Source organism: Mastigoproctus giganteus, chromosome 8, assembly GCF_048544385.1.
Source record: "Mastigoproctus giganteus isolate SK-2022 chromosome 8, ASM4854438v1, whole genome shotgun sequence".
NCBI classification, from domain to species: domain Eukaryota; kingdom Metazoa; phylum Arthropoda; class Arachnida; order Uropygi; family Thelyphonidae; genus Mastigoproctus; species Mastigoproctus giganteus.
The window spans coordinates 47069198-47645913 of record NC_143582.1 but is presented as its reverse complement, the minus strand read 5'-3'; the positions used below and the strand labels follow the sequence as shown (position 1 = coordinate 47645913).

The 576716-nt window shown below is 37.9% G+C and overlaps 5 protein-coding genes across 10 annotated transcripts in view; 3 read left to right on the top strand and 2 right to left on the bottom strand.

Annotated features, from left to right (window-relative positions):
• LOC150081514 (uncharacterized) overlaps positions 1 to 11240 on the bottom strand; it is a 20711-nt gene extending 9471 nt beyond the window's left edge. Inside the window, exons 1-2 of the mRNA XM_090380229.1 lie at positions 11141 to 11240; positions 6875 to 7019 (exon numbers count right to left, since the gene is read on the bottom strand). The gene's annotated coding sequence lies outside the window, so the exon portion shown is untranslated. The remainder of the gene's footprint in view (positions 1 to 6874; positions 7020 to 11140) is intronic.
• Positions 11241 to 78333: 67093 nt separating this feature from the next.
• Positions 78334 to 167016, top strand: LOC150081513 (calcium-activated chloride channel regulator 4A-like). The gene is made up of 14 exons (XM_090380228.1): positions 78334 to 78486; positions 89220 to 89565; positions 92077 to 92260; positions 96387 to 96519; positions 102934 to 103058; positions 111427 to 111520; positions 116679 to 116903; positions 117145 to 117462; positions 121337 to 121564; positions 135184 to 135309; positions 145510 to 145654; positions 153934 to 154089; positions 155027 to 155248; positions 166151 to 167016. The coding sequence occupies exons 1-14, from the start codon at positions 78334 to 78336 to the stop codon at positions 167014 to 167016; spliced, it is 3321 nt and encodes a 1106-aa protein (XP_090236354.1).
• Positions 167017 to 182629: 15613 nt separating this feature from the next.
• On the top strand, positions 182630 to 217486 carry LOC150081512 (calcium-activated chloride channel regulator 4-like). Its single transcript, XM_090380227.1, has 14 exons — positions 182630 to 182728; positions 184389 to 184674; positions 193476 to 193635; positions 193964 to 194102; positions 195497 to 195630; positions 196131 to 196239; positions 203688 to 203912; positions 204017 to 204343; positions 204693 to 204926; positions 210931 to 211059; positions 211164 to 211311; positions 211428 to 211580; positions 214668 to 214892; positions 217029 to 217486. The coding sequence occupies exons 1-14, from the start codon at positions 182630 to 182632 to the stop codon at positions 217484 to 217486; spliced, it is 2826 nt and encodes a 941-aa protein (XP_090236353.1).
• Positions 217487 to 280522: 63036 nt separating this feature from the next.
• On the top strand, positions 280523 to 565322 carry LOC150081511 (uncharacterized). Of its 6 annotated transcripts, none has more exons than XM_090379973.1 (9): positions 280523 to 280666; positions 443457 to 449162; positions 475191 to 475289; positions 481227 to 481264; positions 487764 to 487878; positions 540941 to 540991; positions 549400 to 549518; positions 553160 to 553282; positions 563760 to 565322. In XM_090379973.1, the coding sequence occupies exons 2-9, from the start codon at positions 443465 to 443467 to the stop codon at positions 563919 to 563921; spliced, it is 6405 nt and encodes a 2134-aa protein (XP_090236099.1). In that variant the 5' UTR covers positions 280523 to 280666; positions 443457 to 443464; the 3' UTR covers positions 563922 to 565322. The 6 variants fall into 6 exon arrangements, with proteins under 6 accessions (XP_090236099.1, XP_090236103.1, XP_090236104.1 ...); XM_090379977.1 differs by lacking the exon at positions 563760 to 565322 and adding an exon at positions 553508 to 553604; XM_090379974.1 differs by lacking the exon at positions 280523 to 280666 and adding an exon at positions 289064 to 289247.
• An 8758-nt stretch (positions 565323 to 574080) lies between these two features.
• LOC150081510 (myosin alkali light chain 1-like) overlaps positions 574081 to 576716 on the bottom strand; it is a 48044-nt gene continuing 45408 nt past the window's right edge. The window contains exon 6 of the mRNA XM_090379967.1: positions 574081 to 574334. Coding sequence (XP_090236093.1) covers positions 574276 to 574334 — 59 coding nt within the window. The 3' untranslated portion in view covers positions 574081 to 574275. The remainder of the gene's footprint in view (positions 574335 to 576716) is intronic.

The following is a 576716-nucleotide window of genomic DNA, read 5'->3' as shown; positions in this document are numbered from 1 at the left end:
ACGAACGAATAAAGGGGTGTGATGTATAAATTTGCAGCTAGTGTAAAGATTGAGAGCATCATTAATGATCTGTGCCAAAAACCACTCCTTTAGGATGACTTGAAGGGGGCTTCAAGAATGATCAATAAAATGGCAGCTGTTTTAATGCAGCAAAATGCAAGGTATTATACACTTGGAAAATAGCATCCCCAAAATAACTTATACACTTGGTAGGGATGAATTAAAAACAGTGGAAGAAAGGGATCTGGAAGTTATGATAAGAGTCGAAATTAAGTTTTCTGAACAATGTAAACAAGTGGTCAAGAAAGCCCATGGTGTCCTATCGATGATTTATTGAACAATATTCTGTAGAGATGTGGAGTTCATAATCTCACTTTACAAGGAAATTGTAATACTGCATTTGGAATACTATGTCCAAATATGGAGTTTTCATCTGGAAAAAAAAAGACTGAGCTTCTTGAAAGAATCCAAAGAAGGGCACTCACAGGATGAGATCAGCAAAAGAGCAACTGTACGAGAAAAGCCTGATTATGTGGGCTGTTACAGAGCTTGGCAACCAAGCACTTTAGAGGAGGGCCTGGCTGAGGTTTATAAGGCTCTAAGAGGGATTTTCACTGTTATAAAAAATTTCCAAACTAGTGGCCATATATTCATACAGGGGAAGATGTTTAAACTGATTGTAGAAGTTTTCTTTTTACCCAGATAGTTGTTGATTACTGGAACAAGTTGCCTTTATAAGTAGTTGAGGCTGAGTTTGAAGAAATTCAAAAGAGAAATTAGATAGCTACCTACGTGAGGAGGGAAGTGCGTAATTTGTATTTTCTCTGTGGCTTCCTTCCACTATATGGCTAATACTAATAATAATTTGGTTTGGATTTGTTGAGGGAAAAGCAGGAGTTCTCCATTTAGAGAGAATCTGAATCAGTGGTCAAACATGGAGTAGGTGTCTGAAAAATCCCCATCAAAATATGGGCACATATCAAGCATGGATTAATGTTGCATGGTATAAATTTCAGTGAGCTATAGGAGTTTGCTCAACAAATCTACATGGACCAAAAATGTAGGGTGCACCCCAGGGAGCTGGATTCTACTAGACAACCAGGATGAGAATTAAAGCATAACCAAAAAGTACAGAAAAATAGTGGCATCTATATTTCATTACCATGGATACCACAAGTAAAATTTCTTTACTACATACACATGCATCAACACAGACCTGATATTCAACCTCAAGTCTGTTTTGAGATGAACAAGCAAGAACGTTCATTCAGTCCTTTTAATCTTTGTGAGATGTACGTGTTGCTAATTTCTTGTTGAAACAAGTGGAATACACTAATTCAGGGGTGGTGAACCTTTTTAAGGGTTCGTGCCAAAATTGGCCATATATTTTAAAAAACTACCCTCGCATTTCAGAACACAAAATGCATAATGCTTTATAATCCTTCTTAATCATACTAAATCTTTCACTCCAAGGTTCTTGAAATTCTCAGCTACCTCCTTATTCATTTGAAAGTTTGTTTCTTTGCTGGTTTTAGCTGACATTCTAAACAAGCTGTAAAGGGCAAATAGCAATTGCAATTAAAAGAATTATGAGACATTATGGGAATTAATGAAGATTTATCTCCAATCTCCACACCACATACAAACTGTAATTGACAATGGAGGCTATACTAAATACTGAATGTGGATAATATATCTCGCATAACTTTACCAATAACTTGTGTTCTGAATAAATGTGTGAAATTTATCAATTTTTTTTTCTTAATTTTGTTTCACAATCTCATCAGTACGTGTCGCCACTCAGACTTCAAACAAATCACTGGATGAAGTTTGAAAATTTTTTGGGATGCTCTGAATTCCACATGCCCAAAAAAATTTGTACAGTCAGTCCTCGTATAGCACGATAGCTGTGTTCCTAGAAACCCTTGTGCAATATAAACAACAGGCCCTATGGGAAAAATAGGGTTAGGTGGCGACCACCCAAGATTGAACACACATTTGTAACCAAAACATTACCAACCACAATAAATTATCGTAATAAAATACGTAAGTATTTTATGACTATTACGTAATAGAATATTGCTAATTCTTTTGCTTCTATCATAAGCAAACTTGTTTTTTGTTTGATTTTCTATCCAAACAGATGACAGCCATTCCATCTCTTCCAATTATTTGGGTCTTAATCTAAGGGATTTTAATTACACTTTGAGTTGTTCCTGCTATGAAAGTTGTTTTTATTTTCTCTGCATTCTTTATAATTCTTGGCGTTGCCTCATTTAGGTCTGTAGCACGTGCAATCTCACACGGTCTTTCATTTTGCTCAAAGCGTTTCACAATTTCATATTTTTTCTCTATCGATAGACGCGGACTGGCCATATGCCTTACCAGGGAAACCCCGGTGGGCTGGAGGCCGGTGTGATTTTGGCCATAAACGCTAGTATGAGGCCACTACAAATTTTCCCGGGTAGGAATTTTTGACCCAGTCCGCCTCTGTTTATCGATATTGCTTTTCTTTTTCTCTCTCTGAATCTGCAGTGTCTTCACCAGGATGCTTCCTTTTCACACCTTTTAAGTATTTTACTCATTTTTAGGGAATAAAGCACAATTACAAAACGAGGAGGCACGTAAAGCTGCGTGCGCATAGCAAAACAGCACCATAAAGGCAGAGATACACTATTAACACCTCACATTTTACTAAAACACATTTCTAGGGGTTATTACCATAAAACAATTTCCAGTTGCGTTTCTGCTAGTGGAATCTGTTATAAACTGGTAGTAAACTCGATCTAATTGCATTTGTGATTATACCGATAGCTGGAATTGTGTTGGTTTTTACGTTATTATGATGAAATGTGTTTTCCCTTCACTGATATAAAAACCATAAATACATTTTCAGAATCTTCTCTTCATTCCTATCGTGTTGCATTTGGTTGGTGTGATTCTGCGTTCGACTGCCATTTCTTGTAAATACAGGCGAATCGTGCATAAGCAAATTCGGTTCATGTTATATAAGATATCGTTCCCCTATTTATAAATCGTGTATGATCGAATTCGTGTAGTGTAAACATGTGTTATATGAGGACTGACTGTACATGCACTAGTTTGTAAAACGCCACCCTTTGTTTTATTATCTTAAGATTTGCATCAGGTTTAGACTCTAACCTGTGTCACTTAATATCTGATCACAAATTTCTTATTTTTATTTAGTGCCAACTGGCACTCAGTATAAGTAATATCATGTGACATGTTTGTTGTACTAAAGTAGAATAACAGGAGTGTTTCAGAGTAAGGGTAGTAGAAGGCACAAAATCCAACAAAATATAAGAAATTGCTAAAACATTAACCTTCTGCAGCCCAACGTCATTGCCAGTGTGCCCATCTGCATTTCTGATTATGGAATTTGTTTTCCTGCTGTGCTGACAATTATTTTAATACCATTTATTTACATTTCATGTGAACAATCTGGAAAGCTAAATCAATGTTTAAGAAATTTATTATAGTTACACACAGAGCGTACAAATAAAGAAGAAATATATGAGCTTTCGGCTATATGGTAACCTTCATCAGAATTAAAAATACATGAATGGCAGTTGGAATGGAGATGTGCACTGCCAGGTGCGTGAGACACGAGGTTTAATTGTTTGTTGACGCTTGTGGCTGTGACGCATGATGACGTGGCCAGCGTTTGTCCAATGATAGAACTACTGACTCTGTGATCGGGTTGACTTGGCAACCACTGTTCCTGTTCAAGGATTTATCCGAAGATTTTATATTTAACGATTCCAACCAGGTACGCTTTAGGTAATGGTGGGATCTGTCTACCACCACGACATCGCGGTGTGGGTCAATGTCGTGGTGGGTTGTCCAGACATGCTCGGCGATAGCTGAGTGTTCTACATCCGCTAAACGGATCGCTCTTTTGTGCTCCGAGAGACGTTTCTCGAGTCGACGACCAGTCTCTCCAAAGTAGCAGCTAGTGCAGTCACGGCAAGAGATGCGGTAGACCAAACCGCTCTGCAGAAGGGTGGGGACAGGTGTTTTCACGTTGGAAATGAAAGAACGCAGTTTCTTGCCTGGGAGTTGGATGCACTTTATCCCGTGTGTTCTTAGGATTCTACCGATCTGTTGTGACAGTTAAAGTGCATCCAACTCCCAGGCAAGAAACTGCGTTCTTTCATTTCCAACGTGAAAACACCTGTCCCCACCCTTCTGCAGAGCGGTTTGGTCTACCGCATCTCTTGCCGTGACTGCACTAGCTGCTACTTTGGAGAGACTGGTCGTCGACTCGAGAAACGTCTCTCGGAGCACAAAAGAGCGATCCGTTTAGCGGATGTAGAACACTCAGCTATCGCCGAGCATGTCTGGACAACCCACCACGACATCGACCCACACCGCGATGTCGTGGTGGTAGACAGATCCCACCATTACCTAAAGCGTACCTGGTTGGAATCGTTAAATATAAAATCTTCGGATAAATCCTTGAACAGGAACAGTGGTTGCCAAGTCAACCCGATCACAGAGTCAGTAGTTCTATCATTGGACAAACGCTGGCCACGTCATCATGCGTCACAGCCACAAGCGTCAACAAACAATTAAACCTCGCGTCTCACGCACCTGGCAGTGCATATCTCCATTCCAACTGCCATTCATGTATTTTTAATTCTGATGAAGGCTACCATATAGCCGAAAGCTCATATATTTCTTCTTTATTTGTACGCTCTGTGTGTAACTATAATAAATTTCTTAATGAATCCAGAGCGCGTAGGCCTGTTTCGTTATAATCAATGTTTATGTTCAATTTCAGGTGCTAATTTTTTTTAAAATCCTGTTTCAGTCGGATATCATGGCATTGTGAATATTGGACCACTTTCAGTTATTGTACTATTCAATTATTGTACTGCCAACTATTTTTACCTCATATAAAACAATCTGAAAAACTGAATCCATTCTTATATTTAGCGATTTTTAACATAAGGCCAGTTTTTTGACCCTCCTGCAGTCCAATATGGAAACTGCCATAACTGTCAGTGTTTTCGAATATAATGTTGTCCCACTTTACCGCCATCAGTACTTCGTATAAATGATCTGAAAAGCTAAGTTGATGTTTATATTAATTTCCCCCCTTCATGTAGAAATCACAAAGTAACTTATACTCTGTGTTATTGGAGTGAAGTATTCAGACATGCTGTCAAAATCTCATTAAGGCCTTTCTGAAGAAACAGAGGAAAACAGTGTTCTCCCCAGAAAATTTTGCCAGCTGGGTTTGTCTGTTTTTTTGGTTTTTAGGAGCATTAGCAACTAAGGCCATATTGCTCCAGGATATGCGGTGGTCATTCCCTGACCTTTCCGCATACTCCGTATTTGGTGGTGATGGGCTCGAACCCCGGTCTAATCAAGAAGCGTGTGCTACGCTCTGCTGCTCCTTCCCGCATGGCTATGGAGGCGCCGCCAGCTGGGTGGCATTATGAAGTAGCCGGGTGGGAGAGTGTAATGCTTCGTAATATTATAATTTTCTGTTATTTATAAATGTGACTTAAGCGACCCAGAGCAAAAATTAATTGCATAATTTAACATTATATGCTCTGATCGCACAGTATGTTCGAATTAATATGGATCAAGATCAGTGAGCATTACCATAGGGTACTGCGAGAATCACTTAAATTTTAGCTGGGCGGTGCCCCCCCCCAGTGATAGGTCCAGGGGAGAACACTGGAAAAGGAAATTCTTACAAACAAGATTGTGTCTGACTGTTCCATACGATGTGATCAGGTTTCAGTTTCACTAAATGAATTAAAAGGAGTTTTTTTGAAGTTATTAACAACATGGGACTAAATGGGGGGGGAAACCCTGATATAAAGAAGCATTAGTCTGAAAAATGGACAGGCAGAATTCAGTTTTTCAAGAACATATTTAGCAGGATGCAATTTTTGCATGTATTTTGGATGCTGCATCTCTGCCCACCCAAAAAAGGAATTCAAAGTGGATGCTCTAAAGTAAAAAGTATTTTCAATTATCTGGATGAAACGTTTTTGAATATTTTCTTCCAGGGAGAAATGGTGCATTAAGAGCTTTTAAACTGTTTTATGTATGTAAACCCAAAAATAAAAGTTTTTGAACATTACATTTAAACTAATTTTTTTTATTATTATTTTTTTTATTGTTAGTGATGGATTCCATGGGGAAGCCAATGAAAATGCTGGACTAAGGGTTAGGGAGACAGTCACAAATTGTCTGATGATGTTACACTACCCATGTACACTGACACTGTACATGGCAGATGGAAGGTTAAGCACAAGAGTTGGTGGTGTCAATGTAGAAGGAGAAAAAAAACACAAGTGGAATAAGAGCACTGAATGTTATCAGGACCTGGGGCTTTCTTAAGAGATATCAATACTGTTTAGGCTTCTATTGTCCTTCTGTTGGAAGACTAGGATGTACTGAATGGAATCTGTTTAGTATCAGTAGTAGAAAAATGATGCAAATTTATATCCCCTTATGTGTATGATTCAAGGAAGGGTATGAATGCCAGCGGCATTTTTGGCTTACTCAATCTATTTAAAGCCTTAAACACTTCTGCAATATAAATGGTGTCTATTATTTTATTGTTGTGTAGATAATTTGTCATAAATAATGTACAATTCTCAAATTCTCAAAACCCCTGTCTTAATAATTTTATTAAGACAGGGGTTTAATTATAAACATTCCTTATAATTTTTTCAGCCTTTTGTTTAAATATATAAATAAATACAATGTAAGCCTTTTTTTGTATTTGTCATATTGTTTGTGTTCTGTTTTCCCTTCCATTTACCATGGATGGTCAACTCATCTTCTGTATAGATTTTGTAATGCTATTTAGAAAAAATAAAATACTTACCTTGACTTCTTGATTGGATGTAGTAATATAAGAGTGATAATAATCCAACTATTCTATCTATTCTTCCACTTGAAACATCACAAACAGCAATTTCCTTACAGAGCTATATGATGATCAACAGGATCACTATTACCAAGTCAGCAACCTATGGCACAGGATGAAAATTTTACATAACATACATGCTACATAATAGAAAAAAAAAAAAAAAAAAATTTAACTATAAACATCAAAATATAAATGCATACCACAGATAATCACATTTAGCTTTTTATTTTTACTTAAATAAAAATTCTTATCCATCTTGCCAAAAACTTGCAGAGCACAAGATGTTTTGTGGTAAGATATGGAGCAGATTTGCAAACCTCTGAAAATGATTTTTATGGACATGATGGGAGGGGGGGGAGAAATATATATATATATATATTTTTTTTTTTTTTTTTTTTTTACAGACAACCAACTATTTTTACCCACAGTTTGGTTCTGTGTGAGTAAAAACAGGCAAGCCAGCTCAGGGAAACTGTTTATCCCAGAACCCATGCTAGTTCTCAATGCCCCTGGTCTGCCACAGAATTTATCTGACTTAATTTCCAATTTATATGCATGGAAGTTCCACTTCTCTCAGAAATAAATCAAACTGAAAATATTTTTTTTTATAGTATGAAAAAAAATAAATAAATAAAAAAATAATACTCCAAAATCTTTGCAATTTTTTAATACTGTATTTTTATGAACACCCAAATCTTCTTTTTTTTTTTTTTTTTTTGACAATCCTGATGGGGATCCATATTTAAATAAATGTATATGCCTATCATTCCTTGTTATCCACAGGAATACATTCTTAAACTGTCCATGGATAAGAAAAATTGCTTATTTGTTATAATAGAAAATTGTTAAGAAATTAACAGTTTTCTATTATAAAAAGGAATAGTTATATGAAATTATACTGTAATTTTTACTGTATTCTTTAATATGTTAATTAGCATTAGCAGAGGCATAAGATGCAAGAAAGCAAGCTTATGCAGCATCAGCCAAAAAAAAAAAACCCTCCCATTTCACCTCTCCAATTCGTTCGAAACGTCTGTCCAGCTCGGCCTAAAATTTATTTAGGCTATCAACTTCCACAACAAAAGATGGAAGTCTGTTTCACCAATCAACTACCCACTGGCTAAAGCCAAATTTTCGCACATCTATTCTACAACTGTCTTTCCTCAATTTGAAAATGTGCCCCATCCGGTTCTTAATCTGAGCAAGAGGAAGAATCCCATTAGCATTGAGCTTGCTCAACCCAATCAGATCACCCATTTGTTCCCCTCACCAATCTTGTTGCTAGAAAGAGTACATCTTTGTACTCTTTCTAGCAACTCTACATCCTTCCCAAAATGAGGCCTCAAGACCTGTACACAGTACTCTAGGTGTGGCTACACCTAGTCAGTTTGATTAGGTGTGGCCTGACCAATGCCTGCTATAACGGGATAATCACATCCCTGTCCCTGCTAGCAAAATTCCTATATATCATTGACAAGACTCCATGACCTGCCCTGGCAGCCCATCTGCACTGCTCAGCAAAATTCATATTTGACTGCACAATTACTCCCAGGTCTTTTTCACCTTCCACTTCTCTGAGTGTAGTACCACGCAGCTGGTACACTTCTCTTTGGTTATTGCTACCCATATGAAGTACTTTGCATTTCTCAATATTAAACTTCAGTTGCCACTTCTCAGCCCATTTGCCCAACTTATCTATATCCAGTTGGAGTAGCATACTGTCGTTAACAACCCTGCCAACCTTTGTATCATCTGCAAACTTGGACATTAAACCTGATATACCTTCATCAATATTATTAATAAATATACAAAACAATGGGCCCAACACCAAACCCTTGGGAACTTCACTAATAACATTTGTCCACGAAGAGCAGTGTCCACTGATTACCACTCTCTGTCGTCTCCCACTTAACCATCCCTTTATCCATTGTAGCAACTTACCCTTAATGCCATACCTCTCCAATTTGTACAGAAGTCTTCCACGTGCAACAGTATCAAAAGCTTTCCTGAAATCCAAGTATATGATATCAAAATTATTTTTGGCATTCAGTTCCTTTGTGACCACATCATAGTATCCAATCACATTGGTCAGGCAAGACCTCCCTTTAACAAACCCCATGCTGTGTCTTAACTATTACTGCAGTCTTGTCTAGATGATCGTGCAATGCTTTTTTAACCGGTGATTCCATTATTTTCTCCACAACACAAGTTAAACTAACAGATCTATAGTTAGTTGTGTCACCCTTTGAACCCCCTTTGTGAACTGGTGATACATTTGCACACCTCCAGTCCACAGGGACCTCCCCTGAGTCCAAGAAAGCTCTCATAATTATGGCTAAGGGTTTGCTTACTTCCTTTGTTTGGATAGATCCCATCCACCCCAGGTGCCTTTTTTATGTTTCACTTCAACAATTTCTCCTCCACTTTGCTCTTAGTTATTACAAAAGCAATTAGCTCCCTGTTAGAGTTTGATAAAGTTCTGGCATTCCCCTCATTGAATAACTCCTCATGTGTGAATGTAGTTGCAAAATACTCATTCAGTTTATCAGCTACCCTAGCATGATCATCAGTAGTCAACCCATCTATGTTAAGTGATCCAATCTGATTCATCCCTTTCCTTCTAGAGTTTATATAAGTAACAAACGCTTTGCATCCTTTGCTAAAGATTTCTCATAATTTGCCTTCGTCTGACTAAGCTCCTTTGTGACTTGATTATAGACTAGTTTATATCTGTCATAGGCTTCTGTGTCACCTGATATTTTATATGCATCCCGTATATTTTTCTTCTCTTCCACAAGCCTCATTAATTCATCTGATATCCATTTAGGCCTAAACCTTGAACAATATTTCTTAGTCGGAATGAAAAGCCTAGTAGCCTCCAAAATTAAGTCCCCGAAGGCTTCCCATTTAAAATTAAACATTGGTAACATCATCAGTTGATCCCACTGTACAGAATTTAAGAACTGTTTGAGACCTCTGTAGTCACCTTTATGAATGCAAAAGCCCTTCCCTTTAGCCATCCACCCTAATCTTTTACAGTTCTGTCAGCAGGAGGTGGCTTGACACCATTTTGTACACCTTAACCACAGTGAACCATGAGTAGCCAATAAGACATGCCATTTCAGATATGAAAATACCTGACACTTGAGTTCCCACAATCATGCCCTTTTGAAACTCTGTGATTTCTTTTCTATGTCCCATACTGCTACTTTATCAGTTTGACTTGCATGACCAGATATAAATTACCACCGCTCTAGCATATGAAGCTGTTTGGCATTTTATATTGCGAGCTATGCAGCATAGTCCAGTACGAATGAGGTGGTCATAATTCGGTTATCGCCGAGTGTATATATAGAGAGGAGTGAAATACTTAAAAGTATATGGGAAAGAGCAATAAAATCATAAAGAGGCAAGTTGCTGCTATGGTTAAAGGGAAGGTTGAGTTTGAGAAGACACAGAGTGGTAATCAATGGACACTGCTCCTTGTGGATTTATGTTATTAGTGGAGTCCCCCAGGGTTCAGAGTTGGGCTCCTTGTTGTTTTTTTGTATTTACCATATGGCTACAATAGAATTTTCAAGAGACTGATCATATTTAAACAGATCAACATTTTTGTCTTCATCTGACTCGATTTGCAGTAAACAAATTCTTCCACTGTTAATTCTGAAAATGTCTCAAATCACATATGAAGATTGTTGCTAAATCTAAGGTGTTACTTGAGGTGCTAAATGCAACTAAAATAAACAAATTAGAAGGGATTCTGCAGAGATAAGATGCAGCTGCTCATATGTGTTCTTAGGGTTATTACATGGTTACATGTAAATTGAAATAATGCGCCCCTTTTATTATCAAGAGATTATTATGATGAAAGTAAAATTTTCTGCCTCTGTGGCTTTGTTGCCATGTGCTTATCACACCAATCGCCTCTGGTGTGAAATGAAAGCTGTGCAGCTGCTTTCTTAAATAACACTAAAAATATCCTAACTATGTACCACCATAGGTGGTACATAGTTAGGATATTTTTATAGGTATTGTTTATGAACAAACACTGACACCTACTAAGAAAAAAAAAAAAAAAATTTAAAAAAATAACAAAATTTTGGAGAACTACAGTGACAACTTGATCACAGGAATAACTCTGAAAATTTCTGAAAGTTCACTAGCAAAACAACCACGGATGCTTAGTACAAATGATAAAGACAGAGTGAACTGAACACGTACTTAAAATGTGGCTGATATCTTCTAACTGGAAAATAACACGCAAACTGAAAGACAAAATATATACAAAGTAAGCAAACTAATATAAACTTCCTAATCTAAGTGAAAATAAACAAGGCAAAATTAAAAATAAGTTATGATTCTACTTAAATAACAAAACATATACTCAAAATAAATAAATAACCAGCTTACTGGTCACCAGCATATGTATATATACAATAATATAACATAAACCGACGAGCCAAAACATTACGACCAGCAAGTCGTTAATGCAAATCAAAGAACTGCAGGTGAACTACGGCGCGTGCGCGAGTCGGGACACTGTATAAAAAACACCTGATACTGAGCTCTTTTAGTGTTACTCTTGTTTTTCAGATGGGAAAGGCAGCAGACTTAAGTGAGTTTGACAAAGGCCAAATTGTAATTGCCAGACTGGGTCAGAGCATATCCAAAATGGCACAGCTGGTGGTGTGCTCACGGTCAGTACTACCGAAAGTGGTCCAAGGAGGGGGAACCCACGAACCGCCAGTGAGGTGTTGGACAACCATGGCTCATCGATGCTCGAGGTGGGTGAAGGTTCTCCCGGATGGTACGCAGCAACAGAAGGGCGACTGTGGTGCAACTCGCCGGTAATTGGAATGCTGGTGCGGGAGTAATGTGTCACAACACACAGTACATCGAACCCTGTTGAAAATGGGGCTGTGTAGCCACAGGCTGCTCCAAGTGCCCATGCTAACCACAGTTCACCGGCGACAGCGCCTACAATGGGCATGCGAGCATTGAAACTGGATTTTGAGTGATTGGAAGGTCATCTGGTCCGATGAATCACGTTTCCTGTTGCACCCCGTGGATGGCCAGGTATGTGTGCATCGTTTACCTGGGGAAGTGATGGTGTCTGGTTGCATCATGGGACAAAAACAAGCCAGTGGCGGCGGTGGTGTCATGCTTTGGGCGATGTTCTGCTGGGATACCCTGGGTCCAGTCATCCATGTGCCTGACGCTCTGACGTCTACCACCTACCTAAACATCATTGCTGACCAGGTACACCCTTTCATGGCAATGGTCTTCCTCTCTGACAGTGCCATCTTCCAGCAGGATAATGCACCATGCCACACCGCCCGGATTGTTTGAGACTCGTTCACAAAACAGGAGGAAGACTTCCAGGTATTGCCCTGGCCTCCAAATTCCCCAGACATCAATCTCATCATGCACCTGTGGTTTGTGTTGGAACAGCAACTCCAATCTGCGGCATCTCAACCACTGACCTTACAGGAGTTAAAGGATCTGCTAGTTACATGTTGGTACCAGATACCACAAGATACATTTAAAAATCTTGTAGCATCCATGCCTCGCCGGGTATGAGCTATTTTGGCTGCACGTGGAGAAGCAACACCATATTAGGTAGGTGGTCATAATGTTTTGGCTCATCGGTGTATTATACAATAGGAAAGCAAGAGTGACATGTACGGCACATCGCTTCACTGAGATTAAAATATACAATACAGATGAAAATTAAATGTAATAATAAATATACATTCACTAGCTTGCATACAAACTGTAACTAACCCTAACTCAAGTATAAACAGCATAGAAAGTACAAAAGCAGCAGACTCCAAGTCCTACATCTGTTAAGCATGCATTTCAGAGGAAATCTCAATAATTTACTTATGTCCCTCTGTCCAGAATCCTCTTTGAAGTTGAATAACTCAACTTCAAAGAGTAGTTTTTATGACTTGATCTACCCCTAACAAATGGCCTCTCATATGGGTCTCCTTGATGGGCAATGTGTTTAAATCACATGCTGGTCTGGATAATGGGCATCTTGGTGAATGATGGTATCAAGAATCCAATTGGCAGATTGGTCCCAAGTGAGTATCTCCTGGCCTGTTTGATCTTTGATGAAGGGCAGAACCTTGCCTAAAGGAATCTTATCCATCATGACCCTGTATGTTAGCCCCTAAGGGTCTTCATTGCCAGATGTGTTGACCAGTTTCTCACAAGCAGTATGCTTTTCATAATAAATTGTTCTGTGAAAGATTCTGCAATTCTCTTTGTGGATTTCATGTAGCCTATATTTATATTTGTGGTTTGCAGTTTCGTTTGGCACGTTGGTATTGCTTTCCTGATTTTCTCATCCGGTTTCTCTGATCAGTGAGAGTATTTGTCCACTATGGGACATAGTTAGGCCTTCTCTTGCATTCTGAGAAGGGCTTATCACATGCATTCAGAATTATCTGTTGGACTTTGCCCACCTGGATTTCAGCTGGTAGTTTTTGCAGTCTGTTAATGTAGTTAGGGATGCAGTACAGGCATGTGCTGATCAAAAACTTCCCATCTGGCTTTAGTGGTGTTATATCTCGTAAATTGTTGTGCATCATGTCTTCTATTTTGTTTCTCTGGAACAATGGCAAAGGCTATAGGGTTATGATTGCTAGTACACCAGGAGTTGTGTACTGGCCAGTCTTGGATTCCTTTGTAGATAGTTTTATAAGGTGATACTATGAAAGGCTGTCTAGTCAGAGTGAAGCAGATGGGTGTATGATCTTGCTTTGTTGACAACTGAGGGTGCTCTTTATCAGTTCTACTAAAAGCTCTCCTTTCAGATCAGTCCTTGGATTATTCCAGAGGGTAGGGTTGGCATTAGCTGCCACTATGATGTTATTGCCCAAAAGATTCTGTATGGCTTTTCAGGGTGGTGCAGGTATGCTTGAATGGATTAATCGTACTTACTAAACTGCACATATATAGAGAAGATGGGGACTTGTCCAAAGGCACCTTCAATACATGCACAGGCTGTGTGCATATTGCACAGACCAGAGTCACACTGTGGTCTGCCACTGCTATGACCACCCAGCATCTTGAGATGCTATTTTCACCTTGGCATTCAGTAATAATGTGAGATTGTATACCTAGAGCCACATGGAAGTTCCTTTATGACACCCTTATATGAATAAGGTTCTTGAAGACACAGAAGCTGTATTTTGAGATCAATGATAATCTTTGTAATTTCATTCACTGTTGACAGGGACTGCTGAAGTTTAGTTGTAGGAATTCAAGTTTTCCTCCTGATTGATGTCTATTATTAGTTGTGTTATTCATAGCTAGTTCTTGATTTTATGTACCCCCTGTAAGAATGTGCATGGTCTTTCTATCTTGCAACTGGGCCAAGTGACTGCAGTGGTCACATGTACTCTGCTCCTACCTGCAGGTCTTGGCTGAGTGGCCATAGACCAGGCACTTGAAGCACCTGGAGGCCACTACAAAAAAAAAATTTTATGGAGTGTCCAGTTTCAGTAAATAGTGTTCCTCTGGTCAATAAAGGCTCTCCTAATGGGTACGGTTACCCCAATCACCAGTTATGTGCGTTTTGTCTTCATCAGAAATCTGAATTTGATCAAGTTCCTTACTTCTTCCACTGAAAAAAACCAAAGTCCTGAAGATTCTTGAGGTATAGGTTTGAGAATCACCTCTTTATCAAAGTCTTTTGGAATATTAAACAGGCTGTAGGCCTCGATTTTTTGGGTTTGCCTACAGTTTATTTTCCTGCATTTCTTTGAGCTTTATTCTTGGAGCTTTTGTAAATCTATAAAGCAGGCTGTTTTAATCACAAGCCCCTTTTCTCTGAGATTCCTAATTGCCTTTAATTTGATATTTTTCATGTCTTCTTTTAGGTTTGTTGTAATATCTTTCTTCAGTTCCATGCTGGTTTGATCTGTACTTTGGACTGTAGTCCTAGACATCAGGGCAACTGAAAGGACAGGAGTGGGAGGAAGGAAGGGTTATGCTCTTAGTTAAGAAGCACATAAAATCTAAGGCAGTGCATACAGTTGACACAGGTGGCAAGTGCAATGTTGAGCCAGTTTGGTGTGACATAAGCACAGGGGCCGGCTAGCCGGGTGGGTAAAGTGCCTGCCTGGCAACTCAAAGGTCGCGAGTTCGAATCCCGCCTTGGATCACAGTAGAAAATGCAAAAACCTAGGGAGGTGCAATATGGCCACAGAAGCCAATGTGTCAACAACTAACAAAAAAATAAATAAAATACAATAATAAGCACAGGGAAAACAAAAAAATAAGAGCAGGAGAGGGCCAGTCTTATGGGGGATTTTAACTTTCCAGATATTGAGTGGAAGTTGTGGGTTGGTAACTCAAACACTAGCAAGATTTTTATGGATTTATTGGATGACCGTTTTCTACAGCAACATGTTAAACAGAGCAATATTCTTGATCTGATTATTAGCAGTGATTCTTCATGTGTTAAGAATCTGCAGAAAAAAAAAAAAAAAAAAAACCACTAAATGGCAGTGATCAGTGCACTGATGTAGGATTTACTTAATGCCATACCTCTCCAATTTGTACAGCAGTCTTCCATGTGCAACAGTATCAAAAGCCTTCCTGAAATCCAAGTATATGATATCAAAATTATTTTTGGCATTCAGTTCCTTTGTGACCACATCATAGTATCCAATCAAATTGGTCAGACAAGACCTCCCTTCAACAAACCCATGCTGTGTCTTAACTATTACCAGTCTTGTCTAGATGTCCTGCAATGCTTCTTTAACCAGTGATTCCATTATTTTCCCTGGAACACAAGCTAAACTAACAGGTCTGTAGTTACCTGTGTCACCTTTTGAACCCCCTTTGGAACTGGTGATACATTTGCACACCTCCAGTCCATGGGAATCTCCCCTGAGTCCAAGGATGCTCTCATAATTATGGCTAAGGGTTTGCTTACTTCCTTTATTAAATATATAACTACCATCAAAGGTAAAGGGAACGGTTTTTACTTTTGTAAAGCAGACCACAGTTGTCTCAGACAGTTTGTAATTCTATACAGTGGGACCAACTAATCATGTTACCAATAAATTCTAAATCGGAAGCAATTCAGGGAAATAATCATAGTAGCTACTAGGCTTTTCATATAAACTAAGAAATACCGTTCAAGGCTTCGACCTAAACCGAGGTCCAATGATCTAATGAGACACACGGCAGAGAAGAAAAATTCATGGGATGCATATAAATTATCAGGTAATACAAAACCCTATGGTAGATTTAAACTAATCTACAATCAAGTAACAAAGAAGGCCACACAAGACAACTCAGATGAGAAATCTTTGGCAAAGGATGCAAAGAAAAACAGTAAAAAAATTCTTTACTTACATAAACACTAGAAGGAAGGGGATGAATCACATTGGTCCACTTGATATCTATCGTTTGCTGTTGATGATCCTGCTCAGGTTGCTGACAATCTGAATAGATATTTTGCATCTGCATTCACGCACGAGGAATTGTTTAGGGAGGGGGATAAACTTCTCTTATCCCTGTAACAGAGAAATGAGTTTGCAATAACTGAGAGGCAAATGGAAGAGAACTTGTTGCAGTTAAACATAAAACAGACATCTTGGGTGTATGGGATCTATCCAGTTATATTAAGGAAGTCAGCAAAGGAGGTAAGCAAACCCTTAGCCATATGAGAGCATCTTTGGAGTCAGGGGAAGTTCCTGTGGACTGGAAATATGTGAATGTATCTCCAATTCACAAAGGGGGATCAAAGAGTAACACGAATAATTACAGACCTTAGCTTAACTTCTGTTCCAGGGAAAATAATGGAGTCAGTGGTTAAAGAAGTGATGTAGGGCCATCTAGAGAGGACTACAGTTATATTTCAGTCACTGCATGGGCTCCTTAAGGTGAGATCTTGGCTGACCAATTTAATCGGATACTACAATGCAGTGACAAAGCAACCGAATGCAAAAAATAATTTTACTATCATACACTTGGATTTCAGGAAAGCTTTTGATACTGTTGCACATAAAAGACTGCTGTAAAAATTGGAGCTGTATGGCATTAAGAGCCAAGTTTCTGCTACAGATAAAGGTATGGTTGAGTGAAAGAAGATAGTGGTTACCACTGCTCTTCGTGGACTAATGTTATTAGTGGAGTCTCCCAGTTTTGAATGCTGGGCCCATTGTTGTTTTCTGTATTTATTAATGACATTGGCAAAGGTATATATCGGGCTAAATATCTAAGTTTGCAGATGATACTAAAGTTTTCAGGGTGTTTAATGACAATAATGATGGAATGTTACTGCAGTAAGATCTAGAAAAATTAGGTAACTGGGCTGAGAAGTGACAATTGAAGTTTGACTTTGACAAATATGAAGAACTGCATATGGTAGCAGTAATCCCAGATTAACATACCAACTGCATGGTACTACACTCAGGGTAATGAAAAATGAAGACCTTGAGGGTAACTGTGCAGTCAGATATGAAGTTCTCTGAGCAGTGCAGGCAGCTTGTCAGGCCAGCTCATGGGGTTTTGTCAATGATATACAGAAATTTTGGCAACAGGGATAAAGAGATGATTATCCCATTGTAAAAGGCAATGGACAGTTTATACACATGAGGGGGGATAAATTCAAATCGAGGAAGGATGGTTGCAGAATAGATTTGCGGTAGTTTTCCTTCAGCCAATGGGTGGTTGATTGCTGTAACAAGATTGTATCTGTTGTTGAGAGTGGATAGTTTAAATAAATTCAAGGAATAAGTTGACAAACTACTGAGGGGATGAATAGATGAAATGAATTTTTTTTTTTGGCTGATGTGGTAAAAGCTTGCTTTCTTGCATCATTTGCCTTTACAAACACAATTTCCAAATTCAGCACCGAACAAGGTGAGCAATTATACTAAACTACAAGCTGTCCAAAAAGTCTGGAACCAAAGGGATTTACAATATATGTCTTCAATGTGTCTACCTTGACTCGCCACACATTTTCTCAGCCAGTTTATAATGTTTGTTTGGATTCCTCTCAGCATATTGGAATCGACAGCAGCACAAGCTTTGGTAATTCTCTCCCTAAGATGAAGATCTCAGTTCCAAATTTTTTGGATACCCTGTATAAAGAAAATGGAAAGAAGAAACTAGGGAAGGTGATATATAAACATGTGCTGATTACATCTGGTATTTGTATGTGAAAAGTATTTTTTCATTATGCCAAATACTAGAAAATTTTTATAGTTTCTGGTATTTGATGTAATGAAAAAGAGAAAAACCCACAAACATTCAATCTGAGACCTTCCTCTTCTTCTGACATTATAACCCAGGATGGGTCTTCTCAACAATGTTCCACTAGTAAGCCCTCTCAGAAGTCAAAAACTTCTCCAACTTCTTATTCTCATGATCTTTAAGTCCTCTTATATGTCATCCATCCATCTTTTTCACAGTCTTCCTCTTGCCCTCCTACTGGTATATTTCCATTTCATTATCTTCTTAGTTGTTCTATTGTCATCCATTCTCATAACATGTCCCAACCAGGCAAGTCTCTGGCTCTTCACAAATCTGATGATGTCCACACCCTGAATAAGACTGTCAAGTTCATGGTTCATTCTGATCCTCCAGAATCCATCAACGTCTTGTACGGGCCCAAAGACTTTTCGCAAAATTCTATGGTCAAACACTCTCAACAACTGCTCATCTTTACTCATTAATGTCCAAGTTTCACAACGGTATGTTACTACTGGTCTAATGAGACTTTTGTATATCCTTAATTTTAAATGTTTGTTCAATACTCTGGACTTCATTAGTTTTTCATGTGCATAGAAGCATCTGTTTCCACTCAGGATATGGGACTTAATTTCATTAGTAATAGAGGTGGACTGATTTATTTGCAAACCTAGATAGGCAAAAATTTGAACATGCTCAAATGATTCATCTAAGAATACGAGACCTAAAATTTATTTCAAGAAATCTGATGCATCTGCATAACTGTCGACTTCTGTATTAATTGTTCTTTTATTTACTTCACTTTGAGTTTTATTCATTTTGTTACACAAGTAAGATGTACACAAGTCGTCATTTGGTAAATTAAACAAAATTTATAAAATACAGAAAAGAGTTTAATGGAAAATACAGTTTCCCAATTTGTGGAAATAAGTGTTACTCTAACACTTAATACAGGTAGTCTTCTATCCCCAAACAGATTATTCAAATTATTTGAAGTACAACAGTTTATATTGTGAAAATAATAAAAAAAAAAATAAATAAATAAAAATAATACTGATAACACCTCAAAAGGGATACAAAAACTATGGTTTGATGGTACAGTTATATTACTTCCACTGTCTGAGTTGTGTTGATGTATGCAATTAGCAAACTTCAAGTATTTGTACAAGTGGTTGGTTTGGTTTTTTTTTTGGAGCATTAGCAACTAAGGCCATATTGCTCCGGGATATGCGGTGGTCATTCCCTGACCTTTCCGCACCCTCCGTATTTGATGGTGATGGGCTCGAACCCCGGTCTAATCAAGAAGCGTGTACTACGCACTGCTGCTCCTTCCCACCTGGCTACGGAGGCACCTTGTGCAAGTGAAATGTCTGAGTGTAGGGAAAATCTTATGTCTCTACCTGAGGCCAATTAACGCAGCCATTCTCTTCTCAACAGGAGGTATTTATGACCCCCCCCACATTGTGGCCAAAATAACTTGGTGTTAAATGCAATGCTTGCATGATTTTCTTCCCAGAATTCCCCTGAAGCCAGAGAGAATAAAAATACATCAGATTTACAGATTAAATAATAACACAGCCTTAGTACCAATTCTACCAACACTGATATCCCACCCCTGCTAATATTTAAATTATTACCAAAAAGTATATTTAACATCTACTAATCATGTGAAAATCAAATCAAATTTTAAATTTCACATTTTTAAAATCTGCACTCTGAAAGGAATGAAAGAAACTACACTGGTTCACTAAAAGGAGTACAATGGAATCAGTACTGACGATCCCAAGTAGTTAGCTGATGCATTGAACAGGTCTTTGCATCTACTATTCACCCAAGAAGATATTTTTAAAAGGAGAATAAAACAAAACAGCTAATTATTTGGCAATTCTTGAGGGGTGGGGTGTTTCTGCTACTAGTATGGCATCTGATAGTGGGGTTTTTTTTGGAAATGAAAAAAAATCCACTTGTGTGCCTTTGCAACCAAATTTCCTAACTGGTTAATAGACAATTTCTGTCTTCATTTCAATATACTATGAATTAGTCAATTTGTGTGCCATTTAACGGATGCCAGGCAAGCAAAAGTGTCTTTCTTCTAGGCAATTCCTGTTGCCAAATGGCATCTGTGAGCCACCAGAAAAAAGAGCCTAATCTTCCTATAGAGCTTTGGTTTCACCAGCTAAATGCAAACAGCTCACAAAAATACAGACATTCATGTTTAGTGTGCCAGAAGCCATGCAAATGTCTGTGTTTCATTCCAGGAAATGATTGAACTTAAATTCTAAAAAATATGACAAAAACCATTATTATTATTGGTTTCTCTTATTTATTTTTGTTTGATATTTTTAATATAGTTTGACAAATCATAACTGACAGATCACCATTTTCAGTTCAGTAAAAGAAGCTAAAATTTTTAAATTTTTTTAATTAAAAAAAGGGGGGGGGAGAAGTCTCACAGATAATCTTTGTTAAATTGAGGAATGGAAGGTTAAACATTACCTCACAGACAGAATGAACTTCCAGAAATTGGAAACATGCAAATAATTCTTAAGGATTATATTATGTTGGCGTTCGGTATTTGCCTTCTATTCTGCTACACAGAGGGGTTTGTAAACTAGGTGCAAGAATATTTCCTAATGCTATCAAGGCAATGTATGTAGGTCAGAAAACTACTAGTTTTGAGGCGTATGAATACACAGACTAATAGTATAAGTGGCAGCTGTAAGTTAAGAGGTGAAATTAATTTTTACAGTGTTTCTATTGGTACATGCAACAGTCTAGAAAGAAAGATACAGGGGATGATTACAAGAACTCATTATAGGGAACCCCCACTCCACCAACCAAGCAGGCCTTGTAATTCCAGCCCCTAATGCTAGAAGCACAATAAATAAATTCATGCATTTGATGTGTTGGTTAAACGATGAAATAGACATTATAGGACAAAACTTCACGGTGCTAACTTGATTACAAAAAAAATCTTGTCACCCAAGAGGCATTATTTATGGACCAACTTTTGTATGAATACATTGGACAAACAGTATCAACATGAAATGTATGTATCATCAGACATACACTAACCAAAGATTGGGTACATACCCAATTCTAACTGGGCATTACATGATTTTATAATGACCGAGAAGATAATACCTAGTGTCCGTAACTTGCCGCCATTGTTATACGATACAACATATGCACCGAACTAGAACGCGTAAGGTCTAACGGAAAACTAGATAGCTAGTATAGTAGTATCAATTAATCAGTAAAATTTATTAATCTTATTACATTTCATTGTCAACTGAATTGTACTTTAACTAAATAAATATAGTGACCTAGTTTTTACAAACGTAACATCATAAATTAATACATATAAGTTGACAGGGTATAAGAAAGTCATAATGTAACTCGGAGATAACATTCGATACCGAAATACATATATAGTGTTATAACTGCATTGGGATATAAGTTTAGGGTTATAATTTGTATTGGAATTTTATTGAACTTGAATAGAAATTATTACTCAGACCAGAGCAGCAAAGCAAAAGGATCAAACTAATGGAAGTGCTGTGGCTCAGGGGAGAACTGAGGGGGGGGGTAGTTGTCCTCTGAATCACAGTCTATTGAAATGCACTGCTTGTTTGATGATTGTCGAGCAATCAGGAATGGGATATGATATTGCCAAGGGGAATGTCTTTGCGTGTGCGCGATGTAAGGAGTGTGAGGAAATCAGGTGCCAACTCAGCATTGTTATGGGCTTATATGAGAGCTTGAAGGACAGGGTGGATGCCCTCGAAGGATTTAAATTGAGGGGCCCATGAAGCTCTCAGCTGCCCATATCAATGCCAGAGCTAGCACTTGAAAATCAAACAACACAGTGGCAAACCCCAAGGCAGAATGCACTGGTTCCAAGGGAACTAGTTTTAGGTGACTATTGTCAGGGAAACATACTGTGCAAAAAGGATAGATGGAACAGGACCACGGAATGTCTGCCAGGGGCAAAAGCTGATGACGTTGTAGAGTAGATATCATCTTTTAAGGGCACAAAGGGTGATATTGTACACGTTGGCACTAATGATATTAAGAGTAGGAGACCGGCGGAATTACTTAACAAGAACAAGTCAATGCTGAAAAAAAGTCGTGAGTTAGGGTTAAATTTGAAAGTGTCTGCAATTCTGCCCAGACACGATAGGAGGGAGTATATGATGAGAGCCTTGTCGATCAATTTGGCCCTGGAGAGATTGCACAAGGCTCGAGAGGTAGAATTTTTCGCAGCCTGGTCTGTGCTTGTTAACAGGAGAGACTGCTTCTACAAGTATGGGATACACTTAAATTAGGAAGTATGCAAGAATATCTGCTGATGCTATCGAGGCAGAGTTAGGTGGGTCGGAAAACTGCTAGCTTGGGGGGGGGGATACACGAGCTAACAGATTAACAGTAGCCGCTGACAGAGGTAAAAGTGATTCTTGCACTACTTCTATTGAAATGCAATTGAGCAGCAGCCTGCAAAGCAAGGCAATGGGGATTTCCAGGACTGCTGGGAGTCATAGTGGAACAAGTAAATACATGGGCTGTGTTAGGGTAACTATGAGTAGAAACAGGTGCATGTACACCAATGCTAGGAGTATAGTTAATAAATTTGATGAGGCTGAAGTGCTAGTGAAGACATCAAAAGCAGATATTGTTGGGATATCACAGACATGGTGTCACACAGACATAAGCAGTGCAGGACTGGAATTTGGGGAGTACAATGTGTACAAAAAGGATAGACAGAACAGATAGGGAGGAGGGGTTATGCTGTTAGTTAAGAAACACAAAATCTAAGGAAGTGCATCCAATTGATGTTGGTGGTGGACAATGCAATGTTGAGTGTTTGGTGTGACATAAGCACCGGGAAAGGAAAAAGGAGACTAGGTGTGTGTTATAGGCCTAATGAATCTGATGAGTATAATAACAATTGTGCAGAGAAGTAGTGGGGGAGTAGGTTAGTAGTAGTAAATCAGAATGACTTATAATGGGGGATTTTAAATTTCCAGATATTGACTGCAACTTGAGGGTTGGTGACTCGCCCACTAGCAAGACTTTTGGGGATTTATTGGATGACTGTTTTCTACAGCAATATGTTCAAGAGGCAACCAGGGTGAGTAATACTCTTGATCTGATTATCAGCAGTGATTATTCATGCATTAAGAATTTGCAGATAAAGGAACCACTGGGTGACAGTGATCACAATATACTAATGTGAGAATTACTTAAAGAGTAATTCTCTTTAAGGGAAAGGTTTTTGCTTTCATAAAGGTGACTACAGAGGTCTCAAACAGTTTTTAAATTCTGTACAGTGGGATCAACTGATGATGTTACCAATGTTGAATTTTAAATGGAGAGCCTTCAGGGACTTAATTTTGGAGGCTACTAGGATTTTCATTCCGACTAAGAAATACTGTTCAAGGTTTAGGCCTAAATGGATATCAGATGAATTAATGAGGCTTGTGGAAGAGAAGAAAAATATACGGGATGCATATAAAATATCAGGTGACACAGAAGCCTATGACAGATATAAATTAGTACACAATGACAGATGGAAGTTTGTTTAAGCAATTAACCACCCACTGGCTAAAGGCAAATTTCCGCACACCTATTCTACATCTGTCTTTTCTTAATTTGAATTTATGTCCCCCTTAGGTTCGTCATCTGAACAAGTGGAAGGATCCCATCAGAATTCAGCGTGCTCAACCCATTCAAGGCCTTATACACCTCAATCAGATCACCGCGCAGGTGCCTAGACCCCAGCCACTGTAATTTGCTGAACTTAAGCCTCTCTTGGTAAGATCCCTTCATTCCCCTCACCAATCTTGTTACCCTTCTCTGTATACACTCAAGCAAATCTACATCCTTCCTAAAATGAGGCATCCAGACTTGTACGCAGTACTCAAGGTGCGGTCTGACCATTGCCTTATACAGAGGGACAATCACCTCCTTCTCCCTGTAGAAAAATTCCTTTATATCATTGACAAAACCCCATGACCTCCCCTGGCAGCCTGTCTGCATTGCTCAGAAAACTTCATATCTCACTGCACAATTACTTCCAGGTCTTTTTCATTTTCTACAACCTTAAGTGTAGTACCACACAGTTGGTATGTTTCTCTGGGGTTACTTCTATCCATATGCAGTACTTTACATTTGTCAAGGTTAAACTTCAGTTGTCACTTCTTAGCCCATCTGCCCAAATTATCTAGATCCTGTTGCAGTAGCACACTGCCATTACTGTCATTAACAACCCTGCCAACCTTTGTATCATCTGCAAACTTTGACACTAAGCCTGATATACCTTCATCAATATCATTGATAAATATACAAAACAACAGTGGACCCAAAACCGAACCATGTGGGACTTCACTAATAACATTAGTCCACGAAGAGCAGCACCCATTAATTACCACCCTCTGTCTTCTCCCACTCAACTTTTATCTTAACTTCTCCCACTTTTATCCACTGTAGCAACTTATCCTTAATACCATTCTGCTCCAATTTGTACAATTGTCTTCCATGCGCAACAGTGTCAAAAGCTTTCCTGAAATCCAAATATATGATATCAAAATTATTTTTTGCATCCAGTTCCTTTGTAACCACATCATAATATCCTATCAAATTTGTCAGACAAGACTTTCCCTTAACAAACCCATGCTGTGTCTGAATTATTGCTGCAGTCTTGTCTAGATGATCCTGCAATGTATCTTTAACCAGTGACTCCATTATTTTACACGGAACAGAAGTTAAACTAACTGGTCTCTAATTACTCGTGTCACCCTTTGATCCCCTTTGTGAATTGGGGATAGATTTGCACATCTCCAGGCCGTGGGGACCTTCCATGAGTCCAAGAATGCTCTCATAATTATGGCTAAAGGTTTGCTTAGTTGCTTTGCCACCTCCTTTAATATAACTGGATAGATCCCATCCACCCCAGATGCCTTTCTTATGTTTAACTTCAACAATTTCTCCTCCAGTTTGCTCTCAGTTATTACAAAATCATTAAGCACCCTGCTACAATTTGATAACCTTCTGCCATTTTCAAACCTTAATAACTGCTCATGTGTGAATGTAGATGCAAAATACTCATTCAGGTTGTTTGTTATCTGAGCAGGATCATCAACAGCTGAACTATCGATATCCAGTGGACCAATCAGATTCATCCCCTTCCTTTTAGAGTTTATATAAGTAAAGAAATCCTTGCTGTTTTTCTTAGCATCTTTTGCCAAAGATTTCTTGTAATCTGCCTTTGCCTGTCTAACCTCCTTTGTGACCTGATTACAGACTAGATTATATCTGCCATATGCTTCTGAGTCGCTTGATAATTTATATGCATCCCATGCATTTTTCTTCTCCGTCACGAGTCTCATTAGTTCATTTGATAACCATTTAGGCCTAAACCTTGAACAATATTTCTTAATTAGGTATGAAACTTTTAAGTAGCATCCACGATTAATTCCTTGAATGCTTCCCACTTAGAATTTACTGTTGGTAACATGGTCAGTTGATCCCACTGTACAGAATTTAAAAACTGTCTGAGACCACTGTACTCACCTTTACGAAAGCAAAAACCCTTTCCTTTATCCCTGATGGTAATTATATCTTTAAGTAAATCCCACATCAGTACACTGTGATCACTGCCACCTAGTGGTTCCTTTATCTGCAAATTCTTAATACATGAATGATCACTGCTGATAACCAGATCAAGAGTATTACTTTCTCTGGTTGCCTCTCGAACATGCTGCTGCAGAAAACAATCATCCAATAAATCCACAAAAGTCTTACTAGTTTTTTAGTGACCAACCCACAATTTCCAGTCAATATCTGGGAAGTTAAAATCCCCCATTATAAGACATTCTGAATTACTAGCCCACTCTATTTCTCTGTACAATTGTTCATTGTACTCATTAGGCCTATAACACATTCCTACTTTATTTTTGCTTTCTCAGTGCTTATGTCACACCAAACTGACTCAACAGTGCACTGTTCATCTATATCAACTGGACGCACTTCTTTTGATTTTATGTTTTCCTTAATTAACAGCATAACACCTCCTCCCTTCCTATCCTTTCTGTACACATTGTACTCCCCAAATTCCAGTTCTGCATTCCTTATATCTGTGTGACACCACATCTCTGCTATCCCAACAATATCCGCCTTTGATGTCTTGACCAACACTTCAAATTCATCAAATTTATTTACTATACTTTTAGCATTGGTATACATGTTCCTATTCTTAGTTACTCTAATACATCCCATATACCCACCTGTTTCATGATGATTGCTATCAGTCCCTGAAACCCCCAGCACCCCTCGCTCCAGGTCGCTACTTATTCTAATAGAAGTTGTGCAAGAATCACCTTCACCTCTGCCTGCAGCTACTTTTAGTCTGTGAATCCCCCCAAGCTAGCAGTTTTCCGACCCACCTAACACTGCCTCGATAGCATCAGCAAATATTCTTGCACCCTTTCTATTTAAGTGTATCCCATACCTGTAGAAGCAGTCTCTCCTGTTAACAAGCACAGACCAGGCTGAAAAAAAAATTTTACCCCTTGAGCCTTGCACATTTCCTCCAGGGCCGAATTGATTGACAAGGCTCTCATCATGTACTCCCTCCTATCGTGTCTGGGCAGAATTGCAGACACTTTCAAATTTAACCCTAATTCATGACTTTTTTTGCAACATTGACCTGTACTTGTTAAGTAAATCTGCAGATCTCCTACTCTTAATGTCATTTGTGCCAACATGTACAACAATATCACTTTCTGTGCCCTTAAAAGATGACATAAGTTTTACAACGTCACCAACTTTTGCCCCTGGCAGACATACCCTGGTCCTGTTCCATCTATCCTTTTTACACAATATATTCTCCTTCTCCCTGACAATAGAGTCACCAACAATAACTAGTTTCTTTGGGACCAGCGCATTCTGTCTTGGAGATTGCCGCTGTGTTGCCTGATGCCCAGGAGTGAGCTCTGGTGTTGAGATGGGCAGCTGAGAGCTTGACGGGCCCTCGTTAATTTCTTCGAGGGCATCTACCCTACACCTGAAGCTCTCAGACATGTCAGACCAATCTGATTATCTACTATGAGGTAGTCACAGATGAATTAGTGCAAAAGAATAATTTTTACATAAGATACTTATTTCTAATAGAAATATATTAAAGCTTTTGATACAGTTCTACAAGAGCAATACAATTAACTGGAGAAGTGTAGTATAGGGGGCAAATTACTGATATGGATAAAGGGATGGCTGAGTGGCAGGAAACAGTCATAAGCACCACAAAAAACAAAATAGAAGGTGAATGGCACCTTTACTTCACCAATAAGGGTTTTTTTTAGGGGAGGGGCAAGAAATAGTTTAAAATGAGATACTTTTATAAATTTATTCTTATGACAGTATATCATATAGGTACTGTATATTAGCATAGGCATATGATGCAAGAAAGCAAGCTTATGCTTATGCAGCATCAGCCAAAAAAAAAAAACTACTCCCATTTCACCCCTCCGTTCATTCAAAATACCTGTCCAGCTGAGCCTTATATTTATTAAAGCTACCAACTTCCACACAAGGAATGGAAGTCTGTTCCATCTACTCGCTGGCTAAAGGCAAATTTCCACACATCTATCCTACATCTGTCTTTCCTCAATTTGAATTTATGCCTTCTCAGATGATTATTCTGAGCAAGAGGAAGAATCCCATCAGCATTGAGCATGCTCAAACCATTCAAGGCTTTATACACCTCTATCAGATCACCTCGCTGGTGCCTAGTCTCCAGACTGTAATTTGCAAAACTTAAGCCTTTCTTCGTAAGAGCAATCCTTCGTTCCATTCACTAATCTTGTTGCCCTTCTCTGTACTCGTTCCAGCAGCTCTACATCCTTCTTGAAATGAGGCCTCCAGACCTGTATAGAGTACTCAAGGTGTGGTCTGACCATTGCCTTATACAAGGGAATAATCACCTCCTTATCCCTGCTAGAAAAATTCCTGTATATCATTAACAAGACACCATGAGCTACTCTTGCAGCCCATCTGCACTGCTCAGAAAACTTCATATCTGCCTGCACAATTACCCCCAGGTCCTTTTCATTCTCTACCACTGTCAGTGTAGTACCACAGAGTTGATATGTTGCTCTGGGGTTACTGTTTCCCATATGTAGTACTTTACATTTGTCAATGTTAAACTTCATTTGCCACCTTTCAGTCCATCTGCTCAACCTTTCCAGATCCTGTTGCAGCAGCATAGCGTCAGTAGTGTCCTTAACAACCTTGCCAACCTTTGTATCATCTGCAAACTTGGACATTAAGCTTGACATACCATCATCAATATCATTTATAAATACAGAAAACAACAATGGACCCAACACTGAACTCTGAGGGACTCCACTAATAACATTAGTCTACGATGAGCAGTGTCCACTGATTACCACTCTGTCTTCTCCTCCTCAACCATCCCTTTATCCATAGCAGCAATTTGCCTCCAATGCCACACTGCTCCAATTTGTGCAGCAGTCTTCCATGTGCAACAGTATCAAAAGCCTTTCTAAGATCCAAATATATAATATCAAAGTTATTCCCTGCATCCAGTTCTTTTGTGACTGCATCATAGTATCCAATCAAATTGGTCAGGCAAGACTTTCCCTTAACAAAAGTTAAACTCACAGGTTTATAATTACTTGTGTCAGCCTTTAATCCTCCTTTGTGAATTGGGGTCACATTTGCACATCTCCAGTCTATGGGTACCTCCCCTGAGTCCAAAGAAGCTCTCATAATTATGGCTAAGGGTTCGCTTACTTCCTTTGCTGCCTCCTTTAATATAACTGGATAGATCACATCCACCCCAGGTGCCTTTTTATGTTTATCCTCAATTTCTCCTCCACTTTCTTCTCAGTTATTACAAACTCATCTAACTCACTGCCAGAGTTTTAATTCACCTCTGGCATTCCCCCTCCTGAATAACTCCTCATGAGTGAATGTAGATGCAAAATACTTGTTTAATTTGTTAGCCACCTGAGCAGGATCCTCAACTGTTGAACCATCAATATCCAGTGGACCAATCTGATTCATCCCTATCCTTCTAGAGTTTACATAAGTAAAGTACTCTTTTTCTGTTTTTCTTTGCATCCTTTGCCAAGGATTTCTCATAACCTGCCTTTGCCTGCCTAATCTCCTTTGTGACTTGGTTACAGACCAGCTTATATCTATCATAGGCTTCCATGTCACCCATTAATTTGTATGTATGCCATGCATTTTTCTTCTCTGCCATATGTCTCATTAGTTCGTCTGATATCCATTTAGGCCTAAAATTGAACAATATTTCTTAGTTGGTATGTAAAGCTTCGTAGCTTCCAAGATAAGTTCTTTGAATGCTTCCCATTTTGAATTTGCCGTTGGTAACATCATCAGTTGGTCCCACTGTATAGAATTTAAATACTGTCTCAGTCCACTGTAGTCGCCTCTACGAAAGCAAAAACCCTTCCCTTTACCCCTGATGGCAGTTACCTTTTTGAGGTAAATCCCACTTCAGCACACTGTGACCACTGCCACCTAGTGGTTCCTTTTTCTGCAGATTTTTAATGCATAAAGAGTCACCACTGATAATCAGATCAAGAGAATTACGCCCGAACATGTTGATGTAGAAAACAATCATCCAATAAATCCACAAAAGCCTTGATAGTGTGTGAGTGACCAACCCACAAATTCCAGCCAATATCTGGGAAATTGACATTCCCCATTATAAGACTCTCTGATTTACTGGCCCACTGTATTTCCCTGTACAGTTTCTTATTATGCTCAGAGTCGTTAGGCCTATAGCACACTCCAATTTTGATCTCCGAATGCTTATGTCACACCAAACTGACTCGACACTGCACTGTCTAGCGATGTCGACTGGCTTCACCTTGGATTTTGTGTTTCTTAACTAATAGCATATCCCCTCCTCCCTTCCTATCCTGTCTATCCTTTCTGTACACATTGTACTCCCCAAATTCCAGTTCTGCATTCCTTATATCTGTGTGACGCCACATCTCTGATATCCAAACAATATCTGCCTTTGATGTTTTGAGCAATACCTCAAATTCATCAAATTTATTTACCAAACTCTTAGCATTGGTGTACACACAAGTATACATGCACCTGTTCCTATTCTTAGCTACCCTAAAGCAACTTATGTGTTTATTTGTACTGCAATGACTCCCAGCAGTCTCTGAAATACCCTGAATTTTGTTTTCCAGGCTGCTGCTCATTTCAATAGAAGCAGTGCAAGAATCACTTTCACCTCTGCCAGTGGCAACTGTTAATATAGTAAGATTAAAAAAACATTAGACAAAACAGTCTTGTTATTTAAAAACATAAAATAAATATATTTCTCAACTATAGTACAGCAAAATTTTGGGCTAAGCAAAGCAGTAACTAAAATTCTTTGGAAAGTTACAATAGCAAGGGGTGTTTTTTCATATATACATCGGTTATGGGTAAACTTTTCGAATTAAAAAAATAAATAAATAATAATGGAAACTGAAAATCATATTGGAGGAAGCGGTGTGTGAAGTTTAGTATTTATTAACAAATACTAAAATTCACACAAATGCAATTCTAATAGATATTCTAAATTTATAAGCTTTACTGTTTTTGGTATATATAACATACCTAGTGCAGCTGTTTGTTTGTTTGTTATTTGGTTTTTAGGAGCATTAGCAACTAAGGCCATATTGCTCCGGGAATATGCGGTGATCATTCCCTGATCTTTCCACATCCCCGTATTTGGTGGTGACGGGATCGAACCCCGGTGTAATCAAGAAGCGTGCGTTACGCACTGCTGCTTCTTCCCACCTGGCTACGGAGGCGCCCCTAGTGCAGCAACTAATGGGTTAACAGGCAATGCTATTTATGGACTAATATTATTAGCGTAGTTAGGGTTTGGCTTTGGGCCACTCAATGATTTTAATATCAAGTTTAATGTCAAAGTCTGCTGATGATACAAAGGCAAACAGAATGGTTAATAACAGTAATCAGGATATGCTTGATAAATCAGGGAGATGAGCTGATTTATCTAGTCCCTAAACATGCGAACCAAGCTTTAACATTAATAAATGTAAGGTACTGCATTTCAGTATCAACAATCCATAACATACCAAGTGAATGGTACCACATTCAAGGTAGCAAAACGAGACCTAGGGTTAACTGTACAGTCAGACATGAGTTCTCTGAGCAGCGCAGATAGGCTGCCAGTACAGCTCGTGGAGTTCTGTCAATGGGAGAATCTGAAATACAGTAGACTGTCGAAATAACAGCACACTGAGATCAGATGTATACATAAAACACAGATGTCTATGCAGTGCAAAAAAAGAAAACGGCAAATCACGTGATTACTGTGTTTATGTTCACCATTGTCAAAGTGAATTCTGTACTGATATCACGGATTATACCGCTGTTTTACATTTATTTTAAATTATAAAACCCTCACTATGAGGGGTTTATGTTTCCTAAAGTTAATAAACCTCATACAGAGAAGAAAAGAAGAACAATATAGTGACAAACTAATATAGTGAACAAAGCATAGTGACAAAGTTGATATAATCCAAACTATTACATTAGGGTCACCTGGAATGTTAATTCATATACCGATGTGTACTGCATCTGTAAATTGCATGTGTTCTCTGCTCAATTTGCCTGTTTTGCTGGACAAAAAAAAAAAAAAAAAAAAAAAACCCAGTTTCTGGAGGGAAAACCTTGCCACTACATCTGAGACAGACTAACTCAGCCACAGAGTGAAAAAAAGTCCATAAAAGTTCCTCGCGTCATTGACGGGATTCAAACCTAGGCCTTTTCCTCTGATGATACCACTGTGCTACCTGTGCAGACTAAACTTGATATAATAAAGAAAATAGAACAGGGTGTAAGCAGAAGTGTATTAATGACATTGCATCATCAACGTGTTTATGTTTTCTTATGTGCAGTTAATAAAATTGCATTCAAGCAATTAAATTCACCTCTTCACAAAACGATCTACACAATGAACTTCAATACCTTACTGATAAATTCATAGCCAGAAGCTACCCACCTCAACTCATCCAACACACAATATCCACCGTTAAAAACAGTACTAATAACCCCACCAGACACAGTCACAAGACAAATACTCGCATAGTTCTCCCTTACCATAGTGAACTCGCAGCACAATTCCGACGTACATTCAAAGATACCGACATCTCCCTCACCTTCTCCACTTACAATAAACTATGTTCCCTATTTAATTCTTATAAAGATACACACAAATATCCCATCAATGATCTCAATAACTTAATATATCTCATAAAATGCCAACCAAACTGCGACACCTGTTACATCGGAGGAACTACCACCAAATTCGGTTCCTCCACAACTTCCAATACCCGCGCATACTACCACTTCAACAGTTTCAAGACAAGTCAATCCTTCACTGAGTTAACAACCCATGCTCAAACCCACAACCACACCCCCCCCTTGTTGACTCTGCCATCACCATCATTAAACTTAGATCGAGCTACAGAATTCTTCAATATGAAGCCCTCACCATCGAATGGTACCGACACCATTCTGATCTCAACATTATTAAAGCTAAACTTCCCTTCAACCTTTCACCGGCTTGGAACCTCTCGCGGCTAAAGTTCCCACGTGTCAAAAAGAGCATCATGGGAGTTTAGATAAACTTTAAATACAACACGCACTCACTTCTCTTCCATTTGCCAACTGATGTCGGTTTACTCAGAAATGTCCCTCGTAACGACTATTGGCACCACCGGTCTTCTCTCTCTCTCTTTTTTTTTTTTACGTCTTTTAACCTCTTTATGACAACCAAGGATTGGAGATCTGCATTTCTACATCCTTGCGCTCATTTTAAAATCTGTTTAAAATATTTTCATCCCATTCCCCGCCTTAGTTCTTTTTAATGCTTCTTCCAACCTAAATTTAACCACCATCTACCAAAAAAATTTATTGCAGATTTATACAAGGTGAGTACCGTTTTCTAAGCATTTGCTATTCATTTTTTAGTAAAATTGCATTCTTAATCTATTTATTTGGTCTTATTATTTCTGCATTAAATACATTCAAAATAAAAAAAACAAACAAAAACAGTCTAGGTAACGGAAAAATCGAAATAGCGGCACCTTGAATCCCCGAAGATGCTGTGCCATTATTCGGAAAGTCTACTGTATGAGAATTTTATGAAATATGAGAATTTTGCCAGCAGGAGCAAACAGGTGATTATTTCACTGTATAAGGCAACAATTAAACTGCATCTTGGTATGGCGTACAGGTTTGAAGCCTAATTTTAGGAAAGATGTAGATCTGTTGGAATGACACAGAGAAGGGCAACAAAATAGTACCAAATAGTAAGAAATACCAAAGCTGCAGTTTCTGAAACTTGAACACCTGCAAGGAGAGCCAAATGAAGTGTTTAAGGCTTTAAATGAGGTAATTAAATGCTTATCATATCAGCACTCTGTCTCAGACAGGACACACAAGGGGACAAATTTAAATTGGAAAAGGATGATTTCAAGGCCAATATGATTTAGGAAAATCTGATTTCAGGAGGGTAAACAATTGTTGGAACAAACTTTCTTCTAGTGTTGTGGAAGCGGGTAGCTTTAATCCAGAGGCACACATGAGTCTTACAGACCATGCACAAATTCAAAAATCGCAGAGTTCTTCATCTAATCAGTCCACACAGCTGAAACTTTTAGTATCTTTCAACAAGTGTTTTCTTTGGTTCTGCCACTGAAAATTCCAGAAATTTCAGTTGGGTATCATACAAACAGGAAAGGAGTTAAACCTAATCTTAATAATTATATGTATGTGCTGAAATACAAGAATTTAAAATTAGGGGCATCTCTTCTGTCCAATTATTGTTGAAGCATTGGCTGTACGTTTTTTGTCAGTGCCTTTAGTTGTTACACTCTCTGGCTTCTGTTATTGAAGACTGTGTTATAAAAAAAAAAAAAAAAAAAAAAAAGGCAAAATGTATATGGTTTCTAACTTACTTCATTGTGACACTATAACCTAGTTTTCATCATTTCTGGGGTCAGTAATAAACTGTAAATATATTAGTATCAATTCATGTCTTTCTAACCTCAAACACATGTCTTTTCAAGTTTAGCATTTCATACTTCATTTCATTTCAAATTAAGAAAAGACAGATATAGAATAGATATGGGAAATTTACCATCATATTTTGGTTAATTACTGGAACAAACTTCCATCTGTCGTTGTGGAAGTTGATAGGTTAAATAAATTTAAGGAGGAACTGGACAGGCATTTGGAGGGAATGGTGCGATTTTTTTTTTTTTTTTTTTTGGCTGATGCTGCATACGCTCATACACTTGCTTTCTTGCATCACATGCCACTTCTACTACTACTTGGCAATAAAACTGATTATAAAATTTTAGACAATTATTAGTTTCAATAATGTAATATTTACGATAAAAAGAGAACCAACTTTTCAGGAAAGGGATACATACTAAGTTTCAACCACCATTTGATTCCTTCCCTAATGTTTTCAAAATCATATGAGCACAATGATTAATTTGAAGGATGCAACTATAGTTTCACATTTTAGCTTCATCTAATCATTGGATACTTTTGCAATTTCTGTATACTCAACATGTATACAGTCGAAGCTCTTATAGTGATCCTCTTTTTAACGTCCTACATGTTAAAACATCCTATGTGGTTAGTCCCAGCCAATTTCTCATTAGCCTAATGCTATTTTATAAGTGATCAATATGATGCCCTTCCAATATAATGAGAATTTCTCATTCCCCTGGGGGTTAATTATATACAGCTTTGACTGTACTAACTTTCTGCAACTGGGTCTCATCCCAATACTTAGGACCTGATGATGGGAGTCAACATGGAATCCTGAAATACTGCAAAAATGTTAAGTTGTGGTATCATGTGCAGTTTTAATTTACACTTAACTGGAGTTTTAACCTATAGTAAACTGTAAATTTTATAAACAAAATTCTCTTGATAATTCACATGACTTAATTTAGTGTTATCTATTTTTCATAGGCCTTACTGTAGTGGTTCTTTACATCATATTTTGGACAAACTGGTTCTACCCTCCAAGAGAGGCTATACTTTTGACATTCCAAAATCTTAAATGAGTTCAGCATGTTTATTTTAAAAGGGAAGTTAAAATATTCAGCATTTATATTGTTGTATATATATCAAAAGACAAGGATTAGGCTCTCAATAAGGAATAATTTTGCCATCTCTTTGGATGGATATTCATTTGACTCCTGCTAACCCTTGATTCTCAAGTTTGATACTGATTCCTTCTGGAGCCAAATCTCATCCAGATTACTCCTTTTGATGAGTTCTGGAGTTTTCTGGACGTTGCCAGCATTGGGCACTGCTAATATATCAATCAGATAGGTAGCCTTTTCCTTCTATTTCATAATAATAGGTAAATAGTATTTTACTGCAAATTAAATATTATACATGTTTTCTCACTTTTATTGATGCCACTGGAATTTTTTAGTAATCACTGCTACTTTGAATAATTTACTCCTTTTTTTTTAGTCTCTGTTTTTAGTATCCTTGTTTGTTCAACAAAATGGTTAAAAAAAATTCATTGAAAATAATAACTTTCATTAAAAACTAAGTTTCGTTTTTGTTGTTACTAAGTGGCACTGCTTGTGCCTCCGTTATCAGTATATCTCTCTAAAATTTATAGCTTTTTGCAAGATCTACAGTTGTCTTGAGGATGTTGTTTCTGAAAGTTGCCTAGGCTTGGTCTTTTTTACCATTTTGGTGATCTTGACAAACCTATCTAATCTTTTTGGATTATTTTTGATGTCAGCATTTATTTCTCGTTTCCTGTTCCCCAGCTTTCAATGATTAAGAACATTGGTGTAATCTGTCTTTTGATGGTATTCAGTATTCGTATCCTCTTTTTGAATGCCAGTTAAGTGGAGTCTTTGTAAAATATCGCAGGGGAGTTTTGGATTGTTCATCTTGCTCTTTTAGACATAGAGAACTGTCTTTCCTATCCTGAGCTACCAGACTTGCAGCATTGAAGCACAAGCGGTTGGCACCGCTTGTGCTTGTGCTTAGTAACAACAAAAACAAAACTTAGTTTTTAAATGAACTTTTTTTTTTTTTTTATAACCATTTTATTGAACAAGCAAGGGTACTAAAAATCAGAGCCAATAAAAAAAAAAAAAAAAAAAAAGGAGTAAATTATTCAAAAGTAGCTGTGATTACTAAAAAATTCCAGTGGCATCTAGAACCACATGAAATGGAAGAAAACATGCATATACTTAATTTTAAAATAAATACTATTTATCTATTAATAATAATAAATAGAAGGAAAAGGCTACCTATTCTGATTGATATAGCAGTGCCCAACACTGGCAACCTCCAGAAAACCCACAAAGGAAAAGATCGGGAAGTACATTAACCTAAGGCAAGAGATCAAAGAGATGTGGCATATGCAACAAGTAACAACCATCCAATCATCGTGTCAACCACCGGTATGGTGCTAAAGACTATATAACAGCCTAGCAACAATAGGTCTCCCAGAGAACACCTACAAGGAACTCCAGAAAGTCGCAATCCTAAACACCTGTAGGATAGTCAGAGAGTTCCTCGATTAACAGTAACACTAGACATAACAACCACCCTGTATACTTAGTAGCAGTACCCATCACGGGGGTGGAACCCCCCCAATCAGGGAAAAATATAATAATAATAAAAAAAGGTCAGCATACAGCATTTGCACTTGGTCCCACAATTGTTCAACCACCCATGTTATGAAAGAATTTGTGATGATATAATGATAAACACAGATTAGCATTAGCAGAGGCATTTGATGCAAGAAAGCAAGCTTATGCAGCCAGCATCAGCCAAAAAAAAAAAAAAATAAATAAATAAAAAATAACCACTTCCACTTCACCCCTCTGTTCATTCAAAATCCTCTGTCCAGCTGAGCCTTAAACTTATTTAGGCTATCAACTTCCACGACAAGGGATGGAAGTCTGTTCCACCAACCAACCACCCGTTGGCTAAAGGCAAATTTCCGCACGTCTATCCTACATCTGTCTTTCCTCAATTTGAATTTATACCCTCTCAGGTGATTATTCTGAGCAAGAGTAAGAATCCCATCAGCATTGAGCATGCTCAAACCATTCAAGGCTTTATACACCTCTATCAGATCACCTCGCTGGTGCTTAGTCTCCAGACACTGTAATTTGCAAAACTTAAGCCTTTCTTCGTAAGAGCACCCCTTTGTTCCATTCACTAATCTTGTTGCCCTTCTCTGTACTCGTTCCAGCAGCTCTACATCCTTCTTGAAATGAGGCCTCCAGGCCTGTATACAGTACTCTAGGTGTGGTCTGACCATTGCCTTATACAAGGGAATAATCACCTCCTTATCCCTGCTAGAAAAGTTCCTATATATCATTGACAATACACCATGAGCTACTCTTGCAGCCCATCTGCACTGCTCAGAGAACTTCATATCTGCCTGCACAACCACCCCCAGGTCCCTTTCATTCTCTACCACTGTCAGTGTAGTACCACAGAGTTGATACGTTGCTCTGGGGTTGCTGTTTCCCATGTGTAGTACTTTACATTTGTCAATGTTAAACTTCATTTGCCACCTCTCAGCCCATTTGCTCAACCTTTCCAGATCCTGTTGCAGCAGCATAGTGTCAGTAGTGTCCTTGACAACCCTACCAACCTTCGTATCGTCTGCAAACTTGGACATTAAGCTTGATATACTATCATCAATATCATTTATAAATACAGAAAACAATAATGGACCCAATACTGAACCCTGAGGGACTCCACTAATAACATTAGTCCACGATGAGCAGTGTCCATTGATTACCACTCTGTCTTCTCCCCCTCAACCACCCCTTTATCCATAGCAGCAATTTGCCTCCAACGCCACACTGCTCCAATTTGTGCAGCAGTCTTCCATGTGCAACAGTATCAAAAGCCTTTCTAAGATTCAAGTATATAATACCAAAGTTATTCCCTGCATCCAGTTCTTTTGTGACTGAATCATAGTAGCCAATCAAATTGGTCAGGCAAGACTTCCCCTTAACAAAACCATGCTGTGTCCGAGCTATAACTGAAGTCTTGTCTAGATAATCCTGCAGTGCTTCTTTAACCAGTGCCGCCATTAATTTTCCTTGAATAGAAGTTAAACTCACAGGTCTATAATTACTTGTGTCAGCCTTTGATCCTCCTTTGTGAATTGGGGTCACATTTGTGCATCTCCAGTCTATGGGTACCTCCCCTGAGTCCAAGGAAGCTCTCATAATTATGGCTGAGTTTGCTTACTTTGCTGCCTCCTTTAATATAACTGGATAGATCCCATCCACCCCAGGTGCCTTTCTTGTGTTTATCTTCAACAATTTCTCCTCCACTTTACTCTCAGTTATTACAAGATTCTCTAGCTTACTGCCAGAGTTGAATACACCTCTGGCATTCCCCTCGCTGAATAACTCCTCATGTGTGAATGTCGATGCAAAATATTCATTTAGTTTGTTAGCTACCTGAGCAGGATCATCAACAGTTGACCCATCGATATCAAGTGGACCAATCTGATTCATCCCCTTCCTTACATAAGTAAAGAACTCTTTGCTGTTTTTCTTTGCATCCCTTGCCAAAGATATCTCGTAATCTGCCTTCGCCTGCCTAACCTCCTTTGTAACTGTATGTATGTTTGTATGTATCCCATGCATTTTTCTTCTCTGCCATATGTCTCATTAGTTCATCTGACATCCATTTTGGCCTAAACCTTGAACAATATTTCTTAGTTTTACAATTTTTACAATGTTTCTACAGCAGCCGCCGTAGCCTAGTGGTCAGGCGCGCGGGTGCCTAAGTACACTTTGATTGACCGGGGTTCAAGCCCGTGACTGCTGAATACGGTGCTGTTTCTTGTATTCTGTTTATCTTGTTAACTCCTCTGACTGTTTGGTCGTCCCGGAGTATACACAGAAAATTTGTTTATTTATTTATTTAGTTGGTATGTAAAGCCTAGTAGCTTCCAAGATAATTTCTTTGAATGCTTCCCATTTTGAATTTGCTGTTGGTAACATCATCAGTTGGTCCCACTGTATAGAATTTAAATACTGTCTCAGTCCATCGTAGTCGCCTTTATGAAAGCAATAACCCTTCCCTTTACCCCTAATGGCAGTTACCTCTTTGAGTAAATCCCACTTCAGCACACTGTGATCACTGCCACCTAGTGGTTCATTTATCTGCAGATTCTTAATGCATGAAGAATCACTACTGATAATCAAATCAAGAGTATTACTCCCTCTTTGTGAGGCAGTGGAAGTGAAGTCAATAGATACCCCTCAGGGAGACCCCCTCTGAACCACTTGATGGGGTACCAACTAGCACCTCACATACCTTCCGTAATTCCTGCCTGTGACAATAAAAGCACAATCTAAACATCATATAAAAAACTTATTTACTAATATAGTGCAATACTGATAGGCATTTTGAGAAAAGTTTCCTGATGTTTCACTGCTGATAAGAAACCTTAACTACATTTTTAATGGAAATTTCAAAAGATACTTGAAATTTGCCCTATCATATCAGAATATTTTTTTTTTTTTTTTTACAAATAAAAAAAAATATATATATATATATTGGTGAAGGCGCTTCTGGGGTGGGTTTTGTTTTTTTTTAAACAGATTTTACAAATAAGTTATTTTTATATAAAATATGTAAAAATAAAAATAACAAGGCTACTTCAGTAAAGCATAGATGGCTGCAAACTGGATTAAACTAACACTTTTTGACTTCCTTGGGCAGATGCTTTGTAGTTGTTGCTTTTTAGCAACTAACAGTAGTAAGCCATCATACTGGCAATTCTATTCCCTTGGTACCTTTCCCCCCATTTCTTTTATATCCCTATGGAATCCTCCTCCTGATCTATACTGCAGCCTAGTTTTCTGAACTTCTCCAGTACATCACTCACAATCATCTCATGATCTGTGGTGTTTGATTCCCAAAAAAATTGTATACTAACCTTTGAAGCCAGCCCAAGCTTTTTTCAGTTTAGTTTCTGGATTCTTCAAGTACAGAAGATTTTGTTGGAGACCTCAAAGATTTATGGTCTTCAATAAAATTCTAGTTAATTTTTTTTTGCATGTAAGCAATGGGAATTTAGTACAAACTGACTTCAAACAATTTTTTTAATTATCCAAGGTTTTAATGAACTGTTTCATTAAACCTATATCTATATGCAGAGGAGGTAAGAGTACTTAGTTTGATCTACAAGTGGCTCATCTCTATAATGTTCTTTGAACCTGGTGTCAGAGATTGTCTTGGTGGCCCCACTTTTCCAAAATCCACTTCTTGCTTGACTATCCTGCTCACACAGAAAGTAAGGCAATTTTGTGTAATTAAGTTGTTGGTCAAGTAGCAGACTGATAACAAATCTCCACACACTAGCCAACTATGATCCTTGCATTGATTTTTTTCAAAAAGAAGCTTAACATTTTTGTAGTTTTGTTTTTAAGTGTGCTGAATAGGCTACATAAATGAATGCATACTTGTTTCCATTATGATAGAACTCCTTTGGAGATTTGCTTTGATGAGTCAATAAATAACCTTCTCTCTGCTAATTGGTAGAAAATTCCAAAAAAGTTCATAACTGCAGGAATATTGTTGCAATATAGCTAGCATATCTAGGCAATTTTCAGAGTTCAGTGTTTTCATAGAAGGAAAATGGCCTGACTACCTGCTGGTGCACACCACACATTTACCTCTGGGTCTATCATGCCTGTGTTCACAAACTGGGTGGGGATTTTCAGATCATCATATGCAAGAGTTGTGTCTGTTAACTTTACTAGAGAGGTGCAATGTCTCTTCAACACTCAAAACAACATTTTCCAGAAAGTTGCTCATCTACAGATAAGAATGTTAACAGCAACTTTCTGTCATTGTGCTTTGTTGTGAGACAATTTCCTGGACGATTTGCATTTTATAAGCATGAAGTTTCAACCTCTTGCAAACTACTTTGTACAACACTGCTTGCAGTATTTGCACCTGCAGGCTTGCCCAGTGGATAGATTTCGTAGGACTTGGGTAACCGCCTCCTGAATTTCTAAAACTTGATCTGCAGATACACTGGGCTACATGCTCCTTTCTGGTGCAGCACGTAGCTGGTTTCTTGAAACCGGCTACATCGATTGTTCCATAGCTGGATCTTCCTGGAATTCCCATTGAAAAAGTCTCTTTACAGTCATCGGAGATTTGGAGGCCACAGCATGTAAACTGCTTTCTCTTGAACCGTCACCATTTTAGTACTGTACTGTCGCAATGCTTGGTGGAAATAAGGCTGTCAGCCACATGAGGAAAATCTCATTGAGTTGCTTTGATAACCACAGAAAATCGTTTTAAGATACCTATTATAATAAAATTTTAATCAAACTCCATAATCGGGTGAATAATTTATAGACAACCTGTATATTTGGAAATTTTACACAACTACGAGTTACTATTGTCAAAGACACAGAATATGAAAATCATCAAAATTAGATAGATACTAGTTAGTAAAACTGCACCAGGAAATAACTGAATGTGGGAGAAACAAACACTTCACAGGTTTATATGCTACCTGATTTGCATATTTGATGTGTCTAAACACCTCTGGGCACATCCATGCCTGTCAGTCAGTCACAAAGGAAGTAATGCACATATAGTTATGTGGAATGTATTTCAAAGAAAACAGTTCTTACTGTTAAAAAGAATTTGGATTTTTAGAATTAGCACTAAAATTACACCTAGAAAAAACCATTAAGTTTGGAAGCTATCAAAAATCTATTCAGAACAGCATAATGATATCTGCAAAAAACCTTAGAATCAGATAAAGGCAATTAGAGCTTCTTAAATGACCAAGAAAGTTTTACTTTAATGAAATCAGAAAGGGTAATATTAACCTTTAGAATTTGTGCTGCAATATTCACAAATCTTTTTTTTTTTTGGGAGGGGGGTAAAAGGTAAGAAACAGTTAATTTTGACACTATGCTGAATAATAAGACCCAAAGTTTATCAGGGACAGTTCTTAGTATAGGTATGTGGAAAACTGCAACTTACATTTCAATTTTTGAAACTTTCTGGTTATGTGTACTTTTAACTTCAAAGACTTGAAGAAGCTTTCTCTTGTGTTATTTTATAACCAGTGATGAAGAATAGATGGTTTAATTTTCTAAAAAAGAATGTGGTCTTCTTTGAAATCTGCTTTAAAAGTTTCAGTTATTCACTGTATATATCTTAATTCGAAGACCCTCACTAGCAAATGTTCAAGTGCTCCATCAGAATTATGCTTTATTAAAGTAATTTAACTCCAAAATTGAATGTTATATTAGTTCAAATCTCTCATTATTTTAACATTTTTTGTTGGCCATTTGCAAGTTGGCGTGACCTTTCTACATCAGCATTAACACTTTTTGAAGCAGTCAAAATGCTTGCTTCAGACTTCTTAAGATGTGGTCCATAAGTATTAGCAGGTGGTTCATATACAGACCTTTCATCCATATACAAACTCTAGAATATATGATAAAGCTAATTTGCAGAACTTAAGCCTCTCTTGGTAAGAGGATCCCTTCATTCCCCTCACCAATCTTGTTGCCCTTCTCTGTACACGCTCAAGCAAATTTACAGCCTTCCTAAAATGAGGCCTCAGACCTGTACGCAGTACTCAAGGCGTGGCCTGACCATTGCCTTATACAGAGGGACAATCACCTCCTTTTCCCTGCTAGCAAAATTCCTATATATCATTGACAAAACCCCATGACCTGCTGTAGCAGCCTGTCTGCATTGCTTAGAAAACTTCATATCTGACTGCACAATTACTCCCAGGTCTTTTTCATTTTCTACCACCTTAAGTGTAGTACCACACAGTTGGTACGTTTCTCTGGGATTACTTCTACCCATATGCAGTACTTTGTATTTGTCAAGGTTAAACTTCAGTTGGCACTTCTTAGCCCATCTGCACAAATTTTCTAGATCCTGTTGCAGTAGCATACTGCCATTAACAACCCTGCCAACCTTTGTATCATCTGCAAACTTCGACACTAAGCCTGATATACCTTCATCAATATCATTGATAAATATACAAAACAACAGTGGATTCAACACCGAACTCTGTGGGACTCCACTAATAACATTAATCCACGAAGAGCAGCACCCACTGATTACCACCCCTGTCTTCCCCCACTCAACCATCCTTTTATCCATTTTAGCATCTTACCCTTAATACCATTCTGCTCCAATTTGTACAGTAGTTTTCCATGCGCAACAGTGTCAAAAGCTTTCCTGAAATCCAAATATATGATAACAAAATTATTTTTTGCATCCAGTTCCTTTGTAACCACATCATAATATCCTATCAAATTTGTCAGACAAGACTTTCCCTTAACAAACCCATGCTGTGTCTGAATTATTGCTGCAGTCTTGTCTAGATGATCCTGCAATGCATCTTTAACCAGTGACTCCATTATTTTACCCGGAACAGAAGTTAAACTAACTGGTCTGTAATTACTCATGTCACCCTTCAATCCCCCTTTGTGAATTGGGGATACATTTGCACATCTCCAGTCTGTGGGGACCTCCCCTGAATCCAAGGATGCTCTCATAATCATGGCTAAGGGTTTGCTTAGGTGCTTTGCCACCTCCTTTAATATAACTGGATAGATCCCATCCACCCCAGGTACCTTTCTTATGTTTAACTTCAATTTCTCCTTCACTTTGCTCTCAGTTATTACAAAATCATTGAGCACCCTGCTACAATTTGATAACCTGCCATTTTCAAACCTTAATGTTGTCAGCCTTAGTTTAGGAGAGCATCAAAAGGCTTTTATACACCTTCAAAGCATTCAGAATGCTAAGGTCAGTAAGGCAGCATAATAGAAAAAGGTGCATCTGAAACTAAATATTATGCATTAGGGAAATGGAGGAACGTTGATTAAGATGAATGGGTGCATCTGATGAAGGATTCAATCAGTAATGTTGCTGGCCTGATAGTGAAAGGTACTACTGTACATGTACACAGTTCCAGTGCTTCTCAAACATTTTGATCTCATGGTTCTCCAACTTCCATTAGAAAGTAACACCCATTCACAAAGGGATAGTAGGTTCTCTCTAAACTGAGGATTTATTTTATCTTATTTTTTGGGAAAAAAAAAAATAATAAAATAAAAATAGAAAATAACATGAAAATTTTAAAATGTTCATAACTGTCTTTAAACTTAATCTAAATTTTAGGCCCATCTTTGATCATTGGCAATTTGCAATTAAATGAAATGTTTTGTACATACGATTCACAGTTCACCTATACAATAACGATCACTTGTAATACTTTATCAGATTTATTGTCTCAACACAACTTACATTTTTTTTTGTGTTAGAAGAGCTTTAATATTTTCAATAAATAATGAAAAAAATAAAAAAATAATTCTCAAATATCTCAAGGCCTTCAGTTCGAAAAGCGCTGCATAATTGTGAGAAATTATTCGGAGTACACAGATTGAATTAGTAAGAAGTGGACGAGTGGATTTAAGACTAGAAAATAAAACTGTCTCAAAGTAGAATATGTATTTCTCCAAAATGTTATCAAAATTCCCCAAAACCTCAACCCGTTTTACTTAAGGAATTCTGATCAGAATGACCTTCACATAATGGCAATAAATACACTGTTAAATTGTAGCAGAGTCGCACATTCAGATTTTACATTCGCCATGTAGAAAAAAAAAATTATGAATTAGATAATTCGCTGAAGCCGCCATTACTACATATCAGTATTTTGTCAGAAACTTTATTGATACTACTTATCCTTAACGAATAGCGGTGTGGCTTGAATTTCACTAACAACAAAGGTCGCTTTTAGAAAATGTTTAATTTAGAAAAAAGCATCTCATTAGGTACTAGTTTCGTATACAATATACAGATCTAAAGTATTATATCTGTTAGTTTTAATAGTGTGTCATGCGATCACTCTTCCAGGCGCGCATGAGAGATGACGTCACTGATATTTTCATTGGCTAGAACAGTCAGAGCCACGACGCCAACGCCAAAATCGCTCCAGGTCAAGTCAAGCAGATGCGATACAAGCTAAAATGATACAGGAAAGAAAATCGAAGTTCAATCTTCATACACATTTTTTACATTTAAATACAAGCCACAAATATAGCAATATTTAAGGAAGAAAACTGTGAACTGCCGTCTGATTGTGAAAATGTATCCATTATTACCTAAAAAATACATCAATGAACGCTCGAGATTCAAGATGAGCTTTGATTCGCTTCGATCTTATTCTTAGTTATTTTAGATGAACTTACAAATTATATTTGCTTACCTTTGATAAAGATTATCAACTACTTAGCAGAGAAGAAATGAATGGGAATCTTCTTTCGAATATAAAAGGAATTATTCACTAGAAACAATATCTCAGTCGAATGTGCATTCAACTCGATGCGCATTCTGAACAGCACGGGAAAGCAGCGGTCTTACAAGTAGCCGGAAGAATGCGGGATTGTCCATTTTGAGCACGGGGTAAGACAGCTTCACGAAGGGGATTGAGGCTGAAGCGGTTTTGCTGCATTGGGCAAGTACGATTTACATACAGAAGAAAACAATAAATAAAATAGAACAGTTATGATGAGTTGCGATTGTGTGGTAGGATCGCTTTTAACACAAAGGCACATTACTATGTATGTGTTTTATTATTCTTTGAGGCCTTAAATTCGGGTTTTCTGATTTAACCCAGACGGTTAATTCAGGTTTCAAATCGTATATCTGGTTAGGCTCAACTAATGTCCGGAGTTTGATATATCTTACACGGAACCAGGAACAAATATTACAGGTGTTATTAAGATTGTATAGAAGTGGAAGAGTTATTTAGCACATAATCGCATTACGTCACTCGATTTTGTCTAAACTCCCTCAGTCACAGGTATGTGTGTGTGGAGGTGAAGTGAATGTGCAATGTATGCAACGCATCCAAATCTCCTGGGGAAAAATATACTGTTAAATATGGAAACGTAAACTTTGTTTTCCCCTAACAGTGGCTTTTATGATATTTTGAAGTATGATGGTTACATCGCGAGAGAAGAGAGAGCGTTCATGTTTGAGGGAAGGGGACAACTGTTCGGTTTACAGGTAACAGTTTTCTTATACGTTTTCCCTCATACATGCTTTGGGGGATTACCCTCCTTTCTGAATCCGCCTTGACAGGCTGCGATAGAATTGAAAGTGAATGCACCAGGAAAAACGGGGGCTCGTAACAACTACATGTGAAATACTAGTATTTTACATGTATAAGTTCTAATTACTGTATTTTTGAATTAGAATAAGTATTATATACATATATTATAGGTATACATTTATACCTATAATATATGTATATATGAAGGGCACCAAACATTAGAAAAAAGAAAATAACATTAATGAAGACGTAATCGACTCATGAAATGCGAAAGAAATTATAGAAATAATATATTTAAAAAAAGGAAAAGTTGCAGGTATAGATAAATAATGAGTTATAAAATACGAAGGAGAAAAGCTAATTACGGAATTAATACAGATATTGAAGCAAATTTTTAAAGAAAAGAACATATGAAAAAGGAAAAAAAAACAATAACAGTACTAATATATAAAAAAAAATTTCCAAAAAATTACAGGTTTAATAAAATTATGTTTATGAAACCACTCGCTGAAACTATACACAAAGGTAATAATATAAATATTGAATTATGTGATGAGCAGAAAGGATTTAAGAAAAATCATGTATTATATGCAATATTTATGGTAAAAGCTGATATCAGAAAAATCATTAGACTAAAATAGACCAATTTACATGTGTTTTGTAGACTTATCAAAAGCTTTTGTAGAGTTTTTGATAAAAATAAAATGTAATAGAAAGTTGCTAAAGTTCTTCAACAATTAAAAGAAGCAGTTAGAATACAATTTGGAACAATTCAAACATAGTAATAGTGGCATGTGATGCAAGAAAGCAAGCGTATGAACTTATGTAGCATCAGCCAAAAAAAAAAAAAATATATATATATCACACAACCATTCCCTCTAAAAGTTTGTCAAGGTCCTGGAATTTATTTAAACTGTCAACTTCCACAACGATAGTTGGAAGTTTGTTCCACCAATTCTTTCTGCAACTGTCATTCCTCAATTTGAATTTATGCCCCCTTAGGTTCGTAATCTGAGCAAGCGGAAGAATCCCATCAGAATTCAGCTTGCTCAACCCATTCAAGGCCTTATACAACTCAATCATTCTTTTTTCTCTCTCTCTCTCTCTCTCTCTCTCTCTCTCTCTCTCTCTCTCAAGGTAACTCGGAAATTTTTTTTTAGCTGGTGCAGCATAAGCCTCAGGCTTCCTTGCACTATATGACTAATAATAATCAGATCACCTCGCAGGTGCCTAGTCTCCAGCCGCTGCAATTTGCAGAACTTAAGCCTCTTTTGGTAAGAGGACCCCCTTCGTTCCCCTCATCAATCTTGTTGTCCTTCTCTGTACACGCTCAAGAAAAATCTACATCCTTCCTAAAATGAGGCCTCCAGACCTGTACGCAGTACTCAAGGCGTGGTCTGACCATTGCCTTATACAAAGGGATAATCACCCCCTTTTCCCTGCTAGCAAAATTCCTGTATATCATTGACAATACCCCGTGAGACCTGCTCTTGCAGCCTGTCTGCATTGCTCAAAAAACTTCATATCTGACTACACAATTACTCCTAGGTCTTTTTCACTTCCCCGAGTGTAGTACTACACAGTTGGTACGTTTCTCTTCAGTTATTGCTACCCATATGCAGGCCGCCGTAGCCTAGTGGTCAGGCGGGCGGGTGCATAAGTACATGTTTGAGTGACCGGGGTTCAAGCCCGTGACTACTGAATACGGTGCTGTTTCTTGTATTCTATCTATCTTGTGAACTCCTCTGACCGTTTGGTCGTCCCGGAGTATAAACAGAAAATTTATTTATTTATTTATTATATGCAGTACTTTGCAGCCAGCCGGGTGGATAAAGTGCCTGCCTGGCAACCCAAAGGTCGTGGGTTCGAATCCCGCCTCGGGCTTGGATCAAAGTACTACAAAAAAAAAAAAAAAAAACTTTGGGAGGTGCATTATGGCCACAGAAGCCGATGCGCCAACAACTACAAAAAAAAAAAAAAAAAAAAAAAAAAAGTACTCTGCATTTGTCAATGTTAAACTCCAGTTGCCACTTCTCAGCCCAAATTTTCTAGATCCTGTTGAAGTAGCACACTGCCATTAACAACCTTGCCAACCTTTGTATCATCTGCAAATTTCGACACTAAGCCTGATATACCTTCACCACTATCATTGATAAATACAGATAACAACAGTGGGCCCAACACCGAACCCTGTGGGACACCACCAATAACATTAGTCCACGAAGAGCAGCGTCCATTGATTACCATTCTCTATCTTCTCCCACTCAACCACCCTTTTATCCATTGTAGCAACTTACCCTTAATACCATTCTGCTGCAATTTGTACAGGATACCAAAAAATAAATCAGGATACAAAAAAAAAAAAAAAAGACATAATAATAATATAAAACTTAAGACCTAAAATAACGCGTGCAGCTGAGACAAAAGTAAGGACAGCAAAATAAAACAAATGAAAGTACAGATATGGAAACATTTAGGGAAACCAATAAAACGTTAAGGGAAAGTTAAACGTGAAGAATTGAGGAAAAACAATAAAATACAGACTAAGGAGTGGGAAAATATAGAATGGAGAAAGACAGGTGGACAAAAATATTAAAGCACTGAAGACCCAGGGGCCAAAGTAACAGAGGAAAATGGAAAGTTGACTTATCCTAAACCCAACAAGCAGAATAATGAATAGGGAAAAGAGGACACAACACACACAATGACGAAACCTGGATTTCCCAAATTGGGGGGAGACTAAAGCAGTCCTCCAACAAAATCAAAAATCATTAATCACCACCATATAGCAATTTAAAAAAAAAATATATATATATATATATATGTGTATGTATGTAGAACGTGGTGGGGGAGGGTATCGTCCCCAATGGGAACGTCAGTGTATATGGAGACGCGCCAAGCAGCAGAGACATCTAAACTACATTAAACATAATATAGCAGTTGAAGGGCGATCTTCCACACGCATATCACATGAGAGAAGTACAAAAGGTAGAACACTATACCGCGTAAATTTAGAAATACAAATAATTTATTGAATGGCAGAGCGGTTCTTAGAAATACTGGCCAAATAAAACAATTATGTATATCAGTAAAATACGGAAATAGAGTCGCTAAAAACGTAAGAAATTGGAACTACCGTACGTTATGGCCTTTCACAGCGGATTTTGGGGAATTATAGTGTGCGCCTGCTCCACGATAATGCCCCGCGCATTGCTGGCATGCTGCAGTGAGGTGTGTCCACGAATGTGGGTTTGAAATATTGCCGCATCCTGCATATTCTCCAGACCTTGTACCCTCAGATTTCATCTTTCCTGCTCTAAAGTTCTTTCTTCTTGGAAAACACTTTTCTGCTAATGATGAAGTGATTTCTGAGTCGTGGTTTGAAGGACAGTCAGAGGATTTCTACATAACTGCCTGCAGAAGTGTACTGAGAGCTGGCAAGAATGTGTCATGACTGGTGAACATGTTCAAAAAGTATAATACATGGTGTTTGTTTCAACCTTCTATCGCAACTACTTCTGGGTGAATACAAATCTTTTTTGAATCCCCTTCGTATAAGGAACGGCTTAGAAGGTATGGACTGTAGAGTTTGATAATAGATATCTAGGGGAAGATCTAATTAAGGTGTATAAGACACCGAAGGAACTGAGTAAAATAAATGAGGAAGGTTTGTTTTCCCTAGTGGTTGAGAACGAACCAAGGTACACATTATAAAATCTCAAGGAATACAGAAGATTGGATATGATGAAGTTCACTATGAGCAACCAGCGGGTTGTCGAACATTAGAATAAGTCGTGTCCCCACGCGCTGGAATCAGTGAGTCTGACTAAGTATGAAGCGGATTTGGATGAAAACAATATGAATATTCTGTTTTATTTGAATGATTATTATTACAGTATTTTATTTATTTTTTGACTGATGTAGACAACGTTCGCTTCCTTGCATTTGGCCTTACAAATACTAATATTCTGAAAAATATATCAAAATGCAGGGTGCTTAAAAAAACAAAACAAAAAAAAACGGAACTATTTGATTTTCGAGAAAAAAGACGACTGATAATTAAGACTGTTGCCTGATTCGGAAAGTCTGGATGCTTTTCTCATGTATTAAATGCGGATTAAACGCAAACTGGAATGAAGATTTCGAGATGGGCTTTTCCCGTTTTTTTTTCCCTGGTGGGTTATTTAATGTTTTTTCTTTCTGCGCTGGCCCTATTTATCAAGAAGCCTCCGAAGATTAAGCAGGGTCAACCACTGATTACATGTAGTCTAAACGTGATGTTAGTTTAAAGTTCAGTATTTCGCCACTGTCGAGTGGCAAATCAATACGTATAAATTTCGCCAGTTAATGATGGAAAAGTGAGATGCTTAACATAAAGCTCTAAATGAAATATCCGAAAGGCCATCAAAACTGATTCATAAAAGAACTTTAAACCTTTCCGAAAAAAATTATTTATCTAACACTGATTGTGTGAAAAGAAACGCATTTTGCGAGACGAGTAATCCTACCTTAATTATCTGAGAACACTGGCGGATCCAACCCGGTTTTTTTTTTTTTTTTTTGAGGGAGGTGGACAACATAAGCCATAGGCTTTCTTGCACCATGCGGCCGTTACTAATACTAATAACGATGATATTTCTAGGGGGTCATATAATGATGATGATATATGTAATTCAATCTAAATTCCAGCTTAATTAAAAATTAAGCTAAAATTTGTTTAGAATTTTTATTTAATCAGCCATTCTGCAGTATCCATGCAAAACGTATAATTTACCATTCTATAACTGAATATCATAAAAAAAAAATTACTATACATGTACCAACTTCTGAGTTGTGCTCTATTTTTTTTCTTTTATTTTGTCTAATTTTACATATTTACGGATAAATGAATCGTCTTGTTGCTTAATAATTCAGTGGAATCTTACCTAAATTTATTTAATTTTAGAAATGGTGTTCATTTTAATTATAATTTAAATTCCAAATTTTTAATTTTATCCTAAATATGAAGTTGCCAATTTTGGATGAACAATTCATAACGCTGTAAGGGAAATGTGAAAACTAAAAATAACAGGTTATACGTTTCACCCATCTAACGCTTAGAATCAGAAAATTCAAAGATCAGGTAATTTCGATCTGCAATTTTTAAGCCTTCAAGTTGCGATAGAGCATCTGGGCGATTCTTAGCGGAAAAAATATTGTAATTATTTTGTAAATCGTTATATTAGCGAGGTAGCATTATTTCCGCCAAACTATTTTGACAAATCAGCTAGCAGAATGACCAATATTATTAGAAAGTTAGCAGTAAAACGCGAAAAGACTTTTCTGCGCATCCGCCACACTGTCCATTCATTTCTGCAATCAGCTCGCATGGCAACAAGCATCATATTCAGTGCTACAATATAAAGTACTGTATATAAATTTTAGTACACAATAAAAAATAACTAAATGTCAAATGAAGAACGACTATTGCAAGAGTAAATAAAACCAATGAGCAAACTCAAGCCAGACGAGCAATTAATGCCAGACATATTACTTCAGTTCAGAATGAGATTTTTGCAACTAAGAAATATTCTCAAAGGGAGAATTCTAAGTAACAGTGGCATAAATATACCGTTGCAGGACATTGGAGCCTGTCACGAAAGGGGCATAGCAAGCGATCTTTTTTATCAATATCAAAAAAAAAAAAAAAAAGAAAAAAAAAAGAGATTTGGGGAATTACGACACAAGCAGATGAGTGGGAAGGAGGGTCTATAATTTGTGAAACAATTACTAGTAAACATAGGGAGATTATTACTCCACGGCACAGGGCAATTGTGAGACGAATATGAAAGGATTCAAAGACTGAGAACACATCTAGCGAGTTTGTCAAAAAAAGTATTTCCATACCAAGTGATATTTCAACTTATACACACAAAATATAACTTGGCAACTAGATACCTTAGAGGGGATATGATTGAAGTTTATGAAGCTCTAAATGGGAATAGTAAAATGAATAAATAAACGAGTGAATAAAGTAAAATGAATGAAAAAAGTAAAATGAATAGAGAATGAATAAAGACATATGACACTTGAACCAGGAGGCATTAATTCAAAATAAGGGAGAAGTGGTATAGTCGTAGTAGTGATGGCAAATGATGCAACAAAGCAAGCTTATATAGCATCAGCCAAAAAAAAAAAAAAAAAACAACACGTACAGAGTTCACCCAACCGTAACCTCCAAGAATTTGTCTAGTTTTCCTTGAATTTATTTAATCCATCCACTTCTACAACAACAGATGGAAGCCTGTTCAAACAATCAACCACCCGCTGCGCTGGCCGAAGGCAAACTTCCGTACATCTATCCTGCAACCATCCTTCCTCAACTTGAATTTATGCTCCCTCACGTGTGTAGTCTCAGCAAGTGGAAAATACTATTAACGTTCAGCTTACTCAATCCATTCAAGGCTTTAAACACCTCCATCAGATCTCTCTGCAGCTGCCTAGTCTCGAGACGCTGTAATTTGCAGAAGTGAAGCCTTTCTAGGTAAGAGCATCCTTTTGTTTCCTACACCAAGCAGGCTGCCCTTCTATGCATCTGTTCCAGCAGATCTACATCCTTCCTAAAGTGAGGCCTCCAAACTTGTATACAGTACTCAAGATGCGGCCTAACCATTGGCCTTATCTTAGAGTAGCTTGTAGAAAGCGTTGCTTTAGCCAGTGAGTTAATCACTAAAATAAGTTCTCCATTAGTAATTGAGGTGAGATTCAGCTTCAGACACTACTTTACCAAATAAATTTTTGTGCATGCTTCTTTGTACGATAGGCCAATATTAAAACAAATACTAATAATTTAATCAATATTGTCATTAATTCATTAAATAAAATATTCAAATAAAATTATATCATAATTTAATTAATATTCTATCGAATTATTATTAAAAATTAAATAAATAGTCACTATATAATAATTTAATATTATAATAATGAAATTTAATGATTTAATAATGCAAACAAAAGGCGCATTTCTCATATTGGGCCATAGATAACAAAAAACAATAAGGTAAGCTTCTGTCTGCACATCATTATCTCAAGGGAATGGTGGGGGGGGTCCTCGATTATGACTGCATCGGAACCGATGTTCTCCGGTATGACATAGCTAGGTAAAAACGAAAATTCAATAGATGTTTCAAAAAAGGCAAATTTTAGTCACCTTCTCCCCCACTATGGGTGTGCCTATGGTCAAAAATATAATAATAATTAATAAATACAAATAAATAAATAGAATAAAAATAATGGCAATATCGTTCCCCACGCGTGAGCTCATAAACATATAATAAATGAACTTAGACCTCTCCAAACATAAATGTTATGGACATGGATTTTTGTAAGGGGCGGCTCCTAGAACGTCAGTTCAACTCAGCCTCCTATCTCTGTGAAAGGGCCAGATATGTGAATAGATTCCGACTAAGATCTTGGACACTGAACTAAACCTGGACACTGACCCTAAGGTAGAGAGAACGCGCTGTTATAATGAGATGATAAACATTTGGCAGACAAGATGGGACACTTCCACCAAGGGAGCAGTTACAAGGAGGTTCCTTCCGAATGTGACTTTCCCCTCTTCTAAGTCAGCGCAGAAGTGGCTCTCTCTAACTCTTGAAACATCATTCCTAGTCACTGGGCATGGCTGTTTGAACGAGGAGCTCTTCCAACTCGGCCTAATACCCATAGACGATTTCTACTGAGGCGCCAAGGAGAATCGGTTCCATCGAATCCGGCCGACCGGGCTAGCCGAGTGGGTAAAGTACCTGCCCGGCAACCCAAAGGTCGCGGGTTCGATTCCCGCCTCGGGCTTGGATCAAAGTACTGCAAAAACCTTGGGAGGTGCAATATGGCCACAGAAGCCGATGCGCCTACAACTACCAAATCAAAAAAAAAAAAAAAAAAAAAATCCATCGAATCCAAATCCACAAAAAAAAAAGAAAAAAAAAAAAGTGCACTAGCGCAGCAGAGCGCGAAGAGAAAAGAGAAAAATAAGTAAATAAATTTAAAAAAAAAATTAAGGCTACTGTCTGGAGATCCCCATTCGTAGCCTGTGTTATTCTGTCGAAGAGAACTTCGAGTGCACTCTCTACGAAGATCTGAGGCAAGACCTAGATAATACCATCCCTGTCACTGAAAACCAACTGGATATTCTGCTACCGACACCAGAACTTCTCGACGCAAGTATTCACGCGCAGGAAAACCTCCTACAGAATAACACAGGCTACGAATGGAGATCCCCAGACAGCAGCTTAAAAATTTTATTTTATTAATTTAATATATATTTTTTTATTTATTTACTTATTTTTCTCTGCTGCGCTAGCGTTTTTTTTTTTTTGGATTTATTTTGAGCTTGTTCAGAATGCTCCCGAATTGAAGGTCCGCCAGGACCCGGTTGACATTGTTCTCAATGGCTTGCCTTGATTTACCAGAGACCACGAAAGTAAAGTCATTTACGAAGGCTACATGCAATCTTGGTGCTATCGAATGTGCGAACAAGCCAGTCCTGAAGGACCATGTTCCAAGCGAGGGACCCCAGAACTGAGCCTTGGGGGCACCCCCTAAAGATGAGTCTGGTGATACCGTGAGACTTAGATCTGATAAGGACAGTATGGTCGGTGAAATAGCTTTGGTATAGTTTGTATAACTGGGTGGAGCATCTGGCAATGCAAAGGCTTTTCAGGACTCTGTCCCACAAACATTGCCAAAGGCTCCCTCAAAATCTAAGAACATGCCGAGTTCAAATTTGGAGTCTGAGCTTTCAATATGAAGAGTAAGGTCAAAGAGGGCCTCGTCACCGGATGTTTGTTATTTGGTTTTTAGGAGCATTAGCAACTAAGGCCATATTGCTCCGGGATATGCGGTGGTCATTCCCTGACCTTTCCACATCCTCCGTATTTGGTGGTGACGGGCTCGAACCCCGGTCTAATCAAGAAGCGTGTGCTATGCCCTGCTGCTCCTTCCCACCTGGCTACGGAGGCGCCTTCCTCACCGGATCGCCCTGGTGTGAATCCATAGTGTAAAGTGTGTTCGTGTCAAACGGCACCAGGGGTTCCCCCCATCTCTGCGTTGCTTTCTTTGTGGGTGTAGTACAGTTCACTGCAAAGGCCAGAGGTTTAAAAGTGTATGGATATTGTATATGTGAAGTGTTTATGTATCGTTGTTCATCTGGCCATTTAGCCGCTGGACCCCTGCTGAGGCCAAATGTTGCTCACACTTGGCCCTTGGAGGCAGGCCAGGTACCCAGCAGTTTAAGTTTCACTCTCGCAGATCCTGCCACATAATTTCTTGAGATTTCAGTGGCTAGGACCTAAAAAAAAAAAAAAAAAAGAAACATTCTCGATCAGTAGGGGTTAAGAAAATTGAATAGAAAAGCCAAATGAAGTTATTGTGAACGCAACTGAATTTAGTCGTTATTAAATTTTGCAACTTATGTGGGGGAGGAAATGGAAGGCTGGGGAGAAAAGACAGAAATATGGGGACGATAGAGAAGGCCCCACTAGATAATTAGTGGGGCAGGCCCATGCCCCACTAGGCGAAAAGAGAAGGGAAAAGATAGGACCATGCAAGGGAGCATAGTTTGAGAGCCAAGATGACCAGCAGCAAGCTGCAGTTGGTCTTCAGCTGTATTGGTGTTCCCATTTAGGATATCATTCATGGGACTAGGTCTCATCCAGTTCAGTCAAGTCAGTGAAGTCCTGTGTTGATAAATGTGAAGTCCCGCGGTTTGTCACTGTGGGTCAAGTCCTGTCCAAGTAGAGGTGTCAATTCCGGGATCCATATCAAGTGCAGTGATCAGGTTCCGTCAGGATTTCAGAAGTGAGGAGAGAGGAAAAAAAAAAAACCTGTATTTTCCTTATTCTTTGTGCCTTCGTCACAGACGGTTGCCGGTAGTTTTCAGGGTTGCTGATCTACGGCCAGTTCCGGTGGAATTTGCTGGTTCCTGTTACTGTTCAGTCCCTTGCTCAGCTCGTGACGTTAGCTGGCATTTCTTCCTGATCAGGTTTGTCTGTTTCATTTGCACTTGTCGTGCTAGTCTACAGGTTCGCCAGCGAGGGGCTGTGTCTGCACATATCATCCTCACAGGTTGTTGTTTTGAGTACAATTGCACAGTGCCCCTGACGGTTGTCAGTACAAGTGTGGTAGTCTGGGTTCGTGCCGTCCAGTTCGGGAGGTTTATAATCCATTATGCAGTTCTTGTCATTTGTTCGGCATGTTCAGTTGTCATGTGTAGGGTTCACTTGTGCTCCATCGCAGTGAGCACTCGTCTTCTTGCGAAGAGCTCTTGGGCATAACAGGAAAAAGCCTGGTACTCCTCTTTTGTATCCAGTATGTTGTGTTTCTGTCCTCTGGGGTGTGAATCCACAAAGTGTAAAGTATTTGATGTCGAATGGCACCAAGGGTTACCCCCATCTCCGTGTTTTATGCATTGTAGGTGTAGCACAGAGGTCTGTGAAAGCCAGAGATTTAAAAAACGTATATGGGCAGTGTCCTGTTGTGTAATGTCATGGTATGTTGTATCTCTGACCCTTTTAGCCGTTAGGCCCCTAGTGGAATCCCTCGTTGCCCACACTTGCCCCGTGGAGGCAGGTCAGGTACCCAACAGATTTATATTCAGCACCCTGGCACGCCCTGCCACCTAGTTTCCGAAGATTTCAGTGGCTATGACCTAAAAAAAAAAAAAATGCGTGGGACATCGCTTTAGTAGAACTATTCCGAAAGGGTTAAAAGATTGATTTGAATTTTGATATCGAGTTAAATTTCGACTGAGGGCTGACGTATACAGTTGCAAAAGTTAGAGTGGGTGGGAAGGTTGAAGACTGGAGGGGATAGATAGAAGTATGGGGGCAATAGGGAAGACGTCCCCAGGTTGAGCAGTGGGTATGACCCACCAGAGAGAGGATGGGATAGCAGGGGGGAACAAGGCGACATGTATTGCCCCCCTGCCAGGGAGGGGGAGTTAAAGAGAGCCGGGCTAGGGTGCTCTGTTCATGCAGCCGTCCGTCCTTTGTTCAGTTCACTTGTCAGTCTCCATAGTTACGAGATGTATCTTTGTCAGTGCTGCTTATTACTGTCGCTACTGGTCATGATGTGGTTTGTGCGTGTTCAGGTTCCGTCTTCTTCTGTACAGGTCTTTGGCTAACTTTGAGAAGGCTATATATTCCTGCCTTCCATCGAGGAGGTGTTGTTCTCTGTCTCTGGGAGATGAGCTTAAAGCGGATGTCATCATAGAGCTGGCATTCATGCATAAGGTGGTGCCAACTGTCCACAGCAGCAGGTTGGATCGTCTGTAATACCTAGGGCTGGAGTGTGGCCTTGAAGGCACCATGTTCCGTTAACAGGAAGGTTGAGTAGACTCCCGGCGCAAACCATGTCGGTGCCGTTGGGTATAGTTGGTCGACATTTGGGAAGACTCGTCTGGTGATCTCACCCTTTGGAGAGTTCTCCCAAATCTGCATAAGATGAGTGGCGAGTCTCTTTTTCTCTGTTGATCAGTTGGTTTCGCTTCAAAGCCAATGACGGAGCAGGCAATCCCTTTGGCGAGTTCATGAAGGACTCCACGTCTAGTCACCTCGAAGCCCAATGGTAGAGATCCAGCCAGCACCTGCGGCGTTTGGGTATTCGCTGTGTTGAAGGCCCGGGTTATAGCGAGCAGCATAGCTCTGCGAATGGAATCGAGAATTCTGCGATTTATGGTTACGTTGATGTACCATGCTCCTGAAGCACACGTGGCTATTGGCACGAAGGCAGCTTTGTAAAAGAGATTGAGAGTCTTGTTTAGCCCCAGTTGCTTTTTGCAACTGTGACGACAAGGGCTGTATAGCCCTGTATCTTTTTCCTCATGTATTTTAGGTGTGCGTTGAAGTAGAGAGTGGGTTCCAGAATTACTCCCAGGTATTTTAGTTCTTTGGATAGTAGTAGTAGTAGTAGTAGTAGTGGCACATGATGCAAGAAAGCAAGTGTAGGAGCTTATGCAGCATCAGCCAAAAAAAAAAAAAAAAAAATCACACCATTCCCTCCAAATGCCTGTCCAGTTCCTCCTTAAATTTATTTAACCTATCAACTTCTACAACGACAGATGGAAGTTTGTTCCAGCAATTAACCACCCGCTGGCTAAAGGCAAATTTCCGCACATCTATTCTACATCTGTCCTTTCTTAATTTGAACTTATGTCCCCGTAGGTTGGTAATCTGAACAAGTGGAAGGATCCCATCAGAATTCAGCGTGCTCAACCCATTCAAGGCCTTATAGACCTCAATCAGATCACCGCGCAGGTGCCTAGTCTCCAGCCACTGCAATTTGCAGAACTTAAGCCTCTCTTGGTAAGAGAATCCCTTCATTCCCCTCACCAATCGTGTTGCTCTTCTCTGTACACGCTCAAGCAAATCTAGTAGCAGTATAGCACCGTCAATCTTGATATGTGGGGCCTCCTATAGTCTACGGCACCCTTGAGGAGAATAGAATCTGTTTTTGCAGAGATCCCAAGGAAGTGGGTATTGGTCCAGTCCTGTAGAATTTGTAGGGCGTGATTTGCCTTTCTTTCCAGCTGAATTCTGTTGTTTGCCTATATAAGGTCGTCTGCAAAGGCTTGCGAAAACCCCTCTCCAATGTCTGTGTTTAGGAACTCGTCCAAAACAACATTCCATAGTGTCGGTCCTAATACGAAGCCTTGCGGACAGCCTCTGTTGAATCTTCTAGTAAGTATTTTATAAGGAGCATTCACCATGATGGGTCTGCAGAAGTGGCTTTGGATTACCCTGTACAGATTATCCAGCATCCCTGTCCTCCGGAGCCGGGTCAGGAGGCTCGGCCACCATGGGGTGTCGAACGCCCCATCAAAGTCGATAGATATAGCCAAGAAGTATTTGTTGTCTGTGGCGGCTGCATGCACAAGGAGATTCTTCAAGGCATCCACAGTCAACATTCCCTGTCTGAAGCCGTACTGATATGGAGACATAAGGTTAGCCTGCAGGTAATAGACCTGTATTCTGGTTAAAGGATGCGTTCCAGGAGTTTACTGCAGACTGATAACAGGGCTGTTGGTCTGTAGGAGGTGGGTTGTTCTGGCGGTTTCGTCGGATTTTTAATTATAAGTTTGATATTAGCTTCTTTTTTTTTTTTTTTTTTCTATCCTTTGGGAAACTCCCGATTTTAAGGCAAAGGTTGAAAAGGTTCAATAACAGCCCTCGACGTGTTACTGAACCTTTTCAACCTTTGCCTTAAAACCGGGAATTTTGGAAGGAGAAAAAGGGTCTTTGGGTTTAGAATAGGGTCGTAGTTCTTAATGCTATGAAGCGTTCTAGGATTTTGCCGAAGTTAGCCAGAAGAGCTAGTGGCCGGAAAGAGCGAGGATGTATTTGCGGTTTGTGTGGCTTTTTGATAAGGCATAGGAGGGCAGCTTCCCAGGGCTTGGGGAAGAGTCCTTCCAGTTGTTGTTATTTGGTTTTTAGGAGCATTAGCAACTAAGGTCATATTGCTCCGGGAATATGCGGTGGTCATTCTCTGACCTTTCCGCATCCTCCGTATTTGGTGGTGACGGGCTCGAACCCCGGTCTAATCAAGAAGAGTCTGCTATGCACTGCTGCTCCTTCCCACCTGGCTACGGAGGCGCCCGTCCTTCCAGTAAGCATTTATTGTAAAATAATAGGATATACAGTGGTCTTATCTTAAAGAGATGGAGGATGGAGCTATATTCGATTAAGTCCATACCAGGGCACTTCTCGATGTTTACATTTTTAAGGGTGGTCTCCAATTCCGCCAGTGTGAAGGTTCGGTGTTATCAGAGACATAATTGGCACTGGCTTCTCTGATGGAAGTATGCTGTGGGAGGTCTTCTTCTGTGCTGTCAGGTGGGAAAAGTTTGTCCAATATCAGATTTACTGAATTGTGCCAGTTGGTGGTTTCGTTGGAGTTATTTTCCACTGTGGAGAAAATGTCTGTATTGAAAGTTCTGTCCCTTGCTATCTTGCAGAGGAACCCCCAAGGGTTGGAGTTCCCAGAGTCACCGACGAACGTAGACCAGGTTTCCCTTTTCCTAACTGCTTTGGCCTTGATGTGTTCGTTCTACTTCCTGATGTATTCGCTGTGTAGACTTGCAACCTCAGCAGGGGATCTATCCCGATGGCGCTGGTGGTGTCTACGGGCTTGAAAAGTAGCCTTGTGCATGGTGGTAAGCTCACAGGTCCACCAGGAACAGGTGTTAGGCCTTATGATTTTCCTCCTGGCTGATTTATAGGCAGCTCTAATGACTGTGTACTGCAGTATGTCAGTTAGTTCAGTGGCAAAGGTGGAGTTAAAATGAACTGGATCATTTTGTGGAAGGTCATTGACAATGGAGTTTTAGAATGCTGTCCAATCTACACATTTGGTAGAGAACCTAACAAGATCAGGCAGCCTGATTAGATTCCTGATTTTAGTGGGGAAGAGACTGGAGATTAAACAGAAGCACTCGGTGGTCACTAAGGGTCCGATTTGGGACAACTTTGTCAGACACTGGTGGTCATCGTGATGTTATGGGGAGGGGGAAATATAAAAGTTATTACTTTTCTTTTGTTTTTGTTGAGTTTTGACTTCCATCCTACTGAAGTCACAAGCCCACCCCACAAAACGAAAATCTGACTGCAATTCACAGAAAACTCTAGAGTGTGTAAAGCGGGTGTTAGCAGGACATTAAAGACATTTTTTCAATAAAAATCTCAAATCTTTAATGAACATTATATACAGCATTTACATACAAAAAAAAAACAAATAATTACATATATGCATATCAATTTCATTTTATATAAACCATACACTATCTCTCCCTCATCAACTATTCTCAATTTACAAATTATTACCATCAGTTTGTATCAGTTGTATCTTACTTAATATGAGCCCTCGACGATTACTCAATCATTCTCTTACATTATCAATTTTCATCACTTACATCAGTAAAACTCATTTCAACTCTTATTACTCTTTTTGTATATTTGTTTCTAGCCTTTAACTCATGAAATGTATTAAAACTGGCATCCTCTTACTTCAATAATGTTCACTATAAATCACTAATTCTACCTTAGTTACCTTAGTTCTCTCTAGTTACCATCTTAATCATCCCTCTTGACTAATGTGGTTTCTCTATTAATAAAAATATCTTTCTCTTTACATCTCATCTGGTATGTTATCTTGTGTTGGCACCTGTCCTAATTTAATGATATAGGTTAACATATCCTTACAGTACTACCCCTATAAATATAATTTCTTTACACTATTACTTTCTTTTTATTACCCCTGTACCACCCTTACATTACTTCATAATCATTAACGTTCATAACAAATTATCTCAATCTTAGTAACTAACTTGCCTAATAGGAATGTTCTTTTTTTTTTAAAGCACTATCACTCAATTCCTTACAGAGCTAGATTATGAGTGCTTGAGTTCAGGATTCGAAAGAAAAAAAAAAAAAAAAAAAAAAAAAAAACAACAGGAACAGACTTACGTTCCAATTTCCTTGTTCAGGCTTCCTTAGTGGCATAGTATTAGGGTCGGGCTCCACCTGTGGTTTTCCACATCTGCACCATATGTACACTGTGAAGAAATACAGAACACTGTAAATGCCAGAAAAAGTGTTGTGTGTTGAATGTGTAGTATTGTGTTGGGTTCTGTTGTGTGTCCTGGCATTTGGCCGCGGGATCCCTAATGGGACCCCACGTTGCCCGCACACACCACTAGGAGGTAGCCAGGTTGCCCATCTGGCAGGTCTCCGTCAGGGTCGCCTGAGCTTCCTGAACGGAGACCAATTTAAAAAAAAATAATAATAATAAAACATATAATGAAATAAAAAAAATTAAAATAGAAATAAATTAAATAATAAAAAAATAAAAAAATAATAAAAATAAATAAAAAATAAGGTAGAGAGTGCGGCAGTACAGTGAGTACGGAAGAAGATGGGGGAATGAAAGTAAGAGTAAGAAGATGTAGGTGAGGGCTTCCCCTAAATTGACAGTGGAGCGTATGCTCCACCAGGAGAAAAGGGGGGAGGGGATAACTCCAGTAGGGTAGAAAAGCCACTCAGCGAGAGTGCTGAGTGTGACTTATATTTTGCGGTGGAGTGCTCAAGACCACTGGAGCCTACCCAACCATGTGGAAGTCAGCAGGTAATCCTACCCTGGATGTTCCAGGGTTAGCAAGTCGATGCTGGTAAAACGGTCAAGTGCAGATTTTTTATTTCAAGTTTGAGCAAGTCCCTTACAGGTTTGTATCCCTAACTTGAGTTGGTTGTAGAGTCCTGCGTTTAGAAAAGAGGTTCTGTGCATACTCCGTTAATAATTTGTAGTACTGTTCATCAGAAATTAACAGGTGCTCCTGTCCTTGAGGTATGTGTTGGAGCCTGGTGTACAGTGTCCCTCGAAGATCATCATAAATTGGGCAGTTATAAAGAAGATGGTCCCAATCTTCAATTTCTCCACATGTACAGTAGGGGTTATTAATGATTCCCAAGGTAGTCAACTTATGATTTATAGAGCCGTGTCCAGTTATAATATATTTACAGTAGAGGCCAGGAGAGAACCAAGGCGGCGACTTTGGATAAATTAGTTTGACATCCGGGATAAATTTCTTAGTTATTAGGCCCTTGTCCGTCTCCTTCCATCTTGCCTGCCAGATTTGTAGTAGCATGGCAGCTAGTTTCTTCTTTTCTTGCTTACAGTCAGTGCGGGTGTCGATGGTATGTCCAAAGATGGTAGCTGGGATTCCCCGCGACAAGCAGTAGTGCAATCCTCGACGGATAACCTCCAAGTCAAGGGGGAGGACACCTGCAAGGACTTGGAGGGCCGGAGAACTTACTGTGCAACAGGCCCTGGTAATGGCAAGCAATATACTCAGCTGAATTGTTTCCAGTTTGCGTTTATTGCTCTATGGTACCAAATCCCGGATCCGTATGTAATAACAGGGAGGAATATAGCTTTATACAGGAGTTTGAGTGTTCTCCGGTTCAGACCCCAGTCACCCCTGCTTACTCGGATGATTAGGGCTGCATAATTTCTGATTTTTTCTTGAAGGTATGAGAGGTGCGGGAAGAAGGAGAGCTTCGAATCCAGGATGATACCAGCTTGATGGTTTTTCCTTGTACCTTGATCTGAGGAGGCCTTGATATTTGTAGGGTGCCTTTGAGAAGTATGGATTGTGTCTTCTGTGGAGAAATTCGGAGCTTGTGTAGAGTCGCCCAGTCCTGTAAGATCTGCAGTGCTTGATGTCCAGTGGCCTCGAGAGCTGCTCTGGTGTCCGCTGCGATGGAGATAGTAATATCATCTGCAAATGCTTGGATAGTAACAGGGCCCAGATCCAGGCCAAGTAACTCATCAAGGACGATGTTCCAGAGGAACGGGCCGAGGACCGAACCCTATGGGCAGCCTCTGTAGATAGATTTGGTGAGCTTCTGGTATGGTGAGGAGATGGTGATCTTCCTGTTGGAAAGGTAGCTTTGTATACACTTGTATAAGTTGGTTGGTATGCATGCCAGTCTTAGCCTGCGAAGAATGCTTGGCCACCAGAGCATGTAAAAGGCCCCGGCAAAGTCAATGGTTATGAGGAGGAAGTACTTGTAATTAGTGCTGGCTGCAGCTTGGGTTATTTGGTAGAGAGCATCCTCTCTGCAGCGTCCTGGGCGAAATCCATACTGTGAATTGGATTGTAGGCCAGCTTCTGTGTAGTGTGTTAGGAGTCTGGAGGAGGCGTTCAAGTGGCTTGCTCAATGTGGACAAGAGGGCAATGGGTCGGTATGAGTTAGGCTGTTCTGGAGGCTTCGATGGGTTTTTGAGTATTAACTTTAGTTCAGCTATTTTCCAGCTTTCTGGGAAGGACCCCTGGGTTAGGCATTTATTGAACAGGTTAAGCAGAAATTGTGGATTTACCTGGGCGACCTTTTTTAGTATTTCTCGCTCAATGCGATCCAGTCCTGGGGATTTTTTATCCTTCATTTTGCCAAGGGCTTGCTGCAGTTCTTCAGTGTTAAATTCTTCCTCCACAGAGTCAATGTGGTAATTGTCATTATCTAGACAAATTTGCTGCTGTTGTGTTGTGAGATGATCGGCGTCGCTGATAAAGAGAGTATCCAAGATATTCATCATGGATTGCTCCCATGACGTTGTCATGATTCCTTGTGGTGTTATTGTCGAATGGACTACCTCTCCTCTTGGCAGTTTGTTGGTAGTAACTCGGTACACCACTCCCCAAGGGTCCGAGTTACCAGTGGTGGTAACCAGCCGCTCCCATATAGTTCTTTTTCGCCGCCTGATCATGGAAGTGTATTGGTTCCTGGTCCTCTTGTAGTCTTCATGAAGGGCTTCCACATCAGTAGCTGGCCAAGTTCCTTCGTGGCAGACAGGCTTTCTTCCATTTCTTGGGCACTCTGCTTTCCGTAGTGGCGGACGGGCATTCTTCCATTTCTTGGGTACACTGCCTTCCGCTGCCGGACCAGGCTTTCTTTCTCTTCTTGGCTTACATATCTGCACAACTGGCCACTTCTCAACGGGCCGGACCCAAGACACAAGTGCAGTCTCTTTCACAACAAAACTTCGGAGGTACATATTGCGATTTCGTTGCTAAGGACACCGATCATCCTATCACTGCCGGATAAGGCTTTCTTTCTTGCATGTTTACATAACCTTAAACTTAACCACCGCCTTCACTGCCTTCCTATACCGGACCTTTTTTTCCCACACGTTTTTTTTCCCTTTCTTTTTCTTCTTCATTTTGCTACCACAAGGTGGTAGCTCCGACCACCAAAAAACCTACTTCCTGCACTTCCCGCAAACTCACGACTTTCTCCCCTTAGACCACAGAGAAGTCAGATTTTTTTTTTTTTTTTTGTAGTTGTTGGCACACAGGCTTCTGTGGCCATAATGCACCTCCCAAGGTTTTTGCAGTACATTGATCCAAGCCCGAGGCGGGAATCGAACCCGCGACCTTTGGATTGCCAGGCAGGCACTTTACCCACGGCGCCTCCGTAGCCAGGTGGGAAGGAGCAGCAGTGCGTAGCACACGCTTCTTGATTAGACCGGGGTTCGAGCCCGTCACCACCAAATACGGAGGATGCGGAAAGGTCAGGGAGTGACCACCGCATATCCCGGAGCAATATGGCCTTAGTTGCTAATGCTCCTAAAAACCAAATAACAAACAATAATAATAACTTTACCCACCCGGCTAGCCCGGTCGGCAAGAGAAGTCAGATACAGAGTGGACGTTGCTAATACGCCAATAAAACCCAACAACAGAGTGGACACTTGCTCAATTACTCCCCCCCCCGAACTTTTCCTTTTTCCTCAAGTTTGGAAACACTGTTTAATTTTTCATTCCTTCCTATTTGCTAAAACATCGGACCACAGCCGTCTCCCTAGCGCACAAACCAACCTTTCTCTAGAATTTTTTTTTTTTTTTTTTTTTTCCACACGGCAGTATGACCTTTTAATGTTTGCCGGTCACCTCCAAAACACTCCGTTTCGCGTTCACACCTTCTCTGCTAAATATGACCAACTTGCCAAAATATCAACCACCCTGACGCCATTTTCTTTTGACGCGAACGCTGGATGTCCACCAATTTCCTGTTTACTTCCTAACGGTGGCTTAGATCAAAAGAGACGCTTCGTAATAAAAAAAAAAAAAAAAAAAAAAACAATTATTAATATAATTTATGAAAATCAAAAGCACATTACTGATATGTGTCCAGTGGTGCTAAAAACATCATAGCTACGTCGCTGAATTCCATGTTGACTGTATGATTTATGATTTATCAGGCTCTAAGTATTGAGATATTAATGAGACCAAAATACACTAAGTTTGCAGAAGTGTGTTGAGTATGAAGAGACTGAAAAGTATCTAGTGATGAGATGGAGGCCGAGTCGCATAACTGTAGCCCCATCCTCAAAATTCATCATTGTGCATATGATCTTTGAAAACATTAAGAAATCTGAACTAAGCATGCATTTCCCCCCCAAGAGTTGACATCCTTTTTATGTAAATACTACATTAAAAATAAATAAATAAATAAGGCTCGACGTAGCCGAGTGGTCAGGAGTGACCGTGGTTCAAGCCCCGTGACTGCTAAATACGATTAACGATTGTATTCATGATTTATTGCAAACTACTCTGACCTCGTGCCGGAATATAAATACTATATTACATAATTATGGAATATTCTGGGTGTATAACTACCTTCCGAAACACTAAAAATCGTTTAAAAATTATAAAATTCTAAACTTGAATTATAGGTATATGCTTCGGGTTAATAAGACATGTCTTGAGACAGTGGGCATGGGTACCCGTGACGACTGTCACAGAATATACGAGTTAATATCCGGTACATAGTACACAGGCCTCCGTAGCCGAGTGGTCAGGAGAGGAAGTGCAGTAGCACACGCTCTTTGAGGAGACCGGTGTTGCGTCGCTGCTGTGTTACGAGATGAGACATTCGACGTTCACAACGGGCGTCGACCACATGTGGCTGTTCCACGTTTGACCTTTAGCTGGTTGCTTGACGGCTGCTGAAAGAGTCACGGTAGACTCTTGACACCACAGAACGGGAATACTCAATCATGCGCTCTGTGGAGATACTGGCACCTGCACGTCTGTACCCTAACAATCATTTCACGTTCGAAGTCGGAAAGATCTCAACGTCGGCCCTTTCTTGCTCGCAGACACTCAAAAACTGATCACCACGTATGTGAACTACAGTCGTATATCAGCCATTCCGGACTTCGATCCTAGCATCATGGACTAGTCAATTCCTACACAAGAGTGCTGCTAATGCAAAGCGAATTCAGTGTATGTCCCTTGTGTGCGATACTTCCCAACAGTACTTAAATTATTTACTCATTTAAAGCCTTAAACACTTCAATCGGGTTTCACTGCATGTGCCTAGGGTTCAAAATGCTAGTTTGCAGGCACTGAAGTCTTTTTTTTGAGTCCCTGTCTAATCATGTTGCTGTTCTCTGTATCCGTTCCAACAGATCCACATCTTTCCTAAAATTAAGTTTCAAACAACAGTTTCGGACTTCACGGAAATCAATCAATCAATCAATCAATCAATCTCTCTCTCTCTCTCTCTCTCTCTCTCTCTCTCTCTCTCTCAGGTTTCAAAGAATATACTGAGTGTTATATCACATAAATCAACAAACAAACATATCATAGTTGTCATGATATGTTTTGTTTCATAGTTTCAAACTGATCATAGTTGCGCAACGATTGCAGACTTTGGTTCACTTACAAAGTGCTCTCCAGAAATATTGAGCAACACTGACCATAGACACACGGATGACAATGACTACATCTTTAGGCATTTCCCGCTTCCTTTTCTATATACATTTTTTTTCTTGCATTGGTTTAGGAAGTTGCACTTATTTCTAGGTGTGTCATGAATCACAATGACATCGCTTTATTATCTTTATTGCAATTCCTGTTATTCTCAATGCATCAAAAACATGCTGATAATTCGCATATTTATCTAAGAGATAAAAATATTGTGGAAGTCGCAGTAAAAACTAATCAATGATGCAGGCTTGAAAGATTTATTAATTATTCTCGTTTTTATATTAATTATTCTTACACTGCTTCTATAGGAATGAGCAGCAGCCTGGAAAGTAAGTTACTGGGGATTTCAAGAACTGCTTGGAGTCATCATGAAACAAGTAAATACATGTTCGGGTAACTAAGAGTAAGAACAGGTGCATATATATTTGCATGTACACCAATTCTAAGAGCATTGTGAACAAATTCGATGAATTTTAAGTGCATCAAGACATGAAAAGTGGATATCATTGGAATATCAGACGCGTGGTGTCACACAGATATAAGGAATGTAAAATTTGAATGACTTATGGATTGGTCACTCGCACACTAGCAAGACTTTTCTGGATTTATTGGATGACTGTTTTCTTCAATAGCACGTTCGAGAGGCAACCAGAGGGAGTAAAACTCTTGATCTGATTATCAGCAGTGATCATTCATGCATTAAGAATCTGCTGATAAAGGAAACACTAGTTGGCAGTGATCACAGTGGAGTGGTGTGGGATTTACTTAAAGATGTAACTACCATTAAGGGTAAAGGGATGGGTTTTTCCTTACAGAAGGGTAACTATGGTATTCTCAGACAGTTTTTAAATTCTATGAGAGTGGGAACAACAAATTCTAAATGGAAAGCATTCAAGGTATTATTAATCTTGGAAGCTACCAGGCTTTTCATACCAACTAAGAAATACTGTTCAGGGTTTAGGCTTAAATGGATGTCAGATGAACTAATGAGACTCGTAGCAGGGAAGAAAAATGCATGAGATACATATAAATTAATAGGTGACACAGAAGCCTATTGAAGATATAAGCTGGTCTGTAATCAAGTAACAGAGGAGGTTAAGTAGGCAAAGGCAGACTACGAGAAATCTTTGGCAAAGGAAGCAAAGGCTTCCTTATTTATATAACACTAGAAGGAAGGGGATGAATCAGATTGGTCCACTTCACATCAATGGTTCGACTGTTGACGATCCTGCTCAGATAGCTGACAAACTGAATGAGTATTTTGCATGTACAGTCACAGATGAGGAATTCTGTGGGGAAATGGAGGACAGAAGCTTATTAAACTCTAACAGGGAAGCTAAATGATCTGGAAATAACTCAGAGCAAAGTGGAGGAGAAATTGATGAATTACAACATAAGAAAGGCAACTGGGTTGGATGGGATCTATCCAGTTATATTAAGTGAGGCAGCAAAGGAAGTAAGTAAACCCTTAGGTATAATTATGAGAGAATCCTTATATTCGGGGGTGATCCCCAGAAAGGCTTAATACATTTGCACTGGAGATGTGCAAATGTATCCCCAATTCATAAAGGGAGGGTCAAAGGGTGACACGAGTAATTACAGACCAGTTAGTTCAACTTCTGTTCCGGAGAAAGTAATGGAACCACTGGTTAAAGAAGAAGTGCAGGATCATCTAGAGAGCCTGCAATTATAGTTCAGACACAACATGGGTTTCTTAAAGGAAAATCTTGCCTGACCAATTTGATTGGATAATACGATGTAATGAAAAATGAAATGGATGAAAATTTTTAATTATGTTGCACATACACTGGCGTGCAAAACTTAAGGACCAACGCTATTTCTAAAGGTTACAACCACAAAATCAAACGAAACAGCATATGGCGATTTGCATAACTGTGGCCGTTCAGTAGAAAGCTGGTGCACATGCAAAAATTTGAATCGTGATGAGAGGGCTACACAAAAACAGATAAAAGCAGCAGTCCAGCAGTTATGTGCAAATTATCGAATGGTGAGCACGATTGTTACAGACGTTCGATTGGTTTCATACAGTGCTACAGACAACGAAATGGCCAGTAGACAACATCTGGATGACTTTACCTGGGGTCGAATAATTGGGCAGCTCGAGGAAGGCCGAAGTGCGAGGAGTGGCTGCAGAGTTCTGTATCGCCCATAGAATAGTCTCACATGCTTGGTTGGCCTTGAGAACGACAGGTACAGTTGTTCGAAGGACCAGTGGTGGTCATTCACGAAAAACAACACCCAATGATGACCGCTATATACTCCTACAGGCCAAGCGGTACCGACACCAGACAGCGAGATTCATTGCAAACCAGCTGCGCAGGTGTACAGGACGCAGGATATCGCGGTTTACAGTGGCCAGGCGACTGCACAAAGGTGGCCTATTTGCCCGACGGCCAGTACGCTGTGTCCCTTTAACACCTGCCCATTGAAGAGACCGTTTACAGTAGTGCATCGAACACAAGGACTGGACAGCAGCGCAATGAGGTAAGATACTCTTTTACTGATGAGAGTAGATTCAGTCTCAGCAGAGATTCTGCACGTCAGGCAATCTGGCGAGAGGTTGGCACACGGTATCACCCCGCAAACATCAATGAAAGAGATTGATATGGCGGTTGAGGTGTTCTCGTCTGTTTGTTTTAAAAGTGGCCTTGAATACGATGAGAAATTTTACCGGGATAAAATTTCTCATCTAATAGAGAGGCCACAATCGGTCAAACACCAGAGCAGTACAGCAGTAACAACCTTTCACGATGGGGCACAGCAAAAAGCGTCCTTACCGGGTTCCATTCTTGTCAGCTAAAAATAAGAAGGTAGGAATACATACGGTGGGCACAGCACCGCCAACTTTGGACTTGAAACGTATTCTTTGGACTTGAAACGCTGGAAGAAAGAAGAGATAAAGCCGACTTACTCCTTTTTAACCAGCTGTTAAATGCCACTATAAACTGCCCTCATCTCGTCTCACAAATAAACTTCAACGCACAGACAAGAGCTTTAAGAAACCATCCTATGCAAGAACTAATTATGGATACTACAACTACATCGGTGTGCAAAACTTAAGGAACAACAGTATTTCTAAAGGTTACAACCACAAAATCTTTACTTAAGGTACTCTTTACTGATGAGAGTAGATTCAGTCTCAGCAGCGATTCTGGACGTCAGCTAATCTGCCGAGAGGTATCAGCTGACACGGTATTACCCTGCAAACATCACTGAAAGGGATCGATATGACGGTCGAGGTGTTCTCGTCTGGGGAAGCGGTATCTTGGATGGACGTACACAACTCCAGATTCTGGAAGGCGATACTGTAACCGGTGCATGCTACTGTACTGAGGTAATCCTTCCCCATGTGCGTCTGTTCCGAGGTGCCATTGGCCTCGAGTTCGTGTTTATGGATAATAGCGCCACACCCCATCGCACTGCAGCTGTTCATATGCTTTTGGAAAGCGAGGACATTGTTCGTATGGTTTGGCCAGCCCGTTCCATCGATTTAAATCCCATCGAACACATATTGGACACTCTGGGGAGACGCCTAGCGGCACGTCCACACCCACCAGAAAATGTTCACCAGCTGAAGATGGCGCTGACAGAAGAATGGACGATGTTACCGCAAGAACTTAACAACGTTGTTCTAAGTAAGGACAGGCAGTGCAAAGCCTGCATCGACATTAGGGATGGCCAATATCTCCTACTGAGGACCACCTCTTCCCTTTGTTCCATCTATGGCAGTGATGCATCTGTATCATGGCAGCCAGTGATATGTTGCCATTTTTCAATAAACTCCCTCTGTTTCCGTTTTGTTTCTGTTCTTGTGTCAGTGTTGTTTCTCTCGTCATTTCTGTACCTCACGAGGTTCCTTTGGTATGCTTTTCCCCTATCCAAGTCACTCCTATGAGAAGCTACAGGTGAAAACCTGACTTGTCCTTAAGTTTTGCACACCAGTGTAAAAGGCTGCTGTACAAATCGTAGCAGTATAGCATTAAGGCAAGTTGCTGCTATGGATAAAAGGATGGTTGAGTGGGAAAAGATAAGAGTGGTAATCAATGGACAATGTTCGTCGTGGACTAATTTTATTAGATCAGTTCCCCCAAGTTCGGTGTTAGGACCACTGCTGTTATCTATATTTTTTAACGATATTGATGAAGGTATAACAGGCTTAATGTCCACGTTTGCAGATGATACAAAGGTTGGCAAGTTTGCTAATGAAAGTAAGGACGGTACATTGCTGCAACAGGATCTAGAAAAGTTGGGCAGATGGGCTGAGAGTTGACAAATGCAAAGTATTGCATATGGGTAGCAGTAATCCCAGAGTAACGTAGCAACTGCGCGATACACTCCGGGTAGTGGATAATGACAAAGACCTGGGAGTAATTATGCAGCCAGATACGAAGCTTTCAGAGAAGTACAGAAAGGCTGCCAGAGCAGCTCATGGGATCTTATCAATGATATGCGAAACTTTGCTAGAAGGGATAAGGAGGTGATTATCTCTTTGTATAAGGCAATGGTCAGGTCACGCCTTGAGTACTGCATACAGGTCTAGAGGCCTCATTTTAGGAAGGATGTAGAGCTGCTTGAAGGAGTACAGAGAAGGGCAACGAGATTGGCGAGGGAAACAAAGTGGCGCTCTTACCAAGAAAGGCTTAATTAGTTCTACATATTGCAGCGTCTGGAAACTATGCCCCTGCAAGGTGATCTAATTGAGGTGTATAAACCTTTGAATGGTTTGAGCAAGCTCCATGCTGATGGGATTCTTCCTCTTGCTCAGATTAAGCAATTGAGGGGACAAATTCAAATTGAGGAAAGAGAGTTGCAGAACAGATGTGCGGAAATTTGCCTCTGACCAGCGAATAGTTGATTGCTGGAACTAATGTCCATCTGTCGTTGATAGTTTAATTAGATTCAAGGAAGAACTGTACAAGTTCTTCCTTGAATCTAATTAAACTTGCTTAAACACTATACTGAACTGTACAAGATGCTTGCTTTCTTGCATCGTATGCCACCACTAATGCTAAATTATAGGATTATAGCAATATTTCGTAAGATATATAAACAAAAGACCTGAATTCGAATCTCACCAATGAGGGGAGGAATTTTTATAGGCCTTTTTCACAACGTGTCTGAGTTAATGGGTCTCAGGCGAGAGTAGTTCGACAGCTCTCGCGCGGACATGCTGTCCAGCATGTCCGGGCGAGAATTTTTTATAATCATGTACATTTTCGTCTTATACCTTGCAGCCATTCTTGTTCCATATACAGAAGAGGTTGTAACTACAACAGTGGCTTCCAATAAAGTCCGGATAACAAGCCAGGAAAAAAATATGAAGCATTTTGAAGCCCATAAAACCATTTGCTTTCCAAGCAAGGTTTAATTAAAATGTAAATTTAAATGCCAAATTAATTTTTGAAAACACAGTTGATAAAATTGAAGACTCAATTTATAAACTTCGGAAACCGTTTTCATCATGTCGTTTTATTCGTCAAAGAAAAGTACTAAAGTTTCCTCACAAAAGAAATTCGATTCAAAGTGATCGTTGCGTTGTTCAACCTCCTGTTACCAATGGAACGCTAACTTAGTGGCACAGTGTAGAATTGAGCATTGTTTGCCGTTCTTGCTACATGCATAGTGGCCATTCAGCTATGGACGTGCTGCATCTTCAGGCTATTAGGTACACTGCACCTCCCGTAAAGATATCGGAAAGGAGGAGGAGGAGTTGCCGTCTTCTATAATACAGCCCTCTTCACATTAACAACGCCGCTCAAGATGCTTTTGATAAGAAGCATAACACCTCCATCCCTTATGACTTCCCTAAATACATTATACATACCGTAGTGGAAATGTCATCACCAATTTCCTGGTGGCACCATACTCCTGACATTACTGTAGACACAGTTGAACTAAGTAATCTTCTATAGTTTACTACCATGACACACCCCTTGAAATTATTTAGGTTTGTGTCCCAAGCTTTATGTTCCCCCTCATTTGAAACATTGCTACTCTCAGAACATCTTAACATTAGCTGTTGTGGCAACAAACAAGAATTCATGAGATAAGTGCAAGCATTACTTTGACCCATGTTAACGCGAATCTAAATTATCCTTCTCCCCCCCCTAACTAGCAGTTTCTCTGAACCCTCAGGGTATCCTCAATAATACTGGCACAAATTTTTGCACCACATTTGTTCCAATGAATACCATCTCGACAAAATAGATTCCTTCTACCTACAAATGCGGGCAAAGCTGATAACCCCCTCCCCCAAAGACCAGATTCCCTCAAGTCTCGGGTTAACCGGAAACAGTTTTCATCGCAATGCTTTCACAGCATATAATCCATAATCCCTCCTATCGTGTCTGGGCTGAATTGCAGACACATACACACTCTGACCTAATTCGGGGCATTTTTTCACCATAGTCCTATACAGTGGCGGACAAAAACAACTGCATCACCTTAAAAAAGTAACATTTGTAGTGAAACGTATACGATACTGTTTTATTACGGTCATCTTGTTTGTAATGGTATTGCGTCGGATAACGCTTCTATTGCATCAGACAGTAATTGCAAGGTATCAATTGCATCAGCCGTTTCTATAAATACGGCGTTGAAAGGGTATACACGCTCATTAGTATCCTGTTTTGCAAAATTTCTACTCTGATAAAATAGGCTGCCACCAGTATCCCGGGTGCTGAAATTAAAGCGTGAAACCGGTGATGTGAAGAAAAGACCTGGATCAGGCCGTAAGAGAGTGACTACGTCTTTCCAAGATCGATATTTGAAACGGCTATGCGACCGTAATCGCCATGCTAATGCGCCTGATCTAAAACTGGACTTTGAGATTGCCTCTGGTGTTGAAACAGGTGCACCAACTATCCAAAGACGGCTTTCAGAATGTGGTCTGCGTGCCTATCGGCCCAAGAAGCCTTTGTTGACCCAACAAATGAGGAAGAAGCAACTTTCTTGGGCTTAAAAGCATGTTTCATGGACAAAAGACCAATGGGACAACGTCATCTTTTCTGACGATTCGAAATTCTGACATATCGCTTCTCATTCGGATGGGAAGAGACATGTCAGAAAACGAAACTCGGAGGCATACCATCCTGACTGCATAACACCGACTGTAAAGTTCCCCGCCGGTCAGATGGTCTGGGGATGCATAACAAGCAAAGGGGTGGGGCGAATTAAGTTTATTAACGGAACGGTGAATGCAGAAACCTACACTGATGTCTTGGAGGAGTGCCCGAACCCGTTATTAGGGATCACCACACAGACGTCCAAAACTGCATTTTTCAACAGGACTCAGCACCTTGCCACACAGCAAAATTGGTAAGTATTATGCTATTTAGATTTAACGATAAGTTTGTTTTCTTGTCTGACAAGGCTTAAAACATACTAATACCAATATTTTTGCTTGTTTTTCTCCCTTAAGGTGTAGTCATACTTCAGAAATGCTGTTATTACAGTATTGGACTGGACCGACAACAGTGCAGATTTGAAACCTATTGAAAATTGCTGGTACATAATGTCGTCTAAAATTGCTCAGAAGAAGCCAACAAGTAAGATTCAGCTGCAGGAGAGCATTGTAAGGATGTGGTACCACGAAATTGGGAAACCGTATATCCAGAAGTTGATTGACTCTATGCCAGATCGTTGCAAGGCTGTAATTGCAGCTCGAGGAGGAACAACAAAATATTGAGAACTTATTCTGCTGCTGATTTACAGTACATAATACTATTACGTTAACTTGTCATTTCAGTTTATACACGTAAATTCAATAAAATGTGTTTTGGTTGTCTTGATTGCCATTTGCATGATTTCTCATATTTCCATTAATTACGCATTTTATCCTTTACGAAGATATTTATGGCAATTAGGTATACCAGATGGAGTCTTTTTATTGGATTTCATTCACAGAGATATATATCCCATCTAACAAACGCATTTCGAACATTTCTGCAATCCACAATGCAGCGCAAAACACATTATTTGCAAAAAATTCACAAGTGATGCAGTTTTTTTGTCCGCCACTGTATTTATCGAACAGATGGTCAGGTGGTATACATTTAATACCGTTAGTCCCCACATGAATAATAATTTTCTCTTTACCTTCCTTACATTTTGACAATCTGTTAGTAACATCATCAATTTGCGCTTGGCAAACACACACTGATTCTGGAGTACCTATCTTTATTGTAAAAAATGTTACCGGTTTCCCTGACAATACAGTCCCCCAATAAAACTATATCACCTTCGACCAGAGCAGTGTGCACTTGATTATTCTTTATGGGACCAGTATCGGGGATGCATCACTTGGTAGGTCAGGAGATACTCGAGCCCTGACGAGCTCCCTAGCAACTCTACATCCTTTTAGGAAGGATGTACAGTTGATTTAAATTTATATATTACAGAATTTATATTAAGAAAATATTGCAGAAATTAAACTGTTAACAAAACTTAAATCGCTAAAGAAATTAAATTTAACTACCGAAGGAAAGTTACGAAATTCTCGCCAAAATATCGATAACAAAGGCTATCTGAATATCTAGCTTTAGCTTTCCAAATACTTATCTAAATACAAAAATAAACTAGCCTAAGTGCCTATAGGAATTCAAACTATATATTAACTACAGTTTATATTAAATAAAATAAAAAAAAACACTCAAAATTATTTCAAAAACTTACCTGCAATGAAAAGCTTTGGAAATACGCAATCACACGCTGTAGCATCGATCCCAGAATCCTAGTACGGCTTATAATCCCCTCCAATGGCTAAACAGGCCTAACAGTGGCGAACCATGCTTGATATAAGGGTGTCTATAAGATTCTGTAGCAACAAATCCCATTGTTCCACCAGCGCTGATCTTAGCTCACCAATTGACTCAGTAGTTGGCTGTCGGTGCGACGCCAAAGTCCCATCCATGTTCGATCGGATGTAAGTCTGTGATCATGCTAGCCACGGTAGTCGTTGGACATCTTCAGTTTCAAAATAATCCTCCACCACTTGAGCTCTATATGCAGTGGCATTGTCGTGCACGAAAAGAAATCTGGGCGAACAACACCCCTAAAATGTCGCACATAGGGTTGGAGGATCTGTTCTTGGTACCTATGCACAGTTACGGTGCCCCTATCAAAAACATGGAGAGGGGTGCAGCCATTGATCATTATTGTTCCCCACACGAGAACAACGCCTCCACCGTGCGTCCCTTTCTCTGATATTGGAGAAATGTCCTCGTTGTCTCCAGATGAAATAACGTCTACAATTTGTTTGTAGGCTAAAACGAGTCTGATCCCGTTTGTGGGGTCAGTCGGGGCTCCAAGTCATAAGTTCCTATCATGGAATCTAAACGACGATGACTTGGCATCCTGAGTACTGGAGATATGACTGTCCAACTTAATAAGCAAAAAAAAAAAAAAAAAGGAATTAAGTGATGTGGTCGCAATCGGTGTTTTTATAGGCATGAATAATTTGCATAATGTGGAGCTCTGTAAGGTGGTAGACTGATTTCTATTGGATAGTCGGAATTTGCATGCCATTATATCAAATATTCGCCTTCCGCGACACTGTTCACAATAAAATATTCATGAAAAACATTTTGTTCTGTTAATTTTGTCGAGCAGTGCATTAAATCAGTTATTTCACTTATTTATGGTAGCTTTTAGGATCAAACTAACATTTTCGAAATTATTCAGACAACCCAGTTGTATCTTCGATTGAAAAGTCATCGATTGAACTTGAAATTTTTAGCTTCAATTGTTTTTTCTTTCGGTATAATCGTTTATATATATGGCTCCCTGATCCGTATGATGTATGAGGGGTGTACTACCAGGAGATAAGGAAAAGAATTTGATACTGCCATTCTCGTTTGATAAAATTTCTACATTAGAATGTACAGGCGCATTGCCTAACAAGAACAACGTCTCAAAGTCTTCAATTGCATTTAATTTTTCCTTTTCAACGATTTCACCTGTTTCACAAAATAATTGTGAAAACATCCTGAAAAAAAGTTGGGAATTCTTTTAAGAAAAACTGCGTTCTGCATAAATAACGCACGCATAAAAATAAAAGCAGTCCAAATTAGTTCGTTTTTACAGTAAATATTACTGGACACAAACAATTAAAAAAACTATTATCTGAATTGAAAACGAAGCAACAAGTCCAGAGTTCTGCTAGGCCAGGCGTGTGTGATCTACTATAAGCGGCCAATGGTATGAACCTGAGATACTAACTTCCCCTCGTTTGAAATACAAACGCTTCGCAGGTTTAAAGAGGTGACTATAAGGTCACGTGGAGATTGGTTCGCATCGTACCGTTCAGTTCACTAGGATTATTTACATCGAGCTTGGTGTTAACCGGTGGAATGTCAGGTCAATCTGTAAGAACACTTCGATGTGCGCAGCATTCATTGCCTCCTTCAAAAGTTTAAATTTTTGAAGGAGGCAATGAACACGCGAAGTAAACTCCAAAAACAACGAAAATCAAGCAGTTATCATAAAGTCATATTGTCAAGGGATATCAGCAAGATTTTGCCTAGCAACGTGATAAGCATATCAGCAACAAGCATATGCGTTAACACCTTACTAGATAACGTCATTTACCATACAAGAAATTTTACTCTTGGCGAACTCTCTTCTCTGAAAAATATGGAACTTAAATATTTTTCAGTTATTTTATTCCTTGTGCGTGTTAAAGGAGATCTGATAACCATAGGAGATTATGGTTATAAAGGAGTAGTGGTGGCTTTTTCACCTACTATTGAAGAAACACGGAGGAAGGAGTTACTTCTCAAAACCGAGGTGAGACTTAAGAATTTTATCCTTTTAGATGTTTGCAGTGTAGTGATGCAGTTATTAACACAACTAAACACTTTTATTATCAATTTTTGTCTTATCGTTCTTTAATGAAGTATTATTGGAAAAATCGAAGATTTTAAAAAATCATCCCGAGCAAAACAAAATCAAGAAGTTAAAGCCATAACACCTGGTAGCTGGATATGAATTTTCTATTCCCAGAAAAATGTCCTAAGTTTTCTGTCGAAGGAGTTCATGGTCCTTACAAAATCGGCAGATGTTTTCATCGGTCAAGCACAGTCACATACCTCAATATGTGACTAAGTTGGTTACCACACTGTCTAATATGGAGTCACTAGATAAATCGGGCTAGTCAAGCATGCTTTTTATTTTTTCCCGATTTTAAGCTGTAGGAGCCACGGATTATTCGGAGCATTCGCCATTTTCACACGAGTTTTCCGGTATTACACTATTGAAATAAACAGAGCTTCCACAGGACTGCTGTTCCATTGATATATTTTACGCAGAACACAAACAAATAATTTTTTTCTGTAATAAAAATTATCTTTCAACTCTTAAAATTCAATTTGAGGAAACATTACTTTACTCTCTTAAGGAATTAACCCCAGGGGCTCACATCTGGTGAGTATGGGCTTGAGAAACCCAGGGTTCTGAGCTGGATATCACCATTCTTCTCTTTCTTGGTGATTCCTTTTTATTTCTCTCTCTCAGGGTAACTTGGGAATTTTTTTTGGCTGGTGCAGCATAAGCCTCAGGCTTCCTTGCACCATATGGCTAATAATAATAATATGAACGGTATGTGCCTTTAAAAATCAAGTTAAGAGGTTATCACTATATTTGTCACTAATATCTGATTCTATTCAAAAAGCATTTAAATAAAGTTAAGGAAATTATGAAAATTTTAATTAGCTATGTCAGTGAAGCAATTCCATACCTTGATGCCCATTAACTTCTTCGATTTTTTTTCTCTTTTTTTTTTTTTTAACTGTTACATTCCTATTCCACCATTTCAAGTACGATTAACTCGGTGCACTAGATCAGTATTCCCCAATCTGTGGTCCGCGTACCTGATACATAAAACAGAGAAAACGTTTTATTTATTTTAAAATTTTATTTTATTTTTTGTGATAAGCAACAATTCCTTTAATAGCAATTCTGTAACAAAGATTGTAATGCATACTGCATATGTTAAATGCGAGTATAAATCACTGTATTTAAAAAAAATAGTTATTAATATATATATATATTAATATGTATAGTTAATGATTTTTTGGTCTGTGGCCTCCATCTTAAATATAAAAGTGATCATTGGTATATTTTTTGGACCTTTTTTTCGTATCTGAAAAAAGGTCCAAAAAATACTGCGCTAGATGACATTTAAACATTAAATGTTAACTTGTACTATACTCCTACGTTGTAAAAATTTTATGTTACACCGACCTATTACATTAAAATTCATCAGTGTCTATCCATCCATTTTCTACATTTTTCTGAAACTATTTACAGTTTAATAGATAGAATCAGAACTAACCATGCCAGAAAGATTATTTTTTCATGAGATAGTTGGTTGATGCTAAAATTCGAATTTCAGCATCATCAGCTGGCTGCGGTTGGCTTGTTCAATATCTAGAAGGGTGACCACATTAGGAACAGTGAATGTTGTCGCATACCCCCCCCCCCCCCATTCCTCACTTCGGTTGTTCTTTGCCCCTGTTTTTATCTATTCCAATACTAAAGAAAACTATATGCTAAAACTATGCAACAATTCGAGAATAGTCTGCATAGAATAGAAAATTCCTGCAAATTCCTTTTTCAGTATCTTGTGGTCAAACACATTTTGGCACTTTTTTTTTTTTTTTTTTTTTTAAGATTTAACCTTCAGGTTATTGATTTTGAGATGAAATATGAGTTTAGCATCAATGCAGGTTACTTAAGTCCTTATGGCAGCCAAAGGTCTGAATACACTGAATTTTCGGAAGACTTTCGAATAGTGTCTTCTTTTTTCCTCTTTTGTAAAGACATGAAAGCAGATTTTGAAGAATCACCGTAAATATCAAAATCAGCAATAATGGCTGATTCTGAGAAGAAGAACGATAGCTCCCACACCTCCCCCTTGCGGAATGTCCTCATAGACAGACTTTGAATCACTAATTACAATAAAGGAGCACAGAGCGATTAAGAAGGCAGATAAATAAATAAAGACCAAAGTGACATGCTGGATATATATTTAATTGGTGATGTATCAGTGCAAAATCATTTCAAGGGTTTTTGCAAAGAATTTGGGAGAAAAAAAAGTCTCTCTACCTTATAGTCCATCTTCAGCATCCAGCAATAGTCAGCCATCATGTTGACATTCCACAATCCCCTATTACCTCATCTCCACGTCTTTAATGTCCTGGTAAAACCACTCGTCCTGTTCTTCTCTAACACTCTCTAGATTTTCTGGGAAGTAGTCGATGTGGGAGGATAAAAATTGTACCTTAATATTCACGTTGCAGCCCAACTTCTTGAAGTTTGCCAACGAATTTTCAACTATATTCTTGTAGTCTGGATCTTTGTTATTCCCTAAGACGTTTTCAACAACAACAGACCTGAGACTAAGCCACGCCTGTTTTTCTCCTTTATTCATAGTTTCCCCCCCATCAGTTCCCCCATCTCTCTCATCAGTTTGCAAATTTGAGATCCAACAAAAATACCTTGTTTTAGCTTCTCTTGAGTGATCGATAGGAATTTAGTAAACAAGCAGTTCAAGCAGGGACCTTCCTGAGGTAAAGCTTTCACAAACTGTTTCATCAAACCCAGTTTGATGTGCAAGGGTGAAAGGAGGATACTTTTGGGGGTCTATCCTTGGTTTCTGAACTAAGTTCTTTGATCCGGGCAACAAACTGCCCCTATTTGGCCAGACCTTGACATCCCAGTGCTTATTTTTTGCCTGACTGTCCCACTCGCACAAAAAGCAAGGCATTTTTGTATAGCCAGATTGCTGTCCAAGTAACATGTCTATGACTTTAAAGTCAGCGTAGACCAACCAACCAACCATGTTCTTCATACTTAATATTTGTCAACAACTTCAAGTTCTCATACGTTCCTTTCAAATGCACAGAGTAAGCTACTGGAATTGGTCCATATTTATTTCCAAAAGCAGCACACTTTTGAGACTCCTCTTTGGCCAGTCAATAAAAAGTCTCCACTGCGTAGGATTGTAACTAATTCCTAAATATTTCATTAAGTCATTTATATTACTGCAGAAAACCATGGAATCGTCCTCAGAAAAGTAGGAGACTAGTTCTCCTTTGTCTGTACCATGAGAAAAACATCATATATGCTAAAAGATTTTTTGATTTATTTGTAGAACCATAGGGTTCTGCAGATTCCTTTGGTAAATTTAAATACCTTACCAGATCATTGAGTTCATGCTTTGAAAACAGTTAAGGGCTAGACTCATTGTCTCCAGGAGTGCAGACTTCAGTTTCATCTTCAGAAACTTCACTTTCAGCACTCTCTGCTGCTACATTCTCCAATATAAGTGGAGAGTATGGAACGGGCAGGTTATTTCCATGGGGGACTGGTTTAATGGCAGATGGAATACTAGGATATACAATTCCCCTTCTTACTCTTTACATTGTATCCCTCTAATTCACTAAGCAGAAGTAACAGTCATCCCAGTGGTTTGTAGGCTCCTGCCAAATCACAGGAATCACAAATGGCATAGCCTTATTTTTGCCATTTTTCCACAATCTCAATGCTTCAACACAGGTTCAAAAAATTTTATATGTAGCCCATTGTCTACCAAGGCCATCGAGATTCACTCCAAAATAAGCAAAAAAAAAAAAAAAAAAATTTCACACATCCATTCCCTTAAAAGTTTGTCCAGTTTCTCCTTGAATTCATTTAAGCTATCAACTTCCACAACGACAGTTGAATTTTGTTCCAGCAATTAACCACCCGCTGGCTAAAAGGCAAATTTCTGCACATCTATTCTACAACTGTCTTTCCTCGATTTGAATTTGTCCCCTCAGGTTCGCAATCTGAGCAAGCGGAAGAATCCCATCAGAATTCAGCGTGCTCAACCCATTCAAGGCCATATCTCGCAGGTGCCTAATCTCCAGCCACTACAACTTGCAGAACTTAAGCCTTTCGTGGTAAAAGGACTCCTTTGTTCCCCTCACCAATCTTGTTGCCCTTCTATGTACACGCTCAAGCAACTCAACATCCTTCCTAAAATGAGGCCTCCAGATCTGTACGCAGTAGTCAAGGCGTGGCCTGACCATTGCCTTATGGCTATACAAAGGGATAATTACCTCCTTTTTCCTACTAGCAAAATTCCTGTATATCATTGAAAATATCCCATGACCTGCTCTGGCAGTCTGTCTGCATTGCTCAGAAAACTTCATATCTGACTGCATAATTACTCCCAGATCTTTTTCATTTTCTATCACACTAAGTGTAGTTTCACACAGCTGATATATTTCTCTGGGATTACTTCTACCCGTATGCAGTACTTTGCATTTGTCAATGTTAAACTTCAGTTACCACCTCTCAGCCCATCTGCTCAACTTTTTTAGATCCTGTTGCAGCAGCAGCGTACTGTCGTTAACAACCCTGCCAACCTTTGTATTATATGAAAATTTCGACATTAAGCCTGATATACCTTCATCAATATCATTGATAAATATACAGAACAACAGTGGGCCCAACACCGAACCGCGGGGACTCCACTAATAACATTAGTCCACGAAGAGCAGCATCCATTGATTACCATTCTCTGGCAGTCTGGAAGACAATGATGCATTGTCTTCTCTCACTCAACCACCGTTTTATCCATTGTAGCAACTAACCCTTAATACAATACTGCTCCAATTTGTACAGTAATCTTCCATGCGCAACAGTGTCAAAAGCTTTTCTGAATCCAAGTATATGATATCAAAATTACTTTTTGCATCCAGTTCCTTTGTAACCACATCATAGTATCCAATCGAATTTGTCAGACAAGGCTTTCCCTTAACAAACCCATTCTGTGTCTGAATTATTACTGCTGTCTTGTCTAGACGATCCTGCAATGCTTCTTTAACCAGTGACTCCATTATTTTCCCTGGAACAGAAGTTAAACTAACTGGTATTTAATTACTCATGTCAACCATCGATCCCCCCTCTGTGAACTGGGGATACATTTGCACATCTCCAGTCCGTGGGGACTTCCTTGAGTCCAACGATGCTCTTATAATTATGATTAAGGGTTTGATTACTTCCTTTGACGCCTCTTTTAATATAACTGGACAGATCCCATCCGTACCAGGTGCCTTTCTTATGCTGACAGGATTGCATACGTGCCAAAACGTGATGGGAGAACAGAAATGTCTGAAAGAGTCCTTTCTTGGGAAAATGAGCAATCTAATCAATCACACATTATCTGAAATTTAAACTTATTATTAACATTTCAATATGCATTGAATATATAAGATACAGATATTTTTATTTTTAATAATATTTATATATATAAGAAGCCGAAATATTTGTGTATGAGCATATATTTCAAAATTTTTATATTGAATAAGTAGATTAGTTAAGTGCAGCGAAGATTTAAAATCTGAAGATTTATAAAATTAATTTTTAATTGTATCAAATTAAACTTTTTTCCTAAAAATGCAATAAATAAATGATAGTAGTAACAATTTAGTTAATGTACACAGTGCGTTACATTTCAGGTGCGTTAGCAAATAGTAATAATTCGTCATTCAGTACAAAGGAAAAAATGAACAATCACTCTTATGCGCGAAGTTAGAAAATTCGGTTTCTGCGCATCCGCCACATTATCCATTCATTCTTCCAGCCAAAGCATGCCAACAAACGTAATATCCAGTGATGCAGCTACAGTATACAGATAGCCTAAGCGATATGAATGAAAAACATAATAATAATAATAACTAGGGGGCTTCGCCCACTGCTCGCTGCGCTCGATTCTTTTGATAAAATAAAATACTTACAGAAGCTTTCGACTCTGTTTGTGTCTCTTCCTAAACTATGAATACATAAATACGTCACTATATCTATTGTAATATCGGTGTAGATACACCATAGACAACTCTTAAAGAAAAACTATGATCGCAGTATGAAAGGCATCATTTCATCTGTATCTCATATTGTGCTCATCCTTCAGTTCGAGTTACATGTATTGCACTACCTCGAATAAGTAACCTTAACTAACACAGAAGACTGTTGTCACTTATTCTCGGTGGGCACCACAATCCAGACAGCACCGTTTCAAAGCTTGTTGGCTTTTCATCGGTGGGCGCCTTTCACACTATGATCGTAGTTTTTCTTTAAGAATTGTCTATGGTGTATCTACACCGATATTATATAGATTTAAAATATTATGCCTTGCATTTAATTTATTTAAATAAATACATTACATGTGGAAATCAAGAATGGTACCGCACAGTCATATTAGATAAACATAGTGCGTGACCACGCTTAAACAGAAGTTTGTTTTACCACAGTAAAACAAACGCAAATAACTCGCATCTCTCTTCTCCCATTTGCTGAATAAATATTATCAGGAGGAAAATTATTTTAATGTATAGAAAGATAATAATAATTGCGGACTTTTATTGAATGAAATCTGAATACCTTTGACAAATCTTTCTGAAAATATTTCATTTCGTTTCTCAACCGTCCATCTGCATGCAATAACTTAACTTCCAACCATTGGAAATTAAGTTATAAATAGTTAAAAGAAATACATTGAAAAGTTAAATTTATTGAAATGTTTCAGTATATACTTTGCATACCTTTATCCTCGTAGTCTTAAATTCTCAGAAAAGCTGTCATTTAATTGAGCATATAGTTTAATCTCCCAAATTCGACAACCTGTTTTCAGACACCACCTATTTTAAGGGCTTTGCTCGTTACAGCATATACCAATAATCGCAATTCCAGAAAAAATGTGGCCTAGAGGATTGTGATTGTTAAAAATGCAAATTTTACTTACATTAAGTAGTTACTTTATTAAGTACACCTACGTAATAGTGAACAAGTTCCTTTTAGCCTTTAGAAGGGACAGGTTCGTCATGGCATGGACTCAACGAGGTATCGAAAGCATGTCATAGGGATGCTGGTCTACCTTGACTCATCCGCTTCCCACAGTTGTTACAAATTGGATAGCTGTAGATTACTACGAAGAGTTCATTCCACCTCACCCCACAGATGCTCAACTGAACTAATATCTGGTGCCTGGGGAGGACATGCAATAGGCGCTATTCACTCTCATGTTCCCGGAACGAACTCTATAATTCTATTTCTGTGATATGGCATACTATCCTGTTGGAAGAATATATTCGCAATGGATACGCTGCCGTCATGAAGGGAAGTGCCTGATCAGAAGCGATTTCCAGATAACCTGCAGCATTCAAATTTGTTACACTGGTATCAGGAGGCCCATATGAGCATCAAGAAAACACTCACCCCATTACACCGCCAGCAATTGGCCTGCATTGTTGGCACCTGGCAGGATGAATCCAGATTCCTTCCCATCAGCGTGAAAACTACATCTGGGATTCATCAGACTAGACAGAAGTTTTATTAATCCACCACAGTCCTGTGTTAGTTAGTGTTCCTGAGCCCACAATAATCGTACCTTCTATAGCTTTTTGCTTATTGGGGCGGAACCTGGATCGAAAGCCGACTGCGATAACCTGTCCGTGACAAGATACGACAATACGTGCCTTTTCTGAAATGCCTTTTTGGTTACCACTGTTTTGCTGGGTTGTTCTTTGACTGACTGCAACATATCTGTTGCGATACACAAGTGCTGTCAACCTTCGTTGTCCCCTCGCACCAACGAACTGTTTTCGACCACAAAATCGCCGCTGGCTGGATGTTATCTGGTTATTGGACCAATATAGCAAGACTTTTGTGGATTCATTGGATGATTATTTTCTACAGCAACATGTTTGAGAGGCAACCAGAGGGAGTAATACTCTTGATCTGATTATCAGCAGTGATTATTCATGCATTAAGAATTTGCAGATAAAAGAACCACTGGGTGAGAATGACCACAATGTACTGATGTGGGAATTACTTAAAGATGTAATTACCATCAAGACTAAAGGAAGGGCTTTTGCTTTCGTAAAGGTTACTACAGGGTTCTCAGACAGTTTTTAAATTCTGTACAGTGGGATCAACTGATGATGTTAGTAACGTTTAATTCTAAATGGGAAGCCTTCAGGGACTTAATATTGGAGGCTACTAGGCTTTTCATTCCAACTAAGAAATACTGTTCAAGATTTAGGCCTAAATGGATAGCAGATGAATTAGAGGCTCGTGGCAGAGAAGAAAAATGTACGGGATGCATATAAAGTATCAGGTGACACAGAAGCCTATGACAGATAAAAGTAATCTGTAATCAACTCACAAAGGAGGTTAGGCAGGCGAAGACAGATTACGAGAAATGTTTAACAAAAGACGCAAAGAAAACTGCAAAGAGTTCTTTACTTATGTAAACTCTAGAAGGAAAGGGATGAATCAGATTGGAACACTTAACATAGATGGGTTGACTATTGATCATCATGCTCAGGTAGCTGATAAACAATGAGTATTTTGCATCTACATTCACACATGAGTTATTCAATGAGGGGAGTGCCAGAAGTTTATCAAACGCTAACAGGGAGCTAAGTGATTTTTTAATAACCGAGAGCAAAGTGGAGGAGAAATTGTTCAAGTTAAACATAAAGGAAGGCACCTGGGGTGGACGGGATCTATCCAGTTATATTAAACGAGGCAGCAAAGGAAGTAAGCAAACCCTTAGCCATTATTATTATGAGAGCTTCCTTTGGACTCAAGGGAGGTCTCTATGGACTGGAGGAGTGCAAATGTATCACCAATTCACAAAGGGGGTTCAAAAGGTGACACAAGTAACTATAGATCTGTTAGTTTAACTTTTGTTCCGGGGAAAATAATGAAATCACTGGGTAAAGAAGCATTGCAGGATCATCTAGACAAGACTGCAGTAATAGTTAAGACACAGCATGGGTTTGTTAAATGGAGATCTTGTCTGACCAATTTGATTAGACACTATGATGTGGTCACAAAGGAATTGAATGCCCAAAATAATTTTGATATCATATACTTGGATTTCATGAAAGCTTTTGATACTGTTGCAAATAGAGGACTGCTGTACAAATTGGAGAGGTGTGGCATTAATGGTAAGTTGTTACAATGGATAAAGGGACGGTTGAGTAGGAGACGACAGAGTGGTAATCAATGGACACTGCTCTTCATGGTCAAATGTTATTAGTGGAGTTCCTCAGGGTTCGGTGTTGGGCCCATTGTTGTTTTGTATATTTATCAATGATACTGATAAGGGTATATCAGGTGTAATGTCCAAGTCTGCAGACGATACTACGGTTTGCAGGGTTGTTAACGACAGTATGCTACTCCAACTGGATCTAGATAAGTTGGGCAAATGTGCTGAGAAGTGGCAACTGAAATTTAACATTGACAAATGCAAAATACTGCATATAGGTATCAATAACCCAAGAAAAACTACCAACTGTGTGGTACTACACTTAGGGAGGTGGAACGTGAAAAAGACCTGAGGGTAATTGTGAAATCATATATGAAGTTCGCTGAGCAGTGCAGACGGGCTGCCAGGGCAGGTCATTGAGTCTCTTCAATGATATATAGGAATTTTGCTAGAAGGGACAGGGAGGTGATTATCCCGTTATACAAGGCAACGGTCAGGCGACACCTAGAGTACTGTGTACAGGTCTGGAGGGCTCATTTTAGGAAGGATGTAGAGTTCTAGAACGATCTAGAACGAGTACGAAGAAGGGTAACAAGCTTGGTTAGGGGAACAAAGGGATTCTGCAAATTGACGCGCCTGGAGGGTAGGCAACTGCGAGGTGATCTGATTGAGGTGTATAAGGCCTTGAATTGGACGAGCAAGCTGAATGCTGATGGGATTCTTCCTCTTGCTCAGATCAAGAACTTGAGGGGGCATGGATTCAAATTGAGGAAAGACTGTTGTAGAAGAGGGGTGCGGAAATTTGCCTTTAGCCAGCGGGTAGTTGATTGGTGGAACAGACTTCCATCTTTTGTTGTGGAAGTTGATAGTCAAAATAAATTTAAGGCTGAGCTAGACAGGCATTTGGAACGAATGGTGTGGTGAGATGGGAGGTTTTTTTTTTTTTTTTTTTTTTTTTGGCTTATGTTGCATAAGATCGTATGCCTCTACTAATGCTGATCTCGATACACCAGAGACACAGTCATATATGAAACGCAACAGGACTGCTGTTGTTGTTGTTGTTTTTGGCGCAATGGCTGCTCAGGCCATATTGCGCCTCAACAAGACTGCAATTTCTGAGATACTCAGACTGATGTGTCTGGCACCGAACACCATGCCACCTTCAAAGTCACTTAAATGTTGCGTCTTTTTCATTTTCTCACTGCACACACAGAGAATCCGTACGTATCTGCTCAATTTCTCTATACTGCGAACATGATGGTATTACTAAAGGAACGCTCCATTTCGTGAAAAGGTTAGGTGTACCTAATAAATTGGTCTCTCAGTTCACAGCGCAAGATCATCAGTATGATTATCTTGTGCTGTGTGCTAACAAACACATGCTAGAACTTATTAATAGAGATTCTATCTTTAACAAGACATTAAATTAAATTATATACATTATTATTGTTGTTGTTTTTTTTTTTTTTTTTTCCAGGATCTTTTTAGGTCTGCGTCAAATGTTCTCTTTGACCTTACAGATAAAAGACTTACCTTTGAAGAAGTGACATTTCTGATACCGGAATCATGGGGTCCTGAGAATGATTGGGGGGCCGATTCTGTATATCCCCATGAGTTCGAACTTTTCAAGAGAGCCGCTATCCACGTTGGACAGGGTATTACTGCTTTTGGAAGAAGTCCATTTACACTTCAACATGATCGCTGTGGAGCTCAGGGATTATTTATTTATTTACCAGATGATTTTCTTTTGGAAGAGGATCCTACAAAATTTGAAAATAATGGTAATTCTTATATTTTGGATAGCATAACATATATTAATCTAGGTAATATTTAAATTTCTTAAGAAAACTAAACAAGAACTGCAGATAAATTTAGGAGTTCGTTTGCGCCTACACGTATCTCGATGACGCTGGCACATTTTCTGCGTTAAGATTTTACCTTCTGGGAATGTATCCTTTTTTGAGTCCAGATCTCCACTGTATTTACCTTTATACTTGTGATTCAATCTGGCTTGGTCTATTGCTGACATCATAACAGCGTTTTCCCGATGTAATGTACCTAAGAATTATGCATATTAGAATGTGTCTAATGTAAACCACGGTTGGGAGGATGGAACGTGGTCTCTGCCAATTAAATATCGTATTGCATACTTCCTTTTAAAATGTATTTGACACATCTTTAAAAATTCGGTTAATTTTTTAAACAACTTATGTGTCTGCCAACAGGAAAATCACAATTAAGCTTATCAGAATATATTTTTAAAATTAATCTAAGTGAGAATAATATTAATTTTCTCTTTATACGTAAATAGTTATTTCTCATATAACAACACTAATACTAGCATCAAATAATACAATACTGCAGTGGTCGGCCATCTTTTAATATCTGAACAAAATGAACTTGTATGATTATATTTTCTGATTACACTGCACTTTTGTTTTCGAAACAAACGGCTCTAATATTTATGTAATAATCTTCCTCAATATGGACCTTCACTATCTTAGCATTCCTCTTCCGTTTACTGAAAGTGCGAACAATTAAATGTTCTCCACAATGCTGACTATGAGCGAAACTGACTTTAAGAATAACTTCCAGTATACTATTTTTATATATTTTGCAGTATTCTTTTAAAAAAAAACATATATCTGAATTTAATTTTTTAGCATTTCATTACAGTCAACAAAATCATAATGGTGATTGGTCAGCGCTATAACGGTAAAGATTATCGACCACTGTTCCATCAAATGATGCTCTCAATATGAACAAATGGATCACGGATTGGTGCAAGATGGCAGATCACGTTCCTTTTCCTTTGTAACTGCATCGTAGTAACCTATCAGATTGGTTTGACAAGACCGCCCCTTAACAAATCCATGCTGTGATTGCAGTATAATTGCATGCTTCTCCAGATGGTCCTGCATTACTTTTTTAACCAGTGATTCCATTAATTATTCCCTGGAACAGACATTAAATTAATAGCCCTGTAATTACTCATGTTGCCTTTTAATCTCCCTTTATGAATTGGCGATCCATTCGCACGGCTCCAGTCCATAGGGACCTTCCCTGAATCCAATTATTCCCTGGAACAGACATTAAATTAATAGCCCTGTAATTACTCATGTTGCCTTTTAATCCCCCTTTATGAATTGGCGATCCATTCGCACGGCTCCAGTCCATAGGGCCTTCCCTGAATCCAAGGATGCTCTCATAATTATAGCTAAGGGTTTTCTTACCTCCTTTGCTGCCTCCATTAATATAATTAGCTAGATTACATATACTCTAGGTGCCTTTTTTATGTCCATCTTCAACAATTTCCCCTCCACTTTCCTTTCAGTTATCACAGAGTCATTTAGCTCCTGGTTAGAGTTTGATAAACTTCTGGCATCCTCTTCCCTAAAGAATTCTTCATGTGTGAATGTACAGTAGATACAAAATACCTATTCAATTTGTAGGCAACGATTTGTCCATAGATCTGAAAATTGCGGCAATCACGCGCTAATATAAGGAACAAAAAGACCTAATAAAATTAAACAAACAGCACAAAGAATAAGAAAATTGAGATAAGATATTGTGCGCAAAGGTTAACACTTTGAAGAAATTTGTAAACTAAATGAAAATGGAATAAAATCAGAAATGAATAACTAGAAGAAAATTCTAGATGTGAAAAACTCAAAGGGACAGTGAAACAGAATGTCTTCTTTACTAGCTTAAAGTTAACGTTTATATCTATAAGGGAGAGGGGAAGAACAGTTTGAGATGAGAACCATTACTCAAATCTCGAAACATCATATATTCTGGTATGCATCTGGCATGCAATAAAGAGTTCTTCTATATTAGGATACACGTGTTGTATAGACTACCGTGGCACAAGAAGTGTGGGTTATTGTGCCGTGTTGTTGGCAATCTGAAGGAAAGTGTCTTTCGCGATTGTCCTTCGAATATCGTTGAATTAAGAGAGGATTCCACAAGAAATAACAGCAATTGAATGAAAACTTATTAAGTCGATCATGGAAAATTTTTAGCATAGATTAGACAGCTACATAACAAAACGAGGGAGAACATTTACCCCACTGCTTTTAAGAACTAAAGTTTTATTTTATGTTATTGTGAAACAGAGTTATTTATGTCAATTTGTTCAATTGATAACCACTACTTCGAAGTTGCGCATCCTACACACACACAGTTATTACTAAAGATTGGTATTAGAACTGATGGTGAAACAATGCAAACAAAGAAAGTAAATATTGTAAAATTGCTTTTACAATTAAAAACTAATGGTTTTCACTGTTTAATTTAAGAATTTACTTGTATGTATATGCAATATGTCGTTACAGATAAAGTTTTGGTTCACGAATGGGCCCATTACAGATATGGAGTTTTTGACGAGAACGGGTTCCCCGGAGATAAACGATATCCTTTGTTCTATGGGATTCCAGGAAGAAATCAGGATGATGGAAATGGTAGTCAGGCCATCCTAGTAACGGAATGCGCAAATGCTGTTATTAATTACGAGACAAAGTAAGTTTATTACATCTTTCGTAACTGTTTAATTCTGATGGATAATTCTTTGATTGCAGTTTACAAAATGAATAGATTTGAATTTATGAGTTAGGAGTAAATTATTTCTTATTCAAAATACACTTTGAGGCTACTTATTTTCTGGAGATCGTTACGCCATTTTTAAAGATGTATCTCTTTTTGTAATGGCATAGTTTTCTTTCGTAATATTACTGAGGAAGAAAACTTATCACCAGAACAGAAAACGAATTAGTAAAGCACATTTTACTCTTAGTACATCTGTGAGTACTTACAACAGTCGATCTACAGAAGAAAGAAAAGAAAAGTCATATTAGGGTTACCCGAGAACAACTTCGTCCACCCATGTGTATTATGTCCGTAACCTGCGTGTTCTCTAGTCGAGATGCCCGTTTTATTGGACGAAAAAACCTTACTGTCCTCGCCTGAAACCGACTAACTCAGCCACAGTGTGAAAAATCCCACAGAAATTCCTCGCGTCATTGACCGGATTCGAACCCGAGCCTTTTCTACCCCGTGTGGGGAGGACGGTGATTATAAAAACTGCGCGAGGGCGCTGATCTATAGAACTTGGCCTTTCAAATTGCAGATACCAACGAGATAGATTAAATAATAGTAGAGCTGTTAAAAAGTGGTTTAAGCTTTTGTGGTTTGTCATATATAACTATTTCTGTGCCAAGCTGAGGCTACATTGTCAGCAGAAAATCAGGATTTTCTAAAGAGAAAGGAATTCAGAATTTTTTTTATAAATGTACTGTGTTTTAGAACACAGATAAAGGGTTATCCACAGTAGAAAAAAAAATGGGATATTTTGCTAGAAGGGATGAACATCAAATTGGTTCAATAACAAGTGCGAAAAGGTGTACAAATACTGCATGTGTGTGTATATGTTGTTTCAGTGCAGTTAGTATTTATACCATCCATTTTGATATTTAAGGGGATTCAATTGAATGATGAGTATGGTGTTCCATATTCATCATTCAGTGGAAAAGCAGCCACTGCAGGAAATACAACCAGTGGATTTGCTAAGACCGGGGTTTCTCCACTCGACAGAAATGTCTTTAAGGATAATAGTTTAGCTAACAAATATTAATAGGCCCAATGCTGTGCCACAATTGTCACAGGATTGCTCAGCTAATAATAATCCTAAAGGTAAAACTACAAATTTGTCTTATTAAAAAAATGATTCCCAATTTTTTTGCACCAACTTTATCACCGAGTCCTGCAGCCAGCACATATTCATAAAGAATTCATCTATCAAAAAGCTAGGCCTGTTCCTAAAAAATCTAAAACAAAAAGACATTAATAACAATTTCTCCCAATTCACGTTGACCAGAAAGAATTATTTCTTTCGTTATTTCAACTATAATTATTTCAATTATTAAAAGTAGCCTTATAATGTACATACAGAAACAATAAAGATATCAGAATAAAGACGGTGACATCATATTGTACTGGGAAGTTTGTGAACATAAAAAAAAAAAAGAAGCAGTTGGCAGGATTCAGTGCATAAAATGTTCCATGAGAATTCCGTACTCATTACTGGAATAGCTTATTAAAATTTTTGATAATATATTTATAAAATATCAATTAAATCGGCATTAATGTTTATGCAGATCAGGTTGTTTTGAAACAAGAAGCCCAATTTAGGCTAAGGGTGGAGTCCAATTTTAGGGATCCATTTCCCAAATTGAACCGATATATTTATTTATTTTTTCTAAGTAGACAAATTTAATTTCTCGAGAAAAAAAGATATGTAGTACCCTACTTTCGTTTTATTGTTGGAAGATTTTATTCTTGTAATTTTTATAGTTACATTAATATTTATACAATCTGGTCCAATATAGGGACCGTTCTCCTACATTATAATGTACATTAAAATTTTCATAATACGATATAAATGCTTCTTTGGGTTATATTTCTCTATCTTGCTGTCTTTGGGAAGCTTTGTTCCTTTCGGTGACTGCGACAGGCTTGTGCTTACACTCACTTTAGAAACGAAGAATAAAATCACCAAGGAGGAGAATCCTATTATTTCATATTATTTTAACACCACCTGCATTTAAATATAATCCCGATCCTTTACTTAATTAAGAATCTCGTCTCTGATATATGCAAATTATCTCATGCATAACTGAAATTCTGAAGATCCAAAAAAGGAGGATGTAAACCATAATTCAGGGGAAGGGGTATGATTATCCATGACAGCTGGACAGTGCTCACAACCAGACGGGGACCAAGTCAAAAGTTCTTAACGGGGAAAACTTGTAGCGGCCTCTTACTAGTGTTTAACTCCGGCCCACAGGGGTTTCCCTGGTAAGTCTTATGGCCAGTCCACCTCTTCTCACAACTGTAAGTTTGAAACTCAATTATGAGTGTTGACAGCAAGAAAGCTGTCAACAAGGATATTCAAGACTGTTGGTGTCAAAGCCTACTCTTTCAGAATCATCTGCATTTTTTCTAATGAGAAAATTTTCATTAGCTGTTTAATATATAACATTAAATTCTGATAATTTATGTTACTATTATCTTTCATTTTCAGCTCTGATGGATTTCAGGACTTGACAACAGTCATAATATCTTTAAAAGTAATATTTTACCATCCACGCTAGACTTAAGAAGTGGAAGGAATGATATAGCAAGAAAAAAATAACGAGAACTTTCCAGTAAATGAAGAGGGGAAAAAAATGACACTCATTTCGCCTTAGCGTAACGAAAAGTTTTACATATGGTCTCACAACTGGTGAGTATGGGCTTGGCAAACCCAGGGTCCTGAGCTGGATATCATCATTCTTCTCTTTTTTGGTGATTCCTTTCTACTTCTCTCTCTCTCTCTCTCTCTCTCTCTCTCTCTCTCTCTCTCTCTCTCTCTCTCTCTCAGGGAAACTCGGGAATTGTTTTTTTTTTCTTTTCTTTTTGGCTAGTGCAGCATAAGCCTCAGGCTTCCTTGCACCATATGGCTAATAATAATAATAATAACAACAACAACGCACTATTCCTGAAATAATAAATTACTCTCTTTCCCTTAACATCTAGTTGGGTAAAATCTACAGGGACGGTTTTAAGATACGGCATGGTGCCCAAAATGGTCGAGTAAGTTGCCTTACTGTTGCTAGAAAAAATAATTATTGAAAAACAAGTACAGTGCATGTTGCTTATCACTGATAATGTTATCACTTTTACGAAGTCAGACGTGTATTAATCCATAGAAAAATGTCATTTACTGTAATCAGCGCTCCAGTTTATGTTATCTCTCTCTCTCTCTCTCTCTCTCTCTCTCTCTCTCTCTCTCTCTCTTTTTTTGTTATCGCGGTTTACGCATGTGCAGTGAAAATAATCACATAATGTCCCGATTTGTTCTTGAATTCCGACATGTTGTGTGGAGCTAGTTACCAATTTTGCTTCTTTCAGTTCTTATGGTTGTTGGAGACAGTTTAATTTTTATTGATGACTTTCTCGAAGAAATAGCGGACAATAAAATTAAACTATTTTATACTGCTTGATTTTCATGTTTTCTTTCTGTCCACTTTCACCTTTTTATGTACACATTCCCGCTCTCAATCCATAAACACTGCCGAACAGCTGCACTCTTGTTCCATTAGTTATTATTACTTTAGCTGAATCTGAAGTAATCACAATAATCTGCGTCCACTGTATTGCACTCAACATTTGATGAACTGCTTGAGCCAAAAACGCGAAGATAAATGTAATTTTGATTCTTTTAGACAGTAATGATCAAATGACAGTTTCTGTTCAAGAGCGCTGCCATTTTGAAAGTGATTGTCAGCTCCAGTGTTGTTATTTTAAGACATGTAGTAACAAGAATATGTGATGATAAATATCAATAAATCTTTACTGAATGTACCGCAGCCAATAAATAAAGCAAAAGAGGTACAAGAAGTCCGTGGAAGAAAGTCTGGAAAAATGGGGGGGGAAAGAAACATTTTTGAAAATGACGTAGTTCACCTAAGAAGATTTACGAAGAACTGGTAATAAAAGAATAGGCGTAATATTTTTTCACGTCATGTGGAGCTTATTAAAAAACAGTACAAAAATGTGTTATTTCTTACTACTTTATTGTCACTGATTTTATTTTTTTAATATTTAGGTTTCCCCATGATTGCCGTCCTACAGTAAATTTGGCAGGTTTCCCGCAGAACGACTCTTGTTATTTTGTACCTACTCGAGGAGAAAACAACGCGATTCTGTCCTCTTTCATGTACCAACAAGTTATACCTAGTGTAAGTTTAAAGGAAAAAAAATAAGAATTTTTTTGTATTGTTAGGTTAAACACGAGTGTCAAAAACTATGGAAGTTTCGAATGAATGTTTTTGTCTTCTTTATTCTTATCATATATTTTATTTAATTAATAAGGATTATGAAGAATGTGTAACACAAGAATTTAGTTTAAGTTCCACTCCAACAAGAATTTTGTTGGAGTGGAGGTTTATTGACACAAGGGCTACTATGACCGAAATGTGCCTGTTCTTGTCGTTGTGGTGTAGGGTTTTAGGCGCATCAGCAGCGGAGACCATATTGCGTCGTATATATATGTCTGTAAATTGTGTCTATCCTATGGTCGGTTTGCTGGACGAAAATCCCGAGATTCCAGGAGAAAACACCATGCTACTCTCGCTTGCGACCGACTGACTCAGCAAACAGACCCATAGAAATTCCTCTCGTTATTGACGTGATTCGAACTCAGTTCTTTTCCACCCAGTGTGGGGAGGACGGTGATTATAACTGAGCTACCCACGAGGGCATGTGCCTGTTACTGTATAGTGATACAAAACAGGTTTAAAAGTGGTGTGCATTAGTTGAGGCATATGATGCAAGAAAGCAAGCTTATACAGCATCAGCCAAAAAAAAAAAAACAAAACCTTCCCATTTCGATCATTCGGTCACTCCAAATGTTTGTCTAGGTCAGCCTTAAATTTATTTAAGCTACCAACTTCATCACCTTGCAAATGCGCAGTCTCCAGATGCTGCAACTTGCAGAACTTAAGCCTTTCTTCGTAAGCGCCCTCTTTGTTCCTTTCACCAATCTTGTTGCCCTTCTCTGTATTCGTTCTAGCAACTCTACATTCTTCCTAAAATGAGGCCTATAGACCTGTACGCATTACTCAAGGTGTGGCCTGACCATTGCCTTATACAAAGGGATAATCACCTCCTTGTCTCTACTAGCAAAATTTCTATATATCATTGACAAAACTCCATGGCTTGCTTTGGCAGCCCGTCTGCACTACTACTGCACTACTTCATATCTGACTGCACAATTACCCTCAGGTCTTTTTCATTCTTTACCTCCCTGAGTGTAGTACCACACATTTGGTACGTTTCTCGTGGGTTACAGCTACCCATATGCAGTACTTTGCATTTGTCAATGGGCGCCTCCGTAGCCAGGTGGGAAGGAGCAGTAGAGCGTAGCACACGCTTCTTGATTAGACCGGGGTTCGAGCCCGTCACCACCAAATACGGAAGATGCGGAAAGGTCAGGGAATGACCACCGCATATCCCGGAGCATTATGGCCTTAGTTGCTAATGCTCCTAAAAACCAAATAACAACAACAACAACAACAATTTGTCAATGTTAAACTTCAGTTGCCACTTCTCAGCCCATCTGACTAACTTTTCTAGATCCTGTTGCAGTAGCATACTGTCTTTACTGTCATTAACAACCTTGTCAATCTTTGTATTATCTGCAAACTTGGATATTAAGCCTTCATCGATATCACTGATAAATACACAAAACAACAATGGGCCCAGCACTGAACCCTGGGGGACTCCACTAATAACATTAGTCCACGCAGAGCAGTGTCCATTTATTACCACTCTCTGCCGTCTCCCACTCAACCACCACTTCATCCATTGCAGCAACTTGCCCTTAATGCTATACCGCTCCAATATCATCTTGAGATACTTTAAATTTTAAATCGTATGAAGAACTTATGGGACTATTCTGATAGGAAGTGAAAACACAAAATAGCATACATGAAATCTGAATGATTTTTTTTTTTTTTTGTTAGTTGTTGGCGCATCGGCTTTTGTGGCCATAATGCACCTCCCAATTTTGCATTTACTCTGATCCAAGCCCGAGGCGGGATTCGAACCCGCGACTTTTGGGTTGCCAAGCAGGCACTTTACCCACACGGCTATCCCGGTCGGCGAATGAATTACAGGCTCAACTGTTTTAGACGGTCATTGATATAAACTATTTAGACGGCCTAGATGAATCCTTACCAACGAGAATTCATGAAGTGATTGTTAAAGGAGGAGTTAAACATTATTAATTGAAAAATTACATAATTACATAAAAAAATTCCTCATTTTTTATGTTTAAATTTTCTGATTTCTGAGTTGGATATCAATGGATAGCACTGCTCGGTTACGTTTCGTAGATATTTTTGCAACACAGTGAATGATGGTGCACATACAGCTGATGTTGCCAAGAATTTTCGCAGGGAAGGTCGCTAGTAATGAAATAAGAAAATAGTTACTTATACCTGAAATGAACTGAGCGATTATTTCCTTGGGAAGTCGAGTGAACTATATATCCCTCATGTCTATGTTCACAAGTGACTTGCGCTGCTCTTCTTTACTGAATGAGCTTGCAGTATGACAGAATTTTCTAAAGCAAATTTCATGTTTCGTTTTACAAACAGAGTCTATTAATACGGACGACACTATGAATGGTCTCTCTGGATATACTACAGACTTGGGAAGGCATACTAGACGGCGTACATCACAACTTTAAAGCAAATACAATCATCTCCTCACCTCCCATTATTACGAATAAAAGGCCAGTTACCCATCGATAGTGTTCGAAGTCAAATCTGATCAACCCGATTCCGAACCAGCGAGAAAACCCGAAGAATCAGCACAGCGAGAACCATTTTCCTGATTTTACTTGTCACAGTTATCGTCACTTACCTTATACAACTGTAATTTCCGCACGTGTAGCACAGTGGTTATAACCACCGTCCTCCTCACACCGGGTGAAAAAGGCCAGGGTTCAAATCCTTTAAATGAGGCGAGGAACTTTTTATGGGCGTTTTTCACTACGTGACTGAATTAGTCGGTTTCAGGCGTGGACATTAAGTCTTTCCCCCGGCATTTCGTTCAGCAAAACAGGCAAATCGACCAGAGAACACATGCAATTTATGAACATGTTACACATGAGCAAATGAGTTTTTCTACTATTATTTATTAATATTATTCTTAATACTGGAATAACCTCTACTCCAAATTAGACAAAGAGACAAGCAAAGCTATTTCCGAAGACAGCAATAGCAAAATGATGCAAAAAAGTAAGCATAAATACCACAACACGAAATGAAAGTTTTTTTCCAAAAATCAATTACTCTTTGGCTGAAAGTTAACCTTTTCGCACATCTATTTTACAAACATTCTTTTCCAAAGTAAATTTGCGTCCCCTTATGTGTGTGTGTCCAAGAAAGAATACGAATGCTATCAGCTTACTCAATCCGTTTCAAGTCCTATATGCTTCAATCAGTCTCGTCGTAGATGCTGAACTGAAGGATGCTGATTCCTGGTGGGAGTACCCTTTTGTGTCCGTGACTAATCTCGTTGCTCTTCTCTGCACCCGTCCAAAAGATCCACAGCGTTCCTAAAGTGAAGCTTCCACACCTGTAGGCAGTACTCAAGATGCGTCCTAACAACTGCGTTATACAATGGTATAATCACCTCCTCGTCCATGCTGGAAAAACCCGTGTATATCATTAACAGAATCCCATGAATTCAGCAGCCTGTCCGCACTACTCAGAGAACTTCATGTCGGACTGTACAATTACTTCTAGGTCTTTTTCATTTGTCGCTAATTTGAATGTGCTATCACTCAATTCCTATGTTATTCTGGAATTACTGCTATCCAGACTTCAGGCACATTGCATTGTTTAACAAATACGTTGTTCAACTCACAGGCGAAACAAGCCTGTCAAACTTAAGCAAAAATCCTACAGAGTCTGGAAACCAACCAAATCACTTCAAGACCACATTCTTTATAAGCAGCAAAAGGAAAATTTCCTAAAGGACAAGACTGTTCTAACTAGGGCTTGCAAACCGGTTTTATAAACCGGTTAAATCCGGTTTTCATATTGAGTTGTTAAAACCGAAACCGAGCTTCTAAAACCGGATTCAAATATTTTTTTAGTTAGCCCTCGAATATGGTTTTTTGTTACGCACATTTTCTTTTGTTTGTTCGTTTGTCTGGATCGTTCAACTGCTTTGTTTTTTATTTTATTTTATTTTAAGGTAACGGTATTCATTGACTCTAGACGAATATACGTCTATACAAAATAAAAGGTATATGAATATAAATGTGCATTCAAAAGACAATCATTGGTCGTTAGGTCTTATTGAGATTAATGGTTTACTTGACAGCAGAAGAACTGAGGAAATTGTGAATGGACACTTGAAGAAATTTGGTTTGAACTTGGATGAGGATATTGTTGCCTGCACCACCGATGGAGCAGCAATGATGATTAAGTTTGGAAAGCAAATTACGCCTAATCATCAACAATGTATAGCCCATTGTATACATCTGTCAGTTATAGATGTACTTTATGAAAAAGCAATCATTTATGGTGCCACAGTCTCTGAGTCTCCCAAAGACAATGAAGAAAATGAAAATAATGAAGAAAGTAGTGATGATGAAGAAGTTGAAGAAAGACAGCAAGGCATGCTTTATCAAACCGACTTTACCGATGAGCTCATTTATTTCTTCAATCCGATGGCCAATATTGCACAAACTATTAACAAAGTCAGAAAAATTTGCAAGCTTTTTCGAAAATCGCCTACCAAAAATGACATATTACAAAATTTTGTTAAAGCAAATTTAATGGGAAAGAATATAAACTTATATTAGATTGCAAGACTAGATGGGATAGCACATTCTATATGATTGAGAGATTTTTGAAATTGAATAATTGCATTCCGAATGCTCTATGTGCAGTATTGTCAACTGAAGCTGTGTCTGACGATGACTGGAAAACACTTGAATTGCTACGTGAAACTTTGCGACCAGTTGAAATGGTTCTGAAGGCTATAACCTCAGAAGATACAGACTTACTTAAAGCAGAATCTTCAATAGAATTTCTGCTTGCTAAGCTTGATACAGCAGAAAAACCCATTTACTTTAGTTTCACCAAAGCCTTTTTCAGCGTTACAATGCAAGACGAAATTGCCAAACTGTGGCTTTGCTGAGCTATCTAAAGAAGATTCAGATTCAAGAACTTTTGATTTTCCAGGTAAGGAAGTTTTGAAAAAGCATGCTGAAGAGATTTATCAGAGATTATTTGCAAAACATTCCGAAGGAGTCTTAGCGTTGAATGAAGAAACTGAAAATAAACGAACTGTTCTTTTAGAAGAAAACAAAGACTCGTCTAGTTCCGATGTTGGAGATACACTCATGCGAGAGTATGATAGTGTAATAAAGAGATTAACTGAAGAGCCTTCAAAATATCCGAGTGAATTGGAAATCAGCATAGAATTTAAAATTTTGGAGGCAACTAGCAGTAGAAGTGAAAAGCTGGAGAAAGTTTATAGAGCACTCCTGACCATTAAACCAACAAGTGTCCAATCTGAGAGAGTGTTTTCGATCAATGGTCTCTTTAACACAAAAATAAGGTCAAGTCTATCAGGAAAAATGCTTAATATACTGTGTTTTTTAAGGGATCATTTTCAGAAAAAAGCTGAGAAATAAATAGTAATTTCCCCAAGCTGTTTTTTTTTTCACATTATTTTTATTTATTATTATTATTATTATTATTATAGGGATTATTACTTTTTGTTTACTATACAAGAAGATAGTTTTTATTCAAAGGATTTGAATACAATTTGTAATTTTGTATAATCTCAAGCTGGTTACTTTTTTTGGAACATTTTAATTTTTTAATTTTTTTTACTATAAGAGGTGATAGATTTTGTTTAAAAGATTTGATTGCGATTTTTACAATCTACCCAAGATAAAATAAATACCTGTGTTATAAGCTTTTAATTATTTTCCCTAAGTCTGAAAAAATCGGTTTTAAAACCGGTTTTAAGAGTAAACTTCGGTTAAACTCGGTTTTATGCAAGCCCTAGTTCTAACTAAACGTGCCCTCCTGGTTGAAAGGTCCAACATCGCGCAGAGACAACTTAAGTTTCAGCCGTAACCACACTCTTCCTTTGGACGCCATTACAGTTACAATCACATTCACCTTACTCCAATCAAGACGGCAGGAATCTTTATGGACTCTCCCCCCCCCCCTATAGAGTGACCGAGCTACTCGGTCTCGGGTGGTACGGTTTTAAACCAAAAGAAATAAGTGAGCTTTAATGTGAGCTTCTAAGGACAATGTTCAAGGTTCTCGGCCACCCATGTTTGTGGTTCATATCTGGTAAGTATATCGACTCTTCTACTTCTCTTCGGTTGAATAACCCCTAATAAAGTTTGAGAGCCTAGAATTAGCTGCTTGCAAAAAAAATTGAGAATCTGGAAGAAGCGCGACTTCCAAAATCTGTTTAAAAGTCGCATTTCTTTAAACCGAACACAAAATTGCATAATGAAAACAAATTTTTGTTCGGTGTTCTCGACTGCTCTTCTTAAATTAACATTGATTCTCCTATGCACAATCTGATCCTCATTATATTTCCAGGTGAAATACTTTTGCGGTTATGAAGATTATACACATAATAGGCAATCCCCTAATAAACAGAATGTTTTGTGCATGGAAAGAAGTACATGGGATGTAGTAAAAAACAATCCTGATATGTCAAAAAGGTAAGAATGCATATATATATATAAAATAACACAAAAGTATAGGTCTATGTCTTCTAAGTAACCTTAAAGTATAGTTTCTTTAACAGGAACAGTTAAAGAGATGGTTTAGTCTGTACTAAGGAACAATAGCAAGCTGGGGTTTCTAGTTATATTAGTTGGACGAATGCCCTATTTTTAGCTTAGAACCTAAAATAGTAATAAAGTTAAATATTTTGTTTTCCCATTGCCGATTAAAAGCAGATGGTACCCATATTTAGAATAAAGGAAAACGAAACTAAAAGGAAAAAAAAAAGGAAATATATGTTTTTGAAACTTATGAGAGTCAGCTGCATTTTAAGTAATAGTTTGAGGATCTAATAAATACTGTTTTGGTTTTGTAGTAATTCAAAATTCGGCTCTGGTAGTGTTCTGTTCAATTTATTTCGAATTTTGATATAGTACAAAGAACAGAGAATGAACTATCATTGGAATTCCTATCATGTTTAAAATTTTTTTTTAAATTATGTTGTTTCATGCGACTATTCTTTGTATACGTAATTAATATATTTTTGACTTTTTCAAAACCCTAAGAAATCAGTTATAAATTTTTATAAATTTCACTTTATTTCATACGCTATTTAAAAACGTTACAAAACATTGAAGGATTAACAGTCAGCATAATTCTGGTTAATGTTCAATGCCTTCGCTGGTGCAAGTAAAAGGCCAAGTATCAAAAGTATATACATACCCTAAATTGCCAAATGAATGTAAAAATTCAGGAGTAACATTCTTAATAAAATCTCTCTCTTTCTCTCTCTGCGATTGGGATTCTTATTAGTTTAAATTTTAAACTCGATGGAAAAATTGTATGCAGAACACAATAAAGAGTAATTACTCTTTTTACTGTGTTTTATGGGTATGACCTTAATTACAATTCATGCGGTGCAGGACATACAGCAAATAAGCACACAAATAAAAATAGTACTTCTACAATATAGCATAAATAGTATAATAAAACATAAACAGTGAGAAAACTCAAAATTATGCAATTTTATCAGTAACTTCTCTCGGCTGTTGTAGCCCATTCGCGACAAAGTGCGGCTAGTGGTCCGTTGCGATATTTTGTTCTGCTCACCAAGGTTGTATTCTGACGTGATGTGCGACATTTTGGCTCGTCTGTTTGCTTGCACAATTTTAGCCACCCTCCTCTGACCTCTCTCACTAACAAGTCGCCCAACAAATGAAATACCTCGGGATCATTTTTGACAGCAAGCTCACATTCCAACCGCATCTCAGGCAACTCAGGACCAAGATTAGGAACTACTCAGGCCTGATTGCGCGAGTCTCACGCAAGGACTGGGGACTGAGTAAACAAACCACGTTGCTATACTACAAGACTACTTTTCTCCCAGCGATCACATACGGTGCACCAATATGGTACCATAGAACCAGACTGACCACCAACAAAAGAATACTGGACTCAACACAACGAACAATATTGCTCAAAACAACCCGAGCCTGCAATACTGTGAGCACGGAGGCGCTCCAGGTTCTTACTGGATCCTTACCCCTGGATCTCGAAGTGATCAGATGCGGACTAGCATACTACATATCAAAAGGAATCTCTGTGACCTACTCGGGCTTTACGATTGAACCCACACACAATATAAAAATGGAAAAGGCTCGGCTCTTAGCATACGTAAAACAGGAATGGCAAAACAGGCGGACAGACTCAACCAAAGGAGAGGTGACACGACGCTTCATACCTGATGTAGACAGGTTTTTCCCAAAACTACCTGTATGGTTCCACCCAGGCCTATATGCCACCTACTTATTGACGGGTCACGGCCCCTTCAACGAGAAACTAACATCTCTGGGCCTCCTCCGAGACCCCAACTGTTCATGTGGCGAACCGGAAAGCCGGACCCACCTCATGCACGAATGTACAAACTACGAGGACCTACGTGGAAATCTAATAACAAGATTGACCTACGTGCCGCGAGGCCAGGAGCATGATCTCTTGGACACAAGCGAAGAATATAAGAACCTCACCAGATTTGCACAGGAACTCTTTGCCAGAAAAAGAACCTGTTCTGCGATCAGGAACTAAGGGCACAGTATGCCTTGTAGCAGACATTAAACTTCCACAACACCGGACTATAAGCAGCACTAGACCACTCTTCCTGATGATGGAAACAGGATCAACGGACCAGACCCATCCGGGATGCAAAAGAGACACTCCACGAGACTACCCTGGTCGTGTATATAACCCATAAATGTGACTGACCTCAACCTACCTGGATGGACACATAGCCAATGAATGACATCGGGGAACTGGTTCCGACTGCTTCGTTGGACCCATATCTTTTTCCCCACCTTGAACAGCAGATTTGCTGCCAGTGCGCCAATTGGCGACCGAGCTGGGCACTCTTTCCTGGCTTTCTTTCCACTCCACTTCCCTGGCAGGGGGGGAGGTGCCTGTCCTCTTGTCTCCTCCCTTCCTCGCCACCCCCATTTTTCCTTCTGCCCATGCCCCACCAGAAGGAAAAATGGGGGTGGCGAGGAAGGTGTTTGTGTAAAACACACACAAACACCTTCCTCGCCACCCCCATTTTTCCTTCTGGTGGGGCATGGGCATGCCCCACTTGAAATAAAGATCCATGTTGTGTGAACTGCAAGCGCAGAGGTAGAGCTTATGATCACTCATTAAGGAGTAGTAGTTGTCCTGAGTATAAAAAGGCCCTAGAGTTCGCCAGTACGCGTACCTATGATGGATAACTGTAGTACTTTTAATGTGAATGGTAGTTTTCAACATAAAGATGAAGGTAGTGTGCTTAAGTTGGTTCAACTCAATGCCCAAAGATGTCGTGCGGTTACTGATGAAATTAGAATGGTGGCCGTGCAAGAAAGTGTTGACATTTTGTGTATGCAGGAGCCGTATGTTGCTTCCTTTGCACATGGACATAAAATTGTTGGTTTTCCTGCTGATGCCAGAGTTATAAGTGTAGTTGATGTGAAACCTAAAACAGCAATTGTGGTCTTTAATAAGTTATTGCAGGTAACTGTCCTCTCTGGGCTGTGTAGTCAGAACTCAACATGTGTGAACATTATTTCCAAGTCACGAAATCGTTAATTCTATCCATTATATGGAAACTGTTTTCAGTGAAATTGGTTGTAGTAATTTAATTATTGCATTGGATTCCAATGCAAAGTCTAACTTATGGTTTAGCGGCATGACTGATCAGAGGGGTCGCTTAATGGAGGACTTTATTTTAATGAATAATTTGTGTGTAGTCAATATATCAGGTCAGCCTTATACTTTTAATAATGTTCATGGCAGGTCGAATATTGATTTGACTATAGTTACTCAGGGGTTATCCAGACGAATCTGTCATTGGCTTGTGAAAACGGACTATACGAATAGTGATCATAGATCTTTGGTTTTTCATATTAATTTGGCTGATTTAAATACTTCTTTAGATTTTGATAATTTTGAATTAACTAGATTTACTTATAAGAAGATTAACTGGTCTAGTTTTGCACGGTCAGTGGCTTTAGATTTTTCAGGAGACAATATGGTTAATTTGAATTTTTTAAATGCTTGCGAGTATGCTGCTTTCGTTCAGTCTTCATTGCTTAGAACCCTCAGTTGTGCCTCAAGAAGACAACGAGTTAAGAGGCGAGTTGTTAATTGGTGGAATGCGGAATTATCCAGGTTAAGGAAAGAAGTATTTTTATGAATGAGGCTCAATTTTATCACGCATGTTATAGGAATAAAAAGAGAATTTATTATAAGGCTATTTATGAGAGTAAATTAAAGGCTTGGAGAAATCTAGTTACTAGTGTGGGCAATACAGATCCTTGGGGATTAATTTATAAACTAAGTATGAATAAAGTAAGACCTGGAGAGATAATGAATACCGCAATCGTCAATGGAGTGGAAACAACTGATTGGATTACAACAGTGCAGGCAATAACATCGGAGTTGTTTCCTCATGAGGAAGAAGGGGGGGGGAGACAACAGAGCAAGAAGGCATCAAGGACTCTAATCTAACATACCTTGTGTCTGTTGATATTAGCTTGTTTACTTTAGAGGAATTGAGAGCCGTTTCTAAGAAAATTAACATTTCCAAAGCCCCAGGAATCGATTTAGTAGAGAATATCGCTGTTCTTAAAATGATTGAGCTTTATCCTAACATCTTGTTAAACTTGTATAATAAATGCTTACTTCAAGGTACCTTTCCTGGGATCTGGAAAGTTGGTTTCATCAAGCTGTTAGTTAAGCCGGGTAAAAAATCAAATGACCCAAGAGGGTATAGACCAATTTCGTTATTGGCCAATCTTGGCAAAGTTTTTGAAAGATTGTTATTTTTAAGATTGAACCAAGTCATGGATAAAAATGGTTTGACCCTGCCTTATCAGTATGGTTTCAAGAGAGGGCATTCTACGGAGGATGCCATTAATGATCTCATGAATTTCACCAACCAGGCAGAGGATAAGTATGTGTTAGCCATCTTTATAGATTTTACTGGAGCTTTTGACATGGTGTGGCATGAGAGTATTCTGTCTGCATTAAGGGGTATGCAATGTCCAGACTTAATGTATAGGACGATACAGAATTATTTGTATTGTAGGAAAATTATACTGAAAGCTAAGCATCTACAGTTTAATAGGAATCTTTCGAGAGGGTGTCCTCAGGGGTCTGTATTGGGCCCACTTTTTTGGAACTTAGTACTTAATTTATGGCTAGAACAATCAGTTGAAAATCTGCATAAGATTGCTTATGCAGATGATTTGGTTTTATTTATTACTGGTAAATCCAGGGCTGTGTTTGAAATAAGAGTGGCCCAGGTATTAGAAAGTCTAGTGTCGTGGGCTGATCTGCACAAACTATTGATATCTACAACTAAAACTGTTATGATGCTTCTTAAGGGGAAACTAAATTATGCGCGACCGCCAAAAGCTTTAATTAAGGGGAGGCGGATTCCCCTAGTATCTGAGGTGAAATATCTAGGTATAAGAATTGATGATGATAGATTATCGTTTTTCCCACATTTAAATTACTTACACGAAAAAATTAAAAAATTTAGTGCAGCAATAATTCGATTAACACGGTCAGATTGGGGGTTGAAAAGGAAAGTTTTAAATTTATACTACAAGGCAGTCTTCTTACCCATAGTTGCGTACGGAGCATCAGTGTGGTACTTCAGAGTTAACAACGTTAAATTTAAACAGAAATTGTTATCGATTCAGCGCTCAATGCTTTATGTTATTTCTAATTTGTGCAGAACAGTCTCAACGAATGCTATGCAGGTTTTGGCCGGGCATTTGCCTCTAGACTTGTACATTGTGTATCGGGCCCTTTGTTATTACTTAAAAAAGGAGGCATAGTGGTTTCTTTCATGAATATTACATCTGATGTCACTATAGAGATAGCTAAAGCTAAGAAAAATGTTCTAACACAGTTGATTGGTATGTGGCAACAGAGATGGGATCTTAGTGCAACTGGGGAGGTGACTAGATTGTTTATTCCAACAGTTAAATTTACTTATGATAGTAACAACAAATGGTTTTTTCCTTCTATGGTAACATCGTTTATTTTAACTGGCCATGGCTCATTAAATTTTAAACTACATTACTTCGGTCTGGTCAGCTCTCCTTTATGCACTTGCGGTCAACCTGAGACTTGGAGTCATTTATTATATGATTGTAGTTTGTATGTTGAATATAGAGAAAGGCTAAAAGTGAAGATTGGTAATTTAGTTAGAGGCTGTGAAAGTGATCTTATTGCTAATCAGGATAAATTTCAAGCACTGCAAGAGTTCTGTGTAACTGTTTTTCAACGGAGAAGACATTGGAATAATCTAATGATTACTAATTAAGATTTGGTTATATACATTTTGATTATTTGTGGTTTTTTTTTTAGTTTGTTTATATTATGTGTGTGTATATATGTATTTTATTTTATTTTATTTTATTTTTTTTTTGCTGGCTCTCAGGTGTGGGCAGCCTGGGAGCGGGATTGCTGGCACCCACCGGTATAGCACTACTTCCGGTGGGTGCGGGATTTTTGTGCATGAGGCACTTAAAATAGAAGACCAGGCCCAGCACCAAGTGAATATGGGCGGCCATTAGGGTCTATTCGCCAACGGGGAGCGGCTGTGCAGGTGACAGCTTCTCCCTGATGGCAAAGAGACCTTCCATACAGGTCTATTTTGCAGAGGTTCTGCACAAAGTCAACGTAATCAGGTGGAGATAGACGGAAGTCTAGGTGCCACCTTAGACATAATAATAATAATAATAATTCCTCGCCACCCCCATTTTTCCTTCTGGTGGGGCATGGGCATGCCCCACTGACACCTATTGGGGTCGCCTTCCCTATTGACTCCATATTTCTGTCTCTCCACCCCAGTCTTCAGTCTCCCTCCCCTACTCTATCTGTACACAAGCGATTGCCCTACACGTCCAAATTTAATAATGTACAAATTACTGTTTGCCAATAGTTTCGGATTTTCAAATCCTAGCACTCTTATCCCCCCCACGCGAAAGATCAAATATTTTTTTTTTTTTTTTTTAGGTCCTTGCCACTGAAATCTCAGGAAATTAGGTGGCAGGACCTGCCAGAGTAATTAATTATAATGCTGATATATCTGGCCTGCCTCCACGGGGCTGAGTGTGGACAACGTTGGGCCTCAGCAGGGGTCCAGCGGCTAAATGGCCAGAAGAACAACGGTACATAACACTATACATATACAATATCCACACACTTTTAAATCTCTGGCCTTTCCAGTGAACTGGCACACCTACAATGAAAGCAACGCGGTGATGTGGGAAACCCCTGGTGCCGCTTGACACTAAATACACTCTAAAAACACACTCTCACCAACAAGCGATTTTCTTCCACAGGAGTGCTGGTGAGAGGATGTTTTCTGTTTGTTGTACCATTCTCGATACACCCTTGAAACTGGGGTGCGTGAAAAGTTCAGGAGAACTGCCGTTTCAGAGATGCTTTGTCCAGCAAGTCTTGCACCTATTACCATGCCATGTCCGAAGTCCGTTAGATCACTCCGTTTTCCCCATTCTTGCTACGGTTTGTACGCTTAACTGATACTAGAAAGGTTGTTCTGCTGCATTTATATCCACAACTGTGGTCATGTGACTTGAAACTTTGTGGGACAAACCATTTGTGTGCACAGCAGGGGTGTACCTAATAAAGTGGCAGCACAGTGTATATATTCTTCAGTCGGTTTGCTCTACGAAAAACCCCCGAGTTACCAGGAGGAAAAAAAACATGCAATCCTCGCCTAAGATCGATTATCCTAGCCACGTTGTGTAAAATGTCCATAAAAATTCCTAGCGTCATTGAGGAGATTCAATCTCAAGCCTTTTCCACCCGATGTAGGATAACTTTCCCTGTGTACAGAAGCTGCTGAGATAACTGACGCTGTTTACTGAACAGCATTTCGTTCTTAGAGAGGAGAATCGCTACCTAAGAATATGTCGCTTGTATGATGCCTTTTTCACTAAAAAAAAAAAAAAAATAAATAAATAAATGTAGTTAATTAAGATTGTCGAAAGGTAACCGCAACCAAAGCAAGATAGGGACCTCTTTTCACTTGGTGGATGACTTGAAAATAGATTCTTGGAAGTTCGAGCACAAGCTTTTTAACTTTGTTTATTAAATCGTTCTTTAGTAGTGAAAGTTTTCATCCGGAAAAGGAGGATATTGCGATGCCTGTAGTCTGCGAACTGTAAAGCAGCTGTTTCCATGGGAACCATCGAATTTCTACCAGAGATATATTTAGCAGATGGAAAGTACTTCGGTAAAAATATCCATAAGCGTCATCTGAGTTTATGCAGAAAACTGCCAGCAACTTGTTTCTCTATGTTACCACACTCCACGTTCACTGCTCAATAACAGAGTTCAACTGGTTGTTTGTGGGCACTCACAACTAGGGATTATGACTGATATTTTTGACAAATCACGACCTGTTTGCATTCGTTATAATCTCCGTCAGAAATCTGTGAGGTCATAAATGATCTTTGATTCATATAAAAAATTCACGACGAAATAATGAGAAACAAAATTTAATAATACTACAATTTATAGATACAACTAAAACTAGATATGCCTCCTCGCAAAATACAGAAGATAAAAGATATATATTTTACTCTGTTAAAATGGCTCGAAGGGGAGCAACCATTTATAGCTTTTCTTACACACCTGCTACAAAAAAACAGGGAGAAAAAATTATGTATTCATGACTTAGTGCTTACTGCATTGATTACAATGAGTGTATGATAAAAATATGTTTATTAAATGAAGTATAAATTATGATTATATATATTTATATATATATATATAATTTTTTTTTTTTTTTTTTTTCAGGAGACAACCCACTTTAACGCCTAATCTTCCGTCTATCAAATATGTACAAGAGTCAAAACTGCGAATGGTTGTGGCTTTAGACGGCATGGTAGATGTAAGTAGACTTACGACTCTTAACTCAATGAACTGAGGTTCAAAGTCTCACAGAGAAATATAACATTATTCTGAAAACATTCTTAAAAGTAATTAAAGCAACAAAAGCTTGTGATTCGATCAAGAGAATTAAATTGGGTGTGCTCTATGGTCGATTTTCTGTTTGCTGGAGAAAAACAATGCTACACCTCGCCTGAGACCGACTAACTTGGCCACGTTGTTAAAAAGGCCCATAAAAATTCCTCACGTCATTGACTGGACTGGAACTGAGGTCTTTTCCACCCGGTGTAGGGAGAATAGCGATTCTACCAACAGTGCTACTCACGCGGGCTGGAACGGCTGACCATGGATTTTGTCATCGCGTGTATGTAGCACAGTGGTTATACTCGCCGTTCTCCCCACTCTGGTTGAAATAGGCCTGGGTTCGATTTCGTCAAGAACGCGAGTAACTTTTATGGGTTTTTTCATTTCATGGCTGAGTCCCCACTCCCCCACCGGAAACTCGGGATTTTTCTTCCAGAACTTCATAAATTGTGTAGAAAACACAATTTATGAGCATAAATACACGTGGACATATACCCGCCTAAAAGTTTGGAATCACGTTTCATCTTTGTTAATTTTCAAAATTTTTATTAAAATAGGACCAACTTGTTTACTAAATTTTATTAAAATATTTTCTGTTATGAATAAAATTCAAAAAACTTAAATAATACTGTATTTAAGAAATTTCTAGAATATTCGAGAATATTCCAGAAACATGAAGAAGACTCGTGAATGTGGTAGAATACTGTAGAAGATTCTTTGTAGATGATTCCAGAATATTCTAGAGTGTGGGAGTGTTGTTTCAATATTACAGAAGATTGTACATGATTCTAAAGTGTTTTGAAATAATATGAATTGAGAAGCAAGAGCTGTAACTTATAAAATCGAACACTCGTCATTCAGAAAGAGCGTTTCTTGTAAGTTTTGTTTGTTTCATGATAAGCATGGTAAGAAATCAGGAACTGAATGTTAAAAAAAAAAGAAGTGCTATTATAACTCTGTATGAAGAAAGTTATTCCATAAGAAATACTGGGGAAAAAAAACTCGGTGTTTCATTTAAAGGAGTACAAATTAGCATTCGGCGATTCATGGAGGCTGGAAATTAAAAGGACAAACCACGGTGAGGTCGTGCGTAACAACCGAAGCACAAGACAAGACCATAGCACTGATTTCTAAAAGCAATCGACGACTTATTGCACTTGAAATTCGAGCTGAGTTCAATAGGTATAGAGAAACTCCCGTGTCTACATCCACTGTAAAATTTTGTCTTAAACGGAGGAATTCATGGTCGCGTAGAGGTCCGAAAACCCTTATTAAAACAGGAAAATCGAAAGAAATAGTTGTCTTGGGCTTAGAGCCCTCTACATTTGACAACTGAAGAGGCAAAAACTTACTTACTGTGGACGAATGAATTCAAATTTGAAATTTTTAGTTCAAGCGTACAGTTTATGCGAGACGATCAACTGTTGGAAAATGGTGCTACATGGTTTAGTGCGAACAGTGAGACACGGTGGTGGTTTTGTGGTTGATTCTGTTTTTCTGAAGTGGGTGAGTGACATCATCAGAATTGAAGGAATTTTAAGAACAGAAGCCTATACAACGTTCTTAAACATAATGCAATATCCTCTGGACTTCGACTTTGTGGAAGAAATTTTAATTACAAGACAATAATCAGAAGCACAGATGCAAGCTGTGCAGGAACTTCGTATCAACTAATCGACAGGGGTGGGTACTGCAAATTTTTTTATGGTGTGGCCGCCCCAGTCGCCTAATTTAAACCCAATAGGGCTTTACGGGATCATCCGGACCGTCAAGTCTGCCCATATTCACCAAATTTTTGGAAAACTTGAAGATTACTTGAAATAATGTAAGTCAAGACATATCATAAAAATTAATCGCTAGAATGTAAGGCAGTGATAAAATCTCGTGAAGGATATTTTGATGAAAAATCAGTACAATTGTTAATATTAATCATGTCAATATATATATATACACACACACACCGATGTGCCAAAACATTATGACCATCTACCTAATATGGTGTTGGTCCTCCACGTGCAGCGAAAAGAGCTCGTACCCGGCGAGGCATGGGCACTACAAGATTTCTAAATATGTCTTGTGGTATCTGATACCAATACGTAACCAGCAGATCCTTTAACTCCTGTAAGATCCGTGGTTGAGACGCTGCAGATCGGAGTTGCTGTTCCGACGTAAACAACAGATGCTCGATGGGATTGATGTCTGCGGAACTGGAGGCCAGGGCAATACCTGGAAATCTTCCTCGTGTTCCGTGAACTAGTCTTGAACAATCCGGGCGGTGTGACATGGTGCATTATCCTGCTGAAAGACGGAGCCGCCAGAGAGGAAGACCGTTGCCATGAAAGGGTGTATCTGGTCACCAATGATGTTTAGATAAAGTGTATTGATGTCAAGCGGCACAAGGGGTTCCCCCCCATCTCAGTGTTTCTTACATTGTGCGTGTGACAGTTTACTGGGAAGGCCAGAGATTTAAAAGTGTGCGGAGATTTAAAAGTGTCATTCGGTAGGCACTAACCAACGTTCGCCCCGTGGAGGCAGACTAGGCACCCAGTACTTCCTATTTACTCTGGCAGGTCCTGCCACCTAGTTTCCTGAGATTTCAGTGGCTAGGACCTAAAAAAAAATTATTATTTCCATTGCGTAGGGGGGAGTGTCGCTTAAATTGGAAGGGCCGAGAGTATGGGCGAAAGTTATTTTAGAAGAAATTTTAAATTTGGGTGTGCTGGGCTTATGCTTGCATAAAGACAGTTGGGGAGGAGAGTGATGTTTAGGGAGGTGGTAGATGTCAGAGTGTCTGGCACATGGATGACTGGACCCAGAGTATCCCAACAGAACATCGTCCAAAGCATAACACCGCCGCTGCCACCGGCTTGTGTTCGTCCCACAGTGCATCCAGGCGCCATCGCTTCCCCAGGTAAACGACGCACACGTACCCAGCCGTCCACATGGTGCAACAGGAAACGTGATTCTCGGACCAGACGACCTTCTTCCAATCACTCAAAGTCAAGTTTCGATGCTCGCGTGCTCATTGTAGGCGCTATCGCCGGCGGTTAGCATGGGCACTCTGAGCGGCCTGCGGCTACGGAACCCCATTTTCAGCAGGGTTCCATGTATTGTGTGTTGTGACACTACTCCCGTCACTAGCATTCCAATTACCGGCAAGTTGCGCCACAGCCGCCCTTCTGTTGCCACGTACCATCCGGGGGAGCCTTCGCTCACCTCGAGCATCGATGAGCCGTGGTCGTCCAACGCATCGCTGGCGGTTCGTGGGTCCCCATCCTAGGACCACTTTCGGTAGGCACTAACCACGGTTGTCCATGAGCAGCCCACCAGCCGTGCCGTTTCGGATATGATCTGACCCAATCGTCTGGCCATTACAATTTGGCCTTTGTCAAACTCGCTTAAATCCACTGCCTTTCACATCTGAAGAACAAAAGTAATACTGATTAACGGAGCTCAGTATCAGGTGTTTTTCATATTGTGTCCCGACTCGCGCCGTATTTCACCTGCAGTTGCTCCGATTTGCATAACGACTCGCTGGTCATAATGTTTTGGCTCATCGGTGTATATATATATATATATATATATATATATATATATATATATATATTATTTATTTTATTATTATTCTTTTTTTTGCTGTAAATTTTTTAATGCTTAGTAGAAAATCTTAAAATACTTTGTAGTGTGTTTTTTATATTAAATCTTACATTGTCATAGTCAATTAATTAATAAAAAAATCTGTACCAGGTACATAATGTGTCCTGCTGCTAGTATATTTAACGTGTTTTACATTTAAGAGTCATCGGCAGAGGTTAAAAACGTTTTAATTTTCAGTTATTAATAACATTCATGGATAATAATATAACAGTGTTTTTATTTTATTAATAATAATTACATATCGGTTACTGAAAGTATTGTTCTGTGATGACTAAAGTAGGATATATAATTTTTATGTTGAAGAGATTTTAGTTCACGACTAAATACATCGTATATAGTTGTTCCCTTACGTGTAGTATTTATCGAAAGATCTGATGACATCTCCTAGTTGAAGAATGTTTTCATAAATGCGCAGAACTCTTTTCCAGCTTCAGAGTTTAATTGTAAAGAAAAAAAATTACATTCAATCTGAAAACACCAAGTGACATGAAACCAGATGCGTTTTTGAATTAACGTATTTCCGAAAGTTTTTTGTATCTTAAAATATTAATATTTCTGTTTCTAAATTCCTCAGCTTTCCAACGATATGCTCACGTCCACATTATCCCGTTTATTACGTGAGAAAATTTCCTTGATCACACGTTCACATTTTCCACTATCCTGGAAAAACTACTGCAATTTTCAGAGGTTTCAAAGTTTTCCCTCTAGTATAGAGCTAAGGTGAAGCACCGTGCAAAATTTCATTAAATTTGGTCCAGTAGAAGATAAATTAAACTGGAATAAATTTTCGTAACGCTTTCGCATGACGGTTTTTCGTTACAAAATGTTTGGAATAACGCTAGTAAAAACGTTTTTAACCTCAATAATGATAATAAAATAAATAAATAACGAAAACCGTTGTCATACGCTGTAATTCCAAACTTTTAGGCGAAGTGTAATGTGTTACACCTTATTACAAAAAGAAAGCGAGTTTCAACGAACAACTTTATTCAAGTTGCTTTCTTTTTGAAACGTCTAAAGTTTACCTTGCCTGCAACGTCGATAAAAAGTGTGGTTTAAATGTAATATAATTTTTGTAATATAGTTCAAAATACAAGAGTTCAAACAAAAGTGAATTCCACGCAGTTCTGTTAATTGTGCTCCGAATGAATAATTTTATAATTTCGATGTAATCTCTGTTGTTGCATGCTGTGTATAAAAATAATTTTCAAAAGAATACAATTCCGTAATTTATTTATTAAGAATGTAATTATTTAGCTCAATATTCTTATTCGGATATTCTGCTGTTAGCTTTAATATTTTAAAGATAATCAAAAATGAAAGTAATTAAAACAGGCATCGTAATTGAAGATACTAATTTTTTCAACCAAATGATTGATGTTTGTGGGCTACATTTGTCTTTTTTTATCCTCAAAAAGATCGAGACGGTAGCGAGGGCGTTGACTAAAATCATTGTATTAGAGCTCCCCTTAGGCAGTAAGGTGGGAGTGGTGAACTACAGCGAAAGGAATGACAGCCTCCCGCTCACCGAATTAAAAGAGGACAGAAACCAACTTATCAAAGTTATGCGTTCAACATTTCCAACGGAAGAGGATAACGATCCTAATACTGATCCTACAAAAGCAGTAGCAAAGAGCATCGAGGTAAGAAAGTTTCTATTGCAGACAAATTTATTTAAATAGGAAGTTCAAACATTAATACTGGATTTGCCAAAAACCAATATAATATTGGCTTTTGGGTCTATCGCAGATATAAATTGGGATTTTTTCCTATTTACAAAGAAGTGTTATATATTAAATAAATTGAGATGCAAAACCTTTCTTAAATTTTTAATATTACTTAATCTAAACACAAGAATTCATGATTATTTTTTGGCCCAACCAGATCTTGAAGAATGATGGTGGAACTGCTTCTGGAGGAATCATCATCCTTCTGGTTAAGTCGCCCATTCATCCGGAAAACGTTGAACAGCTGAAAAACCAACTGAGTACAGAAAAAGTGAGGCTTTTTATTATGTTGTATCCAGCATCGTATTCATCACAGTATTTAGCCATGCAAGAATTGGCAGGAGCGAGTAACGGAATGTTTTTCACTGTATCAAGATCGAAATTGAGCGATTCAATAAATCCATTTTCTCTCATGTCGGACTTCTTTAGTTTGGCTATCAGAGGACGCTCATGGGAGAGAATTTTACCCGTAACGGTAAGTTTTATGACACTGCTTTTCATTTGGAAATTGTATTTTACCCGCATATTTTAGATTAAAGCGAATAAACAAAATGGAAATTCAATTGTGAAAGGAAATTTTAACATCAGGCGAGTTTAAATGCCAGCAGTCAGACCCAACTATGAAATCATAATAAAGTGGTTAGTCTACGACTACTAATAGACAAGTGTAGAATTTCTCTTGATAGATATCGAGTTTAAATTGTGCTTTACGCACATTATAAGTGTTGACCCTCGCAGCTTGCACACATATAAGCACCATCCCCACATAATACAGAAAAGGCTCGGGTTCAAATATCACTGACGCGAAGAATTTTTATGAGCTTTTTTCTTCAACGTGGCTGATTTAGTCGGTCTCAGGAGAGGACTGCACGGTTTTCTATCCCGGAAACTCGGGGTTTTCGCCCAGAAAACAGCAAATCGATTACAGAACAAGTACAATTCGCAGACAATATATACGTCGCAATATGGCCTAAGTTGCTGATACGCCTAAAATTATACAACAACATATCGTAGGTGTTTAGTGATTTCTCAGGTGAATCCAGGCATCGTTGCCACCAGCTAAAAATTTCCAAAACTAAATTTTGGACATCCCAGTCCAAATTATAGTCAACAGGTTGATCTGTTTTGCTGCCTCGTTAGTGTAGTATTCCCATTAAATTTTTTTTAAACCGTGACCAGTTCTTGAAAAATGAATGGAGCTTTTTTATGCGTTTGCTGTAATACAGCATGTTTCCCCATTTATTGACCACAGCAGCTACGTAATGATATCCACGAACAAATATATTTAAAAATTCTATCATCAAGCTCTTGGCTTCTAAATTCGATATAAAGAAGATATATGGTACGAGTAGTTTAGAAGAAAATATTAACTTTTATAGGTTATGAACTTGTATATGGAATGGAAATGAGAGGATAATATTACAGGAAACGACTTAATCTTCCTTATAAAACTCAACTTGAAAACTTGAGGAAAGATTTTTAAATAGGATTCAAAAACCCTGAATGTATGCAGATTCCGATTGGATTCTCTTTCCATTTGATGTTAAAAACATAATTCGCAGATGGGGGAGCTTCACCGAAAACAAGAGTTCATGGAAATGAGAGTGGACCTTGAAGCCAAAGCACTTTTTAGAAGTAAGGACTTCGGCTGGTACTGTATCAGTAACAACAGCTCGGAAATTGTTGGCATAACAGTTGCAGGACTGTTATGTATCCAAACCTTGTAGTTGTCTTGTAGGTTACTGATGGTTTCAGCAATCAATGCTCCTATGAGCAAACAGGAGAACAGTCTCAATATCGAAGAGTGCAGCAACTGAAAACTAAAGCTTGCAAGTCTACAGCGCAATGTCCTTACTGTCAAAACGATTTTCCTTCCTCAATCGTTTTGAATATTTTCGTTAGATTCTTTTAATTGCGTTTATTTGAATTGTGTTAAATTGATTATTTAATTATTTATAATTTCTCTAATGTACCGGTAAGTTGTCGATTTTTTCGTTTTTTCCGTTTTAATTTCTGGAGGGTATCATACGGAAGTGTTCTACGTACTATATTGAGGTAAACTCCTCTTATTATTTTACTAATATTATTATCAACGTAGAACATATTGAGTATTACAACTCTGATTCATACTATAAATATTGTACATATTCTCCTGGGGTTTCTTAGTCTATGCAATCATGGGGAAGACGGGTGATCTTTCCGATTATCATAAAGGTGCTATTGTAGGCACGTTTAACAGAAGCCACAATTGAGTAAACAAAGGAAATCACTGATTTGTCGAAGAAACCATTTCAAAAGTATAAATTGTGGGGAAGAAGAAATGAGAATGCAGTTCTAAAAGGATGAAATGCGGAAGAAAGTCGATACTCCAAGAATGGAATTTAACTCCGCAGGAATTTAAAGCGAATTGTGCGTCGGTAGAGGTCCAGTGGGCAGAAAATGGCTGAAAAATTCAATTTAGGCAAATAATGTTTGTTTTAATTGCGGTCGCCATGGTTTCTCCTATATGCCACTGTAGCATCTGAAAAGGCATAAGGCCAAGGCTGGCAAGTGTATGTATGTATGTGTGTTGTTGAGTGCCGGCACCTGGCGACTTTGCAGCCAGGGGTAAGGGGACCAGGCGTCCCCTGACTTCCAACCTTGGCCACGTGGAGGCGTGCCAGAGACCCCTTTCCAGCTCAGACTCTTATTGGGGCTATCAGGCAAGCCTGGGAGTGATGAAATATCAGGCAAACACTGATGAAAGTTTTCAAAAGAAAACTTTCATCAGTGTTGACAACTCCAGTGCACTACATAAGTACACAATAATCTTGATGTAAAAAAAGTAACAGTCCCTATATAACACAGCTTCCATAAATTTACATCACCAATCCATAGACAACAGTTCATAAGTGGGGGGGAACAGAATCTAAAATCAACAACTCCAACACCAAGGCTACAAAGCATTTAGGCCACTAACCATTAATTACCTTTCCGCTCCAAGTATTACCCAAAAACCGGAGACAGACAATAATATACCAAATTTTGCATTCCAAAAGAGCGTTGTCAATTCATCTACTCATTAACCATATACAAACTACCCGAGGGCCATAAACAAGCTAAATAATAATTTCAGTTCCATGCTGAACACAGCAGTCCTTACTATTTAAACATTCAAAGCATTTAGCATGTTACTGGGTTCGCATAAACCTCAAGTTCGGCAACAAATCATAACCATCTTCTTTTCTCTTGCAGTTTGTCAGTAAAAGTTCAAGTTTGGATTTACAAGGACTGAGCCACAAGTTTAAATTTGGCTATTTTTCGGTTTTTACATAAAGCAATTCTTTCTTTAAAAAAATTGAAAGATTCTTCTGGAGTGGTATCGCCAACGCCAAGAATGGTCAGTGGAACAAGATAATGTGATCTGCCGAGTCTCGATTTGCACTATTTTTGCACCAATGGTAGGGTTAAAGTGTGGCATGAACCTCACGAAGCCATTCATCCAAACTTTCGTGTTCATCAATGAAGCGGCTGGAAGTAGTATTCGTATTATAATGGTATACAGCATGTTCTGATACGGACTGGGTCTGCTCCTCCCGTTAGAAAATCGTCTTACTTCGAATTAATCTTTCTTTCGTATCGCCAACTTTACCCTGCAGTTCTTCATTTTTTACCAGGATGGCGAGATATTCTTTCAGGCGACAACGCAACCATCCATTGAGCAAAAATTGATCTGAATGGTTCGAGGAACACTCCCAAGATTTCCAACATCTACCGTGGCCACCTAATTATCCAGATCTAAATATCTGAGATATATTCGGAAAACAGTTCTGCTTTTCAATTTTCTACCACAATACAGCAACTGACATTATCTGAAGGCCGACCGGGCTAGCCGAGTGGGTAAAGTACCTGCCCGGCAACCCAAAGGTCGCGGGTTCGATTCCCGCCTCGGGCTTGGATCAAAGTGCTGCAAAAACCTTGGGAGGTGCAATATGGCCACAGAAGCCAATGCGCCAACAACTGCCAAATCAAAAAAAAAAAAAAAATTATCTGAAGATAGACTCCCTCATATACCTAATGGAATCCAAGCCACGGGCAAAAGATATTGAACGAAGGTTTCTATTTTTTGGCTAGTGAATGTAGTTAAGGTCCGCTCATCTCATTAGAAATGTTTAAAAGTATTTTAATGTTATTATTAATTTTCATATATTTATTTATTTTTTTACTTTTCCTAATAACATGAATAAATACTTTAATACTTTTAATATATATATATACATTAAAATTCTGCAACTATTTTAGTTACTGTATTATGCCATCAACAGCAGTTGCCTTTGCAGATTTAAGTATTTACTATCTTTGCTTTTTAGGTGAAGCAGGCGGTTGTTACCAGCAATGATCAAATGCCTCACGTTTCTTTCCTTTTGGACTCAACTCTAAGTGGAAGCATAGTTGCAATATTTGGTGAAAAGTTTACGTGGAATTTTCCAATTAGTGAGCGTGACACTAATTTTCGAGTAAATGGATCAATAAATGAATCTTATAGGATGCGTTCAGATAATAATCAGGGAATTTTCACATTTTATATTGAAAATACGGTAAGGTGAAATAACATTTTCTAGTTATAATGTTAACATTATCTTAATTAGTAACAACAGCGTAGTTATGGGTTTCGTGTCTGATTTTCCAATGAAAAGACAAAATCCTTAAATACAATATTTGCCTAACACAACAAACATTACAACAAAATATGCTGTGTTGGAGGTGTGTAACAAAAAATTCATTTGTAGTTTGAATATGTGCTAACTGAGAAAATACTGAAACTGTTGAAGAACAAATTGTTGAAATATAATAGGGAAATTAAGCTGTTATATATCATTTAAGCACCAAAATACATTTTATCAGTAGCTCCATAAAGAGTTCTTAATGGTGTACTCTTCCGTGCACTAAAAAAGATGGAATTATACGTGCAGAAAATGTACATTGAATGGACAGAAATCATAGGATATCTACCTAGTAACGGGTAGGCCCATCTTTTGCCCGGATAAGGGCAGTCACACGGAGGGGCATTGAGTCCACTAATTCACGAAAGTGTTCCAAAAGTATTTCCATCCATGCTTGCTGCACGACTGTCCAAATTCTGTCGCATTCCTAGGTGGAGGATCCAAAGCTCGAACGAACCTTTCCACAGCATCCGAAAGATGCTCCACAGAGTTAACATCCGGTGAATGGGGCGGCCATTCCACGGTGGTAAAATCTGTGGAATGTTTTTCGAACCATGTTCTAGTCACCACGGCTCTGTGAGAAGGCGAAGTGTCCTGCTGGAAAAGTCCATTGCCCTGTGGGTACACGATGACCATGAAGGGATGCAGATGGTCTGCAAGAATGGACACGAAACCTGGACCGTTCAGAGATGCGTCTAGACATATCAATGTGCGCCAGTTGAACACGCCCGAGACCATTACCGACCGCCCACCTGCCTGAACAGTTCCTTGGTGACATGACGGGTGCATAGCTTCGTGCGGTTTCTGCCAGATACGCAACCTACCGTCTGCTCGAAATAACTGGAAACGGGACTTAAGAGCCCAGGAAACCCGTCTCCAATCATCCAAGGTCCAGTGCCGATGTTCTTTCGCCCAGGTGAGGCGTAGAGTCCTGTGTGGTGGTGTTAGCAATGGGACTCTGGTGGGTCGGTGGCTCCCATAACCTATTGCGGCTAATGATCGCATGATGGTCTTGGTGGAGACGTTTCTGGCACCTCCCTCGTTGAAGTCGGCGGTGATTTGTGCCACTGTCACTCTTCTGTTGGCTGGAGATGGGGGGAACCCCTGGTGCCGTTTGACACAAAATACATTCTCAGGTTGGCTGAAACAATGCAAGACATACGTCGATGGCGACGTTCATCAACCACCTTTCTCTGCCCACAGCGCTGTCCACGATGAGATGTTATTCCGAAAATGGCGTACAGTATTCCCGATGCACTCTTCATACTGTCGAATAGGAATAGTGCAATTTCTGTACCACATCCGTGATAGAGTGACCCATGCGTCAAGCACCCACTATCATCCCTCTTTCAAAGTAAGTTAACTCACGATGTTTATCCATACTGACATCGAATTACCGTCTACGTGAATGCAGTTTACCTATATACCTACCAAGCGGTGGTTCGTCCACTAGCGAGAGGGGTGTATAGCGTCGCGTTGCCCATGAACCAGGTATCCCATGAATTCTGTTCTTTCAGTGTACATTATATGGTGGAAAAAATCTGCTTTGTAATCTCCACTGATCGCTCAAAGATGCGACGATGTTTTCATTACTAGTTCGTCGAACTTTGTAATTTTGAGAATTTTGTTCTTCATAATATGGAAGATATAAAAAATTATTGACATATTCAAAAACTTGCTGGTAAAAGAAAGTTTATACTAAGCGATCCATCGAATTTTAAAATTTTTCGAAATACTGAAGGCATTTCGAAAAAACTTTTTCTTGCAGAAGAAAAGTCGCCGAAATTTACTGTCAAATTTTTGAATTACCATTAAATGAATCGTATCTCCATATTGTGTACAATGTGCTTGTACAATGGGCCCTTCAATAAATTCAATAAGCAATTACTAAAACAGCTTTCCGTAAAGCACCTAAAGGTCATGAGTTAGGTGCATCAGAAGATAGAAATGGCTAAATTATGGACTGCAGAAAAAATTTGTTCTTTTAAGTGCTTGCAAAATTTTAAATGATCACAAATTCAGAGTGAAGAAATGATATCATTTAAAGATGAAATATTTTTTTATATGTATAAAACGACTTGTGAATACCTATAAAAATGGGCCCTTCAATAAATTCAAATTTATGCAATGGATGCTTTTTAAAAAGACATCAGTTTGGGAAGAAGTACAAATTAGACGCAAATATATTAATAATTTTTTAATTTCATTTTAGAAGAGTTGAAAGAGAGAGGTGACAATTCACCTAAAAAGATCTTGTTACGGCGGGTGGCAATTGATCTTTTTCCCGAAGATTGTAGGACTAGATAGATCTGAGGAAGCTGATTCCAAATGTTTTTTCGGTTTTCCTCTGTGCTACAGAAAGACTAGTTTTTGTGATGAGACCTCTTTACATGAACATGCTAAGATTGACTATACCACTCACATACTTATTCAGCCAACCTACACGAATACAATTATTAATTATTTATTATTATTATTGTGTATACATTAATATTTATGTAATCGAATATATCTATATCCTTGTTATTTCATAATGTAATTATCTTATTATAAATTGCTTCAGGTAAGATCCAAATCACATTCATCACCACGCCTTAAAAGTGTAAAGAATCACCCCAACGAATTCTATGTGTGCATTTTATTTGTTCCACTTGTTCGAATGGATTACGTGACTGGTTGAACAAAAGAAAAAGGTCGATGCCGTTTGCCATGCCCATGATATAGAGGGAGCCAAAACACCACGATGGTGATTGTTTTTTGTAATGTGACTGGATTTTTAGCGAAGAATAAGTACAATACTGTATTGTTAATCTGAACCTGGATTCAGCCATGACGTCAATCCCTCGATGACAGTATGCTAATTCCGTTCCCTCCACAGCATGGAGTAGATTTTTAGAAGGTGAAACGAGACGAAAAATTCGGCTTTATCTTTTTCAGAGGACTACATGTCACGGTTGTTGTTGTTGTTGTTCTAAGCACCTAGTTACCCTCGATTAATACCATTCAAGAATGAAGAACAATATGCGAAAATTTTCATTCTGATATAAACCCGCTGTAGCCTGTACTTCACCGTCAGAGTGAAAATTGACATGCTGGTCACATTTAAGAGACCAATAACTCTTGCTACCCTAAATATTTCCGAAAGCACTTGCTCCTATCAACATCAGCAACGAGGCGTTGTAATAGTTACTAACACTGAAATGTAAGAGTACCTTGAAGACACTTCAGTGAAGAAGTAATTACCGAGTGGAAACCAAGAAGTTAAGATAAAAGGCTGAAGCCTGCAATGATAGCAAAAACAATATAATACGGTATTTTTAACTCCCGCCTATGTCAAGGTCGAACTATCCTCAGCACTATTTATTTTTCTCTCAGAAGGAATGGTTATTACTTTTCACGCTGAATAGTAACTTATAAAACGATGGCCTTTACGCACAATTACTCTGGATTATACACACACTGGACAAACAAATACGAACTTTGTATGAAGACAGTCACACACAGAAGAAATGCAAATAAATACAAATAAATGCAATTAGATGCAAAGAAAATTGTGACGTGGGGTGATGACAAGTTGCCTCGTTCAGTATAAAGATTGCACAGGCTGTTCAACTGCAGTAATATGAAGCCAAAATGGGAAAACGCGTTATCTAGCAGATCTTGAAAAAGGTCTTATCGTGTGTGCACATTTAGCAAAACCACGATTCAAGGAACTAAAAACACTCCTTCTCAAAAGCATCCATCTCAAAGGTTTTTAATGACTGTAAAGCGAGCGGTTCTTCTACATCTCAAAGGCGTAAATGTGGCAGACAAACAATATTTCAAGAGCGAAGCCGTCGTACTCTAAAGAGGACTTCATGGAAAAATAGGGCATCCAGTGTACAGCAATGACATCTGAAATCAACCAAACCCTATTTCAACCCATACCATGCGCAAGGAATTGAAGAAATTGGGTATTGCCATTCTCCTGCCTATTCGAAAGCCACTTGTTTCAGAGAAAAACAGAAAAACCCGCTTTTAATGGTGTCGAGAACATCATGATTGGACAGTGGAACAATGGAAGAAAGACATATGATCAAAAGAATCACGATACACTTTGTTTTGCCTTAATGGTAGGCAGAGGGAACCTCACGAAGCGATGAATCCTGCTTTGCCTTGTTAAAACAACCCAAGCATCTGGAGGTGGTATCATAGTATGGGGAATGTTTTTTGGGACGGACTGGGTCCGTTGATATCCAGTGGAAGGTCGAATGTCATCCAGGAAGTACCTGAATTTTGTATCAGATCTACTGCATCCTTCAATGTTACACTTTTATCCCGAGGGTGATGGCCACTTTATGGATGAGTAATGCAACAGCGCATCGTGACAGGATCGTGCAGGAATGGTTCGAAGAACATTATACGGATTTCCACCATCTTCCCCCCCCCCCCACACACACACCTTAACATTCACCTGATATAAATCGTATGCATGGGATATGCTGGAGAGAGAGCTACTGGCAATGAAGTTACGAATATCTTGTCTTCCCTCAACTTTGTCGCAGCTGCGCGATATTTTGCTGGAAAATGGTTACAATTGGACCAAAATGTACTAAAACAAAACACCTTACAGAATCCACGCAGCGACTTGCTGTTATTCCAAACATAGGCGGCCCGATTCGATGCTGAATAAAGGTTCGTATTTTTTTGGCCAACGTGTGTATCAGTTTTTGGTGGGCTATCTACATTTTCATCAAAAAAATTCTTTATTATCTCTAACCAATTCTATTTATTTTAGCAGTCCTCCCAATATTTAAGGGTGATAAAGATATACTGGAATTACGAAAACTACTTTTTGTTTTATTTTTTCTATTTTATTTATTTTTTTTTTACCACCTCAGAAGTGTTTATATCACTTTTATTTTCTACATCTAAATACAGATCTGTATTTTTACTTTTATTTTACCTTCAGGTTTTATATTTTGTTTATATTTATATTTTAGTTAGTTTTTATTTATATAATTTAAATATAATAATTATATTATAATTGCAGTATAATTTTAATTGATATTTTAGTTTGTTCCATATATCATCCAACGAATTTTATTGATTTCAAATTCATTCCCAACCGAGAAAAGCCTCTTTCATTCTGTCTACATTTTGTTTTTAATCTCTTAAATCATTATTAGATATAAAACTATCGAATCGCATTATGGACTACGACTGTGTCATCCTATCAAAATCAAAACACAACTTGGGAATGCTCTATCTATAAAAATATGCTACTATGATAATATATATAAACAGTGATGATATTTAGCCCACCAAGATAAAAATTTAATCAGGTATTTCATCATTAGCAGCTGTATCGTGCAGCAGGTGGCTCCTTACACACACACACACACACACACACACACACACACACACACACACACACACACACACACACACACACACACACAGGATAAATGACCCCGATAACCCAATAACTATTTTCATTTAAAAATTACTTTTAAGGGACAGAAAATATTTTAAAAAATCTTAATATATATTAAGGACTATGACTGTGTCATCCTATCAAAGTTCAGTAAGTTCTATTTACTTATTTAAAATACTTTTCTTTTGATCTGTTGATTACACAAAATAAAGCGTCGAATGGCCTTAACCGTATCCATATGGGATACATAACGCCACTTTTCGGAAAGTATGCACATTGTAAGAATATAAACAAATACAGTATATCATCTTACTCTAAGTACTCTAAGAAAATTCGTGGAACCAGTTCTTGCCTCTACATACAGCTTTATTATTACGAAACTGATTCTTGTTGTTTTTGAAAACGAGTACCGAAAGTTTCACATTTTCCACACCCAACTTCCTGCATTCGCTTAATTCTTTAAACAAGCTGTGACTCTTGTTCCTCACTGAGGAATCAATTTCTTGCTTGTTTTTTAGAATGAGTTTTCTGCAACAAATGTTCACACAGCCTTCTCTTCTTAGACTGCAGCAGGGGACTCATTCCATGTTCGTTTAGTTCTTTACGAACTGATTCGATGGATTTTGTGAGCTGCTGTTCTTTCCATTTACCTCTGATCCCATAAGAATCAACAGATCACAAGTAAATGATCCCACATGAACGCTAAAAATGATGAAAAAATAATAAACAAAAATGATAGCTTATGTTATGGACGTTCGAATAATTGGATTGTAAACTCTGCGATTTTTACTTTTGCAAATTGTAAAACCGGCATGTCTGAAATGAATTTTTAACCTAGGGAATGTGAATGGTGTTACTGTATCCATGTAACGTGGTGTCATTGCATTCAACTCTACGATCAAGCAAAATATTCCAAATTATCGAAGAAAAGCCAGTTCAGAATTTTACTGCTGCATTTCAAGAAGTGTATTATATAAGAAAGCATATCATATAAGTGATAATTTTAAATCGAATTAACAATAATAACGCCGCCATTTAAAATCGGAAAGGGAGTTTACACACCATTTTTAGGTATGTGCAGAAGTGACCGTAACATCAAAATCCATTTGTAGGAACAACATAATCGACTGCCTCCACGTTCCCACACTACTAAACCATCTTGGATGTGAGGGTTTTAAGAAACACGTATAGACTGTTACTGTCATCAACAGAAATATCTATTGCGTGTAGAAAGATATGTGGCGCTATTGTAGACCCTTTACATTATACTCCAATACTGGAACACCTCGCCCCTGAGACGTAATGGTTAATTGCAGAAGACGTATGACATTAAGTGCCACGCAATGGGCTTGTCGATTCCCAAACAGCAGAAAGATGGGACATCCAAAATCAACATTTATAAAATAATGCGTTAATGAAAGACAGAAGGTAATGCGACCATTCATCCTAAATCAGGTAGAGCACCATCAATGACCACACGGGACACGTCGACATTTGAAAAGGATAATGAGATAGGAAATCGTAAAGGTGCACCTAATGAACTAACTCGAGAAACCATTGAAAAAAACTGGGATAAATGTAGGACAAAAGCCAATTAGAAAAACACTTCATAGAACGTTACCAAGGATGCACACTTGGTAGTAAGTCCAAACTATTTCCCAGCAAAGGTTCTGGCTTCCTTGCACTGTATGGTCATTACTAATAATACTTCTAATACTGATACATGACACTGCCTAGTACGTAGAACGTGAACATCCAACCAAACGGAAGCATGAATGTGGAATGAGCAATCACGCTACACAATCCAAACATCAGAATGACGCACACGGGTATGATGTATGCTGAATGAAAGGTTTCATCTAGATTTTAATTCACCAGAACTGTTCAAGTCCGGGTTCTCTCTTAGACAGGCCTTCATCGCATAGGCAGTCTCTTTACAGATTTCATAACGATTCCCAAAGAGGAATTGACAGGAGTGTTGATTAGTTGGGTTTCTTATTATCAACTTATATATTTTAATTTTTTAATATACCAAGACCTCAATAAAGCTCAACAGACCTAAAGTTTGCTCTGATATCGAATGATTTTTAAGTGTCTTTTAACATTACTTAATATTAAATTAAATAGTAAAAACTTGCTTCACTATAAATTGAGTTCTTTCACTCAATTCATAGTAAAGTAAGTTTTAAACATTGAAATCAAACAGACTTGGACTCAAACTCGGAAACTACTTCTTTGGGAGGTGGGGGGGGGGCAAGAGTAAATTCTTGCAATGGAAGTACAGCATGACACAGTGAAAAATATTTGAAGTTCCTGTCAAGAACGGAAAAATTCTTCCCCAGATATTTTACATGGGTTTGGGTACGGGGTCGTAGTTAACTGTTCTCAGCGAAGATGTGTGTTAATTTTCTTCCGATTTTCGGTTCTACCCTCTTACTACATACAAAAACCGGTCTAGAATACGTAGGCTTGAGTCGCTAACTTTAATTTCACCCCACCCGAAGAAAATGGATGTTTAATTAAAGTATAACCTCATTACTTTGGACTCTCTAAAATTCAGAGTGCTTTTTTATGTACGTATTTCATTTAAGCGGAACGTTAATTTTTCCCAAACAACAATTTAATAATACAATCCCAAACTTTTTTTCCCAGAAAGATTCGCAGTCATTTTGTAAAGAGTGATTACGTTGTACTGTTGTACTCTACAAAGTAGAGTACAACAGTAAATGTATGGAAAAAACTATTAATAGCTTGTTCCATGAAGATAACGACTTTCTGATTGATTAAGATGGAATCAAAGATGAAGAGAGTCAAAGCGTATTAAACAAAAGTGGTGAAAAGGATATTAACTTGGGGGATGTTATCCGATGGTCTCATGACTAGAAGATGAGACCGTCGGATATCATGGTGAAGGAACAAGAAATAGCAACGAAATTTCAAGGGAATACATCTGTAGGTGAAACAGGAAGCGAAGAAAGTAAAGAAGAGAAAATTTATAGCGTTTATTGTTAAAAAATTGTATTATTTGTGTTCTATCTGATTTGAATATAAACCTATTGATGAAATTTTCATTTCGTCATGTTTGTGTTCTAACATATACGCTACTGGATTGTGAATAAATTTGCTTGCTTTTATGTACTGCAACCTGAAACCAATAATATTAAATTTTGATTAAACATAATCAATGATAAATCACTGATTTATCGTTGGTGTATTCAATCGAAATTTTTTTTGATTTTTCTGATTAAAATTGTTTGTCTTGACAAAAGAAATATCAGGCCACTTGTTAACAAACTCTGTCCATGTTATCCTGCAAGAGAAATATATCTGCATGTATCACCAATATAAGTTATTTAATGTTTTAATTTGTCAAATAATTCTAACTGAGCAGCGGTGCCAAAATTAATACGGTAACAGAACAAAGAATGGCAACGGGTGAATCTGTAGGGGAAAGATCTAAGGGGGAAGAGCAGGTCACATCACAATGTGAAATACAATATTTACTAAGTGTATATATAATTTTTGGACAAGGGTAACCATCAAAACCATCATTTTGGACAAGGGTAACCATCATCATCAGCCATTTTCAATCCACTGCAGGATGAAGGCCTCTCCAGCAACTTTCCAGTTCCTTCTGTTTTGAGCACTGGCCATCCATTTACTACTCAAAAACTCATGAATTTCATCTATCCATCTCCGCCTTTGTCTTCCAGGTTTTCTTCTAGCTCCTCTTGGGTACCATTCTGTTATTTTCTTAGTCCATCTGTCATCATGTCTTCGAGCTATGTGTCCTGCCCAAGACCATTTTAGTTCTTTAGTTTTGATAAGAATGTCCTTTACTTGAGTTTGCTGCCTAATCCATGCGTTTCTCTTCTTATCTACCAGTCTGATTCCCAATATAATTCGTTCCATTCTTCGCTGTGTAGTTCTTAGCTTCTCTTCATTTCTTTTGGTGAGTGCCCAAGTTTCACTTCCATAAGTCATGGTGGGGAGTATACATTGATTCATTATTTTACGTTTCAGACAAACTGGGATATTGCTCTTCAGTATGTGACTATATTTCCTGAATGCTATCCATCCAAAATTTATTCTTCTCTTGACTTCCAGTCATTTATCATTATTACAGCTAATAACTTGTCCCAGATAAGTATATGACTCCACCTTTTCAATTACTGCTCCTTCAATCATTATTTCCCTTTCTGTGGCATACTTGTTCATCATTACTTTTGTTTTAGCCATATTCATCTTTAGTCCAAAATCCTTACTAACTGTGCATAACTGATTAAGATTTTCCTCTAATTCTTTGGGATCGTGGCTTATGACCACAATGTCATCTGCAAATCGTAAATGGTTTAGGTACTCTCCGTTCACATTGACTCCTTTCTGCGACCAGTCTAATCTTCTGAAAGCTTCCTCAAGGGCAGCAGTAAACAGCTTCGGAGATATTGTGTCTCCTTGTCAAACTCCTTTCTCGATTTTAAATTTCCTACTGTCTTTGTCTAGTCTAATAAAGGATGTAGCACTCTCATATATTTTCTTCAAAATCATAATATATGGAGTATCTATGCCTTGTCTTTCCAGTGCCCGAAACATTGCCTTATGCTGTACGGAGTCAAACGCCTTTTCATAATCCACAAATGCCAGGCATAATGGTGTTTTATATTCATTTGCTTTCTCCATTAGCTGTGATATTACGTGAAGGTGATCCATAGTTGAGAATCCTGTCCTAAAGCCAGCTTGCTCTTTCGGTTGATTCTCATCAAGTATTCTTTCTAATCTGTTAGTAATGACCCTTGTGAACAACTTGTAGATGTGGGATAACAAGCTAATTGGTCTATAATTTCCAATTTCTGATTTATCTCCTTTCTTATGCAGCAAAACTATGATTGCATTATTCCACTGCTTAGGCATCACACCTTTTCTAATGCACTTTGTGAAGAGCCTTGCCAGTTTTTGTGTTATGTCTCTTCCTCCCAATTTTAACAACTCTACAGTAACTTCATCTTCCCCCGGGGCTTTCCGATTCTTCATTTTCTTCAATGCATGTTCTACCTCATCAGGAAGAATATCGGGTATGTCGTATGTGTTGCTACTTTGCAATCCATCTTCCCCACTGCTGGTATCATTCCCTCGCTCCTTGTATAATTCTCTATAGTAGTTTTCTGCTATTTGAATTATGCCTTCTCTGCTGTTTATAAGTACACCATCGCTATTCTTCAGTTTCAGTATCATTTGTCTTTCTGTATTACTGCTCATGGCTGCTGATTTAAATCCTTTGTTTTCCCTTAATGCTTGTTCTACTTTTCTTGTGTTAAATCTTCTTATGTCCTCTCTGAGTCTCTTTCTAATGGCTTTGCATAACTCAGTATACTCAATTTTCTCCCTGTCAGTGTTTTTCTTGCTCTTCATTTGTCGTCTTTGGTTCATCATGACAAGTGTTTCTTGACTAATTTTTTATTCTTTGGATTTCTGTTTCCCTATAGGTTTCTTGGGCTTTATCACTTTCAGAAAGTTGTAATATTCCTCGTCGATATCTTGGTCCTGAGCAGTCTGCAGAAGCTCAAACTTGTTCTTATGTTCCAGTACATACTGCTTTTTCTCCTCCTCTGTTATTTCAAAGACCTTTGTATTATTTACTCGAGTCAGTTTTTCCCTTTCCTTTCCTACATCTATATCAAGTGTACATCTTACCATTCTGTGATCACTTCCAACATTTACCTTATTCAGGACGGTAACATCATTCACAATATATCTTCTGTTAGTGAGGATTAAGTCGATTTCATTAGTTGTTAATCCATTTGGACTCTTCCATGTCCACTTTCTGTTCACCCTTTTCTTGAAAAAAGTGTTCATTACTGACATTCCTTGAGATTCTGCAAATTCCACAAGTCTTTCACCTCTTTCATTTCTTTCACCAATTTCAAAATTTCCTATAGTTCCCCTTTCTGCACTGTTTTGTCTTTTTCCAACCTTAGCATTGAAGTCCCCCATAATAATAGTGTAGTGGGTTTTCTGCTCATCTAGAAGACTCTCAATTTCGGTGTACATTTCTTCAACCTCTTCATCATCATGGCTCAATGTTGGTGCATAAATCATTATAATCTTTAGCTTGTACCTCTTAGAAATCTTGAGTATTAGTCTTGACACCCTTGGTGATGTACTTTTGAATTCCAAAATGTTGTTTTTAAAATCTTTATGGACCAGAAACCCAACTCCACCTTCACTCCTTTCACTGTTTCCATTGGTGTACAGCAGATTTCCACTTGATAAACTTATAAGTGATTCATTTCTTCTTCTTGTTTCAGCCAAACCGATGATATTCCAATTCACATTTTCTAATTCCTTTTCCAGCTCTAATATCCTGTCTTCACCGATGAGTGATCGTACGTTATAACAGGCCAAGTTCAATTTCCGTGCATGGCAGCCTGGTCGTACCCAGAGATTCTTAGCACCCTCTGCTTCCACTCTGATCCTCTCGCTGCCGTAAGAGGGAGAGTGAAAGCTGCTGGGGACTGAGGGCCATTTGTATTGTTGTGCTCTCATTGCTGGAGGGTTTGGTCTTTTCCTCTTCACGCTGACCAGGCGTCTTGAAGAGAACCACTCTACACGTTCGTTGCCACCTAAGTGACGTAACAGGGCTTACCATCGAGAAGGTGTGCATGAGTGGATTTTAGGGAGGCAGGCCAACCGGACTTCTCCTAAATCTTCTGTAATAGAGAGATATTGGATCCATCAGTGTTTTAGGCTGAGTGTCTGATAACACACAGGATACCTGTTCCCCTCTAAGCCCCATGATGATGAACCATCAAAAAAGTAATATTATAACAATACATGTCAAACAGGCAACATTTGTACGCTTGTTATAAGCGTTTTACACAACTTCAAAGTGAATGTGGATATAGTCCATCATGGGAAAAGAGGCATTTGAGCCCAAGACTGATGTAAATCCGCAACTAACACAATATTATTTATGGGATGTTTAATAAGTAAACATCCCATGAAGGGGGAAGGTTGTGGAATGGTTTCTCCTGATGTTCCTTATAGCTTGACGAGAGTATAAAGCATCCGGAAGAGTGGCAGGTCTGTAGGTTTTGCCGCTGCTCAGCTTCGGCGGGTTAATTATATAACATGGAACTAAATGGAAACGTGATCCAGGGAGGTCATGCTTCGCAATTTCCATCTGATGGGGAGTAAGTTGTTATGGCTTCTATTGCATGGTCGAGGCCTTGAAATGATATTAGAGATATCTGGTGAGTCAATGTTTCCAGAAAGTAGCTAAGTAAGGATGACAAATTATATGGTGGCGCCGTGATAACAGATTGGTAAGCAGGATGATTCTGATATTTTAATTGGTATACCGGCAATCCTGTTCACCCATTTTATATATTTCAGCCTCGTATATATTTTATAGCCATAATTACGAGCGGTTTATTGAATCAAACCTTCCTTCAGAGAGAAAATATCACGCACAACGGAACTGACTAGCTCGACCACGATAATGAAAAAAAAAATGTTCTTCCCATCTCGACAAGGATCGAATGCACGCTTTTTCCACAGACTCACAGAGTATGGAAAAATAGCAAGGATAGCCGCAGGAGCTGATCAAAGCCTGCATTTGGCCATTTGGAAGCCGAATTTGAACTGGCCATTTGGAAGCCGAATTTGAGCCATTAGAATTGTTGGCAGAGTTAGGATTAGAGCCTGAGGCAGCCAACACTCCAAGTTCGAAAGTGTCAAGCGGTTTCTGAGTAAAGCAGTGGTAAATTTCTCCATGGATATTGTGTTGCACATTGCTATTTATGAATGGCCTGCTCTTTAGAATATTTGTGTAAAAGCTCATAGAGGACATTAGGCGATCATCTGTATATTGTGTTACTGATTAAAAAATAAAATACATTTTCTGTTTACACTTCGGGACGGCCAATTATATAAGCAACAAAAGGCGATATGTCAATAAAACTTTATTAATTATTCACATATAATTATCAAATATTCTATCACAATATTTTCGGAAAGACTGGATATATTAACAATGTTCATTTTATATTATTAATTTTATTTGTTTTTCTTTTTCTAGGGAGAGTTCGAATTTAGCTTCAATAAAAGTGCTCGTTATACATATGATCTTAATATACAAATACTAGGAATCACAAAAGAAGATACAATAAGAGTTAGCTGTTGGATTAGAAATGAAAATCAAATAGTAAGTCTCGTGTTAATTTTATTATTAACTATCGCTTATTTTAACCCATTATGCCAATATTTGGATAGTGGGGCGTAGTATTATTAGTCTTGTTCAACATGCCGCTTAATTAGAAATCGAGAACACTGGTAATACCACTGTTGTATCGCAATGTTGTACTGAAGATGATTCCTCAATTGCCAAACAAAATATATTGGATAAATAACGGTGTGATACGGTCGTTCAGACATATCAAACACATGTAAAAAATAGTGCGCACACCCCAAAGTTAGATAACGCAATAATCCTAATAAAATAAAATAAAACAATGAATATAAATTACGCATAAATGAAGCTCTGGAAATTTCAAAATTTAAATGAAGCCAGTTACTTAAAAAGAAGCCCTTGCTAATTTTAATATTACATTAGTAAGACACGGTAACTAGCAGCGATCGGGCTATAATGCCAGTTTTACCATTCCACACAATCCAATGCTGTTCGGGAGTCTTCATTATCTTGCTTTTCAAAGTGTCTGCAGAATCAGTATTGGCACAATTGGAGAGAGGGAATGTTAATGAATAAGAATTTCAAACATTTCTGTTATGTGCTATCAATACCAAGAGCTCAGTGTCAGAACCTAGATGAAGAAATCCCTTTCTCTTTTGATCTATAAGCTAAAACTGTGGACAATTTCTAATTGAAAACAAACACAAATAAATGCAGGAAAATGGTTTGAAGTCCTGCTATTATTCCATTAATCATCATCCCTTTACCATTCATCGTCGATGGAGTTGCTTCCGCATCTCTAATTTGCGGCAAATACATGGTCAGAGTTGTTAATATTGACATCTCGACAGTTGTTAATATTGACATCTCGACAGTTGTTAATATTGACATACAACTAAAAACTATTTGGACAGTAATGACGATCATGGACATAGGAAATTTGTAATAACAATCAATATTGACTTCAGTGCCATGTATTTCTTGCTTCTTTTTCTAGTAAGAACTCTTGCATTCGGTTTAAGGAATTATATTTTATGTGTTCAAATGTATCAAGGGCCCTAATGTAGAATCTATTTGGAAAATTGCGATACAAGGTGCACAAAGTATGTCTCTTTACAAAGGGCTCTTTTACGATTCAAAAATTTAATAGTAAGTTTTGTCAGATGCAAATAGAACTAAAATTGGAAAATAAATCTTAGGTTAATAAAAAAAAGAAGAAGCATTTTTTCCCTCACGGAGTGTTAAAATATTGAGTGATTCATGAGTACAACTTTTGGGAAGTTGCATCCAATAGCTTCTGTTAGTGCTTCCATATAAATTACGATCTCCAACGTGCTTAAACCTTGGTTTAATGAGGACATCAAGAAAGTGTTCATTGATACCTTCCAGGAAACAGCAGAGAACATGCTACCCACAGTAATTCTTCCTCCCACTCGGGTGGTTCGATTCACATCGACGGATGGAGCCATTTCCAAAGTTCTCTTCGATCGAGGCTGTAGTTAGCTGACCTCAAGCGGAGCGAAAAACCGGGAATAACTCAAGGGGTTCTTCCCCCCCAGATTTTTGGCCTATCCAAGATGCAAATCGGTCCGTGAACACGCACTTCTACAGACAAATATACAATGGTGCAAAATGGTCTAAGCCGCTGACGCACCTGAACTCAACAACAAAACAGTATGCGGGATTCCTACGCGCGCACACGGAAATACCATTGGACGTAATTCAACATGTAAGGTTGGCACAGCTATCACAATAGCTAAAAAATAACAATACGAGATCAAACTTTTTTTCTTTTTTTTTTAAATGAAAACGACAAACATGAAAGACATTAGAACCTATAGTACTTAGTACCATACGTGGATTGAAGATTAAGAATATGAAAGAAGACACCTGTTGACGTCAGGCTTGAATTTCTGTAGATGCAATTTTCGGAAATACGTGTGAAGGGAGATTGTTGTTTCAGAAAAATGAAGTTGAAGGAATAAATGAGGAAGAAAAAAAGCTAGTTTTGAGTTTGAAGATGGTCAGTAAAAGGATGCCAACTGGTTGCTTAACGTGTTCGGACTGGTTGGAGGGAAGAGAGAGAGAAAGAGAGAGAGAGAGAGAGATTTTAGAAGACAGTATCCATGGAAATATCTATAGAAAAGGCATGTAGCAAAAACAGAACGTCTATCAGAGTGGAGAGACTTGTAAGAGATAGGTCATTAATTAATATAACTGTCCTCTTTTCAATGGAGTCTAGAAGCCCGAGAGAAGTTATGGGGGCACTGCCCCGAGTGTGCGAATAACATTCCGTGGTAGGGTGGATTTTCGTTTTGTACAGAGTGAGTAGTTGTTTAGAAGAAAAGTAACGCTGAGAGCAAAAGAAAAAAACCAGCTTTTTAGAAGCAATATTTATGAGATGCTTATGCCAAGGAAGACGTCAGGGTAGTCCCTAATAGAGATATGTGATCTTGTCTAGACATCTGAGTGTCATCAAAGATAAGCATTGCAGTAGAGGAATCCTTATCAGAGACAGGACGGAGTTTTAAAAGGATTGAAATTAACTAAGCTATTTTTAACTATTTTATTACAAAAAAAAGGATTTAGGGCTGAAAGCCTCAGACTACGGGAAATTTACTAGATGAATCAATTACCGCAAAGCATCAATTTAGTTCGTAGTAAATCACCAAAGTAATAATTACATTTTTGTTTATACCGCGGGACGACCACACACGGTCAGAGGAGTTCACACGATATAGAGAATACAAGAAATAGCACCGCGTTTAGCAGTCACGGGCTTGAACCCCGGTCACTCAAGGCACGTGTACTTATGCACCCTTCCGCTTTACCACTTGGCTACGGGGCCTTAAGTAGGTGAAATGGCATCGTTTTTGTTACGTCTCATATCACTGAAGCTTTCGGTCCTAAACCATTTTCAATACTTCACTATTGCACACCGATTGTGAAGTTAAACTTCATAAGTGGGTTGTCATTTACTGTAACACTGGAGTAACTACCCACCCACTGATAAGAGGCCAATGAGCTTCGAAATGATGCAGCCTGGATGGTGGTATCCTCCAAGAATAAGTAACATCAGACTTCTCTACTGGGGATGTGTTGCTTATTCAAAGTAGTGAAATAACAGGCAACACATTGTGAATGCATTCACAATATGAGATGTAACAAGAACGATGTCATTTCACCTACTTCAGTGATTTACTAGGGACTCAAATGATGCTTTGCACTAACTTGTTCGTCTATGTCAGTGGTTTCCAAGCTACTGAGATCAGTAGATATGTAGGCACTACTAACGTCCATTGACCTCGAGCCTCCTCAAACAGGAATGCACTATAAACATCCATCGAGTCTAAGCCGGAGTTGCATCAACCTCCCATTGCATCAAGGGGGTGTTCTGGGGGAAGTTGCCTTCCCCCAGAACACTACTAACGTCCATTGACCCCGAGCCTCCTCCAACAGGAATGCACTATAAACATCCAACGAGCCCGAGCATGAACCTCCCATTGCATCAAGTGCTGATCAAAAGCGTGTGTTTTTGAGGACCTCGGATATGAATGCACTATAAACATCCAACGAGCCCGAGAATCAACCTCCCATTACATCAAGTGCTGTTCTCTGGCATCAGAAGCTGTGTTTTTAATTATGAGTTGCCTACCACCATTGACCCCAAGCAGAGTTGCAACAGCAATTGTATCAAGTGTATAGACTTCAGTGAAACTTGTGTGTTATTATCGAGTCAAACTTGTGTATAACCCTTTTTATTATTGACTGAACTTGTGTCTTCAGAGAAGCCACTGTGTAAACCATCAGAGGTCTGCAGAGAAGCTGCCGTGTGTGTTTTAGAAAAAAATCACGAATACCAAAGAAATTTTCAGTTTTTTTTAATGAACAGATTTAAAGAGGTACATTTACGAACAAAGAGCAACAGTTCCAGATGTATTGAAATAATCACGATGATGACAAATATAGGTAGTGCAATGTCTAATGAAATCGAAAAAAAAAAAACATATCGATCAGTATAACTCTTGCGTAACTCGGAATCATCCCAAGTGTTGCTTGGAGAATATTATAGAGATTGAATTCTGGTTCTTTCTGCTGCAAACCGCATATAGTCATAAAGTCTGTTACCACGTTATACAGAATCAGATTTCGAACCATATACTCGTACGCTTCATCAAATGGAACAGCTCGGTTTCCTTCTCAAGAACAGATACAAATTCGTCAACATAGAGTATTTTTTGTGAAAGAGACTCCCATTCAGTCGAGAATAAAACCACAGAACTCTCCAGTGGGAATCGTAGCACAACCAGCCTATATCTGAATCTCCAAACCACCGGTAAATGTTACAGTTTTACTTGTATGACCCCAACTAAGATTAGCACATCTGTCCATTTTTGCGTGATCTCATTCCACTGATCTTTCGTTAGTCGTAAATAATTAAATGCACATTCCAAAATGACCGAAACTTCAAAATCAAGCAGAACTCGTAGAATAATGGCCAAGCTGAGGCGATGAAAAAACACATAGCTCTTCTTTGGAGCAGCAATCATCTTAACACTTGTAGAAACAACGATTGTAGTGACAGAGCGTTTACCAGCCATATATAAAGTAGTCTGCAGTTCCTCACAGCGCAGAAGCGGCGATGGGAATTATGCGTATTGCAACCCTCAACCTTAAAAGGTAACTTTCCTATTGGCGGACAACCAAACTCAGATATGTCTAAAACAGGTAATTGTGTAAGACCCTGCATGTGTCGTTTTTTTCATCCCCCTTCACAAATATGCACCGACATTTCCTTGTTTTTCCCTCCAGCCATTTACCTATTGCGCTGTATGATAATGTCCCTGACTCCCATGAAATCTGATGATTCCACTTCTCCAACCGTTTGTTTTGTTGTTTAATTTTATTAGGCAACTGTGCCCACATGCACGGTGGCCATACTATTTCGGAACAAATTTTTAGACCATCAAAAATTGAAACTTCCTTTACAGTGAACACCTGTAGCTCTCCAAGAAAATTGCACGTCTATTACCAACATGTTGAAACAAAACCAGGTCAGACTGTAATCGGATCTATGACAGACATGTTCTCTTGAAACGGGAAGGGCGTGACGCTATTACAGAAGTGAAGAAAGTTTAAATACAGCCTCACATTGCAGAAAGAAGTACCATCAGCAAAGAATGGAAACTTGGATGAACGATGCTTCCTAAAATGCTGAAGCGGCCCATCTTGCTGATGTGATTGAAGCTGAAATATTATTTAGCAATGATGTACAGTATACTGAGGTGAGTGTTTGTCCTCCTGAAACCGTTTTGTGTTTTATTTTTTAAATAGTGATACTACATTTTTTTAATTTTTTTTTTCAGGATGTAGAATTCTTTTCATTGTCTCCTCGAGTCAAAGGGAGAACAGGAGGATCAAACAAGAGACCAGTAAGTCTTACTTTGAATTTCATACGTAGAATTACAATCAGAATTCCTAAACGTTAAGTATTTTTTTTGTTGTTGTTCTTTTTAGATTCAAATCGGTGGGGGCGAGGAAACATACAAGCGATTCTACGAAATCGGTGAGGGCACAGAGAAGTTTTCCTATAAATATAAAACCAAATATAAAACTTATACAAGCAAATACTGAGATCCTGCATTTGCTTGCAGGTGAGCAATTTTTTCAAATGTTTAGAGATATGTTTGGAGAAGTTATTGAGCATTTAAATAAGGGAGGAAAATTTAGTGATGTGCGGTTATTTCTGCCGATACTCTAAAACAATTATTAATCTACCCTTCGTGAAAATTATGGATTTAACATTATATCGAATCATGGATGCATTTTACAACGTGGATCAGTTTCTAATAAGAGACTCTCTTACAATTGATATCATACTGACCAACATTTTAAATAAAGGCAGCAGTCACAAAAATATAAAAAAAGAGCAATTGTACATTTAAATAAATTTTTAAAGAAAAAAAGAACGGTTGTCAAAATAAGAAATACCGATAATCTCTGCATGGCACGAGCAGAAACAACAGCTATCGCTGCACAACAAGATGACACTATCACAATACAGAAAAGGATGCGAACACAGGAACATGAAAAGGCAGGCATTGCTAAGACAGTTTGTGGACTTGAAGAACTGCAAAAATTCCAACTGGTCCTCACACCCAAGTTCCAGATCGTGGTATTGTCGACTGACAAGTGTGAAATCATTTTCAGGGGCCCAGAATCCGAGAAACAAATATTTTTATTCTATAATGACAACCACTACGACGTGGTGCATTCTGTGAAAGACCTCTTCAGTGCCAGTTACTGGTGCTCACTGTGTTTTAAAACTTTTACAGTGCGTGAAAGACTCTCAGAAAAATTCTCTTTGACACACATAAAGCTAACAAACAATGCTCTGCATTTCACTGCTGTCTTGAGTGTTTGCGAACATTCCGTATACTGAACAACACAAATTTAAACCTAAGGATTACTGCTACAAATGTAAGGCAATTCACCAGCCACAGCACTGCTATGTTATGAAACACAAGGACCCAAAAAACCCATATCTTTTATTTATTTTGACACAGAGACAGTGTCAAAATAAATCAATCAGGGTGAACATATACCTATGCTCTGTGTAGCAAGTTTTGGAGAAGAACTACGTTCATATGAGGGCTAGAACCGTGTCACAGAGTTCCTGGAAGAGATTTTTGAGATAGTTTGTGAATCGTCAAAACGCACTTGCGACGGGCGAAACATTCGCCACCTCGAACCCAAATACAAAGATGTGCAGATAATAGCTCACAATTTATGAGGCTTCCATGGTTACTTTGTACTGACATATCTCTATGGTAAGAACTTCGAACCTAGAGTCTTTTTCGATGGTTCTAAAATATTAGAAATTTACTATTTGAAACTGAATCTCATCTTCATAGATTCCTACTCATACATAGCTGTACCTCTTAGGAAGTTGCCTGCAATGTTCTAATTACCAGAGGTTTGAAAAGGATTCTTTCATCATGCATTCCATACTCTACAAACAGTCAACTACGTGGGTCCTCTCCCCGACGTAAATGTTTTACGTCGGGGAGAGGACCCACTATAAAGTTTAATTGTGGTCTTTCCGTCGCTGAATGGCAGGCACTTGGATTGAAACCGAATGGAAATGCTTAACTGGAAGGATAATAATCTAAATGCGAAAACTCTCCGTTATTGAAAAACGACATGACATGTAAAAGTGGTGCTTTTGTATCACCAACAATCTGGTCTTCAATCAAGTTACAACAGACAAAATAGGAACTGACACCTCTATACATATTGGCCTGGCACTTAGTGTAAACTGTCTCTTCTAAGTCTCTGCCTAATGTTTTCGAAACCTAACATCTGGCTGGGCCCTGTCTTTGGTAAATTGAAGGATCGATTTCGATAGATACTATACCTATGGAGTTCACTTTTGCATCGAGTTGGGGAGCCAGTTTCATAACGGCGTTAAGCACTTGGGATATACTTTTTTAGTTCCCTCGTGGTAGTTTACAGACCTGAACAGTTTCTGTCTTCACTCCCTGATATGTGATCATTCTATTGGATGCTTCTTTAGGCAGTGTGGTTTCCTTCTTCGAAACCCACTCGCCAACGTGATAACCTCTGAAAATACATAACCCTCCTTGATCCTCGCTAAATGTCTTATCAAGGCCCATAAACCGAGTAAAATCTTTAAGGATTTTCACTACCCCCTCGTTCTTCACCCTTAGCGTGAACTGTTCTTTCGATCCATCTGTTTACACGCTAAGTTGAATGTTACGACAGAATTATCATCGATAAGTTTTGAGGAACTGCTATACTTTTCCTTTAATATTGTCATCGCTCTGATTTCGTGTTTCTTTTTGGGGTACAGTTAGAATAAGTTCCACCCATCAGAGATATTATCCAACGAATTGGGCAAATGTACTTCGGCAAGGAATACTTCCCATTTTCTCAAGAGAGAAACAACACTAGGCAGTTCCACTGTGAATTGCGACTGGGAATTTCTGGGATGCAGATCCATACTGGCATTACTAGGTAGCGTAAGGAAAAACATCTTGTGTGCTTACCCAACTGTTGAAGCTTTGAGGGTAGATGATGTTGTCTTCTAATTGTCTTTTTTTAAGTACCTTTTCGATGGGGTAGACATCAGGGGGAAGATTATCATCGAAGTTAACTTTCTCTAACTGTGCTTCGTAAAACGTTCCTTCTATCTGTAGGCGCCTCCGTAGCCAGGTGGGAAGGAGCAGCAGTGCGTAGCACACGCTTCTTGATTAGACCGGGGCTCGAGCCCGTCACCACCAAATACGGAGGATGCGGAAAGGTCAGGGAATGACCACCGCATATTCCCGGAGCAATATGGCTTAGTTGCTAATCCTCCTAAAAACCAAAAAAAAAAAAAACAACAAAACAAACCTTCTATCTGCTCGCCATCACAGCCTGTCACACTGTACACAACAGAGTATGCTTCAACACTCGAGAAACAGTAAACACTTTTCTCGTCCTGTTCCCCCAGTAACCTTTGCGGAAAGGGTAAGACCCGCTGCTCAAAAAAACTCTATCTCTGGTTTCAAATTTCAGATTCTGGACTTTGGTTCGGTTGGAGTAGAGTCTAGTATACACCTCGTCTTCGTTAGCAAGAGTAATGTTTGCAGGGGCCATATCGATATAACGATGGGGTGTACGATTATATGTAGCCACAATATCGTCGAGTAAGTGAATATATTTCTGACTTTTGGAATAAGAAATCTAATTATAAATTTTTTTCTTTCGGTTTTCGAATGAACCGTTCAGCAATAGAAGCCTTCTTTTCTGATCTTGCTGTGTAGAAATTGATACTAAGGGATTTGAATACCGCCCGAAAAGGAGAATTAGTGAATTCTTTTCCTTGGTCTGTATTAACACAAAATGGAAGTTCTTTGAAAATAGATTTGAATGCCTGTACCACCTTGTTAGGTTTTTTTCTTTTAAGTTTTCTGACCCAGGAATATTGCGAGAAGCAATCTACACAAACAAGAAGGTAACGATATCCATCATTTGAGTCGGTGAGAGCCGACAGGTCACCCAAGTCACATTGGAAAGAAATGATTAAGTCCAGGTACTATAATTTTGTTCCTCCGGGAATTAATTCTTTGTGGTCGATGTCTTGTGTAAGTAGGTTGACTAGCTAGGAATTCGCTCACGATATGTCTTGGCAATTTAGTATGTTGTTGAAGATCATCAATAGAACGAAATTACCTATTACTTTAGGATTATAATAGTCTGCTAACATTTCTCTCTCTCCACAGGTAGAATGGAGACTGCCGAAGACGTTGCACTAATATTTGTCATCATCGTGATAGTGCTTATTATTACTTTGGAGCAGCCGCATGAAGACTGGAGGATGGAGTGATTCAATACATCTGGAAATGCTACTCTTTGTTCGTAAATGTACCTTTTTAAATCAGTTCATTAAAAAAAGCTGTAATTTTCTTTGGTGTTTGTGATTTTTTTCTAAGACACACATGGCAGCTTCTCTGCATACCTCTGATGATTTACACAGAGGCTTCTCTCAAGACACATACAAGTTGAGTCAATAATAAAAAGGGTTACACACAAGTTTGACTCGATAATAACACACAAGTTTCACTGAAGTCTACACACTTGATGTTGGATGTTTATAGTGCATTCCTGTTGGAGGAGTTTTGGAGTCAATAGACGAAGTAGTGCCTACATATCTACTGAGATCTACACACCCCTTCAAAAACCTAAAAAGGTTTGCAGACCCATATATATATCATATGCATATATTATATATCTGTATATGGTGGTCGACTATATACATGTGTATGGCCGAGTATCGTTTTGCGGAACCCCTGGAACTGGTCTATGGACCCTAGTTTGCGAAACACTGGTCTATATTATTGCGTGTGCCATGTTGGCGTGTTGTACAGTGTAGGGGTAAATAATATTTTACCTTTTACTGAACCTTTTCTTACAGTGTGAGAGTAAACAATACTGCTTTATAGTAGAATACCTAGTAATTAAAATAATTTATAATTATATACTAATTGATTTTGATAAAAAAAAACCAAAAAAAACTGGCAGTTGTGCAAACCTGCAACCTGACCATGAGCCATCATCATTGGTAAAGTGTATTACATGTCTTAAAGAGATTAGAATGATATGCTGTCTACTTCACCTCGTGGTACGATACAATTTTTTTATTTTTAATAGGTAAATGCTTCTCGACCTGTGGTGGTGTATGCTCTGGTTGTAAGTGGAAGTCGCCCAGTAATCAATGCCAACGTAACAGCTACTATTTATCATCCCAGATCTAATCGTGTAACTCAGCTACCTTTATATGATAACGGACTCGGAGGTAGGTAATAATTATACTATGCGGACATTAGTGACTATATTATTCTTCATTGCCGACCGGGCTAGCCGGGTGGGTAAAGTGCCTACCTAGCAACCCAAAGGTCGCGTGTTCGAATCCCGCCTCTGGCTTGGATCAGAGTAGTGCATAAACCTTGGGAGATGCATTATGGCCACAGCTGATGCGCCAACAACTAAAAAAAATACTTCATATTGGATGACGTCTAGATGGATTGCCAACCAGCATTTAATGTTTAAAAGTTTCACACACACTTTAAAACAGTTTCAAGCACAAATAAAATTTGAGTAGCAGCGATTGAAAAGTTACTTGTTCCCCTTCTTATTTATGAATCCAGCTTGTGAGTACAGTCATGATCCAAAGAGAAGTAGATGCGTTGTCTAGTCCTTTCATGACGTGTGAGGTGTAATAGTTGAAAGTTTCTTCAAAGGCCGCATATAATTCGCCGTTAGTGAAATAAATAAAATTTTTGTTTATACTCCAAAAAAGCCACATGGCGTAAGGGGGGGGGGATTCATAAGATAGAGCTACGGCAATATTAACTTATTTTATGGTATCACGCAGATTTGACGTGAGTGACTCGGTACTTGTAACTTAACCATTTGTTAAATTACAAACGTTAAGTTACAAGCATGGCAGTATTATACAAAAGTGCAGCAACTTTTTACTTTTTTTAACGTATCTCCACAAGGCGTTGTTAGGTGTAGTAATGTCATGTCCATATAGGAGTCAAGGAAATGATAACGGGAGATGCTGAAGAACCGCAACCAGTCCATCAGTCCAAGAACTTATTTATGTAGTCACTGCCAGAGAAAGAGAATGTGTGCTATCTTACTACATGTATGTAAGTTGTTACATCAACCACAGTTACTTTAGCTCAGCGCTCAGTTGAAAATCAGATCAGCCACGCCACATGAAGAGAATTCAACATATCCTTGATGTCGCTGCGTTGTTTGCCTAAAACACAACGTGTGTAGTATACGGCATGTTAGGAGAAAAGGTCCCTCTCCTCGGATAATATAATCAGGAAGTTTTCCCAACAACAACAAAGCAAACGTGATAGGTGAACTCATTGAAGAACCATGGTAAAACCTGTTTAACTTTCAAGCTCTTCTTTATATGATCTCGCAAATGTGTAGGAATTCTCACAGAGTATTTTAGATCTGTATATGAAAATACTAGAAATATACATAAAATGTAAATAGCGGCACGGCGACTTTTCTCCCACTCTGTTGCAACGTGAATGGCACCAGACTCAACTATTGATTAATTGCTGTTTTTCACTTTCTCCTACTCAGGAAATGATACCAGGAACTTTTATACTTTTTTTTCACTCCGTGGCTGAATTATTCAGTCTTAGATGAGGATAGGTTGATATGGAGGTTTGATGGCGCATAAGCTACTTTGGCTATAATGCGAATGAGGATAGGTTTTTCAGCCAAACAACCAGAGAACGCATGCAATTTATGGACATATACATGGGTGGATGAAACTGTTCTCGGCTAACCCATATATGGCATTTTTTAAAAATTTTTTTTCTATTTAGGATGGTGCAAAACATGAATGGGCACACTCATTTAGCGCATCTTAGTAACTATATGGATTTATTAGCACACGCCAAAAAGCTATGTGCAGTTTGCAGCGATCACTAAATAACTGTCTAATGAAGACATTACCTAATTTAATGGCCGATTTTCCTATACTTTATATAACAAAGATATCATCGATAAAACCACTCTTTTTAATGCCATGTTTACTTCGCACCATTCATAGCATTTTCATCTACAAAACAAATACATAAAAAGAAAAGGCAATTTCAGTATCTGTAAAACAAGATGGACTAGTCGTTTGTCTGACGAGGAAGCCATATTCAGATCGTTGCATCAAAGGATGTGTTTCTATTAATTTCAATGTACAATAAGGGACTTGTTAATGTCAAAGGTTTTCAGATGATACAGAGATCTGAAAACTGGTAAATAGAGAAATCTGTATATGTTACTTCAACAAGACCCAGAGAAATTAGTCAAATGGGCTGAGAACTAGCAGTTGAAGTTAATATTGATAAATGCAAAGAAATGCATATGGGCAGCAGTAATCCTAGAATAGAATGCCAACTGGGTATTCAAAGTAGTAGAAAACGGAAAAAAAAACCAAGAAGTAATTGTACAGTCCGACATGAAGTTTTTTGAGCAGTGTATAAAGCCTCCTAGGACAACTCATGGGGTTTTATCAATGATATAGAGGAAATTTGCCAGCAGAGACAGGAAGATGATTATCCCATTCTAAACAGCAATGGCTAGGTCGTAGTTTGAGTATTGCGCCCAGGTTTGGAAGCCTCGTTTTATAAAGGATGTGGATCGGGTGCAGAAAAGAACAAGAATATCGGTCAACGACACAGAAGGGTACTCTTAACAAGAAAGACCTCACCGAAATGTTTAAAGGCTTTAAATGGTTTATGTAAACTATATGTTCGTGACATTCTTATCCTTTCTCGGATGACACAAAACGGACATCAATTTAAATTGAAAAAGAATGATTGCAAGATAGATATGCGAAATTTTCTTTCAGCCAGAGAGAGTGTAGGGGGGGGGGGTGTATTTTACTTTATATTTATCTCACACAGATTTCTTCCCTTATTTATATTTATTTCACAGAAGATTTTTCTTAGGTGCCCTCACACCTATCAAGGGCCCACCTTTTGCCACCTGACTGCTATACTCTATATATATATTCAGAACATTCTCAAGATCTTGAGAGTAATTTCTTTTGATCCCCTTAATCAGAGACCAGGATTCTCTCACTAAATTGTGGGAGAGCAAACTCTTAACTAGGCAAGCAAGGCGTGTGTTATTTAGAATAACAGGACTCAAAGTGAAAACAAAACATGAAATTTATTACATACATAATATACAATTAAATTAAAAAGCATACAGTCCTAATATACAAAGTCGACCTAACATACAAAGATACTTCGCATATATCATTCTAATTATAGTTTCCATTCACTAGCTAATCTGAGTTTACCATTATATGAAAACACCTGATTCATTCTTCTTGCCCTAACTAACTCCTAACACTTGTACATTCACTATACTTATTTCATTTACTCCTGGATACAATTACGTTTCATATATTAACAATCAACTATGCTACTTTCATCATTATGCTCTGTGTTCTCACCACTCTGTTACAATATACTTGTAGACCAATCTTAACTTTGCTAAAGTTTCTACCTTGTTACTAGTCATTCAGATAAACCAACAAATCTTCATCAATTAAAACACTATATTCAGAGTTTCTCATGTAACGTAATTATCTATAACTTTAAAACATATTCAGAATCCTTCTTTATAAGCTTTACTACCCTTCTAACACATTATATCTATTTATATCAATTTCATCTTTTACTCATTCCTTCGTTTTCTTTGCATTATACACTAACCTTTTTAGCGTAATAAACTCTGTTAGTATATCTCCCTCAGAGATAATTTTTATCTTTCACTTTACTCTCTAGTGCTACCACCTTTTCATTAATTATTATACTATTTCACTAACAGTCCTTCTTGTTAACTTACAGTACTTCATATATCGCTAACCTACTTCTATCTTTTTCTTTTCTTTTCCAGGGAGATTTCAGGCTTCCATCTTAGGCTCTACCTTCTAAGGCTTTCCTTCATCTGCTTTCTCCTGAATCTGCTTCAGATAATTTTCCGGAAATCCTGGCTGCATGGGTCTGGCGTCCTTTCTTCTGCTTTGAATACACAACTACTCCTTTACTACGGATCATTCAGATGTATCTTTCTTCAAGGGGTCGTTACCTTTCCTGGTTCACTTAACTGTCTTTCATAACCTTTTTGCTTATCATCCTTAGCCTTCCCGTTACTTTTCTACTCTTCAACTATTTTCCCCCTTACTGTCTAGGGCCCTTTTTGCACTCCCTACATTTCTGCACTGCCCAACTTACTCTTCTCACTCTGCGTCTCCACGACCACCCCTTTAGCCACACTCCCTCTCACTCTTGCCAATTCTGTCTTCCTCCCACTCTGTCTCCCATCACCCTCACGACCCCAACTTTTTCTCCACCGTTTGAACCTCCTTCCCCCATCTTCTCTACCAATCCCAGGAATTCACCTAAGCATCCGACTTTTCTCTTCGTTAAAAAAATTATCATAACTATTTGCGCCGTGTGCAAACCAAGCCTTGTTTCGTAATTTTCTTGTCTAGTTCTCAGGGTAGCACAATCCTTTCATGTCTGCCGTCCGTCGTCTCCCAAGATAGCTATTTTCGTCTTTTCCCATTTGCGAAAATGTTGACAACTTAACAAAAAGCCGCCACAGTGACCTGGTCTTTTTCGACCCAACGCTAGTCCATCGGGACTTATGTCCAGATGCCGCATAGATCAAACGCGTCTTAATCACCTGCATTTCACCGATCCATTGTCCTGCTTCCAGTAACCCTTTTCCGCTCGTTCACTAATGACATCTCCTTCCCTAGTACGGGCAGTTGCCTTTGTTTACTGTTATTCACCCCTTTTTCTCTCACGCATATACATTTGTGCGTTACTTTCTCTTCCATTTGACTGCTATTCAGTTTGCACATCTGTAATCGTTTATCTATAAATCTAGTATTCATCCCATACATGCTTCTCTTAAATGTCAAAATTCCTTTCCATATCAAAGATTAAATTATTCCCAAATTACAAATTTTCCCACAACCTCTAAATCCCTATATTTGCAAGACTGACATCTTACAAGAGTAACTGATTGTTCGAAGAAACTCCCATCCAGTGTTGTGGAGGTGGGTAGTTTGGCTAAATTTAATGGGGGAAAAAAATATTTATTAGGGTCACTTGGAAAGTTATTTCATCTACCCATGTGTACTGTGTCTGTAAATGGCGTGTGTTCTCAGGTCGATTTGTCTGCTCTGCTGGACGAAAAACCCCGGGTTCCGGGGAAAAACCTTGCTATCTACGCCTGAGACTGACAAACTCAGCTACGGAGTGAAACAAGCTCATAAAAGTTCCTCGCGTCATCGACGGGATTCAAACCCGGGCCTTTTCCACCCGGTGTGGGGATGACGGTAACGATACCACTGTGCTACCGCGCAGACTAAATTTAAGGAAAGATTAGACAATTATTAGAAGAATGTAAGAAACATATCGCTTCCCTACCGAGGTATTCATTTAACATTGGTGTCCTAAGCGAATCAAAATAATCTGTATTATATTTCGTAGATAAAGTTTACAAAAAAGTCTTTAAAAATATATAATACTCAATTTCGAATAATTTTGAGGTTTAAGAGGTTTTGAATAATTTAGAGTTTAAAAAATAAGTTAATTAGTAAGGATACGGAATTAAAAATTAAAACGGAATTAAAATATGCTCAAGAAAGTAGAAGTGCGCAAATTCATTCCTGGTTGTTATTGAAGAATTAATTAAAAACTTTAAAATATGAAACCGGTGAAGCCAAAAGTCATAAACGACTGAATTTCGTTTTTTAACGTCATCAGTTGGCAATACATCCAAACTTGGATAGAATTTACTACTTTCAATGACACACACACACATTAATGCTGCCCTCGATGTCGTGGAACAAAGGCATATTAAAAAAATGGGATATACTCACGCAAAAATTACAAACTCCCCACAGAGTTCCACCATTAATATTTCATCACAAACCTTCACTACCACTGAGCTTTCAGGACTGGAATATGGTTTTAACTTCGCTATAAGGGACCACCATTATCCCATAAAAGATTGCATCATAGAGTTACAAACTAAACTCGAAAACCACCCCGATAAATGGCGAATCATGCACCAAACCAACGCCATTATTAATTCAAAACTCACCCTCCCAACTGAACACGAAAAAACAACTATTAGACATACAAAAAGTACGGAATATTGCTAACATTATTATACAAAAAGCTGACAAAGGTGACATAATTGTAATTTTAGGAAAAAGCGCCTATATCGACAAAATGAACAAATCCTCTCCGACCAAAACACATATAAAATTGATAACGCATATAACATCTCCAAACTAAAAAATAAGCTTAATGTTATCTTAAGGAGACTAAGATCTAATAAAGAAATTAATTTACACACACTACAGCAAATCGGTATACGCAATAACATCCTCCCACATATGTTTGGCATCACCAAACTACACAAACCTGGCCATCCCCAAAGACCAATGACGAATTCCTTTAGCAAATCTGCCTTTGCCAACCTATCCTACTTTTTAGTAAAAATTATATCCCCCCTCACAAGATTCTTAAAATTTAAAGTTAGTAACACAAATCAAGCATTCGAACAAATAAATACTGCCATAATTTCCAGCGAAGACATCTTAGCGTCTTTCGATGTTGTTTCTTTATATACAAACGTACACTTGCCTTTTACACTACAAGCTTTACGAGAATTCCTAATGATGGACAATACTTTAATCAATCGCACCTCTCTCTCTCTCTCCATCAATAATATCTTAGAACTTACTTCGTTCTTACTGGATGCTAGACACTTCCGGTTTAATAACCAAATATTTCAACAAATATTCGACCTCCCCATGGGTCTAGGAATTTCTGCCCCCTTATCTGAGATTTATTTAGCAACCATAGAAAACCAAAAACTACAGCCTTACCCTTCAGGGATTAAACTTATATACGTTATGCAGACGACATACTCTTAATAGGAAATAGAACTACAATTGACAATCTTTTTATTAAATTAAACTCAATACATGATAGACAAAAATATACACTTGAAACAGAAGTTAACAATCAAATCAATTTCCTTAACCTCACAATATACAAAACATGCACCAAACTGGGAACCAAGATTTTTAGGAAAAATACACACACAGGTAAATGTCTACACATTGAATCACACCACCCACTTAGTACAAAAAAACAGCCGTTCTTTATAACCAAATTCATAACGCTATAAAATACAGTTCTTCATAATTACAATATCTTACAAAAAAGTTCATGTCCAAGAAATATCCGTTCCAATTAATCCAACACATAATTTCCGTCGCCAAGAATAACACCAACAATCTATCCAAACACAACACAAAAGGGAGCACGCGTATCATTCTCACTTACCACAGTAGTCTCGCTAGACAATTCCGTCAAGTGTTCGCAGGCACTGACATCACACTTATATTTTCTTCGTATAATAAATTAGGATCACTATTTAATACATACAAAGAAACATATAAATACCCAATAAATGATACGAATAATATTGTATATTTAATTAAATGTCAGCAAAATTGCAATGCCTGCTACATCGGAAGCACCACTACTAAATACGGTTCCACAAAAACTTCTAACACACGGGCTTATTACTATTATAACAGTTTTAGAACAAGGCAATCCAGTACCGAGCTTACACTACACGTACATTCCCACAACCACACCCCTATAGTTGATTCTGCCATTACCATCACAAAATTAAAATATAGTTACAAAATTTTTCAATACGAAGATTATTATAGAATGGTGCCGCCATCACACCACACTAAATGTCATAAATGCGAAACTACCCTCCAACCTTTCCCCGGTCTGTAATCTCACGCACTTAAGATTCCCGCATGTCACAAAGAGCATCACGGGAACATAGAAGTCTTTAAAACACGCGTTCTCTTCTCACTTTAGTATTGCCAACTGATGACGTTAAAAAACGAAAGTCAGTCGTTTATGACTTTTGGCTTCATCGGTTTCATATTTTAAAGTTTTTAATTAATTCTTCAATAACAACCAGGAACGAATTTGCGCACTTCTACTTCCTTGAGCATATTTTAATTCCGTATCCTTACTAATTAACTTATTTTTTAAACTCTAAATTATTCAAAACCTCTTAAACCTCAAAAGTATTCATCCATCCTACTTCTTGTAATAACAGCAGATTATCTAAGGTGAGTACCATTTTTGCTATCCTAAATTGAATCCAATCATATCGGCACTTTAAGAAATTCTATAACTTATCTAATTGTTAAATACATAATACTTATAATACAAAACTTGGATTATGCCTGAACTTCTCGATAATTGGATATTTTGCCTGTGTAGAACTATTAAAAGCATCTCGTATCTGAGAGGATGTGCAAGAAACCGGTGGTAATTTCTGTGGTTCTTGTACTCAGAGAAGGCACATTAGTATTAATCTCTGCTCGGTGTCTAGAAATTTCGATTTGAAAAACCTTTTTTCTAATATTCAGAAATTGTGCAGTAAATAAACTGTTATATTTTGTTCTTTCAGATCCAGATATAACGAAGTACGATGGCATCTACTCCAGACATTTTACAGATTTCAGTTACGAAGGATATTATTTACTCACTGTGTTTGTTGCACATACGCCAGAAACCATGGTCATTGGAAAAAATGAAAGAAACAGAGCAACACCACTTACTCCAGGTAAAGTACTTTATATTAACAAAGGAAAGTCTAGTTCTGATCCTTGTATTTTACAACGCATTTACTTAAATTTGCCTACACACACACACACACACACACTTTATTAGGTTAAAAAGAACAGAAAGTACTCATCATGAGTTCTTGTTGGCTGTCAGGAGAAATGGGCCACTTTTTTGGTAGCTTCCACACCCATTTTTTTATGAGATGCAGCATTATATCGAGAGAGGAGAGAGAGAGAGAGAGAGAGATCTTCTACTCTTCCAGAAAAGACAGAAAACAAAGAATATATTAATTATACACGTCACACGGACAATGAGTAGATCCTACGAAGAAAGGATGATCCACATTTGCACCCCGTTTACAAAAAAAGAAACTGTAATTTCTATTATTTTTATTATTATTTTTTTTTAATGAAAACCCCAAATACGAAATATATGTATATAAGAATCTATAATACTTAGTACCGTGCGCAGTTGAAGGTTGAGAAGACAGAAGAAAATACTTGTTGACACTAAACTTGAATTTCTTTAGATTGTAATTTTCAGGAAATACATGATGTGAAGGAAGGTTGTTCCTGAAAACGGACTGAAGGGATAAACAAGGAAGACGAAAAGAAAAGTTGCTTTTGTGAGTTTCAAGGTGGGCAGTAAATGGATATTGACTGGTTGCCGCACGTGTTCGGACTGGTTTGGGGCAGAGCCCCATATTACTAATAATTAAAATCAATTATTATTACGTAGCAACTTCAAAAATGCTTTTCTATAAAATTCAAATAAAAATCTCCAAAATTTAACTGTTTTTCGGTGCACAGAATACCACAAAGATTATCTTTAATTTTTTTTTTTTTTAATATTTTGTTTTATACATACTTTTTCTTTAATTCAACAGTTTTTTTTCTCCAGAAGAATTATAATAATGAAAGATATTCATGTTCCAGAAAAAAAATTCTGCTGTGGTAGTTCTGTGCCGAACGAAGATGCAACAGAAGTGCCACCTTTCACTCGAATGGCCACTTATGGAACTTTCTTTGTGACTGATATTCCTGGAAAAGATAGCTTCCCGCCCAGCCGGATATGTGATCTCAAGGCTTCTTTACGTGACACCCGCTCATTTACACTTGAATGGTCTACTCCCGGTGGCGATTATGATGTGAATGAAGGTGGGTACCTAAATATTCGTTTGCATTTTGTTACTTGATTCAGGGAGCGTAATTTTCATTAAGAAATATTATTTTAATTATGAGAATTGTAATGGGAAAATTCTAACTGGCTGATAATGAACACCATTTCTTAAGCTCAGGTTATTCTTAAAATATTTTGTTAACTAAGAAACGAATAATGCAGGAAAAATCAGTAGAAATGTTTTGCCAGGTAACAATCGGGGAGAGGAGGGTTGCCAAAGTCATAAGGAGGCATCTACATTTATTTATTTATTTATTTAAACGCACAATTCTCACCCACATGGCGAGTAAATTCTTTAGAAAACTTAGGCAAGAAAAGTTACAGGATACATTTAAATTTACAATAAGATTTGACACGCTTAAAGGTACAGAATAAAGAGAAATGTTTTAAGCATCGAAGTTGGGAGTGTAGTCAATTTAATATATTTATTACCTGAAGGAAACGTAACACAGCAGCGAGTATGCAGGAGAAATAAGCTTCATGACAAGAATTTAGGGGTGGAGTATTGGCGAAAGGGATTAGTTCGAAAGAAATGGAGAATCAATAATGGAGTTTACATATTGTATACTAGAAGTGACCCATGGAGTTTACATCTGTATCGGACAGCGATGGTTCTCAATGAGAACATACACCTATCTGCATGTCACTGGTATACACTGACTAGCCAAAAAATTAGATACCTTTTGCAATTGGTGTTAGCACATAATTAAACATACGGTATGCAAATATAAATCATCACAGAGTATGTTCATAAGTTCCTTGGTATCAAATAAATACTGTATTTGTTCCTGGGGTTTATTAGTCGATTCAGTCATGAGGAAGAAAGGTGCTATCCTTGGAGGAGCACGTTTAGCAGGAGCCACAATAAAAGAAAAAAAATGAACAATGGGAAAAGATTATCTGGTCGACGAGTCTCAATTTACACTTTTGTTTTGTACAACTGTAGCCTGAAGGATGCTTTCGATCCATCACAACTGGTTGGTCGAAAGCAACCATCTCAAAAGTATACAATGAGAGGAAGATGAAACGACAATTCAGCTTTAAAAGGGGGAAATGTGGCAGAAAGTCGGCACTCCAAGAATGAGACCGCGGGAATTTAAAGCGGAATTTGACTGGAACAAAATCAATTTAGGCAAAGAGAGACCCATTTCAAAATGAATTATATATATATATATATTATACTAAGCAGTCCCAGCCAGCTTTCCTAGCATCCCCGCCACTAATCACAATACTGTACAGATAATTACAGATTTACTAATTCTCGCTCCATTACAAGATATTGAAGAATTAGGGATTTGATAATCGTATACCTATACAAAAGCTACATCTTTCTGCAAAAAATCAAAAGATTCGATTGGACTGGTGCCACCAAAGCCAAGGCTTGACTGGATTGTAGAACAGTAGAAAAAAATTGTGGTCTGGCGAGTCTCGATGTACTTTTTTTGTACCAATGGTAGGATGAAAGTGTGCGGTGAACTCATGAAGCTATGCATTCAGACTGCTGTCTGTGTCCATCACTTGAGTTGCTGAAGTATCATGGCATGGTGTACGTTCTGTTGGCACAAAGTGGATCTGCTCATGCCGTCAGAAGGTCGTGTTACCTCCAATAAATATATTTCCTTCATATTAGGCTAACTTAACCCAGCAGTGCTTAATTTTTACGGGGATTGCGATCGATTCCTTCAAGACGAAAACGCATCTATCCACCGTACAAAGATTGTACGGTGGATAGTTGCATGAATGTTCCTTGGGAATGTTCCTCGAACCTGAATGGTTCGAGGAACATTCCCAAGATTTCCAGAGTCCATCCTGGTCGCATAATTCTCCAGATCTGAGTCCAACTGAGAATGTAAGGGATATGTTCGAAAGGGCAGTTCTGCTTCACAGTTCTCTACCGACCATAACACAGCAGTTCCTGATGGAAGAATGGTCAAATCTGGAGCCAGATTTCCTCAGACACACCTAGTGGAATTCATGCCACGACGTGTACGGGCAAAAGGCGGCCCTACTAGATATTGAATAAAGGTTTCTGATTTTTTTGACCAATGAGTGTAGTCAACGTTGTTACATGTAAATTATCACTTCAGTGCATTGATTCACGAGATTTCTTTTCTTATGTGTGAGATTATTACACAATGAAATCTCGTACACATCCATAACATTTCTATTAAATCACATGAACTTTAAATTGGCCGATAATGAAGCGATCAGGATGAGAAGTATCACTGCAATTCGCTGTTCCATGTTGGAGGAGGGAGCAAAACAGTCATGCAAAGGACTACCATTTTTCCATAAGTCAAGTTCAAGAACAGAAAGGGACAAACAGAGAAAAAATAATTAGCATACGAATAGCCCATAACCAGTCAGTGACAGTGACGAACTACTTGTTCCTGTTCCTCCAGAAAGAAGATTATTAGAAGAGGAAACACTGATGCCTAAATGGAAACAGTGTGTCCTAACCGAAGTAAGTTTCATCTTATAATTTAAAATGAATTGAACGATCTTGTGCGTGTTGAAAATCTAAGGCACGAGCACAGCTTTTGTGATGTGGGGAGAAGGAATGGAATTTACTGCAAAAAGATACAATTACATCTGTATTTTGTAACCGAAAAAATGAGTGTCCTTCATATTTTGCTATGAAAGATTCACTTTGATACTGAAATGATGTTATCCAACTAGTTGGTACCCTTGAAAAAGAACATAAACCAAAAGAATGAAGACTTTTCATTAACTCCAATAAAATAACTAAATACGTGGCTCCACTTATTTATTTCTAATTTTTCGGCTACTGGATGTTGCCACATAAAGCTAACTATTTGGGTGGGATTTGAATTAAGAGCCACATACTTTATGGATATCTTTTTAAACCATTGGGCTACTGAGACATTTACTTTCAATGATAAAAATCGTGGATCTAACGACATTTTTTTTTAAATTTGAATTTTATATCCTAAACTGCAATATTCTGTGAAATTATTAAGTTCAAAAATAAACATGCTTTCCGTAAGATGAATTTTTAAATTACAAGAAGTTATAGAGTTAAATGAACAAAATAATATGAGATTTCAATTTCCTGACCGTGGTTAAAGTTTGAAAATAAATATTCATTTTTTAAACAGTGAGAAAAATTTAATTAATATTTTTATTTATTTACTTGCATATTGTTCTTTTTAAATATTCTCTAAACTAATTTTTCATCAAAGACAGTTTTCAATGAATGAAAGTCTTATTTAAAACTATTTACAAAGACATTATCAATAACAAAAATGTGCACGAGTCTTTTTCGAATAATAAAGTTCTCATTCTTATAACATACCATTAGCAACACTGAATATTTCATGAGGACGTCTTTTCATTTTCATTTCCCGTTCGAATTCGCGAACCACGTTGCACAAAGGCAGAGTCTTCAAGTATAGTTCGCGGTGTGAAAAACCTTTCGTCGGAGAAACACCTCACGCCACTGAAGTAAATGTGATGCTTGATGTTGCCCAGACACTTCCTCTAGTAAAAGCTGCAGCCGCCTTTCTATGGATGCTGTTGTAATTGATAAAGTTTGGACTTCAAAATCTTCTAATTCAACTTCGTATATACAGTTATTATCTGCACAGTATAATAAGAAATGGTCATTAATAACGAGTATAGTAAGAAATCCATTCTGGCACACTATTACCAGGTTTTCACCAATCGATTGTTTGTTAAGTCGTCTTAACAGCAAATATTCTGTTAATTCTGTAAGTTTTTTCTGCAGTCGGATCCACTGTTAACCCTTAAAGACCAGCACGCATTTGCATGCAGGGTGGGATTTCACAATGCTAACACGAACAATCCACTTTGAACTTACAAAAAGAAAGAAATTGTAATAACACATAGGTTTAGACTCCACTGCTGAGGGATAGACTGTACTGCACCCTACCCTGACCGAATGTCACTTTATCCAGCCCGCAGCCGACCATAACACAGCTGTATTAGCAATTATGACGTTATATCAACCTGTATTTTGTGAACCGATAAATATTTTCAAAGGAATGATTTTTTTAATCTATTGATTTAACACGAATAATATGTTTACCATTTAAATATCTTAAATTACAAATCTGCTGGCAGCATATTCAGAGAAAACCATTGGAGATTATCAGTGTGGTTTCAGACCCAATCGCTCAACAACGGACCGGATTTTCATTTTGAGGCAGATACAGGAAAAAGAATTTGAGTATAGTATACACTTATTTAAAACAAGTTTTTGATTCAATCAACAGAGAGGAAATGATAAATGATCTCCTTCTCCTGGGCATACCTGCAAAGATTGTTATGCTCATAAAAGCAACCCTGGCTGGCTCTAAAGCAGTGGTGAGAATTGACAATGAGTTGACGACTCCCTTTGACATTAACGCTGGTGTTAGACAGGGCAATCCACTCTCTACTGTGTTATTTTACTTGGTTTTAGAGGCGGCTGTCAAAATTAGAAGTGACTGGACACATAAGTACAAAGACAGTGCAGGTCTGCGCATATGCTGATGTCGCTATTATCAATAGGACTAAAGGAGCACTGGAGGAAACAGTGGCCAGGCTGGATAATGAAGCACAAAGAAGAGGACTTAGGATAAATGAAGCGAAGACAAAATATATGGAAGTGCGGAGAATGGCAGATAACACGGAAAGTTTAAGAACTAACAGCTTCTCGTTTGAGCATGTTCAAAATTTCGCCTATCTAGGTTCGCAGATAAACCAGTCCAACCTATTACTAATGAAATTAAGTCCCGTATCCTGAGTGGAAACAGATGCTTCTATGCACATGAAAAACTAATGAAGTCCAGAGTATTGAACAGACATTTAAAATTAAGGATATACAAAAGTCTCATTAGACCAGTTCAAACATACAGTTGTGAAGCTTGGACATTAACGAGTAAAGATGAGCGGCTATTGAGAGTGTTCGAGCGTAGAATTTTGCGAAAAGTCTTTGGGCCCGTACAAGAAATTGATGGATCCTAGAGGATCAGAATGAGCCATGAACTTGACAATCTTATTCAGATTGCGGACATCGACAGATTTGTGAAGAGCCAGAGAGTTGCCTGGTTGGAACATGTTATGAGAATGGATGCCAGCAGGACAACTAAGAGGATAATGGAACGGAAACCTATCGGGAGGAAGACCGCGAAAAAGATGGATGAATGACGTAGAAGAGTACTTAAAGACCAGGAGAATAAGAAGTTAGAGAAGTTTGACTTCTGAGAAGGCTTACTGGTGGGACATCGTTGAGAAGGCTAAGACCCACCATGGGTTATAACGCCAGAAGAAGAAGAAGAAAAAGAAGAAGAAATTACAAATCACCAGCACTTTCCGTTTTTATAATCTAAACCAACCCAGCAAGATATGAATAAAGGCATGATGGCCACAGCTTTTGAACAAGGGAATTCACAACGTATTTTTAATCCCTAGGGACAGATTAATTTCACCTCTCAATTGAAAATTTTTTCCATTTTTTTTTATTCTCAACCTCAACAATAGCTCTTTGTGCGAGAATAACTATATTTTTAATCCTTTTTATTTTATTATTATTAGTGTGTGTGTGTGTGTGTGTGTGTGTGTGTGTGTGTGTGTGTGTGTGTGTGTGTGTGTGTGTGTGTTCTTTTTTGGGGGGGGGGTGTTCCGGGTTTGGGCAGCCTGAGAGCGGGAGTGCTGGCACCCACCAGTCTTGCACACCACTGGTGGGTGCAGGATGATTGTGTTTAACTACACAGAATGAGACAGTGAACCCAGGACCATCTCCTTGTGCCAGGGATGGGAGCCGAGTTGCGTCTGTCTATTTGATGGCTGTTCCCTCGTGGTAGAAAGGCCTGATACCCTTACAGGCCAGGCCAATACGGTTGAGAATTTTCTTTTGTTTTTGTATATAGTGAACACAGGCGGAGATAGGTGTAAGCCTGGGTGCCACCGACGACAAGATTATCTTCTTCCAGTCACATAGTTCCCTGAGGAGCTGTTGTGGCCACCAAAAAATTCCTCCAACTGCATCGCTCATGTGCTATATGAGCGGCATCGCAAAGATTATACATATTTTTATTTTTAATCCTTAAGGATTAACCTCAACTTAAATTAAGCTGTCTTCCTAAAAATTAAACGTGTAAAAATTTTAAATCACAGGTTTAAAAGAAAAAGACATGAAAAAAAATAAAATCAGTCTTTCTTTCCTTCAACCCAATTGCGGAGTGTCATATGATTTCATTAGTTAGAGGTCGTAGGTCTTTCAATGGAGCCATGCATCGATACATATCACATGACCGTGTGTTCACTTCTGCATTTCCACATGAGATTGCGCTGTCTGTTGTTAGGTTCAGTTTCTGAGGTGTCCATAGTTGACACTCGCAAATAACCTTAGATGTATTCAAAAGCTCTGAAGCTCTCGAAATACAAACTGCTTCATCTCAACGTCAAATGAACAACGTCCCACTCAATTCTTCAAAACTTTCATGTCATTTAAATTTAAAAAAGAGTGTGTCATTCATATTTATCTGTTTGTGCAGGATAAACTGATTAACCCATCTTCTGACACTTATCCTTATCGTGCCTTTTTAGAAACTCTTCTTAACAAGACAGCAGCTCTGAACACTATTAAAAAACCCATGTCTGCCCTCCACTAGGTTATTGCAGTCCTTACTTTTCTGCACCTTAAAATGGAAACAATTTGCATGACAATTGTCATGCGACGGATTCACTTTAAAATTCGGTGGAAAAGAAATATTTTGATGCAGGGATCTAGAACAGATTATCAGCACGGATTTTAAAAGTAAGCTGTGCAGTTAAAGGTTTAAAATAAATTTTAAATAATGAAAAGTCATCCAATGCTACTGCTGCATACGTCGTAGGTGAAATCGGTCATACACGGACTAACGTTTAAACCCATGAATAAGGAATCAGTAGAAGACTGCATAATATATGGAGAACTAAACATAAATTTTCGGCTGCATATAAAGGAGGCAGCATAGAAAAAGAGCACTTGGAAAGTTTAAGAGTACTGCACATTAATTTAGAAAAAATAATGATGTTCAAAATTCACCAGCCCTCAGCATTCCAGCAATAAATGCAAAGATCGTGCTTTCCATGGACTACTACATAACGACAACAACAACAAAACTAATTTCGCAATGTTTTAAATATTAGCTTTTAATTTGTGGACGCTTAAAACGTTAACAACTTTTTATTTTTGATGCTAAATATTATTCATGTCTTTTGTACACTCTTCTTTTAAACAAATGTATCCATTTTTGTTTATTGTAGAATACACGTTATTATGTTTATAAATTATAAACATTCTGTGTTGTGTTATTTATTATTTTTTGAATAAAATACAGACTTTTTTCAGTCTTTGTGTACATTTTTTTTATGGGTCTTCAAAACATGGTTGAATCACTCTAAGGAGAGGCTCGCGTGGTTTTTATTCACAGAACCTCAGGTTTTTCGTCCAGCAAACAGCAAATCAACGAGAAAACACACTCAATTTGCATACATATGAGTAATGTGGCCTAAGTTGCTGATGCACCTAAAACTCTACAACAACGACAGCAGCACGTAGAAACACACGAAGCAGTGGATACAACCTAACAAAATTTAAAAATTTGCATTACGTTGGTCATTAGGAGCTAAAGAAAAACAGGAACAGCTGATATAAAAAGCTATGCTGTGAAGTGCAAACATGAGGTGACAAAGCTTTGTCACCTCATGTTGATTTAGACAACAGTTAAAACAGTACCAAACAACTATATTTTAAAGATTCTGTTAGAGAAAATGGAAAATTTTTGAAAATTATGTAATTTTCAAAAAACCATGCTACCCTCGCCCGAAACTGATTAACTCAGCCATGTTTTGAAAAAGACCCATAAAAATTCTTCACGTCCTAGCCGGGATTCAAACTGAGGTCTTCAAAAACTCTCAAGCCACGGGAGTATGCATCTATACCAATATTTACCCATATTAGAACCACACTCTCCTTGATACATAAACTGGTGCAAACATATTTTATGTTTAGAAGTTAGCAGACTCTGTTATAAGTTCATAAGATAACAGAGTTTACTTCTGGTAGTTGAAAAACATCTGGCCATCAAACATAAAATGTGCTCAATTTGTATATTTATTGCATAGTTGAAAGGCAGTTCACAGTTAACCAATTTATTTCTAAAGCCAGTAACAATATTATAAGGGATGAAGTATTTTATTTCTAAATAAATTAACAGAACCAATTTAACACCTAGGGATTAAAAATACATTGTGAATTCCTTTGTTCAAAAGCTGACGTCACTGCTGCCTCTGAGAATCTACTTCCAGAATTTCAGAGGCAGATTGTCAAATATTTCCAGAATTAACAAAGAATTTGCTGGAAAGGCAACATAATGAACAGTCGTTGGTTAAAACATGGCAATGGTGTGCGAGAATGGATTTTCTTACTATACACTGTGCAGATAATAACTGCATATGTGAATTTGTATTAGAAGATTTTGAAGTCCAAACTTTATCAAGCAACACAATATCGACTGAAAGGCAACTGCAGCTTTTACTGGAGGAGGTGCCTGTCAGATGGGAAATATCGAACATCACATTTACTTTAGTGCTGTCAGGTGTTTTTCAGGCGAAAAATTTTTCACACCTCGACTTTTTTGAGCAGTGCTGACGATGAACATTTTCTCGATGTCTACGAACTATACTCGAAGACTGCCTTTGTACGATGTGGTTCGCGAATTCCAACGGGAAATGAAAAAGAAAGGACTGTCCTCACAATTTGCATCCTATGAAATATTCAGTGTTTTAATGGTATGTTATCAGAATTGAGAACTTTATTATTAAAAAACACTCGTGCACATTTTTATTATTGATGTCTTCTTTGTAAATAGTTTTTAATAAGACTTGCATTCACTAAAAACTGCGTCTTTAATGAAAAAATCTGTTTAGATAATATTTAACCAGAATAATATGCATGCAAATTAAAACATTTTAATAAAATTTTTCTCACTGTTTAAAAAAATTTACTTTTACCTAGCAATTAAAGAAAAAAAATAATATTTATTTTCAAACTTTAACCACAGTCCGAAATTAAAATCTCACATTTCTTTATTATTTTGTTTATTTAACGTTATAATTTCTCCTTAGAATTAAAAATTCGTCTCACTAAAAACATGTTTATTTTCGAACTTTATAATTTCACAGAATATTGCATTTTAGAATAAAAATATAAATTAAAAATAAACCATATCAAGTTAGTTGCTAATATACGCTTTTGTATTGAGCTATACCATAACTATTGAGTTATCCATAGAGTATGGAGATCTCAATTCGAATCGTACCCAAAAGTTATTTTATGTGGTGCCATCCGGTAGCAGAAAAGTTTAAACACAAATCAGTGTGCCCCTTAGCGGTTAGAAAAATTATTTCTATCAGTGTCGGGACCCAAAACCATGCCCCAACTATAATACGAACTACAGTCATGTGATTGCTGACGTGCTTCGCACAAAGGATCCTTGAAAACAAAATGTGTTGCTACGATCTGTACATCTACTGACCAACATTTGTAACAAGAAAAAGGTTACATTGTCCTTAATGCTGCTTGTTGTAAAGGAGGGAGTTGCAGAGTTCAACTGCACAGATAAACACTATTGTCTTAAAACAGAACAACTGTATCAAATTTTTCGTTACTGGCTTGGGCGTTACATTACTACAAACAAATTACATAATCAAGACTGCTTTGTTTAAAACAGCAAGACACTGATACACTCACTGTCCAAAAAATTAGAAATCTTTTGCAATTGCTGTCAACAGAAACGCACGGTATGCAAATATAAATTGTCAAATAGTATGAGCAAACGTTCTTTGGTATCAGATAAATGCTGTATGTTTTCGTGGAGCTTCTTAGTTTATCAGGTCATGGGGAAGACAGGCGGTCTTTCAAATTTTCGGAAAGGTCTTATTTTTTGAAGCACGTTTAACAGGAGCCACAATTTGAGAAACAAAAGAAATCACTGGTGTGTCAAAAGAAACCATCTCAAAAGTATAAAACGAGTGGAAGATGAAATGCGAATGCAGTTCTAAAAATCAGAAATGCGGTAGAAAGTCGGTATTTCAAGTACGAGACAGAAGGAATTTTAAAAAAAGAATTGCAGGAAAAGACTCTGGTCTGACGAGTCTCGATTTTACTCTTTTAGCACCAATAATAGGATGATAGCGTGAACTTATGAAGCCATGAATCCACTGTCTCCTGTCCACCACACGAGCGGCTGGAGGTGACACCATAGTATGTTCTGTTGGTAAGAACTGGGTTCGCTCACCGCCAGAAGGTCGTATTGAATATCCTCTAGTGAATATCCTTCTGTTGTATTGGATCAACTGCAACCTGCGATGCTTCATTTTTATTCGAATTGCGATGGATTCTTTCAAGACAACAACGCAACTGTCTACCAATGCAAAAACTGTAAAAACCATGTAAAAACTGTATCTGAATGGTTCGAGGAACATTCTCAAGATTTCCAACATTTACTCTGTTCGCCTAATTCTCCAGGTCTTAATCAATTGAGAATGTCTGGGATATATTCAAAAGGACAGTTCATCTTAGCAGTTCTCTACAGACCACAATATAGCAGTTGACAAATATCCTGATGGACGAATGGTTAAACCTGGAGCTAGACATCCTCAATATCTAGAAGAATCCATGCCACGATGTGCATGGTCTGTAATTCAGGAAAAAGGTGACCCTACTAAATAGTGAATAAATATTTCTAATTTTTTATATTGGTTAATACTGAGGTTAGTAATTAGTAATGAATTATAGTGAGTTGTCATTAACTATATTATTACTATATATTTATTAACGAAAATTTAATTTTTATTTTTCTAAATAGTTTCATATTACGACGTACGGATGTTTGAAGATCGAAAGAACGCGCTGGAAAATTTTGATAATGGTGTGAGGGTTGACCATATACAGTGGCCTGACCCACTGCCAATGGAAGTTGGTTCTCCCACGAAGATAACAGTGAAGTTCAACGAAAAAGAAAGAGAAAATGAGACAATTTACTTCGCTGTTCGAGCCGTGGATAGTAAGTCGAATAAAGGCACACCTTCCAATGTTATTGAGGTTTTCAATGCTGTTCCGTCCCCTGTCCCAAAGGACGACCTGACAACATCCGCTCCTACAGACGATGGACCTCAGACTAAAGATGGTAGTAAAAGTGGGGGTTTAAATCACAACGAAATAGGAATGATCGTAGGCATTGTCCTTGGAGTTTTCGTCCTATCGGTTATCATTATGATTGTGTTGTGGTTCGTGCTGAGACAAAGAAAGAAAAGCTCCCAAGAAAATCCTAAAGATGGCGACACAAAATCTGTGAACTCTAAACTAAGCAATAGCCAGTTATCTGTAGTAAAATCATTATCACCGGAGGGTTCTACAATTAGTCCAGTTCTGTCTTACTCTGCTAGCGAACTTCTGAACCATTACGATAAACAGCAAGCCCGGCGCCTTCAAGAAAGAGACGATCTCGAAAATCTCTCTGATGCTGCAGATGACAACGAAAAAGTCAACTCCATCTATAGTTCGCCATCTAGCTATCAGAACTGGGATTTAAATCATGGTAGAGACGAAGATTCTCATCCCAACAGATATATGGACGATTATTCCAACAGAAATGTGGATTTCAATCCTCAGTTACATTCCTCACAGAAGTCGTTGAACACTTCGGTGAGTCGCCACGTCACTCAAGTATGACAGACAACGCGTGATTCAACGTTCTCAAATGCGCAAGCTACAGTTACCTATCATTTGTTCATCTCGAGTGCCAAGTTGAGTGCTTTGATCCTTGACCGGAATGCTGTATATTTGTACACCACTCGTCTCGTCACATTTTAGATCCATTTGCAACATGGACACAATGCAGTCGGCTAGATCAGGTCAAAAACCTAAGGAAGAAGGCCAGTGCGTCAATGGGCGACCTGCAGTTACACACCAAAAATTCTTCAAATGAAGTTTAAAAAATTAGATAACCGTAAAATATAAAAATAATTAAACTATTCTAAAAGAACTCACGTTGAACATCTTCTAAAGGAAAGATGCCATTACTTGAAATTCTTCATAAACAGCTGAGAATGCTGAGACCATGATTTTTCTACAAAGATAAACGAGGTATACTACTGTGCTATACATCTGTATTAGCACAGAAGTATACCATGTGGGCTGCGCAGATGCATAAACATGGAAGTAATCACTAGATCGAGCTTCGATTGGAAATCGAATTTTCCTTTTCACATAAAATTTTGAATTGATCCATCACATGTCACAGAAGCCACATATTGACCTGCGACCAGAAAACGGTTGCCTACCATTGGGCTGAATAATGATATATTCCCCCATATTTAGTTTAGATTTTTATTGAATATTTTCCCCACAACAGCAACACAGGTACATATAAGACAGAATGAAACTAACGTCGCTACAAAATATCGAAATTATTGATCAAAGCCCATACATACTATATAATCACGGTTGTAGAATTATAAAATGGAGAGATGGATCCAATAGTATCCAATAATCAGACTACGATGTGTCACTGACTTTTCGTCTTCCTTGTTTAAAATGAAGAATAAATGCTTAACTTGAAAGTTTTAGGTCACGACCTCGACGGTTCAAGTATAGTAATATAGTTCACTGCTTGTCATTAAGTTGTGGTCCAGCTGGTAACAGCCAAACCAATTTTGTACCTCTCGCCTACTTACGACTGTCGAGGATTTTTGTCTTCTTACATAATGGATATTCGTTTTATTTTTGTTCTGTGTGTGTACATCTAGTCGAGACACCTTATCACATCACGCTAGATTAGCTTTGTCTTTACATGAATTTAAAGTTACTTTTTTTATCAATGCTATGTTTATAATGCGCCCCCCACTATACATATTACTAAATATTGTGGTATTCACATGTATGTAAGAGCATTGTATTATATTACATTTTCAGTGAGCAAACTATCGCACTGCACAATTTACAGGCACAATTTGCAGGCCACCACATAAACCGATCAGCAAGTCACTTTCATAAACTTATTTTAGACATACCTTTATTTAGTTTGAACAGTGAACGAACGTGGCAACATAAACCAGGTGGACGGAGGTTCATATGGAGGGTGATGTTAGTTTTGCTGATTAAGAAAAACAACAACAACATCTGATTCAAAATAGCTCTACCATTGAAGGAGTGGTCCTTTATAGAGGTTCAATCAGTGATTACGGTAGTTTTTTTGCTTGCAAAAAAACGAATGGACCTAAGCAGAAATTCCACGCCATACATGGCAGAATTTCTAAGCAGAAATTCTGCCATGTAAGGCGTGAATGCGATTAACATTCCGATAGCAACATTGATTTAATAAAAATAAGAATAAAATTTTTGAATTTTATTTTATCGAAGAGCACTGGCACTAGACGGTTTACAATGTACACTGAATGGACAATTTATTAGGTATACCACCTAATAGCAAGCAGGCCTCCCTGTAGCCCTTAACAAGGTGTCATGCCACAGGGATTTTGCTCGTGATGACTCAACTATTTCCTACAGTTATTGCAAATTCATGCTCGTGAACCCCTACTCCGAAGAGCTCATTCCACTTCATTCCACAGGCACTCAAGTGGACTGAGATCTGATTAATAGGCAGGCCACCGCAGTACGCTAAATTCACGTTCATGTTCCTCAGCCAGTTCTGTATAATTCTGGCCATGTGACATGGCCCATTATCCTATTTGAAGCACCCATATTCTCATGGATACTGCAACCAGGACGTGATGCGATTTGTTGGAAGCAATTTATAGATAATCTGCGGCGCCCAAAGGTTGCTCCGCTGGCATCAAAGGGTCCCGATATGAATCATGAAAATACTCCCAACATCAACACTACCACCATAAGCCTGCATTCTTTGACACCCAGAAAGATGAGTCCACTGTTTCATTCTAGTTTCGCTATATTCTTGATCTTCCGTCAGCATGAAACAGCAGGAACGCGATTCGTCAGCCCAGGTAACATTTTTCCAATCCTCTACTATTCAGCGTTGGTATTTCTGAGCTCACTATAGCAATACCGCCGTATTTTTATTTTTTTTTTTTTTGTTCGTATGAGTGAATCCAGGTTGGCCATTGGCTACAATACCAAATGCAGGCAAGGTGCGGCGAGCGTCAGGCGTCAATTCCATGGATTAAATATTTCTTGTCCATTTTCACACTGAACTGCACACATGTGGCATCCTTAAGTAACTGCCCACCTGCTTTATATCGCATGGTACGATTTCGTGATGCTTACCCCATTTCCTGAAAAGGGTAGGTTTACCTTAATAAAGTGGCACTTACTGTATATACACTATACTCTCTAAAGTAATCAGACATCAGTTTTTGAGAAAAATGAATGCTTATGCTGAAACTTCCGTCGCTCACCTTTCATTCATCAATAATAAAAACATTTCAATATTTATTTTTTATACATGTTTACTTTCGGCTTCGATTATTTCATAAAAGAATTTTGTCATGGCTAAACCTATATTTTTCTATATTTTATTATTGCACTGTAGCACAATAATAAACTGCCAACTTTAATATTGACACCTAGTTCTAATTCAACAACTGATGATGGGCAGCTTATCCTTTCGCATTTCTTTGCACTTAATCTTGTTTCTTGTTTAATTTGCATTTAATCTTGTTTCTTTTTTCTCTGGCACGACCACCAGGTCAGTGAAGTTTACAATAAATCATCAATACAAACGTTAATCGTATTTAGCAGTCACAGGTTTGAATCCCAGTCCACTCAAAGAGCGCGTGCTACTGCACTCACGCCCATGACCACTCGATACATCATTCGTAGGCACACGATGCGCATTTCTTAACTGCATGTAGAGAATAATAACCACAACCTTTTTGACAGATGTAACGTTCAACCATCACACGCTCTGTGTTTGCCGTTTACAGCTTCTGTACCAGATACCAGAATTTTCAGAAGATAATTGTATCTTGCAGGGAAGCCTTAAAGGGAAAAGGAGAAATTTTCTGTTCGAATTATAAATAACTAAATCGAGAGTTTTTAATCTTTCCACTGATCTTCTCTTGTTTATGGTTCAGCGAATAACCTCTTCCAATTCATTCATTCACAAATTAAGTAACGCTCTTTTTTTTTTTAACTTTTTTACTCTTCCCTAATAACATTTTGCAAAACTGTTTTGAAATTCCTCCCCATCATTTTCTAACAACACACTCACATTTTATTTTTTTTACGAAAAAATAACTTGTTAAACAACATTCGTGCAACTACGTACCCCTCTTCTCACCGGCAAAGCATCACAATATTGTACTTAAACCTCTCCTTGAATTACATCTGTCATAAGAGTTGACGCGCACGTTTCTTTTGATTTTCTGTTTCTTGCTTCAGCTTTTTGCTACCACTTCCGTTTTCTGTAATGCACGACCAAATCAATACTCTTGACGATAACGCATTTCTACAGTGTCAGCTTAAAAAACAAACATGCTTTGCTTTTTCACCATTTCTCTATCTAAAAATATACCGAGTGGCCTCCTTTTCATTCTACAGCGATTTGTAACCTTCTACGTATCGTTTTATTTCATGTATCATCATGCCATTTGTTGTTAATACAGTTTTACTAAGTTTGTTTTAAAAAATGAAATTGTAACTATATGATTGTTTACAGAGAATCAGATTTTACTTATGTTCATCATCACTATTGATCCATTTTTTTTAAATATATATATATCACGCCTTTTGTTGGAGAAACCTGTAATATTTGTTATGAAATAAATATCGTCCACGTGAGCACCATGCTGTTTTTCAGATCAAGCAAGCACTAGAATATCAAAAAATATCACTCAATTTGTAGAATATCAAGCTAGATACGTTTCTGAGCAGATATGAATGTTCATCAAGAGAAAATAAAAACAAATGATAACTATATTACAAATACATTTTCACACATTTTAAAACATAACAATTAAGGAACTTCTTCGAATTTAACTTAAAATAGCCTATAACACCCTGAGGAAATAAAAGAAGTTGCATAAAACACGTCGGTAAAACAGGAATAATTCTAAGTACTTCAGCTAACATCGGTAGTACTTCACTTGCATCATTTTAATATTAGAACACACCTGGACGTATCTTACCATAAAAATATTCTTAGAGATGTTATCGTAGACGCCAGGTCCTGATAATGGTGCTTTATTGTCAGAACCTGGCGCATATACTAATCACTACGATGATTCAGCTCCCTTCTGAAAACAGGGACGGTGAATGAATTCCCATTATATTCATTCACCGTCCCTGTTTTCAGGGACGGTGAATGAATGAATTTCAGGGACAGTGAATTGATTGGTGCCAGTGTTGTTTTTCTGGATGTGCAAGTTATATGTTGATTCCCAAAGCTAACTGGGGAAAAAAATAACAATTTCAACAGTAGGGAAGATTTCACAATACAACAACGGTAAAATCTTACTTTGCTTGTGAGCTGTGCAATACTTGCAGCAAGAGAACTGTGCAAGGAGTTATCAACGTTCTGGTATAATGCCAAAACGGTTTTCGAGAAGATTGCTCGTCACTTTAACCAATCGCAAACAGATAACGTCTAGAGCAGAGGTGCTCAAAATATGGTCAGCGGGAAGGGGAGAATCCAACCATCGAAAGGTTTTACCCCGTTTGCGAAAGAATTTCAAAATTATCGCTAGTCAAATTAAGCATCCAAGTGGCAAAATATAGGGCTACAGTTTCACACATCAGTCTGCTTCAAGGCTGTTCAGAAATCAGGACGCACCTTTGATATTACAGCGGCTAAATTATGCAAGGAAGCGGACTTTTTTCTGCATTTTTTCTGCAAAAACGAAAAGAAAAGGGGGAAAATCGCAATCGTTCATAACTTGTCCGTTGTCAGAAAGTGGCTATCCAATTCCTCTCTGAATTTTATCAGAGGATCAACCACCGTGGCAGACACTTTATTCGAATGATTTACAACACGCTTCCCGAAGGTAAATTGCATGAAATCCAATCCAATTTTCATGGAATAACTCACGGTGGAAGCCCTACTACCTCCAATCTCAGGTGGAAGTAGTAGAGCTGTCATCGTGAGTTATTACATGTTATTTATTTAATTTTTTTCCCAGCTCCCATAACATTTTGAAATTCATACTACACTAGAAATTAAATTTCACTGACAAAAAAATAGAGATTTCATATTGAAATACAGCCATAAGATCGTTTACCAGAACAGTATGCTTTTAAATATAAGCATACCTAACATTTTTTTCTGTGTATTTCTATTTGGATTGTCCTTTAAACATCAACTGATTATGACTGTTTCAAGAAAGACACTTTTGTAGACATTGCTCTCTTCGGAAATGTTGAGTCAAATATTTGTTTATAATAGTGGCACTGCTGCTTAGACTTAGCTACCAAGCATTTCCAAATCAGTTTTTTTTTCACCTGGCTAAATATTCTCTCACATTCAGAGTTGCCATGAGGAACTATTAAAATGCTAAGAATGCTTTAAATTAACTTGATACAGTTCATGCTTCGTTGTGCACTTGCCTGTTCTCCAACCAAGGACCACTTTACATCAATTTTCTTCTTTCATAATAGTGTCTGGTAGCTTCTCCCACTGAAATTGACAGAACTGATTGGCAAACCATCTATTTCTCTACCTTCAATGATATTAAGAAGTAATGAACACTTTTCCAATACTTCTCAATTTGGTTAAAAAACTTGTTTTTCGAATAGTGGCATTAGAGAACGAATTTATTTTCCTAATACGATTATATTTTAATATTTATCTTAAGGTTAAGCTTCCTCCAATGATCCAGTTGGGCAACTTGCTATCTATGAATTCTGTTTGGGGGTAGCAGACTTTTACCTGTTGTAAGGAAACAAGCTTTGACTTTAGCAGTTCACAACAGAAAGTTCGGCTGGATGCAAAAGTCCGCAGTTTACCAAATTTATTCATAAATCATCAGCTTATACTATGAGTATATTAAATATTTGGAGTTGTAACATTTCACTGGAATCGTATCAGCATACAAATCATCTCGACGGTACAAAGACAAAGACTAACTTGTTTATTTATTTATTTTTTTTAACTGCATGAATAAAACAGTTTAAAATTTTACCGTGTCAACTTGTTTTGGCATTCATGACATATTATCTCCGTACGTGTCTCTCATTTGTCTTTTTTAAATTGGGATTGACAAGAGAGGCGGCCTTTACTAATTTGTTGATTGGGAGGAAGAGGGTGTTTTGGCTTGTATTTCTAGACTTCTATCAACAACGTGAGTTAGGATTGAAAACGTGTAGTTAAAAAAAAAAATTCTTGTTTATACTCCGGCACGACCAGCAAAGTTCACAATAAATCATCAATACAGACGTTAATCGAATTTAGCAGTTATGGGCTTGAACCTTGGTCCATTCAAAGAGCGCACTCACGCTCCCGACCACTCGGCTATGAAATAGTTATATTGATATTTAAATTTCATTGGTCGATTTGAATTAAAGTGTGTGTGCAGATGTAGCTCTACAGAATTATGATCAAACATTCTTAAAGAGATGGTAATCTAGGCTAGAGTGACTAGGCGCCTTTGTTTAATGGGATATATATATTTTTTAATATCCAGGACCCATAAATATCCATTGTTTCTGAAATTTTAAACGTAAAATGATTTACTCAGCTGATGTTTAGCATTTCATTTTCATTCTCAAAACTAGATCGACCAAATACAACTTTCTAAAAGCATAGCTGGACTTACGACGGAGAATCCGTCTTTTTTAGCAGATTTGACTCCTCCATCTCACTGTCTTACTAGGATTGATACCATACAGTTTCTTCGTCTTTTTGCCGTTTTCCTTCGTATTTTTCTTTTCACAAAAATAGTAAAATGCGTTAAAGTCGGAATTTAAAAAAAAAAAAAAAATGTTTGATATTTTTCTTAATTTTGTTAAAGGGGGAAAAAAAAAACGAACCAGTACAACTCATACGTTAGGGTATACATGATACCATTTTTTCAATTTAGACAGCAATAAAGTTTATTAAGGAAAAACCAAATGCTGTAGAATAATAATAACGGATCTGGGAATTGTGGCTGAACAGTGTTACTGATTTCTGAATTTTTAGCACTTGCATGTAAAAAAGATGAGGTGAAATCATTTTGAAGAATCAACGTATGATAACTGAATCCTGTTCTTCTACTAGAGTTTATTTTTAAATCATGGAAACGTTCAACCGTAAAAAAGGTTCTAATATTGGTCATAAAACATATCACAAACACGAAAGAACGTACACAAATCAGGAATCATCTTAAACATCACGCAAAAAATATTAAACCGTATTTATTAATATTTTAATAAATATTAAATATGAAAATATTATTAAAATATAATAAATATCATCCAATCTTTGCGATAAAGATGCATTAATATTTGGATAGTCTAAATGTACAGGGGGGGAAAAGTGACCAAGTAATTTCACAGTGAAGTTAATTGCAATTGCCACTGATTTTGAACCGCAAGTTCAACGAAAGAACTGGCTGAACTTTCAGTTCATCACAGAGCTGGAATAGCTAGGGTGAAAAACAAACAAAAAGAAAATAAAATGTCTTTCGCTGCATTTCCTGTGAAAATTTCGCAACATATAGTAATATCATTCTTCTAGTCAGTCAGTATTTAAAATTTATTAGCTATGCTCCAAACATTCTGATGTGCTGGACGTATATATTGTCCTACCATTAACATCTGGACACCCCTACGTTGATAGTTACTTCCCACCAAGGGTCAGAAACAACTATAAATATGGTCATAGGCCTTCGAAGAGTCAGTTGTACGGTTGTGAATGAAAGGTGCCGCGATCAACAGAGTTGCCAGACGTCCAGCACGGAATGATAACAGGGTGCCACAAAAGCAATCCTATATCAACGATTGGTAATGCAAACGGAAGCGGACTGGTACTGAAACCGTCAAGAACCACGATATGAATGGTATTAAATGCAAGTTAAATGATTTTATGACAAGGAACTATAGGTGAAACAAATACAATTAAAAGCGAACACCAGAAGCTAATAAAATCTAACGAATTATACTGAAGGAAGCAGGAAGGCAAGTCAGAAAAGAGAGTACCTTTAAGTTCAGGTGAAGTTCCAATAGACTAGAAATATGCAAATGTCACCTCTATTTATAAAAGTAGCTCAAAAGGTGAAACAAATAGCTACAGACCTAAAAGATGGAATCCTCTGCTGGGAAGCCATCTATTAATCTGTGTAGCCCCCCCCCCCAAGCTAGCAGTTTTCCGACAAACCCAATACTGCCTCGATAGCATTAGCAAATATTCTTGCACTCTCTTTCTATTTTAGTGTATCCCATACCTGTAGAAGCAGTCTCTCCTGTTAACAAGCACAGACCACGATGAGAAAAATTCTATTCCATGAGTCATGCACATTCTTTCCAGAAATGAATTGATTAAACAAGGCTCTCATCATATACTTCCCCCTATCGTGTTTGGGCAGAATTGCTGACACTTTCAAATTTAACCCAACTCGTAACTTTGCCCTGTACTTGTTAAGTAAAACAAGTACAGGGCAATTTTCTGTCCATGACATACAGGAACTTTAGAAGTAACGAAAAGGGATGATTATTCGTCTGTATAAAACAGTGATTAGTCTCCAAAACTTGAATATTTCAAACAGGCCTCCCATTTCATGAAAAGAATAGAGACAAGAGAGATAACATTAGTTAAGAGCGCAAAAAGAAGCATTCTTATCAAGTGGGACTTGAGTTCTGCATGTCAGTGTTTGTATGCCCAAGCATCAAGATGACCTTCATAAGAAAGCAAAAATCATACAAAAAATCATGCTGAAGTCAAGAACCTTAGCCAACCAGAAAACCTACAAAACGAACTGTGCTCATATCCTGAAATTAAGAAAGCAGCTAGCTACCATCCCATCCTCTTCCAGATAAAACAGTCAAAAAGAATATATGTGCGATGAGAAAGCAAGTGTGATATGCACGAACAGCTCTTTAGAAATTGAGCTGACCTGTCTATCAAAGATCAGTAATTACCACTAACCGTTATATTAATACTTGAAGTGGACCAAAGTCTCTCTCTCTCTCTCACACACACATTTTTTCAGTCATACGCTGCTTCTTTGGAGGATTTACTATATCAAATGGTTCCAACAACAAATTCTCAAGGTTACCGACAGATTTCCGTCCTACATTGGATGTTCTCTGCTGAAAATCCCTGAAAAACTAATACTCTCTGCAATAATTGACCACTGCTTCAGCAACAGACCATTAGATTTCCGCACATCATTGCATCAAAGATCTACCATAACAAACCTCCGTGTTAAACTATTTCGGATTCGGCATGCCATCAGCAAAATATCCCAAACAAATATAATTTTCATGACATAAAATAAGCTGTCGACAACGCAATGTATTAATTCAAATTCTGCTTCATTTATTAAAAAAATATATTTCAAGGCAACCGACTCATTATTCTCAGCCTCCTTAATTAAAAGATGCTCATGATATCGCATGGCCACTACCAGACTACGACTAGAGTACAAGAGGTGTAACACACGGCACTGCATAAGAAATAATAATAACGTATATATCCAGTAAAAATATAACTTTAATTAAATAGTTTGGAGCTTTCAAGGCTGAACGTGCCTCTTTGTCAACAAATTCTAACAGAATGGAAACTTTAGAGGCACGTTCAGCCTTGAAAGCTCCAAACTATTTAATTAAAGTTATATTTTACTGGATATATACGTTACTATTATTTCTTATGTACAATGGATTCCAGTAAAACAGGCCCATTTACTCTCACATGGCAGTGCGTTATCAGCTACTCTCTTTACACTAATCCTAGAACCATTTCTGGCTAAGGTTACAAACTGAACACCGACGACTTGCTGTACCTCTGATGATCCAAAAATTAATGAATAAATTAATGAATAAATTAATCAAACTAGCAGAATTCAACCTACTTCTAGAATATTTAGAGATGGTATCAGGTGCCCCGATAAGTGGCAACAAAGTTAAAAAGATTTCATCTCACACGAATCTTGGTGTTAATTGGTACGAAAACATTTCAAGACCACACTAAAAAGAAAACCTATGCAGCTTTCAGGGTACTCTGCCAGGAACTTGTTCCACGCCAAAATTCATCACTGATCAGCAATTATACATTGAAAGATGCCTCATGCCTATCCCTTTTATATGCCTCTGAGATACGGTCCTCAGCCCCATCAAGTATTCAACAAGTTCTTTTGAAAGAAGTGACCTTTTGTGACAGTGATATTGCAAAGACAGCTGTTACCGAAGAAGTGGTAAGAAAATACCACGAAACCTTTGACTCCATTATGTACATATTTCAAATTCGGAAATAAACATAATTATACCAAAGTAGGTTTTAGTGCTTTATTATCTTCAAACAACACAGTTTACCTAAATGTCATTCCGCTCAAGAAATACCTTAGATCAGTGCTTTTCAAACTATCAGTGGTGAAGGACCAGTTTATTTTATTTCCAATCCGTCGCAGACCGGTAATTTTGTAAATACAAATCTCACGGACAGGTAACAAACAGTTCGCGGACTGGCACTGGTTCGCGGACCACATTCTGAGTGGCACTGCTTTAGATTATTCAAAAGAAGTTCTTCCCGGGAAGTGAGCAATGCATTCTGAAATGGCTGAAAAGGATGAACATGGCCTTACGGAAAATCAAAATTCTTGGGAAAACCTTATCATCACTCTTGTCAAACTATTAACGAATACGATGAATTCTTCCAAAAAGAAATAGCTGCAGCCTTTATTTTTTTAAGTGTTCCTCTAGAGCACAATATAAACAATGCTATAGATTGACACTTACCAACCACCAATTTTGTTTGCCTCAGAGACACGTTTCGAGGACACACGACTGAATACTTCAACACTGCAAAGTGACCACAACAAACTAGTCAATGACAAGCTAGTTAAGTACATGAAGCAAATCCAGGAAAACTTGCATCGTATCTACGACCTGCAGTGTCTTGCTAACAGTATCAAGTCAACTCATTCGCAAGTACATCAGATACCGTTTCAAAGACGAAAAAGATCCTCAACTGTTTAATAGAGTACTAAGGAAATAATAATGTAAACTGTTTTCAAGCTGACAGCCATTTGAAAAGAACCTATGTTAAATCAAACTTTGCAGTGCAGAATTATTTAAAATCCAGCATATTTTATAAAAAGCAACATTTTTTACAATCCGGAAATATTAAGAAAACAATCCGCCAATCGTTCTTATAGACAAATGCGATCATATCAATGAATGCGATCATATCAATGATTGCGATCATATCAATGATTGCGATCATATCAATGATCACATTTGTCTTTAAGAATCAATGCAAAAAAAAGGGTAATAATTCTCACTTTACAAGGTGCTTGCAGTACTATTTTGTCCTTTAAAACAGTTTAAACTGCACAGACAATGAAATGATCTTAATTATCACAATAGAACAAACATGACTGTGCAACGACTCTGGTACTACACTACGTTTAGGCAGAAGGCCTAACTGGTATGATAGCTATTTCAGGACTAACTGGTCCATCTGATGGACCATTAGTCCTGAAATATAATGACACAGTATGATGCGGTGGCGGAAGCACAGAAATCGAATAAATTCAACTTTAACTGGTTCGAGTGTAATGTAGTCACCATACCAAAAATATCTCATGCTGGCAAGATATTTCTAGGATGTGACTGCATTTACGTTGTTGTATTCAAAAATGGACAGAGCCACGATTATTACATCAGGACCGTGTTAACATGGGAGGTCTGGAAGTGGCTGCACACCCCGCACCAGATCTTGGGGGGTTCTTAGGGACACCCTTTCCATGTTTGAGAAAGGCGATAATATGAAGACTTGTTTAGAGGGAGGGGACCCGCTGGAAAAGTCTTGACACGGCCCTGGTAGTAACTGCTTAGAGAGTTTGGTTAAAACCTCAGATTTAAAAGTGCGCAAGAATCTTTTAATTATGCCAAGAGACTGCATTGCTCGAAGAGAAATTTAATAAATTAGATTGAGAAACCGGTATCAGTGGAGAAATGTACGCCAAGTTCCTTGTGACCGTTCATAGAGGAGCCAAAGGAGTCAGCAGTAAGCATCATCAAACGTCTGGGACTACTAGAAAGGAAGCTGCAGAGACACTTTTGTTAACATTAATGAACATATAGTTGAGGACAGACCATTTCGAAATAAATGTTAAGAGCTCTCCAAATACAAATTTTAATTACAGGATATCTAAAGGAATACTAATACGTATTAATACTATTAATACGTATTTCGTAATCTTTTGTGTCGTCAGTGAACAGCTGCGATCAAAAACCATAGTTTAAACATTTTTATAAGTACACATTATATTTGAGATTGTTTTGTTATTTGGAAGCAGAAGAAAAAAACAATAATGAATAAAATTCACTGTTCAATGTTTAATACCGAATTCTAGCTGCTTCTCAGTGTGAATAAAGAATTGTGTGTTGGATACGTACTCAAAAATGTTGCAGTATAAAGAAAAAAAAACAACTCGAGAATTACCTGGAGATCGGCATTTAAGGAATTGGTAGCAGATATTCCAGATGTTGAAGCTGATTGAGCAGAGCGAGGTTTCTCAAACTGGAATGCAATGTGCTATCATCAGCAAAACTATGGAGAGGATTTCCGGTCAATGGAAGAAGGTCATTAATATACAAGCGGAAAAGAGTGGGGGAAAGAACTGAACCTTGGGAGACACCAGCATTAGTGGAGAAGTTAGAAGACAGAGAGCCATCTTCCATAACCCTCAGTGAGCGGTCAGAGAGAAAACTGGATAACCAATTACTAAAAACAGTTGGCAAACCATAAGATGGAAGCTTGTTTAGAAGACCTTTATGCCAAACACGATCAAAGCATGCGATGTCAAGAGCAACTGCTTGTTTTTCACCGAACTTTTCCATTGAATTTGTCCATAAATGGGTAACATACGCCAGAATATCACCAGTGAATCGACGCTGACGGAATCCATACTGGCGATCATTGATCAGACGGAAGATTTCTAAATAGTTTAAGAGTTGGCAGTTAATTGATTTCTCCATTATTTTAGAAAGAGTATAAGTAATTGCAATGGGACGATAACTGGATGGAGGGATTTGTCACCCTTTTTAGGAACTGGCTGGATATGAGCAAATTTCCAAGCAGAAGGAAAAACACCTTTGGAATAAGAAAGTGAAAAAAAAAGGCGGCAAAGAACAGGAGTAAGTTGAGGAGCGCGCGTTTAGAGAACAAGCGGAGAAATACTATCAGGACCTGAAGCTTTCTTAGCATCAAGTTTCGTCAAAATCCTTCTGACATCCTTTTGACGGAAGACCACAGGAGGCATTGAATGGAGCGTACTGGGAATGGTGGGAGATGTTTTACCAAGATCATTAATACATGAGTTGGAAGAAAAATTGGATGCTAGCAGGTCAGCTTTATCCTTGGCTGAAGTGACAATAGAACCATCTGGACAGAGGATGAGCTGGGCAAAAGTTGCAATAGCGTTGGCAAGAGACCAGAATGCTCGGCTATCATTAGGGCAAGAAGCAAGTTTTCTACTCTTAGACTGTTCAAAATCTAATTTGGACTGATTAATAACTGATTTACCATCGTTGCCAGCTTTGGTGTAGGCAGAAAATGAAACTGAAGAATTGAAAACAAGCTAATTGCGATATGAAACATTCTTTTCTTGAACAGCCTTAGCACATTTATTGGAAAACCAAGGTTTAGATAAAGGACGAGATTTTAAAATGGAGTATAAAGGATTCCATTCCTACAAGAATAATTTCACTGACACGATCTGAGCAGAAGTTGACATCAGAAATTTTGAAACAGCAATCCCACCAAGGAAAAGAAGAAAAGAAATCTGGCAGCTCGTCCCATTTTGCATTCTTGTAATGCCAAACAACATGAGGTTGGGAATATCCATGAGATAAGGGCTCCATTGGAGAAGAGACAATCACCAAGTTGTGATCTGAAGTGCCTAAAGGACCACTCACTTCGACAGTGTATTTAGAAGGGTTGTTTGTGAGAAAAAGATCATGTTGGCTGTGGTTAGGATTGTCCGGTATTCTGGTAGGTAAATGAATAGACTGTGCAAGGTCATTAGTAATAGCAAAAGCCTCAGCATCTTGACCAGTTGGGTCTGTGTGACTAGAAAACGGAAGCCAGCTGGAGTTGTGAACATTAAAATCACTAAGGAAAATTACCTCACTGTTAGGAAAGTTGGACTGGAGAAAGTCAAGTTGCAGAGAGAGCAAGTTAAAAAGTTTCAAGTGATTAGTGAAGTTGGGAGAATGGAAGAGACACAGATGAATTTGACAAAATGAGGTAGAGAGATTTTAAGCCAGAGAAGATCGAAAAGCAAAGATTCATTACCAAGTCTCTGACAAAGAATATCGGAACGGACATACCTTTGAAGCTGAAGGAATCATAGAGCGAATAATTTGAGCAACTGAGATGAGCAGTGGTGAATCGACCGATAACTGAGATTCTGTCAGAAAAAGTATGTGGGGTTTGGCAGACTGTAAGTGCAAATGGACATCATTGAGATTAGAATTGAGACCACGTATATTTGTGAAATGAACTACGAAGTGAGTTTATATACTAAAATATTATCAGAGAGATAGCCTTTGTTTAAAAATAAAATAATCACGAGATCATGCGCATGTAATTGAGTAAAACGGAATTTTAGTTTTACACAACAGACGTTTCATGCGTAAAAGTAAATACATAATACTCATATGTATGCATTTTAATAGTATATATTACATTTCGGTGAAAGGAAATTTATTACTTTGTACTAGAAATTTATCAAAAATCATGATCATTGCAAAAGTATCCAAGAAAGCCTTGGGTGAATATGGAAAAGTTTTCAAAACTCATTAGGGTAATGGCGAGTAAGGTTTAAAATACGTCTACATATATCTAATAACAATTTAATATATTATAGTTGCTTCTCTTAATGAAAATTTTCAGTATTCATTCTGCAATACAAAAAAATAAATGAACTTCAAGGAGATATGATGAAACTAAAGGTGCAAATTTCACCTAAGTTGTTTGTTGGAGGTGATAAGTTATCGGTTGCCAGGTTACCTGGTTGACAAGTAAACTGTAAAAAATACAACTGCAATTTTAACACGTACGATAATATTTTCTGCTTTAATACATCGCTTTCATTAAATTTTAACGTGTGTAATCATGAAGTGTCTTTTAATTTTGGCGTGTACATTCTTGTACAAATTTGAAGCCACAATGGTGACTCTGAATAACAACGGTTATGAAGGTGTTGTAGTTACATTCGACAAGACTATCAGCGTTCTTCAGAGGAATGAAGTGCTCAAAGGGGCTGCGGTAAGTACTTCCGGTAGATTTGACAAGATGGCGTCTGACAGTGAAATCATTTTTTCGAGAATATTGACCAAAAGCAACTAGCCGTCCAAATATTACGTTACTGCCCTTATTTTGAAGTATAAGTAACGTTCTTAGTAATTAAATAACTATCACCCAGACTGGTATCGAATCGAAGATGCAAGAATGCACCGATTTCGACACTTTCTGTTGCAATCAGATGATTAAGTTTAAAATAATGAGATATCAAGCCATTTAACTGAAAAATTACCTGAAATGATATTACCCAACAGCGGTAATATCATTTCAGCGGTAGATTTATTTGTTTCATTTTTCGTTCAAAAATTAATGCGAATTTTCAAGATTCAATACACTTTCATTTATTTAGAAATACATAAATAAAGCAGAAAAAAATCAGTTATCTATTAAATATTTTACGTTTTAGTTTCTAAATGCTCCACCCTTTTGTGATGTCTCACGTAAAAATTCATTCGGGTAAGGATTCTACAGATGATAAAGTTCAGACTGAGGAAATACCGTTCCATCTTACCTCGTGGTATGGTAAAAATCACAGTGATTTATTGCCACTGTATTGAACTTTCCTTAAGTTTTGAAATATTCCTTAACATGATCAGAGCAATGTCCAGGACAGGGATTGTTAACCTATGGCACTGATGACAAAGACAGTGTCAGAGACTACCACGAATGGCAGCGCGAGATGATTTTATCGTAACAAGCTCAGATAAGCAAACCGTGTTCTAAGTTAAATTATCTAAATCTATTTCCAATTCCCTCCCACCCCATGTGTATCCGTATTTGACCTGCAACCTCCGAAAGGTTGTCGACCTGTCCCATCCTCCTCAGGACTAATGCGTCCCTTCCAGTCGATTACACTGGATAAACTCTTTTGTTTGCTATTGAAACTGCTTTACATAATTAAACAGTTCGATATAGCAAGTATTATGAGGACAATTTTTTTTTTACTTCATCGTTCTCTTTAAAGTAAAATCAAGATCAACATAATATTGAATAATATCCAATGATCATTTCCCATCCACCGAAGAATCCTTCGGTTTAGATCCTTTTACATGAATATTTCAATTCTACATTGTCCTGGTTGGTTGCCCGGTTGTTGTAGGGTTTTAGGCGTATCAGCATCTTAGGCCATGTTGCGCCGTATAATAACATATCTATATGACTTGGGCATTCAACCTGAGTGCGAATTTGGGATATATTCTACGTTTTTCACAAATACGAATTGCTGTCGATTTCTATTCTGATAGGCGATAACTATTATATATAATCCAAAATGTTATTTTGTTAATCGCAGTCTGAAGTTGTCTCTCAATGGTTGACATGTTTTGCGAATGGCATGAGATGGACAGATCATCTGCATACAGATATAATAAAAAACTCTGTATAAAGACCTCACAAGGTAATTTTCCACGGAGTCCAGTGGCATGAAGGTGTTGAAAAATTCCAAATCTCCACGTAGTATCAGAAGCTTTTTCCACATCACAAATCACCATGACTAGATTATCCTTTCTAATGTCTGCTTTTATGAGGTCGCATATGTCTGATTCTCTAATATTTTGGTGGGGATAGTGCAGTGTACTTTTCACCTGTTGGACAGTAATGGCTATGTTTCTTAATATTTATCTAGGATCTATTTCTTCGGTCATCTCCGAAGTGGTATGTAGCCACAAGATTACGATCATACTTTCGTAACGTCACCTTTTTGATACCAAAATCATGGGACATGCTGGACAGTGATCTTCAAGTAGTGCCGGCGACCTGGGAATTGCACGACTGGGCAGATGTGCTAGTTGGTGCACAGAATGATGCTTTTCGAGATGGACCATTCACCTTCAGAGAAGGAAGGTGCGGTGAGCGTGGTATCCAGATATATCTTCCTCTCGAATTTTTGTCGAGCAGCTTCGAAAATAAAGGTAATTTCTTGTTGCAAATAATTTAATAATACTTTAGTTTTGTATAATGTTTTTATTAAATTTGCAATATGCTTCATTATCTAGAGCGAGAAGGGTAAGCCCTCCGACTAATTTAAACTCGACAAAACTTTTCCATTCAGTCCGTCCTACATGGAATTCAATATAAACTAAATAAACTGTTTCAAAAGTCCACAAAATTAAAAAAAAATTCAATCTCGACAGTTCAGTCCCATTTGCATTTGATATTGGCTTGCAGATAATCACCTGCAACCAACAGACTTGCGAGGTGATGACATTCCGAAAGCAAATTTCAAAAATAATCTTTTAGCAGTTTCACGTATCACTAAATAATGAAAGCTGAAACACATGGCTCAAACATTTTTGTCATATTTGGGTTAATGTATATTTGTGACACACGCTTTTCAATTATGAAATTTAAGTCCAGTTATGTGGACGACAATTTACATTCCATTCTGGGCATTAATTTAGGTGACCAACACCTAATTTATCCCATAAGCGATGGTATCTGGGGGAAAACCAGATACCATCGCTTCATTAAATTCATTTTAAGTCAAGATTATTAACTTTTTGAATTCCTTCGTTATTTTACACACTGTTACTTACATCACATAAAGTATTAGCATCACGTTGTTCAAGCGCTTAATGATTGTATTCACTGTTGAGATGACCAGTTATAAACTCCTCTGACTTAGTTAGTGATCGTACCGGAGTATAAACAGAACATTTTGTTTTCCCATTTTTAATTAACAACGTTACTGTTCAGCGAAATTATGTCACGACAGTCAATAAGGTGTATTGGAGGCCAGTCTCGTGTAGTAGAAGAAATCTTCAGCTTCGTGAATAAGGAAATCCTACACCAGTTTGAAATATTCAACTCAGTCATACACAAATATTTTCTTTACAGAATTCCTTCGGTTTGTGATGTTATTCTTTCAGACCTTTTCCAATCGCAGGCAGGGTTGTATCCATTACACTCTAAAGTCACTGAACCATTCAATGGGTGCTAGCCGATTGATAAACGTTTCTTTAGTTTAGAAAATACTAAAGTGTTTTAGAATTTATTAGAAAATACTAGAGTGGGTTAGAAAATACTAAATGAATTACAGACTTTTATTTGGAAGTATCTGTAGAAAAGGTAAGTAACAGAAATTAATTTGGAAGAGTCGATGAAAATCCTCCATTCGTTTGGTTTATGTTCTCTTCCAAGAGCATCAAGCAGTCCCGAAACTTCATTAGAGTAGCGAAGTTTTTTTTGTGTGTGTGTGCTCTGCCTGTCGTTAGATTTAAATCTCACACAAAATCGTTCAAATTCACTTTGAGCTATAAGATTGAGGTTTATTAGGCTCTGAGCATTCGTATTCTGTATCAGAGTTCATATGGACTGTTTCCACTGGGTTATATGTGCTTTCCTTTTCTAATGACTACAATTTCTGGATTAAAAAGAACAAGTAGTTCATCATTGACTAACTGGTCTAATGGCTGAAGGATAAAATCTGAGTTTGGATACTCAGTTTTTACTGTCTTTCCCTTTCAGTCTCTTTCAAGATGAGATCTGCAAAAATGCAGTCGTTTATACGATGGTTGGTTCCCTCCACACCATGGTAATAGGAAATGGCATGGATACTATAAGTTCAATGGTTAACCGGCTTCTGAGACTCGAAGCACAATTAATTCAGCCTATATGTGGAGCCTATTTCTTGTCCTGATTACCTAATTTGCAGCCAAAATAAAGCTCATATGCTTTCTCATATGTTTCATAAATTTAATTATGTAATCTGGGCACACATAAAAGCATAAAAGCTGTTTGATGAATTAATGCACTGAACGTGACATTTTAAAAGCAAGTTAAACTGCAGTTGACACAAAAATCTATAAAAAGAGCACAAGTTTCATAATATGTAACAATGTTGACTAAAAACTGATAACTGCGACAAATTTATCTGTGTGGCTTGATTTATATATCCATGTGACATGCAGGGAGCAGGAGCAGAACAGTCTCAGAACTTCCAGAACCTGACCACATCAGAAAGGTCTAGAAAACTCCTGACTCCAGAACTTCTCAATCAGCAGTCAAACTAATATAAACAGACAGACCAAAATGCGAAAGCTAAAATATGAAATACCTTGCGAACTGAGAGTACTGTACTAAGAAAAAACAGCTACACGTTCGAAATCAGCGTTAAAAATAGACCAAGCACATTATATTTCTACTGAAAAACTTTTCACTGTCGTTCAGTATATTATGTTAAACAGATTAGAAAGGACAGAGTAATGCACAGAGAATACGGAAAAAATGTAACTGCTATTATTAACTCATTATCAGTTGCTGTTGTTTTTCATTTGTGTTAAGGCAACTATAAGCAATCAGGCATCGGTATATCCTGCCCATAAATTGCGTGTATGTATGGTCGGTTTGCTGGATGAATAAACCTGAGTTTTCCGAAGAAAAACCAACCTATTAACTACTATTGCCCTACTAACTCATTCAAGGTATAAAAAATCCTGTTCGGTGGTAGAACCCATATCTTTTTCAAACAGTGTGGAAGGACAGCGATCGTATCCAATGTGCTAATCGCTTAGACGTTAAGGTAAGGACAACAGAATGATAGTAAAGTTGGATGGCAAAGGGCAGGATAGAAATGTTTTAAAATATTTTGGCTCGCTTATGTGTGGCTCCTTTTTGTAAGGGCAAATAAACATGTGGGCACTGTGCTGAGAAAGGTCATTTATTTAAGGATTGTGATAAGAGAGGTGAGCGTGCATTATGTGTCAATTGTATGAAAAGGGTTAACGATTCTAACCATTCTATAAGAAGTAAGGATTGTGTTGAATACAGGAAAAATTATGAATTTCTTAAGAACAAATATGAGTACAGTGAGTAATGAGGGAAATAAGGCATTAAAAGTAATCCAAGCAAATGGTCAGAAATCTTATGGGGTTGCTTTTCAAATCTCAAAAATTATGCAAGAAAAAGATTGTGACCTTCTCTTGGTACAGCAACCATATGCGTTTAAAGACGAGTTCAGAGGTTATCTAATGGCTATTAGAGTGGCATGTGATGGCTTAGTACTGTCAAGTTACTGTCATTGTGAGGAACTCTGATGTTGTGGTAACAATGACAGGTGAGTTGAATTTTACTCACGGTGTTTGTGTAGGTACAATTGAAGAAATATATTTTATAAAATTGTATTGCCAATTTCGTGATGAACTGCATTCTTATTAACAATATATTATAGACAAAGTATGCGAGATATTAAAGAGAAAAGATGTGGCTATTTGTATTGACTAATAACGCAAGCTCAGCGACATGGGACAGTAGCTGTACCGATAATAGGGGCGAAATGACAGAGGTGATACTGGAGGATCATTTGGTTACAATAAATGATTCTAATCAGTCTGCAACATTTTCATTTACATCATTTGGGAGAATGCCAGATAGATTTAACAATAAGTTTTAACATTCCTGGTGTGATTAAGAAGGGGAAGGTACAAATGAATTGGAGCACTAGTGAACACAGATGTATGTCGTTTGAAATACATGGTATAACACAAGGAAAATATCTTAGACTATCTAAAGAAAGAATTTTTGGACAGGTTTGTAATTTGGACCGTTAATTGGCATAAGTTTGATGATATTAAAAAAAAGATTTAAAAGAGTAGTCTGAATTGGGATGGCAGCCTGGCTGGTGAAAAAGTAGACTTTGTACAAGATCTGCTGTTGTCGACTTCACAGGGTTCCATGAAGAGGACGCGTAAGGTGCCCGTTCTGTTCCTTGGTGGTCTGGTGCCCTATAAATTGCTAGAATAGGAGTGAATAGAGAAAGAAGCTTGTTCCGGAGGACAATGAGATTTAGACAAGAAGATGAGGTACAAGAGATGACGGAAAGGTATACGAATTTGAAAAGAGAGTACTATATTTGTGTTTGATTTAAAAGGCCAAGAGGAGATCTTGCCAAAATTTTGTGTAGATAAAAGGTATTGAGAATCCCTAGGGGGGGGGATTCCATATCAAATAATGTTTGACAAATTAAAATTAGAGAAGGTTACTTATACAATTAAAAGGTCTAACGCTCTTGGAACGCCAAGTTAGATGGAAACAATGGAGGAGATCCTGAATTCGCTGTTTCAGGTAGATGGGAAAGGAGCTAGATACCTTGGATCAGGTGAATATTAGGCAGGAAAATAAAGAGTATGATGGTACGGAATGCGAGTTCTCGATTGCTGAGATGAAAGATGCTGTAAGCCAAGCAAAGAGTAAAAAGGCTCCAGGAGAGGATCTAATAGAAGTAGAGATGGTTAAAAGATTTGTATAGAAAAAATGGAGCGATTTTATTAGATATTTACAATTCTTGTTTAAAGGAGGGCATTTCTCCAGTTGTGTGGGCCTTGATAAAAGTTTTATTAAAAAATTCTGATAAAGACAAGGAGGATCCATGTTCATTCAGTCCTGTGGGCCCTTTTTTGCCAGTGCTTGGTAAAGGGGTCGAAAGAATGTTAAATAAAGGAATTGATGATGTTTATCCGGATAATAAGATGAGTTCAAAATAGCAATATGGTTATAAATGGGGCTGTTCGACTGAGGAAGCTTCAATGGTGGATAATGTACAGATAATACAAATACGTCTTTGGCGTTTTTGTTGACTTTATGGGGGAATTTGACGGACTGTGGTAGGACAGTGTTTTGAGACGTCTTAGACTATCTAAATGTCCTAGAAAGTTATACAATGTGGTTAGAAGCTACTTTAGTGACAGAAGGATGCTGTAACTAAAGTAGTTATTATACGAACAAATATCAGCAGATCATTAAGGAGTTATCTAGAGGAGACTAGCACAGGGATCTATAATTGATCCTTACGCGTGGGTTTATGTTATCGAAAGTAATAGCTAATGCTGATGATATCCTAATGTCGATTTTTGGGAATGCTGGGATTCAAGTAGAAGAAAATGCACCAAGTGAAAGAGAAAATAGAAATTTATACAGGGTGTTTCAGTTAAACGTTTCAGAACTTCTAAGAGAGGTAGGGTACATCCTGACAACTCGAAATCATATAGCAATGTGGGGTCGGAAATACTTTCCTGAAGCGGTGTTGTACACAGAAGCACCATAAAGAAAAGAGACCGTAAGTGAGAAATCGTTTTAATAATACATGAAAAGAAGCAAAAGGTACATGGATTACCGTAGGTACATGGATTATCAAGTAGATAGGTCTAACCGGACCTATCTACTTGGTCTTTCTGCAGCAAGTATTGCCACAACTTTTGAGAGATGAACAGATTTCTGCATCGACGCAACAGACAATGTGGTTCCAACACGATGGAGCCCCTGCCCATTATAGCGGAGATGTTCGTAACTACCTGGATGTCACATTTGGTCAACAGTGGATCGGACGTGGTGGTCCCGTGCGTTGGCCTGCTCGGTCACCCGACCTATCATGTCTTGATTTTTATTTCTGGGGTCATATGAAATCGCTAGTTTATGACACCCCTGTTGACAATGCTGAGGAGCTGGTTGCAAGAATCGCAGTAGCTGCCGAAGAAATTCGAAATTCGCCTGGAGTATTCCAGAATGTTCGGATGTCCATGCGTCGGAGATGTGAGGCGTGCATTGTAGCCCGTGGAAGAAACTTCGAACACTTACTTTAATCCATGTACCTTTTGCTTCTTTTCATGTATTATTAAAACGATTTCTCACTTACGGTCTCTTTTCTTTTTATGGTGCTTCTGTGTACAACACCGCTTCAGGAAAGCATTTCCGACCCCACATTGCTATATGATTTCGAGTTGTCAGGATGTACCCTACCCCTCTTAGAAGTTCTGAAACGTTTAACTGAAACACCCTGTATAGAATAAAACAAAGATGATGATGTTGAAAGGTGCATCAAATGTAGGACGACATCTCACAGTCCGGGTTTTTGGAAGTCCAGTGTCGTATGCCCCTGGGCGTTATTGTAAATGAAAAGCTAGTGAGAGAACAATAGATCGTTAAGGGGGGAGGGCTTCGGATGTACTGTATAAGTGTCTATGTCCATTGCAACCTATGCTCACGGAGCATGGGGGCATCGATTACAGCAATCCTTGGTGAGGAGGTGTATGGTATCAGCACAGAGGTATGCCCTTTTAGGGGTGACTCGGGCCTGCAGGATCATATCCAATGATCCCCTGCAGGTTGTGGCAAGACGAGAGCCCATAGCCCTATGAATTATGAAAGGGGTGTTAGAATATGTGACAAAAACAAATAAGTCTGTTAAAACATACGGGGTCATCGAAAAAGGTGTCCGTGATTTCCCTTTTAATTAACTTCGGAAATATTTGATCGATTGCTGTGATCGTAGCAGTAAACAGTGTGGTAACTCACTAAGTTTTATTTGACACCTCAACAATGCCCTTGGCTGCGCCGTGAGTGTGCGCAGATTGACTCCTACGCGCAACGCCTCGGTCAGTGTCAGTAAGATGGCGACCGTGCAACAGAAAGCGCAATGTGTGTTATGATACACTGAATTTAAATCTGTCATAACAGTGCAACGGCAATACCGTCATACTTAAGACAAGATGCGCCAACAGACCAGACTATAATACGTTGGTTTAATCAGTTTAAGGAAACTGGCAGTGGCCATCTTACTGACACGGATAGGTGTGCGCGTAGGAGTTATTCTGCGCACACTCACAGCGCAGCCAAGGGCATTGTTGAGGTGTCAAATAAAACTTAGTGAGTTACTACACTGTTTACTGCTACGATCACAGCAATCGATCAAATATTTCCGAAGTTAATTGAAAGGGAAATCACGGACACCTTTTTCGATGACCCTGTATAATAAGACAGACTTAAAACGGGAGAAAGAAAGATTTCAAAATGAGGTTTTAAGATTGTGGTAGGCTCCTTGGGCTGGTTCTGTTATTGGTCAGGGTCACTTTTTAATTTCTGCCTAATGTTACAATGGCCATGAAGAACAGAGACTGGCTAGCACTGGTATTATATCCATGAATGAGTGAAACAGCAAGGGGTAAAGAAAAAACTCCATGATTTAGGATTAGTTGAAGGTCCTTATTGTGTAAGTGTGGCAATTGAGCGCTCGCATCACATTCGTGGGAGTGTGATGGGTATGTAGATCTACGGGTTGAGAACTTTGCATGGTTTTTATAGTTATGAGCCTTGTGAGGTTTTTAGTTGTAAAGAGAAGTTTTTCAGATTTGTAAACTTTGTAATCATGGTCTTCTGTAGAAGATGAAGTTGTATGAAGTGTGTATTATTTACTGGAATGTATACAGTGGAAATAGTAATTTACTGATGTAAAATAGAGTCCCAGTGGGATTTTATGTTTATAAAGTTTTATGTATTTGGAGTTTAAAGGAATTTAGAGTTATCGTCATTATCGTATTAATGAGTTAGCTGAGATAGTCGATTTCGGACGCCTCAGGGCAGGGGCGGAAACCCATGTTATGATACCTGTCTGGTGGTGGCATGGTGCTAAGCTAACGTGCCATGCGGACAGGAAAGCAGGTGCCTTGCGGTAGCACAGTTGGTATAATCACTGTCCTCGCCACACCAGGTGGAAAAGACCCTAGTTCGAATGCCGTCAATGATGGGAGGAATTTTTTTGGACCTTTTTCACAATGTGGCGGAGTTAGCCGGTCTCAAGTGAGGGTAGCATGGTTTTTCTTCCGGAAACTCGGGTTTTTCGGACGGCAAACAGCAAATAGATCACAGAACACACGAAATTTACAGACATATAATATACGCAGCGCAATATAATCTAAGTCTCTAATGCATTAAAACTCTACAACAACAACAACAACAACAACAACATTTCTCTTCTTTGTAGGAAGGCGCCTCCGTAGCCAGGTGGGAAGGAGCAGCAGTGCGTAGCACACGCTTCTTGATTAGACCGAGGTTCGAGCCCGTCACCACCAAATACGGAGGATGCGGAAAGGTCAGGGAATGACCACCGCACCGGAGCAATATGGCCTTAGTTGCTAATGCTCCTAAAAACCAAATAACAACAACAACAACTTCTTTGTAGGGGAAAATCTTTGGTTATGGGCGAATTTCTAAGCATCAGAAAAATTTGCCTTAGTGTGAGAACCAGTGGAAAGTTGACTCTTGGTAGTATTACTCTCTTGCTAGAAACCTTATAAATAGTGTTATTTGCAGTTTCACTGTAATATTAAGAAAATACAGTAATAATGTGGAGATTTTATCTTTGGATTGTGTCTTGAGCCGTTTCCATAAGTTAAACGCGATACATTTATTGCCAAGATTTATCTGGTTCTTTAACAGAAACTCCCACCCTCCTTCCAGTCATAAGGGAATGAGAGTTTTTGGCGGAGCAATACTTTAATCATCATATGAATCAAATCGAGGGGTAAAATACCAAAAATGTTCCTTTCACAATTAGAAGGAAAAAAAAACCACGTTGTTGCACAGAGATAAAACATCTAATGGCCTTCCTGTATAATTGAAAAAATATTAATATTTTTCAACTGTAGAAGGCCATTAAATGTTTTGTCATTGGTAAAGGGTTTGAAAGGACGGAATTGCCAAACCGCGTTAATCATGAAGTTCGCATTAGCCAACCACATTAGAAATTTTCTGTTTACGTAAAATAAACGTTTATCCGTTTATTTATTGAGTATTTTTGTACATCCTCGCTATTGCTTATGACAAGGATGTTTGTAAAGTGTTTGATCATTATGGTATTTTTATAATAAGTAATTTAGTGGTAGCTGTTCTTTTGATCCTTACTGTATCCTTTTGAACTGATGGTTTATTTTTATGTATTTAGAGAATATTTTTTTGCACGAATGGGCCCAATATCGTTACGGAGTGTTTAGTGAAGGTGGATTCTACAACGATAGCCGATATCCCCTCTATTACAGTATTCCTGGATCGGACGCTGTTAATATCACCGAATGTGTCAACATGCCTCTCGGTTACACTGCCAGGTACGAGTGAATTTGTAAATGATTTAAGTAAGATACAAATCGGAAATTATTTGAGTCAAAAGATCTAAATATTCAATATCTTGGATTCTAAATAACCAAGTAGCACTGAAGTTGAAAAGCTGCATTTCGTATTAATGTGGTATTTGTAATACGAATTCATTACATATTTATGAAGGCATTCCATAAATTCTGCCTTCATAAATATTAAATTATGAACAAATATGCTTTTGTTGTTCTATTCTTACTACCATCTTACGTGCCAATTTATATATAAGTAGATCCATATTTTCTAGATTACTTTACTAGTGATATTTCGTTTTTCCTTCAGAGATCGCTTTGGAGATCCTTGCAGTTTGGAAGTGGATCGGGATACAAGTAGACCAAAAGGAGAATGTGAACCAGAATACAACCTAAATATCAGTGCAACTGACTTGTCTTCCCTCATGCATCAATACATTTTGCCCAAGGTAAGTGTCCACAGATGTTAATTTTGCGTCTGTAATTCATAAAAAAATCACACTATATTATAATAATTATATAGAGATAATGTTTCTTTCTTCATCTGAACTTCCTAAGGGCTGAATGTCAGATCACGTATCATTGACCACAAGGCATATAGCCATCGTCTAATACACAGGTTCTTAAACTTTTTTTTATCCGCGACCCCTTCTCATAAGACGAAATTATTAGTGACCCCAGGTTCTTTTTCGCGAACTCCGGAGGGGTCGCTATCCACAGTTTAAGAATCCCTGGTCTAATAGGCCAAGTTGTGCTTGTTAGAACTACAAGTAATATATTAAAACAAGTTGACCTAATCCGGCCTACCACCGGGTAAGATTAAAAATACTGTTTTACCTATGGATTTTTTTTTTTTCCCAAAAAGAATACCAAACATACTAACTCCAAACATCTGCGAGCACGCCATCTCAAATATCTATCGATAAAGTCAAATTTTCAAAAATGTTTTTTTACCAAATATAAGTAATTATTTTTAACCAATAAAAGAAAAAAGCCAGTTATTAAAAATAATAATTATCAGTACGTTCATGTGCAGTGCTTGAATTTTAGTTAAGTTTGGTTATTAACAATAGTTTACATTGTAGACGAGTTGTCAAGCGCCCGGGTGCATAAATACACGTGCCTTGCGTGACCGGGGTTCAAGCCCGTGACTGCTAAATACGGCGTTGTTTCTTGTATTCTGTCTATTTTGTGAACTCCTCTGACCGATTGGTCGTCCCGGAGTATAAACAGAATTTATTTTTTTATTACTATATAAAACCTCTTAAGTACTTTCAAGGTAAACTTTCCTTGATGGAAGTTGGGTTCGCCTTGTCTGTAATATTTACAATCCAAGGTTCCAGTTTGACGTTGGGTAGTTTGTTTATTTAATCAGTTAATTACCTTCCCCGGTAATATACTTTTTTATTTATATCACTTCGTTCAATTTTTCTGTCATAAGAATCACGGAAAGTTAGGGGGGAAAAAAGCATACCTGGATTTGATAACGTACTCTCAAAGTAATAAAAATACACATGAAACGTTCTTATCCATTATATTACTGATTCAATATTATCACTGCGTTTTATAATGCCAATTAGTCCTTTGCGCAAACAGGTCAATTACTTAATTTCGTATTTAAGAATTAATTCATTAAATTCTGGTTAATATCATAAACTTGATTCCTTGAAACTTTTCGAATGATATATGATTTATCTTTGTAGCTGCAAAACTCGAGGCTAATATCGTGAAAAAACATATATTCAGGACTGGTTTTGATAATGTGTAATGAATTAGCAAGTCAGCCTTGCAATTATATCGACTACAAGTAAAAAGCTTCTAATTTTCGTGGCTTTTTTTGCAGGCATCAAGTTTCTGCGATGGAGATTATTCTGGTTACCCCCACAATGAAAGGAGTCCCTCCAAACAAAATGTTTTGTGCGGTGAACAAGGAGTTTGGTTTGTGATGCTCAACAGCTCAGACTTTCATAGTGGCAGGTAAGAAAAACGAACGATCAAAGCTATTAACTCAGAAATAGCCGCTTAAATTTTTATACATATGATAATTAAAATCTATTTTTCACGAATGTAAGCATATATGTGGAAGAAAAGAGTGTGACTAAGTCATCCGCACTTTAACAGCTATTGCCTGTAATCCTTATTACACAATTTTTCAAGAATTTTTATTCCTTGCAAAAGGTCTTTCTTTACATGTCTAGTCAAGAGTGAACCGCTACCATTACTTGATAATTGCTAGGATATCAGAAGTATTGAAAAAAAAAAAGAGGGGGAAGGTTCTGTGGGAGAAGTTTTAGTATTTATTGACAGAGTATAACGGTATACAAATTTTGTATGATAATCAATACTGCTTCATTTCTTTTTACAAGCTCATAGCCTAGTCAAAAATTAATAAAATTAGTACTATGGTAAAAATTTCAAATCCTGTCTTTTCAAACCGAAATTCAAACTTTTTTTTCTTTTTTTACCATCATCCTTAGAAACCAAGCTCCACGTGGAAAAGATCAACCTGTAACTATCCGCTATGTTCAAGAAGTATCTCAGAGGATTGTTTTGACCATTGACACATCATCTTACCTGGGCAAAAAGGTGAGTTCTTTAAAAGGGTCATTTATTCATTTCTTCTTAAAAAGAGAGTGTACAGAATATAATAGAGTTTAGATATTGAATCTGTTATTATATTATACGAATGATAAACAGTATGAAATTTATTTTATTAGAACAGAAAGATTCAAATTAAAAGCAAACCTTTTTCTCTAAAGTGTGCCAAATTGTTGGGTACAACATTATGTGTGCGTGTGTTAAGAGCCAAAGCAACTAAGGCTACAAGGAGTCAATATATTCTCTGTCATTCCGTGTATTCTTCGGTCGCTTTGCTGTTTTCTGGACGAGGAGCCCAAATTCCCGTAAGAAAAACGATGAAACCCTTGCCTCAGCCCGATTAACCCAACTACTATTTCCAACGTTTATTAATTTTCAATTTTTATACATAAAAAAATTGCGAACAGCTCTTGCAGTGTTTGTAAATAATAACGAAAACTAAATGCACCTAACAAAATGTATTTTGAAATGCAATTCTTTTGTACAAACACAATAAAGTAAAATAATAATATGTTTAATTAAAATTATTGAAAGTTAACTTTTCTAAGTACGATACCATTTTACACTCATTTAAAGAAGTTGCGAATTTTTAGAAATAAAAAAAGTACGAGGAGCGTTTGAAAAGTTTTTGGCCTGAATATAAAAGGGTAATAGTGTTAAAAATTTCTGTACATAATGCATCACACTTCAAATAGTAATTCACTAAATCTCATGCAGTTTTAATAACATCTTTTTTAATTACAGATCCTGAAGCCAAAAAAAAAATGAATGAAGAAAGATGAACAAAATCAGTCACCACGCAGTCATCTAATATTTGGGGAGAAAAAGCGACTAACGCAAAGGCAATTCATGAGAATATGGTTAAAAAACTAGGGGGGGGGGTGGATGCACCTTCCTATTCCATGGTTAAGAAGTGGGGAGCACAATTTAAACGAGGAAAGAAAAGCCAGGAAGATGACCGACGCTGTGGAAGATTTACAACGTCTATCACACCAGAGGTTGTTGACAGTGTGCATGATTTGGTGACGAGAATGACCGATTAGTAACAGTTCAGTACATTTCCACCGATGTGGACGTCTCATTTGAATGTGTGTGCCACATAATCACAAAGGTTCTTGCTATGAAAAAGGAGTCAGCACGATGGATACCAAAGTTGTTGACGGAAGGTCAAAACTGCACACGATTTATCAAGTCAAGTAAATATTTGTATTGTTTTCAAGCAGATCCACAAAATTTACTAGAAGATTGCGATCATGGATAAGACTCGGGTCCATCCCTTTCAGCAAGAGACAAAGGAGCAATCAAAACAATGGAAACGCAGATCTTCTCCCCCCTTCAAAGAAAGCCAAGTCGATTCCTTCTGCTGACAAGATGATATCAGCGGTTTTTTGGAATGTTGATGCAGTGTTTTTTTATATGAAACCCCCAAACACGAAAGGTATCAAAACCTATAGTACTTAGTACCGTGCATTGGTTGAAGGAGAAGGGGAGGGAGGGGATACCGGAAACTTTGCTCTGGTGACTAAACATGGGTTTCATCATTTCAAGTCTCCAATAAGCAAAGTGGTGGTATTGCTCTGGTTGATGAGAGTCATCTACCACCTAATGTTAGAACACATTAGTATTGTGTTATTAGTGCTATTTTATATTAGTATTGTGTTATTAGTGCTATTTTATATTAGTATTAGCACTAGTAGTAGTACCGTGCATGGGTTGAGAGAAAAGGGGGATGCCGGAAACTTTGCTGTAGAGACTAAACATGTGTTTAACCACTTCAAGCCTCCAATAAGCAAAGTGGTGGTATTGCACCGGAACTGAGGGTCATCTGCCACCTACAGATAGTATTAGTACTAGTAAGTATTGGCATTATATTATATATAGTATTGTGCAGCGTATTATTAGTGTTATTTTATATTAGTAATAGTCACTGCATATATATAAAATTTTCTAAACATGTAGTTCTCGGAGTTGACAATCAACTGTTCCTTGCAGGAAAACTGGTAAAACTTACTGAAGTTTTCTCTTGTAATTATAAATATTTCATTTAATATTATTTATATTTTTCACTGTTTAAGTTTTCAGGTTTTCACAGCTAATTTTCATACAGGAATGCTATCTTGCTAGGATGTTCTGAAATGTAGTCAACAGCTTTCTTTAATAATAATAGTATTTGAATATCATCCAACCGTATAACCAGTTGGCTGGCGGCGATATATCATGGCTTGGGGGATATTTTCATGGACATCACTGGACCCCTCTCATCTTCACTGAACACACCCTCACCTCCAGTTCCTACCTCCGCATTGTTTCGGACCAAGTTTTTCCCTATGTGATGACCATGTATCGAGACGGTATTGGACGCTTTAAACAAACCAACGTATCACAAGACCCGCATTGTACAAGAATGGTTCTAGGATCATGTCCAAGCATTTTTTTGTGCTCCTTGGCCGCCAAATTCCCACAAGATCAACCCCATCGAACATTTGTGGGATGCGATGGAACACAACATTCGCCAGTCTATGCCAATGCCTCGCTCCGTTGCCGACCTTCTGTCCAGCTGGTCCAGGATAAATACGTAAGGGAAGAAATAACACAAATATTTTTGTATTTTAGAAAATGTTTCGCATTAACGATTCGTCCACTTTTCCGACTTTTAAACAAGGACATACTGGGAATACATCCCCTACCCTTTAAAAAGTGTGATGATATTTTTTTTCAGCTTGAGAAGTAATGATATTTTTATTTTCAGTATGTTTTCCCCTCAAATTACTTATTATAATGAGTTTTAAGATTATTATCTCTCCCTGAAATACGTAAGAAAATATTTCAGCTGAACCTGTATACGGTATTTAAAGTCCGGTGTGTAACCTTTCAGAAATCTATAATAATGCAACAATTTAATATAAAAAGTATCAAGGACATTCATGAACAATCCGTTTGTCTCATTTTGATAATCATATGTAATTCGCCCAAAACCACACCATTAGTAACACTATATATCTCCGCATGCAGAGCAGTGGCTGTAAGGTCACACGTTGACAAAATCATCCAAAATCGCACAAATAAAAATGCGAACATCAAAGCGGAATTAACAGTAAATATCAAGATTCATTGGAACCAAACAAATCAACAATTTCATGATTATAAACTCGTTTTCGTTAAATAGATTAGAGTTCGTGAGACACACGAAAAAAAAAAAAAAAAAAAACACATACAAAAGATATTGAACATAAAACATGATGAAAAGATGTGGATGTTTACAATATTTATTATTACAATTACTATCGTAGTTGTTTTAATTATATAATCATATTAAACGAATTAAGGCATTTTAATTACTGATATTCGGGTTATGCGAATTTTGAATTTTATTATTATTACCGAATTAGTCTAGTTTTTCGCAAAAGATTTAAATTAGTGACCTGTTTTTCTGTAGCTGATTGATAGTCATTGTAATTATATTTGAATTAAGTTACAAGTAGAATTCTCGTGAAGACTATTTCGCCAGAACTGTTTGCTAGGGGATTACCATCATTACAGTAACAAGACTATAATGAAGACCTTGGAGGCGTTTGCGTGAAAACATTAAAGACAAATACTCAGTAAAGGAGTCTCGTTCACCCAGGACAACGCGCCTGCTCAAACTCCTCTCATTGCTGCACTGCATGAGTGCGGCTATGAAATCTTGGAGCATCCCCTCATTCATGCATTAAGAATCTGCAAATAAAAGACTAGATGGCAGTGATCGCAGTGTGTATTGATGTAGGATTTATTTAAAGATGTAACAACCATCAAAATTAAAGGGAAGGGTGTTACCTTTTGTAAAGGTGATCATAAACAGCATTTGAATTCTATACAATTGAACCAAATGATGAAGTTACCATCAGCAAATTCTAAATGGGACACATTCAAGGAAATAATCATAGAACTACTAGTCTTTTCATACCAACTAAGAAATACTCTTCAAGACTTAGACCTTTCATACCAACTAAGATATACTGTTCAAGACCTAGACTTACGAGTCTCATTACTTCATCTAACATCCATTTAGGGATGTCAGATGAACTAATGAGACTCGTAGCAGAGAAGAAAAAAATGCATGGGATGCATGTAAATTATCTGGTGATACAGAGGCTTATGATAGATCCAAACTAGTCTGTAATTAAGTCACAGAGGATGTTAGGCAAGCCAAGACAGATTATGAGAAATCTTTCAAGAAGGATGCAAAGAAAAACAGCAAAGGCTTTTTTACTTATATTAACAGTAGAAGAAAAGGATTAAATCACATTGCTCCACTTGATGTCGATGGTTTCACTGTTAAATATTCTGCTGAGGTTGCTGACAGGCTGAATAGGTATTTTGCATCTAAATTCACACGTGAGGAATTCTTTTAGGGAAGGGGATGACAGAAGCTCATCAAACTCTAACAGGGAGCTAAATGATTTTGTGATAATTGATAGGAGGCACCTCCGTAGCCACGTGGGCAGGAGCGGCAGTGCGTAGCACACGCTTCTTGATTAGACCGGGATTCGAGCCCGTGACCACCAAATACGGAGGATGCGGAAAGGTCAGTGAATGACCACCGCATATCCCAGGAGCAATATGGCCTTAGTTGCTAATTCTCCTAAAAACCAAACAACAATAACAACAAACAACGATAATTGATAGGAAATTGGATTTTTTTTTTTTTTTTTTTGATTTGGTAGTTGTTGGCGCATCGGCTTCTGTGGCCATATTGCACCTCCCAAGGTTTTTGCAGTACTTTGATCCAAGCCCGAGGCGCGAATCGAACCCGCGACCTTTGGGTTGCCGGGCAGGTACTTTACCCACTCGGCTAGCCCGGTCGGCCCAGGAAATTGGAAGGGAAATTGTTGAAGTTAAACAAAAAGAATGCACATGGGGTGGATGGATCTATCCAATTATATTAAAGGAGGTTAGCAAACCCTTAGTCATTATTATCAGAGCATCCTCTGACCGTTTGGTCGTCCCGGAGTATAAGCAGAAAATGTATTTATTTATTTATCTCTGGATTCAGGGGAAGTCCCTGTGGACTGAATATATGAGAGTGTATCCCCAATTTACACAAGGGTTTAAAGGGTGACATGAGTAATTACAGACCTGTTGTGATTGAAGTATAACTGCACTCCTGTGCAGTTACACTTCAGTCACAACACGGGTTTGTTAAGGGGAGATATTGTCTGACCAATTTGATTGGATACTACGATATGGTCACAAAGGAACTAGATGCAAAAAATAATTTCTACATAATAAACTTGGACTTCAGGAAAGCTTTTGATACTGTTTCACATAAAAAGAATACTGTAGAAATTGGAACAGTGTGGCATTCAGGGCAAGTTGCTGCTATGGATAAAACGATGGTTGAGTGGGAGAAGACAGAGAGTGGTTATCAATGGACACTGCACTTCAGTGTCCATTAATAACCACTAATGTTATGTTATTAGTGGAGTCGCCCAAGGTTCGGTGCTGAGTCATTGTTATTTCCTGTATTTATTAATGATATTGGTGAAGATATATCAGGCTTAATATCTAAGTTTGCAGATGATGCAAAGGTTGGTAGGGTGAGTAATCATAATAATTACGGTATGCTGCTGCAACAAGATCTAGAAAAATTAGGCAGATGGGCTGAGAAATAGCAATAGAAGTTTAACATTGAAAAACGAAAGTACTGCTTATGGGTAGCAGTAATCCCAGAGTTACGTACGAACTGCGTTGTAATACACTCACGGTAGTGGAGAATGAAAAAGACTGGGGGTAATTGTGTAGTCAGATATGAAGTTCTATGAGCAGTTGAGACAGGCTTCCAGGACAGCTAGGGTTTTGTCTATGCTATACAGGAATTTTGCTAGAAGGGGGAATAAGGAGGTGATTAAGAGATTGTACAAGGCAATGGTCAGGGCATATCTTGAGTACTGTATACAGGTCTGGAGGCATCATTTGAGAAAGAATGTAGATCTGCTGGAACGAGTACAGAGAAGGGCAAATAAATTGTTGAGGAGAACAAAGGGGTGCTCTTACTAAGAAAGGCTTTCATTCTGCAAATTGCAACGTCTGGAGCCTCGTAGCGAGTGATCTGATTGAGGTGTTTATGGCTTAGAATGGATTGAGAAAGTAAATGATAATGGCACTCTTTCTCTTTTTCTTGCTCAGAATACACACATGAGGGGACATAAATTCATATTGAAGAAGGATGTTGCAGGATAAATGTGCGGGAGGTTTCCTTCAGCCAGTGGGTGCGTGACTATTAGAACAAACTTCCAACTGTATTTATGGAAGTGGATAGCTTGAAATTCAAAGAACTACACAAATTATTGGAAGGAACGAACAGGTGAAATGGGAATTGTTTTTTTTTGTTTTTTTTTTTTTTTTTTTTTGCTGATGCCGTATAAGCTTGATTTCTTGAATAAATTTCCACTAGTAATACTGATACTTATCAGATTAAACAGCACTGGCCTTACGCCTATATCTTACTTTGAAAAAAAATACCTAGCTGGCATCCATTTTCACAACAAAAGTGAAGTCACTTCTGCAGGGACGAAATCCTGGAGGCCTAAGAGAAAACTGTCTTCGCAGCTGGAATCAACGCATTTCAGCATCGATGGCAAAAGCATATCGACTCCAAATATTCAGGCTGCGAACTTTTCAAATGCCCTCGTATGTCATCATCATCACTTGCAGATATTTCAATAAAATTTTGAGTGGATATCAATAAGTGAACAATTCATAAATCAAAAGCGCCGTGAGCGTTTATATCATATCACGGAAGAATAATTATGAAAATATGAAACGCATGAAAATACTCCTCTTATGAAATTTTCTATATACCGTATGCCAGGATATAAGCCTTTTTGTAGATCCAGCAAACTCTGAAGCATGTTGCCGTGAGGCCTCTAAGAAGACAAATATGGTCACGTTTAGTAGAAGTGACACAAGGGCATACCTGGACAGGCCTTTGTGTTTTGGGACTAGTTTAACTAGTTTCATAATTAGCTTATAACGTTACGTCACATTCAACCACCTGGCCACTTACGCTTCACGTTGTTCTGTCTTCATGCTTTATTTTTCTCTACATCTCAAAGAATCATTTGGACAGTGTCTCTGTAACATTTTTACAGACACGGCCATATAGAAATCTGATTGTCGGATATACATATTGTAATAGGTCATGCATTACTTTGTTTTGTTTAATAAAATGACGAATATTTAATTCTAATGTATTTGCGTGCGTTTTTGTGTTTGTTTTTACCTTTTGAGTACCAGTATAGAAGTAAAGTGAAGAAAACAATTTCTTTATTAAAATATTTTTTATAAAAATTATAAGTGAGCTTCGAATATGAAGACTATTTTTTAACTTTTTTTTTTTTTTTTTTTGCATAGTAATTTGTTCTAATGAAGTGAATTAATGATCTTATTTTCAGAACAGACTACTGATGCTGAACAGAGCTATTGCCAAGTTTATTTTGTATGATTTGCCAATAGACACTGAGTTGGGTCTAGTTATCACGGATGAAGAAGGAATGGAAATTTCCCCTTTAGAGGCACTCCACAATAGCATTGTTAGATCAAAGTTAGTCCAAAGGCTTTCTGGTCTTTATCAGAACACCGTACACTGCACAGGCTGTGCAGTGGAGGAGGCTGTGAAGGTGGGTTTGTCAGCTGAGATCAAAGTTGTGTCAGTCATTGTTCTCTTGAAGATCATAATGATCAATTCCTTACGTTATTATTTTATTTTTTCCTGTTTTTCCAGCTTCTCTCTGGTAACTCTTCTGAATTGACGTCCGGTGGAACAATTATTCTTGTGACTTCCGAAAATATATCGATGCACTGTGCAAAGAAAATAACATCCCTTTTAAGTGAGAAAAACATTCGCCTTTTTTTGATAATATTTGCGGACGACGAATCAACTGCATTGCATGGGCTCACCTTAGCCACAGAAACGGCTAAGAAGGTATTTTATATAGCGGAAGACTTTGACATAAGAGAGTCGTTTGTACACTCCACTAGTCTATTAGGAGATGCGTTCAGGCAGGTGGCAGCAGGTTATTCGTGGTCAAGGGAAACAGATCCAATTTTGGTAAGTATTATTGAATTAGCAGGCTTGTATTAACAATTAAAATATATTATTGCACAAAACTGCATTTAAATTCGTTGAGGAGAAGACTCTTCTTATAACAGTGTTATAGTATAGCCTTACCTGCCGCCCTTGTGGAAAATTATGGAGTAACCCCATAACAATGTGTAATAGTTAAAACAGTCTTCACTGTTTGAGTATTGAGTTGGTAATTCTAGAATCTTCTTTGTGGAGAAATTCCCAACACCATGCGCAATAGTCAAACAGCAGCATTCAAAACATTTAGCATTTTCCTGAACTAATTAGGAATCGTGTCCCAAATTTGTTTGTTATTGTCCTTTTATCTTTTCAGGTGATCCAGAAGGTGGTTCCGCCAAACAAAAGGAATATCTCTCTCGAGTTTTTTGTGGATCGAGGCGTGGCGCGTTTAGAGATATTTCTTATTGCCCCTGACGGTAGTGCATCATGCCAGTTGCCTTTAAAAAAGACACTGATGAAGTTGGAACATGAAAATTCGCCTATTTCTCCCGAAGTCCTTATGGAAAGCGATATATGTGCGTTCCTGCTACGAGTACAAGATCCTCCAGTAAGTCTCACTGATGACACTTTTAGAGGAATTTTTATTTTTAGCTTTTGATAGTGCCAATATTAAAAATGAGTGATAGGCCAAAATATCTGAAACGTCAGCAGTCATAAAGTATGCATATAAAAATAAAAAATCGTCCACCTCACCTAATTCTGAATCATGTTCTTCAAAGCACTCCCCTCAAGACTTAAATACTTAGCACTACGACTCTACCTTTATTAGAAACACGTCCGAAATTAATTTTTCGTAACACTGTCATGAATCTCCTGCGATTTATGCAGGAGATTCATGACACACCAAGACATTATTAATTCTTTTTCTAGATCCTCCCGTAGGTTTCATCTTTCGAAAAAAGGAATGTTTGAGGGAGAAAGGTTTTGAGAGTAAGTGGGGTGGCAGGCCACATTCTTGACCAGAAACTGTCGGATGGACAGGGCAGTGTGAGTGGCACTTGAATCTTGGAGACCACACAAACATTTGCGCTTTTGACAGACCCTCATTAAGAGGGCATAATATTTGTGTTTCTGGTGCAGGAAACAAAATTCTATGCAAACTTGACTGACGCAATACAGAATAGCGTAAGATGATTACCGCAAAAACATACACCATCACTACCTATCCAAGAAAAATTATTATAATTATCGACAGCGGTGTTACGTGAAAGGCTTTCCTTTCAGTTTGTGATGTCATCACTATAATTAATAATAGATAAAATGGATAGGAGTGAACAGAAGCTATTAAAATTGACCTGTGACTGTAGGCCAGTGATCAGTATATAACAGCCGAGCGGATAAAATAAGGCCACAACTTTTGTCCGTGAATGCACGTTCTTGAGAAATTCGCGAATACACGAATTATGTGACGGCAATGTTTTGGGCCAGATTTGCAACCAAGTCATCTCGTTCTGGCCACTGCTATGGCTTTCTGTGCCATGTGAGTTATTAATATGTTTCTCAAAAAGCGCTTCTCCTAGTTGCGTCTCATATATGAACGTGTCCATTTTATGATTAAAAGATCAATGTCTATAAATCTTTTGCCAGTCCTCCGTGAAACCGACTAACTCAGCCACGGATCATAAAAAGCTCATTAAAGTTCCTCGCGTCATTGACGGGATTCGAACCCGGGCCTTTACCACCTGGTGTGAGGAGGACGGTGACGATACCACTGTGCTACCCGCGCAGATGACCAGCTAACTCAGTCATATGAAAAAAGCTCATAAAAATTCCTCGTGTCACTGAAGGGATTCGACCTCGGCGTTTTCCACCCGGTGTGAGAATGCTCGCGAGGGCAACGGTACAGTTATTTCGCCACTTCTCACTAGTTTGGAAAGGTCTGGGTTCGAACCCAGACTGTTAGTTTGCAGAAGTTGTTTTTGTCAGAAGCTTGCAACAGACAGCATTTGCGTTTTGTCCACCGCTGCAAAGCAAACCGCATCATTCCTAGAGGATTCAGGTACGAAGAAAGAGCCGTTTTCTTATGATCGTATGGGACGTGCCTGCTTTAATTTTGGTTTGAGAACTGTAGGAATTTGGATGGGCAGTGTGAAGAAAAAGCATTTACTATTAAGAAAAAAATGGAATCAATGAAGAACTAGTTAACTGGATTTATCGCAAAGCCAGTAATAATGGAGATAAGAGCAGAAACATATCTTTGAAAAGCTAGTTTATATTCTGTTTAGTAAACAAGATCCAAAAATAGCGCATCTCAATATCATTGAATTATCCCAGTATTCAAAATTTTTCTGTGTACGAAATTAGACATTTTTCAGGTTTTTTATTCAACTATTTCTTTTCTCGCCAGTAGAGTTAAACCGAACTCAGTACTAAGATGAGAGGTACAATAATAATAAGTCAAAACTCCATTAAAACAGTAATGACAATGCGAACTCAGATATAATCTAAATTGTTCTATCTCAGTGATAAAACTGGTTACCAGACAGAAATGAAGGTGAAAAGATATCAATAAATCGGGAATGCAGAATAAAAAGAAAGATAATTAACAGCATAAAAATAATCTGCAATCATTACATCAAATATGAATTGTAAATATCATATAATGAGATAAGTAATGTATAAGTTAAAATTTTCAGAAATAAATAGAAGTCCGTGGTAAGATCAGGTGATTTACAATAGATACAGTCCAAAATGTATTATGTATAAACGCATTAGATTCATGTGATTATGCAATTTCGTGATAAAAATAAAATCATATGACGTGGTCCTCAATAGACAAATTAAATCATAAAAATATACTGTGCTTTGATACGGCGACCAGACTATATCAGAGTATTAATGTATGGGTAAAGGTAGTTTTTTTAAATACAATTTAACACACCTATAAACAAGGGAAATAATCGACTGTATGATTAAATCAATTATTAATTTTAGTGAAAAAGAAAATCGCTGCAGAGTAAACGGCTTTTCTATATGGGAAAATTGTTTATTTTAGTTAATAAGTATTCTTTACAGCAGTGCTAGCTAATAAAAGTACGGGGAAAGCTCTTACTTTTGCATTTGGGAAGAATTATGACTTGTTTTCAGTATTTATTTATATATTTTTTTCATAATCTATATTCTACACTAGAGGCGCCAGATTCTGCCAAGATGGCCTTAAGGGTTAAAAGTTGATATAATCACGTTAATATGATTATATAAAGTTGACTACGGATGTTTTATGACAATGTTGTGAGTATGCTATTCAAGTTATGAAGGGGAAAAAAAAGAAGAAGAAAAAAGGTTAGATCAGCATTCTTTCAAAGTTGGTGGACCGAGTGCACCCCGGGTGGGTGTCGAATTTACTTTGGTATGGAGGAGATTTTGGTGGCAGCTGTGGATTTTTAAAATCAGAGGGTTTATGTGTAACCAGACTACTTTCTGTAATTTTATAAAAAATAAGCTGATAACACCACCTCATAGAATCGTGGTTAATACTTATTTCAGCTGCAAGATTAGCTTCTTCGGGGTTCTCGCCTAGTGGCATCCGTAACATATTGACTCTGATCGTTTCTTTAACCCCAAGCCGATTAGGCTGTGATGGATAAATAAATTTTCTATCTATACTAAAGGGCATCCACATAGGGTCAGATGAACATACAAGACAGAGAATACAAGAACATTACTATATTTAGCGGTCATGTGGACTCGAAATGCTTTAGCAAGGACCGTATTCAGACCTGGCGAGCAGAACCTGGAGGATTATCATTAGTTGAGGCATATGATGCAAGAAAGCAAGCTTATAGAGCATCAGCCAAAAAAAAAAAAAAAAAAAAAATCCTTCCCATTTCACCCATTCGGTCACTCCAAATGTTTGTCTAGTTCAGCCTTAAATTTATTTAAGCTATCAACTTCCACAACAACAGATGGAAGTCTGTTCCAGCAATCAACTACCAGCTGGCTTAGTCTACTGCCTAAAGTTCAAGCGCCAACAAGCCCAAAAGATTTCAGACCAATACCTTCCTCAAACTCCTTGAAAAGGTACTCCTTCCAGCAGTGAACAAATAGCTGATGCCAGAGAAACAGTTCCACTTCGCAGTCACAAATAGATCCACCATAACAAACCTCATGGCGGCACAGACATCAATTTTTCAGGCCTTCGAAACTAAATCCGAATTAGCTATTGTGTACGCCAATATCGAAGCTGCTTTTGATAGCTTATACATCAGAGCCCATCTCAGCCTTCTGCAATTCTTCGTCAGGATAAAGGGAATCTACTAGCTTTCTTCACCGCTTTATTGAGGAATAGAAGTGTCCACCTCACAATGAAGAAGACCCACTTTACAAGGAAAATCAATTCAGGAGTCCCACAAGGTGGCGTCCTGTCTGGCCTCCTTTTCTCAGCCATTCTAGTTCCGTTCATGCGTCCCCGTGATGATGCTTTAATATATGCTGATGATATAAAGTTCCTTACCTTAATCCCACCGTCTGCAAAGGCAATTACGTCTTCAATCACTGAGAACTTGACCGCTCTTTCAACTTACTTGAAAATGTTTGGGTTAAACGCTAATCCTTCAAAATCTGCAATAATGATTTACTCACTTTCATCCACTTCTGGCACTTTCATCCCAGTGGTTACCTGCTATAAGAACCTTGGTGTCAATTTTGATCCGAAGCTGAGATTCGATGCGCACCCAGAATACCTCCGGAAGCGATTTAACACCCTACGATAGAGAGCGAAGCACTTACTTCATTCCATCGATGCCGCAACCACTACCAGATACCTTTACACCACTGTTTATCCGGTTATTTTATACACTGCTGAAATTTGGGCATCTGCGTCGCCCTCACTTCAAAAACCGGTGTTCGCGTATGAATACTGGACCCTGAAATGGGCCACAAATAAGCATCGCCGACCCCCTCAACTGAGAACAACTGACATGGCTGAGCAGCTAAATGTACCCAGGCTCCCTAAGTTAATTGACAGCAGGCGTTTAATGACTCTACAATAAAAATGTAGACAGGAGTGATAAACGCCCCAAAATTCTGGGATTTCTGTTAGTGGCACAATCCACTGCCATCCATGAGGTCAGAGCCCACACTAATCCTCAAATACAACCGGCTAAAGCTGTGTAATCGTTTCCTACATGCCCAGGCACTCCCCAAAATTCAGGCACTGCTCCGTCTTGGAATTAGCCTGCAGAAAATGGTTACCGACTACAAACAACTTCGCATTCTCCTCGAGTGGATCGAATCTGTTGAACTGGGATAAACTCTTCCAAATTGTGTTACGACGTTCAGTTCTGTTTCTGTTATATTTTTCTATTTGTTATAATTTCAATTTACATGTTTTTATTTTGTGTAACTTATAATATCCCATGTAACTATTAATTTTACCACACTAATTAATGTAAAAGGGAGTAAAAGCCAATTTAATCACAGGTATCATTCCTTAATGTAAAACTCCTGGCCATGTCGCCATGATGAGAACTATTGTTTCTAGTACTTGTACCGTACTTAGCAGCAATAAAGAAGTTTATTTAAATAGTGCATCGCGTAAACTACTCGGCTACCTTATCATATAGATTTTACTTCGTAAATACAGATGAAGTACATGAAAATTTGGGTATGATATGCATGCTCTTGAAGCAAAATTCCCGATCATTAATTTGAAAATTTAGGATTTAATAGATACGTGGCTGAAGTCATTTAAATATAAGAGACATTTATGGGGACGTTTATAGGTGAGATCTGGTGATTTATAGTCCAAAATGTATGATGTATAAACGCATTCTGTCCCTAATAAGGTTATATCTACGGAAACGGTTGTGCTTCAATTATTAAAATATTCCTCTTACAGAAATAATTAGGAAGATACATCTGCACCTGCAGCTAACATTAGTGCAAAGAAAGATGGGAAAAATGATGATTATGACATTTTCGGAATTATCCTTCACTTAATCCAACTAATAGCTGGGTTCTTTACTAAATGAGAAACTAATAAAAAATAAATGTGTTTATTACATCCATATACTATGCATTTCTGTTAATTTTTAAGAAAGTGAAGACTGGCTTTACTAAGAATACGAGTTCCTAATAAAGCAGTTAGCCCATAAATGTTATATATACTTTTAAAAATATTAAAAATTTGTTTTTTAAAAAAATTTGCTGTTGTCAGCTCAAAGAAGGTAACATGGACAAACTATAATGCTTTTGGTTGAGTAGAAAACATTTAGTAAAACACCAAACTTTAGGATGGCCTTGTTTGGTGCAGGTACCATATGAGTAAAACTATAAATAATTGTAGTATCCCAGAATAAGCTGACTAAACAAATTGCAGCTTTGCTATAGCTTAAGCCACTGGATGTAATCATTGAAACAAATTGAAAAATTTAACTCATTTATAAATATGCTTCAATTTGTTCGTTTAGCAATATAAATAAATCTAAACGTTATCCACTAGGAAAAACATTGTTTCGGAATGGGGGAGCCGAAGTCCATCATGTCACACTTGTATATTTAACATTTTATCGACTGATAAAAGCCTCTTTACAAAACAGTTTCTTTTTCAGGAAGGAAAATGGTCCTTCACAACTCAGAAACTGCAACGGGACCTTGTCCTCGTCAGCGTGACTGAAATCAGCAAAAGCGAAGAGCTATTGATATCCTCTAGAGTATGGACTAATGCTGAGAAGGATCAGGTGAGGAAACGTTTGAAATGTTATTCGAATGACGTCATCCAAGATGGTGCTTCGAGTTACACTATGGGTCCCGACAGGGAGTAAAATCCTTTGTCATTTTTTAGGTAGATCTCTTAGAACGTCCCCTTATCATATACGGAGAAGTGAGGAAAGGAGTTAATCCTGTTGTTGGTGCGAACGTTACAGCGGTAATTTATCACCCCGATCCTCAGCAGGTGTCAATTTTTCAGCTTCTAGACAATGGACTTGGAGGTGAGTTCGTTTAGCCATTGCCAGGATTTTTTATTGTAATTTCTTAATCATCTTTTAGGATTACTACAAGTTAAGCATAGGGTGTTCCCAAAGTGATTTTTTGTTATTTTTTACAGGTCCTGATATCACTGCTAATGATGGGATTTATAGTCGCTACTTCACAAACTTTTCCACGTCTGGAAACTACATTCTTATGATGATCGTAGAAGGCAGGAATCAAGGAGCCACCATCATAACACGTAGCAAGCACGAGGTGGAGTCAAACTACTGTAAGTTTAGCAAAAAACGTGTTTCAATATTATTGCAATGCAGAAATGTAAATGTTTGTGCATGGCTAGCAATCGTTACAGCAATAATTTTAAAGCAGTAGACAAAAGATTATATTTTAAAGACAAAATTTACTTCATATATATTGGTGTTATGTAAAATATTTACTGAATTGAAATACTGTACAAATAGCCTTTTAAAATAATAATAATAATAACCAGCTATCCACCATGCTAAAGAGTAGCAAGTATACGGATATAACCTCAAAGAAGGAAGGAAGAACCTCTACACCCTCACCCACCTGATGTACATGGATGACATCAAGCTCTACGCGGGAACCGAGAAGAACCTCCAGCAACTACTCCAGATCACCGAAGAATTCAGCAATGATATTAGGATGGATTTTGGTCTAGGCAAATGCAAGACCCACGGAATGCACCAGGGAAAATTAGTCAACCGAAACTACCAGCTGCAGACTGGTAAAGAGATCGAAGCCATGGCAGAGGGAGAGGCATACAAATACTTGGGGATGATGCAGGCTCAGCAGTTACAGCACAAGGAAATTACGCCTGCCTGACCGAAAAATACCATCAGAGACTCAGAAGCCTGCTGAAAGCAAAGCTGAACGGAGGGAACACAGTTAAAGCCATAAACACCTATGCAGTCCCAGTGCTCACATACTCCTTCGGGATCATAGATTGGACTAAAACCGAGCTGGAGGATATCATTAGAAAGACAAGGACAATGATGACCAAGAGCCGTTAACACCACCCGAAATCTGCCGTGGAGAGACTGACAATTGCCCGGAAAGAAGGAGGAAGGGGCCTGACATACCTCATTGAGCAACAGAAGACAGCGATAGTTAACCGGAAGGATTACTTCCAGAAACAAACAGAAGCATTCTAGCAGGCCATAAGGAAGATAGACAAGCGGTATGCTCCACTCACAACCTAAGCGAGGAGTCTCCCCCAACCAGGAGGCACAAATGAAGCTAGAAAGATGGGCAGAGAAGATATTCCATGGCAGACACTACAATAATCTCCATCAAGATCACATAGATAAAACTGCTTCCAATGCATGGCTCACGAGCGGGATGCTCTTCCCCGAGACTGAAGGATTCATGCTCGCCATCCAAGACCAGGTGATCAACACCAGGAACTATAAAAAATACATCGCCAAGGAGTCCGGAGTGTTCGATGACACATGTCAACGATGCCACCTGGCCTCAGAAACGAACCAACACATCACCGAGGGATGCAAGGTGATCACCCAGACTGAGTACACTCATAGACACGACCAGGCAGCCAGGATGATACAGAAGAAGCTAGCAAGGAAATACCAGTTGATCGAAGAAAGTGTACCGTACTAAAAGTACGAACCCCAGGCAGTACTAGAGACCCCAACCCACAAGCTGTACTGGGACCGCGCCATAATAACGGATAGGACAATCCCGCACAACAGACCGGACATAAACCTTGTGGACAAGAAGGAAATTGCTACCTATCTGCTTGACATAGCGGTATCCAATACTGGCAACCTGCAGAAAACCATGGGGAAAAATCAGAAAGTACACGAACCTAAGACAGGAGATCAAAGAGATGTGGCATATGCAACAAGTAACGACCACCCCGATCATCGTGTCAACCACAGGTAAGGTGCCAAAGACCCTACATAGCAGCCTAGCAACAATAGGTCTCCCAGAGAACACCTACAAGAAACTCCAGAAAGTCGCAATCCTGAACACCTGTAGGATAGTCAGAGAGTTCCTCGACCAACAGTAACACCAGACATAACAACAACCACCCTGTGTACTTGGTAGCAATACCCGTCACGAGGCGGACCCTCAATCAGGGAGAAATAATATAAGAGCAATAATAATAATGCAGTACACAATAACGCAAAAAAAGTCGAATTCCATATTTTTTACTTAAGAACAGGTACGTAACTGCATCTGAAAAGAAGAGCGCGTAAGCTATCGACCACAGGTGTTTAAAAAAATATATCTAATTAAAAAAAAAAAAGGTGCTTCAGACCCTGGAAGCCAGAATTGTCGCTTCGCTTTTGTCCTAATCAATTGTAGGCTCCGTTTGTTCTGTGAACCCTACAAACACGTATCAGTCATGGCCCTGCATTTGAAGTCCGCACTTTACGAATATATGACCAGGTAGATAAACAAATACTTCATATCCAGTGGTCTTTCTCAGTGTCATCTATTGGATGTAAGAGGAAATCAGTGATCTATTTATTTTGACTACCCGAGGTTTTATAGTTGGGTTGTTTAGAATCAAATAACAGAGTGGCTAACCAAAACAGGCAATTAGACTGTGAGAGAATATGATAATATCGAAAAGAAGAGGAAGGAGAATTGTATCTATATTATATTCAGATTACTAGTCATCAAATATTACAGATTTATAAAAAAAAATTGATATAAAATACTAATTTGCCTCATATACTTAACCACTCTTTTGACACACGACAAGATCTATTCATCTGGACTGCATCAAGCTTAAGCCCCATTCAACAAATGGAACCGTAAACGCAGCATCCTTAAATCTCTTTAACAAGAAAATTACTGAATACACTGTCAGTTAAAAGAAAATTTTAAAACCGATTAATATAAAATGAAAAATTATTGTAATGTGTATCTACTCTACTACTCTGCTGAGAATCAATGTGAAATTAAACAGATTTAATAATAATAGCAGTAGAGGTTCTAATATTTTTGCGAACAATTTCAGTACTGTACTGACTTTTACTTACTTTAATCCTCAGGTGTTGGTAGTGTGATAATTTAATGTATTTTTAAACTATATTATCAGTTTAGCGTAAGTTTGATCTCTGCAACTATTTTGCAGAGATCAAACTGATGTATATACACACACATGTACATTTTGATGTAAACAGATGCAAGTTTTCACTTTTTCTTTACGATTAATTTCTTTATTTATCAATGAGTAATTTACTTAGGAGAATATAGAAAACGTAGTATTGTAAGAAATACAAAACTGTATTGCATTATCTGCATCCTTTTTTTAGGAATTGAATCCTGTAGGATACTTGCGTAAATAAAATAATGTTTTCCTTAGATCGATCTTGCTGCGGCAGTTTTATACCAACTGACAACTCTGTGCCTGCTGGAAATTTCAATCGAGTGGTGTCGCATGGCAGTTTCTATGTGGCAGAAGTTGCACAGAAAGACATTTTTCCTCCAAACCAGATCCTCGATCTTCGTATAACAACCTACGACTTAAACATAAGTACTTATACCTTTCAGTGGACAGCCCCAGGCGACAACTACGACTGCGGTAGAGGTAAGCTTCTCTTTCTTTAAATCTCTCTCTCTCTCCCTCTCTCTCGTTATAGTATCAGAACAACAGACAGATGGCGCTTGATACACTTTATTCGATAAACCGGTAAGCTTTAAAAGGTCACACAGTTGCTCACGTGCTCTGAAACACGTCATCGGCTAACTGACACGGGGTTCTTCCCTGGTGAGGAGTATATGTTGCGAAATGATGCAATATTTCCGAAAACCACGCTCTGAATCAGTTTCCACTGATCCTTTCTCTTTCGAAATGAAACAAGAAAAGGCTTTACTAAGTAAGCAAAAAGCTATATTGAACATTAACAGCAGAGTCCATCAGCCTCTCCTTCAAGGCAGATGAGAGTCTAAAGCTCACAGAACAGGTGTCACGTTCAATAAATGACAAATTTATTTCAATAAAATGCTCTGAATAAATGCAGACACTGTCTCTGCACAGCACGTTGAGATTATTCTGGATACGCCCTGAAATTCCTGGAAGCAAAAGCATGAAATATGTTGTTGCAAAAATAGAAATAAATCATTTCCTTGAAAGAAGTGTGCAGAAACACCTTAGCTCTGCTTAAAGAATAGGACATCAATGGAACAGCGTACAGCAAATTGAAGTGCGCATAATGGGAGTTCGAGCCAGAACGTCCGGCGGAAATATACGGCAGGTAAACACCAAAATTGTGCGACTGTCAATAGATGCCAATGACACTGGAAGAATGGGGGAACGAAACTTCGAGCTTTAGCCATTGGCATCCAAGTTAGGGATGCTGAGCTGAATGGGTTTAGGATTATGCGCCGAGGCAACTGAGGCTACGAGACGCCACTTCATAATGTTTGGAAATGTTGTTCTATGGTGGATTTCTTGTTTTTCGGGATGAAAATCATAAATTTCCGGGCTGAAAACCCATGTAATAGCGCCAAGTTAGGGAACAACAAATCTGTTAAGTGAACGGAACGCGCTGGACCTAGGATGTGTTAGAGATGGCACAGAGGAGGTAGTTTATAGACATAGAGCGCTCCAGTCAGGCGGACAGCACTACGGGAAGAGAGCTGCCCACGTGATGAAGAGAGGAGTAAGCTATACCACGACGAAAACATGACAATGAAACGGGCAGCCTATGAAAAGCAGATAATGACCGTAAGGAGAGAAGAAGCCTGTTGAATGGTACGCGCTTCTTTATTTAACTTTTTTTTTTTTAATCCCAGAATAACCAGAAAATGACTTTTGGCAAGGAGTAAAAGAAACTAGTTCAATAGATGGTTCATACCAGCGGTTTTGTGAGAACCACTGGCACCGCCCGACAAACACACTATGGCTCATACCAACAATAGAACAAAAGGTGCGGTGGTGACTTTAATTGTAAACATCTCAAACATCGAGTTCAGCACTCTCAAATGCAATGATCTGTCTTATATTTTCACAATGTTCCTTGTTCAACTTACACAATACAAACACATTTACGAAATTCGATTAACAGTGAAAACTGCTTGAAGTGTTGGCAAACTCTGATCACCTTTGTTTTCCCATCTTACTTAAGCACTGGAGAAAAAGGTATCACCTAAGTGTCAGGCTCAGTAGCGATAAGTGTGTCAGCCACGACGACTAATGTGCGCTCTCTCTCTCTGTTGCTACTTTTAATTTTGTCTTGAATTAGTATCTCAAAAATACGCTTTCATGTATAATCAAAGGCTTAAGAAATAATACGCAACTCTTTTTTTTTTTTTTTTTGAGGAAATAATTCAATTATTAGTTAAAAATGTCTATCGGAAAACGATTTCTTCTAAAGCCTGACTATTCTACTAATTTTGTCTTCATAACCTCATGTGACTGTTTCCCTTTTTTATATGCAGAGTAATTCAAATGTGATTAAATAACACTTAAATATTTAATACGATAATGTCCTTTCTCTTAACAAAATTAATTTCTTCTTGCAGTAGATCACTCCCAGTTTCTTCTTTTGAGATGAAAATTATTAACTTTAGAAACCAGAGCCACATATGGTTGTTTTTGTAACCCGTATAAATGAAACAAATCGCATCAAACCCATTTAAGTAATGCTATAAAGAAATAAGGAATCAAGCATAGTTATAAAATGAAATTAGTAGATTCTGCATTCATCAATTTATTTTGCAGCAACCGAATACCAACTAAAGAGGTTCCGAGATCGGACCAATCTTCGTCTCCGATTCAATGACACTGGATATCTAATCACCTCTCTTGACACGGAGGTTCATCTCTCACCGTCAGAATATGGCTCTCTAGAAGAAGTTACAGTCGTGATGAATCCCAACCTCAGAAGTGGATCGTATTTTTTTGGTATTCGAGCAGTTGATGACGTCGGGAACTACGGCGAGGTATCCAACGCGGTAGAGGTGTTGTGGACCAATCCTCACGATAAATATACGATTATTTATACACAAAAACCACCTGATCCAAACGATTCCAAAAGCGCCAAAGTTTTCTCAATAGGCGATAAGTTAGCAATCATTTTAGGTTCAATATTTGCTGTGTTGGTGTGCGTAATTATTGTTGTTGTGTTTGTGCTGGTGCGTCAAAGGCGGAGAAGGTATTATGCTTACGATGAAGAATAAAACAAAGTGGTCGATTTACAGCGATGATGAGCACGTTGAACTTATTTGTTAATGGTGTTTTAATACTGTTTCTAATAATGGATATCACCACCAAAAATATATATTACTTTAAAAAATATTTTGTATAAAAATATTTATTTTTTATTTGTACTTTAATTTCTACTAGATGGCGGTCGTATCTCAAAATAACAATCGTTCAAATTTTTTTCATAACTGAACTGCTACCCGTTATCCATTTTCATACTTCAGTCTTTCTTTTTCTTACATCTCTATTTTCTTCCTTCACAGATAGGCTATTTTACAATGCCCAGTTGTATGGGTCTTTTAATCAATGAGTCAAGTGTGCACATTTGAAGCAGTAACTTAAATACAGTACTCATTTATGACTTTTCACCTCTAAAATTTCTTTTCTATCTACTCTAGTGTTTCTTTTTTGTTTTTTATCTTTTTAAAAATGTTAGTTACATTTACCGTTGGTAGCAACATGATTATCATCGTATTTCATTCCAGACCTCTGCAAAGAGCTATTATGGTTAAATAATCGCATTTCTGGTATTTTTTTCACTCAGTATTTTTTATTATCTCACTTATATAGAAGGGTTTTCTTTATTAAAGTCAAGTCATTAACAACTTCTAGGAATTCCGTACATAATGCATAAATCATTTGGGCAAACTGTATATATCGGTTTTTGTATTTTTTATTTTACTTATTAAGTTTATAATTACAAAATATTTAATACGCACAGCATTCAATACTGTTTGATACTTTTTGAAATTATAAAATTGCCGTCTAATTGCGCTTTGAGTAAAATCAAAACAAGACATTCCGCATTAAAATAATTGATTAAACGAGGATTTTCGCACAATCGGGAATGCTGCATTTTACAAAATAAAAAAAAAAACTTACTGAATGTCCCATATAAAATCATACAATACCCTAGCTTGTCATACCTGATAGAAGAATGTCTGTGACAACCCTCAAGGACCAAAGGGTTTGTTGTTACTCAGAAAACAAATGTAAAAATATTTATATAAATAAAGTTTTAAACAAATATTCAACTTCGTCTTTTTATTTTCAGACGAATAGGACATTTTTGTCCTCAGAAAATAATAATACCAAAGCATTACACAACAGTGTCACTTTTTTTTTTTTTTTTAAATAACTTGTTCGTGTCGAATATTCTTTTATAATCATAAAAAGCTTAATAGTAAATACTATAATAGCAATACAATTTCTAAAAATTTTTAAATTGTTCTACCGAACTGGATAGGTAATACCACTTGCTTTATTCTCTTTATAGGCAAAAACTGTAAACAGTTCATATAAATTGTAATTTCTAATAATTGTGAAAGAAAGTATAAATTCCGTAAGAGTCATCAGATGGCAGCACTAACTACACTGAACATTCGATCATCACATGAGACTGCCACAGCTGCTAACCAGATATTTAATGAAAGATAATTTTAACAAATCATTTAAGTTTCACTGATGGATGATTGTAAATTAGCAACTGAGTTCTAGGTTGTTAATGGACTATAGCATCAATAACCTCCAGTTTTACAAAACTATGTTTGGAGATACCCTTTCATAGCAACAGTGAAAATTTCAGTGCATTTTGTATTGCTTCTACATCCACTTAGGAAGGGCAGTGCAAATGGGGAGGGGGTCTGCATTTGATGCGCAGCACCAGGGCCCCAATCGAGGGAGCCATGAAAGTATCAACATAAATAAACGAGGCCACTTAGCTCATTTTGCATCCGGACCCTCAAGTACCTTTGCACGGCCCTGCATTTGGGGATACGCCATCGTGGGTTCGGCCTGATCCTAACGAGTCCTTTATAAGATTTTTGATCTGTTGAAGCCCATTATTACCTACCTATATGGGGTGTTAGAGGCTGACAGTTTGGGGAAATTCCATGGTCAGCTGGATTACCTACGGGAGGAGGGAAAAGCATAGGTTGTCTATTTCCTTTTCTTTTATTAATTATTTATATATTTTTTAATTTTCTTCTTATTATTATTTTCTTCTTTTTTTGGCTGATACAGCATTAGGCATAGGCTTCCTTGCACCATGTGGCCATTGCTAATACTAATACTAATTAGGACAATAGGTTATGTGGCATGAGCCGTTAGTCTCCAGCCCTTTATTAGCCATATTAGCAATTATTTCACTGTTATCTGATTGGCAGTACACTACTAGGTCCCCCTCCCTCTCCCCCATATCAAATATTACAAAAGTAATTATATCAAGTTCTAATCGTAAATATGAATATAGCTCATGTTCTGATTTCATTATTACATTGAGGAAGATTAGCGCTTAGATTAAATACATTTTATTTTAACCAGCATTAAGATTTTAAAGGGTACAAACAATATAATAGAAATTTGGACTTTTCACTCTAAATTTTTTTTAAAGCTCAATGAATTTAGACCACGGGGTCTCATACTATAAAACATTATCTTTTAGATAGATCATAACCCGAGGACCACTTAGTGCACACATATTGTGGAAGAATTAGTATCAGTATTAATATTAGCAATGGCCACATGGTGCAAGGAAGCCTATGGCTTATGCTGCACCAGCCAAAAAAATAATAATAATATTAATAATAATAAGAAAATAAAAAAATAATAATAATATTAATAATAATAAGAAAATAAAATAATAATAATTAATAAGAGAAAAGGAAATGGAAAACCTATGCATTTCCCTCCTCTCGTAGATAATTATCCAACTGACCTTTGAATTTCCCCAAACTGTCAGCCTCTACCACCCATGTAGGTAACTTCCAGTAATTTATAACTCGCTGGCTAAAATAAAACTTCCTGCAATCCAGTCTAAACATCTTCCCCCGTAACTTGAAGTTATGGTCCCTAGTTCTAGAACCATTTTTAACCGTGAAAATTTCGTCCTCATTCATTTTATTTGTGCCTTTCACAGCCTTAAACACCTCAACAAGTCTCCTCTAAGGTGCCTAGTTTCCAAGCTCTGCAACCCACATAATCGAAGTCTTTCCTCATATGGACGCCCTTTTGCCGATTTCACCAGGCGAGTTACCCGTCTTTGGATCCTTTCAAGAAGCACAATGTCTTTCTTTGCGGTCTCCATACTTGAACACAGTATTCCAAGTGTGGTCTAATAATACTCTCATATAATGGGATTATGATGTCCTTATCTCTACTCGCAATTGTTCGATAAATCATCGATAGGACACCATGGGCCTTCCTAGCAACCAGTCTACAATGCTCGGACAACGTCATATCTGATCGTATCGTAATACCCAAGTCCCTTTCCTCCACTACCGGCTTTAGTTCAACTCCGCCAAATGTATAAGTTATTTTGGGGTTACTGTTCCCCAGGGGAAATACCTTACACTTTGCTGGTCAGAAAAATGGCAGCTATGCCATTTTTCTGACCATCCCTGAAGTTTATGTCACTCTGAAGAAGCTCTGCTCGGCGGCAATCATTAACTGCTCTACCAATCTTTACATCATCTGCAAATTTAGACATCACGCCCTCTATCCCTTCATCGATGTCATTTATTTAAAATCAAAAACAACAGTGGTCCTAATACTGATCCTTGGGGAACCCCACTTCTTACACCAACCCTAGCTGAGGAATAACCATTTATCACAACCCTCTGCCACCTGCCCTGAAGCCATCCATCTAAGGATTTTCCCTGTGATTCCAACCTGTTCCAGCTTATAAAGTAACTGATTGTGTGGGAGTGAGTCAAATGCTCTGCTGAAATCCAAATAAATAATGTCGAAATTATTCCCTGCTATGTATTGACTGTGCATAGCAGTGAGCACTAAAGCAACGTCACACCTGTAAAATAATGTATAGCTTTTGTAGCATGAGGTCTATGTCGTAAATTCGTTGAACTTTTAATACTTCTACACCATCAAGCTTTTCACATATTGTAAAATAATTGATATTGCAGAAGTTTCATCACTAAATTGTTAACATTCCTTATCACTGCAGTGATAATATTCTTATCGCTGCACTGTGAGATGGTTCACTCACTATGCCTATTTCCCCACCGATGAGACCCAATTCATCACCAAAACTGTGGTAAGAGGAATGTCATAGACTTACATATTGAAGTGTCTCCACAATAGGCAATCGATGCACTTGGTAACAAACACAGCTGGTTATGCACAAACTGATACTATGCCCTATCTGTGCAATAATGCTAAACCTTTTTTACTGTGAAAATAGACTCCATTTTTGTTAAATTTATAAAATACAAGATGGCGCCACTATACCCCCTTACTTTCTCGTTTAGAAGGTACATCTTGAGGGGAATAAAGAAAAATAAACAAAAGAAAGAAATCCTTTAAAAAGAAAGGATTTCTTTCTTTTATTTTATTTGAATTTAAATAATTAAAACGGTTTTTGTACGGAGGGAGGTCTCCAAATAATCTACAAGTTTAAAAAACGGCTGAGCGGGCCTTTTATTAGTTTGGTGTCTTTTAATTAGAAGCAAGCGTGCGTGGAATTGTTAATTCTGACAGTGAAACACTTACAGATTATTGCAAATTAAGAAAATTAAATTTTGAAGATTAAATTACATAACTTATGAGATTTTGTAAACATCAACGTAATTTTATCAAGTGATCTATAGTTCTCAGAACATCTGTTAACTGGCGCGATTATTAATAAGACCTTGCCAGTGTCAAAGTTTTCGTCAGCTACAGAAAACAATTCTAATTAATTAGGTTTGCGTATATTAGCAGTATTATAACGTAAGATCACTCATCGGTGAAGACAGGATATTAGAGCTGGAAAGGAATTAGAAAATGTGAATTGGAATATCATCGGTTTGGCTGAAACAACAAGAAGAAATGAATCACTTATAAGTTTATCAAGTGGAAATCTGCTGTACACCAATGGAAACAGTGAAAGGAGTAAAGGTGGAGTTGGGTTTCTGGTCCATAAAAATTTTAAAAACAACATTTTGGAATTCAAAAGTACATCACCAAAGGTGTCAAGACTAATACTCAAGATTTCTAAGAGGTACAAGCTAAAGATTATAATGATTTATGCACCAATATCGAGCCATAATGATGAAGAGGTTGAAGAAATGTACACCGAAATTGAGAGTCTTCTAGATGAGCAGAAAACCCACTACACTATTATTATGGGGGACTTCAATGCTAAGGTTGGAAAAAGACAAAACAGTGCAGAAAGGGGAACTATAGGAAATTTTGAAATTGGTGAAAGAAATAAAAGTGGTGAAAGACTTGTGGAATTTGCAGAATCTCAAGGACTGTCAGTAATGAACACTTTTTTCAAGAAAAGGGTGAAACAGAAAGTGGACATGGAAGAGTCCAAATGGATTAACTACTAATGAAATCGACTTCATCCTCACTAACAGAAGATATATTGTGAATGATGTTACCGTCCTGAATAAGGTAAATGTTGGAAGTGATCACAGAATGGTAAGATGTACACTTGATATAGATGTAGGAAAAGAAAGGAAAAACCTGACTCGAGTAAATAATACAAAGGTCTTTGAGATAACAGAAGAGGAGAAAAAGCAGTATGTACTGCAACTAGAACAAGTTTGAGCTTCTGCAGACTGCTCAGGACCAAGATATCGACGAGGAATGATACAACTTTCTGAAAGTGATAAAACCCAAGAAACCTATAGGGAAAAAGAAATCCAAAGAATAAAAAATTAGTCAAGAAACACTTGTCATGATGAACCGAAGAAGACAAATTAAAAGCAAGAAAAACACTGACAGGGAGAAAATTGAGTATACTGAGTTATGCAAAGCCATTAGAAAGAGACTCAGAGAGGACATAAGAAGATTTAACACAAGAAAAGTAGAACAAGCACTAAGGGAAAACAAAGGATTTAAATCAGCAGCCATGAGCAGTAGTACAGAAAGACAAATGATACTGAAACTGAAGAACAGCGATGGTGTACTTATAAACGGCAGAGAAGGCATAATTCAAATAGCAGAAGACTACTATATGGAATTATACAAGGAGCAGGGGAATGATGCCAGCAGTGGGGAAGATGGATTGCAAATCAGCAACACATACGACATACTCGATATTCTTCCTGATGAGGTAGAACGTGCATTGAAGAAAATGAAGAATCAGAAAGCCCCGGGGGAAGATGAAGTTACTGTAGAGTTGTTAAAATTGGGAGGAAGAGGCATAACACAAAAACTGGCAAGGCTCTTCACAAAGTGCATTAGAAAAGGTGTGACGCCTAAGCAGTGGAATAATGCAATCATAGTTTTTCTGCATAAGAAAGGCGATAAATCAGAAATTGGGAATTATAGACCAATTAGCTTGTTATCCCACATCTACAAGTTGATAACAAGGGTCATTACTAACAGATTAGAAAGAATACTTGATGAGAATCAACCGAAAGAGCAAGCTGGCTTTAGGATAGGATTCTCAACTATGGATAACCTTCACGTAATATCATAGCTAATGGAGAAAGCAAATGAATATAAAACACTATTATGCCTGGCATTTGTGTATTATGAAAAGGCATTTGACTCCATACAGCATAAGGCAATGTTTCGGGCACTGGAAAGACGAGGCATAGATACCCCATATATTATGATTTTGAAGAAAATATATGAGAGTGCTACCTCCTTTATTAGACTAGACAAAGACAGTAGCAAATTTAAAATTGAGAAAGGAGTTCGACAAGGAGACAATACCTCCGAAGATGTTTACTGCTGCCCTTGAGGAAGCTTTCAGAAGATTAGACTGGTCGCAGAAAGGAGTCAATGTGAATGGAGAGTACCTAAACCATTTACCATTTGCAGATGAAATTGTGGTCATAAGCCACGATCCCAAAGAATTAGAAGAAAATCTTAATCAATGCGCGGTTAGTAAGGATTTTGGACTAAAGATGAATATGGCTAAAACAAAAGTAATGATGAACAAGTATGCCACAGAAAGGGAAATAATGATTGAAGGAGCAGTAATTGAAAAGGTGGAGTCATATACTTATCTGTAACAAGTTATTAGCTGTAATAATAATAAATGGCTGGAAGTCAAGAGAAGAATAAATTTTGGATGGATAGCATTCAGGAAATATAGTCACATACTGAAGAGCAATATCCCAGTTTGTCTGAAACGTAAAATAATGAACCAATGTATACTCCCCACCATGACTTATGGAAGTGAAACTTGGGCACTCATCAAAAGAATAGAAGAGAAGCTGAGAACTACACAGCGAAGAATGGAACGAATTATATTGGGAATCAGACTGTTAGATAAGAAGAGAAACACATGGATTAGACAGCAAACTCAAGTAAAGGACATTCTTATCAAAATTAAAGAACTGAAATGGTCTTGGGCAGGACACATAGCTCGAAGACATGATGACAGATGGACTAAGAAAATAACAGAATGGTATCCAAGAGGAGCTAGAAGAAAACCTGGAAGACAAAGGCGGAGATGGATAGATGAAATTAATGAGTTTCTGGATAGTAAATGGATGGCCAGTGCTCAAAACAGAAGGAACTGGAAAGTTGCTGGAGAAGCCTTCATCCTGCAGTGGATTGAAAATGGCTGATGATGATGATGATGATGATGATATGAGCAGTTACATATGATTTATGTTTAATAACAAAGACAATTATTCAGTATGAATGACTTTTCAAGGATCCACACGATGGTGTTTGAGCGTGTGTGCAATATTAATGTGAGTTAATACTGACCCTACTCCTTCCTCAACAAAAATGTTCATAAACTGCTGGGTTCGATTTTTTAGACTTCGTGCCGAGACCACAATACATCAGCGTATCACGTTTGTAAACTCTCGTATTCAATAGTCGGCTTTCCTGTGGGTTTTTTTTTTGGATGAAATAAAAACCCAACAGGAAGATGGAAAGGGGATCCATAACAATAGCCCAACAATGACCAAATCGACCATAAAAATAACTTAGTTTCGATGGGATTGCACTCAAGGGTTATTAAGGTTGTCGTTCCTTGGTTATGCAAGACACTTTTGTAGCCAAGAAAATTGATTAATGTTTCAAACATTCATTTGTTATTTTGTTAAAATATTATTAGCTTATTTTGTTAAAAGTTACTATAGAAAAGGAATATTGTGCATTAAATGTCCTTTCTATAATGATATAAAATATTACTCGTGAAACAAAATATTTATTTACATAATATAACTATTTCCTTCCCTTCTTAAAGTTGAGTTTGGGTCTTTAATACCACAGGTGCTTCCAAGTTTTGATCTACAGCAGGCTAATAATTCTCCAGAACCTCTTTGAACAGGCAATTTAGCTGCCTGTTAATTACGTGTTCAATGGTCGGTTTGTTGAAAGCGGATAAAATGTAGTACATAAGCGAAAGTTGGATCGAAGATTGGAGGAAGAAGAAATAAATCATGTTGAAAGCAGCAGTAGTTGGAATGTTTTACTCCACCATTAAACCACACCCTACAAACGATGATGATGTACGGGGACCTGGATTTCATTTGCCTAATCGAAACCTGGTTGGGAAATGGAAAACAGTTAGATCGGCTAACTGCGGCAGCAAACTGCAAATGTGTGGGAACCGGAAGAACAGATAGGCGAGGAGGGGGAGTTATAATTTGCTATCAAAATAAATACCAGTCTATAAGAGAACGAAAAACCAATTCAAATAATTTTGAAGGGATTTGCGTTACCTTTTCAAAAGAGCACGTGAAAATACAGATATGCATCATATACCTCCCACCTGAGCACACAAAGGAGACAAGAAACGAACTCTATGCTTGGCTTGCTGCAAATCTAAAGCCATCAGTCGACACAGTAATAGCGGGAGATTTTAATTTGCCTCTTCCGAAACACAGGGAGGCCAAGAAAGAGCTGGATGCGACATTGGGTGCATTGCACTTAACGCAGCTTCCGACACCAGTGACAAGGGGAATGCAGCAACTTGACCTGTTGTACCATAGTTCCTTAGACATAAGGCTAACGCAAAACTGCATAAAATTTAAGTCGGACCACAATCCCATTGAAATAGAAGCAGCACTGAAGATACACAAATACATGCAGGGTAACCACACGAACTGGGAAAAGCAAAGGAAGTATCTTTTCTCCGTGAAGTATATTAATGCAGAGGTCATTCTCAGTCACCTGACTAGTTACAACTGGAATGACCTGCAAGAAAAGCCAGTAGATGAAGCTTTAGAAATGATCACTAAAAAGCTATACCAAACAGCATTGGAAGGAGCAGCAAAAGAAATCAAAATATCTGAGAGAACAAAAGAATGGTTTAACCCACAACTGAAAGCAAGTTTCCTCAGGAAGCAAAAACTGTATAGAAAATGGCAAAGAACGGGTCATCCTGCCGATCACATTCGTTATAAGAAAGAAAGAGCACATTTCATCAAAGCAAAACGACAGGCACACTGCAGTGTTATTCATAACAAACTAAAACGAGCAAAAAGAATTACTAGCAATAGAAATAACACAGAGAATATGACAGAATGCATTTTCAAGGAATGGGCTAATAACACTTTTAGTAACCTGCATGGACTGAATCAAATTGAGAACACTGATAATGGTAACAAAATTTTGGAATTCCTGAAAGATTTAAACAAGCGAAACTATTCGGCAAGAGAGGAACCAACAAGACCTCCATTGAGTGAAATACTAATCACCAAAGAGAGCGTAATGAAAGCAATCAACGATCTGCCCAATAAGGCCACTGTTGGACCAGACAAATTTCCAATGTTCATCCTTAAGATAAGTAGCCCATTTATAATAGATCTATTACTGCACATCTATCAGAAAATCATCAGGACAGGAGCTTTCCCGCAAGCTTGGAAAAATTACATTGTAACCCCAATACCAAAGATTAAACACCCAAAATTGGCTAAGGATTACAGACCAATTTCTGTTAGTTGCACCCTACAGAAGGTATTCGAAAAAGCGCTTCTTCCCACCATCAATCAACACTGCTTCAGCCATAGACCACCACATTTGCACTCAGTTATTTCGGGTAGATCAACAATAACAAACTTACTGGAAACCCTTTTTCGCGTGCAGAAAGCACTAAATGAGAAAAAGCAAATTGATATTATTTTTTTGGATATCTCCGCAGCCTACGACAACGTCTCAATTCCAGCGCTCATTGCGATTTTAAAGAATTATTTTAATGTAAGAGGAAATCTGTTAACTATAATAAGCAGCCTGCTAGAACATAGGAAACTTATTGTTAAGCACCAAAAGCTACAATCTTGCTTTACCATCTCGCAAGGAGTGCCTCAAGGGGGAGTTCTTTCGGCTACTCTCTTCGCGGCCGTCCTGGAGCCGTTTCTTGCACGGTACTACAATTTTATAACATATGCTGACGATGTAAAATTCTTCATCACTTCCAAAGACCATGAATCAGCAGAAAGTATTTGCCAGATGGCAAATAGCACAATCCGAGAATTTGAGAGCTACCTGGATTGCATCGGGCTCCGTATTAATGCACAGAAGTCTGCCCAAATGACCATAAGTTACAAGCAGAATAAAAATGACATCTCAATCTCTGTGAACGGGTCTAGTGTGGAAAAAGTGCACTCTCACCTGGACCTGGGTCTTAAGTGGGATGACAGACTCACCTTTGCTCAACACTTCGCCCATATGAAGACAAAAATATTCGCCGCTTTATGGGCTACTAGGCAGGAACTGGTAGGAATTAGGGATCCTCAGCTAGCGACCAAGTACATTTTAATGTGTGTCCTGCCAATTGCAATGTATGCCTCGCAAATCTGGTCTTCAGCTCCAGATTCACATTATAAGTCCGTCCTTGGGATCGAGTACTGGTTCTTGCGATGGCTTAACAGAGTTGCTGGCCACCCTTTTACTATCTCAAGGGCCATTCTCTACTCAAACCTTAACATCACACCCTGGATGCAGCGGACAATTAACAGGAACATACACACTCTCGCACAAATGCTCACAGGCAGAGTGGATGCTCCAGTCCTGGATAATATTCTAGTTAAACCGCGTGCCACTGCTAGACGTTGCGGAGAACTAAATAATCCACTGCGTTCAGTCCTGAACAATCTTAGTAGCCTGCAAAGATTCTTCCCATCAAATGCAGCGAGAATATTTAACTCACTACAGATAGATGCCGAAAAACTGTGTGAGGATGCAACATACCGGAAAGAGATCTTCCAGGATTCGTACAGGCTTACTGAAATATGAATCGGCTGCAAAGTACTAAAGAATTGTGAATAAAAGTGAAGCTTTCTGCTTTAAGAACAATAATCTGTTGACTGTAAAAATATACCTTCTGTAACAGTTATGTTAATATGTAAGTTATATGTGCTGTATAATGTATGTACAGAATCATTAATGTGTAAATACTGTATATATTAAACATAAAATGTGTATATAATATTTCGGGACGAGACTACGTGTTCAGTATATGTAACCCACTGCACGTAGTATCTCGTACCCTGATATGTACTTAGCACCCTCCTGGCACTTTGCCGTCCCGGGGTGGTTTCCTTATGGAAATAAACAGATAATAATAATAATAATAATAAAAGATGCCGTTGAGAAATTCTTGTTTTCTGAATTGCCATGTGCTTGCAAAATCAGCATTCGTATATTCTATCAAAGATTAGAAATGCAGATCACACACACACATACCCGCGCATCCCTAATAACAAAGAAAAGGTGATAAAAGATGCAATCATGAGAACTGGTAGCAATAAGAAGAAATGATGTACAGTAATGTTTTCGTTTCACAGCTGACGACACAAAAATTGCCAATTCCTCATTCTGAAAAGGAAGACGCAGATCAAGTTTTTTTTATTAGTCTTTTAAAACACCGAGAGTACATGGTATTTGGATAAATACGATGAAGCTGCCATTTTCTTCCTTTTCTAGAAAGAAAACGACAGTTCCCCAAAATATAAAGTTTCTTCTTAAAATTGAAATATCTGAAGTTAAGGAAACAGGGAACTTAAAACGCAACTTTATCTGTCATTTAAGCCAAGGTAAGCTTTCAAATGTAAACTTCGAGAAGTTAAAACTGTGTGTGTGTGCACCACACTTTAAACTGTCTAATACAGGGGTCCCAAAACTTTTAGAGAAGCGGGCCACATGAATTTTTGGATATTTCGTGGGCCGGAGAGAATTCCTAATTACTGAAAGCTACATTCTTTGCATAACTTTAATGTTATGCAGAGAAACAGATTTTATACCTACCTTCTTCTTCAAGAGGAGCGTTTCCATTTACAATGGGTTTCCTCAGCCTACAAGTTATTTCTTGTTAGGAATTTTTTCCCGCCATAAAGTGCGGTTCAGGGTGTCTTAGTCGGTTAAGCCTCGGGCTGTCATGCACTCCCGTACTCCATCCATTCATATCCTCCTAGGTTTTCCTCTTCTCCTTCTTCCAGAAGGTATCCATTCCAGGATAGCCTTTGGATATCTGTTTTCTTGCATCCGTTTTACATGTCCATACCATGTTAGACGCTTTTCTTTGATGGTGTCAATAATAGTCTTTTTCACTTCCATTTTTTCCCTTATGTCTTCATTCCGTTTTCTGTTTCTTCTAGAAGTTCCTTCTGAGCGTCTCCAAAAATCCATTTCTGTGGAGAGCAATTTGTTTTCCGCTCGCCTATTCAATATCCAGGTTTCCGCACCATACAATAGAAGGCTATGTACAATCGTTTGAAATATACGTTTCGTTGTTTTATTTAGGATATTTTTGCTCCACAGAACAGAGTTTAACATGCCGATAGCCTTTCTGCCGTCTGCAATTCTCTTATTGATCTCTGCTTGGGATGATCCATCACTTTGTAAGATTGAGCCCAAATATTTGCATTTATTGACTTGTTTGATTTTAAATCCTGCAATATTTAGAACGGGTCCTGGCCCTGAAGAAAACATTTCAGTCTTGCTAAAATTGATTTTTAGACCCCATTGTTTATATTCCTCAAACAATTGATGACATGCATACTTTGCATCTTCTAAGTCTTGTGCTACCACCACCTGATCGTCTGCAAAAAGTAAATTGTGAATATAGGTGTTCTTATTAATCGGCAATCCCATTTTATTACATTTTTTTTACCAGGATCTTAGGCAGATGTCGATATAAATTTTGAAAAGTGTTGGTGACATGCAACAACCTTGCAATAAGCCTATTGAAGTGTGGAATTCGGGTGACAAAGCTGATCCCACTTTAATTCTGCATCTATTATTCTTGTAACTTGCCTTAATAATGTTAATCAGATGTCCATCAATATTTGCCTCAAGATCAATGAAAATCATAAAGATTTTTTTCCCTTTTCATTAGCATTTTTCAAGGATTTGTCGTACTGTTGAGATATGGTCTATACATGACCTCCCGGCTGAAAAACCGCTTTGTTCTTCAAATACCTCGATTCGCGCTTCTAAATGGTTCCTGATCCATTTTCCAAGCATCTTTACCAGCGGGTTCAGTACGCATATTCCTCCGTAATTTGAACAGCTTTTCCGATCGCCCTTCTTATAAATTGATGTAATATATCCTGTTATCATTTCTTTCGGTGTTTCTTCTCCTCTCAGTACACTATTTAACAGTTTTTGTATCAGAACAGCCACTCCTCTTCCTCCATATTTCAGAAGTTCCATGTAAACTCCTCCAGGTCCAGGTGATTTGCCATTCCTTCCTTCCTTCCTTTAGCAGGAGTTCCACTTCCCTAACAGAAACTTTTAAGCCCGAGTCTTTTACACCAAAATCCTCCATCGTCTTGAATTCTTCCCGGTCTTCTTTTAAAAGTCCTTCATAGTATTCTGTCCAGTCTTTCAAAGGTATTAATTGAAAAACCAGCGTTGTGTTTATTCTGTTTTCTCAAGTCTTTAATGACCTTCCACGATTCCGCTGATTGCTTGAAGCCCAATTTGCTATTAATAGTTGCGCATTTCCTTTTCCATTCTTCATTTTTCGCTTCTACTACCTTTGGCTATTTTCTTCTTTTCAACATAAATGTTCCTATATGCATCATTCCTATCACCCAGCCATTTCTGATATGCAAGTTTATTTTCCTCTACAGCAGCTCTTACTTTCTCTGTAATCCAGGTCTTTTTTGGTCCTTGGCTCTTCTTTTTGCTTAGGATTTCATGAGCTATTTTTAAAAGTATTTTTTTAAATATTCGTAGATTTCTTCAGTATTACCTTTTATCTCTATGTTAATTGCAGCATCCAGTCTCAGGGTGAAGTTGTTTCTAATGCTGTCGTCCTGGAGTAGGTCAACGTTAAATTTATCCACTTGTAGCATTTCTCCTTCCCTGCATTGTTGGTTGTCCACACATATTTTCTTAATCCAGTTCCACCTCAGTGTTGTTTTAACAAGAAAATGGTCAGATCCACATTCGGCTCCTCTATAAACTCTGACAACTTTCAATACATATGTCCCTGAATGTTTTGAAATAATATAATCTATAACTGATATAATTTGTCTTGTCTCCTGTGACCAAATATATTTATGGATATCCTTGTGTTGGAAAAATGTGTTGTTTATTCTCAAGTCGAACTGTTCACAAAGATTGCATAGTCTATCTCCGTTGTCGTTCCGCTCTTTCTCTCCAAATCTTCCAATAACTTTGCTATTTTGTTCAGTTCCTACTCTTGCATTGAAATCTCCCATTAGAAATAGCTCTTTGTTCTTAGGGATTTTTTCTATTAGTTCTCTCAGATCCTTCCAAAATTCATCCTTCAAGGTATCGGCGGTGTCATTAGTCGGGGCATATATTCCCAAAATACATATTTCTCTCCCATACATTGTCAGTTCCAATGAGATCATTCTTTCATTAATAAATTGCCAATTTTTGATGTTGTGTCTCAATTTCTTTTTAACAGCAATAGAAACTCCTGCTCTTGTTCTTTCACTCTTATAGACTCCACTCCTAAAATGGTAGTATTCTCCCATTATTTCTTCTCCACATCCCTTTTTCTTTGTCTCTGATAACACGACGATGTCTAACTTGAATTTTTGCAGTTCGTCTGGAAGAAAGTTTCTTTTAGTTGAAAGGCCTTGAATATTCCAGCATCCCAAAATCATAGTCCTTTTCCGTTTGCCAAGTCGTTTCTGAAAGTGCAGTCCGTTTTCATTTTCACTTGTAGGTCGTTTAGCATTTGTGTATTTTTTACACTGAACGAGGAGCTAGCCTGTTGCAGCAACCCCCAACCTGGAGGGCCGAGGTATCTCTCTTAGTCTGGCCCCTACCCTTTGACCTGTCCGGCTTAGGAGGTCCTACCAGTAGCTAAGCTACCGCTGACTTAGTTCTCCGGGTCATCGGGACACGCAATCCCCCCCCCCCCCCACCGCGACAAGGTGGAGAATACCATTGGGGCCGGAGAGAATTCCTAATTACTGAAAGCTACATTCTTTGCATAACTTTAATGTTATGCAGAGAAACAGATTCTATATCTACAAATTCAAAAATAAATCGATGGATATGTAATATAAAATATACCAGTTTGTTTATATCAAATTTTAATTATTACTTATTTATTGTACTAATCACAAAAATACAGTTAGTAATACAACAAAATTATAATTAATGAGATGAATGTGGTTGTATCTAGATGAGTTGTAGATGAGTGCGACTAAGTAAGTTTCGTAATATCGGGTTTTAAAGCACTAGTTCCAATTCTTAAAAAGTCCCGTAAATGCGGGTCAGTTACACGTGATCGTGTTTTTGATTTTACATATTTCATTTTTGAAAAGCTCTGTTCACATATACATGTACTTCCGAAAATTAATGTAACCTTTCTTACAATTTTTTTTAATTTTTGGATAATCTGACTCGGATAATGTTGAATAAAATTAAATTAGATTTTCATTTTTAAATATTGTATTCAGTGCATGATTAGATTGAAGATCTACCAATTCTAATTGTAAATTCTCATCAACATCGTTGACGGGTATGCCAAACGGATTTTGAAAAAGTTCAAACACCTTTGAATTATTTTTAAAATCAGAAAATCTAGCAGCAAAATTTTCCTCATTTTTCACATTTTCCAAACATGGAAAATGTGAAAACTTATTTCGAAGTAGTTGACTTTTAAATAACTCCAGTTTTGGTTCAAATGCTTTGATATTATAATACAATTCATTGACAAGTTTGCCTCGTCCTTGTAGTTTCATATTAAGAAAATTCAGGTGTTCACACATATCTGTTAAAAAGGCAAGGTTCCACAACTATTTGAGCTGACAGTTCCGGAACAGGTTTCAATTTTTCGTCATAAATAGATCTATTTCGATCCTAACTTCAAAAAATCGCTTCAATACGTTACCGCGACTCAACTATCGTACTTCAGTGTAGAACAAAAAATTACGGTATTCAGCCTCAATAGTTTCAAGAAAATTTTTGAACTGCCGACGATTCAGACCAGTCTTGCGAATAAAATTTATTACAGCTGATATGACTGAATCTACGCCCAAAAAAATTCCGCACAAACTCTGCTGGTGAATTATACAATTAAATTGCATTGGTTTTTTAATATTTTTACTCTCAAGATATTTATGAAGCTGACCCATGAACCCAATTTTAGTACTTCCATATTTTTAGCGCCATCCGTAACCGCTGATAGCAAATCCCAATTGCTTCTGACACACTCAAAAATATATTTTAACCTATTGTACCTTTCAAGCTTTTTTAATGCAACTAGCTCTTCAGTTACTGCAAAATTTTGATTCACACCTCGGATATAAATTAATAATCGAACTGTAGGGCGTGTATCTTCACTCTCATCAATTGCTGTTAAAAATGTGTGAATTCACGAACTTTTTCTAAGAGTTGATTTTGAACTCTCCAATTCTTCTCGTTACAGTTGATGAAAATAAACTTACAGACGCAAAATTCTTTACTTTCTTAGGACATATTTCTTCTGCAATTGTCAAACAAATTCGTTTTACAAATTCTCCATCCGTAAAGGTCCTTCCTTCTTCGACAATGATTTGGGAGGCTCGAAAGCTAGCTCTAACTGCAGATAAATTTTGATGAGTAAAAGTTCTAATCTTTTTGACTTTGAAACGTTTTTTTCTGCCGCAAAGCTCCTTGAAATTAATCGTAATTTGAGGCATGTTTTGTGGGTGTAGTGGCGTTTCGCATTATATTTCTTGAACACCGACAACGCTTCACTGCAAATAAGACACGTGCAAGTATCATTGAGCAGTGCAAAAAAGTAATTTGGCCACCGCTCATTAAAAACGCGACACTTGCATCAACTTTTCTTTTTTTCGACATCAGCTTCGACATGATTTTTATGGGGTTACTGGAATAAAAAAATACTCGTGAATATTGAAGTAAGTAAGTACTGACGTGTCTTAAAATTTTATGAAATATTTTAACATAAAGGTTATCATTATATTCATATCACTCTTATATCACGTGAAATTAATAATATAGTTTATTAGGCTGTTTGCCTAATAAACTACGTTATTATAATATAAAATTTATAATTTTATATTATAATATAAAACTATATTATTAATTATAATATAGTTTAATAAGGTGAGGTTTCGGGTATCTTACTGATACCCATCATCAGACGATGCTGTGGGGAGAACAGAAAGGGCTACAAATTTGAATATTTTAGGATATTAGAGTTACAGTTACCAATAATACAACTGTAATTAATAATATTACAATTTGCAAATTACGATTCTAAAGTATTAAGTTTTGAATTGCTTCTACAATAGAAAACAGGAAATCTAAGGTAATACAAAGAGATGAAATTCATACCTGCCGACAGCTTTCTCTTTCCGATGCTACCAGAAACGTTTTGTGCATGCAGACTGCCAGCAGTTAATTTATAGCAGAGGAATTAACTCCATTAACCAATAGGATAGTGTCATATTTTATCCTGGATCCGGTGTTCTTGTATAGTAGAAGCCAGGGGTGATCTTTGCTCCATACTGTGTACATCAGGGTTCATGTGCAGGCTGGTTCAGGATCTTACCCATACCAATCATCAGACCATGCTGCTGGTACCAGGTTTTATCCTGGATCCGGAATTCTTGTGTAGTGGAAGCAAAGGGTGACCTTTGTTCCCATACTCTGTACGTCGGGGTTGGTGTGTAGGCTGGCAAGGGATTAGGAAATCCCTAATCACTGTCTCTAACGCCTATTGCTATTTAATGACATGGTCAAGGTTAAAGGATTATTTTAACGATGTTTCAAAAAACAGCTTTGAGTGCAATAACAGAATTAATATCCAACAAGACTAAGCTGGCGTCAACACTGTTAATCAAACCGACGAATGTTAAAATAATCTGTAAAATGTGTTTTTCATAAATTTTATTGTGATCTAATACAAACATTAATTTTTACGATCTAATTGAAATATCCGCAGTCCGGATCCGGCCTGCGTGCCGTAGTTTGGGAACCGCTAGTCTAATAAATGCAATATTTTCAACGCTTACAGCTGAGAAAACTTCGTGTTTCCACGGGTTGCCTTGGTGTTCCACTATTATTAATATCAATACATCCTACACACGTATCGGATATATTGATTGGGATCTCAATAACGGCATTCCGTTATTGAGAGAGATTGGCTAACTACAGTAGTGAATGAAGAGGACTAGAAATTCCAAAGAAGTGGCAGACAGCCATGTAAACATCACAAAGAAAGGTATTTTACTGATGACGAGCCAGTAAGTCCTCAAACAGGTCGTCACTGCAGGACATGCCTTTCCAACAAGAGACAGGTTAATGTTTTGGTGGTGCTATTTGTTTTAAGGTAGCACAATACCAAGGCAACTTGTGAGAACACGACGTTTGTCCTGCTACGGTATTAAGACCATTGCATTCATTAGGCAGTTTAAACTCTGCCAGTCTCTCATAACTGGCACCTCCTCCTGAAACAATTCAAAGAGACTGATTCGTTTCAGACATTCTTACCAAATTAGCAACCCTAACATGAACGGCTGAATGTAGAACGAGAAAATCCTTATAAAATACAACTGGTACAGGTTACGTCGTCATGAGCTCAAATCAGTTAATTTGCATGCGGTAAGTAAAACCAGCGCTATATTTTGGATATGTAAGAATCCATTCACTGCATATTTAACAATATACACAGTGTGTATAATTAAAGTGTCACTTTGGCTGCCTGTAGATAGTAAACCATTATTCACCCAGAGATGAAATTTGGAAATAAACAATGTATAAGACCATGTAGAAACATCAAGTCTCTCCTATGATCACAGGGATGAGCTTCGCGCTGCATTCATTCAGCGAGAAAAGTAAATCTCACGACGTGACTAGTGACGCACACATCTCAGATGCGATAAAAGAGATGGGACCACAGACAAAAGTTAAATTTCATCAAATTTACTTTTAAGAATTTATAACGCAATAAAGAGTAGCATCAATATCATTTTCACTAAAATACCAAAAATCTTTCTTCTGTATATGATTTTCCACAGATCTAACTCGGATTTGAAAGCACTGATTAAATGTATCATTCTCTAATATCCAAATGTAATCCATAATATTCATTTCAAGATTTTAGGACATTTTTAACACCTTCTAGTTTAATCAAGTTAGAACTTTTCCTTTATACAGCCACTTTTTAAATGCGGCATAATTCTACTGAGATTTTAAATGAGTTTAAGTGCTATAGAATTACGAGGCATTACTATTTATGCACAGCGCTTCTGGTGTGTTAGGCAATGGCACCATTTAAACTTTGGTAAAGGTGGATCCTTTATACAAAGGAAACAAAGCCATTGTTACTTCCTATCAAAACTGGTGCTCAACAGGTTGTGACTGATGTTAGCTTATTGAAAGTGAAATCCGTAGCATGAACTTTTTAAAATATTAAATATAGGGCGCGTATAAAGTTCTTAGCCATTTTTAAAAAATAAAAATTAGTAAACGAAGCAGCACAGAAGGAAAAAAAATCTTTTTACAATCAGACATAAAATTTAAAGTTTTCTTTTATGACTGACAAAAATACTTCCAATGTTTACAATCAGAGGGCTAAAATTTACATATAAAGACGTTACAATATACGTATAAAAAGGGAAAAGTAGCCTTTTAAGTTATAATATACCTTTGTCTTGCGAGAGCACCATCTGCCGCAAAACAAAGCTTTAACAGTTCGCCGTTTTTAATGAAAATACCCATATTTTTATTATAGGTTTTTTGCTGTTTTCAACTCCTCAAACATGTAATAAGACCTCCACGTTCGAGACAGACCCTCATTAGCATGATTATGAGATTGAAAAAACAGAAAATCGCTGAGATAGACCACATGAGACAACCGACAGTTGTTGCACGGATAACTGAATCTATTGATGAACAGGCTACATCCAGCGCCCACTTCTAGTGCATGTGGCTTCTTTAATTATTGATGCTCTTTGGAGCACTGCCAGAAAGGTTCTTTGTGTCTACATACACCGATATCCATAAAATCGCAGGGTTCTATCAAATATTATCTGTAAATAATCCTAAACAAGTGGTTTTTGCCCAATGGGTGATGAATAAAATGGAAAGAAAACTATCTTGGCGGGCAAATGTGTTCTGAACTGACGAAGTACATTTTTCGTTGAATGGGATGGTGAACACTCATAACTGTCGCATTTGGCTCTCAAATCACCCCATCAGTTTCAGAAATTCCTCTTCATTTTCCAAATGTGAATGTGTGTTGTGGTTTTACCACTTCATTTATTCTTGAGCCATTCTTTTTCGAAAGGCACACTTCTGATGGAACTAGAAACCACAAACTTACCAGACAACGCTATAAAACTCTGCCCAAAAGAGATCATATCGCATTTACAAGAGCACCAATGTCTTAGTGCCGCCACAAATCGCCCTACTAGTTTCTGCTCTACGGCATGAAATAACTGCACCTGATAAAATAGTTGGTAGGAATTTCCGCACTGCTTCGCTTTTCTGTTCATCAGACTTGATCCTGCAGATTTTTTTCTACGGTGTATTTGAAAGGCTCTTTTTTAAAGGGATAATCCTGTTAAAATATAACTGGTCAGTCTGCAAGTATAGAGTTACTCATATGCATGTTCAAATTCACATGATGGCACTAAATAGCATTAGAATTAGTAGAGGCATATGATACAAAAAAGCAAGCTTATAGAGCATCAGCCAAAAAAAAAAAAAAAAAAAGCCCTTCCCATTTCACCCACCCGCCCATTCACTCAAGAGTTTGTCTAGTTCTGCCTTGAATTTATTTAAGCTATCAACTTCCACAACGACAGATGGAAGTTTGTTCCAGCAATCAACCACCCGCTGGCTAAAGGCAAATTTCCGCACATCTGTTCTACAACTGTCTTTCCTCAATTTGAATTTATGCCCTCTCAAGCGATTATTCTGAGCAAGAGGAAGAATCCTATCAGCACTGAACCTGCTCAATGCTGATACAGTAAATAGTAAAATGCTATTAGAGTATTATGCGAAATAGTAAAATGCCTAAATCGCTTTCAACGTAAACTTCTGACACTTTAGTATTAGTAGTGGCATATAATGCAAGAAAGCAAGCTTATAAAGCATGAACCGGAAAAAAAATTCCCATTTCACCTGTCCATCCCCTCCAATAATTTGTCTAGTTCTTCCTTGAATTTATTCACACTACCCACTTCCACAATAACAGATGAAAGTTTGCTGGGCGAAGATAAACCTCCCGCTGGTTGAAGGCAAATCTATCCTGCAACCAACCTTCCTCAATTTGAATTTATGCCTTCAATATGTGAAGTCTGAGCAAGAGAAAGAATGTCATAAGCAATGAGCTTGCTCAATCTATTCAAAGCCATAAACATCTCAGTCAGATCACCTCGCAGGTGCCTAGTCTCCAGAAGCGACAATTTGCAGAACTGAAGCCTTACTTGATAAGAGCATCCCATTGTTGCCCTCACCAATCTGGTTGTCCTTTTCTGCACTTTTCAGCAGATTTACATCCATCCTAAATCGAGGACTCCAGACCTGTATGCAATACTCAAAATGAGGCCTAACCATTGCCTTGTATACAATGGAATAATCATCTCCTTAGCAAAATTCCTGTATATCATCGACAAAATCCCCCTTGAACTGCCCTGGCAGCCTGTCGGCAATGCTCAGAGAATATAATATCTGACTGCACAATTACGCCCAGATCATTTTCATTTTCTATTACCTTGAGTATAGTACCACAGTTGGTAAGTTTATCTGGAATTACTTCTACCCACATGCAGTACTTTGCATTTGTCAATGTTAAACTTAAATTGCCATTTCTCAGCCCATCTGCCTAATTTTTGTAGACCCTGTGTGGCTGCCCTGCAGTACAAACATTTATAAAAAAATTCCTTACTAATGAGTTTATAACGGATATTGCGCTGAATAAGAGATTATATCTATATAAACCACCTATGTACGTATCTAGCGTTAAATCAAAGGTGCAGGATTCCTCGCGGGCGCAACTTTGAGAGTGACTGATCTACACAATGTCTATTCCAGATTTCTGGGAGAAGGAGCGGCTACTCTGTATGTGTAAAATGTTACAAAATAAGTGTACTGTACTGCTTATATTTTAGGAATTCGTGTAGTTTATATGCACCTGCGATCCCTAGACCTGTTTCCCTGATGGAATGCATTTCATGTGACTTAGCAATTAAACAACTTCTGGAGCAAACAAACGTAGCTTCTCGGGGGTGAATTCTTTTTTAAATGGTTGCCCATACACGGAATCCTGCTGGAAGCCAGAACTGAAATAAACTTGCCCTACACGAAAAGAATCACAAGAACGAGATTTTGCTCTTCTGGCTGTACGCTAGTCACAATGAATCGGGATTGATGTAATGATCACCAAAGAGATCATTAGCTAATCTTCCCTTAGAGGGTACCTTTTGATAGTCTTCTATTTTCCCTCTTTTCCAACGTAAGTTCCCCCCTCTTTCTATCAGTACTCTTCTTAATCCGAGCACGGCTAATCTTCATCCCTTTCAGATTATGATACACTTCCTTCCTTCCATCTTCATTTCTGCGATGTTCCACTAACTGATAAAGACTGCTTTACTCTACTAACGGGCATTCTAGTTCATTTTTATCTGCTTCTCTGTTCAGTCAACTGTTCAATAAGCGATCGATTTCAGATTTCCAAAAGCGTGTGTGTGCGCACATAGCTGTTACGAGTGAAACAGTTTTGCAAAACTATCAGAACGAGAGACTGTGTTAACAGTTAAGGATGGCGCATACCTCATGATTTCGAAATAAACTGGGGTAAAGAGGGGGGGGCGGATGGTCTATGCATTCAGTGCATTTGCTTTGCTCCAAATTAACGACCTCCCTTGACAGCGCAAGTGGAACACGCCTACAGTAGAATGCTAATTCATTATTACGCCACTGCAATAGATTATTTTTACCGATCTTCTCTACGTGCAAGAGAGACACACCCCTTAGTGTCACTGGCCTATGGGTTACAATTAAAGTTCTCGGGTCTTCACTTAGCTCGTGGATGTCCCTCACCTCATGACTGGGTTACGGTGAACATCCTCAACCTTTCTCCGCCCACCAATTGAGCCTTATCGACTAACCCTAAATTTACCTCGGCCTTCCTTTTTAGTTTCATTCCTCCCGACTGTGACCGTGCATGTGTCTGAAACAGTAGCCGCGTGCCTAGGTCGAAGTTTGGTGACCCCTAATAATTTATTCAACGCTTTCCGATCTAAAGTTCATGGTTTCCTGGAAAACGGAAATAAATTTCATTTCATTCACCCTTCTGGCATTATGTCTGACTTCCAGCGCACTGGTAACAGGGTTAAATACCGCTTGCAAGAACTGCTGCAGTTCCCCTTACGGACTACCCCCCTATTCCGGAGGGGGAGGAAATACGACAGCCATTGAATTATAATAGCACTTATCTGAAGTACCCAACGGATCCGATTCTTGTTCTTCGGGGAAAAGAGAACTTTTTTAGGCGAGCGAATGTGGGGTCATTGAAACTCAACTCAATTCAACTTTTCTATATTTTTACTTATACTCAATAATTTCTGCAGAACTCTGTTATTACGTTAATTTCAGTATTGGATTTCATTCAACTCACTGAAAAATGGCACCGCAGACTGTTTTAGATCTAGTTTTGGCAGAAGTTCTGAGATCCGGTTAAATTGAATATATTCTATCAGCTCCCATAATTATACTTTATCTCAAAAGAGTAGAAACTCTAACAGAAAAATAGACTCCAGACTTCAATATTTGTCAGTATAAAAGTTTCAAGGGACATGAAACTCAGAATAAAATAAGCAACGTGCACACAGTGATCTATAGATGCGCCAGTAAAGGTAAAAACTCAAGACACTGACGGCTCATTCGATTTATTCCTACACATTTGAACTGCACAAATAAACGCACATCAGTCATTTTCAGGTTCACCATTTCCTCCGTCCATCTTATGATTCGTATCTAAACATCCGACGGAACACTCCTGTGGGATATTTGCAGTTCTTTAGATAGACGGCGTTTGTTTTTGTTAGGCGATAGCAGCACCATTTTCCAAATCCCGAAAATATTTTTGTTGGCTCAAGTTACGTATTCCGCCTGACTTGTGAATGCGGTTGCAACTTAACCGTAGTTTGAGGAACCTTTAAGAAGTCGAAAATGGCTTATTTTCTCTTGGAAACGTCGGTTCATTTTTTAATGCAAACTGAATATATACAGAGTTATATGCATACCAACGTTTTATAGATATGAAAGAGACAGATCTACATAATACAAGAAACATGCCCTTCACCTCTCTCTCTCTCTCGCTCCACATTTTTTATCAGGAAAAAGATTGCTGTTACAATTCCAGATTAGCTCATAATTAGTTTAGAATGCCCAATAAAAAAGGGTAAAATAATTTGCAAAAATTAATGAGCGAGGGACCTCACAATTCTCGATGAGCCTGAAGATATTTGGTAGAATTTGCCAGTAAGTACAACAGCATAATTTTGGAATGTATGGCCACATACAGACAACATAGTAATAATAATACTTCACCTAGAAGTCTGTGCTCAAATATATGCCCTTTTAATCAGATAAAGATTAAAAGGACGTGTGTTGTAAGTCACGTAAGTAAATTCCTTACTCGTGAGCGTCTCTCCTACTGTGAGTAAAATTCAATGTTATTACTGGAACATGATTTAAACTTCCGTTACCCTTTTATTTATTAGTAAATAAAAAAGTTTATCTTCTTAATGGGAACGCTTCTCGTGCAACAAGCTAAATTTCCTTCATGAATTAATAAATATAACTTAAATTTAAAAAAATGTCGTATTAGGGTTACTGAGAACAACCTCACCAACCCATTTGTATTATGTCCATAAATTAATTAAGTGCTCTCTGGTCGGTTTGCCTGTCTTGTTGCATGAAAAATCCGAGTTTCAGGGGTAAAAAAAAAAAAAAAAAATTGCCATCCTCACCTGAAACCGACTAACTACACCTCGTAGTGAAAAAAGTCCATAACCGTTCCTCGCGTCATTGATGGGATTCGAACATCGGCATTTTCCAGCCGATGTAGGATAGACGGTCACTATAACCACTGCGCAACCGCGCAGACTGGACTGGCCAATAGTAAATGAGATCTAGACAGGACCATTTTACAGCCGCTAACAGAATACAAGCATGTGACACCTTCAACTAACCATCTTGTGAAGCTCAAAAGCTAACCTTAATTATATACAATTATATATATATATATATATTGTTAATTATATTTGGTTCACAATTAAACTAAGTATAATCAACAAACAACCAACGAACTCTGTGGTGACATATGGTAGAGGAACAATAACACAAGCAACACAAAATATAATCAGTGGGTAAGGAGTGAAAGCACCAAACACAAACCATAAGTTTAACAATTACAGCGCTAATTGGAGAATGAGTCTCATGGTGGTCTGTTTTGAATTTTTTAAGTAGGCAACTAAGGATATAAGGCATATATTGTGTTTCGCGGGATAAAAAGTACGAGTTTCTGGTAAATAAAACCAAGCAGTCTTCGCCAAAAATCAACTAAATCGACTACAGTGTGAAAAAATCTCGTAAACAAATCAATTCCTATCCTCTCGGCGCGATTCTAAACAAAGCCTTTACTGTACCGTGTTGAAAACAGCAATCGTATCTGCTATGTTACCTGCAAGGTTGAATCTTAAGTACAACCAATGAATATGAAGACGCATCCAGAAAGGATAACTGCGCTGGAAGCGCAAGTAAACCTTTGTAGGTGAAATAAAAGAAAACTATCGAATAATGCAGAACGTTTTCAATTTAACACCGAACTCCTTAGAATGTCGGTAGAGCATTTCAAAGCCCTTCGGATTATCTTGATTCAGTTCCTTCCCTGCTGCCTCAGTGTGGTTTTCATAACCATAAATGCATCCCTTTTGAGCAGTGAAGAATGGTGGCCTTCGTGTTCCGTTTAATAGGCTGGAGTTGTTGATGGCCGATAGCACGTGGTTGTGCCCCTAACGAGTGTTCGATATCTCTTCTGGGCTCACTATCCTGATGCAAGATGCTGTACAACTTCTTATATTCTTCCATTTTGTCAATCTGAAACTTCTTTTCCATTTTCTAGTAGCTCTCAGAATAACAGAATTATAAGTGGCACGCTAGGCGAGCACAGTGGCTGGTGCATTTGCAATGAACAAGTCAAGTGTTGCACATCATCCCTCGTGAGCACTATTTTTTTGGCATTATTTTTTGGAGATGGTGGTCTGTATTTTAATATGTCAATGCAAGGCAATGAAGTAACCAAGTATTGAAGTTCTGTGTTCGACAGGTACGGGTCCACGTTTCTGCAATAGATGAGTAGATAGGATGAGATAATATTATGCCTACATAGAATAGAATAGAATCTTTAATTGCAGCATGATATACGTACAATTAGTAACGTCACGTCATGGTGGCAGGGGTTAAAATACATATTTACAAAAGAGATACACATGAGAAAAACATATATGTTACATAAATCCAGATTATTGGAAGGCAACAAAGCACAGTTCTACATTTTCAGTTCGACGGGGATTGCCTTCCTATATTTTTTTATTGTTGACCACTCCTCTGAGGTCACCGTCGATCGCTTGCAGTGAGGGCAGCATTTGCTTTGGAAGGAATCTGCCGGTTAGTAGTAGCCAGTTATGGTTTGCTAGCAGCTGTGCTGAAGACCGGAGATAAGGGGGAGGAATGCGCCAAGAGCAGTGATCCCAGAAGTTCGGCTCTGGTGGCCATCTTGATGGTGAACAGCAGCCCTCTTTCTCCGATGTAGGATCGGAGCCTGCGCAGTTGAAGGGCATCTGCAAACTGCGTTGATCTAAGAGCTGGGGGAATGTGGAGTTTGGTGTTGGCTCATTTTAGAAGCCAGAATTCGGCAGAGCAGAGAATATCTTTTTAATTTTGGATTCGGCAGCCGAGGCCCATATCTCTGAAGCATACAGTATTGTCAGGTATATAGGTTTGATACGATGTATCTTTTTACCAGGTGTGGGTCGTTGGTGTGGAGCAGCTGTTGTTTGGCGGCCCAGCGTAGTGAAGACAGCCTCGATTGTATGAGGTTTACGTGATCGTTGAAGGATAACTTGGAGTCGAAAACGACTCTCAGATCTTTGTGCGTTTAAGCACTTGGAACTGAGGAGCCATTGAGCACAAGCTCCAATGTTATTGGGCTGCTCTTTAGTGAAAAAATTATTTGTGCCGCTTTTAAGGGGTTAATTTGGAGGTTGAATGCGTTAAGGTAGTCAGCCATGTCCTGTAATTTGCTATTGATTTGCTGAGTGGTTTCGGTTGCCGAGTCGGATGGCGATATCCTAGTAACGAGCTCGACATCGTCAGCATATGTGATCCAATTGAATTTGTTGGCCACAAACGGCACCATTCGATTGATCTGTCAATTACAATAGGAATAGTTCTGTTATAACAAACAGCTCAGTCGAATAATCAGTCGATCCTTCTCCGAATAATCACTATAATAGGAAAGTTCTGTTGTAACAAAGAGACCAGTCGATACTTTCCCATGAATAAGAATCACTTCATGTTGTCTGGTCGGCCTATCTAGTCTCACAATAATTAACTTTGTAAAAGAAATTCGATGTTTCCAGACTCGTCTGATCGCCATATTTAACGGTTTTTTTTTTTTTTTTTTTTTTTTTTTTTCCATGCTTAAAATCGTAAAAAATAAATAATTTCTTTACTATAATTCTTTCGCTTTCTGTGCCTCATCTTTTCTTTATATTTTTCCTAGAATATCTGACGATTTCTCTTCAAATATCTACTGTCTTAATCTCACAATAATTTATTTCGTGTTATTGTTAAGCTATTGTGCTACTTTTCACGTTTGTGGAAAGGACTGATTTCATTTCGCGCGACAGACCACCAAAGCAGCGTACTCCCCATGGGATCGTAGGAACCTTGCATAAGGCTTTCTCAATACGGAATCCAGTTAGTCGGTTTTGGAGAAGAAAAAACAGGAGATTTCGGAAAGAAAAACAACTCTCCACTTCTGGCGTAGAGAATTTTCTTATAGGAAATTCGGGTTTTAATGCTGAAAACGGGAAAGGTGACCATAACACACAGTTTAATGGGCTTTATTTATCTCGGAACTTACCGGAAAATTATCCGACCATATCTATAATATGTTCTGCTGTTGATGAAATATGTGTACAATTAGTTACATATCTTTGACGTCTGCCTTGCATGAACTACAGATTTCTGAAAACAATATCCCCCCTCTTCCTCCTCCCGACGCGCACACACGTGCGGAGAGAGAGAGAGTGACGCGAAATCTATTGAAGTCATTCCGTACCGATGACGTTCATTAATGCATTTCTCAGCTCTAATTGGTTAAGAAATTATTTCCTCGAGAATCGGCGCTGGCAGCGTTCTGGATGCGGAAAGAATTGTGCCGTGCTCGTTTCATTAGAATGACGAGTGGAAAAAGGGTCTCTGATTATCCCGTGCGGTCATGCAGCTGTGAACTCCTTCAGACCTGACGTGATGATTTCATTAAGTAGCAAATTTCTCTTTATGCTACAACACTGATCAGAAACGGTCGGAAATTCATCAGCAAGTTACGTCTCACCTTCGCAATAGCACCATTTCTCTAAGGTCACACGAAAAACAAAAGATTCGGCCAGCATTCTCACCTCGTGTGATTACTTCCTGAACACTCTAATTACAGTCTGCTCCACCCTCCTCCTGTCGCCCTTCGCGGTTCTCTCATTTCCTCCTCTTCTTCTTTTTTTTTTTCTATTCATGAATTTTCGTCTTTCCTCCTACATTTTGCACTGTTCCCTTGTGAACCGTTTCAGGTTGACAAGGGAACACGTTCTACTTGTTACGACAGTTCAACTTTTATTCGGGATCAATTATCATTTAAACTGAAATAACAGCAGAGAAATGTAAACAGTAGAGAAATACTAAATTTTTAATATTTCCGCTGATTTTAATAGATTTAGCCTGTAGGAAGTACAAGCCATAATTTTAAAAAGTTTCTTATCCTTAACTGTAGAAATTAAATCTTTCCCTAATTTAAACCCCGCAAATTTTGTTGATATCACGGATACAATCAGTTAAAATAGAGTTACTGGCTCTAACTGATTTAATTGAACACCATCAAGCCAGTTATATCTAAAAATATCCCGGATGTTTGAAACGTTTCTCTCATTTCTATTACTGGTCGAAGTGCAGCATCCTCTTTAAGGGGCATGCCGACAAGACTTTCCGATGCCAAGACATGAAAATACATCCACTATTGTACACTAGCTGCGTCAGTGAAGCGGATAATTTGTCCAAATTGTACCAATTATGGTTATCTGCTCCAGCAACTCCGGCAGTGAGCAGCACACTGGGTGGATGCAGTTTCCGGTCCGCATACACACGGCATCTAAATTGGTCCTCCATGTCTTCCACTAGACAACAAGAAATGCTGACATCTCTCTTTTTATCCATTATAAGGTGGAAGCGCAATCAACTTCGTGATTCATTCTTAACTCAAGAAATAATTACATTTTCGTTCCACCATAAAAAAAAAAACTAAAAAAGAATCAGCTCTGAGAATTTCATCTTTGCATAGGTTTTTGAGTTAAAGAATATATGAATAGCTAATTTAATACAGATATAGTTTTCCTAATAATTTTGTAAAGTACGTAAGCTATTGTTATTACCTCTTTTAACAGTTACCATAGTAACACTAGCTAGTTAATATCTGAAATTAATTAATAAATATCAATCTCATATTTAGACCGCGTGTCAATCCTTACTCAGCATATCCGGAAGAGTTCGCTTGCAGTTTAATTCCTCAGAGCGGGTAACTGAAGAATATGAAGTACTTCGCATTCATTAATGTAATATAAAAGACAAACAAGGACAAGACTGAAGTACTTACGTCTGTCTTCATAGAAATGACTGATTACTCACTAAAGCAAAATCAATTTTTCACAATCATCTCTGGTGTTTTTAAATGTGCCAACAAACCAAAATTCTCAAATAGTTGGAATTTTGCTGAAGCAGCGATTTTAAATTCAGAGTATTCTACTATATATGGAAATAAGTGTTTAGGTTTCTTCGGATATTTCTGAATATTCTTTCTCCAGGAAAAAAAAAATCAGAGTTCACTGATGTTAAGATATCGAAAAGTGTGAGTGAGCATTTTTCTTTTAAAAGTAGGGTTCACACTATAGTGCACATACTCTAACTTCCTCTATTCCATCACCAGTATTTGTAAAGTTATATGGGCTTTTGTTGAATTATTAGCTATAAGAATGAATTATTTGATAATTTTAGGGTTTTACCTAAAGCTATTGTAATATGTAGTTAAATAAATTTACTTTTGATTATTTTCCAACGCGTATTCAAAAACACTGCGTGACAACAGAGGGTTTTAATGCGAATATTTTAGGGGATACTAGCAAACTTCTATTTTTGAGTTTGCAAAGACGAAAACATCGTAATCGATATCGACACTTTACAGGTTTACCACGTCTAAATCGCCAAAGATATAAACACACGAAATGCAAAAAGAGTGTTTTTGCTGCAGAACTCCCCTGCACTGCAACGAAGCTACATTTACAGGCCAGCAACAATATTATCGTAGGTGAACAGCATAAACTTGTCTGCAATTCAAATCTGTTATCAACACTACCATTCAAGTACTAGAAAGATATGCCGGATGGCGCATGGCGAACAACACAGATGCCGAATATATACGCCATTGCTGATACACCTGCACGTTGACTGCACAGATATTGATCGTCGTCTCTACAGTGGAGACAAGTGATTGATTTCGGGGATGAAGGGGTAAGGGCGGATTCACTAGTTCGTATTGTTTCACCTCTCGATCAAGTTGACCACTAGGGCTAGAAATAACTTTGACAAACGAAATGTGTTAGTCCAAACTTCTCTCCCTTTTCTTGAAAAAGAGAAATGATGAAAGAAGCAGAGACGCAAGAAGTTCCAATTATTGCAAAGTAATTCATGGGACTTTCAAATTTAAAGATATTATCGGACTTCTGCTTAAAACTGAAATAATAGTCATGCCAGGGTTGCACAACACGGACTTGGTCCTGCATATCACAAGGGTCCTCTCAACTTAGAATTAAGAAAAAGTAGCCAAAATATTGTAAATAATAATCATTACAATTCGGCCATATTTTTATTAGAGTATACCTTATGTACAAAAATTAAGTAATTAAGTTATATTAATTACACAAAGGCTGCAAAATTGTTAATGCTTTTCAATAATGATTATTTAAGCATGCTGAAGTTCGAATTAATTTATGATCGCATGTGTAAACAAAGGTCGAGTTTCATAGAGGTTATTGGGTCAGATATTTATGACAGTAGATAAACTGTTTTTTTCCAAAATTTAGAAAATATATTTTTTTGGAAATTCAAAAAATGTAATTTTTTTTTCAAGATGTGACTTAAGGTATTCATTACAAAGCTGTATGCAGTCAAAACTCATGAGACAGATTTACAAAAAACGGGCCCCACCGCAAAAACTAATCAGTGGGTCCCTAATCCTGTGGATAGGAATCAGAAACAAAATTAATTTTTTTTAAATGAATGAATATCTTTCTTCCATATGTGTAAACAGTTGGTCATTGCGTTTGTCCTACTGTAAATTATTTATTCCTTAGAAATTTTATATGCTGGTGCTGAATTTTAATTACTTTGGAAACACCTCTTGAATGTTCAAGTTCACTGAGAATTTGCGAATAACAGTTCCTAATATTTGTTTAATGTTTGCTAACTTTTTTCTTAAATGAACTTTTTAAAATACCACAATCTGTATGAATCTCCAGGTTTCCAACCAAATCTTCAATTGCTACTGTTATTTATGATGAAACTCTGCTTCCATTAATAAACAAAGAAATCCATTAAGGAGTTGACTACATGTATCTTAACAACCCGTACTTTCTAGACAACTACTTGCTGAATAATGATTTCTAACCGCATATTCTTTGACGTTACCGCTGTATGTTAAAAAACTAACCTAAAAGCGTCAGAATAACAAACTTTAATCAAGTAATCTACGATATGTGCTGACGATTTTCTTTTATATCTTTGAAAATGAACACACAAAATGGGTTATTTGTGTTCGTTTTTATCATGTCTGGAAGAGCGTTTAATGCTCCCCGAAAAGATGTAGAAACTTAATGGTAAATTCAGCACAAGAAAGAAAGTTAATAAGTCAACTCTAGGGGATTAAATACATTAACTGAGATCGCTGCTCTTTGTCTGGCATTCAAAAAGAAAATGTTCTTTTGCCACTGTAAGGCGTTGGCAGATATAAAGCCTCAAAACACCATAGTTTTTTTTTTTCCCTCTTCTCAAGTAGCATTCTCAGAGACGATCTGGTATAAAGCAATTCTACGTAGCTAAAGGCGAAATGAAGTCTATATCTTTTTCGCTCGCTGACGAAACTTTGAAAGAGGAACAGATTTTTTTTCCACCATTTCTTGATATGCCATGAAAGGAAAAAAATTCTGTAACTATAAACGCTGTTTACTATGATAACACACACACACACACACACACACACACACACACACACACACACACACACACACACACACACACACACACACACACACACACACACACCTGTATATTTTCATGTAAAAGTATTGTACATAAATACATTTATTACAGAAATTGCTCATTATATTATCTAATTTCTGAGCAATGTAAAAATATGACAATAAGGAATAAAAAATATCTTACATTTAGAGTGGCCATTAAAAAAAGAATGTCACCCCCACGCCCACTCCATACTGGCTATAAGTACAAAGAATCCCATTGCACAGCTAAATTCGACAGACATAAAACTCAGGCACAATTTTCTGTGCAGAATCATGGCGACATGATGAGCACCTGTCGGAAGCTGAGCTACTTGTCAATACAGGAGTCAAAATTGGTTAAGGCAGTGTAAGAGAAATGGCATTAGCTGAAGGAAACAGTTGCACCACAGAAAATGAACGGATATAATAGAAGATTGTGAGGAAACAGTGCAAGCATTAAGCAGGAACAGAATGGATGTTGCAACACTGATAACAGCGGGTCTACACACAACGTTGCTGAAAGCAAGTTGATGGTAGAGTACAGAAAACTTAGCACCCATTGAGGCATTCACCTTGGTCAATTTCTCTCCAAAAATCAGTTACACAGAAGGACAGATATTTTAGAGCTAAACTAATAACCAAAATTTGAAAACAATTATTAAAAACTTGTATTTCATTAATTTAATTTAATAGCATAACAAGAGGTTGCTAAAATTCAGTGAACGTAAAACACAGAATACACATATAGAGGACGATATACAGTAGTTTTAATCCTGACATCCACACATTTAAAAATAAGTGGTCGAATGAGGTATAATATAACAATAAAACGTCAACTAAAGAATTAATTTAATTTTTGTTGTTTGAAAGAAAGTTCTGTTAAATACCAGGCAGCTGCATTCACTGTTTATTAAATTATATTTAACTTGTGTAACAGTACTATTCAATTATTATTATTGAATAGAACAAGGGTCCATAATGAATTCGCAAAAAAATCAAAATTTCAGTAAGTAAGTAGTAGTAGAGACATGTGATGCAAGAAAGCAAGCTTATGTAGCATCAGCAAAAAAAAAAAAATTCACGCATCCATTCCCTCTAAAAGTTTACCCAGTTCCTCCTTGAATTTATTTAAGCTCTCAACTTCCACAGCGACAGATGGAAGTTTGTTTCAGCAATCCGCTGGCTAAAGGAAAATTTACGCACATCCATTCTACAACTGTCTTTCCTCAGTTTGAATGTATGTCCCCTCAGGTTCGAAATCTCAGCAAGAGGAAGAATCCCATCAGCATTGAGTCTTCTCAACCCATTCAAAGCCTTATACATCTCAATCAGATCGCCTCGCAGGTGCCTAGTCTCCTGACAGTGCAATTTGCAGAATTTAAGCCTTTCTTGGTAAGAAAGGCCTAAGTTCGCACTATCAGTTCCAAAATAGATTATGTAAATGATATAAAAAAGATGTAATACGTCAAGTATGCATAATCTAGCTAAATATTGGCATAATAAACATTACGAACACTATACGTAAACTTACAATAATAACAGAAGATAAGCTTTATCATTATTAACAAAATTTGACGATAATTGGACAATAATATCAAAAATTAATTTAATTTTATATAATTTTATAATGAAAACAGCTTTAATGTGGAAGGAAGGCATCATCTGGCTGTTCATATTGAATTAATTAAATGTGAATAACACTAATTGACTTTGTGAACTCTACAAATGTATTAAGTAAAAAGTATTAGATTAAGGAAGTTAAACTCTCACACTAGCCAGCGAGTCGTCGTTACTGGAACATGTTGCCTTCGCTGGTAGTTGAGGCTAACAGTTTGAAGAAATTCAAAGGTCAACTGGATAATTACCTACGTGAAGAAGGAAACGCATAATTTGTATTTTCTTATCGATTTTCTCTGCCGATGCAGCAAAAGTCCGTGGCCTCCTTTCACTATACAGCTAATACTAATACAGTACTACTAATACTAGTTAACAGTTGGCGACGTTTCCGGATTTCATATTCAATTCTCTCATCAGGCCTAGTCAGGAAACACTGACTGCTCCTACTAACATCTAGCCTATTGTCCGTAACAGCCACCAAATCTTTCCTGATGGGCCAGATGACAGGATTCAATATGGAACCCAGAAATCTCTCTCTCTCTCTCTCTCTCTCTCTCTCTTCCTCCCCCTCCATCCCTCCCTCCCCTATGTATCTCCAGACTCTAAATGCTAGAGTTGCTGCTATCACAGGAGCCAAACTACTTACTTCACGCATAACTTTATTTGCTTCCCCCTTATTAAACTTTTTATACAAAATTCTCTTGAAACAACTTTTAGGCAATTTTTTGCTTCTAGACCAAATTTATTATGGCATCTCAGCACGATCAATTGAAACGTGTCTTCTTCAACTCATTTCGACGATTTACACAACATAGCAGAAAAAAGAATCTGCTCTGCTGCTTTCTTGATATCGCTACTGCCTTCAACTCAGTTATGTTGGTCCTATGATATCTTTGCTCCAGAACTATTACTGCATCTTAGGAGTCTGATGAAAGTGATTCCACGGTTACTTTACGATCGCACTCCTATCTTCTCTAACAAATACGCAATCTGTATTCGGAATATTATCTTAAGCTTTCCCCAAGCAGCAGCAGCCCTCTCTCGGCCACACGCTTTCCTTTTATTTCAGGTCATCCCAACTTTCAGCTGTTAGGCTGATGGCATTTACCTGGCTTTCCCAGCTCCTTCCAGCATATGTCAGCATATTTTAATTCACCATGTAAAGCTCAACAATTGATTGACGACTTCCTAGATTATATTGAACTTTTTAGCTTGCAAGTAAATTCCTCGAAGACGTATATACCATTTGCTCCTTCGACAATCAGATCTTTCCTACAATTTAGAATCCAATCCAAACTAATTCCCTACTAAACTAGACAGAATTTCTAGGAGTACATCTGGATTCCAAACTTTTCTCAGTCCATTACAAAGCTTCGGTCTACAATTCTAACAGCATTTTGGTTTTTGAATTGTGACATCGCTCTCATTCATAATCCAAACACCATACGAAAATATTTTGCAATCGATATCCTACTTCAATGCATCACTAATCTGGTCTTTCATTCGAAATCAGCCATTCAGCCTATAACGTTGGCCGAATATTTTCTCATCAGATGGCTAAATTCCAAAAATGGACTCCTATTATGTCATCTCAACATTAACTGTACCAACAAATTGAAACAGCGCCTGTTACTGTTCGCCAGCAATACAAAGCGATTCAGTGTTTTGTAATTAATCACTGACCAAAGTGACTTTCTTAACATCTGGACTTTTTTCCAGGAAAGAATTCCACCCAAGACTACCAGAGCCACTCTGTCTCTCCATTCTGAACTCTCCAGAATAAACAGATTTGATTCTTCACTCATCAATAACTCCGTCAAACTATCCACCTGCTTCGGACCTTCAGCCTAATGTCTGAGATTCGCAACAAGAACAGAAAAAAGTATTTTTAATTCACTCATATCAAAACTGTTTTTTTAACTTTTGCAGATTATCTACAGTTTCATTGAGCTTGTTACGTTTTATTCCATTTAAAGCCACATTTACTCATTTCATGTGTTATTACTATCACTTAATTTAGGTAAACTCCTCTAGCTTGGCTGTACAGGGATATTGCCCTTACTTTATTGGATGATAATAAATGATTATATATATTTAAGAAAACAGGTGACTTAAGGAAATAATATACCCAAAAGAAGCCATGCATTCGGTTGTTTAATACTTCTGATTCAATTGAAAAGCACCATACCATTCGGTCACAAATATACGAGTGTTACACCGGTGGTAACTGAAACTATAATTAATTTACTGGTGCACATTGACTGCTAATTACATTCGACTCGGTATCTTTTCATAGTTCTCCCACTTCCAATACTTCATGCCTTCCGTTTTGCTGTTTCTAATTCAGATGTCACTGCGATTCATCACTAAAACGTCTGCTCTAAGCAGGACGTATCAAAATCAATTATTCAGCAGGTTATTCGGAGTATGATGCTGGCGTTGAATTTATGATAGAAACGTTATTTTTTTTAAGTGCTGCATTTTCCATAGATGGCCCACAAATGTGCGTACACGCTACCATTACACCATTCACCGAGCCCCATCCGAGTCACATTAGTGTAAATAATTTCGGATATTCTGTCGATGTCAGACGTGTATCGTAAGAGTAAGCGGGTTAACTGGGCTTTGCAATCTGTCTCTCCATACTATCTTGGAAAGAAACTCGTCGGAAACTACGCGACACACTCTTACACCGCGGCCCGTAAGGAAATGCATCATTTAAATTCGAAATTAGTATCTGGGTTATGCTTGATGTCAATTCGAGTTGCAGTGCCCATTAACTAAGATGCCATATTTACACCACTGTCAGTTATCCGGGAACAAGATGCTGTTTTTGGAGGGACCTTAGTTCCCACTGACACATCGTGGCCTTCAATTGGATTAACACTTTCCCCACAGAACCCAAAATGGAGCGGATTCGAGTTCCGGCGTTTCTAATACTTTCAGAATCTTATTATATTCCTCATTAATGAGATCGTTTCGTGACCGAAACCTTGAGAACTTTTTCTCTTGAGAACTTGAGAACATTTTACGAAATGGAGAGAGAACCCTTATGTGTTTCGAACGCCTTTTCTTCGACTTTCTAACAATATGGCACTTCGGTGTAGTTAATTATCTGTTCGCACTAAATGAAGATTTTACTGTAACAGTTCTGTACTGTGCTTTCGCTGTGGAGAGAATGTGTAAAGGAAGATGCGAATGGCTGAACAATAACAACTCCGCTATATTAAAGCGAGGTGAACACAAGGAAATGGCGTTTGGAAACACGTAAGGATTCTCTCCCTTCTGCAGTAATAAATTGGGCCCATTTCCACCTGAAGCTCTAGAGGCTTCTGCCATATATTATTAACCTGTCGGTGACCACGGTTCTATACTGGAAAAAGGCCTCGCACTCTTTCCACTAAAATGCGGCAGTAAAGCAGTAACTCTCCGTCTCCCTTGAACCTCACCTTTCTTTGACGACAATGAGCGTTCCTTTACAGGATAAATTGTTTGCCACTCAGTGCGCACGAGCTATAACCCATCACCCTTGCAATTCTTCAAGTACGGTAAAGAGAAAAAGAAGGCAGCAATAAAAGAAAGAGTAAGAAAGGCAAATGAAGTCTTTAGAAGTTGGTAATGTAATTTGGGCAGCATCTGGGCCCGCGTACAGCCTCTTTTTCCCCTCAATAAAATTTACAAATGCTATGTAAGGCAAGGATTAGAATAATAAGTTCCTATACAACCAACTCAACCTGACTAAAGGAATAAATTCTCTTCACCCAGCTGACTGCGTGTAAAAACCCTGATTGTTAAGTCACAATTACTTTGATGTCGTGACTGATAACAAATTATATGACAATTGTAAATTTACAGTCTCTGGTTTTCTCACAGAAGCTGTCACACGCACAATTAAATACATATGCACATCCGACCGAACACAAGGTAAGATATTCAAGGTTTGGAAAATGTGAGCGCTCACTTGGAAGGCAATTCTGGGTTCTTACAATTACATAAATTGGCAAACAAATAGCGAGAACTGCTAAAAGAAATTGAGGTACATTGTGAATTTAGAACGGGTAGGCCAAATTTCATGGACTTTTTGCATGAAGCAACTTACATGTGATGTTCGGGTTTTTTTTCTCCTCAAGTTCTTAAACTGTTTCCAGAGCGTTTGTTGCAGCAAACACACCTTACTCATTGAACGGCATTTTAAAGCTACAGATACCTCTGATTTTTGGCAATTTTCCAGGCAGACGGATTCGTCATTGATCGATTCTCTCTGAGGAACCATCGGCACGCACTACACTTCATGGCTTTGTGCCTACTTTTATTGCAGCAACGAAAACAGACCATAGGACGCACTTCTACCAATTCGACTACTGAAATGCGCCTTTAAATTGTCGACCGGCCCACATTTACATAGCACTAAATCACCGATAATGTCCTACTGAGAGCATCGGCGTACATTCTTTTACGGACATCAGACAAGAATAGGGGAAATGACACAAAAAGGCATTGCCAGTAAGGTCTTCTCCTTCGGCTAAGAAAATGCTATAGTCAAAATCTTTCAACACTGTATTGAACAAGACAAATGTTGTCAGTAGGGAAGAGAAGAATTCGACCACAATGTTCTGTTCTGTACATGTCCTACTTTACAGCAGATTAATATTGCAATTTTTCCTTTTTTTTTTTTAAATTTGATTCGACATTAAAAAGGACATTTGCTGGGACTGGCTATTATTAAATGGACAATTTAAAAATTCAGATAGAATCAAATGCTAATTAGCAAAGGGATTAAAAAAGGGATTAATTATATTCACTGATCATGTGTTGAGAACAGACTATTCTTCTAAATATAAGAAAGAAAAATCACGGGAACCTTGATTTGACCTTGACTTAAGGCCAGGGTCAAAATATTATCCTGTCATATTTTCTAATAAAAATTATTGTCCTCGACATTAATTTTAGTTCAAGGTTAATTTTAATAATTTTGTTTTCTCATTTAATCAACCTAAATTTCGATATTCTCATATCAAAAGTTTACATCTTGTCTTGTAATTAGCAAAAACGAGAATTTCAGTATGCCTCGGTAATAATTACTTTGTACACAAGTTAACTAAATTTCTGAAAAGCCTATTTCTGTGTGGTAGCAACATTATTATTCTGACCAAATGACGCTCTAAAGTGCATCAGTAACAGAAATTCTTTTGTTTCCCAATGTCCAGCAGCTCTAGTAGAACAGCTGACAGGGCTATGTGTAGCCTAAAGTTTCCGCTACGTGCGTTCAGCTTTGGATTATGATGAAGCCGATACATTTGCTTAATGTCATCATGCCACAGGAGAAATCAAAGTAAAACGGATTGAAAGTTCTTTGCTAATTAGAAAAATTCAAATTCCGTGGATTCACTGTTACTGACAATACCATCTCGTATGTACACCCGTGGGATTTTAACCTCAAGCTGCCCTCCGCCCCTTACAGTAACTCATTATTAAATTTAAATCGAAATTGGGACTTATATGATTAAGGTGTCATCCACCAGGTGGCATTACTTTCATTGAAATGGCATTGGAAATGTTGCACCAGGTGGCATTACTTTCGTTGGTAGAGCTACCAGCGAAACTGTCAGAGCAGTGTGCATAATTTTTCAATGGGGGTTGAAATGGCATTGGAAATGTTGCGGTGGGGTGTTCTTCAGTCACTGTCTTCAATTATTTATCTTAGTCAGGAATATTTGTTTCTACAATACTTTCTCTGCTTATTTCATTATTACAAAAAAGTTGAACAGTTGTATACTATTCATACTAAGATGTAAACGTGTCCGTAAATTTCTAGAGAAATGTGTAATAACGAATCGACCAAGCGGGAGCTGTTAAGCGTAAACCCAAGTGACAAATCTCGATCCTTGCAGTATGACACAAATGTATATAAATGGTTCAGGTTAGCAGTGGCAACTTTATCCTAGGGAAGATCGTTTGCATCATTTAGACGGCTGGGCAGAGAATTAGATAGCGAAGCAATCGGTCACGATTTATTGTACAGGCAGGAACACCGAATGGTATTTATCTCGCGGGCGAAAAAATCATTTTACATTTCTGTCAGTTGGGATCGTAATGAGCTCAACAACACGAACTGTATAACAGTCACTGATTGTGCCCTGTGGAATGATGTTCATAATTTAGCGGCAGTAAGAAGGATGGAGTACAAATTCCAGGGATTGCTGACACACTTCACTATTTTTACGCTCATTACTGCTTAATAAGGCATCACACTGTGCAATATAGCTATACATTGGCAATATCCGTACTTTTTAAATCTTGATCTGAGGTAATATATTCGAGCAGCAGATGTGACATATTTGAGCGTCAAGCGATAGTGAACAAAGCCTGCAACAATCATATTATGAATGCAATTTTTAAAGTCCGTCTGTCCTTCCCAATAAGACACGTGATCGCACTGTGATCATGTATCAAGGATTATTATAACGAAATAGTGTTGGTTGCCCGTATTCATCATTTAACCGAGAGTTTTTCCGGTAACGCATCCACTTTTAACTCAATAATATCCTGTTTGTTGACGTAAATACTACATTACAGGCAAATCATTACATCACGTGGTGAGCTCATTAAGATGGGGCTTGAAGAAATCAATGGTTCTGGTAGATTTTACGACTAATACAATACTAACCTTACTTTCTCGGCATCATGCAATTTGCATGTCAAGTTAGTAAAGATACGCTTTTATATATCTATACCAGAACGTTAAAATCAGTGACCCTCCCCCCCACATATATCGTAGGCTCGCATGTCACAAGCTACTCACGTAATAAAAATCCCTGTATTATATTGGATAAATTATATTAAATATAAATGCACAAGGCATAATACGATATGAACTTAAAATATACTATAAAATATCGGTGTAGATGCGCCATAGATAGCTCATAAAAGAAAAACTACAATCGTAGTGTAAAGGCATCGATTTAATTGTATCTCATATTGTGACTGCCTTCACAACGAATTACCATGAATTACACTATCTCGAATAAGTTACACATCATTAATCGCGAAGCCTATTGTTACTTATTCTCAGTGGGCACGACGACCACCTAGACGGCACCGGTTCAAGGCTTGTTGGCCTATCGTCAGTGGGTGGGCAGGTACCCTGGTGTTGTAATCATGCCAACCCAGTTGTGAAGTTAATTCCACAACTGGGTTGGCATGCCTTTATTTTCCTATATTAAAGGTAGTCGCAATATGAGATACAATTAATTCGATGCCTTTACACTACGATTGTAGTTTTTCTTTTATGAGCTAGCTATGGCGTATCTACACCATTTTATAGTACTGTATCTACTGATATTTTATAGTATATTTTAAACTCATATCGTATTATGCCTTGTGCATTTATATTTTAATATAGTATTATTTTGTACACCTTTTGGCGTCTCTCATATCGTGGAATTAACTTCACAACTGGGTTGGCATAATTGCAACACCAGGATACCTGTCCACCCACCGACGACAGACCAATAAGCTTTGAAACGGCGCCGTCTAGGTGGTGGCGGTGCCCACCGACACTAAGTAACAATAGTCTTCTCTATTAGTGAAGCGTTACTTATCGAGGTAGTGCAATACATGGTAACTCGTTGTGAAGGTAGTCATGGACCTGGGAGAGGGCACCTCTCAGGCCTATGCAGATGATCTTATTATCACCGTTACCGGTGATTCTAGGGCACGACTGGAGACTTTGGCGAATAATGCACTACAGAAGCGACAGGACTGGGCTAAAAACCATAACCTCACCATCTCTGCTACCAAAACAGATTCTATTCTTCTCAAAGGAAGTCTCAATGAAGCCAGACCGCCACAGATAAAAATCGACAACAGGACCATAAAATTCTCCACTCAACTTAAGTATCTAGGAGTTATCCTTGACAGCAAACTAAATTTCCAGCCACATCTTAAATACCTAAGAAGAAAGATACGCAATTACACCGCCCTTGTCACCAGGGTCTCCAGACGGGACTGGGGACTCAATAGGCACACTCTGTCCTTATTCTATAAAGTGATATTATAACGTACGCAGCAGGCATCTGGTACCCGAAAGCAATCACTGTTAGTGGTAGAAGAATCCTCGACTCTCTGCAAAGAAACATCCTGCTCGCTACTACCCGTGCCTGCTGCACTGTCAGTACCCATGCTCTGCAAATCCTGGCAGACGCCATGCCACTGGGCCTGGAGGTGGTCCGCTGTGGACTACTCTTCCACCTCTCCAAAGCAAATTCCAAGACCATCCTCGACTTCACAACAGACCCCGTAAACGACAGAACAGCAGAAAAGAAGCGTCTTCTCACGCATCTGCAGCAGGCGCGGCAAACGAGATGGACTACTTCCAACAAAGGCGAAATCACTAGAAAGGTCTTCCCTTACATTAACAGGGTGTTTCCCAGGCTTCCCCCCTGGTTTTCACCTGGCCTTTATGCTACATACCTGTTAACTGGCCACGGATCATTAAAAAGCAAACTGACGGCCCTGGGAATCATCGATGTGGTGGGACTGAGAGTTGGTCGCACCTTAGGTACGACTGCCCCCTGTATGAGGATCTTCGCTGCACCTTCATCACTTCCTTGATCTACATACCCAAAGACCAACAAACACACCTGCTTGATAGTAGGGAGGAATATACAGCTTTTACGCGTTTCGCACAAGAGCTCTTCAGCCGAAGGAAATCCTTATCTAAAGTTCCTGTACCGGCACCACAACGGTCCCAAGGAAGACAACAGACGGTTTGAGACCATGATGGACTTCCATCCAGATTAGACAGTCATGAACTTGACCGTCACACCATCAAACGGACAACTATCCGACGATTGGAGTTTGAAAGCTACCATTGGATTGAATTAAACCCCTGGATTGGACACCACCCGATGTCAATGACAGAGGCGCCAAATGGCGATCCTATCTGTGCTCCCTTGTACAGTCACTTTCGACTCCATTCCTTCCCCTTTCTTTGCCTTCACCTGATTGACTGAGTGTCCACTGATTGGTTGGGGATGCCTCGTCTATATCCCCTTACTCTTACTTTCATTTCCCCCTCTTCTTCTGTACACCCTGTACTACCTCACTCTATCTAATCGCTTTTTTAAAATTAATTCATTTATTTATTTTATTTTATTATTTTATTTTTAAAATTTTTTTTATTATTATTATTATTTTTTAAACTTGGTCTCCGCTCAGGAAGCTGAGGCGACCCTGACGGAGACTAGCCAGAGAATTATGGGCAGCCTGGCTACCTCCTAGTGGTGTGTGCGGGCAACGTGGGATTCCACCAGGGGCCCTGCGGCCAAATGCCAGGACACACAACAGAACCCAACACAAAACTACACATTCAACACACAACACTTTTCTGGCATCTACAGTAGTACTGTATTTCTTCACAGTGTACATATGGCGCAGCTGTGGGAAACCACAGGTGGCGCCTGACCCTAACACTATGCACACTATGTGAAGGTAGTCACAATATGAGATACAATTAAATCGATGCCATTACACTAAGTTTGTAGTTTTTCTTTTGAGCTATCTATGGTGTATCTACACCGATATTTTATAGTTAATTGGATAAAGCGCACAAGAGAGTGACAGTCCAAATTTTGCAGGGTAAACTTAGCCTGAATTTATTATAAATTGTATTAGAAACTTCAAAATTTCATTAGAATGTGTTCAGCCAAAAGTTTATTCGTGTGGACACACAAATATGCTAATATATGCATCTTATTTGCTATACAGTATAAGTTGAATGCATATACTAGCATTATATATATATTTTTTTTGATTTGGTAGTTGTTGGCGCATCGGCTTCTGTGGCCATATTGCACCTCCCAAGGTTTTTGCAGTACTTTGATCCAAGCCCGAGGCGGGAATCGAACCCGCGACCTTTGGGTTGCCGGGCAGGTACTTTACCCACTCGGCTAGCATTATATACTGCAGTGGTTCCCAAACTATTGAGATCTACGGACCCCTTCAAAAAAAAAAAAAAAAAAACTTTGCGGACCCGTGTGTGTGTACTGGGCTTTCTGAAAAGAAAATTCAATGTTTTATACTTAAAACAACTCAACTTGGTTCCTATTTTTACATAAATATATAATAATTTTATTTATCATCAATTTGCTATACATAAAACGAATAATTTGACCAGTTCCAGAGGGTCCATTTCGCGGACCCCCTGGAACTCGTCTGCGGACTCCCAGGGGTCCGCAAACCCCACTTTGGGAAACGCTGTGCTAGTATATACATTCTTATTACTCGAACACGTAATTAGGTTTACAATTACTGATAAATAATGACGAAGTGCTATAGGCAGTATGATATTTAAAACTGAGCACGTACCAAAGAGATTACGCAATAACTGGAGGATAAACGGAATAGATATGTTATATGTAGCAAAAAAAAAAATCTATCCGAATACTTGCGAAAAATAAATTTAAAAAAAAGCAGAAAAGGCAATCTTCAAAATGTCCAAACTTGCGAAACATATCTTTCATCTCCCAATACTACCCAGAAAGTACGTCATAATCTGAGGAACTCTACATGAACTTGGAAAAAATATGTGCAACTGACGAAGTTTTTCTAATTAATGAACTTTTTTTTGTTGTAAGAGTGTCTACCTCAGCATGATTCAGTGGGTGTGTGTGCTACGGAAGGATAATTCTGCTGCTGCAAATCCTTTCTAATCACAGCAAGCAGATCGTACAAAAAGAAAAAAAAAACGGAATTTTCCTATAACAATATCAGCCACGTGCCTGCCTGCCTCTCTCTCTCTCTCTTACCTTCCGTCTCTGTTAATCGAATTCCTTGTACTGCATTTGTTTTATGCTTGTTTTCCGTAGGATGCGCGCGCAACAGCAGAGCACCGTTTGACCTTTCCAATTCCAGCTTTCGACAACAGCTGGCTGGAAAGTCACGTGACCTTTCCCTTTTATTACGCGGGTACAGACGAACGTTGTGAAACAAAAACCATTACCTCCCGCTCTTTGTCCGTTACCCCCATCATCGGCGTTGATCAGAATCGAGGATTTGTAACCCACTCGAATGTGCAGTGAGCCTTTTAATTTTCCTTCGTTCTTCATTGGCCATCGTGGAACAACATCTATATTAGGATCCCCGTGACAGGTTTCCGGATCTCTTACAATCCTCGTTCACACAAACGCCGAACGGTTACGGCAGGTAAGGTATCCCTATAAGAAGGATGTAAGCGCATTAATTGACACCCGAAAGATCACACAAGAGTCGTGTGTCAACTGGTCCCCTAATCGATACGGTTGCCATGACAGCAGTCAGCCTGGCAAGAGGGTGTCCTCATCATCAGACGGTGAAATAACCTTTGCGAAGTCAGAATTACGATGTCTAGGACGTACGACAGGAAGAAGGTGTGCTGCGCACACCTCGAGGTTGACTTCTTCGAACATGGCGTTTCTTAATAAATCTTGAAGATCTGTTTTAAAAATAATCTTAACAAATCTTGCACAGCCCCCCCCCCCCGCCCTCCGGTGCGAGAAAGACGATGGGAAAGTGCTCGAGTACCAGCTGCAATCCAAACAAGCAGATTGACTTATGAGTTGAATTTTCCTTCCTCTGGATAATCATTGAGAGTTAGCGCCCTCTAGTATTACTTGCATTAGCCGTTACTGCACTGCCTCTACCCTTTCCTCTTGAAAACCATCAGAAACTGCGCAGCGTTTGTTAACACCTGTTAAGAACATAACGTTATGAGTGTAATTAACAGCAACTGAAAAATGATTTAGAAATGGAACTAAAATTTCTAAGAATTATGCCAATAAAAGGGCTGCGCGTTTCCAAGGAACCCTGCATAAATTAAAATTAATGCATCGTGCGCAGTACTCAATGGGTGGTTATTTTTAGAGAACTTCCATCTCACAGTTCACCTTATGGCGTATTTTGTTTCTCATAAATCATCTCTCTATGAGAATAGACGCGGTCCTCAGATGTTTCCAATTACGAGCTGTGATCCGAGAACCCGGAAGCCAATAACAACAAAGCCAAGCAGTCTGGCACCGCAATAAATTAAATATTGTACTTTTAAAACCATCAGTGCTTTCAGTCGCAGACTGTCACATCAGCATCGGCCACTGTAAATATCTAAAATAAATTCCGGATGAAACACACGGGTTATTTACAGAATTAATAGCAGAACCACAGAAAGAAAGACAGAAAGAATGAATTAAGATCATTTTCTACAGCATACAAACAAAACTACATTATGTAAAAAGTACATACTGTTTTTAGGATGTAAAATCTACTTTCACCTTCAGATTTATAGATGAAAACATATTGTGACTTCATGTGTGTACTTGTAATTTCTCTCTTATATGTAAATTTGTAAATGCATATGCACAATTAAATCGTTTGATCACATGCAGTTGTGCATATGATCAAGAAACTAGAGATTTTGTAACGCGAAGTTTTGTTAATAAAGTTGTTATCTCGACAGGTTAAGTGTGAATTACATTTTAGTTAATTCTAAAAGTTACTTTTTTTTTCATGACTGTTATTTAATTTTGTCAATGACTGTAGTTGTTCCAGTAACAAGACCTCAGTAACGATCATGCAAAAAAATTGACTTAACATAAAGATTATACAATCAACAAGATAAAATCCCAATCAGCAGTAACTGGCATATCACCGGACTGTCAGCTGGAGAATTTATAACGGTACACACAAATATCTTTCATAATTGTATGTTTTCAGTCAATGTTTTGTAATATTTTATATTGTTCTCTGTACTTTCCATCGGTTAGTACACAGCTCGTGGTTAACATCCAGTTTTATGAGCACCGAGGCAATATTTAGAAGGCATTTATCCAATGCTTTCAGCATGTTATTCTTGACGATTTTATATACCATTTGTAGCTGGTGTTATTGATTTATTCTCTTCGTGTAGTCAATTCCCATATTTGTTCTCATATTTCTGAATCTATTTTTGTTAACGCTTTTTCGGAGTTTTAAAAATCATAATTTTAAGTTTGTAGTTAACAGAAATGTAACTATGTTCACTGAAATACCGAATGAAATTATAGTAAAAATATCCAGTCTGGTATGATTTCTTTAAAATACACTTTACTCGCGAAAGTACTTGAATACCTTGACGGGCACTATTGTAGCACATCTTTGGAATGAACTGGAACACAAAATCAGAGGCACATACCGTTTCTTGACTCTTCAAGATGACAACTGCTTTGGTTTTTCTTTGCATTAATTTATACGGAAAATTAATGGTATAACTACGCAATACTTGGCAAGTGGGATTCTCCTACGTAAGTAACAAGATACCTTAATAAAATAAATAAATAAAATCTTAAAAATAAGAAAAACGACAAAGGCAATACTAATCTTGTGGACTTCGAAGAGGATCGTATTTCAGTCGCTGACTGCTTGCTATTCAGCCAAATGTCAACGGATGTCGCTATAAGATTGGAACACAGAAATAAACGACCAAACTAAACTCAAACTTCTAACATATGCCACGGTCACTGCTCTCTGTAGGTTAAGCAAAAGTAAGTAAACGAAACGCATATTTGAACGTCGACCCAGAAAATCGACGTTTAAACCATATGGAAATTAATAAATCAAGCCATTATAATCGTTATTAAAGGAAAGAAAATGACAAATTAAGTTAAAACACAATGAAGAAAGCAGGGGATTGATTTATTACATGTCCAGCAGAAGAACAAGTGAAGTTCCTCCATTGGGAAAATATAGATAGAGTACATTGACTTTTATGAATTTACTAAGCTATCTAATAATGGTGTCAGTCGAATGAACATGTTGAAGATATTGTTTCAAAACCCAGGCAGCTTTGTAAATTTGTTTTCAAAGTGGCTGCAGTGTTAAGGAAAACTGAATTTTGTTATCACGGATAACTCCAAGATCTTTATGTGAGGTAACCAAAGCGATTTATACGTGATCTAGGGAGACTTCGAACAGAAAAGGGACTCAATTATAAGCAATTTGTAGATGTACTGATTTTGAAGGGTTTATTGAGAGGTTAAAAACATTTTAGTCATCTGAGAACTCGTTTAAAGTGTTACAATGATATCTTTGAGAGCATATAAAGGCAAGGAGAACGACGCAGAAAAAAACAAAATAACATCATTGCATTTCCTGGGGCGTGCATTTGCACTGCTGAGGGTGAGTGTTGCTTTATTATTATTTATTGATTTTGAAGTGTACAAATTCACTCCGGTATCTTAATATTCGGGTAGCAAAATAGTGCCTTTCCAAGTATAACCCTAACTGTACATTAATTTGCGGCATTAGTTTCTTGGTATATTTAGTGTTCCTTTTTTTCTAGAATAGTCTTGGAAACCCAACTATGTTTTTCTTTATAGCAAAGTAACTGCTTTATATTTGAAAAAAAATAATAATAATAAGGACATACATAATGTTATCAACTAAAGATTAATAGTTCCAACTAACACTTTCACACAACATAGAAATTTTTCTTCAAACTGGAACAGAATGATTCTTGTGAGGTGCTACAGCTACCTCAATTATTCAGTCTATTAATTACAGTATGACTGCAGTTAACAATCGTACTGTATCTTTGTGAGGTGCTACAAACAACATAAAAACGCACCTTGCAAACAGCACCCTGCTGCAGTTTGTGATTTTGTGATTTTTTCATTTGATATGCAGTATCAAATTGTCTTTAAATTTTGGAGCAGCAGGCATACAGTCTGAAATCGCTCCGCTGACATCACATTTCTCCTTTATGTATTTTATCGATAAGAAACTGGTACTAACTTAAAACGCTTTGGCCAAGTAAGTGAATTGTTCTGATTAATATCGAATGCCAAAATGAATGAAAAGAAGTGGAGGAATCTATGAAATTAATGAAATTCCGATATCGCACGAGCATCTGTCTTCAGCCGATGGGAATGCGCAATAGACGAACACTCAGATGAACGATAGGTCAGGACTCTGAAAATTGGCACTCATAAGGAGGTTTACGCCAACTTATGATTCGGAAGTGATCATTTTCTATTCTTATATTTAGATTAAGATAAAGTCTTCCGCAACATATTACTATTGCCGTTCTCTGTTTAAGTACAATACCCTGTCAGAATAAAATGGCCACCTCTGTAATGTCAAAAATGAGGTATTTAAAAATGCACTCGCATTTTAGGATGGCGGAATATAAACCGCAAAGCACAATTTTAAGATTAGCATTTGTGCGACAGCAGGAGACATCTATAAAGGAACTGCGCAAATTATCTATGTATTAATACGGAATCCATTTTCTTGAGACGGCCATTGTGAACGATAGATCTAACCGATCGGGCTGAAAGTGGTCTCAAATTGAAGATACTTCTTCAATTTGAGACCACTTTCAGAAAAATGGGAAAATATAAAAATTCCGAATAGTTTTATTTTACGGAATGGGCCAGTTTTGTCTACTAGCGCTGCCTACCTTAGCCCCGATACTATTATTTGCTATTGAAATGCTGTTGAAATTTGGGCATCTGCTTCGCCTTCACTTCAGAAACCGGTATACGTATGTGAATACTGGACCCTGAAATGGGCCACTCATAAGAATCGCGACCTCTTCGACCAGGAAACACTCAAAAAGGCTGAGCAGATAAATGTAGGAGGTCCCAAAGTTAGTTGACATCAGACACTTAATACTACTATAAAATTGTCCACAGGAGTGATCAATGTCCCGAACATCTGAGGTATCTGTCAGAGGCACAACCTCCACCATCCCTGAAATCTAACCCAGCACTTATCCTGAAATCAACTCAAACTATGTGATCGTTTCTTACCCAGGTTCATCCAAAAATACTTGGAACTGACCTGCAGAAGATAATTTCCGATAAGAAATATCGTTGCACTGTCCTATATTGGATCATATCTGTACAACTGGAATTAACCATTTCTAAATTTGGTGATATAAACTGTGCCGGATTACCAAATGATGAAATTAGCCATCCACATCGCCTGTTCGAAATGTGCTGTAATTTTGATCTGCAACATGAATTGTTATTTCATTTGATGTATGTCAGATCAAAATCCTTGGTTTGGATTTTTATTTACTTTCCCTGCCATATTTTTCAGTTGTAATGTACAAAGATGTATAATTTTTTTCTAAGTTTTATTTGATCACATTTACCATTATCTTCCTAAATGTAATGCTCCTAACTATGTCGTCCTGATGAGTAATATTGTTTCTAGTACTGTCTACTACTTGTATCGTACTTAGCAACAATAAAGATAATTTATTTATTTAATTCAAAGCCTCACTCATGCAATGCAGCCATGGCAATGATAGGCTTGTGAGCAGGCACGTTTTTCCCTGGTGGAACAAGACTCATTTGCTGAGTTGTTCTCGGTGTTTGTCTTTTGATATTTTCACACAAATTCTTCATAAGATCTGTGTAATATGCTCCTGTAACTGTCTGATCTTTCTGAAAGTAATCCACCAGAAACATTTATCAGCATCCCAAAAAAAACCAATATCATCTCACCTTGCCAGCAGAAAGAATCAACTTGACTTTCTTTGTAGGGGGAGAAGAGCTGTGTTTACACTGTCTGGACTCCTCCTTTGTCTGCCTGTAAAATTGATGGACCCACCTTTCATCCATGGTCACAACCCTTGCAAGAAAATTTGGATCGTTGAATACAATGCAAATGTTCACTTAACGTGACAATCCTCTTTTGATCTAGGGCCAACAACTTTGGGATCCATCGTGCTGACACCTTTTTCACAGCGAGAATCTCTGTTATTATGTGGTACACACGTTCACATGATATTCCCAAGACGCTATCAATGCACTGAAATGTCACTCATCGATTACTCATCACGAGATCACGCACACTGTCAACAACTTCTGGAGTGATGGGCGTTGCCGGTCTTCCACGGCGTGGGTCATCTTCCAGGCTCTCCCTCCCTCGTTTGAATTCCGCTACCCACTCTAACTATGGAATAGGAAGAGCATCCGCCCAATGTTGTAACCATATCCCCATGAATTGCTTTTGGCTTTTGTCGCTTTTTTTCCCAAATATTGGATGATTTGGTGGCTGATTTTGTCCATCTTTGGCCACTCACACAACTTTGTTGAGTTCAGGAACTATAATAAAAAAAAAACAACCTTACTGAAACTGTATGAAACGTGATAGGTTACTATTCAAAGTGTTATACATTAAGTACAAAATTTTTTAACACTTTACTACTACTGTTTAAGGCTTTGAATGGATTCAGCGAACTTAATGCAGATGAGATTTCACCTCTTGCTCATACTACGTACATGAGAGGATATAAATTCAAATTCAGGAAGGACAATTGCAAAATAGATATGCGGAAGTTTGCCCTTAGCCAGAGGGTGATTGATTTCTGGAACAAACGTCCATGTGATGTTGTAGAAGTGCAAAGCTGAAATGGGAAGAGTTGTTTTTTTTTTGTCTTATGCTGTATAAGCTTGCTTTCTTTCATCATTTGCTGCTACTAATACTACCGTTTCATACTCAGGCCATGAACTTTTCAAACGCACCTCCTATATAAAATTTCCATAATTTATTAATGCAATACTTCAATGACTGATTACACAGAATATTAAATATGAATCAGAATTATGGCAAACCGTGTTATATCGAAGACCAGTAGGTATTGGACATGTTAGACTGTCCCCCGAGGACAACTGCTTTGCTATTCTCCAAATCATTGATCTTGATGTGTGATTTGTGGGAGGTATTCAAATGTCGGAAATGATAGTACTGCTACTTAATACTGCACGCGCTACACCCGCTTTCTGTCAACAAACAAGCCCCATATCGATCCCGCTTTACTTAAACGAATATTGCATTAATATCAGTTGCGAGGTAACCTAGTATCTCACTCACGCCAGGTTCTGCTGACTGATATTAATGTTACCTTTTCAACATTGAAATTGATAAATATTTACTCTTTGTAGGCTTATAATTAGCCTTTTTTTCTTTCTTTTTTTAATTTTTAAACACATTTATAATATTCATTTGATGAGTCGCTTTGCTGTTTTAGGAATTTTTGGCAGATAAACTACTTCGGTCAGAATGCGCCAATTCACATGCTCCTTCTCACATATTATATTATATTTACTCATATATTATATTTACTCGGATAACAAAAAAAGAAAAGACTACATTACTTTATGGTACCTAAAGTAAGTGCGCAAGTACAAATAGTAACAAGGATATTCGTGAGTTGCCAAAAATCTAATTAAAGGAATTGTGTACAACTGAGTAGAGTGTTTATATCCATGGAATTGTACTTCATAATATCATTGTTGGATGGATGGATGGATGGATGGATGGGTGTATGTGGAAAGTCCGTTGAGATTTACGAAGAAGAACACAGTTTAGCAATTACAGCTTTCTGACAGACGAATCTCTCCTTCATGAACCCACTGTTCTACCACTCTTATTACTATCAATCTTGTGTATATTTTAGACTCAAAGCATGTGATATCTGAAGAACCGTAGGTGATCTAAGTTTTTCTATAAAAAAAAGTTTCGATGGGTATTATGATTCTCCCTAACTTTTGAACATATCAACTTCCATAAAACTGCAACCATTATCAATCCACTGCAGGATGGAAGCAACACCACTTCATGTTGAGGGCAGATTATGTTCCATTTCCCTCAACATGAAATGTTGAGGGAAATGGGCCATAATCTGTCACGCTGGTCTAGTGCGGGTTGCAGATCGACCGTATTTAGCAGTCAGGGACTTGAATCCCGGTCTACTCAAAGAGCGTGTGCCACTGCACTCCCGCTCCTGACCACTCGGCTACGGAGGCCAGTTATCAACTTCCATATCCCTCCTTAACTCACCTAATGGTCTATCAAAATGTATGGGAATTTGTAAAAAGCTAATGGATTCTAAGTGTAAACCCTTGATCCTTTACGTAGAAATTGGGGGAGGGGGAAAATTTATCACTGCCATTTTGGATATACGATTTTTTTTTTTTTTTTTTTTGGTAGTTGTTGGCGCATCGGCTTCTGTGGTCATAATGCACCTCCCAAGGTTTTTGCAGTACTTTGATCCAAGCCCGAGGCGGGATTCGAACCCGCGACCTTTGGGTTGCTAGGTAGGTACTTTACCCACCCGGCTAGCCCGGTCGGCGGATATACGATTCTGCATAAAAGAGCTGGAAGATACTGCCTGTAATGAGGAGTTTCAATGAGTTTCAAGACGTTTTTCAAATCGCTCAGAGTATGTAGATTACTGTCACATACATCATTGTTCAGGACACTGGGGAACGTAGGATGAAGTTTAAAGGCGACAGACGTAGTGAAGTAGAGTATATCATCCATTATTCTTTCGAAATTTTTTGCTCCTCAAAAAAGAAGAAAAGCTCGACCACCTTCGACGTGTGTAATCTGTTGTACCATCCTCTAGAAATTTCTTCTTTAATCAGGTATCCAAGAAACGAATGGTTATGTCAATCTGCCGCTGAGGTTACTGTGGTTCTGAAAAAGATAGATCTCAAAATTCGAAGCCTGGTGGCTTCGCATCCTGCTACAATATCTTGGTAAGGTGTAGGTGAGTTGCCAATATTCTAAGGGTTTACATGCCCTGAAAGACAAAAGAAAGAAAACAACATCACTTTTTTCAATAATCATTCATAGTAACGAGCTCGTTTCGCAGGTCTGGTGATGATAGTAACGTACAAAAGGAGCTTGACTAACTTCTTTACTTCTAACTTCTGTAACATACTGAAAACATGCCGATCTGTTGTGCAAATTTCCATAGTGACTTGTGTGGACTCGTGCCCAATTTCATGCCGATCTGTTGTGCAAGTTTCCGTACTGACTTGTGTGGACTCGTGCCCAATTTCATGCCGCCTTCAGTCACTCGATTTTCATTCAGAAGATTGTATGAATGTGCAATTTGGCTGTTCTGAGTGAGGATCGCAAATGTTGCTGAATCTTTTCACAAACTTAGAGAGATTGTAATGCGTAGCTTTTGTGATATGTATGAAAAAAAGAAAGAAGAATTACGGGATTCCTATTTGGGAAGCTCGACAAATCGTTCTAAAAGAGCTAAACAATTTTTTTTTATCAATATCCGTCTAGTGCTTCAACTGAATTATACAATGTGGACAGCCTATATGATATGCATGAACAAAAAAAAATAAATAAATAAAATAATAATAATTGCCGGATGCCTATTTGTCCGATTTTAATAAAATTTGGGATGGCCCAACAAATTCGTAGATATATACGAATGCACTCTTAAAAAAATAAATGGAAATTTTAATGCAATGTAGAGGCGTTTTATTGGACGAGTATTGTGTGGCGCCTCCGTAGCCAGGAGCAGCAGTGAGTAGCACGTGCTTCTTGATTAGACCGGGGTTCGAGACCGTGAGCCACCAAATACGGAGGATGCGGAAAGGTCAGGGAAATGACCACCACATATCACCGGAGCAATATGGCCTTAGTTGCTAATGCTCCTGAAAACCAAATAACAATAACAGTATTGTGTGAAAGTTTTTTTTTAATCAATCCTGATATCTGCATTGATCAAAATGTTTTTTCGAAAATTTTTATACAGGATGAGTCAAAAAGAAGTAAAATCATGGAAACGAAAATTGGCATTTAATATCGTTGAAGCATGCACAGATGAACAGAAAATCTCTGAAAGGTGTACCTATACAGGTCCTCAATATGACACTCACACGGTAGTCGTCGATTCTATAGTCCATTTCTGCCCAGACCTTAGCTAGTATACCTGTCGTTATTGATGCCAATGTCTCATTGATCCCACTTTTAAGTTCACAATGTCTGTTGGCAATGGTAGCGCATGCGCGAGCACACGTACGCACGCACGCACACACAGAATCCTTTACACTGCCCCCAACAAAAAGAGGTCACGTGGAATTATGTCCAAAAGGGGAAACATAGTGGCATAGTGTTTTGTGAAAGGTGCCACCTGTGGTTTCCCACATCTGCACCATGGTACTTTGTGAAGAAGTACAGAATCTCTGTAAAAGCCAGAAAAAGTGTAATGTCTGGTTTCTGTCAGAGTAGTGTTATGTTTTGTTGTTGTGTCTCTGGCTGCTTGGCCGCAGAGCCCCTAGTGGGACCCCACGTTGCCCGCCACCACCACCACCACTGGGAGGTGAGCCATGCTGCCCATTATACTCTGGCTGGCCTTTGCCAGGGTTGCTTGAGCTTCCTGACAAAGGTCAAGTGAAAAAAAAGGGGGGGGGGAGAAAACATAGAGCAGGAGTACGAGTTAGAAGGAACAGAAAGAGGGAAAAGGAGGACGGACTGAAGTTAAGGAGCAGTCCGCTCTTTGTGAGGTGAAAATAGGGGTCTGGGAGTGGGAGTTAAAGTAGCAGGGGACAGGTGTCCCTGCATGATCACCAGAGGCCAATGGACTCTGTATCCCACACTCAGAAGTTCTCCAGAGTGCCACCAATCCCTCACCAGAACGGTGCCGGCTGATCCTACCCTATAAGGGGTTTGCAGCAATGTCCCGCACTCGATGAGTGCCAGCAGTCCCGCACCAGAATGGTACCAGCAGTGTTCCTACCCTTAAGGGATTAGCAAGTTGTCAAGGCAGTGTCCTCTAGCGGAGAGAAGGAGCTAACCCACGCCAGTCTGATTCAGGCCTTGGGCAGCATGATCCAATGTTGTTCTCATTTCAGCAATCTTGGCTAGCCTCAGTGCGAAGATTTCCTGCGCATACACAGTTAGTGCCCTGTACGTGTTTTCATCGAGCAGCAGCGAGGACTCTTGGTTACGTGGATTCCTTTGAATTGCGGTAGCAAACTTGATTCTACTGTTGTCATAGGCAGAGCACTCATACATGATATGCTCCCAGGACTCTTCTTCTCCACAATGGCACCGCGGGTCTCTTTCAATCCCCATAGCTGTGAGTTTCTGACGGAAGGGGCCGTGTCCAGTGATAATAAACGTCATGTGCAGACCAGATGAGAACCAGGGAGGGGGCTCTGGGTGAGTATGGTTTATAGTTGGGAGGAATCGCCTCGTGATGTCTCCTTTCTGCGTGGTTTTCCAGCTCTGTTGCCATATCGCTTGTAGGTGTTGGGTGATTCTCCTCTTCTCTATCTTGGGGTCATTTGCAAGATCCAGCTGGAGATTTACTATTTCAGCTGGTGTTCCTTTCCTAAGGTGGTAATATAGGCCTCGCCTGACTACTTCTAGGTAGAGTGGCTGACAACCTGTTAGACCTTGCAAGGCAGGGATGCTAACAGTGCGGCACGCCCTACTAATTGATAGCAGCATGAACCCTTGAATTGTATCCGGCTTCTGTTTGTTTTTTGTTAGTGTAGCTTGTCTATACCAGGTGGAGGCACCATAGCAAACAATCGGGACATATACTGCTTTGTATATGAGGGTCAGAGCTTTGTGCTTCAGGCCCCAGTCGGCTCTGCTCACCCTCCTGATCATGGCGGCATACTTCCGGATTTTGGTGGCTAGATATTTCAGGTGGTTATGTTAAGTAAGACCCGAGTCAATGTAAATACCTAAGTATTTAACCTCTGTGTACAGTCGGATGGGGATAAAGTCCAAAAGGGGAAACAGAAGCACTGTTTCATCTTCTTTGGTACTTTGCCTCATTCATCGCTGCTATAATGTGATAATGTGTTATTGAGATTTTCTAAAGCGCCAACATGAAATAAGAAGGTGCACTGTGTTTCTGGTTGATGAATCGACAGAATCTTCATGAAGTTTAGGCACACGCCAGTTATTCAAGATGTCCAGTTAAATGAGAACATTTAACTGGACATCTCATTTAATGTTCTCATCTTTACCATTAAAAAATGACATAAGTTTTCTGATATGAAATGGCACAACACACGTTTACTTTCGGGGAGTCCCGTTCTTACTCATCACTTGGTGAATATTTTCAATGCCTCACATCAGAAAATTGTGGCGGTCGACTTTCCAGCTTAAATACAAAGCCACATAATTGAAAATAAGCTTTCAGACGTAAAGGTTTCGGCAAATTACGCCACATTGTTGTCTGAGGCATATTTTACCCACTATTACACCTGTAAGTGAACTTCAGGGTATCTGTGAAACATTTCTCTTAAACATTTCACTGGTTTAAGATTCCAGATCGTCCCTGCAATGTATCCTTGTAGATACGGCTTTTGCTCTCAAAACTGATTAGCTTTGTGGTGGGATCCTTTACTATAGTGTGTAAGAAAGCCATATTGAACACTAGCCACTGAATCTATCCTTTTTCACACGAAGACATATTAAAATATTTTCCTGGCAGACATAAAGTACATCACATTTCCGGTGTGAATCAAAAAAGAAAGAAAAAGAAAAATAAGAAATCAGTTTATCTACCGTTTGGTATTTGAGAATTTACTTCATAATCATTAATGTTTCGTGAATGTATAAAAACCGTCACTTCTCTTTTCTCTAACCGTGTATTACACTGCCAATATTCAATGTAAAATTCACATTGGAGATGAAAAGAAGCTTCCCATTAATGTGCCTAACTCTCGAAAATACTGAGAGACTTCAATAATGCTCTTGATACGGCTGCCCATGAAAAGCTATTATATAAAATGGAGCAAATTGGGAGTAGTAATAAATGGACATTCCTTAGAGTCGACCAAAACCAAATTATGATATTAGGGCCACTCGTAAATGATTACATCTACCAATATATTTATTTTGTTTGTAAATTACGTGTGTTCTCTGGTCGATTTGCCTGTTTTTCTGGACGAACAAATTCCAGTTTCTGGGGGGAAAAACCTTGCTATCTACGCCTGAGGCCGACTAACTCAGCCACGGAGTGAAAAAAGCCCATTAAAGTTCTTCGCGTCATCGACGGAATTTGAACCCTGGCCTTTTCGACCCTATGTGGGGAGGACGGTGACGATACCACTGTGCTATCATTCGCGCAGACTGCTTAGGATGTAAGTGTAGTCTTACAGGTTTATAATCTACCTGAATGACACTGGTGAGAGAGTGCAGAGAGAGTTGTCAAAGTCTCCGCTGATGATTTAAAGGCAGGAAGAGCAGCTAACGATCAGAACAAGAGCATTGCATCAAAATGACTTAGATATTATTATTATTATTAATAAGGATGGTTACGACGCCGGACCAGAAATCCCGATGAGGAAAAGAAACCGCCAAGAAACCTGTTTGCCATTTCTGTGCCGCTGTAGCAGCGGCACAGAAATGGCAAACAGAATAAAAACCAGAGACAAAAAAACAAAATGCAAAGACAAGGAACACCAGCCTGAGAAAGGCGGTTACAGCACAAGATAAAAGAACTGAGAGTGTAGACAGGCCAACTCACCAAGTACCAATGGTGTAACAGAAGTAAGGAACTGATCAGAAAATTGAAGACCATCCTCAAGAAAGACAATATCCACAGCAAACACGAAACCATAATCACAGGATCAAATAATTCCCGGACAACCTCAGGCAGCACTTCCTTACACTCAGTAAGAGACTTCGTGTGGATATAGGGAGAGTGTCCAGAGAAAAAGATGACAGAACGGGAGATTTTGAAAATACGTGATCTTCCATTTCTCAGCCATGTTCTGCTTACAGATGAATGATATTTTACAAGAAATGGAAGTTTCAACTCTTTAAACTCATGCCTGGGGCGTAATCTTGGATGCAATCGCTTTGGCTCTTGTTGTTTACCACAAAGGATTTCAGGATTTTCTGGGGAACTACTGGAAGACATACCACTTAAATCGGTAGATGATGTGGTTTATGCACGATGGTGAACTAGCCCACTTTTCCTGTGATGTTTCTGACTTTTTAAATATTGAGTACAATAACCGATGGATTGGGCGAAATACCTGTACAATGGCCACCACGATCATTTTACTCCATTAGATTGTTTTGTACGGATTTAGATGATATTCATCTGAACCTGCACAAAATACGCGTATTACCACCACACAAGATGAACTGAGAAATCGCATTTTGGAAGCTGCTGAAACCATTAAGATCAATCCTGAAACGAGAACGATAACACATGCTAGAGAACAATGAATTTGTCGCGCTAATGCAGCATTGAACAAAACTGAGGTCACTTTGAATAGTTACTTCAAATGTCTTCCGTTAGGTTTATTTATATTTTATTTTTTATTTATTTATTTATTTTTTTGTAATTTAGAATTAATGTTGAGAATTCTCGAGAATAAAGATTTTTGATATACACGTTTTTATTGGATTTTGATTTTTTTCTTATTTTTAACTGTAAAATATGCTCCTACATTTGTTCAGTGCGTTTTTGAAACACCCCCGTACAAGACGATGCTGAGACTACTGCATTTAGAATACTGTATTCAGGTCTGGAAGCCACACCTGAAGAAAGACAAAGCTTTCAGAAATGGCTCAAAGAAGGGCAAACAGACTGATGAGAACTGATGCTAATCGACGTCCATATGACGACGGCTGAGAAGGTGTGGGTTGACAACCAGACATTCTCTGGGAGGCCTGAATGAGGTATATAAGATACTGAAGGGTTAATAAAATGGAGGGAGGTTTATTTTCATTGGTAGGAGAGATAAGTATTAGGAGTTACAAATATATACACAAATATGTATAATCCTAGGGGGTAGCAGAAGGCTTGACTGCATAAAGTTTACCTTCGGGCAGCATGTTGTAGATCACTGGAATAAATTGCCTGCCAGTGTTGTCGAGGCTTGTTAAAGTTCTAAGCGGAATTCGAAAGTCACTATTTTTGTTAGTTGGGGCAAGTGTGAGTGATTGAGAATGTTTTCCTTATTTTTGGGAGCTGCAGGAAAAGTCCACTTCCTTGCATCGTTTAGCCATTATAGTACTAATGCTAAATATACAGAGCAGAATAGTTGAAATGCTCAAAAATATTTTATTAATGTTTATAAATATTCATTTCTGAAGAAAATCACATTTGTTCCCTTTCACATGTGGAGGAGAGCAAATGTGCGAACAAATGGGAAGGGAGGGGGTAAAAATCATTTATTAAAAAAGTAAAGCAAAGGGCATCGCATTCATTTATTAGAACAGTCACAGCAGATTCTCTCAAAATCGTTTTGAACTCCAGATCAAAAGCGATCATGTAGAGATATTTTATGATATTAATGATTTTGATATCTCTGTTGGATCTTGGTCTCACAACTAAATCACCATATAATTAGTGTCCAGTCAGGTATTCTCAGTTCTGTAAACAAGCAGCAGTCATTAGGAAGGAAGGTTAGATGTGGAGAACAGGAATTCAATAGGTTCAATCAAGGCATCTCTAATGGTGTCCCGATTTCGGTTTCCTCCAGTTCACATCGTCACAAAAATCAAATATGCAGGGAAATAAAAATTTTTATTTTTCTGTTCAAGGAAAAACCAAATACAGTGTTTTGTAAATGGAAACTTTCGTGTTCCTTTAATATAAGTATTGCCTCTCTATATGACTCAGCAATGACGTGGTACACCTCCCAAAATACAGTCTACTTCCGTCCTTTCGGTTCAACATGCCGGGAGTAACACTAACAACTTTTACAGTCAATGAGGGGGCAAAATCCATAGGTAATGGGGACCGGAGAACGGCATATTAACAGCGGTGAGTAGCTGAAAAAATTTACTGTGAAAACTATAAGTGCAGTAATAAATATAAAATGGGTAGCTGAATAAAATTATCAACATAACGTTGTTAATTTTATTTCTGGAAGCATCATGCCTATTCTCTCTCTCTCTCTATCTCTCTCTCTCTCTCTCTCTCTCTCTCTCTCTTCTATAATCCTCAAGGCAATCAGGGACAGAACTAAAAACAGCAAGCGATCGAAATGATCACATTGTATTAAAACCAATTTTGATATCTGCGATTTTGAGATGTGGCTCTGAAAGACAAACATATTTTTATAATTTTCACAATTGCCCATGGACTAAATTAATACATATTCATGATTATCAAGAAAACTGTCAATCTCCTCTGCTTGCGATCAATACCTTTTAATACAAGTTTTATACAAGTGTTTGCGTGTTTGAGAAAGGCTGGTCAGATAAAAATTCGTAAAACATAATTTCCTCATATTGATTTTACGAAACGTATATACCATCATGATGATTTATGTGAGCGCATTTAGCAACTTTATATGATTCTCATAGTTTAACACTAATTATAGAAGCGTTCGTAGAAATTTGTCTACACTGCATATGTTTTTGAGAAAAGCGTACTTTAGTAAAATTAGAAAATCCATAATCAAATGAGCTTTATTTCATTGCTCAAAAGGAGTTGATTGACCTCGTCAGAGATTTATGTTTATCTCAGAAGGAAGCTCAGTCTCTTGGATTTAGAATGAGGATGGAATCAATTGAAAAATTAAAAATAACTTCTCAATCGATATGTATGATCAATTTATTTTTTATGTAACTATGGCTGAGATGGCATACTCCACGGGAGCTGAAACAACACACACTTAAAAAGAAAAAGACAGCAAACGTTTTCTCTCTAAAGATGGGTGTATATCATTGTGTTGTTTTTATCTGCTCTCTGTAGATGTTTCTTCCAGACAGAACTGATGGCTGCAGCTAAAAATAAGCGTATCTGCGGAGGATGGAATGAACAATAATGACAAAGCAACACCACAGGCGAGGGAAAATGATAGGTACTTTAGTAAATAATTAAACAGCGGATTGTGCCAATAAAGGAAATAAAGACATATGCAATCGAGTTAATGGAGTTGCAGTGACTGGCTTGTACACAAAAAAACAGACAAAATTTATGAGGGATCTAATGCGATAAGCAGAGTGAGCTGTACGTCCTCGAACGACAGGGTTGGCAAAAATGCAAAGGTCCTATGGGTGTTTTCGTTTTAAACAGGATCCACCGTGTTCATCCCTATTACCTTTAGCACCCATGCGTAACATCAAGCTAATTTACATTACTTAACCCTACATTCGTTGTGCCTTTATCATGTTCACTGTAATATTTATTGAAATAACACGATAAATTATACAGCGACATACCAATGATGCATTGCGCCGACACAATGGTCGTAGCAGGCATAACGCGCACCATCATTATGGCTGTCTTTGGAGTTGTGTCCCTAATTCTGTAACGCTTATTGTTACGCGGAGAGTCTCTGAGCTAACTAGACTGATAAGTTTGCCTTGCCTTGCTGACAGAAATACTCTACAGGATAGGTATTATTTTTTCGTTCTATCCGTGTGACGTTTCAGACTCTTCCCTCCCACCTGTCTGGACAGGTGGGAGAGGCCAGCTAGAGAGCGCTCGTGAGCCTCTCTCAGTCTCTTCGATCCCGAGTCTCTTTACTCGTTCGCGTTGAATGAAAAATTTCTCTCACGTCTCGCTTTCGTTTTCGCAGAGGGCGCAACGGTACCGCAGCGATCCTCGTTTGTGATTGGCCGACTGGACAGAAGACACACTGCGGCATTCCTTCGGGACGCTGAGCTGCAGCGAGCGAGACGGGAGCCCTGCTATCTTTTAGGACATAGAGTATGGTTATACATACGCAGTGTTTTCCTCAGGCGCGGAATATTTGTGATCCTCTTTGTCCTCGCCATTAAAAACAACAAGAAAAGGTAAGTTTAGAAATTACAATAACATGCCATTTATATCGTACTGATTCATGTGAATAATAGCAATTTGCATGAAATATCGAAATAAATAGTTGAAAATACTAACACCGTGTGTAAACATATCTGTGTGTTTTCCATATTGCATGGTACGCTATGTTGCCCCGTTCCTGAAGGATTCTTTCTCTACGTTCGACTGATTTGTCACCTGAAAGGGATGTCTAAATGTGACCCCGTTTACAGGTTACGTGATTTTGTTCTTAGGCGCACCTGCGTGTTTTCTGATTTATACCAACCATATCCCTTATAACATGGCTTTCAGGTTCAGATCCGAGGTTTAAGGATGATTTGTTTGACGGCGTTGTAGTGGATAACTGGTATATTACAAGTTGTGTTTAATAAGCGAATGTTAAATTTGTTAACGAATGAGAATGTCCTTAATTTTTAAATTCATAGAACCAAATGACTTTTGTATCAACTGATCCTCCCCCGGTCAGCGTAAACTAATTTTTTTCTCTTTTTCGCTGACATTTAACTGTATTTTACCTCATGGCGGAGTAAGACAACGAAGCATCTTACAAGAGCTGAAAGCAATCGATCAAAGAGCCAATCAAAGATGGTATTAAACTCGCAGAATATTAGGCAGTGTTGCTGTAATATCAACAGCTGCAGCTGACCCCCTTCGCACAAAAAAAAAAAAAAAAAAAAAAAACATGTACTGGGTTTAGCTTTTCCGTAAAATTAACCTCTAGATTCAGCTGCTTCGTCTTGCCAGCATCTGCAAGGCAGGAAGAAGCCATTTAAAATGATGACGCAACACAACCCGGCGTTCGAAGGTATCGTCTGTGAACGTTAGTCGCGTTTTGCAGTAAGGAGGACGCCCATCCTTCCCTACACAAATGTCGAGTGACAGCTGCTCGGATAACATGTGTAGACACCAGTATTCAATATACTTATAGACTTCAATAATAACAAAACTCCAAAATACGGTGTTTGATGAGGAGTGGCACTCGCAGGGGGTTACAATGCCTCTGACTAATGGTAAGTCTAGACTGCTGATAGACGTATAGGTAGCTTTATAATAACTGCAATTAATGTAATGATTCTTAAATCACGAAATATTATAATTGAACCAGCTGAATATCTTTCCGAATTATAAAAAGTGAAATTATGGGTAACTTAAATCATCTAAATGACAGGATAAACATCCAAATGCAAAAGCAAAACTTCGCTGGAAAATATTAAAAATACCAAAACTGGGTTTTAAAATTCGCGAGTTCTTTAATCATACAAGGATTTTATTACTTAAAAATAGTAATATAAAATCACCCACGTGTGGCGCTGGAAACACAACTAGGAATGCCCATATGCTATATCTCGTGTATGGAGTGTTTATAATTCTTGGCACGAAAACAACTCAGAAGAGTCATAACGCAATCCTGCATGAAACCATTGCCTATGACGCACATTACAATTCCTGGTGACTCATGGTCTGATAAACGCAACTACGAAATAACTGAAGAATGGAAAGAAATGATTCTGTGATTCTTTCAGGACATGCTGGAGCCATGTTCATTCCACTAGACTTACAATGTGATATTCTTACGGAACAAATTCATTTGTCCAACATCGCAAAGATCTTGGTTATTACATTTATAAGAAGTGCATGTTAGGGATACTTTTTAATGACGTGACAAGCGTATCTATATACACTAACAGGGAAAAAGTTAAGAAACTCGTTTGTTTGCGTCTTTCCAAGGATCTAATTGGGTTTGTACAACATCTACTCATCTTTGCACGCACAAATGCCTTGGCCATTACCCTCCTTTTAATGCATTAACTTACGTGCAATGGCTTCGCGGGGCTTCACATTTCCATGATGTTATTAGCTAAAATAAATAAGTTTCTTTCTTTAAAACTTTTCACGCGCTTTCAGATGACCCTTCTCGATGTTAGCATTGCCCGATGCAGCAGATCCCTTTGTTAATCATGGAAAAGAAACAACCAGGCTATCTTATTTTCAAGGGAGATCGCCTATCATACTGTCGGTAGCCAAAAACGCCCGAAACTTGCGATAGCAGTTACGTGACATGTCGAGTGACCGACAACGGAAGAGTTCAAGTGGCACACTTACATATATAGATAAGCTCTGTTATCTCGCCCGGCTAAGTGGAAGGTGAGCACAAAAGTGGGGCTGTAATGAGGGTTGTTATAGCTGGATATACAAGTCTGTCACTGCACCCGAATCCCGCTTTTACGGACCTGCTGAGTCAATTTAATTTCTGAATGTAGGCTACTAGTGTGTGTGGGCCCTCTCCATTTCTTTATTTACTCGATAAAACTTCGCGTGCACAAGGAACATTTTGCATCTTGGCTCCGGTTCGCCGGCTCAGGTACTCCCAGCAATGTCAGTAGTGAATATCGCACTCTGTAACGAAGTACATTAATGGTAGTTTCGGTATGATTACGCACTGAACATTTAAAGCCGGAAAAATTTAATTTCTTTGGTTGAACTTATTTCCGTAAATCGAGCACACAACATCTTCTTTTAACAGACATCTTGATTTCAAACAATATACTACTAATACGGACAGACAAATACACCGATACACTTAGTACAGTACTATACTCTCGCGTGGTGCAGTGCATATAAGCAACATCCTCCACACACCGGATAGAAAAAGCCCGAGTTACAATCCCATCAATGATGCCGGCAATTTTCATGGGGATTTGTCGCAAAGTGGCTGAGTTAATCTGTCTCAAACGAGGACAGCATGGTTTTTACTCCCGGAAACTAGAGATTTTCGTCCAGCAAAAAAGAAAATCAACTACAGACTACACGCACCATATAGATATAACACACACAACACAATATGGGTTAAGTTTATGTTGCACCCTCTAAAATAACAACAACAACTTGGTACTAACCACTAACGAAAGCTGCTGAAGGTTTCAAGATCCTAATCAGTATTCGTTGGTTAATTTGTTGGTCGCACATAAGCTGAACCAACATGATCTGTTTGCATATCTAAAATTTAGCGCCCATTAAAATATTATTTCTCCCACGCCGATAAAGGGGGAGAACGAAAATTCCTAAAGTAACAGAATATGAGGCCTACCACTACGTGCAACATTCTGGAATTGGTAATTGTACCAAGCGTGGGAAAATACCATAATGATCTGAGGGAGTTTAAAAGAGATACAACTGTTCCCAAGTGTTACTGAAGGTACGCACGCACTCGAAACTGACAATTAGACAACACTTGACACGGCAACGTGGTTGGAAATGGATGTATGTACGGGGTTAGAGAAGAACAGAGAGAGCTAAGTCCATGAGGCGTTACTGTGAGCAAGACCTTAAAATTTCGTCTCGTCACGGTTGAAATCGGGATCACACCTTTTCACACGGTGTAAAAGAACAGATGTTGCAGCCACTGTGCAGCCGTGTGGGCTAGTACCTGAGCGTATCCATTACCACTCAGGCTAAGTAAGTGGGTCTCAGGAATAGATAGCTTTTTCACCCCAGAAACCGGAGTTTTTCGTCCAGCAAAACAGACAAATCGACCAGAGAACACACACGCAATTAACAGACATAAGACACACAGCACGGCACAAACTAATGTAATAGTTTGTATCCACTGCCACTGACCTATCGGCTGCGAGACTGGACACACCTACCTCAAAATACATCAGGCAGTCAGATCCCTTTTTCTGCATGAAACGGGACTGGACGAGCTGATTTGGCATGATTCATCAGACCAGAATATTTTTTCTCACTCGTCTACTGCTATATTGCGATGATCCCGGCACAACCAAGTCGTATTTGTCGTTAATATAAGAATTATCAGAGAGTGTGACTTGGATATACACACACTCTCTGATAAGAGAGTGTGTCCAAGTTACACTTTCTGATAATTACGGCTGAGAAATAACCAAAACGTCCAAGTCCAAAATCCGAGTGTTAATTACACACCAAAAACAAATACAACTTGTTTGGTATGGATGTATCGTGGGGGTTCGGTGTGTGTGTGTGTGTGTGTGTGTGTGTGTGTGTGTGTGTGTGTGTGTGTGTGTGTGTGTGTGTGTGTGTGTGTGTGTGTGTGTGTGTGTGTGTGTGTGTGTGTGTGTGTGTGTGTGTGTGTTAACCGCCAAACCAACATAAGGCTATGAGGTGTCAGCAAATTGTGTCTGTAATAATTGTGAATATTCTTCGGTTGGTTTGTTGTCTGCTGGACGAAACACTCGAACTTCTAAGAGAAAAATCCATAAGATCCACACCTAAGACCGACTAACTCAGCCATAGCATGGGGGGAAAAATGGCCCACAGAATTCCTTAACTCATTGACGGGATTCGAACTCAGGATTTTTCTGCCCGGTGTGGGAGGACGGTGATTAAAACCAATGTGTTACCTGTGAGGGCCTAAGTGAGACAATATCAACATGCTACATTGGATTCCCAGGATTAGATCTTTGGATCTTTCTAGTAGTGCAATCTACTGCTGAGAATATCAAGCCTGGCAATTGTTTGGCTGGGAATTTTCGGGTACACTCATGCTAGAGCAAAAATAACTGACTGCTGTACTGTTGGTGTGCATCAAGTTCACGCATCCATATTTTACATATTCTCCAACAGTGATACCATATTTTCAACAGGAAAATGAACCATGCCAGGGTGGTCCATTTTCTTGTTGTTGCACTAACGTGAAAACACCCACAGAATCAGAATGGCCGTCGGAATGCTGCTATGGTTCGTCACACGCATGTGTAATATCCTGTTAATTGCTTTTGGCATGTATTATCTTGAGGAGAGTTTCATTCGTAAAATTTTCTATTTCTAAACCCACCCTCAACTAAACAAATGTGTATCGAAATCTCATCGCACCAATCCATGTTTTCATACTTGATGAAATAAACACCTTGCTATACACATGTTCACATTTCATAGGTCACTGGATGCACGTGTATATGAAAATCAGATATAAAGTGCAGCCTACTCATGCAAATACCTAGGCAGCTCTGTTCTCACCGGCATAGTCAATCCAAAATAAGTGCTGTTGTAAGACCTTTTAAGGCTCTTTCCTCAAATGCATTCATGAAGACAACTGCCATCAGTAAACTAAATGAATCACTATTCTCCTAAGTCCATTTTCTGGATAAAAATTCTTTTTGATATAAAGGAGAGGGAAATAGGAACTAACCGGGGAGCTGGATAACCAAGACCCGACACTAGTTCTGAAAATTCCACAAAGGGTTTATCGTTAATACCGTAATCGAATTTTTAATTTTAATTTAATTTATTTTTCTTTTTGTATTTTTAAGGAGGAACTTGAGCGAATTTGAGAGCCTCGCTGGCCAGTATTTTCGTAAAAATTGAGTGCAGCCCATAACGGATAATAATCTAAGAATTGTATTGATAATGTCTAACAGGAGTTAAACTATTTGCTAATCATTCTGCCCAATTCTCGTTAAGGCATAGTCCAACTCCTGGAAATAGGATAATAAGCAGATTATTCACTCGCACTATCTACTTTTCACTGATGGCAGACATCTTTATGGAAGTAATGCTGTTGTTGTTGAAGCAGGGTTTTAGGAGCATCAACGACTAAGGCCATACTGCTCCGTGTATAACTGTAAATTGCGTGTGTTCAGAGATCGATTTTCTGTTTGCTGAACGAAAAACCCGAGTTTTCGGGAGAAAAAAACACGATACTCTCGCCTGAGACAGACGAACTCCGCTACGTTGTGTAAAAGGCCGATAAAAATTCCTCACGTCATCGACGGGACTCGAACTCGGGTCTTTTCCACCCGGTGTAGGGAGAACGGCGATCCTACTAACTGTGCTACCCACGCGGGCTGGAGGTAATGAGGAAGACGCCATCCAAACACTCTTCACAATCTTATCAGATATACATTGAGTAGCCACTTTATTAGATACATACACCTACTTAATAACCAATAGCTTCCCAACTATATCCCTTCAGAACAATCCGGATTTGTGGTGGCATGGACTCAACGAGAGGCTGAAAGCCATTCATGTTGATCCAACTGCTTCCGACAATGTTGCGAACTGGATGCTTAAGGATCATTTCTCCAAAGAGATCATTCTACCTCATCTCACAGGTGCTCAACTGGAATAAGATCTGTGACTATGCGGGAAGGCCATCGCAGTAAGCTGAGTTCACTCTCATTTCCTGGAAACAGTTCTGTACAATTCTGTGACACAGACTTTGTAACACGGAGCATTATCCTGTTGAAAGAGTCCATTCCCAGATGGATACACTGCAGGCATGAAAGGATGCGCCTGGTCAGAAACAATTTCTGGACAACTTGTGGCAAATATTGCTCCACTGGAATCAAGGGGCCCAAGTGGGCCACGACAACATTCTCCACACCCTTACATCACCTGTACTGTTGAAGTCATCTGGAAAGTGGGTTCGTTGGCTTACGCTGTTTTTGCCATATTCTGGTTTTCCCATCAGCGTGAAACAGCAGTGAACGGGATTTGTCAGACCAGGCAACGTTACAATCATCGACTATTAAGAGTTGGCGTTCTTGACCCTACTGAAACCAAATCTTCTTACTTTTTGCTGAGGAACCCAGTTCGGTCGTTTAATGTGATACCCCATCAGTTACAAGGTAAGGCGAATTGTGCGTTGGGAAATGTCTTTTTTGATTATCGCTGTTCTACTGGGCTGGGTTATTATTTAACAGAATAGGGTAGGATGCCCTTCTGTTACCATACACAAACCTTGTCGTCCTCTGTTGGTGTCTCTCTTTAACTTGTTGTTTCCGACCACAGGATCGCCATTGGCTGGATGTTCCTGCTAGGGCACAGTGGGATCATCCAGCAGACATAGGTGACAGATACAGTGCCATCAGCGGTTACTGGACCAATTTCGATTTACCTGACACACAGTCGTATGTGAAAATCGGTTGCAGTTTCCGAGACACTCATACCGCCTCGTCTGGCGCCGACTGCCAAAACTACTTCAAAGTCACTTAAAGCTTTTGCCTTGTTCATTCTCACACAAAAATTTCACAAATACGGCATCCTTTCATCTACTCACCTGCTTGATATCACATGGTACGAATACGTGATACTGAAGAGTCAAACTCCATTTCATGAAAAGAGCAGATATACCTAATAAAGTGGCCCATTCAGTGTATATCGATGTATCAGTGGATGATTCAGTGTATTTTTTCCACTACTAAAATTCGAATTTTTAGCAAGCAAACCGCAAACATGCGGAAATATACTTTTACTCAAGCTAAACAGGAAGAAATCTAGAACAGATATGCTAAGAATACAAAAGACATTAATTATTAGAAAAATGAATGAAGGAAATAAAATTTCCTTGAACGTAGAACACATATATATATATATATAAATAGGTATGTTAAGGAACGAAATCCGAAACTACACTTCACTCCCAAACAACAGGAACATGGTGGACGATACAAACATCAGGGTTATTGAAGAAACCAAAGACAAGTTTCTTATAATTAAACCAGAAAATAGCTCTATCAGCAGAAAAAAAATCATAGGTTTGTCGACACATTTGAAGTTTATTTATTCATTTAAAAATATTAGTTACACATTCTTTTTGGATTTACATTTAAAACGCATCGGGAGCGGCACTAGCCCACTTATATTGGGTAACGTAGGACAATATATTACCCAATAATGGCTTTAAATAACGTTTATATGGTTTTGTTTACCTACAGCATATTTTAAAACGTATCATTTTTATTTTATTCCAAAATAATTGACCGTTATTTCAGAATTAGCAAGCTACATACCTAGCATGCCTGCGTACATGGATTTAGTGCTCAGAAACAAAAGTTTAATCTCGTATGCCTGTCCAAATGCACTGCTATGCAAGCGCGGTGGGTTCTTAGCAGTGGACTTTTAACGCATAAAATGAATAACGTTTCAGCCGACAAGGTACATGTTCAATATAATTAAGCTTAGCAAAGATTTCTTAGACAAATTTCAGCTTGCTATCCCTCATCATAACAAACGAACCAAAGTTTTGTAACTTATATTAGTCGATAAGCTGCTGTTAATTTAGTCATCGTACTGCAATTGTAGCTGTGGAATTGTAGGGGTCGCAGTTCAATTGATGATTGTGCACACAAAGCCGGCTGTCTATACTTGTACAAAACGCCCTGAAGGGCACATGGGCCAATGCAAGATATGGTTCATCTTTACAAACCTGCAATTTCATATTCAGGAATGAGCGTCTGTTTAGCTGTCATGGTAATCCAGTACCATGGAAACAACCGAAACCATCTACTGCGCAGCTAGTGGCTGAATGACGTCAACAAAATAACATTCGACAGTACTCGATACGACAACAACATTCCACAGTCGGCATTGTTCGCTGTGAGTGCGAAGGGTACGAGATGTTTCTGAAGGGCAGGTTCACGGTTACAAGAGCATCAAGTTGGGCCATTCCTTAAAGAGCTCGAGTCCAGTGGGGACGTCTTGGAAGCACGACAAACAATAATTTCCAGCTAAACTCGCTCGCGTGGGTACAACCAATTACCAGCAACTCCAGACCTACCGGATGTATGGAATAGAACGGTAAGTAATCGTGCAAAACAATAATCTAATCAGCAGCTCAATGAATATTTGAGTCAATACAGCCTTGATTCCGTTTCAGCGTAGTCACTATGCATGGGTATCCAGCCACTTGAGAAATAAACAGGTGGTTGCTAATAGCAGTGAAGGTCAAGGTATATCCAACGGTATTTAGTACTCGATACGAGGGATTATGTAGTATTTCTTCGGCAGAAATTTTATTATGGTACGGGATATCGGTCCCAGGCGCTTGCGATTTCTGTATCTAACAGTCTATTATTGCTTACATAGGATAGAATAAGTCCTTATTTTTTTTTCCCTAGGCTAACATCAAAAGGTATTTTAACACGAAAGCAGCTAATTTTGTTAGGATTGGCTTGTGCATGTTTCTAACTATAAATCTTGTATAATGTCTTCCATTGCTTTTACATTATTTCCTTCAGTTTTCACTACCATTCTGAGAGAACAAAGGAGGAGTCATCCCCTTGCACTCGTTGCCATAGTTACCACATTACAGCCAGAGCCATAATATTAAAAGTTGCTATTCTTCGACCGCCTGGAACCTTAATCTGATAAAATACTGCATTTTATTCCCAATACCAGTTGTTTCAATGCGTTATTATATGTGCACTAGTTTGATCCACCCTCTCCCCTTCTACTGAGTCCCCAGATCGAAATGACATTAAAGCTGACAGGTATTAAAAACCCAAAAGCCTTCTGCATATTCTTGGAAGTATTTGTCTGCTGTCAGCAGATCTGTGTATGTGTGTTTCTGACACAAAGTTTTACCTCTGGAACTATCCGCCTACTCGAACACACCCCCCTCATGAATTCATTAAACGACTCTAGGCGGCACGGGATGACAAAGCACCTTTTGTCGACTGTGTACAAGACAACATCAAAAATATCCGCATTGAAAATTAGAGTGAATGCCTTGTTTCGTAGAAGCGTTTCAGTTTTGCAGATATCAATAACGAAAAGCCACCGAAAGGGGCATCGTTACCAAGTGTAGGTTTACTTCGGCGCTTTCAAATGCTGTACACCGGTGTTCAAGTCTTCATCTTCAACTAGAAGACTTACCTTCAGTAAACTAGAACCTAAATTCATGACCTTCAGTAAACCGAACGAGTAACGTAGATTGTAAGAAGAGAAAGAATAAGAAAGCAATAAATATAATCGAGGACTTTTATCCATTGAAGGAATCCGAAACAAATATTTAATCTATCTAGAAAATACAGTGTATAACTCGTTCAGAAACCATGGATAACGTATATCGGTCTGGGTTAAAACACTGCAACTTAAAGGAAAAATAGATAACTATTTATATTTTATATTTCTCCGTAGAGAAGGGCATTAACGTTTTAAAGAACGCATTACTATATTGAAAAGTAATATTTTCAAGGTATGAAAGTCTGATACGAACTCAAATAAGAAATTCGATTGAAATCGCAATAACTTATTTTATTTATTGTTTTTTTTTTTTTTTTTTTTTTTTTTTCAACCCAAAAACCACAATAAAAAGAAACTGAATAGGCAACTACTAATCCCGAGTAACTTACAAAAATACTTCGAAAATAAATTTAGAAAAAAAAAAAAAAAATCCATAAAACTACCCAAAACAGTAGTATCGACTTACGGAGAAGAAAATTTGTGCAGATTCGTTTCAAAGCTTACTTTCAGGCATTCATTTCATAATACAGACACAGCCACAGACAATTCTTTAACTTTGTGAGCGAAGTAAATTACAAAGATGCAAGATAGAACAAAACATTACAGAGAGAGAGAGAGATCGTTTTCGCTAATGATGTCTTGAAAGAACTAGATGCGAAGATGTTTGGTTCTTTGAAAATGGGCTGAATACACTGGACAAATATTTCCCGTCTCTCTCTCTCTCTCTCTCTCTCTCTTATTAATTAATGCACAGATCTTCGCAAAAGACAAAGAGATGAGGTTATTGCACAGCCAAGGTACTCATTTACGAACTGTAAGCATTCTGTTATAAATATTTATCATTCATCTGATATGTTCTCCAACTAGCATTAAATGTTAATTGTTCACGGTGGTAACATTGTTTTAAACATGTTATGACAACGTAAAACTCGCCTTATGCAACCCAACTGATCTAAGTAGAAATTATTATAGAAAAAGGATCTTTTCTTCTTAAATTTTCTTCTCTGACGGACTTTATACGTAGGATGGAATTAATAAATAAACTCTCATTGCGCTCCTGCAGCCTCAAAGATAGAGGTGTTTTTATCCTTTATACAAGGGATGAAGGACATTTGCTGCTTTTATAAATTCTTCATTCTGATTTCCGCTAAGTTAAATATATATTTGATATTACCATGTGCAGTTAAATAAAGAAAAGGTCAAGTCATTACAGTTCCTTCAGCTGTGGTTTGTTGTGCCCGGCATGGGTCTTAATAATGTCGACGCCAAGAGGCAGCGAACTGATGGTTAGTTGAATCGAATCAGCTCTTATAATGAAAATAAAATGCATTCTCGTCAACAGCGCCTCGCGACCACGGCGTACACTCCCAAATGTGTGTATAAGAAAGTAGAATCGGTGCTCCCAGTTTACTCACAGGAGAAGTCGCTGTAATTTTTTTCGCATAATGTAAACAATACCAGTACATTTCCTCTAATATCTTGGTATAAATAATTCCTCTAATCATCGACAGAGGGAGATGAGATTTTTCTCATACGATATCTTATCAACCAGTTTAACGTACTACTGTAATTATAGACGACAGGTCAAGCAGTTCTGACTGTCCACAAGATTCTTCTGCTCCATCCTAAAGGGAATTATGTTGTAAAATTTTAATTCAGAGAAATGCACTATAAGATATTCTTATTACCATTCATAAAGGGAGAGTTAGTCCGGATCTTAAGTAATTCGAAAAGAAAGTATCTTAATTCAAAGTCGCAACATTCCACAAACAATGAATGAACTAAACAATTTGGCCTTCAGCGATTTGCAGACATGCAAGAGTTTCCCACGGACTTATTGTGAAGTCAAAGCACGCGAATTTGTATTGAGATGTTCTCCAACAAGGCTCAGGGAACAAGGTTGAATACTATGGTGATGTACACCTGAAATATTATATTAAGCTTAAAATGCTGTTTACAACATAAAGGTCAACCTGGAGTTTGTCACGAATGGCTTGACGTGATCTGCATGCTGCTGCATTGTTATGCAGACTAAAATGCTAATCTCACACCCCTCCAAAGGAGCGGAGGCACCTGTTAGAGTTCTGTGGTTGTAATGATCTGCCCCTGGAGTCGTCAAGAGTGATAAACAGATGAGAAAGACAATTAATTATGGATCATTAGACACGCGAGGATGCTAATTAGCAGATTCTTCTGACTCGCAGTGCTGCCTGGAAGTTTATTGAAAGATATGGGAAGAACAAATAAAAACTTGCACACATTCGAATTCGATATGCTTAGGAACTGCTATCTTTTACCTAAAGTATATTTTTGTTTACATTTTCTTAAATATGATTTATTTATGGAGCCGCTAACCACATCTGCGTTTAATGACCCGGAAGGTAAACAGCTTTCACTATGTAATCATTATTTTGAAGACTGTTAGGAGAGCCAAAATCGGTTTTTCCCCCACGTTAGTTGTAAAGGAGGTTTCTCCTTTACAGCTAACGACATCTCCATCAATTGTTAGCCTAGGCTACAGTGCGTGATTTTTGAAATGGTTTGAAAACATTCGTAACGAACAGGTTAACTTTTCTGCCATAAAGGGAAAATTTCTGTCTAATAAAAGGAATTAAAAACAACAAAAAAATAAAATAAAACATAATTACGTAAACAAACGCGAACTAATGTAATTACTGAAATTTCCAGCAGGGTATAATATTAATCAGTTGTTGACAACGATTGACATCAATGACTTTTTTCAATAAGTCCTCTACCGTAATTCATTTGTAAATTATAGCAGAACTTTTATTACGGCTTTAAACAAGATTATGCTTAAAGAAACAGGCTCATTACTTAAAATAAGCATTTGAGGATTTTCCACTTTCTAATCTCTTCCCTTTTCTGTTTTCGATGATGTAATTATTTCAGTTCCTGAACTTAAATTTCAAATAGGGTTTTATTTTTTAACTTAAATTTTAACAAGGCTTTATTATTAATATGTATATAATGTAAGGGAAATAAATTTTGTGAGAATATGTTAATTTAAATTCTTAAAAAATAAAAATCAAAATTAAATAAAAAATACATTTTTAAATTAAAATATCTCTATACATATGCTTTTTACATTGTATATATCACCTTTAAAAAAGAGAACTAAATAATTGTTATTTTTAGAAAAATTACTATTATCATTATTATTATTCTAAAACAAAATTACTGCAGTTTTCGACTTGCGCCACTAAAAAGGGCTATTCGACACTAAATGGACATTCGTAACATAAATGCAGATCGTGGAGTACACGGAAAAAGAAATCTCCAAAATTTTTCCATCTGAACAAGTTAAATCCAGAGATGAAGGGATTTCGTCAACTATCTTTTTATTGGCCGGAGGAAAAATTCCTGCGAGAAGCTGTATTACACAAAATGCAGTTTCTGCGTAGTTTCGCAAAGCTTCCAGATAGAAACTATCTATGAATGATGAAAGAGCTCAGAACAATGACTTAAATGGATTTTATTCGAAAAATATGCTTCATCTCGATGCATAAAGGCCAATTTGAGCCATTCACAACAAATGATAACCTTGTATTGTCGTTGCCTTACCGCTCTATAGAAAAATGGGTGATTAACTTGAAAAATGGAAGAATATTTGAATTTAGCCTCCATTCCGCGACATTGGCAACGGTTTCCCCTTTTAGAAGTCCGAAATGGTATTAAGTAACACTTACCACGATGCATATTGAAGATAAAATTGTCATTATGCCAGTCATTTAGCAGCCATTGTTAGAGCCAGCCACGCGCCACCTGGCTGGAAATGAATTACTCATCCTAATGATGTGCATGGGCTCATCTGCACACATATTTTTACTCAAATATGAAATGCATGTGGTAGGTTTATTCAGGGAAACGGACATCGGAAATAGAAAAGCTAAAAGTGACATAAAAAGAATATTGCAATACCCATTACGGAATTATGCAGCTATCGTAACAATAATTCGTTTCATCCTTGTTATCTTATTAGCGATAGAAAGAATTAATAGATAAGGCATTTAGTGTCAACGATAATAGTTTTAAGTACTTTGAACGCTGCTGTTGATGAGGATGCACTGGAATGCCATGAATATTACTCCGAAAACACTTCAAGGTAGCAAATAACGAAATGTGAAGTGGGATTAACTGGAAATGGGTTACAGGGCAATGGACAATCTCATCAGCGAACATATAATTATTTTGCGATGAAGGCAGACTGCATTTCAACTTTGTTAACAACTAAGTAGAATATTAAATTGTGATAAATATTATTATGCTTCGCTATAAATTTATTTTTATGCTTTTAAAACTTTTATGAATTTTGTTATTTATTTATATGGCCCACGTTTAAGAATTTACTGGACATTTTCTAGATACACTGATAGCAGATATTTCCGACAGTCGTTTATTTTTCTATTTTAATCTCATATATTTGAGACAGTAAAATAGAAAATAAATCAGAGATGACTAGAAATTTTTGTTTGACCTACAGAGTAACAAAAATAATTGATTTCGAGAGCTGTTGAGGTCTAGACTAGACGGTTTAACCGTCTCCACAACCAATATTCAGAAGAATAACCAGACCAATCGACTAGAGATGTTTCACATACACCAACCACTTGTAGACATTCATTTTTTTTGTCATGCACGATAAACTGCTCATTTATATCGGATGTCGTATACACAGATGGAAGGTTATCTGATTTCTATTCAATATAAATCAGATGAATGAGATTTTTTCAACTGGAAAATATTTTACGTAAAGATTATTTATATTTTTGTAACAACAACAGCTGTCACTTTCTAGTTATAAGTTTTGTAATTTACATTTATGCATTTAATTTAGTCATAATAGTACACTGGTAAAATAAACTGAACCGAATTTATCAATCCGAACATACAACTGGGTGATTCAACTGTTGGTTACCAAAGCTCACTTAAGCCCAGGATTTCATTCCGGTGACGTTCCAAAGCATGTTTTGCATAATATGTAAGAGAGACTGTGTGTGTGTGTGTGTGTGTGTGTGTGTGTGTGTGTGTGTGTGTGTGTGTGTGTGTGTGTGTGTGTGTAATATGTATAATACATGCACTGTGATTACTTCAGTCATTATTTACACATTTCAAAGTTTTATTATCTGCGATTTCTTTTATTACCCCTACTGTATTTTAACGCTTCAATCACAGAACAACTTATTTATTCGGAGTTCGTTTTTTAGAAACATGTTTTCTTATATACTATTCCTTTATAGCACACAACATTCACGTTATTTCCACCATAGACCAAACGTGACGCAGTATGGTTTGGCTGCCAATGCTCCATAAAAACCAAACAACACCAACTCAACCGTAGACCTTGTTTTATGCTTCTAGAACTGTAGACTTTATTATCCGAGATGTTTTACTATAATGTACAGTTAGATTTTATGGCTTCCAATTTTATTTTATAGATCTGTAACGCACGTAGTTATTTTAATCGTACCGAATTTCTTTATTTTAATTACTAAATATGTTTTCGGGTGCATTTGTTTGTTTGTTCCGTAAAGTTTTATTTTTAAGTAAGTTTAATTTCTAGCAAATAGACATGTTTTATGCAATGATCTTTTCAATAGGAAAATAGTTAACTTTAAGTATCCCCCCCCCCCTCCTTTCAAGTATGCTGCTTGAAAGAAGTTCTTTTACACTGTCATAATTAACCCGCGGAAACAATCCATCATTTTTAAGTTAGTTATTTGGGTTCCTGGGTGATGTCGATGTTGCTCATATATGGCTTGTCGCCATATTCAAATTCTTAATAATTAGTTTCAGATTGGGGGGAGGGATTCTTTTCTGCCGCGGAAGTTATCTTCTGCGAATTCTGCGAATGCCCATTTCACACCCTGGTCACGATGCTATTCAGGAGTTACTGACGAAAAATTCAAATCTGAGGGAAGTATGGAAAGGCATTTTTATTTCTCTAATTATAATTTATAATTACTGTGATTTCAGTTATTACTGTTTTTCGTTGTGATCAAATGAATGACAGTGCCGTTAATATTTCCACACTGTGATGTTAACTATTTCCAGCACACCAGTGTGTGTGTGTGTGTGTGTGTGTGTGTTTAACAATACACACACACATTATAACAATAATTTTATTAGTGTTATAATATTATTGTTATAATATTTAATTATAACAATAATATTTTTAACATACTGAGTTAAAAATATTGTTATAATGTGTTGACATTATAACAATATATAATGTCAACACTCGAAAACAAAGAAAGAAAGAAAGAATAGTAGGTATATATCATTTTCTATCCAAGATGCTAGGTTGCGATGTATCTTAACAGGAGTACTAAGTCACAAGAGACATTTTTATATTTCTAAGAAGGATACGAAAAGAGCAGTTATTTTCAACAGAACGTTTGGTAAGAGTATCACGTTGAATGGGGACAAATAACAGCAGCAAACCATAAAAAGCAGAATTTCCTTTTTATTAAATTCCTCAGGACAAACTGATTCACGTCTTCGTTAAAACATGTGTAACCGATGTTTTCCAAAAATTACAGAAGTTTTAGCGGATTTCTTTTCTTAGATGAGCACCTTATTTTTGCTAAGGCTAAATCAGAAAAATACATAAAACATTATAGGCAGGCTTGACAAAGTTTCAGACACTTGAAAAATTTTTGATGAAAGCACTACCGTTATTTTCCTTTAATTTTTAATTCTAATTTACTACGATTTCCTCGTATTTTGGGAGCCAGTGTACCCATACTTGGATGCGTAAGAGTTATGGTACTTTTATACCAAATTGTTGAAAACGAATTCCTCATGTCACCACAGTAGGAACTGCATGTTCATAGAGCTCTGTACGCTTCAGCAAATCCATTAATGATAATCTTCCATATTACGCATCGCAACATGAATGGATTGAAAACCATCTAGCCATGAGATGGAAGGATAATCTGTGATTTCTCGCTTGGGTAAACACTTCATTACATGGAACTCGTATCTTACAGTCGCTTCGGGTTAAAGTTACGCAACACAATAAAATAAAACTTGGTAGTTAGATACGTGGTATGGAATTACAAATCCTCAATATTATTCCATAATCCCCATAGACTGATTATCACTACACACACACACATAGATAAATACATACAGAGAGGTCTTTATAGCAATAAAAGAAAGATTACACTTCCGAGGTATTATGAAAAAATAACTGCGCAGCAGAAACTGCGTAGAAGTCACAAATCCCGGGAGAGCGATTTTGGGGTATTGGACGATTAGTTGTGAAGTTATCATCCATGAAACATAACATCCTCTATTACTCTTTTTTTTTATTTATTTATTTTTTTATTTTGGCTTGCTGCCTGCGCCACGTCTATTTTCCATGCGAATTATTTCCCGTCTAATTTCCACTAATCCCATGCGAACTCTTCTATAATTCCATCCGCAATCCATGTCTTTAGTATCCACTGCAATCATTGTGTTGATTTTAAGCGTAAGTGGGTTATGGCTACTGGAGCACAGCAAAATAAAAAAGTGATTAATGTTAACAGATTCAATCTTTTTACCTTTAGGTGGATGGTGGACTACGACGGGAATATTCGATGAAAATTTTTTTTTCTAATTTTGTTAAATTTTGAAACAAAATTTTGAAATTTTGTTTCAAAATTTTTTCTAATTTTGAAAAAAACAATTAGTTTTGAATTTCCTCAGTAGCCCTGCAAAGTTGCGCCTTCTCTGACAAATTCTTGTAAACAAGCGTTTCTCCCGTCTAAAATAAAATTGTATATCATACTGAGTTAAAAACGATTATCTAAATAATATTGACTAAAACTATAACTGGAATGATTAAAGAATATACTTGAACTCTTAAAAAACTTTGATCTCATATTCCCTTTGATGTCATCTTCCAATTTTAGAATTTTACAAAACAATATTTGAAAGTTTACAAAAAAAAAAAAAAAAAAAACTTCACATAATCAGTTGTTTAATGAGAATTAAATATCTGTCCCAAACTCAAATACAGTTCAATTTTGAATGCAGTAATACTTATCTCTTAAAATAATTATTTTAAAAATCACCCGCTTCCATTGCGAGATCAAAAACATTCACGGCTAACATAAATCATCCACGAACATCAAACCAAGTGATGGAGATCCCCACAACATACGTTGTAGCGCTATGTTCGAAACTGTCATGAAGACAAATCACATTTGAAGCAAATTATGTCTCAAAGTGCGCGTGCACACCTGTGAATGGACCAATGAGAATGAAATGAAGTCCTTGTCGTGGTAACAACATCCATAATAAAATTATTTTATCTCCCATAATGCGCTGCGACTAATGGTATTAACACCGTTGTCCCTCACCTAGAACTAAGAAAGGCGTAACCGCGGGTAGCTTGTATGTTGGCGATAAAAGGATCCATTTTGTCGTGGCAATGGGGTAGATAAATTGTGTTTCGTCGATTGAATGCATCCCCTGGGGCTCACGTGAAAACATTTCTTTGTCTAAAGATAGAAGTGTAGCCTCTCCTTACACATCGTCAGAGTGAGTTGTTTGTCTATTGAGATGCTCCTTTAAAAACTTCTCACACCGTTGTTTGGGGTTCCGTCGCTCTGAAAACAGAGATTTATTGGCACCGTATTTAATCTCCGCGCTTCAGGGATTAGGGAAAAGTAATCAAAAGAAAGACAGGAACTTCTTTGCACCACGTCAAAGATTCGACAAATGCGCGTGCAACTCCTTTCTCCTACCTTAGCAAAATTAATATCCCCCTTTGATCTCAGTGCAAGGAATTTCTCCACTGATAGTAAAGTTACCTACCATAGATAGGTAACTTTACTATTAGTGGAGTACAATGTCTCAACATTTCCAGGACGGATTTATTTATTTTTGTTAAACGGGAAAATTTCAGTTGAATTCATTAATAGATTTGATTAAGTCGTTTCTCCTGCTGAGGGCGACCGGACATCGCCTTTTTGTGCCTATGAAGTGAAGTGCACGAAAGGATGAGCAAAAATTAAATTCTGCTCCAATTTTTACAGTTATCAAATCATACAGTACCCCAAGTCTATAAAATAATCCGGTAAACAAATTGTTACAGGCTATGATTCTAGATCATTTTCGTGATGTCACCATAAGGTCATAAGTAACTGAACACAGCTTGTTATCGCGCCATAAACTATACTGCATAAAATATATATAAAGTAAAGGGCATCTTCGTTTTCTGATTTCTTTTGATACGTGATTTGTTTCCATATCAGATAATAAAAGTTTGTTTAATTTAAATATTCTATTTCGCCTTTGCTTACCTAACTTTTTTTCTTAAATCAAATTAGTTATAAAGTCAGTAATTTATTACAATATACTAAAATGTGATTTGGAGCTTACATTTTAACTGATCTGTACCGGCTGAACTATAAAAGAATGAGATTTGCAAACTTTCACTGATATTTGCGACTAAAAATCTTTGCATGTGTCATTCCTGGGTGATTAACTGTTCTTTAGAACTATGACTCACGGAATAAGATATTGTAAGTGAATATTAAATTTTCAGAAACAAAATGAAACTTCACAAGAAATTTTCATAAATAATCGCCACTGACCTTCTTGAATAGGAAGACATACTTCGTTCTGAACGTGTTCAGAATGCTGATGATGCAAATCATAAATTAGCAAGTCTGATGGCTCTACATCAAATATAAATCAAATTTGCAAGGACCCGATGAATAACCTTTGTACCACTCTAAAAGTCAGTTACTTATAAAAGAGACTAAACAAAAATATAAAAGGTAATAAAATCCTAGGTGTTTATGATTAAAATCAGCAGCGTTTTCACAGTTGATCTCATACTCTGCATCGTTAACGAAATATTAAGTTTAGCCTCCATAAATCTCATTTGGACACACTACCTTGTGAAACCTGTCCCGAAGAATGCGAGATGAGAAAGTCATCAATATATACGAAAAAAAAAAAAAAAAAAAACAGTGAGACCAAAAACAGTGAAGGATTTCCGACCTATCTCCATTGGGGCTTTCCTTAAACTGTTTTAACGAGCCATTCTTGCACAGACAATTGACCACTGCTTCCATCATAAGCCTCCACATCTGCATTCGGTGATCCCTGTGTGGTCTACTATTACCAACCTTGAAACGCTCTTCCGCACAGAAGTAGCCATTAACAGTAAGGTGCAGCTGGATATAATCTTTCTTATATCCAGTCTGCATACGACAGAATCGCTGTTCCTGTTTTGTTAACAATATTAAAGAATTACTGTACTTCAGAATAACAGGCCCCTTCTCACGGTGCTGACGAAGATCTTATAAGAGAGACATCTCATCATTCACCAACAATTCCAATGCTGTTTTATTGTCTTATGAGGAGTCCCTCCAGGGGAAGTGTTGTCAGCTGCCCTTTTTTGCTGCAGCTTTGGAACCTATTGTCTCCAGAAGCCGTAACATATTATCATATACAGACGACGTTAAACCTCTGACAAACCTGAGAAAGCACAGTCTTCCGGAATGCAATGGAGAAAATCTCGGACGTCAATAGTTATTTAAAATTAATCGGGCTGTAAATAACTCCATCTAAATCGGTGAAGATTATCTACACTAAAATGAGGAGGAAGATCCCCCTAACGTTACAATTAGTGGCATCTTAATTCGGAACGTCGATTATCAGAGAGACCTTAGTTTGGTATGGGACAGAAACCGTTCGTTCCAACATAATTTTAGAGAAGCGAAAAATAAATATCTTACACAGTTTTGATTGCGCAAAAAGAACTGGTTGGGTTTCGCAATATAAACTACTCACATATTTTTTGTATAGAGCTGCATCACCCCGTTTGCTCTTTATGCTTCAGAAATTTCGCCATCGACCCCACCAACATATATCTGAAACAGTACATCGGGCTGGAGTACTGGATACTAAGATGGCTTAATCAAATAGCTGGAAACTTCCTCACTATCACCAAGGTGGCCTTACTCCCACTCCTGGAAACAACCTCACGGATGCTTACAATTACCACACGGAACATCGTTACCCTCGCTAAAATTATTACAGGAAGGCACAATGTTCCGGACATCCACAGACTCGTTAGTCAAGCAACCTAAGCCCAATAGAAGAATTACAGACCAGTAAAGAGCTCAATTATATTCTTCTCTTGAACAGCTGGGCTGTTGGAGTAACATGTTCCCAGTTAAATACTCAGATTTCAACGATAAGGGCATTGATCTTCGGAGGATATAAGAAGAGAGAGGACACAAAAAGATGGTTTTTGGAGAAACTTATGCTATACTACAATTCTAAAGTACTATCGCTTAATGAACTTATATGCTTTTTTTTTTTTTTTTTTTTATACATAGTAAAAGAATAGGTTTTAGAATTAACCAATACTGTAAAGTGTTGGGTTTAGCAATGTAAAATGTATATTTTAAATATATGTGCATAACCTTCTTTATTGCCCTCTTAGTACAGGGTGGCCATAATTAAAGTATCCCTATTCAGAGCTCTCTGTAGCTCTAAGTTATAAGCGGAATGCCACCAAAATTATGAAGTAAACTGGTCAAGGCATGGGGAGAAGGATCCCGTGAAAAAAAAATTTGTTCCAAAATCTGCCGATAGCATGGCGCTGTACAAGAGGAAAGACATGACAAAGTACCAACAAATAAATAACTAAGACAAACCTTAATGAAATTACAAATTTTTATTTGTGCTCTTTGCAAAAAAATAGGAAGAAATTGAATTGCACTAAAGTTTTAAATCCAAACTAAAAAATAAGACACCTAAGAGAGCAGAAAATTTGCATAAATGTGAGTTAATTTAATTTTCTCAGCAGCAGAGAGCTATAAAGGTATACAACGCGAACATCGCAAGCGCATTCTGTAAGTTTACTGTTACCATTATTCCTCAACTGCAGCAAAGAGGATGCCTGGATGAGACAATTTTTATGGAAGATGGGGCTCCTCTTCATATCGCATGACCAGTACAGCAGCTTCTTCGGTATCACTTTACTGCAGTAAGAATCATTAGTCATTTGTTTCCCATTGCATGGCCGTCACGTTCGCCTGACCTTACACCGTGGGAATTTTGGCTGTGGGGTCACCTCAAGGGCCAAAGTCTATCGAGGCAGCGTCCTTAACCTGGCTGTCTTAAAGGACAACGTAACGCAATGTGCGGAACATTACTCCAGAGATGTTGCATTCTGCAGTGGAGCACACTGTGCATCTAATGCAATTTCTGTTCCAGAACAATGTTAATCACATCGAAAACCAACTCCACCATCAGCGACATCATCGCCCATCGGGAGTAAACTGTGAGTGAGTTTGGAGCTGTGAAACCATTTCCTCTGACAGTTTAGTTGCTTCTTTCTGGTTGGGTTTTTTTTTTTTTTTTTTTTCCCCTTTGCAAAGAGCACAAATAAAAATTTGTAATTTCATTAAGGTTTGTCTTAGTTATTTATTTGTTGATACTTTGTCATGTCTTTCCTCTTTTACAACGCCATATTATCCCCTATCGGTAGATTTTGGAACTCCCCCCCCACGGGATCGTTCTCCCCATGCCTTGAATAGTTTACTTACTAATTTTGGTGGCATTGCGCTTATTCCTTAAAGCTACAGAGAGTTCTGAATACGGATACTTAAATTATGGCCACCCTGTATATGAATGTTCTGTCGGGGCCAATGTAATTTATTTACTGAATAAACAAATTCAATGTGAGTAAAAAAATTAAAATAATTAAGAAGTACACTTAAATAATACCTACAGAAGGTGGAAACATGTCAGACCAAGTGATTTTAAACGATTAAAATTATCAATTTAATCAATAAAACTGTTCCCCCAAATTTTCTTGGGTTTGCAATTTATGTCAATGAATGTCATTCTGACTTAACTCTACTATGAATATTAAATCAAGTTAATTCAATATTATAATACTGAATTAACCTACGACAATCACACTAAGTTATTTTATTTCTGCTCAATGTACGATGGGAGCATAGGCTTCAGGCAACTTGCCATTATTTCTGAAAAGCCAAACTCGGAAGGAAAATGTTGCACAGAAGTGGCTAACAAATTATTCACGTTTCGTGACACTTTTTTGTTCATAGTGTGACGTTACTTCATCAGCAACAAACGACTCCTGATAGTGTATAACAGCGAGGTCTAAAATTTGTCAATTCGTTCATTATGGGTTCCTTGGGCAAATGAATCGTGTGTTCATTTTCCATGCAAATGCACGCCGGTTATCTACAAATATCGCAACTGTAACAAAAAATTTCTCACAAACTTTCAAAAATTTTGACATACGTTATGTGTTCGTTGTTCATAAAGCAACATCTTCGCATGTCCAGTACAAAGCCAACTTAATTCGACATGGGACGCACTGTATGTCTTCCATCACGAAATGAGTGAGTGCGCATGCCAGACCAATTCCTGAATACGTCTACAGTGGTACCGCTTATTATGATCACTTTGAGACACAGCTTAATTGATAATAACCGATGGAATGCAGCTGCTTAGCGTTGTTTATTGATGCAGAGCAGCAATGTGTACATAAAAAGGCGGAAGTGGACGGAGAAAAATCATGAAATCATGCAATATAAAACACTTTAATTTGACTGTCCACTATTTCTTCGAGAAAGTCACGAATAAAAAATAATAATAATAAATATCACACTACGATCACCCGGAACATTAGTTCAACTACCCAAGTGTATGGGTAGTTGAACACCCAAGTGTTCAACTACCCATACACTTGGGTAGTTTTCCTCCTTGTAGATTGACATTTCTTTTACAGTTTTCAATGTTCATTTAACAGCAAAACTTTAAACCATTAGACTTTTGTTGTAAACGCAAGGGTAGTTGAACACCCAAGTGTTCAACTACCCTTGTTTTGCTGGACGAAAATCCCGAGTTTCCGGGGAAGGGACCTTGCTATCTATTCCTGAGACCGACTAATTCAGCTACCCAATGAAAAAAACTTATATAAAAGTTCCTCGCGTCATTGATGGGATTCGAATTCGGCCTTTCCCACCAGGTGTGGGAAGGACGGTGACGATGCCACTGTGCCACTCGCGCAGACAAGTTACCAATAAAGATGAAACTATCAAAATGTTTCTGGAAATCCCATCAGCCCATTAAAAGCAAATACAGAAATCAAGAATTAGAAAATGGTTAGTGCGCTACTGTAAAACAGTCAGATTAACAGGAATAAAACACAGCACTTTCTCTCACGTAGGGAAACACTGACAAACATAATAAGCTGCACGCAACAGAAGCAACTGGATAAGCAACGTGTTGGAGTTCAAAAATAAATCGGAATTTTAAGTAATCTAAAGTGGCTGAGTTAGTCGGCGTCATGCGAAGGTTGCATGGTTTTTTCTCCCGGAAACTCGAGAAAAAAAAATACATCAGACTTTTCATCCAGCAAACAGACAAATCGACCACAGAACACACACAATTTACAGATATAATATATACGGCGCAAAAAGTCTAAGTCGCTGATGCGCTTAAAACTCTACAATAATAACAAAACATAATCACTTCTATTGCATATGCGTAAACCGTGACAAGGGAAAAAAAAAAAAAAAAAACAGAAGCACTGGTTACAATCAAGGATTCACAAAAGTGATAACATTATCCGTGATCACAATAAGCGGCGTAAACTATACAAAAATGCAATTCCCTCATGCACAGATATAAAATAGGTACTACATCTTTCGGTGGTTTTAGAAACTCTGATGGGAGTACAGTAAGATCAGAAACAACTTCACCGAACTTGGATTTTTTTTATTGAGTAACGGATTCGTCTTCATGGTGATGTTATTGAATTAAAAACAATGTTAGTAGTTTTAAGTCGATTAGTGGATAACAAGGTCGTTTCTAAATTGAGCGCAAACCCAGTCATTGGAGGGTACACAGCTTCCTCAAGACAACAAGACAGAAACATATAAGGCAGTGAACTTTTACTATCCCAGTACAGGTATTTAAAAAAAAAATCCTAAATATCGGACCTTTTTCGCAGTCATCCGCAAATCCGTTTGCTTTAGCTTTTTATTTCGCGATAACCAGTGTCAAACGGATTGTCCATTCTTAAACAATATGAATTTAGCACAGGATCTGACATTGAGCCAGTTATCTCGAAAACCAGCACCAGCCCCACACGATGCCTGAGAGACCTGAGGTTCCCAAACCAAGGACGAAACTGGGAATGGTTTTATAACTACTGGAAAGTTTAATTGAACGTCCTCCTAGGCACAAGCAAATGGTAAATGCAATTATAAAGAGGAAAAAAAAACGCAATTCGCTCGCTATTAGCCTCCAGAATTCGTTATTTCGAATGTTCTTGTAAGTGATTTCAACCAAAGTATTTACAAGCTCCTTGTGCGTGCATGTTTTTAACCATTCAGCGGAAGCTTCTGAATGAACTGGTAGGTCTAATGGGCGTTTACAACAAAAGTCTAATGGTTTAAAGTTTTGCTGTTAAATGAACATTGAAAACTGTAAAAGAAATGTCAATCTACAAGGAGGAAAATCTCCAATAAAGGTTCAAAGCGAATGAACGTGATATTGTAACGAATGATTGTGGTTCTCTATTCTTTATTCTAACAAACAGATCAAAACAATTATGTAAAACTCCTTCACTTCAAAATTTCAAAAATTTTAAAAATGTTATTGTCTTTGTCTCCTTATTTGTCCTCTTGGATTCTTTTAGGTATAAGGAACAGTCAAGTATAAGGAATCTCACTTTGGAAAAATAAAATTGTAAATATCTGGCAAAATTGAAATTAGGGGAAGTTACTGCTATGGGTAAAGGATATTTGAGCTGTTACCAATGATGGGATCAGCGCAATTATGATCAGCGCTCTGCTTGCACTAATATTAGTAGTCCCACATTTTTAGTTCTGTAATTATATACAGTCTTTTTAAAGAGCATCAGCAACTAAGGCCATATTGTTCCATTATATGCTCTGTGAATTGCATATTTTGTGGTCGATTTTCTGTTTTGCTGGACGAAACTCCTGAGTTTCCGGGAGAAAAAACCATGCTACCCTTGCCTGAGACCGACTAACTCAGCTACGTTGTGAAAAATACCCATAAAAATTCTCACGTCATCGACGAGATTCCAAATCAAGTCTCTTTCACCCGCTGTGGAGAGGACGGTGATTCTAACAACTGTGCTATCCACGAAGGCGGTTCAGTGCTGTCCATTATTGCTTTCAATACTTACTAACGATAATGATTAAGGCATACTAAGGTTATTAAGTTTGCTGATGATACAAAGTTGTCAGGGTGGTTAATTATAGAAATCAGAGTACGCTAGTACTCTGAATCGAAAGATCTGGATAAATTATGAAGATGATGAAAAGTGGCAATCGAGGCTTAACATTGATAAATGCAAGCTACTGCATTTGGGTAGAATAACCCCATATTTACAACCGACTGGGTGGTACCACACTCAGGGTGGAGATCGAAAAGACCTAGAGGTAATTGTATATTCCGACATGTCTCTCCACAGTTCAAAAGGGCTGGTAGGAGAGCTCATGGTGTTCTGTCAATGACATACAGGAATTTTGCCATAACGGACAAGGAGATTGTTTTTATGCCATTGTAAGCCAATGGTTAAAACACTCCTTGAGTAATGCCTCATTTTAGGAAGAATGTAGATCTTTTGGAATGGTTTCAGAGAAGAGCATTAAGATTAGTTAGGGGAACAAAAGTGTCCTCTTACCACGAAAGAGACTTTAGTTCTGCAATTTGGTCACCTGAGAGGAGACCTGAGTGAAGTGTAAGACTATAAATGGATTATACTCTAAATGCTGATGGCATCTTTTTCTCGGACAACATTCACAATGGGATATAACTTTAAATTGAAAAAAAATGTCCAAGATATATGTGTGAAAATTTGCTTTCAGCCAGAGAGTAACTGATTGTTGGAACAAACTTTTTCCCTCTGGTGTTGTGGAAGTGGATAGTTTGAAAATATTTAAGAAATGATTTGAAAAATTATTAGAGGGAGTTGGACATATGATGTGGATTGTTTTTTAGTTTTTTTTTTCTGGCTAATGCGGTATAAGCTTGCTTCCTTGCATAATTTTCCACTACTAACAGACTTTCGGTATATTTATTCCCGATAGCTGAGAAATGCTTTCGTAGTACACAGTCACGAAAGCGAGATATCTGTTGCTTTGAGCACAATCTGTGTAAAATTCATTTTATAAGAGATATCGCTGCCGCATTCTCTATCTGATGATTTATACTACAACAGTTTGGTTTCTATTTTTATTAATTATAAATAACGAAGATGATGAAAGCGAATGAACGTGATATTGTAATGAATGATTGTGGTTCTCTATTCGCTCTTCATTTTTAAGGAGTCCTTATGTGCTGTAATGTAATAACTAGATCGTATCTATAGCTTAGCTTAATTTTCAGCACTCACCTCATAGTAATCCGCTTAGCTGGTGGAGAGTTTTACCACATATATAGTGGTTATAGGATTTTAATAACTTACAGGGATTATGGGTTTAAAACTAAGTTATGGGCTATAAAAATATTTCTAAGAAAGGAAAGTGCACCTTCCATTCTATGGTTGCCTAATTAAATTAAATTAAATGAAGAAAATTAGAAGCTAATAGCCGCGCACGAGCGACTTTCGAAATTCGTCCTCAGTTAGCTATAGTGGGGGGGGGGGAAGAGAGCGCGCTTGTGTTATATACGGGTTGGGTTCCGGAAATGCATTTCAGTGCATGTGGAAACTTAATACGTGCTAAATTCCAAATGGGGGAGAAATTGGTGGGAATCTTTTTGTTTAACACGTTGAGTGATGTATGGCGCTGAAACCATTCGATAACGAGGGCTTCGTTTTCAAGGATTTTGTAGCTGGAATTTAATTTAACTACTGTGATGGCTGAATCGATGAGTGGGTTGTGATTTTGAGATTGGACGTGTTGTGTTAGTTCTGTACTTGCTGAATTAGTTTTGAAGCTATTAAAGTGGCAGTATGCACGCGTGTTGGAAATTTTTGATGTCCCAAATTTTGCTGTTGTACTGCCTATGTAACATGCTTGGCAATCTGATTGGCATCTGATCAAATATATAATGTTGTTGTGATCTTGTGTCTCATACTCGTGTGTTGTCTTGTATGAATTGAATTTGGAACTTAATTTGTTATAAGATGTGAATATTAATTTGATATCTATATTTTTAAAAATCTGTTGAAGTCTTCTAGCGTATTGTTGATGATATGGGAGCGCGATAAGGGGTTTATGTATCTTATTCTTGTTCACGTGGTTAATAATTTTGTTTGGGTTATTAGTGTTATTATGAACTTTGGTGATGGTTTCTTTTATTAGTTGTGGTGGGTATTTTCTGTCGATGAATTTTTTGGTGAGGTATTGCAATTCTACAGATAGGTCTGTTTGTGTGTGGCTATATTTTACAGCGTTGTATATCTGGTTGTATAGAACTGCTTTTTTGATGTATAGAGGGTGGTGTGAGTGGTAATGTAAGAATTTACCTGTATGTGTGTTTTTTTCTGTATATTTTGGTGCCTAAAGATGTGCTTATTTTGTATACAGTGAGGTTTAGAAAATTAATTTTATTATCGGTTTCTACTTCGAGGGTAAATTTGAGTCTTTCATGTGTTGTGTTAAAGGTGTTCAGTAAAGTATCGATGGTGGTTCTCGTCATCTGCATATCTCATGTATAGTTTAATTCCTGGGGGTTTAATTCTTAGAAAAATGTTTATAGCCCATAACTTAGTTTTAAATCCATAATCCCTGTAAGTTATTAAAATCCTATAACCACTATGTATGAAGTAAAACTCTCCACCAGCTAAGCGGATTACTATGAGGTGAGTGCTGAAAATTACGATCTGGTTCTCTATTCGTTATTCTAACAAACAGATCAAAACAATTATGGAAAACTCCTTCACTTCAAAATTTCAAAAATTTTAAAAATGTTATTGTCTTTGTCTTCTTATTTGTCCTCTTGGATTCTTTTAGGTATAAGGAACAGTCAAGTATAAGGAATCTCACTTTGGAAAAGTGAGATTCCTTATACTTGACTGTTCCTTAAATTAAAGTTTATTTTCTTTAATAGTAGCTAAATTCAAATTAATGAAAACTTTTTTTTCTCTTAAGATTAGGCTTCTATGGAGTGAAGTATTACAATTAACGTTGATGTTCATCAATATGTGCTAAAGAAACGCTACATTCAGACCTTTTAGGAGAAAGGAGGTCACTATACGTCCTTGATCCTCGATTTGTTTATTATATATATGTATGTTTTTTTTTCTCCTATATTGCGAATACACCGCTGAGAGTATCATACAATTTAATCTAAGACTTATTGCTCAAAAAATATTCGCATAACTTACTTTTAATTTTTTTGAAAATCTGCATTTTTCACACCTGCAACATAACATCGTGGTTTCTTTAGCTTGTTTTTATCTAAATTCATGCTGTTAGTTAGTCATTTAGCATTCTGCGCATGTTTGGTGCGCCTATATATCTTGCTTTACAGGATATTTATATCACTAAAGGATGATAAAAGAGAACGTCTAGCTCCAATTCAAAAAAAAAAAAAAAAAAAAAAAGCATGCAATTTAGCCATAGTAGCCCTTGCACCATTAAAAATCCACGCCAACAACAACAACAATAAAAATTTATATTAACTTCTTATTTTATTAAAAATTAAATAGATATAATTTTATCCCTAATGATGTTAGAGTTAAGTAGTTTACTAAAATAAGTTCAGTGAAAATTTTACTTCAAGCAGAAATACCATCATAAAATTGTATTATTAAAGGTGGAAGATCGTGTAGAAAACCATTTGATGTTTCTTGCTGCTCCCAACACATCACGCGCCCGTCACCATCCTGTCAAACACAATTTATTCGCTCACGACAACGATGAGAGCATGTGACTACACCCAACAATTTTTCTCACGTATATCCTGACGTGATATGGAGACACCTATGGTGAGATAGTTGTTTTACGGCCTAAAGGGAGTGGCTATGGAAATATTGTGCTCATCTGTTTGCCTGTTTCGTGAGATGAGGGTTCACTGTACGCATTATGTCAGACACTAAAAGTTCATACACCGCCTCGTGCAAAATACAGCCTGATTAATGTGCGCATACAAAAACCGTTGTGAGTGTTTTGGCGGAATCCATCATCACAGACACCTCGGCATTCATCATCTGCTTATAAAAAGAGATAATAATAAAAGAACTCTATCTCTAATACATAGAATCTTCCGTCTCGTGCTTTTACTCATTTTTGTAATAAATGTTCTCAGTGTACTTGTTAATCCAGGAAAACTTAATTATTGAAATTCTATTACATTATTGAAATTCTATTGAAGTGACATAACCCTTATAATACATGCTGAATTGCTAATATTCGTGTATTTTGCAAGTTTTTTCCTTGCTTTCCTTACTGGTCTAATGCTAATTGGAGGAAAATTCAATAAACAAGCTGACGTTTGGTAGAACGTCGAATCTTCTTATTCCAGAAAAGTGGGAATACACTAATTATCCTTTATTCCAGTTACTGTCAAAAATTTTGGTTTGATCATAGAAAAAGCTGTTTGGTGAGGAATGCAGATAATTATAAACTATACTTACTTCGAACACCTTTGAACTGTTCTCAGTGACAGTATAGTGGTTTCACTATTTAACACTAGTTTGGAAGGGTCAGGATTCTAGTTTCGTCACAGATACGAGGAATTTCTAAAGGCCTTTTCAACCAGGGCTGTAGTTAACCGATCTCACACGGAAGGAGTAGACTTTTCAGATTTTTCATTGCAAAATGCAAACTCAGCCCATTAACACACGAAATATACACAGCGCTTGATGAGGAAACCGAATGCCATTTTACAGCATCCAATATGTTATCAATATCCCATACGCATAATAATAATAATCTTTAAACTTGCATCCCCGAAGTTCATCCAAATTACGTGAAAATCAGAAGGAGCAAGATCACAACATCAGGGTTGCATAATATCACCTCAAATTTAAATTTCATCTAAATTCATCCTCCTTTTGGTCCTGCAAAATGTGAATAAACAACTGCTATTCACAAAATAGAAAGGAACAGATAGCCGACTCCGTGAAGTATTTGCAGCGCCATCATTGTTATCAGGCACAAATACTTATTTCTTTCTTGTTTAATTCAGAGACGGTTGTATATTCTGAAGGCAGTTCGATTAGCATATTATAATTAATACAGTATTTCTTTGTACTAACATTTATTATATTTAACATTTGTATATTTATTATTATTGTATGTTTCTAGTTAGTTGTAATATTAATTTTATGTGTAGCTCTAACAAATTCAGTTTTGGCTATTTAAAAAAAGTATTATTCAATTCCTTTTCTTGCAAAAAGAATATGAATTGTAGAGACGCATATTTTGTGATTCCGAAAACCTTTGAATCTTTAAAAATCAGTTTATAAAATGCAATGTGCTGAGCTAAACATTTTATCCGTAAAATTTCGATATTTAAATTTTAATATTTTAAATAAACCTAAAGTTATCATTAAATAAAAGTTAGTTATCATTAAATAAAAATGGCGAGAAATAATTTCTTTAATAATCTTATGCTGGATACTTTATAAAAAAAAGAATTTTTGGACGAAAATATTTGATAAAATCCCTTAATATTTCACACAAAAATTATATAAAATAATACAGAGAACAGACTAGATCTAGTCTGTTCTCTGTACTACTTTAAATACAGAGTTCATGCTGCGTGTTTGACTCCACGGGTGTGCCAAAAATACATTTTTTATTTATTTTTATTTTTATTTTTTGTATTTTCTACCTCATAAAGTCCTTGAGCTGTGCTGATGTGGACGTTTTCTCAATATAAACAGAAAATGTATTTATTCAAATTTAGGACTTGCACTGCAGGTGTTTTAAAATTTCGCATTGAAAATATGAATAAAATATATTGATTATTCGCTGAACAAAGGGAGGAGATACCCACCGTTTCTGGAACAGTCTACCAGTTTACTGTGGTGAGGGTTTTGCTATCTACTGGAATAGCCTAGTTATGCTTCTTTTTTATGATGGAGGTAAGTTTATCATTATTATTATTATTATTATTATTATTACCATGGTGGTTTCTATGGAAGTCGGCTATCTGTTCCTATTTAGTCTCTACTCTTACTATACTGTGCTCGCATTCTTCGATGATTTTTCGTTTGTTTACACCAAGAAATACAGACCATTTTAACAGAGATCTTGGGCGTGACTCTTGTACAGATGGATTATTGAGTTTCTACTGTCACTCGATACCTTCTGCTCTTTTCCCCAACATTGTTTACCATTTTATTGGAAAATAAAATACATTAAAGGGAAATTTTCTTAAACCAATTAAGCCTTCGTTATCCATTCTCTCAAACTGAAAACACAAGACCATCGACAAGCGATTTGTCAATGGAGTGCGAGTTCGTTAGTAGAAGTTTAAGCTGCGTTTTGTTTGCAACAATTAGCGCACCAATTTGAAAAGTTTAGGAGCGTCGAATGGCAATTGAAAGAGAAGCAAAACTGCTAACAACAGTTCTAAGTTAAAAGTTGAAAAAATCGGAAATGGAAAGTGACGCGGTTTCAGAAGATTACACTTCGAGAAACTGCGAAAACTCATTTTCTTCGCTTTAGTTTAATTATTCCGAATTTGTTTTTGTGTATTTTCCCTAGAAGAATAATGTTCGCTATTATCGAAGGACCGGATTCTTCAGGAGGATTATGTGCATTCTTCAGCAGTGGTTTCTTAGATTTCAGAGCCATTTGTGTTTAAGAGTGGATATTTTTTACAAGTAGTTAAAGCAAGTATTCAAGATTCATGTTAAAATTTTAAAATTTGTTTTAAAATATTAATGGAATCGAGAATGCTATTTAACAATTAAGTTTCAGTTCTGTAAGTGCAGGAAAACCTTTCATTCAGCATTAAACAGTTCGAAATATTCGAGAAATCCGTTCAGTAGCTGCCTTACGAAGTCATTTCTATGCTTAAATAGAATTTTCTAATAATAGTACCATAATTTTAGTTTTGTATTCTTTTCTATAATATCCTCTACCTAGTTGATTACTAACTATGGTCGCTGGCGTTAAGAACTAGTTAATGGGTTTGTTTAAAAAAAAAGTTCAGAATATAAATTTTTTACGTATTTTTAGCATCAACAATATGGAACTGTACTTCTTTTTTTATTCAGTTTATTCCTCAGAACTGCCAAAACAGTTTACCCTGAAATATATTTTCGTATTTTCCATTTGTCGACGAGTCTGACTTGGACTGTTCTGGTGCTACTTTGAAAATCTAACTCCTACTGGAGCTAATAGGACAAAGAACCAAACACCATTTGTATCCGCTTTTGCTAACCACTATGCAAATTTATACAAAGTACTATTGAAAAACTTCTGAAAAGTAGATACACTTACTGAGTTCGAGGTTGCTAACAAGCCCTGCAAGTTGCATTGAAGAAACTGCACAATAATTACGTTCTGGACTGGCGGCTTACATTTTTAAAACACATTGTTAATACATTAAATTAATTTTTAAACCACACTTCTACGATTCTATCAAACCCACTAGTCCACTTTGTCAATTCATTTCCGACAATGGCACCCAAAGCCATAATAGAAACTCATATTTTACCACCTTACAAGAAATGTGACACGAAATTAATCACTTCTTATAGCCAACAAATGACTCAAATTCTCCGGCCAAGTTTTTGATATCCTTGGAATAATTATGTATCAATCATATCTCAGTCCTAATTTCATAACAGTCACCACGGATTTGTTTCTGTAATATCAACCGTCACTAGTTTAGTCTTTATTCTGTAATTTGCACTTTAATACTAATCTACTTTAACCTGTCAAATCGTTTGATTATCAGTCCATTCGCTTTCATTTAAACCAAAATCCAACGGAATCCCTGACTATGCTCTCCTGTGACTCAGTGACTTCCTTAGTGACCAGCTGTCATTTGTAGATTGGAAAAGATAACAGGCAATATGAAGGCTTCTCTGCATATCACCTTGTTATCTATTCTTTGCCTTGTTAATTTTATGGAGGCTGGTACTTCCTGTGCCTCCCTTCGCATATGTTTTTATTCAGACAGCAAATTAGCACTGATGGTCATATTGCTCTCCGCAGAAGTGCAGGTTGACGGACCTATTTGCATGTTTTTCGGGATGAAGAACCCTGAGCTCAGTTAATTAACAAACGTAGCTACGAAAGTCGTCCGTATGAGGCTTGTTTTCTGACAATATGATAATATAAATTTTATGACATATATTCAGGGTGTTGGTTATTCCCACGGTGGAATATGCTTGCCAACTGTGCCTCCCCATCACTGAAGCATATCGAAATTATTTCATTCGATTAACGTGTTACAAAGAGCATATGCAATACGCTTTCAGAAGATATGAATAGTGTCTATTTATTCATAATATGTTTTGGAGAACTTAACAGGTTAACGATGAAAGTTGACCTGTTGAGTCCTCCAAAACAGTCAGGAATCTTTCTATCTCAATCACGGAAAGATTCTAGATTATTCAGAACAGAAGATGCTCGTAACGATCATCTTATGTGCCATTCCTCTCTTGTGAATCTGTTCAGAGAAGAAACAAAAGCCATTCTTTGGAACAAGTTAAAACAAAAAATCTAAAGGAATCTTCAATCGAGACAGTAGTTACCCGATATCAGGCAGAGGAAGCAGAGTCCCCCCACCCCATCATTGAGTTATTCAGGGTTTTTTAGCCTGCAAAAAGTGACCACAAGTTTGATATGGACAAAGACCTCTTTTCGAAGTGGGCTGAACAGACCTTCAGAGAACAACAATCGCCAGCTACCGGCCTTCTACCTGTTGTGGACTGTTGTCTCCCACAGGCCATTAAAGAAATCACTATTACTAAGGAACAGTTAATCAATGTTATTAACACTTTACCAATTAAAGCTACTGTTGGGCCAGACAGCTACCTACTATGTCAAACCGATTCCAAAAAACAAACATCCAAAGTTACCAACTGAATTTCGTCCTATTTCCATCGGATGTTCCGTCCTGAAAATCTTTGAAAAGCTGTTACTTCTTACAATAATTGACCACTGCCTCCGTGACAGACCATCACATCTACACACCTCGCTGCACCACCGATCTACAATAACAAACCTTCTTGACACGCTGTTTCGCATTCAACATGCCACCAGTAAATGATCTCAAATAGACACCATCTTCCTTGACATAAAATCACCTTTCGACAATGCGTCAATTCAAACACTGCTTCATTTATTAAAGAACTACTACAGGGCAACCGCCTCACTAATCTCCATCCTTCGCAACCTCTTTAACGAAAAGATACTGATAATATCCCATAGTCGCTACCAGACTATGACAACGGTAAGAAGAGGAGTACCATAAGGTGGAGTGTTATCTACCACGCTCTTTGCACTAATCTTAGAACCATTTCTAGCGAGGTTTACAAACTTCAGCTCTTACGCTGGTGACTTGAAGTTGTTCGTCATATATGATGACATTAAAAGCGTTCAAGAAATAAATGAAAACACTGCTACACAAATCAATCAACTTGTTGACTACTTAGATCTGGCAGGGCTCCAACTAAATCAGAAAAAGTCATCCCAAATATCTATAACCAAGAAGCGGAACAAAAATGATATCCAAACTAATAAATGGCAATAAGGTCACAAAGGTGTCAGCTCACACAGACCTTGGTCTCACCTGGGACGAAAACCTTACTTTCCAGGACCATTTCATATATACAAAAAGGAAAACATATGCAGCCTTCTGGGCGATCCGGCAGGAGCTTGTTGGTTGCCAAACTATGTCCCTAATATGTAAATACATTGAAAGATGTCTCATCGCTTTATACTCGTCTGAGTTATGGTTTTCAGCCCCATCAAGTATTGTAAAGAAATACCTGGCAATTGAATATTGGGTTCTGACGTGGTTGAACAAGATCCATGGGAACCCGTTCACCATCTCTAGATCTATTCTACGTGCGAACATGACACATGGAAGATCAAAAGTCTTTGTGTTCTTTCTATTCTACGTGCGAATATGACACCATGGAAGATCAAAATGCCAAACTGTTAACTAATAGGATTGATTCTCCCAACGTGCAAGAAATCATCTTAGCCTCAAGTAACAACCCAAGAGAGCAACATAAACAACGGTATAGGTCGACTCTTACCAACTTTGTCCGCCTTAGAGATATGTTTCCTGCAAACATTATGGAACATTTCAACAATCTGGAAATTAACCCCAACGAACTACTGGATGACAAGAAATAAAGGAAGAATATCCTGGAAGACTTGCATCGAAGCACCGACCTACCTACACTGAATCTCGGCAAACACGATCAAGTCACTCCATCTACCAATCCATCACATGCCATCGACAGACGCATAAAATTCTCTGAAGTTCAAGATTTTGGCTGTCGATAGATTGAATTTATGTAAACTTAATTAATTCTCTGTATATATGTAAATGTAAGTTTTCTCCATCTTTCAAATGTGTATACATATGCTATCCCAACTCCAGGCAAGTGCATTGTCAAATGTTATCTATTGTCCTTTTAATGTATGTATTTTTCAATTATAATTCTATGTACACCTTTCTAGTCAACCAGCTGTACAGGGGGTGAAAAAATTAATACTCTTTAATAATCCTAAGCTGAGTACATAAAATCAAGCGGAAACCTCACAGTAAGTAGAGACCAGGGAAGAAATTGGCAGGTTTAAAGAATTAATTATTAAGTTTACAGGAAAGAAAAATTCACCTTTCTATATGAGCACAATTTTCTTAACTGAATCTTAAATCACGTTCTTTCAGCAGTCCGCATGAAAACCTGTAAATAACGAGGGAAAAAAACGAAAGCATTTTTATTATTGAAGCAGTGGAGAAGTTACATGAAGATGAAATAAGTTGTTTTTAAAACTTCTTCACCTTTCAAGAGATTTCTCCTGTCGACATTGCTTCTGCCGCAATTCGAATTCCTTTTAAAGTTTTCAGTATAACTGTTGCTGTTACTTTATCCTCCAACTGCCACAAATAAGCTAAATTTAAATCAGCCAGCGATTTTTAAACAGATGGATTATTCATAAATATTATCCTGCTGTCGTTTCAATGCCATTTCAATGAGTATTAGCAATCTAACAATAATTGCTATCATTTTTCTCAACTGATAATTTTCCAATTTTCCAAATTGCTCTGCTTGTTGCACATTTTTAATCAAAAATCTATTGAAAAAATTTCCATTTTATTATCGCCTTTCGAAAAAATTCCTTATTCTCTTTCATTTCCATGATCCAGTTCATTTTTTATCATCATATTCACAGTCTTATTTTCTACTACTGTTCTCTTTTTGTGCAAAACAACTGTTATCCTTAAATGAATTGAGTGAGTGTAACGTAGTTATACATTAGTAGATTTTCATCGATTATAGTCGCCCAAATTCCTTGCCTCAACACCTATTTAAATCCCGACGATTTTTATAGCTCTTCCGTTCGTTAAATGACAGTTTTGAATAATTTATAGATTCTTGGCTTTCATTTAAACTTTTACAGAAAATCTTTTTTAACTTTAGTCTAATATTTGTATACTAACATAACAACTGTGCATTTTTGGTAAAATAAAAAATTGGATTCTAAATCTGACTGGAATAAAATCGCAAATGCATTTTTTTTTTTTTTTTTTTTTTTTTTTGCAGCAATAGCATCTTTCGCAGTCAATATCGAAACAATTTCATCAAGAGTTCTTCAATTTATTTTCGATATTCGTAAATTCCATTTTAAAATTCAGTTACCTGCCAACACTAGCGTAACAATATTTTTGGATCTCGTTTAATATACACCCTCGATATGTATGCAGACCAACAGATCTTTCGTATGAATTTGATTTTCCCACAAATACTGAAAAATTTCGTCTTTTATCATTAATATTTTGTTTAAAATGGTGCAAATATTTATCATAATTTTAAATGATCTGAAATATTTAGAGAAATTATCTGAGAAATTTAATAAAACTGAAAAGTAAGTCGTTTAAAAAACATACTTAAAAATTATAATACTTTTTATGTTTATTGTAGCAACCGTGCAAAACATATTCACAAACGGAGAATTTGTAATTCTTCATGAGAATTAAAAACCGAATATTTATTTCTTTAGATTTCCACTTTGTAAATGTACAATATAAGAACTTCCATTACATTTGGCAAAAGCCATAACGGCTAGCATAGAGGTCACGATCCCTATCCTTTCACAACAGGTGGAAAACCTTTGAGTTCGGGTCCCATTCACAAGGAACGAAGAAAATTTAAAGAGCTTTTTTTTTATCACACCGTAGCCATTAGTGGGTTTCAGGGACGTTTATTTTTTCACCCCAGCTGACTAAAGAATACAAACAATTTATAGATATCAATATACTGACGCCACACATACTGGTATTAGCTGCCTCGGTGTAAATCTTTAACTAAAAAGGGGAGTGGGGGGCAAAGTAGACTGAAGCGCATGCGCTTGCATGTGTTTTACTTGCAAGCGATGTACAGCAACAACGTGAAAAAATTTCGATTCGATTTACGAGTTAAAACTCTTATTTGTCTTTTAAAGAAATGTCTCCAATTTTTTTAATCTCTCCAGAAAGAAGAATAGCATAAATATAGATTTCTCACAAAAATCAGAAGAGAATTCTCAAGTAAAGTACAGTCTGCACTTGAGAATTCTCTTCTGGTTTTCTACAATCTGTAGTTGTAATGTGCAATTACTGTCCTCACAGTGATATGATATTACATATTCTTTACGCTTGGTCCTCGAGGTTTGTCACAGACATTCTCTCAAGAATGACAAGCTACAGCTTGCTACCTGAGAGTGTAAAATGCTGACGGAGCTGATATTCAGGTGACACTCGTGAGTCAAGTGGACCGAATTTCGGTGAAGTCCGGTCGTTCTGTGACAATCAAATTCTCTGCTAATACCGTCACGAAGGTAGGACTGTTAGCAACCCTGGGTCTAAACCCAGTCCGTGTGGAAGTCCTCAAATACGGCACCTGGTACACTTGAGGTAATCATCCTGGTGAAAGCCAACGTAAACAGGGTCCCCTCTTTCAAAACACACAACTCGTCACATCTTATCGCGTCGCGGACGGTGTCTCCCACCTGACGACCGAACTGAGTTCCACTACTGTTAGCAAAAACGAAGGCGGCAGTGGTTGGTGGGTTTAGGAACACCACCAACCACAAACACGTGACATTTTAGAATTGGAGAAACGTCTAGTATAACGATTGTCGGTTTTTATTCCTCTTTATTCACGCTAATGGGAATATGTCGAAAACATCATGAGTCCATGGACCCATCCTGCCAGGTGCCAACAATGCAGTCTGGCGGTAGCAGTATAATAGCGTGGGAAGTGTTTTCACGGGGCATATTTGCTCTTGGTATCAAAGAATATTTACTCTTGATACCAGTCGAGTAACATTTGGATGCTAGAGGTTATCTGGAAACTATCTCCGACCAGACGCATCCTTTCACAGCCGCAGTTTATTCACCTGCAAATTGGTTTCCAAAGGATGATGCGGCGTGTCACAAAATCAGAATTGTACATAATTAGTTCCAGGAACGCAAGAACGAATTTAGGCTACTGCGGTGGCTGAATTAACTTCCATCACCAGATGTCAATCCAAAGTACCTATGGGATGAGGTAGAACGAACTCGCAGTAGGGCTGCACAACCATGCAATTTGCAACAGCTGTGATGTGGAAAGCAACTGAATCAACATGGACCAGTATCCATGTGGCACGCTTTGGACCCTCGTTGAGTAGATTCTAAGAATAACCGAGGCTGTTCTGAGACTCAAGGGAGATCTACCTACTGTTAGGTAGGTGAACCTAATAAAGTGGAAATTCGGGGAATAAAAGATATGCTTATATAGAAGCCTCCTGGATATATTACATTGTGATGCCATGAAATCTCTATAGCCAGAAACGTCATCCTAAGAGGAGATAACACGGGGATAGCTTCGGACAGGGTATTTATAGAGCGTGCTGTGTGTATATTATGTATGCGTTCACCGGACGATTTCCATGTTTCGCGTAATATTGAAGTTTTGGAATTAGAAATGAAATCTTTTATGAAAGATCTCGTTGCACGGAACTTTTTGTTTTCGCGTAACAGTGAACTTTTGGAATGCAAAAAATTAACTATCTCCACTTCTATACTGTACATTTCAAACGTTGACGTTTATCATATAAATGAGTTCAAATTCTGGTTGACTACCTCCTCCGTCGTTATGCAGATTATATCATCAAAATATCGACCATAATATAAAATATTATGAGTAAAGGGAGATAAATTAATACTTTCAAATTTCAGCCAAATGCAGTTCTTCATTAAGTCCACTTACTTAATCCCATAGGCAAACTAAAGCTTTGTCTAAAAACCATCCCACGAAAGGGATGGTTTTTAGACAAAGCTTTGCTTCAGTTAGGTTGAAGTATAACTGTGTAATAAAAATTACTGTTACCAAATATAAGGTATTAAATAAAATCAAAAATGCTCAAGAATTCCTGTTAAGTGATTTCCTTTCAATTATCCACTTTTCGGTAACAACTGTGTTCTCACAATTTTATTGCTTAAGGATGAAATATACGCTCATATAACATTTTCGACTCAAAATAATTTAATTAATAACCTCCTGAAGTTTGGCAATCTTTTCGTAGAACACCCTGTATTTACTATACACTCAGTGATAACTGAATTATGATCACCTACTTAATACCGTATTGGGCACAGATAACAGCCGCTGTTCGCCTAGGCATTGACTCTACTGGATGTCCGAAGACGTCCGTCGGGATCTGCAGCCATGCTGCCTGCAAAGCGGTCCACAGTGTTGGAATAGATGACAGTTGCGTGTCCATACGCCTCACTTCCCGTTCCAACACATTCCACAGGTGTTCAACTGGATTCAGGTCAGGCGAATTTGGAGGCCAATCAAGATGGGTGATATCTTCACTGTGTTCCTCGAACCACTCGTACACAGTGCGGGCCTGATGACACGGCGCATTATCGTCTTGGATAATCCCGTTTCTGTCCAGGAAAAATGTAACATGACAGGGTGCACATAGTCTCCTAAGAGTTGCCGGTTAAAAAAAAAAAAAGACCTCACCAGTTAAACGTTGGTCCGTACACACCAGAAGTCCTAGTCCTTGCCAGAAAAAACATGCCCCACCACCACATGGGACATATTAAACAACCAACCTTAATATGAGGCATATTAAGCAATCATGAACTAGTATTGCTTGCACCACACACGAAGGCATCCAAGGCGAGTTGTACCAGGTATTTGGACTCATCCGACCAGCTCACAGGTTTCCAGTCCTCCAGTGTTTTGTTAACCCCACAGCTTTCGCCATCGACGATGATCAGTGGTGAGGAAAGGGTGTCTCTTGGGTAGTCTACTGTGGAACCCCATACGTCTGTCTGTGTGTGTGTGTGTGGCGCATCGTAATTTGACATTACAATACAATACGGCATTCCCATATTGTATTGTGATGCCAGCTGTGGCACAATGACATGCCGCCGTTGAGCCCGTACAAAGCGCTGCACCCTCCGCTCACCACGAACATCCAACTTTCGTAAAAGTCATGTCCTTTCTGACATTCTTTTTACTTGTTTTTTAAGTTGGTTTTATAACCAACTTTAAAATAGAAAATGGAATCATTGTATTGTTTTTAACAATTAATTAATCTTTGAGAATAAGTCTGATCAAAAAGAGAAACAGCCACACTTTTTTAAATAGCGTTAATTAAGGTGTTTATCTATCGTTAATTAACAGAAAATTAACTGCGCCGATATGAGCTTACGTAGGAGAAGTTGGATGATGCAATAGTAAAGCGAAACTGGAATAAAACTGTGACCATTCGGATAATGATCAAGTGCATATATTTTCGCACAGTAGTGCGTAATGAAGTTGTTTGCCATTATTTCAGAGATTACACACTTTCAAATTTTATTAGACGTTGTGATTTCTTTTACCCTTCCTGTATACATATATGTGCGATAGCAATTCCCCCCCCCTAGATTTGACACCTACTACTATCTTCAGCGGAACTGTAAGGGTGTTAGTTAGCTGAGAGTATGAATGAAAGAAAAGTCTTGGGAATTTAGTTTTCTCCCGTCATACCCTTAGAACTGCAGTAAAGCTTTCTGTTGTTTGTTTTGTTAGCCCCAGTCGTGGAAATTGGCCTCGACTACAAACAAATAAATGTATAAAAATGTAAACATATCTCATATGTAAATAACCATACACAAACTATTCAGAGGCCATGTTAAGAATTACTGAAGGATTAAGTAAGGTGTGCTGAGTCGACCTAACCAATCCAACTCCTATGGTAGACTGACGTTCTATTCTAGGCTTTTAATCTGTAACAGTTCATGTGTGGAAAATGATATGGGGAGTTCAAAGCAAACTGAAATCAAAAAGCCAATAATGGAAGGAGCATAAAACAGAATGGATTTTTAGTATTATTATTTGGTGAGATTTATCAAATATTTCATTAGATTTTCATAGATCAGATATTTCAATAATTAATAACGTTATATAAAAAAAACTTTTGCCTTAAAATAGTGCTAGAACGTGCATGGCGTACACTGGCGTGAAAACTTACGATAACTGTTTTCGGTCTTTATTTTCATATCTGAGGTAGAATCCTCGTGTTTGGGAGGGTTTTTGCATTTAGTTACTGGTCTGATCTTCATTTTAATCACAAGTTGTCTTTTTTTAAAAACAACTGATTAGTTTAAAAATCTTTTATGATCGTATTTCGGCAGTAAATTTTGATCTGTAAAAATATAATATTCAACACATATACTCAAGAATCTCCCATTCCTCTGACATATTTCATATCATTTATAAAAAAATATGAAATCGTTATGAAACCTGGGTATATTTACGACAGCCTAAACATAGATGAGGGGAAATATATAAAACTGAAAGTTTTATATTTTTATTATGAGATTGGCGAATTAAATCTGACACGAATAATGATTAAATATAACAAATAGATATTCGAGATGTAGACGGAAGAATGGAATATAACCATTTTTACTTATTTGCAAAAATTTTAGCGAACCGTAGATTTTATGACAGTAAACCAATCTGAGAGATATAAAAAAGGGACAGATAAAAAGTAAACTAGACTGCAGATAAGAAAGTCAGGGAAAAGTCTTAATTCTCAGAACATTCGATTTCCAAACTATTTTCAGCATTTATTTCCTTCGCCTTCTCAATTTAAAACTTCATTTCAAATCACCTGAAGAAGTTCCTTTGTTCTTCAAGCGATGGATTTTATCGAAGCCCACCGGCGAGGATTATGTGATGCTGGATGCACCTATAAGCTGACGACATTCTTCAAGGGTGGAACTCATCTCCGTATCAGGTTTTTCCTCGTGACTTCCGAAGACTTCTCATCAATCTTAAAGAGAGTGGCTTTTGTGCGTTGCACATCTCATCTTTTTTGCCTTGGAAGCACCCCTCATCCTTTCATTCCTCGCTTTGCAGAAAGCATCCTGTCTCTGAAACGAACAAAGGTTGTTTTCTCGCTTCGCTTTTCGTTACCCACGACAACAGCGGTTAGTCCAGCGGGCTGCATCTTTATGCGCAACAACGACAAAAAGAAAAAATGTGTAATATCGTCAAGCGTTTATCAGAATCTAGATTTTATGCTGACAGCGATGCCCTTTTACAACAGCTAACACGCGGCACTATGAGATGCTGATCGCCAATGCACTTAGGGAGAGTCACCGATCATTCTATTCGTGTTCAATGAGCTTCCGACACGGGAGTAACTTTATCATGGCCTGCCGAAAGACTGTGGACGCAGGAAGAAATAAAATATGATTGGGAGTGAAATAATGACTCTGCCATACAATTCGAGAATGGTCCATCCCCTCTATTGACACTAATCTCTCCTCAGCTTGAACGAAGTGTCCAGTTACTCCTCTAAATTATGTAAGACGTTTGGAAAATATCGCATGATTCCTGGAAGGAAGGATGCGGGAAGACAATATATATGGACCCGTTTTTGTGATAGTAAGAAATCGATACCTCAAGACACTGATGATTAAGTTCGGTGTCTTCAGAAAGAGAGTAATACCATTAAGACAATAATTTGGCTGACGCTATTAATTTCAGATGACTGAAGACTGGGTAATGAGGATAAGTATAGTATGTCGTATCTGTAAATTATTATAGGCTTTGTATGTTTGTGTTTTTTTTTTCCCGCATAAACAACGAAGGCTATGTGGCGTAAGTGCATTGTGTCTGTAAACGGTGTGCATTTCGAGGGAAAACTCGGATGATTTTTCATCTGAAACAGTGCAACCTTCGTCGAGTCTTACTAACTTAGCCGGTCTATAAGAAAAACTTTGGAGACCGCAACTAAACATACCTTGACTAACTCAGCCACGTTGTTAAAACTAAACCCATAAAAATTCCTTCCACCTTGACAGTATTCGCACAGTGAGGAAGGACAATGATTGTGACTACTGTGCTACCAGCGAGAGTTTTACTATAGATTAGATCATTTGAAAATCACTGGGATGGATCATCCCGGTGATTTTCAAACTGGGTTTCAATCCCCATGAGGTCAAGACCCTTTTTTCTTGGATTGGAATGATTATCACCCTTTTCATATAGAGGAATAACTATCACAGAAATTTTAAGTATAATTTAAAGACTACAAACAATAAAAGTACAGTATATCACAAATTAAGTTTTTTGATGGTTGCAGGAAAAATAGAAAGAGAGGCACACAAGCAGAGAGATCCTCGTGGAAGACAAAGCAGGTGGAAAAATGAAGGACGAAAATGTTAAAAACTGTCACATATTATAGATTACCTAACGTATGCAAGTCGTACTGGTTGTAATTAAGATTATTCTTTCAATCACATAATACGAAGCCGCTAAATCTATTGTTCCAAACTATGCCAATCCAACTGATAATTATTCAATTTGCTTGAACCAAGCTTTTTAGACGTTATAACATATACATAATACGCCTATTGTCTTCAGCATGCCTGCCTGTCCGTCTGTCGTCCGTCCGTCCGCATGTAATAACTCGGCTCCTAATGGATGGATTTTCATGAAATTTTATATTTGTGCGTTTAAAAAAATTGTCGAGCAATCCCAAATTTTATTAAAATCGGAGCAACAGAAATCCAATAATTATATATTATTTCTTTTTTTCGTCCGCATGTAAAAATCGACTCCCAGTGGATGGATTTTTCATGAAATTTTATACTTAGATTTTTCAGAAAGATCAAAAAAAAATAATAATAATAATCCGGCGATTATTATTTATTTACTATTGTTTTTTTTTTTTTTCATGCATATCACATAGCCTATCCATATGCTATATTTTAACTGAAGCACTGGATATTATGTTTGTTGCCATGTGCTGGCTAGAGGAGTGAACGAACAATGCGGCGACTGCGTAGAAACAAAATGTTATTGGTTCGAGCATAAAATAGGTTGCTTTTGCTCTTTTTTGTAATAAATCATGAATTATTACTATTTACTAACGCGCCTGAAACGTAATGCCCTGCCTTACATTAACTAACTTGTTTATTATTTTATCCTTCTTTTTTGGTGTTTATTTTATATTTTTATTTATATCGATTATACAGGGTGTCCCAAAAGTCACTGCGTATTTTGGTGAAACAGTGTGATTTTTCAAATAAATTTCATTACGACAAGTGTATTTATTCTTTTTTTTTTTACATAAAACGTAAGTATTTGTAATGTGTTAGAGATGTTATTATAATTTTTATTAATTTTTTAATGTTTTCTTTTCAGACCCATAATTCATGATGAAGGGCGAATTTTTGTTGTAACATCCCGCATCAAAGGAATGAAGTTTTGTGAAATTAGGGAAAGATTTTCAAGGAGATTATATAGTCCCGGTCCTACAGATAATGCGATTCGTACACTGGTGAATACATTTAAAAGAACTGGGCTATGCGTGACGAGGCGAGATGTGGACGCCCAAGAACAGCACGTGAAAGCACTGAATCAATTGGAGAAACATTCGAAGAGGACCCAAAATTATCACTTAGGGAGGGATCTCGAAGACTGAACATACCCAAGACATCAGTACACAGAATTTGCGTTCGACACTGATGAAAATGCCCTAACACATGCAACTGTTGCATAACCTGCACGAAGAAAATTTTCCACGTCGAGCAGCAATGTGTGCAGAACTTGTCGATCAAAACTAAAATAACAGCTTAATGGACTACAAAATTTCCTTGAAATCTCCTATGAAATCTCCTTGGTATTCTTTCCCTAATTTCACAAAACTTTATTCCTTTGATGAGGGATGGTACAATAAAAATTCGCTCTTGAACATCCATCATGAATTATGGGTCTGAAAAGAAAACATTAAAAAATTAATAAAAATTATAATAAAATCTCTAACACATTACAAATACTTGTAAAAAAGAATAAATATACTTGTCGTAATGAAATTTATTTGAAATTCACACTGTTTTACCAAAATACGCAGTGACTTTTGGGACATCCTGCACCGCATTTAAATATGACAGCAAATACTTTTATTGGGAAAGTTACATGTCTATACTAGGCTATGGTTGTACGGGGGTGGGGTGAATTAAATGTTTCTTTTAAATAAACGAATATAATAATAGCAACAAAATGTATTAATCGGAAATGTACTCTGCTCTTCGAGTTCCGATCCCTAGGGTTGATGCAATGTTTCCCTAGTGGTCTGAACTGTACCACTATAAGTCGTTCCTCACATCAGTGTCTCTTGCATCCCAGTGATATTTTTCTCTGTTCATCCATCCTCATCTTACTCCACTGGAGCACCCATCTCCAATTCCTCTGTTTCTTTACCCTGGAAATCTCTTATTTCAGCATTTCTACATCCTAACTGTCATTCTGGTCTTTCCATGCCACTGTTTGCAGCCAACACCAAACCACAGTTTATCTCTGTCTCCTGATTAACGTGTCTACGATCATCTCCGTTGCTATAGCTACAGCTGCTGTGTACTTTCTCTTAAGGATTAAGCAGGACACAGAGGCAGCTACTTTACCGCAGGTGACGGAAGGTTTACCTAGATTAATGACAGCAGCTAGCCGCAAGGGCAACTTCAGTGCCAACATCTGCAGAGATGTCGCTGCTAATCTGGACTGTACACAGCTGCAGTTAGTGTTGACGCACTCTCATCCCCCAAGCTTCAGTGCCCAATAGAAACAATGCTTACTGGTGTTTTCATTAGCCCCTAATCACTCACATAATATACATCTCAGTGTTTGCACGTTCACCCATATTCAAGGCAGAAGTGAGTAAACACCACTTTCTCCAAGTGGCAAATAAACATGATCTTTAATTCGCACCTAAATAATATGTCGTGGATCAAAATTTTAAGACGCTTGTTTTGAAGTCTATTTAATTCGGCGTCATACATTACAGAGGACAACACTACACAAATAAATAAATAATTAAGGGACATTATTTATAAATTACAGTTACAATTATCCACCTTAAAATAATATCACATTCTCAACTTACAAAGTTTTCATATATAGAGTTTAGATTCAGATATTTACCGAGTGATGCAAGAATTCATCAGTATGGATCATTAAGAGGACAATAAAAAATGAGGGAATTCAAGGCTATTTGAAATTAAATAATGCCAGGAAACACGCACTTCTGTGGACATCCAGCGTACTATTCGGGAATACTGAGGCTAATTTAAACACTATGTTCAGCTGCAACGTGTTTAGTATTTTGTAGTTTGAACAATAGTTTCAACATTCGGACTGTACAATTATTGAGAAATTCGATTTGTTTGTGGAGTGAGGGAGTGCAATCCTCTGAGGCTCACAGATGGTAACACTGCTGTGCAAAGTGGATGGTGATCTCAATGCAGTTGGGAAACTACCATACCGCCAGGTCTGCCGCCACGGAGAGGGCGTACGGTTGGTTCGAATTGGTTGTTAAAGAGCACGAGAGTTCTGCTGCTTGTAAACCTTGGGGAACCCAGTAAAAAACTCTCTGCTATATGTGATCCATATCGTACACTCTGATTGTCCCATTAGTGTCCCTGAAGCAGCTTTGCTGAATGAAATCGCTACAACATACCCCAATCAGGATCTTACAGCTTGCCTTAAAAACCGCACCAATTCTCGTGAATGGAAGAAGTCAAAAAAAGTTCAAATGCATATGGATCTAGGCCTGAAATGGGAAGAAAGCTTGGGTAGCACCCTGGACCACCAGAAAGAGCTGGTGGACGATAGGACCGCAACCTTATTAAGAGGAACATTTTAAGATGTGTCATACCCATGACACTCTACGCATCTCAAATTTCTTCTTTCCTCTGAAACGACTATCAAAGCCATCTCCCGATTGGAGTACTGTTTTCTGAAATGGTTAAACAGAATCATTACACGGTCATTAACCAACTCAAGGGGCAGTGGCTAATTTATAAGCCATCTTGGATGATTCATAATAACAGAAATCACCTTAGCACTCGCAAGGCTGCTAACTGGAAGATTCGGGTGGCCAAAAAATCAAGAACTGGCGGGATGGTGAACCACCACCACTGAAAATTGTGTTCATACAGCTAGAGAGTTGACGGCCATTATTAACGCCCAACATTATCAGGATCTACAACTCTCTACACAGAGAAAGATCAACACAGTGAAAAACCACAGGAAGGAAATTTATCCAAAATGTATATCTTCAAATTCATCTTTAAATGCAGTTATCATCGAATAAAGTGAAGCCCACGGGAGAGAAGACAGTAGTACAATTGTGAATGCGACGGAGTTAACCGACTTAAAGCGTCGAATGATAATAGAGTGCCATATAAGCAATCAATCTGTACGTGACATTTCAAAGGCACGGAAGATCCCCAGGTCGACGACTGATAATATAATCTGCAAACAGAAGCGGACCAATGCTGAAACTGTCACGAAACGACCTGGAAAACATTCGAAGCTGAGGGAACGTGACAGGAGAGCCGTAAAAAAATTTTTCCGATCGAAACGCAAGTCGACGTTGTCGCACCACTCAAGGCATTTAGTGAAACCATTGGACGCATTTCAGCATCACACACACACACACACACACACACACACACACACACACACACACACACACACACACACACACACACACACACACACACACACACACACACACACAGCATGATAGGAATTACTACCGTGCAGCCGTCCACAAGCCACAATCACTCCGACTAATCACAGATGCCAATCTATCTTGGTGTAAAGCCTGGCGTCCTTGAATTGGTTGCCGCTTTAAAGACAGAAATGCGGAAAATATCGGAGGACACTTAAAAAACTGGCGGTTCATCGCAAGCTGCACAAGTTACACCACGTTTTATATGTTCCGTTAATTTTGTCGAGCGGTGTAAAAATATATCTCTAATTTCATTTCTTATTTTATTCCTAGTATGTTATTCTTCTCTTTGTTATATTAATAATACCAAAAGATAACGTCAATTTGCAATTTTTTTAATTGTATTTCTAATTAGTATTTTGTATTCTGCAATTTATTTATGGTAAATGTCAACCCCTGATGCTGGTCGCCGTAATGGGCTGTTGTATTTTGTGTTAGCTGCAATTTCCATTAAGCTAAGGAGGTGGAGTGGAAACACTTTTCAAAGCCAACGACAACGAATTCAAAACTGCTTTCTGTCGGCAAAGTGGTGTTGACTTTGTTTTGGGACTTTAAGAATATATACGCGAACATACCAGGATCGTGGGCAGGATCGATAGTGAAACTGTATTGTGCAATGCCTGGAGTAGAGTTGAAATTTGCTATTCGCAAGGAACGCCCAGATCGCTATAAAAATGGGTTGTTTTGTGATAACGTCGTCTTCAATACGACAGCAGCGATCGTTGAAATGATAAGAAAATTGAAAGTCGAACCTCTCTCACCCATAGCAACGCGTTCTTGTCCCATCTGACTATCATTTCCGAACATCTTTTCGGATCGCTCAAAGAAGCGTTTCGTTGGCACCGATTTTCAAACGACGAGGTAGAAGATGCGGTGCATACTTGGCTTCATGTGCAACAGAATACATCCTTCGCGGACAACATCAGGAATATGGCGGACCGAAGTAACAAGAGTTTTGATATGCAGATTACAGAAATATAAGGATACCTATTTGCTTGTTTACGAGTATTAAAACAATAAATTGCATTATTATTTTTTTTTATTTTGAATTGCCCTTTTATATGAAACTATTTATTGCCATGGAAAAAATATATACGCAGAATTATTGGTAAGCATGCTATAAATATCACAACAGAAATAATAAAATACCGTTGAATAATAAAAGTATATAAAATATAAATATATAAAGCATACGCGTAGCAATTATCAAACATATTTTCAAAAAGCTCATAAGGCCATATAGGATCAGAGAGGAAGACAAAAAAATACAAGAACATTACCTCATTTAATTAATATATATATAAATAAATAAATAAATAAATTTTCTGTTCATACTCCGGGACGACCAAACGGTCAGAGGAGTTCACAAGATATACAGAATACAAGAAACAGCACCGTATTCAGCAGTCACAGGCTTGAACCCCGGTCACTCAAGGCACGTGTACTTATGCACCCGCGCGCCTGACCACTAGGCTATGAGGAAATCCACAACTACCAACAACTGGTCTCGAACGCCACACACTCCACTCAATACAGCCTTGCGCTTTTTATTGCCATACCCGAGATGTGGCAATAAAAAGAACACTAAGTTGAAGGAGCTCAAAAATTGTTTTATTTTTATTCAAAGTAATCACCACCTGACTGAATGCACTTATTACACCGTTCTAAAAGTCTTTGAAAAGAGTCAGCGAAAGCGTCCAAAGAGATGATGTTCAGTTCGGCGGTTACGTTTTACTTTATGCCCTTAACGTTCTGAAATCTCTTTCCTTTGAGAGCAGTTTTCACCTTGGGAAAGAGAAAGACGTCCGCTGGTGCTAGATCAGAAAAGTATGGTGGATGATTGATCTGTACAATGACATGTTTCGTCAAAAATATCTTCCCAACAAGTGTGGAATGGGCAGAGGCATTGCCGTGCAACAAGAATTAGCCTTTCACGCGAAATTGCGGCCTGTCTCTTCCCTTGAGGTAAAATTCCTTGTGAATCACACTCTGTTTGTCGATCAGCATGGTCTTGATCCTGTATCGCAGTAAACTAAACTTTTTGTGCCTTGGTGGACTTTTAAGTCAACTGCACGCTTTGACACTTCGTCTCTTGGTCTTACTGAAACACCCAACGTTCATCTCCAATGACAATACATGCGAGGAAATTACGAGGGGTTTCCGAAAAGCGAGGTAACACGTTTCCGAAAAGCAGTAACCAACATCGCACCGCCTGATGAAATTCCTCATCCGTGGTGAAATGCTTTCCTGAAAGGTGTTTTTTCAGAGGGCCAAACAAATGGAAGTCTGAAGGTGCTAAGTCTGGCTGTACGGGGGATATGACATAGTTTCACAACGATTACGGCAACAGGTTCTCCAGACACATCCCCATGCGTTTTGCTTTGTCCTCCTCTGACGATTGTCTGGGCACCCAGGGCAGCACACCTTTCGAAAGCCAAGGAAATCGTGAACAGTCGACTTACTCACGTTCACTATTTGGGCAATTTCAAGCAGTTTCACTCGCCTGTTTTCAAGAACGATGCCCTTAATGCGCGAAATGTTGTCTTCTGTCTTGCTCGATGAAGGACTGCCCGCCCGATGTGGACCTCCAATATAAACACGGCCCGCTTTAAATTCATTGCACCAAAAACACACCTGCTTCTTTGTCATCACTTTTCGCCATACACAGCAACCAGTTCAAGGTGAATGTCACTTGGTGAAGACCCTGTTGCTTGAAAAAAGCGAATAATTTCACGAACACCTGTTTTGGACCACACTCGCATGGTAGCCGCCATTTTGCAACTGGAATCTGCTGTGAGGCGATAGTACTGCAACACTGCACTGGCCGTCTTTTTGAACGTTATTAACGGGTATATCTGTCGACCGCGTTTCATCTCATTCCCTTTCACCATTATTAAGAAAAAAATGTGTTACCTTACTTTTTGGAAACCCCTCGCAGGAATGTCTTGACAAGTCTGGATGAAGTCTTCGCATGATGACACCCTTCGTTGCTTCTGCTCATCCATGAGGCTTTGCAGCACAAATTTTACACAGACCACCGTTTTTCCGCTTCTTCACGCTATATTTGACGAAATGTCTCCTTATTCATATCCAACTCCTCAGCCATGATTCTGAGGGCCAAACCGATGATCTCTTGCTACAATTTCCCGAACTTTAGCAACTCCGTACTTACTTCGAGAGGCTGACCATCGCTCACTTCTTGGGTCATCCCGAACCTCTTCGCATCCGTATTTGAACCGCTAATTCCATTCAAATTCAAACATATTGGACTTAACATTTCATCACCATAAGACAGTTTATAACATTTCATAGGTTTCTATTGTAGATCTTCCCAGTTTAAAGCAAAATCTGATATTTGTTCGTTGCTTCACTGCAAAATCGTGACACGGGACGTTAATGTTACTAATGACACTGATTGTTACTTGAAACCTGTCAGTCTACTTGATCTCTCTACCACCAGAAGTGGATTAAGGTCGATTGAGGCCCGGCGCAAAAGAAAATATAGGGCCCTTAAAAAAAAGAGAGATAGGGAAAATAAAAATACACGTTAACCATTTTTTAAATAAATAAAAAATAATATGTACTATTCATGTTTTATTTCCAATAAAATTTGAATATAATATATGTATTATATTATATTCGCGTCTTTTTTTCAGGCCCTGATAGATGTCGTTTCATTTTTCTAGCTACCTTTGGTAGCCTATCAATGAAAATAAAAATATAAAATAGTCTGAATGATTCGAATACTAGAGAAGAGATGATTTTTCGTTATAGTGCAATAAATTAATGATGAATTAAAATTCAAAAATTATTCATAAACTTCAAAAATTCAGGCGCTGACGTAAAAACAGGAATTAATTTTATCTTAATATAATTTCAACAATATACGATATACGCGTATTTGCCTTTGTAAGTACAAAGGAGCAAATACGATTCTATTCCTCAGATGAGCGGTAGCGCAGCCATTCCTCTGATACCGCCGATTGTAAACTTGTACGTAATTAAAATTGCACGTATGAAACCAAACTTAGTGTCATTAGAAAAAAGTGTAAAGTTGGGGTTTTGAAGGGCCCTTCAGAAGTCAGGGCCCAGGGCGCGCGCCCGCCGTTAAATTCGCCTCTGGTTGTAAGGTATGTTGGTGTCTAACGGCTTCTGGGATTTCTCCCATCTCCGCGGGTGTGCGTTGTATCGGGTCAGAGATTTAAAGGTGTGTTGGGTCATGTGCGGTATATTGTGTTGTGCCCTTTGTTCTTCCGGTCTATTAGCAGCGAAGACCCTAGTGGGACCCGACGTTACCACACCATGCCACGGGGAGGCTGACTGGGTGCACCACTGATGCTAGAGTACTCTGGTGGGTCCTGCCACTTACTCTCCTGGGATTTCAGTGGCTAAGAAAATTTTAGAATGAAATGATCGCTGTTTATTGATTCTTGAGCAACGGTTGTAATTTTAACAGTTAGTCGGTCTCAGGCATAGATAGCAAGGTTTTTCCCCTCCAGACCTGGGGTTTTTTCGTCCAGAAAACAGGCAAATCGACCAGAGAACACACGCAATTTACAGACAAAATAAATATGGGTAGATGTAATCATTTACAGGGGACTCTAATATCATAATTTTTGTAATTTTAGCAGAGATTTAGTTGAAATTTTAGTTGTTCACTGATAACTTGTTCTAGGGCCTAATAGGTCGGGCAATAATTTTGATGTATTTAGATCATGAAAAAAAAAAAAAAAAAAACGTTGTAAGAGAAAAGTAAGGTGGGGAGGCAGAAGATTGGAGGGTAGGAAACTACCCTCCAATGCTGCTCGTAGGCGTCGCCTATTAGATGACGAGGCACTTGGCCCCCATTTAGGCGTCTATGTATTAATAATAATACATAGAGGCACTTTGCCCCTATGTATTATTATTATCTGTTTATTTCTCTTTCGAGACACCCATAAATTTGTAATTGTCGACTTTAGTAGTAGGCGTCACCTATTAGATGACGAGGCACGTGGCCCTACGTAATTTAAATTGCACGTATGAAACCAAACTTGGTGTCATTAGAAAAAAGTGTAAAGTTGGGGTTTTCAGGGGCCCTTAAGAAGTCGGGGCCCAGGGCGCGCGCCCGGTGCGCCCGCCGTTAAATCCGCCTCTGTCTACCGCCATCTGTCGGAGGAAGTTTAAACGAGAATATACTTTATTTTCATACTCAATGAAACATGACCGGAACAGCACCACCAGTCCGGGAACTTTATTGTCACACCTCGTGTGTGTGTGTGTGTGTGTGTGTGTGTGTGTGTGTGTGTGTGTGTGTGTGTGTGTGTGTGTGTGTGTGTGTGTGTGTGTGTGTGTGTGTCAAGGTAGGCTTCAAGGTTGAATCCAGAAATATTCATCATCGTTCAAGACATAACAACTGTAGCGCCAAAGCGCAGCTGATTAAAGCACAGATTTTATAGAACGCCATGGAATTTTCAAAAACAAGAACTCTATGCCGAGACTCCAGCGAACAGATAATCTAAACTCCCCCTCCCTCAAGGGAATAAACCTTATCAGCATTCTTCCCTATATAAATGAATTGCATCAAAATGACTTAAGATACACGGTAAGTTTAAATAGTGTTATTTCTAATTACTAGTAATTATTAATTAGTGTAAATTATTCTAATTACGCAAACAGGCAGTAATAAGCCGCTCTGTAATGACGCGAGGTACGTCAGCATACTGATGAGTAGTTTTAAGAAATACGATGGAGCTATACATTTTGGAACCAACTACGACGAAGGGCAACGCTTCCTGGCTACAAGAAATTAACATGTACAACTTCACAAAAGGATAAGAAAAAAAATATATATATATATGTGCAATTACAATGATTTTTTAAGTATTCCTTAATTCAAGATGGCCCTTTAGTAATTCATTTGGGATAAATAAGTTCTGGACTGCCTATTTTAAAATAAATTTAATATTCAACTTTAGTTCCCCCCTTTATCATATGATCGTTTTATTATTATTATTTATTATTATTATTTATTTATTATTTATATATATATTTTTTGCCATGCCCTACTTTTCAGCCACTGCAAAATTCAGCAACATTTCACGTTTTCAGCATGGCAAGAATAAACCTCTCTGAATTAGGTTGGGTCAGTGATGTTTTCCCAACCTCTCAGGTTGGGAAAACATCACTGACCACATTGCCCTCAGATTTTATTCTTCTTCTTTGTTGTCGTAGTAGGGTTTTAGGGCCATCGGCGACTAAAGCCATATTGCTCCTTGTATACTGTCTGTAAATTGCGTGTGATCTGATGTCGATTTTCTGGACGAAAAACCCGAGTTTCCGGGAGAAAAAACATGCTACCATCGCCTAAGCAACTTAGCCACGTTGTGAAAAAGGCCCTTAAAAATTCCTCACGTTATCGACGGGACTCGAACTCAGATCTTTTCCACCCGATGTGGAGAGGACGGCGATCCTACCAGCTATGCTACCCACGAGGGCCATTGTTCTCTGAGAACTAGTTATAAAATCTTACTACAAGTGGGAAAAATCGAAGGGTGAAACTTTCTGCCGTGACTGATATTTTCTCAAGCCACGAAAACTTCAACGGAAGTGTACATACACATGTCACTAAGCAGTTACTGCTACAGTTTCTGTGTGTACAGCCAGCTATCACGAATGTGTTAGCTAGCTGTACACGCAATTATTACCCAAGTTGTCTTGACTTGTTTCAGGTGTGTGTGGCAGCTTTACCCTAATATTATTATTTTATTTTTAATAATACATTATAGTACTACTCTAATACATTATAGTACAGCATAAATAAGTAAACGCTGTGCTACAATGTTATACTACAGAAATTTGTTTATTTATAATTGACGTGTAGTATTAAGTAGTAGTTGTTCTGATTCTGAATTTGTCATGTTTTTAATTAATAACAGCAGCAATTTTTACAACGCCAAAGGAGAAAAAAAATAAAAAAACTGTTATATTAGGGCCACCCGAGACCCAACTCATCTGTCCATGTGTAACGTTAAAAATTGCACTGTTTTCTGGTCGATTTGTCTGTTTTGATGAACGAAAAAAACCAGAGTTTCCGGGAGGAAAACCTTACTAACTTACGGCTAACTCAGTCATGAAACGGGAAAAAAGTCCATCAAAGTTCATCGCATCATTGACGGGACATCGAATCCGGGCCTTTTCCACCCTGTGGGGGGAAAGGAAATACCCGAAATCGATGTCCCGTCAATGACACGAGGAACGTTTATGTGAGGGGGGGGGGGGACTGTGTGCTACCCGCGCAATAATAATTGTATTATTTTCCTCACCTGTCCCATTTGATCATTTCCTGCGGGTCCTGATATAAACGTATTTTCCAAACAATAAACATAAAATAATGATTTGCATAACAATGCTGCCTGCCACTACGTTGAGCGTGAGGTACACATAATATCAGCAGGTGATGCATTTCATAGAAGCGAGTTCAAAAACCGTGTAAGATAGTGCCGTGTACAGTTACCCGGATGTTATGGCTAGACAGGATGACTAATACAACACCTCGTGGGTGTGTTTCTAAAACTGGGCACATCGTTCGTCTGGCCGTTTAATTGGTGATTTTATTAAGTATTGAGAGGTGAAGGCGCCACGACTGCCAAAAGAGATACATTGTGATGCAAATAAAAGCCTGAAGTTTAAATAAAAAAGATGGCGCCAGCTAGAAAATTTATTTCTAATTTCTACTGTCAGACTGATTATAATTCATTAATGATAAGTACGGCTCGCCTCATTCATATAGGATGTTGTTTTTATATGTAATTATTTGTCTGTTTATTGCAGCGATGGCGAACCTTTTCTGCCCTACCTGCCAAAAATAATCTGAAACAAAACTATAGCAATTTTCTTGCGCTATAAAAAGCTTATAAATTATAAGTAGTCCTTATTATTGTGTTATTATCATTCTTTTTAATTTTATATTTATTATTATATTTTTGATGTTGGGCTCCACCGTACTAATTAATCTATTATTTCTTGTAAACACTGACTCTTTGGCCATGAAGGGTCAAATTACTAAATATTGTACCTGTTATACATATATTTTGTACATATATATAGCAATAAAATGATTCTAATAATTAATGTGCGCAGTGTTCAGAAGCGCTAGCAAATAGTAATAATTCACGATTTCGAATAAAATAAATAAATAAATATAAAGAGCACAAAGCAATGACTTTTATGCGCAAACTGAGAGCATTCATTTTCTGCGCATCTGCCATATTGTCCATTCATTCCTCCAAACATGGCTAGCCTATTTAAAGTGTACGATAAAAGAAATTATAATTGCGACATTTCTATTGGATGGCCTAACAAATCTTTTTAAAGAGCTAACTATAACATTTCATCACAATCCATCTACTGAGAGTCGCGTTATTACATGAGGATGGATGGACACACGGACGAGCATGGTAAAGACAATAGGCACTTTACTCACAAAATTACAATCACGGTTTACACCGATCAATGTAAGTGATAGTCTATGAAATTTGTTTTCAAATAAAAAAATATATTTTTAATGATATAAATTATAAATTTATGGGAGGCCGGGTGCCCATATATTTTCCAGTGAATGCTGCTCGTGACATGCCTGCCATTGTTTAATCAAACTAGTCTACTCGTTTTCCAACTACAGTAGTTGGAAAAACAAAGGCAGTAGATAGCAGGTATAGACCATAATAACACATTTTTTTCCCGCAGGGTATCTTCAGCGCGTTAAGGACGCTATCAGCATGCCAGCTTCCGTTCAAGGCATTAATCAGGTAGAAAAGCTTCGGCTTTCAGCACACCATAAAAGGTCCCTCCGTGTTCTAATATTCTCTCTATCATGTGAACTCTGACTTTATGTGGTCGTCTGGAAGGATACGCAGAAAATTTATTTCTTTTATTCCTATCTCGTTTTCTACGACAACGTCATAATGAAGAAGTCACATTAGGACAGCTGTTATTCGTTCATGGAACTGATGCGAACTAAGAGCCTTAAGAGATACGAGGGTGATGAAAAAGTTGGAAGACCGCTACTAGTGTTTTTTCCCAATTTCCTACGTAGCCCCCTTAACAAAATGAACTTTTCCCGGCGAGATATCCAAAGCTCCTTTCAAATTGACATTTCGTATATGAAGAATTACACATCAGTCAGGGTTTTTGTCTGATCGTAAAATACACTGAGTGATCACTGAATTATGACCACCCCTATGAAAACTGAATGCGACCCGTAGACCGCGTGAGGCACCAGAGTGCGGCGTTAGTCGACCTAAGTAGCATAGATAAGGTGTCAGTGATTCGGTAGGTAGTAATATTCCGAGCGTGATGAGTAAAAGGAAGGATTTATCGAACTTTGAAGGACAGATTGTGGGTGCTCGACGAGCTGGTACCTCAATTTCCCAAACGGCTGAACTGGTGGGGTGTTCGAGAGCCGCCGTAGTTAAACTGTACCAGAACTGGCGTCAAAATGGTCAAACAACGACCCTACGGCAAAACTGGAAAGGTCAGCGAAAAGTTGATGTCAGAAGTAAGTGCCAGGTCCGACGACTCGTACAGGCGAACTGGCGCAGCATTATTGAAGAGTTGAGTACCCAATACAACATGGGCCAACCCGAAACAATATCTGGCATGACCATTCGTCGCACGCTCACACGTATGGGCTTAGACAAGAAGAGTGCTGATCACACGGAAGAGAAAAGCAAGGACGGGGGAATGCAGCACAGACAGTAGAGAACAGACAAAACGCAGCACAGTTGCAAACAGCTTGATGGCGATCTGAAGAGGACACCCTAGCCCTCTTCACCTATTATTCCCACTTCCTTGGGGGGAAGGGGACATTTTTTGTTCCTTCTTCTCCACCCCCAAACTTCTACTCTGGTGGGGCATGGGCATGCCCCACTGAAAACTGGGGCTATCTACTCTATTGGCCCCATATTTCTGTCTTTTCCCCCCAATCTTCGGTCTCCCTCCCCTCTCTACCTTCATCATAGCGAAAGCCCCACACGTCAAAAACTTAATATGATAAAATTACCTTACGCCCAAAACTCGGCCTAGCAAACCAAAGCGACATTACCCCTACAATAGCGCAGATTTTTTATTTATTTATTTTTTCTTTATTTATTTTTTTTATTTTTTATTATTATTTTTATTTTTATTATATTTTTTATTGATTATTTTTTATTTTTTATTATTATTATTATTTTTTTTTATTTATTTATTTTTTTTAATTTTAATTTTTTTTCTTTTTTTTTTTTTTTTTTTTTTAAGGTCCTAGCCGCCGAAATCCCAGGAAATTAAGCGGCAGGACCTGCCAGAGTGAATCTACAGCTACTGGGTTCCTGGTCTGCCTCCACGGGGCGTAAGTGGGACAACGTTGGGCCTCAATAGGGGTCCAACGGCTAAATGACCAGATGAACAACGGTACAGAACACAACACATGAACAATTCCCACACACTTTTAAATCTCTGGCATTTCCCAGTGAACTGGTTCACCACACTGAAAGCAACACGGAGATGGGGGAAATCCCTGGTGCCGTAAGACAACAACACACACTTACACTTACACTTACGTATGGGCTATACCACCAGACGATCCCTACGGCATCCTCTCCTAACCAAGGTTCAACTGCGTAAAGGACTCGCCTGGTGCAAAGAGCATGCAAGTTGAACGTTAGAAGACTGGAAGAAGGTGTGCTAATCGGATGAGTCACGTTATTTACTCCACACCGTGGATGGTCGTGTACGGATTTGGCGTCAACAACACTTGATCCATCATGCATGGTATCAAAAGTGCAGGCCGGTGGAGGCGGCTGTATAGTGTGGGGCATATTTCACTGGCAGAAACTTCGACCCGTACTGCATGTGGAACCAGGTATTAGTAGTCTCCGCTATCGTCAACTGCTTGCTGACTGTATACACCCCGCTTTGCTACATTTTTTCCCGAATGGCGATGGTGCCTTCCAAGATGACAATGCGCCGAGCCATCGGGCTCTTGTTGTTGCGCAGGAATGGTTTGAGGAACACAGTTCTGACTTCCAGCATATCGACTGGCCTCCGAACTCCCCCGATATCGATCCCATAGAGCACTTGTTGGACACTATTGTTGTTTGTTTGTTATTTGGTTTTTAGGAGCATTAGCAACTAAGGCCATATTGCTCCGGGATATGCGGTGGTCATTCTCTGACCTTTCTGCATCCTCCGTATTTGGTGGTGACGGGCTCGAACCCCGGTCTAATCAAGAAGCGTGTGCTACGCACTGCTGCTCCATCCCACCTCGCTACGGAGGCGCCGTTGGACACTATGGAAAGGCATATCAGGCGTCTGAATACACCAATCACCTCCATACCTGCATTGCTGACCGCATTACACACATTTTGTTGAATTAATGCCACGTCGGATAGCTGCTATACTGAGTGCAAAAGGAGGACCTACGAAGTATTAGGTCGGTTGTCATAATTCAGTGATCACTCAGTGTACATTTATGTGGCGCAGATTTTATGGATTTGAATCTTTTGCTAATATCAGTTCCGGTGGCCGCAGGGAACTGATATTAGCACAAGAGTGAAAGAAGTCAACGAAGACTAATGCAAATCAATTACTAATACGGCCTCCTCTAATGCTCCCCCCCCCCCCGTTGGAAATCGTTAAGTTAACCCCCTCCCCCCAAGCCACCTATTACATTCTGTCGATCTTTCTTCCGGTGTGTACGAACTGCTTTTGTTTCCTCTTAACACATGGATGGTGTCAAGAAAAAAAAATGCAGTAATCCCTGATGTATTCGGGTACTTTTGGAAATATAGTATATACTTGGAAGGACATAAAATATGAAGCACACATTTTATTCTGCTTTTGTACAGCGGATACTACATAAGTTTTGATCCTCGGATCACGCTACCATTTCAATACTGATACTTAAATTACTGTACATGGCTATTTGTGAAAAAAATATATAAAATAAAATGCATAAAATAATAATAATAAACAAATAAAATTTGAAAACTACCTCACGAACAAATATTGTGTGTGTGTGTGTGTGTGTGTGTGTGTGTGTACTCTAATTTGAACAGCGTTTAAAGCAGTGGTTCTCAACCTTTTTTTGCTCGTGGCCCTCTTCTGAGTTTCATTCACCTTTGTGGCCCCCACCCCTCATATTGTTTAATTATAATAAATGTAATATTTATAATAAATATGTACTTTATTAACTGCACTTTTTATTTACACCATGTGTTATTTGTTTATAATATAAGGAATATTAATAATAAAAAAGGGGTTTATAGAATTTTTACTCATATAATATTTTGTTTATTCACAATATACTGTACAATTATGCTCCTAACCAAAAAATATTACAATAACATTATTGTCACTTTGTTTAGTGAGATCCTTGCGGATGTCACTAATTTTTTTTTTTTTTATATTAGTAATAATTTTATTTTAGAAGTGAACTTTTCGTGGCCCACTTAACAGTTTCCGTGGCCCCCAATTTTGCGACTTTTACCTGTGGCCCACAGGGGGCCATATGTCCCCCGTTTAGAACCACTTGTTTAAAGTACAATAATGCACAATAAAAGCTATCCCATAGAGCCCTAAGGCCAAATTAAAAAAATAAGAATAAGAAATAGAATAAGAGTGTATTAAGCATTCAGAGTTAACCTTTAGGCCAGAAAGGAAGATAAGATTTTAGAATAGACGTATTCAGCATAAAAAGTATACTCAATGAAAAAAAAAGACTTTGATAGCCTGAGTTGGTTTAATGTGTTATAACCTATAAATAAATAAATAATTAATAATAAATAAATAAATGCAAGTAAAATAAAGTAAATAGTATACTTTTATTACTAAATATTCTTAGTAACAAGTATAATATTCTTTACTATTTTTTCAATATATCTGGTATTTCATTATTTCTTTCTGTATTTCTTCAATATACTACAACTGGTATTTCTTTAATATACTACACTTGTTATTTCAATATTTTTTTATTATTTTTATTTTTAATTTCACCTCTTATTTTAATTATCCTACACTCCATATTTTTCCTACATTCAGGATTTGGACAACTTCTATATCAGAGGTACTCTATTATTATACGCTGTTTTCTTTGCTTTTTTGCTTTCTACTTGCTAACTCTAATTTTATACCAAAATCTATTAGAGAAATTCGAGGAAAATTGAGGTGCTATAACTATCCTTACTTTTACTTCCGTTTGGCTTTTTTTGGTATAAGCCTTTTCTTTTTCATTACTTAATAAGTTACAATTATTTTTCACAGGAAAATAGTTTAAATTATTTCCTTTTCACAAGTAAATAGCATAATAGAATTTTCACTTCTAACTCCACATGTAATTTATAGTTGGCTCTCACTTTCTGCATTATTTGTTTCACTTCTACCTGTCGGGCTAGCTGTTGTTTTGCCAGTTTGCTGTAAATTTTTATATAATTTTTATAATTTGGGTAATTTTAGATCATTTGGACCTAGCTAAACTAACACATAACAAACAGAAACAGATAGCCTTTTCCAATTATTGCTTGGATGTATTGAATGGTCGTAGCCCTCATAAACGTACCATTCAATGTATACTAATATCAGTAATTTGTCACATCATCATTTTATTTTAGTTGTATTTATTTTATTTTATTATTAATTATTTGTTTATTTATAGGGTATAACACATTAAACCAACCCAGGCCACCTAAGTCTTCTGGTCTCATGGCTCACTAGTATGTTTTTATGCTTAATACGTTTATTCTAAATGCTTATCTTCCTTATTAGCCTAAAGGCTAACTCTGAATGCTTAATACATTTTATTAGTTTCACCTTAGGGCTCTATTATTGTACATTATTTTATATCCGTATCTTACATACTGTTGTAATTATTTTACAGACTGATGTAATGTTAAATCAATAATTTGATGGTATTAATCTTATCTGGGACTCTTTTCCTACTGTTCTTGTAATTCCATTCAAACATTTTCCGGTTTATTGTTATTAATAAAAAATAATATGTTTATACTTCGACACGACCACCAAGTCAATGGAGTTTACAATAAATCAATCAATACGAATGTTAATCCTATATACATATATATATATATGCACATATATACACACAGTGGGGCCCCAACATCCAATGGTAATTCGTTCCACAAAACCCATTGTATGTTGAAAATATTGTAAATTGAAACCAATAACACATTGATTTTCTATAATTCGTTCTACAATGACACAGTTCTTACATATTATAGTTCATTTTTACATTAAAATGAGTGTTTTATAAAACATCTTAATATAAAAAACAAACAATAAATTAGCATTTACTTTAGACTTGAAGTGCAGGGCTGATGAAATCCATAGTGGTGTAGTGGTGGTGGTGGGACTATATCAAGCGACAGATGTCTTTTCAGCCTTTTGTCTTTTTCTGCTATTGGCAAAGAAACTGTCCAAAGTGGACTGTTTTTGATGACTTTTTTTGTAGCTTCCTGAAGTAAGAAATGACTTAATCTTCCATTTTGCACATCATGAGTTCAGCGTTTTCAATATCAATGTCGGGGTGTTTTTTTTACCACTTCTCTTAAACGCTCCCAATAAGAAATGACAGTCTTCAACTCTTCAGCTGACAGTTTTTGGGTCTTTTTCTTCCTCTTCCTCTTCGCCAACCTCCAGACTCATTGATTTACCAAGAGTGACAATATCATTTGTCAACGCACCATGATCTTCAATTCCGTAGACGTTATGGCTAATTAAAGGCCAGATGTTTTTCCAGGCTGAATTTAAGCACTTGTTGGAAAAGTCATTCAAACTTACAATCAGCCTCACACAGTCCATCATGCTGAACTTCAACCTCCAAAAATCTTTGACGGTGACAACATTTTCACCAGAGGTCGCTGCAAAGCAACTTGCGAACATTTCAAGGTGTAGATTTTCGTGAAGTTTGCAATAACTTGCTGGTCCATTGGTTGAAGAAGAGGAGTGGTGTTGGGTGGAAAAAATTTGACTTGAACAAAGTCAAACCGTGCCTCAAGAGATTGAACAAGGTTGGGATCATGGCCTGGCGCATTATCCAGCAGGAGCAGTGCCTTCAGAGAAAGCTTATTTTTCTTAAGATAACTCTTCACTGAAGGACAGAAAACTCCAAGCTCCTATTCATTGAAGGCATATCCGTAACCCAGTTGTTACTGCGCTAAAACACTCCCAGCATGCCTTTGTTGTTGACCTTTTGTTGTTTAAATAATGTGGGAGTGTTAGAGTGATACACAAGCAAAAGCTTCAGCTTAAAATTTCAAGAGGAATTGGCACTCAACAGGAGATTGAGCCTATCTTTCATAGGTTTATGCCCAGGTAAACTAGCCTCATCCTTAGTGATGTACGTTCACTTGGGCATTCGCTTCCAGAAGAGGCCAGTTTCATCAATGTTAAAAACCTGCTGGGAAAGATAACCCTCCTGATCAACAAACTATTGGAATTCAATCTGAAAGATCTCAGCTGCTTTTTTATCAGCACTGCATGCCTCCCCATTAATTTCAACACTTTTGATATTCGCCCTTTTTTGATGTGGCTTTAAAGTCTTCAAAGCCCACAGCACTGCCACTGGTTGATGGAGCTTTAAGTTATTATTATTATTTTTTTTGTATTTATTAAAAAATACCTGTTGGTTGAATGATCCTTATTCAGGATCATTCAACCAATCACTGAATGGTAGTAATATGAGCGACAGCCTGCGACACCATTAAATAATAATTTGACCTGAGGACTGCATGACACTTTGAACAGTTCTTAATACAACAAACGAAAGTTAAAATCTGTATTATAGGCCTTTATTTTTTCTTAATTTTAATCCGTACCTCTACCGATATTGCATTTCATTCTCATCTGTCTATCTACCTTATCTATTTGTCATTCGAGGTTAGCCACTTCTATTAATAATTTCGATGGTGGCGACACCTGCTGAAATCGTCAGAAAGCAGAACTGAAATACTTCGTATAATTTCCTATCTCGCATTCGATCACGTTCGCTAATGACATGCAGTGCTGGGGTGGCACTGATAAAAGCCCTATCTGTGCATAATATCTCCGTAGACGTCCTTGGTGCTTGCAAGTGGGAAATTGCCATGCTATGGATGTCGACATTCGGACTGCTAACACCTCGTATTCAAGCAGCCGTCTGCAGTTCAGCATTACAATACCCATCTTCCGTTGGCGCTAGCATGACGAACTGGGAATGTATCGGTCCCTGAGGGCTGTATCCAGAAACTGACTGTAGTAGCAACACGGCATAACGACTCGCCTCACCAACAGCTGTTGTCTCCCGTCACCGGTGGTAAATTGACAAAAGTTCACCTTCTAAGGAAATCGCTAAAGCGAAGACAGCAAGGTAAAACTGTGTGTGTGTGTGTGCATCTCCACCCTCGATTTCAAACATTATGGAGAGATCCATTGCTGTGACGCACCCATAAAAACCTCCCTCTTATTACTTCCGCCATCAAATATGTCCTTCAGGGTAGAGATGGTCCCCGCCTGGCTGTAAAAATGCATTTAAATTCAGTCCTTGAAGGTCTACGTTTTATTGTTGGGTGAACGAATTTTCTACTTCTTCGCTGATACCAACAAATGTCTTTTGTTCGGATTATATTATTGTATAAAAGAATTCTTAGTCAATAGACGATGTTGCTATTTACAATATTTCTGGAAATAGAACGAGACCAGAGTTTTCCAGTAGAATTGGCTGCGTATCTTTAATTTGTTGCGCAACAAATTTGGTGTTAATTTTGATGCTAATTTATCTATATTTTCTTTTAGCCTCCGTATAGAAACAAAGCTAGGTAAGGTAAGCAGTGCGTTCCATTTCAGGCAGATTAGATTTTTATTTCTTAAATTAATGGAATTTACATACCCTACAACTTAATATTCACTCATGTTTTCTAATAATTATTTCCTCCTGGAAATAAGTATTAAAAAGTATTAACTATTAAAAAGAAAATTTATTCCTGGATTCTTAATAAAAACTGAAATCCAACATGTACTTCACGGGACATGTACCTCAGATCGTGGACGCAGTCAACATTTTTGTAATGTAGTTTACTTATTTCCTCCAGGATTTTTAATAATAATCGAAAGATAACACGCATTTCACGTTTCTGCGGTTATTAATACGATAAGAAAATAGTAATAATTATGATTTATACGTTTAGCGAACTGATAACAGAAAAAAAAACAAAAAAAAAAAAAAAAAACACCGAGTTCCTCAACTTTCATATGTGCGAACCGAGAAATTTTCTGCGCATCTGCCATACTACCCATTCATTCCTCCAATAAGCACATGGCAACAAACTATATCCAGTACCTCTGCTACAATATACAACATGTAAACAGTCTAAATGTGTGAAAAAATAAATAAATAATAATTGCCTAATGTCCGATTTACGTGAAGGCTCAACAAATCTTTCTAAAAGAATAAAATATAAAATTTCAGAAAACCCACCAACTGGGAGTCAAGTTATTACATGCGGACGGACAGACCCTTTATGTACATATGCTGAAGAGCCTAAAAATATAAACTTAAGTTTCAAGTTATCTGAGATATCTATAAATTTCGTGTGCTTCCTGATCGGTTAGCTTGTTTTGCTGTACGAAGCAACTCGAGTTTCCGGGATAGCAAAAGGAGCGAGAGAGAGAGAGAGAGAGAGAGAGAGAGAGAGAGAGAGAGAGAGAGAGAGAGAGAGGGAGGGAGAGAGAAGCTATCCTCGCTCAACTAACTTAGCCACGGTGTGATAAAGGCCTATACAATTATAAGTTTTCTCACGCCACTGACGAGATTTTTTCCCGATAGCCCCCGCAGTAGCACAGTTTTGGGAACAATCCTTTATATCACATAGTGTTTAGGGCCAAGCGACACCAGTGGTTCCCCACAATTCAAAACGAAGTTTGTAAAGTAAATGATTCTTCGGAGGAAGAAAAAAAAAAGGAAATTAAATACATTTATAACTGTTACTCCATAAAGGATGTACCACAGCTAACCAAAGTTATTTTGTAGATCTCCAAATCACAATATAGATTTATAAGAGTTTTATTTATTTCTTAAATTATCCATCAACTGCAACTTTTCAATGCAAATAAAGTGAACGTCTTGGAGACCTTTTCGGGATCATTATATAATGTAGCCATAGGTTTGTCATATAGCTTATATTACACCTACACGAAAATCTTATCACCCATCATTATCGACAGATGCATTTCACCACCAAGATGGTGACAGATGTCTCGTCGGAAATTCAGCGCCACCTACATAGGACACCTGTTGCCATGACAGCAGACATGTTTACTTCGAGCAAAGTGAGTGCAGAGAAACATTAGATTTATCCCTCAACCGTTACAGAAGCTAGCCGGGGGGTTGTGGGAAGGACTGTGCTTTATGCTATTAAAGGGATTTTCACCAAGACATTAGGATCTACTTGCAATCAATATTGGGAGCAGGTAAACAAGGTGATTTAATGTAGTGTTACTTTGTCGAGGTAGCTATTTTTGTTAGCAATCCTTTCCTGGAGAAGACAAAATTCATTGACTGACCGTGAACATGCGTTTCGAGTTTCCTGTCACGCGATATCACCCTCACGTCAATGATCTTGTCCTCGGTGGAAGTCCCTGACAATCGAGAGAAATTAAAAATAAACAAAATAAACTTGTTTCATCCCCTCATGCCATTTACACCCACTGCTGCCACTTTTACACTCTATATCTCAGAACAAAAATTTCTGAGCGAGGCACTAGACGTTCACATATCCATTTTCGGATGCCAAAGGATTTATTTCAGCTAAAAGTGAACGGTGTGCTAGCATAACAACAAGGTTTTTTTTTTTTTTTTTTTTTTTTTAATAGCATATCAATATTTACGGAATTCTTGCTATTCTAAAAATCAATCTACAAAAATTATCAACACTTAACACCTTTATAAATGTGAAAGTAAACGCACCTAATAATAAACACACCTAATACATTATTAAGTGCGTTATATGCTTCGGTCATCTGCTCCAGAAACACATGTTAAAACCTTCCTAAGCATTGAATATTGGCTTCTTTAGGTGGTTAAACTGGATCTTCCAATTTCTCTTCATATCAAGAGGAATTCTGTATGCAAATATGGAGTGGACAACTTGGAGGTTTATTGTTATCAGGACAAATATTTATATCCTGGCCAAGTTACTGACAGTTAGATATGATGCGCTAGTCCTATCAGGCATCATCTCGCACCCACGAAGTCTGAGGCAAACATGCAGTCTGCAAATCAAACCACTTCGGTCCAACCTAATCTCCTTTAAAAGCTTTAACAGGATGTTCTCAGTTAATACAATGGAACTCCTGAACCGGTTTCAAGTAAATTGTGAAAAATTATGCTCCAGTAAGACCTACAGAACGACTATCTTTTAACAAACAACAGAGTCACAACAGTACTAACTAGAACCCATAGTCAATTAAGTTGGGAAGCTTGCCGCCGTTGAAGGCCGTCCCAATGCGGAGTTCTCTCAAAGTCTCTGCCATGGTTTCGGATGTCGTTTTGGAGGTTGACTGCCTAGCAACACAATCGTTTTGCTTCTCAGAGTTATGCTACAATCAAGCAGTTCGTGCGCGAAGTTTGGTAAGCTTATATGTTGTGGATACTCCTCTTTGAGACACCCAGCCCGAAGGACCTTTTTTATTTTTAAACTGTCAATTTTCTGTAAATTTATTCTCTGAGTTATAATTTTTTATTCCCTGTAGCTTGCATGCTGTACACGGGGAGATTGTAAATAGCAATCAATTGACTAAATAAATAAAAAGTTCAACCAAGTCCAGTACTTGTATTATGTAAGCATATTTGTAATAGCATCCGCATCATATCACGGGCTTAACTAGTATAAGTTTAATTTGTATCAACAATTAAGGTAAGTAGGAAAAAGGGTAGCCCTTTTTTTTTTAAATTCCCAAAGGGTCTAAAATAAAAAGCTATCATTGTACAATTTTTCCCTTAGTAACCTGTTCCACTAGACAAGCAATATGTAAAGAAAACTCGGCAGTGACAGGGGAGGAAAGAATCGTTATTTGCAAAAATGTTCTCTTAAAATCTGTAAAGCAACCCCAACTCGGCTCAGAAGCGAATAAGAGGGTAGAGTTTGACCATTTCTGCGCCACAACTGTTCGCCAGCTATTGTGTAGAATGGGTTCTAAAGTTTTCTTGTAAAAAAATCTCTTCTGATGAAAGAACCATCTCAGGCTCGGTTGAAGTGAGCGAAAACATGTCGTTTGGACGAAGAAAAATGAGCCGGCATTCTTTTCTCAAAAAAAAACTGAAGAAACTCTCAAAGAAACTTCATTGCTCTGATGGAAAAAGGTGAGAAATTTTACTCTTCACTGTCTTCAGGATACACTGAAATTCGAAATACAGCCAGATGGCTTGGGAATTCATTCTGGCATGTGCAGAGAAACTTCACATTGGGAGAGTCATAAAATAAGAGAACAAAATGTTTTTCATAAATACTTTATTGTGAACAGTGTTTCTGAAGGAGAATATTTGATATAATAGGCATTCTGGCATACAAATTCCGAGTATCCAATATAAATCGATTTACCACCTTACAGAGTCGCACATTATGCAAATTATTCATGTCTACAAAAACACGGGTTGCGACCACATCCCTTCACACCCGTTTTTTTTTTTTTTTTTTTACTTGCTCAGTGGAATAGCCACAACTCCGCTCAGGATGGCAAGTCATCGTCGTTTAGAATTAGATAATTCTTTGAGATGGCGGGCCGTTGCACGACTTGAAGCCAGGCAAGCAGTCGCAGGTGGCACGTTGGCTTAATATGTCAGGCAGTGTCGTCTCGGCACTATAGAAGCAGTGTCAGAAGGCAGGAACAATTACAAGAAGAGCTGGACAAGGTCGCCAGAGGGCTACGTCCACCAGAACGTAGTGGACGTAGTCCACTACGTTCTGGTGGACTCCCGTCATCAACTGTCTCTTGAGGCTACAAGTGAAAACATTTTCAACTAGACTGCGTTAATAAGGCTCAATTAAAACGGACTCTACGCAAGGAAGCCAGTGGTTTGTATCCCATTAACCTCAAACCATTACAGAGCTCGTCCAAAAAGGCGATGTGCACATGTGACTTGGAGCCCTGACAAATGGAGTACAGTTCTGTTCTCTGATCAGGTCCCATTTTAGCCTAAAAAAAGATTCTAGACGTTATTTCATCTGGAGACGAGGAATGCGGTACCAGCCTTCCAACATCAGAGAAAGGGACACTTATGGAGCAGGCGGTGTTCTCGTGTGAGGGGGAATAATGATCAACGGCCGCACCTCCCTGATGTTTTTGATATGGGGTACCATAACTGCGCAGAGGTACCGAGGACAGATCCTCGAACCCTATGTGCGTTTTTTTTTTTTTTTTTTTTTTTAGGAGTGCGATTGACCCAGATTTTCTTTTCATTCACGATAACGCCACTGCACAGAGCTCAAAGTAGTGGAGGAACATATTGAAACTGAAGATATTCAACGCCTGCCGGCGTGGCCAGCATGATCTACAAACTTAAATCCGATCGAACATGTGTGGGACGCCCTTGGGCTCGCACTGCACACCAACAACTAAACCCTCGGTCACTTGGCGAGCTAAGGTCTGCGCTGGTGAAAGAATGGAATTTATTGCCACAGAATCTTATAGACATTCTTATATCGAGCATACTTCACCGCTGTTTTGCTTTTGGAAGGGATCATACGCTATATTGATGCCATGTGATCATATTTTCGAGCATCTTGTGTCGACTTCTGTAATATGGCCTTTTTTGGTAATTCATATACAACCCTATAAATGTCCCTTGTACATGTCCGAAGTTTCTCGCTGTCTCCTGATTTCGTCGTTGTTCTATGGTGCACGACCACACCAAATTTTGTGTTGCTTCATTGCAAGCTGCACGAGTTACACTCCCTTTTCTACGTGTCCTGTTAATTTTGCCGAGCAGTGTAGACATTCCATTTTCATTTTCTAGAAAATCATACAAATATGATTCGCTGCGGGTCAAAAGACTAGTTGTAATAATGTTTATGTTACGGCCTGCCGACAATGCTCATCAGAAAACTGTTGGTATGCAATGACCAAAAATTATCCACATCAGATACAATATATCCTTTTTTCTCATAAAACAGAATAATACAATATTATCATCAATATCTGCATGACACAAAATTTCAATCCACTTTTAGTATTTTCTGTTAGCGAATTTTTTTATTTAAACCGAAATTATCATCTCAATGGATTTCAAGGAGGAAGCAAAAAATAAATTCTTCGTAGTCCTCTGGTCAGCACAACAGGAGCTATTCAACTATGAGATATTGGAAGCAAAGGTAAAATGAGAGTGGGAGTAATCTACAGGCCAGGTGATTGTGAATATTATGATGAGAGCCTCTACATGCAAATAGAATGGGCAAGTAAGCATCGATCTCTTATTATGGGTGATTTTAATTTGCCTTTATTGATTGGAGCAAATGGGGAGGAAACTCCACATGGGGGACAAAATTTTAAATCAACTAGATGATTGCTATTTGTATCAACATGTCAGGGAAAGTACTAGGGAAAAGAATACTCTAGACCTCATCATCACCCATGGACCAGATGACAGAATAGGGCTGACAGCACAGGAACCAGTAGCAGGAAGTGATCACGAAGTTCTACGGTGGACGATGAAGAGAGAGGTAGCAGTAGTTAAAGGCAAAGGAATGGGTTATAATTTCAGAAAGGAAATTACGATGCCTTAAGGTGCTACATGGCCTCTATTAACTGGGTAGATATCGCACAGAGAACGAATACAATTGAATTTGGTATACCTTTAAAACATTAATTACAGAAGCCTTGAATGCTTATACAGTATACCATAGAAAAATACTGCACGAGGAAGATTCCACGTTGGATATATAAGAAAGCTACCAGATTACATGAGCAGAAAAAGACGGAATTTAAAAGTTAGAGCAATAAAAAGTACTGAAGCCTATAACACCTAAAAATTAATCTGAAATAATGCCACTGAAAAGGTTAGGCTGGCAAAGGCAGATTATGAGAAATCGCTGGCAAAGAGAGGGGATAAGGAATTCTTCACATATATAAATTCAAAGAAGAGAAGGACAAACCAGATCGGACCCTTATGTAATGGACGTGGGATAGTATTAGATACCCCAGCTGAAGTTGCAGACGAACTCAACAGTTACTTTGCATCGATATTTACAGAAGAAAAACCTTTCACGTCAATGAGAAATTCTGGGAGTGAAGTTGAAAAAAAAAATGTAATTAATTATGTTGAAATTTCACATGATTATTTAATGAAAAACATTCGAGTCTACAGGCCAGTAAGGCTCCTGGGGTTGATAGCATTTACCCTATAATCTTAAGGGAGGCGGCAAGTGAGTGCGTTGAACCATTGAGGTTAATTATGAGAGCATCACTGGAATCGGGAGTGATTCCATTGGATTAGAAAAGTGCCAATGTATCTTCAATACATAACGGCGGTTCGAAGAGTGAAGTGGGAAATTACTGGCCGGTCTAACTTCAGTAGTTGGGAAAATCATGGAGACTAGGATCAAGGGTGGAATTCAGGATCACTTAGCTAGAAATGGAATTCTGAAGGGTACTCAGCATGGTTTTGTAAAGGGAGAGAAAATCATATTTAACTAATCTGGTTAGCTATTTTGACAGGGTCACTCAAGAGCTAGATTTAGGGAATAATTTTGACATTGTTTATTTGGATTTCAGCAAAGCATTTGACTCAGTCCGACATGAGCGGTAACTTTATAAGCTGGAACAGGTTGGAATAACAGGGAAAATCCTTAGATGGATAGCTGGATGGCTTCAGGGCAGGAGGCAGAGGTTGTAATAAATGGTTATTCCTCAGATTGGGTTGATGTAAGAAGTGGGGTTCCCCAAGGATCAGTATTAGGACTGCTGTTGTTTTTGATTTTCATAAATGACATCGATTAAGAGATAGAGGGCGTAATGTCTAAATTTGCCGATGATGTAAAAACTGGTAGAGTAGTTAATGATCACCGACAAGCAAGCTTCTTCAGAGTGACCAAGATAGATTTTAGGGATGGTCAGGAAATGGCGGCTATGCTTTAATACCGCAAATTGTAAGACAGCGTTTCCCAAACTTTTTTAGTCATGGAACACTTTTCATCTCACAATATATTTACGGAACGCTTACGAAACACAAGTTTAGGGGAAGCCAAAGAACTGTTTGCTAATATTTTATTATATACAACACATTGTGCATCAGGAGCATCATTTATTTCCAACATATGTAAAACCGAAATTCAAATAACTGTCATCGTACTTTCGTTTTGGTCTTTTATCAGTTGGTTTTTCACTTCGGATTTTTGGGGAACAAAAGGCTGCGATTGTTCATCCTCAATTTGAAGTGTGACAATATTGTGTTCGTTTTCATCTACCACAGTTGAAATACTAGAACTACTTGCTTCTCGTTTTAAAGTTGCTTTTTTCAACCACAAATCCATATAATTTATTTTAGTAATAATATTTCAAAATGCTGATAATTATCAAAAAAATTTATACGAGGAAGTCAGTTTAGTTACGATATCGGTTCGCTTCTCCTCTCGTTCAACCCGTGTTCAACCCGCTAAGTCGCATACGAATGGCGTATTAGATCACTACATTGCTACTTTTTCGTAGATGTCATTACCTCTGCGCATACTTCTCTATGCCTACCAACATAAAGTGTTCCGCGATCTATTTGATTTGATTTTGGGTTTATTGGGTAGACATATTAAAAGTACAGAAACAAAGGTTAAAATATTACAGTTACACGGGAATATTGGTCACTATATCAGAAAAAGATTTGCACAAAAATGTGTATAAGAGAAGTCAACAAGGTATAAACGATATATAAAATGTAATAAAAAGTATATATCAACAAAAGAGTACATGTTAAAAAGATGTAAATAAGTTTATCAGTTTTAAATAGGTAAAAACAGCTAACACGTGGTCATTGTCAGACCGCGGTCTATTTGATTATTAGTCTATGCCAGTACATTAATAAAGGGGAAAAAATTGTTAAAAATTATAATGTTGAATTATAATAATGTATGCTACAAATATGCAAAATTTATTTATTTTTTTGCCTAATTTATTATTATTAATTAAGATTTTTCAGGGAACACTTGTTCACATCTAATGGAACACTAGTGTTCCGTGGAACACAGTTTGGGAAACGCTGGTGTAAGGTATTACACCTAGGAAACAGTAACCCCAAAATAGCTAATACACTTGGTGGAGTTGGACTAAAGCAGGTAGTGGAGGAAAGGGACTTGGGTGTTACGATAAGGTCATATATGATGTTTTCCGAGAACTGGTTGCAAGGAAGGCCCATGGTGTCCTATCGATGATTTATCGAACAATCGCTAGTAGAGATAAGGACGTCATAATCTCATTATATAAGGCTATTGTTAGACCACACTTGGAATACCGTGTTCAAGTATGGAGACCGCACCTAAAGAAAGACATTGTTCTTCTTGAAAGGGTCCAAAGGCGGATAACTCGCTTGGTGAGATAGGCAAAAGGGCGTCCATTTGAGTAAAGACTTCGAATATGTGGGTTGCAGAGCTTGGAAACTAGGCACCTTAGAGGGGACTTGATTGAGGGGTTTAAGCTCTGAGAGGCACAAGTAAAATGAATGAGAACGAAATTTTCACGGTTTTAAATGAGTATAGAACTAGGGACCATAAATTCAAGTTACGGGGGAGAGATGTTCAGACTGGATTGCAGGAAGTTTTATTTTAGCCAGCGAGTTATAAATTACTGAAATAAGTTCCTACATGGGTGGTAGAGGCTGACAGTTTGGGGAACTTCAAAGGGCAGCTGGATAATTACCTACGGGAGGAGGGAAACATAGGTTATCTGTTTCGTTTTCTATTATTAATTAATTATTTATTTTTAAAATTTTCTTTTTATTATTATTATTTATTTTATATTTTTAATTATATTATTATTATATATTTTTATTTTTATTATTATTTTTATTTTTTTGGCTGGTGCAGCATAAGCCATAGGCTTCCTTGAACCATGTGGCCATTGCTAATATTAATACAATTCGGTTTCAGTAATAACAAACTTGTCACTAAATTTTTTAAATCTTGTGATGTACCTCTCCACACCTCTTGAAAGAGATGCTAAATGCATTTACAAGCACTTATGTTGTAAACATCTGTTCAGTGCCTATTATGATTAGTTTTATTGATTTCTCTTCCTTTTATATTATCTGATGTACAATATGTTGTAAATACTGATGGTTGTGTTTACCCTCCAGGCATATGGATGCCGTATAAGTGCAGATGAAACTTTCTCTTTACCTGAATAAATAATAATAACAATAATATAACTTAATAAATTAATAAAAAATAATCATTTTCATAGATTGGTTCGGTGCTGCGCGATTTTTATCCCCACTACTATATGTTATATAAACAGCAGGGTTTAATTATGGCGTGCAATTTATTATTTAAATCAGAGATATGCAGGTCAGACCGACAAGTTTATCCAAGATTCTTGTCTCTAGGACGACATAGTATTCCTAAACGAAGAATTGCTGAAAGTTGTCTTAATGGTAAGAGCATATTAAACTTGCACCTCTGAGGTAAAACAGCGAAACTAATTTGTAAAACTTCTTATTTCTCAGTGGTAAGAGGCACTTCTGTTAACAATGTTATCGTGCATCCCCCCCACGCCCCACCTTCTGGATGGCTTGCATCTCTAGAAAGAAGACGGATTAAATTGTTCCCGTAATGCTCATGCGTGTTTGGAGCAAAGGCTGATAAGGGAACTCAGTCTCTTCAGCTGTTATGTGTGAGAGAGAGTCCATCACGTCATATAAGGTGATAAAGGAAAGCTCAAATATCCAGCGATGTCTACAAAGACGATTCTTTGGTAAGGAGAGGGCAGATGGTGAAGATACGAAGCCAATTTAGCAAACACGATAAGAAGGCGAGAAAGGGTACGACTTAATAACGGATGACGTCATTTGTCTCTTGTTATTAGGAACGCGCTAGGAAGCCATGCGAGCAGTGTGGTGAAGAAATGAATTGTCACCGTTATCACACCCCGATAACCTAAATGGTTCTTGAAAATCAATCCACCTTCTTTGCTGGTCTTCAAGACGAGTGGCTAACTGAGGGGAAGTTGCTACGTAGACAGCCCAAGAAAAGATATATTGCTTGGCTTGAGATAAATAATCAAACCGCAAGATGCGTGGGGAGCAATATTAAACTCATAGAAGAATTGCATCACTGAGGAAATATTAAAGGGAATTAAAATTTTTAAAGATCTTGTCATAGAATGTCACAGATCCAAAGAGTGAATTGCAACGTTAATTATTCGTTGCCCTAATTTTTTAACTTTAACTGAACACTAAAGACTACGCGCTCCATTTCATTAAGCACAATTTTACGGGAAGTTAGAATGATCCCAAATATCAAGACTCCTTTCTTTGATAAACATATATATATAAAAAAAAAAGAAAAAAAAAAGTAAATTGCAGCTATTATCAACCGACTGCAGGGTGGAAGCCTCCTCAACGATTCATGTTGAGGGAAATGGACCATAATCTGCCACGCTGGTCCAGTGCTGCGGGTTGCTAGATCGACCGTATTTAGCAGTCAGGGTTTGAAACCCCGTCTACTCAAAGAGCGTGTACTATTTCACTCCTGCTAATTACAGTACCACTCGGCTACGAAGTATTACCTGCAATCTATCAACATGTTTTAAATGCCTGCAGATATAGTACTAAAGACATTAATTATTTAATTAATTTTTCTAGTTTGTTTATATTTTGTTAAGAAATTAAATAATTTGGCAGAGTTAATCCTGATATAACGCATCAGCGATTTAAATGCTGAAACTTGCGTCAAGAATCAAAACGGTCACTCTTTCCTTCATCTTCGAAGTTATTCTTTACAGCAGCGGTTCTCAAAATTTTTGCTTCAGCACAATCCTTCCTTTTAAATAAAATGTCACCGGAATCCAAGTAATTAAATTGTGCCCTCTTCGGAACCATAATAATTCACACTTAATAGTGATTAATCGCGGATGGCGATACAAATTAATTGTGTAATTTAGATTTTATGTACACATTAACGACAGGGTTTTACATTTACATAAATTTTAAGATTAAATAGTTTACTAACCGGTAAGTTTCGCCTTATATTAATAAGGTAAAATACTTCGAAAAAATAAGTGTAAATAAGGATCAAATATAGCTTCGTTTATATTGTCTTTCGGTTCTAGTTAATGGAAGTTGAAAACATTACGAAAGCGCGTTTCAACGATAAAACGAAATCTGAAGAAAAAGTGTTCTTATATGGCCCATTATATGCTTCTACAATTAGAGAATGTTGTGCCATCAGACCTCACAAAAGTAATCGCATTAAAATTGGATAAGTGGGTGTAATAATGTGCTGGATCAAACCAAGTATTAGAACAAATATCTAATAAAAAAAGCAGTTAATTATAATTAAAAATTCGGGAGTGATGAATAAAACAACAACAAACATACGGCGGTGCGTGCGATATCAAGCAATATTGCAGGCTTGCCAACTTTTTTACGGTTTTGCAGGAATATTTCGAGCTTTACGCGTATTTCGGTTTTCCGGATTTTAGTAAAATTAGAGTTGATCAATATACGCTTTCAGATTCGATCTTAAACAGTAGCGGTGCCAGCAGGGATTTTTTTTGTGATTTATTCACTTCTAAATGGTTAATTTTCCTAATTATTTGCTTTTAAAAGCAAGTTTGTCTTACAATTGATTAATTTCTTCTGATACTGTTTGCTCCAGCTGTATCGCATGTTTCATTTCATAGGTACAGAAAGTACTATTTATTTTTCACTCAAAGCATTTTTCTCCATTTAATATCCTACAAATTGTTCATTAAATCATACATTACGTATGCTTGTGAAACAGTTGCATTAACAATAACAGTATTTGATAGCAGTCGATTTGCATACAAAATGTGATGGCCTAATTTATTCTTTTCTAAAGAGAGAATTTTCTTTCCCGAGAAATTCCATATATAATCCGTTATAACACTCATAAAATGGCTTCATTAAAATTCAAACGTTAAACATTTCAAATTCGAACGTTTCACAGAGCCTCTATTAAACTGAAGTGGTGTATGTGTCCACTGTTAGTGTGTGAATAACTTATAATAATATCAATAAATTTCTTGACATGGGTTTCCCTTTATCAACCCTAAATCTTCTTCTTGGATTTCTCCATTGTATCAAAGGCTATCCTCGACCTAACTTTTTATTTGTTACATTTAAATTTTGTTCCTCCGCGCTTTTCTATCCTCCCAGTCCCCGTTCTTTAATTTCCTCTTTTCCATAGCCGCCCTCACTCCCTCCATCCATGTGCTTCTAGGTCTTCCTCTCTTTTTTCTTCTAGAAGGGGGGTATCCATTCCTTTGCTTTTTTGGTAGCCTCTCTTTTCCCCCATTCTCATAACATGTATATACCATTCTAGTCTTTTCTGTTCCCATTTATAAAAGTTGGCAGGGCTTATACTGTTTCAACACGAACTCAACCACCAATTACATTCGTAACGGTGGTTGAGACCAATTACATTTGTTTTTTTTTCTTTTTTTTCCATAGTTCGTACACGAGATATCAAAAAACTGTAAAAAAGCTTTCTGCCATTAGTGTAATTTTCTCTGAAAAACTTCGAATTCAGCAGGTTTCCCAAACAGAACACAGTTTAAAACTACTCCATTAGACTGCATCTTGATAACTTTCTGTTTGAGAGTGAAAAACAAATCTTGACAATTTTCTGTCTGAGAGTGAAATGCACGGAACGACTAATAAGATTAATATTTTACTGGCATTAAACAAGCAAAAACACTGGTGGATAACAAGATAAAAGTAGCTCGTCTATTATATCCAGATTTCAATAAGGAAATTCCAATGTTCTTTTCATACTATGCAATGGTCGTTCAGGACTTTATTTATTTTATTTATTTATTATTTTATTTATTTATTTATTTATTTCATTATTAAGGAATTCAGACACTGGCTTTAAACTTTAAGTCCACTTAATATAAATATTCTTAGGAATACATACCAAAATTTATGGCTTTCCTAATATGCCTTTCTTTTATGTAGGCATTTTATGCAAAGGAAGTCAACAGAGGACTACAAAATGGAGAAAAGCCGCTTTACTATAAGCTGTCTCCTCAAAACATGATCCCTCAGTAAATGTAGGCATTAGGGGAACTCTGCTCCAAATCAATCAAATATGGTAAAGCAGTGTGCAAAAAAAAAAAAACATGTCTTGTGATTAGGTTGTAATGTCTGTGCGTAAAAGTGGTGAGATGAAGGCTAAGAATTTTTAAAAGAGGAATCCACATTTTGGAGCACCGTAAGCGCGTTTCAGTTCTCTGGAACAACACTGAAATAAAAAAAAATCATTTGAAATATGATTTTTGATCATTCGTACTCAAGCTGCAGACAATTAAATGAACATACACGTTCATTGCTAGAGTTAGAAACTTATATCTGAAGATAATTCCTTCAGATTTAAGCGGATTACACTCAGACCGTAACAAAAAGGGTGAGTGATCAAACTAAAATCACTAAAGCTAAACTAACATGAACTGTAGTCCCCACAAAGTAAATGATATAATTGGTTAAATGAATCATTTCTTTGTTATAGACGATCCACCAGGGAGAACTGCTCAGTATCATTGTCTGCACGTATATTTCGAGAAAGCATGGGCCACGCTGCACTTAGCCTAGTCTGAATGACTTTACAATCGCAGTTTATTTCAACTATTCTAGTAACCACGTAATTCGCTTCGTTCCCGTGTTACCTATCGTGCGAGAGGATCACAAATCATCTTAGATACTTGGAACTCTTCCAACGCATGTTTACTTCAATTTATCTGTCCAAAAAACGTACTTTGGTGCCTTACCAAGATCCTTAATGACAGTTTTAATGTGTTTAAAAGTGGCACCACTGTTCGTTTATTACTCGTCGTAAAGGGTCATATAAGATGGCGGTCTGCCCACGTCCTACCCTAACATGTCCGTTGTGGTTCCATCGATTTTTCTCTTCCACACAGATGGGAATGATTAACTAAGAATATCTTTCTGATGACCTTTCACTTAATACAACCAATCGTGACATAACCAAAGGTTAAGGCAGTAAGGAACTTAATTGGCTTTTTGAACAAGAATTAGTTTTTACTTTATATTTCTTCTTTATAGTATCAATTTATGCGTAAGAAGAAGCACCCTTTGACCATCTGTGATGGAATACATTTATTGAAAATAAAAAAGTAAAAATATCACTGAAATACATACATGTATAATCTTTTTTGGAACAAGGAACAGGTGCCTCCGTAGCCCGGTGGGAAGGAGCAGCAGTGCGTAGCACACGCTTCTTGATTAGACCGGAGTTCGAGCCCGTCACCACCAAATACGGAGGATGCGGAAAGGTCAGGGAATGACCACCGCATATCCCGGAGCAATATGGCCTTAGTTGCTAATTCTCCTAAAAATCAAACAAGGAACATTTATGAATACTATCGGTGAATTTATTCGACCTAGATCTCTCTCTCTCGCCTTCCACAGAAATATTTTGCTCCTCTTTAATCAGATTCGCAGAATTCAGTTACAAATAGCGAAATTTTAATGAATCCAACATAAGTATCATTATCCAAGTGTAGCAGCAAAGGTAGTTGCCATGCCAAGCAAGCAACAACATTCTAAAATATAAAGGGAATACAAGAAAAAGAAAATTGAGGGGGTTATTAAAAAGAATATTATAAAAGGTATAAATGCACACTGCAAAAATTTAGAATGAAAATAATGTCAATAGGTAAATCCAATTAAACGGTGAATAAAATTTAGATCAACTCCCCTTGATAGGGATCGAAACCAAAGGAAGCGAAATATCACGAAAGATGCAAATGCAGTAACCTCCACCACAAAATTCTTCAATAGCTAATGAAATCAACATTTTGATAGTTGGTAAATTAGTGCGATAAATGTAACTGATAATCGAAATTTATCAGCACAGTAATGCATTTAATTTGAATAAATGGAAATTTATGCTATGAACGAACAGAAACCAAACTGGTCGATGCCTTTACAGGACTTCCAAACCATTTGAGCGATCCAATAAATAGTGTACCGGAGTGCAGTAAATTCATACATTACTGTAATACTTTTTATACTTTCTACAACTCGCTTTAATGTTCCTCTATATTGTTTTCTTATTCCCACTTTTTTTCTTTTTTTTTTTGCCTCTGCCCTTGTTCCTTGGTTGACACAGTCGCTTTGGTTTTTTATCACATATATTCTTTTCAGTGTAAACGTACTTCCAGTCATCCGTTACTACAACAAATTCGAATCAAGTTAGAGCAACTTCTTGCAAACCGGCAAAAAATAATTTTCTGTTGGATACTTGGGCATTCTGGAATCGTAGGAAATGAACAAATGGACATCAAACATCCAAATACCTTACACAAATTTCAAACACATCATACATAACACTGTTAGAAAAAAATAGCTATCCATTTGGCAAGAGCAAAAAAAAAAGCAATAAACTCTTCCAAATTAAAAATGATCATAAGCAGTGGCTATCAAGCCTAAATGGCAATAGAAAGGAAGAAGTAGTACTTGCCAGAATGCAAATAGGACATACCCACCTAACTCATAGTTATTTACTCACTCAGGATGACCCTCAACTATGCAGCAACAATCAAACTCAACTCACAGTAAACCACTTTAACCTTGAATGCCCATTATACTTGAGAGAACGACAAACAGCTTTCTCTTCACATCTATATTTCTCTAATAAACTTACCTTACAGCAGATCCTCGGAATCCAACAAGATATTAATGACGTTTTTACCTTCCTGAGAATGATAAACAAATATCATCTGATTTGAATCCTCTTTTTTAATATAACAATCATGTACCAAATAAGATTGTAATAGGTGCATTATGGCCTTAGTTGCTCTTGCACCAATAAATCCAACAATTACATATATTAACGGCATTCAGGTGCGACTGCTCCAACCTTGTGATGTCAGGTATAATTATTTAATTTAATTTTATTCTCCAATTATTTAAATTACTAGTATATATATATAAGTCCTATTTTTGTTGTTTTTGCCGCATCAGCGACGTAGGCCATATTGCTCCGTTGTAGCTAGTACTGGTGGGTGTTTAAGGCTGATCTGCATATTTTGGAGCTAAAAAACCCGGAATAACTCATGGACAAAAACCTACTCCCTCCGCCTGAGATCGAATAACTACTGTCTGATTTAAAGCTACCTTTAGAAATTTTTCCAGTCATCAACGGGCCTCGAACTCAGACCTCTCCAAACGATTGAAAAATGACGAAATCACTAAACTGCGATGGAGGACAGTGCGTACATAAGTATTGGGACTTAACTAACGAATAAGTATATTTTACTGAAATTTGATTATTTAAATATATTAGATGGACAGAGAGAGATACAAATGAAAACGCGGAAAGCAGAGATGTCATTTATAACCAAAAAGGCTCAAGTAAATCTGATTTTGACAGGTTGTGATGTGCCGCAAAGATAAGACAGATGTGTGCCACCAAAGTAGATCACGAGTTTCGGAGATTGTCAACATTCAGACTTCCAAAGTGGAATTTCGACCAGAAAGACCGCATATTTTGATAACAAAAGATCTCTCAATAGTGTTTTCTAGAAAAGCAGCACCTAAAGTTTTCAATGATTCAGCTAAGAGGGTTCGGAAAAGCACAAGAGCAGTTGCCAGTGCGTATACTGCACGCCAAGCACTGCATCGACATGTGTTCCATGGACAAGTGGCTGTATACAAATTTTTCACATTACACAGTGACGATGCAATGATATATAGACGCAGAGAACACGTCATCGAAAGTCGTCGCTCCAGATAATGAATTTTTTTTTCCCCAGTTCTTTGAAAGCCAGCAGCTCAGAAAAGCTCTGGAAGAATGGGAAAGAATTCTTTAGAGAGACTAATTTCAATATACATTGTTTTCATCAGATTTAACGAGTGTGAATCCAATCGGGAAAACTTTTTGAAACGGGTTGCAGGGGTACAAATGTGAAATACTGTAGTTGCAATCCTGTGGTTTTGGACTGCTTTTCGTGGTAAGTGTTGGATCGATGGTTCTGTGGATGGTACGTTGCAGAAGGAGCGATATTCTGACATCATCGATAAGCCGATCTTCCTACACTGATGCATTTTAATAAAGCAGGACCTTACGTTTTACAACAGAACGACTCCTCTGTCACCAGATCCCAGTCTGTGCCGAACAGAATTTGGGCATAGTTCGAGAAAAACACTGTAAGGCAAGCTGGAAAGACAAGTGAGGGGTTCGTCCTCGAAGGCCAGCGTTACCTACTCAATTAAAACAGTTCTGCTGGAGGAATGCTGAAATAATTTTGCTGAAATAATTTTTGATGAAATATTTTTGATGAAATCATGAAATCATTTTGATGAAATAATAATGATGAAATATTTTTGATTGTCGATAAGATTTAATAAACTGATGGAAGTGGTTCCATGAAAACTATATGCAGTATTATACACCAAAGGGGAAACTATATGCAGTATTATACACCAAAGGGTAACTATTCAAAAATGAAAATAAGTCATATAAACATAAGTTCGATTCTGAATAGTTACGCTATTGCTGTATGAATTTTAAAAAAAAAATGGCTATGGAATTTTGAACGGAAAAAAAAATATTTAAAAATAAATAAGCAAACACGTATTTGATAAAATGTTTATTCATGCTTGCCTAGTATGAATAAACATTTTACTAGGTACGTATCTACTTATTCTACTTATTTTTATATTATTTTATTATTTTTACCACCCATCGTTTAGTAATTTTTAAATATTTAAACAGCCATCGCTATTTTTAATTTCCTTGTGAAGAAAGTTGGCTAAATCGAGATTCTGTCATATCAAAAGTTCATGTATCGAGTTTTCATTATGGCTTAGATTTCCTGCTTTTTTTTTTTTTTTTTTTGGTAGTTGTTGGCGCATAGGCTTCTGTGTCCATAATGCACCTCCCAAGGTTTTTGCAGTACTTTGATCCAAGCCCGAGGCGGGAATCGAACCCGCGACCTTTGGGTTGCCAGGCAGGCACTTTACCCACCCGGCTAGCCCGGTGAGATTTCCTGCATGGTGAGTTATTAGAAAAACGGTCTTGACTATCAGGAGTATCAATAAAACTTGCACCCACTGACTAGATATAAAATATTTAATAAATACAATACAAAATCAAGAATGGTAAAATTCAATTAAACAAGATAAAAACCAATTAAGAACGGATAAAATTTAATGCAAAAAAAAAAAAAAACGAAAACATACGGTGATTTGTGTTATATACTGGTTAAATATTTATATATATTTATATTCTTGAGAGTTGAGAAAGAGACGTCCAGCCTTGAAAGCTATTTCATTCTTTTGCACATTTTTTTTCTCTTTTAGCCGTTATGTTCTATCAGCTCTTAACTAGTTTTTATCTTTTTTTTTATATATATTTTTTTTTATTTTACCGTTCTTGATCTTGTATGGTTTATTAAATATTTTATTTTAATTTACATTTGTGTTCAGTCAGTGGATGCAAGAATATTTTATTTGCGAAAATTATATCAAAATGTATTGTATCGAGAATTCGTTTTATCGAAGTTCGCTTAATCGAGAAATCATAAATCGAAGTTTACTATAATGAGCCATATTTACACTGATATTTTAGTATAGTGAGAGTTTTCAAAGTTGAATACACTTATTTAACTCCATTTTCACGAAACACTTGGTTACGTATAATTGATCTCTTGTCCGTCACGGCTGCACTTTCTCAGTTCATGCTATTCGGTAGAAAGAGCATTCACTTGGCTTACATATTCCCTTCCTACACACACACACACACACACACACACACACACATACACACACATTCATATTCTTGCAAGCAGATTCACTCGGCATTAATAATCTCCCTAAGTCCATTTAATTTCGCTTTTAGCAATAAAGTAAAGGCCATCTTTATTGATGCTACGAAAGGCAAACTGCTTTCTCTCGCTAAGCTTTAATGTCATCAAAAGATAGGCTTAATGATGGCACAACGAGTTCACCCTTTGACCTACAGAGTATCTGTACTTGGTTTCAGTAGGATCAGTAGCGGAATTAATGGTCTCATATATTAAAACGATTGTCCACTGGCACCGCCATTAAAACAAGTTCTTTGATGTATAATTAGAGAATGACGCAGCAGCATTAACTTTCCTGCATCTCTCATTACTCCATTCTATAATGAGGAGAAAGTAAACATAGAATAACTTTTACCACAAAAAAAAAGCTTTCATTACTTGATTATGTATTTTCCACTTGACCACTTTCGAAATATAAAACTTCACTGTGAATCGTTGACTCGAGCAAGGGTATTTCTATCAATATTTCGAAGCGGATTTCTGACAACCAAACAGCAGACACCAAACACCAAACAGGAAGTGATAAATGAATTGTTCCGTTTCCTTTGCCTGTTTGTCTAAAACTTTCCCTGTTAATATATGCAACCTAGGCTTCTACCGTCCACTGATACAATCCAAAGCAGCTGAGTATAGTAGACCACTTTATCATATAGAGAACGTGACCTTTGATAAGTAACTTAGAGAGCTCATTCATCACTTTACTGACATAGGAAAATGCAATAGGATTCAAGGGTCGGCAAAGAAAAGCTAGTCAATCCATCAGAAAAATGGAAAAGCCTCAATAGGTACCTCTGTAATAAATGAACGTTCATTTTTCTTAAGACTTAACGTAAATGCTTTGTAATCAAAGGGCCAATTTTCTCGAGTTATACAACAAGCACGTTCACATAAACTTTATTACGTATATAGTTCGTTATATCGAAGTCAGGATTCACCCTACCGAAGTTTATTATAACTAAGATTCGTTATAGATAAGTTGGCTACATCAGGGATTCGTTATATCATACATTTCAATATCCAGGATTTATTATATCGAAATTTACTATAACGCGAATTCCTTAAATCAGATTTTACTATAACACTTTATACAATTTGATCTATGCTGGAACTACTGAAATACAAGATTAAGAAAACGGTGCCTTCCGCAGTGACATGAGCAATGAAAAAGTAATGTCCTACTCACTTAACATTACTCCTGGCGATAGTCTCTTATTGAGATATCAAACAACCATAATTTTTACAAAAACGCACAATCAGCGCTTCAACTCCACGAGACGACACCATTATTTTGGATATAAAAGCAGCAAGCGGACGTCTGGAAAATACTTGAGTAGGTTAATCGATATTATTCAAGTAAAAAGCAAGTCTAGCCTTGTTTACCCAACAACCAGGCACACTTTAAGAGAGAGAGAGAAGATTAAATTTTGCTTTGACACTACCGCTTGAGGTTGGACTGGTAAACATCTTTTATGTAATTACCTTTATAATTCAACAGTTCTTCAAAGAAGAAAGAAAATAACATTAAAAGAATGACGGCCGTACAAAAATATTCCTAAGAGGATTGCTTATGTAAAACTAACGGACAGATATGACGCGTAAATTAACAATTAAAATCAGATTAAAATTAAAACACTTACTTATGAGAGTAAACTGTTTCCTTTCATAAGGAAACTTTGTGAATCCCAAAGCGGATTCAGAAACATCATCAGTAAATAAGCAATGAGTTTAGTATATTGAATGTTCTTAATGTGCGGTTTCTCAACATTTATATAAACTGGTGTTCAAAGAAAGTGCATCACCTAGGAATTTCACATTTCTAACCCTTTTTCGCAGTGGTATGTTACAGTAATGACTAACATCACAAATAGAAATATAAACAAAAGATATTTATTAACAGTTAAGGCAAAGCTAAGTAATATTTGACAGGTGGTGCTCACAAAATATTCCAAAATGAGCATTTGAAACATTTATACAACAGTTTTGCTAAACACGACAATTATGGCTAAAATGTTATCAGAAGCCTTCAATTTGCTTCAATTTATCATTTTAAAGGCAAAACAAAATGAAACGTTCAACAGATGCAAACTAATATTTAGTGGAACCGCCTCTGGCCCAAATAACATCAGAACACCGTCGAGACATTGACAAGATCAATTTATGAAGATAATCAACTGATAATTCGTGGTTTCAAACACGGATTATGGCTTCCTGAAGTTCACGAAGGGTCTTTGGTTTCTTTCTGGCAACTGAAGATTCCACACGATGCCAACAGTTCTATATAGGATTCAGGTCCGAGCTGTTTCCTGGCCAGCTAACAGTTGTAATGGACTGTTCTTCCAATCATTTTTTCACATTTAACAAATGTAAACCTCTAATGTCGAACTTCTAATGCAGAAATGTAACTAAAGTAACTACAGAAGTGCCTACTTACATTTTTCGCCCCCCGATGACAAGGACCAGAGTCGTGCTGAAAGATGCAGTTACTTGGAAGGTTGAAATGGTCGCTAATGGTTGGCAGCAATTTGCCTTCCAATATAACCAGGTATCCATTGACATTTACGGAACCTTTTAAAAACTGCAGGTGACCTACTCGCGATATGAAATGCACCCCATATCATTTGGCTGGTAGGGAATTTCACTGTAGACACCACACAGTCTGGATGGTATTCGTCACCACGTCTACGGCGAATCGTTTGTCTCCCCATCAGAGCCATGCAGATTGAATTTCTTCTCATCCGAGAAAATAACTGACTTCCATTGCTCGGGGGCCCATTTTATGCTCCTTACACAAAATTAATCGGACCTTTTCCATTTTGTGTGTGAGGAGGGGTTTCTTCTGAGGACGACAGGCTACAAGTCCATTTTTAAAGAGACGTCTTCTAACTGTTACTGAACTTGCTACCACTCCTGTACGTTCTTCCCATTCTCTTTTCAGCTCAGCGAAGAAGCTTTACGGTTTTTAAGGCATAAGCGCTTCAAAACGCAGTCCTGTTTTGGCGTAGAGACTCATTTTCGTCCGGTTCCTTTTTTCCTATCAGCAGAACCAGTATTCTTGAGTTTGGAAAGAAATCTACTCACTATCGACTGATTACAAGGCACTCTATAAGCAATATGACGGGAAGAACATCCTTCCTCACGTAAAGCAACAATAGCACTCTTGCTTCGTGGCTTCAACTGCACGTAACTCGCCATCTTGACACAAGCAAGGAATGACTGCAACTCTTGCAGGGCGTGCTTATACAGCTGAAAGTAACAGTTGATGCAATATTACGTCATCACCTACGCGTGTCAATCTTATCCGATGCAATCTGTAAGAAATATTGGCATATACTTTACGTTATTCGGACGACAATTTCAATTTTAAGGGGTGATGCACTTTCTTTGAACACCAGTGTATTATCAATGTTGACGGAAGCCTCCTCAACGATTCACGTTGAGGGAAATGGATCATAATCTGCCACGCTGATCCAGTGCGGGTTGACAGATCGACCGTATTTAGCAGTCATGAGCTTGAATCCCGGTCTACTCAAAGAGCGTGTGCTATTGCACTGCCATTCCTGACCACTTGACTATGGAGGCCTCTAATAAATAAAAATCTGACTAAGGGCATGATCCTATTTATTTTTGGATTCGTGTTTGCTGTGTATTTATAACTTGGATAGAAGGCATTTCAGAAATTAAGGCTTAATGGTGCTGCCTAGCAATTTGATGTGCTAGTAGTAGTCGCCAGTTCGTCTTTTTTTTTTTTTTTTTTTTTTTGTGCGTATGATTCTTTAGCTAAAGAACCATGCTGGACAACAATAAAATAAAAAAGTGCAATTTGAAAAAGGAATATAAAAGGTTAGTGGAAATGGAAAATTACATATATATTATGCACAATAATTAAAAAAAAATAGAGAGAGTAAGTCAGAAAATCATAAAAACGAAATTAGCATTTATTACTGTTTGAACATGCGCAGACGGTAAGAGAATCTTTATGAAAGTTTCATATGGATCCTACCAGTCGGCGAGTCCCAGACGTCGATTGGGCAGTAATTCTTCCCAAACCTCTATTAGTATGTTTATGATAACTGCTGCTACTTCCTGGGCTAGAAAACGTTTTCGTTGGCTAGGAAATATTGGAGGATCTGACCCAATGGGTTACATTACATAAGTTGAACATCTCTATAACAAAAACTAAGCTGATGGTTTTTAAGGGGCTTTCAATTATGATCGTCCACCTACTGCACGTATATATAACAAACAAATAGCGTATGTTAAAACCAATAAGTATTTAGGAATAACTATAGATGATAAGTTAAGTTTTACAGAACATGTGGAAAATTTAGCGAATAAAGTAAGAACTTTTAGTGCTGCTATAATAAGGATAACCAGAACAGAATGGGGGTTAAATAAAAAAAAACCCTTAGATTGTATTATAAGGCTGTTTTCCTGCCAATTGTTTCATATGCTGCTGGTATTTGGTATAGGAGGGCAAATACTGTTAAAATAAATTAAATTCCATACAGAGAGTGTTCGAGTATGTAGGGACGGTTTCAACGAATTCCCTTCAGGTGATAGCTGGGTGTTACCCCTGGATTTCCATGTGATATATAGAGGGATGGTATATAATTTAAAGAAGGGTAGGGAAGTTAGCTTTATGGGAATAACTTGTAATATATCTGTTAATATGAAAATTGAGATAAAAAGAATATTAAATGAATTATATAATATATGGCAATGTAGGTGGAATGATAGTACGACTGGTCTAGTCACCAAATACTTTTTGCCAGATGTTCGCTATTTGTCATTAAACAAACATTAGATTGGTTTTTCCCAGCTATGACGGCTTCTTTTATACTGACAGGGCATGGATCATTAAGGGCAAAACTGTTTCAGTTGGGTACAGCGACAGACAGTATTTGTGAGATTGAAGAAGATTGGAAACATGTATTATTGGATTATAATCTGTATACTGAAAAAAGATCTTTGTTGTTTCAAACAGTTTTAATAAGTAATGTTAATGAATTACACTTGTTGGTCTCAGATAGAATTAGATTTAATGTTTTTCAACATTTTTGTCTTAGTGTCTTTAGAAAAAGACGACAATTGCTGCAAGCCACTCAGTAATATCCCAGTCTCTTTTTTTTCTTTTTTTTTTCCGTTCTAGTACCCATAGTTTGGGGTTGTTGTTGTTTTTTTTTTTTATAGATATTTTTAATTAATTATTTTATTTATATATATATATAAATATATATATATATATATATATATAAAATAGAATATCATTAGAAAAAGTAAATCAATCCAATAATAAGAATACCATCAAGGACTTAAGAAAACGCAAAAAAAAAAAAAAAATTATTATTATCGCTTTTTACCGACAATCTAGATGACTTCAACTGGGGCCAACCACCCAGAATGAAGGCAAAAAACGACAAGAAGTTCTCTGTTTCTGTGATGATCAATATATGCTAAGTAATTTAAATCTAAACCAAATATAAACCAGTATAGGCCGAATATAAATCGAATATAAATAAATCGAATGAAGATAATTAATTAAGAAAAATTATGAAATATTAGAATCAAAGGTAAGAAATATAAGTAAAATATAAATGTAAGCATATATTAATCATCGTTGACCCGACAGAGAACGTAATTTAAGGATTAAAACAAGATTAAATATATAATACATACTACATTTGACCGTATCTAGGACATAATGTAATAGTCGTCAAAATAATATGTGGTGCCCCCTATGTGATGGATACGGTAAAAATAAATAAATAATTAAATTAAATTAACGCAAAGAGAAACATGCAGATAGTAAGAAGAAAAACTAAAGGAGTAGGAAAAATAGAACCTGAACTCCACAAAGGTCCTTTGTGGAGTTCAGGTTCTATTTTTCCTCAAGTGAGCTTTTGACTTCCTGTTGAAAGTCAAACGTAAACTCTTCCGGGGTCAGACTTCTTTGGGGAATTTTAAACTCACAGCTGCATCTACAGTATAAGTCGCCTTTTAAGCCTTCGCTGAAAGCCTTCTCTTGCACATTGCACCATTTCATCAATGGCTCGGGGACCAATTAGCTTCTTTCTCTTCCTCCATGGCAGCTTAGTAGGAACAGTGCACTGCCGTAGTTTAGGCTCAATTTCGACCGACGACTGGAGGAATTTCTAAAATCCTCTTCAATCGAGGCTGCTGTTAGCCGAACTCAGGCGTAGGGAGCGGCGTTGTTTGAGTTAGTTCAGCTTTTTCAGGCCGCACAACATGCAAACCGGGCCGTGAACATATTTATGCAGATAAAATACACAACACGAATATGAGGGAGGGACCAACTTGTGCGGTTAAAAATAAAAATTTTGTATTTTTTCTAAATAGCCTCTTCCCCTTTCAGATTACATTCGTAACCTTTGCTTTCAAACTGCCTACACCAAATTTAAACTAACTTGCGTCGCCGTGGGCGCCTTTTTTAGCGTGTACGAGTCACGTTTTTTTCACACACTGATGACTAATTGGTCTTTAAAAATTACATGACACAAAATACCATTTTTTCGGTGTTCAACACATTTTAACAAAATGTTTCCCCCGGAAACATTTTGTTAAAATGTTAAAAAATATTAAGAGTTTATCTATCGTATTTGAGAATTTATCATATGAATAGCTGCTGGTGTCACATGAACATTTGAGTGTTTGAATCACTCTCTCTGTGTGTGTGTGTGTGTGTGTGTGTGTGTGTGTGTGTGTGTGTGTGTGTGTGTGTGTGTGTGTGTGTGTGTGTGTGTGTGCTGTATTGTCAAAAGTAGCCAGAATCCTGCGCGTTTCAAAGAAAGTTTTATTTCTACAATATTTAATAATCTATCTACACACCTTTGGCCTTAATAACACTGTATTCTTATTGGTAGATGTCGAACAATTTTATGATAATAGGAAGGCGAAAATTTCGCCCATTCCACCTTCAACAGAGAGATCAATTCAGATACTGAATGTAGGCGTGTTGGCCTGGCTCGAAGCCGACGTTTCAGTTCATCCCAAATGTCTTCAATGGGATTAAAATCAGCACTACGGTTAGACCAATTAAGCTTCTGAAACCCATCTTTTTAAACCAGGTCACTACAGGCTGTACAGCATGATATGGTGCATTGTCACGCTGAAACAGAACATTTCTGTTTCAGCATAACTGTTTATGACAGGTATTGTTCAATTATCCCAAGGAGTGTTCGGGTACTTTTTCAATATTGTGCGTGCATGAGCGTGCGCGCACACACACACACACACTAATGCCGAAGTTATCTGGAGGTGGAAGAGAGAGAGAGAGAGAGAGATTAACTTTCTAAGCATTCAAGAGTTAATGCTTATAACTAATGTGAATCGAATGGTTAATACTGCTCTTCTTGGAGTCGTTATGACACTTGGGGATATTTTTACAAGGGTACAACCCGCTAGTATCAGTCGTTTGGTTCTTTATCAGGCTAATAACTGGCACAAGGATACCCAAAGAATACAAGACCATGCAAGGGGTGTTTGCATGCCCACCGTCCAGACTCTATACATCATTAAGAGATGAATACAAGAATTCAGTGAAATTCACTTCGATAGCAAAAGATAACGACCCAGAGATGGATATCTCGACCAATAAAATGACCTACCTATCTAGTGGTGATTTTTTTTCTCTCTATTCTCGTGTAATTACCCAAAATATTCCATTTCAGTATTCATGGATAGACAGGATATACCAGTAAAATCCATACTAGTTTTACTTAAAACCGGAAGCAAATTCCAACTTTATATTATGCCGTTTTTTGTGGGGGCAGGGGAAGAATTATCCTTTGTGCGAGCTAGCAGTCATTGTACGATGTAGTATTTTAGCCAGAGTAAGCTGACCTAAATGTTAAAATAACTGTATCACAATTACTATCGCAGCCATGCCATACTCCCCTATCTCATGACACTAATGATAATCTTTGTGTAAACTCTAGAGGTCAGTCAACGGGAAATGGTTTATGTGCACTAGCCTCTTATCCGCCATTTCTTACAATACATACAAAAATACTGCATTGTGCAGTGGCTAGCTATCTAAAAATATATGACCCACCAGACAAGTAGATGGGCAAATCTTAACCTGTAAATGAGATTTTTTAATGAAGGCCACTGGATGAAACTCAAAACATTCAACAAGCTTACTATTCCAAACATTGGTCCCTCCGCCCAAAACTGTTTACTGTGATCTTGGTTAATACTACTGCTACAGATGAGAAATATTCATCTTTGAATTCATCCAAAGTCTAGCATTTTTTATGACTTAAACCAACATTCCCTTAATCAAACTTCCAGTTTCGTAAATTTGCTACACAAAAACTTTCACATCAGGCTTTCATTTAATCAGAGTTTCAAGTCTGAGATTAAAGAATTAAATGCGTCTAAGCTAATTTAATTTTTTTTTTAACCTCCTTGTACTTCGCTGTTTTTATCCACGTGCGAGTTTTTGCACAGCGCTTCTCATTCGGTTAATATTTGTCGTGTTAAGTACCTAATCAAAAGGACAACGATGATGACGTCATTCACCACGCATTGCACCTGAGACTGATCGATGCAGTCTAGGGTAAAAAAAAAAAAAAACATATTGGAGAAAATGGGTGTGTTTCAGCACTTTAATGGTGGATTTTTACGGTATATTAACTTCGAATTCTCTCTATTTGCCTATTTATTTTATCATCATATTTTTTCGGATCTCTGAGACCGACGTGAATATTTTAATACATCCTTTTCCTCGATCAGTCTCAATAATAATCAATATTCTGTACATAAAAATATTGATTTAAGCGAAGGAGATAAAAATAACCCTTTATAATACCAAAAACGATTTTTTTTCCCTTAGATCACGCAAGCACTGATGCAGAGAAAAGCACATAATGTATTTGATTATCCCATGAAAGGTGTCAAAATAATGCATTGTTCTACTCAACTGTAATATCCAATAACGTACTCATTTAATGAAATCATGAAAGATAATATTTCACAACAGCTTTTGTGTATGCCTTTTCTGGTGTCTTCAAGGTTTTCAGTAATACTTTGGATTATTTTTAACTTAGAAGAAGAAAGAGGTACAGACATCTAAGAGTGAGATTGCCTCACAAATACCTGGACTGAAACGTTCACTCTGGTTTTTGAATTAGCTTGTCTCTCATGTTCACCATGTATTTTTTTTACTCTGCATCAAAGTCTACAATGATTCATAGGACAACATACATTACATTGTATTTGCGCGCATGCCTGTGGTTCTATGGATACTAACAGACACAAGAAACAGTGTCTCTATCTGGGAAATAAAAATGTAAATACCTGAATAAGATTCCTATATTTTTACTAATGGTTTGGGAAGCATCGACCTTAATCATAGGCGGACAGAAAGTGCACACTTTTCCTTGTAACCTAGAAGCTAAACTAAGGAATGATAAACCTTTCAGATATTATCACTTTAGCTCTTGAGTTCACTATATAACGTTTATTTGTAATAAGAGGAAACACTGCCGTTATTTTATAATTTTTTTTTACTACGACAATTTTGTCACGAATATTTCTTTATTCCAAAAGCCTGAAGGAAAAAATCTGTTTAACCATTTCAATAAGTGATGACAATGGAATATTAAAAATATATTAAAAAAAATAATTATTATTAGCCAGCGGATGGCACATCGCATTATTCAGTTTTGGGAGATTATACCGTATAGGCAATATTGTTGAAATGTATTTTGACACCTTTCATGGGATAATCAAATACATTATGTGTTTTTCTCAGCATCAGTGCTTGCGTGAAATGTGTTTATTTTCACTATATAGAGATTAATGAACAGATTATGCACCGTAGACATATACTCATCATTACAATAAAGAAAGAAATGTGAGATTAGTGAAGAGAGTAGGTAGGAAGTGGGTCAACTGCATTGAACGCGCAGTTGCTAAAAAAAAGTCAACACAGGAACTGAAACGGTGTTACAAAGTGTTGAAGGACTGCACCAAAGTTTGAAGTTTGCCACGTGAAAAAAATATAGAAAGACTTGGAAAACATTAACTAACTGTTGAGTAGTATTGCCTTAAGCATTGAAAATGTGGAAATAAAAAAAGTTTCACTTCCTTTTCCATGGTATCGACTTTGCGATTACAAAAGATGGCACTACTGTTTATTTTGATAAATGAAATTGGATTTTATCTAACAAACGATTTTTCTCAGCTAATTTAGTGAAAAAGTGATTTGCACGTACCCTTATTAACTAGATCGAAGATATCGATTCAGCAAGAATATTTGCAGATACCAACATTTAAAAGTTGTTTACCATTTCATATTTATTCTCTCTCTCTCTCTCTCTCTCTCTCTCTCTCTCTCTCTCTCTCTCTCTCTCTCTCTCTCCATGATTAATGTTCTTTGAAACACGTCTAAGAAAGGACTTCTCGACATTTATTTTTAAAGAAGTCCAAATAACTTCTGTTTTCTTCTCAAAATTTAATAGTTCTTTTGTGATTGATTGAGGAGCTCTGCTTAAATTCTAGTCAGCGCTCATTCAAATGTAAACAGCGCCATCAAAATGAAACCCCCGAACCGATAAACAAACCGGACGTGTGCACCACTTCCAACTTCCAAGCAATATGAGTTTTCCCAACTGTTTTCAGAAAGAATCTTTTATGTGGAATCAGCTCTTTTTCCAATCAATAACAAGTAATCTCCATGATTTTTCACCTCCCATCGCTTGCTCTCCTCACAAATATTCATTGCAGGCGCGACTATGCCGTACATCCAGACTGAAACAATCGATCATCTACTATGCTCTCAGACTATACTCGCTTATTAGGCTACGAAGAAATAGTTTATTGAACTAACTTAAGCTTATACGGAGACATCTGTGAAGTAATGCTGCACGACTGCTGCTAGAAGAGCCAGATGAGTCAAACGGAAAGTTACTAAGCCGTCTTTCGATTTTCTTTTGACATGTAAGATTTCTAAATTTGTATCGGCAGTCACTGAAATGCGAGCAGCATACCCAGGAAAATGAATTCTTTTAGATACGTTTCCGGATGCTGTTTACTGAAGAGAAATGTGGTAGATGCAGTCGGCTACAAACGTAGCCGATTTTTTTATTGCTACACGATATTTATGAGAGTGAGAGAGAGAGAGAGAGAGAGAGAGAGAGAGAGAGAGAGAGAGAGAGAGAGAGAGAGATTCTTGAATATTCAGGAACAAAGTCCAAATACTGCAGAACTAAAGAAACTGAAATATTCTACCAAATTAATTGTGAAAGTTTTGATAGCATTCTACAGTCACAGGTTTTGCAACTTTAATTGACTAGTTTCCTGTATCAGGTGAGTCACTTGTTTTGCTAACTGGTTGAAAGTATAAAAAAGAAAACAATACACTTATACGGATTAATAAAACAAGGAAGGAGACATATGCAAGAAGATAACAATGAAGTTTTTGACACGAAGCCAGAAAAAGTATAAAATAATAACTTAATCCTTTCACACTGAATTCAAGTTTTTATACATGGCTAGAAATTTTATCAAACTTATCTTAAGATGACTATGCTAGACATTAATGACCAGTGGGGTGAGAATATGGATGCGACAGCAGTCCTGTAAGTATTTTCCCTTCCTCTTCCACCAAGTCGTATAACTTAAATAAATTTTGCTGTCACCATCGTTTTTAAATAACTAAATTTCCAACGTTTTATTTGAGTATCTTTCAAAAGAACCTAAAATTGAGAATCTATCATAATGAGCAAAGCATTTGTATTCTCGAGAAGAAAGTTTCTACTTGAACGGACGTGCCTTAAATAGCTGTCTGAGATATTTATTTGCTTCTGGCTCTCGTGTTGCCTCTTCGTAGCTGGTAGTGCTCCTCTTTAAAATTTTCTTAATTCAACACTTCATTTCCACTAGGTCTTACTTCTTAAATAGAACTTTTCTTCCCATTTGCTCATCCCGGTCCCGCTTACCGTGTATTAAACTGAAATCATGCTTTACCGCTGTAGGCAGCTGCGACCATTCTCAGCCGGTTTCATGCGAATGCTTTCTATTTGTTTGTAAGCCCATAAGTTGTGGGAAGTTCGCAATACATCAGTCAATAGAGCTTCGCGGATACGACGAATGGAATGTTAAGAGTTTATCGGACCTGACACTAAATTTAGAAACGAGAGACACCCATCTTCGTGACAGAGGACACTGCAATTCGAAGAAGAAAGACATTTTCACAAAAGACCGTCTTGTTATCCTCCATCAAGGAACATCACAGTGATCGCGAGTATCAATTTCTATGCCATCTATTTTCATGGAATTTCGGTACAACAGAAGAGCGGATGAATACAATCAGCACGTTCGCTCAAAACTACTTTTTTCCCCCAACAATTGGGATACGTATATTTACTAGTCTTATTCACGTGTAAAAATTCAGATAAAAATTCAGAATGCCATTTTTGGCGTTTTTAACAGGGTGCTAAAGCATTATTAAACAAAAATATTATCTTTAAATAAACTTAAATAAATGTACTTTAAATTTGTAAACATTGGATACTATTAGATTAAATTTCAAAATCAATTATTAATAATGGCTAAATGAATCATTTGCCATTATTTATGCGCTAAAAGCAAACTAAAATTTGTGCTATTTACAAGAAATCCTACTAGTGGTTGATCCCCCCAGATTAATTTAGCTATATCGCTAATACAAGTTGCTTCGGTATGATACTGTAAAGACTTGTTACTAAACTTTTCAAAAATAAAGCTTTTCCCTTCTTAGAAGAGTTCTATCAACTTTAGATATCTAAAAGATATTTCTTAACTAAATGCCTAAGGCCATGAAGGAGTTTGTTTATTTTTTTTTATATTTTTTATTTTATTATAATTTTTATAATTATAATTATTATAATTTTTTGTTTATTTTTATTTTTATTTTGTTTAACCATGCATAAACAAATTCCTTCATACTCTTAGGCATTTAGCCAAGAAATATCTTTTAGATTAAACCACGCAAACCAACAGGCATCTCTCATATTGTGGAGTTACAATTCATAACTGGACTGTCACTATTGAAACAACCTACCCACCGAAGAGGGGCCAAAAAGCCTTGAAACGGTGCCGTCTGGGTGGTGGTATGAGCCGAGAATAAGTAACAATAGGTGAAGCGTTACTTATTCGAGGTAGTGTGTGTGTGTGTGTGTGTGTGTGTGTGTGTGTGTGTGTGTGTGTGTGTGTGTGTGTGTGTGTGTGTGTGTGTGTGTGTGTGTGTGTGTGTGTGCATTACCCATGCATAAACAAACTCCAACTTTAAAGGTGTTTCGTCTGCGAGCTCATCAGAGGAAGAGGAGGCATAGTTATTTTAGTTATTTTGTTGACATGGGGATTTGATGGTGCATAAGCTACTTTGGCTATAATGCGCCTAGGCATAGTTATCGATTCTGCACGAGCATTAATGAAAAACAACAACCGACCGGGCTAGCCGGGTGGGTAAAGTGCCTGCATGGCAACCCAAAGGTCGCGGGTTCAAATCCCGCCTCGGGCTTGGATCAAAGTACTGTACTGCAAAAACCTTGGGAGGCGCATTATAGCCACAGAAGCCGATGCGCCAACAACTACTAAAAAAAAAATTAACGAAACATGTGCAATTTTTTTTTAACCTGCGCAAATATGGCAGAAAGCTTAGAAATAAGCCAGATAAAAAATTATCTAATTGTGTAAAGAAGCCTAATACTGTGTACGTACTTCAAAAATATAATTTTTCTTTAAATTTTTTTGTATTAATTTTTCAAAGAAATTTCAATTTAGTTTTATTTTGTTAAGGGCATTCACTGCACTTCCTCTCAGTTCTGAATCCAGAGAGTAAGCCAAAGGACAAAGGGAATACAGAAAAAAAAAGCAGGCAAATGTTTTATGTGAAAGGGTTAATTTAATGAATAAAAATAACCCTTTCATATGAAACATTATATATTAGAAAAAATTTATATGTCTGTCTTCTACTCTTCTATTTTATTGAATAACTGGGGGAGAAAATTAATTCCCCTCTAATATTTTAAAGAAGTGTAGGGTACCCTCCTCCTCCTCCTCCCCACCTTTTTTTTTTTTTACTGACTGAACACAACGACATAATTCATGGGATATCGCAAGCCGCGCGTAAATTTATCGTCTAGAAATCAAAAGGAGTTGAAATTTAAAAACTGTATATGAGTTTAGTACTCCTCCGAGAATCTCATTTTTTATAATATTGTATTTCAAATTATATAATATCGGTAACAATAGGTTACACCATTGTTTGAACTACGTATGTAGTGTAAAAGGCATCGTTTTAATTGTATCTCATATTGTGGGTGCCTTCAGAATGAGATAGCTGGTATTGCACTACTTCGAATAAATAACGCTTCTCTAGTAGAGAAGACTACTGTTATTTATTTTTAGAGGATACTACCACCCAGACGATCGTTTCGAAGCTGGTGGGCTTCATCATCAGTGGGCGGGCAGGTACCTTGGTAATGCAACATGCCATCACAGTTGCATCATCACAGCTGCGAAGTTATTTCCACAGTATGAGAGATGGATCTCTCATATTGTGGAAATAACTTCGCAACTGTGATGGCATGTTGCATTACCAGGGTACCTGGCCGCCCATTGATGATGAAGCCCCACTAGCTTCGAAGCGATCGTCTGGGTGATGGTATCCTCTGAAAATAAATAACAGTAGTCTTCTCTATTAGAGAAGTTTTATTTATTTGAAATAGTGCAATACCAACTATCTCGTTGTGAACGTACCCACAATATGAGATACAATTAAAACGATGCCTTTTACACTACATACGTAGTTCAAATTTATGGGTAAACTATGGTGTATCTACATCGATATTATATAGTTAATTACCTAAACCCATAAAGAATTATGCCTTGTGCATTTCGTCTTCTAATGTATTTCAAATTATACTCCTTTGTTTAGTTATGCTTTTTTATTATTATTATTATTATTATTATTATACTTTTAACTACAGCAAACTCTAGCAGATCCAATTCGGATTATGAGGAATAATAAAATAAAAAAAGAGAATTTCGTAATTTTATTTATTAAAATTAATTAAAACCAATGAAACAATATAATAAAATTATGTAATTAATGAAAAATTATACCCAAAAGTGCTATCCAGTGCTTCTGCAACTGTAGGGTGCGTACGGTGATTTTTACATTACGTGTCCCACCAGTTGGGCATTGTGATCCTATATAGGGAGAATTATTGTCGTCAGAAGCATTATATTAATCACCATTAGTAGAAATTCATTCATTATTGGTGTTTGTTTGTTTGTTATTTGTTTTTTAGGAGCATTAGCAACTAAGGCCATATTGCTCCGGGATATGTGGTGGTCATTCCCTACCTTTCCGCATCCTCCGTATTTGGTGGTGACGGGCTCGAACCCCGGTCTAATCAAGAAGCGTGCTACGCACTGCTGCTCCTTCCCACCTGGCTACGGAGGCGCCTCGTTATCGGTGTTCTGCCAAAGGCAGGTTCATGCATCCACTAAAAAACTACTTATATCCTTCTATCCTCAGCCCTCCTCTTCATCTCTCTATATCCGCCATCCCTCTTAATTCATCTATCATAATTTTCTTCATTCCCCTCAGCTTTTCCCTCCATCACATCCTTCATCAATCCCTCACCTCGCAACATTCAGATCCAAATCCTTTCCCGCCTTATGATTATTTCAGTCAAACATCTCTTCTCACCCACCCTTCTAAACTTTCATATATCTTCCATTCTCAGTGTCCATGTCTTTCCTCCATAAAGTATCACACTTCATACGAGACAGCCTGACCAACCTTTTCCTTAAACCAACTCCTAATCTCCTGCATAATATTTTACTTCGCTTTCAGGTTTTTTTAATCCACTGCTATTCTTGTTTTTATTTCTCTGCTGTTCTTTGCTGTTTCAACCATTAAGTTTCCCAAACGCCTATATCCGCTCAACTGCCTCCACTGCCTCATCTGCCTCCACTGTGCATCACCTACAAATCTAACACTCTCAATAACTTCCTCCTCCACGCATTCATCCCATACAATCCTCTCTCATCTATACTTGCTTTATCAAATGCCTCTAACCATTTTTTTACATATACTGTATTTTAAATAGTCGGAGACAGACAACATCCCTGTCTCACACCTTTTCCTAACGCTATACTTCCAGCATCACCTTGTCATACCCTAACTATTAAATTTTTTTGTCCCCAATACAATCTACTAATCATTCTTCTGCCCTCCAATATATTCAATAATTTAACCAAATCTACCGTACCAAAAGCCTTCGCAAAAATTAATATATCTGGATGAAATGTGATGTTTGAGTGAGGTGTGAGTTTAAAAAAAAACGTTGGGAAGCACTGCCAAAACAATATTTTGGCATGTTTAATGCATACTTTACTTGTCCTGTAGCGATTAAAATGCGCTTCATAGTATGCGCTCCATACTATGAGTTTAACAAAAATGAAGCAAAATACTTGATTTATAAATTAAGTTTATTTAAAATTTTTTTTTTTAATTTTATTTTTGATTAGATACCTATAAGAAACCACGAAATTATTACACGGGTATAACTTCATTTTTTGGCTACACGTAAACTTAGATTAAGCGGTACATTGATCATCAAGGTTATTGTATATTAATGTTTTGATTAATCAATACTTTCCTTCCTTCCATAGACCTAATATTTGCAATTTTATTTTTAAAAATATCCCCCAAGGCCGAATTCACTCGTAGGTCGACTTGATAATATGTAGGGCAGCATGCGACTCATTCAACACTGTTCAAAAGCTATTTGTAGCGCAAAAAAAAAACAAGAAAACCTTAAAGGAAGAACGGGGGGATGGAGAAGAGAGGAATCTAATTGCTGTGTAACTGAAACAAACGCAATACGTAGTGAAATATTTGCGTTGTAGTGCTATGGAGAATTTCATTCCTTTTTCGATCAGCCTGTAAACAATAACAATCTAGTATCATCCGGTTTACATTGGCAAGACGCCAACATGGATTACGCATCACACATACAAAACAGGAAAATTTGTCTTTGCCCCATGAGATTGCTTTCGTAGTCCGTAAATTTGAATCATTGTAGTACATTAAGCGATTTAAGACGTACATTTTATATTTGTACCCTTGGGTGTTTTTTTTTTTTTTTTTTTTTTGCATAAATAGCGTCGAACGATTCAAAATACCACAATATTTTAGTTAGCTTTTTCAGGGTCATACTATGAGTTTGTCATACATAACTTACGTGAGAGAATTTTCAACCTTATCCAAATACTCCCATGTTATCAGCAAAAAACAGAATGTTCATGCAGAAAAAATAGGATTTAGTTGTAAATGCTGTACAGTGTGGGGTACGATTTGGCTTGACTTTCGGGATGAAAACCGGCGGAAGACTCATGCAACCTTCGTACAAGATTGACTAACTCCACCACGACATAAAAAAATGCCATAAAATTTCCTATATAAAATGTAAAAGAATAGTGATCGCGACTAGCTACTGTCCGAGTCGCAAAGGCTAACTTTGTCGCCCCCATTCCGCCTCCATCCTGTAGATGTCACTAACCTGTGTTGTTGGTGTGTACTCCTAAATCCTGGAGTTTTTGTGATTGTGTGTACCCCTCCTAAATCCTGGATCCGTCCTTGGTACCGAGACATGCTGTGGCTTGAAGGGAGCCATCACCACTTTTAATTTGGTAATCCTGGGCATGCATACAGATGATTCAACACCCGTAGTCAGCAATTCCGCAGCTAATTAGGAATGCCTTGCACATTTTTTAAAATATTCAATTTTATGAGTTTTTTGATTGTGCCCTCTACCGAATGGAATTGGATAACACCACTGTGTTTAAATTAACACCACTGAAGATGAATTCCAAGAAAATAGTCACAAAGCTTCTAAACTTTCAGCGCACATTCTCCAAAATTCCACTTCAGAAAGTATTCTGTGAACTCTGACAAAACCATTTCGCAGAAGAAATGTTATTATGACTACTAAGGTTTTTACTACCTCCCACTGTACTTACCGTAAGTACGGTAAAAATTACTGTGATAGTTCCTCTTCTTAATATCAATAACGTAAATTGTATGGAAAGTGCATTTTGGCAAGTGTTTCTATCTGTAACCTCCTTGCGTACCTCACTGTACTTAGTGCACTTAAACTTTACATCACTTATTCTTCATCCAATGGAAATCAACGGACACGCTCGATTCAACATTTTAACCTTCCAGAGGTTTTTACCCCCTCCCCCCAATATTGTAATGCTAGGTTTGATTGGTAACCATTTATCGTTTTACAGCAGAAAGTTTCAAAACGATAAAAACATTTTATCAAAAATTCCTTTGTTGACTCCAAAACAATTTATAAATTATTCAAACGTTCATCAAAGCGAGATGTCTGTGGGCTACCAAGGTATTAAAATGAATTCTTTTGCATAAACTTGGTACTTTGGCTGGTGGGTATTAGGGGAATACAGTGTGTATTTTTTTCGTTTGTTTTTAATTACAAAATGATAATGATATTGTTTGTTGATATGAAATTACCCCAACACTCACGTCAATTCTAAATTGAATTGTTTAAACTTATTAAATGCACCTCTCAATAGTTATGATTGTGAAATACCATTTCTTAGCTCAATATAAACTGATCAAGCAAAGTCATACGAACTAATCAGGCGAAGATAATTCATCTTGCTAAGGCGTCCAACGAGATGTATTCAAAATGCATATATTCGCTTGTAATGATATGACCTGTTCGCATATTAGAATCTACACCAATCTTACTTATGGTGTACCCGGTGATTTTTGAATTCGAGTAGCCTGTTCGTCTCTCTCTCTCTCTCTCTCTCTCTCTCTCTCTTTATGCTTACTGTTTGTGATGGTGAATAGCTTTTCAATTCATAGTAGGCTTTTCAATGACTTTTCAATTCATAGTAGGCTTTTCAATGATTTTCAATTCATAGTGGGCCTTTCAATGACTTTTCAATTCATAGATATACTTCACATAATAAAGGTGATCTATCAGATGTTTGTCATGTGACGAAGTCCAGTTAATTTATGCGATAGATTTTTTTTTTTTTTTTTTATTCTACTAATTGTATTCATTTTCTAGAGAAAGAACATTCAACTTAGAACTTGTAATTCCAGAAATGAACAGCTATATGCACGCACTCCATTACTAAGCGAACCTCCAGGTAACTCAGCTATTTATGTTTGCTCTCAGTTACTCTAGGAACATTCCATACATGGAAATATCACCTAATTAATATTTAAACAAAATATTTCAGAATGTTCACTCACCTTGGAAATCATGAAATATCCAACCACATTGGTTTACACTGCTCAAGTTTTAAACCTCACAAATGCATCTAATGGCTTCAGAAAATACCGTATTTTCTGAACATAGATGCACTTTTTTCCTGAAAAATGTTTCCTAAAAATTCCCAATTATTATGGTCCGATTTGTTTATATTATTAAATTGTATAATACAAGGGCGACTAGCCCTGCAGCAAGCGTGCCACTCGCAGCTCTTGTTAATGAATTATAATTAGAAATTTTTCAAATTTGGATTCATCCGCCCACAATACGTTTTTCCACTCTTCAGTTGTCCAATGTTGATGGCTCTTAGTCCAAGTCAACCGTTTCTTTCGATTTTCCGGTTTAATAAGAGTTTTCGAACCGCTACACGATAATTAAGTCCTGCTTGTTTAAGACGAAGTTTCACAGTGGACGTAGACACGGGAGTTTCTCTCTTTCAACTGAACTCAGCTTGGATTTCAGGTGCAGTAAGTCGTCGACTGCGTTCAGAAATCAGTGTTATGGTCTTATTCTTCTGTTTCCGTTGTTACGTGCGGTCGTTTTGATCGTGGTTTGTCCTTTAAACTGTCAGTCTCCTTAATCATCGAATGGTAATTTGTACTCCTTTAAATGAAACACTTAGTTTTTTGCCAATACTTCTCATGAAATAACTTTATTTATACAGAGTTATGACACCACTTCTTTTTTCAACGCTCAGCTCCTTATTTTTAGCCATACATGACACAAAACACTTCAAATCTTACTGAATAACCGGTATTCGATTTTATGAGGTATATAGCTCTTACTCCTCAATTTATATTATTGCAAAACACTCTAGAATCGTCTACAATCTTCTATAATATTAAAACTATACTCTCACTTCGAGAATATTCTAGAATCATCTACAATCTTCTATAATATTAAAACTATACTCTCACTTCTAGAATATTCTAGAATCAACTACAACGTTCTCCCAAATTCAGAAATCTTCTGCCATGTCATCTTCTACATCTTCTTGGAATATTGTCGAATGTTCTATAAATTTCTTAAATATTATTTCAGTTTTTTGATTTTTATACATAATAAAAAATATTTTGATAAAAATTGGCAGCCAATTTGGTCCTATTTTAATAAAAACTTTGAAAATTAAGAAAAATGAAACGCGATTCCAAACTTTTAAGTTGCAAGTTGCGCTGCAGGAAAAGGATGGTCATCCTTGCTTATTGCTTAACATAATCGAGTGAGGTTTTGCATTTCTGACTAGAATGTTATTTCCATAAAAAATAGTAATAAAACTCCCCTCCTTTATGGAAAGGATTATAAATAATTAGCAGATATTCTTCTTTACCTTCAATATATGAGACACTGACTACTGCCCCGACTTCTTGCCCTATTAAGATCTACATGTGAAATAATAAGCAGTGCAAATCAGTCCGAATTATACCTTACAACAGAAAATCGACGTTTAGTTTATTTGAGTTTTTTTCTTTCGCTGGTGTTGCAATTAAAAATTTCTGGTGAAGCTAGGTCTTTTCCTTCCTCCTTTATGGCATATCTGAATTCTTCTCCAAGTACCAAATTATATCTCTGCAGAGGATACTGATTTTCATTTAGAAGAATTTGGCAAAAGGAAAAATTTGTGATCTCACTGTAGCTTGTTCCAGAAGTTCAATTCTGGAAATCAGTGATGCTACTTATTTAAGCAGACATCAAGACTTCAACTTCTTCTTCACCTCTTTGTATTAGCAAATTAGGACTTACAGTCATGAAGATGGCTTCGCCACACGCTTCTGGATTCAAGGACCATATTCCATTTATGCCAAAAGCCGTTTTCTAAAAGAAAACTGTTTTGTTGGTACAAGGACTTAGTTTAGGACGTGTATGTAGTGATATTGCTATAATGTGTTTCTGATTTCCCAACAGAACAAATACAATTGAAGTGGGGTATGGCTAAAAAGATTGTTCATTACCAAGAAGACAGGATTTTCAACAGATCCATTTTTTTGAACACTCAAGTGTGTAACTACACTGCCAACAGTTATCTAGCCATCTTTTGAGCAATTACTCTACAAATCACGTGTAACTTTTAGTGATATTCTTTTCCTAAGAAAACCGAAAAGAACACTAAAATGAAGTAGGAACAACTAAGAAAACATTAAATTCTAAGCTGTTTCTATTCTCCGCGGGGTTTTTTAATGTCATAGAACAAAACTACAACAGTGGTCGCATTAACCAGTAATCTTAATATATATGAATAGTTTGCAGCGGGTAGGCGTATTCCCTTTCAGCAGTGAGGTAATACAGCTCACTGTAAATGCCATTTCTCAACTCGGCCATATTCGAGTACACCCTAACCTCCCTATTCGCGAATCGCCAATTTTCTTTGAATGATTTTGGAAAATGGTTCTTTCTCATTGTCCATTGTTTGCATGACAACATCTCACAAAGTATACATTTTATTTTTAGACATTTTAAAAGAATGGAAATTAACTATATAAAGACAGAGCAAAAAAAAAAACAACTAATAAATTTTCTGTTTATACTCCGGGACGATCACAGGAGTTCACAACACAGAGAGACTACAACAAATAGCACTGTATTCAGCAGTCACGGGCTTGAACCGTGGTCACTCAAAGCACGTGTACTTATGCACCCTTCCGTTTGACCACTCGGCTAAGGCGACCTTATATGGCATTATTGAAATAAGAAATTACAAGACGTTTATACTAAAATTATAAGAAGGCCTATCTTGTTCTTTCGTGTGTTGTGTTTCTATGGCTAAGCCCAATCCAAATAAACTGCTTAGTTAAATGCAATGGTGCTGTCATGCACAGCAGAACAAATTTTGCCTTCACATCGAGATGCCCTGATAATGCACATATGGCAGTGACAAAAGGTTAACTGGCATTTATTTAAAGGATAAAACGCTGATATGACTGCCTGTTTCGAAATTATTTGTTCCCTCACCAAATATTAGGTGGTCTGTTTTAAATAAATAGGGGTTAACCTTTTGGTAATGCCAACTGTTTGAATGTAACGCAATAGGTAACTCGTGAAGGCAAAGTTGCGATAAAAGCATTGGATTAACGACACAATTGAAATCCTGCTATCTACAAAAAAAAGAAAAAAGAAAAAAAGAAACGTGACAGGACAAGACAATCCTCGCAACTACATTGCCGAGTGATCAAACACAAGGGTACATTAGTACCAGCGTTTAAATTGACTGTGGTTCAAGTTCGCATGACTGCTAAATACGGTGATGATCTTATATTCACGATTGTAAACTCCTCTGACGTAAGATCAGAAGAGTTCACAAGATAGAGTCCGTCCTGGATTATAAACAGAAAATTTATTTATTTTTTATACAAGTGGATGAAAGATCCTGCAATAATGTTGTTTACAAACACAGTACTCTACTGAAAAAGGTGTAAAAGTTGTCTGGCGTTCAAGAAATGTCTTATGCCAGCCGAATGCTAAAAGCCGGGGGACCAAGAAATTCTTGGTGAAATCTCTATCCTTTTAGAAGCATTCACAGAGAGCGGGGGGGGGGGGGGAACTAGATAATCCTGAATTTTCTGGAAAATCAGATACCGAATTATCGGACTTCTACTATATTATTAAAATTATATAATACTTCAGTTTTCGTTTCATGTTATAATCTTCTTTTTAAACATCTGTTCAGCTTAAAATAAGAATCTGTGAATATTATAACTGGGTGAATGTTACAACTAATTACGCAAAAATGTTCTTTCATTATAACGGTTACACGTGACATACTGTGGAAGGCCATATTTACTGAGCCTGATTCTTAATATATATTTGTTACCGCATTGCGCAATACAGAAAATCTTGAAGCTCTCCACTTCTGAAATAAGTCGGTAAGCGGCATGACGCTCTGAGGGAAATTATCCTGCTCCCCTCTATATAAGGATTGGATCCATTAAAATTCATAAGGAGAGTTCCAATTGTATCTATATAGGATTTCTCCGGGAAGTTCAGGTCGGCTGTAGTGGCAGTAAACACTCTCGTTACCCGCCTGCCTCTCTGACGAAGAAATAATTCACGAAAACTCCTGAGATATCTCCAGGTGAGCCTATTGGTTTGTTCATGTAATCTCGTCCAGTTAACCTTAATATTAATCAAATGTCAGCTGTTATTATTTATTAACATATGTCAATTTTATATTTTCTCATTGGATGAGGTAGTGCATGCAGCACTATAGCTCGATATTTTCCTTAAGTGTGAATTTTACCTTATGCCAATATCTTATTGCAAACTCGGCACACTAAACTACAAAAGCGAATCGAAAAGACGTTACTTTCTGTTTCGTCCAATCTTCTGGCAGTTAAAGGCGACTCTGTAAACCTTCTAAACTTTTAGATTTTTCTAATATCCGATTACTCTCCAATTATTTGCGCCGTTTCTTTAAGCAACATTTCTTGTTTGCTTCCTAGCTATTCCTTTAGAGGATTTTCGTAAGCACACTTGAGAACTTGATCTTGCACACCACTTATTGCCCTTTTAGATTATTTGAGCTGGGACGTGGAAAGGAGATTATTTATGAAAGGATCAATTTCAGTCTGATAGGTATAGTTAAGCCTACTTTTACTCTGCTTTACTGCTATTATTATTCGGAAGGTTAGTTATGTCTTAGTTCAGTTCGTATGAGGTAATTAGGTTTTTATATTCCTGTCTCTGTGCACTGGCGCATAACAAAGCAACAATCGTCAGTCAGTCAACAAAGTTCCGCATTGGGACAATGCCAGAAAAACAAATTAAGTCATGCAATGGGAAACTGCAACTACCAAAGCACAAAAACATTAGCCTAGTGCTTCTACAATAACGTGAAAATAATTTATAATACTGCCAGTCATCATGCGAACAAAGAATTTACGCATGCATAAGCCCTGTTCTCTAACAAACACACACAGTCACCGAAGTGAACTGACAGTTCTCGAAAACAGGCCAATGTCAACAAGTCTACCAGAAAGTTTTGTCCACGTCCTTGGGAGGTCCTTGTTTGTCACATTTTCCAGATAATTACCTATTAATAAGTTTGGCATGCCACAATATTAGGCAATAATTTTAAGATACACGTCTTGGAGTATCTTCTATCGTCAATTCTAAACGCTGTAATCATTCGGATTCCATTCGGAATTATTCAATTTCAAAGGATTATTCCATTATTCAACACAGTAACGCTAACCTGCAGTGACAGTGTGTCTTTTGGACTATCAATCTTAGATTCCTCAAAGTTAACAAATTACTTCCCATAAATATTTTTCTAAAAGCATGTTTTGCTTCTACATGATCTGTAAACAGAACTACTTTTCTGTGCTCTCCTCCCCAAAAGATTGAACTGTCCTTGTTTTCTTATGCTGTTAGTGTCCGAAAAACAAAGGGGGGGGGGGAGAAGAAACCATGGCGTTTAATCCCACAAAACACACGCATTTTATAGACACGAAGCCCTGTCCCCTCCGTTTGTCTCGATGTAAATTTTGAAAAAGCTAACCAAACTGCTAACTAGCTGACCGAAAAAAATAATAGAGTAATAATAAATACATAAATAAACCCAGTTTCTCCACTAAAAAGTCCGTTACGAAAATTAGCAGCGTGGGCAATATCTGCCAAATAGATAGCAAAAGTTAATGCTGCGACTGCTAAGCCACTTAAGATTCGCATATCGTGGTATATATCAGAACGACAAGTCTCGGTGGGACACTGCATCTAATGGCAACTAAGACCAAGCGAAAAAATGAATGGAACAGAGCATTCAGCAGGAACTGCGAAAGATGAATGATGATGACTCATGTGTTTCTGTACGTTATGCAATTGTACCCTTGCGTCTCATCTCCGGTCAGGCGAGTAGGATCAATCTTATAAAATTAGCTTGCCCGATTCGGGACGCTGAAGTCAGACATCTCCATTGAAAAGAATGAAAGCCGGGCTTTTCTTAGATACTTCTTGCTTATCACTCAGCTTTCCTTGGCTCTTGAGGACTTATAATGGAATTTTTCCCTATAGTGGTACGATCTTTTTTTTCATAAATAATGCTTCAACTAAGAAAACCAAGCAATTTCTCTTTACTCAGGCCTATTATTATCCATTGATCTGTTGAGTGCTTTGAGTATCTACATAATCAGTTAATCGAGACGATGAAAACGCTTTTTTATTATGGTGTGTTAATTGTACTACATCTGATTTAAAAAACCACTTTTGGCTAAAAGTGTTTTTTTTTTTAATAAAAGAACAAGAAATTGCATAATTGCATTAATTTCTTGTTTTGTGCGAAGGTATAACCTTAATTCTGAGAATTAAGGTTATACCGTCTAAGGATACATTATATAAGACAAAATTGTTCATTTCGCAATTGGATCGCAACCAAATCCCTAGATTAATTTTGTGCCTGTATAAAAGTTTGCAACGATTGTAAATCAGTTATTAATCAGTTAAAACTATATTTTGAACAGGCTAAGAATAGAAACTTTCTTCTTGTGCAAACAATAGACGAGAATTCTGTCTTTTGCCAAAGCTACTGACCGCAATTTTTGCCCATCTATACTTCCATCTCTGTTTAAACCTGATAGCTCTACTGCTTCCTCGGCTAAAGACATGTCGACCTTATCAGCATCCTATTTTTCTTCTGACTTGTATTGACAATTTCGTTAAACCACCTCCTACCATTCACAGTGCACTCTACTCAATGACTCCTGTGGTCTTCCGTCAAAAGGATGTCAGAAGAATTTTGTACAATCTTGATGCCGACAAAGCTCCAGACCCTGATGGCATTTCTCCACTTGTTCTCAAAACCCGTGCTTTTGAGCTTGCTCCTCTTCTATGTCGCCTTGTTACACTTTCTTATTCTGCTGGTGTTTTTCCACCTGTTTGGAAATTTGCTATATCCAGCCAGTTCCCTAAAAGGGTCAGAAATCCCTCCCATGGAATTATCGCCCCACTGCATTTACCTCTATTCTTTACAAAGTAACGGAGAAATCCATTAACCGCCAACTCCTAAAGTATCTAGAAACCTTCCATCTGATCAAGAACTCAAAGATGTATTACGTCAATGTCGATCCACTGGTGACATACTGGCTTATGCTACTCATCTATGGATAAATTCAATAGATCCACGTCATTTCATTTCGTTGCAAGACAATTCGGTGCATGATAGTTCGGTGTATGAGATAATTTTGTAAATAACATTTCGCTGTATGTAATAATTTGGTGAAAAACAATTGGTAGCTACGACAGTTCGGTGAGTATGACGGTTTGCTGTATGCACGACAATTCGGTGTATCACACACACACACAGAGATCAAATATTAACAAAATCAGTGAAGTAAACGTTTTAGGAAACAAGAAAAATTTTGGCGACTTACAAAGGAGGAATGCATAAATTTTGAAAAAAGAAAATAATATTTTTTTTATCCATTTATTTTTTATAAAAGGATTATTGCCTATGAGAGGTTGACCCTTCTCATAGGCAATTTGGAAAGTGAGTACGTGCCTATTTCAGCATGACTCCGTCCACAGTAATACCTTTAATCCAGAAAAGATTATTGATTTTTTAGGTAGCCTTACCCTTTTGTTTTACACAGGCTTACCCGTCTACCCTTAACCCATCCAGCTTACTACTAGCTGCTTTCAATAAAAACTACAGTGCTGGTTGCAAACCCAACGTCAGAAGATGCACATTACCCAGCCGGCATCCATTAATGATCTCTACTTTCAGTTTCTGGAACAGCTCTTCCCTCCACACATATTTCCTTAAAAATGCAACTTACACTAGTGAAAGTAAAGTGCGAACAAGGTTCCTATATCCCAATCTTTGACCTCTCTGTGGCACTTTTTCAATAAGATGTCCTTAAAAAAATAGAATATGCATTAAAAAACGAAGGTAGATAGTATGCTCCAGAAAAAATATAAAATATCAAGAAACTTCATATTTTATATTTTTGATCGTGATCACTAAATCACCATTTACAGCGCAGCACGTTAAAAATTTGTATTTTCTCTATTGCTTTGTCATACACAGAATTCTCCCGAAGAATTCACCGAATTGTCGTAGCCACCAGTTGTCATTCACCAAATTGTCACATATAGCGAAATATCCTTCACCAAATTGTCGCATACACCGAACTGTCATGCATCAAATTGTTGCATACAGAGAATTGACATGCACCGAACTGTCATACAACGAACTGCCTTGCAACGACCTGAGGTGATCCCGGCATAAAAGTTATTCTAAACCAGTGGTTTCTAACAGGTACGTTTCGCCATATTGGTGTGCAGCGAGATTAGGAAAAACTTAATTTGAGTTCAGTGGCAATCGCAATTTAAGTGTGCCGTCAATATGCGTCTTTCAACTTCAAGTGTGACTTCAGTGACAAAATATTGAGAACCACTATTCTAAAAAAGATGTCACCTTATGAATTACCGACTTTTTTTGCAATCCGGTATCCAGTTTTCTTTCTGCGAGTGATGGTAGACGGCTTTCTGTCATCTAACTTCTCCTCTAATGCTGGTGTTCCCTAAGGTTCAGTTTAAGTTCTGTCTCCTATTCTTTTCCTCTTGTATATTAATGACCCTCTTCCACTTACTGGAAACTCTATCCACAGTAAAACTGTGGATAGAGTTTCCAGTGTGTTGCCATCAGTAAAGATGGCAACACATTGCATTCCACCTTCCGGTTTGAGAAACCTTGCCCTGCACAAACAGTTTCATCTTCTCGAATATCCACCACCAATTCCCTAAATGCTCATCTCCAGGTAATTCTACAATGGGGCAAGGATAACATAGCTAATTTCAGTCTTCTAAAACTCAGGCAAGTCTTATAACTCGCCAAAAGGAGTCTATTGCTCCTATTATTATCTTCTGTGACACTCAGATCTCTAAACAACATTGCATATTTCTATTAGGGATTACCCTGACTTCTAATCTCTCTTAGCTAGACTCCATTCAAAAGAGGGCAGTCAGTCAGGTTAATTAATGACCTGTCTCTTACAAAGTCTCTCCACTCCGTCTCATAGACGTTCTATTTCCGTTACATGCCTTTTTTATAGTTACTTCCATGGGCACTGTTCTTCTGGATTGGCTTCTATAATTCTCCCTCTCTCTCTCTCTCTCTCTCTCTCTGTCTCTCTTCTAAACTAGTCCGAACACGTGCGCAATCAGTCAGTATCCATTTACTGTCCAACTTCAAATTCACAGAATCAACTTTTCTTCTTCGTCATTTATCCCTTCAAGTTCAGCTTTTTGGAACAACCTTCCTTCATACGTATTTCCTAACCATTACCATCTGCAGAAATTCAAGCGTAATGACAACAAGTATCTTCTGTCTTCTCAGCCTTCAACCCACGCACGCTACCAAGTACTATATGTTCTAATACCTTCCGTGTTTGGGGTTTTCGTGAAAAAAAAAAGAATATTATGCAGACTACTGCCGTGATTTTCCATTGCCGTCTATTACGACATGTGTTCAAGACCGGTATTCCTGCTTTCGGGGAGGAAATTTTTTCCTCCCCGAAAGCAGGCATATCGAAGGAGGAAAGAACTCGCGCTTCTACATGAGAGAGGAATGAGAAATTGTTGTAGCTTGAGACGGAAGTGGAATCAAGACCTTTCTAAATGGATGTCAGGTGACTAAGCCATAGTGATGTGGGTCATTTACGTGAGTACACAATCATTATCTTTTTTTAAAAAAAAACTCAAGTTAGGCTTTTTCGAACTCTCAAAAAAAGAATCACGAAGTTCAAATATTGCTGCACTAGTGGTATTTTCCCCCACCACGAGTGGTTTTATCCTTTGCAGATGCAACCAGTTTCAGTTAATGATTGATACCAAGCATAAATGGAGTGCCTACTTGGATGATCTTTGGCGTACTTCTTACGAAATTCTCTTTGAACATTAACCACTGATTTCCCAGGTTGACAGATCTAGAAGAGTACCGACGTCCTCACAAGGAGGAAAACATACATTTATCAGCTTGGAAAAAAAACTTGAGTTTGTCTATTTGAACGTAACTCTTTTCGTAATGTGTTTATTCTTTTGTTGCCATATTTTTTTGAAATCTGGAAGATCATCGAATTACACTGTACACGAATTACAGATGCAACCAGTTTCAGTTAATGATTGATACCAAGCATAAATGGAGTGCCTACTTGGATGATCTTTGGCGTACTTCTTACGAAATTCTCTTTGAACATTAACCACTGATTTCCCAGGTTGACAGATCTAGAAGAGTACCGACGTCCTCACAAGGAGGAAAACGTACATTTATCAGCTTGGAAAAAAAACTTGAGTTTGTCTATTTGAACGTAACTCTTTTCGTAATGTGTTTATTCTTTTGTTGCCATATTTTTTTGAAATCTGGAAGATCATCGAATTACACTGTATACAGATAAATAATTATATGCATAAATAACCAAAAAGGCAGTCGGTAGGCGAAAAGTGTAACTTAATCATCAGTGGCCGGAGTCTAGAAGGATATAGTTATTGTTTCAAAACAAACTTCATAACAATTATTATTAAAGCATTTAACTCCTCAAACTCATCGAAATCAACCAGGATTATGGAAATGGAATGAGCCGGTATCGTAGTAAAATACGTAAATTTTGATAGGAAATTACCATACACTGCTATTAGTCATTTTTAATATCATTGAGACGTCTAGGTCAATGGAAAATGTTTTGAACTTTCACAAGTATCCGAGCAGCAGTAATGGTGTTTGTACGCAGTTGAGCCCGTACCGTCTAACTTCTGAAATATTCTTAATCTTCTAAATCTGCCATTTTTAGTAGCAAACTTCAAAATATTGCTCTTCGAACTTCGATTCAAAGTAGAAATGCTCCTTTCTGGCGTAATGATCGTTTCCAGCCCATTCCCAGCCATCAGTGCTCTTACAATATCTCTATTTCTTTCAAGGAGCTATTTTAAGAACTGGTCTCTCTTTCTCTCTCTTTTAAACTTTTATGCTGATCTCCTTTGAAACGTAGCTGAAGGCGTATATCGCTCTGCACGTTAGGGTATTCCGTAGAACACCCATAAGTGCAGAAAAATAGAAAATTCTAATGGCTCCGATTTCCTTACCATATTTGTTTCACAACCACAACGACATATAAAAAGTAACAACGCCGGTTGTGCTGACTTTGCCACTGGGAGACCACAACTCCGGTTAGATGAAGAGGGATACTTTTTCGTGATGAGTAATTAGTTAAAAACAAGCTTCGTGGCACTGAAAATGTAATATGCAGCTGCACTAACACGAGGTACATACGTTAAAAAAGTTACACAAAACACGCTCAAACGGTCAGATATTTTCCATTTATCTAATACACAATATGTGTTCAACACAACTCACGAATAATCAATCTCAAGACCCTGACAGCGTCTTATGCCCCACCACGCCTCTAATTATTTACTGCAGTGCAACATTATCACAACCTATCATTTCATGTACAATACACTATACTAAAGTAAATGGCGAATACCGCGTGGAACATGAACTTGTATCGGAAAGGAACGTAGAGAGAAAAGTACATCCTCAACTTTAGATAGATCGACTGTTCAGAACATGGATGGAATTCTTCGTGTGTGTGTGCGCGCGCGCCATTTCTGAAATTATCCACAGGTAAGCTGTGCAATTTCCCTTTATATATACGCGGTATGTTTGAAAAGTAAGGTAACAGATATTGTGGGAAAGAAACCATGCTTTCCCGGTAGTGAAACGTCGCATGAATGTGCTGTACAATTACAAGACGCTGTACATTAGATAGTTAAACAAAAAATGGCTGTACTATTTGAAAAGTGGACAAATGAAGAAATGTGCATACTTATTCGATTTCAGTAAATAAAGGGACTAAGCCGAAAAATTCATCGCCAAATGCAAACTTATATATTCCAACAATCATGCCCAAGAGAACGCTCTGTTTTGGTGCAATCAGAAATGCAGAAATTAAGACCGCGGCAAGGCTTTAAGAAGTCTAATGTAAAGATTTGCTCTCCCCCAGTACACGAAAAGGTCCCAGCAATACTTTACTCATTTCACTACTGCCCCACTACGTGAAAGTGCCCTATTAATAGCCGACCGGGCTAGCCGGGTAAAGTGCCTGCCTGGCAACCTAAAGGTCGCGGGTTCGAATCCCGCCTCGGGCTTGGATCACAGTACTGCAAAAACCTTGGGAGGTGCATTATGGCCACAGAAGCCGATGCGCCAACAACTAGCTAAAAAAAAAAACAAAAACAAAACAAACCCTATTAATATTGCCGCCCCCGAGAGCTGGCAACCGGATGCGTCGCTTCCTGGTCTTCATCTAAACGCGGTCATATTGATGTCTGCACAAGATTGGCTGCAAAATACCCCATATTGCTGTCTGCACAAGATTGGCTGCAAAATACCCCATATTGCTGTCTTCACAAGAGTGGCTGCAGCCTCACAGATGGGAGATGCTTGCCTATCCTGGGCCTCGCGCAGCACAGTGGATATAATCACTGTCCTCCCACAACGGATGGAAAAGGCCTAGGTTCGAATCCCATCACTAACGCAAAGAATTATAATTTCTTTTTTGATTTTTGAGAATTAAGATTTTTTGTTTTCACAATGTGCCTGAGTTAGTCAGTCTAAGGCGAGGTTTACATTGATTTTTTTCCCGGAAACTCGGGCTTACCGTCCGGTAAACAGGCTGTTGTTGGATTCTAGGAGCATCGGCGACTAAGGCCATGTTGCTTCGTGTATATTGTCTGTAAATTGCGTGTGTTCTGAGGTCGATTTTCTGTTTGCTGGACGAAAAACCCGAGTTTCCGGGAGAAAGCCACGCTATCCTCGCCTGAGACCGACTCATCAACCAAGTTTAAAAAATACCCATAAAAATTCCTTCCGTCATCGACGGGATTGGAACTCAACTCTTTTCCACCCGATGTGTGGGCGCCTCCGTAGCCAGGTGGGCAGGAGCAGCAGTGCGTAGCACACGCTTCTTGATTAGACCGGGGTTCGAGCCCGTGACCACCAAATACGGAGGATGCAGAAAGGTCAGGGAATGACCACCGCATATCCCAGGAGCAATATGGTCTTAGTTGTTAATGCTCCTAAAAACCAAATAACAACAACAACCGACGTGTGGAGGACGGCGATCCTACCAACTGTGCTACCCACGAGGGCGGCAAACATTCAAACCAATCAAAGAATACACGTAATTTACAAACACAATATAATGACACCTCACAGCCTTAATTGCTTTGCCACTTCACACACACACACACACACACACACACACACACACACACACACACACACACACACACACACACACACACACACACACACGCTTACCTATTCACCGAACGCGACTTTGTTATTTATGACTTTCATCTATTCAAGCCTTTGAACAAAATCTGGCAGGGAACCGATTCGATGATGAAGTTAAACTGTGCGTGAAACCTGGGTTGAATGAGAATATCCCTAAATTTTATGTGGGAATGCAAATTTTATTGCACTCCCACTCCTGAACACTCGGCTACGGAGGCGGGCTTTCCGTGATATAACTAGATAATTCCGAAGTGACTAGAGAAAACTTCGGAAATTTTTCGGTCAGGAGAGCAGTGGGAACCAAACTTGACTCTATATGGTAAGACACATGTAGAATTATAAATTCGGCTACCTGTCGAAGTAAGTACATAAATAAAAGAATCCCGATGTAAATCGTTGTGGAACAAGTACAGATAATTAGCACTGCTCATTGGCCGAGTTAGTCGTTTTTGGGAGAGAGTTCCTTGGATTTTTACTACCGGAAATATAGATTTCCCCCACCCCCATAAACTATATATATACTGACCACTGAAGACATGCAATTTAAAAACATGATATATTGACGGCTCTCAGTCATCTTGGCGGCTATTTTAAACAATCCAGCTCTAAATCACTTCAATCTGTGTAACACTGTCCATCCAACATTACTACTCCTTGCACCATCATTTCTATCATCGGCAGTTGTCAAGTAGCGTTTGCTGCCGTCAGGCGCTGACGAACTTTCGGAATTATCCAAAGAAAAATGAACGCGGAGTCTACCAGAAACCCAGAGCTCCCTCCATATTAGGTTTCATCTCCATCTTCTTACGCATTAATCTCCACTTCTAAAGCATCACAGAAATATTCAACAGTCTTTCGAACACCCTCTCTTAGCAACGGGTGGTTCTGCATCGTGTGATACGATAACTATCCGCGCTACGAGTTGATGACCAAACTCTTACAACCTTCGTCATATTTCGCAGTACGGTCCTCTGTCCCCTGCAGTGTTTCTCCTCCGTCCAACAGATCAGGGAACGGTGTAACATCCTCATTCATTATTCACACGGCCGAATGTGAGGGAGGGGGATAATTCGCATGAGCGAAGATCGATTGCTTCCTGGAAATAAGAAAGGGAGTCACTGATGTAAAGAAAGCTAATTTATCAAACTTTTCTTTGCAGTGAGGAAAATGTAGCAGCCGCTACGAACGGATAATTTGGGCTGTCACTTCTCTGCCGACAGCAATAAGAAACAGATTAGCCACATCGATATTTCAGTGAATTGTTTTAAGAGTGCGGCGTGGAGAACTGTTGGTATTGGAAAAGTTTACATATTTTAAAATTATTTTCTCCTAATTGCAAACCAGAAGTGCTATTTTATCAATATTCTGGTAATTGACTATTTAATCTATTCAAATCTGTTGTTACCGCTTTCCCGAGATCCATAGATAAGAAACTTTAAAATAGTTATTTTAACTGGTTTAAGTTTCACAATCAGCTGGGAAGGTGCCCACTCTTCGGATTGTTGAGCAGAAGGGTAACTTTTGTTTGCGGATAACCATACACCTCCTCCCAAGACCGATTAACCGGACAGTGGATTGAAAAACATATTAGAAGTTCCCGTTAGGAACTTCTCATGGGAATAAATCACGTTTTATAGAGCTGGAAATCGAATCCACACCATCAAAAAAAAAAAGAGAGAGAGATGGGAGTAGCTCAGCCACTATATTACCACATAAGATACGCAAAGGCAGCGTTTACTGCTACAGATAGAAAAAAGATAGAATCCCCTTTGGTCTCGATAACATGATTTCGTCATATTCACACTCTCGCCAGAATGGCAGTCTTATAATAAATATTGTACAATTATACGTTCTCTGACCAGCGTGACTCATCGCCAAAGTGATCTATTCTAATTTCCGAAGGTCAAACCGTGCATGCATTTGATATTTAGAAGGCGGAAGTTCAAAAGAGAAATAATTAAAATACACGGAGACATCAAGAATAGTATAGCCCTTAAACTTCCTGGTATCAGCTGAGTGTGGCCAATATCAAATATTGATATCCAACAACTTCACAAGATCCGCAGAGGGTTGATCACGTTGGCAATGAGTACCACCAGCTTGTAAATATTTGATTGAGAGATTGCGTTACAATGGCGCGATAATACTCTTCTCCAAAGCAGAGACACATCCACGTCTGGCAACACACGTTTAAACAGTAAACACCACCAGGAAAAGCAATAACGCTACACTTGTTCTTTCAATACGCTCGCTTAGGCATTCTTCTTTAAGCTTGCTTATCTCATCGATGCTTTGAATAAAATATTCTACTATCACTTGAGGTTGAGTAATAATTCTTTGGATTGTTTTGCTGGTTGTATAGAAGATCCTGAATAATCTTCTTTCAAAGACAAGGCTTTCTTTGTTCGAAGGCAGAAAATCCTTCATGGACAAAATAGAATTGCTCACAGAAAACGAAAAGAAATTTAAAATGAAACACTTCGAAGGCAAGTTTTACTTGGAACCACAGTGAATGATTTATAACCACGGTAGTCCTCATCTACCACGCACGAACACTACCATCCATCTAGTAGACATGACTTGACATCGTACCCTTGGGAGAAACTACACTCCATCAGATATTAGTGATAGACGAACAATATACCAATATAGCATGCCGATAAAGATACTGTTGCCGATCCTATTTCTAGAGAAATGGCCACTTTTCTGTCATCCACCGCATTTCAAAGTAGATAAACGCTCGCCTTATTTTGAAAGAACGGTTCCGTCTAGACATGTCAAAATGTACAAGGATGGACAATTTATTAGAACCAGTTATCTGCTCATACCATCCATTTCTTTTCTTTCTTTTTTCCCCCTTATTGTTGTACTGAATGATGTTTGATATTGTCTTGTATAAACAAAATATTTATGTATTTATGTAAACGTTTGTATTTATTAATTTCCTTGCCTTCTGATGACACAATAAAATTATCGAACCTCGAAATACTTAAGAGTCACAATTATTGCTTGAGAATCGTTTATACAAATGCAAAATTAATTCCATTTCTCAAAATATTTATTACAGTTTTAAGAATTCCACGAACGAATTCTTCAATGCTGTCATGAGGAAACAATAATAAAGTTTATTGCACTGAGTTACAATTAACCTACATCCCCGTGGACCTGCATTCATTAATTTCAACAACCTGGAGAACATAAACACGGTGGGATGAGATTATGGTTTGAGCATTAGTCTCACTGACAAATCGAAGGGGGTTGTCATGTACTTAAAAGATTCAGAATGTTGGCTCCGTAAGTCTTTGGGTTAGTATGGAATCGTTTTGGCATACGCCTTCATCCTTTTCATGTACGCGAGATTTGACGACCTGACAACAGACACTTGTAAGTAATTAAGGCAGGGTAATTAGTTGTTGTGGAGACAATCTGGGACCCGCGATAATGACTTTGACTTTCTTTCCTTAAGTATATTAGGCTCTAATGAGAATGTGGATATTAGCAGCTAAGCAGCGACTCTACTTCCGATTTCATTTCAGACACCGATAACAAATGAAAATAATTTTTCAGCAGACAAATGGGTTTTTCCGAAGTGTCAACAATATGATTTCAGAGACAGAAGCAAATATTTTTTGTACGTTCATCCAATTACCTTGATAAAGTCAGCCACAGCAGATTGGAAGCATAAATTTATAAACCTATTTTTCCGTTATCTAGAAAGTTTTATTTTTAATGTATTTAATGCAGAAATAATGAGGCCAAATAGGAAATAAGAGAGATTAAGAATGCAATTTTATTAACTGCACATAAACATGTTGACGATTCAATGTTCGGCATTAATACACTTCTGCTTACGCCCCTTCTATTTTCTTTATTATCTCAAATTTAGTCTGCGCAGGTCACTGTGGCATTGTCACCGTCCTCCCCGCAATGGGTGTAAAAGGCCCAGGTTCGAATCCCGTCGATGACGCGAGTAACTTTTATGGGCTTTTTTCACTCCGTGGCTGAGTTAGTGGGTCTCAGGCGTAGATAGCAAGATGTTGTCCCCAGAAACTGGGGTTTTCCGTCCAACAAAACAGGCAAATCGAGCAAAGAACACACGCAATTTACAGACACAATATATATGGGTATATGAATTAACTTTCTGGGTAACCCTAATGTAACAGTTCGGATTATATAAAGTTTGTCACTAAGCTTTAATGTTGTTATTCTTTTCTTCTCTGTATGAGGTTTATCAACTTTAGGAGTCATAATGAGGGGTTTTTAATTTAAAATAAATGTAAAGCAGCGGTACGATACGTGATATCAGTACAGAATTCACTTTTCAAAATGGTGAATGTAAAAAAATACAGTAATCACGTGACTCGCCTTTTCTTTTTTCCCCGGCACTGCAAGACATCTGCGCTGTACGTATACATCCGATCTCAATGTGCCAATATTTCGACAGTCTACTGTATATATATACTGTAATAATATGTAGAATTAATAATTATAAATTAATATTTTTATTATTCTTAAAAATATATTTTACTCTGTATATATTAATACTAATACTCCTTTCATATATTTTCTAAAATTTTCTTTCCGTGAATTTTAGTGCTTTATACAAATTCAGGAGGGCGCTGATTTGTTGTTTAATATGATCCAAGTGGTTTGCTTATAATTTAATGTGGGTTTGATTTGACCGCATAGCTACCTACGCTTATTCACTTTCTAAACTATGATATACAGTAAATCCTCTATTTAACGGACCCCAATATAACGAATTTCGGATTTAACGGACCAGACAAATAATAATACAGTACAGTAATGTACATATTAATCTCGACCATATTTTTTTTTAGGTTATACAAAACTTCAGTGTTATTATTAATTAAAAATTAATAATAATTACCTATTTCCATTATTGTTTTGATAATTACCTACTTTTATTTTTATAATAAAATTCAGGAAATTGTTTTTTATTCTTTCTGAAAATGTGTTCAAATAGCTGTTTTCCAAGATTACAAATAAGAACAGGCGGTAACTTGCGAGCTGAACGTGACTCGGGACACAAACTGCAGGTCTACCGACTCGCTTTGTTCGGTCTCAGTCTGTCTCAAGCTATCGTGCGGTCAAGTTGTATACAGAGTGTTTCTATGAATTGTGACTTTATTTATTAAATAATTTTGCAATCCTTACAATTTAAAATGGCATCAAGTGATAGAGGCGTTAAAAGAAAGCATGTGAACTTAAACGTGGCACAGAAATTATAGCTAACTGAGAAATTAGAACAAGGCATCTCAGTAGCACGTGTTTGTGAGGCGGCTCCGTAGCCAGGTGGAAAGGAGGAGCAGTGCCTGGCACACGCTTCTTGATTAGACCAGGGTTCGAGCCCGTCACCACCAAATACGAGGATGCGGAAAAGTCAGGGAATAGCCATCGCATATCCCGGAGCAATATGGCCTTAGTTGCTAATGCTCCTAAAAACCAAATAACAAACAAACAAACGTGTTTGTGAAATTTACGGCGTAAAAAAAAAACAAACTGTTTCTGATATCCGTAAATCAAAGGCCAAATTGCAACATAATTTTGTATTGTACAGTACTGTATATTGTATTAAAGCTTTTTTTTACATTAAGAACAATAAAAAATTCCCCCCCCCCACAAGGTTACATTCATTTTAACGGACTTTCGGCATTAACGAACACCCCTTCTCCCCTATTAGTCCGTTAAATCGAGAGTTTACTGTACTTGTGCTTTACACCGCTATTAACAGTCAGAGGCGAAAAACATTTAATTATCGCCTGCGTTTATTGGAATTATTATATGAAGCAAATATTAAAAAAAATTATTATTTTTTTTAACACTGAACCTATTATATAGGGAAAAATTAGTCAATATAGCTTTAACTGGTTGGACAGACAACTTGAATAGTCGAGAATCAAGTTGTCTGTCCAACTGTCGAATAAAGTTTCAAGACTTAGGACCTCCAAATATTTTTTTACAGCTTTAACTTTGAAAACTTCTGATAAGTTTCTTGATTCAGAATTCAATAATGAGAATAAGAGTAAATTTAGCTTACTGATTAGTTTACTGCAAGAAAGGGTTTCTTTTTCTAATTGAGAACATGAACAACGATTCTATTTGAAAAAAAAAATACTTCTCCTCCATCCGTTCCATTAAGACTGGAAACGAGAACAAAAAGTTTTTGGGTTTTATTTTTTCATTACTCGCTGTTAGAAACACGTAACACTAGCGGTCTGCCATTTAATTGCTAGTCCCTTAGTATTATGACATGCAAAACAAATTAGCGTAACATTCTTCTGACTTCACGAATGTCAACTAACCGTGATAATCTATGTTTTGTCGTGTGTACTCTAAATATCTGAAGCTGCCAAATTTGTAACGCACTTGGGCTTATCTCCGTTAACACATAATGACGATAAAGAAGTAAAAAGCTTGAGCAGTAACATACAAAAAAAAATGAAAGTGGATGCTTCTTGACGTAAACGAGATCGTTTAGTGAAAAAAAAAGTGGAAGACTTATAACAAGACGTGGGATGCGCCTGCAAATTTTTTTTTTAAATCTCGAACACGTGCAAAGTGGACCTAAATTATTTTCATTAACGCTACATTTGGCTCCCTTCGATCAATTTATGAGACAAGAGAAAGGATGGTGTCCTCAATAAGGTACAGCGTCTAATAGCAGACACCATTAATGACAAGGATGTTACCACGTTGTAGAGAGCCTCCTATTAGTTGTGGAAGTAATTAATTTAACTCACTTCATTAACACAGGGAAACTTTTGACAGTCATCTATACAATGGAGTTACGGAAACAGGATCAGCTGATACGGGAATATGCACAGGTTGCAGACAGCGAAGTGGTCCCCAGATATTGAAGTTACGAGTTATTAACAGTTGCTCAGAGTTACTAACAAGCAGGAAACCCGCTATATAAGAAGCCACAAGCAAAACGATGTGACGGATTACCAGCGCGCGTTGTATAGTAATTGCTGATATTTGTTCCATTAAGTGGCACAGATCAGTAAATTAGCGCACAGACGGAATACCATCATTACAAAGATGAGGATCTACACCCATAGTGTTTCCCTTTGCAGAACTGCCTTGGAACATCGAAATCTGTTTCAGTGCCAGGAAGAATTAAAGTAGAGAGAAAAAGAACAGGCGGCTCAAAGTCACTAATTGGATTCCCACTCCATACTAACGTTATGAAAGAAAGGGCCTTGTGAGTGAATTTGAGGACGTTTTCTCCTGCTATAGCAGTTCCCTGTGGCCAAAGCACCTGCCTCGGCGCACGTTTGGAAGGAGCGCAATAATTAAGGAAATTAAAGTTGTACGTTCATAATGATATAGTTATTTGGAGAAGCATGCCTCTAAATAGCTGACTCGAACACAAAAGGACGCATTTTTGAATAGCTATCTCGAGTACAGAAATACCTCATGACGGTTGTGCTTCAGAAATTGTACTCTGGTGTAAAATGGCATACCATAAATACAAGGTTCTTCATGGATTCTCATCTGCAACCATAACATTAACTTTTTAAAAGGTTCCAGAGCATCAACCTTGCGGGTGGTACAGTTGGTAGAATTGCCGTCCTCCCCACACTGGATAGAAAAGACTTTAGTTCGAATCCCGTCGATGACGTGAGTACTTTTTATGGGCCTATTTCACAGTGTGACTGAGTTAATCGGTCTCAGGAGAGGGGTAGCATGGTTTTTCTCCCGGAAACAGGCAAATCGACCACAGAACACGTGCAGTTTACAGACAACATATACGCGCTGATGCGCCTAAAACCCTATAACAAACTAACATCTTTATGAACTCTGTGATCGCATCCGAACATAATCGTTCTCCATTCGTTTCTCCTAAAACAAGCTCGTGAGCCGTTTCAGGAACGAACTGGACTGAAGCCAAGAAAGGATGCTGTATGTGAAAATTCATCGCAAACCGCATTAATCACAGAAAAGATCAAAACAAACCGCATTATCTAACATGAAACGTGCTTGTCCCCAACAAATAGCTATCAGTGCATGTAGTAGGATATGAAGGGCATAATTCATTTGAACTGCTGCAACCAAATCAAACCGTAATTGCTGAAGGATGCTGCCACATTTGTAATTGCAATGGAAAATTCTGCTTTATCTACCACAGTCGCCAAACATATCCCAATCTTATTATTACGAGGGGCATTTGAAAAGTTCATGATCCGAGTATGAAAGGGTTTTTTTTTTTTTTTTTTAGGAGCATTAGCAACTAAGGCCATATTGCTCCGGGATATGCTGTGGTCATTCCCTGACCTTTCCGCATCCTCCGTATTTGGTGGTGACGGGCTCGAACCCCGGTCTTATCAAGAAGCGTGTGCTACGCACTGTGGCTCCTTCCCACCTGGCTACGGAGGCGCCTGGTATGAAAGGTAGTGGCAGGTAGTAGTAGTAGGTAGTGGTACAGTGTTAAAAGTTTCAGTGATTAATATACACTTCTCATGCAGTTTCAATGAGAAGTACATTCAATGATTAATGTACATGTTCTCATGCAGTTTCAATAAAGTACTTTTTAATTACGGGTCCTGAAGTCCCACAATTCACAGACGGTATACACGGAGCAATATGGCCTTAGTCTATGATGCTCCTAAAACCTACAACAACAACAACCAGAGAATCTTATTTATTTATTCAGTTCAAGATAAAGTCTTACTTTTTGAACTGAAAAAATTGCTAGAAGGATATATACAAATGTATACATATATATATATATAGTAACAGGAGAAACAAATAAAGCATTTACAAGTATAAGAGATAGATTCTTCATGATTGAATTGAATAATACGTTCGCCACCCACTGGGTACTGAAAGGACCAGGGTGCTGTTGTTGCTTGTTTCATGGCGCATTGGCATCTTAGGCCATAATGCGCCAAGTCGAAGAGCATGATGGCATTAGGGGCGAGTTACTGCCATGGATAAAAGGATGGTTGAGTGGCACGAAACAGAGTGGGCAGTAATGGCCACTGGTCTTCATCTACAGGGTTCGGAATTACACCCCTTCTGTTTTCAACATTTATTAATGATACTGATGTAGGCATATCAAGTGTAATGGCTAAGTTTTCTGATGATACCAAAATGGGCAGGGTAGTTAGAGTAATCAGGATACGCTACGACAATAAAACCTGGATAAATAAAGCAGATGAGCTGAAAAGTGAGTGGCAGTTAAGATTTAAAATTGATAAATGCAAGGTAATGCATCTGGGTAAGTAGTAACTTCATATTTACAACTGACTGGGCGATACCAGATTCAAGGTAGCGGAGAACGAAAAAGACCTTTTGGGGTAGTTGTACATGTAGACAGACTGTTAGGACAGCTCATGGGGATTTTTCAATGGAACAAGGAATTTTGCCAACAGGGATAAGGAGGCCGCATATTAGTGCTGAATACAAGTCTCGAAGCCTCATTTTAGGAAGAATGTGGAACTGTTGGAACGGGTGCCGATATGACCAAAGAGAACAGTCAGGGACAAAAAATGGTACTCTTAACTAAGAAAAATTTGAGTTCTGTATATTGCACCTGTGAAGAGACCTGATTGAAGTGCTGAAGACTTGAAATGAACTGAGTGAACTAAATGCTGATGTTATCCTTATTATTCCTGGGACGGCACTCATAAGGAGAAAAATTTAAATTGGAAATGTATGGTTGCGGGACAGATGAGAAAAAATTCGCTTTCAGCTAAAGAGTCATGTGTATCTCTTTTGTAAATATGTTTTGTTAACCCCTGGCACCACCATGCCGTGACGGGACTAATTGTATGTCTATCATTGCTGCAATTAAAGATTCTATTCTATTCTATAATTTGATTGTTTTTTTTGGCTTATGCTGAATAAGCTTGCTTCCTTGAAACCTTTTTCATTTTGCCACTATCAGAACCGACACTAACATTTACAGTATTATTGCAATTTTTATTGCGTTTATTGTATAACTGAAAACTACTTCACGTATGAGACAAGGTAAGGTAACAAATACAGGGTGTCTCAAAAATACACGGCATAACTTCAGGAATGAGTTCCTCATATGTAGACAATAAAAATATTTCATATCAACATAGTTCCGGAAATGTTTGGTTCCCGAGTTTTGAAGGTCTGTCTATGACACTTAACTGTTCACATCTTGTGATGAAGGTGATTTCCTTCATCACAAGGTACTGACAGAATCTGGTGGTTTTCCATTCCGACCATGTACTCAAATCAAGAGCAAGCGGATATGAAAGGTTCTGGGAACTTTTCGTTTGTATCACGATAGGTTCCCAGAACGAAGATGTCCAGACAGGAAAACGTTTGAAGGTATCCATCGGCGCCATTGTGACCATGGGACCTTTACACCTTGTGCTGCAGCAGAGGACGACCAAGATCTACGACTCCTGAAAATAGAGGAGATTTTGGATGTTGTGCATGCCACTCCTGGAATCAGCACAATAGAATAGCAATGCAAATGGCTATTCAACGTCCGACTATTTGGAGAGTGGTGCGAGAACACCAACTGTATCCTTACCATCTGCAACGGATACAGGCCTTGTCACCAGCAGATTACCCTGCGCGAGTAATGTTCTACCAGTGGTTCTTGCAACAGTGTGAAACAACTCCTCACTTTCCTGTCTTAGTGATATTCACAGATGAAGCACAGTTCACACGAGACGGAATACAAAACTTTCACAATCAGCACGTATGGGCTGAGGAAAACCCACATGCAATTCTTCCATCACATCACCAATAGCGGTTCAGCCTCAACATCTGGGCGGGTGTTGAGGCTGAACCGCTCACAAACTCACAGGGCAGGCGTACAGAAACTCACAGGGCAGGCGTACAGAAACTTTCTGGAAAACAATATGCCTGATTTCTTGGACGACACGCCACTGACCATTCGTCAACAAGCACATTTCATGCACGATGGCGCTTCCGAACATTTCAGCCATTACCTGAATCGACGGTTTCCTGGTCGGTGGATAGGTAGAGGTGGACCAACTGCCTGGCCTCCACGCTCACTGATTTAAATCCACTAGATTTCTTCTTGTGGGGCCATTTAAAGTCATTGGTGTATTCAACTCCGGTAGCTGATTGATGTGGAAACTCTCTGAAATCGAATTGTGGCAGGTTGTGAGACAATACAAAACATGCCAGGAATTTGGCATCGTCTTCGCGAGTCCATGAGACGTCGATGTGAGGCCTGTATTCAGGCAGAAGGTGGACATTTTGAACAATTACTATAAGGTGATGTGAACAGTTAAGTGTCATAGACAGACCTTCAAAACTCGGAAACCAAGCATTTCTGAACTATGTTGATATAAAATATTTTTATTGTCTACATATGAGGAGCTCATTCCTGAAGTTATGTCGTGTATTTTTGAGACACCGTAGTTGAGTGGATCGGGGTTCAAGCCCGTGACTACTAAATACGATAAATATTTGTATTGATGATTTATTGTAAACTCTACTGACTTGGTTGTCGTGCCGGAGTATAAATAGAAAAAAATTTATTTATACCTCAGTTAAAGAGAGAACTATCCGACATTAAGTTATACAGATACTCAAAACAAAAAATCGTTTACAGAGTGGCGCGCAATCTATTAAAACATACAAGCTTTTATCTAGAAGCTGGCTGTTTTAAAAATAAAAACATCATTTTCGGAACCTCTGTAACTTCACGTTTATCGATGTTTATTTCAAGATAACCATCACTGTAAAAACGTCATGGTCCTGGCGGTAGCATAGTAGTTTTAATTAACGACCTCCCAACACAGGGTTGAAAATGCCCGGAAATAGCTCGAAGAATTTTTATAGGCTTCTTTCATTCAGGTGGCTGAGTTGGTCAAAAACTATTTATTGGGTCACCCAGAAAGTTATTTCATTTACCCATGTGTATTGTGTCTGTAAATTGCGTGTTCTCTGCTCGATTTGCCTGCTTTGCTGGATGAAAAACCCCAGGTTCCGGAGGGAGGAAACTTTCTATCTACTCCTGAGACCGACTAACTCAGCCACGTGAAAAAAAACCTCATAAAGTTCCTCGCGCCATCGACGGGATTTGAACCCGAGCCTTTTCAACCCAATGTGGGGAGGACGGTGACAATACCACTGTGCTATGCTACCCGCGGAAGCTAAGTTGGTCGGTCTCAGGCAACGACAGAAAGGCTTTTAACTCTCCTGGAAAGGCGAATTTTCCGTCCAGAAAAAAAAAAAAAAAAAAACACCAGAGAACACGCGCAATTTATGGACCTAATACACGTGGGTAGATGAGGTTGCTCTTGCGTAACTCTAATATGACAGGTTTTTGTTGATTTTGAGTTTCTTTAGGCGCATCAGCGACTTAAGCTAAATAAGAAATTAAAGCTGTATTGCACCGTATATATTATTATGTCTGTAAATTGTGTGTGTGTGTGTGTGTGTGTGTGTGTGTGTGTGTGTGTGTGTGTGTGTGTGTGTGTTCTGTGGCCGATTTGCCCATTTGATGGAAGAAAAATCAGGAGTTTACAGGAGAAAAAAAATATGCTGCTCTCGCCAGAGATCAACTAACTCAGCCACGTTGCTTGTATCCATCCCATCACTGAGGCAACCATTCTCCTAAACAACAAACGTTGGCACCTGCAGCCTTGCCAAATGTTACAGTTACAACAGCAAGCCTCTACTTCCAACAACTAATTGTTGCCTGCACCTGTATCACACGGTTTCCACCTCGCATGATCACCATAGCTGGGCACATGGCATTCTGTATTTTGTAATAACGTTTACAACTGAAGAAGGGCGTCTTTTGTCCGAAAGCTATTGTGATTTATTACTTTCATTTCATTTTTTTGTTTTATTTTAATTTGTTCCAAGTTTATTAAAGGAATTTTATGTCAACCTGTTTTATTTTATCCGTTTTTTCTCAGCGATGCTGTATTATTATATTTAGTATGAATCCTGAGACAGTAGGCCTGTTTCCATTTATACCAACTGTGCTACCCACGAGAGCAAGGCCTGTTGGTGCTAGTTTTAATTTCTTATTTATACTCCTGCACGACCACCAGGAGTTTACAATAAATCATCAATACAAATGTTAATCGTATTTAGCAGTCACGGGCTTGAACCCTGGTTCACTCAAAGAGTGCATGCTATTGTACTCACGCTTCTGACCACTCGGCTACGTCGGGACCGATCACATCAGGCCCGATGATAATGCGCATCAGCATCTTGGGTCATACTGCACAAGTCAAGTATATCGCGTATAGAGAATTCTCATATTGTGCGAGCTGAAAAACTCAGAACAAGGAAAAACGCTACTCCGCTCTCTTAGATCGACTAACTAAACGACAACTGAGGAGGCCTTTAAAAATTCTTTCAGTCTCCGACAGAACTAGTACATCTCCAAAAGAGTGACAAATGGTGAGAGCAGTAGGATGGATAATGGAGAGCAGGACAAAGTTAAGCCGACGTGGTCAGATGGTGGAATTTGACCCGCAGTATTCTGAGCAGATTGCAAAGACGGTTCTAAAACACGAAAACTGCCTCTCGAAGAGCTGCCCGAGGTCGTTCTCGTGTCAGAATCATGCAAGATTTCAGCTAAAGAAGGCTTTATGAATGACAACCAACAGTCTATGTTTCCTTGACTTCTATACACAAAAAGCCTGTTTGAATTGGTGCATCTCCTCACTGTTAAGTTTAGATGGTTTTGAATCATCTTGACACAAACAATTTCATCTGGAGGAAACAGAGAATTGGATTCAATTCTGCTAACACTGCAGATTGAGACAGATTTGGAGGAGGTGGCGGTTTAATGGAGTATCACTGTCAATGTTCGTACAATCTCTATATGTTCCGGCAAGGAATTCTCGTGGGATGATATTTGTCTAAAATGAGGATTATATCCTGTTTAGTCTGCCATGCATTAAAAAGTTTCTCTATTTGAAAAAAGAGGAAAACAGTTCTCAACTACCGAATAATGAGTTAAAACTTAATATCATCCGCCAAAGTAAACTTTATCTTCACAAATACATAAGACATCGTTTAATAACTGCAAAGCAAATCAGTGGCCCGAACAAAAGCGTGATAATATTTCCTATACGATGTACTCTCCATCAAAACTGTAAGGCTTCTTTCCCGCAGGGAACTGGAGATCAAAACAGAAAAGATATTGAGATTCTTCCAACTGCTTCAGTTTGTCTTCCTACGTACTCTATTATCTCTAAGTTATCTGAACACCTCCTCTGAAAGAAGTAAATGATGCTGGCTGAGCATATGCAGATGAAGCACAGGTATAAAAGTGAGCAAGAACACCAGACATGTCAGTAGCAACCATAATTGGCTTACGATGTTTCCACTGGGTATGCTTGCCGATACATGCTGCAGCGGACCGTTTCAGCTTTCCTAAAATTATGAAAATATGGAACTAGTGGGGTTTGTATCATACGAAATCACAATCCAGTAAACCATGAAAACTAACGAACAGAGAACTCTGAAGAAAACGGCTATATTATTTCCGAAAATCCTGACATCAGAATACCAAATGATAAAAAGAATGTCCATAATTGCGTATGCTGTCTACGGGGTTTTCACGGAAGAGCAGCTAACAAACGCCACGTAGCACTAACGAAATGCAAATGTCGTTTTCAAGGATATGATATACAATATGCGTGGCCTTTGGTACAATGAAAAGAGGTGTCTATGGAGGCGACAAGGCTGATTCAAGTTTAGGTCTGGCCCACGTTTAGGTTTTAAAAATGCTCAGGGAATGCTATCTGCTGCAGTGCACCGTTCTACCAATGACATTCAGGGGAAGAAAGGTCACTGTTTCATACTGGAGCGGAACTGTTGGCCTCAGTTCCGAAACCTTCAATGTCGCGTCATATAATATGACCAGAACACAGCAGCCCGAAATGGCATAGTATGCGTGCAATTGAATATCTGTGAAAAGTATTTATTGTGGATCATAAAGGTATTTATTGTCGCTCATACCAGAATGGATACACTGGGAACCAAGCATTAGAGCAGTTAAGCCAGCATATGAAATAGAGCTTCGAATAAAGCGAAGAAAAGGAAAACATTTGCATCCATGTGAATGATACCGCAGAAACTTGTGGGCGTTAGTAACAAAGATCTCATCACCGAATACAGTACATCCAGCTTTGTCCTTTACCAATGTATTGATGTATGTTTCTGCTGCCCAGACGTACACGAACAAATTCTTCCCCGTAGAAGACTGAGGTGGATGAATAAAGTTGCTAGACACCGTTTTTACGATCTTCCGAAAATTCTTCTATAATTACCTTGATGTGAATCCCTACCGATTCAACATAATAAACAATAATATAACTGACTGAAAAAAAACTGATTTAAAAAAAAAATGACTTGCTTGTTGTAACTGGAATCATCGCAGCTCCGAAAGCAGGCCTACGCGGATAGCACAGTGGTTATAATCACTGTTGAAACATACCTGATGAAAAAGGCACGTGCTCGAATCCCCTCAATGACGTCAGGAATTTTTATGAGTTATTTTCCACTCCATGGCTGAATGAAAGTCGGTCTCAGGCACAAAGAGTAAGATTTTCCTCAGGAAACTCGGGTTTTTCGTCCAGAAAAAAGTAAATTACAGAACATATGCAAGTTATGGAAATAATACACTTTGGCTTAAATTTCGGTCTTAGGTGGTCCTATATGTAGAACAGATGTGCAGAAATTTGCCTTTAGCCAGCGGGTGATTAATTGCTGGAACAAACTTCCATCTGTCGTTGTGGAAGTTGAGAGGTTAAATAAATTTGAGGAGGAACTGGACAAACATTTAGAGGGAATTGTTTTGTAAATTTTTTTTTTTTTTTGGCTTATGCTGCATAAGCTCATACACTTGCTTTCTTGCATCACATGCCACTACTACTATGATAGTTTTTTTTTTTCTCTCTCTGAGAGCAGGTGGGCACCAGGACATCCCATACAGAGCGGAATGTCCGACAGGTCTTTTCACAGTGCTTCACCTATAGATAGAAGTGATCCTTACTTCCCACAGTAGCAAGGGCAATGGTTAATATACTACTCTCGCCATCCCATCTGTAAGCATTTACTGAACTAGCTCATGATCCAACTTTCTGAAGGGAATAATTTTATGTGCTACCTCTTGCTGCTAAACAAGGAGTTAGTTATTGGTTATATACAGCCACTGGCCAAAAAATTAATAGAAAATTTAAACTGGCATTAATAGAAAATTTAAACTGGCATTAATAGAAAATTTAAACTGGCATTAATAGAAAATTTAAACGTACGGTATGCAAATATGAGTTATCACATTGTATGATCACAAATTCCTTGGTATCAGGTAAATACTGTACGCTTTCCTGGAGCGTCTTTATGGAAAGGAAGTGGAGATAAGAATGAGAAGTATGAGAAATGGAAGGGAAGAGAAGGGAAAGTTGGATAGACACATAGTAGAATCCATGCTACTGCGTGTATGTTGTTGTTGTTGTTATTTGGTTTTTAGGAGCATTAGCAACTAAGGCCATATTGCTCCGGGATATGCGGTAGTCATTCCTGACCTTTCCGCATCCTCCGTATTTGGTGGCGACGGGCTCGAACCCCGGTCTAATCAAGAAGCGTGTGCTACGCACTGCTGCTCCTTCCCACCTGGCTACGGAGGCGCCTATACTTCGTGTACAGGCTGTAGTTCGGGTAAAAGGTGTCCCCACTAAATATTGAATGAAAGTTTCTAATTTTTTAGCCAGTGAGTGTACATATAATTTTATAATAATATTCTTTTGCAGTTATGTAACAGTGTACTAATTAATTATATTTAAACGTCCTATATTCATACTTGTGAATATTATAATATTCTACGTAATTATGCCCTATATTTGTAAAGTCCTCCAAGCCAAATGGCTGTATTAGAGGCGCACCTTGGAAGTAATAAATAGATTTAATAAATAAATAAAGTTCCATTAATCTGACAGTTTGTTGACACAGCACACAGGCCGCTTTGGAAGGAGGGGGAAGTGTTATCGATAACCTGCCTGTTGGGAGTGGTCTCTGACAGGATTCTGCAGTTTCCAAAAAAAAATTAATACCGTATTGCGAGAGAATCGAATGCGAAAAGAACTCCACTCCAGAGAATGAGGAATATTCTGGGCGCTGTTTCATGTCTTACCTAAGTAGTCGACGAGTTAACTCGGACAAGAAATAGAGGGAAATGTCTTGCCCACGAGCTCTAACGATGCAGTACGAAAATAAGAATTTTTTTTTTCAAGACATTTTGATTTTCTGATAAATACTAAGTGCAGCTGTCAGGATATATTAAAAAACAAACAAGAAGTTTCCTAGGAATTAAGCTAAAAGAACTTGCCGAGAAGTCCCTTGTATAACGAATGCAAGACAACGTGGTTACCATTTTGACTTTCACTCTCTATTTCATTGAGGGTGAAAACACTGTTACTGCCAACCAACAGGAGCATTACTGCAACAACACCATAATCAGATTCGTTGATGAACTGAAACCAGTTTGTCGCCCCAGAAAACTTAGTTTCAAATAGCATGGTTTCAACAGGACCAATGAGATTAATCAGGGACTTTTAGCGGCCACGCTTCGGGTGGAAGTAACCAGGCGTATCCGGTTCACTCACCTGATCTAACATCACCGGATGCCCACATGTCAAAAGAAAATATTTTTTCCTGATCCCACATGAAGAACTCAGAAAGATATGAGGGAAAACACAGCACGTACTTTATATGGTATAGTCTTCTTCTCTATGTGCCATCTCCTAACGGAAGTCGGCGACCACCACGGCAAATGCTTCCCTGTCTCTGGTAGCTCTGAACAGCTTCTCGGTGTTCAGTCCTGTCCAATTCTTAATTTTATCAAGCCACGATGTATATCTTCTCCCAGGCGTTCTTCTTCCTTCCATTCTCCCCTCAATAATTAGCTGTGGAATTGCATATTTGTTTGTAGGTGTCCAGGATACGCCGTTTTTCTTTTTTTTATATCCTTCAGCAATTCCCGGGTTTTTCCAATTCTCTGCAGGACACTTGGTTACTCTTGCTGTCCATGGTATCTTTAGCATTCTTCTGTGAGGGCTGATGACCCTCCTATGTGTGTGTCCTGTGGCACAATCCTAACGATTAGACACCTTTTAATTGACTGTCCAGATTTTAGCAGCACCCGTTTTACCGCTTTTAGTCATCTGACTGAGCCTTATACACTCAGTCAGATTTTATCCGACAATGACAACGTGTCTGCTGTTTTTAGCTATTTTAAATCAATAAAAGTTTTTAATTGTATTTAAAATTTGTTATTGTTATCTCTTTATTGATTTAATTTTTATATATTTGTTATTATTTATCTGGACATGGTGACCTAACTAATTAGGTCACCGAGAATTTAAACTTTTAAATATTGCATAGTCTTGGCGCATTATGGCCACAGCTGCCAATGCGCCAATAAAAAACCAAAAACAAACAAACAAACAAGCATTCTTCTGTATGTCCACATTTCAAATGCTTCTAGTTTTTTGTGGTGTAAGTTTTTAGTGTCCATGTCTCGGCACAATACAACAAAATTGACCAAATGTAACATCTCATCATCAGGATTCTAAGGTGGAGATCCATTGCACAATGCAGATTTCATTTTAAGAAAATATTGCCCAGCCATTTCAATCCTTACTTTTATTTCCGTATCCGGTTCGTTTTTGTCATTTGATTTTATTTCGATTTTTGTGGCACAAAAACATCAAGGTTATAGTGCGCCATGAAAAGGTTAAAATTGAAAATTAAAGTTAAAAACTTTTAAAAAGGTTACTTCTTCGAAAAGTACATATATATATAGACATATCAATAAATAAAATCAGTATAATGATAAAAGCAAATTGTATATTTCATATGAATGTATATTTATTAATCGGTTTTAAAAATTTAAAAACTGCTGACACATTTTCATTGTCATTTAAAATCTGACTGAGTGGCTCAGTCAGATGGGTAAAAGCGGTAAAACGAGCATTTCTAAAACTGGTACAATTGCATAAAACATGTTGAACGGATAAAATGGTGTCGCATTTTATAGGAGGGTTGATTTGATTTTGATTTGGTAGTTGTTGGCGCATCGGCTTCTGTGTCCATATTGCACCTCCCAAGGTTTTTGCAGTACTTTGATCCAAGCCCGAGGCTTATAGGAGGGTCATCAGCCCTCAGCAAAAAGGAGTGTGTCACATGACAGTGTCCTATGCGGAGCCGAGCAAGAACAACTTCCTCTTTGCGATCTCTGCGTAAGCTGGACCGCCAAGGTTGGATCACAGGCTTAATTCGACATAGTTTGTTTGTAGTAATCAGGCGATGCCACGAATCTTGCCACTGAGATTGTAAGTTATTACGGATCACTTGCCTGTAGTCTGTATAGGGGACTAACAGGTCAAGATTATCCGTCAGGGGGTGCCGATTTGGCTGCAATGTCAGCCAAATCATTTCCTCTAATCCCGATGTGACTGGGGATCCAGCAGAAGCGGATTTCGAATCCACCTACATAGAGAATGTATATTATCTGCTGAATTCGGGACAGGGTTGGATGATTAACGTGACACCGCTGATAAAGCCTGTAGTGCACTCACTGAATTGGCATATATAATACACCGTTGGTATTGGTGTTTTCTTATGTGATCTAGAGCTAACTCTATAGCATGAGCTCTGCAGTGTAAATGGTGCAGTCAAGGGGGATCTGCTCTGATATGGTATTATTTGGAAAAACAGCAGCAGATCCCACATACGATTCTGACTTCGAGCCGTCTGTGTAAATGGAAGAAGTCAGAATGTTCTGCATGGTGTTGTGAATAGAGCTGAAGGTAGACAGAAGACGGAGTATTAGACTTCGTCGCAATCTTGAGCGAGAAGTCACATCTTTGGTGATCGAGCAACCTTATCTACCGAGATGTTAAGCTCATTGAGTAGCTCTTGAACACGAACGCCGAATGGGCGATTGGCAGTGCGTCGTGTGTTATAAAGATTTTCCCATCGTGGCTCAAAAACGGATGTCCACGTGGGGTGATCTGGCCAGGATTTCAGCTTGAAGGCATATTGTAGAGACAACTGCATTCATCGAAGCGACAAGGGTGGTTCATTTGCTTCGACATATAGACTTTGGACAGGTGATGTTCTGAATGCACCAGTAGCAATACGAATGGCTTGGTGATGGATGGGGTCAAGCCAATGAACAGTGCTATTTCTGGCAGATGCATATACCTGAGACCCATAATCTAATTTTGAGCGTACAAGTGCACGGTATAGACGGAGTTTTTGTCATTGATCCAACAGCCTACATATTTGATTTTGTCAACTCTCTCTACCAGCCTTCCGTTTAACATGAGGGGAGGTGTTGGCATTGCCCCATTACGGACCACAAGCTTATTAGTCTTGTTGATATTAATCCCGAGGCCAATTCTTTCACTTTCTTCACTCACGCGATTGAGGAATATCTGTAAGTCCTGCATATTAGTTGTACAAAGTACAGTGTTATCTGCATAGCGAAGGTTGTTAATCACTCTACCATTAACAGATATTCCTTCATTTCTTCCATTTAATGCTCTCTTGAAGATGACATCCGAGTAAATGTTAAGCAGAAGGGGGGAAGAGTACACATCTTTGCCGCACTCCACATTCAATGTTGATGTTTTCTGTCATTTTGCCATCAACTACAACCGATGCCGTTAGGTTCCTGTAGAGATGTTTGATTATTCGGATGTCCTTTTCATCAAGGCCAGACTCCTCAAGGATCTTGATGAGCTTGGAGTGTTGGACTCGATCAAATCCTTCTCAAACTCAGTAAAACAAAGATAGGCAACAATCTGTTGCTCTCTGCACCTTTGCATCATGACTTGCGCACAAAATAGTGCTTCTCTTGTACCCAGTCCTTCCCTAAATCCAAACTGCGCATCATCCATCGACTTCTCACAATTCCTGAAAATCCGATTTTGAATTATTTTTAGGAACATTTTGAGGATTTGGCTCATCGAGCTGATTAGTCTGAAGTTTCCACAAGTCCTGGTGTTTAGTTTTTTGAGAAGAGTGATGCATTGATCTTAGCCAGTCCCGATTGACGCTGCCCGTGTCATAAATTCTGTTAAATAATTCAACACGAATGTCAGTGTTTTTGTAATTGAGCAATTTGACTATTTCCGCTGTGATTTCATCAGGTCCTTTGGCTTTTCCCTTCTGCATTGATTTAATCACCCTCTCCACCTTAGGATGGATGGCCCTACCACTGCATCATTGTTATCATCTAGCTCACCTTCACTGTCGGTATAGTAGTAATAGATATGGGATGGTAGTAAAGACAATTCGAAAGATCTTTTCAAAACTTGGAATTTGACTAGTTGGGTGCCTTCAACGTGTAGGCTCGCAGCTTAAAAATATCCTACGATAAAATATAAAGTGTACTGAAATCATAATGTGTCGAGCTAAATAAAGCTATTTCAGAAACTTTATTCTGGTTCTTACTGTTAAGCAACGTTCTGAAGAACTTCGTGGTACCTTACACTCTGCCAATTCTATGAAACTGTGCCTTTTGTGTTCCAGCACACCCACAAAGCTAAGGCTTCTACACATCTAGTTTCAAGATATCTAGGTTCCACATTTAGCCTTTTCGTCCCAGAGCTTTAATCTGATTTCACGGAACACGTTTGAAATGAGATGGAATACTGCATCCACCCGAAGCCGATACGACCAATTTCGACTGCTGTGACAACGATTGTACTGAAAGAGGAATGGCTCCAAATTTCATCTGGCTACTTCATGAACTCGCCGAAAGACATTCAAGGATGTTCAAATTTGGACCAAAAATAATGTACCATTATTATGATCAATGGCACAGAAGAGTTAACCTATCTCAATGCAAAGGAGAAGGGTTTTTAATCCTACGAACAACAGATTAACATAAAATTATAAATCGGTATAATACATTTAACAGTTTTTCCATTGCAGTGGGTTAAATTTATAGAAAAGTCGAGATTTCCTAAAGCAAATAAACGAATTGTGCAAACACCTTGTTCAATTTTTTGCCTATTCGAATATGATGCAATTATATCTGCCAGGCATGTAATTTTGTTATTAAAATCATTGATCAGATTTATAAAACGGAATTTTATAAAAGTATCCTTTTATAAAAACAAGAGCTCAAATAAAATTAAAAATATCTAATAAAGTAATTTTTAACTGATGGAATTTTTTTTTTTTTTTCAGAGAGTGGCGACATTCCATCGGTACTAATGAGGCAATTACTCTTAATTTTAATAATGACACTCAGTATACCATACAAAGAGGATAGCTGTAAATAATTAAAAAATATCAAGTTCATTAACGTGAATAAAAGTTCCGTTATTATTAACATCATTAAATTTTCCCAAGAAATATTTAAAGAAATCGTTTGAGAGGGTATCATTAATTTCTCCATTACTGGCCAAAAGACGGAATTTCCTCTGTGACCTAACTCTGTTCTAGAAAAGGAAATTGTTTTTGTTGAAAAATATACTACACCAAAATGAACTAAACGAATGCAAATTACCAAATAAAACTTTTCTAATTTGATGGATGGCCTGAGTACTAAGAATCGTTCATAATTATTCCACACCACTTAAATAATTTGCGATGAACAGCCACCCTGTATATACAAGGTAGTTATAATTAAAGTGCACCACTTCGACCACCTGTAGTTGGCAAACCATAAATCTCTTAGAGATGAAACTTGAAATGAATGGCGTCATGCTCATGTGAAAACGGAAAGTAAAAAAAAGTTAAAGAAACTGGCATCAGGGTGCGCTTCGTACTGCATTTATAGTGGAGAGAAATTCTATAGGCGGATGAATATCATTGGTCATCTGTCCCCTTCTATTTCATTCTGCACCTTTCAACCACATAATTCGTGGTTCCGAATTGCTTATATAAGAATTTAAGTGCAGCCATAATTCGTGTCTCTTGATCTGAATGGGGGCTGCGAAAGGTTCTGAACCTTTATTATAAAGCTGTGTTTATACCAATAGTGACTTAAATGTCATCTGTGTTGGTGACTTGCATTAGTAAGATTAAATTTAGAGCCAAAATGTATTCTTTACAAAGAGCTATGCTGTTGGCAATCCAGAGGATAACAATAACTGTGTCAATTCATGCCATGCAGGTAATTGCAGGACATACGCCTTTAGATTTATTTTTAATTTATAGAGCATTTTGTTATCATATAAGGAAAAAGAATTTTTTTTTATTTGTATGAATATTACTTTTGATATTGAAGGTGATCCTAAGGCCGAGAGGAAGAAAGTATTTCAAAAATGATGGATTTATGGCAAATTAGATGGTCCGATTGTGTAACAGGGGCAGTTAATCGTTTATATTTTTCAGATGTTTCCTTTACCTGTGACCGTCAGTTAAATAATTGGTTTTTTCCAAGTATGGAAACATCTTTTTTAATGAAAGGACATGGGTCCTTAAATAGTAAACTGTATTATTTTGGGCTGAAAAACAATCCTAATTCCAATTGTTTGTGTGGCCAAGAGGAAACTTGGTGTCATGTACCTTATACTTGTCCTTTGTATTTAGATTATAGAATGCAGTTGAATAATGTTATCCATAATTTAGTGACTGGTAATGAATCTAATTATTTAAATAATGTTATTAACTTTACTCTTTTAAAAATTTGCTAGTTTACTATTTTTGAGGAGAAGACAGCTTTTATTTGGAACTTCATTGATTAATCAAATTCTCTCTGTGCAGTTTTCTTTTTTTCATCCCCTCCCACTGGACTTCGGTTCCTCTTTTTTTTTTTTTTTCTGCAGGCACTGTAGTACATTTTATACAGTACGGGTCTTAAGCCTGATTAATTATTGAAGGGTAATTATTGTTTTTTTTTTGTTGTTGTTTTTTATTTATTTATTTTATTTTATTTTTTGTCCCCTCAACCGGAGTTTGGCCCCCTTTTTTTTTTTTTTTTTTTTTTATTTGCGTTGGTTATGGTTTACCCTAACGCGGGATGGGGCAATTTATTCAGTGGGAGTAGTGATGAGTTTTTTTTTTTTTTTTTTTTAATAGGCTCTCCCTGGTAAGCTCAAAGTCAGCCAGAGAACTTAATCCCTAATACCTGGACCGGCTCGCTGGGCGTCGTACAGTAACTAGATGTCGGTGATGTTCCACGGGCCCCTAGGCTAAGAGGACAGATGAACAACATAACTCTACACTACATAAACCACATATCACTTAATTATCTGGCATTTACAGAGTACTGTATTCAACACAGGAGAAATGATCGCGGAGTTGTGAGAAACGACCAGTGCCGCATGGCCCTAAAAACTATGTACTATGTATGTACAACGATCTTATCTGCTTTTGATGCATCTAGTACTCAACGTTTTAAATGCATTGGAATTTTAAAAGCAGATGGGCCGCCACAGTAACAAGCAATATGAGCATGGTACGGCAAATAAAGGATCGTGTTTTGTTAATAAAGCTCTATGACCAAAAAAAAAACGTAACACCTTGGCTGCGCTTCCCAAGTACCGCTTTTTCAAAATTTATAGCACAGCATGATGAGCAAATTTCAAAGAAGCAAATGTTTTGTCTGTTGCTTCCAATAGTTACTATTGCTGTTGATGCAATCACTCTTGCTGTAGCTGATGATGCCACACAAAATCCACACTCACCCGCAAAGTGCTTCAATCAGTCTCTCTCCTGCAATGATTTCTTTATAAAATCCATGCAGCTGAGTAGAGAGCCAGCATTGGTCCTGGGGAAAATGCTTCACTGAACAAATTCGTCTTTGCCAATACGGACGGTCTTTAATTCCTGAAGCCTTCCACAGTATTTAAGCTCGGGGAACCTGACCCGCCTTCCTTCCCTCCCATCCAATCTCGACTTTCCTGGATTCGAACAACTTATAAGACTTATTTCAGCGGATAAGCAGGTATTAATACCTATAATTGTGGATGTGGAAACAATGCCTCCATGTGTTATCAACAAAGTTCTTCCTTTCCAATGTCTATATTACTCTGAATTTCTACAACGTCTATGATTCCTGCCCTTTGGACACAAACTCCTTTTATGCAGAATGGGGCTGCAACCAACAGTGCTGGTAACACAGTTGCTTTGAGTCGCATTTGGTAATCACATCTTTTCCCAGAATTTTGCCACCTCGTTCTCTGGACCTTAATCACTGCGACTTCTGGTATGGAGATATCGCAAGGACACGATTTATCAAGGCAATATTCAGTCTCTGGATTACCTGAAGGAAAATATTTCAAGATATTTTACCACCATTCCCTGCAATATGCTTCGGGCAACAGCTGATCATGCAGTACTGTGCTTCAGCACATTTAGCAATACAAGCAATTTTCCTTCACAACCTGTAACTTTATACTGTATCAAAAATTACTTCACGCTCAATAACAAATATATTGCGCTGCATGTCGCGTCCATGGCTGCATGCATCGCAAAGCGGCGCACTCTGGCGTCGCTCTTCGGAACATAAAGTCCTGAAGAGCGACACCTAGTATGTCAAATTGGTCTAGACCAGCGATAGTAAACTAATGATACGAGTACCCACATAGGAAAATATACTGGTACGCGGCCACTCATTTGAAGATAAATTTATTTTATGATCTCAGTCACATCTACCGATGAAACCATAAGTGTAATTGTGTGCAAAATTATACAGCAACAAAGCTTTCATTAGAAACTTCCGAATATTTTTCCCTTTTTATAATATCAATAAAGGCTATTTACTGATTTTATTCGGTTGTTATCCTCAATGGAGTGGAATTATCGTTACTTGCTTGTTAAAAATAAAAACAAATGAACAAGCCATTACATAATTTTTTTATTTCTCAATTAACAGTAATTGTCCACAATTCTTACCAATCTAGGATAAGGACGTCATAATCCCATTATATAAGACTATTGTTAGACCACAATTGGAATACTGTGTTCAAGTGGAGACCGCACCTAAAGAAACCATTTGAGCTTCTTGAAAGGGTCCAAAGACGGGTGACTCGCCTGGTGAGATCGGCAAAAGGGCGTCCATAAGAAAGACTTCGAATATGTGGGTTACGGAGCTTGGAAACTAAGCACCTTAGAGGACACTTGATTGAGGTGTTTGAGGTTCTAAGAGGCATAAGTAAAATGAACGAGGACGAAATTGTCACGGTTATAAATGATTCTCGAAATAGGGGCCATAATTTCAAGTTACGGGGGGAGATATTTAGACTGGATTGCAGGAAGTTTTATTTTAGCCAGCGAGTTATAAATTACTGGAATAAGTTACCTACATCGGTGATAGAGGCTGACAGGGAAAATTCAAAGGTCAGCTGGATAATTAGTATTTAGTACAAAGGGTACTAGGAAAGTTTTGCAATACAGCTTTGTTTATTTAATTTTTTCAAAGTAATTTCCTCTACATTCAATACACCTCTCCATCCTCCGAAACCAATCTTTAAACCAGTTCTGCCAAGTTTCACTAGGGAGTAAAGCACACTCGTTGTCCCAAGCCCATAGAAGGTCCTCATCACTGGAAAACCGCCTCCCTTTTAGCTTCATTTTCACATGCGGGAACAGTGCAAAGTCGCAGGGAGCAAGGTCTGGTCTGTAGGGAGGGTGCTCGAGAAGTTTCAGTCCTGTCTTGATCAAATATTCGGTGCAGGCTTTGGCGCGGTGAGCTGGAGCATTTTCGTGATGGAGGTACCAGGTGTCCATTCTTGACTTTGGCCGCAGGTTCTTCATAGATCCAATGACTTTAGGCAGGCATTGTTCAGTATACCACTTAGCTGTGACTGTCTTCTGCGTGTCCAAAACGACACGTTCCACAATTCCACTCGATTTGAAAAATACAGCTATCATTTTCTTCTTTACAGATCGGGATTTTCTGATAATTACGGGTGTGTCGTCATCATCAAAGACCCAAACTTTGTTTTGAGCCTTGGTCGGCAGATCGTAATAGTACAGCCAAGTCTCGTCACCTGTCACGATGTTGTTCACATACCGAGATTGTCCCTTATCAAACTTTTTTAACATCTCCCGGCACCAAGTCACACGTCATGTCATCTGCACTTCAGTCAGTTGATGCGGCACCCAGAGAGAACAAAGTTTCTTCACGTGCAAATGATCTTGCAGAATCGAACGAATTGCTGGTGCATTTAGGCCCAAAGTATCCTCCATCTGTTGGTAGGTCACTCGCCTGTTTTCGTCAAGCATTTTCCTCACAGTAGTAACGTTTTCCTCCGTAACTGACGTTCGTGGCCTTCCCGGCCTCTCAGAATCCTCCAGAGTGAAATTTCCCCTTTGGAATTCCCTATACCACCTGAATATCGTTGTACGATGTGGACAATCATCATCTAGTGCAAGAGTCATTTCTTCTAAGCACTGGTCTATGGTTAAACCACGCACGAAATTATACTGCAAAACTGTCCTTATCTCATTTCGTGACCACGATGCCATCGCAAGCACTTTACACTCTCACTACTAATGAATAACTGAGCCCATCGACTTGGCGCGGCGGCTACTATGCACGTATGAACATGTCTCAATATGCAGCAACAAGCAGCTTCCTGTGATTCATTGTTGCGTCATATTGCAAAACTTTCCTAGTACCCTTTGTATTAGTATTAGTAATGGCCGCATGGTGAAAGAATGCCTATGGCTTATGCTGCACCAGCAAAAAAAAAATAATAATAATAAAATAAATAATAATAATTAATAAAAGAAAAGGAAATTGAACCAATCGTCCTATACGCTTCCCTTACCCGAAGGTACTATCCAAATGACTTTTGAATTTCCCCAAACTGTGAGCCTCTACCACCCATGTAGGCAACTTATTCCAGTAATTTATAACCCGCTGGCTAAAATAAAACTTCCTGCAGTCCAATCTAAACATTTCCTCCCGTAACTTGAATGTATGTCCCCTAGTTCTAGCATCATTTATAATCTTGAAAATTTCGTCCTCATTCATTTTACTGATGCCTCTCAGAGCCTTAAACACCTCAATCAAATCTCCTCTAAGGTGCCTAGTTTCCAAACTCTGCAACCCACATAAATAAATAAATCTTTATTTGTCCTACCAAATTTAAAATATATGAGTACATTGGTAAGCGACAAATTCCCTTCACGGCAGACAATGCCAGGGGATTACCATAAAATGTGAATAAAAGAATGTCTAAAATATACAAGAAAGGGCAACAAATATACAATAAATATACACGAAAAGATGACATATAAATTGCATTACTCTTCACTACATTTCTGTCTAGAGTCCTGGCAATTGTAATACAAAAGTTCATCTTAACATCACATCCACTGATCAACTTGTGCGATATATACATTATTCAATTGCGTACACAGTTCTTGACAGAAATTCACACAACTACTAGGCAACAGTGGCCTCAGCGAGCCACACTGCGGTTTGTTTCCTATAATTCGGGTCTTCTATGAGCTTTAGTAGGTCAATTCCGATATGTGTTAGGCACTGAATTGATTCTAACGCACTGGCGGGTATAAACCTGTCGGCCATCTTCAGTCTGTTGGTCTTCATTCTCAAGGATTTTGTACCTCTTAATGCAGATGGCGGGATGTGCCACTCACAAAGCTGCCGGAAGCATGGTGATGATATCGTGCCAGTCATCATTTTGATTGTGGTTATTAATCGTTTCCAGGCAATGATGTCTGGTAAACGCTGCAGTTTAAGCTGTTCAGAGAGCTTCGTGGTCCTTAACTGTTGTGGGAGGTGGTGCTTATGGTTTGCCCACTTCAGCAGCCAGAATTCACTCGCATATATTCTCCTAATGTGGGTAGGGGTGGCTGACGCCCACAATTCAGCGCCATACAAAATGGCTGAATACACTGTGGTTCTTAAATATCGTGCGGTTGTTGCAGTCTGTTTCACGTGCAAGAGGTGCTGTTTTGTTGCCCAACGTAAGTAGTTCATTTTCTTTACAGTCAGGTCAATATGAGAGTTGAACGTGAGTTTCGTATCAAATGTTACTCCGAGATCTCTATGCGTCTCAACAACTGGGATAGGTTTGCCATGAAGTTTCGGGTGTACGAGCGTAGGCGATTTTTTGAGCGAGTACACCATGATTACGGTCTTCTGCGGATTTAGGACCAAGCCAAATTTGTCCAGGTACACGAATAAGTTCAGAAGCTTATAATTAATCTGCTCACATAATGCCCTATTGTTCATGGACGGTTGGATAGGTGTTAGGATTTTAATATCATCTGCATAAGTGCATACATCATCCCTACCGTTGCAGAACGGGATCATCATGGCGGTAAAGAGGAGTCCTGATAAAACTCCACCCTGTGGAACTCCTGCATGGAGTTGGCGTTGGAGGATCTGATTATCTGTGCGGTAATAAATGGACCGACAAGTAAGTAGGGCCTGTAGGAACTTCAGCAAATTTCCTTTTATTTGGAAGGCGAAGTCTTTCTTCATAAGGACGCCCTTTTGCCGATCTCACCAGGCGAGTTACCCGTCTTCGCACCCTTTCAAGAAGCTCGATGGTGCGATCTCCATACTTGAACACAGTATTCCAAGTGTGGTCTAACAAAAGCCTTATATAATGGGATTATCACGTCCCTATCTCTACTTGCAAAAGTTCGATAGATCATCGATAGGACACCATGGGCCTTCCTTGCAACCTGTTTACAATGCTCAGAGAATTTCATGTCTGACCGTATCGTAACACCCAAGTCCCTTTCCTCCAGTACTGGGTTTAGTTGAACTCCACCAAGTGAATAAGTTATTTTGGAATTACTGTTTCCCAGGTGTAATACCTTACACTTTGTAGGATTAAAGCATAGCTGCTATTTTTCTGACCATTCCTGAAGTCTGTCTAGGTCTCTCTGAAGAAGCTCAGCTTGACACCTCACATCTCACCAATACAGAATTACCTAAGGGAGGAGGGAAACGCATAGGTTTTCCATTTCCTTTTTTCTTATTATTATTTTTTTCTTATTATTATTATTTTCTTCTTATTTTTTATTTTATTTATTTATTTATTTATTATTTTTTTTTTTTTGGCTGGTGCAGCATAAGCCATAGGCTTCCTTGCACCATGTGGCCATTACTAATACTAATACAAATACTATCTGTGGCCATTACTAATACTAATACAAATACTATCTGTGGCCATTACTAATACTAATACAAATACTATCTACAATAAATGTTGAAAATGACCGCCCTAAGCCTTAGAATACAAACTGTCTCTTTTGTGAATCGAGCGTGTAGTTCGCATCAGATGACTGGACATTGTCCTTTCTATAGTTTGCACCATCCAAAATGTGCCGGTTCAATCCATTAATATTTCTACTTTGGCTGTATACCGGATCATGCATCCCCACAGACAAAAATCTAAGGTACTGAAGTCTGGAGGTCTGGCCCATAATCAGCTGTCAACTTCGTCCTGTGAAGGGTACAGCAACCAGGAAAAAAAAAGAAAAAAAATCAGACATATACACAAATCTTCATTCTAAGGTTGTGGGCTACAACCATGACGAATCCACCGACCAGGGAAGCAATGATCGAGATATATTTTCACTAACAACAGCTGTTGGTTTGTATTGGTGTAGGCGCATTGTGGCTTGTTGCCCTTGCGAATTAAAGCCCACACACAAACAAACAAATAACAGTATACTGTATTACTATTAATGCAATTATTTTATGTTATCGCGACATATTCAAATACGTTTAAATGATAATTTCAAATACTCACAATTCCATAACTAATGAAATTCACAAACGAGGAAGGAGCATTAAGTTTGAGGGTAGTCAACATTTATTATCGACTTGTTCGCCTACTTTTATTTTTAACATTCAGGTAATGGTAATCGTTGAAAATCGGACCTATGGTTATATTGACAACTTTTATAATAGGTTAAAAAAGTTAAGATAAAGCCGTGAATCAAACACCCTGCGTATTATTTTTTTAATTTATTTTTTTTTAATTCACAATGTCTTGTGAACTAACAAGGATTATTAATACTCGTTTATTTCAAATACAATTGCAAGTTATCTGGTTAAAATTTTTTAAGTATATCTGACAAAAATGTATTATACCTGTATGTATATAAAACTCTGCTGTTGGCCACGGAACTCATTCTCAATATTACCATTTTTCGAGTACCGTTCTAATTAGATCGAATAAATAATCAGCCGTCCCCTTCACAGGATGAAGAGGACAGCAGCCAGAAGGAAAAAAAATCAGACATGTAAATAAGTCCTCATATAAAGATTGCTTGTATAAAATGCAACCTAATATGAATTATGAACTGCAAATAATTTAAAATATATCCACAGGATGGCTTCACGTGAAAGTCTGAAGACTAATAATGTGTGTGTATGATTGCTAAACATTATCGTGCAGTTTGTACTATAAACGATGATCTCCTTTAAGGGCATGCTAAGCATGTTGTGGACCATCTCTCTTTGCACTATTATTTTTTCCTTGAGATTCCTCACATCTCACCAATACAGAATTCCAACAGAAAATAAAATTGACAAAACTCCGCTTGTATTCTCCACTCGCAAATTGACATGCGCACATCATATTTGTGTAAATGTAAGAAAAAAAGCGCAAGACCCGATCGATATCTTAAGAAACCGAAGAGGAGAAACGAAGAGAGGCTAGCGGGGGCCATTGAACCGTTGATTGATAGTGCGGCCAAGGGTTGTCTTAATATAAATAGACTATACTGCCTGACAATCGACTAACTTCAGGTTATTGCCTTGTTCGCTAAGAATAACATGAAGGGAAAAAATGAATGTCTTGAACACCTGTAGCCTAATAAACAGCTGGAAAATGGCACGGAACATGAACCTATGACCATGTGGGCGGGAAAGATATCCCAAGGAATAGGGGAAGGAGTCATTAGGTGGACGACTAACACGTCTGCTAAGTGCTGGTCGAAAATGACCGTGACAGCATGTGGAAGAGTTACTGACGTCAAGATGTCCACGAATCATGGTTGTTGCAGCTAACTGACTTGTGATTCTCCAAATAGTCATATTTCAACCTCTGAGGAATATACTAGCTATACAAAATCTTTTAATTCTTTTTACCATAGAAGGCGACTTCTGCAACATATGTAGATATTTTTATTTTTTTTATCTCCTCTAAAATCGAATTGAATCTGCATATTCATTTCATTTAAGCGGGTCTGCTTCTTAGACGCCACCCGGGCAATCAGTCCATATGCCTTATTAAATATCAGTTGTGTAAAATTTTTTAAAACTCGGTAACAGATTCAGCTAACATTAAAAGTATTGAAACATAAAAAACAGAGGCGCATATGGTCAACTTAAACAAAAGAAAGAGATTAATCATAGAGGTTTTGGCCATTTTGCCTCCCAGTGCGAATAGACTATTATACCTCACTACAAGTTACCATCCCCACCACGAAAAGGGAGGTCGCCACTGTCTAGTTCTCTCCTTTGAAAACTTTTTGATAAATCTGCAAAAAAAGACCAAAAGTATTTTGGTTCTACGTAATATCCTCGTACAGAATGAGGGTCTCTCGCTTCAGCTAAGCAAGCAAGTCCGTGCACTAAGTACAGCGAAGCACAACGTGGAGGCCAGTCTCCGGCTACCTCAGAGGAACACAATTCAAATCCGGCAAACCACAGCTGGCAAACCCATGTCCAGTCAGGACAAAGCAGGCAAACAGCCCAAACTGCAGCCACTTTTCCTGCCCTCCGTTCTGCCTGTGGTCTACAAATAGAATGGAGGGAAGGAAAGCATAAGTCTGTCTTCCCTTTTCAAAGTTAATCCACTAGTTTTGCTATATGGTTTTTAACTCATCATTGTTGCGCCTCCGTTCAGATGACAAAGTCGGGTCATCGGCTACACCCGGACGCGCAAAATCTCTATGGAGATTCCTCGCTTGAGGACGTACTCCAAACCCGATCTTGCCACTAGCAAGTCTGCTGGAATATTTTATTTTATTTTATTAATAACAAGATACACAAGTAACCAATAACAGTGTATCTGAGAGCAGAACAATGAACAGAGAGTTGATAACAATAATAAGAAATCCAATAGTAAGATAAACTATTGACATAGGTTTCATACATTAAAATCATATGTACAAAAGAAGTATTCATCAAGTTACCGGGAAAACAAATAATAAATAAATTAATTAAAGAAAAAAAATAATAAAATTTTAAAAATAATAATAAACTACATTAATTAAATGAGAGCTAGTCATTTTGCAGTTCAAGAGAACAGGCATAATTGTAGATGGAGTTCATCAGTAATCGGGAATTGTCAAAAAAAAGTCAATGAGAGAGTCATTTGCTGATTGTGTTTAGTGAACTAAATTTCAAAAAGTTTCTGGGCAGAGTCAAGGCAAAACAACCTAAGATTCCTGATTTGTCTACGAGGAGCATGGAAGTTGATTTTACAAAGGATATCAGATGCTTCATAGGTTCCAGTGGTTACTTTGGCCAGAAGCGTTCAAAGTTCTTAGCTCTTACTTTATAGACCGACAAATTAGAGTATGTGCCAAGCACTTATCATACACGATTCCTGTTTCCACAGGATGCCCTCAGGGTTCAATTTTGGGGCCTCTCCTCTGGAACACAGAGCTAGACCAGTAGCTCACGATGGATAGCGATGGGTTCATCAAAGTTGTATATGCCGATGACCTGGTGATGACTGTGGAGGGAGGATCAAGACAAATTCTCGAACAAATAATTCAGTCAGTTTTGGATGATTTACTGGCTTGGGGGGGTTAAAGAAACTAAAGATTTCTGTCACTAAGACCAACTTCATGATGTTTAAACACCACTTCAATTATGGAAGGCGCGAAAAGTAACCCTATGTGGTAGTCAAATTCCATATGTACAAAACACCAAGTATTTGGGCTTAACTTTGGATGATCATCTCAGGTTTCATGCACGTCACAAAAATCAATGAAAAATCAAAAATTTGTACCTGCAATAGTTAGAATTTCCTGCAAGGAATGGGGCTTATCCAAAAAAAAAAAAAAAAACTCTCGTATTATATATACTACAAGACGATATTTCTTCCAATTATGATTTATGGTGCTGGTATTTGCTTTGCGGCTGCTACCACAAGGTTACAACTAAAGCTAAGCTTCTATCCCTGCAACGTATAATATTGCTTACAGTTATACGCGCTCCTAGAACAGTGTCCACAAACTCTCTGCAGGTTGTTGCAGGTACCATCCCCTTGGATGTATACGTTATTTTCCGAGGTATTGCATATAACTTAAAGAAGGGAAAGTCGTCACATATACTGAATATCACCTCTAATCCAAACAGCAACATTAAGGAGGAAAAATGAAGAATTTGGGGTGAGCCAGTGAATTGCTGGCAGCAACGTTGGGACGCAAGTGAGTTTGGAACTATTAGAAGAGGGTTCATTCCAGGTGTAGGCTTTACAATGAACAAGAGGGTGACTTCTTGTTTTTCTCCCACCATGACCACGAGTTACATAATTACTGGATATGGTTTAAGGGCCAAACTATTTGAAAGAGGATTAGAATCCAATCCCTATCGTTCCTGCAGTGAGACAGAATCTTGGAAACGTCATTTTTGACTGCGGACTGTATGACTCAGACAGGCAGGAATTACTAAATAAATTACCAAACCTAACGGACAATAATTTACCTCTCTTGGTTCAGAGCCAGGATATCTTTCTTTGCTTTGCTCCAGGATTTCTCGGTCAAAGTCTTTAAAAGAAGACAGGATGCAAGAACTCTCTTGCAGAATACAAGTTAACGGAAGTGCTGCACATTTGACGTTAGAAAACTGCCTAACTACAGTAAGTACAACTTTTTGGAGGACGAATATAAAACTGTTATTTCTAATATCGAGAATGAGTAACAGAAGTATAGTGCAAGTTGATCTTTCGCTCCTGGAAACCCAAATGCAGGCTTGCATTCTTCAGATAGACTCTGATTAGAGTTAATGTTAATGTTCGAAAAATATTTCTTGACTGAATGTCTAAGAGTATGAAAGAGGTTGTTTATGCATGGGGGCGCCTCCGTAGCCAGGTGGGAAGGAGCAGCAGTGTGTAACGCACGCTTCTTGATTAGACCGGGGTTCGAGACCGTCACCACCAAATACGGAGGATGCGGAAAGGTCAGGGAATGACCACCGCATATTCTAGGAGCAATATGGCCTTAGTTGCTAATGCTCCTAAAAACCAAACAAACTTGAACTCGAACTTTATGCATGGGTATGGCACTTCCATCATTTCTACTACCCAGGTAATATGAATGCATCGTTTATTCATATCTCATATTGTAAACACCTTCACAACGAGTTGCCTAGGTATTGCACTACTTCGGATAAGTAACACTTCTCTGGTAGAGAAGACTACTGTTACTTATTCTCAGATAGGCATCACCGCCCAGACTGCACCGTTTCGAAGCTAGTTAGCTTCATCATCGGTGGTGGGCAGGTACGCTGTTGCAATAGTGACAACCCGGTAATGAAGCATAACTCCACAATATAAGAGATGCTCGATGGCGTGTGTGGTTTAATCGAAAAATATTTCTTGACTGAATGTCTAAGAGCATGAAAGAGGTTGTTTATGCATGGGTATGGCATTTCCACAATTGGAACAGGTACCACTGTCATTATTGCAACAGGGCACCTGTCCACCCACCGACGATGAAGTCAACTAGCTTCGAATGTTAATGTTATTCTAAGTGTTAATGTTGTTTATATGTATTTGCTCTCTACATGTAAATAATTATAAATATTGCTTTTGTTTGAATCTCTTTTCAAAAAATGTACATTGTTTCTAGTTGGAAACTTTCTTTTAATTATATGGATAATTTATCTCAAGTTATTTTTTTTTATTTTATTTTATTTTATTTTTTTTTTTTGGCTGACCCCCAGGTCTGGGAAACCATGGGAGCGGGATTGCTGGCACCCACCGGTATAGTGGGTGCGGGATTTGTGCAATATAGCACAAACAGAGAATGGTTGATCCAGGTGTTGACGAATGGTTGATCCAGGTGTTGACGCCCTGATGGCGAAGTGGCTTGACACAACACTTTTTTCAGGCACATTTCGCAGAGGTTCTGCGCTATCACAGGAGTACTAGGTGGAGATGGGCTTATGCCTACGAGTCACCAGTCTGCGTGCGTAGCACAGTGGTATCGTCACCGTCCTCCCCACACCGGGTGGAAAAGGCCTGGGTTCGAATCCTGTTGATGACCGGAGGAATTTTTATAGGCCTTTTTTCACAACGTGGCTGAGTTAGCCGGTCTCAGGCGAGGGTAGCATGGTTTTTTTTTCTCTCTTAAACTGGGTTTTACAACTAGCAAAACAGAAAATCGCCTCAGAACACACGTAAGTCACAGACAGTATACACGAAGCAGTATGGCCTAAGTATTTGATGCTCCTAAAATCCAATAAACAACAACAAGAACACCGTAGTTATTAGCTGTGGTGATCTGCAGATGAGAAAGAGATTACTTTGCACTTCGAGGGGTTAGCAAACAAGCCATTCACAGATAGCCACAGAGAGAATTTATTGAGGGCGCATTGAAGCTGTTGCGAATCGGTTATATCCTTCACTGCTGAGTAGATCTTAAGGTCATCTGCATAGACGGCAACTTGAAAGTCGGAGGTGCAGATGAAAGACGGAAGATCATTGATGAAAACAATGAAAAGCAGAGGACCTAGAGAGAGGGGGGGGCTTGGGGTACTCCGCTTACTGGTATAAAAGGGTTCGAGTTCACTTGGTTAATGATAAAGCTCAGGAAACGATGTATAATATAACTGCGTAGTCATGAGAGCAAAGGGTCACAGATACCGTATAGCTTATTTTTTTCAAAGAGTTGTTCATGAGGGACTTCATCAAATGCCTTAGAGATATCATATAAACCTCACCAATTTTAATGATGGTTATTAAGAGCTTCAGAGGTATATTGCCAGAAAGGAAGCAAATTTGTGACCACACATTTTTACGGCAGAAACCATGTTAATTCTGATCAATGAATGGCCTGAATAATTCAAAGAGATGCTTGTGTACTACTGTGTCAAAGAGTGTAGCAAGGCTGTTTTGCAAGGATGTGTGTCTGTAATCAAATACAGCACTTTATCACCTTTTTTTTTTCTCGACTGTAAATACACATGCGTATGTTGATATTATGATATCAGGGTCCCCCGTAAATGATTACATCTACCCATATATTTACTTTGTCTGTAAATTGCCTGTGTTCTCTGGTCGATTTGCCTGTTTTGCTGCACGAAAAACCCCAGTTTCTTGGGGGAGGGGGAATCTTGCTATCTACGCCTGAGACCGACTAACTCAGCCACGAAGTGAAAAAAGCCCATCAAAGCTCCTCGCATCATCGACGGGATTCGAACCCGGTCCTTTTCCATCCGGTGTGGAGAGGACGGTGACGATACCACTGTGCTACCGCGCAGACACGTGTGTATGTTGACATGCTTAAAGTGCTTCGGATATGTATCCAGCCTATGAGACAAGTTGAAGATATGAAGTACGTATAATGGGTTTAAGGGTAACATTAAACTCAACATTAATAAGCATTTTTCATGCTTATTAATGCTGAGTTTAAATCATCATCTGTGATAAGGAGGTTGATGAGGATATCATCTTTAACTGGTGTGAAGTCAGGAAATGAGGCAGATCTCAATGTACCATTAATATGAATTCTGGAAAAATGTTTGGAAAGTTCTTGAGCAATACTGAATTCGTCAAATAAGAGAATTCCATCAGAGTTATGGAGTTGTAACTTGCTACCGGTTTTATTCTTGTGCTTCATGAAATTCCAGAATGGTTTAACATCTCATTGAGTAAGTAGACTATCCTGAAATGATTCTGTATACATATTGTAAGATTTTAACAGTTGACTGAATAATTCATAGTATCAAATCTTCCCAGCTAAGATTCCAGTAGACTTTCTGAAATCAGATAAAACATAAATATGCTTTATCTGATTCCAGATAATTCAATTCTGGGTTCAATCTAATTCAATTCTTCACGGCCGGAGTCTGGTTCCATTGTGCCATTAACTTTATTCAACGGTCTTTCCTCTTGGTTCTACTTCTATTTCCGACTGTCTACCCTTAGACTTATTTCTGGTTTACAGAGGTTTATCCTGCTACATCTATAAAGGTTCTTTGGTAGAATTTTTTTGAAGGCATAACTGTTGATCTTGAGGCTTCACCTAAATCCGAAAAGGCCCGATGGTTTCCAAATCATAATGTCCAGGTGGCAAGAACGTTAGTCCTCTGGTTCTAAGGCCTTAAAGTCATCTTTTAATTCTTTTCTGCAGTTTCTTCTTTTAGCAAGTCTATTTCAAGCTGGCTAACACCTAGTCTCTTTACTGGTTATTTGTTAACCGGACATAGTTCCATCAATTCCAAGCTCTTCCAGTTTAACCTTTCTGTACTGATAGATGTTTTTTGGTGACAGTGAAGACTCTTCTCACATCCTGTTCAACAATCAGCCAATATGTCTCTTATATCGACCTATGATATCCCCGGGCAGCACTTATTTTCCATTATCGGACTGGTATTCCCAGGTCAAGAGAACATTTTCGTGAATAGTAAATGTTCTAAGTCTTTTCCTCTTAAGAGCTTTTCCTCTAAAGTCTTTAGTTTAAGAAAAATCTTAGTGAATTTTGCTTCTTGAGTCTTGGCAAGAATTGACTGTGTGCATAGTTAATTGCACTCTGACTGACAGATGATTTTGTGATGTTACTGCTGCCAAGACTTGATGGACTTTATGTACTTATGTCATGATTTTGCATCATTTACTAAGTCTCTTATGTATTGTGTTATGTTATGCATGAGCTGCTTATTTGTTATCACTGAAGTAATTTTAGTTCCTATGCCACGATTGACTAGTGTGTTTGTTCTACACTGGCTGAACATTATTGTGTTTTACTTGGAACTGAATTGACTGACTAATCTAATGTTGATTTTTGCAAATAATTTTTTTCCGTTATTTTAGTCTTTTTATGCGTATTACGGCGCAATTTGTGAAAATTTGCACAAAACTGTACAAATTTCATGATACATAATAGCGAACTCTGCAAAGTGTAGTGTTCGCTATGATGTTTATTAATTCATTATGAATGTGATTTGTATTTTCCAGCCACTCCCGCCCCTTCCCCTTTTTTCTGGTGGTCAAGGTTTGGTTTCTCTTGATGACGGAATTGCTGGCGCCCACTGGTATTGCACTTCCTCCAGTGGGTGCGGGATATATATATATATATATATATATTTTTTTTTTTATTATTATTATTTTTTTTATTATTTTTTTTATTATTATTTTTTTATTATTATTATATTATTTATTTTTTATTATTATTTTTTTTATTATTATTATATATATATTTTTTTCTTTTTGAAATCTTTCTTGTCCTTTCTGAAACCGTTATTGATTAATGACACCACAAAGGTAACATGACAGAGTTGAACTGCTGTTCCAGGTCAGAGCCTCACTGGAGACTGTTCTAAAAGAATGAATGACATACAGTCAAAGCCTCAGTGAAGACTGTTCTGCAAAAACAGACCAACGACTGATCTTTAAAAGTGAATATACGGAAGTAATTGTAAAACATTCGTTGGTCCAACTTATCTATGATACCTCTACAAATATCATAGGAAAAGGATGAGAATGGGCAAATAGCATTAAATCATTATGCTGATAACAAGCAGCTCCTACCAGTGTTAACCTTCTCGGCCGATGAATTTATTGAATCAATTATTTTTCTGTCTTTCTGGTTTCATTGAATATGAGGTCGACAGACTCTTTGTCTTCTTCCTATTCATTCTTTCTGTTTTGTATTTGACATATTGAGTGATGGAAGTAAAGAAGACAGAATCGTAAGTGTACTTCAGAATTCTCCATCTACAATAAGTACAGGAAACATTAACGAAGGTGTTTGAAAGAACGGGACTAAGTGCTTTCAGATCGTCACTATAAAAAATTTATCTTTATATTTTGATAATGAAAATAAAAGTTTCGTTAAATCCACAAAAGATTCGTGAAGTTGAACTCAATGCGAAGAGTACTGTAAAATGGATTAAACAAGTATAAAATAGCATATATGAATATTTCGTCTATTAATACAAATAGGGATCCATTTATGTAAGTGCCGAACTTAGTTAGCCGATGTCATTTCATGTTCTGTTCAACTTGTAGTCCTTTTTCGTTGTAATTACTACTTCATCTTTACATTTTGATTAATATCTTTGTTTTTATCTATTAATTATTATTTAGTTATTTATTATTATTTTATTTCATTTTTTCTATTATAAAACAAAATCAAAATGTTATAACTTTATAACAAAATTTTATAACAAAATCAAAATGTTATAACAAAAAATAATAAAACATTATTATTTTTTGCTGATGCAGAAAAAGTCCACTTCCGTTTATCATTTGGCTTTATTAATACTAACTTTATTAAGACTTGTATAAACAACGAATTGTAAGATTCCTCTGGCTTTCTGTGTAAGGAATCACTATTGTATAAAATTTATGTTAATAAAGAATATTATTATTATTATTATTATTATTATTATTATTATTATTATTATTATTATACCCATCGGATAGACGAGATGTAGAATGTTTCTGAAACTGCCAAGATTATATAGAATTTTGATTTTGTGAAAAACAAGAAAAAGAGTGATAACTGATTAAAAATTTGTCTCGTACATTTACAACTGAATATGAAGTGCACTAAATTTACTTTGCTTGTTTTTTTAATGCACTCATGCTTATGTAGATAGGCCTATATAATGGATGACCCAACTCTTGAAGTGAGCACAGACTGTGTAACTAAAACTGTTCCAAAGTTACTAGCTTCTATTTATACTCCAGAACACCTAAACGGCCAGTGAAGTAGAGTGTTAATTTCTTCACTACTTTTCTTCACTATAGCAGCGGTGCAGGGCGCTTTGCTTGGAAGCGTGCAGATTTGAATGCGCAACGTGCAGATTTGAATGCGCAACGTGCATACTTATGAACATGCACTATACCGCAAGATCCGCAGTGTTTGTGGGAGATCGCAGCATTCCGCCCAGGTTGTGAAAACTGAAAGAGAAATTGAGAATCCGTTCAGGATCTATGACAAGCAAGTTCTTTCCCTCACTACAAAATGGACACTGCACGTTCATTTCTTCCTTTCCCTCCTCCCGACATTTAACTAGACGAATTTTCACTCCTGCCATGAATGGAGTAATGATTTTGAAGCGGAATCATTCACTGATAAATGCTGGCGATTGCTTTCATTTATTTTGTAAATGAAAACTATCGCCAGCATTCCGTATAAAAATATCTCCTTTTTTTATCGTATGATGTGAGCAATACACAAAGGAACCAGTTTTTTTCTGCTTCCTTCTTGTATCGTGGCCGTGAGGTCAAACCGGAGAGTACAGCACCATCGTAATATCCAAGTCCGGATTCTAACCCGCGACCTTTGGGTTGCCAGGCAGGCACTTTATCCACCCGGCTAGCCCGGTCGGCAAAATATCTACTGAAAACAAAGAATGAAAAGAGAGAATGTCCCCCATACGGAAACAGCTGCTGGGTTCAGATGTTCTCTGTGGATTGTTAGAATGAACTTAGATAACAGATGTGGGGGGGGGGGTTTGGATCCAGATCCAGTACGTTGTTTACAAGCTTATCATCTTTTATCCAACCGTCTTATTGTAACCAATTTTTGTCTACCATCAGACCCTCATCCCGGTTGACAACAGAAAGATTTGTTCTCTTTTGAGATAGTACAAAACTGGTTTCATCCGCATAAACTATGAAATTGTTAATACACTTAAACAATAAAAGATAACTCTAAAGAAGTAGAGTAATTCACTTCCATTAGAGTGCTGCTCGCATGTGGCAGGGACAGTATAAACTGTATGTTGCCAACACATAACAAAAGAAACTCTACCTGAAGATTCGTGGTTACTCGTGCGCCCACCACCCCCACTCTCTTTCGGTATACAGCAGAGTTCTGATCGAATACAAACACTGTCGGCTCTAAAGTACTCTCTACGGTAGTTCTGACACATACAAAACTACTTAAATTACATACACAAACCATCTTGCTTACACAGCAAGCACCCCACCTGCGCACAATTTCGTTTCCACTAGCAGTCAACAAAAATCTAAAAACTGAAGGAAACTGTACAGGACATCTGGGGTTTGAAGCTACAATTTTTGCAAATACAGTACTGCAGTCCTGTCTTACCAATTGTTACCGCAGTCTCGCAAGGTCACCATAGCAACTACCCGTTTGACAACTGCATGGGTTTTACATGTTATTTCTTGACCATTACATCACAGTTGGTATACGAAAGTGCAAGCGTCCACATTGGACTTACAAGTAGCTCCCTCTTGTATTAGCCTTCTCAAATATATGCCAAAAATTCATGGAAACAATGTTTTTATGTAGTGGGGGAACTGAACAAAATGAATCTTGGAACTGAACTATACAAGGTAAACAAACAAATATGTATAATTTCAGGTACGAGACCACACCACAGAAATGCACAAACTGAGAAAATCCTTGGGATATATAGATAAATTGAAACACATAACTTCATAATTAATGCTCTTGAATGTAAAGCTTCAATGCAAAATGCTTCTAAATGCATTTGAGAAACAAAAATCCTGACATACATAGTGGGGCAGGGCGAGCTAAAAGTGGTTTAAGAGAAAAAGACTTAGGCGTTGCAACACAATCTGACATGAAACTTTCCATGAAGTGTAAACAGGCGGATAGGAAGGCACAGTGTCTCTTCGTAATTTATACGGGCTTTGCTATGGGGAGCACAGTTGGTAGGACAGATGTCCTCCTCCACACCGGATGGAAAAGACTTGAATTAGAATCCCGTCGATGACGGGAGGAATTTTTATGGGTATTTTTCACAACGTGGCTGAGTTAGTCAGTCTCAGGCGAGGGTAGCATGGTTTTTCTCCAGGAAACTTGGGTTTTTCGTCCAGCAAGCAGAAAATCGACCTCAGAACACATGCAATTTACAGACAATATACAAGAAGCAACACGGCCTTAGTCGGCGATTCCCCAAAAACCGAACAACAACCAATGGCCTTTGCTAATAATGAAAAGAACGTCATTATCCATCTACACAAGACGATGGTTTCCGCACTTGGAATGCTATACTCAGGAATGGAAACCGCACCTAAAAAAAAGACATGAACTTCTGGAGAGGGTTCGAGAAGGGCGACCAGGCTGGTGACGAGTACAAAGTGATGCGCATATGAAGAACGGCTTAAAAAGTGTGGATATTATAAAGTTTGACAACCAAATATCTAAGTGGAGATCTGGGGTGTATAAGGCGAATGGGTTGAGTAAAATGAAAAAGGTTTGTGCTCCCTCATAGGTAAGACAAGAACCAGGGGACACAAATATAAAATCTCTGGGAAAAACAAAAGACTGGATCTCATGAAGTTCACCTGTGAACAGCAAGTTGTCGAAAACTGGAGTAAATTGCTCTTCTAACATGGAACAGGCAGTGAGTCTAGATAAATTCAAAGAAGAACTGGATGGTTAACTTTCAGAAACGGGAATACTATAAATATTCTTGAATATTTTGTTTTGTTTTATTATTATTTTATATTAATTACTTTATTTTATTATTTTTTGCTGATGCAGAAAAAGTCCACTTCCGTTTATCATTTGGCTTTATTAATACTAATTGTGTCAAATATAAATATTATCAGAAGTCATAATTTTGACAAGCTATGTTAATTCTACCACTTTTAAATTAACCTGGATAATATATTTCTATTTTTATAGACAACTTCCAATTCAGTTTGCAAAGGATAAGGCTGGCAAAGGATGACATTCACACAAAATGGCATCATTTTGTGCGAATGTCACAATGGATTTACCCTGGTATTGCAATACAAATAAACAGAAGTATGGTGCCATTTATCTAATACTGTGCCATACCCAAACCGCAATTTGAAAGATCAATGCATTTATACTGACCTTTTTGTTTTATTTGCAATACAACACGAGAAAAATCACAACTTCACAAAATGAGAAATCAACATCGTTGTAGAACACTGTAATCCGTTCGAGATTACAGTGTTCCAAACCTCGGTTAGAAAACAGCCTATTATATTACAAAGAGTAACAAGCCGACTTAGGCTAAACTACATATATAAGCTTATTAGCACAGGAGAAAGCTTTTTAAAGATATTTCATTAAATTTGGATAAATTTAATGAAATATTTTTATAATTTGGACATTAAAATAAAGGAAAAAAATATCAGCCCAAGTACTCCACCAAGTCCTATTTCCAAACATGGCTAGAAATATCTCGTGATACGAGATGTAATCCAAAGTAAGTTTCGCCAATTCGCTGTAACAAGCGAAAGAATAGTAGACGAACGACGTAATATCTATCTATCACAATTTAACATGCCGTGTAAACAACACATGAACAATGGGTTGCTACTTGAGAGGGATTTAAAAAGTTTTTCAGACTGCCGAATCAATGTTTCTGCTGTTTTTATTATCTGCTGATTTCTGAATTACAGAAAGGAAATTTACAAATGTCATCAAGACATACTCATACTCGTCTATCGTTCTTTTTCAGTTCTTCAACAAGGACTACTTTTCATATGTATATGTGGGGTAGAAGCTCTTTTCAGACTTTCAAGCCCATTTTAATTTGACTGTCTACCGCCTATGAGTTAGCATATCCATTTCTTAACAGTGCTTTTGACCAATGCATATTAATTACAAACTGCTACCAATTGACGAACGCTAGCGATAGGACTCTAGCCTTTGACAGAACTGTTTCAGTAAAGTAAAATTCATAGTAATTTGGCAGTTTCAAGAGCATGACTTTTTTGACTATGAAACAGCAACTAATAAGCGAATTACTCATATTATTTCTTGCGAAATATACTTACTATTTACATGATGTAAAAAAATGTTGAGGAAAGTCGATCCTCTACTGTTCTTTAGTATGCTAGGGTAAGGGAGGAATTCACTACCGGATTACATCTCGGATATACAAATAGTAATGAATTTCTTGCGTGTGACTGATAAGAGAAAATCTCTCTTCTATTAAGCCTTCGCTTTCTTCTTACTGCATTCAATTTCTATCTTTCAGAACTTCTCATGGACCAAAAGCAGCCAGCGGCAGTAGCCTCTCCTCCTGTCTCAGGCCCCAAGCCTCCTCCAAGTGGACATCCCATTGACCAAACAGATTCATCTTCCGTACCGCATCCTAGTACCGGACCTGTATCTTCCCAAGATAACCAAAATGAAGGAACGTTAGCGAAGGAGCTCCCCTCCTCCGCCATCGATGGGAAGAAAGCTAGTGAGCTTGGATCACTGGATACATGGAAAGTGGACAGCAGAACATCGGACTTTTCACGCGACCAAAACTCTGTGGTAGTGGACGTTTCTAGTGAATTTTCCGATACTATAAATGGTGCTAGGGTGGATTTTGAAACAATTCCAGGCGCTAGGGTGTCGTCAATTACCGACGGCGAAACAGCACTTAGCAGAAGTGCCACCGATACATATCACGACAAAGCAGAAACAATAAAAGCTGTTCCTGAGCCTCGTGTAGATAGTGATTCACCCAAACGCCAGGATTTCGTGCCTCCAGCAATGAGTTCTAAACAACCTCCCTTATCGTGGATGGATAGCGATAAAAAACCCATGTCAGACCTCCTCCAGAAAGACACTGAAGTCTTAGCAGAACAAATGATGGAAGCGGTTCCAAACAGAATTCTTGGCTCTGTTCCTCCGCCTTCAGAACAAGCGGAGAAATCAGCGACCTTACCAATGAACGGCACTACAGAAAAGATGCAGAATGGAGAAATGGGTCAGTGGATTGAAAGGGACATTTATGATTTAGATCCTTATGGAACCATGACTGAGAAAATCGCCACCGCCATAACCAGCGCCGTTGTGACGGAAGCAACAATGAGTATCACTGGGACAGATGACCTAATACTTAACAACAACATACACGCAGTATCTTCACGAGACACTCTCTCAGACCAAATTCAGCATGCAGATCCTGGAACATCCCCAAAAACCTCAGGGACGATGTCAGTTGGGGGTGAAACTAAGCCTCAGACCATTACTCACATACACCCTGGAAAGGATGAATCTATAAAAGATGCCGTAGCACCACCACCACCACCACAGCATCCCGCTGATGCAGCACCTTCTCAGGAATTAAAAGTGTCTTTTGGGATGGAGGATCAAGCGGGCTTACACGATTTGCCCAAATCATCGTCAATCTGTGATAGTAAAGTAGGGACCGAAATCCCTGAACTTCTTCAAAAAGGCGAAGTTCAGAAAGACTTGCACGCAATCAAAGTAGATCAAACAATCTCTAGTGTGATATCCAGTACAGAAGAGAAGCTAAAAGATCCGAAAGCGGGACCATCCGAGCCGTCAGGAGTCAAAAGTAGCGAATCACAACGACTCTCAACATCTACAGAAACAGAAAAACCACCTCTTGTTGAATCCATTTTGGGTGTTCCTCGTGCCGATAAGGAAAAGAATTCTCAGAAAACTGAAGATAAAAAAGTAGAATCAGTGAAAGACGCTGTCGATAGTAAAGATGATGAAAAGTTACAGTTAGAAGTTTCTAATTCTTTCACTGTATGCAAAGATACTAATTTATCCAGGAGTGAAGCAAAAGGAGAGGCTCCGTCCTCCAAGCAATTGGCTGATTCTATTGCCACTGTCTCAGAGAAGGAACCTCCATCTGTAACGCATCCGTCTATTATATCGTCCGCTGACCTAGCAGACAAGACATCACCGGTGAAACAGGTTCAAAGTCCTGCTGAGTCCCTTGAATCCTTGCCTAAAAGAGAGAGCGTTGCAGAAAAAGATTATCCGAAAGCAGGTCTGTTCGACATTACAGAGAAAGAAAAAGGTCCTAAAGTGGAGACAAGTGACACAAAGTTTCAGCCCCCCAAGGACGTTGCAGAAACTCTCTTAGACAAGCTAACACAAGAAAAAAAGGAGCCTATACAGGAATCTCAAACAATCTCTACAAGTGAACTGCCTGAACAAGTTGAACTAAAACCCAAAACTGCACTTTCCAAAGAGCCTCAGCAGACAATCTTAGAACACAAAATAGCAGAAGATAGCAAACCAACAGTAAAATCTGATAATAATTCTGAAATGTCTCCAAAAATATCGAAATTGGAAACTGAAGATATGAAAAAGGTACAGAGTACACCTACCCCAACCCCAGAGTCCATAGTTGCAGAAAAGGTCCAGTGCACACCAACTCCAGAGTCTCTAGTAGTAGATGAAGTCCAGCGTACACCAACTCCAGAACAAATGAAACGTGCACCAACACCAGAAGCCACTTTAGCAGAAAACATTCAACACACACCAACCCCTGAAATCACAGTAGTAAAAAAAATTGAGCCCACGATAGAGAAACTTCAACATACAGCAATTCCAGAACCCCAAGTAACAGATAAAATTCAACGTGCACCAACACCAGAAATGCTAGTAACAGATAAAGTTCAAGGTACGCTGACACCAGAACAAATGAAACGTACACCAGTTCCAGAACCTATTGCAGCAGAAAAAGTTCAGCCCACAGCAGAGAAAATTCAGCATACACCAACCCCAGAGCCTACACTAATAGAAAACGTTCAACGTACCCCAACCCCTGAAAAAATGACACGTACTCCAACCCCTGAACAAATGAAACGTACTCCAACTCCCGAATCCTCAGCAGAGAAAACTCAGATTAAGTCAACGCCAGAGCCAATTGAAAAAATTCAGCGTATGCCAACTCCTGAACCTATGAAAACAGAAAAGGCATCCCGAACACCGACTCCGGAGTCTATGATTACAGAAAAACTCCAACGTGCACCAACACCCGAAACATTAGTTTCTGAAAAAGTTCAAAGGTCACCCACACCTGAAACGATGATTTCTGAAAAATCTGAAGGATCCCCAACTCCAGAAATGAAATCTTCAGATAAAATTACACAGCTATCCACGACGACGGAAGACACCAGGTCTACAAAAAAAGATAAAATTATTCCACCTGTAGAAACAAAACAGGATGAGAAAGATACAGTTTTGAAGAAAGTGGAGACAACAGATGTAGACAACATTCAGAAAGTGGCAACTCCCCCTGCTAAATCCCCTGAGCCAGAAATTGAACCTGCAGAAAAGGATTTCTTGGAAAAATCTGAAATCATATCACCAAAAGGCATACTGGAAACTAAGCAGACACCACCACCACCACCAAAATCTCCAGAAAAAATCCATCTGGAAACTGTGATTCCTCGAGAAGAGCCAAAGCCACCCCCATCCAAACCGCCTCCTTCTGAAGTTCCAGAGAAATCTGACTTGCAACGAACAGACAAAAGGGACAAAGTCGAATCCCTCGGAGACGAACAAATTAAGCCTTTAGAAGCAACAACAGAGGCTCACAAGATACCATTGGAAACCAATGCAGCCATTCAAGAAACCAAGAAGCCACTTACCGAAATTTCTACTGAAATTGGATTTTCTGCGGGAGACAATCAAAACATAGAAAGGAGCCATACACCAGACATGGTTATTCAAGATGCAGATAAAACATCGAAAGATAAAATTTCCAAGCTTCCTTCTTCACTGGAAACTCCACAAAAAGTAACTATAGAACCTAAAGAAAAAATGATTGATTCTGCAACTCAAAAATTAGAAGACATTTCCAAAGAACAAATAACGAAAGCAGAAGTCCAGGGTCCCTCTGAAAAGGTCCAAGAGGCGAAGGACACTACTGATTTCACTAAGCAGAACCTTTTGCAATCATTGGAAGAAGTGGACATTAAAGGGCAGGGTTGTAAACCACATGAGGTGTGTCATGTGGAGATACACCGGGTCGAACCATGTCATATAGAGGCCAAAAGAAGTGAAACTAGAGAGGTGGGTGTTGGGAGAGATATCATTCAGCCAATGCGAGTTGCAGCAGCTGAAGGAGCAGAGGAGGAAGTGGATGGTCAGCAGGCGACTGCAGAAGTGGAAGTTACAGGAGAACCCACTGAAGATGGAGATGGAAGTGAAGGAGAGCCAACAGCCGAAAGTAGTCATCCAAACTCAGCAACTAATGGAGACCAAGGACGCACATCTGCAATTTCGGGACGTCAATCTGTATCGTCAAAAGGAGATGTAACTGGTGACACTGCAGGAGATCGAGTCCCATCCCAAGCAAGTGGAAAAGTCCTAGAGGCGAAGCCAGCTTCTGCAGTCAGCACCAAAACTTTAGACAGTAAAGCAGATAAACCTGATGGGTCACGGGCTTCATCAGCTACTAGTGTTCCACCTGCCATTTATCAACCACCAGAAAGGCGGCGGTCTACGACATCCGAAGCAGAAAGAGCAAAAACTCCTTCCACCATAAGTGCAGTTGCAGAAAAAGAAGAACCCTCTCAAGAAACCAAAGATAGTGCAGAAACGTTAGAGGAAGAACATGAAGATAAGAGCAAAGACACTGAACCAAAAGACCAGGAAGTTACCACAGAAGAACACGAAGATAAGAGCAAAGACACTGAACCAAAAGACCAGGAAGTTACCATAGAAGAACATAAGAAAGATGAGAAGTCATCTACTGAACTAGAAGAAAAAGAAGAGCCTAAGGACAGTTCAGAGGAGGCTCCCAAAGAAGTCGAACAAGAATTAAAAGAGGATGTAAAAGGGGATGACACCAAAGAGAAAGCTCCTGAAATGGAAACCAAAGCACCTGAAGAAAGTGAAAAACTTCTAGAAGATGAGGAAAAACAATCAGCAGCAGCAACCCCTGCTGAGCCAGCGGAAGAGAAACCGCTAATATCTGAAGATAAGGAGGAAGTAACGCCCACACATCCATCTTTGCAAGCAGCAAAGGAATCTGATACTGAACAGTCTGTGGATGGAGACACACAAGAAGCTGAGGTTAGAGATGAAGTAGAAAAGGAAGATGAAGTAGAAGCTAAAGAGGAGGAAGAAACAAAAGAAGCTAAAGGAATGGAGGGAGAAACAACAGAAGCTAAAGGAATGGAGGGAGAACCAACAGAAGCTAAAGGAAGGGCAGAAGAAGAAAAAGCAGAAGCTGAAGAGGAAGAAACAAAAGAAGCTAAAGGGGAAGAAATAAAAGCTAAAGAGGATGAAGAAACAAAAGAAGAGGCAGAAGGAACAAAAGCAGAAGCTAAAGAGGCAGAAGAAACTACATCAGAAGATAAAGAAGAGGCAGAAGAAACTAAATCAGAAGATAAAGGAGAAGAAGAAACAAAACCAGAGCCTAAAGGAGAGGAGGGAGAAACAAAAGCAGAAGATAAAGAGGAAAAAGAAGCTAAAGCACAGGAAGAGGAGGCAAAAGCAGAAATTAAGGGAGAGGAGGAAGATGAAAAAGGAGACGAAACGAAAGAAGAAGCAAAAGAAACTGAAGGAGTGGATGTGGAAGATACAAAAGCATTAGAAGATGGGCAAGAACAAGTGGAAGCTGAAGAAAAAGTCGAGGACACAAAAGAGGTAGCCGAACCTACCGCAGAAGCGGAAGCCGAAGAAACTCCAGCTGACAGTACAGTGACCCCAAGTGAGGAAAAGGCAGAGGAAGAAGCTCAAGAAGATGAAGCAAAGCCAGAAGAAGAGGACCGGGAAGAGGAATCAAAGCCAGAAGAAGAGGACCAGGAAGAGGAATCAAAGCCAGAAGAGGATCAGGTGGAGAATGTAGAATTAGAACCAACGGCAGAGGAAGAACAAAAGGAAGGAGAAGAGGAAGAAGATGAGAAGGAAGAAACTCCTAAATCTCCTACGAAACGAAAATCAGCCAAGAGCCCACCCAAGCACCTCAGGAAAGGTAAGTGCTATATTTCTATATCTCGTTTAGTTATTAATAACAGCATGCTTCCCAACACAAACATCACACTCTCAACGAATCTCTGTCCCCATTTCAGAAAAGTTTTTTTTTTAAAAGAAAGTCTAAATTAGAAATAAATACGATTGACTAACTATTCACCACGTATAGATGCTATTCTCAATTCTGTATAGTCCTTTGTAAAACCTCTTCACGCTCTATCTTGCTATTCATAATAAGCTAGGAGCGTCTTCTGTTGAATCCCAAAATATCAATTTCCCTATTGTCACATCGTAAATGCCTCAACTTCAGAGTTGAATTCGCCATTCAATATGGCGAAGAAAAAATACTAATATTTCTACTTAGCAGGCTAGTAAAAATGTAGGGATGAATTTTTTTCCCTGAGATTTTCAGTAGTGAAGATACTGAACGATTTTAAATTATGGGGGAAATAACCTTTTAGAGGACTGGAAGCCTGAAACGTTCATAAGTAATTAAAAAAAAATCTAATCTATTCCAAGACTTTCTTTAAGAGAACTTCTGTTTATGGTGTCTTGAAAATCATTAGACCATTCGCAATCTTTCAAGTTCCAGTAATTCCAGGGAACTGAAGTAAGTCTTGATGGCTTGCAAAGGTTCGTTAGTTGTTTGCAGCTCCCAACTACCCAGTTCGTTTTATTTAGCAGTAGGGACTCCAGTCTGCTACGACAACTTGATGTATTAATCTTCGGTATCATCACAAGATCCTGCCTCTGTTGCCATAGCAACGTGATGGGCTACTTTTGCTACTGCGTAAAATTACTGCACCATGAAAAAAAAATTAAGCAAAACATAAACAGAATATGTAATATTTTCCTCTTTAAAAACAAAAACCAACAAACAAAGTCACCTTTAATACACTGCTCGGCAAAATTAACAAAAGACGTAGAAAACGTGACGTTAACTCATGCAGCTTGCAGTGAAGTAGGTCAAAATTTAGTATGGTGGTGTACTGCAGAATACTAACGAAATGAGAAGACGGTGGGAAACTTCCGACAGTTTAGAGGTTGTATAAGAATTGCAAAAAACGTCACATCACACATGTCGATACAAGAAACTCGAAAATATGGTCACATGACATCTGTACGGCGTATGATCCCGTTCAACGGCTAAACAGTAGTGAACCATGCTCGATATAAAGGTGTCTATAAGATGCTGTGCCAACAAATCCCATTCTTCCACCAGCGTCTTTTAAATCTCTGGCCTCAACAGTGTACTTTTTCACATGGCAACGTATATTACACGGAGATGGAGGAAACCTCTGGTGCCATTAAACACAAACACACTATACACTCTTCCACCAGCGCAGACCTTATCTCATCAAGTGACCGTCGCATTGCAAACTGTCGGCGTGCAATGCGAAGCCCAACGGCGACCCCCACATTTTCGATCAGAATTAAATCTAGTGAGCGTGCTGGCCACGGCAGTCATTGGATATCTGCAATTCCTTCACCACTTGAGCTCTATGTGTAGTGGCGTTATCGTGCATGAAAAGAAAATCTGGGCAACCGCACCCCTAAAAAGTCGCACGTAGGATTCGAGGATCTGTTCTCAGTATCTCTGCGCAGTTACGGTACTCCTATAAAAAAAAACATAGAGGGATTCAGCCGTTGATCATTATTCCGCCCCATCCCAAGTGTCCCTTTCTCTGATGTTGATGTTGATGATACCGCATTCCTTGTTGTCTCCAGATGAAATAACATCTAAAATCTGTTTGTAAGCTGAAATGGGACTCATCAGAGAACAAAACTGTGTCCCATTTGTCAGGGATCCAAGTTACATGTTCATGGCACCAGTTTCGACGAGCTCTGTAGTGGTTTGGGGTTGATGGGATACAAACCACCGGCTTCCTTGCGTAGAGTCCACTTGAACTGAACTTCTTAACACAGTCCGGTTGGAAATGTTTTCATCTGTAGCCGCAGCAACCTCAAGAGACAGTTGATGACAGGTCACCATAGGGTTCCATCTTGCTGCTAGAACCAGATAACGGTCTATTCTGGTTGACGTACTCCTCGGAAGATCTTGGCTAGCTCTTCTTGTAATGATTCCTGTCTCCTGAGACTGCTTCTATAAGTGTAAGTGTAAGTGTTTTCAGTGCCTAACGGCACCAGGGGTTTCCCCCATCTCCGCGTTGCTTTTATTGTGGGTGTACCAGTTCACTGGGAAGGCCAGAGATTTAAAAGTGTATGGATTATGGAAGTGTGGTGTTTTGTACCGTTGTTTCTCTGGCCATTTAGCCGCTGGACCTCTTCTGAAGCTCAACGTTGTCCCACTTACGCCCCGTGGAGGCAGACCAGGTACCCGATAGTCTTTAGTTCACTCTGGCAGGTCCTGCCACCTAATTTCCTGAGATTTCAGTGGCTAGGACCTTAAAAAAAAAAAATTTTTTTTACACATATATGTATAGATATATGTGTGATATCTCTCGATTGCGTAGGGTGATGTCGCTTGAATAAGGATAGACCGAAATATGGGCGTAAGTTAATTTGGATTCATTGAATTTATGGGGAGGGGAATTCGCTTGTGTAAAGATAGAGAGGGGGGAGAATGAAGACTGGGGGGTTAAAGGAGGAAGGATAAGGCCAATAGAGTAGGAGGCCTCAATTTGGTGTCAGCAGGGCATGCCCATGCCCTGCCAGAAGGAAGAATGGGGGTGGCGTGGAGGGGAGGAAACAGTATGACCGTCTCCTCCCCCCTGCCGGGATGGGGTAGAAAGGGCCGGACAAGGGAGCCGGCACAGATCGCCAATATGGCGTGTGTGCAGCATGGCTGCAGAGTGGTGGCTGGGCCAGCAGGTTCAGGACAGCATCACATCACTGGCCCCACCAGGAGGTACATCCAGGGACAAGGTCTCTACCGACTTGTTCACAGATCGGTTGAATGCCGGCGTTGGTCATGGGATCAAGGTCTCATCCAGTTTGGTCGTGGTCATGGTCCTTCTATTTCCATTTTGGGTGCATTGTTGGTATGTGGTCACTTTCACTGTTTGTTCTGTTATCTGCGCGTCGATGCAGTGTCACTCCTGCATATGGTGATTGTCACATTCTAGGGTAGTTCGTTGGGTAAATTACATGCGCTGTCGGTCCAGTTGACCGGGTGTCCGTGTTTGACTGTGATGTTCGTGGGAGCAAAGTCCCGTCCGATATCGTGGTACTTTGATCTTTCTGGTACAGTTGACAAAGTAATGGCACTCATGAGAGCAGAGTCCCGTCCGATGAGTTGTAGTTGTAGTCAGGTCCTGCATCAGGCCTGGGGAGGTTGGGTCATTGCCCTTAGCCGGGTAAACAGCTCATGTGCAAAGCACGAGAGGGCCTTGTAGTGCTCCTCCTCATGTAATATAAGGTGCTCCCGTTCCTTCGGATTAAAGCGTATCTTTGTGATGAAATGACATCTATGTCCTCAAAGAGGGGACAATCGTGCATTAGGTGTGACCATGATTGGTTTTCTCCGCAGTGGCATAATGGGGAATCCCTGATGCCGAAAGTTGACAGCTTGGCATTAAAAGAGCCGCGTCCTGTTAGAAGAAAGGTGGTGTAGAGCCCCGGTGAGAACCAGTTTGGCTGTTCGGGATACACTTGGGTAATGTCCGGGATGAACTTCCGGGTTATCTCACCTTTAGTTGAGTCCGCCCATCGGGACTGCCAGGTTTGTTGAAGATATTTGGTTAGTCGTTTCTTTTCTGCGTTGCTGTTGTTGGTCGGGTCTGTGGTGAAGCCAATGCAAGTTACACTGTTCCCTCTTGATAGTTGATATAGCATGCCACAGCGGACAATCTCCAGGTCCAAGGGTAGGAGCCCCACAGAGGCCTGCAGTGCATGTGAGCTGACCGTGCAGCATGCTCTGGAGACGGTGAGTAAGATGCTGCGCTTCTATACTATGTATGTATGTATGTATGCGGATGTACTTGTTTTGGGTGGCACCTAGACGTTTAGTCGAACTCCACCTTGGAAAATCTGTGTTGAGAGAGAGTGTAACTGTCTACATTCTACAGCGATCAACACCCTGTCAATCACTGCCCATTTCTAAGCATGACTAGTTGTGCTTGGTTCTATTATCTAGTGCTGCTGCACCAATTTGTCGTCCAGTGGAAGGGGTGCAATATCAAAGGACAGGAGCCCTCAGGCTGCCCAACCCGAGGGGGGGAAAATAAATAAATGAAAATAAATATTAAAAAAAAATATATATATGTACAGTTAATACCATTTCATACATACTATATTATTACTAATTTAAGAACACAACATTTAGTTGTGTTCTTGTCAAGACAAAACTGCGTGACACATTAAGCCAACTTGCCGCCTCTGCCTGCGACTGCCCGGCTACAAGTCGTACAACGGCCCGCCATCTCAAAGAATCATCTAAACGATGATGACTTGCAAACTTGAGTACTGGAGATATGGCTACCCCACTGAGCAAGCCAAAAAACGGGAATGAACTGCTGTGGTCGCAACCCGTGTTTTTATAGGCATGAATACTTTGCATAACGTTCGGTTCTGTAAGGTGGTAGATAGAGATCTATTGGATACTCGGAATTTACATGCCAAGATGCCTATTATATCAAATATTTTCTTTCGGCGACATTGTTCACAATAAATTATTCGTGACAAACATTTTGTTCTGTTAACTTTGTCGATCAGTGTATTAAACTGTCATTATCATTGCTTGTATTGTAGATGAAAAGGAAGCTAAGCCTATTAATTTCAGCTACATTAGTAACAGTATTATTGCAGATAATAACAGCTGGAAAAGAACGTTGAATTCCATGGATTAAAAAAGAGTGATCACCAAGCGTCTAATAAAAGGATACTGGGGTGGAGCATTTACTGACGATAAGAGTTATGCAAGCCATCAGTCTCATATTGTTGTATGCAGTTATATAAAAGTTCCAAGTAACTAGCAAGCACAAAAAAAGGTATCGTGGTTTCCATCGTACCTGAAGATGGACTATAACCAAATGAGCAAAACTTATTTTATTTATTGCACCACCAGACTAAGGAAAATGTTCTTCAACACAGCGGCAACTTTGAAGCGTGCGTTGAATCGTGTTTGTAAATGCTAGCATTCCAGGCCAGTTTCTTGATTACAAGGAAACAAACTAAAAGTAGTTGACTGGGGGTACCTCTACATCTCCAACAGAGACCGACTAAGTGCAGTCCTAAATGAAAAGTCCTTTAAAAATTCCTTCTGTCAATAAATAACCTGCCTATTCAACGGCTAGTGTTAAACGTTTCAAGTCTAAATTCGCTAACAAAGAAAAGTTTTGACAAGCCTTTTCCGTTAAAATATTTTAAATGATTTCAATAAGCTCATAACGCAGTTTTCAAATAACATTCAATAATTATTCAATCAAATGATTTAGAACTTGGGCCGAAGAAATTTGTAACGTTATCGAAATACAGTACTACGTTTTATTATTATGCTAAATTCTTTTCATTAAATAATCTGTATGCCAATTCAATCCTATTTAAAAAGAGCGAATCTGTGAAGAGCCAATATCACATCAAAGGGCACTGACCTTCTATCGATGCAGCCACAATAAAACCAAAACAAACCGAAGAACAAAACTGGAAACTGTCAGAAAGGTAAGCAGCAAATATAGAAACAGGGGCTGGGGCTTACTCGACTTGGAAATCCATATATTCCCACACCATTATAGGCAGGTATATTAGCATACAGCGAAGTGGATTACAACAGTACGTGATGACCGATTTACTAAGGTACAAAAGTATCTTGTTTGAGAGAGATGCAATTACTCATTGGAAACATTTTAGATTTCTGGTGGAAACTTTGTTAGCGATGCTTCGATGAAATTTTCAAGTATCGTTGGCATAGCAACCTCTTTGCTATTCAGAAAAGCCAAAGTGGGATGTCACTAAATCTTTCCCTGATTGAAGTTGTAACTCCTCCATAATCCTGCTGTTTCAGCATAGAACTCCGATTTCATACTAAGCGTGTTTACTTGGGCTGGTTGGTATATAGGGTTACCAAATAAATAAAGTGGCACATGAACGAAGCCTTCCCGAAAGTGTTCTTGTCAAAATACTAAAAATTTTATCGCAGTATTTGGTATTTCAAAATAGTAAATAAATAAATATTAAAGAATTATTAAAAAAAAAAAAAAGAACACTAGTAAACCAGTGAACAACTCTTAAACAATTCGTGTGATTTATTAGTAATTTATTGTGCTAAAAATGAAAAAAAAAAAAAAAAATCTAGTGTGCATTCATGAATAGTTTATTACAATACAAAATCCTACTTAAGAATTTCATGTTTCGGTATTCTTTGTAGAATTTTGTCATCAAGCCTGAACGAAGAAAAAGCGACTACTGTAAGAATATGACAGTAAAAAGAACATGAAAGTACTAATACGACAGGGAAAAACATAAAGGAACTGTTCTTTTTTCCCAGTCTTATTCATACAACGGGAAAGAAGAATTCCTTTCAATAAAAGGTTCCACAAAGAATTTAGAGAAATCATCAAATTGTTAAGTATGGGTATGGGTTTTTTTAGAATTTAGAAAAACCGTCAAATTTTTAAGTATGAATAGGGATTTTTTAACGCAACAAATTCTGCTTAAAGATTTACTAATACGTGTATTTCTTTTTTAAACAAAAATTCTTAATAAATATCAATTCATATCTTCAAAATGCATTAAATATTAATTATTTAATGAGATTTAGCCTTATTTTAGTAGTTTAAAAATTAACAATTAGCACTCATAATATAACATTAGCACTGTACACCCCGTTAATAAAAATAAAAAAATGCGCATTGAACGCAACGCAATTACAAGGAAAATTCTTTTCTGAGTTTATCCTTAAGACTACTCTTTTCCACCTCATCCGGTAGTATACTTCCTTCCATTACCTCTACGTATAATTGGTTCCGCTTCAAGGAATTATAATTCCTTTCACATCTTCAATATTTTTTCAAATGTAATATTTTGCCATCTTAATATTTCTGAAATGCAACTAAAATGAAGAAAACTTAGGCAATATTATGAATATGCACAGGTACCCATTATATATTTATTGCCACATATTGCTATCAGTAGTAAAAAATATGACGTTGCACAGCTGACTAATGGAACATGCTTAACAGCAGTAATGCTAGGAATTTAATATATAATTATATTTTACTACATATAATAAAACATAAAAATATAATATACATGAACTCCCCGACTTACGTAATACTCGACTTCGTAAATTCTACTTTACGTAAGTTTTTGCCGGCCGGTGCAAACTTAAAAAATTCGTGGAAACGTATTCTGCATCCTGTAGGAATAAATGGAGGTATCGTGAAAATATCGTAATGTGAACCCAATAACACATTTTTTTTTTTTTAATTCGTTCCAAATCCTTGGAATTTGAAAATTTCGCTATATTGCTCAGCTATTTATCTCTCTAAAGGCGCCTCCGTAGCCAGGTGGGCTGGAGCAGCAGTGCATAGCACACGCTTCTTGATTAGACCGGGGTTCGAGCCCATGACCACCAAATACGGAGGATGCGAAAAGGTCAGGAATTGGCCACCGCATATCCCCGGAGCAATATGGCCTTTGTTGCTAATGCTCCTAAAAACCAAATAACAACAACATCTCTCTTAAAGGTCATATTTATAATGGAAATTTCATTACCCTTTCATCGTTATCATATGTTCCCGTTATAAGAATCAATTTTTAACGCCTTGTGATATTTTTTCTAAATCACGTTTCTGGAGGTCACGACCAAAAAACAATAAAACCAATTTGACATTCCGATTTATTGGGCTTTTCTGTTAGTGCATCTAATTATAAACGGGTAGTAAATTCGATCTTATTGCATTTGCGATAATACCAATAACTGCAATTGTGTGGATTTTTACGCTATTATGGCGAAATGTGTTCCCCTTCACTGAAATCTTCAATCATATAAAAAAAAATTTCAGAAACTTCTCTTCATTCCTATTTACGTATTACAATGATGAAGGGAAAGTGACCAACGGAAAGTGCAAGTGGTGGTAGTGCCAGGAAACGAAACAAAATTGATTTAGAAATGAAGATGAAAATGATTAAGAAATACAAAGCAGGACAAAGTTTGTCATCTATTGTAAAGGAATTAGGTCTCGCTGCGTCAACAGTGAATGCTATTTTAAAGGACAGTGCGCGTATAAAAGAACATGTCAAAGGATCAACGCACTTAAGTTAACGTTAATAATGTGAATGGAAAATCAGGTTCAGAAGCGAATGCCCCTGAGTCTAATGACCATTCAAGCAAAAGCAACAAGTATAAATATATTAAGAATAAGTACGGCGAACCCCAAAACCAAGCTTGGGGTTCGCCGTACTTATTCCAACAAAACCAAGCTTGGGGTTCTTGCTTGGGGCTAATGCGGTGAAGTCGCCAGTGCCGATTCTACAGCTGCAGAGAAATTTTGTGATGTGTGAGGAAAAATTATTGACGAAGGCGGCTATTCAACGCAGCAAATTTTTAAAGTTGACGAGACTGCTCTGTATTGGGAAAAAATGCCGGATCGAACATACATTGCCAAAGAGGAAAATACAATGCAAGGTTTCAGGGATCTTGCTTGGGGCTAATGCGGCAGGAGATTACAGATTAAAACCACTGCTTGTGTACCATATTGGAAATCCTCGTGCATTTAAGGGCATCAATAACACCACCATACCCGTGCATTTCCGATCGAACCGGAGAGCATGGATAACAATATCTCTCTTTGAGGATTGGTTTAAATGCTGCTTCATTTCCGAAGCTGAAAAATATTGTAAAGACAACGACGTTCCTTTCACAATTTTGCTTCTATTATATAATGTTCCTGGATATCACACGCATCTAGATGATTTCAATTCGAACATAAGAGTCATATTTCTACCGCCAAACACGACTTCACCCATCCAACCTATGGATCAGGGTGTTATTTCGAATTTAAAAGCATACTATTTACGCACAACATTTGCTCAGGCATTGTCTGCAATAGACGATGAGAAAAATTTTACGTTGAGAGACTTGGAAATCTTACAATATTTACCACGCCATCTTAAACATTAATAAGGCCTGGGCAAAAAATCCTAAAAGTTGTTTAAATGGCGCATGGAAGAAATATGAGCACGGCACATAAAAGGCTACGAAGGATTTTAAAAAGACGAATCATAAGAAGAGGTTACAGATAAGACTGTAAAGGTTGCAGAGCTACTTCAGTTGGGGGATGCTAAAGACGTGGAGGAGTTAATAGAGGAAGAAGACATGGAATTATCTAACGAATAACGTATTGACTTGCAGGCAGCAATAGTGAAAGAAGAAAATGCTGACGAAGCTCAAGATGAACCAAATGAGCAGCCGAGACGCTTCATCGCCAGAGAGACGGCAATGGCATTTCGAGAAATTGCATCGGCAATGACGAGGTTTGAGAAGATGGATCCTGACAGCGAACGATTCTTAAAAGTTAATAGAAGGGTGAATGATATGCTTGCTTGCTACAAATAAATCTACGATGAAAATAAAAAAGCCACTGTCCAGTCAAACATTAATATGTTCTTTCGTAAGGTTGAGCGGCCGACCGGGCTAGCCATGTGGGTAAAGTGCCTGCCTGGCAACCCAAAGGTCGCGGGTTCGAATCCCACCTCGGGCTTGGATCAAAGTACTGCAAAAACCTTGGGAGGTGCACTATGGCCACAGAAGCCGATGCGCCAACAACTACCGGAAAAAGGCCGACCGCTTCTAAATCTCCACAGCCCTCAACTTCCGCATCGTCGTACTTATCAGCTGAAGACGTCGATTCTGGCAATGCTGATCGAGAGGTAAAATTTACTGATGTTATGCCTGTCTCCGCTCTTTTTTTTTTTTATTTTATAATTTTGAAATTGCACGCTTTTGAAATTTTACTTGCGCATGAGATAACAAATTGAATACAATAATTCTATTTACATGTTCGTCGAACATTTCTTTTTCGATTCTATCAATTCGGCGAGCACAGTTGCGAGTGCTGCACAAGCATGGGAAAATTCCCCGACTTACGTAAGTCGGGGAGTTCCTGTATTTATTACTGTGTGTTTTAATGTATACTTGTAGTTGCGGAGATATTAATAAATACCAATACGAATTAGCAATATTAACGCTGACAGCCATATTTCAAGATGAAACTGCTCTTTCAGTTGCACTCGCGCCCAACAATGAATTCTCGATCGATGTTTACTGTGTAATGGGCTTAAATGAAGAGATTTACTACAGAAAGTACGCAAACGTATGTTGCCAGTCGTTTACAATCGAACTCTTCAGAAATACTAGCGCAAGTGTGGCAGACTAACATCTGATACAGATCAACATACCAATGAACTTATTCAAGGGGAATGAAGCGTCAGTGTTATCAAATTTATGATAAATTGAATGTTAACTATAAATTCGGTAGAAAAGGCATGGTTGTTCTACAACAACAGGAATGTTTTTGCGTAAGGGTAATTCTCTGTGGCATCAGACTAATTTATAATTTACCTGTAAGGTGAAACTATAGATCTTACCACATAAACAATACAGGTCTGATCTTGCACCTTCTCATTTTCATATATATGGTCCGCTTAAAGATGCCTTCGAGTCGCAAGTTCAAAATGCGGCTCATAACTGCCTACATTTTACCAAACACGTTCTCTGAATCAGAGAATGAAAATAAAAATGCAATCACCTGAATAGACGAGTAGAAGGCACGTGATTGCACTGAAAAGTAGTATTGCACCTAAAAGTACGTCTATGAAATAAACTTTTTGAAGTTATACTGAAATTCATTCTATTTATTGTCCTGTTCTCTTATCAACAATGAGTGACAGGGCATGAAGTAAACTTTCTTTCAGTAAAAGATGTAGGAAAAACCTATTGTAGAACACGGGCAAGGTTGATGAAAGAGGCGATACAACTGATTTTATGAGAACAGAATGACTGTTTTGAAGATATCAGTTAAGTACGTTTTAATAAAGGAACGAAAACAAATCAATATATGTTCGTCAAAAATTGAGGACTTATTTCTTTCTGTGCTTCAAATTAAAGTACACTGCATTACAAAGGTCAGTACAAAAAAAATAATAATATATAAATAAATATCCTGTTGTTGTCCTACTAATAAATCGAATAAACCTAACAGAACATTAAGTGGCGACATCTAGTAGACCAAAAGGTAACAAATGAAATGGACAAACTTTGAGAACTTTTCATTATACTGAGAAAGAGATGAAGTAACGGTAACGACGAAAAATTGTGGAGAAATGAACGCTGCGAGTTAACTCTCCAGGGGATGCGACAACTCCATAATTTATACCGTTCGTCATTCGTACAGCACTAACGACACAGATGAGTGTCGGATTTATCAGAATCCATTCGCATATCTCGCATTCCCTCTGGTTTCCTATTCAACAACAGAGGAGGGGAGAGAAAGAGGAAACTCAGTCTTAACTTTACTGTAATTCGGTCATGCGGCCCGACTCGCGCTGCTTATCGGCAAAACGACAAATTCGTCGCTGTCAACATCGAGTCATTTATCTCAACACCTGTCTGCGGATGTTATCATCTGTACTTTCTGACAAGCATGCTTATAAATTATAGCCCAAAAATAGACCAATATCGCGCCGCAGATAAGTTATCAGAAGGACCAAGTTTCACATTTATCTGTTACACCTTCTTGAGAGTTCTAAAACGTTACTAGGCAGATAACAGACGCTTAATTTGCTCCGAGAAACAGCCCTATAAGTGTCTTCAGACTTCGCAAGGAGGAAACCGAACATCTTAAATGATTTCTTAGTTTTATGAAAGAATTCTGTATTTCTTAGGGTAGTTTAAAAATAGAATGAAAGCTAACGTTCGGTACCAATACGTAGGATAGGTCTATGATCTATCTATCAGATATCTGCCGAATTTCTGTAAATGCTTTTATGGTTTCCGGTAATTGCAGAACGGAAGCTAAGGATAACTTTGTATAGCGTTAGAGCTTTCTTTAATGAATGCGACAAAATGGATGCCACAGGTACTATTAACACATCCCAGAAAAATAGATTCCATTGGAGCAGTGTTTCCCAACGGAAAACTTTAAAAACTCATTAAAATAGTATCTATTAAGCACTAAAGTAAAATCCGTGTTTAGGAACAAAGGTGAAAACGAAATATTGAACAAGGGATATTTGAACATATTGCAGATTAGAAAATGTCTGCATTTCAAACAGATGAATCTACTGATATCGGCAATAAAGCGCAACTGTTAAATTTTATTAGATTTGTCGGATGGAAACAGATTTATCCGATGACACGCGGCTTATAAAAACTACCATTTATGTCAATTTATTCCATTATTTAAACAAACTGAATATATCCACATGCAAGACGAAAATGAGCATATTCTTTCTTCGACTGATACCGTTACTGCTTTTAAATAAAAAAATTGTAAGTTGAGAGACATGTTGCGAGAAAAAAAATTAGAAACGTTTCCTTTTGATACGCAAAACAATTTATAATGAAGAACTACATCAAAATATTTTAGACACCTCAACCTCCTTAACTAACAACTTTTACACTCTAATTTGATAATTCAAAAAAAAATATGGGATAAGAAACGTACGCACTGTGTGTTAAAGAAGAATTATAACGTGACTTTTAAAGGAGGGTCTTTTTGGCTAAGTATCAAAACAAATATCTCAAATTTATATAAAAAAGGCAGTAGAAGTTTTACTTTCATTTTCTAAGTCATATTTATGCAAATTTGGTTTTTAATGTTAAAAGAAATTAAGTAGAAAAAAAAAAAAACGAGAAAGACTATTAAATGTATAAGTTGAATTAGGAGAGTGTCTCTTAAAAGAATGCCAAGAGTAAAAATATAGAATGCATGTAATGGGTATCAAACACAAACTTCACAATAAGTGAATTACAAATTAAACATTTTAATTCGAACAAACCTCTCTCTTCCGATCACCTCATTGCACTTACCTCTATAAAAGTTCGGTGAACCTCAAGTTGATATTTACAAGCTACCCCTCCCCTCTTTGCAACTGGGTAGCCCGTTTACTCATTGCGAGTGAGGATAGTAGATGGTTGTCTCTGTTCTAACCTCCAAAATGAAGTCCATGATCCGCAAGTTTAGTACGTTCTCTCACTCTTGTTCTCTTGTACATCAATGACTTTCAGGCACTGATTGGAAGGCCTATCGTACTGATGATGATAAACTACATTCCACCTTCCAGTTCGGTAAACCTTTACCTTACACAAACAGTTTCAACTTCTCGAATATACACCACCAATTGCTTAAATCCCAATCTCCAGTAATTCACGGGACTAAGAAAACTTAGTTAACTTCAATCTTTCTGAAACTCAGTACAGTTTTATTTCTCACAAAAAAAAGAGTCTACTGCTCTCATGCTCATCTTCGATGACACCTAGACAATATCACATATTCCTATTCAAGGTTACCCTGACTCTTAATCTCTCTTGGCATAAGCACATCAAAAATATTGCTTCCTCTTGATCAAAACAATTGGGTTTTCCTTTTTTTCTCTCACTATGTTAGTTTTCTTATAAACAATTAACTTCTGCACAAATTTCAAATCCACCCTACCATGGAATTCTCTTCCCACCTCTCGGGTGGTAACTCAAAACCTCTCTCAAAAGCTCATACTCTATTCAAAGGAAACAGTCGGATTAATTAATGACCTGTTCCTTACGAACTCTGTCCGACAGGTGCTCATTTTCTGCTGCATGCTTTTTCTACAGATACTTCTATGGGTACTGTTCTTCTAAATTGGCATCTGTAATTCCACCGCTCTCTTCCAAACCAGTCCGAACACAAGTGTCAACTAGTCAACATCAATTTACTCTTCTCTCACTTCGAACTCACAAAACTAACTTTTTCTCTTTCTCCTTTATCCCTTCTACTTCTGTTCTTTGAAACAACCTTCCCTCATATGTATTTCCTAAAAATTACAATGTACATAAATTCAACTTTAATGTTACCAAGTATTTCCGTTCTCTCTTCTCTCAACTTTCCGCCTATGCATAGTACTAGGTAGTATAGGTTCTATTTCCTTCCTTCCTTCCGTCTTTGGAAGTTTCATAAAAAAATTCAGTACTCAAGGGTTAAACAATCAATAATATTTTATTGATTATATATACAGTGTGTCTCAAAAATACACGGCATAACTTCAGGAATGAGTTCCTCATATGTAGACAATAAAAATATTTTATATCAACATAGTTCCGGAAATGTTTGGTTCCCAAGTTATTAACCGGAATATCTTATCTCCCACAGGTGATTTCCTTCATCACAAGGTACTCCATTTTAGCCTCCATAGAGGAAAGACCACTACCTGGGCCGTAGCCCATCCGTGGATTTTACCTAATGGGATCATAATTCTTTTTCTATTAGAGTTCACTTTTATTTTATTATTAAAACGCAATTAAAACTCACAACACAAAATGAGAACAATTAACACAAAATTCGGCCACTTAGTCTCCCATCAGAAAAATTGACTTTGGCCTTAAACTTTATCCTATCAATCTTAATGATGAGAGTTGACGCCCCTGCCCCGGGGAGGCGGACCTCCACTATCTAGCATTAATCGATAACGTCTTTTAAAGACAGCTTCTACATATTTATTAAAGTAAGCAAATAGTCTTCTGTCTTCAAACAAGACCCATAGTCCATCTCTCACCGACATGCCAACTGAATTTTCTAAATCAAATCTTAAGTCGACATAATTTGGGCAATCAAGCATTACATGTTCAGATGTCTCTGGAATTCGGCACTCACATAAGCCACTATCACGCAACCCCAGCTGGTGCAACCTCAAGTCAAGTCCATGGCCTGTTATCAAAAAGGTTGCATTCAAACCGAATTGCAACCCGTTTTTATTCCTGTGGTTTATAAGATCTACTCTAGGTAGAAATTTATAGGTTGGTCTACCCTTAATACTACTATCCCACTGATCTTGCCACTTATCCATTATCATTTTTAAAATTCTTTTCTTTTCTAACTTGATATCACTTATCTGATAAGTTCGATCTTCAGGGCAAGATGATATTCCAAATAACGTATTTTTAACATTATTTTTAGTATAGTAGACCAACCCATAAAACAGTACCATATATTGAGCTGGTATCTTGCCTGAAAGCACCTGTAAGGCTTCAGAGGAGACGGTTCGACATGCTCTAGTAATACCTAGTAGAGCAAATCTCTGAGCCTGAGTTAAGCACTTTATAATAGTAGAATTCTGTACTTTATGGACCCAAGCTCCGGAGGCATAGGTGATTATAGGCACAAACATACAATCATATAATAAGTTCACTGCTCGTCCTTTGATGCCCCAATCATTCCTAATAACCCTCCTGAGCTTGGCATATAATATCGAAACTTTTTGTTTTAAAAATTTTGCATGCTCAGTAAATATCATTCGCTCTTGTATTCTCATTCCTAGATATTTTGTTACTCTCACATATCGAACAGTCCAACCCTGAAGCCTCACTGTGGGGGCTCGGTTCATGCTAAGTCTTCCTTTCAGAAGCATCTGAACAGTTTTATTCCTTGATATCATTAATTTATACATATCAGCCCAATCCACTAATTGTTCTAAAACCAATTTTACCCTATTTTCAATTTCAGATCGGGCATTACCCGGGACAACCAGGACTAGATCATCCGCATATGCAATTTTATCCACATTTTCAACATTTACTTCTAAAAATTCATCTAGTACCATATTACAAGGTACTGACAGAATCTGGTGGTTTTCCATTCCGACCATGTACTCAAATCAGGAGCAAGCGGATATGCACTTTATGTACGGTTTGGCGGATGACAATGCTCTGGAGGCTCATCGTTTGTACCGCGAAAGGTTCCCAGAACGAAGATGTCCAGAAAGGAAAACGTTTGAAGGTATCCATCGCCGCCTTTGTGAACATGGGACCTTTACACCTCGTGCTGCCAACAGAGGACGACCAAGATCTACGACTCCTGAAGTAGAGGAGGAGATTTTGGATGTTGTGCATGGCACTCCTGGAATCAGCACACATCTGCAATGGGTACAGGCCTTGTCACCAGCAGATTACCCTGCGCGAGTAATGTTCTGCCAGTGGTAAGGATACAGTGAAAAGCCAGTTGCATTACTATTCTGCGTGTGCTGATTCCAGGAGTGCCATGCACAACATCCAAAATCTCCTCCTCTACTTCAGGAGTTGTAGATCTTGGTCGTCCTCTGTCGGCAGCACGAGGTGTAAAGGTCCCATGTTCACAAAGGCGGCGATAAATACCTTCAAACGTTTTCCTGTCTGGACATCTTCGTTCTGGGAACCTTTCGTGGTACAAACGACGAGCCTCCAGAGCACTGACGTCCGCCAAACCGTACATAAAGTGCATATCCGCTTGCTCCTGATTTGAGTACATGGTCGGAATGGAAAACCACCAGATTCTGTCAGTACCTTGTGATGAAGGAAATCACCTGCGGGAGATAAGATATTCCGGTTAATAACTCGGGAACCAAGCATTTCCGGAACTATGTTGATATAAAATATTTTTATTGTCTACATATGAGGAACTCATTCCTGAAGTTATGCTGTGTATTTTTGAGACACCCTGTATATATAATATATACAGGGTGTATATATATATACACCCTGTATATATATATATAATCTAGTTATCTGCTTTTACCTTGCAGGCATTCTCAATTTTTCCATGGTAATTACACTTGACAGCTCAGCACCCCTAGCCAATACACTGAAAATAAACATTTGTCTATACGTATTTCATTATGGTTGCCGGGTATTTCTACTATAACTAGTAGTGCCCCGGATCCATAACCCAGTTTAATAATTTAATACTTTTCTTGCTTGCTTAGTCGTTCAGTAATGTGATTGAACGCCACCGTAGCCTAGTGGTCAGGCGCGCTCGGGTATATAAGTACACGTGCCTTGAGTGACCGGGGTTGAAGCCCGTGATTGCTGAATACGGTGCTGTTTCTTGTATGCTGTCTGTCTTGCGAACTCCTCTGACCGTTTGGTCGTCCCGGAGTATTAACAGAATTTTTTTTATTATATCCTATTATTTTTATCAATATTATATATACAATAATATATATATAAATTTCAAATTTTCGTTTCACCCTAACTTTAACCCTAGTTTTTTGGAAATCTCCCCCAAAAAGTCAAAATTTCAGACCTCTCTAAACTCTGACGTAATATATGGATGGCTCCTTTAATTCATTATAAAACTTGTTTTGAAGTATTCATATATTAAAAAAAGAAAATAATGATAATTAGAACAACATTAAATAGAAATAAGATCATAACCATAACAATGAAGATTTGTGCACGTACAGGGGGATCATAAATATTCCAAATACATCCACACGTCTCTCAGGACAGCCTTTGAAGTTTCCCGAAAGAAAGAAAAACGCTATCATACTTTGTAATGTGCCAGTACTCTTTAAAAAAACGATTTGCGAATGCATGGAATTGTTTCCAAGTGTTGCAGTCACACACTGCATCTTGCAGACACTAATGATTTTAACGAATGCTTCCCGACTGAAAATAAGATACCCTGAACGCCGTCTCTTTTCTGTAAGATTGATTTCTTCCAATCTTACAATGAATGTGGGGTAAGAAAACGAGAATAGAGTAAAGGTTTAAAACGACTACAGGCATTCTTACATTTCCTTGCATCTCCGTAAAGAACACCCATCACGGAATACTGCAAGAAACTTAAGCTCCTGCAGATATAGCTCCTGCTAAATCTGCAGGAGCTTAAGGCTCTTTAGACATTGGCCGCACTAAAAGAAAGAAATCGCAGACGTAGTGAATGCTTCTGTCGTTAACATATTCATGTTACAATTTTTCCTTGTCCTATATGTATGTCAAACTTCAGTGATACATTGTACATTGAATTAGAGTTTCGGCTTTTGTTAAATAAAGCTCCCTTCTCATCGAAATATGAAGCCGAACATTAAGAGTTACAGTTCCACTGTCTGTTGTCTAACCAAGCACCAGCCACTGGTGAGCGTTTCAGTAAATTTAGCCTTCACTAATACGTGTTCCGAAGAGAAATTTGACAAAACAATTTATTGCCATTTCATAAGAGCGGTAGCAGTACACACTCTCTCTGGAACTATTGTGTTACCAAACCCTTATTGAAGTTTTTTATGGCCCGCGTATCAGTCCAGTTTTTTCCTTTCAACAAGATGTGTTTGTCGCTCTTTAAAATCGTCTTTATTTTCTAAAAATGCTTACAATAAAGAGAATTTCTATTCAGTACTTTTCGTTATACACTGAATAACGAAAAACAGAAAAATATTAAACTTGAGCAAAATGACTATCATTGCAAATTCTCTCTCTCTCAATGTAATGCGATTCGTCGTTTTTAAAAGCGAACAGCTTTTGTTAGTTTAATATAATGCAGACCGGCAAATGAGTCTCTCAGAATCGTTCTACTAACCAATAACAAATAAAAGCTGAATCTCAAAAACTTGATATTAAAGTAAAACAATTAATTTTTGAATTCACTTTAAGCACGAAATATTCCAATGAGGTGTTAACAGATGAAAAATTTTGTTTGTACCTTAAATAACTGCAACTGTACAAACCTTACATAACTGTAATTGTAAAAAAACAAAATTCGAAATGCATTGTGAAGATGGCAGGAACCTAAATAATGCGTACAATTACACATTCCATGAAATATAACGCAAGCAATCAATTGGCTTTGCCCATCTTCAATCGATGTTTCTATAGCTGGTGTTAGGGTTTTGCTGTACCTTGATTCTTCCATAAAAGTAATGAATGCGCGTGCACGTGCCTGTCCGCGCAAGTACTTTGTCCTCTTTATGTTTAATAGGAAACTTAATCAAGCAATTCAGAATTCTTCAGCTATATAAGAGACTTTTCTTTTCTTCTTGCGTTTTTTCTAACTCTTAGCATTTGATGCGTGTATGGCTGAAATTTCGCCTCTAGTTGCAAGACTGGTCGGCGAAACTAATTTAGACCTAATGTCTGTTGCCAGAAATCTGCGGAAATTTCTCATTTCCAGCCATTTGTGCCATATTTCTATTCTAGAAATAAAAGCTGTTTTGATTTATAGATATCTGTTTATGGCTAAACAGTAAAATATATTTAGGGCAAAATAAGGCGCCAGGGACTGACAGGATCTATCCAATTTATTAAAAGATGCAGCAAAAAACGCAAGCAAAACTTTTGGCCATAATTATCAGAGCATTTTGGGTTCAGGAAAGGTCCCTACTGATTGGCGATCACAAAAGTCTCTGTTATTCACAAAGGTGGGAGGAATCAAAGGGCGAAGTGAGAAATTACAGACTAGTAAGCTAAACTTCTGCTCCAGGGAAAATAATGGGATCAGTCGCTGTGATTGCCGTATAACAGAAACGCAGTTATACGGCAATCACAGCACGAAATTTTTAAGGGGGAGATCTCGTCTGACTAAACCGATTGGTTATTATAACGTAGTAATAAAGGAAGTAAATGGAAAATTATTTTGACATCGTATTATGTACTTAGATTTCAGTAAAGCTTTTGATACTGTTCCACATGTTTTGCTGTACAAACGAGGGCAGTACAGTGGCATTAGGGGAAAGTTACTGCTATGGATAAAGGGATGATTGAGTGGCAGAAGGCAGAGAGTGGTTATAAAGGGATAGTGCCCTTTTTGGACTAATGTTATTAATGTGGTCCATCCAAGTTCAATGCTGGACTCCTTGCTGTTTTTAAAATTTATCAAATAAGAATGAGTCATTTGATGAAGCATATCAAGTTAAAATATCTAAGTTTGCTGATGTTTTCAAGTGGTTAATAAAGCAATCGGATATGCTACTGCAACGAGACCTAGAAAATTAGGCATACTGGCTGAGAAGTGAAATTTGAGGTTTAACACTGATAAATGCAAGGTAATAATGCATATGGCTATCAGTAATAACAGATTAGCATATCAATTGAGTGCTTTCATATAAAAGGCAGTGGAAAACCAAAAAAAAAAAAATAAATAAATAAAAGAGAACGCGGTTCCTGTACAGTCCGACGTGAAGTTTTTTGAACACTGAAAACAGGCTGCTAGGACAGCTCATTTGGTTTTATCAATGACATACAGGAAATTTGCCAGCAGGAACAAGAAGATGATTATCCCGTTCTATAGGGAAATGACTAGGTCGCAATTTGAGTACTGCTTGATTTTGATTTGATTTGGTAGTTGTTGGCGCATCGGCTTCTGTGGCCATATTGCACCTCCCAAGGTTTTTGCAGTACTTTGATCCAAGCCCGAGGCGGGAATCGAACCCGCGACCTTTGGGTTGCCGGGCAGGTACTTTACCCACTCGGCTAGCCCGGTCGGCTTGAGTACTGCATACAGGTCTGGAAGCCTAATTTTAGGAAGGATATAGATCTGTTGGAAGTTAATGCATATGGGTATCAGTAATTCTGTGTGCAAAGAGCAACAAGATTAGTCAAGAACACAAAAGGGTACGCTTACAAAAAAAAAAAAAAAAAAAAAAGCTCTGCAAATTGCAGCGATGGAAACTAGGCACTTGCGAGAATACTTAATTGAAGATTTTAAAGGCTTTAAATGGATTATGTAAACTAAATGCTTATGGCATCCTTATCTTTTCTAAGATGACACAAAAAGGACATAAATTCAAATTGGAAAAAGAACGATTGCAGGATAGACGTGCGAAAATTTTCTTCGGCCAGGGAGAGTAATTGATCGTTGGAACAAACTTCCATCTGATGTTGTGGAGGTGGGTTATTTGACTAAATTTATGGAAGGATTAGACAATTATTAGTTGAGTCTAACGATTAACGATTAATTATTGAGAGGGGTGTAAGAAACATGGAATGCACACAGTGCTGTAATCCTAAAAAAGCAGGAGAGCAGTTTTTTGCATTTTTTATACAAAAAATGGCAGAGGGAATACTGTACGTAAAATGTCAACAGCAATTAATAAAATATCGTATGTACTCGACTTCTGATTAATTACTGTTCGCATTTTACTTTTTACGTGTGGTATATAATTACAAAAATTACTTTTTTGTTGAAAAATGGATGTTACGTGGTTATTCTTCTTATGGGGATGAAGTATGGATTAATATATAAGCAACAATAATCTACCCCGTGTAAAGATTAAACTGTTTTATTTAAAATGCTACAAAATTGATTAATTGAAGACACCTGAATAGACATACTTAACAGTGTGGCGAAGTTTCGAAAATTCATCATTTCCTTGAAATGGTGACTTTTCGAAACGTCGCCGCTTTTTTTCATATCCTTGAAAATTACTTTGCATACGGTATATAATTAAAGGAGTCCTTTTACTTTTAAAATTAATGTATAATTATAAAGGAGGTGATATACTCTCCACTACAGCCGTGAATACACTTAGGATAAACAACATATAATGTTACAAGCAGTTTTTCGAAATAACACATAAAGCTGGGGTAGCGGCTCGTGACTGAATTAGAGGTTTCGACGATCAACAGTTTTTTTTAATCACATGAAAGAAAGTATATAATTATAAATTATTTTAATTAGTATAATAATAATATAATATATTATAATATGCTGTAAAGTAAAATATTATTTACTTCTGTATATAAGTACAGTATAATTTTGCGATCTTGCACTATTGGCATAGCTGGTTAGTCCGCCTACACGAAAACCGATGTTGGATTTTAGGCGCATCAGCGGCTTTGACCATATTGCTCGTTGTGTATTATGTTTGTAGAAGTGTGTGCTCACGGGCCGATTTGCAAGTTGTGCTGGTGAAAAACCCAGAACAGCTCACGGAGAAAAATCCCAATTCTTCTGCCTGAGATCGGCTAACTGCAGCCCCAATTAAGAAAACTTTAGAAATTTCTAAATCGAACCTACACCTCTATAAATGAGCGACAGGTGGCCATACCGCTTACTGTCACGGAGAACAAGTAAACCTCAGTAAATGTTTGTTAAACAAGTTACGTTTTATCGTACCTTTGCATAGGCAAGACAATTGCAGAGTTATGTGATTGTAGTAGTTTTATGAATATAGTTTAGTTTTAAATTTAAAAATATTACCTTTAATAGCGGTGGCCAAACCGCGGCTCTCTGACACTTCGAACTGCGGCTCTCTCGAAGAAATATGGACTGAAAAAAATTCATGCCTCAGGGAAATCAAAACTTCCTATATTGCCAATCAAACATTAATGGTTTTAATACTATTTAGCATTTTTAAGAACTTCTCGCACTGATTTCAACTTTTATCCACAGAGTAATATCAAACAGAAAAAAATCCCAGAAGCAATTACTGTTCGTGTTTTCACTATTAAGAAAAAAAAAATGTTACACTACTATTTTTAAACAATACTTAAATGAAGACTGAATGAAAATGATCACAAATTCGCACAATTTTTTTACTTAGCATTTTACTACAGATTATATTTTGATAGTATTTTCATAATATGCTGCTTAATTGGGTCGTGCGCGCGAGTATCTACGCACCTTTGTATGATGGTGCTCCGTACATTTTAACAATTAAACTAGTTATAGCTTTCCGTATGCCTTTCTGAAGCAGCTGATTTTGAGATGACTTTCGATACTTCATCTGATGCAGCCGTCGAGCATTTCTCTGACAAAATCAGGTAATTTTTTTTTATTTACGACTTTTACAGAGCAGCAAGCTGGTAAGACACTGTCACTGTTGTCAAGATCCATTAAAGTCAGCAAAAAAACACAAAAGGATTAAGAAATTTCATTAATCCTCCGGATCCTAGAATTCCTATTTCTACTAAGAGAAGAAAACATACTGTCTGTGAAGCAAATAAGAATTACCTATATTATAAGCTATACTACTACTTAGTACCACGTATGGGTTGGAGGCTGAGAAGACAGAAGAAGAAAAGACAGTGTCTTCAATAAGTTGGAAATTAAAGGATTCCCATGTATTTAATATCCTATATGATAAGGAAGTTGAAATCATCTCTAGAGATCGCTAAAAGGAAATTATTCCAAAATAAGGCGATAATGTGCCTTTAAATGAGAAATTACAAGATATGGACAACAAATTTGAGACAGGAATCCATCAGGTTTATAAATAAAATCCTTCCAGCCTTTGAAAATCTTAGCAGTACTGAAAAGGGGTCAAAAGATGCACGCATAGAAAAAGAGTCAGGAAAAGCACACAACTGCGTTCAAACAACCCCTGTTTAAATCGTGATATAAATGCAATGCGCAAAACTGATCAAATCTGGCCTTGTCCTACAAACAAATTTAATCAAAGGAAATCAAATTGATTCGTTTTTCCTTGATATTCCACGTGAATTTGACTCTGTCCGCATCGATCTTCTGCTCTTCATGCTTTCATCTTATGGTAAACCCCTTTACTGGATTTGCTCGATTCAATGCTTAGAAATCAAAAACTATCCGTAATAACTGATGATATTTCATCAACCCCATTCACTGTTTCGCAAGGTATTTCTCAAGGCTCAGCCTTCGGTCTGCTCTTCTTAATTGTTTACATTAATGATCTGTCAACTTTATTTCATTCCGTTAATGTTGAGACTCTATGTAGACGTTATTAAACTTTACAGTTATTTATTCTTCAACTGACAGCGATGAACTCCAGTCCTGTCTTCATTCCCGCTCACTCTGGCTCAATAAAAATAACTTGTTTATAAACCCATTAAAATGTAAATTATGTCGCTTTCCTCGAATCGTTCAGTTAGACCCTCCATCTTTACTGATTATTATATTGGAAACTCACTAATTGCAAGTACTGATAAGTTCAAGGACTTAGTCTAAATAGGTGTTCTATTTCGATCTGACCTTCCTCCCTCTTCCCATGTTGATCATGTAATATCTCAGGCTTCCAAACTTCTTGGATTAATTAAGCGTCCTTCCTCGATTTTCAAGGGTGAGAAAGTTATAATTCTTCTTTACAAGCAGCTTATACTTCCCATTTTTGATTATCGTGATATTTGGTCTCCACAACAGGAATATCTTTCTCACAGACTTGAGAGAATTCAAATTTAATTAATTATATTCTTATGCTTTTGAAATCGCCTTGCCTTCCACCATCTAAACTATGGAGCTCTTTGTCGTCGCTTCATAGTCGTTCCTCTTCACTCCAGACGACAACTCCATGGGTCCCTTTTTGTCAATAATATCAAAAACTCTATTATCGATTCTCCATCTCTTTTTGAACAAATATCTTTCACTATACCCCGCTTGAATTCTCGTTATAAACTAATTTCTCACTGCCTGTCCCCTCATACTCAAACACTTAACTTGGAAGTCCTCTGTTCCGTTTGCTTCAGGTATTGAATAATCATAACACTTAAATTGTCTATGTATAAAAAAATGATCTTTACTCTGTTTTATTAATCCAAATTTTGTATATATTTTAATACTAGTGACTGCTTTGTATTGATTCTCTGTAATTCTCAGCGTTCTCACCATTATTTTCGGGTCTGCGTGCCCTGTGGATGAGATGTTTATAAATAAACTATCAATATGCAGAACTCCAATGGGCCAAACTGTTTATTTTTTTTTATCTTTTTAATCCTATTATACCTTTCCTATAAATTTTCTAATACATTATTACTGTTATTTGTATCAGTACAAATTTTCATCTATATTTCACAGAATAAAGCAAGTTATTTTGGTTTTAGTGCGACGTGTGAGTAAATTATGTCGGTTCATGCCGGTTTCTATGCTGCGAAATGAAAAAAGAAAAATAACTCACGGAGAAACCACGGTGACGTGATCAGCAGACTAAGACCAGCGGCAAAATCACTAAACAGAGAGAATAAAAAATGAGAAAATTTCAGATGTCCCAAACATACTTAAATGGTGCGTGGTTGTCTCTACAGCGATGCAAGTCTCAAACTGGCATTGAGAAATCAGTGTGAGGCTGTGTGCACAAATTAAGGAAGAAGCAAACTTCATTCCTCCACGATACCTAATTTTCAACTCATTATGTCCTCAGCCACCTTAGTTTAAGGCTGTCCTGCTTCAGCACACCATTATCGGGTTACTTCTAAACGAACAGCGCTCCCCAGCTCAGAGAAGTTGATTGCATCTCCTCCTTCACGTTGATTAATTTTGGCAAGTAATAAGCGCCTATTCAGTACTTATTTTTTAAATATCTATTCACGGCCGTGTTATAAGTTTGCTTAATCTTGCTAAATCTTGGGTGCGAAATTCATTCCCTGTACCACTCAGGTTACGAAAAATATTTTATAATACTGTGAATGCATTTGTAAACTTAAATTAATCATTTTATTTTAAATATATGTTAAACTCAACTTAATCATTTCCTTGTAATACTTGTGTAATCTGTTATACCATTTATGTACATCCTTCTAAACCTTGGAAGGTCAGGATGTAAAAGCACTGACACAACTGTATGATATTTTCGTTAGGCAGAGTTCATAGTATTAATGACCAGAAATGGTTGCAATACAAGCTTCTGGTGTTGATGTTAAATAGACCATAGAAATAACACAGCGAGCATCATTACAACAGAGTGATATTTTTAAAAGGTGTGACAGGCGCCCTTAGGAAGTGAACTCTGAGATAGCGTGGGTAGTTACACCTTTTTTTGTATTGGTTACACTAATTGCATGTTGCAATGCACGTTGATCAGTGTTGACTGAATATTCGGAATGTGCATGTAAAATTACATTGTAACTTCATTTCACCTTTTAATTTAGTTTTATAATATTGAAGAAAAATAATGTTATCTTTACCTTGTCCAATACAGATTAAAACGCTTGCAGCTTACATTCATACAGAAGATCAATAAAAGTAAAATGCCTGCTAAGAAAATAAAGCAAAGAAACCTTTCATTAAAATGTAGATTCCAACTCAGAACCATTCACAATTACATCCACCTTGATATCACTGCATAGAATAAGAGCTGAATAGTTTACAGTATTTTCACAAGGTCGGAGGTGACTTAGGACTGAGGTCAATGAAGCACACTTAGTCTCCATCTCATTTTTTAGGTTTCTTACACCACCTTCCCCGTGTTCCCCAGCTACCTGACTCCTATAATTGGAAGGAGGTTCGTCATCGATCCATAAGAAACCTACCACCCCTCTCAGGTAGGTAACCATTTCGCCACACACTTAATAAATAATGGCGTATGCAAGGCATCACCTTTGACTTCTGATAAGTGGCCATGGATTACTAAGGAAGGATACGAAATGCCGTACTGAATCCTGTGGCCATAAGTTGGCGCTACCCCACAGTTGCCGAGAGATCATTTTATATTGACAAAACAATGGCCGGATTGAAAGTTAATGAGAGAGAGAGAGAGAGAGAGAGAGAGAGAGAGCATTGGATACTGAAAGAATTAGGGATTGCAGAACTAAAACTCAAAGAGGGTGAAGTTGGTAACCAGAAATCTCCATCTAACTAAAATGACTTTATAATAAATTCCAAAAAAAGTAACTTTGGCATTAATTGCAAATAGCAGAAAAAACCACAAACGAAACTTTTCCAGATATATTTCAAACCATTATTCGAAACTCCTTAGGTGACGTGATATTCGTAGTCCTTCTGTAGTTAATCCACAGCATGGCCACATTATACTGCGTTCTATTTATCTTGAGACCACGTAACTGTGTATTTATATAAAAAATTAACATAAAAGCACGAATCACAACTCAGACTCATTTGGAATAGAAATTCTGAATTTTAAATGATTTCCTTTATCACTAACACACTCAGAACATGTCAGAAGGCAGGAAAACTGTGTACATGGCAAGAATGAGGTGAATTATGTTGTTTTTCATTTTCGAGTCTGTACATCTTATTCCTGAGACATCCCAAAGGAAAAAGATCGGATGTACGTAGTGACCTTGAGCGGTACCTTACTCCACAGTCCAGAAATGGTACTAACCTTCACATTGTCCCATTAAAATATTTCCGTGGTCTCAAGAGCAATGGAACCGCCCTCGACCTGCCTACTTCCACTGCTTGCACCGATGCTTCATTTTGCAACTATCAGTACTGAATGCAGTCTGTCCAGAAAATATTTCTGAATCAGTTTCGTTTGCACAATTTGTTTTATTGCTTCTCCCCATATTCTCGCTGATATGTGCATAGTCCTTCCTCTTCAATGGCACCGACACAATCACGCCTAGTGGTGCTTCACCCATTGTACTTCCCTGGTGAGCTTCACAGCTATTCCACTGCACATCTGCAATTTAATTGTCAGCACAGATTGACTGCGTTCATTTTATTCTCCAACCACTTCTTAGATCTGGCACGACTCACTATTTCTCTTGCACTTATTTGATTTGTACCGCACTTGCAGACAGTCACCTTTATCGTTAATTTTGCGCTTTACATAGAGGCAGTTGTAGCCGACCAGCAGAGCCTTGCTCTAAGTATAAATTCAATCTAGTCAACAGGGTGATGCCTAGAAGGCCATTTTCTAAAACGGGGAATGCTTTTTTGTGTGTCTTCTTAATATGTGTAGGGTAACTATTTTTAATTATTTTCTGTGGGATTTATTTTCATTTTATTTAGAATGGTTAGAACTGGTGTTAGGACTATATTTTTAAATCATTGGTATATGGTAGCATAAACGATTTCATGTAAAACACAGTCTTTATCTCATGTTCTTTGCAGCTGAAAACTGATATCTATATGAGGTCAGGTCAGTATATGGATGGATTTAATGATATTTACGTCACAAATGCAAATGGTGTCTATGGTGTCACGTAGACAGATTATTCACGTTTAACAGACCTTCACATTTAAACTTTTAACATGAGAGGTTAAAGGCAGTCATATTATAATTACGAAGTCCGCTTGTAGGTCAGTCTGATGATTGTATATGGGGTGCATCCATAAAGTTATGAGGCTAATTTTATGGTATACCTGCCTTTAACATAGCGGAGGGAAACTATATACATGGTTGAGAGTCATTGGTTAGCTGCCCACTCTTTTCTCGTTCCGTATACCTTTCACCCACATAATTCGTGGTACTAACTGCTTAAGTAAGCAGCGCATTTCTTAGGCCAATAGTTTGTTAATGAGAAGAGATAGAATGTAGCGTGAATGCGTCGTGAAGTAACTAATAAAAGACTTTGACAGAAGTCTTTTACCGAAATTCTCTCTACTATAGTATACATCAATGTACTATCGATCCTTTCCAAATGAGTCCGTTCCTTTAGCTAATTTAGCACTTCACCAGTTAAATGTAAAATTAGCCGAAACACGAATGAATCGAATCTCTCAGGATGTGAACATTTTCATCAGCCTAGTTCTTTAGACATCCTCTTAATGCATCATCAACATCCCTACTTTTTTATGCATTTTGAACCATTTAAAAAACTTTCTCTAGATGAACTTCCCACCTGAATTGTCTCACTTACATACTTACAATAAGTCATATGAAACTTGATGTTAATTCTGTTCTTAAAACGATCTCTTATTTCTACAACAAAGGAAACAACCCCCCCTTCACTTTTGATTCAAGTAATTAGTAATCCGTTCCCCGGACTGAACTCTGTGGAGCACTTTTGGGATGCTGTGGAAAGGTCCATTCGAGCTTTGCAGACTAATCAAATTCTTGTACGGAGCGTAGCCGACTGGTAACTTTTAAGAACGTACATCGCGTGTTCAGAGCAAATGATATCACAGAATATGGTAATATTTTGTACTTTCTGTATATTTTAAACTCCTGATCCTGCATAGCCAACCCGGATCATAAGCAGAAAATTTATTTATATGGCTATGAAAGATGCCTCTGCAACAACATGCCAAGTTACCTAGTATAAACCGCACAATACAAATAAACTTCATTACTATATGGTAGCACCCTGTACTCTCTGATAAGCATAAGTACAAAAATATAGTGGTTTAACAAAAAATTATGACAAGTACGCATTCATTTTTAAGGCTAGTAAGGGATATAAAATTATACTGACTTAATTCGCTCTAATCAGAATAAACGTTGTTCGCATTAATTCTGCCATCCTTAGACATGACAAAGAAATCAGACCATTTCTCCTCCAACACTTCGCTTCAGAGATTTTTCTGAAAACCTCTTCATTGAGTTAAATGATTCACGGAATGCACAATAGGTGCAAACTTCAAAAAATTTCTTTAACTCCCTCTTTCTGGATTTATTGCAATGATTTTGCTTATGGAAACCTCCTCGGAGTAAACTGTCAAGAAATTTAGAATTGAGTGGGGGAGGGGTCATGGATAGCTGGCTATTAGCTGTTAAACAGGTGACTCGGCACAGGCAATAAATTAACATTCTGAAAAGAGACTCGAACAGTAAATATCACCGAAACTTATACCAGGGAAAAGATTGATAACTCTAAATTCTTTGGGCAGCCAAAAAAATGCAACATACCGTGCGATATACATCAAAACGAAACTGAAACTGTATTGAAATCCATCAATATAAATAACGATCAGCTCATTAAAGTCATTAAAAGGATTGCCAAATAAGCAAGCCGCAAGAACAAACAACAGACGAATATTTATCATAAAAAAGCATTGTTCACTGATACTGTATTTAATTAAAATTAAATTAAATTGTTTCATTTGATGGACACTTTACTGTTTGAAACTATTAAGAATTATAAATATTATACCACTTCCACAAAAAACGAAAAAAGATGGCTTGCTTCCTCGACTTTGCTATTCTTCTTCAAGAAGTTTGCAAGAAGTTCAGCAGTTTCTCGCCAGTTCTAGAGGACGGACTAGTACAATTACTCTGCTTTAATCGCCTGATTACTCAAAGCAAAAGCTAACAATGCAGGAGGACTTAATTTTGTGCGGCTCTCCTGACGATAGTCTAGTTACTTAGGAATACACCAGGGACAGGAAGCTGAAACTATGAATTACGCTTCTAATCCAAAATGACTGGCGCTAAACCTTTAACTCGCAACAAAGAAACGACAATAATCTAAAAGGACAGAAGATAAGAAAAACAAAAAAAAAAAAAAAAACACAATTATCTAACAATTAGGCTTCGTTTACTACCTGTGTGTTACTAATTGATATCGAATATTCACTTGCTATAACACACCAGGAAAAGAGTTCACTATATCGCGATATTGTTCAACTGAAAATTCAGGAATCAAGATTTAATCAAGTATATTAAAAATAATATAATTAAACGTAAGTAATTCAATGTGTACGCAAGATGTTATTATGAACTGACTCTTAAGTGACGACTCTTCATATCTTTGTAGACTTTTACCTACATAAAAAATCAGTTTGTTTGTTTTTCACTTAAAAAAAGTGAAAAAGAAACTGATTTTGTGCTTCTCAATTTTAAAAGGAATATATTACAGTTTTTTTTTTTTTTTTTCATTTAAAAAATTAAATGTTTAATATTTTAAATTTAATGTATTTTCTTTAAAAATAAAATATTAAATGAAACTTAGCTATTTAAATTTAAACTATATCAGATGTTACTTTTAAATGTAAGAAATAATTGGTATAATAATACTGATGTTGATATATAGTGGTATAGGATCGAAGGTAAAAGCCTTTATTCAGCTTGAATGCAGTTTTATATGTAATAAGCGAAATCCTCCAATTGTTTTTTTTTTTCTTTTTTTTCCCCCGTCATTGTATTCGTTAACAAGTTAGTATCTTACGAAACTATGTTAATTTTCCACTTCGACATCTTATATTATGATGGTCACGTTTCGCAAGCTCCAATTATTTTATAATGCCAACAGCAGTACAGCAATCGAACTTAATAGAGAGGATTAAAACGATACAGGCCAGCAGAATTTTCCTCCTAGCGAACACACCGGATCGCAGAACTTCAGTCCGATATGCCTCCACGCATCAAGCACGCGCTAACAATGTCAGTTTCAGATTCGTTAAAACTTTGTGCTCAAGTAATCTCAAACCAGCAAATCCTGTATTATTAGAGCGAAACTAAGAGGAAGTCGCTACTGATACAGTGACGGAAACTAGCTTTGGAGCATTTCTCCACTATGTGAAAAATAAAATTCCTAGAAGGGTACCCTGAAAAAGGGAGGAGGAAAAAAAGTTTATTCTATTTTCTCTTTCACAATCAACATTTTGTTTTCTTTGCTGTAATCTTCGAATAAAGTGTCTGTGTACAGAAGCCACTGTTAACTTAGTAACGTCGGATTTCATCAATTTAATCTCGCAACCAGAAGATGGAAATAACAGAGTAATGGTAAAGCGGGCTACAGATTACAGTTGGAAGACTGACCGATTCTAAAATAGTTGAATCGCAATTAACAATGAAAACATTTACTCCATTGGCTGCTGTTTAGTGCTATTTAAAACTATCATTTATCTTTTGTTTGCTTTACTTGAACTCCCACGGCACATCCTTATTACGAAATTATAAAAGAAAACACTGGTCGTGGAGCATGTTTTTTTTTTTTTTTTCTTTGTCAGAAAAATTTTCGTTTCCAGGGAAACATTAACACTTAATCACCAAGTGTCATATATCACGTCTGCCAGACTCCTGTCATACAGTTAAGTCATCAATAACATCCGTCAGAAACGTCAAACATAATTAAACAATATAGCTGTTATATAATTTGTGTTTAATCTATTTTCGTTTGCACGTGCTGATTATTTCAGATAGTAATTATCTTATTAAGGTGCTTTACGAATATGTCACTAGAACAGATGTTTAACGATCGTGTTGTTCATACTTACAGAGAGTAAGCTGTACTCTTTACACATGTGAAGAACTCCAAAGTTACGGTAAAATCCCCAAAAATTAGAGAACTTTTACCTTCATATAAAGATCGTTATTGCTTCAATATTAAGCCTAATCCTAGTAAAGTAGTAATTATTTTCGTAAAAGCTATGTAAAATCGCTCTATACTCTGTTCAGACACATAAAATGTCGCAGAAGCAAGTCAAGAGCAGGCCATTCGAAAATTTCACGTTTATTATTATTAATTTAATTCATTGTTACTTTCAATCGGTGAATACTTAGTGGGAAAGTTTTAAAAAGCATCGTTCATTTACACTCTGCATATAACTAAACATCTTTTTCTCTGTTGTAGGTGGTTCGCCATCTCCTCAACAGCCAAAGCCTAGTAAAGTAAGTGCTGGTTTTATGTATTTTTAACATTACGTATTCTATATCATTAAATTACACATCATATTATAATATCATTCTATATTATTCCATTCTATACATTTCCAGTATAGAATGGAACAGGCGGACATCATCTTACTCTAAACGCTAAGCAACTATCCAGCGTTTAGTTACCGAATACCTAAAACATTGTATATCATTTCAAAATTCCTCTATAGATCAACAAGAACCCAAGGCAGGGATCTATCACAGCTGTGAACAAGGTCCAATTGCTCGGGTGCTGTTGCCTCGGCAGCTGTAGGTGACAATGCATATTGGCGAACACACAAAGAAGATAGCTAACAATAGATTGATAAGGAATGACACAGGCTGTGCAACAGAACAGAAGTGAGGGGGGGGGGGGCGAGAGCTTTTTGTTCCTGCTGTCCATCAACCGGGATACAGCCATAACTTTAATTGTTCCTCATTACGGAGAGGCCCGGACCAATGGAGGCCGTTACTTAGAAGTCTGTTGCTGTTGTCATAATGTAATCTAACACTTTGAAAGAGGTGGTGGTTCTACGATGAAGGAAAAAAACCCTGGAAGGGCATTCATAAAACTGCCCGCAACTTGTGGAATCGGCATTTTCTGAATGAGCCTCACTTGATTTACTTAAGAGCGTCTTTAGAAATGAACCTCGTAAAGAGGCGTTTCTTCGCTCTGAATGACGTGCACTGACCTCAGTGACCTACGACAGAGTACTTGTTGTCCTCCCTTTTTCAGCCCGTAAGAAAAACTGACAGCAAACTGATGCAGAAAAAAATGGTCTCTTCCAAGATACTTCATCACCAGATTGACAGGCGTGATCAAAGCACCCCTGGGCAAGACAATGCTGTCAGGTTGGAAGGAAAAAGGACGACGGACAGTAGTGTTCTGGCGTCACAAGACTGATTGAACGCAGTCTCTTGTCGCCTGGCAGACGTGAGACTGTTTTCCAATAAAATACACGGATTTCAAGTAAGTGGACCTATACAGAAGTAAAACGGAAAATGGCATATTTTACGATATAAAACATTCGAATAATCACGTAAGTACAGAGGTTGAAAAAAGTTTAGGGGATGAAGAACAATACATCCATTAGAACAGGCATCTAAATGCAGGAAGTCCTATTGTTGCCAAGCTACTGCATCACTATTAACGTATTCTTTCCTACTGTTATAAAAAAAAGTAAAAAAAGTAAAGTTTTACGTTACTCCTACTGTTATAGTCACCACCTATTAAGGTTACTCCAGCCCGCTTCTCCCGTATTCTTCAATATATTCTCCCCCCGATCCCAACACACACACACGCTTCCCTAATTACTATGCGAGGACTACCAGTCACTTGCGCCCAATTACATATTTTAACGCCTTTAATTTCTCTTTTCGAACCGTTAAAGGAATAGAATGTCTTATTCCACATTCGGCTATCTCCCTTTATCCTCCTGTTAAAAAAAGAAGGGATATCCCCGTTGCACGCGACAACAGGATATTGATAGTGCGTTAAGCAGCGCTTCTTGAACGCGAGAAGTGTTTACAAGTTGCGCGAGTTATCAATCAAATCCTCATTTACATCAAAACTCCATCCGAGGCGCGCATCAAAATCTAATCTTCTTCGCCGCGACTGATGTTGTGGTTTAAATATTCTCTGCCTGCTAGAACAGAAGGGGGAAAGTATTTCTGCATCGTCTGTTCGATTTTAGGAATTTTTGGTGGCACTTTTGTCTTCTGCAGACGACTCAAAATCAATTCGATTTAGGGGATATAAAAAAAAGCAAAATAATTGCATTTTCAAAAGGCGATAACCTCTCCGATTTTTTCTACATGTAAGAGATTCGCAAAGTTCTAAAACCACTTATCTGCGACTAACACATTTAGAAAAACACATCATACAAAACTCAATAGTAAGAAAGCTGCAGTTACATATTACAGAATACAAGGTGTCTAATAAGTCACTTCCTATTAGTAAATTATAGGAACTACTTTATATTTTAATCGATTTTAATTAAATCAATATTATTTTATTCATAATTTATTGAGGTTTTTGGCGCTATATTTTAAAATCTACACGTGCCCCATTTTAGACATATTTCCTTATACGAACTGGTACATTCGCTACTATCAATTATAAAAAGTTAATTGGAATGTGTCTAGGGGACACATTTGCGATTGTTGCTTCCAGTTTGTCTAATCTGCGTGGCTTTTCACGGCAAACCTCTTTCTTGGCCCACCACGTCGGATTCGAGCTGGAGGCTAGCATTCCTGCAGACCACATCTTCCAGTCTATCGTCCTAGGAAGTGATTATGCAGCCATGTATGGACATCATTTGCAAAATGAGAGGGTGCTACCTCCTGCACAAAATTAAGTTTTAATGTTGCTTCATTGTGAAATAATTAGCCAACATACGATCTTGCTACATTTTGAAATATATATTTTGGCATTCACTGCGTCTCGCAGAATGAAAGGCGAATCATTGTGGATGATGTGGTACCACACCCGACTGTTATCTCTGAATTATTCTGAGCCTTTTCAACATACACTGGTGTTCAAAAAAAGTGCATTTCACATTTCTCTTTTTCGCGATGGTATGTTACATTAATGATTAGCATCACAAACAGAAATATAGACAAAAGATATTTATTAATAGTTAAGGCAAAGCTAAGTAATATTTGACAGGCGCTCTCAAATATTCCAAAATGAGCATTTGCAACCTATATACAACAGTTTTGGTAAACACGGAAATTATGGCTGAAATGTTATCGGAAGCCCTCAATTTGCTTCAGTTTATCATTTCAAATGGAAAGGTTCACCAGGCGCAAACTAATATTTAGTTGAACAGACTCTGGCCCTGATGACAGCAGCACACCGTCAAGGCATTGACAAGATCAATTTCTGAAGATAGTCAACTGATAGTTCGTGGTTCCAAACACGAATTATGGCTTCCTCAAGTTCACGAAGGGTCTTTGGTTTCTTTCTGGCAACTGCAGATTCCACACGATGCCAACAGTTCTCTATAAGATTCAGGTCTGGGCTGTTTCCTGGCCAGCTAAGAGTTGTAATGGACCGTTCTTCCAACCATTTTTTCACCTGTAACAAATGTTATCAGACAATTACTGTCGAACCTCTAATGCAGAAATGAAGCTAAAGTAACTACAGAAGTGCCTACTTACACTTTTCGCCCCCCGAAGACAAGGAGCAGAGTCGTGCTGAAAGATGCAGTTACTTGGCAGGTTGAAATGGTCGCTAACGGTTGGCAGCAATTTGCCTTCCAATATAGCCAGGTATCCATTGGCATTTACGGAGCCTTTTATAAACTGCACGTGACCTACTCCGCGATACGAAATGCACCTCCATATGATTTGGCTGGTAGGGAATTTCACTGTAGACACCATACAGTCTGGATGGTATTCTTCACCACGTCTACGGCGAATCGTTTGTCTCCCATCAGAGTCATGAAGGTTGAATTTCTTCTCATACGAGAAAATAACTGACTTCCACTGCTTTGGAGTCCATTTGACATGCTCCTTACACCAAATTAATCGGACTTTTTTGATTTTTGTTTGAGGAGAGGCTTCTTAGGACGACGGGCTACAAGTCCATTTTTGAAGATGCGTCTTCTGACTGTTATGCACTTATTACCACTCTTGTATGTTCTTCCCATTCTTGTATGTTCTTTACGGTTTTTAAGGCATAAGCGCTTCAAAACGCGGCGTACAGACTCATTTGTTCAGAGACTGTTTTGGCGTAGAGACTCATTTGTGTCCGGTTCCTTTTTTCCCCATCAGCAGAACCAGTATTCTTGAGTTTGGAAAGAAATCTACTCACTGTCGACTGATTACAAGACACTCTATAAGCAATATGACGGGAAGAACATCCTTCTTCACGTAAAGCAACAATAGCAATCTTTCTTCGTGGCGTCAACTGTACGTAACTCGCCATCCTGACAAAAGCAAGGAATGACTATAACTCTTGAAGAGGGTGTTTATATAGTTGAAAGCAACAGCTGATGCAATATTACATCATAACCTACGCGTGTAAATCTTATCTGATGCAATCTCTAAGAAATATTGCCATATACTTACGTTATTCGGACGACAATTACAATTTTAAGGGGTGATGCACTTTCTTTGAACACCAGTGTATACATCCGGATTTTCTGCTGACCAAGAACGGCAGTTCTGTCAATTAAAAAAACCACCATGAAACAGAGCTTCGTCACTTGAAACAGTGTTATCAAAACTGTGGCCACTCTTCGTACCACCCCAACGTAATTTCTGCAAACTCTATAATTCTGTTGCAGTCATCACGAAACAATTTCTGAACGTAATGTGGCTTCCATAATTTGAAAGACAGTTCTTTCCTGAGGATGGTTACAACTGCATAACGAGATAATCCGCTTTCCCGAGCTCCTTCACGCACTGATTTCTGTGAAACCATTGAGAACATCTCAATCACTGTCACAATGTTGTCTGGAGTTCTCAAGGATGATGGCCTTCCTCTTCTCTTCCTATAGGTGACACAGCCTGGTATCATTAACTTCTGATGGCAAGTTTTTATTGTTTTTGCGTCCAGTGTTGCATGGATTTCACGTTCAGCCCTCCACCACCTTTGATCTCTTATAACGGATCCCCAAACCTCGTAGCGGGGTGCGATTTTAGCCCTCTGTTGAACACTGAAAATTGGAGGCATGATTACTGTAAAAGAAACTAATATTAACTTTCTAAACCTCAGAGAACAATGAATCATAATCGGTTAAAAATAAGTAAATTACATTTAAAAATAGGAACCTGTAGAATAATCGGAAAATTGTCAAGCCTAATAGAAAGTATTAGGTTTCCATGTCCATTTAACAAATTCAAGTTTAAAAAAAAAAAAAAATCCATAATACCTGAGACCATGTTTTTGAATACACTGTGGCAACATGGCAGTCCGCTTTACTGTGGAATTTAGCATAACGTGGTTTCATCTCGAACTAGTCCCGTCGATGACTGAAAGAATTTCTTTGGTGTATCAGCGACTTAGACCATATTGCTCCGTTGTGTATTACGGCTGTGCACAAAGCGTGTGTTCAAGGGTAGATTTTCACGTTGTGCGAGTTGAACGGACCATTAGCAATTCTTCCAGCCATCGATGATTCAAACCCAGACCTCTCCAAACGGGTGACGTGGCGAAACCACTGTACTGGCATAGAGTAAAGGTCTCTTCAATCGCAGTTTTACTGTTAGCCGATCTCAGTCGGAGGGTCAGAGGTTTTCCAGCCCACACAACACACAAATCGGTCCGTGAACTGACATAATACAAAACGGAGTAATATGGTCTAAGTCGTTAATGCTCCTAAAAACCAATAACATCTCGAACCCCAAGTTTTATGATTCTGATTAATTTGATTAGTAGTGAACCAGATTCAAGTGCAAGACTTGGATCAGGTTCACTGCTTTAAAGAAATGCCCCTTTAGTACCTAATTAAGATATCGGCAATATCAAAATTTCTAAAAACTCTAATGTTTTTAAAAATCCCTTTAATATTTACTAAAAAACTCGTAAAATTCAGAAATTTGGAGTGAAACTTTTTAATTACCAAATTCTTCAGCAAGGTTTTAACTATAATAATAACTTTAGAACTGCCATGTTATGTTCTTTACACACAGAAAACGCAACAAGCAGTGCAAGTACCATTGCCCTCTCCATCCAATCTGCCCTCTGACGGCCGACCAACAAAACAACACCAATCGATTGAAAGATATTGCAAGGTGTTATTACATATCGATTGGACGTGGCGCAAATTGAAAAAAAAAAAAAAAAAAAAATCTTTTCAACATGATGATAAAAGCTCTGTTAAGATAAATGAAAAGTAAAGTGTCATCTTGAACAAACAACAGCTGGTAAACCCTATAAACTCTAACGAGCTATTCAAACGTCGTAGTTTCAATAGACCTTCAACTGACAAACCAGCGACTAACCAAGACATGCAGGTCTCAGTACCCCTTCCAAATAGACAGCAAATATGTTGCAAAAGTACTGTTGCAACCTTTGGTACAACTCCACCTTTTTAATTGCGGTAGTCTGGGCAGACGGTGCCAGAAGCTATCCTCACTGTTATCGCTGTTCTGAAGTTCCACCATTGTGCCATTGTAACACTGAGTCTTTCTGAATATGTTGTTGATAGATTAATGGGAACAGCATTGTGCAATGAGAGTACGACTTCGTGTGGAAATAGCAAGGACAGATAATGTTCTTTACAGTCCATCCAAGTGATGAAATAAAAATTAGGATTTAAGAATCGAACCTCTTCAGCATACTAACTCACAACTATGAAAATATTATAATTTATACCTCTAAAATAAACAATATCAGGTGAGAGATTGAATTTTAAAGTTGTCTTGGATGAATTCACTGACGATTTTATAGACCAAGTCAAAGGAATAAGTTGAGGTATACTGCATTAATGATGAAATATACGATTTTTCATTGATTTATTTTCAGACTCCACCTTCTCCTAAGAAACCCCTTTCTCAAAAATCCACATCCTCACCTAAGAAGAAGAATGGAATGCTCTCTCCTGTTAAGACGCCAAAGACTCCTGGATCGGATCCGAGGAGTAAGTATTATTTATTTTTACCGATAAAACTGAATTAAAAAAAAAAAAACTTAGCTTTATCACATGGTAAGAAGCAATGATCATAATCACATTGTGGTTTTAATGATTTTTGGATAATATTTTTCGTTATTATTAATATGCAGTATATGAAAATAATAAAATAGAATAACATTAAATAATAAATGATAAAACATAAAATTTTTAGAAATATTTTAAAACTCAATATTAATTTTCAATACTGTATTACGTTTTTGTTGAACTTGAATTTAAACACCATGTGAAACAATTTATTCCGACAAAATGTACAAAAAATAACTCTATTAGATAGTATGAATCAGAGCTGTGATACTCAATATGTTCTACGTTGATAATAATATTAGTAAAATAATAAGAGGAGTTTACCTCAATATAGTACGTAGAACACTTCGGTATGATACCCTCCAGAAATTAAAACGGAAAAATCGACAACTTACCGGTACATTAGAGTAAAATATAAATAATTAAATAATCAATTATTTATATTTGATTATTTGATTATTTATATTTTACTCTAATGTACCGGAAAGTTGTCGATTTTTTCGTTTTTTCCATTTTAATTTCTGGAGGGTATCATACGGAAGTGTTCTACGTACTACATTGAGGTAAATTCCTCTTATTATTTTACTAAAAAATAACTCTTAAGCGTTTAAGGAGATTCTTGAGAACTTTTCTTCAGTGTAATCTGAATTCCAACTGAGAGAAATCTCAAAAAGGATATTTGAGATTTCTCAGTTAAGATTTTTATTTAAAGCGTTCTATAATGTGTCTTTCGCTAACGGTCTTAATCAACATAATATCTGAAAACTATATGAACTAAATTTGCTCTCTGAGTGCTGAATACAGTTGTCATTGCGTGAGTATGTATGTCTTGCAACGCGCACATAAGCGTAATAACAATTTCTAGTTACCCGCTAAAATGTAAAACATTAACTTTTCTTGATTGTTGTCAATAATTTTTTTATTAGTTACTAATGAGCATTTTACAAAATTGTCATTTTTGTAATGGTGTAATGCTGAAAGCAAGTTTTCTGTTTTGTTGATTAAATTGCCTCGGGCTTTGAATTGAGGTTTTGGGCGATGACCTCTGCCCGCAACCAATGAGTATCCTAACTTCTGAACATAAGGTGAAGGATAATGACTGACAACGCACATAAATAATGGAAGTCCTTCATATTTCTGAAACACTCTTGGGGATATAGAAGAAATCGGAGACTCATTCTTACGCTTTCAGAACTTCACTATTTTCTGATACTACCAAAGAGTCACGTAGTAGTCATTTTATGGATAATCTCTAGTTGGAATTTTATTACTGTAAAAGTCAAGATGAATTTAGCTCTTATAAAGCGCATTTGTATCAGTCATATCAATCGGCGATATTATGTTTGGTGCATGATGTTCCGTTCCACCCCATCCCTGAAGGCAGATTACGGCAATGTCAAGCAATTGTCACAGTGCGCCGGAGACAACTGGAATGAAAAGTGAGACCCCCATCTGGTGTCGGCGCTCTCTGTGTAACCTATCGCTGTAACAACACCAAAGAAAACACTGGGCTCTAATCCTCCCCCCCTTCCCGTTTATGCGGCACGCGCTTCGGCATTAGCAGACCACGTGACAACCGGGAATGCAGACACGTGTCACGCAGGGAAGTCGGATAACAGCTGCGAATTAACGGCCAACCGTGACTTCACTACTCTCACCCCTGCCCCACAAGTGTACGCAAAACTTTCCAGTTGCCATAGCAACAGAACACCCCCCCCCTCTTCTTTTTCCGATCAGGCGGCACCGTAACCATAGTGACAGAACGTCTTCTCTCTGTAGTGGCATCCGAGAACCGCAGCGAAACCGCAGATGTATCTGAAGTGCTAATTTCAAGATGACATTTTACCGGTCGGCCTTTTCGTCTATCAGCTGGGTGTTTGAGATTTCCCTGTCAGCACCCTCTCTTTTTCTACAGCGTTTGCGGAATAGCGGGGCATTCACGTGGGAGATATGTGAAGTCACTTTTGAAGCACCAACAAACAGCATTGCATACGAAATAAAAAATTTAAAAAAAAGTTTAAACAAAGCACGCAGGAAGCTACTGCAAACACAACGAGTCTGACACTACTTTTGCATATCCCTGGGTTCCATTTTACATCTAAGAGAATTGACAGTTCGTGACAGTAGCTCACACCACGATGGTAGTTAATAGAGCACCATTATTTTTTAAGTGCTGTGTCACTCGGGAGAGGTTGGCTGTTTCGACCTGTGGCTGCAGTGCAGGTCGAAAACGGCGATGTAGATGTACTTTCACATCAATATTTTTTATGCCCTTTTGCTACGCACAAAGAAACTATTCACAATGTCAATAAAGATCCGGCGGGCTTGAAGTTGGGCGTTGGCCCAACATGATGAATGAAGGGAAAGAGGTCGTCAACCAGTCTATTAGTCTTTTTAGATCGATCGCAACCGGTAACTGTTTTGATAATTATTATCTAAACAACTGCTTCTAACGGGCAAATAAAATTTCAATCAGCAACTATGAAACACGTAAAGTATCCGATTCTCTCTAAAGGATGGAGGAATCTTTATATTACTGTGGATTCACCGCTCCCTCACATATGGCTCTTCAGCCATTCTTTCGTGCAACCCATTTGAGGTAATTAAATAGAAGATGGGATGCGCGCAAAGACAAAACGTTTTCTTCCTTCGACACGGGCACTGAAACAAAGCAGCCAACCGCGAAATATCTACCTCAACTGAACAAAACTCCGGGAGATTGCTCGCCAGCAGGGATGTTTTCACGCGCCAGTAAGTGAAATGTGACATGCGTTATCAGTGCTGGCGGTTTCAAGCTGCAATTTACCGATGTCCAAACTCGTCATTTATGTTCCCTTAAAGGCACAATTTTTTTTAAGTAATTAAAACTGCAAATATTAAATTCCATTATTGAAATTCTAATGTAAGTCAAATCTAACCAAACTATATTTTCGAAGATTTTTAAAAGGGTTATTAAAAAAGTAAAATAAATCAAAACTAAATACCGTTAGAAAACCGCATGAAAATGATTTCCTTACATGCTCCTGCCAGAATAAGATTCAGAAAAAAGTAGTCAATAAAATCAATTAGATCCATTAAGGTAATGGATAATTCGCTTAATAATTATAAATAAAAGTATTAATACTGAAATTTATTATATTGATTTTTATTTATATTATAATTTTTAATTTCCTAATACTTTAAATTCAGTACGTTGATTTAATTTACATAACCATTTATTAAGTAATTCACAAAATATAAAAGCACGAATGAAATAAGTAAAATATTAAGGAGTAAAGAATGTAAATTGGCAGGGAAAAGTGGTTTTTTTTTTTTTTTTTTTTTTTTGATCAAGAGAGACGGTGGAGCCTTTGACGACACGATTCTTGCCATTTTTCGTAAAACTATGTTGGGAAACTTTTCTGCTGTAAGGAAATGACAGACCCATGGCACCGGAGATGAACAGAGAACATTCAGAATACGGAAGTTGGATGAGGTGAGGAAGCGCTGCTGTGGTTGGCCTACCTCGAGATGAGCACCGATGGCTCTACGTAGATCTCGATTTGAGGCTAAGATAGGCTCAGACGTGATGCACCAAAAGAATTGTTCTCTGTATGCACGCGCGCAATTTTTACTAAAATGCTATTCCCTTACATATGAAAGGTAATAATGAACATGAAATATAGGGTAATCATATCACTGTGATATTATCGGTAAAATTCGGACTTCAAAGAAAGACGGTCCTCCCCCCCCCACATCAAAGGGTACATCAGTGGTTTTCAAATTTAAGTTTGGGAGGATCCTTAGGGTAACCTAAGCATTCCCCGTTTAGCTTTAAATTTGTTTCGGACACCCAGACTTAAATAAAACTGTTTCTGTGATGAAAATTTTCCCAGTTTTTAAATATTTATAAGAAAGTTTTGGCATTATAAATAATAAAAATATTTTCTATTTATACTCCGGCACGACAACCACGTCAGTACAGTTTACAATAAATTGTCAATACAAATATTTATCGTATAGTCACGGGCTTGAACCCCGGTTCACTCAAGGAACGCGTGCTTTGCACTCTCGCTCCTGACCACTGGGCTACGTCAGGCCTAATTATTCGTACATCACAAAAAGCGTTTAAAAAAGCGAGGGAGTTTAATGAAAATAACAATTTCATCACCAAAGACAATCTTTGTAGAAAATGTTTTCACAAGGGACATAGTGGCATAGTGTTTTTTGTCTGGCGGCACCGGGGGTCTCCCCAACTTCGCGTTTTTACTCTGGGTAGAATACAATATTCTGCATAAAAACAAAGGGCATTTCAGTATTAAAATTATTCATATATGTATATTGCAATGATGAAAAAGAAGTAAATAATGTTCAGTAATCAAACCACTTTTATCGTCGTCTATCTCATCATTATACAATACAATTAAACAATACAATTACAGTGCCAAAAAACATTTGCCGCTGTAATTGTCCTGAAGACAATATTATTCTTATCCTGTATGGATTAGTTATGATTGCTCTATTTATTTAATTAAAGAAGCCCATTTTTGAATGTGGGGATAACGCTAAAAAAATAATAATAATAAATAAATACGATGGTCCTCCATTAAATGAATTATTATAGTAAATTATATAGCAAATCAGAAGAAAGTAAAATTTTATATCCATCGTTTCCTTTAGGTAAGCCAGATACTCTTTCAAAATGAAAAATAACTGCGTAAAGATTAAAATTGTTAATGCTCGATTTCCCATGCGTTTTCATATTGGACCTGACAAGGACATCAAAAGGATAAAGGTTATCCTTTTTGAGAGCATTCTTTTATTACTCCTTCTGACCAGCTTTTGTAGCTAATAAAATTTTAATTTTTCACTGGACTAACTCCAATTCGACTATTTGATGATCTATTTGTTCCCATTTACAAATCTGAATCCGATGATTATCGTCTCATTTTTTCAAATAATAGTCTGACAAAAATATTTGAAAACATTATATTTGAAGAACTATCAGATTTTTTTTTCTCAGTAAACTTACTTCATTAGGAACATCATGGATTTATACATAGAAGTTCCACTCTTTCTAATTACTTAATCTTTGACATGGTTCTTCAAACTGCTCTGGATACCGTGTACAACTAAATGCTCTCTATCTTGATATCTCAAAAGCTTTCGATTCAATTAATCATGACATTATGTTACAGAAATTGTACAATTATGGGATTCAAGGATTTGCATAAAATTGGTTAAAAAGTATTTATTAAATCGTTTTACTAGTATAAAATTACTTAATTTTTCACCTGCATAAAAATGATAGTATACCCCAAGGATAGTATAGTTTCTTTAATTAAATAAATAAAGCAATCATAACTAATCCTTGGGTCCATTATTACTTACATTATATTTAAACGATATTGTTACCAAAATAGTGTCTTGAAATAAAAATTGACTTATGCGATGATAATAAAATAACTAAACTCGATTTACTCAAAAAATTAGCATTAGCATTATTATCAGAGGCTTATGATGCAAGAAAGCAAGCTTATAACAGCATCAGCCAAAAAAAAAAAAGTCCCATTTCACCAATCCATTCGCTACAAAAGTTTGTCCACTTCTTCCTTGAATTTAAAGAGATAGAGAGAGAGAGAAAATCTTTCATTGCACGACCTTCAATTGTGACAGTTACATGATTTGATCGTGTTGCAATGTCCCTTCACGACCAAAAGTCCCGATTTCATTGCAACACGATCGGGACCTTTTGGTCCCGATCGTGTTGCAATGTGCCTTCACGACCAAAAGGTCCGAGCTGCAAAGACGAAAATCGGGACTTGAAAGTCCCGATTTTCGTCTTTGCAGCTCGTGGGAGAGAACAGCATGAACAGAGGCAGTTGATGCACACACCGCTGGCTCCTTTCCCGGTATGCTCAGTAATTAATCGGAGCATTAAAGTGGCGAGTGCAGGGCATGTTGGCGTGGATGCGATGAAGAGAAGGCTCTTCATTTTGCAGACTGTCTGGACAGTCGTTGACTATTCTTTACTGGAGGGAACCTGGAGTGAATTTGCGTGTCACTAGATTGTTTCGAGGACGCCCTCTGTATATGCTGACTGATTGGAGGGCATGGGAGTGTGGGATCCAGAATCCTCTTCCTATAGTGTTGGTTAAGCAAATTTCTCTAAATCGGCATCGATGCCCTGGATTCTTCCGAGCATCTGGTAGGGTAGGAAGCGATCTGATAAGTGGAGGCGTGAGTGAAGAGGGCAAATTGTTGGTTTGGCTAGGAGCTGGGCAGGTGGAATGCTCCAGCCACAGAGATCCCAGAATGAAGGAGATGTGATGAGACCGGTCAGCATCTTTATCGTGATTACCAGTCTCCTTTGTTCAATGAGAGAGGGAAGCCTGGGAATTCCCAGGGCCAGGGCCATTTCAGTCGTATGGGCTTGGGGTGGTATCCTGCGTTTGTAGGTTACCCACTTGAGGAGCCAGTACTCTGCTGCCCAGATGGGTTTTGTGTTCGTGGGTTTTGCCGACGCCCAGATTTCTGCTGCATAAAGTAGGGGGGGGGGGTATATGATGGTCCTGACATATTTTGTTGCGGTAACCTTGTCTGAGACGTAATTGAAGGTGCTGCTTTGCTCTCCATTTCAGGTGCGCCGTTCACCTGATGAGTTTTTCGATGTGATGGTTAAATGTCAGCTTTGTGTCAAAAACCACCCCCAAATCTAAATGACATGAAACAGGAAGTATGGATACTGCATTAATCTTTGGCGAGATGGTTGTGGGTTCTTTTTTCAAGGAGTAGAGCATGCACTCAGACTTTGTTGGATTGATATCAAGGCCAAATTGTTTGGTAGCCTACTAGTAGGCGCTAGTAGCCTACTAGTAGCGAGGTAGCCTACTAGTGCGAGGAGTACAGTGTTAATTCCCTCTGTGATCATACTGGGGTCTGCATTTGTTTGGATAGTGGTCAGTATTTTTAAATTGTCAGCATAAGAAAATATATCTGGTCTCTGGATTATAAAAGGGGAGATAATGGCAGTAAAGAAGAGGCTAGAGAGGACTCCCCCTTGTGGTACTCCTGTAGATATTTGCTTAGTATAGGTTTTTTTCAGAATTATGGAGTATGATTGTACGGTTCTGAAGGAGTGATGTAAGGAAATGCAATGCATCCCCCAATGCATTTATTTAAGCTATCAACTCCTTGAGAACTAGTTAATCAATAATATTTTATTGCTCAATCCATTGAAATGCACAATTGTTTCATTTCATAACATACATAACTATAATTAAATTTAATTATAATCTTAGTTCCACTTTTATTCTGAGAAGCAATCAGATTCGTGATTTAAATATTACGTTTCACTATACAGGCAGCTATAGAGAACATATCAGCCGAGTTTGCAAATAGACCAGAAAACAGCTTGGATTAATAAAAAGAATTTGTTGGAATTTCAATAATCCCGAATTCATGGTAAAGATATATAAAATGACTGTACTACCTATTTTAGCTACCCCTCTGGAATCTTTATAAACATTGAGACATATTCCTCATTGAACAAATATTCAACATAATTTTACTATGAAACTTTGTTTTAATTTACATTTTACTCAAATTACTTATCTACACATGTCACAAAATTAATTAATTATTTTGGAAGATCGTCGAAGACCTTTGTGTATTTTTCAGAATTATAAATGCCCAAGAAGACAATAGAACATTATTGGAATCAATTAATTTTAACTGTCCTCAGAATTAATAGAAAAACAGAAAATTTACAGTGTGCACTGTTAAGAACGTGTTTCATTCATTTTTCAATAGAGTAATGAGGACTGCTAATCAACTGTAATTAGAATTTTTTGTCAGCTGCAATCAGTTCAATAAAAATTGAATTTAACAAAAGTTTTGAAATATTGATCCTGTTGTACAGTTTCTTAATGTGTTATTATAATTTAATTTACTGTTGTTTTAATTGCTTTGCTATGTTAGTTTTATCATTGAATTTTATTTTTGTTTGTCTCTACGTACTTCATCTGATTTTGAAACTTCTCTCAAAAGTTAAGTATGAATAAAATAAAACTTCAAGTTCTTAACGTTGGAGCTTCTGAAAACTAGTAAATAGCCAGCCAGTTGATTATGGTATGAAAGAAGAACAAACGGGTTGCGATTCACAGTTCTGTTGAATCATGAAGTGTTTTTTTTTTATTAGTTTGCTTTGTTGCACTGCATAAATTGCCACCAATGTTAGCAATACCAATTTATCAGCAAACTTTCACTTTCCCTATGGGTGTAAGGTGTATTTAGTGTCAGACGGCACTAGGGGTTTCTCCCATCTCCGCACAGATTTCATTGTGGGTGTACCAGTTCAGTGGAAATGCCAGAGATTTAGTGTATGGACATTGTATATGTGTAGTGTCGTGTACCGTTGTTCATCTGGTCGTTCAGCCGCTGGATCCCTGCTGAGACCCAACGTCGCCCACCTTCGCCCCGTGGAAGCAGATCCAATAGTTTTAGTTTCACTTCGGCAGGTCCTGCCACATAATTTCCTGAAATTTCAGTGGCTACGACCTGAAAAAAAAAAATTTTTTTTTTTTAAATATATATATATATATATATTTATTTTTTTTTTATATTGTATTATATACACCGATGAGCCAAAATATTATGACCACCTATCTAATATGATGTTGGTCCTCCACGTGCAGTCAAAACAGCTCATACATGGTGAGGCATGTACGCTACACGATTTCTATATGTGTCTTGTGGTATCTGGTACCAACACGTAACCAGCAGATCCTTTAATTCCTGTAAGGTCCGTGGTTGAGACGCCGCAGATCGGAGTTCCTGTTCCAACACAAACCGCAGATGCTCGACAGGATGATGTATGGAGAATTCGGAGGCCAGGGAATTAGCTGGAAGTCTTCCTCATATTCCTCGAACAATCCGGGCGGTGCGGCATGGCGCATTATCCTACTGAAAGACGGCACAGCCAGAGGGGAAGCCCGTTGCCATGAAAGGGTGTACCTGGTCAGCAATTAGGGTGGTTTATGTGGTAGACATCGGAGTGCCTGGCACATGGATGACTGGACCCAGGGTATCCTAGCAGGACATCGCCCAAAGCATGACACCGCCGCCACCAGCTTGCTTTCGTCCCACGGTTCATCCAGGCGCCATCACTTCCCCAGGTAAACGACGCACACATACCCGGCCGTCCACATGGTGCAACAGGAAACGTAATTCATCGGACCAGATGACCTTCTTCCAATCACTCAAGTTCCAGTTTCGATGCTCGCGTGCCCATTGTAGGCGCTGTCGTCGGTAAACCGTGGTTAGCATGGGCACTCGGAGGCGGCTATGCAGCCCAATTTTCAGCAGGGTTCGATGTACTGTGTGTTGTGACACATTACTCCTGTCACGTCACCAACATTCCAATTACCGGCTAGTTGCGCCACATTCGCCCTTCTGTTGCCACGTGCCATCCGAGAGAGCCTTCGCACACCTCGAGCATCGATGAGCTGTGGTCATCTAACAACTCACCGGCGGCGGTTCGTTGGTTTCCCTTCCTCGGACCACTTTCGGTAGGTACTAACCACAGCTGACCGTGAGCATCCCACCAACCGTGCCGTTTCGGATATGCTTTGACCCAGTCGTCTGGCCATTACAATTTGTTTGGCCTTTGTCAAACTCGCTTAAGTCCGCTGCCTTTCCCATCTGAAGATTGTTTTGTTTTGGTTTTTTTTTTAGGAGCATTAGCAGCTAAGGCCATATTGCTCCGGGATATGCGGTGGTCATTCCCTGACCTTTCCGCATCCTCCGTATTTGGTGGTGACGGGCTCGAACCCCGGTCTAATCAAGAAGCGTGTGCTACGCACTGCTGCTCCTTCCCACCTGGCTACGGAGGCGCCCCCATCTGAAGAACAAAAGTAATACTGATTAACGGAACTCAGTATCAGGTGTTTTTTTATACCGTTTCCCGACCCGCGCACGCGCCGTAGTTCACCTGCAGTTGCATCGATTTGCATAACGACTCGCTGGTCATAATGTTTTGCTCATCTGTGTGTGTGTGTGTGCGCGTATATATATATATATATATACAAAGGGTACTAGGAAAGTTTTGCAATATGACGCAACAATGAATCACAGGAAGCTGCTTATTGCTGCATGTTGAGACGTGTTCACACGTGCATAGTAGCCGCCGCGCCAAGTCGATGGCTCAGTTATTCATTTGTAGTGAGAGTGTAAAGTGCTTGCGATGGCATCGTGGTCACGAAATGAGATAAAGACAGTTTTGCGGTATAATTTCGTGCGTGGTTTAACCATAGACCAGTGCTTAGAAGAAATGACTCTTGCACTAGATGATGATTGTCCACATCGTACAACGATATTCAGGTGGTATAGAGAATTCGAAAGGGAAAATTTCACTCTGGAGGATTCTGAGAGACCGGGAAGGCCACGAACGTCAGTTACGGAGGAAAACGTTAGTGCTGTGAGGAAAATGCTTGACGAAAACAGGCGAGTGACCTACCAACAGATAGAGGATACTTTGGGCCTAAATGCACCAGCAATTCGTTCGATTCTGCAAGATTATTTGCACGTGAAGAAACTTTGTTCTCTCTGGGTGCCGCATCAACTGACTGAAGAGCAGATGACACGACGTGTGACTTGGTGCCGGGAGATGTTAAAAAAGTTTGATAAGGGACAATCTCGGTATGTGAACAACATCGTGACAGGTGACGAGACTTGGCTGTACTATTACGATCTGCCGACCAAGGCTCAAAACAAAGTTTGGGTCTTTGATGATGACGACACACCCGTAATTGTCAGAAAATCCCGATCTGTAAAGAAGAAAATGATAGCTGTATTTTTCAAATCGAGTGGAATTGTGGAACGTGTCGTTTTGGACACGCAGAAGACAGTCACAGCTAAGTGGTATACTGAACAATGCCTGCCTAAAGTCATTGAATCTATGAAGAACCTGCGGCCAAAGTCAAGAATGGACACCTGGTACCTCCATCACGATAATGCTCCAGCTTACCGCGCCAAAGCCTGCACCGAATATTTGACCACGACAGGACTGAAACTTCTCGAGCACCCTCCCTACAGGCCAGACCTTGCTCCCTGCGACTTTGCACTGTTCCCGCATGTGAAAATGAAGCTGAAAGGGAGGCGGTTTTCCAGTGATGAGGACCTTCTACGGGCTTGGGACAACGAGTGTGCTTTACTCCCTAGTGAAACTTGGCAGAACTGGTTTAAAGATTGGTTTCGGAGGATGGAGAGGTGTATTGAATGTAGAGGAAATTACTTTGAAAAAATTAAATAAACAAAGCTGTATTGCAAAACGTTCCTAGTACCCTTTGTATATATAAGGATATTATAGGAAATAAAGATAATGGTAGTACGTAACGTCCGGAAAGCCAAAAGGAAGATAGCCGAAAATGTAGAAATGTAATAATGTTAAAAAAAAAAGAAAACCGTTTTGAAATATTCTGCAAATTTTTTCCCGCCTTTATCTGATGTAGGCTGCTATTACTTTTTTTTTTTTTTTAAGGTTATTACATTTCTACATTTTCGGCTATCCTCCTTCTGGCTTTCCGGACGTTACGTACTAACCATTATCTTTATTTCCTATAATATCCTTATACTTACATTTGCATCCATTGCTGCTGCTTTGCGCGCTTCGGTGCATTTGCTACATCCTATCCTGTTTATTTAACCTTCAAATATCTCATTTGTTTTTACTCTTTAATACTATCTCTTGAACATTTTATATCCTTATATATATATACAGGATGTCTCAAAAATATTAGTACAAACGTTTAGGGGAGGTAGGTAACATCTAAAGGAATGTGAATCGCATAGGAACCCATAACCGGAAACGTCACCGTAGTCGGTAAACGGCACTGTTCATCAGTTCGCGAGAGGAAAAATTTCTGGTTTACTCATTCAAGCAGTAGTCGCCGCACGAACAGCATGCATCGATATACGAACTGTGAGCTGGCAGACATGCACCTAGTGTATAGATTACCAGAGGGCCCACACGTTGTGCGCCCCCATGCGGCACAACATCGCTTCGCAATAAATGTGTGGGCAGGTATGGTCGGTGACTGCTTAGTCGTCCCATACCTGTTACCATCCCGCATGAACTCCGCTAAATATAGGATCTTTCTTGAACAAGTTCTACCAGGGTTACTTGACGATGTTCCAGCAAATGTGAGACGCAACATTTAGTTTCAACATGACGGGGCCCCTGCCCATTATGGAATGTGCGTCCGTGACCATTTGAACAGGCGTTTTGGACGTCGATGGATTGGCCGTGGTGGACTCGTTTCCTGGCTCCCACGCTCACCTGATTTATCGGGCCTTAATTTCTTTCTGTGGGGGGCCCTCAAATCTATCGTGTATGAATCGCCTGTGGTGACGGAAATGGATCTCGTGGCGAGACTCGTCTGCACTGCTACTACTGTCAAAGAAACTCCAGGTGTGTTCGACAGTGTCCGGCAATCCATGCTGCGTCGGTGTCACGCATGCATCGCGTCTCATGGTGGAACCTTCGAGCATCTGTTGTAACATCATGAAATGCATCCATCTCGTACTCCATTGTTAATATTATGTCAAATAAATGTTTGCTACTAATTACTGTCTTTTGTCATTTCTGCTTCTTGTGCCTCTGCTACTACTTTCTCGTGACGTTTCCGGTTATGGGTTCCTATGCGATTCACATTCCTTTAGATGTTACTACCTCCCCTAAACGTTTGTACCAATATTTTTGAGACACCTGTATATGCATACACATACACATATCAGCATCAATCTTGGGGGTTGATGTCGTTTGAGTTGATAGGCCGGAACGTGGGTGAAGATATTTTGGATGTGTTTGAATTTAGGTGTGTGGGGCTTCGCTAGCGTAAAGATAGAGAGGGGGAGGCTGAAGACTGGGGGGGGGGGGGGAGAGAGACAGAAGTATGGGATATCAGTCCCATACTTCTGTCTCTCTCTCTCCCAAGACAGCCCCAAGTTTCAGTGGGGCATACCCATGCCCTACCAGAGTAGAAATGAGTGGGTGGGGGACGAGAGTATCGTCCCCCCGGGGAAGTAGGGTTTAAAAGTGAAGGAGATTAGGGTACCCTCTTCAGGCCGCCGTAAGCTTTTGGCAGCTAGGCTGTGGTCTGTTCTTTCTATTCCTGTCCACTTAATTCAGGGCACCTCCGTAGCCAGGTGGGCCGGAGCAGCAGTGCGTAGCAAACGCTTCTTGGTTAGACCGGGGTTCGAGCCCATGACCACCAAGCACGGAGGATGCGGAAAGGTCAGGGAATTACCACCGCATATCCCCGGAGCAATATGGCCTTAGTTGCTAATGCTCCTAAAAAAAAAAAAAAAAAACCAAAACTTAATTCAAGTTGGGACACTCATGGGGCAAGCCCCCGTCCTTGTTTTTTTTTTTTTTTCTCCCTTATTCTTCTTTTCTTTATTCCTTTTTCCCTTTCTTTTCTTTCCTTTCCTTTCTTGTTCTTCCCGTTTTCTTTTCCAGGAGTTGTCTCTCTGGTTCTCTGCCTCCGTAGCCGGGTGGGAAGGAGCAGCAGTGCGTAGCACACGCTTCTTGATTAGACCGGGGTTCGAGCCCGTCACCACCAAATACGGAGAATGCGGAAAGGTCAGGGAATGACCACCGCATATCCCGGAGCAATATGGCCTTAGTTGCTAATGCTCCTAAAAACCAAATAACAAACAAACAATCTGGTTCTCTGTCTTAGGCGATTTGTTTATGATACTGTACTATCAGTCTCGATGTATAGAAAGTAACACCTTTCTCCTTACGAAGAATCCTGTGCGTACTGGGAAAGAGCTCGGTACCCCTCTCTTCAGTGTCAATGAAGGGACGTTCAAGTCCTTTGGTGAGGTAATGGATTTTCGTGATGAGGGTGCATCTGAGATCTTCGTATATTGTGGACAGTCGTAAAGCAGGTGGTTCCAGTTTTCGATCTCCCCGTAAGTGCAATTTGGGTCATCGGTGACGCTAAAGCCGAACAGTTTCTGGTTGTAGGGGCCATGTCCGGTGAGTAACGAGGACAGGTGCAAACCTGGGAAGAACCAGCCTGGTTGCTTTGGGTATATTTTGTTCAGTTCTGGAAAGAATTTACTAGTGATCTCGCCTTTTGTCGTTTCTGTCCATCTTTGCTGCCACTCCCGAAGAAGGTAGGTGTGTTCCAGCAGGTGGTTCCAGTTTTCGATCTCCCCGCAAGTGCAATTTGGGTCATCGGTGACGTTAAAGCCGAACAGTTTCTGGTTGAATGGGCCATGTCCGGTGAGTAACGAGGTCAGGTGCAAACCTGGGAAGAACCAGCCTGGTTGCTTTGGGTATATTTTGTTCAGTTCTGAAAAGAATTTACTAGTGATCTCGCCTTTTGTCTTCTCTGTCCATCTTTGCTGCCGCTCCCGAAGAAGGTAGGTGTGTAGTCGAGCTTTTCCGTTTTTTGACTGCTTGCTGGGTTGGTTGCGAAGGCCTAATGATTTGGGGCCACTCCCTTTGAGTGCACGTAAAGCAGTCCTGCTTTCACAGCTTCTTAATCCAGGGGGAGCGTGCCAGCAAGCACCTGAAGCGCAGGTGCGCTTAATGTGCAGGAATCACCTGAAGCGTAAGTGTGCTTACCATGCAGCAAGCTCGTGTGGTTGTCAATAAAATGGTCCTATGTGTCATGTCTAGGATTTTCTTGTTGGTTACTAGTGATGTTTTGGTGTACCATACTGCAGCTGCGTAGGTTATTGCTAGGATGAAGGTTCACTTATAATATAGCACTATGGTTCGTTTTTTCAATCCCCAGTCCTTCCTTGTAATCCTAGCCACTAAGACTGAGTATCTTCTTATTTTCATTCTTATGTATTTTAGGTGGGGTTTGAAGGATAGGTTATTATCTAAGATCACTCCCAAGTACTTCATATGATTGGTGAGTTTGATGGTCAGGCTATTTATTTTTATTTGGGCGGACGCCGTACCTGAAAAGTTCATTTCAGCAGGATGGATATGGTTTTCGTCGGTGCAATTTTTAGCTGGTTTTTTGTGGCCCAGTATTGTAATTTCTGCATTGCGTGATTACCGATGTTTTCCAGTTTGACTCTGGAATCCGCCTAAATAGTCACAATGAGATCGTCCGCAAAGGCCTGGGCTTTGGCCAGTCCCAGGCCCTGGCATAGGAATTCGTCCAGGACCATGTTCCAAAGGAGAGGCCCCTACGTACGTTTCTTGTGATTTTTTGATGATTTGTATTTATTTCCACTCTTCTGCCTGAAACGTAGTCTTCCGTTACTTTGTATAAGCTGATGGGTACTGCAGCTTCTCTCAGGACGCTCGGCCACCAAAGTGAGTCTAACGTCCCGGCGGAATCGACTGAAATGACAAATAGATATTTTTTCCTGCTCTCTTGTGCCTTCCTAAGCTGGTCTCCAAGGGCATCCACCGTGGAGAATCCTGGCTTAAAGTCAGACTGATTTTTATCTGCCAGGTCTGCCCTTTCCTAGTGGTTTTGTATCAGCATGTGGAGCAGCCTCTCGTATAATTTACTGACCACTGAGAACAGCGCGATAGGTCTGTATGATGCTGGACATTCTGAGTTCTTAGTAGGGGTTTTGAGAATTAGCTTGGTGTTTGCAGCAGTTTTCCACGCCGCGGGGAATTTCCCTGTTTCCAAACATCTGTTGTAGAGGGTGAGTAGGATTTGAGGGGCAGTTTCTACTGTTTTTTTTTTTTTTTTTTTTTGCTTTTTTTTTTCAGTATCTCCGGTTCGATCATATCAAGTCCCGGGCATTTGCGGTTTCTGATCCTGGTAGCAGCTACGCCGAGTTCCTCATGGGTGATGGGGGGGGGCTCGAGTGTAGGGATGATATATTTTTCATTTTCTTTGCGGATTTTATGTTGTTCTTGCAGAGTTAGGGTCGAGGGTTCCTTGAAAATTGTGTCGAGTATATTACCCATCGATTATTCCCAAGTGGCTGTATAGTCTCCTTGCGGGGCCCTGGTGGTGCTGATCTATGGGGGGGCACTAATCCCCAGTCTATATGTGTGATTCAGGCGTGATGACCGTATGTTGTCACTCTCTCCAATTCTAAGACAATGACGCTTTTAACGGCAGACCCATTGTCGTTAGCGTTGGATAAAGAACGCAAACAGAATCTCACTTCTACCTAAAGAAAGTTCAAACAAAACTCACTAAGGTCTTCCAGTTACTTAATGGCTTTGATCCAACAGAAATCCAGAGTTTGGCACTAACTTTAAACTAGTAAACCAGGTCACAATTTACGGAGCTGTTACACACATGTGCACGCTTGAAAGCGGCCATTTTAATCTGATCTATGGGTTTGGGGATCTTAACTCTCTCATCCCCCCCCCCAGTTGTTAAGCAGAAAATTCTTGCTCCTCCCCATCATAGCGGCAGATATTTCACCGCCATTCACTGGATAGTCTGATATATTCTCATCAATAATAAGTTTGTCTTCGATTAGCGACCATTATCATATTACCAGCTTCCACTAGCATATTACCATAATTATATTGTAATTTAAGCAGCGACAAGCAAACTGAACTAAGTTCTTTTTTAAATACAAACCACGGTTTGACAATACCCCAGGTTTGGTAATATGAAATATTATTTCGTAATATTTCATATTAACAAATCCGTCTGATTTTAAATTACGAGATATAGAATCCTGAATGAGTCTGCAACATAGCACCCGTATCGAGTATCGTTTAAGAGGCCTAGTCATGCGTAACCTTTTCGGTTCTATGACATGGCTTCTTTATTACTGCGCATGTACTTTTCTTCTAGTCAAACTGATGATAATATTACAAATCCCAAAAGCCTCATTACGCTTCCGTAGCTTTTAATTTAAAGAACTGAAATAGCTAATTACAGTTTTATCATGTCATATGCTTTAAATCTGGCGAAACAAGTGAAAGGTGTACACAATTTCTTTCACGAGAATGCTATTTTAACTTGAATTTTAAATTTCATCACATAATTTTCATATTTTAATATTTAAGCACACACTGCATATTGGAAGCGAGTTTTAGGTATTTATTAAGACCTTTGTTATAATGATTGTTTGATCAGTTTCACTTTAAGGGAACTGGAAGTTTCACAGAATATTACGTGTAGTTCAGACGCACAAATTCGATTCTCTCCACCCTTTTAACCAGCAGGTGTACTTCCATTCTCTGAAATTTTGCGATACGACAGTTACGCCCCTAGTGTAGTTTCAATTTCAGGTGAGCTGTCACAAAGCAACCGATCTTTACGTTATAAATTCAATTTTCCTTAAGCAGTGTTTGATGCGAATTAAAACAACCCAACTGAGACTTTCCTTTTTATGTAAACAAGGTCCTGTTTGCATATTTTATACATAACAAATATAGCCATATATATTTTTAATCGTGCTGTATTTCTGGTATTGCACATGTGATGCCACCAAGGGATTAGGAATGCAACAAATACACAATGAAGGAAACTTTCAGAATTTTCCTTGCAGCCCCACAAGATTGCAATAAATTTACAGAGATTTAAAATTAACAATAAATTAACTTCATTTATAATAGTAAGCAACCATATTTTCCATTTTTCAAATCTCAATACTTTCTCCCGTTTTAGAAATAGCGCTAGTTATCTGATGATTGTTCTAGATGCTCAATCATTGGACCAAACTTGTCTGGGACTACACATAAGGTAGGAGTGAAACACGCAAAAGGGCGATTAGTAGTTCAGTGTATGCTGTATTGTAAAGAACTTTATAAGCTTTCATAGAAAATACGCAACAACAAAAGACATTAAAGGCATCATGAGGGAAAACAGAAAAAAGTACTTCCGCATGTGTCTAATAAAGTTTAATCAAATTGGCAATTCACAGGGTCCACGATTTATCCTCGTTTTCTTTATTAACAAGAGCTGCTAGCAATGGGAAACAGTCTTAGCTTCCTTAATATATTTTCTTGCAGTTTATGATATCCCTCTAGACTACTGTTGACAAAACTATCGTAACTATTAATTATAACCACCAAAGCACAGTGGTAATGTTCCTTTTAGTGTTGCACAGTCAAGACAGGACTCGTAAGTCCTTTAAACATTTAAATATAAGCACGAACATAAAATACACCGCTTATATTCGTTCAGCCCTGTTTTCTCGTTTATGATCGAGTTTGCATGCTTCAGGTCACGCCTGGATGGACCCATTTTAAAGCGAGAGAGAGAGAGAGAGAGAGAGAGAGAGAGGAATTTTGCAAAACTCATAAACTAGCATCTCGTATCGTTAAACTTTGTTAGGTTCATGTATACTGAATTATTCAGACTAGAAATTACATAGCTCTTAAACGCCATCTATGGTTCAAAATGTGAAATACAATCATTTTCAAATTGAGAAGTATTCAATTTGGAAATACAATTTCGTCAAAAAAATTGACCAGATAATGACCAACTGGAGCACTAAATAATCGTGTTTATTAAAAGTGAGGTTTGATTCGGGCCTGTAGTAGGAGTATTGAGCTGTTTTGCAGAATGCTCCGATATCGGGTGTTCACAGCAGGACTTGACATAAGCTAGCGCTGAGTTTCTTGATTCTGTCGGTGGCATGTGGCAGCTATGTCTTATTTTTGCTCTACGCACGTGACTATTCGACAATTACATCGAAGCGTTTTTTTTTATTTGAAATTTCTTTGACAAGAAATCCCCTTAAGAACTTTCCATTAGTTAGTACAAGAAAAACACAGAGCAATCGTTCTACTAAGGTAATACAATTTCATGTCACAAAGCTAATTTTATCTTTCTAGCGATAAAATATCGAACAAAAACTGTAACTTAATAATCGTTCGTCAGATGGTAGCAAATATTTAAGCGAACTGACTTAAACTGAAAGTATTATATTATTATTTGAATAGAACAGCGACAGAAAGGTATAGCATAATTGTTTTAGACATAAGTATTTCTACAATCACTGTAAAATCCTGTTGAAAAGTTAACTAAACGTGTGCGATTGATCACTGCTGCTATTACTGATTGTTTTTCTGTTCCGTTTGGCATATTTCCAAAATCGGCCAGCTCGTTACACGGGTACTATTCAGCAGAATTAAGAAGCTCAATTTCATCACTGATGAAGGAGCTCTCTTTCTGTTCTTCCAGATTACAGCTATAAAGAATGATTTTCTTGCTTTATTGCTCTCTTGATGTGTTATCGGTTACATTCCGTTCTTAGTAGTAATGAGGCTATTTTTCTTGTTTTTCTGACTGATAAAAAGATTAAATTGCTGCTTGCTCTGTTGTTTTTATTTTAAGCTTATTCTTCCGACTTTTTTCCAGTTAAGTCTCTGATCAACAGCATTCTTATCTTAAGCAATTATTAATTCTGTAAAGATGTCCTTTAGCTATCCTAAATCAGACGACGAAACTGACTTTTCATGGAAGCGAATCATCGTTCGCTTAGAAAACTGGCCGCGCAAACACCACCTTAGACAAAACGAGACTGAAGGTTCGGATTTTTCACGAAGGAATTTCTGGAGAAATTCAAAGGTGAGCTGGATAGGTACCTACGTGAGGAGAGAGTAAAATAGGTAGTTTATTTTATTTTACTTCATTATTTATTTGAAATTAATTAATCAATTTTTCTTTTGGCTGGTGCAGTAAAAGCCTTGGGCTTCCTTAACCATATGGCTAATACTAAAAAAAACTGTATGTGAATGCATCAACCCATTGAAATGCTAATTAGATCATCATTTGACTCCGAAATGATCTCCCTAAACTGGAGAAGTGCCAATACTCTCCAGTCCACAAAGGAGGTGGGGAAAGACGTAATCGGCAAACTACAGACCGATGAGTCTAATTTCGGTGGTGGGAAAGATCATGAAGTCTGTGATTAAGGATACGTTTCGAGCTTAACGGTATAGTCTAATACATATAACCCAAACTTGGTAGCGTTGTAGTATTATTGCTACATAACTGGCGTATGCATAAGACATACGAATTTTCATTATATACATATAATTAATAACGTAAACTTCATAGTATAACCGGCGCATAGTGATATTGTTGCATTAGATCTATTTGTTTAGTGTAGTATTTTTAATTATATTGAATTTGAACGAAAACCATGCCTCAAACCAGCACCAAAGAAAAGAGTTCAAGCTAGTGGTAGTTCCGTGACTCAAGGGAGGATTAAGGGAGGTGAAGTTGTCCTCCGAATGACGGCCTTATGAGATGTACGACTTTTTGATATTTGCAGAACTATCAGGAATAGGACGTGATATTGATGCGCTGGTCCCACAGCAGCTAGTTGTTGTCGATGGCCCTATTCCTATTGTCAGGGAAACGAGCAATATATTGTGTACAAACGATAGGTGGAATAGGATCAGGGTATATGTCTGCCACAGGCAAAAGTTGATGACGTTGTAGGGCAGGCATCATCTTTTAAGGGAACAAAAGTATGCATAAGTACCAATGTGATATCGTTGTACACATTGGTACTAATGACATTAAGAATAGGAGATGTGCAGGCTTGCTTAAGAAATTTGAAATTTTGCCGAGACACGACGGGGGAGAGGAGTATATGATGAGAGCCTTGTCAATCAATTTGGCCCTGGAGAGATTATGCAAGGCTCATGGGATAGAATTTTTCGTAGTCTGCATGCTAACGGGAGAAAGCCAGCCATGAAAGTTGGGGATTTCAAGGACTGCTGGGAGTCATCATGGAACAAGTAAATACAGGGGCTCTGTTTGGACAACTAAGATTAAGGAAAAGTGCATGTATACTTGCATGTACACCAATGCTAAGAGTGCAGTAAATAAATTTGATGAGTTTGAGGTGCTGGTCACGACATCAAATGCAGACATTGTTGGGATTTCAGAGACGTGGTGTCACTCAGATATAAGGGATGCAGAATTTGAGGATGGGGAATAAAACGTATACAGAAAGGACAGACAGGGTGGGAAGGGGTTATGCTCTAGTTGTTAAGAAGCACATAAAATCTAAGTGACATAGTGTATCCAGTTGACATGGGTGGCCAGTGAAATGTTGAGTCAGTTTGGTGTGACATAAGCACTGAGAAAGCAAAAATAAGGTAGGGGTGTGTTATAGGCCTGATGACTCTGATGAGTACAATGAGAAGTTGTGCAGAGAAATACAATCAGCCAGTAAATCAGAATGTCTTATAATGGGGAATTTCAACTTTCCAGATATTGATTAGAACTTGTGGGTTAATCGCATACCAGCAAGATTTTTGTGGAATTATTGGATGACTGTTTTCTACAGCATCATGTTAGAGAGAAGACAAGAGCGAGTAATATTCTTGATTTGATTAAAGATATAACTACCATCAAGGGTAAAGGGAGGGGTTTTTGCTTTCGTAAAGGTGACTTTACGAAGTCATCTTTACTTCGTAAATTCTATATTCTATACAGTGACATAAATTCTATAGTGGGACCAACCCATGATATTACTAACAGCAAATTCTAAATGGAAAGAGTTCAAGGAATTAAGTAGAGAAGCTACTAGGCTTTTCAAACCAACTATGAAATTCTCTTCATTGTATAGGACTAAATGGATGTCAGATGAACTGATGGAACTCGTGATAGAGAAGAAAAATGCATGGGATGAATATAAATTATCCGGCGACACAAAGGCCTATGGTAGATATAAGCGAATCTATGGTAGATATAAACTAGATCTCCTTTTTCACTAGATTAGTCAAAAAGGATATCGGGCAGGCCAAGGCTGATTAGAACAAATCTTTGGCGAAGGATGCAAAGAAAAACAGCTTTACTTTACCTATATAAACATTAGGACAAAGGGGATGAAACAAATTGGTCTACTCGATATAGATGGTGTGCCTGTTGATGATCCTGCTCAGGTTGCTGAAAAACTGAACGAGCATTTTGCATCTACATATACACATGAGGAATTCGTTAAGGAAGGGGATGTCAGAAATTTATCAAACTCTAACAGGGAGAAAAATAATTTTGTAATAACTGAGGAAAGTGGAGGAGAAATTGTCGAAGTTAAACATAAGAAAGGCCCCTGGGGTGGATGAGATCTATCCAATTATATTAAGGGAGGCAGCGAAGGAAGTAAGCAAACCCTTAGCCATAATGATGAGAGCAGCATTGAATTCAGGGGAGGTCCCCAAGGCCTGGAGATGTGCGACTGTGCCCCCAGTTAACAAAGCGGGATCAAAGGGTGACTCTATTTATTACAAATCTGTACCAGGGAAAATAATGGGGGTCACTAGAATAAAAAGTAATGCAGGATCATCTAGACAAGGCCGCAATTATGCTTCAGATACAACATGGATTTGTTAAGGGTAAATCGTATTTTACCAATTTTATTCGATACTACGTTGTGATCAGATGGGAACCGGATGCAAAAAAATAATTTTGATATCATATACTTGGATTTCAAGAAACCTTTTGATATTGTTGCACATAAAAGAATGCTGTATAAATTGGAGTAGTCTGGCATTAAGAGCAAAAGTTCCTGCTATGGATAAAGAAACAGTTGAGTGGGAGATGACAGAGAGTGGTAATCAATGGGCAATTGAAGTTTAACATTGATAAATGCAAATTACTGAATATCAGTATCCCTCGTGGGTAGCACAGTTAGTAGGATCGCCGTCGTCTGCGCATCGGATGGAAAAAACCTGAGTTCGAATCCCGTCGATCACGGAAGGAATTTTTATTGGTCTTTTTCACATGGCTGAGGTGTCGGTCTCAGGCGAGGGTAGCATGGTTCCCCCTTCGAAAACACGGGTTTTTCATCCGGCAAACAGAAAATCGATCTCAGAACACACAATATACACGGAGTAACATGGCCTTAGTCGCCGATGCTCCTAAAACCCAACAACAATAACATCGGTAGCAGTAACCCTACAGTAACGTACCAATTGTGGTACTACACTAAGGTTAGTGGAAAATGAAAAAGACCTGGGGTATTTGTACAGTCAGATATGAAGTTCTCTGAGGTATACAGACAGGCTGCCAGAACAGCTCATGGAGAGATTGTCAATGATATACAGGAATTTTGCTAGCAGGGTTAAGGAGATGATTATCCCATTGTATAATGCAATTGTAAGGCCACATCATGAAGTAAAGATAATTGGTCAGGCCACATCATGAAGTAAAGGTAATGGTCAGGCCACATCATGAATACTGCATACAAGACTGGATGTAGAGCTGCTGGAATGAGTACAAAGGACAACGAGATTGGTGAACGGAACAAAGGGATGCTCTTACCAAGAAAGGCTTCAGTTCTGCAAATTGCAGCGTCTGGGGACTAGGCACCTGCTAGGTGATCTGATTGAGGTGCTTAAGGCTTTGAATGGATTAAACAAGCTGAATGCTAATGAGATTCTTCCTCTTGCTCAGAGCACACACATGAGACGGCACAAATTCAAATTGAGGACGGTTGCGGTGCAGATGTGCGGATGTTTCCCTTTGGCCAGCGGGTGGTTGATTGCTGGAACAAACTTCCATCTGTTGTTGTTGTTGTGGAAGTTGATAGTTTAAACAAAATCAAGGAAGAACTAGATGAACTATTGGAGGGAATGAATAGGTGAAATGGGAGGATTTTTTTTTTTTTTCTGGCTGATGCTGCCTAAGCTTGCCTTCTTGCATCATTTGCCACTGCTAATGCTAAAACAATGGCAAGAAATAACTGATATTATTTACCCTAGATTTCAGTAAAGCTTTGATACAATTTGCTACTATATACAGGGTGTTTCAATTAAACGTTTCAGAACTTCTAAGATGGGTAGGGTACATCCTGACAACTCGAAATCATATAGCAATGTGGGGTCGGAAATGCTTTCCTGAAGCGGTGTTGTACACAGAAGCACCATAAAGAAAAGAGACCGTAAGTGAGAAATCGTTTTAATAATACATGAAAAGAAGCAAAAGGTACATGGATTAAAGTAAGTGTTCGAAGTTTCTTCCACGGGCTACAATGCACGCCTCACATCTCCGACGCATGGACATCCGAATCCGAACATTCTGGAATACTCCAGGCGAATTTCGAATTTCTTGAACAAGAACGCTAAGTTAGTAGGATGGATGATTACACGAACGCAGAGTTAGCCGATATGCATTTGGCGTACGGGGCTGCAAATTGTAGTGGGCCAGCCGCATAGCGTTTGTACGCGGAACGATATCCGACGAGGCGTATTCCTAGTCATAATTTCTTTGCAAGACTGCACCAGAGGTTAGCTGAGAGAGGTTCATTTGAAAGAGCTGACAGGGACAGGGTAAGAACAGCACACGGACTCCAGCCGTCGAACAGAATGTGCTGCAGCATGTACAGGGGAATCCAAGAACGAGTACACGAAGTCTAGCAAACGCAGTCGGGGTTTCCCATTGCAGCGTCTGGAGGATTCTCCGAGAACAAGACATGCATCCGTTTCACGTGCAGCGTGTCCAGACACAGCAACCGGAGGATTATGCACCTCGTATTGCTTTCGCACAGTGGTACCTTGAAAAATGTGCTACAAACCCCTTTTTCCTGCTGAAGTGTTGTTTTCCGATGAGGCATCCTTCACAAGGGAAGGAATTTTCAACACGCATAACGACCATATCTGGGCGGTCGAGAACCCGCATGCAATACGACGTCGTGCAGCACAGATTCGATTTTCGGTCAATGTATGGGCCGGTATTATGGGAGATCACCTCATCGGACCTTACCTGTTACCGTGTCGTCTAACCGGACCTATCTACTTGATCTTTCTGCAGCAAGTATTGCCACAACTTTTGAGAGATGAACAGATTTCTGCATCGACGCAACAGACAATGTGGTTCCAACACGATGGAGCCCCTGCCCATTATAGCGGAGATGTTCGTAACTACCTGGATGTCACATTTGGTCAACAGTGGATCGGACGTGGTGGTCCCGTGCGTTGGCCTGCTCGGTCACCCGACCTATCATGTCTTGATTTTTATTTCTGGGGTCATATGAAATCGCTAGTTTATGACACCCCTGTTGACAATGCTGAGGAGCTGGTTGCAAGAATCGCAGTAGCTGCCGAAGAAATTCGAAATTCGCCTGGAGTATTCCAGAATGTTCGGATGTCCATGCGTCGGAGATGTGAGGCGTGCATTGTAGCCCGTGGAAGAAACTTCGAACACTTACTTTAATCCATGTACCTTTTGCTTCTTTTCATGTATTATTAAAACGATTTCTCACTTACGGTCTCTTTTCTTTATGGTGCTTCTGTGTACAACACCACTTCAGGAAAGCATTTCCGACCCCACATTGCTATATGATTTCGAGTTGTCAGGATGTACCCTACCCCTCTTAGAAGTTCTGAAACGTTTAACTGAAACACCCTGTATATAAAGTGAATCCAAAAACTGGTATACTAGTAAGAAAAATACTTCGTTGAATCAGGGGAATAGCTAAACGATCGAAGACAAAGAGAATAGTCATAAAAGAACATTATTCAGGGTGGAGCAGTGTAGCAAGTGAAATTCCTTAATGATCAACGTCATTTATCTAAATAAATAACACTGAACGAGGGAGTACAGGAGAAGCTGTCAACGTTTGTAGCAAGGACGATTAACAATAAAATGTTCCTGCATACCTTGACTAAATACAAATGTAAATAAAATAAAACATTTAATAAACTATACAAAATGGGGAAAGATAAGTACAATTACAAACAAGATAAAGCACGATAAAACGCACAAATTAAGAGCAGCTGTTACAAGACAGTATGTATATCTTTTTCTCCACTAAAGCCTACGACATATCAATTTAAATATACAAAAAAAAAAAAATTTTTAATTAAATATAATACAAAGAAATTTTTAAAAATTAAATACAAAAAATAGGCAGAAATCATCGTATGATGCAATATCGTGACACGATCATGCACACATTTTTTTACCTTTATTTTCAGTTCTTAACTGGCTATCCTGTTTTTAATTCAACTTACTATGCTCAAACAGAGCATATTTAAATATTAAATTAAATATTTTATTTACATTTGTGTTCATTCAGGGGAAAGCAAGAATATTTTACTGGTATGATTCCTGAAGCACAAGGTCTTTTCTCTAATAAAGGTAGCTAAAGACCAAAACTAAGCCATTTTGCTTCAGAATGGCTTAGATTAGCTGCACCAAATGTCTGAAAATGGCAATTGAAGTAATAGTAATAATATTCGCCATATAGTGCAAGGAAGCCACTGGTTTTTGCTGCACTGTGAAAAAAACAAGTAGAGAGGAATATACAAATTATATGCTTCCCTCCTGATATAGGTAAGTTTTTTTTTTTTGTTTTTTTTATGTGAACCCCAAACACGAGAGGTATTAGAACCTATAGTACTTAGTACCGTGCTTGGGCTAGATACAGGTAAGTATCCAGTTTACCGCTGAATTTATTCAAACTGTCAGCCTCAACTACCTGCGAGGGCAGCAATCAACGACTCGCTGGCTAAAACAAAACTTCCTACAATCTAATTTAAACCTCAACCACTGTAATTTGAATTTATGGCCCGTAGTTCTGGAATTCTTTATAACAGTAAAAATTCCACCTTCACTCATTTTACTAATCCCTCTCAGAGCCTTATAAACCTCAATCAGGTCACCTCTGAGGTGCCTGATTGCCAAGCTCTGTAGCCCATATAATCAGAATCCTTCCTCAAACAGTCGTGTTGCCGATATATCCATTCGAGTTGCCCGTCTTTGGACCCTATCAAGAAGCTCAATCTCTTTTTTCAGATGAGATCTCCATACTTGAACACAATTTACTGCTTCTAAACGTAAGTAAGGCTTTGCACCTGGGAAACAGAAATATAGGAATTACTTATAAGCTAATGGGAAAGGAGGTAAAAGCGATTCAGGACAAGGGTTATGCTACAATCAGATATGAAATTTACCATGTAGATTAAACAGGCGACTAAGAAAGCAAACGAGTTCTATGATTTACAGGACCTTTGCAAATAGGAAGAAAAATGAAATGTTATTATCCGTTGTATAAGATGATAGCGAGGCTGCATTCGGAATAGTATATTCATGACATGTACACTATTTTATGTTCAGAGGCTCCAGAATGCCAGTTCAACTTCCTTGGTATACTGTGATGAATAAACAACTCTATAAAAGACCAGAAATGTGTTTAATGTTATGTTTATAAGATTACACACGAAGAATGGATCGCTGTAGGGAGATCATTTTAGCTTGCAATTTTACCAGAGTACCTCTGTGGAACCAGGCTCCGGACGCAAAGGAAACAATCGGAATGAATACCACATTATAATAAAGAAGCAATGTTTTCCTGTTAAGGCTCCACTCGGTACGGGTAATTCTCATAATAGCAACTGTAAATTTCTTGATCTTTATATGTAGGGTAAAATTTAGTCGACCATCCAGTAGGATGCCTAAGTATTTTAGCTGCGGAAGTAATGGAATTATGTTTACCTTCAATTTTGATATTTGGTGGTCTTCTACAGTCGAGTTTACCTGGGAATATCATCATTTTTGTTTTGGTTGGCGATATGCATAGTTTGTTACAACTTGCCCAATTTACTAGATTATGAAGTATGTTGTTGGCTCTCTGCTCAAGCTCTAGGCAGGACTTGCCAGAAAAGAGTCTGCGTGTGTAGCACAACGGTATCGTCACCGTCCTCCCCACACCGGGTTCGAATCCCGCCGATGACGCGAAGAACTTTAATAATGGGTTTTTTTCACTCCGTGGCTGAGTTAGTCGGTCTCAGGCGTAGATAGTAAGGTTTTACCTCCCAGAAACTGTTTTTTTTTCAGCAAAACAGGCAAATTACAGACAAAATAAATATATGGGTAGATGCAATCATTTACGGGTGACCATAATATGATAATTTGGGTTTTTTTGTTTTTTTTTTTTTTTTGCCAGAAGAACCAGATCATCAGCATAGGTAATGGTGTAGTCATCAAGTTGTTGGCGAAGTTAGGTATCTAAAACAATGTCTCAGTAGAGGGGCCCAAGAACCGAGTCCTGGGGCACCCTCTAGTCTTGAGAGATGTTGATGTTTGGATACAACCTGGATGGACCTATGCTGAAAGTAGTTACGAATAACCTTGTATAGCTGGCCTGAGCAAATGGCATAGCGTAGACAATCGAGGGTCTTTCCAACCAGAGAGTCAAAAGCGCCCTAGAAATCAATAAGTAAAACAAGTTTGTAGATGGCTTTTGAGATAGAAATGTAGTTCACAATTGAAACCAACACGTGCTCACATGATTTGCCATTTTAAAATCCTCATTAAGAAGGTGAATTTAAATTTTGTCTATCAAACAGATCAATCAGTCTAGCTGCAATGCGCCCTTCATATAGTTTACCCAAATTAGCCAATAGAGAAATGGGTCTGTAAGCTTTTGGATCCGAAGTTTCCTTATCAGATTTACGGATGATTTTAATTAACGCAATCTTACAAATTTCAGGGAAAATTCTAGCCAAAAGGCATTTGCTGTATATATTAAGGAGGAGGAGATGTGGGGAAAAAGATTAGCAAATTTTATTATAACAGCATTTTCAAAGAGATCAGTGCCAGGACACTTGTTGAAATTGATTTTTCTCAAAGCAGTTTTCAGTTCAGAAGTAGAAAATAAATCTGTCTTCAAGAGAGTGATACAGTGAGTTACCCCTTCTGACATTAAGATGTTCCAAGGAGTCTGTGGTAGGATAGGATGTGGTAGGATCTGTGGCCGATCGAGTATAGTATTTACTGTATCGTGCCAATTAGTTGTTTACATATGGTTGAAATAAAAACAGTATTGTAGATATCGTGCAAGTTGAGTTTATTTTTACTAATTTTACATACCAAACCTCAAGGAGTCAGATTTGCCAAGTGGTTAGTTTCTGTTTAGTGTATTCAGGGCAGAAGACCATATCAAAAAATAAAAAAAGACAGAGCTGCTAGGAAGGATTCAGAAGGGAAGGGGGGGCCACATTTGTGAGGAGCACTAATGATGTCATGCGAAGAAAGGCTTAGAAGGTATGGCCTTCAAAAGCAAGGCAATCAGAAATTTTAAGAAGCACCTGATTGAGGTGTATATAAGTCCCCGAAAATAATCAGTAAAATGAATATTTTTACCAGTAGGAGAAACAAGACCCAGACAACACGAAAATAAAATCACAGCGAGTAATAGAAGGCTGGATCTCGTTAAGTTTATCGTTATGCAGCGTGCTGTAGACTGAAATAAGCCTGCCAAAATGGCCGAGGCAGAGAGTTTGGTTAAATTCAAAGCACAACTGGATGATTGGAATTTTTTTTTTTTTTTTGGCAGATGCAGAAAAAGAAAGTCCCCTTCCTTGCATCATTTAACCATTCTGATACTAATACCCACCTCAGCAAGTATTTACAATTTTGTTCTCTTATATCTAGAAATAGATAAAAGCCATAGCAAGCAGCATACACAATGAGGTAGTTTTTTTTAACATAAATTATGAAGGAAATGCTGAATAACTACTACAACGGTAAACTACAGTATTTTGAGTTACAGCAATCTAAGGGGCCTAAGGAATCCGACAAATCGAAAATTACAGAACAATCCCGGATTTTTAAATTGTAAGATGAAAAAATCCACCAGGATATTGATTTGTCCCGGATTTTTAATATCAGCCCAATAAAATTAGAACATATTTTAAAGACTTCAAAACAATTATGCAATCGGTGCATGCTTTATTATGTTATTATATCTAAATATATGAGTAAACTAATATTTTTTTTTAAAAAAATACATCGTCTTGACTTTTCTCACTGGTCTCGGCTATGTCCTGGTTTTCATTTCTTTCAGAGTTGGTTTGTTTCCATCCCTGAAAGTCTGATTTTTCTTAGCCTATGTATTATAATGGAAAGCAAGCTAATACATCGCTTATGCAATTTTTTTCTTAGTTATTTTTTTTTTATTTTTAGTCAGTTTTATTGCATAAAAGTCTGCAGCCGTTGGCTACAGCGAACTGTTTCAGTGGATTACTCCAATATTTCTCTCGTTCACTTGTATTATCTGCAAGGTCTTCCGATCCGAAGAAATATTGGCGTTCATCAGTGGACGCCCATTCCTTCCATCTGACTGCCGTATGTGGGTCGAGTCCCAGGTGACCCACTCCATACACGTTCTTCATCTTGCTCTTATCTTATTCTGTGGCGATCTCCCTGGCGTTCCTTCTCTGCCAGTAGCAATCAATGCCAAGGAAGCTTTGCATCTTCAGAACGTGCGCAAAAGCCACACGTTCGTCCGTGACGTTCTTGTGGCAGGGACTTTGGGTTCATTTTCCAAGCAACATCCTGCTGCGTGGTTGGAGGAAGATCTCGCGGGGAACAAAGGTTGCTATTATATCGACGTATTCTCCCGGGCTTTCTGTTGCTATAGCAACACATAATCCTTTGAATATTCTCTGATACTTCAATAAAATGCCTGTCAATTGCGAACATGCACGGTGCATGTACTGGTTGGGGCTAACACAGCTGATACTTTAAGTGACCCATTCGAGAGCTGTCAGTCAGGGATCGCTGAGTCCCTTATAAAGGGGGAAGAAGAATGACAGATATCAAAAACTAAACAATAAATCTTATTATATATCCTTGCCCCTATATGCGAATCGCTGCCATCACTTGGCTCTTTTGTTGGGTAAAACTTTCCAAGTATTAATATACAAAAAATAATTGGTTAGTCGCTGAGAACCAGAATTGTCCATTTCCTAAACTGTATGTAAAGCATTCGCTGCTTATCTTGAGTGGTATCGATCGGACACAGTAATATGAGACGTGCGTCTCACCCTAACGTCTTCTCCATTTCCGGTCCTTCTCTTCCCTTCAGACATCCATATTTATGAAGGGCCATAGAATTCGTTTCTGGGTACTTGATGCAGGTGTTATGCCACTTTCAAATTCTACATGTTGTGAATAATAATGTAAAGCGAAATTCATATTTCTCGTATGCTTTTTTCAGCTTCAGCTACCATAAGTATGTGGAACTATTGTTAACAGACAGAGATAAATCGTTTTTTCACGACAATGATGAGTTAAAAAACCTACTTTAAACTCATAGTTGGCACTCTGAAAAGAACGCAGAAAATTATTTTAAAATGTTTACTTCGCTCATTGAGAAATGATGTTGAATGATTGAAAGGTTTGTTCGGAAACAAAAGAATGAGTAATGAGGTGAAAAGGCTGCTGCAATTATCACGTAGTATTTCCATTGTTGCTTTGCTTTCAAAGAAAGTACCGTTAGTTCGGGCGTTTCATCGCGTGCGCCTTACTCCACGCGACCACTGGCATTGTATGCATTAAAATCGTTTGCCAATTAAAATCTAGCAGCACCCTAAATGTAATTCTACACAAAAATGGATTATAATTTTTTTTTTTTTTTCAAAGTAATAAGTCAGTGTTAAACAAACTGATTTCAAGAAACGCGTGAGACCTGACATGCTAGTTTAACAGAAGCAACAGTTGCTAAATATTTTTAATGGGGTAGAAGTACTTGGAAGCGATAATAAAACGACTTAATCGCAAAGTACGAATAAGATTAGGATTTCTTAATGTCCAGGAGACAAGCAAAAATCAGTATCGTTAAGTATTCCTCACTGCAACCAAGTGGAAGGTGATCAACAGAAGTTACTGTGATTCCTCTAGCACCATAATAGAGCATAAAAGAGGATTAAACAATGTAAGATTCCATTAAGCAAGAGCATCTAGAATTCTAGTTCAGTCAGAGAACACTTCTTAGCTCACTAAAAAAAAAAACGTTTATTTATCATGTTATCAATGTGAGCCGATAACAAAGTAAGAAGGGCATCAGAAAAGCTGTTTCTTTCGTGACCTCTAGCAGAAAATCATTAAGCAGGAATGACTGACGAATAACTAGGGATGTGAATAATGCAAACTGGATCACATATAGTTACAGTGATTGCTACTTTAATCCATTAATAACAGACTGTTCGTTCTTATAGTGGCAACAGCTACGGAGCTTTAAAACGTTAAAGAACAGTCTGCTTCACATGAACAGGATGGCCTCAATTCTTTAGTTACCCCTACTTCGAATGCAAATGAAACTTGGATCTATTCCTATGAGCAAAGGATCAAGGCATATTTTTATCAGAAATTCTCTCACTGTATTCTTCCAGTAAATTTTTAGACTATGCAGTAAGGATTCTTGTCTCCAAGCGATGGCCATAAATAAAATAAAATTTCTGTGTATACTTCGGAACTACCAAAAAAGGTCAGAGGAGTTCAGAAGACAAAAACACAAGAACAATACTGCATATAGTAGTGGTGCGAACTTGAACCACGGCGAAACAACGTACATGTACTTTAGTACCTTTTTGCTTGACCGTTCGGCTAAGGCGGCTATCTTACTGTGAAAATAAAATGGTTGACTCTGATTCGATTCCTGAGCTTACAACTTAGAACTCGGGACTAGCTGGCTGTTCTGTTATCCTTCAAGGTTAACATCATGTAGAGGAAAATAAAATATAAGTATCTTAATGATTTACTTAATGGTCTCTTGTGCTTTCCATCTACATGCCGTCACGGCAGCACAGCGGATATATTCGCTGTCCTCTGATAACAGGTGGAAAAGTTTTGAGTTCGAATTCTAAGGCAGGCAAGGGCTGCATAGTTTCCTTCCCGAAGTCAGGTATCTTCCAGCAAAATACACCCCCAATGCCAGCCTTAGTTTCTTTTGCGATTAATACACATGTACACACTTCCTATCCATGGATATTTTCTGTTTCCATTCACATACATATACTTTTTCACGACATTCCTCGATTCAATACAAGTTCCATTATTGACACGTCTTATTTTAAAAAGGGCCACGCCCCTAATAAAGTAGCATTTGTCACAATACATCTGCGCTGATTGTCATTTCTATAAGGATGCTGATTTCGGATGGCTCCTTCGGCTCTCACGGGGATGTCTGCTTGTTACGTTTCGATTCAAAATTACCCGTGCCCGACTAACCACTGCATTTCTCATACGATGTCACGCTTTCGCATATGCAATAACATCCGCAGAGACACGGCCCATTCGCGTTTTATTGAAAAGCGTCATCTTATGAATGTTAAGTAAATGGCATGAAGTCTAGTAGCCAGAAGCCGTGGCAGGAATAGAAGTAAAAAAATGCGTCATTCTTCAGCACTTTTTTTTTCCATATCCTCGTACACCTACCCATCCATGTCTTTTGTCTCTGTACGTCTTTGTATCTATCCTCATCTTTCTCTCTCTCCTCTGTATCTTTTGTCCATTTCCCTCTTTCCCTTCCCCTTCTATTTTTTCTCTCTTTTTCTCCCCAATTGTTTACCCTCGCGACACTGCACAACCACGAACATTTTCTCTCAGTAGGGTGTTTTCTTTAAATTATGAAGATAAAGTTCACTGAAATGGACAGCTACACGTAGAACATGTCAGTCTAGAGGTATGCACGACGTAGCAGTAATTATTAGTATTAATTTCCAAACGAATGACAGGGGCCAGAACATTAATTAGCGAGTTAACGTAGTGGTTTCTGTGTCAGCCAAATTTATCTCTCTTGCTTTCATCAACCGACGCCATATCTGTCCTTTAATTACCGAAGTGCACCGTTAAAATGGACTAACTACCTAATTAGTCACCAGGTCTCGCGAGGATTGCTCAATGCTGACGACAGCATCAGCATGCTCAATTCTTGATATAAGTGCTTCAGGTTTCAAAGTAAACTGATCGTATCTACATTTCCGGTTTAGGGTTTTTTTCTTGGAAACCTTGGCTAAGGAAAATGCAATCAGAAATGGAATAATCTGTTTTGTTCAACATGCATCCACTATAATAAATGAAAAGAATGCGAAGATACGTTCACTTAAAATATACCTTTCGAAACTAACAATCTCTGCACGATTTTTATAAGTACATTTGAGGTCCAACAGACCTATTTGCATTGGTCATATTTACTGGTGTTCAAAGAAAGTGCATCACCTTTTAAAATTGTAATTGTCGTCCGAATAACGTACGTATTTGGCAATATTTCTTACAGATTGCATCAGATAAGATTGATAAGTGTAGGTGGTGACGTAATATTGCATCAGCTGTTACTTTCAGCGATATAAGCACGCTCTGCAAGAGTTGCAGTCATTCCTTGCTTGTGTCAGGATAGCGAGTTACGCGCAGTTGACGCCACGAAGAAAGAGTGCTGTTGTTGCTTTACGTGAAGAAGGATGTTCTTCCCGTCATATTGCTTATAGAGTGTCTTGTAATCAGTCGACAGTGAGTAGATTTCTTTCCAAACTCAAGAATACTGGTTCTGCTGATAGCAAAAAAAGGAACCGGACGCAAACGAGTTTGTACGCCAAAACAGGACTGAGCTTTGAAGCGCTTATTGTTATTGTTATTATTTGGTTTTTAGGAGCATTAGCAAGTAAGGCCATATTGCTCCGGGGATATGCGGTGGTCATTCCCTGACCTTTCCGCATCCTCCGTATTTGGTGTTCACGGGCGAACCGCGGTCTAATCAAGAAGCGTGTGCTACGCACTGCTGCTCCTGCCCACATGGCTACGGAGGTGCCGAAGCGCTTATGCCTTAAAAACCGTAAGGCTTCTTCGTCTGAGCTGAAAAGAGAATGGGAAGAACATACAGGAGTGGTAGCAAGTGCAGTAACAGTCAGAAGACGCACCTTAAAAAATAGACTTGTAGCCCGTCGTCCTAAGAAGAAGGCTTTCCTCACACAAAAAATGAAAAAGGCCCAATTTATTTGGTGTAAGGAGAATGTCAAATGGACACCCGAGCAGTGGAAGTCAGTTATTTTCTCGGATGAGAAGAAATTCAACCTACATGGCTTTTTTATTTTATTATTTTTTTTTTCGTTAGTTTTTGGCGCATCGGCTTCTATGGCCATAATGCACCTCCTAAGATTTTTGCAGTACTCTGATCCAAGCCCGAGGCGGGATTCGAACCCATGACCTTTGGGTTGCCAGGCAGGCACTTTACCCACCGGCTAGCCCGGTCAGCCCTGCATGGCTCTGATGGGAGATAAACGATTCGCTGTAGACGTGGTGAAGAATACCATCCAGACTGTATGGTGTCTACAGTGAAATTCCCTACCAGCCAAATCATATGGGGGTGCATTTCGTATCGCGGAGTAGGTCACCTGCAGTTTATAAAAGGTTACGTAAATGCCAATGGATACCTGGCTATATTGGAAGGCAAATTGCTGCCAACCATTAGCGATCATTTCAACCTGCCAAGTAACTGCATCTTTCAGCACGACTCTGCTCCTTGTTATCGGGCGGCGAAAACTGTAAGTAGGCACTTCTGTAGTTACTTTAGCTTCAGTTCTGCATTAGAGGTTCAACAGTAATGTGTTTACATTTGTTACAGGTGGAAAAATGGTTGGAAGAACGGTCCATTACAACTGTTAGCTGGCAAGAAACAGCCAGGACCTGAATTCTCTAGAGAACTGTTGGCATCGTGTGGAATCTGCAGTTGCCAGAAAGAAACCAAACACCCTTAGTGAACTTCAGGAAGCCATAATTCGTGTTTGGAACCACGAACTATCAGTTGATCATCTTCAGAAATTGATCTTGTCAATGCCTCGACGGTATACTGCTGTCATCAGGCCAGAGGCGGTCCAACTAAATATTAGTTTACACCTGGTGAACTTTTCATTTTGTTTTCCATTTAAAATGATAAACTGAAGCAAATTGAGGGCTTCTGATAACATTTCAGCCATAATTGTCGTGTTTTGCAAAACTGTTGTATAAAGGTTACAAATGCTCATTTTGGAATATTTGAGAGCACCTGTCAAATATTACTTAGCTTTGCCTTAACTATTAATAAATATCTACACATGGATTAGGCAGCAAACTCACGTAAAGGACATTCTTACCATAACTAAAGAACTAAAATGGTCTTGGGCAGGACACATAGTTCGAAGGCACGATGACAGATGGACTAAGAAAATAACAGAATCGTACCCAAGAGGAGCTAGAAGAAAACCTGGAAGACAACGACGGAGATGGACAGATGAAATTCATGAGTTTGTAGGTAGCAAATGGATGGCCATTGCACAAAACAGAAGAAACTGAAAAGTTTCTGGAGAGTCCTTCATCCTGCAGTGGATTGAAAATGGCTGATGATGAAATATATTTTGTTTATATTTCTATTTGTGATGCTCGTCATTAATGTAACATACCATCGCAAAAAATGTTTAGAAATATGAAATTCCTAGGCGATGCACTTTCTTTGAACACCAGTGTATAAGCATATGTAAGCAGATCGGTGTACAGGTATGGCTAATTGACAGAATAGCGTTTTTCAGCCAGAACAGGTGTCGTCACTTATTTGACAAGGAGGAACGGACTACCATGATTGCTCTTATTATAATAATAATTTTTCAAGACAATGTGAATCAGATCTTTATCAAAATCTACCAAAAATAAATTTTTCAGGAAAAATATTAAGAACTTAATAACAAATGATATTTAAGATATTTCATATTTCGATTGAATGCTCAATGAAATTCTGATTACACGAAATCCGAAAAGCAATCACACTGGAAAATTAATAGTGCTAAGCCCGTTAGCGTTACCAGTGTAGGGTTTCCGGAAGAACGAAGAGCAATTTTCATTTTTTATGAGCCTTCAGGAGACGCAGGATCTGAAGAGATCCAAGAACTCGCTCAGGAACGGATAGAATTATTAAAAGAGCAACAAAATTTCTCTATCCATATATTATATCCATTTATAATGATGACAACTTCAATAACATTTTTATTTCAATACACTCTGTCATCATGTAACACAGAGTTTAAAGAAAAGCTATAAAAAACACGAGAAACTTTAAACTTTCTTGCAAACAAGCTTTCACTAATTGTTATATTTTTAACATCATTTATGATTAGAGTCAAGAACATGAAAGCTGAAATGTGAATTAAATTAAATTATCTCATATGGATCTTATTCTAGTACATCTTAGCCAAAGGTTATTCAGCCGTTAAACTGTTTAGTAAATTAATAAGTTTATTTAAGAATAATAATAAGCAGCTTTCTTCAACTCCTGTTCTCCGAACGACTACATTCCATTAGCAGTGGTTACGTTGACAACTGGATGCTTACTGGGACCACTTACGTATAACACTATGACGCTGAAGCTGACTTTAAGAGTACGGGACCATGAGAAAATAATGAGAACCTACAGTGATGGAACTACAGGAATCCAATCGGAAAATTGCTGGGGAACCCACTATCATAAGCCACTACAAATGTCAATCAATTATGCACAACAGACTATATACCGGTATACTGTATATATTTTTTAAATTTAAACTGAAGATCAGGAAGTTTCAGTTGTTGTTGTTGTAGGGTTTTAGGCACATCAGGGACTTAGACCATATTGTGCTTATATATTATGTCTATAAATTGCGTGTGTTCTGTGGTCGATATGCCTGTTTGTTAGACAAAAAAAAACCGAGTTTCCAGGAGAAAAAAAAACCAATAAATTCCTTGTCACTGACGAGATTCTTCCAATTTAGATCTTCCCCCCATTTTGGGAAGGACGGAGATTATACCTGCTGTACTACCGCGAGCACAGAAGTTTTAGTATAAAATAACAATTAAACACTAATATTTGTATAATAAGCATTCAACCTCACAATTAACACACTTTTCTTTCTATAGTAGGCTTACGCACACTTTATAAACGAGTTACTTTACGTTACATATTGCGAATAATATTAGCAGTAAAGCGAATCTATTAATCATTATTCGATTAAAAACGATATTAGTAACTTTAGGTCGACTCTTGGAAAATGCAGTCGTTCCTAAAGTGTGCATAAGAGCAAGTTCTGTCACTGCAGAAACAATGGTGTCCCCAAACAGTAAAGAAAAACATAACACAGAATTCGTTCTTTTCTCAACTTATGCCATTTCCCCTCCCCTTAGAAATACCACCCCCGCTTCAGTGCTAATTCGCTGGATTTGTCAAAGCAGGCCGGTAGTAGGTGTTATTTTATACACGTAATGAGAGTGTCGTTAACAATCGTAAATTTTTCAGAGTCGTGATCTATTTCTCAAATTATGTTTTATTTTGTAATTTTAGATTTCCTATTATAGATAAGTACAAACTGATATATTTGCACTATTGGTATGAGAGTAACCATAATGTATTAACGTGGAACATATCCAAAAGATAACTGTTTTGTAGGGTAAGGGGAAGGGTTTTAATTTTCGCAATCGAAATTATGACAACTTTAAGCATTAGCTGAATTCAGTTAAATAGGAACGGTTGACGAATTTAACGAGTGCAAATACGCACATTTTTATTGCTTTAAAGTGTTACCGTTCCAGACTAGACCAAAGTGAGGATCACTGAACTGAATGACGTATATTGGTCCACTACAGATTTGCTTTGGCAACAACACTAACAACCCTAAAAGAACAGCCGAGAAGCAAAATAATTTTTTTGCTTCTCGTTATTTAGGCCAGTTGTACTGCTTTGCAGTACTACTGGCCTAAATAACTGTTATCAAGAAATGGAATTAATCGCTGAAAATGGATTGGTAGAGTACCTGTCATGCCTGAATGTGAAAAAGGCATGAGAAGCTATTGGGAGTTATCCAATAAAATTAAAGGAAGTAGCAGAAGAGATTACTGAACTCCTAAATTCCTATATATTATAATGCAGGCATCTCTGGCCTTGAGCAAAACTATTGAAATGACAAGTAAAACTATGGAATCCCCAATTGAGGATGCACTGCAGGATCTTGGAGAGAAAGTACATTATACGAGAAACAAAGCACGAAGGAAAAATCATGTCTAACTAATGAGATAAGCGATTTAACTAGAAGAACTAGAGATGCAAAGAAAAAATTTGACATAGTATATTTAGACTTTGGTAAGTTCTGATGCTGTCCCATGTGAACGTCCTCTGCATAAACTGGAACGACGTTCTATTGGTGGGAAGGTATAACAGTGGATGAAAGATTGGTTAAGTGAGAGGGACAATAGGTGGTTATAAATGACTATTTCTTTGAATGGCCCCGGGTTTCGAGCGGAAAACCACAGGGTTCAGGACTGGGACCTATGTTTCTGATATTTGTTAATGGTATTAATGAAGGTTTGATGTCAAAATCTGCTAATGATATAAAGATTGAGAGGGTAGTAAACGACAACTAAGAAATCCTGCTTCAATAAGATACAGATAAATTTTTAGGTTAACCTTACTCACTGTATCGAAGGTACCATCTAGAATATCGTATATACGGGTTTGGATCCGCAATTTTGTAAGGATGTGGATCTGCTGGTTATTTTATCACTTATAATTGCATATAATGACGTAATTAATGTTCCAAGAACGTATTAAATATTGCTGAAAGTAGTGACTATGTGATATTTAAAAAAATAATTGGTTTAAATGTAATGATCTATATAAAATGCAGTAGTAGAGGAAAAATGGCGAAGTTCGCAGAAGCAAACATAAGATCATTAAACAATGCCCCCACAAAAGAAAATATATTTCAGGACTACAGCTTTTCTAGAAAGCACAGTTTTTTTAATTATTATTTTTGAAGAACACTGCATTGAAGGTGAACGGCCTTTTGAACAGTCAAACACAGCAACATATTGCTTCCGCTAGAATATAAGCTGCCGTCACGAGCAACAGACACGTAAAAGTTGTTTATTTGTTTTAGATTAATCTCAGAGGCAGTTAAGGATGGGGCGTCAGTGGCCGGTTTGTTTTGCTAGAATAAGAAACTCGAATTGTGAAGAGAAAACCCATGCGACTCTTGACTGAAACTGACTGACTCGGCTATGCTGTGAAAATGCCCATAAAATTTCTTACACTCACAGATTATTCGAACCCAAGCCTTTTCCATACGGTGTTGAAGAACAGCGGTTGTATTAACTATACCAGTCACGCGGGCTTAACCGTGGAGATCAGCGTGAGATCCCATGTTGTTCTCCATGGTTATCTGATGACAAACTGTTAGCAAGATGGGTGCTAAATGAACTGAATGTTAAATCTAAAGCTTAAAGGTGCTTTAGATTCATAATTCAAGGCCAAAGTCTCGGCGGAATGCAAAATTTGATTACTGTGATCAGCAAGGAAAAGGACGACTTCCCGTAGTAGGAACAGAACGTCAAAACTTGAAAATTGCATTCATCCTGCACCACCACACCGACCCCCAAAATCGAACGACAAGTTGCCTCATAGACTGTTATACTAAACTATTTCCACATCTCTTTGATTCCACCGATTCAACCTCTCCACGCGATTTTTGATTATTCCCAAAATTGAAGGAGGGCCTACAAAGCAGAATATTCTGGAGTTATTCGATGGGAAAAAAGTCATTTAAAGTGAAACCGCAAAAGGAGATGAAATAAATAAATAATCTTTATCCCCATCACAGCAAGTTTCCAGGGGTTCACAAATTAAGTAATTTCATGCACAAGTACATGTAGAAAAAAAATACATAAAATTAGAAAATGAATCAGTAAACATAAAAGTGTTCAGAAACGTCTGCAGTATTAGGAAGGTACAAAATGTAATGCGTTTGTATAAATAGGGGAGACTTATAGTCCTAGGGAACACTGTGACAGATAGTCAAGCACGAAATCGTAGAGGGTTGTTGTTGTTGTAACTAAGGCCATATTGCTCCAGGGATATGCGGTGGTCATTCCCTGACCTTTCCACATCCTCCGTATTTGGTGATTACGGGCTGGAACCCCGGTCTAATCAAGAAGCGTGTGCTACACATTGCTGCTCCTACCCACGTGGCTACGGAGGCGCCATCGTAGAGGGTTATCTAGCCATAGCCTAGAGGTGCTGAAGCCAGCTGCAAACCGGCCAGGGTTGAATGGCTCTGTTCACCCATAGAGACGTGCTGACTCGTCGGCACGGGAACTAGTCATAAGAAGCACATGACGTGTATAAGCTGCGTTGATGGCAAATAGATGGAGGCCAGCATCCAGTTCTTGGATCCTTTTGAGCACGTGGGCATGTGTTGTTTTAGGGAGGTCCCTAAACGTTAGTTCAACTCCGGCTTGGTACACTGTGATGAATTCTGAATACAGATTTCTGAATTCTTTTTAGCAGGAAACGGTCTGGCAAGTCGGACCTATTGGAGTATATAATGAGCGTTGGATAGCTCTTAGCTGAGTGCGGCGGGGAAGGGGGGTTCGCAATGACCATGTGTCTCAGATATTGGGTTCAGATATGATGCACATCACAATTTTTGCAGCGAACACAAATTTTCTTTCTTCGACTAGGTTTTGTAATCTCCTTAGCCCCAGTCCTTGAGCAGAAGAAATAATGAATAAAACAATTCGTTCCTTTGAACATTTTTAGTTTTTACTTTATTACCTGCTGCAGTGGATCATCAAATATGGCTCACACAAGATATCTAAACAACTTGTAAATAATTGTAAATAAGAGACTGCAATAATTGAAATTAATATGCGAATAATCTAGCGTGTAAATAATTATTGTATATTTCTGCAAATTGCTTTATACAAATCAACCATCCCCTCTATATTACACTGAGGCTTAAATATATAAATTTATTCCAAAGAATGCATATAGGCATTTTTTTTTATAATGAATGAAACACTTACCAGTTATTGTACTCGCTCTTCTAGCAAACTAGCTGTATGGGTGATCACAGAAACCAAATAAACTTATATTTATAATTTAAAAAATTCATTTTTTAAGAAATTGGTAGATTTTCTTTTCTTCAAATGGAATGGGGCTATGTAGCGACTCCCACTAAAGACCATCCCACTGAACGTACTTGATGAATCACAGCAGACTGTAACTGTGCTCTGACACCTGACATCTTGTGGGAAAATTAATTATCGGTATAGTTAGTGGCCATCTCTATAGTTTCGAACGAGGCATGGCAGATCCACCCTGTTCATGTCAACCCGGAGTATTCGTCGTTGACCGCACGGTACAGGTCAGGAAGAGATTATCGGATGAGGTTGTCATAGAAACTAGCAATCGTCTGAATGTGTGATTAGCGCGTAGAACGTGGTCGACAGGGAGTGCTGTGCAAATAGGAACACGTTGCAAATGTTCGCCTATTGTTCGTCAATTGTCGGAACACAGGGCTCGGTCGGTAGTTTAATGCAACTAATGGCAGTGAAGGTGTTGAGACGAAGGAACAGTGGCGAACATTCCATAATGGCACTAAACTCTGATTACGAGATGACTCACTGATGGAGCATACGCACTTTTTGCTCAATGTCTAATAATGATAAAGCACTAAATATCCTAGCGTATGATGATGATGGTGAGTATGATAATAATAATACTCAAAGCGTTCAAGATTTACAGCTATAATAATAATTATTATTATTATTATTATTATTAGCCATATGGTGCAAGAAAACCTGAGGAAAAATTTCTGAGTTACCCTGAGAGACAGAGAGAGAGAGAGAGAGAGAGAGAGAGAGAGAGAGAGAGAGAGAGAGAGAGAGAGAGAGAGAGAGTCAGGATTAGACGGGAATCACCAATAAAGAGAAGAATGATGATATCCGGCTCAGGACCCTGGGTGTGCAAAGTCCACACTCACCAGATGTGAGCCCCTCACGGACAACGGACAAAAAAAAAACCAAATTATTATATTAGGGTTACCCGTAAAATGATTACATTAACCCGTATTCATGTCTGTAAATTGCGTGTGTTCTCTGGTTGATTTGCCTGTTTTGCTGGACGGAAAAAAACCTTGCTATCTACGCCTGCGACCGACAAACTCAGCCACGGGGTGAAAAAAGCCCACTAAAGTTCCTCGCGTCATCGACGAATGGGATTCGAACCCGGGCCTTTTCCACCCGGTGTGGGGAAGACGGTGACGATACCCTTGTGTTACCCGGCAGACACGGACATTTCGATATTAGGATGTTCTTTTAAGAATACTTGAGAAATGTTTCAGGTGGGGGTTCGTTCTCTTTTAAAACTGCCCACTTGTTGCCAAAAGAGAGACGGGAACTGTCTGCTATATTTTTTTTTTTTTTTTTTGAAAAATCTTAATGTTTAAAATTAAAACAATAATTAATTATCACAATACAATTACCAGTCTCTCCATAAATACTATGACGACGTATCGCACTATACCTCGGCAGTGCTCTCCGTCTGTAAACAAATAGGTTGATTCATTTTATAATAAGACATCTGAGCAAATGCAATACATTTATTCCCGATCAGCAGGGAAACATGTCTTTCGCCAGAGGCGATTAACCAAAATTTTTGTATTAATTTTAAAAACCAAAGTTACTAAGTCCTTGCAGATTCTGAAAGTCTCATCACACATTATTCGCGTCGCGGTAGATATAGAGGAATTGATAAAATCATTCCAACACCTGTAATAAATTTACAATGTAGTTATATGAAGTTAACGAAGTTAAATTCTGTACGGTGGGACCAATTGATGATGTTACCATCAGCAAATTCAAAATGGGAAGCATTCAAAGAAATAATCTTGGAAGCTACTAGGCTTTTCATACCAACTAAGAAATATTGTTCAAGATTTAGACCTAAATGGATGTAAGATAAACTAGTAAGACATGTAGCAGAGAGGAAAGTGCATGGGATACATATAAATTAGCAGGTGACAGAAGCCTGATAGATATAAGCTGATCTGTAACCAAGTCACAACTGAAGTTAGGCAGGCAGAGGCAAATGACGAGAAATCTTTGGCAAAGGATGCAAATAAAAACATCAAAGGGTTCTTTACTTATGTAAACTCTAGAAGGAAAGGGATGAATCAGATTGGTCAACTTGATACCGACGGTTAACTGTTAATGATACTGCTCATATCGCTAACAAACTCAATGAATATTTTGCATCTACAATCACACATGAGGAGTTATTCAGGGAGGAGAATTCCAAAGTTGTATTAAATTCTGGAGTAAGCTAGATAATCTTGTAATAACTGAGAGTAAAGTGGGGGAGAAATTGTTGAAGATAAACGAGAAAGGCACCTGGGGTGGATGTAATCTATCCAGCTTTATTAAAGGAGGTAGCAAAGGAAGTAAGCAAACCCTTAGCCATAATTATGACAGCTTCCTTGGATCAGGAGAGGTACCCATGGACTGGAAATGTGCAAATGAGACTCCAATCCACAAAGGAGGATCAAAGGGAGACACAGATAATTATAGACCTGTTAGTTTAACGTCTGTTCCAGGGAAATTAAGGGAGGCACTACTTAAAGAAGCACTGCAGGATCATCTAGACAAGACTTCAGTTATAGCTCGGATACAGCACGGGTTTGTTAAAGGAAAGTCTTGTCTGACAAATTTGATTGGATACTATGATGTAGTCACAAAGGAACTGGATGAAAAGAATAATTTTGATATCATATATTTGGATCTTAGAAAGGCTTTTGATACTGTTGCACATAGAAGACTGCTGAACAAATTGGAGCAGTGTGACACTGGAGGCAAACTGCTGCTATGGATAAAGGGATGGTTGAGTGGGAGAAGACAGAGAGTGGCAATCAATAGACACTGCTCTTCGTAGACTAATGTTATTAGTGGACCCCCAGGTTCAGTGTTGGGTCCATTGTTGTTTTCTGTATTCATTAATAGTATTGATGATGATTAATGTCCAAGTGTGCCGACGATACGAAGGTCGGAAAGGTTATTAATGACACCAATGACAGTACGCTGCTGCAACAGGATCTAGAAAAGTTGAATAGATGCGCCGAGAGGTGGCAACTGAAGTTTATCATTGACAAATGTAAAGTACTGCATATGGGAAGCAGTAACCCCAGAGTAACCTATCAACTGTGTGTTACTACACTGACAGAGGTAGAGAGTGAAAAGGACCTGGGGGTAATTGTGCAGGCAGATATGAAGTTTTCTGAGCAGTGCAGACGGTCTGCAAGAGCAGCCCATGGTGTCTTGTCCCCCAGGTTCAGTGTTGGGTCCATTGTTGTTTTCTGTATTCATTAATGATATTGATGATGGCATATCAGGCTTAATGTCCACGTTTGCAGACGACATGAAGGTCGGCAGGGTTGTTAATGACACTAATGACAGTACGCTGCTGCAACAGGATCTAGAAAAGTTGAGTAGATGGGCTGAGAGGTGGCAACTGAAGTTGAACATTGACAAATGTAATGAGAGGTGGCAACTGAAGTTTAACACTGGCAAATGTAATGAGAGGTGGCAACTGAAGTTTAACACTGGCAAATGTAATGAGAGGTGGCAACTGAAGTTTAACACTGGCAAATGTAATGAGAGGTGGCAAGTGAAGTTTAACATTGACAAATGTAAAGTACTGCATATGGGAAGCAGCAACCCCAGAGTAACATATCAACTGTGTGGTACTACACTGACATATAGTGGACACAGTGGACATAGTGTTATTGTTATGCGGTTCCCGTGGTTTCCCACAAATCCGCTTTAAGTAATCTGTTAACATAGCAAAGCCAGTCAGTGTGGGTTATGTGTGAGTAGCGTGTGTTGTTTGTGTTGTTTGACTGGCCTCTTCATTACTGGGAGGCGCGATCACCAGGAAGGAGCCTCCCAGCATCCGTCCACTGGCAAGAGGAGCCAGACCAGGAAGTAAAAGACATCTGACGGGCCGTCCACACTCCTGCAGGAGCGAGAGTGGGGAGGGCCAAGGAGAAAGAGCAGAGAAGAAACAGGAAAATGGAAGACAGGGAAGATAGCGGGGGATGACAGAGCGTAGATATGCTCCCAGGCGAAAAAGAGTAGGAAGAGTGCTAGGTGCAGTTGTGGGAGTCCTGAAGGACTGTGGGTAGGAAGAAGAGAACAGGTAAAGTTCAAATTAAAGAGTCCAGGATCGTCACAATGTAGAATCACGGAGCGGCGTCGGCAGGGTAGGCCTCAATTTTCAATTTCATGACTGGAAGTTTCCGGTGCTGGGTATCAGTTGCTGTGTGGAGGAGGTTATCCAGGAGTAGTGTTTGGGAGTTGCAGGTGATGCCAGCAACGACGAAAGACCTCGTTGGCATAAGTGGTTATTTCACGGAAAGCATCGTTAGATTCCAGTAACTTGGTTTCTGGCCGAAGTGATGTAGTGTGCAGGTCTAACAGTAGTTGGATTCTTAGGTCTAAGTATACGTTGCATGAGTGCATCACGTGGTCCATGTCTTCAGGTTCTCCGCAGGTACAGAGGGCATTCTCGACTAAGCCGAACTCTAGAAGGCGTCTCTTGAAGGACCAGTGGCCAGTTAATAGGAAGGAAGCATAGACGTTTGGGAAGAACCAAGTGGAACTTTTTTGTTGATGTAGGTTACCTCGGCGAGGAAAAGTTTAGTAGCTGCACCAGTTGTGGAGTTATTCCAGCGGGTTAGCCATAGGTTTATCAATTCTAGCCACACACGTTCATGTTCCTGCTTGATGGTCTGCGCGGGTAGCACAGTGGTATCGTCACTGTCCTCCCCACACCGGGTGGAAAAGGCCTGGGTTCGAATCCCCTCGATGACGCGATGAACTTTAATGGCCTTTTTTCATTCCGCAGTAACTGGGGTTTTTTCGTCCAGCAAAACAGGCAAATCGACCATAGAACATACGCAATTTACAGACACAAATACGGGTTAATGTATTTAATTACGGGCAACCCTAAAATAATCTTTTTTTTTTTTTTTTTTTTTTTTGTTTCTGTTTGATGTCGGTATCGGTACGGGTTTGAATAGCGAGAAATTCTGCTTCCTTATTCTTCTTGATGGCATGAGAGAGTCAGATAAAAGCGACTTGGAGGTCCAAGGGGAGGCAGCCTGTTAGTACCTGTAGGGCGGCAGTTGATGTCGTTCTACATGCACGGGTCATTTGTAGTAGCATAAGTCGTTGAATTTGCTGAATTTTACGTTGGGCGTGCATTAAAGTCATTCGGTGGTATCATACTGCAGCTCCATATGTGACAATTGGTATAAATACAGCTGAATATATAAGGCGTTGAGTTGGTCCTTTAAGACCCCAGTCCTTGCGTGTAAAGCGTGCTAACATAGTTACGTATTTTTTTATCTTTTCCTTGACAGCTTGGATATGGGGGATGAAAGTTCTCCTGTCGTCCAAAATTACTCCTAGGTACTGCACCGATCGGTAGTTTTTCAGTGGGCGGCTATTATATGGTAGGAGGTCTGGAGAAGTCCAGTTTGCCTTTCAATAGGAGGGTTTTGCTCTTCTCAGTGGAGATTGAGAGTTTATTTTCCATGGCTCATACGGACAGAGCAGAGAAACAACTGCAGCCTGGGTTTCTATGGTGGCGCGGGTGGGGCTCCCCTCAGTGATGATAACCATGTCGTCGACGTAAAAAAGCTGAGTAGTGTGTGGGTAGTCCCTCAGGAGCCAGTCGTCGAGTATCATATTCCAGACAGCTGGCCCCAGGTTGGAGCCCTGGGGACAGCCTCGGGTTACATGTCGGGTGATGCAGTGATATTTTGTTTTGATGCTGACCTTGCGGTTAGAAAAGTAGCTTTTGAGGCAGTGGTAGAAATTCCAGGTACAGTTAGAGGTTCTGGCCCTCTGAAGAACGCCCGGCCACCCCACACTATGTCAAAAGCTCCTTTGAAGTCAATGAAGATTGCCAGTACATAAGTTGCATCCGACTGTTCTGCAACTTTCAGGGTTTTAGATAGAGCATCAATTGTGGAGCACCCTTGTTTAAATCCAAATTGAAGCGAGGATGCCAAACCGCTGGCTTCATATCGGGGTTGGAAGCGGGAGAGCAGCAGTCTCTCAAAAACCCTGCCGAGAATGGGAAGCAACGCAATCGGGCAATCGGGCGGTACGCCTTGGAGGTACCTGTGGGATCCTTAGGTAAGAGCCTCAGGTTAACATGCTTCCAACGTGATGGAAAGTTACCCTCGTTCAGACAGGTGTTGAAGAGGTGAAGAAGTATCATTGGAGCTATGGCCCAGAGACGTTATACAGTCTCGCCTTCAATAAAATCCAGACCAGGAGCTTTACCTTTTTTTGATTTTTTTAATTTCTGCATCGACTTCCTCCTCTGTGAATGGTTCCTCCATAATGTCTGGCTGGAAGCTGGAATTTTGTACTGCTATCTTCCTGTGGGTGTCAATGTCAGAGTTGGTGTTGTCCTGATATATTAGTTCATCCAGAATCCATTTGATTATATCTTCCCAGTGTGTAGTCTCAGATGAGTCATCAGAGCGTACAGAGTGTATGACATCCATGGATCTCAGCTTATTCCTCACGAGTTTGTGGAATAAACCCCACGGATTCCGGTTCCCCTCAGTCTCGACAAGGGAACGCCAGGAGCTCTGCTTGGCATGGTAAATTTTGTTAGTATATTCACGGCGGACTGCTTTGAATCGGTCTCTATACTGTTCTACGATGTGAGTAGGTTCAGTCCTTCGCTTGCGTTGGTACTCTTTGCAAGCGCGCTTCAGAGAATTTCGCAGGTTAGTGAGTTCCTGCGACCACCATGGTACAGATCTTGGGTTCCTTTCCTGGAACATTTTTTCATGGAAGCCTCTGAAGCTTTGAGAAGCAGACTCTGAACAGTCTGTTTTCTGCACACTGTTCATTGATTGGTAGGAGTTGCTAGCTGGGTCATGAAGAACATCTCGAATTACATTGTCAAACTGGTCCCAGTTCGCTGTTTTAGTAGAGAATCTTACAATATCCTGGATAGACACTTGACGAGGGAGGGCAGAACCAGTGACACTGTAAGTGATGAGACTATGGTCGATAGTAGTGGCCGTGTCATGCACCTGCCAATAAAGGAGTCTATTGCGAAGAGAAGTAGTAGTAGTAGTCAGTGTGATGTCCAGGTTAGACTCTCCAGTTCCCGAAGAGTAGGTGGTTGGTTGTCCTGGTCTGTTGATGATTTCAAGGCGGCGTGAGGCAATGAATTCATCTAACATGTCTCCTCTTGCATCGGTAGAGGTGTTTAACCATTGTGTCGACCGGGAATTCGAATCTGCTGCTATAATGACATCAGTGTTCTCCATGAGATCAAGAGCTTGTTCCAGTCGAGCTATGTGCGGGTACTACACTGACAGAGGTAGAGAGTGAAAAGGACCTGCGAGTAATTGTGCAGGCAGATATAAAGTTTTCTGAGCGGTGCAGACGGTCTGCAAGAGTAGCCCATGATGTCTTGTCAATGATATACAGGAATTTTTCTGGCAGGAATAAGGAGGTGATAATCCCCATGTATAAGGCAATGGTCAGTCCACACCTTAAGTACTGTATACAGGTCTAGAGGCCTCATTTTAAGAAGGATGTAGAGCTGTTGGAACGAGTACAGAGAAGGGCAACACGATTAGTGAATGGAACGAAGGGTTGCTCTTACGAAGAAGATTACAGATTACAGTGTCTGGAGACTAGGCAACTGCGAGGTGATCTGATTGAGGTGTATAAAGCCTTGAATGGTTTGAGAATGCTCAATGCTGATGGGATTCTTCCTCTTGCTCAGAATAATCGCCTGAAAGGGCTAAATTCAAATTGAGGATAGACAGTTGTAGGATAGATATGCAGAAGTTTCCTTTAGCCAGAGGGTAGTTGATTGCTGGAACAAACTTCCATCTGTCGTTGTAGAAGTTGATAGCTTAAACAAATTCAAGCAGAACTAGACAAACACTTGGATCGGGTGGATGAGTGAAGTGAGAAGGGTGTGTGTGTGTGTGTGTGTGTGTGTGTGTGTTTTGGCTGATGCCATATAAGCTTTCTTTCTTGCATCACGTGCCCTTGCTAATGCTAATGAAAATTCCTTCAATTCATGCTAATTAAGTAATGCCTAACAGTAACACCTTAATCCATTTTGTTAATTCTCTTGTTTCAATTAATGCATAAACCCAGAATATGCTGGTTAGGGTAAGCAGTTTCGTAACGACAAATATTCATCTAGTTCTAAGAAGTTGTTTTTATATGTTTCAACACTGATTTGATTAAAAACGGACAGCCTAATTTAATTTCTTAAGACTGGATATGTTGTGTGGTAATGGTATGAGACGAGTAAAGATATAAATAGATGTAAACATCATTGAACAAGTACCTGAATTTAAATACTGTATTTAGGAAATAGGATTTCAGAATTTAAAAAGCACATCGAATATTACAAACATATTACAAACTTACAGTAGAATGAATGAAATAATAAAAAGAAATTTTGGAAAACAAATGACAATACAAACGAAATTACGAATACATGACATAATATAACATCAAAGGCAGCACTTAAATAAGGTAGTGAAGTATGGACACTAGGGAAGAGCGATAAACAAGGCCTGGGAGCAGCCGAAATGAAATTTCTCAGACCACTACTGGGATTAACAAGACTAGATCACCAAAGAAACATAGAACATAGACATAAGATAAAGACTAAACACCGCCAACATAATAGAAAAAAATACAAAATTATCAGCTAAAATGGAAAGAGCATGTAGAGAGAATGAGTAGGGAGAGACTACCAAAATTGGCAATAAACTACAAACCTATTCGAAAAAGAAACAGAGGGCATTCCAGAAAAAGATGAATCGAACAGTTCTTTGAAGAGATTTAATGGTACAGACTTCATAAGCCTAAAATCAACTAAGTACAAGAAGAAGACTAGATATAAGTACAGTAGACTGTCGAAATAACAACACCTCAAATAACGGAACATGCGAGCTAACGGTACATTGAGATCGGATGTTTACATACAGCGTAGATGTCTTGCAGTTCCGAAAAAAGAAAACACCAAGTCACGTGATTACTGTATTTCTTTACGCTCTCCATTTTGAAAGTGAATTCTGTACTGATATCACAGATCATACTGCTGTTTTACATTTATTTTAAATTAAAAATCCCTCACTATGGCTCCTAAGGTTAATAAACCTCATTCAGAGAAGAAAAGCAGAACAACATTAAAGCTTACTAACAAACTTGATATAATCCAAACTACTACATTAGGGTCACTCGGAAAGTTAATTCATACACCCATGTGTAGTGTGTCTCTAAATTGCATGTCTTCTCTTGTCGATTTGCCTGTTTTTCTGGACGAAAAACCCCAGTTTCTTGGGGGGGGGGGGAACCTTTCTATCTACGCCTGAGACCGACTAACTCAGCCACGGAGTGAAAAAATGTCAATAAAAGTTCCTCGCGTCATCGACAGGATTCGAACCCGGGCCTTTTCACTTGGTGGGGGAAGGACGGTGATGATACCACTGTGCTACCGCGCAGACTAAACTTGATGTGCAGTTAATAAAATTACATTCTTAATCGCTCTATTTCTTATTTAGTCTCATTATTTCTCCATTAAATATATTAAAAATAAAACTTTCTAGAGGTGATCGATGACTTCACCAGCCCACAATTATTCTATTCTGATTTTTGATGATTTGCCAGGCCCTCGGTGATAGCTCTACCACCCAATTAACATTCGAATGGGACTTTGCTTTGGTATGGTACTTAGGTGTTATATCTGCAGGAGAGCTGTCCTCTGGGAAGTGAGTGCTGGGGTTCTTGAGGAAGAGTTCCTCCTTCCTCAGATTTGTCAGACAAGCCAAACTGAAATAGTCTGGAGTTGATGGAGCCGTGCCCAGTAAGTATATATGATGTTGTTAAGTTGGGAGAAAACCATTGGCGAACGTTCTTGTTGAGAAGGAAGGTAATTGCAGGGAACAAAACAGCGGGTGACTTGATCAGTAATACTGGAATCCCATGGTCATTTCCATACATTGATAAGTTCATTCCAAATTCTCCGTTTATTGTCTTTGATGTTAGCAGTTAGGTTGCATAAGATGCCGATAATCTCACCTCTCACCAGGAACTCCGTGCTTTAGACGATATCATAGTCCTTTGAAGGTAACATGCAGGTCTAGTAGTAAGACTCCAGAAAGGACTTGCAGAGCAGCAGAGGACACTGTTCTGCAGGCCCGGAGCATGGAAAGCAACACAATCCGTTGAATGGAGATGAGCTTCGAACGAAATTTAACATTAACGGCGCTATGGAACCAGACTCCCGAAGCATATGTTGTTATTGGTACGAATACTGATGTATAATGTAATAAGAGAATCTTCCTATTTAGTCCCCAGTCTGATTTGGAAATGTGGATAATTGCTGCAGTGAACTTCTTTATCTTCGAGACGAGGTGATTAATATGAGAGGAGAAGGTTAACCTGTCATCCAAAATTACGCCAAGATGTTTTAATTCAGGTACTAAAGGGATTTACTTTCCGTCTATCTTTATATTAGGTCTCATGTAATTTAACTTGCCCTTAAAAACCATCAGTTTTTCTTTTATGGCAGATATTCGTAATTTATTTATACTAGACCACTTGGTCCACTAATTCCAGGTCGATTGAGTCTAGTTGAAGACGCGATCGACCTGGAATTAGAAGAACCAATCATCGGTGTAGGCGAAGGCAGAGATATTGTCAGGTTTTTGCATGAGCCAGCTGTCCAAAACTATGTTCCAGAAGAGGGGTCCCAGAACTAATCCCGGGGGGGGGGCATCCTCTTGAGGTAGTCCTTGAGAGACTGCTGTTTCGAGATTACTTGGATGAGTCTATTTTGGAAGTAGCTTCTAATAACTTGGAATAATTGCTGAGAGCACTTGGCTTTGGTAAGACAATTGAGAGCGCTCTCCCACCAGAGGGAATCGAAAGCTCCCGCGAAGTCAATGAATATGGCCAGTTATATCTGCAGGAGGGCTGTCCTCTGGGAAGTGAGTGCTGGGGTTCTTATTTAGTTCATATTTAGCCCTGGAAGCTGATATGTGGTTAACTAAAGAGACCAAGGCGTCTTCACGGGATTTTCCCTTCTTGAAGCCAAATTGGGATGGAGATGTTAAGTTCTGACCTTCAATTAAATCTGCTACTCTGGTGCTAACAATCTTTCAAATAGTGTGCCAAAGTTTGCCAAAAGAGAGATGGGTCTGTATGCTTCGGGATCAGATTTATTTTTGTCAGGCTTGAGAATAATTTTCATCAAAGCTACCTTCCAGAGATTAGGAAAAATCCCCAGTAAGACATTTGTAGTACATAGTTAGAAGTATTTCTGGAAAGATTTCGGAAAATTTGATAATTACAGTATTTTCCACAAGATCTAAACCTGGACATTTATGGATATTTATTTTGCTTAGGGCCAGCTTTAGCTCGGGAAGAGCGAAGAGATCCGTTTCATATGAGGAGTGGTAAGTTGAGTTGCTATTCCTAATAGATAATTGTTCTGGAGTTTCTGTCGTGAGATCGTCCAGGGGAAGCAAGCGATCCAGGATGGCATTAACTGAGTTATTCCAGTTAGTGGTTTCTGTATCATTGTTCACTGGTGTTGTACACTTCATGAGAGTGAAACTTCTTTTTGCTAATTTTATACAGGATGTCCGGGCTAGAGGTATCCAAAAATAACGGCTTATAATGCGAGAACCAATCATTACATTTTCTCAAACAAAAGCATAGTCGGTAGAAAATCTCTCTAAGATTTGTTTCATCACATTTTGCTGCATTTGGGATACGGAGAATCCTCACCAAGTGATCGAAAATGAAAGGGACACACCAAAAGTCATTGTCTGGTTAGGAGTGCACAAAAATGGCGTCATCGGTCCATTTTTTTCATAGATATGACTATGAAAAAAAAAAGCATAGGGCTTTATTAAACACTGTGTGTACCAGAGAAAATTTCGAGATTTGGACGATTTGAAAGAGCGTATCGTTGAAGCAGTTGCTCTAATAACGCCTCAGATGCTTGAAAACACTTGGGAAGAGCTCGAGAATCATTTTGACTTCTGTCGAGCTAAAAGGTGCTCATATTGAACTTTACTAACCGTCATAAAAACTTGGTGAGTTACTCGGTATAATAACAAAAAAAATATTATAATACACCTTATAGATGCTGAGATATATGTATGTAGTTTTGGATACCTCTAGCCCAGACATCCTGTATAATACAACCCAAGGATCAGAATTTCCTGTGGAATGAACTAAGTATTACCAAGAGGCAAGTATTTGTTTTGCAATTGTATTTACATATTCTTTCTTTTCGCTGGCCTTTATAGATATTTTTTAGTCTGGTGACTTCTGGTTCAAGGACCTTTTCCGTTGAAAGTCTCTGCGTGCTTTGTGCACTTTTTTGCGCAGAGTGGAAAGTTCAGCTGTCTACCATGGAACTGTAGTATGCTTGCTAATTTTATTTTTAGCGGAGTGTTCTCTAGCACGAAGTAAGGCAGCCTGTTTATAGAGTGCATATTCTGAGGCATTGAACTGGTTCAAAGAGCAGCAAGTGTCAACGTTAAAATGCTGGTGAATGTAAGACATAAATAAAAGCTTTTTGATGGTTTTCATAGAAAATCTTCTAAGATCTTATGGAGGAGGAGAAGGAGGTGGACCTGTAGTATTTGGTATCTCTCCTTCTAAATACTACAGGAGGCGGACCTGTAGTATTTGGAAGGAGAGATACCTTAAAAGTGATTGCTTGGGGGTCACTGTTTGTGTAGTCAGTATGTATGGTCCAATCAGAAACCCTCAAGGAAATGGCAGGCGTTGAAATGGTTAAATCGATGTTTGATTCTCCATGGACGTTTGAGGCGGTATACGGTTGGTTGAGTAAGTTGTGCAGATTTAAATTGTAGGTGAATAAAAATTACTCAAAAATCCTGCCTCTGTTATCCAAGACACTGCTAAACCATAAGAAAGATTTTGAGTTAGAATCAGTTGTAATTATTAAATATGTGGGATTTAAAGTAGCAAACACCTGGTCTAGATATCTTGGTGATAAATTAATGTCTACTGATGGTGGACAATATAGTGACAGTAAGCAGAATGAGAAAATTGATGTCGAGACTAAAATATAGGTAGAATTTTGATTACACAAGGCCGAGATAACAGTGATAAGACCACCGTCTGTCAAAACAAGTGAAAACGATGAACTCATTGACCAGCTCGTTCGAAATGACAGATACATAACTACCAGACAAGCGATGGACGCCGCGAAAAAAACATTCAAAGGAAAGTGTTTTGACAATCATCAACATCATCTACAGAAAAATCTGTTCTCGGTGGGTTCCTAAGCTACTCACGCGATAGATGATGGCTCCGAGGAAAGAGATCTGTGTAGATCTTCTGAAGAGGTTTAGTTCTTGGCCGTCCTGAGTGCTATAAAGGGGCTGTCACATGTAATGAAATATGGCTCTTCCATTATGGTCCAGAAACAAAATGAGAATCCATGAATCCATGGCCAGCCCAACATCATCTGTAAACAAAAAGCCAAAACTTTCCAAATAATCGGCAAAATTTATGACCACCTTCTTCTAGGATCAAAATGTTATAACTTTTATTGATTTCTTAGAAAGTCGAACAACTATCAACAAAGACAGATACTGCTTATTCCTGGTAAAGCGCAATAGAGCTCTGAAAAAACCAAAAGACCTGAACTGAATAGGCAGGACATCAAGTTTCATCACGATAACGCAAGGCAGAACACAGCATGGATGACACTGTCAAAGGGTCGCCCAGCTGGGGTGGAGCATAATTCCTCACCTGCCCTATAGCCTGACCTCGCCCCATCAGATTTTTTTTGTTTGGTAGACTGGAAGCATACCTGCGTGGTAACGTGTTTGAGAGTGGCATGGAACTCATTTCTGCCATTACACATTAGTGTAAACAGCAGCCTCCTGATTTTTACCAAACTCCATTTACTTTCTGGAAAGAACGCAGGAGAAAATACAGCGAGTGTGGTGGTTCTTACATTGAGTGATATTTCACAAAGCTGAAAGACTGTATTTTACGTAAGTGAATTATGGTTACAATATCTCAGATAATAAAGATGTTACAGCTTATAGTGCGTTACTTATTGACACTCCCTTGTAATTTTTCGAGTTCCTCTTTTTTTGTAGGCCCTAAAATCTTTGTAGGCCCAAGGCACAGTGCCTAATGGAAAAGATTATTATTATACTATACTTCATTATTAGATTATTATACTTCAATTCGGCACTGGACTTCAGACTACAGTTTTGCAGCTTCAACATAATTGTTTATTGCATCTGATATACAAACGCGTACGTTAACCGCCAGATTTCTGTCGACCGCGTTTTAAAGTAGGTGAAAGACTACTCATGAATCCAAAGCAGTACATAGACGTATCTGGGGGGTAGTCCGAGACTGGGGGGGGGGAGGAAAGGGAAAGGAAGACGAGAATGAAAAGGTAACGACTATTAATTTTTTTATACCAACTTGTGGGAAAAATCACATTACTTTCGGTTAAAACTGGAGTATTTTGGGTTAAAATTTAATAATTAAAAAAAAAAAGTATTTTAAAAATTGTGTGTAAGATAAATAATTATTAATTATAATGATTTACCTCAATATTCTCCAATCATGACTTTAAAACAGTCGTTACCTTCGCGGGTTAAAAGAAAATTATTCTTTTACTCAACTCCCTTCTTTTACTTGTCTGGACATCATGACCACAGAGATGAGTTGTCCATGTGATCAAGGGACTGGTTTTGGAACGTAATGCTCTTTATAAAGGTAATTATTGTATTCTAATTGTTGTAATTATCTTTGGCTAAGGACCCCAATAATAAAATTTCATTTGGAGGTTAGCATGACTCTAGATACGTTACGAGACGAACCAAATTAATGGCCTGTCCAAGGCTGTCTCGTGCTCAAAGCATACTGAAAATTGAACAAAACCCTGCCACAGTTAGGATTGTGCTTCAGATATTGGGGATCGAATGTGCGATCATCCTCAAGGTTATCCGAACGGTTTTGACAAGTAGCGGCTGCCAGGGCCGTGCAAACTGGGAGGGGAGATACGTTGGATGCAATATACCCAGGCCACGACAATGAATGGGGACGTAAAACATTTCTTAAACAGTTATAATACAGCAATAACAAAAGGATTTCCCAAAAACCCACCAAGCACTCATTCCCCTGGATACCACTGCACGGTCCTAGCGATTGGTATTAAAATGCATTGAGCCAAAGCAACATTTAAAAATCGGTCAACTACTGAGTGCCAGGCACTCAGGAGGTCCGTAGTCACGAATGGTCGTTAGTGTAGTATCTCAAATAGAGAGCTTTATGATAACTGAAAAACGTTTCTAGTACCCCGGCTTGGCTTAAAACTGAGGAACTAACGAAAACGTCTATTTGAGTCTTTCCAGTTGTTGTGAATGACCAGGGTAGGAGAAGCAACTCCGACATCTTCCTGGAGAAGCGATTAAAGTCTTGGAGAGAAGCGACTGGCAGGTGAGGGCCGTGCAAGACTCCGCGCAGGCGCCTCTCCACCACCGCAGCCTCAACACTGGCTCTCTGAGTACCTCCTTGCCAGGACAACACAAAAAGTAAATGATAGATTTCGATCGGAACAGTTTCCCTTGATAAGCATCGAATAATGCATAGCTAATGTGATTTTTAAATTTTTAGCTCCATTAGCTAAGGAAATATAGGGGGAGGCTCGAAAATTACTGCCATTTTCCTGTCTGGCGCCGCCAATTTAATTTTAAAAATATTTTTAAAAAAATTTTTAAACCTACTCGTTCAGCTCTCGTTGAGCTCTTCGTTGGACTACGAACCCTAAAAAAATTATTTATTGCTGATTTTCATTCTCCTTTTGTACTTAGAAACAATTTATAAAAGGTAATCGTATTCGTAAGCCATCATAACGAAACGACATGCTACCTTGAAAATGGCCCTAATTGTCATATAAAACAAATAACCCAAGCATGACGCATTGGCGACTACCTGGACTGCCGAAGCATCGCTACCTAATATATATATATATACTGTATTACTTAATTAATAAGATATACGGAGAAAAATAGACTATAGATAGCAGTATAAGCGCAGCATTGGCTCATCGTCTCGATATTAACATAGATTGAGAACTATGGGTAAATATAAACCAAAAAATAAAAAGAAAATTAATAACGCAAATATTAGTGGCAGCAATTAATATGCACTATCTACTACATTCTTCTCAAAATAAATTAATTAAAAAAATAAATAAAACAATTACTAGTAGCATGGCAACCCGTCGAACGAAAAATAATAAATAAACACATACGTAAATAAAACAGAAAAAAGGATGGGGAGAGAGAGGGAGACAGAGAGAAACCAAGAATTTTTTTTATTTAAATTAAAATTTATTAGTTTCTTATTAATTAATTGATATATATATATATATATATATATATATATTTTTTTTTTTTTTTTTCAAATTCTGTTGAGTTTAAAACTAAGCCCCGACTGCGGTAAAATTATTCTAGTTACGTTCACGTGGTTAAAGAGTAGTATTTCTAAGTTAATACCATAGCGAAGTATTAAAGCATTGAAGGTATAATTCGTGTTAATTGGTATTCGTATATTACGATATACGAATTTAAATTTTTTAAGTTGAATAGCATATTAAGATATTCAACTTTAAAAATGGTTTTCATTACTGTTGTAGTTCTTAAATAAATATTAGATTAAAAAATGACGTTTCTTATAGCACAAATATAACAGTTTCTTAATACATTGACACAACTAACACAAATATAAATCTTCTTAATACAATAACACAAATATAAAGCTTCCTAATTAATACAATAACACAAATATAAAGCTTCCTAATTAATACAATAACACAAATATAAAGCTTCCTAATTAATACAATAACACAAATATAAGTTTTGCCATAATTCAAATGCAGCCGTACACAAATTATGAATTTCTGGTCTGAGATGGGGAACAGCTATTTGTTATTCAGAGCATTCACTGGCTATAAGTGATTAATATTAATTTTATTAATAATTCATAGTAAAATATATATTTTTTATCACTGTACACTGTTTGATACAGTTTGGGCTGCTCACGTACGAAATTATATATTAAAATCACTTTTAAAAAAGCATATTGACTTCTTTAAAATCAAGCAATAAAAAATTGGCATCACGCGTATGTTGACTTACCTTCATACAGAAAGTGAATGAAACCAGCGCCTCTGCTGCACAAGCTGCTTAATATTGGTTCGCCATTATGAAAGTCATGAAATAGAATATGAATATTGTCGGTAACTGAAAATATGAACAATTCACAAAAACACATTTTTAAAATAGCAAATACTAGAAGAATAACTCAGTCTTGTCAGAGTATCTCATCAAGTAAATATTACGTAAATATAATAACATTCATCACTTAGCAGATACACAACCGCTCGAAACAAAACAGACGAAATATTAAGATCAAGGCGCGCCCTCCTCGGAATTGAAATGAAATAGAAGTTAAATACTGGAATAAAAATAATTCGTTTTATTAAATATAAATAATTCTTTTTATTCTAAAATGTCGATCAAGCTGATATTCGATAAATAAGCGTTTTTAGAAGTAATATAATATATTTCCATTCAACACGTGTTTTTAAGTTATAGTACAGTTTGCACACGCTGTATGGATTTTCATATACAGTATGTGTATTTTTAAATAAAGTACGTTTATTTATTATAAAGTGATCAGATTTTCTGAAATACAAACAAGAACACTTAGTTATAAACATGGCAGGGTGCTACTGCAACAGGATTTAGAAAATTATGGGAAGATGGGCTTAGAAGCGGCAAGTGAAGTTTAACATTGAAAAATGCAAAATACTGCATATGGGTAGAAGTAACCCCAGAGGAACGTACCAACTGTGTGGTACTACACAGTACCACACAGTTGGTACTGTGTAGTACCACAGTACCAACTGTGGTGGTAGAAAACACCGTACCAACCAAAGGTGGTAGAAAATGAAAAAGACCTAGGAGTAATTGTGCAGTCAGATATGAAGTTTTCTGAGCAATGCAGACAGGCTGCCAGAGCAGGTCATGGGGTTTTGTCAATGAGATATAGAGGAATTTTGCTAGCAGGGAAAAGGAGGTGATTGTCTCTCTGTATAAGGCAATGGTCAGGCTACGCCTTAAGTACTGCGTACAGGTCTGGAGGCCTCATTTTAAGAAGGATGTCGATTTGCTTGAGCGTGTACAGAGAAGGATAACAAGATTGGTGAGGGAATGAAGGGATCCTCTTACCAAGAGAGGCTTAAGTTCTGCAAAATGCATCGGCTGGAGACTGGGCACTTGCGAGGTGATCTGATTAAGGTGCATAAGGCCTTGAATGGGTTGAGCACACTGAAGTCTGATGGGATTCTTCCACTTGTTCAGATTACGAATCTAAGGGAGCATAAATTCAAATTGAGGAAAGACAGCTGTAGAATAGATGTGCAGAAATTTGCCTTTAGCCAGCGGGTGGTTAATTGCTGGAACAAACTTCCATCTGTCGTTGTGGAAGTTGATAGGTTAAATAAATTTAAGAAGGAACTGGACAAACATTTAGAGGGAATGGTTGTGTGAATTTTTTTCTTTTTTTTTTTTTTGGCTGATGCTACATAAAATCATACGCTTGCTTTCTTGCATCTGATGCCACGATTACTATTAGTACTACTATTGCTATTACTATAACGCGCCCATGTTACAACGAGATACTTTATCCAATTTTGAAACTTAAAAGTCAAGACCTCGTAAAAAGAGGTATGCAAAAAAGAGAAAGAAACCTCGAGACTTTGCTTAGTAGTTTCTAAAAGTGCATATTGATAAAATAACTAATATATTTAGAGAACAAGAGGCAATTACAAGTGCTCATGATAGTTAGTAGGTACAATTTTATTAAGTTTAGCAGTTGCTTGATCGATGATATCAGTCCAACCGCAAATAAAGCATTAGAAAATTTCTTCCCACTAATAATGCATTTTACTTCTTTTTCATCTTATTTTCTTAATGAAACTAAACTTTTTCAGTATGCAATTTATATTGCTTTCTGGAATCCATTCCCTCGCAGGTAGCACCGTGAATATAATCTCCATTCTCTCCACAATGGGCGGAAAAGACCTGAGTTCATATTTCATTAATGAGGCGAGGAATTTCCATTGTTTTTTTTTTTCTTTTTCTTTTTTTTTTTTTTTTTTTTCTTTCACAACTGGGGCGAAGACTGCATGGTTGCAACATGCTGTACGAAAAATTCGAGTTTTCCTCCCGGAAACTGGGGTTTTTCGCACAGCTTTTTTTTTTTTTTTTTGTTGTGGCGATTTAGGTCGTATTACACCGTATATGTTATATCTGTAAAATTGCATGTTTTTTTTGGTCGATTTGCTCTTTGCTGGACGAAAAGCCCGAGTTTATGGGAGATAACACCATGCTACCTTCGCCCGAGATAGATAAACTCTGCTACATTTTGAAAAATGCTCATAAAAATTCCTCGCATCATAGACGGTATTCGAATTCCTTTCTTTTTCGCCCGTTGTGAGAGGACGGAGATTCAGCCACCTGTGCTACACCTGCGTTTGCTTTCGAACAGCAAACCGACGGAATCACCTTCAGTTCATGGGTGCAAATAAAATCTCCTGTTCCATTTACAGTGAGTTTAATTAGAACACTGTAATACAATTAGATCATCATAAGGATTTATAAATCAATGTCCGATTGAACAGCCAAGTCTCTTGCTGTGTTTATACATTTATGTATACCGAATATATTTCGTTTGAGCTATTGAAATGTACTACTAATAGTTATACTGGATTCTAATCTTTTAGAACTCCCGCCAATCAAGGCTCCAGTTGGACTAGCTCCAAACCCGAATCTGAGAAACATCAAGTCTAAAATCGGATCATTTGACAATATTCACTACAAACCAGGAGGAGGCGATAAAAAGGTAAGTTGAATGCAAAGATAATATAATTAAAAATACTGGGTAGTTCATATTGGTAATAATTTGCTATAATACTTGTATATAGATATTGGAAAAGAAACAGTTAGACTACAGTAAATTATTAAGATATTTTGCGATAACATTCAATTTTCTGTGGAATCTTCTAGAGAATACTGAAATATTAAGTTAGAAACAAAGTAGTGGTTTTATTTTTTTTTTGTCTTGACAAAACGTGTTCATTTATGTTAAAAATGAAAAGCATATCGATTTCATGTTGCTCCATGTGTGTCTATCTTGTTGCAGAACAGAAAACATAAGTGATGACTGAGTTTATTCCTTCTAAGAATAAACATAAATATGTGAACGAAATCCACGTGTCAGTTCAAAAAGCATTCGAGCACTATTTAATACAACAAAAAACTTCCAATACTACATAAGTACTGCATACAGCGCTTACGAAGAACAGACTTTCTTATCTGTTCGATACTTTCGACCAGATATTCGAAAGTATCGGTGGCTTTTCAAAGGTAGGATCAAGGAGCTTCAGTATGTTTAATTCATCTCGTTCGAATCAATACACTGAGATTAACTTAGCCGACTCATCAAATGTACCTATCTTGATAAAACTAGTTTGACAGAACTTACCAGAACTAAATTTAAACCCTATTCAGCATATTGTTATAGTTTTTGTAATTTTACTTTAATTTTTAAGAGGGCATATTTTAATGTAATTCATCAGTACTATTTTGATATTTTTATTATTTAAATGTTTACTTAAACATAATTGTGGTTTTAACTGAAAAAACATGCTCATCAACATATCACGGGACGTTATGATTGACGGGAGAATTGCTACCCAATGCTGATGACAAGAACTATTGGATATATAGCGCCATCCAGAGAAGGAGATGAACAGTTTCATTATGGTTAGTACAGCATTTCAGGAGGGACAGTGACAGTCGGGATGAAGGGAGAAGTCATGCTTCTTAACAAAGCCTCACTGAAAGCGATGGACTGTACACTGCATCAGATCAAGTTCAGATGGATGTTGAGTCCGTGTGAAGCAAGATGACGTGCGATAAAGGGAAGGCGATAGTCTAGCTATGTTACAGACCAAACGATTCTGAGGAGTACGACAGAAATCTCTATAAGCAAACTGAACGGACAGCCAAATGTAATTACCTTATTATGGGCGACTTCACCTTACCTTTTATAGATTGTAAATCATGGGTGGACTATACATCATGGGCAGATTTTTCAGCAATCTGGATGATTGTTATATATTCAAATGTGTCATAGAAAGTACAAGGGACGCTAATATCCTCGACTTGGTCCTCACCAAGGATTCGAATTGCACCCAAATTTTGACAGTACAGGAACCAATAGCGGGCAATCACAACGTCATAAAATAGATGGTATCCAAAGAGATTCTGTGGTCAAAGGGGAAGACTTCAATTTCAGACTATACTGGATTAAGGTATTTCTTGGGTTCTATTAAGTGGAGACACAACTATAAGTTGTTGGATAAGAGTTCATTATGGGAAGTATTCAAGGAAATTATCAGAAGCTACGAATGCATTTGTACCAGTGGAGAAGTTTTGCCAAAGAAAGATGCCCAAGCGGATGACAAGAGAGGTTAAGGGTTTAATTGAGCAAAACAAAAAAGCATGAATAGTTATACTGATATTACATGGGATGTTACATGAAACAGTTACATGGACGTTGCTATCGAGAGATACTCATTCATATAGTGAATGTGCGTATGAAGCGTATGTGCAACAGAACAACTTATGGGGTTAAAGAGACGAAAGCTGAGTAGGAGAAATCACTAACAAACAAACAGCCCTAAAATTGGATCAATGCATCAAACAGGCCCCCTTACTTGATCGAAGTGAAAAAGTCGTCGAAACCCCATCAGAAGTGGCAGACGAGTTGAATGGGTACTTTGCAAAATTCTTCACAGGTGAAAGATCATTCAAACCACAAGAGAACATTCACAATGGCATTATAAGAATCCGGGACATGCGATACATAATGGACAACTGTGATGGAAAAGATCATGGAGTGTGTGGTTAAGGCTACCTTCATAGGAATTCAACACAAGACTATCTTCATAGGAATTCAACACAAGACTATCTTCATAGGAATGGTAACCTTCACGACATGCGTTTGTGAAGGGGAAGGCTGGCCTGACTAGTCTAGTTAATATTATGATGAAGTTTTAAACAGTTGGATGTAAGAAACAGCTTTGACATTTACCTTGACTCCAGTATAGCTTTTGGTACTGTTCTTGATGAAAAGCTATTGTATTATAAAAACTGGCGCAAAATGATATTGTTAGACCCTTCTTTGAATCAAGAGCCGGCTAAAAGACAGGAAACAGAGAGCAGTCATAAATGAACATTCCCCAGTGTGGACCAGTATAGCAAATGGAGACCCTCAATACTGGAGCAACTTTCGTTTCTCATCTTCCTTAGTGCGTGAGGAAGTTATCAAAGTTTGCTGATGATTCACAGTTAGAAAGGGTGGTTACGACAAGAACCTGTTATCATTTTGCTTCAAAATGACTCTGATCGGTTGAATAAATAGTCTGAAAAAATGGTAACTGAACTTTAATACTTCGAAATGTAAGATTTTTCACCTGGGGAACAGCAATTGAGGAATTATTTATAAGGTAGGGAGAGAGAGAGAGAAAGAGAATTGAGTGAAAGGTGATTCAGGACGAAAATGACTTCGAAGTTTACGATTAAGTCAGACGTGAAATTTTCCATACAGTGCAAACAAGCGGCGGCTAGGAAAACACATAGTGTCCTATCTATGATATATAGGGCATTCGTAAGTAGGAAAAAGCATATAACTGTCCTTTTATATAAGACTATGGTGAGACTGCATTTAGAATATTGTTTTCGTCTGGAGGCCACATTTGACAAACTTGTGAGCGCCTTCTCACAGGTCTGTAATTGCCATGGCTACATTGCATGAGCGGCTTTCAAACTTGGACCATCCCCCATGGAATCAATGCATTGCAGCATCGGTGGATAAAAGTGTATTGACTCCAAAAGGGACTATGTTGAAAAGCAATATGTTACCAGTCTCCTCAAATAAACCCTTCATACTCAGGCCATGAGCTTTTCAAATACCTCTCATATTTATTGAGATGTCTTCAGCAGCATGTCTTAGACAGAAAGAAACAACAACCTCAATGCAAATAAAATCAACTTAGGCTTGATAAATTTCCGTCCAATTTTATATCTAGTATATTCAAAATTTGATAAATAGGTGGGACTTGGCAATAAAGATCGTGAGTGATGCTATCATTGCATCGCTACTGTTTCTACCAAATGTGTTAGAATCGGCAAACTGTTTGATGCTATGAAAAGATTCATCTCGTGTTCATTAAAAGCAGGTACAAGCCGTTTGTCTAATATTTATTAATAAGTTGGAAGTCTTGTTTTATACAAAGCTAGAAGAGAAGATGTTAAGCTAAATAGCATCTTTTCAACTTAATGCATGGTAAAATGGTTTTCAACTTAATGCACGGTAAGTAATAAGTGTATGTGATAGTGCGTATATTAATTCTTAAGTAATAATTATAATTTACAATAATTTAGTAGGATAAGTGTCCTGTTTCATGTCTTAAACAGGTTATCAGCAGCAAGAAACTTGAGTGGCGAGCTACAGCCAAGATTGGCTCTTTAGATATTCCCAAACCAGAAAAGAAGGGATCTCAAAAAGGGAAGGGAAAACAAGCAAGTGGGGAGATGAAGGTAAGTAAAAGAAAAATGAATTTCCTTCTTAATAAATAAATACCTGCGTACTTGTAGGACTGTACTTATACAATCCTATAAATACGAAGATATTTACCTTATACATATTCTTTCTTTGACAAGCGGAATTCTGCCAAAGCACTTGTACTGTATGATCCATTTATTCTGACAGAATCATTTTTCCATTTGCATGTTAAGTTTTGTTAAATTTTTTTTTTCTTTTAGTGCTTGCTGTTCGTATTCTCAACTAGCAGAACATGTGTGACTGATGGATTTTGTGACCTCATGGGTCACTATACATAATCGAAAAGGAGGGTTTAATCTATTTCAAACCTCCTGGTGTATCAAAGTATACCGAACCAGAGGATATCTTAATGGCGAATTTTTTCATGAGAAATGTAGTGACTTTCAATTTTATTTTTCTGTTTCTTTACTTTTCATTTTACATAAAACAATCATTTCTCAGTCAGTGCTGATTTTTATCTTATTTTGTAGGTGTAAAATTAATACAATTGATTTGAATATCCACAAGGAAAATTCAATATTTGATGTATATGTTTTGGCTAAAACTACATTATAAATGTTTGGGCTAACCAAAAACTACCTTGTATACGTTTGGGCTAACCATCGGAAATTGGACCAACCATCAAAAAAAAGCAGAAAATGCTATCGCTATTGTGATATTTTTCTATTACTGTGGGTCTTGGTTGAAAAATTAACGGCTGAAAAAAGTAGGGAGTGGATGAGGATTACATCTGTATCAAATTCAAGAAGTCGTCTTAACAGGTCATATGATTTTGAAAGCAGACATAATCAGTGAATCCATAAATAGGTAGAAATATGACTAAGGCCAGTGCTTTATCCGCGAATCTACTACCAAGTTAATCTTGTTACAAAGTTAATAAATGATCTTCATTAATGTACAGTGTCTAATAAATCTCAGGTGGGAGGATAACTAACGAACAAGGACATTCATTATCTATCCTCTGACTTCTTAGAGGTCAATAAACTCTCAAGTTGATACCAAAAACCAGAAATTATCGTAGAGTGAAAAGAATATTGACTATTTTTTGAAAAATGCGCAATTTAATATCCTTTTGGGACTCTTAGTTTTTGGTTAGCAACGATGTGAAAACCAAAGTCACACCTCTACTGAAAATCTTTTAGATTGTTTATCAATGTGCTCTGAGTTAGTAGAGTATACTTTCCGCCCATGAATTGTTGAGGAGGCTTCCATCCTGCAGTGGATTGATAATGGCTGCACTTTACTTTACTTTTACTTTCCGCCCACCTGAGACTTACAAGCCACCCCACACAAACCCCATATACACAGGCAGTTTAAATCGGCACTGACCAATTGGCGAGTTGATAATTGGAATATTTCCTTCTTTCTCTCTCTCTCTTTCTTGTACAGATTAGAGCTTATAGATTAGAGTTTAGGAAGCGTTCTGTAGCTACTTCAACAGGAATCGAAACGCCGCAAGCGGAGACGTTATTATTTCCAGGAGTTTCGACGTCAGCGTAGCGCGCAATACTGTGACTGGCCAGGGCAGGTGTTTACAATGGTAGGAGTTGCAATACCAGTTCTATTTTGCACATGCGCACGATTTTAAAACCACCATCTGTTCGTTGAAATGATCTTTCACACTTGCTAAATACGCATGCGCACAGCAGTAGTTGGCATTCAGTTAAATACCACTTTCACCTTTCTGAATACTAGAAGATGTGCATAAATGGCAGCATTAGGAGATATTTTGCACATACAGACGGATACGAAGTTCTGCCATTTTACTAAATATCGTTTTTCCCTACTGTTATTGAAGTCCGTTAAGCTTAACAAAACCGCCTACATTTAATATATTTGAAATAGATAGTGCTGAATCGAGATCATATTCTTTTTTTAATCTTTAATAAATAATAAGGTTCATAAAAGTCTAATGAGAAAGCATGGTAAAGTCTTTGGTACAATAACTTAAAAGTTTCTCGGCAACCTCTTGTCTTGCATGCTAAGTAGTCTTCCTCTGACTGCCCCGAATTCTGGAGGAAGTTAAGCTGCCCGCATCATTTACAACACTTCAATTTCCTGTTCTTTAACTGTTTTCGAAGACTTTTGTTGTAACACTGAAGGATTTTATTTCCGATTTTTGCTTTCCAGACGAGTTGACTCCGCGTTTGATCGAATTTTGTTTTTGTATGATCCGTTTGTAAGATCGCTTAACTGATCTACCTTTTGCGTAATCTCATGATTTCTTAATACAGTGGTTGTCCTTTTAGCTTCAATGTAACCATCTCGCTGATATTTTAAGATTATCGACAGAACTTTAATAATTAAACCCTAATAAAGGGGTTATTTACCATTGTTCTGCTGAATGTAATCTTAAAATTATCGTAAAATGTAAATGGATCCGTCAACCGTATAGATTAAAATCATGCAATAATTCGTATTGTAAATTCTTCACAGAATATTCTGTGAAGAATTTACAATACGACAATAAGCATTCTATACTATTTATTTTAATGTGATCAAGGAACTGGTATAGTTACCACTGTCAAACTTTTAATATTCATGCTCGCTCCGAGCATGAATATGATTCAATTTAGGACCACTTGATTTTCATTTTTCAATTTATGCATCTTATAATTGCTGTGGTGCAGGTAGAAAGCAGACCTGGATGAAGAGGAAATGTTCGAATATTGCTCAGGATGTCCAGCGGGCAGGATTAGCAAGCGCAGTAGATTGAACGTCTCTGTTTCTCCGCGGAGCCTTGGAGTTATACGGAACGGTTGCGGAAACTCTCCGGTAATGATTCGATTGAAGTAACGTTTGCTCAATCTGGTTACGATCCTCTTCCCAGTGAAATTTGAAGTAGATTCTAGCAGGATCGCTATATGCCTTAATAAATTAAACAGACAAAATACTTCAAAAGAAGAAGGGAACTAAGACTGTTATAAACAACTAGAGGAAGGGTCGCGGATTTCTTTCGCTCAAAAAGAGGTTGGCGGTAAAACAAGTTCAAGTTTCTGTGTTTGCCTGATAGACGCGTTAAATTTTTTAAGAAAGGAATAAATACTGCCCTAATTTTTACATTTTTTTTCTCTAGTGATCTTGCATCATTTCTTATTTCTAGGAGGTTACATTTCCTCCAACGCTCTGTACAAATCGATCCCAAACATGTGGAATACATCTGGTACTATGAGCAACCTAGTTTTCGTGAAGAGGTGGCGAATGAACGATACATTGCTTGCAGTACGTCTTGTGTTGTCAGAAAGAGCTAACCTCTGAGTGGCTCCCTCATCTTGTAGAACCAATCAAAGTCACAAGGATTTATGTCCGCAGATTCGGGGAGAAAATTGCTTAAGGCCCATTGCTACCGCTACAGTAACACCTTCACAGCATCAACCACATGACACTTTGCATTGATTAAACACGTCCGTCGGTCTTAAATCGACTTTACGCAAATGGCCACACTATGATCGGAAGATGAATAATTTCGCATGCTTCGGATAAAGGAAGGAAACCTACCTTTGTTTTTTTTTTTCCCCACGTATGATTTCAGCCTTTACCCAAGAACATTGATCTTACTTTGTAAGCACAGCTCAGAGCACCTGCAGCACGCACTTTCACTGCTCTGTCCACTGAAACAACCCTCACATTCACATATACTTACGAACGTACTGCTACGATACAACTGTCCTGTCTCCTTTTATACGTAGCCCATGTTATTCCTGCTAGTGAATGCATGTACCCAGAGTTGCCACTGCTTTTACAGCAGTGCCTTGTTCAGTGTTTCAAAGCGGTTCCACAGTTGTATTGTAATTGGCTACTATATGACTGAAAATGTTATAGCCTCAGTCCAAGGAAACTAAACTGAGAACCATAGACAGCTATTTCGTTTACTGTTGTTATGCAGACTTGAAGATCTGCACATTTCCTGACATGTTGCTACCATTGTATTATGAGTTCCCTCTACAGCGACTGTAATATCTTATACACTCCAAAATGTATCACAGTGTTCATCAACACTATTATTGAGAAGGTTCATATAGAATTCAAGAATAATTGAGAACTTTATAGTCCATTAAGCTCCGTAAGTTATAGCTGATATGGAATCGACAATAACCATGAAATAAGGACATGGTCTCATTTCTCCTTGTCCCTTGCGTGTAATTACTTCTTCAGTTGTGGGAAAATGGCTTCCGCTTTTATTTCTGACGCGATCTAAATGGATTTTGAAGAATATATCATGGACCAATGCATACATCTCCTCCGAAAGCTTTCAACGTGTGGAGGAAACTTCACCGAATTCCAGGATTGGCAGCACTTGAGGCAGCAGTTACTTAAAACTCTGCTCTGATGAAAGGAAAAGTGTAAGGAAGTGAGTACCTCAGTGGTCTTCATCATTCTCTCGTTCAGTCTTTTTAATCTATCCTTTCTCTAGCTAATACTAAGTAATGAAAAATTAAATAAAAAACTCAAAAGTATTTTTGTATTTTCAGAAACACTCCTCGAACATAAAAAAATGGTCTTATTGGGTTTATAAAATTAAGAAAGGCTCGTTTCAGTTTCAGTTCAAGTGCCCTTGACCTGGCTACAGTCGCCCTCCCCCCTATTCTGGCACTGATGACCCTTTCGTGTAGCACAGTGGTTATAATCATCAGCGTCTTCTCGAAAAGCCCGAGTTCGAATCCCATAAATGACGCAAGGAATATTTATATGTGTTTTTCACTGCATGATTGAATTAGTCGGTCTTAGCCGAGGGTTGCGTGTTTTTGTGTTTTCTCTCCCGGAAACCGTGTTTTATGTCAAGCAAAACAACAAAGCGACCGAAGAATACACACACACACACGTATACAAACACATTATACTTGCTTTGGCGCTTAACAAGCAACATAACCTAACTTGGGAGCGATAACAGTCAATGTCAGTGTGGCAAGCTAAGCGCACTGGATTCTGTATAGGAGGGGAGGGGGCTTAAAGCAGAAAACTGTAACTTCGTATCCGTTTTAAATACCATGATTGACACCGGTGTAGGTGGAAAAAAATATTTTCCCAGATACTCAGCTTAAAATATGGAGATCCTCGGAAATCCACAGTCTTCAAATATTAAATTGAAAGACTGCTAAAACAGAAGCATGAAACTTTTCAGTGCAGTGTATTAGTGATATATATATATATATATATATTTTTTTTTTTAAGTGACTAAAATTTCCGTAACACTTTTCTCCAGTTATTGTTGTCTGCTTGTAATCATTACTGTTTTCATTCATTTCGGTTTTCCACAGCTAGGTAAAACCAAAATGAATCATAACCAAAAGGAAAAGTGGTATTTCATTGAGAGTCATTCTTCACATTATAACATTTACTTCCAAGAGTAGAGTCAGTAGATAGATTCTATTTCTTTTCTTTGTTTTGTTTATGCATTTTGTTGACGAATGATCTGCCTCACCCAATTTATTCACCAACCATTTCCATTTCTGTACATGAAATTGTGCACCTTTCAGATAAAATGAGAAATTCTATTGTCTTCTGTGCGCCTTGTATGCACTGTCAGACATCTTATCCAAACAACATAATAATCATGAAAGTGTAGCACATAACAAATGCAAAATAAATCTGCGTAAGTGCTGCCATCTGTTGCAAAGTCATAAAACTAGGATTAGTAGATCTATTTAGGGTTAGTTATAGTATGCTTTATATATTAGCACGATAAACTCTCATATCTGACAGCTGGTCGTATATTATTTATGTGTTAAAACAAGACTTTGCACATCTGCCCCATTACTAATTGGTGAAAACGAGAGAAAATTTTAATTAATAAATTTTATTAATTTTCAGAATTTAAATATGTATTTATTTAAGGCTTAAATTTTAACGATAATGTAAATGTTTACACTTCACAACATGCTGAGACAGAGTAAGTTACCTTTCGCGTGATAGCAGTAGGTCACAAGCCTTGTTACTCATGGCAGGCGTAGAAAACTTTAAGTGCAGGTATGATGTGATACTCATAAAAAAAACGTTCAATAAAGGGCTGAGTAATAAACGTCCCACTTTCCCAGCTGTTAAGATATCGTGTTAGAAAACCTAATGCACGCAAACTTCACAGAAGCATTAGGAACAGCTATTGTTTATATCTTAAAAGGATTTCTTGCTTATTAATGGCCAATGAAACAAAAAAATTGATGAATAATTGAACAAACTATTCGTTCCATTTTCGAGAGAGCGACAAGTGAAACTTTAATCACTGCGCTAGACCATGACACTGATGAATCACAACGTAAAACAAATGACTGCGTAAATCAAACGAAAACAGCACTGCCAGAACAGTTCTACAATATTTTATTACGGTTAAACTTCACATTCGAGCAGTTCTTGTTCCGATAAAATGCAAAAGTAATCAGGACAAGTTGACAGTAATTGATACTGGATTCGGTTAATACCAAACGTATTTCCTTTGGCCATTTATCATGCCTTTCAATAGTTTCTGATAAAATAAGCTTCGGACTTAAGGTTGCGGTAGACTTTAAAGGAAAACGCCCGTAAAACGTTGTAAATATAATTAGGAGAGATGTTCATTCCATGAGAATGGATGTTTGTCGTAATAAAAATAAGATCAATAGACTCAAGGAGTAGAAGAAACGAGCACTGAAGGAAAGGTCTCCAGAGACCTCACCGGATGGTAATCACTGAGTTGAGAGAGAGAGGACTCTCTATTGGCTACGTGCTGTTCTCATGTTTTTAGTGCAAAGTTATTTCATTTTGACAAATGAGACGTCCCATTCCAAAACTCGTCTTGCTATTTTTCAAAATTTTCAGAAAATGGAAAAAAAAAGAAAAAAAGTTAATAAAAACAGTAATGGCGAAATAGAAATACTTATCCATAAATTAATTTGCAGGATAAGATGAGTTATGATATGTCGCATGGGATTAGACGAATTATGAAACAGCAAATTGAGTTTGCGACATTTATTTGAAAAATCAACTAACATTTACCAAACATTGTATGAAATACAAATGTCACGAAGTTATAAAAGCAAGAAGTAAAGAAGTAAGCTTATAAAAAGTTCGGAACATACTGTTCAGAGATCTTTAAAAAGGTACAATATAATCACCATAAATAATAATCTACAAATTAAAATTGTACACCCAGACCAAAACACAGTTTCACTGTGCCCAATTAAATTTAAAAAATAATAATAATAAATAAATAAGTAAATAATAATAACAATCATATCATAAAGTCAAGACAATGTTCCAAAAAGAACCAAAATTAAATCATCAATCCATTATTTTCAGCATCTTTATGAGCCCCATAAAAATCAAAAAAAAATTAGATTCTCCTGTATGTTCAGCCTAACTCCCATACCTGCTGGAACCGGTAGATCGTGCATGCATCCACTAACCAGAATAACTATTTGTACAAAAAACACGGGCAACTTTCGGAATGGGATCCACATTTCAAACATAGTTTACTAAATCGGTGAGTTAAAAGTCGATGGTGCTTCCAAATTTGGATAGAGCTCAAAAAAATTGAATGAGAAAAGCATAACTAAATTTTCATCTGGAGGTGGGATGGATAAGAATTGGTAAGACTGGAATGGGATGTCCCAACTATTCTGTACATATATTTTTTTAGAAAAATAATAAACAATTTCACATTTTCCTACACTGACTCGTAGTACATTAACCGAAAATCCAAAACTAGAATCTGAAATATCTCAGTTGGATTATGTAATTTTCCATAATTTCAGATTTCGCATTCTCTGTTCTTAATATAATTTATTAAGAACACAGAATGCGTTCATTTACGAACTAATTCATTTAACGAACAAAACATGGTTCATGAATTATTCGGCTATCTCAATAGCTTCATTTGTAAGAATGGCAATAGACAATAGCACAGTTTGCAATAGAGGTATTGCATAATAGCCTAGATTGTATATAAAATTACGTATTAAACGAATTTGTACTAATGCGATTGTAGCAATTTGTACCAGTCCAGGTTTACAATAACGAAGTTGAAAATTAGCGTAGTAATGTTGGCATAGTAGAATTAGTAATAAAGCGACTGCTTATTATTCGCCTAATATAGCAAATATCTAATAAAACGATGAATACTGTTTGAGTTTAGTTTAAGGAAACATAATTTGAATCTACATATTAAGTGGATCTGTAAGGACGAAATTTCATTGCACCCAATTACGTAATCGGGGCTCGAACTGAGATAGCTAAACTAGAATATCGTTCCAGAAACTAAAGAAAATGTATTAAAATAATAAACGATAACTTCCAATCAAAATGCATACTGTTTCGAAAGTTCTGGAATCTAAAAGGATAAAACAGCATGTGTTTATATCTGTCAGTGCCACAATTCCACGCCCATGAAGCCAAAACAGAACCTTTGAAGTAAGGAAACACTAGGAATGTTAGCTGAGTTTTAGTTTTTTATTTACACGTATCAGTTCTTTTTTCAGTTATTGAAATTCTAATTTCTAATTATTAGTTCCATCCATAAGAGGGTACAATTTATCAACTGACAGATTAAATTAAATGTTTCTTTAAATAAAGAAAACGATCATATTTTGTAATTATTGATATTTATAATTTATAATTATTTCTTTAGAGCAATTTTTTTAATAACTTTCGGTATTAATTAATGATGAGGTTATAAATGAGAGGCGCCATTATCAGATAACAAATGTCACTTGACAAATGTATAAAAGTAAATAAAGCTATACATCGATTGGCTTTCAAATTTTGAAACATAAGTTAGAGAAGTTATCGGACTCTCTTGTAATAATTTTCAATTGCACTTAAGTTTTTAATAGATTAAATTATTTAACATTTTTAATTACTAACAACTGGCCGTTCACTTAAAGCCATTTTTTTTTACTTTTGACCCCCCCCCCACACAATTCATGATCCCCCTTTAACGAAGTAACCCCCATTATAACGATTTGTGACAAAAGCTTTGTCTCACTGAATGTTACGTAAATTATGTCTGGGGTCAATTTGACCGTTTCGCTGGACGAAAAAACCCTCACCCGAGTGATATTGCCACAATGTGACATCACATCACAATGTGGCACTCAGCCACATTGTGAAAAACCCGTAAAAATTCCTCGTATCATTGATGGGATTTGAATCCCATTCTTTTCCACCCTTTGTGGGGATGGTGCTTAAAAGGTAAACTGCAGCCATTATCAATCCACTGCAGGATGGAAGCCTCCTCAACAATTCATGTTGAGGGAAAGGGACCACAATCTGCCACGCTGGTCCAGTGCGAGTTGGCAGATAGTCAGGGGATTGAACCAGGTCTACTCAAAGCGTATGCTGCTGCACACTCCCGCTCCTGACCACTCGACTACGGAGGCCCCCGCGCGATGGGTAGATCTAGATCCATGCTGTAGCCATAACATTGCAGTTGAGTGCTGTCACCCTTCGATTTTTTTTCTGTGGATTATCTAAAGTCGAGTTATATCTACGAATAGAGGCGGATACTACGCGAATAATGCCATTAGAGGTAATGCCATTATTCTTGTTCAGATATATTCACTTGATTTATGCGGTGCGGTGTTTTTTATTATTTTTTTTAACTACCGTATGTGAAACTTTAATTTCGTTAATGCCAATCTCTTTTATCATATAATCCGATTAACTTTGCCAATTTAGTATTGGTTAAATTTTCCTTAACAATTTCAGTTTCACATACTATGAAAAACAAAATCTTCATTTTCGACAAAAAATTACGAATTCATACGTTATATGTAATCGAAAACAAGTTTCAGTAAATTCCTTGTTATTCAAAATTGTACAGTTCATCGATTAGTTATGCTAATTCCTAAATGCATTCCAAATATTCATTATTCTTTAGTTGGATATCAGATTAATATATGCAGTATGTGCAAAAAAGCAAGAAATCAGTTTTGGTCAAAACCATGTTGAATATTTTCTTTAATTATCAAAAATGAAAATGCTAACCTGGTTAATACAGTATACAAACTGATCACAGGCTCAGAATTTCATAAAACTTGCCATGAAGGCTGTTTTTTGTAATCTATATTTCTACCCGTAATACGTTTACATTAACTGACCAATCATTAGTAGTAATTTTGTTTACTGCAACCTGTACAAAGCTTCTTAGCTTACTTCATACAGTTAAATCGAAGTTCAGGTGGTAATTAATTCCATATAAAGCATTCCTGTTAAAATAATCTGAATGAAGTTGCGTATAATGAAATTGGGTATCAGACAGCTTGATAATAAATTTACATAATAACGGAGTTTCCTGTAATATTTCGCTCTTCTTTTGGTGAACTTCAGGTGTTCTTGCTAGCAGCCATTAAAGAGGTTAATAATACTATAAGGGTGATTTTTAATCGGGGCTATTATTTTTAACTGTTACTCGGAAAATGAAGGAAAGTGCCAAATTACTTTGTAACTTAAATTTTGGTGTGTTTATTTTCTTTCCTACAGAGCCCTCCGCCAAGTCCTCCGCCAGATGACGAAGCAGATGATCCCACAGAAGAGACCTCTCAACCAACTGCTGAAGATGGTAAAGAGGATCCTGAAGAAAGTGCAGAGGTGGCTACTTCAGAAGACATAACGCATCCTGCGGAGATTGTGGCTGAGTCCTAATGTGTGTGTGCTATAGTATGAACTAGTAGCCTACCGTCACAGACTATAGCATACTCATGCGTAGCCTTCAGTGCTCCCCTTTTAAATGAGTGGCCTCATCTTAGTTATTTCCATGTCTGCCTCTTGAGGGCGGTGCCTGAAGAGCATTGTTAATTCTGACGTAACATCCTAGACGTCGCTTTTGTTGAGTCATACGCTGCTTCGCCCTGTTCATCCTCCTCACATCTCATAGTTCAATTAACCAGGAACTACACCCACTCTTTAATTCATACGAAAATTCTTGCAATTGCCCTCTGACTATTCCGTGGTTCTCACGACTTCCCATTCCTGTGGTCTTGAGAAATGAGATATAAAATTTCTTAATGCTGTCAATCTCACGTTGAGATATGCAGTTCAATTTTTGCAGAGCTACTCACCACATTTTAAATGAGTTTTTATGTTTTTAATCTCCCCACCTTAGAGTTTCAGTGAGAATCCCTAAATTTTAAAACCCTTATAGTATAATAAAAAAATCTTCTATTTTAAATACCGTTTTTAGACCTAATCATGCACAAGAAGGCGCTGGTTTTAAAATGTTCGTAATTATGGGCATAATGGGTTTAAACACCTCACACGATTATATTCTTACATATATATATATTATATATACAGTGCACTATGGATCAGCAGCTCCATATTTTAGCAAGAACCGGGAAATTATGCTTACTCCAATCTCCAATTTTCTTGTATAATTGTAAAACTCAAAATCTGGATGTCGCTGATGATATTAACAAATTGTGAGGGCGACATACAAACACCATCGATTAACCACACTATCATACTCTTGATACCCACCTCTCCCACTTTCCTGAAAGCTCACCTACTCCTGCTTTCCTTTGGTAAAAGTTACTCCAATATGTTGTTTGCATCTTGTCCATTCTTTAAAAGCTTCGAGCTTGCATTAATATGTATGTGAAAATCAGTCGCATATCACAATACCTACTTCGTTCAGGGTACACCATTTCCTCATAGGCGTAATTATTCTCCCTGGCCAATTCTTCCCAAATAAGGGATGCAGCATCTATTCCGTCAAGCTGGTATATGTGTTTTGTTTAATCAGTTGTCAGAACTACGTATTACAGAACAATATGTGTCGTGATCCAACGTTCTCTTGACTTTTTTGTGCAAAACTGTTCTAGCGTATTTAGATTATTATCATCCCAGTTGTGGAGGCTGCCCATTCAGTAAGCACTTACTGTGTTGTGATTTTTGTGTTGACATACTCTTCTGTAAAAAATAAGAGAAATGAAATTCCAGATTAATTGGAAGCTACTTATCTCTCGAAAGAAATCGTATTTTGTAGGATTAAGGAAAAGTACTGTCTGATTTCTGATATGTACAATTCTGAAAGTTGCCAAAAAAAAAAAAAGGAAAAAAAAAAAAGGAAAAAGAATTGTTTTGACTGAAGGTTAATGAATATGTTCTAAACAGAAAGTAAATGGCAGAAACTAGTTTATAAGTGTACAAATATATTCATGGTGGCTTCTTTTGTTTTATAATAACTTCAGTTACAAGAAGGTCCAGGGGTGCTAATGGTTATATTTCCTGCCAAAGAAGTGAATCGATTTCATTTTAGATTAGAATCTGAACGAGCGAGCTTTTAAACGAACGGTTTAAAGGTTTGTAGTTTATTTTTAAAATTTGTATATTTTATTTCATCAAAATTTATTATAATTATCATCACATGGTGTCTTCAAATAAAACTTTTATATAAATAAAATTCTTTTAGCAAGTCGTGAGCCGAAATTTTTCGCAGAGCTTTATTATGGCGCCATCTAGTGAGAAAACGTGTACCTTACCTAGTAATAAATGTCTTTTTCCAGAATTTTAGCGATTATTCGTTATTCTGTACAAAAAGTTGCTACGGTTAATTTTTCTGGTTAATAGTTTATATTAATCCTCTCCCGTATATCTGGAGCTGTGTTAACTGTTGTGTAATTTAATATCTGTCAAATTATTAAATTATTCATTATGCGATGTAGTGTGACCCATTGCTATTATTTAAAAACAATTGCTTTATTTTATTATTATTATTGATTTATTTATTGTTAAAAATAGTATAAAATTTGATCACTATCAATGAAAATGAAAAGCTATCAGAAACCTGCATCTGATTTAAAAGCTGATGAATAAAAATATCAGTTGAAAAATAAAACTCTAATAAACGACCAACGAATTAATGGTTGCATTTCAATGTTTAGTTAAATTTCTTTCCAGAATATGAATCAAATTTCAGATTATTTTGTTGAAAATTTATATAGCTTATAAATGTGAAAAATATGGCACAAGTTCCGGACGCTTACCTTTGGAAGTAAATTATGAAAAAAAGGTGTTATTTACTGATAAATATGTTCTACGCTACCTCGCTTCATTTTGTATAGCCGATTTGAATGACACCTAGCTCCCTCTGTAGGCTGTAGCTCAATACAAGTGAAAGTTATTTATTAATTATTCCATTGAATAATTAATAAATAACATTAATTCTTGATATTATTCCTGTATCAGACCATATAAAAATTATTTACTGTATAAAAATATAACACAATAAAATTATACATATATTTCATATGCGAGTATGTTTTGCTAGTGCGAGTATATTTACTATTAAATTAAATAATATTATGATTATTTAATTATTATATTTAATTTTGCATTTAAAATTTTATTATTCTTATATATTACCATACACATTTCGATTATATACAGTTTAGTCTTAAAATTAATTATTATTTTTATTGTTATTGTAAGATACTGTTTATCGTAATTTAAAGTTAATTTTTAATTTTTTTAAGTTAAATTTTTTAAAAGTTAGTTCATTGTGGGATTTAAGAAATTTTGTGTTATTAATGTACAGAATTTTATTTTTCATTTACTGTTCAGAGTTTGAAAAGAACTCCCAGGACTGACCCAATTTCACTTTAGTTATGTAACTGCACACATAATTTTTGCAACTTCGCGTTAAAGCTAAATAGAAAAAAAAATTATTATTATAAAATTGCTTGAAAATCATAGTACTGTTGAAGTAAATGCGAGAGAGAGAGAGAGAGAGAGAGAGAGAGAGTCAGATCTAGTCATATTCAGCGACATTATCTTTCAGTTAAGCAATGATGAAGTACAGGCTTTTATAGCAAAGTACGTTTAAAAATTTCAAACTCCCAATATAATGTTTCGTGGTTATTATTATTTAATTTAGCATAATAATTATATTTCACATTCGTAAAAGGAGACTGTAGTTTTAAATTTTATTATTTAATTTGAATTTTATTTTTAAGTTGGACATTTGTGCATCCTGGAGAGTTCTCATATATTAAAAATACATAAACACGCTGTTTTCAAAATGGTGCATCCTGGAGAGGGAAAATTGCTATCTGGCATTAATTTTAATTATTATTCATAATAGCGTGTTCTCTTCCTTCAGCAATACGAACCTGTTTGTGTATGTACCTAAATGTACGCAAAACAGTCCATAATTACTTTCATAGCAGACATTTTGAATCGAAAATATATCAACAATGACAGTTGGAACTTCGCTATGAAAATATATTTTAATACTGTAGTTGGAGATAGCTTAAACATGGTCTGTTAACTGAATTATGTAAGATAAATTCTGAGGTCTAAATATTTCATGACTGTCGTTTTAGGTTGTTAAAATCATTTAAGATAATAAATTGTGTTATAATAAAAATGGTTATATGGTATTTGCAGGCAAGGTTTAAAGAGCAGATACTGAGAATTAAAGAGTATAGTGTGGTTGTATTTACAAGCATATATTTAGGAATGCCACGTGCGCATATACATATGCATAAACCTCTGTAACCACAATTAAACGATCTAGAAACTGAAAAGCCAGTTGTATGGGAACGACTATACCGCTTAATTTTCAAATTATTTTTCTGTATTTATGGGTTGATTCATTATTGCATTTTTTTTTTTTTTCGCATTTACGTTTTCTCTTATTATCGGTTAAAAGTGGGAAATACAATATATGCTACTTTCTTTTGCGTTTTTTTTTTCCTTTTTATTTTTAAAGGAAAGAACTTAACAAAAGAACTGCTGAGTTCTTTTCACAAGTGTCCTCAACGATCTCAACTCTTCGGAAAAAGAGTTGAGATCGTTCGAACAAGTAGCCTATTGATAACGTAGCAGGACTCTTATTCCATCTTAATGCCAAAGTAAAATATAACATAACTGTATTTTTCATCTCTTAGGGTATACCATATCTTCCTCTTTCTGTTTCTCCGTGAATGACCACTGAGATTTTGCACTTTTGTTCAGTCAGACACATATTCGAGGAATTACACCAGAAACCAAGCTGCTAATGTCTCGCGAATAAAAATTATGCTTCAATAAATGTAAATTGGATAGAATAAAACTATGGAGAGTTTAATGCAGTTTTCGATTTCCGGGGAATTTTATTTCATTAACTTTTTTCAAATCTTTATCAAAATAAGGTTAAAATTTGCACACTTTTCTAATGATTTCAAATTTTGCAATAGTGGATTAACCCAATGTCATTTTAAATAGAGAACAGATGAATATGAAGTGCTCATTTAACCACCTGCTTAATGGTTACCGAAATATGTATTGACTTACGGTCTACTGAGTGTCATTCAAATCGTTTATCTGCCTGAATAGCAAAATCAAATTGCTGTAGTGAATGAACTACAAGATGATAATTTAGTGTCCGATTCAAATGACAGTGCTATTACCTCCCCAACTATATCAGTTAGGAATTGCTAATCCAACGCTCCTGATGGTTAGGAGCCTAAGCTAGGACTGTGATGTAGATTAGGATTCTGAGATGTGCCCATAGCTCAGAAGTGTGGCCTTTTTATACTGCTGTGGTAGAGTCCCCCCTTCCTTCTCAGGAGATCTCTGACGCAAGTACCAACAGCTTGCCTTTGTGATGTCCGCAGACTCACGGATACCTCAGCAATGTGTATACTATTGTTAATCAGACAACCAGCCCGCTTGCTGGCTTAATTTACCTACAGGAAGTGGCTCCTGATCACTTCCTGTTTCATATGTGTGCCTATAGTTGAAGTCGGAAGTGATGATGTTATAACAGGAAGTGGATCCTGGTCACATCCTGTTTTTTTTGTCACGCATTGCACGCTCGCTAGTTATAAAGTGGATGCGATTAGAATGCCATTGGATGGAAACAGGAAGCGTTTTTCACCACTTCCGGTTTCGTCTGCTAATAGCTACAGAATCCTGGAAGCCTCGTATCCCTGCTTTTTGTAAGGTTTGCAAACACTGTGTACATTTGAATGATGATCTGTGAAATGCAGCGATCGGTTGAAGCTGGCTTCAAGTACTGTATTTTGTAGCGAGGAATAAAGGTTTAGATACTCACGATGGTCTCTTTTTCTTGTGCTTGTACATCACATGACACTAACACCAACTTCAATCCAGTGGAACTAGCATACGACGATGCCCCTCTTCCCATAAAGTTTCTACCCTTAATGTTAGCTAAACAAAACAATGCCTCCGGTCTATTAATAGTTTTTTGGCATTTATGCAAAATTTATTCAGATAGAAATACTCATGATTTTTCTCCTGAAGTATCACAATTATCTCAGGCATATTTTAAATATGATTAAATGAAAAATCAATTAAAGAATTGGGAAAAATTACCTATCTCCTTAGTATTGTTAACCTTTAAATTACATATTTAAGGTACATCAAATTACATAATGTTATTGATCGATCAACACCCACGTCTATTATAGTTGTTTATAAATAAATCCAATGAATTCAGTAACAGCTAACGAATATTTAAAAATGCTGCTATTTTCACAAACGCAACAACGCCTGGGGCGATATCATTAGCCCAATAAGAGGCAAGAAGGGTCTCTAACAATGTACAAGAAACAGTGCTTTAGAACAAATACCACTTTGTGAAAGAATTGCGGGGACAATACTTTTGTAGTGATCCTCTTATTAATTCTCCTAAGGACTAGATCTGCACATTGGGATCTGTCTTGGGTGCAAAATAAGTTGTACACTTTGTTCTTAGTCTAAAGAGTTGAATTTTTCCAAAGGAGGAGTTAATAAGTAATCACACTACCGAACTCAAACTACAGTTAGGTAAATTCGGGCACAACGAATTTACCTAAGATGTTAGTGTACGACTCAGCTTCCGTGGGTTTTTTACTATAACGGACCATCCTAGTCACAATCACGTGAATCCATAATGCCACGTACTCCAAACTTCATTGACAAATACAAATGTATATGTATATGAAATATATTACATTTTACTCATTTAAAATACACACACTGCGGTAGATGATGTTTCCTCATTCTCCACAATCGCACTCGACTGTCTCATTTGAAGATTATAGTGCGACTGGTCGCTCCATCTGACCTATTTTCACTGTTCCATGGTCCAAGAACAATGGGTTAGGTGCCGCTGCGATTGGCAGCTGGCGTTTTTGATGTGGGACAAATGGACGCTCTCACGGATACTTCTGTGGACTCCTGGAGTTCCAGTGTAATGTTTTCCAAGGACATCGCCTGGTATGTTTTCACTACTTTCTTCAGAGATCGGCAGTTTCTATCCGCCAGCTTGAATTTTTTTTTCTCTGTGACCTACATCGCCTTCGTTCTCCATATTTTCACTACAGTGAATACAATTGACATTCCGAGACTCAAACATACACTGTAGCAAATTGTAAACATGGCATCCAATGATTATATATCTAGTCGCGACTTGTTTGTGTTATCTCTGCTTTGCCTTCACACTTCTAAATCTGTTCCTGCTTTTTGTACATCTGGTTCGCATCATTCACTACATTAGGAACATTAGGAATGGTGTCCGCATACTTTTTGCAGGATAGTATAGGTTAAAACAACGATCTTCAAACAGCAATATATCAAGGATCTTTCGCGAGGTTTACTGAAAAAGCTGAACTCCACCACTACTAAAATCATCAATTACTCGTACGATGTAAAAAGTGCCAACCGGGCTAGTCAGGTGGGTAAAGTGCAACCCAAAGGTCGCGGGTTCGGATTCCCGCCTGCGAGATTGGATCAGAGTAAAATGCAAAAATTTGGGAGGTGCTTTATGGCCACAGAAGCTGATGCGTCAACAACTAACAAAAAAAAAAAAAAAAAAGATCTAAAAAGTGTTATCCCATTGTAGTCTAGCATGCGACTTAATGGTTAAAAATGCCCACTGTTTTGCAAAAAAGTGACCAAAAGCTTAAGTCGTTCTTTGGTTCAGCACATCTCAGTGAGGTGGAATTTTCATAATCGAAGCTAATTAAAAATAAACAGAGAAATCTTATTTTCCAAAAATTATTTAAACGACTGCATCACAGTTGCGGTACATGGATACATTTACAGATAAGAAGCTCTTTAAAAATATGCATTCCCAGGTGTAATCAAATATTTACTTTTCTTTTAATTAATTCTTCTTCGTGTTTATATGTCACTAATTAAGTATTTTCTTTAATTGAGATTAACTGATAGTTTGTTATTATACATTGTCCATATTTAAGAAGCAATAGCTTTCCTTCTTTTCTTTTTTTTTTTTCCTGAAACTATTCAAGTCGATAACATTTAAAGTAATACCTGTTGGAGAAAACGTTGGCCACCATATCTTTAAAGAAATAAACGCTATGAGCAGTTAAGGTAACGACATAAGCATTATATATTTATGTGCTGAATATTTTAAAATAATTTCTGCACTCTAATCCTATGACGTGGTTCTTCTGGTTCATCGAATTCATGATGAAGTGAATGTCAGATGTGGTCGATGCCGGGACCTCCAATACATTCACCACAGGTGAGTAAACAGAAGAGAAAAGAGTGATTTGATTAAATGTCACTCACCCAACGATGTCGAAGAGAAAGGACTTGGTAATGCAGAGCAAGATTAATGTAAGCGATTTGACAGGAAGTAACATTTCCCCTTCGAAGTTTTATAATTCAGAACTTCATTTTAAAATTATAAAAAAATAACAGGAAATACGGTTTACATTTTTGTTTAAGCACTCTTCTTAGTTTTTCCAAAAGTAAAATTAACTGAATTATTCTATTAAACAATTTAGAGATGGAGACAAACTGATAATTTAAAATAAGCGTTCCGATAGTTAATTAATTCCAATCTGAGCACTAACTGTACAGGCTGAGGCGGAAAGATAGCTGAATGTGGCAAGAAAGGTATCAATATTCTGGCGAAAATTTAAAGAAAGAATATGTCCAATTCTTATGTATTTTTTTTCTTCTTCTGATGAATACAAATTCAGCCTGTAGACACTGCAGGCAGGTTGGGAATCAAAATTTGGCTGCAGGCATTCACATTTCTTGTCGACTACCTCGTAGTCGACAAGGAATGTGAATATACCAAAATATATTCACATTCTAAACAAAATATACCAATATGGATTCTGTATAGCCATCAGCGGATTATTATTATTTCTCCCTGGTTGGGGGTTCCACCTCGTGACGGGTATTGCTACCAAGTACACAGGGTGGTTGTTGTTATGTCTGGTGTTACTGTTGGTCGAGGAACTCTCTGACTGTCCTATAGGTGTTCAGGTTGCGACTTTCCGGAGTTCCTTGTAGGTATTCTCTGGGAGGCCTATTACTACTAGGCTGTTATGTGGGGTCTTTGGCACCATACCTGTGGTTGACACGACGATCGCGATGGTCGTAACTTTTTTTTTTTTTTTTTATCTTTGATCTCCTGTATTAAGTTCGTGTACTTCCTAATTTTTTCCCCCATGGGTTTTCTGCAGGTTGCCAGTGCTGGGTACCACTATGTCCATCAGATAGGTAGTCTTTTTCCTTCTTGTCCACAAGGGTTATGTCCGGTCTGTTGTGTGGGATGGTCTTATCCGTTATTATGGCGCGGTCCCAGAACAGCTTGTGGATTGGGGCCTCTAGTACTGCCTGGGGTTCATACTTATAGTATGGTTCAATTTCTTTGATCAACTGGTGTTTCCTTGCTGGCTTCTGATGTATTGTCCTGGCTACCTAGTCGTGTCTATGAGTGTCCTCAGTCTGGGGGATCACCTTGCATCCGGCGGTGATGTGTTGGATCGTTTCTGAGGCCAGGTGGCATTGTCGACATGTGTCATCTGACACTCCGGGCTCCTTGGCTATGTATTTTCTACAGTTTATGCTGTTGATTACCTGGTCTTGGATGGTGAGCATAAATCCTTCAGTCTCGGCGAAGAGCGTCCTGCTCGTTATTATTATTATAATTATCAGCCATATGATGCAAAGAAGCCTGAGACTTATGCTGTACCAGCCAAAAAATTCCCAAGTTACCCTTGGGAATTTTCTCATCATTCTTCTCTTCACCAAGAAAGAGAAGAATGATGATATCCAGCTCAGGACCCTGGGTGTGCCAAGCCCATACTCGCCAGATGTGAGCCCTTGGGCATGTTAAGACAAGTTTCGCCCACAATGAAAGAAGTGTCTGTATAATCGAGTCCATATGTTCGAGGCATTGAGTCCACTAGTTCACAAAAGCGTTCCACAGGCATTTCCATCCATGCTTGCTGCACAGTTGTCCATAATTTTTATAGCACAATTTTTATGATGTAGTCATAATAATTTTTGTCTTCGCGTGCAGCACAGTGGTTATAATTACCTGACACCTCAAAACAGATGTAGAAGACCCGGTTTCGAATTTTGTCAATGATGTTAGGAAGTTTTATGGATATATTCTACTCCGTAGAAGAGTTAGTCAAGCAGGCAAGGACAGCAAATTTTTTTTCCAGCAAACTTGATATTTTTCGTATGGCAAAACAGTTAAACCGACTAGAGGACTACGCACTTAGTGGACATAATATACACGAGGGATGAGGTTGTCTCAGATAACCCTAATATGACATTTTTTATTATAATTTTTAATTTTTTTTTATTTTTGTCTACATTTTCATACATTTTTGTATGAATTTCCATACATTTTCATTCTCGGAATTAAAAAAAAGTCTATTTTTATGATTACCTTGATCTGATAGTGTGTATTCATCGTGTGTGCACTAGTAGGAATACTAGTGCATACACGACTAGTATTCGTACTAGTGCATGTTCTTATATTTCTTCAATGAAGTTTAATGGTATGTTTAGCTTAACTGTTTAGACGAAAAACAAGACACCATTCTTAATAAAATTGTTTATTGAAATTTGCTGGAGATGACGTCACACACAAAAACACAGTTGCCCGCATTCCAAAATGGCTGTACATACACGAAACTTTCTTGGCATCGAATTGATTTCATGTTCACAATTGCGGCACGAGGTGGTGGTGTTGCGGGTTTGTAGGAATGAAGGAGTCTGACAGAAATTGATCGAGTTACTTCTTCTCTTCCTCTTGCTGTGCGAAGGGACCGTCTATGATGGCCTTTACAAATGCTGAAAAAAGAAAAAAAGAAAAGAGAAAATGAAGCACAGAACAGATAAAAATACGAAGATATGTTGGAAACCAGAATAATTACTATTAGATAAAAAAAGTAAAGGGCCAATTATATTATCATTATTATTAAATTTTTATACTCACTTCTAAGAAAAGTGCCTCTCCATAAAAAAAGTTAGTAGCCTTACGACATCTATGACAAGTTGACTCGTCGAATATCGGCGAGTCAGTTGGTCATAAGGCTTTTAAGATGCCCAAACGAGGTGTACGAGGTGCACATAATTAAATCAATTTTAACCGGTTTTTTAGACGCATTCTGAGGCTATAGGTCCTCGTGGGTAGCAAGTGGTTATAATCACCGCCTTCTTCACACCGAGTGGAAAAATACCGGGGTATGAACCCCGGCAATGATGCTAGAAACTTTTATAGACTATTTCATGTCGCGGCCGAGTTAGTCAGTCTTAAGCAAGGACGGCAAGGTTTTGGTTTTTCTTCTAGAAAATAGGCAAACCGACCAGAGGACTACGCCGTTAATTTATTTTGTTTTATTTCATTTGTTTTTTTGGATAGCAGAACCAGAGGCGGACTGACCATAAGCCTTACCTGAGAAACCCCATTGGGCCGGAGTCTGGTGTGATTTTGGCCATAAACATTAGTATGAGGTGGCTTCAAGTTTTCACCGGTAAGAATTTTTTACCCAGTCCGCCTCTCAGCAGAACACATTCACAACAATCATTCAGGTTCGAAAGTATCCAGCCAAACGTCAACGCGTCAGAACTGGATAATTCGTATTCAGGCTGCGAATGAAAAATTTTCTCCTCTAAGAAGATTTAAAGATTATTTTATTTTATCTTTGGAACATCCAGTTTCAAGGCGCATTACTAGGAGGTGACTGGAGAGGAAAGATTGAACTCATGTTGCGCGTTCCTTAGCTGCGCCTTCGGGTCCAGAGAAAGCCAGTTGGAATGAAGAATGGCGACTAGTTTTCTTTAGTGATAGGTCATGGTTCTGTTTAGTCAGTAATGAAGGACAAGCGTATGGCGATACCTAAGTAAAAGAGGTTTTCCTCTTTGTATTCACCAAAGGCATACATATAGAACTCAGAGGATCGTGATACGAGTACCCACTTTTATGACACCACTAGTTTTTATTTACGATAATTTCAGAGGTCAACGTTACGCTGACACTATACTTAGATCTGATGTTTTGCATTTTCTCCAACAATTACTCTCTGTTCTATATATTATTAGAATATTGTTAGACAGTTTCTCTGCAATGTTGACATATTTCAATGGCCTGCTAGGTCACTCTTATGTCTGAAACGTGATGACACAGCAACTAAATTCCATTTCTCGTCCAGCCCAGACTACAGCGGCTTTAAGAGGAACTTAATGCCAAGACGCATTACAGCTTGTATTATTGCTAGAGGCAGTGGTGGATTCAAAAGGGGACATTCTGGGCGATCACCCTTCCCTGATACCCGAGTAAATTAGAACAAATACTGTTTCACTACATTAAGTTGTATGATAACTATTCGTGTTGTGCGTATATTACATAAAAGCTGGTTAAAAATTCGACATAAACTCAAGCTAAATTTCAACTTAATTTTCAGTTACTGTCAGTCACATATCGTTGTTATATTGCACACAGAAAAACAGCCTAAATTTGCTGCTGGCCAGATGGAGCGGGAAAGTAACACTGAAAGTCCTTTAATGTAACACTAAAGGTCCTTTGATAAGTTATTTAAAACATCAGATAAAAGATCTTTACGCAATCTGCATTTAGCGTTACCTATATTTGTACATCTTGGTGTAGAATAATTTTCAGAGAGTGAGTATACATTTCTAGTGGGCATTTCTTGTGTACGAAAATAAAATGAGTACCTGTTTTGCGCACATAAGGCAATAAACTATGTTTTATATAACATGAATCTTTAAGGAAATGTATATTACAAAGAACTTAAGGCGAATGATCCATCACCTATGCCACCTGATGCAGGCTGGGTGATGAATAGTACTCTCTGTATTTTCAGCTTTTCAGATACAACAGATGGGTTTAAATAAGTTAGAAGGCATCTTGACTTTCACCTTGTTACCAGCACCATCTCTGACATTGTTCGGTAGAATTTTTGCAGAATCACCTCCATATTAGGAGAACATAGGCCACTCTTCATAGAGTAAGAATGAACACAAGGTGGAGACTATAACAAACGCCCAACGTCTCTATATTCTAGATTCTCAGAGATTTAAAGATTCGTACTAATCTCAAGATTAGTACGAATCGAAAGAAGCATACTGAAGTAACACGATATCTCTTTCTCCTTTTCTCATGATTCAAGAGCAACGCCGAACCGTAAGCAACCATTTGCGAGAACACGAGCG

Coding starts and splice junctions, on each gene's coding strand:
- LOC150081512 (XM_090380227.1), top strand. CDS start 182,630: ATGGTGACTCTGAATAACAACGGTTATGAAGGTGTTGTAGTTACATTC. Junction 196,240..203,687: donor CATCTTACCTGGGCAAAAAG/GTGAGTTCTTTA, acceptor TCTTATTTTCAG/AACAGACTACTGATGCTGAA. Junction 204,344..204,692: donor GGGAAACAGATCCAATTTTG/GTAAGTATTATT, acceptor TTATCTTTTCAG/GTGATCCAGAAGGTGGTTCC.
- LOC150081513 (XM_090380228.1), top strand. CDS start 78,334: ATGGAACTTAAATATTTTTCAGTTATTTTATTCCTTGTGCGTGTTAAA. Junction 78,487..89,219: donor AGTTACTTCTCAAAACCGAG/GTGAGACTTAAG, acceptor TTTTTTTTCCAG/GATCTTTTTAGGTCTGCGTC. Junction 145,655..153,933: donor ATATGATAACGGACTCGGAG/GTAGGTAATAAT, acceptor TTGTTCTTTCAG/ATCCAGATATAACGAAGTAC.
- LOC150081511 (XM_090379973.1), top strand. CDS start 443,465: ATGGACCAAAAGCAGCCAGCGGCAGTAGCCTCTCCTCCTGTCTCAGGC. Junction 449,163..475,190: donor ACCCAAGCACCTCAGGAAAG/GTAAGTGCTATA, acceptor CTCATTTTTTAG/GTTTCTTACACCACCTTCCC. Junction 475,290..481,226: donor AAACCTACCACCCCTCTCAG/GTAGGTAACCAT, acceptor TCTCTGTTGTAG/GTGGTTCGCCATCTCCTCAA.